This window comes from Myotis daubentonii, chromosome 14, assembly GCF_963259705.1.
Source record: "Myotis daubentonii chromosome 14, mMyoDau2.1, whole genome shotgun sequence".
Taxonomy (NCBI): Eukaryota; Metazoa; Chordata; class Mammalia; order Chiroptera; family Vespertilionidae; genus Myotis; species Myotis daubentonii.
This window is the reverse complement of record NC_081853.1, coordinates 58,056,191-58,599,892: the sequence shown is the minus strand read 5'-3', so window position 1 is coordinate 58,599,892 and position 543,702 is coordinate 58,056,191. Positions and strand designations below refer to the sequence as shown.

The 543,702-nt window shown below is 55.5% G+C and overlaps 31 protein-coding genes, 1 long non-coding RNA gene, 2 other non-coding genes and 1 pseudogene across 98 annotated transcripts; 11 read left to right on the top strand and 24 right to left on the bottom strand.

Annotated features, from left to right (window-relative positions):
- Positions 1-1,270: 1,270 nt before the first annotated feature.
- Positions 1,271-2,444, bottom strand: TMEM89 (transmembrane protein 89). The gene is made up of 2 exons (XM_059664811.1): positions 2,054-2,444; positions 1,271-1,674 (listed from the first exon to the last, which is right to left on the bottom strand). The coding sequence occupies exons 1-2, from the start codon at positions 2,345-2,347 to the stop codon at positions 1,486-1,488; spliced, it is 483 nt and encodes a 160-aa protein (XP_059520794.1). The 5' UTR covers positions 2,348-2,444; the 3' UTR covers positions 1,271-1,485.
- Positions 2,445-4,218: 1,774 nt separating this feature from the next.
- On the bottom strand, positions 4,219-40,905 carry LOC132215894 (cadherin EGF LAG seven-pass G-type receptor 3). Of its 8 annotated transcripts, XM_059664845.1 has the most exons (54): positions 36,516-40,239; positions 34,478-35,128; positions 33,645-33,870; positions 33,286-33,401; positions 32,913-33,001; positions 32,651-32,808; positions 32,068-32,231; positions 31,690-31,815; positions 31,434-31,603; positions 30,958-31,143; positions 30,147-30,263; positions 29,696-29,867; positions 29,411-29,552; positions 29,199-29,319; positions 28,714-28,897; positions 28,455-28,556; positions 27,135-27,229; positions 26,597-26,806; positions 26,165-26,360; positions 25,818-25,973; positions 25,337-25,508; positions 24,715-24,882; positions 24,371-24,497; positions 24,078-24,284; positions 23,690-23,864; positions 23,358-23,470; positions 22,896-22,975; positions 21,709-21,832; positions 21,352-21,468; positions 21,130-21,278; positions 20,793-20,908; positions 20,338-20,496; positions 19,703-19,903; positions 18,144-19,014; positions 11,080-11,238; positions 10,863-11,002; positions 10,310-10,420; positions 9,777-9,928; positions 9,437-9,601; positions 9,211-9,363; positions 8,891-8,973; positions 8,664-8,811; positions 8,346-8,459; positions 8,186-8,263; positions 7,828-7,923; positions 7,651-7,757; positions 7,436-7,505; positions 6,543-6,635; positions 6,285-6,395; positions 5,949-6,041; positions 5,133-5,312; positions 4,947-5,001; positions 4,615-4,751; positions 4,219-4,453 (listed from the first exon to the last, which is right to left on the bottom strand). In XM_059664845.1, the coding sequence occupies exons 1-54, from the start codon at positions 40,222-40,224 to the stop codon at positions 4,439-4,441; spliced, it is 12,129 nt and encodes a 4,042-aa protein (XP_059520828.1). In that variant the 5' UTR covers positions 40,225-40,239; the 3' UTR covers positions 4,219-4,438. The 8 variants fall into 8 exon arrangements, with proteins under 8 accessions (XP_059520828.1, XP_059520826.1, XP_059520825.1 ...); XM_059664837.1 differs by lacking the exons at positions 4,219-4,453; positions 4,615-4,751; positions 4,947-5,001; ... (15 more) ...; positions 10,863-11,002; positions 11,080-11,238 and adding exons at positions 16,460-16,888; positions 28,237-28,251 and having other exon boundaries at positions 36,516-40,905; XM_059664840.1 differs by lacking the exons at positions 4,219-4,453; positions 4,615-4,751; positions 4,947-5,001; ... (15 more) ...; positions 10,863-11,002; positions 11,080-11,238 and adding exons at positions 16,460-16,888; positions 28,237-28,251 and having other exon boundaries at positions 29,696-29,810; positions 36,516-40,905.
- Positions 40,906-43,115: 2,210 nt separating this feature from the next.
- NCKIPSD (NCK interacting protein with SH3 domain) lies at positions 43,116-55,169 on the bottom strand. Its single transcript, XM_059664846.1, has 13 exons — positions 54,875-55,169; positions 51,914-52,023; positions 51,540-51,741; positions 51,259-51,349; positions 50,581-51,062; positions 48,661-48,831; positions 48,443-48,529; positions 48,183-48,321; positions 48,019-48,099; positions 47,760-47,888; positions 47,584-47,676; positions 47,216-47,388; positions 43,116-44,017 (listed from the first exon to the last, which is right to left on the bottom strand). The coding sequence occupies exons 1-13, from the start codon at positions 55,043-55,045 to the stop codon at positions 43,814-43,816; spliced, it is 2,133 nt and encodes a 710-aa protein (XP_059520829.1). The 5' UTR covers positions 55,046-55,169; the 3' UTR covers positions 43,116-43,813.
- Positions 55,170-57,251: 2,082 nt separating this feature from the next.
- Positions 57,252-73,219, bottom strand: IP6K2 (inositol hexakisphosphate kinase 2). Of its 4 annotated transcripts, none has more exons than XM_059664850.1 (6): positions 73,072-73,219; positions 64,309-64,826; positions 62,351-62,573; positions 61,362-61,537; positions 58,503-58,678; positions 57,252-58,083 (listed from the first exon to the last, which is right to left on the bottom strand). In XM_059664850.1, the coding sequence occupies exons 2-6, from the start codon at positions 64,703-64,705 to the stop codon at positions 57,583-57,585; spliced, it is 1,473 nt and encodes a 490-aa protein (XP_059520833.1). In that variant the 5' UTR covers positions 64,706-64,826; positions 73,072-73,219; the 3' UTR covers positions 57,252-57,582. The 4 variants fall into 4 exon arrangements, with proteins under 4 accessions (XP_059520833.1, XP_059520832.1, XP_059520830.1 ...); XM_059664849.1 differs by having other exon boundaries at positions 72,995-73,192; XM_059664847.1 differs by lacking the exon at positions 73,072-73,219 and having other exon boundaries at positions 64,309-65,332.
- LOC132215902 (uncharacterized) lies at positions 59,088-61,354 on the bottom strand. The gene is made up of 2 exons (XR_009448632.1): positions 59,378-61,354; positions 59,088-59,329 (listed from the first exon to the last, which is right to left on the bottom strand). It is a non-coding gene; the product is annotated as an uncharacterized LOC132215902 (long non-coding RNA).
- A 9,674-nt stretch (positions 73,220-82,893) lies between the features above and the next one.
- PRKAR2A (protein kinase cAMP-dependent type II regulatory subunit alpha) lies at positions 82,894-127,432 on the bottom strand. 2 transcript variants are annotated; one of them, XM_059664851.1, is made up of 11 exons: positions 126,880-127,430; positions 111,291-111,326; positions 103,961-104,013; positions 99,040-99,123; positions 97,176-97,282; positions 93,471-93,624; positions 90,263-90,364; positions 90,029-90,103; positions 88,880-88,945; positions 86,529-86,670; positions 82,894-86,055 (listed from the first exon to the last, which is right to left on the bottom strand). In XM_059664851.1, the coding sequence occupies exons 1-11, from the start codon at positions 127,178-127,180 to the stop codon at positions 85,922-85,924; spliced, it is 1,254 nt and encodes a 417-aa protein (XP_059520834.1). In that variant the 5' UTR covers positions 127,181-127,430; the 3' UTR covers positions 82,894-85,921. The 2 variants fall into 2 exon arrangements, with proteins under 2 accessions (XP_059520834.1, XP_059520835.1); XM_059664852.1 differs by lacking the exons at positions 90,029-90,103; positions 90,263-90,364 and having other exon boundaries at positions 126,880-127,432.
- Positions 127,433-134,662: 7,230 nt separating this feature from the next.
- SLC25A20 (solute carrier family 25 member 20) lies at positions 134,663-158,794 on the bottom strand. Its single transcript, XM_059664810.1, has 9 exons — positions 158,594-158,794; positions 153,252-153,344; positions 146,744-146,871; positions 144,377-144,467; positions 138,056-138,173; positions 136,893-136,965; positions 136,439-136,548; positions 135,871-135,995; positions 134,663-135,467 (listed from the first exon to the last, which is right to left on the bottom strand). Exons 1-9 carry the CDS (start codon positions 158,696-158,698, stop codon positions 135,405-135,407), a joined length of 906 nt encoding a protein of 301 aa, XP_059520793.1. The 5' UTR covers positions 158,699-158,794; the 3' UTR covers positions 134,663-135,404.
- A 3,107-nt stretch (positions 158,795-161,901) lies between these two features.
- On the top strand, positions 161,902-217,043 carry ARIH2 (ariadne RBR E3 ubiquitin protein ligase 2). 7 transcript variants are annotated; one of them, XM_059664803.1, is made up of 16 exons: positions 161,902-161,920; positions 167,733-167,794; positions 169,363-169,706; positions 199,564-199,631; positions 202,266-202,329; positions 203,821-204,037; positions 205,679-205,800; positions 206,753-206,862; positions 208,131-208,248; positions 209,061-209,111; positions 209,199-209,220; positions 211,083-211,234; positions 211,758-211,901; positions 212,488-212,556; positions 214,705-214,788; positions 214,910-217,043. In XM_059664803.1, the coding sequence occupies exons 3-16, from the start codon at positions 169,458-169,460 to the stop codon at positions 214,979-214,981; spliced, it is 1,542 nt and encodes a 513-aa protein (XP_059520786.1). In that variant the 5' UTR covers positions 161,902-161,920; positions 167,733-167,794; positions 169,363-169,457; the 3' UTR covers positions 214,982-217,043. The 7 variants fall into 7 exon arrangements, with proteins under 7 accessions (XP_059520786.1, XP_059520792.1, XP_059520789.1 ...); XM_059664802.1 differs by lacking the exon at positions 161,902-161,920 and adding an exon at positions 162,338-162,579; XM_059664805.1 differs by lacking the exon at positions 161,902-161,920 and adding an exon at positions 162,348-162,579 and having other exon boundaries at positions 203,821-203,971.
- Positions 172,722-172,853, top strand: LOC132216004 (small nucleolar RNA SNORA42/SNORA80 family). Its single transcript, XR_009448687.1, has one exon. It is a non-coding gene; the product is annotated as a small nucleolar RNA SNORA42/SNORA80 family (small nucleolar RNA).
- Positions 195,754-196,242, bottom strand: LOC132215880 (small ribosomal subunit protein eS12-like). Its single transcript, XM_059664801.1, has 2 exons — positions 195,933-196,242; positions 195,754-195,831 (listed from the first exon to the last, which is right to left on the bottom strand). The coding sequence occupies exons 1-2, from the start codon at positions 196,131-196,133 to the stop codon at positions 195,769-195,771; spliced, it is 264 nt and encodes an 87-aa protein (XP_059520784.1). The 5' UTR covers positions 196,134-196,242; the 3' UTR covers positions 195,754-195,768.
- Positions 217,044-220,278: 3,235 nt separating the features above from the next.
- On the top strand, positions 220,279-231,991 carry P4HTM (prolyl 4-hydroxylase, transmembrane). Its single transcript, XM_059664797.1, has 9 exons — positions 220,279-220,960; positions 221,125-221,206; positions 227,091-227,281; positions 227,904-228,000; positions 229,164-229,326; positions 230,082-230,267; positions 230,727-230,817; positions 230,980-231,103; positions 231,542-231,991. The coding sequence occupies exons 1-9, from the start codon at positions 220,634-220,636 to the stop codon at positions 231,760-231,762; spliced, it is 1,482 nt and encodes a 493-aa protein (XP_059520780.1). The 5' UTR covers positions 220,279-220,633; the 3' UTR covers positions 231,763-231,991.
- Positions 231,992-232,163: 172 nt separating this feature from the next.
- Positions 232,164-239,373, top strand: WDR6 (WD repeat domain 6). The gene is made up of 6 exons (XM_059664785.1): positions 232,164-232,416; positions 235,129-237,605; positions 237,679-237,762; positions 237,849-237,965; positions 238,062-238,180; positions 238,280-239,373. The coding sequence occupies exons 1-6, from the start codon at positions 232,312-232,314 to the stop codon at positions 238,738-238,740; spliced, it is 3,363 nt and encodes a 1,120-aa protein (XP_059520768.1). The 5' UTR covers positions 232,164-232,311; the 3' UTR covers positions 238,741-239,373.
- Positions 238,926-241,759, bottom strand: DALRD3 (DALR anticodon binding domain containing 3). 5 transcript variants are annotated; one of them, XM_059664793.1, is made up of 12 exons: positions 241,583-241,759; positions 241,226-241,512; positions 240,850-241,112; positions 240,694-240,773; positions 240,489-240,617; positions 240,138-240,208; positions 239,996-240,057; positions 239,833-239,915; positions 239,577-239,756; positions 239,386-239,505; positions 239,230-239,298; positions 238,926-239,150 (listed from the first exon to the last, which is right to left on the bottom strand). In XM_059664793.1, exons 1-12 carry the CDS (start codon positions 241,745-241,747, stop codon positions 239,031-239,033), a joined length of 1,629 nt encoding a protein of 542 aa, XP_059520776.1. In that variant the 5' UTR covers positions 241,748-241,759; the 3' UTR covers positions 238,926-239,030. The 5 variants fall into 5 exon arrangements, 4 of the variants coding, with proteins under 4 accessions (XP_059520776.1, XP_059520774.1, XP_059520775.1 ...); XM_059664791.1 differs by having other exon boundaries at positions 238,926-239,298; XM_059664792.1 differs by having other exon boundaries at positions 238,926-239,298; positions 239,386-239,462; positions 239,636-239,756.
- Positions 241,760-243,865: 2,106 nt separating this feature from the next.
- Positions 243,866-245,332, top strand: NDUFAF3 (NADH:ubiquinone oxidoreductase complex assembly factor 3). Of its 2 annotated transcripts, none has more exons than XM_059664800.1 (5): positions 243,866-244,382; positions 244,476-244,668; positions 244,756-244,822; positions 244,904-245,004; positions 245,139-245,332. In XM_059664800.1, exons 1-5 carry the CDS (start codon positions 244,306-244,308, stop codon positions 245,145-245,147), a joined length of 447 nt encoding a protein of 148 aa, XP_059520783.1. In that variant the 5' UTR covers positions 243,866-244,305; the 3' UTR covers positions 245,148-245,332. The 2 variants fall into 2 exon arrangements, with proteins under 2 accessions (XP_059520783.1, XP_059520782.1); XM_059664799.1 differs by having other exon boundaries at positions 243,872-244,382; positions 245,099-245,332.
- Positions 245,333-245,858: 526 nt separating this feature from the next.
- On the bottom strand, positions 245,859-250,848 carry IMPDH2 (inosine monophosphate dehydrogenase 2). 2 transcript variants are annotated; one of them, XM_059664795.1, is made up of 15 exons: positions 250,658-250,848; positions 250,213-250,261; positions 249,908-250,009; positions 249,731-249,805; positions 249,208-249,414; positions 248,346-248,433; positions 248,078-248,277; positions 247,911-248,001; positions 247,728-247,823; positions 247,426-247,497; positions 246,655-246,798; positions 246,425-246,569; positions 246,187-246,330; positions 246,026-246,109; positions 245,859-245,934 (listed from the first exon to the last, which is right to left on the bottom strand). In XM_059664795.1, the coding sequence occupies exons 1-15, from the start codon at positions 250,753-250,755 to the stop codon at positions 245,913-245,915; spliced, it is 1,617 nt and encodes a 538-aa protein (XP_059520778.1). In that variant the 5' UTR covers positions 250,756-250,848; the 3' UTR covers positions 245,859-245,912. The 2 variants fall into 2 exon arrangements, with proteins under 2 accessions (XP_059520778.1, XP_059520779.1); XM_059664796.1 differs by lacking the exon at positions 247,426-247,497 and having other exon boundaries at positions 245,861-245,934; positions 250,658-250,847.
- Positions 250,849-251,074: 226 nt separating this feature from the next.
- On the bottom strand, positions 251,075-285,874 carry QRICH1 (glutamine rich 1). 4 transcript variants are annotated; one of them, XM_059664788.1, is made up of 12 exons: positions 285,720-285,863; positions 284,015-284,074; positions 282,094-282,200; positions 273,726-274,055; positions 269,667-270,701; positions 262,291-262,468; positions 261,577-261,731; positions 260,057-260,171; positions 254,119-254,227; positions 253,657-253,808; positions 253,265-253,355; positions 251,075-251,988 (listed from the first exon to the last, which is right to left on the bottom strand). In XM_059664788.1, the coding sequence occupies exons 4-12, from the start codon at positions 274,032-274,034 to the stop codon at positions 251,796-251,798; spliced, it is 2,337 nt and encodes a 778-aa protein (XP_059520771.1). In that variant the 5' UTR covers positions 274,035-274,055; positions 282,094-282,200; positions 284,015-284,074; positions 285,720-285,863; the 3' UTR covers positions 251,075-251,795. The 4 variants fall into 4 exon arrangements, with proteins under 4 accessions (XP_059520771.1, XP_059520770.1, XP_059520773.1 ...); XM_059664787.1 differs by lacking the exon at positions 282,094-282,200; XM_059664790.1 differs by lacking the exons at positions 282,094-282,200; positions 284,015-284,074 and having other exon boundaries at positions 285,777-285,874.
- A 975-nt stretch (positions 285,875-286,849) lies between these two features.
- Positions 286,850-293,331, bottom strand: QARS1 (glutaminyl-tRNA synthetase 1). The gene is made up of 24 exons (XM_059664784.1): positions 293,175-293,331; positions 292,915-293,062; positions 292,523-292,632; positions 292,353-292,428; positions 291,853-291,917; positions 291,283-291,336; positions 291,095-291,155; positions 290,727-290,798; positions 290,526-290,611; positions 290,269-290,355; positions 289,793-289,892; positions 289,602-289,680; positions 289,421-289,529; positions 289,202-289,332; positions 289,028-289,120; positions 288,787-288,924; positions 288,616-288,703; positions 288,396-288,539; positions 288,206-288,310; positions 287,948-288,040; positions 287,708-287,835; positions 287,551-287,617; positions 287,352-287,477; positions 286,850-286,980 (listed from the first exon to the last, which is right to left on the bottom strand). Exons 1-24 carry the CDS (start codon positions 293,289-293,291, stop codon positions 286,930-286,932), a joined length of 2,328 nt encoding a protein of 775 aa, XP_059520767.1. The 5' UTR covers positions 293,292-293,331; the 3' UTR covers positions 286,850-286,929.
- Positions 293,332-296,062: 2,731 nt separating this feature from the next.
- USP19 (ubiquitin specific peptidase 19) lies at positions 296,063-307,143 on the bottom strand. 22 transcript variants are annotated; one of them, XM_059664783.1, is made up of 27 exons: positions 306,978-307,141; positions 305,535-305,798; positions 305,246-305,284; positions 304,777-304,905; positions 304,565-304,698; positions 304,186-304,488; positions 303,854-304,070; positions 303,578-303,734; positions 303,424-303,495; positions 303,230-303,345; positions 302,918-303,132; positions 302,644-302,839; positions 302,280-302,413; positions 302,029-302,187; positions 301,820-301,930; positions 301,287-301,397; positions 301,111-301,212; positions 300,213-300,353; positions 300,005-300,114; positions 299,688-299,825; positions 299,288-299,604; positions 299,090-299,200; positions 298,803-299,019; positions 298,565-298,717; positions 298,309-298,469; positions 298,053-298,231; positions 296,063-296,533 (listed from the first exon to the last, which is right to left on the bottom strand). In XM_059664783.1, the coding sequence occupies exons 2-27, from the start codon at positions 305,659-305,661 to the stop codon at positions 296,417-296,419; spliced, it is 3,966 nt and encodes a 1,321-aa protein (XP_059520766.1). In that variant the 5' UTR covers positions 305,662-305,798; positions 306,978-307,141; the 3' UTR covers positions 296,063-296,416. The 22 variants fall into 22 exon arrangements, with proteins under 22 accessions (XP_059520766.1, XP_059520765.1, XP_059520761.1 ...); XM_059664782.1 differs by having other exon boundaries at positions 300,005-300,123; positions 304,186-304,485; XM_059664778.1 differs by having other exon boundaries at positions 300,005-300,123; positions 303,848-304,070; positions 306,978-307,140.
- A 190-nt stretch (positions 307,144-307,333) lies between these two features.
- On the bottom strand, positions 307,334-319,091 carry LAMB2 (laminin subunit beta 2). 2 transcript variants are annotated; one of them, XM_059664757.1, is made up of 33 exons: positions 318,971-319,091; positions 318,811-318,896; positions 318,525-318,697; positions 318,301-318,436; positions 318,150-318,223; positions 317,606-317,794; positions 317,453-317,516; positions 317,073-317,275; positions 316,858-316,978; positions 316,402-316,590; positions 316,029-316,208; positions 315,797-315,909; positions 315,499-315,578; positions 315,278-315,410; positions 314,986-315,144; positions 314,787-314,914; positions 312,387-312,507; positions 312,013-312,205; positions 311,796-311,939; positions 311,370-311,601; positions 311,136-311,299; positions 310,835-311,059; positions 310,532-310,749; positions 310,328-310,424; positions 309,867-310,239; positions 309,589-309,773; positions 309,279-309,520; positions 308,857-309,205; positions 308,321-308,528; positions 308,103-308,244; positions 307,839-308,015; positions 307,592-307,751; positions 307,334-307,511 (listed from the first exon to the last, which is right to left on the bottom strand). In XM_059664757.1, exons 2-33 carry the CDS (start codon positions 318,893-318,895, stop codon positions 307,375-307,377), a joined length of 5,394 nt encoding a protein of 1,797 aa, XP_059520740.1. In that variant the 5' UTR covers position 318,896; positions 318,971-319,091; the 3' UTR covers positions 307,334-307,374. The 2 variants fall into 2 exon arrangements, with proteins under 2 accessions (XP_059520740.1, XP_059520742.1); XM_059664759.1 differs by having other exon boundaries at positions 314,986-315,141.
- Positions 319,092-320,180: 1,089 nt separating this feature from the next.
- On the bottom strand, positions 320,181-322,978 carry LOC132215502 (uncharacterized). The gene is made up of 7 exons (XM_059663782.1): positions 322,861-322,978; positions 322,547-322,678; positions 321,430-321,619; positions 321,212-321,353; positions 320,834-321,033; positions 320,550-320,703; positions 320,181-320,372 (listed from the first exon to the last, which is right to left on the bottom strand). The coding sequence occupies exons 1-7, from the start codon at positions 322,976-322,978 to the stop codon at positions 320,181-320,183; spliced, it is 1,128 nt and encodes a 375-aa protein (XP_059519765.1).
- Positions 322,979-325,741: 2,763 nt separating this feature from the next.
- Positions 325,742-333,236, bottom strand: LOC132215499 (laminin subunit beta-2-like; annotated as a pseudogene).
- A 1,045-nt stretch (positions 333,237-334,281) lies between these two features.
- Positions 334,282-337,788, bottom strand: CCDC71 (coiled-coil domain containing 71). 6 transcript variants are annotated; one of them, XM_059664756.1, is made up of 4 exons: positions 336,448-336,804; positions 335,031-335,988; positions 334,932-334,970; positions 334,282-334,883 (listed from the first exon to the last, which is right to left on the bottom strand). In XM_059664756.1, the coding sequence occupies exons 2-4, from the start codon at positions 335,934-335,936 to the stop codon at positions 334,524-334,526; spliced, it is 1,305 nt and encodes a 434-aa protein (XP_059520739.1). In that variant the 5' UTR covers positions 335,937-335,988; positions 336,448-336,804; the 3' UTR covers positions 334,282-334,523. The 6 variants fall into 6 exon arrangements, with proteins under 6 accessions (XP_059520739.1, XP_059520737.1, XP_059520738.1 ...); XM_059664754.1 differs by having other exon boundaries at positions 334,932-335,988; positions 336,448-336,777; XM_059664755.1 differs by having other exon boundaries at positions 334,282-334,970; positions 336,448-336,774.
- A 3,980-nt stretch (positions 337,789-341,768) lies between these two features.
- KLHDC8B (kelch domain containing 8B) lies at positions 341,769-345,325 on the top strand. The gene is made up of 5 exons (XM_059664750.1): positions 341,769-342,293; positions 343,244-343,408; positions 343,716-343,940; positions 344,036-344,137; positions 344,499-345,325. The coding sequence occupies exons 1-5, from the start codon at positions 341,918-341,920 to the stop codon at positions 344,693-344,695; spliced, it is 1,065 nt and encodes a 354-aa protein (XP_059520733.1). The 5' UTR covers positions 341,769-341,917; the 3' UTR covers positions 344,696-345,325.
- An 854-nt stretch (positions 345,326-346,179) lies between these two features.
- On the bottom strand, positions 346,180-351,548 carry C14H3orf84 (chromosome 14 C3orf84 homolog). Of its 2 annotated transcripts, none has more exons than XM_059662939.1 (4): positions 351,385-351,548; positions 350,891-351,004; positions 347,150-347,206; positions 346,180-346,742 (listed from the first exon to the last, which is right to left on the bottom strand). In XM_059662939.1, exons 1-4 carry the CDS (start codon positions 351,409-351,411, stop codon positions 346,278-346,280), a joined length of 663 nt encoding a protein of 220 aa, XP_059518922.1. In that variant the 5' UTR covers positions 351,412-351,548; the 3' UTR covers positions 346,180-346,277. The 2 variants fall into 2 exon arrangements, with proteins under 2 accessions (XP_059518922.1, XP_059518923.1); XM_059662940.1 differs by having other exon boundaries at positions 346,180-346,721.
- Positions 351,549-357,257: 5,709 nt separating this feature from the next.
- Positions 357,258-378,797, top strand: IHO1 (interactor of HORMAD1 1). Its single transcript, XM_059664749.1, has 7 exons — positions 357,258-357,330; positions 358,312-358,486; positions 360,535-360,698; positions 371,208-371,256; positions 371,435-371,522; positions 376,889-376,992; positions 377,260-378,797. The coding sequence occupies exons 1-7, from the start codon at positions 357,275-357,277 to the stop codon at positions 378,250-378,252; spliced, it is 1,629 nt and encodes a 542-aa protein (XP_059520732.1). The 5' UTR covers positions 357,258-357,274; the 3' UTR covers positions 378,253-378,797.
- On the top strand, positions 363,545-364,630 carry RRP36 (ribosomal RNA processing 36). The gene has a single exon (XM_059664748.1). It carries the CDS (start codon positions 363,560-363,562, stop codon positions 364,013-364,015), a length of 456 nt encoding a protein of 151 aa, XP_059520731.1. The 5' UTR covers positions 363,545-363,559; the 3' UTR covers positions 364,016-364,630.
- A 7,989-nt stretch (positions 378,798-386,786) lies between the features above and the next one.
- C14H3orf62 (chromosome 14 C3orf62 homolog) lies at positions 386,787-390,162 on the bottom strand. The gene is made up of 3 exons (XM_059664747.1): positions 389,752-390,162; positions 388,214-388,305; positions 386,787-387,116 (listed from the first exon to the last, which is right to left on the bottom strand). Exons 1-3 carry the CDS (start codon positions 390,069-390,071, stop codon positions 386,851-386,853), a joined length of 678 nt encoding a protein of 225 aa, XP_059520730.1. The 5' UTR covers positions 390,072-390,162; the 3' UTR covers positions 386,787-386,850.
- An 861-nt stretch (positions 390,163-391,023) lies between these two features.
- Positions 391,024-425,907, bottom strand: USP4 (ubiquitin specific peptidase 4). Of its 4 annotated transcripts, XM_059664742.1 has the most exons (22): positions 425,751-425,905; positions 423,527-423,654; positions 414,345-414,475; positions 412,824-412,950; positions 412,080-412,225; positions 411,896-411,957; positions 408,735-408,875; positions 407,904-408,021; positions 407,473-407,646; positions 404,756-404,914; positions 402,851-403,075; positions 401,802-401,885; positions 400,837-400,931; positions 398,218-398,409; positions 397,314-397,402; positions 396,511-396,738; positions 395,096-395,166; positions 394,795-394,913; positions 394,421-394,570; positions 393,493-393,596; positions 391,571-391,659; positions 391,024-391,322 (listed from the first exon to the last, which is right to left on the bottom strand). In XM_059664742.1, exons 1-22 carry the CDS (start codon positions 425,849-425,851, stop codon positions 391,161-391,163), a joined length of 2,895 nt encoding a protein of 964 aa, XP_059520725.1. In that variant the 5' UTR covers positions 425,852-425,905; the 3' UTR covers positions 391,024-391,160. The 4 variants fall into 4 exon arrangements, 3 of the variants coding, with proteins under 3 accessions (XP_059520725.1, XP_059520727.1, XP_059520726.1); XM_059664744.1 differs by lacking the exon at positions 404,756-404,914 and having other exon boundaries at positions 425,751-425,906; XM_059664743.1 differs by lacking the exon at positions 408,735-408,875.
- Positions 422,640-422,787, top strand: LOC132215969 (U4 spliceosomal RNA). The gene has a single exon (XR_009448658.1). It is a non-coding gene; the product is annotated as a U4 spliceosomal RNA (small nuclear RNA).
- Positions 425,908-434,001: 8,094 nt separating the features above from the next.
- Positions 434,002-435,143, bottom strand: GPX1 (glutathione peroxidase 1). Its single transcript, XM_059664736.1, has 2 exons — positions 434,809-435,143; positions 434,002-434,539 (listed from the first exon to the last, which is right to left on the bottom strand). The coding sequence occupies exons 1-2, from the start codon at positions 435,055-435,057 to the stop codon at positions 434,180-434,182; spliced, it is 609 nt and encodes a 202-aa protein (XP_059520719.1). The 5' UTR covers positions 435,058-435,143; the 3' UTR covers positions 434,002-434,179.
- Positions 435,144-436,061: 918 nt separating this feature from the next.
- Positions 436,062-466,301, bottom strand: RHOA (ras homolog family member A). Of its 3 annotated transcripts, none has more exons than XM_059664738.1 (6): positions 466,151-466,301; positions 462,298-462,355; positions 443,952-444,132; positions 440,028-440,148; positions 438,189-438,319; positions 436,062-437,248 (listed from the first exon to the last, which is right to left on the bottom strand). In XM_059664738.1, the coding sequence occupies exons 3-6, from the start codon at positions 444,105-444,107 to the stop codon at positions 437,075-437,077; spliced, it is 582 nt and encodes a 193-aa protein (XP_059520721.1). In that variant the 5' UTR covers positions 444,108-444,132; positions 462,298-462,355; positions 466,151-466,301; the 3' UTR covers positions 436,062-437,074. The 3 variants fall into 3 exon arrangements, with proteins under 3 accessions (XP_059520721.1, XP_059520720.1, XP_059520722.1); XM_059664737.1 differs by having other exon boundaries at positions 443,952-444,109; positions 462,277-462,355; positions 466,151-466,300; XM_059664739.1 differs by lacking the exon at positions 462,298-462,355 and having other exon boundaries at positions 443,952-444,109; positions 466,151-466,294.
- Positions 466,302-466,494: 193 nt separating this feature from the next.
- TCTA (T cell leukemia translocation altered) lies at positions 466,495-469,827 on the top strand. Of its 2 annotated transcripts, XM_059664740.1 has the most exons (4): positions 466,495-466,977; positions 467,326-467,380; positions 467,611-467,808; positions 468,517-469,827. In XM_059664740.1, exons 1-4 carry the CDS (start codon positions 466,755-466,757, stop codon positions 468,557-468,559), a joined length of 519 nt encoding a protein of 172 aa, XP_059520723.1. In that variant the 5' UTR covers positions 466,495-466,754; the 3' UTR covers positions 468,560-469,827. The 2 variants fall into 2 exon arrangements, with proteins under 2 accessions (XP_059520723.1, XP_059520724.1); XM_059664741.1 differs by lacking the exon at positions 467,611-467,808.
- A 288-nt stretch (positions 469,828-470,115) lies between these two features.
- AMT (aminomethyltransferase) lies at positions 470,116-475,016 on the bottom strand. Of its 2 annotated transcripts, none has more exons than XM_059664734.1 (9): positions 474,626-475,016; positions 474,369-474,536; positions 473,819-473,899; positions 472,658-472,789; positions 472,239-472,317; positions 471,815-471,960; positions 471,562-471,742; positions 471,099-471,254; positions 470,116-471,004 (listed from the first exon to the last, which is right to left on the bottom strand). In XM_059664734.1, the coding sequence occupies exons 1-9, from the start codon at positions 474,713-474,715 to the stop codon at positions 470,826-470,828; spliced, it is 1,212 nt and encodes a 403-aa protein (XP_059520717.1). In that variant the 5' UTR covers positions 474,716-475,016; the 3' UTR covers positions 470,116-470,825. The 2 variants fall into 2 exon arrangements, with proteins under 2 accessions (XP_059520717.1, XP_059520716.1); XM_059664733.1 differs by having other exon boundaries at positions 471,823-471,960.
- A 151-nt stretch (positions 475,017-475,167) lies between these two features.
- On the bottom strand, positions 475,168-479,343 carry NICN1 (nicolin 1, tubulin polyglutamylase complex subunit). Its single transcript, XM_059664735.1, has 6 exons — positions 479,116-479,343; positions 477,757-477,933; positions 477,404-477,517; positions 476,950-477,021; positions 476,531-476,635; positions 475,168-476,448 (listed from the first exon to the last, which is right to left on the bottom strand). Exons 1-6 carry the CDS (start codon positions 479,245-479,247, stop codon positions 476,407-476,409), a joined length of 642 nt encoding a protein of 213 aa, XP_059520718.1. The 5' UTR covers positions 479,248-479,343; the 3' UTR covers positions 475,168-476,406.
- A 10,169-nt stretch (positions 479,344-489,512) lies between these two features.
- Positions 489,513-539,982, top strand: DAG1 (dystroglycan 1). 4 transcript variants are annotated; one of them, XM_059664732.1, is made up of 4 exons: positions 489,513-489,565; positions 500,583-500,635; positions 524,019-524,410; positions 535,206-539,982. In XM_059664732.1, exons 3-4 carry the CDS (start codon positions 524,132-524,134, stop codon positions 537,603-537,605), a joined length of 2,679 nt encoding a protein of 892 aa, XP_059520715.1. In that variant the 5' UTR covers positions 489,513-489,565; positions 500,583-500,635; positions 524,019-524,131; the 3' UTR covers positions 537,606-539,982. The 4 variants fall into 4 exon arrangements, with proteins under 4 accessions (XP_059520715.1, XP_059520713.1, XP_059520712.1 ...); XM_059664730.1 differs by lacking the exon at positions 489,513-489,565 and adding an exon at positions 495,704-495,853; XM_059664729.1 differs by lacking the exon at positions 489,513-489,565 and adding an exon at positions 495,847-495,991.
- The last annotated feature ends 3,720 nt before the right edge of the window (positions 539,983-543,702 follow it).

The following is a 543,702-nucleotide window of genomic DNA, read 5'->3' as shown; positions in this document are numbered from 1 at the left end:
ACCTCGCGGAGTGTAGACGTGGACCTAACAGCCGGCTGATGACGCGCTCTCAGCCTCCAGTGCCCTTTACGTACGCCCCGGCCTGTGAAGAACCCCCAGGAGTGTGTCCGTAGGATCAAGTCATTTTTGAAAACGCACAAAATTAAGAGAGTCCAACCGCACCCAGTCAGGCCCTCTGTCCTCTCCCACTGGGACACCCCTCCACCCTGCTTCCCCTTGTGCAGGTGACACTGGAGGGGCTGTGACATTTGGGGGTGCAGCCAAGAGGAAGGCGAATGGGGGACCGTCCCGGGTTGGGTTCTCTGGGAAGCGCACTCTAAGGGGGAGCTCAGGATGTTTTCGGGGAGTCCTTGGGCATCGGGGAGTCCCGCTGTGATGAGGCTCTGGGGGGCACGTCTACCACAGGAAGGCACTTGGTTTGGGTTTAGAGGGACATGATGTTTGCTCCACGCCTGTGTCTCAGCTCATTGTCCCTGCCTGTCCCGGGGGAGTGGCCTCTAGGCCTCCACCCTCTTGGGCCCAGGACGGAGGCCAAGGTCCTCCATTCAGAACCTGCCCCGGCGCCCAAGGCTAGAAACTGTGGGCCGAGAAGGAGTCTGTGGACAATTATTCCAGCTCTCACAGCGTCTCTTATAGAAGCGTTGCTGGAAGTTTCTCCGATGTGCCAACAGCCCAGGCCATGGGTGTGACCGCACACACAGCACGCGGGGAGAGGCCTTTCCTAACCGCCAGTAACCGAGACACAAACCTCACGCGGCGTGTCAGGACGGAGCTGCCCTCCGCCTGGGTGTGGAAGACCCCTCTGCAGAGGCCAGCAGAGCGAGCGGCGGACGGCGGACGGGGGGCGGGGGCCGGTACAGAAATGTCGGGACCCAGACGTGCTCTGGTCCTGGGCCTCGCGCTGCAGTTTCACCGACGCTGTAACGTGTGTCATTTCTTTCCTCGTCATCCCAGCGCACTTGCTTCTAGTTTTGAATTCGTAACGCCATGTTGTGTTTCTAAAACAGAGACCCTAAGAGTGCACAGGCTCGGTGGCCACATGCCGGGCTGCCTGCGGCGGGGAGGGAGAGGAAGGGGTGAGGGCCCCCTTGGGAGGCCCTGGAGCAAGGGCCACTCAGGTGCCAGAGCACAGGTTGGAGGCACCACCGAGGGGGAGGCAGCCGGGGCTCCCCTCCCCCCCTCCCCTCCCGCCCCAGCTCAGGCCCCAAGCCCCGCTAGCAGCCCCGGCTGGTCATCACCTCTGGGCCTCCCTCCCTGGACCACCCAAGTCTCCTCCCACCCCCCTGGGCGCCTCCGGGGAGCCCCAGAATAGCAGCTGTATTTCTGGGTGACACCCTTAGGGAGGCGGGTCAGTGGGGGGGGCAGTGGAGCAGTGAGTCAGCTGCTGGTTCGACACGTAGGAGGGGACCCAGGGAGACAGACACAGTCCCAGCGGGGCCCAGCGCCTCGGGCCCCCCCAGGGCCCACCAGGCGGAGGCGTGTTGGTCACCCACACGGGGTGGGAGTGCCCTTTATTGGCCGGGGCTGCTGCGCGGCCAGATGCTGCAGGTGGCCCTGGATTTGGGCCAGGAGGGCGTCCAACATGTGCAGGACCGTGACCAGCAGGGCGTGGTCGGAGATGGGGGTCCTCCGCCGCTTACCGAGTCCAGGGGTGTGAGCGGGCACCTGCAGGACCTGAGTAGGACCGAGAGGCAGCGTGAGAGCAGAGGGGTGGACAGGGGCGCGACGCGGGGCCCCCCTGGGGCTGGGGCGATGAGCTGGTCGGGGGGGGGGGAGCTGGGTGATGGAGGGTCTGTGGGCGGGAGTGGCCATGGGGCCCTGGGGGCTGGATGAGGACTAGGCATTGAAAGGAGATGGAGGGGCAGGGTCCTGGCCCTGGGGCACGGTCAGGGATCAATGGGTGCGGACATATGTACGGACCGTGGGGTGTAGGGGGGCAGCAGGGGCCCCGCGGATGTGGCAGGAGGCTGGTGGGCGGCGGGGCGGGTGGAGGGAGGACGGGTTCACTGGGTGTCGGTCCAGGGAGGAGGCTGGGGGACCAGCAGGCTCTCACCTCGCTCCTGGCGCCCTGCGGGCACCGCCGCTGCAGCACCTTGCGGCCCACCATCAGCATCATGGCGCTGGTGAGCATGACCCCGGTCACCGAGTAGATGGGGCTCATCCCCAGGCCCAGCCAGTGGCCGGGACAGCCCAGGCTGACCCCGCAGCCGTCCAGGCTGCTTGGCTGGCACCCCCAGGGCTGCAAGTCCAGCCCCACCTGGTACCACAGGGGCCGAGACCAGGCCTGGGAGGGAGCAGACATGGCCAGGAGGAGGAGCGAGAGCAGGAAGGCCGGCGCGTACTGCATGGCGACAGCGAGTGCCAGCGGAACCCGTGCCAGCAGAACCCGGAACCCGGGGCCTGGGCGCCTGGCAACGGGCCAAACAGCCCTCCCCCGCGGCAGGCCTGGGGAGGCAGCGGGTTCCAGTGGGGGCTGGGGGGGGCAGTGCCAGGCCGGGAGGGGGCGGGCGGGCGGGCCTGGGGAGGCAGCGGTTCCAGTGGGGGCTGGGGGCGGGGCAGTGCCAGGCCGGGAGGGGGCGGGCGGGCGGGCCTGGGGAGGCAGCGGTTCCAGTGGGGGCTGGGGGCGGGCTCCTTTGCCCTCCCTGCTCCACACCTCACACTCACCCCCTAAAACTCTAAGGCAGCCCCCCGCCTGCCCCGCCTGCAGCAGCGGAGTGAGTGCTCAAGAGTGGGGCCTGTGGGCGGGGGGTGGGGGGGGTGAGGGGGGGCTCAGTGTTTGAGCTTCGACCTATGAACCAAGAGGTCAGGGTTCAATTCCTGGTTGGGGCACACGCCCAGGTTTCAGACTCCATCTCCAGTGTGCGGTGTGCAGGTGGCAGCTGATTGGTGATTCCCTCTCATCATTGATGTTCCTCTCTCTCCCTCTCTGGAATCAATAAACGTATTTAAAAAGACAGACGTGGCCCCTCCCTCAGAGTACGGCCCGAGCCCCCTGGTCTGAGTGCTCCGCCCCCCTCCCACCCCGCGCCTGAGCGCACTGCCCTTCACTCCTCGGCGGCAGCTGGCTCCCGATCACATGTGACCTGTCAGACCTCCCTGGCCGTCCGGGCAGCAGGCCCTCTGCCCTCCGGTGACCCTTTACTTCCTGCCCAGCGTTTCTGCGGAGCCGCGAGCTCTCCCCGCAGGCCTGCCTTTCACTGGGCACGTAAGCTCCACTCGGCCAATATTTACCAGGCACTGCCATGCGCCAGGCAGTCCCGGAGCCAGGACGCGGCTGGCAGAGCAGACAGACGGCCCACGTCCTGGGCCTGGGGGAGCGGGAAGCAGAGCTGGTCAAGGTGACTCAGCGGCTGGGACTGGGACGGGCCCAGCTGCAAGCGCTCGGGGCATTTCCTGTCTCCGTGAGTAACCAGGAGGCACCCAGGAGCGGGTGCTGGTACGTCCCCCACCGAGGCCCAGGGCCTCCCACCCCCAGTTGAGCGTCGCTGGCAGAAAGCCTACTGCTGCCCACCGGCCATAGGCCCAGATGTCGGCGTTTTATTTTATTCTAACTGCTTTTATTGGTCTCAGAGAGGAAGGGAGAGGGAGAGAAAGAGACGTCAATGATGAGACAGAATCAGGTATTGGCTGCCTCCTGCACGCCCCCTACTGGGGATCGAGCCTGCAACCCAGGCCTGTGCCCCTGACTGGAATCGAACCCGGGACCTCTCAGTCCCCAGTCCGACACTCTACCCACTGAGCATACCATCCGGGGCAGATGTTGGCGTTTTAGGAGGAGATTGGCTGACCTTGACCTGCAGAGCCCAGGTGACCTCTAACAGCGGCGTTTTCCCAAGCAAATCAGTCACTCGCACTCTTACCTCTAAGTGGGACCAGCCGCACCTGTGAGCGCGGGCGCTTCCGCCTCCGGTTGCTCAGACACCCCCCCCCCCACCCCCCACTGGGCTGCTCAGAGGCTGGCCCTGCCCGACCCTACAGGGGGACCCCGAGGACAGGCCCTTCCTGAGGCAGCTGGTCCCAGCGACTGCACCAGGGAGGCCCAGTGCCAGGGCTGTGTGGCTGGGAAAACGCCAGCCTGCGTGCCCCGCCCCGGGCCCGGCCCGCCTTCTGCACCCTGGCTCCCGACATTTAAGGCCAGTTCCCACTTTGGGGCATAAGAAGAGTCAGGGGCCAGGGCCACGGCCCCCTGGTGCCCACCAGTCGCAGCAGAGCCGGGTGTTGGGCAAATGAGTCTTTATTCCTGAAGCTGAAAACACTCATGCCCACCCCCGACCTGGCCAGGGCCCAGCCCAGGCGACGGCAGTGTGTGTGGAGTCGGGCCCTCCATCCCTGAGTCGTGTGTGCGTGCGGAGGGGACTCCCGAGTGACTTCCGGAGCGGATGGGGGTGCTCAGCCCCCCGCAGCCCAGAGGCGGCCGTCTCCGCAGGCGGCAGCGAGGTCAGAGCTTGGTGACCTGAGCGGGCAGCGGAGGGGAGCGCCGTCAGTTACCCAGGGCACACACCGCCTCCCGGACCTGCCCCTGCCGCCAGCTCCATCTCCAGGCAGGGGGGAGGGGGAGCTGGGTCAGGGTGGGGACGAGCAGTAAGCGGGCTCAGCGGCCAGGGCCCGGCTCACCAGAACAGGGCTGACGGGGCCGGACCGCGGGTGCTGGAGGGCGAAGAGGACGGCGTCGTGGACGGAGGCGAAGAGGTGCTGCTTCGTGACGGACGCGTCGAAGAAGTGCCCGGCCTCCAGCTGGGTGACCACGGGGGCTGCGGGCGAGGGCGGGCCCTCCTGACTCCCGGAGCCGCCAGGCGCCGCCGCCACCACCGCTCCGCCCAGGCTGCAGGTCAGCCTGCCTCACCCGTGACCCTTGACCCCGCCTTCCAGGAGTCCAGCTCCAGGGAAGGCTCCTTCCTGAAGCCCCGCCCTCTTCCCAAACCACTCAAGGTGCCCACCCCACGCACCCTGGCAGCCGGCCATGTACACCTCCACCTCGATCTCCCGGAAGTCACGGAAAATCTGGAGCGGAAAAGGGGCCAGGTTCAGGGGGGAGGGGAGGGGTTTGGAGGGAAGTTCAGGGTGGGGGTCAGGGCTCAGAGGGCTCCTGCGCCCGTCAGGGGTCAGGGCCTTCAAGGGGCGCCCGGCCTTACGTTCTTCAGGCTCTTGATGCACACGGTGTCCACGAAGGAGAGGGCGCCCAGGTCCAGGACGAGGCTGTGGAAGGCGGGCGGGGCCAGGCCCAGGCTCTTCAGCGTGCACCCGTCCGGGGCCTGGGCACCCTCCTGCCCGCTGGCCGCTGGCTCCGCTAGTTCATGCTCCGTGCTCACCTGCTGGGGAGCCAGACACCCTTCAAGGCTGCCCCCGGGGCGGGGGGCGGGGATCCGCACAGACATGCAGGGACACGGGGCAGGTGTGGGACAAGCACGAAGCACCCACACATGGGGTGCAGGGGACACATGACATGGCCATGGGGAGCCTCCTGTATGCAGACAGGAGGGACACTGGGAGACACACAGGAGAGGGCACCCCGACTCAGACAACACACCCTGACGTGCGTGTCCCATTACCTCCTGGGCGCGGGCTTACTTGGGACCCATGAGAAGGGAGGTGCTGGGGGACCGTGTCCCCCCCTCAGCTGGGCGGAGGGGCAGGGGCTGAGAGACCCCGACACCCACGCACCGTGCCCTGCAGACGCCAGCACCCACCTGCGCCTCTAAGGGAGCTGGGCGTCCCCTTTGGCCCCTCATCTTCCCCACACACCCTCCCCCTCCCCCTCGACCCGAGCACAGGCTCTGGGGCCTGGATCAGAGAGGAAGCCACAAGCAGAACCCTGCGGCCTCGCCCCGGGGACCCCTCCGGAACCGGGGACCCCTCCGGAACCGCGGCAGGCCCATGGCTTCCCCCGCGGGGGGCGCCCCGCCCCCATCTCTGCAGCTCGTGGCTCCCCCCCCACCCCCCGACCTCACCTGGGCCTTGGGGCCGTCCTCATCCCGGCTCTTGATGGCACCGTCGCTGGTGTTGACATCGATGGGGACAGAAGTGCCCGTGGAGGCAGAGGCCTGGGACGGGCAGGGGGACAGGAGAGCCGTCCAGCAGCTGGCCGCAGCCTGGCGTCGCCCCTGGCTCTGGGCGGGAGGCGGGGTTCTACCAGCCCGGGGACACCCCGATGGAGGGGGCTCTGCTGCCAGGGGCTCAGAGGTGGGGAACAGCCCCCGCAGGGAGCGAGGAGCAGGGGTCAGGGGTCAGGGAAGAGGGGGTCAGGCAGGAGCCGGCCGGGGCTGGGGCTGGCCGCGGGTCCCTGCCTGTTTCTGGGCCTGTTTCTGGGTCTTCTTCCGCAGGCGCTTCAGCTTCAGCTCCTGCTTCCGGAGCAGCTTCTTCTTCCGGGAGATGAGGTGGTCGACGTCCACGCCGCACTAGGGGCGAAGGCCGCACTAGGGGCGAAGGTTGGGGTGCGGGCGCCTGGGAGGGGGGTGGCCCCGGGGAGGGGGGTGGGCCCCCGGGAGGGGGGTGGGCGCCCGGGAGGCGAGGCCCCTCTGACCTGACCCTGACCCCAGCCTCACCCTCTGCTTCAGCGCGTCGCTGTAGAGGTCAGCGTTGGCGAAGTACACAGTGGCTGAGGAGCGGAAGACCTTCACGCCCGGGACCTCCCTGGCCTGGGGGAGGGTCAGGTGGGGCGGCTGAGCCCTCTCTCCTGTAGCATCTCATTCTCCTGCCTCTCCTGCCCCGTGCACCCCAGTGCCCCCCCAACCCTCTGCTCCCAGCCAGCGGGGGCCCAGCCTGCGGCCTGTGTCACCCTGATCCTCGTCCTGCTCCTGCCCTCTGCCCTGGCCTCCTGTGGGCCCCCTGCCCAGGCCTCCCCGTGGGCCCCCTGCCCTGGCCCCCCCATGGGCCCCCTGCCCTGGCCTCCCCGTGGGCCCCCTGCCCTGGCCTCCCCGTGGGCCCCCTGCCCAGGCCTCCTGCGGTCTGTCCGCTGCGAGCTGCGTGCAGACAGTGACCTTCCCCAGCGGCCACCACGCAGGCCCAGCCCAGGTCTCGGCCCCGCTCGGCCCTGCCCCTCCCTTTCCGTCTGGCTGAGCTGCTGGCGCGTCCTCCCTCCCGGCCTGGTCCTATGTGCTCAGCCCAAGTCTCCACGTCGGGGGCAGGCTGGTTCCTTCCGGGCCCCATCTCCGTGCCCAGCACTCAGCCTGGGACGATGCCCAGGACCTGCCCTCGCACCCCTGGCCCAGCACCGCCTGCAGGACGGGCTAGTGCCACTGGCTGAGACCCCGAGGCCCAGGCCCAGCTGCCCCGGGTCCTCTGGCCCTCCCTACCCCCTCGGACACCGAGTGGGGGTCATGGATCCCAATGCCTCCCCCGAAACTCCAGGGACCAACGTGTCCTTGTCAGGCGTGGAAGGGACTCACAAAGGCCCATTGTGCCCCGGCCCCACCCCCGGCCTCCCTCCGGCCCTCACCTCTGCGTACTCTGCCACGTCTCTGTAAACATCTGTGTCTGGAATCTGCCCCAGGACAGAATAGTGGGGCCTGGGGAGAGATGGCGAGTAGGGGGTGCGTGAGGGGTGATGAGGAAGAACGAGGAGCCTGGGTCACCCCAAGATGTGGGGGAACCGGGGGAGCCGGGGGAGCCGTGTGGCTCTCACCCTCCGGTGGGAGGTGGGACGGGACTCACCGCTGCGTGCGGACCACCACGAGCAGCAGCGAGAAGGCCACGGCCACGGCCAGGCCCAGGTCCAGGTTCAGCAGGATGGTGGCCACGAAGGTCACCAGCCAGATGAGCTGGAAGCAGACACGGGGTCACGGGGCCCGCGGGACACTGGGCGGAGGCCCCCCCTGGCCCGGCGCTCACCAGGTCCACGCGGTTCGCCCTCCACAGGGAGCAGATGTCCCGGAACTGCAGCAGCATGCCCTTCAGGTTCACGATGATGATGGCCGCCAGGACCGCCTGGGGGCGGAGCCGGCTGACCCCACGCACGGGCATCACCCACGCCCACCCCGGCCTGACCACGTGGGTCTGACTCTGAAAGGTTCTCACCCTTGACCCCTAGCTCCAGTCTCACCCCAAAGATCTCACCTGGGACCTGACCGGCTCTGAGCCCAGGGCCTGTCTGGGTGCGGGTGTGGGTGTGGGTGGGGTGTGGGTGTGGGTGGGGTGTGGGTGGGTGGGGTGTGGGGTGGGGGTGGGTGTGGGTGTGGGTGGGGCTCACCTTGGGCAGGTCTTGGAAGAGTTCCCCAAGTTTGAGGATGATGATGAGGATGAAGAGGGAGGAGACGGCTCCGGCAACCTGGGGGTTGGGGTGAGCGGGCGGGGTCACCAGGTCTGTGCGCAGAGGCTGGGCCCCGCGCACGCCTGCCCCCTGCGCCCACCTGCGTGTTGCCCCCGGCGCTCTCCTGGACGAGGCTCCGGGACATGGAGCAGCTCACGGGGAAGCACTGGAAGACGCCCCCGACGAGGTTGCTGAGGCCCAGAGCCACCAGCTCCTGGGGGCAGGGAGGAGCCGTCACCGGCGTGCCCGGCCCCGCGGCGTCCCCACCGCCATCCCCCTGGAGCCCGAGGACTGGCCTGCTGTCCCGTGTCCCCTCTCCACCCTCAGCCCCGCATGGTCCCCCCGGACACTCCCCCCCAGGTCCCGGGGTCTCTGGTAACCAGTGTGCCCCTTCGTGTCCCCCGTCTCGCCCCCAGACCTGGTTGCTGTCCACCCGGTAGCCATGCTTCAGGGCGAAGATCTTCCCCAGCGAGATGGCGATGGCGAACCCCACCACGGCGATGGCGAAGGCGTGGCCCACGAGACTGGCGAACAGCTGGGGGCTGGGGGCCACGGGGGGCACCAGCCTGCGAGGGGCGTCTGTGAGGCCAGAGGAAGGCGCTGCCTGGGCCCAGCCTTCCCTCACCTCCAGGGGCCGGAGCTCACCCTGCAGGGATGCTGCCCACGACATCCACCCCGAACCTGTGCTGGAGGCCCACGCCGTAGGAGATGGCCGTGGCCCCGATGAGCTGCGGGGACAGAAGGGGGGTGCGCTGGCACTGCTGCAGGGGATGGAGCGGGAGGTCGAGAGCCAAACCTCCGGGAGGGGCTGGGGGGAGTCCGTGAGAGGGGAGGCGGCCACGGGGCCTCCTGCGTGGTCCCCCCACCCGAGGACCTCTCACCGGTGCCGCCAGTGAGGCTTAGCCCTGGGGGTGCCCACCGGGCGCAGCCTGCCCGGCCCCCCGCCCCGTGCCCTGGAGCCGAACCGTGAGCAGCTCCCCGGGGATGGGCAGGGGCAGGTGTCTCCTCAGCTTGTCGTTCAGCAGCTTCACGGCCACCAGCACCAGCCCTGCCACGGCGGCGGTGACCACGGCGCCCACCACGCTCTGGCGCAGCTTCCAGCAGACGTCCAGCAGCGTCTGAAGGGAGGCGGGGTCACGCCAGCCCTCAGCGTCACGGGCACCACCCCGGCCTCCTCCCGCCCTCACTCACATAGATGAGGGACAGCGGCCCAGAGAAGCTGTTCAGCTGGAGGCCGAACACGTACTTGAGCTGCGAGACGAAGACCTGCACGGCGGCGGCCGTGGTGTAGCCGCGCACCAGCGGCTCGGACAGGTAGGTGACCACGAAGCCAAAGTGCACCAGGCCCAGCCCCACCTGTGGGCCGGCCGCGGCGGTCAGGGGCCTGGGGTGGCTGGACCAGCGCCCAGGGCAGGAGGGATCGGAGGGGGTGCGATGAGGAGGATGGTGAGGCTCAGACACAGGGGAGCTGGCGGGGCAGAGGGGGTTGGCAGTGGCGGGGACAGCGGGGCCCCTCCTGACCGCTCCGCACCTGGAAGAGGCCCACCAGGACGCTGAGAGAGGAGGCCACCAGCACCCGGTCAGCATCCCTGGCCGTCACATTGACGGTGGCGTTCACGGCCTCGTCCGGGACCAGGGCTTCCGTCACGCTACCCACCATCACGGACATGACAGCAAAGGTGCCTGCAGGGACAGGCAGGTCTGACGGGGAGCGGACGCTGTCCTACCGGGAGCCCTGGCCTTAAGGGAGAGGCGGGCGACGTCAGTTCTAGACAGATGTTCCCAGACTCCACTGTGCAACGGAGGCCGTGCTGGGGGTCAGGTGGGAGCCCTGGCTCCGGTGGCCAGACATGGGCCCTGCGCCCTCTGCCCTCCCCCACACCCCCGCCCCGTACCCCCTGCTCACGTCAGGTACCTGTGCCTGCGGCCCTGCCTCACAGGCCTCATCCTGCCTGGGAATGACCCTCAGGCCGTCTCCCAGCTGCCCCGCTCGGCCCTCCCTCACCCTGCCCTCCGCGGAGGATGTGGGCATCGTCCTGTCAAGCTGGGCCTGGCTCCACTCACCCACCGAGATGTGCCGGGAAGTGCCAAACAGGAAGTAGATAAAGACAGGGTAGAAGGAGCTGTAGAGGCCATACACCGGCGGCAGTCCAGCCAGCAGGGCGTAGGCCAGGCCTGCAGGTGGGGCGGGAGCATGTGGGTTTGGAGGCTGAGCCTTGAGAGAATGAGGAAATCCCAGCACCAGGTCACGGGCCACCGTTCCAGGGGCAGGGGTCATGGCTTCAGGGTTATTTTTTTGTTTAATGTACTTTTATTGACTTCAGAGAGGAAGGGGAGAGGGTGATAGAAACATCAATGAGAAACATCAACGGTGGAAGAGAATCATTGATGGGCTGCCTCCCGCATGTCCCACACTGGGGATAGAGCCCACACCCAGGCATGTGCCCTTGACTGGAATCGAACCCAGGACCCTTCAGTCCTTGGACTGATGCTCTATCAACTGAGCCAAACTGGCTAGGGCTAGGGTTATTTTTTTGGGGGGGGGGGGGGGGGGTAAGGTTTGCAGGCCAGGTCACCGCCCGAAGGCTGAGGGTGCAGCTCCGAATCAGGGCCTCACCCTGTGGCAGCTGCATGATGGCCACGCTCAGGCCAGACAGCAGGTCGCCCAGGAGCCACTCGCGCACAGGATACCGGGGCAGCCAGGCCACGACGGGCAGGTGCTGCAGCAGCAGGGCTCGGGCCCGGGCCCGGGAGCACCTGGGGACACGGGGTCGGTATCAAGCACGGGGGCTGCCTAAGTCCCGCCGGCGGCCCGCCCCCATCCTCAGTCTTACTGCAAAGAGGTTCGCCACCAGCGGGTCCGGGGTGCCGGGCCCCAGCGCCCCAGCTCCTCCAGCTGCTCCTGGTCCAGCAGCTGCCGCTCCACACGGTAGTCCCGCCTCCTCCGCTCCATTGCCTCCGTGGTGGCCCGCAGTAGCTGGGTGTCCCCCGGTCTAGGGTGGCGAGACCAGAGACACAGTGAGAGCACCCCTGGCCCAACCCCCCACACCGCCCCGTCGGACCAGAGCATCGCCCATCTGACTTCTCGAGGCCCCAAGATCTCAGTGGGTCCAACCTCCAGCTGGCCCCACGCCCGTGCGGCAGGGGCAGAGCCTGAACTTTGGCTGGTGGAAGCTCCTCCTGGGCCGAAGTCCCCCATCAGGAGACAAGGGGATGAGCAAGGCCACGCCTCCAGCCCGAGGTATCTGCTCAGCCGGAGTGTCCACCCGCCGGGTCCCAGGCCGGCTGCCCCTCCAGTCTCCTCCCCTGAGCCCCTGGGCCTCCCCCAGCCAAGCCCTGCTCAGCCTGAGTCCTTTCCCAGCTGCCCCCGAGCCCCTGCCTGGCTGGGAGCCCAGACAGGAAGGACCCAGCAAAGGGGACCTGGCCCTCAGGCACACCCCTCTTCAGAGGCCCCTCCCCACAAGGGAAGGGGGGCCTCCGGGGACAGCCTCACCCGCAGGCAAGTTTCACCCGCCAGCTGCCTCTGTCCTGGGGAGAATCGACCCCGAGTTCCCACAGGAAGAGGGGGCATAACCTCACTTAGCAGCAGGAGGTCATCCCTGGGGGAGCCCTCACATGGGGGGGAGCTCCCCTGGCCCTGGAAATAGGAGCTATCAGAGGGGGGTTCGCTAGACCTGCCAGAAGCTCCCACCAGCTGGGAGCGTTCACCGGCAGGGACGGTCCGCCCACCTGGGGGAGCCCTCACCTGGGAGGGGACCTCACCTGGGGGAGCCCTCACCTGGGGGAGCCCTCACCTGGGGGAGCCCTCACCTGGGACACCTTACCTGAAGGAAAGCTCTCCCGGCTGAGAAGGCAGCTCTGCCCCGGGGCGGGTGCCACCCAGGAGCGGGCACTCGCCGGGAAAGGCTCTGCACCGGGTGCCCGGTCGCTCGGAGGAGGGCGTGCGCGGCGCACAGATCCTCGGGGACTGGCACCGCCGGCTCGGAGATCTTTGAGCCCCGCGCCCCTCCTCCTTGAGTCACTCGGGTCTCCCCGCTCGGGCAGGGCCGGCGCCGGCAGGCGGGGCCTACATCCCGGGCCCCTCCTTCGGGCAGAGCTCAGCGGCCCGAACCCCCGCGCTCGGTACCGGGCCAGGGGCCCAGCTGGGTGGGCCAGGCCTCCCCACGGGCTCGGTGCAGCGACCTCGGGCACCAACGCAGCCCGCGCGCACCTCCTGGGCGGACTCCAGGGCGCGCCGCCCCCGCCGCCCCCCGCCCCGCCCTGGAGTCCGCGGTCCCAGGCGCCCGCCCATCCCTCGCAGCAGCTGGGACGCTGCCCGCAGGGAACCGGCGGGAGCAGGGAAGCGGGGCGGTGCAGGCGGGACCCGGCCGCGCCCTGCACTCACCCCGACGCCTCCGACAGCTCCGGGGCGGGCGCGCTGCCAGCCGCCCGCCGCTCCAGCCACGCGGACCGAGGCCGCTACGGGCCGGGGGGCGGGGCTGCGGCGCGGGCCGGGGCTGCGGCGCGCCCCCGGGAGCCAATCGCCGGGCAGGACGGGAGAGGCTCGGGCCAATCAGCGTTCCGGGGCGGGGCCTCGGCGGGGCGCCCTGGGCGGGGCGGGCCCCGCGGGGGGGAGATTTAACTCCTTCTGCCCCGCGGCCGGAGCGGGCGCTCCGCCGGGCCCCGCCCTCCTGACTGAGCGAGCGGGGCTGGGGGGGGGGACGGGGGGGGGGTCTGCAGACGGGGGCCCCCGGGCCGGCTCCTTACGGGGCTCCTTGGGGAGGCCCCGGGGAATAGGAAAGGAAACCCCCGCGAGGCTGGGATGCCGAGGGGCGCGACTGGCGACCCCAGCCTCAGCCCCGTGGGGGTGGGTGTCCGGGTCGTGGGGCCGCTTGTGCCCCTGCGGGCGCCACCCTCGGGCTTTTGCTCCCAGACGGGAAGGGCCGGAAGCCTCCCTCCAACTCTGGACAAACACCCAGCCCCAAGTGAGGCTCCCCCCCAGCCCCGCCCGGGAATGCTGCCCCCCCCCCCCAAGGTTTCCGAGCGGAACGTGATGTCCCCACGGCTCCAAATCGCAGAGGCTGCCGGGGCCGGCGCTGTCCACGGGCTGCAGGGTCAGCAAGGGCAGCTCTGAGCGCTCCTGACCCGGGCCAGGCAAGTGAAGTCCGCAGCTGCCTGCAGCCCGGCCTGCCCTGCGGAGGCGGGGTTCCCCACGGCCCTTACTGGGGCCCAGTCACAAGGTGAGGCCAGAACTGAGGGCAAAGGGGATGAGAGCCCCGGGCTCGCCCATTTCATGGGCTAAAAATAGCTGAGCCTCAGGAGAAGGTCCCGCTCAGGTTTCTCCCAGAGCCTGGCCTCCTGGGTCGCCACAGCCACCTCCTACCCACCGACGAGAGACCAGAGGCCTGGCCAGGGGCCCCGCTGGCTGGAGCCTGTCCACCCCTGTCAGAGCAGCTACCAGAAGCAGCCAATGGCCCTGGCCGGTGTGGCCCAGTGGATAGAGCGTCTGCCTGTGGACTGAAGGGTCCTGAGTTCAATTCCAGTCAAGGGCACAGGCCCGGGTTTTTGGGCTCCATCCCCAGTAGGGGGCGAGCAGGAGGCAGCCGATCAATGATTCTCTTACATCATTGATGTTTCCATCTCCCTTTCCCTTCCTCTCAGAAATCAATAAAAATATCTACACTAATAAAAGAGAAAAATGGTAATTGGCGTACGACGATACCCTTTTCATTGGCTAATCAGGGCTATATGCAAATTAACTGCCAACTATGATTGGCAGTTAACTGCCAACTAAGATTGGCAGTTAACTGCCAACAAGATGGCGGTTAATTTGCATATGTAGGCACAATGCAGGGAGGCGAAAGGGAAAGCAGGAAGAAGCTCCCTGCCACTGACAGTGATCGGAAACCCAGGGGGGAGCTAAGAGCTGGGGGGCAGGGCAAAGGCGGCCCTGGGGCCGCCTTTGCCCTGCCCCCCAGCCATGATTGGAGAATCAGGCGCCTTTGCCGCCCTGGCCAGTGATAGCAGGAAGTAGGGGTGGAGCCAGCGATGGGAGCTGGGCACGGTAAAAGCTGGCAGTCCCGGGAGCTAGGGGTCCCTTGCCTGGGCCTAAAGTGGAGCCCACGATCGCGGGGCCGCTGCAGCTGCGGGTCCCCCCTGCCCGAGCCGGACGCCTCAGTCAGAGGCATTAGGCCTGGGCAGGGGCGGAGCCTGCAACCGCGGGGAGCTGGGGGTCCCCTGCCCAGGCCTGACACCTCTGGCAGAGGCCTCAGGCCTGGTCAAGGGGCCGATCCGGTGATTGGTGATCGGAGGGTGATGAGGGTCAACTCCTCTGGCCGAGGCATCAGGCCTGGGCGGGGGGCTGAGCCGGGGATTGGGGGGATATGATGGTCCCCTTGCCCAGGCCTGAAGCCTGGGTCAGAGGCGTCAGGCTTGGGCAGGGGGTGGAGCAAGCGATCAGAGGGAGATGGGGGTCCCCTGCCCAGGCATGATTCCTGGGCCAGAGGCCTCAGGCCTGGGCGGGGGCCAGAGCCAGTGATCGGGGGGAGATGGGGGTCCCCTGTCCAAGCCTGACACCTCTGGCGGAGGCGTCAGGCCTGGGCAAGGGGCCAATCAGGTGATCAGAGGGTGATGGGGGTCTACGCCTCTGGCTGAGGCATCAGGCCTGGGCAAGGGGCAGAGCCAGCAATCGGAGGGTCTGGGGGTCCCCTGCCCAGGCCTGATGCCTGGGCCAGAGGCATCAGGCCTGGGCTGGGGGCAGAACCAGTGATGGGGGGAAATGAGGGTCCCCTGCCCAGGCCTGACGCCTCTGTCAGAGGCGTCAGACCTGGGCAAGGGGCCGATCCTGCGATTGGAGGGTGATGGGGGTCAACCCCTGAGGGCTCCCAGTATGTGAGAGGGAGCAGGCTGGGCTGAGGGACACTCCCCCCCCCCAGTGCACGAATTTCGTGCACCGGGCCCCTAGTATATATATATAAAAAAGAACCAACCAATGAGTGCATAAGTGGGACAACAAACTGATGTTTCTCTCCCTTCCTCTCTCTGAAATCATACATTTTTAAGAGAGAGACAATAACCATTTTCTATAGAAGTTTATTCCCAAAACAGAGCGCGGCTTCACGGAGCAATGTACACAGACAGGAAGAGGGGCCACGGGCTGAAGGGGGCGACCCCAGAGGGGGGCATCTACAGAGCCAGGACATAGCAAGGACAGCCCCTCTCCCGGCCGCGGACCTCAGCCCTGCAAGGGCGGGGTCGCTCGGGTCAGCAGAGCCGGGTCCTGGCCGGTGGGGTTTGGCACCTGTCAGTCAAGTAGAGCGTTCAGTCTCCTGGGAAACTGCTCCCAAGAGCATCCGCGGAGGAGGGACCGTCTGCCCGCCCCGCCCCCAACCCTGCAAGACCCCGTCCCGGTGGTAAGAGGAGGCCTCCCGGTGCTGTCCTGCTGTCCAGCAGGCAGTCAGGGCTGACCTCTGGTGGGACAGCGGGGGTTACACACCCCGCAGAGGGCCAGGGTCCTGCCAGGTGGGCTCCTCCAGCCCCTCTCCCACTTTTGCTACCGCCCACTTGTAAACAAAGGGGGTGGAAACATTGTAAACTGTAAACAAAGTGTAAAAAGTTCCAGTTGTAAACAAAGGCTTAAAATGTTTTCAATCCTGACCTGTAAACAAAGTAACAAAATGCAGAAGTTCCCAGTTCCGGACATCAGACAAAGCAATCAAACGGAGTTTTGTGCACAGGGTCCTAACAGTCCGGTCTCCCAGCGGAAGGGGGTGGGCGCGGGAGGGAGCCGCTTGCTCAGCCGGTGCCGGCCGGGCGCTCCTGTAAACATGGGGGTGGCACCTACACTGGGCATCGTCAGTCCCTTGGTTCTGATCCCTGGCTGTCCCTCCCACCCAGCCCTCGGCATGAGTCCTGGCGGGAATCACGGGCACCAGACAGCTCTGCTCACAGCAGGGCAGGCGCCCTCTGCGGGCGGTGGCGCGAGGCCTGCAGCCCTCTGGGAGGAGGACCCGGCTCCCCGGCTCCCCGGCTCCCCGGCACCAGCAGCAGTCCTCGGTCATAAGGCAGTAACGGCAGGGGCTCCGCACCGTGAACACCCAAACCCACGGGGAGGGGCGGCACGAGGGGGCCCTGTGAGGCGGCCAGGGGACCCTTGTTTCCAAGCCCCACCCCCAGTCTCAGGAGTTTGCATCCAAGAAAAAGCCAAGGGCCCTGGCGGTGTTCTGATCACCTGGGGTGGGGGGGGGATCTGCCCGAGCCGCCCAGTTAAGAGGAGAGAAAAGAGCATCTGGTGGAACCCCAACGGAGTCAAACTCTGTGCCTCTCCCCTCGGCCCCCTCCCCGCCCAGCCCCGCCTCAGAACCCCAGGCAACAGAAAAGCTAAAAAATAACATACGCATATCTCTCTGGTTACAAAGATACAAAAGTATAAAAGTCCTCCCTTCCGTTCCCAGGCCCCGCACCCCTGTCAGCCCCACGCATGCGCACTCTCCGCTCTCAGGAGGAGCATGCAGCTCAGCCGGCAGCCCAGGGAGCGGGGCGCCTGGGGTCAGCCCGCCTCCGGGGGTCTCTTCCGTCAGCGGCGGCCCAAATCCGAATCCTCCGCTGCCCGCGGCTCCTCTGCTGCCGGCGGCCCCTCAGGAGTGGCCCTCACTTCTGGGGACTCTGCGAGTGGAACGGGGAGAGCCGTCAGCCAGGCACCAGGCGGGCCACCTGCATGTCTCCTCCAGGCGTCGCGAGCACCCCCTGTGACAGACCCCAGGCTCACACTGGGCAGATCTGGTCTCAGAAATCTCCCCATCTCACAGGGCCTGTTCCTACAGGCACATTTTGCAGATAAGGAAACTGAGGCTCACAGGGGTCACTCAAAGCCTGAACCCCTGCTCAGTCCCCCAGCTCCCTGCCCCCACAGCCAGACCCCACCGGGAGGCTGCAGGACCCGATGGGCTCCCCCAGCATCCTCCCAGCGCCCTGGGCACCAGGCCCCAAGTCCTTTGCCCCGCTCACCTTCCTTCCGTCTCCCCCAACTCTGCTCAGATCCTGGGGGTCCTCCCTCCCCGAAGCCGCTCACCCTGCAGACTCCACAGACCTGACTAGCTGTCCCTCCTCCTGAAAACGCAGCTCTGGCCCGGCCGGGGAGCTGCTGGTCAGAGTGCTGTCCTGACGCACCCAGGGGGCGGGCTCAACCCCGTCAAGTCAACACATACAAGCGTCAACCAGTGGGCGCATGGAGAGGCGGAGCAAGCCACTGTCTGTCTGTCTGTCTCTCTCTCTCAAAATCAATAGATTTAAAAAAACTTTTTAAACAAATAAAACTCAACCCTCCTTTTGACTGCTAAGGCCTGGCAACTCCTGTTACCCCCACGGCCTCCCTGACAGGACACCTGTGCATGCAGCTGCCTCCGGTGTGTCCGCCACCCCCACCCACAGAGGCCCACGGGCACTGGGATGCACCAGGTCCCAGCTCAGCGTCTGTGTGCCCAGCCCCCAGTGCCCTAGGCAGGAGGGAACTGACACTGACTGAGTGAAGGGATGAGTGCGTTACCATTAGAGTGAGCTGTCCAGCCTGGCGTGCAAGGACCCATATCCTGGCACCACTTCCCACCCCTGCTCTCCCCACGGCCCAGCCTCCTGCCTCCTCTGACGCCCCCCCCGCCCCCCAGCTCAAGCCCCTTAGAAGGCAAGGCCCCTGTCCTTCCCTGTAGCCCAGAAGGGGGGGGAGCACAGCCGCAAGCCCCCGTCAATCGCAGCCCCTCTCCCTGCGGGTTTCTGCCCTCGGCCCCTGGCCCCTGGCTGTGCTGAGCCCGGGTGCCCACACTGTCACTGTCGCCCCACCCACACCCCATCTGTGGCAGACACAGGGCGCCCACAGAAGATGGTCCTGAGCAGATGGGGGTGTGCAGGGGCTGGACCCGCTTACTCCGAGTCGGGCGACAGCTCGGAGATGCTGTGGGATGTCGCCGAGCGCGGCGTGGACGGCCCCAGCGCGGAGGCCGTGGCGGAAGGCGTGGCCGTGGTGTGGGGGCCGGAGGGCGAGCTGGAGGACTGCACGGAGGAGGAGAGGGCCGAGGAGTTGAAGGAGGCGAGGATAGAGGAGAGGATGTCCAGCTGCTCGGTGGAGGGGCCGCGGGCCGGGTCCTCCCGGACTCGGAGCAACTGTGGGGGGGGCCCCAGGCCTTCCCGCGAGGGGTGCCGGCTAGGCACCTGGTCCAGCCGCTCCCCTGAGTTCGAGCTCCGGGACAGAGAGTCCAGGGGCCGGGATGGCAAGAGGGGGTCCCTGGAGAGCTGCCGCTGGGGAGACAGGGGCCGAGGCGGGGGCGGTGGGTCCGGGTCCCGGGCGCTGTGGGGCGGGGGCAGCGTGCGCAGCCACTCGCAGGGCGCGCCCAGGTCCAGCGCATCCCGTGACCGGAAGCGGCCGGCGGCGCCGGGGCCGTCCCGGGGCGGCTGCCTCCGTGGCAGGGTGCTGCCCCGGTCCCTGGGCTCCGGGCGGCCGGCCGCAGCAGCCAGGCGCTCCTGGGAGCCCGGCCGACTGAGGGCGCGCAGCAGAGGGCCCGGGGCCTCCTCCAGCCGCTCGCGGCTCAGCTGCCGCCGGAGGAGCAGGTCCAGCTGTTCGCGGGAGGAGTAGCGGCTGGCCGGCTGCGAGAGGCTGCCCGAGCCCCCGGCACAGATGCGGCCGTAGGAGGCCGCCGGCACGGCGTGGTGGCCCAAGGTGGCTGCGCGGCACCAGGACAGCTCAGGGGTGCCACGGGGCTGTGGCACCAGTGGGCACGGCAGCCGGTTCTTTAGGATGCCTGGGTGGGAACAGCGGGGGACAGGATGTGTGAAAGGGAGGCGGGGACTCCCCGGGTCTAGGGACATGGCAGCCCTGGGGTCCCTGTGACACAGGGTTGGGGCAGAAACCCCTGGGAGAGGCGCAGAGGCGGCTTCTGGGAGTTCCAGAGGCAGCTGGACAGGGCCAGCGGGGAGGCGGTCATCGCCTGGGCCAGGACGGGACAGCTCCCTCGTGCAGGGGTGGAGACAGGCCGCCCCCCACCAGGTCGGGGTGGGGGCAGCCCCAGGTCCTGGTGATGCTGACAGGGTCAGAGGGCAGAACCCCTGGGCTGGGGCAGGGCACTCCCAGGGGTCTCTGTGGTACAGGTCAGGGCAGGGAGCCCTTGGGTGGGCGGGACCATCTCTCAGGAGCTCTGAGGCCTGAGGCACAGGGGCCCCTGGGGCTCGCAGGACGCAGATGGGGTTGGGGGAGGACCCCCGGGCTGGGGCAGGAGGCCCCGGGGTTTCTGTGGTCCACACCAGGGCGGGGCAGGCAATGCGCAGCCATGATGGCATCCCCAGGGACTGTGGTGCAGCACAGGGGAGTGGAAACCCCCAGATCGAAGCAGAGGGAGCACTCAGGACCCCATGGAGCAGTCTGGGTTGGGAGGGTGGAACCCCGAGTCAGGACATGGGGTTCCCAAAGTACAGGCCAGGCCAGGCTCGCACCTTTCCTCTGGCGCTGGGCCCGGCCCAGGCAGGTCTCGTCGCCGCTGGTCAGGGCCGTGTCCGGCGGGTTGTTGTTGGCCGCGTCCTTGCTGGTGTCCAGCCCCAGGCGCCTCTCGGAGCCCCAGGCCTGCAGAGCGCAGGGCGCAGCCTCACACTCGCCCAGGGTGGGCCAGTAGGACAGGAGGTCATTGCCGTCCACATCTGCAGAGCCAGGGTCGTGACAGGACCCGGTGGTTCATGACCCCTGCGGCCCTGACTCTGACCCCTGACCCCAACGGCCCCTAAAACCCTGGCTGTCCTGTGAGCACAGGTGCGAACGGGAGGCGGCTCTCAGAGGTCCATGAGCCTTCGGGGCACTAATGCGCCCTCCCTCTCAGCTGGAGGTGGACAGAGACGGGGGAACCTGATGCTGAGAGAGGAGCCCCCACCCCAGGGAAGCCAGGGGCTGGAGAGGTGGCGTGTCACCTAGAACACCCTGACCCGCTCTCCGGCCACGGAACACACCAGAGGCGGGAGGGGAGAGGAGCGCCGGCCCAGCAGGTCGGGCCCAGGAGTCCTCGGGGAGGGCGGTCCCTGGGTCACACCCAAGTGGGACGGGGTGTCCTGGTCACCCGGGGGTCGGGGGGCCCCGTCACCTTTGGGGTGGCTGAGGAGCCTCTCGCTCTGGGCGGCCCGGCAGAGCGGACGCTGGAAACGCCCCCGCGGCCGGCCGTTGTCCTCGCTCTCGGAGGACGGGATGGACAGACTCCTCTCCTCCTCCAAGGACAGGTCGCTGTCGGAGTCGGAGTCTGCACCTGGGTGGGAGGTCAGAGGTGGGAGGCCCAGCGTTGTCGTGGGGAAAGGAGGGACTTGGGGAGCCCTGGGGTGGCCCCTGCAGGAAGGAAGGGGCTGGGGACCTGGGGCCTGGGAGAGGGTGAGGGGCGGAGGAGCAGAGGGCTGGGCCTTGTTAGGAGAACAGGGCTGGGTGCTGGGTGCCCGCTAGGGTGGTGACCTGGGGAGCTGGCGGCTGCAGCCGCGGCTCCCAATTTGGGACAGAAGAGAGGGGAGGCGGGGAGAGATGTGTCTCCCTCCTCCCCGCCCGGGCCCCCACCTCCGCCGGCGTCTCGATGGAACATGGCCACGTCCAGGTCTGTGGGGCCGGCGTGAGCCTGGAGGCTGTGGTCAGTGTGGTCCGCAGCCGAGCCGTGTCGGACCAGGACGCTGTCCCTGGAAATGCACCGCCCCCCCCGCCACCGCCCTCCGTTAAAGCGGGGCGATGGGTGCGCTGGAGGCCGGGCGTCTGCGTGCCCGTGGATGGCTCCCAGGGCACCGGGGTGAGGCAGGAGGCCTCGGGACGGAGGCGCCACAGAGGCCCAGGGGGCCCAGCTGGGCCCGGCAGCGCCCACCCCGGGAACGCGGGCTGGTGGGAGCTGTGTCCCTCCGCTCACCTGAGGCAGCCCCGGCCCCGCTGGCTGTCCTGGTCCTGGGCCCGGCCGGAGCGGGCACTGCTCACGGAGGAGACGGTGGAGGCGCCCAGGGTGATGCGGATGAGGCCGCTCTCCTCGAAGAGGGCCGTGTTGTTGTAAACCCCAGGCCCCTGCGGGGAGACAGGGGGTGAGCCACCGAGAGAAGCCTCGAACCCTGGCCTCCCGGCCCCGAGGGCCTCCTACCGTCCCCGGCGCGGGCCTGGCCTCCTCGGGCACCGGCTTCCTGCGCAGACAGGCGGGCGCCCAGGCGGCCCGGGCGTCGGCATCCAGGACACAGAAGAGCAGCAGCACGGCCAGGCCCTGGGGCACGAGGGTGGCGACTTCAGTGAGCGAGGAGGCCCCGGGCCAGCCAGGGCGTCAGCCAAGGTCCACGGGACACGAGGGGCGAGTCGGGGAAGGTCAGTGTGGCCAGGAGGCAGGCGGCCAGGAGCCCCGGTGTGAGTGAAGGTCATTCCCGGCCAGTACCCACCTGCTGCCAATGCCCGCCCAGGAGCGGCCCCGAAGCTCCGTCAGGCCCGGTGACAGGGCCACCAGCCGTACCTGGAGCCCGCAGAGCCCGGCGTGGAGGTAGTGGAAGGCCAGGACGCTGTGGTTGACGGCCAGGAGCCCGAAGAGCCAGGAGGCGCTGACCAGGAGCAGGAGCAGGAAGGCGCTCCGAAGGGTCCTGCGCAGGAGCGTGGAGGGACACGGGACACACGGAGTCACGCGGGAGTCACATGGGGCTCGTGGAGGGACACGGGACACACGGAGTCACACGGGGCTCGTGGAGGGACACGGGACACACGGAGTCACACGGGAGTCACATGGGGATCGTGGAGGGACACGGGACACACGGAGTCACACAGGAGTCACACGGGGCTCATGGAAGGACACGGGACACACGGAGCCACACGGGGCTCGTGGAGGGACACGGGACACACGGAGTCACACAGGAGTCACACGGGGCTCGTGGAGGGACACGGGACACACGGAGTCACATGGGAGTCACATGGGAGTCACACAGGGCTCATGGAGGGACATGGGACACATGGAGTCACACGGGAGTCACACGGGGCTCGTGGAGGGACACGGAGTCACACGGGGCTCATGGAGGGACACGGGACACACGGAGTCACACGGGAGTCACATGGGGATTGTGGAGGGACACGGGACACACGGAGTCACACAGGGCTCGTGGAGGGACACGGGACACACGGAGTCACACGGGGATCGTGGAGGGACACGGAGTCACATGGGGATCGTGGAGGGACATAGGACACACGGGAGCCACACGGAGTCACATGGGGATCGTGGAGGGACAAAGGACACACGGAGTCACATGAGAGGCAGCAGGGGGCCAGGCAGGGGGCACCCGGGACGGGGGGAGGCGGGGATTCACACAAGAACGCGGAGGTGTCAGGAAGACGCTGGGGGATATGAGGGGCCAGGAGGGGACGTGGGGAACCACGCAGGAAGCGGCATGAGAGAAAACAGGGAAGAACATGGGCGGGAACCCATGGGCAGGAGGCCCAGTGAGCCACCGGGCCAGGCAGACTGGGGAGGCAGCAGGGCCAGAGCACGTGTGTGGTCAGAGCGTGTTGCGGGCACCAGAGAGTGACTGCAGCCCCGGGCAGGCGGCTTCCCCCCCCCCCCAGAATCTGGAGCCCAGGCTGCACCGGGACTGTCCCGGGACCCCAGGCCCCAAGCAGGAGGGCGAGACCCCCCGGACCCCCAGGCAGCCAACTCACAGCGCAGACGTCTTCTTGGCCTCCCTCTGCCCGGAGGCGCAGGGCGCGCGGGCAGCCAGGAGAAACATGGTCCCGCTCATCTGGACCCACCGCCGGACATGGGCACCCGGGCAAGGCCGAGAGAGACAGAGACGGTGAGAGACAGAGAGAGACCATGATTCACGGGGGGGGGGGGGGCAGGGGGGAGGGGGACAGACCCAGAGAAACACACACACATGGTACAGAGACCAGAGACAGACGGGGAGCCGGAGGGGACTGAAAGGTGGAGGCACAGGGAGGCAGAGGCGGGGAGCAGCCATCTCCGACCCCCGCCTCCATCTCCATGCCAGCTGCATGGGGACCAGAGGGCCGAGCCAGGAAGCCTGCAGACTGCCACCTGGCGCCCCGCCCTGGCACCCCTCACCTGCTGCTGCCCCACCCCCAAGCAGAGCACACAGGCGGCACCGAGCGCAGGGCACTCACCACAATGACAAGGACGACAGGGCCTGCAAAGCTCCAGATGAGGGGCTCGTGGACCGAGATCCAGCAGAAGTCGGGGTTCCCGTAGCCCTCAGGGTCCAGGCCAACGGCAAGGCCTGGGGCGGGGGCGGGGCAGGATGGAAGGGGCATGTTTTAGAGCCCCTGAGCCTCGGAGGGCGGGAGAGGCCAGGATGGCGAGCAGAGCGGTCCTCCCAGAGCAGGTGGCATGGGGGCCGAGGTTGGAGTCACGACTGGGATTGGGGGCAGGGGCAGGCCCGGTGATGGACAGAGGTCAGGGGTCACGGCCTGGACGGGCCGGTGGGCAGGGCGCTCACCCAGCAGCACAGCAGGCACGCCCCAGCCCAGGGCGTGGTAGAAGCGCATGGCGCCGCGGTCCACGTTGCGGGGCTCGACCTGCACGCGGTAGAGGTGCAGCCCCTGCACCAGGAGCCACGCGAAGGTGCTGAGGAAGAAGTAGTGCAGGAGGATGGCCACCGCGGTGCACGCCAGCTGGAGGCAGGGCGGGCGTCAGGATGCTCCGGCCCGCCCGCCTCACGCCCGCCCGCCCACCCGCCGCTGACCCCTACACCACAGCACCTGCCCCAGGACCCGGCCCCACACCCCGGCCCGGCTGGAGCACCTCTGACCCTGAGCTCTGGCCCTGGGCCTTCCTGGCCCGGCCGAGGTCACCGGGACTCAGGTCCCCTGACCCTGACCCTGCACCTGGTTGTGGGTCCTGTGGATCCCCAGCAGGAAGAGGAGCTCGGCCACCCCCAGGGCGGCCGCCACGTTGGCATGGATCCTCCGTGTGTTGGACTTGAGGCTGCGCAGGCTCAGCAGGAGGGCGGCGGTCAGCAGCAGCGCGGCCACCGACACGGCCACGGCCACGTGCGTGAACACAGCCAGCAGCTCCAGGTCGCCCTCTAGCCGCTGTGGGGACAGGGGTGGCCGTTGGGGTGCTGCGACCCCTGCCCTTTGACCCTCCCACATCCTCGGGGCCCTGAACACAGTTGCACCTCACGGGGGGAGGCGTCCATGAGGACCCCGAAGGTGCCCGTCCGGCTGCAGCGACACCGTGCGTGGGACCCGTTCCTGGACACCAGCTCGCAGTCCCGTGCCGTCCACACTCCGTGCTGGTCCTCCCTGCGGCCACGGGCAGTGAGACCCACCAGCGGCTCCGGGGAGGGCCCCGTCACCGGGCAGGGGTGAGAGAGGGCAGGAGGGGCCCAGGGTGTCTGGAGTTGGGGAGCAGCATTCTCGGGGGGCTGGGTGCACAGGGGCGTGAGTGGGGGCCCCGGGGTCAGGCCGGCCTCCCAGGGGCTAACAGGGGCCCCAGGGCTTCCCGCGCGGAGGTCCTCACGGGCCAGGCGGGTCCCACTGCACGCAGATGGCCTTGCTGCGGTTCGCCGTCTGCAGCAGGCGGAACTCCAGGCTGATGGGGGCCTCCAGGACGCCCCGCAGGAAGCTGCGTCCGTGGAAGACAGCCACGCTGACCACCGGGGAGTTCATGACGGGGTGCTGGGGGAGCCTGAGGAGACACCCGCTTGGGCTTGAGCGCCGCGGCCGCCCAGCCCTGGCTGCCCGCCTCAGGTCCTCGGCCACTCATCGTGGCTGAGCCCCGTCCGCGAAGCCCCTGAGGATGCTGTCCTGAGACCCCTTCAGCCTCTGCTGGGGTCACGGTCCCCGAAAGGGCAGGTTCTCTCCAGCCGGGCTCCCCGGCGGCCTGTCTGCTGGCCTCTCAGCCAGGCTGCCTGATGCCCTGGCTCCCGCCCTCTGCCTATGACCATCCCACCGACACCCACAACACGCTGCGGAACCAGGCAGAACCAGGCAGGTGGGCCCGGCCCCGCGCTGTGCCGAGAAGCAGCCGTGACCAGGAACCCGCTCGCTTGCCCACCAAAACGGGGTTGGGGGGCCAGGCTGGGCAGAAGCTGCAGGAAGCTCAGGGTGAGGGGCCTGGCATCGCTCCCCCACCCCCGTACCTGGCGCCCTGGCGCTCGGCCTGGAACTGGGCAGGGAGCAGCCCCCCCAGCGTGCGGTAGACCAGGAGGGTGACGATGGAGGTCCCCGGCTCCGGCTCGGGCTCCAGCGCAGGTGGCGGGGGGGCCACGCGTGCAGAGCTAGAGTTTTCCACGCTGCCGCCTGTGGGCAGGTCTGCCAGGGCAAGGGGAGGAGCCACTGTCAGTGACCTCCGCCCCGAGCGCCCACAAACCAGCTCTCAACCCCACCCTGCATCCCGCGTGGGCCTTCCCTCCCTGCGGGTCCAGAACTAGCCTTGAGGGGACATGGGCCGCAGGGTCAGGCCTGGGAAGGTTGGAGGTGGCAGGAGCTGGGAGGCGAGTGCTGCGGCCAGGGGTGGGGGGAGGGCTGGCGCGGGAGTCTCTCTCAGGGGACCTGGCGGGGGCACGTGGGGTCTGGCTTGGGGAAGCAGGACCCGGCCCAGGGGTCACCCCAGGCCCTCACCGTCATGTGGGGACAGCCGCGGGGACTGGGAAGGCAGCAGCACATGGGTGTGAGGGTCCCAGGCATCCTGACCACGGAACAGGTTGCTATGGTAACGAGGGTAGCGACGGGTGCCCCGGGACGGACTGGGGTGCTCCATGCGGTCGATGCTGAGCACTGCCCAGGAGGAAGAGGGTGAGGCCGTCAAGGGTCCCTCCCCAGGCTGGGGTCCCGCTCCTTCCTGCCCACACCCAGAGCCTCCCTGCTACCAGCGGAGCCCAGCCCTGCTGAGGGTGGCAGCCAGCGCCCAGCCCTCAGACCCCAGGTCCTTGCCCTTCTGCAGCCCCTGCCCACCCCCCACCACATACTGATGTTGGGCGTCACCAGCCCCACAGGATTCAGGTACGTGAGCTCCATGTTCCTGGCGAGCGTGGCCGCGTACTCCTCCAGGTGCCGCACCAGCCCGGCGCTGCCGGGGGACCCCCCGGGCGCCCGCCGCCCCAGCGCGGCCCACAGGTCCCCCGTCTCCGGGGCGAGCAGGGCGGAGCCTGCCCACAGCAGATTCTGGGAGGAGGGAGGAGAGCGGGCTCAGCCAGGACAGGCTGCGTGAGGGCAGGGCGGGCGGAGGGGTCTGGCCAGGGCTCGGGGGGCCCCAGCAGGCAGAGGGTGGGTCTGGGACTGGGGGGCCGGGGAAGAGGGAGCTCAAGGCCTTCCCTTCCCCAGGGCCAGGAGGGCCTGAGCGGGGACCGGGGCTCAGAGTCCAGGGCCAGCGATTGGGGGAGAGCACAGGGCACACCCACCTCGTTGAAGCGGGCGTCCTGAGTGGCCGTCAGCCCAAAGCCCTGCTGGTGGCTCTCAGAGGCCAGCAGGTGGGCCAGGAGGCGGGCAGCGACGCGGACATCTTGGCTGAAGTAGTGGTCAGTGTGGCCGGTCACCTCCCGCAGCCTCTGAGCCAGCTTCTTGGCCTCCACGGTGTCCAGTGCTGTCCTGTTCAGCTCCAGGCCATCCAGCTGCCGGGCAAAGATGGGGTCCGAGGTCACTGGGTCCCTCAGGCCTTTCTCCAAAGCCTCACAGGAAGGGTTTGGCCAGATTAAAGGGCACCCAGGGAAGGCTGGGGCCAGGGATGGGTATGGTGTCTGGGCCAAGGGACGGGCACCCAGGGACGGGCACCCAGGGCTGGGCACCCAGGGAAGGCCTGGGCCAGGGATGGGTATGGTGTCTGGGCCGAGGGACGGGCACCCAGGGACGGGCGTGGGGTCTGGGCTGACCACAGGCCTGGGGAGACTGAGGCCAGGGCCGGGCAGGTGTTGAGTGCAGGGCATCGGCCGGCGGCCTCACCAGCAGCGTGAGCTCGCGAAAGGCAGGGGAGGTGCAGTTGAAGAGGTCGGGCTCCAGCCAGCCCTGGTCCTCATCACAGAGCCGCACGGCAGCACCTGGGGGCAGGCGAGCCCTGGTCAGGCCTGGGGCCGGGGCACCTTCCGAGGAGGTAGCCACGCACCTTCTCCCGTCTCAGAGGAAGCTCTGAGTCAGAGACCAGAGGACTGCCCGTCAGGCCCTGGACGGAGCAGCCCAGCCCCAGCGCAGGCAGCCCAGCCCCCAGCTGCTGCCAGGCAATTCCTGAGGGTCTGGCCATTCTGAACCACCAGCGATAAAAGGTAGCACGAGGGCAGGCCTGTGCACACGTCCGCACGCACATGCACACACAGGCCAGGAAAGGCTCCCAGGCATGCGGCCCAGGGCACGCACGCATGCGCACACACACCCCAATGCTCCTATCTGCACACACACGTGTGGGGACCAGGACAAGCACACACACACACATACACACACAGGCCAGATTCTCCAGGAGCACTTTGTGACCAAACTGGTGAGGGTAGAAGTTTCCACGCAGGTTTTAACTGCCCGGGCATGGCTGCTGCCGTCTCTCCTTGTCCATGAGACTGGGGCGGGGGCCGTATAAGAATGACCTGGACCACGAGGGAGCTTGCAGCCATCAGCACAGGGTCCTCTCCCCCCAAGACAGACTCACAGACACGTGCGCAGGCACAGAAAGACACACACATGTGCATGCACACGGATGATCTCTGTCCAGCCACTGCAGGGACCTCAGGCAAGGAGGAGGGTTTGGGGGAGACCTCAGGCCGTGGGGAGGAGCCTGTAGGAGCCTCGAAGGCGGAACTCAGGCAGCAGGGACACAGGTTCCTGCAGGGACCTCAGGGCCTGAGGAGGTGGGAGGGGCAGCCAGAGTCTCCAGGCATGGGGAGGGTCTCTGAGGACCAAGGGCAGCAGAGAAGGGGCCCCGGGACCCCAGCAGTCAGGAGTAGCTTTCAGAGGCCTCAGGCAGTGGGAGGGGCCTGCAGGGGCTTCAGGCAGCAGGGGGATCTGCGAAAGCTTTGGCAGTGGGGGGGGCAGCGCACCTGAGCAAACACGTACCCCTTACCTGCACCCCGCAATCCTGCCCAGAAGCCAGGAGAAACAGACGGAGGCTCAGTGAGGTGGGGGAGGGACACGGAACCCCTAGGAGGCAGTGAGGGGCCCGCCTGAACCCTCCCCGCTCCCACCTCTACAGGAACCAGGCCGCCCGTCTCAAGAAGAGGCGGCTACCGCAGGCCAAGGACAGGCCCCCCCTCAGTAATGCGCCTGCTCTGAGATACTCACCCAGGGCCCCCCGGGGACAGGGCACTGAGGCCAGAAGGCCGAACTTGGTCTGGGGCCACCACACACCAGCTCGCAGCGACTTGGGGCAGGCATCATACAGCACTAAGGAGACAGGGGGCACTGAGCCAGGGGCCAGGAGCAGGGGCCAGTGACAGCCTCTCCCACGGCCCCTCCGCCACCCAGCCCGGCTCACAGCCCGCCCCTCCCCGGCTGGCCTAGCGGATCGGCGGCAGGTCACCAAAGCACTTGGCCTGCTCACCTCGGCAGCCGCTGGCCGTCACCTCGGCGAAAGGGCTGTCACAGCCGTTGCACTGGCGGCCGAGGGCGCCCGGGCGGCAGGGGCACTGCCCACTGTGGGGGGCGCAGGAGCGCGAGGTGGAGCCCACGGGGTAGCAGTCGCAGGGCAGGCAGGCGTCACTGCCCCGGGGGCGGTAGTGGAACTCCTGGTTGAGAAGGGGTCAGGGCCTGAGGTCAGAGGTCAACGCTTGCTTGGGGAAGAAGAGCCCAGGACGAAGGGTCGAAGGTCGAGAGAACAATGCTCACAGGCCAGAAGGAAGCCGGGCCTCAGTGAAACTTAAGGGAGGGGTCAGATGTCAAGGACAAAAGACGGCACTTAGGTCACAGGACGGGTAAAGGGTCAGGGCCTGAGTCAGGGGGCAGAGGTCAGCAAGCTGGAAAAGAATCACAAATCATGGCTAGGGAAGAGTTCCAAGGCCAGGGGTCAGGGGCCGTGCCCCGGCACACCTTGCAGTGGCACCGCCCGTCAGTCTTGTTGCAGTTGGGGTCGAAGCCCTTCTGAACGTCACAGTTGCAGGGCCCGCAGGTCGGGCTCCCCCACCAGCCTCGCGGGCATTGCTGGTCCATCCTGGGGGTGCACAGCCGGTGAGATGCCCCGATCTCTCAGCGCCCTCCTAACGCCCCCAGGTCCTCCCTGATCTCGGCCCCTGGCCCCCTACCTGTGCTCACAGTGCTGCCCGAAATAGCCATCCACACAGTCACAGGTGTAGCCGTGGGGGGCCCCTGGGAGATGCCGGCAGGACCCCTGGTTCTGACAGGGGTTCAGGAAGCAGGCGTCCACGCAGCCCGGGCCATAGTAACCTGCAGGTCGGGTCAGAGCTCAGGACACTGACCACAGGGCACGGGAGGGAGCGGCGCCGTCCTCGGCCTCCTCCTCCCCCTCCAGGCTCTCCAGGCCCCCGAGTCTTCATCAGCCCCCCAATCACGCCCCGCCCGGGCCCTACCTGGCCAGCATGTGCAGGAAAACGTCTGCCAGAGGTCGCGGCAGTCCGCGTGGGGCGGGCACGGCCCAGACGCACAGGCGCTGTCCACGACACAGCCAGGTTCCACGTTCACTCGCTGCGCGGGGGGGTGCAGGGCTGGGGACCCCAAAGGCGTGGAGCCGAGCCACACCCCCTGTGGACACAGCTGGCCTGATGACCCCTGACATGCAGCTCCCGACCCGACCCGACCCCATGTCCCTAATTCAGCCCAGGGGCCCCTAGTGTGCAGCCCCTGACACTGACCTCTAAGGGCCCGTGACCATCGGAGCTGGACTCTCGCCTCCAGCAGCACAGAAAGGCTTGACTTGTCTCTGGCTCAGCCCCCCGCCCCAGGTGAACGCAGCTGCTCAGGTCCCCAGGCCCTGCTCTCCCCGCTCACCCCGAGGCCCAGGTCACCCCGTGCTGACCCCACCTGGACACAGCCGACCAGCCCCGGAGGAGCCTCCTCTCCGCTGCTGGCAGGCAGGCCTCCCACATGGAGTCGCTTCACTTTCAGGCCCTGCAGCTCGCTCCCCACTGCCATGGTGTCCTGCGGGAGGGGCAGTCAGCACTGAGGAGGGAGAGGACCCCTACCCTACCCCCCGAGGCCGTCTTGGCCTTGCCCTAGCCCTGCACAACCCTGCTCTGCTCCTCTGTACCAGGGGATGGCCTGAGTATGAGGGACCTGCTGGAGCAGGGGGATGGGTCAGGAAGGGTTCAACTGGGCTCAGCCCTGGCTGCTGTGGCCCAGTGGATAGAGAGTCGGCCTGCGGACTGAAGGGTCCCGTTGGATTCCAGTCAAGGGCACATGCCCCGGTTGCGGGTTCGATCCCCAGGAGGGGGCGAGCAGGAGGCAGCCAATCAAAGATTCTCTCATCACTGATGTTTCTCTCTCTCTCTACCTCTCCCTTCTCTGAAATCAATAAAAATATACTTAAAAAAAAGAGCTGGGCTCAGATTGGCCCTTTCTCCTGGACCAGAACAGACCCTGAAATCCCACAATTTGAGCTGGGAGATGGGGCTGGCGATTAGAAGGGTTTCCCAGAGTCCGGCAAAGTGCTGACTACCCAAGACCGGGCCAGAACTCCGGGAGCCCCCCTGCCATGAGGAGGGCTGCGGGTGGGCTCGGAGCAGGACAGGAGGGGGTGGGCGCGGGGGGGGGGGGGCGGAGAGAAGCTGGACTAGAGGCGGGATCAACTGGTTGGCAGACTGAGAATGGACGACTGCAGGGTCAGAGGTCAGACCTGGAAGAGGCTAAAGTCCAGCGAGACCATGAGGACATGGTGGCCCCGCCGGCCACCTGGCTCCTCCTGCAGCTCCAGCCGCAGGTCGTGCCACCTGCCGTCGCTGACGGTCACCTGGTCCAGGAGGAGGTGGGCAGCACGGCCCGAGCCCCGGCTCACCGTCAGGGACAGCAACCCCCGATCCAACTGTGGGGAGAGGCACAGACCTGGGTCAGGAACCCCGTTTGGCCAGGGCTGGGCGTGTCGGGAGGTGAGGCCAGGGCGCTCAGAGGTCGAGAACACCAGAGGGTAGAACAGCAGGGCAAGACTACATCGGGCACACAGGCCCTGCGCCCAGGGCCACGATGCTGCCGGAAGTGGGTGAAGGAGCAGAGGTCAGGCCAGGGGGCGCTGAGTGGGGCAGCCACACAGATGCCCTGCGCCTGCGGAGGATGCCCCGGTGGGAAAGAGGGTCGGGGGCCGGGGGCCAGACGCACCTGGCAGAGGAGCGTGCTGTGCGTCCCGGCCTGCACTTGCATCAGGACCCCCTGCGCCGCCCGTGTCCGGAACGCCAGCCCCAGGTACCATGGCACAGACACAACCACGTCATTCCCGAAGTCCCAGCTCAGGGTGCCGTTGCCGCGGAAACGGTGGGGCTGGGCCATGGCTGCGGAGACGGAAGGGGCAAGGTCACCGGCCCCCCCCAGGAGCCGAGCCGGCCCTGCAAGCCCCCCGGCCCAGCCGCCCACTCACGGAGCCGACAGTCTCGGCCGCCGAAGCCCACAGGACAGTCGCAGCTGAAGCCCCCCCAGCGCTCTGCGCAGCGGCCATGGTTCTGGCACGGGTTCGAGTCGCAGAAGTGGAGCTTGGCCTGGCAGCCTGGGGGAGGAAGGCACGGGGAGCGTATGAGACGAGGGGCACAGCGCGGGCAGGACCTGGGGGTCCACAGGGACCGCGAGTGGCCACGATCTCAGCCCCAGGTCCCGCGGGTGGACCTGGACGGAGGCGGGCCCGTGCAGACCCTGTGCAGGCCCGTTGTGGGAGCTACCGGAGCCGTGCTGGCCACCAGAGGAGACCGTGAGCGGGGGAGTCACTCGCGGCCCCGCCCCACCCGAGGACAGGAACGCCTACCTGCCACAGTGCCGTTGTTGGCCACGAAGGCCGCCATGTCCACTTGGCGGCCATCAATGTGCAGGTCCCGCATGCAGCCGACGAAGTCCTTGTGGGACACGGGGAAGTTCTCGGGGAGGTTGGGGACACCCCCCAGGAGCAGAGGGCCTGTCAGGTCCAGGGACCTGGGGGTCAGGGGTCCAGGTCATTGCTGGGACTGGAGCCAGGGTAGGGTTGCTCCTGGGGGGAGGGGGTCATAGGAGGTGTGGGGGTAGGACTTAGAGGGCGAGGTCATTGAGGAGGCCTGGCTGGGGGAGCTGCTGGGGCCTTACTTCAGGTGGGGGCGCAAAGGAGCTCATGATGGGCAGAGTCTGGGGGGAGGGGGGAGAGCGGGCTCAGGGTCAGGATGAGAGAGCGAGGCACGTGGTGTCTGGGGTGGCGGAGGGAGAAGAGGTGAGGTGGGGTCTCAGGGTCCTTGTGGGGAGCGGAAACCTGGTGGTCTGGGGAAGGGTGGGAGCTTGGCGGGCGGGAGTGCGAAGTGGGGTGTGTGACAGGCTGGCGGGCTTTGCCCAGCAGAGGGCAAGGGGGCAGGGCTGGGCCTCACTTCTTGGAGCTGGTCTGCGTGCCAGCAGCCGCGCACGAGTAGTTTCCGATCTCAGCTCCAAACTGCAGAGCCACGGCCACGTCACAGTCATCCACGCTCAGCACGGCCACCTTGTCCTTGGAGGGGCCCTGAGCTGCCCCCAGGGCATCTGTCCGGGGCTAGAGACCCAGGCGCACCGCTCAGCAGGGCCCCCGGGGGGACCCCCGAGGGGCAGGACTTGGCATCCGGCTCCCCCCCACGCCCAGGCCGAGGGGATGCCCACCTTGTTGTAGTATCTCAGGTGCACCGTGTGCCACTGCCCGTCACTCAGGCCCCCTGGAACTGTGGGGCTGACCACCGTGCTGGACTCACCTGTTGGGATGATGCGTGTGGGGGTTGACCCCCCCAAGTCATGTAGGCACAGCCACCCCCAGGGTGACGCTGTTGCATCCGATCAGCCCACACACGGTGACCACACTGCTGCACCGGAGTGCCTGGGGCAGACAGCAGCACGCACCCTGGAGACGGACTCTCCCCGGAATCAGGTTCTCACCGCTCTGCGGCCATGGAGGCGGGTGTGCAGGTCCCTCAGGGGGTTGGGGCTGCACTGGCTCCCACACACGTGCACCGCTGCCCACACCCCCCGGGGCACCCACCTGTGGAGTAGGTGAGCCGCACTTGCCCAGCCACGATCTCCAAGGCCAGGAAGTCGTGCTTCTCGTTCAGACGCCCGTTGTAGAAGAGCAGCCCGCTGGGCTGCACTGTTGCAAACCTGGGTGGGGGTGGGCAGGGCGAGTCACAAGCCACACACTCCTCGCACCCACCTCGCACCCACCATCCCTGCGACAAGGCTGGCGGGGAGGGAGCCCAGGCTGGGGTAGGAGGAAGCGGTGAGGGAGGGGGCGCTGCAGAGTGACCGCCCGGGCAGGGCGGGGAGGGGCGGCAGGAGTCGGAGGCGGGGTCGGGCAGTAGGAGGGACGCGTGGAGGCCGCAGGGGTGCGGGGCGGGCACCTACGAGAGGGACAGCGTGAGGTGGAAGCGCTGCCGCAGGCCCCGGAACATGACAAACGAACTGGGCGGGAAGGAGCGAGCCGACACCTCGCAGCGCGGGCCCTCGAAGGCGCCGCCCGCCGGGCACTGGCAGCGGAACCCGCCGTAGGGCCCGTCCGCGCAGGTGCCCCCGTTGCGGCAGACGCCGGGCACGCAGCGTCCGGCCTCCGTATCCAGCTCGCAGTCCTCTCCTGCGGGTGGAGCCGCGGTCACCACCACTCCAGGCCCCTCCGCCCCCGCTCCCGAGGCTCAGGGCTCCCAGGCGGGTTTCAACGCCTCGGAAGGGTCTGGCGCTTAAGTGACACGCCCCCGTCTGGGCCGCCCACCCAACCACGCCCAGCCACTGGCCCCGCCCACCCAGCCTCTAACCACGCCCCCTGTCTGGCCCCGCCCACCACAACACCGCCCAGTCAGTGGCCCCGCCCCCGATTCTAACCGCACCCTCTGTCTAGTCCCGCCCATACCTAACCACCCCCAGTCAGAGTCTAGCCACGCCCTTGATCTGGGCCCGCCCCCACTCTGACCAAGCCCCGTGGTCCCCGCCCCTCCCACTACAACTGACGCTCACAGCCCCGCCCCCCGGCCTGGCCACGCCTCCTTCACAGCCTCAGCCCTGACCGAGGCCTTGGGTACCGGTGGCCCTTGACTCCCCCAGGGCCAGGCTCACCAGCTCTGGTCCCACCGCGCCCCGCCCGTGCCGGTTCCTTCATCCCCGTCCTCCCGGCACTGTGGTCCCGCCCTCGCGCTCTGCCTGAGGCTCCCGGGCCTGGCCGGCCCCAGCCCCGCGGGCGGGCTCACCCGTGAAGCGCGGGCGGCAGACGCACGTGTAGCCGCCCTCCCGCCGCGCGCAGGCGCCGCCGTTGCGGCAGGGGTTGGAGTAGCAGAGGTCCAGCTCGGTCTCGCAGAAGTCTCCGGTGAAGCCGAGCGGGCAGCGGCAGCGCAGGCCGGCGATGGGCTGGATGGGGCGGAAGAGCGTGGAGGCCGAGGCCAGGAAGGGCGCGGACGAGTCGAAGCGCAGCACCGACACGCACTTCATGTAGTTCTCGCAGGGCTCGCGCAGGCACACGTTGTCGTCGAAGGGCAGCACGTCGAGCAGCGAGCGGGCGGCGAGCGCCGCGCGGCGCACGTACAGCTGCTCCTGCAGCTCCTCGGAGCTGAACCAGGGCCCCGCAGCGCCCACCCCCGCCCCGCGCGGCGCCAGCGCCGAGAAGCTCACGTTGAGCACGGCGCCCCCCACGTCCGTGTCGTTCTGGATGTTGAAGATGAAGACGTCCTCGGCGGGCGTGGCGAGCACCGCGGCCACGCCTTCCAGGAAGTGGCCCAGCAGCGGGGACAGGAAGCGCTCCTGCCACATGTTCTCGAGGCGCACGGTCAGGCTGTTGGCCAGCAGCTCCTCCGTGATGATGGCCACGCGCAGCACGCACTGCGCCGTCACGCTGTGCAGCCCGTCTGCGGGCGGGGGAGGGGCAGGGTCAGCCTGGGGTCAGCAGCGGCCCTCCCTGGGACACAGAGGGCTCGGGCCAGTGACTGCCCAGTGCGCTGGCCCCCGAGTCAGCAGGCTGACCTGCCAAGGGACTCGTGACCACTGTGGCCCTGGTGGACCCAGCTCTCCCTGTCAAGGGGTCAGCAAGTTGCTGCTTCCTCTCGCCTCCCTCCAACACAAGGAGGGGCCTGGGCCAGGGACCAGCCAGCAACCCTCCCCACCCAGTGCCCGGAGGTCGGCAAGCCACTCCTCCAACAGAACGCGAGAGAGTCGGAAGTGCAACTCACCCTTGCCCAAGTTATCCTAGCCAGCAGGCCACCCCACTCAGGACACTGACCACCCATCCTCCCCCACCCCCAGCACTGCAGAACCAGCCAGACACCCTCCAAAACACAGAGGCTTCTAGGTCAGGGGTCACCCATCCCTATCTCTGTCAGCAACTGCTTTCCCCTGGCCCAGGCCCTGTAACCCCTCAACCCACCCCCTCAGGTCAGTCAGCTCCCTCGCACCAGGAGGGTTGTGCACCCCAACCTCTCCCACCCTCAGCAAGTTGCCCATCACCCCAGACCCGGGTCCTTCGATCTCAGTGGCCCCCCGGAAATGAGGATGAGGGGCTTATACGCCTGTCCCCAGACCATGGCACACGCTGGTCATGTGCCAGGCCCCAGCCACTACCCCCAGCACATGGTGAGGGCTGGTGGGTTGGTGCCTAAGCTGAGTGCTTCGGCAGGGCCAGGACCAGGCCCCACACTGCAGAGCGGACGCCAGGACCGCCTGTCTCCGGCCTCCGCAGCCTCCAGAGCCTCCCCACGGCAGCTCCCAGGAGGGGCTCTGACACCCGCTGTGCGGACGGGAAGGAGGCAGGTGGGCCTCTGCGTGTTTTCCCAAAGGGCAGGGCCTGGTCAGTCCCTTGGATCGTAGCCAGGCCAATGCGGCCCCCTCTGCCCGAAGCTGCCAGAGTACGCTGCTGTTTCTGACCGCTAAACCACTGGCTCCCCTCTCCCGCACGGAGGGGTGAGGGGCAGAGTGGACCCAAAGGAACCCATCTTCTGGACAGGGGTGTGGTGCGGGCTGGCTGGCCTCTGCCGGCTTTTCTGTGACCTCCAGACCATTCACCCAGGACCTCCAGCCTTTGGAGGGAGGGGCCATCCCTGGGGTAGTAGCTCACTCTTTTTTCTGTAGAGACTTCCCAAGAGCCTAAGCAGGGACTGTATGAACCTAACCTGTGAGGCCTATGGCAGATCCCGGGCGGTGCCGGGATTCTTAGAAGGCACGGAGATCCCTCTTGGGTTTGAGGTGCCCTGTGGAGCCCCGGAGGCCAGGACAAGTCACTTGCCTGCCCCCACCCCTTACCTGTGACGGTCACCAACATGGAGGCCACCAGCGGGCGGTTGTTGTCCAGCTTGCGGCTGAGCCGAAGCTCCCCGCTGGTCTGGTTGACCACCAGCAGCTGCAGCTCGTTGCCGCGCTCAAACGAGTAGAAGAGGTGGTCGGAGACGTCGGGGTCGTACGCTGGGATGCGCCCGATGACGCCGGAGGGGAAGGTGTCCGAGCGGTTGGACACGTAGTTGTTGAAGAGGATCTGGAAGTTGTTGAGCACAGGGCTGTTGTCGTTCTGGTCGACGAGGCGGACGTGCACGGTGGCCCGGCTGACCAGCGGGGCGGACGTGGCCTGCACCACGATCACGTACTCCTGGCGAGCCTCGTAGTCCAGGTCGACGAGCGCCGTCAGCTCCCCGGAGAAGATGTCCATCTGGAACAGCTCCGGGATGTTCCCCTCCACGATCTGGTACATGACGTGGGCGTTGGGGCCCTCGTCGGGGTCCGCCGCCGTGATCTGGGCCACCACCGAGCCCACGATGCTGTTCTCCTTCACCCGAACCTCGAACTCCTCAGCGGGGAAGACGGGGGCGTTGTCGTTCACGTCCCGCACGGTCACCTGGATGCTGACCGGCGTCCGAAGCGGAGGCACGCCTCGGTCCACAGCGTAGGCCGTCAGCGCGTACACTGGCCGGGCCTCCCGATCCAGCCGCCTCACCGAGCGGACGATGCCCGAGGTGGGCTCGATGGTAAAATCCCCATCCCCATCTTCCCCGTTCTGGAACGTGTACTGGACCCGGCCGTTGGCGTGAGCGTCCCGGTCAGTGGCTGAGATCTGCAGGACGCTGGTGAAAGGCGGGGCGTCCTCCGAGACCAGCCCCGTGTAGCGGGGGGCCACGAACTGCGGGGCGTTATCGTTCACATCACCGACCGTCACCTCCACGTAGGTGGTGTCCGCCTTCTGTGGGATGCCGTTGTCTCGCGCGGTGATGGCCAGCGTGTAGGTCACCTGGTCCTCGTAGTCCAGCGGGGCCTGCAGCGTGATGGCCCCCGAGTCGGCGTCGATGCGGAACTGGGGCAGGTGGTCCTCCAGCAGGTAGGTGATGCGCGCGTTCTCACCCACATCGTCGTCAGAGGCGCTGATGACCACCACGGTGCTGCCCACGGGCCGGTCCTCGTCCACGCTCACGGAGTAGTGGGCGCTCTGGAAGACAGGCCGGTGGGTGTTGGCGTCGGTGATGTTGACGTGCACGTAGCAGTGGTCATGCAGGGCCCGGTCGGAGGCGGTGAGCACCAGCCTGAAGTAGCGCTCCTGCTTGTAGTCCAGGGGCAGGGCCAGGGTCACCAGCCCCGCCCCGCCCTGGGTGCTGATGGCAAAGCGGTTGCGGGTGTTGCCGCCCGTGATCTGGTAGCTGATGGCACTGTTGGCATCACGGTCCACGGCGGTCACGCTGACCACACTGGTGCCCACGGCGGCATCCTCGTTCAGCCGCAGGTGGTACTCCTTCGTGGTGAACTCCGGCCGGTTGTCGTTCACGTCCAGCACCGTCACCGTGACGCTGGCGGAGGAGGACAGCGCAGGCGAGCCATGGTCTCGGGCCTCCACCCCGAAGAAGTAATGCTCCACAGACTCGCGGTCCAGCGGGCCGCTCACAGAGACCCAGCCAGTCGCACTGTTGATGACGAAGGGCGTGTCGGGGGCCACCCCGGTCAGCGCGTACTCCAGCCTGGCGTTCTCCCCGTGGTCTGCGTCCACCGCCTGGATGTGGATGACCGAGTGGCCCAGGGGCGCGTTTTCCAAGACGGACACCTGGAAGGGCGTGCTGACAAATATGGGCGCGTGGTCATTGATGTCCACCACCTGGATGCTGGCCAGGCCCGTGTTGTTGGACAGCGGGGGCCGGCCGGCGTCCTGCGCCCGGATGCGCAGAGCGTACTCGCGTTCGGTCTCAAAATCCAGCGGGGCCATCACCTGGATCTCCCCCGTGAGGCTGTCGATGGCGAAGTGGCCGCGGCTGTTGCCGCTGATGATGTTGTAGTGCACCAGGCCGTTGGCGTCCTTGTCGCGGTCCGTGGCCGTGACGCGCAGCACCACCGTGTGGGGGCGCACGTCCTCGCGCACCTGAGCCACGTACCGCTTCTCGCTGAACTGCGGCGCGTTGTCGTTTTCATCCAAGACGGTGATGTGCACACGCACGGTGGCCGAGCGCGGCCCGGGCTCCTGGCCCTGGTCGCTGGCCTCGACGACCAGCTCGTAGCTCTCCATGTGCTCCCGGTCCACGCGGCCGCTGGTGCTAATGAGGCCCGAGCGCGAGTCGATCTCAAAGGCAGCGGCGGCCGCGGCGGCGCGCGGAGCGAGCGGCTCCACGAAGCGGTAACGCAGGTTGGCGTTCGGGGGCGCGTCGCCGTCGGTGGCTCGCAACTGCAGGATGGGGTAGCCCTCCTCCACGTTCTCGCGCAGCGTCTCCCGGTACTGGGACTGCTCAAACACCGGCGCGTGATCGTTGCGGTCGGCCACCGTCACGGCCACCATGGTGGTGGCCGAGAGGCGCGGCGAGCCGTGGTCCTGCGCCGTCACGCGCAGGTAGTGGCGCTCCATGCTCTCGCGGTCCAGCGCGGCCTCCGTGCGGATGAGGCCGCTCTGCGGGTCGATGCTGAACAGCTCCAGGGAGCGGCTGTTCATGAGCGCAGCCAGCGAGTACACCAGGCGCCCCGCCTCGCCCGCGTCCGGGTCCTGCGCCGCCACGCGCAGCACCGCGGTGCCCGCCGCCTGGTTCTCGGGCACGAGCGCCTGGTAGTTGTACTGCGGGAACTGCGGGTGGCGGTTGGCGGCGCGACGGGGGCGGGCCCGGCTCGTCAGGGGTGTCCTCCAGGGGCCGGGCGGGGCCGGGACCCCCGGGCGCAGCGGGGGGAAGCGGCGGCGGAAGAGGCCGCGGGGGCGCATGCGCTCGGGCGCCGACCCGGGAGCTGTCCGGTCACCACGCGGTGCTGAACCCGGCGCGGGAGCTGTCCTGGCCGTGCGCGGTGCTGAAGCCGGGCCCGCGCCAGGCCCCGCGGCCCCGGGAGGACAGTCCGCCCGGGAGATCGTCCTCTCGGCTCGGGGGCCCAGGATTCTCTCGCTTTGGCCCCTGCGCCCCGGCACCCACAATTCCCCGCAGCATCGCGTGGTTCCCACTTTTTGGGGGGCGCTTCTCCCAGCATGCCTCTGGGGCCGAACCAGAAGGTCCGAAGGGAAGGGCAAGCTGTTCGCTGGGGCCGGGACCCCTGGGGACGGAGCCTCTGGCGACAAACTGTCTCTTCGTGATGGTCCTGTCCGTCCGCAGGCGGGAACCTCCGGGCGCCAGCATAACGGAGACCCCGGGCCCTGGCCGGCCCCTCGCCCGCGGCTCCCGGGTGCCTGGCCCCCGTATTCCGCCCCCAGCCCCGCATCCGGTTGCCCAGGGGACCCTCGGCCACTCTGGGCGCTTGGCTTCCCCCCTCGGAGCCCCACGAAGACAGGCTCCCCAACTCCCGGGCCAGGCTCCCCGTCCTCCCGGGCACCGGGAGACTCGGGACAAAGAGCTAAGGCCCCGCCACCGACCCGCGCCCCGGGCTCCGGGGCAGCAGCCACCTCCGCGCCCCAGCCGCGGCCCCCGGCGCCCCCCAGCTCCTCCCGGCTGAGAGGGAACAAAGAGAGGAGCAGGAGCGGGAGCAGCGCGGCCGTCGGCCCCCTGAGGCCCCACCGCGGCGGCCGCCTCTCCATCGCCCCCCGCCTCCCCACTCGGCCTCCACCGTCCCCCGCCCTGGTCCGGGCCTGGGGCCCGCCCCGCCGCTCGGGCCCCCTCCCGGGCCCCCGCCGCCGCCCCGGCCCCGCGCCGCTCGGCCTGTCGCTCCGCGCCCCCGCCGCCCCGCTCCGGCCACCATCTACTCCGCGGCCGGAGCCCCTGTGGAGTGCGGCCCCGGGCTCGGCCGCCCCCACCGCAGCATCCCGGGCGCCGCCGCCGCCTCCCGCCGCTCCAACATGGCTCCCGGCCGCCGCGATGGTTCGTTCCGCCTCCGCCCGAAACCTCGAACCCGGTGGTACAGGCCGCGGCGCATGGCAGCTCCGATCGCCGACGCCGACGCCGCCATCTTTACTGAGGGCAACGCAGAGGCGCTGCCCGCGGTGCTGAACGGGCGCGGGGAGCGGCCGCTGTGGGTGCAGCCTCCTCGCACGTGGGCTCCGCCCTCGCCCGCCTCCCTCCTGACAGGGCGAGGTCCCAGCTCCCTCTCCCACCCTTTCTTCCTCTTTTTTTCAAATGTAACTTTATCCCCTCCCTTCTTCCGCCGACAGGCCTCTGGTGCCCCTTCCCAAGCCCCAGTTCCGAAGCTCGTTCCGGATTTCGGTGAGAATGTGTGACGCAGTGAGCGTCCTCAGGACCCTGGGGCGGGGGTGTTGGGGGGCGATGGGGGGGAGCTGGGCACCAGCAGCCTGAACAATAGCTTTAACTCTTCCATCAGCGAGTTTTAAATCATGAAACGTCGCGACTGTCCACCTCCTTGTGTGGAGCAGGAACGGGAGGTGACCTGCCCTGCCCGGGGCGGGAGCAGAGGCCACCCCTTCCCGGCCTTGACAGCCCCCCGCAGTCTCCGGCGCTGGGGGATCCCCCACCGGAGGCTGCACCCCTCTCTCCGGGGCACGGACCCCAGTGCTCCGGGATGCCCCGTGGAGGCCGGCGTGGCCCCGCGGCTGTAGGCCCGGCTCCTCGGATCCCGGCTGCTCCTCCGCTGAGACCGCTTTAACCGCTGACGGGACTAACGGAAGCTCAATCCTCTCCCGCCGTACAACCCAGCTCTCCTCCGCCGGGCCCCTCCGGGCGCCAGCGGGTACCGTCCGGCCAATGGGCAGGCGCAGCGGAATGGACGTCACAGGACAGCGGGGCGGGGTGGACGCCGAGCGCGAGCGCCCCGATCAGAAAGTCTCTTGGGCACAACGTGAGGCTCTGCCCGCGACGGGACGCACTGTCCGGGCCCAGGGCGCTCCGAAGGCCCCAGCGGAGCCGGGAAGACACTCGGGAGCCGCTCCACCAAGTGGCCTGCAAGGGCAGCAGCGACCACAGCCTGCAGCGCCCGGTCAAAGGGTGTGGGCGCCCCAGGACCGCGGCGGGGGTCGCTCTAGGGCCCCGGACACCCAGGGGTGCGGCTCCTGCTTGGACCCAGCGGAGAACCCCTGCCCAAGGCCTCTTGCCCTCCCAAACGGTAACTATGACATCACCACCAGCCAATCAGACGGCGCGCTCGTTGGCCTCTCGACTCCTTCGCTTCCGGGAGGCGGGGTTCCCGGGGTTCCCGGGGTTCCACCTCCCGAGCGCTTCGCCTGGCTGGGCCCGGAGGCGGGTGAGCTCCAGCGGTGCTTGGCCCCAGTCTCTGCACCTGGGGACCCCCTGCGGCCGGAGCTTCCCCGGATGCAGGTCTGGGTCCCTAAGGGCGTGAGTGTGGAGCGTCTGCGTCCCTTTCAAACAGAGCGGAGTCCCCTTGGGCAGCTGGCGGCGGCCTCTGGTCCTCCGGCCACCGGACCAGCGTCCCTAAGCGCCAGCACTGGTCCAGGGGGCACAGCCCGGCCTTGTGTTTCGGGAAGAGAACCGGTTCTCTGCCTCCAGCTCCCAGGAGAAAGGGGCGGGCTGGAAGCCAGTGCCTCCAGGGAGAAGAGGGACCAGGCTGAGACTTTCCCTGGGCCAAACACGGCGTCAGCCCCTCCTCCGTCCAGGTGAGGCTCTGCCCAACCTGCTGGGAGCGGGCGGTGAAGGGAAGGACGCCCACCAGCCGCCCCTGCTTTGCTCCCAGGGGCTCCCCGGCCAGCGCTCTCGCCTCCCAGGGCCCCGTCCCTCGCCCGCTGCGCTGCTGCATTAGTCTTGGTGGGAGAGGCCCTCTGCCTTCCGCATCCCGATGAGAAAACAAAGCTCGTGACCGGAAGTCACAATATCAGGGATGATTCTGAATGTGTGGAACCATCTTGGGCAGCCCTGGCTGGCGTGGCTCTGTGGACAGCGCATCGGCCTGTGGACTGTCCGGTCCCAAGTTCAGTTCTGGTCAAGGACACAGGCCTGGGCTGTGGGCTTGTTCCCCCTGGGGGGTGTGCAGGAGGCAGCCAATCAATGAATCTCATCATTGATGTTTCTCTCTCCCTCTCCCTTCCTCTGGGAAATAAATTTTTTTAAAATCATCTTGGGTAAAAAAAAAAAAAAAAAAGAGGAATTGATGAAAACTACCAACTGGTTGGAGTCTGGCACTGGGTTCCTGGAACCTCGTCCACGTACAGCGGTTTTTTAAACGTGGGAGCCCACAGCAAAGTGCAAACCTAACCCCGCATTTGCTCAGATACTCGTCCCACCGTGTAAATCCCTCATCTCTGCCGAAGCTGGGGAACAGAGCCCGCAGGGCCCAGGGCTGGAGCAGGGTTTCAGCAGGGAAGACAGCGATGGCGCTCGAGGCAAAGAAAGATTTTAAGCGAAGCCTGAGGGGCAGCACCTGCAAGGACCGTGGGCTGGGTGTGGCTCAGAGCAGGGACCCCAGGGGAGAGGCTGTCGGGGCCTTCACCTCTGTGGGCTGGGAGGGCAGGGCAAGCCCCAGGGCCCGCCGCCATCCTCCTCCACCCCAGGATCACACAGGGAAGCCGTTTCCAGAGGCAATTTATTTCCAAAGGTGAGCGCAGCACACAGGAGATACACATGGCTTTTCAGTCTACGTTTTTACAGAGAAAATAGAATCAGTCACTGGCGTTCTCGGCGCCATCGCCCCGTTCTGTGAGGTTCAAGGATGGGTCACTGGCCTCCTAGTTCTGCTTTCAAAGCAGCATCTTGGCCCAGGCCCCTGGGGGGGTGAGGGAGGGCACTGACCCCTGGGGGGCAGGGCAGGGGGAGCACATGAGCGGCACTTAATGCAAAGCTAAGGCAAGAAACAGAGCTGAGCTGGCGGAAGTCTCCCCTCGCCCCAAGGACACAGACCAGGCAGGCTGGGGGTGGGGCCCTGGCCCAGCCTGAAGCAGCAGCGCGACTGTGGGAGTGGGAGTGGGAGTGTGATTGTGTGTGTGTGTGTGCGGAGGGGGGAGGGGGACATGCTGAAGAGGCAGCCGGGACGGGGAGGGCTTCGGCTCACACACATTGCCCTGGCCCCAGCATTGTTCCCAGAGCGTGGTCCCCAGTCCTGCCCTTGGCCCCTCGCATCAGCCCTACGTCAGGGGGCGGGCCCTGCTCAGGACCCTCAGACCACCGCACCCCCTAACACCGTCGTCCATCTGTGCAATACCTGCTTGGGCCAAGCCCCACGTCCCCTGATCGCCGGCCAGGGCTGCAGGGAAGGCAGAGAGGAAGGCGCTAGCTGGGGGCCTCGCCCAGCGCCGGGAACTCCTTGCACATCTCCCGGACAATCATGCGGTCCACCTGGCACTGGGGCGAGGCGTCCTCCTCGCTCAGGATGCGCCGCAGGGTGGCCTGCAGGTCAGGCAGCCGGTGGCGGTGCTGCAGGTAGGGCGTGGAGCGGACCACCGCGTGCATCAGGGAGAGGTACTCCATGCGCAGCTGCAGGAAGAGCAGGCAGAGCTCAGGGACCCCGGGCTGTGGGCACCAGTGAGGCTCAGAGTTGCAGCCCTGGCACCGTAGGTAGTTGGCACAGAACTGGCCTGTGATAGTTCTCCAATGAGTGAGTAAGTGAATGAATGAATCTCAAATGAGTAAATGAATGAATGAACCACCCGAGACATAGGCAGTCCCAGGAGGCGGCTGGCCTGAAGCAGTCCTGGCTCAGAGAGGCGGCGAGAAGCAGCGGTGAGCCCCTGCCCTCCTTTATTTTTTTTTATTTTTGTTCTTTAATATGTTTGTATTGATTTCAGAGAGGAAGGGAGAGGGAAAGGGAGAGAAACATCAATGATGAGACAGAATCATCGATCGGCTGCCTCCTGCACGCCCCCCACTGGGGATCGAGCCCACAACCGGGTCATGTGCCCTGTCCAGGAATCGAACCCAGGACCCTTCAGTCCACAGGCCGACGCTCTATCCACTGAGCCACACCGGCCAGGGCACTGCCCCCTCCTGGTAACACTGCCTGTGTTCGGAGGCCCCCTGCTTCTCGCCGTCTTCTCACCCTGGAAGATCTCATTCCCACAGCCTCAACCGTGACTCACGCTCACACCTCCGGCCTCGACCTCTCCCGTGAGCCCCAGACGAGCACCTCCAGCTGCCCACTGCCCCTCCTGCGTCTCGGAGGCCTCAAACCCGTGTCCATCAAACTCACGGCCCGAAGTGAAGGCTTTCTCGTGTTCTTTACCTGGCAAACAGCACTGCTGTCCACTCCGACGTCAGGCCAAGCCCACCGGTGTCCTGCCTCTCCCCACACCCCCAGCCCCTGCCTAAGACCTGGCGGTCACGAGTCCATCCCCCAGCCCCGCCCCACCCACCTTCCCAGCACCTCGGGCGAGACCGCTCCAACAGCGCCCCCATCGGACACCCACACTGCTCCCTGCCTCGCTGAGACCCGACCCGCTGACGGCCTGGCATGTGCTCTCGGTCTGTCCCCTTCGCCATCCGCCTTTTTCTCTTTACCTTGGATGAGGCAGCATCACCCTGCTAGCTCCCTCCCCTAGTCAGACCAGCGCCTGCCAATCAAGTCCAGGTATCTAAGCAACAGACAATGCAGAGCCAGGCACAGGCCTCACCGCATCCCTGACCACAGACCTCCCGTGGGCACCTCCTGTGGGTGTGCACTGCCTGGGGATCCCTCCACTTCTCTCAGCCCTTTCGCTTCTCCCTGAAAGCACCACTGCCCACCTTCTCTGGTTTCTGAACCTGAACTGCCCAGGCCGCTGGCCTGTGCTTCCTGGGAAACAAGCCGTCTCTCTCTTTTTAATCCTCACCCAGGACAGGATTTTATTGATTTTAGCAGGAGAGGGAAGGAGAGGGAGGGAAACATCGACGGGTTGCCTCAGTTCACGCCCTGGGGATCGAACCTGCAACTTGGGTATGTGCCCTGACTGGGAAGTGACCCCACAACCTTGTGGTGTAGGGACAACGCTCCGACCAACGGAGCCACCCGGCCGGGGCAACAAGCCATCCTTCAGAAAGCCCCGTCTTCTCCCAGCACCTGCCTCTCCCCTGTCCCCGTCCCCCCAGGAATGCACTGTCGGGCCTCCCCCATGTGGCCTGGACCCTCCCCTGTGACCACCTGCCCTCTGCAGTGCCCTCTCCTCGCAACACATCAGCCGGCGCTTCCGGGACCTTCCCTCTGGCTCAGATGGCACCAGAGTCTCCCGCCTTTAGAACCCTCACCCTCACCCTCCAGCACCCCCTTCCGCTGCCCCCTTCACAGAAACTCACAAGGGCTGTCTCCACGTGCTGCTTCCAGCCCCCACCCGCCCATCTCACTCCCTTCCAAGTCCTCTAACCTTCCCGCTCAGACCCCCTCCACTCCACAGACGTGGCCTGTCCGCCACCACGGGCTGTGCCAGTTCTCAGTCCTGGTCTCACTCGGCTCGCACCCCTCCTCCTCCGAACACGTGGCTCTGCGCTCCTGTTCCCTTGGTTTTCCTCCCGGGTTTCTCGCTCCCCCCCTGCCGTCCGCGCGAAGGCCTGGACTTCCTTCTGGCCTGTCCCTCCTGCTCCCTAAGTGACCACCAGCCGCAGGCTTCCCACCACATCCGGGCCAGGGCTCGGCGCGTTTCTCCAGCCCCCACCGCCTCCCGCCGCCCCTGTGCCTGGATGCATCGCAGGGGTCTCTCAATCCTGACCCGGAAAACAGCCTACCCTCCCGAGAGGCAGCCAGAGGCGCTACCCCCGGCCACGGCCTCGGCTTGTCCACGGCCTCGGCAAGCCGCCGTGGCAGGCACATCTCGCACACCAGTCAGTGTGGGGTGTGGCCCCAGGTATGTGGCTCTGCCCCTAGAGTGGCGCCATGGAGCGGCTCGAGATCTCCAAGGACGAAGTGGCCCCAAAATTCACCAAGGAAGGGGTGGGACATCGTGCCAAGACGAGGAGGGAGGAGGTGAGCAGGGTCCTCGCAGCCAGGAGGCAGCAGCAGCCCAGGGCTGAGCCCCTCCCCTCCGTGTAAACCTGCTCAGGACACACAGCCCTGGCACCTGCGGCTCAGGTGGCTGGAGCTCATCCTTGCGCTGAGGGGTCCCGGCCCGGGGCACACTTCCAGTTGGGGGTTCAATCCCTGGGCGGGTGCGCACAGGAGGCAACCAATCGATGTTTCTCTTTCTCATCAACGTTCCTCTCTCTCTCCTTCCCCCTCTCTCTAAAATCAATAAAAACATATACATCCTCAGGTGAGGATTAAAAAAGAAAAACCAGCACCACCCTCCATCCCTCCCCCCCCCCCCCCCCCCGTCAGGTCCTCGGCACCTCAGCAATCAGGACCTCGCCCATCGGCTGCTCCGCACAGGGGGGCAGCCAGCCCTGCAGACTCCCCACGCCCGCCCGCTCCCCCCACAGGGACAGCGGGCCTCCTCCCGGCATTCCGGGTGCTGCTAGATGCCCCTCCTGGGAGAAGCACGCAGCCTGCACACCCCACTTCCACTTCCACTCTCCCACCTCCCACGGCTCCTGGGCTCCAGCTTCCCCCAGACAGACACGACCCGCCCCCCCCCCGGCCCGCCCCCCTCCGAAGGGCTGGCCCTCGGCCACCCCACCAGGTTCCCAGCGCCTCCCACACTCCCCGGTGGCGCCAGCAGCAGCCCTGGCCCTCGCCTCCAGCCAGTGTCACTTCCCCGTGTTTCCCGGCACCTTGTCTCCGGGCGACAGGTCCGCGATGTGCCGCACGGTGATGTCGATGAGCGCCATCATGTCCGTGTGGTAGAAGATGGCAGCCGTGGCGGGGCTGGCGAACACGTCCTGCAGGAACTTGAGGACGGAGTGCGGCGGTGCCGGCTCGTGATTGAAGATGCGCACGGGGTCGTCTAGGAAGCGGGGGGCGTGTCAGGCGGTCCTAGTGTTGGGCCCAGAGTCTCCCTGGGGACTTATTGGGGACACGGGGTCCCAGGATATGGGGTCCCAGGACACGGGGTCCCAGGATATGGGGTCCCGGGACACGGGGTCCCAGGATATGGGGTTCCAGGACACGGGCGTGGCGCCGCGCACACCCTGTGCCTCACCCCCTCTGTTGAGCAGCAGCAGCAGCTTCTCGGAGAAGACCTTGACGTTGGCGTGCTGGCCCAGGGCGGCCATGATGACGTTCTGCTCCGGGGCTGGGGAGAGACGGCGGGAGGTGGGACGGGGCAGGGCTGAGCCCGGAGCCCTGGCTGGCCAGCCGCCTCCCGCGTGCCCCCACCTGGCAGGTGCAGGTTGAGCGCCAGGAGCAGGTTGGTGCAGAGATCCGGCAGCTGCTCCGCCGCGTCCGAGGGCAGCCCGTCCTCCACCACGCTCAGCAGGAACTGGGCGAAGGGCGTGCCCAGGTGCTCTGCAAGGGGCACGGGAGGCTGAGCCCTGCCCCCACCCGCTCCCGGCACCTCCGAGAGCCCCTCCCGGAGACCTCGTCCCTGCAGGTGGGGTCCTGGCCCCAGCGGGCTCGGGGCGCCCGGCCCTCTTACCATAGTGGGCGCAGGGCACGGCCTCCCCCATGGAGAAGACCATGGCCAGGATGAGGGCGGAGTAGCACAGTTTCTGGTGGTCTGGGGGGGCAAGGCGGGCCGTCAGAGACGCCACAGAGGGCGGGAACCCCCCTCCGGATGGCAGGGAGCTCCCCTCGCCTCACCCTGCGTGTCCGTCTGCATGTCCCGCGCCAGCTCCACAGGCAGCACGGACGACACGAGGGTGGAGATGATGGCCGCGTCCAGGCTGCACATGGCACCAAAGCACTTGAGGAGCAGCAGCCGCAGGGACACCCGGTGCTCCTGGCAGGGGACCTGCGTGCTCAGCGCCAAGGGCCCTCCCCAGCCCCCACTCCCTCCCTCCTGGAGGCCCTCCCCAGCCCCCACCCCCCACCCCCGCCAGGCCCCGCCCCTGCTCACGCACCATCTGGTAATAGGCCACCAGGGCCAGCACAGACTCGAACTGGCTTCTCTTGCACATCTTCTTGCAAACTTCAGGGTCCGCGTCGGTCTGCGGGGAGGAGGGAGTGTGACGGTCAGTGTGAGCCCTGCGGCCGCGCGTGAGGGAGCTGGGGGCGTGGAGGGGAGACGCCCGAGGGCCGGGATGGCGCAGGGCGGGCGGCTGGGGACCCCACCCCGCACCAGGATGTGCAGCAGCTCGTCCAGGTAGCAGCGGATGACGCCCTCGTCTTCGTATAGGGCCCAGCTGCGCTGCTGGGCGTCGTCCTTCCGCTGGGCCAGGTCCGCGAAGATCACCTCCAGCCGCTGCTGGTCATGGCAGATCTGCCCTGAGGGCAGGGCCGTGCTCAGGTCCTGGGGAGAGAGCGAGGCAGGGGTTGGCGCTGGGCAGCTCCTAGGACCTGTGAGGGGCCAGACCCAGGTTCTCCCTCTCCCGCCACCCTGGTCCCCATCAAGCTCCCACCAAGAGCTGCTCCCATGACCCATCCCTGCACACCAAGGCTCCCAAGGCCACCAGCCAGCTCTCCCTCCCTCCCCAGGGAACTCCACGCCCCCCACTCTGGGTAACCCCCGGGGACAGGCTTCTGCGTGAAACTCTTATGTGGGGCCCCAGTAGGTGTGGCTCAGTGGATAGAGCGTCAGCCTGCAGACCAGAGGGTTCCAGGTTCGATTCAGGTCAAGGGCACGTACCTGGGTGGCAGGCTCCTCCCCAGCCCAGGCCCTGGTCAGAGCTCATGCAGGAGGCAACCAATTGATGTTTCTCTCACATGGATGTTTCTCTCTGTCTTTCCCTCTCTTTTTTTAAAAAAAATATTTTTATTGATTTCAGAGAGGAAGGGAGAGGGAGAGGAACATCAATGATGAGAATCACTGATGGGCTGCCTCCCGCACGCCCCCCACTGGGGACCGAGCCCATAACGTGGGCCTGTGCCCTTGACCGGAATCGAACCCTGGACCCTTCAGTCCGCAGGCCAACGCTCCATCCACTGAGCCAAACCAGCCAGGGCTTTCCCTCTCTCTTCCTTTTTCTCTAAAACAGTGGTTCTCAACCTTCTGGCCCTTTAAATACAGTTCCTCATGTTGTGACCCAACCATAACATTATTTTTGTTGCTACTTCCTAACTGTCATGTTGCTACTGTTACGAATCGTAACGTAAATATCTGATATGCAGGATGGTCTCAGGCGACCCCTGTGAAAGGGTCGTTCGACCGCCAAAGGGGTCGCGGCCCACAGGTTGAGAACCGCTGCTCTAAAAGGTCAATGGGAAAATATCCTTGGATGAGGATTAACAACAAAAAGATTCTCTCTCCTCACTGATGTGTCCATCTCTCCCTTTCCCTTCCTCTCTGAAATCAATAAAAAGATGTTAAAAAAAAGAAACACGTGGGGTGTTCTCCAACAACTTGCCTCTCATCCCAGACCTGGATAAACCCTAGCCCCCGCCCCAATCCTACACAAAGTGGCGCCACGGTTCCCCTGGGACCCTGCCAGCCACGCCCGTGCACCTGCCCAGCAGACAGGCCCATCGACCTACTGCTCCCCCCACCCAACCCCGAGCTGCCGGAGCCCCGGGGAGGCGCCCCCCGTGTGGACTGGGCTCACGCCTGCCCATCCTGCTCCCTGGCCCGTGCCCCCACCCCAGGGTGTCCATGCTCCTCACGCACGTCTGAGTCAGCACCTGGGGCTCCTCAGAGCTCTCGAAGCACCCACTTCTCCCCACTGCCAACGCCAGCAAAGCAGCGCCTCACGCCTGCCCTACGTCCACTCCTTCCTGCAGCCAGAGCGCCCTGGGCCCCCCACACCGGGTCTCACCGTCACCCGCCCAGGCCCCCCCCACACACACCCCACCTGCACGCACACTCCCCGTGGTGCAGCCGCCGGGGCCCCGCCTCGAAGCCTGTGCACCGGGGAGCCTCTCCGGCCGCTCTTCCTCCCCATCTCCTCCGAGGCTCAGCCTAACTGTCCGCAGTGCCCAGCAGAGCACAGGCCCTGAGCTGGAGCTCAACCAACGCCTGCCAAGGACAGGCGGGCACCAGGGGAGGGGGGCCGGAGCAGCAGGGTGGCCCGACGACGGGGAGCCCTGGCCCTGTGCCCGCCCTCACCTTGCCTTCTACCAGCGAGAGGAGGACCTGCTCCATGACGGGCGAGCTGGCTGGCACGGAGGCCTGGATGTGCCCCACGACCACGCCAATGGCCACCCGGCACAGCTCGTGGCTCAGGCCCGTGTTCCTCCGCACCAGCTCCATCAGCTCGGCCCCAATGGTCTTGGGCACGGCCGTCTCGGCCCCCGCCTTCTCCTCGGTGGCCCCCAGGCTCAGCGCGCTCAGGGCCTCCAGCTCCTCGGGGGCCGGGGGGGTGTCACTGGCCACCTCCTCTGCAGGGGGCGCAGGGACGGGCCCCTGGGAGGGCGGCTGAGCCTGGGACACAGTGGTGTGGGGGCCGCGGCGGGGCACAGGCGGGGGCGTGGGAGAGCCGCTGGGGCCCTCGGACGAGCTGGAGCCGGTGCAGAGCGTGTCCAGGGAGGTGCTGACGGAGGAGCCGCTGGACACAGAACTGCCCCCCGAGGGCGTGGCGTGGCGGCTGCCTGCGGGCAGAGTGGACGCTGTGCTCCCTGCCCCGGGGGCCCTGCCCCACCCAGCCCAGAGCCCCCGCCCCCCAGTACAGGGTCCCGGCTCCACTGCCAGACCCTCCCCCCAAGCCGAGCCCCCGACAACCCGACACAGCAGAGCAGCCATTCCAGCTCACGGTGCCCCCACAATTCTCCCAACCCTGCCTCTCACCGCTCCCCAAGGCCGCCAGGGCCTCCCGGTCTCGGCGTTTCACGGGTGGAGGCGGTGTGGCGGGCGCTGCTCGGCGAGGCTGGGGCGGGATCTGGGAGGGCACAGGGAGGTGTGAGGACAGGCGGCCGCGGGGCTGCCGGCCTGGCGAAGGCCCTGTGCTCCCTGTGCTGCCGGCACGGCCAGGGCTACGCATCTAGCCACACTGCTGACCCCAGGGGGCCTTCGAGCCTCTGGACAGAGCCTTAGCCCTCCCCCCTGCCCCCTGCCCCCTCCCCACCTACCTGGTAGAGGCCTCCGTCTGCACCAAGGTACTCAGAGCTGGGCAGGCTGTGCTGCCGCTCGAATCCAGTGCGACACACCCCGTTGGGCTGCCTGGCGGCGGCGGCCAGGCAGTGGTCACTGGTGGACGGGGTCATGGCCGCAGGGCTGGAGGCGGAGGGGCCCCTGCGGGACAGCGTCTCCTTCCGGTGGTGGATCAGCTTCCTGCCGGGGGAACGGGGCCCTGGGGTCACCTCACAGCTCCCCGTCTTCACGTGCTCCCTGTGGGATGCTGCCCCCCAGCCCAGGACCTTCCCCCTCCGGCATCTCCACCCACTCGGCCCTCCCCCAGCTCGGCCCGGGTACCTCCCTGGTACCCCCGAGGGACCCCGCTCACTGGAGGACCCCGCGCTGCTCCAGGCTGTACTTGCCGCCCTCCCGCATGGCTGCGTTGTGCACAGCCTCGATGGCCCGGTCGATGGCTTGGAGGACGTCCTGCTCCAGGCCCTGCGGGGGGGAGGGGGGGATGGGGGGGGCGATCAGACCAGGGGCCAGGGAAGGGCACTGACCCAGGCCCAGGCTGGATGGAGCCGGGGCAGACGGCACCCCTGCAGCCGGAGCCCCGAGTGCTGGACGCTGGACGGGGACACGGAGAGCCCGAGGGGAGTCCCAACCGGCTCTCAAGCTGCGTCACCCAGGGAGCTGGGGCGGGTCCCACTCAGGGGTTCACCCCAGTGAGGTTCTCCGCTAAGATGTCTGAAAACCAGGCGCCCAGAGCAAAAACAGCCCAGGGACCCCAGCTGAGGCCGGGGGGACACGCAGTCCCTCCCCGGCCGGACCCGGCTCAGGCTGAGATGCCCAGCAGGGAGCCCCTGGTGTCCGGGTCCTTTAACAAGTCACCCTGGGTCCTGCTGACCCTCCACAAAACCAAGGTCACACTCCCACGCAGCCTGTGCTCACGGAGCCTCTGCAGGCCCTGGCAGGGAGCATCTCCCCTCCCTCCCCTGCCCCCAGCCCTCCCCCCTCCCCTGCTCCCAGCCTCATCTCCCCCGCTGTGCCAGGAATCTTTCAGGCCACCCGGGAAGAAGCAGTGCTGTGCTGGTGGCAGTGGATGGACATAATTATGAGAGGGGCCTGGCCCCTGCCCCAGAGTTTGAGTTGCCATCCCCAGCACGTCACAGGCCCAATAGACCCGGCCTGCCTGGCACGGGGTGGGGAGCAGGGGGGGCAGCGGCAGGACCGGCCCCTCACCCCTCCCCTGCTCCTGGCACATGTGGTCCATCAGGCTCCAGGCAGAAAGGGAACATAAAGACACACACACACAGGCAGTAAGAGACACGGAGATTGCCGGGGTCCAACCCCAGCGGGTCCAGGGGTCCCCAAAGGTGTGGACGGAGTCGGCGAAGACTAAATGACACGGATGCTGAGTTCAGTTGATCATCATAGCCGGGTTCTCTTGTCAGGGTCTGGTCAGGATCTCTAGAGAGGTTCTGCTCTGGATCTCCAGTCAGGTTCAGTGTCCAGGTTCCAGTCAGGTTCTCCTGCCAATCTCTGTAGTCAGGTTCAGTCCAGGATCCCTTGCCATGTTCTCTCGCTAGGTTCTGTCTCTAGGTTCTGAGGCCAGTTTCTGTCCAGGATCTTTTGCCATGCTCTCTCCAGCAAAGCTCCCCCGTCTCTAGGCGCTGTCTTCTGAATTCTGTCTCATGAGTTCTGTGTTCTAAGTTCTGTCTGTTTCTGTCTTGTTACAACTGTATTTATACCAGTTGATTCAATCCTGTCAATCTCTATTACAAAGGTTAGGGCGTTTCTTATCTCCATTCCAGGGAGAAAAGATTATGTAGTTTAAGCATGATTGTTCGTAGTTAAAGGGATTAATTACCCGCCTGGCACTTAGTTGAGGGGTTTTATTCCCTCCCTAACTTCAGGGGAAAATCCCTACCTGGGGATTCAACCTTTCTCGGAGAGGTGACCTTGGTTAAAACACAGCGCCAAGAAGGTGAGCAAACATATTAAGAACCGTATGCCATATATGCCAGGTCCCTTGAAACAGCAAGGATGGACCGGCTCCCGGCAGGAGATGAGAGGGGGCGGGGAGACAGGCCGAGGGAGACAAGACTGAGAGCGGGAGGCAGCAGGGAGAGCGGGAGGAGGAAAGACACACGGGGGGAAGCAGAATGAGCGGGTTAGGGAAACTGAGGCAGGGAGCTGTGTAGAAAGAAACCAAGACACAGAGAAGATGGGAGCCTCCCTGACCCCCGAACTCCCAGCCCTACGGGCCTGGCCAGGGAGGGGCTCACAGGACCATGAACGAGAGGCCAACAGCCCTCAGCCCCGGAGACTGTGCAGCCCAGCAGCCCGCCGGCCGCACTCCCGGCTGTCACTCCAGGCGCTGCGAGACGGGTCAGGCCGAGGGTCCAGGCCCCGGGCCGTCCCTCTGGTGAGGCCAGATGACATCTCCAAATTTATCCTGTTATTTCCGTCCTGAGCTGGGCGGGACAGGGTGCTTCCCAAAGGCCATGGATTAGGGCAGCGGGGGGTGTCTGGCCCTAAGGCTGCAGGCCTCCCTCTGCTGTGGTCAGACTGGACCAGCTGGAGACACTGCACCCCAAGAGCAGGGGGAGCCACGGGGAGGTCCCGCTTCCTCACAGGGCAGCGGCCCCCTCTAGGCTGGAGGAGGGAGGGAGCGCCCTCACTTTCAAAGAACGAAGTCTGAAAAGGCAGGACCTGAGGCTTGGGGGTGGGGGGATGGCAGGAAGTGTCCGCAGCGGCTGGGGCCCCTGGTTCAAATGGGTGGGTGGGTGGTCTTAGGCAGCGCTTAGGGGGGGCCGAGAATAGGACAGTGGAAGACACCGGGTCTCAGGGCTTCAGGGATCACCTAGGGGATGGGGTGCTCATGGCTCCAGGGTGCCCAGGGTCTGAGCTGGGGGTGAGGACATGGAGGAGGGCTGGGGAACAGGCGGTGTCTCGGTGGTAGAAGAGGGGGCTCCAGTTGGGGGTCTGAGAGTGGGAGGCAAGAGTGTGGGTGCCCAGGGACCCCGGAAGGGGCGGATGAGGGGTCTGGAGTCTGGGGAACCAGGGAAACAGCCAGGATCCAGGGCTGGAATCGGGGCTGAGTCTTGAGTTCTATTTGGATGGAGGTTCAGATAGCGGGTCCCCAGGGGTCTCGGCCCCAGGGTCAGGGTTGGGTGGGTCCCGGGTCCTCCGAGCCGGCTGGCCAGGGCCTGGTTTGAGGCGGAGGTGCGAGCCCCGGGGGGCCCAGTCCTCGGGTCTCGGGGTCTCGGGTCGGGCTCTCTCCGGAGGCCCGCCCCCCGGCGTCCGGGTCCGGGCCGGGCCGGGGCCGGGGCGGGGGCGCACTCACCTGCAGGCGGCGCAGGTAGGCGGGCGGCACGTAGCCGGTCTCCCCGCTGCGCGCCCGCGCCGCCAGCCACCAGTGCGCGCTGCTGCGCTCCAGCACCAGGAACGTCTCGCCCGCCGCGAACGCCAGCGCGTTGGGCTCCGCCGAGCGGAACGCGTACAGCGCGCGGTACATGGGGCCGGGCCGGGCCGCGCCGCGCCGGGCGGGGAGGCGGTGGCGGCGGCGGCGGCGGAACCGGGACCCAGGCCGCGAGCAACGCCGGGCGCCCCGTGACACACGCCGCGAGAGCGCGCACGCCGCCCGCCCCGCCCCGCGGGGGCCACGCACGCCGGCGCCGCGCCCCCTGGCGGCCCGGACGGCTGAGTCCGCGGGCCCCTCGCCGGGGCCTCTCCACCTCCCGGTCCCGGTCTCCGCGCGCCCCCGCCCCGCCTCGGAGCCCCCCTCCCCCAGCCCCCCGCTCCTCCCCGCGCCAGCCGGAGCGCTTTGGCCCCCAAGGAGCGCTCCGACGGCCGCCCGGGGAGGAGTGGGTCCCACCCAACCGGCTGGACGGCGACCTCCAGGGCGCGGTCCCTGTGTTGGTTGGCCTCTCTGCTCCGACCCTTGGCCCGCGGGCGCCAGGGCTCAGGCGTGTGTGTCTTCCGGCCCCTCCTGGGGTGGCAGCCCCGGGGCACCGCCACGCCAGGGTGGCCGTGGGGAGCGGGAGCGAGAGCGAGGCGGGTCTTAGAAACAGAAACCAGCCCGGCTGGTGGGTCAGCCGCTGGCATCCACCCAGGAACCAGGAGGTCATGGGTTCGGTTCTGGTCCGGTCAGGGCACAGGCCCGGGTGGCGGGCTCCATCCCCAGTGGGGGCGTGCAGGAGGCAGCCGATCCATGATTCTCATCATCGATGTTTCTCTCTCTCCCTTCCTTTCTCTCTAAAAACCAAAAAAAAAAGTGTATTATTAAAAAAATAAACAATAAAAACAAAAACCATGTCGGGCCATCCCGGTCCCAAACCCCCCCCCCCATCCTGCTCGCACCCCACCTCCTCTCTCAGCAGCTTCCCCTTCCGCTCTCACGTTGTGTTTTCAATCCTCAGAGGATATTCTTTCCCTTTTCAGAGAGTGGAAGGGAGAGAAGGAGAGAAACATGGATGTGAAAGAGACACCTCGACTGGTTGCCTCCCACAGGAGCCCCAACCCGAGGTAGGGAAGTAGGGAGGGAACCGCAGGTCCCTGACCTGCGACCCTTTGACCCTTGGGTGCCTGGGCCAGCCATCCAACCCCTGAGCAGCGGGGGCCAGGGCTCTGACATCGGACCCACTTCCTCCTTCACAGCGTCAGCCGCTCCCCAGCTGCCTGCAGGTGTCGCCCTGAGGGTGGAGTGGGTGCCTGGAGCCTGAAGGGCAGGTCTTTGAAGTGCGTGAGGAGGGAAGCCGGGAGAGGCCCTGAGGGTCTGCAGGAGGGGTCTCTGGGGCCCTCCCATCTCTGCCGGGCTGGTCCACCCACATTCCCCACTGAAGCCTGGGCCGGGAGCAGGGTTGGGAGCCCAACCAAACCAGGGTGTGCGCGCGGCCTGTTTTGGACGTCGTGGACAGAATACTGGGCCTTGGAGAGGAGATGCCGGGGGTCCGGGGAGGGGTGAGACTTGCTAAAATATGGCACTCAGGCCCTGTGCTCCCTGGTGTCTGGTTCTGCAGTTCAAGACTTCCTGCCACACACACCTCGTCCCAGAAGCCCTCCGCACCGAGCCCAAGCTCTCCTGGGGCTGCCCTGGCTGAAGGACCAGACGGGCACGGTTGCCGGGGCCCAGGGATGAATACTGCGGTGACGGGTGGTGAGGCCGAGAGCCAACCTGCCCAGGACACCCCTCATGGCACAGCCATCTCCTGGGACCCTTCACCACAGAGCCCATTGCTGCCAGCAGCCGAGCCTGGTGGCTGCCCCATATTGGTTCCGCGTCCTCTGACATCACAATGTCCAGCCAATGAGCTGCTGCCAGGTTTGGCTTAAGCTGCATGAGGGCAGGAAGACCCGTCCAGAGTCCAGTGTAGTTCTCTCCAGAGGCGCTGGGACACTCCGCTAGCGGACCCCACAGCAATCGGCGAAGGTGATCCGTGTCGGGGTCCTTTGGGGGTTACCTTGGGGTGCTAGGTTAAGAGACTGAGGACCAAGCCAGGAGGCTGTGGTGACTCGAAGGCCCATGGGAGGGGCCAGCATGGTGGTCACAGGTGAGGAGGCTTCTGAGGGTTGGAAGGGGAGCTGGTTGTCTGCCTTTGGCAAGAAAGACGGGGGGTGGGGGTGGGGGTTAGAAAGGTGAAGGGGGCAAATGGTGATGGAAGGAGACTCGACTTGGGCTGGTATGAACACACAATATACAGATGATGTTATTATAGACTGTATATCTGAAATCTATATAATTTTATTAACCAATGTCACCCCAACAAATTCAATAAAAAAAATGACAGCAGCACTGTGTACAATGAACAAAAGGGTCTGTATTAGGACAGTTACACTCAGGGAAGAGAGGTATCTGCTCATCAAACATGGAATGTTGAAGAAACAGTGAAATAAATAGACTCGGAGGGCGGTGGGGCCGGCTCAGGCGGGACTCGAGGCCTCTGTGGTCAGCTCCAGGCTGCAGAGGCCGCCATGCCCACACTGGCTTCCTCCTGGACGCAGCACAGCTGTGCCCGGGGCACGGAGGGTCAAGGAACAGTACAGTCGGCCAGCTCACTCCCCACTCTCCTCAGTGATCTCTGTGACAATGTCTATCAGGCTCTGGAGCCCGAAGATGTAGCCAGCATCCTGGCCCTCGTGCACGACGCTGTCCTCGCCGTACAGCCGGCAGGTGGTGTGGGCAAAGTCAATCATGCGCACGTCCACGGAGCTGGTGCTGAGGGGCTTGAAGGCGTAGGCCCCCGCCGACTCGTCGGCGGACTCCTCGGACAGGTCCTCCAAGTCCTCCGCGTCCGAGTCCAGGGCCACCTCCGGCCGCTCCTTGCCATCGTAGATGATGAGCAGGGAGCTGGAGTAGAAGCGGTAAGACTCCTGTCGCTCCAGCACGGCCTTGAGCTCCGCCAGCTTCTTGAGCACAGGGCCAAGGAGCTCGCGGCGCAGGTACCGCCCGTTGTGGAAGAACTGGAAAAGCGCCTCCTTAAAGCCCTGCACCGACAGCTTCCGGCCGTGGTACTTGTTCATGAACATGAGCTGCCCACTGCCCGCTTGGTACACCTGTGGGAGGGAGACCAGCAGGTCAGGGCTGACCACCACCTCAAAGCCGGGCCCCTGGGGCGTGGCTGGGATAACAACAGCCCTGCATCAATCAGAGTCTCTAACCTGTTGAGTCACAGGAGACGATGTGCTTGCCAATCAACACCCAGGATACAACCCTCTGACGTGGGTTCTGCCCCCAGCTCTGTGTTCAGTATATGGTTGATGGAGAGGACCTAACCCTCTTGCCTTGCCCACCCCCTCCTGTCCACAGACTTTGGACTCGGCCAGCCAGGCCAGCCCCAGAGGGGATGACCCAGGCATGCGTGCTTTCTTTTCTAATCAGAAAGTGTTAGTCAAATCTGGTCTCTTTTGAGAAAACGTAGGGCTATGCCAAGGTAGGGGGGCGGCAGCCCACGCCATGCACCAGCTTTCCTCACCTGCATGCCGCACAGGCGCACACCAATGACCGCAGAGGTGCTTTGCTGGCATTTTCGGATCTGGTTGGCTGCCTTCTCCTCTGAAGCATCGTCACCATGCTGGCGTGTCCCCATCTTGAGGTCCAGGACACAAGGTACCTCATATCGGGAAGTGAGGTTCTCCAGTAAGATAAATTCTGAGCGGTTAAGGAAAACACCTTCTAAAGAGCAGGTGCTCTGCAAGGGCCTTTGGCACTCCACTCCCAGGGCACAATGCCTGCACAGTGCCCAGAGAAGCCCAACACGACAGAGGGCCCACCAGTCCTGCCATCTCCCACACAAGGAGACCAAGGCTGACAACTGGGCTAAAAGGCACTCAGACTGTGGGCTAAATCCCCAGTGGGGTGTGCAGGAGGCAGCCGATCAATGATTCTCTCTCATCATGGATGTTTCTTTCACTCTCTCCATTCCTCTCCGAAATCAACAAAAAATATATTTAAAGAAAAATAAATGTGTCTTTCCCAGCTGCATACACTAAAAAACGTCTAGAAACAATGACCAGATGCATGATCCCCCCCAACACAACATGAAAATGAAATTAAAATCTCAGGGACCATAAACAGTTTTATTGGAATACAGCCATACTCATTCATTTACTATTATGGCTGCTGTCATGCCACGACAGTTGTGACAGAGTATGTGGCCTGCAAGACCTAACGTATTTACTATTTGGGCCTTTAACTGGAAAGGTTTGCAGCCCCTGCCTCAGAGGAATGGTTAAGTTCACATCTGGAGCCGGAAACATACATGACCGTGGACTTCTTTCCAGAAAGTAAGACATATCGCTTCTCAGCCTTTTGGCTAAGATCAAGTGCAGAAAGTAAGACAGCTATTACAGACTATTGTGACTGTGTCCAAGGGACTCAGGAGCTTATTTTAAAAGTCTCCTACTGGCAAAGGTGTGATAATTTGAGCATCAATAAAGACAACTGCAATGAACGGAAACATGTCAAATATGTTTAAATTAATGGATTAATACTTATGCTAAAAAACTCACTGGAAACGTTTGGAGGATGTCAAGAAACCAACTCATTATTCCAAATACATCTCTAATAAATGGAAGGATTTAATCTGCTTTTCCTATATAAAGTATACCTCAGGATAAGCACGTAGTTAATGAGGAAAAGTTTTTCTTTATAGTAGGATTCCAGCTTATGAATGAAGGAATGTCAAAAGCAGAAAGTCACCTAGTGAAAAAAACAGATCTAAGGACCCATACAAAAGAAAAGGCAACTGAACACCATGTTTCCCGGTGGACACCATGTCTGAGGCTCTGGTCCCCACCCCACCCCCACCCCAACTGAACCTGAATCTGATCAAGCCTGTAGATAAAATGATCAACTTAATGGAAACAGAGGAGACGGAGTAACATGTAAGATACCGAAAGGATGTAATCAGTAAGACCCAGATAGTGGGAAACTCTAGGAGACCCAATTTCTTCAACAAGAAATTTCTAAGAAAAAACAAGAAGGGTACTCAGAAAACCTTACACGTCAACCAAAAGCAACACGTGAACCTCATCTACATCCCCCTTCAAGGAGACTATCAACACAAAGCTTACTCAGGAGACAATTAGGAAACTGGACTGAAACTAGGGATTTCATAGGAAGGAATTACTGCCCACTTTTCCAGGAGTAGCAATAGTAATAATGTTTTAAATACCCTTATCTCGCCCTAACCAGTTTGGCTCAGTGGATAGAGCATCAGCCTGCGGACTCAAAGGTCCCAGGTTCGATTCTGGTCAAGGGCATGTACCTTGGTTGTGGGCACATCCCCAGTAGGAGGTGTGCAGGAGGCAGCTGATCAATGTTTCTCTCCCATCGATATTTCTAACTCTATATCCCTCTCCCTTCTTCTCTGTAAAAAAATCAATACAACATATTTTAAAAAATATATAAAAATAAATAAATAAATACGCTTCTCTCTTAGAGATGCATGCTGGGTGTACACAGGGGCAACGCTACACCTGAGACTTGCCTCCGAAACAGTTCAGTTGTCGGTGCTGGGTGTACATAGAAATGACATAGGTGGGTTTCCTGCCGAACCTGGGTAATTGGTACTTAAAGGTTCAACATGTATTATTTTTAACAGGTTTAAATTTTTCCCTAATAAAATGTTAAAAATAAAACACACTCCATTTTTTTTCCCCACACACACTCAATTCTGAGGAATTTCCCCCCATAGGATTAAAAAAAAAAAAAATCAAGCCCAGCTGGTGTGGCTCAGTGGTTGAACATCGACTCATGAACCAGGAGGTCATGGTCAGGGCACATGCCTGGGTTGCAGGCTCAGTCCCTAGGAGGGGGTGTGCAGGAGGCAGCTGATCAATGATTCTCTCATCATTTATGTTTCTATCTCTTCCCCTTCTCCCTTCCTCTAAAATCAATAAAAACATATTTTTAAATAATCAATGAGCACATAGCTTGGTGGGTAAGAAGGGAGATAAAAGCGGCCTGTGCTTGCCTCATGGGTCAGCCTGGAGAAGGGGATAGGCAGGTCAGTCTGCCCCACCTGACCCTTGGCAGGGAAGCTGTTTGGGGACTTCTGTAGGAGTCTCAAATAGGAACCTGCCCCTTGCACTCTAGGCTAAAGGCCTCCTGATGCAGACTGGTCCCTAACTAAGAAGCTGCTCATCCCCCAAAACCTCTCAAACCACATCCTCATTTGCATTCCCAGCCCGGCCCTTGGCCTGAGGGCAGTGACTTTGCGCACAGCTGGCACAACCAGGACTAGCAGCTCACACCCTTCTCTCCCAGCTCCAAGGGGCCCCTCACCACCACCCCTCCCCCAAGACAGAGACGCTCTGTAAACAAAGGATACTGTACTGGTTCCGATGCTTTGCATTCTCCTTCATTCTCTGTAACTGTTGCTGGTGACACTTCATGCTCCAAGGGTTATAGTATTTAAGCTGGGAACTTACATTCCCCTTTTTCTCTACACTGTAGTACAAGACTTCAGATTTCTTGAGCCACTCAAATTCTTCTTCTAACTTATGGCTATAGAGAGATAAAAAATCAATAAATCACATTGTCTTATCAAATTCAGGGCCAAAGGAAGCACAAAGGAACTTTGTAGAGTGATGGGAAGTTTGATGTCTTGATATGGTGGTTTCATTGTACATATCAAACACTTTAAAAAGGTACATGTCACTGTATGTCTATTATACCTCAGGAAAGGTGATCTTTTTTTTTTATTAAGAGGCCAGCTCACTGTTTTTCTACAGTAAGGAGAACCTACGATGCAAGAACAGCCTTTGCCTCCCCACTAGCCCCACAGGCAGCCTACACAGCCTTCTTCAAGGCAGTACCACCCTGGTTTCTGGTACGTGCAGGTTCCCTGACTCCGAAAGCTGGAGACTGGGGAAATCGAAACTGAAACTCCATGGCCATAAGCCAGCCTACTAACTATACTACACAGGCCTCAATTGGTATGTTTACAAACTCTCCAAGGTGTGGCACTCAGAAGGCCCCGCCTAGGTGGAATCCTGAGTTGAGGGGATGCCCAGCAGACCATTTTCTGCCACTATCAGTGACCAACCTGAACCCATGGCTGTCTTAGGACAGCTACATCCCCAGGGTGCAGCACGGGGACTGGCACTGAGGAAGGGGACTGAAATCCTTCTATAGCTGCCACCACAGCCACTTCTCCAAACGTCACAATGTAATGCAGAGAAGCTACGCATGCCACTGAGTGACAAGGCACCTACTAAGTGCATGAAGTGCATCCTTAGGTCCAGGGCACTGAGTTGCAACTAGGATCCCCCGCCACCTCCCTCCCAGAGTTCAGGGTTCCCCTCAGCTTATACCCACCTCTTCATTTTCTCCTCCTTCCAGTGCTGCCGCACCCAGTCCTTGGGGGTCTTCTCTGTTTCAAGGACATGATGTTTTTTGTTTGTCCATCTTAGGAGCTTACTTTTTGGTTCACAGTCTGAATTGTCTACACTGTCCACGGCTCCATGGTCCCCTTTTAAGGGATATGCTATTAAGCACAAGTTCCTGTCTTCATCTTCATCAAAGCACACAGATACCACACCTAGAAGGGGGGTAAGGAGCAGAGAGGACTATTAATTGCACAGAAGCAGAGAGAACTTTCAATTCCACATATGTTATAAATAGCATGATTGTAACATTTGTGGTTTTCTCTTACCCTGTTCCTTAGTCTCTCTGTTGCCAGAGGCCCCAAACTCATCTGCAAACCTAACAAATATCAAAACACTAGAAGAGATGACACCACACAGACAAGCAATTAAGGAGCAAATACAGCCGAGGCTTCCTCTCTGATGCACTCAACAAGGCAAGAGCCAAATAATTACAAGACACGCTTTTCCATCATTGAAAACGTTTATTAATTTTTATGTAATCCTTCTACTCCTAAGAGAGGTGGAAAACATTTGCTCTTTGTATCTTGTGGGGATTTTTAATGCCCTAAACAGAAACTCCAATGGCCTCAAGGCCTGCTTTATAGCAGAGCCTGAACACGGGAACACAGGTGTGCCTGAGGGGGTAAGAAGCATCCAAGGGTAAGGAGAGACTGGGCAAGCAAAACAAAATAAAGGAGCAAACAAAACAAACCACACGGCACAACAGACACCCTAGCAGAGGCTTCTTGCAGCACCCCCATACAGGTGGGCGCCCCAAGCCTCTGTCCTTCTCAAAGGTTATTTTATTGGTCTCTTGAGATCTCATATCACAAAAGAACAAAATAAACACAAGGCAAATAGGGTTGGGCTGGGGGTACAGATGGTGGTGCCTGGAGAGCAGCTCTCTCCCCCTTCAGTCTCTAGCACCTGCGTGTGTAATCAGTCAGTCTCTGAGGAGGGTCAACTGGCAGCATTTCAGCAGGTGTCGACGAGCGCCTTACAACCGACTGGCTGGACACCTTTCCTCCCAGACCTCTCTGGCCCAGGATCACTCAATGTGCTCAGTCCTTGCTGCCCGCCCGCTGCAGGGGAATGCGTGCTCAGAGAGAGACGACACTGCTGAGGTGGTCCCCGGCTCTGGGCGCACAGGAGCCGGGGCGGGGATTCAGGGGCCACACTTCCCTGTGGCCATGGGGAAAGAACCAGGGGAAAAAAAGGGGCAGGGCGGCCAGCTAACAAAGGGCCTTTGGCTTTGTCCTGGAAAAAACAACAGAGAAGGACCAAGTGAGGGCCCCCAACTCTCCCGCCCCCACCACAACACACATGCATATTCAGAACAGAGAGGTGCCCAGCACATTCTGTCTTCAAAGAGTGTGTTTCAACAGTCCCAGAAGAGCCTAAGTTGTTCAAGAGTCTTTTGTTTAATCAGACAATACACATTTTACATTAATTTCCTTAATGGATTCATCCTTAATTTACAAAGAATCCCACCTCCCCAGGAAAGAACACACCATGCTGGTGGCTGCTGATGTCCCCCCAAAATGCGTTATAAAAAGGCAGAGTCACCATATGTGAATCGGAAGGTTGCTGTTAACATGGCAATTTCAGGGACATTCCGTAACTGGGCTTCAGCTAGTCAGCACAGGCCTCCCACTCTGCATTCCATCTGACTCAACCTGCTCCCGAGCCTACCTAATCACCAGGGCTTCTGGTTTTCTGGAGGACAAAAAGCCGGCCGCAGTATTCTGGGCAAAATCCTCCCAGAGTCTTCCCCCGCTGTCCCTCCATGGAGACTATGGGTTACTGCGATCAAGAGACACTTGAACATAAAACACAACTACACTTTCACCAAAAACCAAAATAAACTCAAAGCAATCCACAAAACAAAAGACAATTGAGCAATCTTACCAGGGCTTGAAAACTGAGGGTGTGAGGTGCTGGGCTGAGGGCCAAGAGGAGGAGGAGGCGGAGGGAAAACACAGGGTGAGTGGGAGGGGTGAAGGCTCTGGGTATGGCTGCCACGGAGGTCACCACGCCTCACATCTCCTTGCCTCACATCTCCTCGCCAGGCGCTGGCGACCCCTACCAGCAGCGGGGGCTCACCTTTGTACTGGGGAGTGAATCTGCGCATCTCAGCTGGGAGAGTCTCGTAGAACTGGTGCTCCCTCGGGACCAGGGGCTTGCACAGAGTCGTCTCGTTGAAGCGGAGCACACAAGAGTGCCCCCCGACCTGGTGGATAAAGGGCTCCAGCAGGACGCCCTTGGCGCGGGGCTCCACGTCCATGGCCCTGAAGGCTGGGCTCATCCTCCAGGGGCAAGCAACAGGGAGAAGGGGGAGGCAGCAGGGCCCAGCGGCCAGAGCGTCCTCCGTCTGTCTGTATTGGCGTGTCTGGCCTTGGCTCCTTGGTTGCACACGACAGGACGCTCTGCGGGAAGCAAACAGTGGCAGGAGTTGGAAGTGACCTGGGAACGGCATCTGCCTTAGAGCCGCATCTGCCCTGAAGCCCTCCACCTCCAGCAGCAAGACAAACAGACTGAGCTCACTCAGAGTGCCGGCCCACATCACCCTCTACGCCCCGCCTCCTCCCGCAGACACAAACAAAGCCTGCTGGGCGAGGCCTACACGTAGGGACTGGACTGACTCTAGGTGCCTCTAAACAGCCCTTCTTAGACAGTGCGGGGCAAAACGTGAAGCCACAATGAGGGAAAGTCATCATTTCAAACCTAATATTCCGATTAAATCTTACTATTTTCTAATAAAATTGTTAAACTGAAGGTAACTGATGTCCAAGTCTCTGTTAATTATATATTTTTCAATAAACTACTTTTTAGATAAGTTTTACGTTCGAGACAAAATTAAGAGGTAGAGAGATTTCCCATATAACCACCTGCCCCCACATATGCATGGCTTTCCCATTATCAACACTCCCCCCCAGTGCAGCACATTTATTACAAATGAGAGGCCCGATGCACGACATTCGTGCAAGAGTAAACCTTCCTTCCCCAGCTCCTTCCGGCACCCAGACCTGGGCTGCTTCCCTTGGGCCGCCTGCAGGCACCCGGGACAAGGCTGTCTTCCCTCCAGCCCCAGCTTCATCAGGAAGGACGTCCGGAATGACGTTCAGTCTGATTATCCTATTACCCTTTTATTATTATAGATTATTATTATAGATGATGATAAACCTACATCATCCTAGTTTACATTCATGTTCACTGTTGGTCATTAATTAGGTTTTTATAAAATGCACTTAAAGGGAAAAACTGCTTCCACGCCAACTAGTAAGATTTGCTTCCCCAGGGCGTCCAAACACACCGCCCCTATCCAAGGCCAAATACATGCCCCAGCACCCTTATTAGCGGTGGAGCTTGGCCTTGCTTTAATGATTAACGTCTGTATCTAAAAACAACTGATCAAGGCTGCCCGACTCCCTTTAAAAAGATACAGTGTTCTAGGTCACCAACTATTTTTATCAGTTCTATCCTGATCTCCAAAAGCTGGGACAGGCCTTTAAACCAAAGCTGTACTCCCGGGGCAATCACAGCTCGCTCCCATGCTGAGGGCAGGGCCTGACAGCTGACTTCACATTCCCAAACACCTGGGTCGCAGCAAAGCCCTCCTCTGTGTAACTGTTAACAGTGTTAGGGCAAGTCTGTTTTCTGTCTGTAATTTACGGACTACAGTCACTCCTAGCATTACTTCCAGGGCTTGGGCTACCCTTCAGTTTCCGTACAGGGATTCTTACTGAGGACTCCTCTGGTTCCCATGACTCCCACAGAGATGGTGGTGGTGAGGATGGCCTGCGGGAGATGTGTCCACTGCCCTCTAAAGGGGGTAGAGCCCCTATTATGTGCCGGACTCACTGCAGGATCAAACCTCATTTAGTCCTCACCATACCTTCTAAGAGGTAGATGCTACTCTCCCTGTTGCAAACAATGAAGCTGACTCGGGGAGGGAAGCAAACTCATCCACAGTCAGAGACAGTAAGGCACAGCTCCCCAATGAACCTCACGCTGCTGGATGCTCCCACATGGCAGCCACCAGGGCCAGGGCCTCTGCCTTGGCATAGCACTCCTCCGTACTTGGGACATTCAGCGTGTCCTACGAGAGTGCTTTCCCTATGTATTTATAGTACCTATTTATAAAACACGCCATGCGCCACTGAACACAAGGGTACATTCTGAGAAATGCATCAGTAGGCGATGTTGTCACTGTGTGAACATCAGCGTGCACTTACACAAACCTGGATGGTACAGCCCACCGCACCCCTAGGTTGTATGGTACAGCCTATTGCTCTAGGCTACAGCCTGTACAGCGTGTTACTGTGCAAAACAACACGAGATTAAATCACACACAAGAGAAAATTACGCGCCCAGCCGGTGTGGCTCAGTGATTGAGCACTGACGCATGCACCAGGAGGCCCCCAGTTCGAGTCTGGTCAGGGCCAATGCCTGGGTTGTGGGCTTGGTCCACAGTAGGGGGTGTGCAGAAGGTGTTCTTATCAATGTTTCTATCTCTTTCTCTCTCTAAAATCAATAAAAACATTTTTTAAAAAAAAGAGAATTATGTAATCAAGAGGCACTGTAAACACAAGATGTATGACGCTGCTGCCGGCAAAACATGCATATTTTTACAGAAAACCTTTGTGCTTTTTTTTTTTAAATAAGCAGAAAGAGTACACGCTAAAATAATGATAAAAAGTACCGCATAGTAAATATATAAACCAGTGACAGTCTTTTATTATCTTGTTAAGCATCATGCACTGTACATAATTGTAAGTAACATGTTTTATACAACTGGCAGCTGGCTTGTTTACACCAGCATCACCACAAACGTGTGGGTAATGTGTTGCACTACAGTGAACATGGCTAGAGGTCACTAGGCGATAGGAACTTTTCACTTCTATTATAATCCTAAAGGACAGCCGTCATATATGTGGTCTGTTGTTACTGTCACTGTGTGGCACCTGACTATATAACCTTTCAGAGTTTACACTGGTGTTCATTTCTTCCTTTCAGAGAAAACAGGCTGTGGACCCCAATTAAACTCAAGGGGTAGGAATTAATAAGCTTCCCTACATGCAAAGTGTAGAAAACCAAAGGTCCTGATTTTTTTAAAATACGTTTTTATTCATTTTAGTAAGAGAGGGAGGGGGAGGGAGAGGGAGAGTGAAACATTGATGTGAGAGAAAACCATTGAGCATTGATCAAGTTGCCTCCTGCACAGCCCCTACTGGGTATCAAGCCTGCAACTCAGGCATGTGCCCTGACCGGGAATCGAACCATGTGACCTTCTGGTTCATGGGTCGATGCTCAACCAACTGAACCCTGCTGGCCGGGGCCAAAGGTCCTGATTTCTCACCTGGCACTACCTTCTCATCATCAGAGTAGCATTCAGGAGGGCATGTGCTCCCAAGACACAACACAGGCCATCAGCTGTAAGGGTGAGCACATTCCTGTCATTCCAGACTCTCTCCATAAGGTGGCGCTCTGATATGCTTGGCCACACAGGCCCCTTCTCAAGATCTGAGGAGGGTGGCTCCCTCTCTCCTACTGAAAAGGCCTGGTGAATAAGAGCAATTCCAAAGGAAACCTACAGACTGACTCATGGTGAGGCTGCTAGTACCCCAGCACAAGCCGGGTACCATAACTATTAAATTGTGACCATCTAAAACACTCCTCATGGGCCAGACTTCAGAAACATAATCCAAAAACCTTTCCTGAAAGTGTACAAAACTACTTTTGTTACCAGAGCAATGCTAACAATACAAATCCCTTTCCACCTGTTCAAGATTCCTTAAACGTATTCAATTCAGAAGAAAACTATCTTTCCATATGTTTCTTATCCATCCCCACCTCCAATGACAAACCTAAAACAAACAAAAACAAGTCCTTTGAGCAGCTCCCTATAGAGGATGGCTCCTGGGTGTGTCTGGAGGCTGAGAGGCCGGGTCGGGGTCCCTGCCTCCTCCCAGGTCCTCAGTGTGCTCACAGCTGCTGGGATGATGTGGCACCTTACCCCTCCCCGCAGCACCCAGCTCTGGCAGTCCCCAGGACACGACTCCCCAGAGAGTCATCATCATCCTGAGCAGAGAGGCAAGAAAAATAAGGCTCATTCTCACCTGAGCCAAGTCTGACGACAGAGGAAACTCCCAGTGGGAGGCGGAATTATACTGCAGTGAGGTGACTGGATTACTTGGAGAAAATCCCCATTAAGTTTTACAGACTTGTTTTCTGATGTCTAAAATAGGAGAGGGCTGGAGTAGATCTCTACTCTGTGGGCTGAGTAATCAAATTAGTGTTTTAATCAAAAAGGAAAAACAAATAAATGTCAATGTACTGCACAAGTAAGGTGAGTCCTGTTTTGTGATTCTTTTATTTCAACTGTGTTCAGTCTCTCTTTAGGAACGTAAGTATGTCTTCACTCTACAACATATTCCCCAGGCCCTTACAGGCCCCATCCCTGCAGGGAAATGAAGGATCGACTTCTCTCGTAGCCTCCAAAGAAAAGTACCCCAAGCACCTGCTCTGCGTCCCCTGCTACTCTCTCCTGTTCCACGTGCGGTTTGAGCAACGGGGTCGCTTAATGGTTTTCAAACATCTGAGTCTAAGGCCTAGTTTCCCAAGAACTTGGGGTAGTAACGGTTACTATGAAGTCCATGCAATGGATAAGCCCTGTATCTAGAGAGCTACGGGATACCATACAACACTGGCTTCAGGTTTACTATGTTTAACTTTCTATATTACCTCACACATTTGTCCACGAAACTATGAACAGCTAAGAAACTCAGCAGGAGTCATCCTGGGCTAGGACAGAGCTTTCTCCCACAATTCACTCCCCTCCATCTATTAAACTGGATTAAGGATCTCCTGGAAACAGTTTATTAATATTCTTAACTTTTAAAATACTACAATTAAAACAGCTATGACTCATGACAGCCCCCGGGCCCCTAGCTCACATACCTAGAATTTCGTTAATGAGGCTACAAACGGGATCTGCTGGGGCTGCGACGCTGCCTCCAGAAAAGCCCCAAGTTTGGGTAGACACAGGGGACAATGTGAGCCCACTAGCCTGATGGCGGGAAAGCAGCCCTCACCACCCGGCCCCTCCTCTCCGTGAGCTCTCGCGTGGCCCCAGAGCCGCTGCCTGGCACTGCACACATCCACCCCCCCACAGCTCTACCACCAGTGTCGGTCACTGGCACTCTCAAACACTGCTGGGAGAAATACAAAAAGTTACCACCACTTATAAAGTTAAACATATACTTATTATAGGACCCAGCAATCTTCCTCATAGGTATTTACCTAAGAGAAATAAAAACAAATGTCTACACAAAGAATTGTTACAAGAGGGGTGGGGGGTGGTCTAGAAGAGATGGGGGGGGGGGACATATGTAATACTTTCAACAATAAAAGATTAAAAAAAAAAAGAATTGTACATGAGAATGTTCATAGAGGCATTCTTCACAATAGCCAAAAGGTAGAAACAACCAATGCCCATCAAATAGGTGAATGAATAAACACATTGTGGTATGCCATATATCTGTATAATGGAATATTCATGAAAAGGAATGTATTGATAGGTGCAAAAAGAAGATTAATCACAAGAACATTATGTTAAGTAGAAAAAGTCAGTCACATAAGATATACTGCGAAATTCCATTTATCTGAAATTCTAGAAAAAGCAAAACCATAGCAGCAGATAAGCAGTTGCCAGGCAACAGAGGTAGGGGAATAGGACTGGCTGCAAAGGGGCACAAGCGAACTTTCAGATGTAGTGAACGTAGTCTATGCAGTCACTGGGACAGTGACTATATAAGTTTGTCAAAACTCATCAAGTTATAGACTTGAAGTTTATATTATTGTAGAGAAATTATACTTCAATAAAGGGAATTTTACTTATACATTTTTAATCTACAAAATTTTCATAATTACGTATTATAATAATCAGAAAATATACTTTGAAAGTATAATGGCAGTGTAACAATTTCTATACAAGTGCACCGGCAGGTATTGGCCTTCCCATCCGTCCCAACGGCGCTCCTGGGCCTCACATTGAGTATCTGGCATCACTTGCACCAAGGTCAGTCTGAGTCACCATCCTGGTCAAAGAAGGGCTTCTTCTCTCCTGTGAAGGTGCCCCTGACGCCAGGGACTTTCAGGGACAGCCATGTATTTCCTCATAAATCCAAGATTCCCAGTCAGGGCACATACCTTGGCTGCAGGCTCCTCCCCAGCCCAGGGTCCCTGGTTGGGGCAAGTGCAAGCAGCAAACGCTCTCACGTCAGTATTCCTGTCTTTCCCTCTCCCTCCCACTCTCTCTAAAAATCAGTAGAAAAATATCCTCAAGCGAGGATTAAAAAATAAATAATAAACACAAAAACATGCTTTAAAACGGCATCACGAGTGTGATCATCTGCTTACTTTTTACTGTGCAAAAATATCTTCAACTGAAGGTGATTATCTTAGGAGGTAAAGCAACTTTAATTAAAGGGGATATTCCTCCCCAGTGCATCCCCTTTAGGAGCCAAACAATGGAAAATTTTCACCTCAGCAAGCGGCCTGGGGAGGCGCAGGCTCCGCCCAGTTGCCTGGATACGTGACAGCTCTGGTGCTCACAGAAGCTCTGGCACCTCCTGCAAGGGCACCAGCAAGCTCATCAGTCAGCGCTGTCCCCTCCGCACACATCCACTGCTCAGGCAGGGGCAGGGCTGCTATCCAAGTCCACCTGTCACTTTCCAAGCCTTGAATCACAAAAGTCTATTACATCTGCTAAGCTCATTTTACAATTATATCAACTCTCGTCCTAGGTCTCATTCATTTGATTTCTAACAATAACTGTGAATTCTACTCTCAAATCACAAAGCCAGTAAACCAACTGGAGTAACAGTTAACAGTTCAAATGATTTTTCCTCCAAAGGAAAAGTTACTAAGCAATCAACTGGCCGATTATGTCAAATATGATAGAACATTAATTTTGCCCACTTTTTAAAAAATATATTTTTATTGATTTCAGAGAGGAAGGGGGAGGGAGAGATGGAAACATCAATGATGAGAGAGAATCATGGACCGGCTGCCTCCTGTTCGCCCCCAACTGGGGATCGAGCCCCGAACCCCGGCCTGTGCCCTTGACCGGAATGGAACCCAGGGCCCTTCAGTCCGCAGGCCGACCTCTATCGACTGAACCACACCAGCCAGGGCTAATTTTGCCCTCTTTTTAATGCTGACAGCGGCTAAAGTTAAAACAATAACATTACCCCAAACCTTCTCTTCCAATACTTAACACCAGGTTACAGGATGCAATTATATAAACCCCACAGCAGCAACCAGTGGAAATCAGCACCTCAGTTCACTTAAAGTGTTACCCTGCTAAAACATGCAAGCACGGCAAATATTTTAAATACTAGAATTCATCAAGATTACTGTAATCATGGTGCTTTGTGGAAACTAGCATAAAACTGGTTCCCTGCAACATTTTTGTTACCGCTTTTCAAAGGTTTCAGTACGTTTTCTTTGGACCACTTTTATTCCTGATCTGTGTACATTTTGCTACCAAAATGTTGTTGCATTTGTTTTCGAAATCCTCACTGGAGGCTATGACTTTATTGATTTCAGAGGAAGAGAGGAAGGAGGGGGACAAACACCCCGTGGGAGAAACACGCCCGGATGGCCCCCACTGCCTTCGGGCGTCAGGGAGGACCCCCCCGCCCCCCCACCTGGCCACCTGGGCCCGGCCAGGGCGCTCCTGCTGCTCCGTCCCCAGCAGCGGCCGGTTCCAGCCCCGGCACCTGCGAGCGCGGGGTCCTGCCGGCCTCCGCGCCCCTTTCACGGCCTCCGCGCCCCCTTTCACGGGGACTCCCCTCCGGGCTCTAAGCATGAGGCCGAGTCGGACCGAGAAGGGAACAGCCCCTTCGGATGCCGCCCGCGGGGGAGGCCGATCGGCCGGAAGAACGCGCCCCCGCGGCCCGTGGGGCTCGGGCTGAGCGGCCACCTCGGAACCAGGCGGTCCCGGCTGGGCTCCCGGTCGGGGCGCGGGGCCGGGCCGCGGGCGCGATCCCCGGGGGGCGATGCTCCGGGCAGCCTGCCCGCCCCTGCCCTCCCGTCCTCTCCTGAAGCCCACGAGCGAGTTCAGAGAGGACGCCCCCGGGCGCCTTCGGGCTCCTCTGGGGAAGGACGTGGCGGCGGCGTCCTCCCCGACGCCCGCTGACGAGTCCAACGGCCACTCGGCCTCAAAATGGCTGCGCCTCGGCCGCCCCGGGAAGCGCACCTGCGGCGCCGGGGCTCAGCGCCCGATGCCCCGCGGCTGGTGACCGCCCGGGTCCGGAGGGATGCGCCCCGAGGCCCGAGGCCCGAAGCTTCCTCAATGACCGGGGGGCCCGCACCCCGCAAACATCCGGGGAGAGACCGCCCCAACAAGCAAGGAAGACCCTGCCCCTCCCGGAACCTGGAGAGAGAACGTCTCCCTCAAATGACCCCGAGAGACACGGCCCCCGAAGCCCCGCGACGCCCCCACCGCCCCCGCCCCCGCCCCCGCCCCGCCGTAACAGCGCGAGCCCCCCCAAAGAGCCCGGGGACCCCTCAGGCCCGGAAGCCTCACCCCACAGCGGCTCGGAGACAGCCTCCCTCAAAGCTCTCGGGGCGACGAAGCCAGAGGCGAGGCGAGTCGGGCGTTACCTGGGGCCTCGGCCAGGCCCGCGGCGCTTCCGTCCTATTGTTTCTCCCCCGTAAAGATGGCGGCGGCCTGGCCGAGCCCCGCCCCCAGCCTCCCTCCCGGCGACCCTCGCTATTGGCTCCCACCAGGAGCCCCGCTCGTGGATTGGGTGGTCCGAAAAGCGCTGTTGCTAGGGTGCCGGGGCTCTCTGCAGCAGCTTCCGGGAGGGGCGGGGCGGTGGGCGGGGCAGGGGCGGGGCCTTGTTACGTTCCCTGGACGGGTGTCCGAGGAGGTCCGTTGGGTGGTGGGTGGACCCATGGGCTTCGTGCCGACGGGTGCGGGGCGGGCTGGCCGCGGGGCGGGCGGGTCAGCCAACCTCACCATCACCCGGTGTCTAAGGGCTCCCCAGGATGCGGGGCGTTCAGTGCCAGCGTTGAGTCATTTGTCAGCAAACTGGGAAGTTGTCCTGATGGATGGACAGAAAGACGGACGAAGAGCGGCTGTGAACGGTGGATAGAGGCGTGTCTAATGTCCAGGCGGACCGAGGTCTGGGTGGAGATGGGCGGGAAACGACGACGCACAGAGGGGTGGTCGGAAGGACGGCCTTCAGGTTTGCTGTGACTGGTGGGTGGTGGCCCCGTGTCCACCCAGGTCCCACCCCGCCGCACGTGGCGGGGCTTGTGTGAGGCTCAGTGTCCTGGACCCGGCGCTGGCCCGTCGGTCTCCCCGGAGTGAATGTGGGTGTCCCTGGGTGGGCCAAGGAGGGGCTGGTGCAGCGGAGGAGGGGGGCCCCCCCACCTGGGCGCTGCTCTTCCCGCAAAGGCGCCAGTGTGGCAGCCCCTGTTGGGAGGTTTTCAGAGGGGTGCGATCAAGCAGATCGAATTCATCCGACAAGTATTTAGCCCTGGCCGGTGTGGCTCAGTGGGTAGAGCGCCGCCTGCAGACTGAAGGATCCGGGTTCGATTCCGGTCAAGGGCACGTACCTCGGTTGCAGGGCCCGGGCCCTGGTGGGGGCTCGTGCAGGAGGCAGCTGATGGATGTGTTTCTCTCACATGGATGTCTCGCTCTGTCTTTTCCTCTCTCTTCCACCACTCCCCCTAAAAGTCAATGGGCAAATATCCTCGGGTGAGAATTAACAACAAACAAACAAAACCAAATATTTATTGAGCATGTATGCTCTGTGGTGGAAATACAGCAATAAACAAAAAAAAAAACAGTTTTTTTAAAAAAAGCTTGCCCTTGCCCGGCCGCTGTGGCTCAGGGGTTGAGTATCAACCTAAGAACCAGGGTCATTGGTTCGATTCCCGATCGGTGGGGCACATGCCCGCTTTGGGGGCTTGATCCCCAGGAGGAGGTGTGCCTGGGGTTCCTCCTCCTCTCTCTGCTCCCCTCCAGCCCCACTGCCCAGCCTCCCGGTTTCCCACGTATCACACGGTGCATTCTCCAGGCTCAGGGCCTGGGGCCAGCTGATCCCCGAACCTGGACTGCACCCCAGAGCCCCTCAGTGTGGCCCCCTCTGCACTCGGGACCATCTGATCCCCTTATCCTGCCCTACTTTCGTCCACAGCCGTTACCAGTCATTTAAGTATCATCCTCTCACCGCGTTGAGCTCTGTGAGGTGGAAATCCCATTGTTCATGAATGTAGCCCGAGCACTCAAACACCATGTAGGTCCAGAAATACATGCGGACTGACTGAATAAAAAGCATGCCAGGAGGTGGTGAGTGACGAAGGTGATGGGAAAGCAGTTAAATGGTGCAGCAGGAGGCGGGGGCAAGGTGAGAGGGACCGGATCTAGGGTAGCCCGGGTCTGGCGCAAAAGGCTCTCACACTGGGGCGGGGGGCCGCTAGGAAGAGGCCGAGCCCAGCCCCCCCTCCCCCCCCAGGCTTCAGGACCTGCAGCCGGTGCTGTGGACTCAGAATAAAAGGCCGACAGGCACCAGTCATTCAGGCCTCACCGCCAGGCACGGCCTCACTCACTCGGCCCACCAGGCTCCACTCCAGGGCTCCCCTGTGCGGCGGAGGCTGGACAGGGCAGGGTCTCCCTGGGGCTGCACCAGCATGAGTTCACTCTGCCGTTCGTTCCGTAAGTGCTTACCAAGGGCTGCCCTGGCCTGGGCACCTGGGACATAGCAAGCATGGACACAGCATGGTCCAGCTGGCATGGCTCAGTGGTTGAGCATCGACCTATGAACCAGGTCACAGTTTTCAACAGATGGAGTTACACATATGTTGATATACAGGTGATATATATGTGATTTGATATGTATGCTCTTTTGCTGTATTCGGTTGTGGGCTCGGTCCTCAGTGTGGGGCGAGCAGGAGGCAGCTAACCAATGATTCTCTCATCATTGATGTTTCTGTCTCTTGCTCCCTCTCCCTTCCTCTCTGAAGTCAATAAAAAAATTTTTTTTTAAAGAAAGAATTGGAATAATAGCACTTGGTTTGGAAGGGCCCACCATAAAGTCAGGCTGAGTGAGAAAAATAAGATCCAGAAAAACATGTCTAAAATGACCTAAGTGTAGACAACAAAGACAGACCACTGTGTAATCGTATATTCCATGATGACAGAAGCAAGGAGAAGCCCAGGGAATGACTATCTTGTAACCACTGGTTCCAGAGAGTGAGGGTGAAAGAAGAAAGAGGCAAGAGCAAGCAAAAGGGGAGAAGATAGAAGACTGCTCACCACCAGCAGTCAGCGCGTCCCCTCATGTGTCTAATTACAGGCGTGTAACTGTGAAGAAAGCGATTTTCAGAGGCACGTTGAGGCGATGAAACCCGTCAAGAAAACCAAGGAAGCAATTGTTAGAGAAAAACCGGACCAGAACCAAACAGCGCTCTGAGAGTTTGGAGTTACACTTCATTCACCGCGGCGGGCTCAGGGAAATGCATCCAAATCTAAGCAAAGCTACAAGCCGAACTTCCCTTTTTATAGAAGAGCCAGCCCTTTGCTTGCTGGCGGCGGCCTTGAAAACTATACAGTTCTATCCAATTAAAAAATGCACCTGGCATGGCATTGGGTGTATCTAGTCTCTGGCCTCCAAGGTCAGAGAGCTAAGTTTATCTCCCCCACTCTTCAAGCAGGCTAGAAAGCAAAGTTACTTTTTCAGAATAAGAGGCCGTCTAAAGAATAGCAGAGAATTCCAAACAGTAGTTTTACAGAATAGGGGCTTTCCTTCACACAATGACCACCTGACCCAAACCTCGGAGAGAGCAGAGAGGAAGCCTGCTGGACCGAAGGGGCTGTGGGGCTCTCCAGACCTTTTTTTAAAACCTATTTTTTTTAATTGATTTCAGAGAGAGGAGGGAGGGGGAGAGAGAAACATCAATGATGAGAGAGACGTGGATTGGCTGTCTCCTGCACGCCCCACACTGGGGATGGAGCCCACAACTCAGGCGTGTGCCCTGACCGGGAATCGAACCCTGACCTCCTGGTTCATGGGCCGCTGCTCAACCCCTGAGCAATGTCAGCAGGGCCATCTGAGTCCTTTTTAAAAATATGTCTTTAGTGAGAGGAAGGGGGAGGGAGAGACAGAGAGAGAAACATCAACTGGTTGCCTCCCATTTACCAACCTGGGACTGAACCCACAGCCTGGGCATGTGCCCTGATAGGGGACTGAGCCAGCAGCCTCTCAGTGCACAGGACAATGTTCAGCCAGCTGAGCCACACCAGCCAGGGCTCATCTGAGTCTTGTTTTGTGTTTGACCTCTGAGAAATCAGTAAGTATAATGTCTTTGTTTTATGCACCTTTCTGTATTTGTTATAATATTCCACATAGTTTTAAAATTTTATCAACACTAATAAAAGAGAAAAATGGTAATTGGCATACGAGCTACCCTTTTCATTGGCTAATCAGGGCTATATGCAAATTAACTGCCAACTAAGATTGGCAGTTAACTGCCAACAAGATGGCGGTTAATTTGCATATGTAGGCACAATGCAGGGAGGCGAAAGGGAAAGCAAGAAGAAGCCCCCTGCCACTGACAGTGATTGGAAACCCAGGGGGGAGCTAAGAGCTGGGGGGCAGGGCAAAGGCGGCCCTGGGGCCGCCTTTGCCCTGCCCCCCAGCCATGATCGGAGAATCAGGCGCCTTTGTCGCCCTGGCCAGTGATAGCAGGAAGTAGGGGTGGAGCCAGCGATGGGAGCTGGGCACGGTCGAAGCTGGCAGTCCCAGGAGCTAGGGGTCCCTTGCCTGGGCCTAAAGCGAAGCCCACGATCACGGGGCCGCTGCAGCTGCGGGTCCCCGCTGCCCGGGCCGGACGCCTAGGCCAGAGGCGTCAGGCCTGGGCAAGGGGCTGATCCTGTGATTGGAGGGTGATGAGGGTCAACGCCTGAGGGCTCCCAGTATGTGAGAGGGGGCAGGCTGGGCTGAGGGACACTCCCCCCCCACACACACACCCAGTGCACGAATTTCGTGCACCGGGCCCCTAGTATTATATAAAAAAAAGAAGTCCCTGACCAGTTTGGCTCAGTGCCTAGAGTGTCAGCCTGCGGACTGAAGAGTCCCAGGTTCGATTTTGGCCAAGGGCATGTACCTGGGTTGCGGGCACATCCCCAGTAGGAGGTGTGCAGGAGGCAGCTGATTGATGTTTCTCTCTCATTGATGTTTCTAACTCTCTATCCCTCTCCCTTCCTCTCTGTAAAAAATCAATAAAATATATTTTTAAAAAAAGAAAAGTTATCGTGTTTTCTTTGATGACTGAATCCGAATTATTAACCAGTATCCACATTATTAACCAGTACCATACTGGTTAATGATGTGGATTGACTATTAACGCGATGCCTAGTCAATGTTCCTGAGAGGATGGTCCTTGGGGCAGGAGGGAGGGTCCACCAAGGTGAGTTTGGCCGACTCCTGTGATCCCAGGAGCCTGCAGGATGGGCCCTGGTGGAGACAACTGCAGGCAAACATCCAGGCTTTTGCCCTGAAGGGAGCGCGATGGGGCGGGCGCTCCAGGAGGAGGTGGGGAGCAGAGGAAAGGCTCAGTTTCTGGCCTGTGGCTCCTGTTTTCTCCCTAAAAACCAGGCGAGGCCATTGCTGATGGGGGCAGGGGCACCAGAGGTTAGAGATGATGGAGGGCCGAGGGCCGGGCAGCAAGCCCTGCAGGGCCTGGAGGTGGAGGGAGGTAGTGAGAGAGCTGGCCTCAGGGATGAAGGAACCAGGCCCAGCAGGAAGGGGCCAGGGCCAGAGGTCGTCCAGAGCCGGAGAGGCAAGAACTGAACCAGGAGGTTGAGGCGGCCCTTCCGCCCGAAGTCGGCAGCTGGGCAGCCTTTGTTGCACTTTGTCTCCCTCCAGAGCAGCCGGGGCGGGTCGGGGTGGGGGTGGGGGGGGGTGGGGGTGGGGGGGGGTGGGGGTAGCATAGACAGTCAGCATCTCTCCACACCCCTTTCCTGCCTGTTCCTTAAGTGGAACGAGCCGTTCTTGCTCAACCCCACCCTCTCTGGCCTCAAGAACTCCCAGTGGCCCCCGCGCCGGCTCAAGGGTTGGGTTGGACGTGCAGATGCTTGTAGGGAACGCGATGTTCCTCCAGGGCAGGGGCGACCCTGGATGTCCCCCCCCCCCCCCCCCCCCCCCCCCCCCCCCGCACCCACAGCCTGGATGTCTGCCCGGGGGCGGGGCCGGCTGCAAATCATTCCTAAGAATTTTTTTTTTCCAGAACAAAAGGCAGGAAAATTACCAAGAAAAAGATCCCTCCTGGCCAGGGTGGAGGCGCTGGAAGCACACCCAGTCCCTGGCACCAGCAGGCAGTGAGGGCGGGAGGGGGGCACTCGGGAACCCCATTGTGCTGGAAAGCCAGCCTGGTCACAGCAACACTCTTTAATATTTTTATTGATTTCAGACGGGGGGCTGGGGGGGGAGAGAAGCATCAATGATGAGAATCACTGGTCAGCTGCCTCTTGCACGCACCACACACTAGGGATGGAGGCTGCAACCCGGGCCTGTGCCCTGACCAGCCACCCAGCTATGCCGCCGGACTACACAACACCCTGATGGACCTTTCCTGCACGCTGTCAACCAGGCCCTTGAACCAGTTCCGGGTCGCGGAGGCTAGGCCCTTGGTTATAAACTAGCTTTACCCATTTACCAGGGAGGAGGACAGCCCCCCTGGGAGCACAAGAGGGGAGACCGCTCCAGCCACGGGACCCCAGCTCCCGACTGCATGCCCAGGCAAAGCCCAGGGCAGGGGAATGGGCGGGTGGCGGTGCCCACCCGTAAGCCTGGCTCCTTGTTCCCAGAGAAGCCAGCCAAAAAGAGGCTCCAACTCATCCTTGTGGGCTCCCCTCAGGCCAGCTGCGTGAAACTGCCTTCAATTCTGACGCCGGAGTTCAGGGTCTGGGGGTCACGAGCCCTCTCCCCGCTCAGCTCCGTCCTGGTTGGGAAAATGCTCTGGCTTCCCAAGCTGCCAGGGGCAACCACCCCTTGTCTGGGCCCAGGCTTATTCCTGGGGCATCTGAGCCGGTGTAGCCGCACCTCTCACTCTGAGCTGAGGCTGGCAGCACAGTTCTGGGACAGGAGGCAGCGTCCAAGGGGACTCAAGGGCTGATCCAACTTGCCCGGGACGGATGCACATCTGTCCAAAGGCCGCTTCCCTCCTGCCCCGCAGGCAGAGCCCAGCCTTAGGTCCCCGCTCCTCGTCTGCGTCTGCCTGGACATGGGGTTGTGTACTCATGTCCGCTCAGGCCCGGCCTTCCATTTGAGAATGAAAATGTCCAGTTCACAGGAAGGAAGCTCAGATGTTATGCTGCAAATGCTGGTTTGCTTAGCTGGGGGTCTGGACTCTCTCTCTTCCTTTTCACCTGTTTACTAGAAAAAATACCAACCGCACACGCCTGCCGCCTCATCCTGGGCCTTGGGGGACCTGGCTAGGAGATGCTGGGTCCTGGCTTCCAGGAGAACACAGTGACCTTTGACCCTGGGCTCAGTGCAATTCTGCAGAGGAGGACGGGGTGGGCCTGAGCCAGGAGGTCATGGGTTCCATGCCAGGGTGTGGGATTGATCCCCTGGAGGAAGCGTGTAGGAGGCAGCCGATCTCTCATTGATGTTTCTATCTCTCCGTCCCTCTCTCTAAAAATCAATAAAGCCCGGCCAGTGTGGCTCAGCGGTTGAACCTTGATCTATGAACCAGGAGGTTGCAGTTCAATTCCCAGTCAGGGCACAGTGGTGTGTGCAGGAGGCAGCCGATCAATGATTCTCTCATCATCATTAATGTTTCTCTCTCTCTCTCTAAAAATCAATAAAAACATTAAAAAAATAATTCAGCAAGCCGGTTTTGCTCAGTGGATAGAGCGCTGGCCTGCAGACTGAAGGGTCCCGGGTTTGATTCTGGTCAAGGGCATGTACCTCGGTTGCAGGCTCCTCCCTGGCATGGGCCCTGGTCAGGGCTTGTGCAGAAGGCAACCAATCGGCGTGTTTCTCTCGCATTATTTCTGTCTTTCCCTCTCTCTCTAAAAATCAATGAAAAAACATCCTCAGGTGAGGATTACAAAAACAATAAAAAAACCACCACATAAAATAACATCATAAGGAGCCACTCACTCTCCCGAGGCCACAGCAGCCCACAGAGAGAAGAGCAGCATGGCCAAGGGCGGCAACAGGCGTGGAGCCACCCTCATCCTTGAACTAGGAGCCTGGGGCTGCTGTCCCGTCCGCCCAGAAAGACGGAGGGTACCAGCACTCGAGGAAGGGTCCAGGGCTGCTCAGTGGACCGCTGTACATCAGTCCTGATTCCAGGGGTGTCAATAGTGTCAGAATGTCCACAGCAGGTCGAGATTTGTTCACTAAACAAACGAGCTGAGCCAGACCCAACTCCTGACGCCCTCATTCAGAACCTAGTTAACATGGTCTGAATTCACAGCTGGCTGTCCAGTACATTCCTGGTTGACACACTGCACTTTGTTTGCATATCCCCTAATTAGGTAACAGTACACACTCCTGGCCACCATCTGTGATGGGGCATCCGTCTGCAGGGAGGATGAGCAAGGGAGGCAACATTCACACTTACCATGACGCCTTGTGAAACAACCATTTCCTTAACCACGATGTGACTGTTTTAATTCTGTTGTTATAAAACTGATGCACTAAGACAGCTGAGGATCCATTCAGGTAACTCTGATAGAACAAATCTCTAGCTTCCTGTCACAACATACACAGGAAGCAAAACCTCATGCGACGTCCACGCCTTAGGGCTGAGACTGTGGACAACATGATCTTGAGGCTGTCCTGGCATTTGTTTGTTTCTTCACGAATTGATTTTAGAAAGAGATGAAGGGAGATTTGTTCCACGTATGTATGCATTCATTGGTTGGTTCTTCTAGGCGCCCTGACTGGGAATCAAAACCATGGCACACTGGGACGACTCTCCAACCAACTGACCTCCCCAGGGCTGTCCCGGCATTTATTTATTATTGTAATACATGTCTATTGCTTTCAGAGAGGAAGGGAGCGGGAGAGAGACAGAAACATCAATGGTGAGAGAGAATCATGATCTGCTGCCTCCTGCATGCCCCACACTGGGGACCAAGCCCGAAACTGGGCCTGCGCCCTGACCAGGAATTGAACCGTGACCTCCTGGTTCAGAGGTTGATGCTCAACCACTGAGCCACGCCGGCCGGGCTGCCTGACATTTCTTACCTGTTCATAGCAATACCACCACAAAAACCACAAAGGTCAAACCATATTTAAGTAATTAAAGTCTTGGCGAAGGCCAGTTTGGCTTTGAGGGTTCAACTACCAGTTTCTGGGGCCCCACGTGGGTATTCTGTAGGGACGCCCACTATTTGGCCTTTGCACTGCCAGGTGTAGGTGAGACCAAACTGGAACACGGTTTTGTGGCAGAATGGGCCCCTTTGGTGACCTGTGGGAACAGTGGCCTGTCAGTCATTGCTGGCTCTGGTAGCCACGCTGCAAGAAGGAAATAAACAGCGTCACACAGGTGGCTCTGCTGGGCCCCATCGGGGAGCACATCTTCCCGGGCAAGGGACGTGTGGGTCCCCGGGCACACCATCCCCAGCAACTCAGAGCTGTGGTTCCTTTTATGTGTCAACTTGACTAGGCCCTGGGGTGTCCAGGCATTTGGTCAAACATTATCTGGGAGTTTTCTGTAAGAGTGACTCGATGAGATTAACATTTAAATCAACAGAGTCTGTCTCCCCCAGGTAAGAGGGCATTTTCCGTCTGACTGCTTTGGAATCGGGACACCGGCTCTTCCTGGACATTGACCTGGGACAGCACTGGGAGCTGGTCTGTGGCGCAGTGGGTGCTGACGTAGCAGCCTGGGCAGGGGCGGCACAGAGGTGAGGTGGGGCCCAGGGCACCGACCCAGCCTGGTCCCAGAGGCCAGGCCCCTGCCAAATGAGTGACCGGATGGCCTGGAGCCCTGGTGTGAGAGGACAAAGGACACGGCCGCACTGGAAAGTCAGACAGACCTGCCGGCCTTTATTAACCAAGAGCTAAGCCACGCCCAGAGCTAGCTTTTAAAAACCCAACCTTGTTTATGGCAAACAATGATTTAATTGTGTTCAATATCATAGAGCAAGAATCAATCACTTCCAATCACTTATTCTTCTAAGATTAAAACACAAGAGTAAAACGGTTTAAAATAAAATTCTCCCCAATGATTTAAAAATAATTCCAATTGAAAGACATTTCAAACACCATGTATAGACTCAGGACCAAAAAGAGACTTTAAGACATTTTTACCTTTGAGGTAGCACAACAATGCTAAATTAGATTTCTTTTATTACATTGAGCTTTTAAGAAAATAATGAGGAATCTACCTTTTGCTCAAGGTGGGTGAAATGGTTTTCTGCAAATCCCCCAGGAGGTTAGTGACAGTTTTCTTTAAAAAAACCCTTTTTAAGTATAAAGATAGCCCTACAGTGTGTAAAAGGAACCCCATGGAAGGCTGCTTCCCATAAAACAGACATCAGAATAGTCGAGGAACCTCAGCAGTCAAGACAGGAGGAGTCAGAGGTAACTGTAGTGAAAGAGCAAAACAACTTGTATCTTGGCAAGATTGGTTTACAAGTGCATGTCAAGAACAAAAATTCCAACTGAAAACAAAAGATAAAAGATGACATTCATGGGTCTTTTTCTCTGTGCAAAATGCTCTTGCGATGTTTTAAAGGAGACAGGGCTGTTGTTACACTGACACATGGCCATGCTGTGCCCCCTCACTGGTGCTCTGCCGTGGCGAGAACCTGGCTGGTAGGAGGACCACCACCTCCGGCTGGAGGACCATTTCTTGCCACTTCTCTGCCCAATTTGCTCATTAAACTGCTCAAACCTCCGCCCTGGATTCTGAGTCCACAGCAATGACATGTGAGGACATCGAGCAGGCGGTCGGAACACGTGGACATTCCTTCAGAGAGCGGGTGTGACACACCGGGGCCAGAAGGAAGGATAACGCTGCACCTCGAGGCTCTCGGAACATTCTCCACGTCCAAACCCACGAACAGAGGGATCATTTCCCAACACACGCTCTGCCCCCTGAGGCTCAACCACCAGCGAAGGCCTTGCCCGGCAAGTGTGGGCCCGGAGCCAGGGCTGAGCCTGTCTGCCACCTGATTCCCACGCTGCACTGACTGGGACACTCGGGCCCCTGGCACCTTGGTCATGGCTCTGTCCCATTTCACTCACGCTGGTCCCTTTAAAGTCTCCCTCCTTCAAGCCAGACCCCTAAGGGCCCTGTATGCAGTGAGGGGCTAGGCTGGTGATCCATGTGGCAGTCTGTGACAGAGCAGGGGGACTTAGCCCTGATGAGCTCTCTATAAAACACCAATCACGAGTGAGCCGGGGGCCGAGAGGCTTTTGTGAAGGGAATACTGCAAGGGGGCAGGACGGGCAGGCCCCTCCCTAGCAGCCTGAAGGAGTGACTCTGGCATGGAGGTCAGTGCCCTGGCTCATGCTGGCATGGCGGGTGGGGGGATGCAGAGGGGGCATCTGCTCAGTGTTCTAACAGCGTCCTGACATAGTCTGGGGCCAGACTTCTGTGTCACTCCTGAAGCCCGATGTACCTGTTACCTTTGCAAGACACTGGCGCGGTGTGGTTCTTGTCAGCTAAAGTGCAAGATCCGCTTTCTTAACTGATTTGCTATGAAAGCAACCCCACAGAAAAGAGCCACCGTGAAAGGCCATGAGGGAAACCACGCAGCTTCCCACGCGAGCTGTCCGTGTTGGGGTATCAGCTGCAGCCTTTCGGGATCCCAGGGCGGCAGTGCAGGCGGCCAGGGCAGCTGGGAACGCGCCTCCTGCTTCCAGCCCCGGAGCACGGCCGGGCTGTGAGCCACCACTGGGGCTCTCGTGACCGCACCGCCTGGGAACAGAGCGCATGGCTCATGTGGCCTGGAAGGCTCCGCACGGCCCCGTCAGCGTCCACAGCAGGGGCGACGAGGCCCCAGCATGTCACCTCCTAGGGACTTACTGAGTTATACAAGTTTTAAAAACATCGTATTGGAAAGGGCCTCTTGATTTAATATAAACTTGGCTACAATGCAAATTTCACACTGCTCTTAGGATCGCTTCTAACATCTGTTTTTAAGCCATTCTGAAGAAAAAATTTCATTCTGAAATATATCTAGCTAATTAGGATAATTCATCAGAATTCTACCTGATATGATTAAAAGGTTTAAAAAGTTTTAAAATACAAGCTAAATTACTTTCCTTTGGGATCAACAACTGGAACCCCAAATATCCTAATATCTTAATTAGAAAGGCCTTCGCAGTAATTCTATAAAATTGAAAATGATGCCGAGTTTTGAAAACTAACAAAGAGTTGGTCTTTAGAATAAAAGCCTGAGTCAGTTGACAAACTGATGTATATGGATGTATCCAAGGGGAATTCCTAAATAGAGAAATGTTGTTTTAATTTCAAAAAATAGCTGCTGCTTCTTTTAAAGAGTTTAAAAATGGATGGTTCAACAGCGAAGCTAGGTGGTGCTGGAGCAGAAAGCAAGGCTCTTTGCAGTACCACCTCTTGCTGGCACCCTGCCGAGCCAGGAGAGGCACCTGGCAACTGGGGTGGCAGGAATTATCCAGGAAAGTGATGGGTCAGATAAAGTGATGGCACCTCCAGGCCCCGGCTCCTTATAAACGGACAGCAATTTATTCATGCAAACTGCACAGAGATTAAACAAAACAAAATCTAAAAGAACTCCCCCTCCCCAACCCAGAAAACCTTCCCTCTCTGCTACCTGAAGAAAGTACCAAACCCAAAGGTTCTGCTCTAACATGAGCCCCAAGGACCGGTGAGTGTGCTCGGTGCTGACCCGCCGGGCCCGGGCAGGGCCGTCCCCTAAGCTTCACTGCGAGTTGGGAGGCAGCTGTCACGTGTGCAGCTCTCAGCAGACGGAACAATGCCACAGGACCACAGGCCTCCGTCTTACTGCCAGCATTTCCCACTGTAAAACCAAAGGCTACAATTGTGAACACGTGGACTCCTCAGAGGACACACGAGATGGAAGGCTGCAGCGTTCCTCCCTTGAGAAAGGCCGGGCGTGGCCGCGGACAGTTATGCTACAGGCTGCGCAGACCTTGCTACCTTCCTAGAGCAACAGCAGCAGCAGGAGAGGAAAGGGAGACGTTACACTTTGGACTTTGTATCAGGCACTTAATTGTTGGAGAGACATGCCGTTTGGAACCAAAGATGTGAAACTGGGCTGGAATACTCATCACAAGTCTAACAATAGGCTTTCAGAGCAAAGTGGAGGTGGGGGTTGGACCTCTACCCTCCTTTAGTGCTGACTTCCAAGTTTCCTAAACACCCGTGGCCACAGCCACGGCAGCAGCAGTTCTGTCGCGTCTGCTGTGTGTGTGTGTCCTGTGGCTGACGGGAGGTCTCGGTGTCACGCTGAGAAGACTGCGGGGCGGCACACCTACTGCCCAGGATCGCTGAGATCCAGGCTGGAGCCAAACATCTTCACCAGCTGCTCCTCATAGTGGGAGATGTTCCTCTTCATGATGTCCATGCAGGGCCCCAGCAGCCTCTCGAACGCTTGCACATCCATAACTACGTTGTTAGAGAGAGAGGAGGGAGATAATGAATTCCAGACCAACGACTCAAAGCCGTTTCCTTCCTGCAAACCTTCTTCCACACACACATCCACGTGACAGGGGATTAGAGGGGGGCACTGAGCACTTGGGAAAAGAAGGGGCGCTTCTACGGGAGCACAGCAGGGCGGTGTCCTCAGGGTTTGAGACCTGGCAGAGCCCGGCAGCTATTGCTCTCCGCCCCACAGCCCTGGACGCCTGCTTTCTCTTCACACTCTGTTCCATCCCCAGCCTCTCAGGGGCAGCCTGTCTTGTCCACAGGCGATGTCAGTGCCCAGAAATGTTGGTGAGAAAACAGTCACTCGTTTCTGGTTGGTCACACTGAACTGCCCCAGCCTAGATGCAAGAACCGGATATAAGCCGAGGCTTGCTGATGAGAAAAAAGCACTGCATGGGAGAAAAGAAGTATTCATGCATAAGGAGTTTTCTTACCTAAGCATTTGACGTCTCCCACAGCATAAGCAGAAGCAGCTCTGGGCTTGTTGGTCACCAGGGCAAGCTCTCCAAAGTATTGTCCCTTATGGCAGCGGGCGATCTCCACCTCCTGGTTGCCACCCTCCTTGTTTACTTTGGTCTGGAGCAGGAAGAGAGCACGACCCGCTGACTCCAGAGTCACAGTGGGCGTGTCCAGTTGCACACACTTAATCCCCCCTTACTAGAGCAACAAATTACTGAGCAGTGCACTTTGCTGGGACCCCAGCTGTACCAGGGGAACTGCATGGGCTATGTCAGTGGCTTGGCTTTCACCTGGGACCTCCTGAGTCCCATACCTCTCAGGTAATAGCTGAACAGCAAGAGGTAAGGCACAGGCCATTTCCTTTTGAATGTTTATATATATTATTACTATATACTTCACATTAATATGTTATAAGCAATTATAACATAGTTAACATGTTATGTATAACATACTATGTTACGATTATATATAATTAATTATATATAACACATCATCACTATAGTATATTATATATTTAATAATATATGCTACTATTATAATGTTAATATGCATTAACATATAATAATAGGTATATTTTATACTCATATATGAATCCTCTTGGTTTGCTAGATGCTGGCTTCCCTGGCACGGGGGGAAAGAGCGTCTGACCAGTTCTCTCTAAACGCCACGCTTTTCTCAGGGAGAGGGCCCGTCCTGGGCTGCTGCTTTTGAGCGGAGACCATGACTTTCCAGGACGCACTGTGCAGTGCCAACTTTCTTTTTGGTATTGCCTACTTCTTAAGTTAGTGGTCCCATCCCACGTTTTTTAAAGAAGAATTAAGTAACTAAATATTTTTAAAAATAATGTCTGACCTTAAAATTCGGTGGATTAACTCTGTATTAAGAAATCAAGCAGGTTGTAATCCATGCTTATCAGGTCACTGAAAAGAATGAATAATGTACTATATGTACATAATATCTAGAGTTTCCTTTTTTAAAGAAACAAATCCCTCTGCTGAACTAAGCAATAACTTGTTCAAGTAAATAATTATTTAGAATTTTTAGTAAGAATTAGTCTCAAATCTCTAAGAGAAACTTTATGTTATGGGTAGAGAGATGTTTTTTTGAGGGTTTATTTAGAAAAACAAAAGTGCCACACGAGCTTACACAGCTTGACCATCTTTCCACACTCCTGCCCTGACCTGTTTGCTCTTATGTCAACCTGCCCCATTCACGCCAACGCTCTCTTTCCTGTGTCTGTAGCAATCTCTGGGAGTACGGACATGGCGGTGCCCTGTCTCTTTCCTGGAATAGCACTTGCTGCACGGTCACACCAATAGCAGAGGCCTCAGGGTCTGTGACAGTGCAGATGCTGTTCAGTAGGTTGGGACAGAGCCCAAGACCCTGCATTCCCGACAAGTTCGCGAGCCCCCAGGGCCACAGTGCTGCTGTCCCACACTGCTGTGTGGCAGTGAACACCTGAGAAATGCACAGACATGGGTCAGCAGCCCCGCACTGTGAGTGAAGGACACAGAAGCTTCCAACCATTGCTCCATGGCAAACAGCAGGTCTGTTTTAAGTTAGCAATCAAGCCATCTGCTAAGCAATCATCGTAATTTCCTTCCTTCCTTCCTTCCTTCCTTCCTTCCTTCCTTCCTTCCTTCCTTCCTTCCTCCCTCCCTCCCTCCCTCCCTCCCTCCCTCCCTCCCTCCCTTCCTTCCTTCCTTCCTTCCTTCCTTCCTTCCTTCCTCTCTCTCCGTTCTGAGCGTTTAATGAAGATGTTCTGCAGAGGCTTCCTACTAGGCTGATAGTATTAGGCATAACTCACTACGTGAACAAATTCTATTTTCTTCAAAACAATGGGAACAGGGACATCTGGTGATGGTGTATTTATGGTGAGATCACGCTCCCTCCTACAGTCCTGGGTTTCTAGGTCTCCCTGCCCATCAAACAGCCAGTGTAACGATCGTCCTGGAGACCTCCCCGCCCAGGGCTCCACAAAGGAAGCTCTCTGCATGTCCAACACCTACATGTACTTCTTAACTGTATAATCCCACCCATCTTCCATGAGGATGTTTATTTCTATGGATTTATAGGGCAAAGTTTCTCCTATCATTGATTACACAGCAGAGACAAAGGCAACAGGGACAAGAAGAAATACGCTGAGTCCTCATCAATGGACAGGCCTGAACAGGGGTCTCTGTCGGTCACACACCTTACCTACCAATGAGGGTGTTGGCACACTGACCACACTTCACATTATGTAAAGCAAACAGCTGCTTTCTGTGCATACCCCTGGCATCTGGGTCTTCCCTGGAATAACTTGCATCGTCACACGTCAACTCACCTTGCTTTTAATCAAGATGCTCACTTCACCAGACTCTATAATGTAAAAGCTATCAGCCTTTTCACCCTGAAACGGAAAGGAGGTCAGGTACATAAGCACTGAAGAGGGGCACAGAAGTCGGTCATTTGTTATTGCCTGAGCTCTGATTTGATTTCTTTTCCAACCTACAAGTCAATCAATGGCTAAAAATCCAGAACAAAATGAGAGGATCCTGATGACGGGACGTCAGTCCGATGTCACTGACACACATTTCCTGACAGGGAATAGTCCCAGCTTCCTCCACGACGGTGCCCAGGCTCCCCTGCACAGAGCACCGGCCTCCTTACTGCTCGTGCTGGCTCACTACTGAAGCCTGTGACAAGGGATCAGCAGCCGAGGCTGCTCCAGCCAACATCAGGGCGACTCCTGGCCGCCCTGGGTCATGGAGCCCCAGGGTGACTGACCAAACGCAGCCTCTGGCCGCACGGATCTGGTGGGGGCCTCGCTGTGGTGAGGAAGCTGTTTTGATGTGGCCTTATGTCACCCTTCGAGCCTCAGGCTTTTCTTTTGCTTGTTTTGACTTTAACCCACTTCACTGAACTAGTCATTCAGGTCATTCAACAAATAATGACGGGCTCACTTCGTGCCAGGCATGTTCTAGTCCAGGAATGTGAGATACATCAGTGGACAAAGCAAATATCCCTGCCCTTGTGCAACTTAGAGTCTGGAAGCATGAACTGTAAACAATCAACACAGTAATCAGTACATTACGCTGTTGTGTTGGGAGGCGGAAAGTGCTACAGGAAAAGGGGAGCAGGGACTGTGGAGGGCGACGGAGATGGCCACAGGACAGACAGAGCCTCACTGAGAAGGTGAGGTCAGCGCACAGGCTGGAAGGAGGGGACAGGTAGGCAAGCAGCTATGGGAGAAGGTGAAGGGCACAGCTTTCCGACCTTCCCCAGGTTTTGGCAGCCACAAAGGAAGCTTAGAGTGAAAAGAAAAGGACAATCCGGAAGAGCCAATACCAGAAGCCAAGGACAGCGGTGAAGGCCGCAGCGGGCATGCCAGCGAGAGGCACCTCCACGGCCGCAGAGGAGCTGCAGCCAGTGGGCCCAGCACCGTGCAACTTGAGCTCCCAAGGCGAGCGGAAAACGCGGCCCGAGGCCTCACCTGAGCGATGATGCGCTCTCCGTCCTTATAGGCCTTCTCTCCTATCACATCCACAATCTTCATTCGCTCTGACACCTGGAACAATACTCACAGTTACAAGGAACAGACCTCAACTAAAAGTCACAGAAATCTGCACACAGAATGAGAAGAGCTTGTGTGAAACCTCAACAACAGAACAGTTTTAACAGCTGCTCGGAAGCCCCCATGAAGAGAGCCACATTCAATGAACGTTACCTCTAGTGACTTAAGGAGGGGCACAGACTCAAGAAATGATTCGAACATCTTCCGTTTTTGTGCGTTGTTTTTCACTATGATTCTTCTAAAAGTCCCCCGGTCCTACAAGAAAGAATATGAAAATTCTGGTAAATGCTTGTGTAAGAGAACACCTCTGCTTTCACTAACCGGGCCACAGCAAATATTCGGACTGTGAAAGGTACTAAGGCAGATACTTCAATCTGAGAAAAAGCTGCAGCCTGAGCCAGAAAGAGGTCTCACTTGTTGCTTGCTACAGGCGCCACCTATGGGTCAGAAAGAGAATATAAAGTGAAAGCGCCCCAACAATTGTGAGCTTCCAGCCTGTCGCGGCTCAATGTGAAAGCATGCACCTTAAGAAAAAGGAGAGAAAACAATCAGATGGCTTTGGCCCTCAAGGACTTTACAATCTCAATGAGGAGACAATACAAAATAGATAGTTATAAACATAAATTTGTCTGGGACCCGAAGGAGGGGTAGAATTTAAATAGAGACGGGAGGAAATTCAGGATGGAAGGCAGGCATGTGAAAGGTACCTTGACCCACCAAGTCATGGATTCACACTTGGGAGACTGTTAACCAGAGCTATAGCCAGGCACCTCTAGGGACAGGCAGCCAGGAGAATGTTGATTGATTCGTTTTAGGCTTCCAAATGGTCACACGGTTATGTGTACCTGAGTTCATGGTAGTTTTCTTCTACCTCAGGCTGTCAGTCGTGGAAACACACACTGGGGTTGGGGAGAACACGGTAAGGACATCCCAAAGGCCGGCAGGGTGAAAAACAGCAAGAAGCTAAAGGCATGGTAAGCTGTAGGTTTGCTATTTTACTCCTATTTCATTAAGTACCAAAGTCCCACGCACTCTCCTTTGCTATGTATGCTCTGCCTTATAGACGGCACCTACTGCATCCTACAGGCCTCCTGTGAACCATGCAGGCTCCCACCCCCCTCCCTAAACTGCTGTACAAATAGTGCCTGCTCACCAGCACTCTGCCAGGTTCCGCCCCATTTTCATTAGCGGTCTGCTTGCTATAATGGCTGCATTACATGCCACTACTTTTTTGAAGTCCAAGGTTAGTCATTTAAAATGTTACTTTTATACTTTGGAATATTACTCCATTATCTTTAGAATTCAGTTTCTACATGTTTTCTGGGCCAATCTAGACCAAGAGTGCTGTGGAAAGAGAACAATCCAGGCTGTTCTGGAAAATAGGAATTAAAAAGTTCCCTTCCTTGTGTTTGAGTAGGCATGTCCAAAACAACATCTTTAAGAATCTAACAGTAATGGACTGTTAGAGATCACTACAATGGCAACAGCAAGCTATCCCAGCTGAAGAAGAAACAGCTGATACCTTCTAAGCGACTTCATTCACGTCCCACCCCTTCCACGCCTGCTTTCACACTTCCCAGAACTCCATGCTGTGCAAAGCCCTTCCTGCCACACCTCCACCAGCTTCCAGGGCCCTCCAAAGGTGGGGGGGACACACACGCACGCCCCTGTGCAGTGGCCGCTCCCTCAGGCAACGCGCTCAGAGTCAAGCAAATAACCCTGAGGATCAAGAGAGAAAGAACCGCTGCCCTCCTGCGCCTGCGAGCGCGTGAGGGCGTCCTCAAGTCCTCCCTGAAGTGCTGAGACCCAGCCAGCACCTTCTCCTTCCACCTCCAGGATCTCCCTGCTTGTTGGGTGTGTGACATGTAGAGGTTTTTAGTTTAAGAGATAAGAATATTGAGGAATAGGGTTATTCCACATCGGCCTGAACCAGCAGTTAGCATCAATGCATTTTATTTTATTTACTAAATTATTTAAATCTTCACCTAAGGATATGTTTTTATTGATTTTAGAAAGGAAGGAAGGGGAGTGGGGGAGAGGGAGAGAGAGAGAGAGAGAGAGAGAGAGAGAGAGAGAGAGAGAGAGAGAGGGAGAGAGAGAGAGAGAGAGAGAGAGATAAGTCGGTTACCACACATACTCACCCGGATCAGGGATCAAACTGAAAACCTGGGTATGTGCCCTGACTGGGAATTGAACCTGCTACCTTTTGCTGTATAGGACGATGCTCCACCCAACCAACTGAGCCACACCAGCCAGGGCAACACCAGTGCCTTTTATAACAGAGTTTACTTCCCCGCATTACTTATTGATCCATCCTGAGTTTCCCAACCACTGAGTCCCAAAGTGTGTGATCAATTCTGAAGCCATTCTATCACTCAGCTCTCAGGAGCATTCTTATTTTCTTAAGTCACAGTAAAGTGCTCTATTAATACTTTAAAATGTGTTTTCAAAAAACATTATTTCATTTGAGGAAATATGTTGATAATTCTAGGGTATACATTTAATTCTGCTTGTACGGTAATAGAAACAAATTATAGAAGCCAATGTTTTAAAAGTGGGATACGGAATTTGTACAAGAGAATGTTTTGTTAAGAAGGAAGAGAGGCCCAGCTGGCGTGGCTCCGTGGTTGAGCATCGACCTATGAACCAGGAGGTCATGGTTCGATTCCTGGTCAGGGCACATGCCCGGGTTTTGGGCTCGATCCCCACTGGGGCATGCGGGAGGCCGCTAATGATTCTCTCTCATCAATGATCTCTCTCCCCCCCCCCTCCCCTGAATCAATAAAATATGTATTTTTTTAAAAAAGAGAGTTATATATTTTGAAGGAAGGTAGGTCATGTACAATAAAGGACAGGGATCACAGCTGTGCTGTGCCTAAGACATTTTAGGAAAGTTCTCTTTCCCAAAATATGGCCATCAGCCTTTCCAGTCATCTAAATCTATTGGATATTGTCATGGGCCAATGCACAAGTAGATGGCTGAACAGAGAGAAAAGTTAGTGCTAGAGCTAGAGATGCAAAATGCTGCAGGCAGGGCATTCAATGGCTCCCTTTGCTAGGCTGTCTCCAGGAGAGAAAGCTGTCCCCGCTCTCCTTCTACTTGTCTCAAAAAAATCAACAGAAAATGTGACAAGAGCTGACAGGACTGCGAGGGCATCAGCCCTGTCACTGCCCTGCGGCTTGGAGTAAACGGTTTGCTGACAAACCCCTTTGGAGAAATGGAGAATGCACTGGTACCAGGCCTTCCACACCGTCTCCCAGACAACTGGCCATAAGACGCAGGGAGCACCAACAGCAAGGACAGAAACCCCGGAGCAGAGGGATCCACGCTGGGCCACGCAGGGAACCTCTCTCTACTCACCAGCGCCCACAGGGCGCCCTCGGAAGTGGCCACGATGGTAGCAGCCCGCGGGGTGTTGTACATCAGAGCGAGTTCTCCAAAACTTCCACGGTTGTCATACTGGCCAACAGCACGGGTGTGATCATCTTTTGTTACTAAAATATCGTAAGTTCCCCTGAAAGTATAATAAGAAACAATTTCACTTACTAATTCTAACAATAAATTTAAGAATGGTAGGTAGTATATGAACAGAAGGTATGTAAGATAGAAAACATTGCAATAGGGGATTTCCAACAGATCTTTGCATTTGGACTTTGTAGTCTCTGACCTTGCTAAACTCAACTAGTAGCTTTTTTGGTAGCACTGCTTTCTCTTCTACACTCTAGAATCTAGAGCAGGGGTGGGCAAACTTTTTGACTCGAGGGCTACAATGGGTTCTTAAACTGGACCGGAGCCGGAACAAAAGCATGGATGGAGTGTTTGTGTGAACTAATATAAATTCAAAGTAAACATCATTACATAAAAGAGTACGGTCTTCTTTTACAATAGTTTTATTCATTTCAAACGGGCCGGATCCGGCGAGCGGGCCGTAGTTTGCCCACGGCTGGTCTAGAGGGTCGTGTCATCGCAAACAGGGTTCTGTTCCCTTTCCAATCTCCATGCCCGCCCCCTGCCCTCCCTCCCTTTTCCTTTTCCTTATTGCACTGGCTAGGTCCAGGACCTACACACAATATGAAGGAGAAGTGATGAGAGCAGACATCCTTGTTTTGTTCTCTTTTGTTTAAAGGTAAAACAATCTTTCACCTTTAAGCATGATGTTAGTTATAGGTTTTTAAAAATGCCTTTAATCAGGTTGGCGAAAAGTCCTTTCTGTTCCTAGTTGTGGAGATTTTTAAAAAATATATATATCTTGCCGAAACCAGTTTGGCTCAGTGGATAGAGCGTCAGCCTGCGGACTGAAAGGTCCCAGGTTCGATTCCGGTCAAGGGCATGTACCTGGGTTGCAGGCACATCCCCAGTGAGAGGTGTGCAGGAGGCAGCTGATGGATGTTTCTCATCGATGTTTCTAACTCTCTATCTCTCTCCCTTCCTCTCTGTAAAAAATCAATAAAATATATTTAAAAATAAAATAAAATATATATGTCTTTAAAAATATATTTTTATTGATTTCAGAGAAGAGAGAGGGAGAAAGAGATAGAAACATCAGCGATGAGAGAGAATTATTGATTGGCTGCCTTCTGCACGCCCCACATTGAGGATCGAGCCCACAACCCGGGCGTGTGCCCCAACCGGGAATCGAACTGTGACCTCCTGGTTCATAGGTTGATGCTCAACCACTGAGCTATGCCAGTTGGGCTGTGGAGAGTTTTTGATCAAGAAAAGGTGTTGAGCCCTAACCGGTCTGGCTCAGTGGATAGAGCATCGGCCTGGGGACTCAAGGGTCCCAGGTTCAATTCCAGTCAAGGGCATGTACCTTGGTTGCAGGCACATACCCAGTGGGGAGTGTGCAGGAGGCAGCTGGTCGATGTTTCTCTCTCATCGATGTTTCTAACTCTCTATCCTTCTCCCTTCCTCTCTGTAAAAAAATCAATAAAATATATTTTAAAAAATAAAAAGGTGTTGAATTTTGTCAAATGCTTTTCCTGCAGGTACTGAAATGATTGCATGGGTTGTCTTTCAGTCTGTTGAAAACTAGGATGCAGAACTGATTAAAGTAAAAAAAAAAAACAAAAAAACCCCACAAATACATTTTCTCTGTTGATTGATAATAATTGCTAAATAAAATATTCAGAAATGACAAGCATTTGGAGAAATATACCAAATATACTCTCTCAATATACCACTGAGGCGAATGTAAATGTTTCAAATTTTCTGCAAGATAATGAACAACATATAGCAAATTGCTTAAAGAGACCTATTGGCATAGCAATTCCATTTCTAGAGAGAATTCTAAAGAATATAATCAAAGACACTGAAAAATATTTAATTATAGGGATGCTCACCAGGTAATATTTTGACAGCAAAAATTACAACTTAATCTGCTAACAATCGGGGATAGCTCAAATACATGTCTATGTTCACATTATATAGTCAATATAAATGATGACAGAACACTACTGCATCCCCCGGCAAACTACTTAAAATCAGGCCACACAACAATGTGTGACTCAACAAAACAGCATGCATAGGTGAATGTGACAGTCAACTCCACTCCGATGTTGGCCTGTCTCGTTCTCAAGCCCTGCCCTACCGGCTGCCTTCCTCCTGTCCCTGGCAGCTGGGAGGGCCGAGAAGAAAGCCTTGTGCTCCCTCCTCTGGCAAATGCAAACACGGCAAGTGCCAGCCCCACCGAAGAGTGCCCTCCCCCAGCCCCCACCTTGTAACCCCATGAAATTCCAAGCCGTCACTTCTCCGAGTCATTTTTGGACTTCCTGGGGGCTTGCCTTGCTCTCCCTAAAAAGCTTCATTATGCAAGTAAGAAACCTTTTTTTAAAAAAAATATATTTTATTGATTTCTTACAGAGAGGAAGGGAGAGGGATAGAGAGTTAGAAACATCGATGACATCAATCAACTGCCTCTTGCACACTCCCTACCGGGTATGTGCCTGCAACCAAGATACATGCCCTTGACCGGAATTGAACCTGGAACCCTTCAGTCCGTAGGCAGATGCTCTATCCATTGAGCCAAACCAGTTAGGGCTTTTTCCCTTTTTTTTAAAAAACATGACCTTCACTCTTTTTTAAAGTTTGTTTTCCTTTATTGCTTTTTAGAGAGAGATGGAAGGGAGAGGGATAGAGATAGAAACATGGATGAGAGAGAAATATCGATCGGCTGCCCCTGCATGTCCCCTATTGGAGATGGGGCTCACAATTTGGGATTGAAAGATACAGATGATAACACAGAATCACAGCTATTCTTCAGGAAACCAATTCCCTTGAACACTGGCAAATAAAATGTTTAAAAAGCACATCCTTGCCCTGGCTGACTTGGCTCAGTGGATAGAGCGTCAGCCTGAAGACTGAAGGGTCCCAGGTTTGGTTCCGGCCAAGGGCACATGCCTGGGTTGCGGGCTTGATCCCCAGTAGGGGGTGTGCAGGAGGCAGCTGATCAATGATTCTCTCTCATCATTGATGTTTCTCTCTATCTCTCTCTCCCTTTCTCTTCCTCTCTGAAATCAATAAAGAAATTAAAAAAAAAAAAAAAAAAAAAAAAAAGCACATCCTGCCGCCCTCGCCAGTTTGGCTCAGTGGGTAGAGCATCGGCCTGTGGACTAAAGGGCCCCGGGTTCAATTCCAGTCAAGGGCACGTACCTTGGTTGCAGGTTCCTCCCTGGCTTGGGCCCTAGTTGGAACTCGTACAGGAGGCAACCAATCGATGTGTCTCTCTCACATCGAGGTTTCTGTCTGTCTCTCCCTCTCTTCCTCTCTCTGAAAATCAATGGAAAAGTATCCTTGGGTGAGGGTTAAAAACAATAATAAATAAATAAAATAAAGAAGCACATCTTGCCTTACTATAAAGGAGACTTTCTACTGTACACAGTGGCCACCCACGCTGGATGCACTGAGGACTCCGGGCAGCAGGAGAGGGAGGGAGGCTGTGGACAGAGGTGGGCACGCTGGGGGAGCTAGTTCTGCCTCCGTCCTCTCTGAGCGGAACAAGCACAGGGGGCAGCATTGTCCTCAGTCAGTAGGTGCAGCCGCACCACTGCAAAGCCCATCGCTTACCGTTCTATGACATAGAAGTTGTCTCCGTCATCTCCTTGGTCAATAACATGCTCATCAGCTTTCACTATCTTTTCAAACATGGCATCGAGGATTTCAGAGAGCTGCTCCTGCAGGTGCGCGCGGGAGAAAACACAGCTGTTACATTTGCTGGGGGGGGGGGGGGGGCGGGGCGGGGGGGTGACAATGCTTATTCAGCTTGTGATTACAGAGTGAAGCCCCCAAATCAGACCATTCCCCTCTTCAAGCAGAAGCTGAAGGGCGGTCTGAAACGAGTGCTCTCCTGTGACCATTCAGCTTTGTCCCTCCATGTACACAGTGCACCTGCTAAGTGTTAATTTAAGCAAAAACAGGCATCTAAATCGTGGTGCCCATTCTCCCAGCTACACCCACAGGACTGTCGCTGGCCTTGATGGCTCCACTATGTTATGTGTAAAGTCATATGACGTCACCTTCTTATAGGTGTTAATTTAACAGGATCATCAGATCTAAGGGGCTGGCATGGCGTTAGAAGAAGTTACTTTTGGAGCTGCTCTGACTGGCCAAGCACATCACTTCACCTCTCTGAGCCTCAGTTTTTTCATATGTATAAAGTGGCTTAATTGTTCCTAGCTTATTAATTTTTTATGCCTAGAGGGAAAAAAAATCTAAGGAAAGTAGTACATAACAGGAACTCAATAAATGAGATCTACTACCAGACAGCTAATACTGCTTCAATCATTTCTTTACAACACATATAACTACTTACCTACCAATATTACCTGCCATAACCAGAAGGTAACTGTACCAATAAGTATAAGCACAAAACAATGCTGTTAAATTCTAACAAAGCCTTGGTCGGAGTCGGACCTGTCAGACAGGGAGATCAGTGACTGCTGGGGGCACTAAAGAATACCAGCTTCGACTCAAAGAAAGACGTTCTCTTTGGAGGCATGTGGACTGAACCCCTGGCCAGGAAATAACTTTATTGCTGAATAGTTTCGTGTGATTTACTGTCTGTCAGTGTGACCATGCCATGCTACCTAAAATAACTGAGTACCACCAAAAGGCATCTCTTTAGTCCCACGGCTCCATGTGTGCTGATACTGTACAAGCTGACAGATGCTAACAAGGAAGGCTTGCGGTGACCACACAGCTAGCAAACAGAGTGCTTCCCCAGGGCTGAGTGACTCCTCTGACTGATAATCACAGATTCCCAGGGAGGACCGTGGGAGTGTCTTCCGAAGACTTATTAGCAGGAGCTGGGTGGTTCAGAATTCTAATCCCATCCTTCCTGTGTCTTCACACGTGGGGGTTCCCCAGTGGGCCGAGCATCTCAGCCATTCATGTGGCCCTCAAAGTAGAGAAGATACAGGAAAATGGAAGGCTCTCTGTCTTCAGGAGGCGGTCCCGCTCTCTATGGCCACAAGGCAGGGAAGAGAAGCCACACAGAGATCCCTACGCTCGGGCCCTGAAGATCCTCACACTCTGCAAGAAGTAACCCCAGGAGGGCCCCCCTAAGTCTGAGAAGCAGTCGCACACTCCTGTGGGTTCGCTGATGCTGATGAAGAGAACGCCACTCTGGTATCTTTGAAGAAATTACCCTGGAAGGCGAGTCGGGACCTTCAAACTAAGCCCAGGCCACGCGAACCTGAGCATTTCCTTCTTACACGACCAAACTGCGCGCCTCCAAGGGAACTGCCCTGGAGAGTGTCAAAGCCATCTGAAAGGCTCCCGTGGTTACGGTGGTCACCACAGTACAAACATGTGGAAGTGAGGCGCATCTCAAGCTTATGCCTCACGTGGCTGCAGCTAAGACACTGAAAACTAGTTAAATGATAAACAGGAAAAAGCTAAAAGACAAAAACATTTTTAAAATCAATGTTACCTGGTCAAGATTTCTGAAAAGGAGAATATCTTTGCAAGCTTCCTGAAGTCTGCATCTCTGTTCATCGCTTTTAGGATGAATCACCTGCCAATACAAATAAAGCCAAGGAAATGTTAAGTTCCGCTTTAAAGTCTCACTTTACTTACAAATTGGTATATTCTCTCTCCTAAAAAGCGGGAGTATGACGAGCATGTTTACTGTAACTTTAATTCCACACAAATACCAAGCAGTGCCCTGTGAAGGGTGTGATGGGTGAAGAGCACCCGCTGGAGCCACCCACAGGCTGTGTAGTGCCAGCCAGTCAGCTCCGCCCGGGATCAATAACAACATATCCTCAGGTTGCGACCGTGAGGCCCCACTGGTAAGGCAGACGGTTACAGATTTGTTCATTCGACAAATGTTACGCAACTACTAGGTGCCAGGCATTGTCTTACCTCTGGAGACACAGCAGTGAACACACAGACAAAAACATCTGCTCTCATCTACACTAATAAAAGACAAAGACGCTAAATGACCATACCTTCGCTACGCCCAAGCCACGCCCACCAGCCAATCAGAGTGACTATATGCAAAGTACCCCAACCAAGATGGCGGCCAGCAGCCACGGAGCTGGATCAAGAAGGAGGCTTGGTTGCCCCGGCGATGGAGGAAGCCAAGCTTCCCCGCTGTGGCCTCCGCAAAAGACAACAAAGTTTCAATTATAGAAGCTAAATAAATCCCAGATACCTGCTTCCAGCCAGCCTCCGCTGGGAGCTTGGGTGGCTGGGGGCTGTGTGAAAACGGCCCTCAGCCCCTCACCCAGGCTGGCCAGGCACCCCAGCGGGACCCCCACCCTGATCCAGGATACCCTTCAGGGCAAACCAGCTGGCCCCCACCCACGCACCAGGCTTCTATCCTATATAATAAAAGGGTAATATGCAAATTGACCCTAACAGCAGAGTGACTGGGAATCACTGGTCACTATGAAACACAATGACCACCAGGGGGCAGACGCTCAATGCAGGAGCTTCCCCCGGGTGGTCAGTGTGCTCCCACAGAGGAGCTCTGCTTAACCACAAGCCAGGCTGACGGCTGCCAGTACAGCAGTGGTGGTGGGAGCCTCTCCCGGCTCCTCAGCAGCGCTAAGGATGTCCGACTGCAGCCAGGCCTGCTCCCTGCTGGCAAGTGGACATCCCCCGAGGGCTCCCAGGCTGCCAGAGGGATGTCTGACTGCCAGCTTAGGCCCAATACCCCTAGGAAGCGGACCTAAGCCAGCAGGTGGTCATTCCCTGAGGGGTCCCAGACTGCGAGAGGGCACAGGCTGGGCTGAGGGACCCTCCCGAGTGCACAAATTTTTGGGCACCGGGCCTCTAGTCTATCTATATATTTAAAAGCCGAAGTGACTGTTACACCCGGTCAACCCAACAACCAGTTGATGGGTCGCTATGATGCGCACTGACCACCAGGGGGCAGATGCTCGATGCAGGAGCAACCCTCCGGTGGTCAGTGCACTCCCACAGCAGGAGCGTGGCTCAGCTGACAGGTGCCAGACGCAGGGTTCATGGCTGGCAAGCGCAGCCCAGAGACCGCAGCGGAGTGGCAGCAAGCCCACCAAGTGGCAAGCCTACCAAGTGGCAGCAGGCGCAGTGGGGCTGGGATGAGCAGAAGCGACAGGTGGTGTTGGACTGCTGGTTTTGGCCCAATCCCCACAGGCTACACTGAGGGACCCCACCAGTGCACGAATCGATGCACCGGGCCTCTAGTCCTATATAATAAAACCCTAATATGAAAATAGATTGAACGGCAGAACTACCAGTCACTATGATGTGCACTGACCACCAGGGGGCAGACGCTCAACGTAGGAGCTGCCCACTGGTGGTCAGTGTGCTCCCAAAGGAGTGCTGCTCAGCCAGAAGCCAGGCTCATGGCTGGTGAGTGCAGCAGTGGTGGCAGGAGCCTTTACTGCCTCTGCAGCAGCACTAAGGACTCCTTGGAGGATGTCCAACTGCAGAGAGGGCCCAGGCCAGGCCGAGGGGGACTCCCCCCAAGTGCACTGGGCCTCTAGTGTTCAATCAACACATGAAAGTATGTTGAAGAGCGATAGGGCAAGGAGAAAAAGAAGGCAGGAAAGGGTGATAAAAGTGTGTCCAGATGTGGCCTCAGGGAGACAGTGACATCTGTGTAAAGCTCTCAAGGAGATGAGGACGACCCGAGGGATGAGTCACGTTGCCCGTCTGGGTAGGAAGAGCACCTCAAGCAAAGGGATCAGCAGGTACACCAGGCCTTACGGTAGGTGCACAGCATGTCTGAGAGTGACCCGGAGACGGTGTGACTGATGCAGAGCCGGGGAAAGATCAGCAAGAGACCAGGTTTGGGGGCTGGGTGAGGGTGACGCCCAATCACAGAACGGGAACTTTTCTCCAGTGACATGGGGGCAATGTGAGGGCTGTGACTGAGGAAAAAGGGGGGTGTCATGTTTGCAAAGGCTCACACAGGCTGCTGAGTGAAGAGCAGCCTGAGGGAAGACGGAGTGAGAGCAGGAAGCTCGGGCCGTCCTCCCAGTGCCAGGCGGCGGCGGTCAGGACCAGGTGGAGCACGGCGGTGCTGAGCAGAGGGGAATCGTGAGGAGGCGTTAAACACCGAGCCCCCTGGATGTGCTGCAAAATAAAACGTGGGCATGAAGAACACGAGGAGCAGGGAGTGACCCTCAGGGTTTGGGCCTGAGCAACTAGAAGGGCGGTGCTGCCAGGAGCTGAGCTGAAGAGGCTGCAGGTGAGAGGACTGTTTACGAGGACACAGAGCACAGAACTCGTGCTGTGTCTGAGCCGTTCGCTGAAATCTACGCTGCAGAGACAGAAGTAAACAATGGCTATACAAGCTAGAGTTCGAACATTAATAAATAATCGTAACAACAATAATAAGTAGTAGTAGTAGTGGTATCTATAAAATTAGAGTTGCCATACAGATTAAATGAATTAATCATTCAGTGTTTAAATCAGTACCTGACATGTAGTAGCTGCTCAAAACTATTACCATTATTATATCCAATAAATACTGACTGAACTAAAAAGTAATTATTGCTAGCACTGCTGTTATAATTGAGAGATCGGTCAAGCTCCTTCCTAAGTATTGTCTCCACCCTAAAAAGAAAGGTACATCACTTAATCTAACTGGAGATAACAGACATCAAAAGTGTTAAGCATTTTGTCCTGACTGGGTTGGTGGGAGCATCGTCCTGTGCACCAAAAGGTTGCAGGTTCAATTCCCAGTCAGGGCATATACCTAGGTTACCTGTGTTTCTCTCACATCGATGTTTATCTCTCTCTCCCCCTTTCTCTCTCTCTAAAAATCAATAAAAACATATCCTTGGGTAAGGGTTAAAAAAAAAAAGTGTTGAGCATTTTGAATTTGTTATATTAAAGTTAATAAAAAGCCCGGCCAGCTTGGCTCAGTGGTTGCGTGTTGACCTATGTACCAGAAGGTCATGGTTTGATTCCTGGTCAGGGTACATACTCGGGTTGTGGTCTTGATCCCCAGTGTGGGGTGAGTAGGAGGCAGCTGATCAATGATTCTCTCTCATCATTTTTCTATCTCTGTCTCCCTCTCCCTTCCTCTCTGAATCAATATCAATATATATATTTTAAACGTTAGTGAAAAGCCAATTTACTTTTTTAAAAAATTGGTTTCAGAGGAAGTGAGAGAGAAGAGAGAAAGAAACATCAATTTGTTGTTTCATGTATTTATGCATTCATTGGCTGATTCTTGTATGTGCCTTGACCAGAGATCGAACCCGCAACCTTGGTGTATAGGACGATGCTCTAACCAACTGAGCTACCTGGGCCAGGGCAATTTCAATCTTAAAAGGAATATTACAATATCCAGAATAAAAATATTTTAAAGTATACATGTCTATTATACTCACACAGTGGTAGCATTTTATTATTAAAATACTTAAGGCTATTCATTTTAAGGCATACTTGAAAGATCAAAGTTTCTTTTATTTATAACATCTTTTAAAAGTGATGCTTCATATTTGTTTTTGGTAACTGTAGAATTTAAAAACCTGAGTTTTTATTTTATTTTATTTTTATTTTTTTAAATATATTTTTTATTGATTTTTTACAGAGACGAAGGGAGAAGAATAGAGAGCTAGAAACATCGATTGGCTGCCTCCTGCACACCCCCCACTGGGGATGTGCCCGCAACCAAGGTACATGCCCTTGACCGGAATCAAACCCGGGACCTTTCAGTCCACAGGCCGACGCTCTATCCACTGAGCCAAACCAGTCAGGGCAAAAAACCTGAGTTTTTAAAAAAGTGCCCAAAAAGTTAATCATAGTCCTCATAACCACTATTAATATTTGGAATATATCCTTCCAGATATAATCCTATATCATAAAATCCTAATATGTAAATCCACCGAAAGGTGGAATGACAGGTCACTATGACACACACTGACCACCAGGAGGCAGACACTCAACGCAGGAGCTGCCCCCTGGTAGTCAGTGCGCTCCCACAGGGGAAGCGCCGCTCAGCCAGAAGCCGGGCTCACAGCTGCAGGTGGGTGGTAAGGAGTAAGCGGTCCTGGACTGCGAGAGCCCAGGAGAGAGGGATGTCTGACTGCAGGCTTAGGCCTGATCCCTGCAGGAATTGGGCCCAGGGATCGAGCCTAAGCTGGCAGACCGACATCCCCCGAGGGGTCCCAGACTGCGAGAGGGTGCAGGCCGGGCTGAAGGACACCTCCCCCCCAAATGCACGAATCCATGCACCGGGCCTCTAGTTTTTCATAATATTTTTCAACCAGTTAGATTTAAAAAAGGCATTGTGTTAAGATTTTAATTTGTATTTAATTACCAGCATGATTAGATGTGGTGTGTAGAGAAGTAGGGGAGGGAGTGGGGAAGGACACGATCCACTTAATACCCTTTGTTGTGCATCTTACCCTTGGTTCTGTATCCTCCTCTTCGTCATCAGGGTTGTAGGCCTCAGCGCAAACTACATTTGGAGAGAGAAAAAGAGAGAAAAATGAATAAAACAGACGTGTGCTTTTACTAGAAAAATAAGAAGTGAATACAATTTTCTTTTCCTCACTGCTTGCTAAAGCTGTCATGATTTTTTAAATCCCTTCTTTCAATTAACGAAGGTACTGAGTACCTACTAATGCCAGGTATGCTGTTAGGTTCGAAAAGCCAGCTCTCTAGGGATTGATAGATTCACACAGAAGAGAGATAATAAAATACAGGGTAGGGTAAAGGAGGTTTACAGTTCTTTGTATGGAAAACAATACAATAATTAATAAATAATAATACAAGAATAAACTCTGTGTTTTGCATCCTCACAACTGTAAGCCTATGTCTGCCCCAGCCTGTATCCCATCTATTAAACCCTATGGTGGTGAGGACAAGCAAGTAAGGTATGAAACAGGGGTGGAAAACCACAAAGTACACTACACGCAATACGAACATTTGGATATGGAGTGATTACGAACAGAATCAATGAAAGTAACTCACATAAATGGCTTAAAAAATAAGAGTGGCTCGGCTGGTTGGAGCGTCGTTCAGTAGACCAAGAAAGGCAGCGGGTGCGACCCCGGGTGAGGGTACAAGCCTAGGTTGTGGGTTTGACCTTGGGTAGAGGCACGTATGGGAGGTAACCCATTGATGTTGCTCTCTCTAAATTCAATAAACGTACCCTTGGGTGAGGATTAAAAAAATAATAACAATAACTTTAGACAAAAGAAATCCTATGTGTCACACTCTGCTCTAGGTATATTAGATAAATGTAAAACCATCCTGATTTTCTGTGTAGGTAACCTGTGTTTGTGCCAGTTGCCTGTAGCACTTGTCTTTGTTGCAATTCAAAGAAAAGAAGAGGACACGACCATTCTGGTGCCTAGAACAGCATCGGGTGATGCTCTGCAGAGGGCTGTCCAGCCCCTGCTGACTCAGGCTTTGGGTAGCTGAGCCAGAGTGAACAACTGGGTGTAGATAATGACTCATTACTGTTCTCCAAGCCCTTGGTTTCCACACGAGAAGTCAGGGTGCATTTGTCTCAGATCTGCCCTACAGATTAAGGCCGACACCTTCCCGAGTTCCTAGACTCCCTGCTGCCACTCCTGGCCTGGGCACAGGTATTTAGGTGGGAGACTGAGGAAGCTGCACTGAGAGCTGCTGACCAGACACCATGTTAAACTGAAGGCCTCCTGGCTGTATCCTTAATGTGGTCATTATCAGCCCCGCTTTCTAAACTGGGAGTTCACCATGACTCCCTCTTTCTCCTCTTATCCAATGAACACATCAAAGTCTTCCGCAGCAACACTCTCCCATTTGACCTTCATTCAATCTACTCCAATCGCTACTCCTTCCTTCATGACTTTTAAAAGCCCTTCATTGTGGAGCTGGATGGGTACATAGGTATTATACTATGATTTGGACAAAAGTAGTTATTTTCATTAAAATTATTAATGTTTTGCCCTAACCGGTTTGGCTCAGTGGATAGAGCGTCAGCCTGCGGACTGAAGGGTCCCGGGTTCGATTCTTGGTTGCGGGCACATCCCCAGTTGGGGGTGTGCAGGAGGCAGCTGATCAATGTTTCTCTCTCATCGATGTTTCTAACTCTCTATCCCTCTCCCTTCCTCTCTGTAAAAAAAATCAATAAAATATATTTTAAAAAAATAAATAAAATTATTAATGTTTCCATTTGTGGAAAAACATTGACTTTATTTTTCAAAACTGGTTCTGATTTTCCCCCTTTCTTCTGAACTCCCTGCCCTTTGCCCTCTTCCTGTTTACACCCAGCCTCTCTCTTTCCTGGTCCTGATGCCAAATTAATGTTCTCATTTTCTGCACAGAAATCCACTCTAAGTGTCTATGTGATTGTTGCCCTTATGGTTCACAGAGCAGGAAGCTTTCTCAGTGCACAGGTTCCCTGGGGGAGGCTGTATGGTCCCCTACTGCAGCCTCAAGAACTACACCGAGTGCCTTGAGACGCTGAAGACCTGGTGAAGACTTCCCTCCTTCCCTCCTTCCCTCCTTCCTTCCTTCCTTCCCTCCCTCCTTCCTTCCCTCCCTCCCTCCTTCCCTCCTTCCCTCCCTCCTTCCTTCCTTCCCTCCTTCCTTCCCTCCTTCCTTCCCTCCTTCCTTCCCTCCTTCTCTCCTTCCTTCCTTCCCTCCCTCCTTCCTTCCCTCCTTCCCTCCCTCCCTCCTTCCTTCCCTCCCTCCCTCCCTCCTTCCTTCCCTCCCTCCCTCCCTCCTTCCTTCCCTCCCTCCTTCCTTCCCTCCTTCCCTCCCTCCTTCCTTCCCTCCCTCCCTCCCTCCTTCCTTCCCTCCCTCCCTCCCTCCTTCCCTCCCTCCCTCCTTCCTTCCTTCCCTCCTTCCTTCCTTCCCTCCTTCCTTCCCTCCTTCCCTCCTTCCTTCCTTCCCTCCTTCCTTCCTTCCCTCCTTCCTTCCCTCCTTCCTTCCTTCCTTCCCTCCTTCCTTCCCTCCCTCCTTCCTTCCCTCCTTCCCTCCTTCCTTCCCTCCTTCCTTCCTTCCTTCCCTCCTTCCTTCCTTCCCTCCTTCCTTCCTTCCCTCCTTCCTTCCTTCCTTCCCTCCTTCCTTCCTTCCTTCCCTCCTTCCTTCCTTCCCTCCCTCCCTCCTTCCTTCCTTCCTTCCCTCCTTCCTTCCTTCCTCCCCTCCTTCCTTCCTTCCTTCCTTTTTCTTTCTTATTTTATTTTTTTGTTAATCCTCACCTGAGCGTATTTTTCCATTGCCTTTTTTTTTAGAGACAGTGGAGGGGAGGAGTAGGGACAGAGAGAAACATCAATGTGAGAGAGACACATGGACTGGTTGCCTCCTTCATGCGCCCAACCTGGGGCCAGGGATCAAGCCTGCAACCTTGGTACATGCCGTTGATAGGAATTGAACCCGGGATCCTTCAGTCTGTGGGCTGACACTCTAACCACTGACCCAAACGGGCTAGAGCTCTTCCCGTTCTTATAAGGACTCCTGTCCTATTGGATTAGGGCCTCATCGTTAAGGCCTCATTTAACCTTGATTAACCTCTTTAAGGCCATATCTCTAAATGCAATTACACTGAGGTTGGGCCTCAACATATGATTTTGAGGGAGACATACAATCCATAACACTGGTTTCTAAGTTATTTTAAGCAATATTTAGTATTTCACCCCAAGACAGCTATGGATGGAAAAAGTACTGAACACTGTGAGAGGCTATAGAGAAGACACCCTGAATCTATGTACACTGCAATGTGTGAGCCTTAGAGGCAGGGGCGCTGGCACAGGCACCATCAGGCAGAAGCAGAAGTGAGTGAGTGACTGTGCTACAGTCATCACCAGTCAGACGCTCCCTCCGACCTGTGACATGACGCCCAACACACACATCTCCAAGTAACATGCTTCGAAGCGTCAGGACACACTTAATAAATGAACAGGGTTTTTTTGGATGAAGTTTTTAAATTAACAGAATCAGACTAACATGTCAAACTCCAAGATAGTTCACATAGAAAGCTGCCTTTAGAGATTCATAAACTGTTCACTCCATGTAGAGGCTGCTCTGCTAGGACTCGGAAGGCATAGCTTCTCAACCCCAGTGCTTGCGGGGAAGGCGGCCTCAGGAGGGGAGAGCTCACCTGTGAGGTCACACACACTGGGTCCCGAAACTGGGTCCGCCCACCCCTTGCCCACTTTTCTCCATGTCCCCGATCCTTGGACTCTTTTTTTTTTTTTTTAAGATATTTTATTGATTTTTTACAGAGAGGAAGGGAGAGAGATAGAGAGTTAGAAACATCGATGAGAGAGAAACATCGATCAGCTGCCTCCTGCACATCTCCTACTGGGGATGTGCCCGCAACCCAGGTACATGCCCCCGACGGGAATCGAACCCGGGACCCTCCAGTCCACAGGCCGATGCTCTATCCACTGAGCCAAACCAGTTTCGGCTTGGACTCTTTAATGACAAAGGGGATGGCAATACTAGAACCAAGCACAGGGTGGATAATAGCGGGGCTGGGCTAGGGGACACTCAGTAACGCTTGACCCTACGCTGCTCCATGCTCCGTTACTGTGGCAGACAGCCCGAGCTGGCGTCTCCCCTGCAGGCTGGCACAGCTCACACGTCCTCACACGCCTAGTCTTTGCTTAAGTCTTTGAATCGTATCAGGAGCCCCAACCCCCACCTGTCCTTCCACCGTTATTTTACCTCCTCCCCTCCCGCCAGAGCAGCCAGGTCCAGCTCATCCCCCTGCGAGTGTTAAGACACTGTCCCAACTAGAACGCATCCTTCAGGTACTGGCCAAACTAGGAGCCATGTTCTCCAGCTCCCAGGGCAGTCCCTGCCTCCCTCCCTTCAGGGCTGGGTGCCAAGGTGTGGTGACATTCACTGATCAAAGAATGTAAGGGGAGGAGAGAGGAAGTGAGGACGAGTGAAAAGGAGGCCGGATCAATGACTTGCCAGGGCTGGAGCAGGAGCTGAGAAGGCAGCAGGTCAGGTGACAGGATGGGCATCACTGACGAAGAGTTTGTCACAACAGAGCGTGACCACGGGAGTACAGGGTGGAAGACAAGATCCTTGGGAGAGAAGAGGTCAAGGACCAGGAGGGCGAGGCAGTGGAAGGGTTATCTACGCAGAAATAAAAAGGGCCCGGCCGCTGAGGCTCGCTGGCTGAGCATCGACCTATGAGACAGGAGGTCACTATTCTATTCCTGGTCAGGGCACATGCCTGGGTTGCGGGCTCGATCCCCAGTGTGGGGCGAGCAGGGGACAGCCGATCCATGATTCTCTCCCATCATTGATGTTTCTCTCTCTCTCCCTCTCCCAAATCAATAACAATATTTTTTTTTAAAAGAAAAGGGGCAGTATGGGGATTATTAGATGATTGCTAGTAAAGCAAGGAGGAATAGTGGCTGGTAGAATATAACAATGAGAGGTTTGAGGCCGAGAATTTTAGGAAGGAGGGAAAGCAAACGGTTTGAAAGCAGCCACGAGCAAGGAGAGAAGCACAGACCCATCTCCTGTCAGTGTTATCAGGAAGGTGGGCGAGAACAGCACCGCATTGGAGAAGCCTGCAGGGTGAGCTAAGCTTCAGCTGGAGCAGAGGAAGCTACACTCAGAGGACAGGCTGAGAACCAGGGGGTTCACCTGAAGCCTGACGAGAAAGGGTCTGAGCGACGGGGAGGAAGCACCTAGGCCCACGCCACCTTTGGGCACACCGTCACCTCGACTGTTGCGAGCGACCTAATCTCTGCTTTGCTCCTGTTTCCTGTCTGCAGACGGGGATAATCATGGCATGTACCTATAGTGCCAATGTAAGAATTATATTCAACAATACAAGGCAGGCATCGAGAAAGACCTTAAAACGTGCACCCAGCACACAGTCTGTATCTTAGCTATTGCTACAGGCTGCTTTCTCTTCTGCATAATTATTTCAGAATCTTTTATTTTCACTTAACATTTGAGTAACATTAAAAAGTCTTAGATGTTCAATAAGCTTATGGAATGTAAGGGGGAGGACGATAACATGTGCTTGTCTGAGTCTGCAGTTCAAGGACTGCGGACACCGGAAGCTCAGCAGCAATCCATGAGCTCCCACCGCGGCGACCTCTGCAGGAGATGTCGCTCTGTCCTCCATCTCCCGCATCTGTCCTGCAGACGCCAAGGGATATCACTAATCTTTCTGGAAAACAGGGATGCAGGGCAAGGATGAACAGAAATGGGAGATCATCACTCACAGGTCTTGCATCAACCTGAATCTCTTCTCCATGTCCTCTCTGTAAATAACTCTACACATAAGAACACATTCTTGTATCTCCTTCCAACAGACGTTGGTGCACAATGTTACCAAAGGCTTTCTGGACAAATGAGTAGCTTTTCTCAAAGAAAAGGATTCCAGGACAGAAAGGGTAAGTGGAAGGTGAGTGACATTCCAAGAACAAGGTGACATGAAAGAACAAGGTGACACGTGTAGCTTGAGTGACAATCTGAGAGACACTAACATCCCAATATACAACCAAACCAACTCTACTGTTACTTAACTCGCTAATAAAAGCCCTTTCTCTAAAAATAAAACAAAGGAACGCTGGAAGTATCCAGAAGCCACACATTTTAATTACATGAAAAACTTTTGGAAAACATATTTATCAGCTCTATGAAAAAGGGGGTATCCTCCCGACCTGGCAGGTGTGGCTCAATGGTTGGGTGTCAACCTATGAACCAGGAAGTCATGGTTGGGTTCCCAGTCAGTGCACATGCCCAGGTTGTGGACTCGATCCCCAGTGTGGGGCATGTAGGAGGCAGCTGACCAGTGATTCTCTCTCATCATTGATGTTTCTATCTCTCCCTTTCTCTCTGAAATCAATAAAAAGGTATTCTTTAAAAATGGGGGGTTCCTTCTCAGCTTAGGAGCAATCATGAAAAAAAAAAGAAGAGGATGTATATATTCAACCAATATTTGCTGAGTGCCTGCTATATACCAGGCAGTTCAAGGTACCAGTTACATAAGAAAAAATTTGAGTACATAAAAAAATAGCAAAACTAAAATAAATAGCACAACCAATGTGGAAAACTTTGCATTAATAATTTTAAAAGGTTAAAAATCATGACAGAAATTTACTCAAACTTACAAAAATAATCTAGACCATAATAGATAAGAGATTAAAGTATTACCAAATTAGTTCTGTATGGGAAAATAAAAATGGGTTTCCCATGTTTGGAAAACACTAATTTCGTTAATAACCAAGGGAGTGCGAGATAAACAATCTGAGCTACATCGTCCATCTAACCTAAAGGAGTGGGCTCGAGGACACCGGGAAGTGGCTGGAGAGGAGGCCTGTGCGGGGTCTCCCTGCAGGCCATTCTAAAGCCTCTCCAGACAGCAACACACAGGGAAAGCGAGGGCAGCGCTCAGTCTCTGGCCAGGGCAGGCCTGCTCACACTAAAACTGAGGAAACAATGGTGTAAGTGGCTGGGAAATGTAGGCAAGGCATTAACGGCAGCATAATTTAGAAAACCAGAAATAATAATGCTGGTGAAAGTCGTTTTTAGAAGCCACAATTATGAACATGGAAAAATAGTAATGACATAATAATTAACTAAATCTAGTAATACAAAAATATACACATATATACTCTGAACTGAAAATAAAATAGAATGAAAGAATCAGAAAATTTTTGTAATGTTCTGAATGCTGTTAACTTTTTATTAAAAAGATCAGTTTGTTTTTATTTAAGATAACCCCATCTTAAAACATAGCAGTATGTTTTGAAAGAGAAAATATACCTGATACTCGCCGATCATATCTACTAGGGGGTGGAACTGCAAAAGAAAGAAGAAACAACATTTAGTCATCAGAATATCATATGACCCCATTTATCCTCCCATTTTGCAAAGATCTTTGACAATAGAACTAGGCACCACAACACCAAGTACTGGGTCAATTCACACGCTTCCATAATCAACCACAGACAGTTCAGCATGATCATATAAAGACAATATAAAGAATACGGATGATGTATTATAGAATTGTACCTGTGAAACCTATATAATTTTATTAACCAATATCCCCCCAATAAATTCAATTAAAAAGACAATATAGAGAATAGTATGTCTCTTCAAAAAAAGGCTCTTTATAACTTCAATGTACTTAAAGGTGACAATTTTATTTCTGCTCACATCCACGTTCCATCTAATTTATATCATACCAAATGAGTAAGAAATCTACCAAATGTATTGGTAATGTTATCACATCAAATAGTTAAATGTTTCCTTTAATATTCTTTAAAAACAATCCCAAGACCTGCTAGATAATAGCATTGAAGTTTCATTTTAAAATAATTTTTTTTAAAATATATTTTATTGATTTTTTACAGAGAGGAAGGGAGAGAGATAGAGAGCTAGAAACATCGATGAGAGAGAAACATCGATCAGCTGCCTTCTGCACATCTCCCACTGGGGATATGCCCGCAACCCAGGCACATGCCCTTGACCGGAATCGAACCTGGGACCTTTCAGTCCGCAGGCCGACGCTCCATCCACTGAGCCAAACCGGTTTCGGCTATTTTAAAATAATTTAATGAGTATTACAAGAAAATGAAAAATAAATTAACCATTAAGTTACAGTCTCAATTATGGGTGGATTTTCTCCTGCCCGTGGTTAGTGTAAAGAAAAAACAACAGAAACCCACACAATTTATCTTTGCTAATTTTTCTATTTTTCACTTGTCATTCCTTGTTTGATGGTTACCTAAATTCTCACTACTAAACTATATCATCTTAAGCTTCTTTTTATCTTCAAAGCTTAATCTGATTATCTTTATTTTTTAAAAAAATCTTCTCAACTTTCAAAAATGAGAAATGTGAGTATTTGTGAAAAACAAATTGAAGGCAGCTTAGAGAGCCTTACTGAACTAATGTGAGGTCTCTGAGACAAACAGACCCAGGAAGGAGGCAAATGCTTAGCCTATATAATAAAAGCCTAATACACTGTGTCCCTTCGACTGGTCAGCCATTCAACCAATCAAAGCATAATATGCTAATGATAGGCTAAGGCGACTCAACCACTCATTATGATGTGCACTGACCACCAGGGGGCAGACAGTCAGCTGGTCAACCAGTCGCTATGATGTGCACTGACCACCAGGGGGCAGACAGTGACCTGTAGGTTAGCTTGCAGCTGGGGTCCGGTTGATCAGGACTGAGCAAGACAGGCGGGACATGCCCTGGAGCCCTCCCACAATCCCTCTCTGGCTGGCCAACCTGAGTCTCTCTCGGGCCCCGTGCACCGGTAGGGTCCCTCAGCCTGGCCTGCGCCCTCACAATCAGAGAGCCCTTGGGGGATGTTGGAGAGTTGATTTCAGTCCAATCCCTCAGGCCAAGCTGAGGGACCCCACTGGTGCATGTGAATTCATGCACCAGGCCTCTAGTTTATTATAAAGGGTTAGAATTATCTTTCTGCTCAGCATGGGGTCAAAAACAAGTTACTGGAACAAATGGGGGAGGAAGGAATCAAAAGAAAACCCCAGTCATTACTGGCAGAAAAGTCCCTCTTTACTTCTTCAATGAAACAGTAGATTAGTCAAAAAGAAAGATGATAAATTCAGTTCAAGTACAGGTACTATGTGCCATGCACTGTAGGAGACAATTTGGGAGACATCAGTGAATGAAAAAAAAGCCTCCTGATTTGATGGAGCTTGCATTCTAGTTTGATGGGCATGGGACAGGTTTCTTCGATCATTTGAAACACAAGTGCCTGTCACTCAGGTAGTAGAAGAAATAAAATGTACATCAGCTGAAGCTCTCATCCCAGGCCTTATGGTTTCTATAATTAAAGCCCACTCAACACTGGTATACAACCTAAAATTACAAAACACACACTGAAGTAATTCAGCATGGGTGCTAGCAGAGGACACCTCAAACAAAGCAGTAGACACCATCAAGAGTACAGAACTATTATAAAGAACAGTGTGTTTAAAACAATTAAAATCTCAAAAGCACAGGGAAGAATAAGATTCAACCAAAAACAACCAGGAGATTTGAAAAACAACTTGAACATCTAAGAGAAAAATAACAGCCACTGAAATTAAAAACTGTAATGCAAGGCATATTCTTAGTATATAACACCTAAAAATGCTAAAAATCCAAGTTGCAAAATTTTATCATCTTATTTATGGAAAACTTTACAGAATCCACAGACATGATAAAATTTCACTTTTATTCTGTCAAATCATATTTTATATAACTAATTCAAAGTAAACAAAATATATACACAGCCTTTATTATTTGTTTACTGATTGCTTTTAGAGAGAAAGGGAGAGGTGGAGAGAAACATCAATTTATTTTCCCACTTATTTATGCATTCATTGGTTGTTGTTGTTTTAAATATTTTTTATTGATTTTTAGAGAGGAAGGGAGAGGAAGAAAAAAACATTGATAAGAGAGTAAAACATCCATCAGTTGCCTCCTGTATGCACTCTGACTGAGGGTCAAGCCTGCAACCTTTGAACTGGCAACCTTTCAGTGCATGGACACTCAACCAACTGAACCACACGGGCCAGGGCTGTGTTTTTTTTTAAGCTAGAAGAGGAAGGGGGGGGGGGTAGAGACATCAATTTGTTGTTCCATTTATTTATGCATTCATTGGTTGCTTCTTGTATGTGCCCTGATCTGAGATCCAACCCGTGACCTTGGTGAACTGGGATGATGCTCTAACCAATTGAGCTAACTGGATGGCCTACATGTATAGTCTTTAAAATAAACAATGTGTTAATACAAATAAAATTTCATACAAAAAGATGAGAAAAAAATAATAAAGTATTGAACTTCACTTAATTTGCTTCACAATATACTGAACTAGAATTTTTAAATGCAAACTTAAAATCACTATTTTCATATATCATGCAAAATAGACAAAATGATTTTATATATATTTTTTCATATTTTTATTGATTTCAGAGAGAGGAGAGGGCAAGAGAGATAGATATATCAGTGATGAGAGAGAATCATCAATCGGCTGCCTCCTGCATGCCCCCTCCTTGGGCATGTGCCCTGACAGGGAATCAAACTGTGACCTCCTGGTTCATGGGTCATACTCAACCACTGAGCGACACTGGCTGGGCACGAAAGTATTTTTTAAATTCCTAAAGCATTCCCTGTTACGGTGAAAGAGTCCAAAAGTGTAAAAAATTAGTTGACTTGCAGTAGAAAATGTAATTAAAAACAAGGGACGTAAGGCATTTAGCTTGAATGAATGAGTGGATAAAAAGGTCAACAAAATAGGTAAAAACATGCTGCCTGATAAACCTATTTATTTATTTTTGTTATTTCACTTTTAATCAGTACATGTCCTACAAGCTTTTCTAGGGCCAGAAGAAACCGCTGCAGTTGAACAAGATACACCAAGGCACACAGAGAATCAATCCAGACTACAACAGAGACCATCCTACTCTGATTTCACCACTGCCAGCACTCAAAGCAGAGCACATCAGACTCCGTGTGAGTCAGACAAAATATTCAACTCGCATAACAAGCAGGAAAAACTCTTCCAGCAGAAAACAACGCCTAAAACGCACTGTGCTATCCAGCGGGGAACTAAGGATTCAGATATGGTGCCTGTTCACAAAGATCTTAGGAGCTGCGGGAGGAATAACCCAGAATGACCATATGATAATAGTGTGGTATACACAACACCACCGCTGAGCAGAGCACGCTCTGTGAGCACATGGGCAGTGTCCAGAGAGGGAAGGAAGGTCCCCTGGTCTACAGAAAGGAAGGTCTAAGCGTGGAGGGTGGGAGATGAGTGAGCTTGTCATTCCAGGAAATAAAAGGAGTGTGATAGGAACATGAGCAACGCTGCAAAACAGCAGAGACTGAGAGCACACAGGTGAGCAGGTGCACTGGAACCACCCAGTGGCAGAAATATTCAGGAGCAACACGCTGGTTACTTAGGTCTTTTCTTTCTCCATCTGGGGGAGGAGAGCAGAAACAAAGACTAAAGAACTTGATAAAGATTCCCTTGAATGTAACTGTAAAACCAGAAAAGGGAAGTCTGGAGAACAGCGACCAAGGCTTAATGGGAGAGGAATTATTAATCAAGAAAAGAGGAAACAGACTCCCTCCCAGTCCTGGGGAGTGGCAGGCAAGCCCTCCAGGCCAGAATACCTGCCCTCTGGTTCTTCCGGTTCTCCACCCGCAGGCCCTCTGCCTCTCCAGGCCCTGGTCAGCTGTAAGACCACTGGGAAGAGGGGAGGAGACACCCCACCGAGGGTGGAACTGAACTGAAGCCACCTGGAAATGTTCCCTGTGAGGGGTCAGCTGTGGGGCCAAGGGAGTCACGGAGCCCGGGTTTTGTAAAGACCACCCTGACCGCAGCTGGTGAGGGAGGCAGCGGCTGAGGCCAGCTGTGTGGCTGTGGACGGAGGAAAACAAATGGATTCCAGAGATGTACCCCGTTTAGTGACAGGCTCAATGTTTACTCCACAAATGTCAAAAAATAGAATTATATCCTTACAATTATTAAAGACAACATATTCAATGTGGATATCACTCAACCTATAAATAAGGGTGCTGTCAGAGATTCCAAAATCATAAAATGTCAGAAGGCACAGTGTCTATAAAGTCATCTGGCACGGCCGCTCACATGGAACGCCAGCTGATGCCGCCAGTCCACCCAACTCCTCCTTCCCTCATTACTCACATCCACTTCCTAACAACTCCATCTGCTCTCCCTCGCACTTTACTGCTTGAATCAGCCTACCTTTCTCAATCTCCACTGTCATCCTAGTCTGAAGGGCAGTGTTTCTTGCCTGGATGACGGCAACAGCCCCAAATGTATCTTCCCGCTGCCAATTCCCAACGACTCTAGAAACGTTTCTGCTGTCACACTGGCTTTCTCGCCAAGCTCCCTCCCTTCCAGGTCTTCTCCGAGGATGCTTACCCCACCACCTTGCTTAGTTAACTATTTCAAACTGGGCAGTTAAGGCGGTGTTTACCTCTCTCGGGGTCACCTCTTCAGGAAAGCCTTACCTGACCTGCTATGAGGCCAATTCCTTACAGGCTCTGAGAAAACCCAGCCCCTTTCCTTCGAAGCAGCAGTGCCGTGGGTGCAAGCTAGTGACACAGGTGGTTATTTGGTTGATGCTGGTCTCCCCTGCAGGACTGTGAGGCCCTCCGAAGGAAAATACCTCCTTAGGAGTTTTTGCTTACCAATGTACTGGCAATGCTTGGCACATGACAGAGCTTTATATGTGCTTAATGCTTCATGTGTTTATAAATGCCTCCTGTGTGCCAGATGTACAGACAAACACTCATCCTCCAGAAACCTGGGGACTTGATCATAGGCCTAAAGATTTCAGAGAATGGACAACCAGGAAGGCAAAGGTACGATGAAATGTCCACAGCAGATCTATTCAGTCACCAAACCCTGGAAACAGATGAATGGATAAAACATGGTACATCCATACAATGAAATACTACCCAGCAATAACAACTATTGACAACATATAATAACTTGGATGAATCTCAGACATTATGCTGAGTGGGGGGAAAACAGTCTCAAAGATACATATTGTCGCATGCTCTCCCCCCGCCCCCAGGAGCACACCCTCACTTTCCCTACCCCTTTGTCTCCCCCCACAGGCATGCATCTCCTAAACTCTAAGGGAACCCCCCAGGCTTGCAACCAGGAAACAATGGGCAGTGGCAGCTTGTCCTGGTCTACCTCCCTGACTGTTTCCAAGGGTCCCCTTCTCTCTGACTTCTCTTTTTTTATGACTAATGATTTCAGAGACGAAGGGAGATAGAAACATCCTATATAATAAACCCTAATATGCAAACCGACTGAACAGCGGAACAACCAGTCCCTATGATGCACACTGACCACCTGCGGGCAGACACTCAACGCAGGAGCTGCCCTGATGGTCAGTGCACTCCCACAGGGGAACCACCGCTCAGCCCGAAGCTGGGCTCAAGGCTGGTGAGCACAGCAGCGGTGGCAGGAGCCTTTCCCGCCTCCGCTGCAGGCAGGTGCTAAGGAGCAAGGGGTCCTGGACTGTGAGAGGGATATCTGACTGCTGGCTTAGGCCCCATCCCTGGCTTAGGCCCGATTCCCCAAACCCCACCCACCCCCCGCCAGGGATCGGGCCTAAGCCGAAAAGCGGACATCCCCCGAGGGGTCCCAGACTGCGAGAGGGCGCAGGCCGGGCTGAGGGACACACACACACCTCTCCCCCGCCAGTGCACGGATGTCATACACTGGGCCTCTAGTCAATGATGAGAGAGAATCATTGATCGGTTGCCTTCCTGCACACCCCACACTGGGAACCGAGCCCGCAACCCGGGCATGAACCCTTAACTGGATTCAAACCTGGAACTCTTCAGTCCGCAGGCTGACGCTCTATCCAATGAGCCAAACTAGCTAGGGCAGTGGTCGGCAAACTCATTAGTCAACAGAGCCAAATATCAACAGTACAACGACTGAAATTTCTTTTGAGAGCCAAATTTTTTTAACTTAAACTATATAGGTAGGTACATTGTTATTAACTTAATTAGGGTCCTCCTAAGGCTTAGGAAGAGCCACACTCAAGGGGCCAAAGAGCCGCATGTGGCTCGCGAGCCACAGTTTGCCGACCACGGACCTAGGGCTTCTCTGACTTCTTAGTAGCCAAAGGAGCGCAGCTAGGCTCATTTCCCCAACTAGTCCCTTTCTGTTGCTTCTTCTGTCCTAGGCCCTTTCTTGTTTCACTGTCCCCAGCTTTAATAAACGCCCTCTAGCCCTGACCAGTTTGGCTTAGTGGATAGAGCATTGGCCTGCAGACTAAAGGCTCCCAGGTTCGATTCCGATCAAGGGCATGTACCTTGGTTGCGGGCACATCCCCAGTAGGGAGTGTGCAGGAGGCAGCTGATCGATGTTTCTCTCTCATTGATGTTTCTAACTCTCTAGCCCTCTCCCTTCCTCGCTGTAAAAAATCAATAATATATAATAAACGCCCTCTAAAAACTACTTGGACTTGTGTTGTGAAATCTTTCTTTCCGGTAACAAAACAATAAAAGACTGTCTTTTATTTCCGTGTTACATTTGCATAGTATAGTGTCTGCCATAAATACGTGTTCAATAACTATTTGCTGACTATATAAATAACAAGCCCTCTCACCATCCTGAGAGGCCAAGGTTGTGGGTTCTATCTCTGGTCCGAGCAATGAGAAGTGACCAATGAATGCATAAATAAATGGAACAACAAATCGATGTTTCTCTCTCCCCCTCCCCCCCCTTCTCAAATCAATTTTTAAAAAAACACAAAGTCAGGTGTGATCCAAGGGGCTCATAAATAACAAAAACACTCCTACACTTAGGAAATTATAAGAGTTTTAGAAGCTCTGTGACAGGAGTCTGGGACAGAGGCCAGACACATTCTTTATTATACAACACAACAAACTGTTAAAACTCCCTAGCCAACTTACAAAAACAAAAAGAAACAAACAAAAAATGCCCAAGACCACTGATGCCCACTCATTTTAAGGGCACTATATTCCATATTTATTTATTAGCATTTTAGATACTATTGATCTACTAGACTAACAACATTTTAAAAATTAGGTATGCATTAAAATCAACCATAATCTGAGGATTACCTAGTGATTCCTAGAAAAAAATCCTGGCCCAGATAGCGTGGCTCAGTGGTTGAGCATCGACCTATGAATCAGGAGGTCATGGTTCCATTTCCAGTCAGGGCACATGCCTGAGTTGTGGGCTCGATCCCCAGTGTAGGGTGTGCAGAAGGCAGCCAATCAATGATTCTCTCTCTTTCCCTCTCCCTTCCTCTCTGAAATCAATTAAAAAAATTATTTTTAAAGAAAGAAAAAAATCCCTGGAGCATCACCAACCAGATATGACTTCTCTTTTGTGAGCTAAGAAATCAGCCCACTAGATGAGCATTGGGCACCTAGAAAGACAATTCACCTGCCCTTCTAATGGTGATGGAGTCACCAGAGAAAAGGCCTCAAAACTCTTCCCCCAAAGAGCCATCAAGGGGGTGACAAAATGATGTCTAATTACCGCAAGCAGCAATCCTCCTCTCACCATCATTTTACTTTTCTTTACAAATGGATGCCTCAAAAAACCAAATTATCACAGTGCAAACTGAATAATAGTTCTCCAACCACTGGTTCATCAAAAACCAAATATCCAAATTTCTACATTATTCGCCACTGCCTTCACAAATAATATTTTGTGGGAGTCATAGCTTAAAACTATTGCTGACAAGTTCCCAGGCAGATATCAGGGTTCAGACTGAGAAAAACTCAAGCCATCTATTTTTAGATTCACTTAAATGGAACCCCAAATGCAAAAGAAATAATACAAGCTAAAAGTTTTAGTTACCAGTTTCTGTCTGAACCCCCATACTTTTTCTTTTTTAATTCCAAAGAGTCATACACTAAATTTTATACTAAACTAGAAGCCCGGTGCACAAAATTCGTACGCGGGTACAGTCCCTAGGTCTGGCCTGCGATCAGGGCCATCTTCCCTGGCTGCCCGCAGCCGGCCCCTCCCCTGCCGCCATCCACTCCGGTTTCCCGTTTGCCATCAGGCAATCGGAGCCTGCCAGCCAGGGAAAGGGACCAAGAGGTGGTCAGTGCACCTCATAGTGACTGGTCGGGCGGTCATTCTGCCTTTAGGGTCAATTTACATATTACCCTTTTAGTATATCGTATAGGAAAAATTACACAAGAAAAAGTAGCTGTGCCAACACCTATTTTCATTCCTGGAGCTACATCATCTAAAATTAGGACAAACTAACTCTTTTATTTTTGTTTAATCCTCACCTGAGGATATTCCTACCATTGATTTTTAGAGAAAATGGAAGGGGGGAAGCGGAGAGAGAGAGAGAAACGTCGATGTGAAAGAGACACACGGATTGACTGTACCCAGCACAAGCCCCAACCAAGCTCAGGATCTAACCTGCAACCCACGTATGTGCCCTTGACAGGGAATCAAACCTGCAACCCTTTGGTGTGTGGGCCGATACTCTAACCACTGGGAACACCAGCCAGGGCACAAAATAACTCTTCATGAGCAAAATATTTCCCCTATTATTTTCCTTCAAGTTGCTTTTTATTTGAATAGAAAGTCTTGATCCGTTATTACCGAGTAAATACTTAATCTTGCAATAACCTCTCATCCTTCAACAGAACTGTAAACTAAGACTATTCTGTGCCAAAGACAATGAACACAAGCTCCTCACAGTCTCCAGAACGGCAAATAAGGCCAACCTGTGCTTGCACACATACTATGCAATGATGGCCCAACTGCACTGGGTCCTTCAAGTGAGAACATTTCAAAAACTGCCTGCAGAGGTTACTGGAAATGCATTAGCAAAGCTGTTTTTGTATTAAGCTAGAGTGAATGAATCTTTTATGTTCTGTGAATAAGTGTTCTCTGATTTGTGTATTTTTTTAAAGATTTTTTTATTAATTTCAGTGAGGAAGGGAGCGGGAGAGACAGATAGAAAATCATCAATGATGAGAATCACTGATTGGCTCTCCCCTGCATGCCCCACACCGGGGATCGATCAAGCTGGCAACCCTGGCCTGACCAGGAATCGAACCGTGACCTCCTGGTTCATAGTCAATGCTCAACCACTGAGCCATGCTGGCCGGGCTCTAATTTGTTTTTAATAATCATACTTCCTTAGGAAGGGCCACTATACAAAGAGAGCTCACCTTTTCTCTTTTTGGAAATCATTTTTTCCACACAACCCGTTCTCATAGCCACTTTCAAAAAGGGCAGGAAGGCAAAGGAAGGGAGGGAGGCCATTTTTTAGCTGCATAAGGAGAAAGGTGTCCCTGAAGAGCAGCAACTCCATATTCTCACACCCAAGAAGCTGCTAAGTCCCCCCAGGAGCCTCACGGAAGTCACAGAAGCGCTCCTCATGATGTGAGGAAAACAGGACACTGCTTCTCAGGGTAAAACGCAGGCACAGGAGAAGTAGTGCATGACCCAAGGGCCCACGTCTCACTTTTCTAACTGGAGGCTGTCTTGCTCTTTTCTATCATTGAAAGCAATTTGTGAGCAGATCACTGAGGACATCATTCTTTTTCACAAATTTGAAATATCTGAACAGTAAGTATCAGAAGCGGAGCTACAGAAAAAGCAAGAAATCTTCTGCATTCTCAATGAAGTAACTCCATAAACAAAATAATCCAAAGATAACGAAATCACTTAACTTTTGATTTTAAATACCGTGCTATCTCCAGAAACCACAATATAAAAGTTAGCGATTATTATAATTGCCTCCAATATTTTTTATCGTACTAATGATCTTTTCATTACTTTACTTTTTTTCAAGAAACTAAAAAGTTTACCAAGCGCAAATGAAAAACTCCAAATATAATCATCCAGAAATAGCTCATCATTTCTCATCAGATACTGAAGAGTTTTGAGAATTGAAAGGGGATCCAATAAGCTGTCTTTTTTCATTTCCAGATAAAAAATTTTGTATGTAGTAGTTGACATATTTTAAAAAGAAATCCCCCCAAAAGGTCTAAATTATAAACCTTTTAAAAATGCATTTGTGCCCTGGCCAGTGTGGCTCATTTGGTTAGAGCAGTGGTCAGCAAACTCATTAGTCAACAGAGCCAAATATCAACAGTACAAAGATTGAAATTTCTTTTGAGAGCCAAATTTTTTTTTTAAATATATTTTATTGATTTTTCACAGAGAGGAAGGGAGAGAGATAGAGAGTTAGAAACGTCGATGAGAGAGAAACATCGATCAGCCGCCTCCTGCACATCTCCCACTGGGGATGTGCCCGCAACCCAGGTACATGCCCTTGACCGGAATCGAACCTGGGACCCTTCAGTCCGCAGGCCGACGCTCTATCCACTGAGCCAAACCGGTTTTGGCGAGAGCCAAATTTTTAAAACTTAAACTATATAGGTAGGTACATTGTTATTAACTTAGTTAGGGTACTCCTAAGGCTTAGGAAGAGCCACACTCAAGGGGCCAAAGAGCCGCATGTGGCTTGAGAGCCGCAGTTTGCCGACCACAGGGTTAGAGCATCATCCTGTGCACCAGAAGGTCTCCGGTTCGATTCTCAGTCAGGGCACGTACCTAGGTTTTAGGTTCAATCCCCGGTCAGGGCGGGTGAGGAAGGTAACCAATCCATGTATTGCTCTCACATCAATGTTTCTCTCTCTCCTCGCCTTCCTCCCTCTCTAAAATCAATAAAAATTCATTCGCTTCTCTTTCATATATCCATGACATTCAAAATGGCCAACAGACAGATAAGCCAGAAAAATCAATTATCAGTTTCAAAGAGATAATTTTTCTTTAGCTTAAACATTCACATTTATTAGACTCAAGTAAGTAGAAGACAAGGCTTTGAATTAAGGTCATAAAAAAATAAAATCTTAAATTACCCTCTAAGTAAAATAACTGCTAAGTTATTTAAGGAATCACATTCCTCTTCAGTTTCTGAGTCTGAGCTGCCCCTCCTTTTCCCTGTGTTGGGTGCCCTTAACCCACCCACCCGTTCCAGGACCTTGTTCCAGCAGCTGCCGCCTCTCCATGGCTCCTGGCCTCAGCAAACGAATGTGCTAAGGGTGAGTCTATCTTAAAAAAAAGAAAACCACTGTCTCGCAGCTTCACGTCTTCAAAATGTACTCCCCATGCCTGGTCTGATCTTCTGCAGCCACCTTCACACACACACACACACACACACACACACACACACACACACACACACACACTCCCCTGACCCACTGTAATAACCCTCGCCCACCAGGACCCCCGGGGCCCCCATCTCTGAGAATCAGCACTGTGTCCCACCACTTCAACGCTGGCCTCCCCGACTTGACCTCTCCACTGCTTCCAACACCCTGACCACCAGTCCCTGCTCAGCTCCCACGTGTCCCGGCGCACTCTGTGGGAGCAGTCTCCGATTCAGTCAACAAGAGGTTTCTAAGTATCCACTATGGGCCAGGCTAACTGCTAAGCACTGGACACAAAACAATACAAAACAAACAAGAATCTTAGATCAGCCCTAACTGGTTTGGCTCAGTGGATAGAGCGTTGGCCTTCAGACTCAAGGGTCCTGGGTTCGATTCCGATCAAGGGCACGTACCTTGGTTGCAGGCACATCCCCAATAGGGAGTGTGCAGGAGGCAGCTGATGGATGTTTCTCTCTCATCGATGTTTCTGACTATCCCTCTCCCTCCTCTCTGTAAAAAATCAATAAAATATATTAAAATTAAAAAAAATAATCTTAGATCATTACCAGAGCCCTAAAGTAACCAGTCGGGGTGCTACTGAACCCCAACAACAGAGGGACCTGCTCTAGGCAGGTAGATATGGAAACGCCTCTCCAAGCCGAGGCCTAAAGTCAGAGCTGGTCAGGGCCGGGCAAGAGAGACTCTGGAAGAGCCAGCAGCAAGCAGACCACCGGGGAGGGAGAGACCCGGCAAGTGTAGACACAAGCCAAGCGGGAAGGTGAGGAGGGCGGGCGAGAAGAGGTAGAGAGAAACAGGAACCAAATCCTGCAGGACTGTGGGCCACAGAAGATAAGGGATTTCACTTCACTTGCACTGAGGGGATTAAACTGAAGAGTGATATGATTTGATCTCCATTAAAAAAAAAAAAAATCTGGCCCGGCCAGTGTGGGTCAGTGTTTAGGCATCACCCCTGAACCAAGAGGTCAATGGGTTGGCTTCTCCGTCAGGGCACATCCGGGGTTGCAGGTTTGATCCCCAATAGGAGGCGTGCAGGTGGCAGCCAATTGATTTCTCTCTTATCGATGTTTCTAACTCTCTCCATTTCCATTTCTCTCTCTCAAATCAATAGAAATATATTTTTAAAAAATCACTCCTATCCAATTTCAGAACTTTTTCACCTCCCAAACAGAAACTCTGCGACTATGAAAGGATTACTCCCCATTGCCTGCTCCCGGAGCCCGGGAAACGCCTTTCGACTTTCTCTATGAATCTGACTATTCAAGCAGAATCACACAATGTCTGCCTTTTGTGTCTGGCATATTTGCACTGGCATGATGTTTTCAAAGTGCATCCGTGTTGTAGCGTGTACGTATGAGAATTCCATTCCTTTTTGGGGGTGAATACTATTCCACTGTAAATCTATACCACATGTTGTTTATCCATTCCTCACTGATGGGACATGGGGTGTTCCTACCCCTTGGCTATAGTGAATAACACTCCAATGAACACTGGCACACAAGTATCTGTTCGACTCCCTATTTTCGAGTCCTTTGGGGATATGAAAAATAGCACAATTGCTTGATCGGATGGTAATTCTATGTTTAACTTTTTGAGGAACCGCCAAACTGTTTCCACAGCAGCCAGACCATTTTACATTCCTGCCAGCAATGAGCAAGGGTTCCAACTCCTCTACATCCTCACCAACACTTGCTATTTTCTGTTTTTTCCTAATAGCCTGGCTCATGAGTGTGAAGCAGGTATCTCATGGTGTGCGATGCTTTAGTCTATTATCTGTAAACAGAAGTTCACCTTGTGCTGATTTCTATAATTATACACAGCACAGCCACTTAAGAGATATAAACAAGAAACATTGAAATACCAGTAAAACAAAGCACAGGGTTACCAAAATTCAAGTCAACTCAACTTTGAAAAAGGTATCAAAAATAACAAAGAATGAAGACATTACAAAAACTTGTAAACACCATTCTAATCATCGGGGACTAATTTCTAAAATACTGTTTTGTGTAAATAAGAACTGTCACAATTCCTGGTCACCAGATGGGAGGGGTTTGGGGGAAATGGGTGAAAAAGGTGAAAGGGATTAAGCAGTATAAATGCCAGTTATAAAAATAGTCACATAATAGGACATAAAGCACAGAATAGGAAAAATAATCACTAATCTATAACCTACAATAAAAGCATAATATGCTAATTAGACCGGACGTCCTTCTGGACGACCTTCTGGATGAAGCCATGGTGGCAGTGGGGGCGGGGGCTGAGGCAGACACCCTGAGGGGGGAGGGGGTGCATGGGCCTCTAGTATTCTAGTGTGTTGTCAGAGGGGACTAGACTTATGGGGTGATCACTCTGTAAGGTATATAAATAAATGTCTAATCACTGTGTTGCACACCTAAAACTAATATAATATTGTACGTCAACTCTAATTTTAAAAATAAATTTTTTAAAAAAAGAGACCAGAGAAAAAATGTCGCAAAGCCGGTTCCAACTTGGTGGTCTACAGTGAAGCCGGTAAAAGCGCTGGTCCCTGGGAGAGGCCGCCACTGTCCGCGTTTCAGGGACAAATAAAGCTGAAGCCCCACACGCCTGACAGCGGGTCTGAGACCACACAGCAAGCCCGAGGCAGGGGCGTGGGAACGACGAGGGGAGAGCCCATCGTTCCCTGTGCAGGACGGGAAGGGAACACGGAAGAGCGTGAATGCACGTGGGGAGCTGCCCGGATCGCTGACCACTCCCTCCCTCCCTGCAGCTGACCCCGCGTGGACGCCCCTCGGACCCGGCTTCCTTTCCAGGGCGACCGGACCGCACCACGTCCCTAACTCATCTCTCCAACCCTCCCGTTCTGTTCAGGGGCAGGACGACCTGCTGATCACCCGACCGAGCCGGTGTGGGGGCCGCCCGGGCGGAGCGGCTGCCCGCCGACCACCTGCTTCCGTCTGATGGAGAGGTACCTGGTGCTGCGCGAGGCGGACCCGCGTTTCCGCCAAAAGCCCACCCGCCGGCGCGGCCCCAGGGTCCACAGTCAGAACTGCGACCCCGAGCCCGAGGCGGCGGTGGCACAGCCTGAGGGGCGTTTGCTGTAGCGACACGTTAGCAAAGCCCTGGCCGGTGCGGCCCAGTGGGTAGAGCGCCGCCAGCGGACTAAGGGTCCCGGTTCGGTCCCGGCGGGCGCATGCCGGGTGGCGGGATCCGCGGGGGCGGCCCGGCAGGACCCTCCGCTGATGCTGCCCCCTCCCTCCCCCGAACGCACCGACCGCGCATTCACAAGGCGCGTCGGACATTCGTGCCCTGAACGGCCGCGTGGGCGCCGGCAGCAGGTTCTGCGCCTCTTTTCGCTCCACTTTCGTCGGGGCTTAAAGTTTTCCCAGGAACTTTTCACAAAATGAATTCCTTCCGAACCCCGTCCCGCCCGGCGCTCCACCGGGGCCGGTGGGTGGGGGCGTCCTCGCCTCCCGAGGGGCCTGGAGGCCGGGGCTCCCGGCGGCTCACGCGGGCCCCCGCACCACGCGGCCCCGGCGCGCACGTTTCCTCGGAGACGGACCCCGGCCGCTCGCTCCGGGCGCGGGGAGCCCCGACAGGCCCGGCCCCGGCCCCGGCCCCGCCGCCCCCAGCCCGCCGGTCCGGCCGCTTCCGTCCCCCCGCCGCCTACCGTCCACCTCGTCTTCCTCCTCGGACTCGCTCTCCGTCTCGGGGACGCTAGGGCCGAGCTCCTCGAGCTCCTGCGAGGCGGACGGCCGAGCGGACGGCGGGCCGGGGGCCGGGGCCGGGGCCGGGGCCGGGGCCGGGGCCGAGGCCGGGGCTGCGGCCGCGGCCGGGGCGCGGGCCTCGCGCACGCGGGTGAAGTAGTCGATGGCGAACTCGACGAGGTCGGGCGGCCGCCGCCGCAGCACCTCCACCGTGTAGCCCTGCAGCAGCTCCGTGAGCCCCGGCGGGATCTGGATGTGGCTCATGCCGGCGGCGGCGAGGACAGGCGGGTCCGGCCGCCCGCGGCCACTGCTCCGCGCTCCCTCACGCCGGCCTCGCGCCCGGCGCCCGCGTGGTCTCCTCACGCGCGACCGCGGTCGGGCCTCCCTCGCGCCGGCTGTGCGTCTCCGGGCCGCACGACCGTCCGCCGCTAGCACGGCCGGCCCGGTGCCGCCGCCGCCGCCGCCCAGGGACCGACCGGCGGGCAGGCGGGACGGGCGGGGCCCGAGCCGGGTTGTGACGCACGCGGCCGCGAGCGTGCGCGCCCCCGCCGAGCGCGCCCCCGCCGAGCGCGAGCCCTGTGTGCGCGTGCGCCTCCCGGCCTGGCCCGTCCCACGGCGGCGCCAGAATGAATGAATGAATGAATGGTCCCGCGGCTACATGGTCCCGCGCCTCCCTCGCAGTCCTGAAGACCTTTCATTTCTTCTTTCTCTTCTTTCTTTTCTTTTTTTCCTTCCTTCCTAACTTCCTTCCTTCCTTCCTTCCTTCCTTCCTTCCTTCCTTCTTTCCTTCCTTCCTCCCTTCCTTCCTCTCTCTCTCTCTTTCTTTCTTCCCTTAATTTTTTTCCTTCCTTCCTTCCTCCCTCCCTCTCTCCCTATCTTCCCCCTTTTCTTTCTTTTTTAAAAGACTTCTTTTTGTTTTTAATGCTCTATTAACTTAAAAAATATTTTTATTGATTTCAGAGAGGAAGGGAGAGGGAGAGAGAGGCAGAAACATCAATGATGAGAGAGAACCATCCATTGGCTGCCTCCTGCACACCCCCCACTGGAGACCGATCCCGCAACCCGCAACCCGGATATGCGCTCAGGCCAGAACCGAACCCGGGACCCTATTCTTGTAACGCGTCAAGTGCCTCCTGTTTGCCAGCACTTACTAAGCGCCGGGGACACAGCGCAGAGGACACACAGCCACCTCAGTGTGGGTCTGGCTTGGTGGAGGGAGAGCTAGGGGCCCCACTTTAGGGGGTGACATTCAAGCTGACTCCAAGGTTTGGACAGGACCTGATTTAGGGTCTGGAGGAAAGCCACCTGAGAATGGCAGACAGTGAGGGCAAAGGCCTGGCAGAATCAGGCTCCCCTGGCCTTTGGGTGGAATCATGGGCTGACCGTAGGCCCCGCAGATGTCTGGCAGGTGAGATGTCAAACGGGGAGGGCCTTGTACATAGTTGAAGTTTTTCTTTTTATTTAGTTAGTTAGTTAATCCTTAACTGAGCATATTTTTCCATTGATTTTTAGAGAGGGAGAGACAGAGACACATTGATTGATTGCATCCTGCACGCACCCTGACCAGGCCAGGGAACCTGCAACCAAGGTACATGCCCTTGACCAGAACTGAACCCGGGACTCTTCAGTCTGTGGGCGGGTGCTCTATCCACTGAGCCAAACTGGCTAGGGCTGTAACAGAAGCTTCAATAATCTAGAAATGTGGGAGCCACAGGCAGACAAAGGAGCCTGGGAGGCCAAACACGAACCTTGAAAACGGGGAATGAGGCCTTGCAGGACCGACCTCTGCCTGCTCTTCCCCTTGAGCACTCCCACCAGGACTCCCAGGACCCGGTCTGCTGGCCCCGGGCCAGCGCTGCTGGATGGTGCTGAGCAGATCACAGGGCAGCGTCACCCTCTGCCCCAGGGTGGACACACAGGCAAACGGAAGGGTCCGTCAATGGCCCACGTAGCCCCCTTGCACCCACACCAGGTGAGAAGTGAGCAGGAAAAGGTGAAGACTTGCCTCGGATGTCCATGCCACAGCCTAGGCGCTGCCCGAAGGCCAGCGGACATAGGACAGAGTCCTCCCCCTCTCTGCCAGGCCCCACCAGAAAGCAACTGGCTGCAGGCTTGGGAACCTGAGAGGCGTTTGCTGTGGGATGGTAAGCTCTGCCTGGGAACGACTCAGCACGAATTCAAATCCTCACGAGGACGTCTCACGCCTGCCCGGCACACCCGGAAGCTCAGTGCTGCGGAGGCAGACGCCACGCGAGCTCCGGGCCCGGCAGGCCTGTGGTTCCAAACAGCAGAGTCTCCCCAGTCGAGTTCCTTGGCCCCTGGAAGGAGCCTTAGATCATCAGCTGTGTGAGGGGAGGGGTAGTGGCCAACTTGTTGCTCTTGGAGAAGGGGGACCGAAGGAAGGAAGGGTGCACGTCCACACAGCAAGCAGAGCCACTCCCACTGCTCCCCTGCCCTCACCGTCTCCGGATTAGGGTCCTTTGCTTCAAAGTTGTGCTTCTGACCTCAGGTCATGAAGGCTTCATGAGGGACAGGCAGTGAGAGGCTGCGGGGCGGGGTTCCTCAACTCTTCTCTGCTACGGGGAAGACCAGCCTTTCCAAGTCCGCCAGGAGCCAGCCCGCGCCCAGGAAACCTGGGTGTGACTCCCACTGCCCCGCCACACCTGAGGAGTTGCCCCCTCTTCAAACAATCCTACAACCAGCCCTTTGCAAAGGCAGAATCACAACTCCACTCCCTGGTTGGCCCATTTGTCAGGTTTTATACGTTTCCAAGGGGGACCGGCATCTGCACAGTTAGGACTCTGACCTCAATTACAGAACAGGCTACAGGGAGGCTGCCCCGGGGCTGAGGAGCTGGGTGGGGGCAGGTGCGGCGAGTTGGTCTAAGCAACACCTTCAGCCTCAGCCAGAAGCAGGCTGGCTTGTCTGGCTTGTTCTCGGCTGTTCCGCAGCTTGGTCATCTACCCAACGAGCAAACATGGCATTCCCAGGCATCCTTGGGCTGGAGGGAATGTAGCTGCTTACCTGTCTCCACAGACTAGCCTCAGAGTAACAGTAGCCAGCCAGCCTCCAGGCCTGACTTGGTTCCCCACCCTCAGCATCTGGTCCCCCGAGCAGGGGTCCTCTCTGTCCCTTCTGGGACACCCTTCAGTAGGACGTGGAGTCCCAAGGGTCTTCATGAATGCCCCGCTGAGTTGGCCAAAGAAGGGGGCACTGGAGTAAAAGGAAATGCCAGAGCCCCACATCTTCCACCCTTACCCTTACCCTCCCAGGACTGCCTTCATTCAAGCCTGTGCAGCTGCTGGGGGGGTTACCATGACAACCAAAAAACTCACAGGTAGCCAGGAACCCAGAACAGCTGCAAGTGATGGTGGGTGGGAACAGGCCAGGAGTGGAAACCCCACAAAGCAAGAGAAATATAGGGCGCCTGGTAGAGAAGAGGAGGCCCCCAGAGCCCGACCAGGAGCTGGACTCCAAACCTACTCACTCACGACCCAGCAGGCAGCCAACATCTTGCACAGCCTGCCACATACCAGCCACCGGCAGCCACGGACACAATGGGCCCAATTCTCAGAGATGTTTACGGCTGTGAACACGGAGTCGGGCCCATGTTTGGCCCCGGAGCAGTGAGTCTGGGGAAAATGAGCATGGGTAGGGCACCAACTGCTGTTTCCAATGAAACAGTGAGTTTCATGGACTCGTGATAGGCTTATTGTTTAAAATGTTTTTTCTTTCTTTCCGGGAAGAAGACATGCCCAAACTCCCCCGACACCGACGGAGGCCTGCTTTGGCCCAGACCCCCCAGTCCACACCCCTTCTGTCCTCCAGTGCTCTCTGCCTTTTGTGGGGGGCAGGGGACGACTCAGCCCCAGCAGGAACACCTCCTTCTTCTCTGTCCAAAGGGGCCACTTCTCTCAGCCACTCCGGTCCTGCACTCATCTCCTGGGTCCTGTTGCTCATCTGACCACCTCTGCATGCCAGCCCCCCGGCCCAGTCCTCCAAGATCATTCAGTGTCTACTACCCTCGGTTTCTGTTTTGTCTTAGAAGTGTTCACTGTGAGCCCAGGGGGCAGGAGGGATTGGGGCAGTGGGCTGTTTCCTCTGCCCTATTCAGCGTCCACAATACCGCCCCCATGAAGCCACTGCCTTATTAGGTCTAGGAAATCTGTTTTTGTTTCTCTTTAAAATATCTTTTTATTGATTTCAGAGAGGAAGGGAGAGGGAGAGAGAGAAAGATCAATGATGAGAGAGAATCATGGGTTGGCTGCCTTCTGCACGCCCCCTCCTAGGGATGGAGCCCACAACCCAGGCCTGTGCCCTGATTGGGAATTGAACCGTGACCTGCTGGTTCATAGACCGACGTTCAACCACTGAGCCACGTCGGCCGGGCAAGTCGGGTCTATTTTAACTAGTGTGCTGCTCCAGGGAGTGGTCAGTTCCTGGGTCACCTATTGCTGTACCTGTGTGCTCCCCTCTCCCCGAGGACAGTGTCCCAAGAAAGTGTCAGTCTCTGCAGTGGACAGAGTCTGCCTCTGAGACACCTCAGGGCAAGGGCAGAACCTGGGAAGCAAGGGAGAGTCTGGCTGGAGAGCCACAGGCCTGCATGCCGACCAGGCAGAGGAAGCAGAAAGGGAGCCCTCGGGGAGCACCTGGCCCTGGGGCCTTCCCCGTGCCTGTGGGACTCGGTGTCAGCCCCGCCCACTTCACTGGCCGGTGGCCTGGGCTTTGACCCTGCGTGCAGTCAGGCCGCTGGGAGCTCTGGCCAAGCAGCCCAGGGCAGCCTGTGTTGGCATCCCAGTCCTCTCCTCAGGCCTGTGGGTACCCAGACACCACCCTGTTAGCCTCACTCTGTTATCAACTTGCTCTTGGCAGACCAGTTCACCCCGTCTGAGCTCTGCCTTCCGCATCTGAAAGTGGGGGGTAAAAATCCCCACCCATTAAACACTGAGTTACACGGGGACAGAGGGATGAGAATGAACCCCTGAAGAGGTTAGGAAGGGCAGAGGGGGTTCCAGCCTCAAAAGAACTGTGGGAGCCCTAGCTGGTGTGGCTCAGTGGATACAGCCTACGGACTGAGGGGTCCCGAATTCGATTCCGGTCAAGGGCACATGCCCGGGTTGTGTGCTCCGTCTCCAGTGTGGGGCGTGCAGGAGACAGCCGATCAATGATTCTCTATCATTGATGTTTATCTCTTTTCCTCTCTGAAATCAATACAAATATATTAAAAAAAAACAAGAACCGTGGGAAAGAGCTGTGGGCAGAGATGGTGTGACCTTCCAGCAGAAACGGTGCCACTGTGGCTCTGATAGGGGCTGTCGCAACAGCCTGCGCTGTCCTTCACCTCTGACCCAGTTATACTGGGCTTGGTGCCTGGGTGAGGCCGCTGTCCCGGCTGGCTGTTTTAAGAAACACTGTCTGGCTTCTACTGAAGGCGCTCGGTGACAGCGAAATCACAGTGGAGGGCCCCAATCTGTCCCCCACTCTCATCTCCGGGGGGGGGGGGGGGGGGAGCGATATCAGGACAGGTGGCATTTCCAAGTGCATCATAGACAGGAAGTGCCCGCTGCCTTCACAAACACGCCGCCAGGGCTTCTGGGTTTGACAGACCCAGAGGAGAACAAGAATCTACCACTAACATCACGGAACCAAAACATTCCGTTTTAAAATAGCAGCTGTTCCAAAGGGCAAAGGACCCAGAAGCACGCTGCCAGGGTGATCCTGAGCCCAGGGTGATCCTGAGCCCAGGGTGATCCTGAGCCGTGGGTGATCCTGAGCCGTGGGTGATCCTGAGCCCAGGGTGATCCTGAGCCGTGGGAACGCTGGCATTTCGCTGGAATGCAAATGCACTCCCTCCCGGGGCTTCCCAGCCAAAGCCCAGGCTCAGGACTCTCTCAAGACCTGGGGGGCCCGGCTCCAGGCCCAGGACTCTCTCAAGACCTGGGGGGCCCGGCTCCAGGCCCAGGACTCTCTCAAGACCTGGGGGGCCCGGCTCCAGGCCCAGGACTCTCTCAAGACCTGGGGGGCCCGGCTCCAGGCCCAGGACTCTCTCAAGACCTGGGGGGCCCGGCTCCAGGCCCAGGACTCTCTCAAGACCTGGGGGGCCCGGCTCCAGGCCCAGGACTCTCTCAAGACCTGGGTGGCCCGGCTCCAGGCCCAGGACTCTCTCAAGACCTGGGTGGGCCGGCTCCAGGCCCAGGGCTCTCTCAAGACCTGGGTGGCCCGGCTCCAGGCTCAGGACTCTCTCAAGACCTGGGTGGCCCGGCTCCAGGCTCAGGGCTCCAGCTTCGACCCAGGAACCAAGAGGTCACCGTTTGACTCTTGGTCGGGGTGCGTGGCCGGTTTGTGGGCTTGAACCCCAGTGTGGGGTGTGCAGGAGGCAGCCTACCCATGATTCTCTCTTATCATTGATGTTTCTCTCTCTCTCTCTCCCCACCTTCCTCTCTGAAATAAATAAAAATATTTTAAAAAATAAACCTAAAAAAACCTTTAAAAAATAAAATTAAAAACCAACAACAAAAAAACCCTGGGTGGGCTGAGAGCTTGGGGGACACACACGTGGCGTCTCCAAACCGAAGCGATCGCACAGACACCCTGCAGCGTGGGCGGGGCAGGCTTGACACTGAATTAACCTTCCCAGGAAGAGGGCACACAATTTTCATCTCTAAAAAAATGCTGTTTTGACTTGACGCCACATAATTCCTATCTGGTCATCCAGAAAAGGTCTTCCCAGGAAGAACGCCTCCTTCCTTAAACCCCCAAATCCTCAGCTTGCGGCCAGGTAGGCCACGCCCACAGCCAGGTGGGTGTGATCCCCGCCCACTCACGCATTTACACAGACTGCGGCTCTGAAGCCAAAGTCCAAGGGTCCCTGGGAAGCTGCAGCGAGAAGGGAAGTGCCGGTGCCACCGGACTGACTGCCAGATGGGACGTTGCCAGAGACGCCCGCCCGGCTCCCACAGCCTCACCCCCACGGGCACGGACAGACCAGCTGTGACTCTACTCCGCCTCCCTCACCTCCAGGGCAGCACCTGGGCGTCCTCAGCCCACGCGGAAAGCCAGGCTGGTGACTTCGGATCCCACAGCAACCGGGAGCCACAGGGACACTCAGGACGGGCCCGGCCAGTTTGGCTCGGTGGATAGAGCGTTGGCCTGCGGACCGAAGGGTCTCTGGTTCGATTCCTGTCAAGGGCACATGCCATGGTTGCAGGCTCCTCCCCGGCCCAGGCCCTGGTCAGGGCTCGTGCTGGGGGCAACCAATCAATGTGTTTCTCTCACATCGATGTTTCTCTGTCTTTTCTTTTCTCTTCCACTCTCTCTAAAAATCAATGGAAAAATATCCTCGGGTGAGGATTAAGAAAAAAAAAATTAAAACTCAGGACTGCTTTTGGCCTTTGAGAACGGATTGTCCGTTCACTCAGACACCCGGGTGGCCGAGAGCGGAGAGGCTCAGGAATGACGGAGAAGCCGCAGGCTGGGCCTGTGGGGCCTGCACGCCAGGCTCGCACTGAGGGCGATGAACAGTGACCAGTCCAGGGTCCGCCCCCCCCCGCCCCCCGCCCCCGCCCCCAGCAGCTGGGGCCAGAGCAGTCAGGGAAGGCTGGGCCTGGCCAGAACTTGCCCCTCGTCCTCCTGCTGGAGCCTGAAGCAACCAGGGAGGGACGCTGGGGCCCTGACAGCCTCCGCCAAGGCACAGGCTGCTGCTGAAACGACCCAGAACCAAGAGAAAAGTCTCACGCCACGCAAAAGTGAAAAACAATCTTTTATTGTTTCGTTAAAATAGGGGGCTCTCATGGGAAAAGAGTGGGAGGAGAGCCTTCCTACACTGTGGGCTCTCTCATCCCAGCAGGCTGGGACCGTCACCCCCACACGCCTCACCCTGTAGGAGGGAAAGCGCTCTACCTGAGGAAGTAGACCCCATTCCACTTTGGTTACTAGCATGCCTGAAAAACAAACGGCCCACCGTCGGCCGGCGACCTGCCCTACACACGTGCTCATGCCACTCAACGGACAGACGTGGGTCTCAAGTCCACACCCCTGTGCATGGCAGATGGGATGACACTCTGACATCTGGTGGCTGTTCCTGGCTGGGGATCAAAGAAGACCAGCTCCTGGGCAGCTGGCTGTAAACATGCATAGTACCTCCAGTGAAAGGCTGAGATTTCCCCTTTTGAGACTAGTATTTGGGGTACAGGAGGGCCAGCCGTCAACCCACCCATGGACAGTACTCTGGCCACAGGTGGTATCTGGTCTAGAAGCTACTGACCCCGCCTCAAACCCTCCTGAGATCCCTTAAACTGACAAGAGTGAATTCAAGTTTCAAAGCGGCACACCACATTACAGCAGGCGGAGGGTGTCATTAAGGCACGCGGTCTCAGCGAGTCCATGCACAGAGCTCTGACACCCCCCCCCCCCCAGGACGGCCCAGTCCTGCCCACCGCTCCTCTTCGGGAAGTTCCCAGCACCCGGGAGCCTCGAGCAGCCTTCGGCCTCACAAGTTGGGGGTGATCCAGTTAAGGAACTTCATGGCAACTTCAAAGCCGAGGAAACAGGCCTGAGGAGGGTTCGGAAGAGAAGAGCGAGCGGGCGTGTGACTGTTTAGACGCCAGCACCACTGGCTGGCCCCGTCAGGACAGGCCTTCCCTCCCCGCCCACCCAGGTCAGGGGTTCCCGGTGCCTTTTCATTCCCAAGAGGGAAGAAAGCGCACGGCCACAGCTGCCCACTTGTCATGAAGGCGCACGGTCTCAGGGGCCAGGCAGGGAAGCAAAGCCCCTCATCTCAGAGCATCTCAGAGGCAAATCTTCCTAGCATCTTCAGGAAAGGGAGCAAACTAGAAGGCTCTGGCTGGGGGTGGGTTTTGGGAAAACCGAGCCCCCAATCCAATCCCAGGAGCAAGCACAAGTCGGCCCCCGTGCCCTGTTCTGAACCCACAGGGCAGCACGGCTGCCGCACTCACCGCGTTGGCCGGGAAGGCGCGGATCATCACTGCCGTGAACCCTTTGTACAAGGACGCGACTCCTTCGTTCCGGACCAGCTCCCTCAGCACATCTCGGAAGCCATTGGGGTATTTTCCAGGAGGAGCTGTGAGCAGAACCCAACTGTTAAGTCTTCAGGAAGCTTCCTGACCTGACATGGTGACCACATGAGGACAGTCCTGCGCTCAGGTCTTCCTGCAGGGTCACAGCGCCAGGGGGGGCACCTTGCAGGTCGTCTGAGACCAGTCCACAGACCACACATTCACCTTGGGACAGACAGACACCAACGCCTGGAGCACTGGTGCCGACACGGGCCTCCTGCTCGGGTCGAGGGAAGGAGAGCTGATTCGACTTCTTGTCTCATTTACTTTGGGTTCAAGCCGACAAGAAAAGGAGCCTGGGGCTCTAGAACACAAGTGACTGCAGGGAGCATGCTGGTCAGATGGGTGCTGGGGGTGCTGTGGAGAGTGAGGGACCCTCAGGCCTAAGCTCTGCACCCCAGGGGCAGCCAGTTCCAGGGCACCCCCCGCCCCCCCGCCCTCCACTCACCAGTCTGGAAGCGGGACTTCAGCACGTCCGGGGGGATTGCCACCACCCAGTTGAAGATCCCGGCGACGCCCCCAGCCGCCAGGATCCGAGGCACACTGAGCTCGCTGACGCTGCGGACGGATGGACGGAGCAGAGTCAGACACAGGCTGTGAGGGGCATGCTGACCCCCCTCTGCGCAGACGGCGAGGGAGGAACCGCGAGTGAGAAGGGCCGAGGCCAGGGCTCCCGGGACCTGCAGCGCACCCCTTGAGGAGGCTTCAGGCACTTGTTTCAAATACTTGGTCCGTTGGGTGAGACACAGAGTGAGAGAGGGATCAGCTGGGCCTCAGCGGCCACGGGAGGAAAAGGGGGTGAAGCCAGGAGCAAGTCCCACGTCTGCGTCCAGACCCACTCACAGCAGGGCAGCCTCCCCACCACGGAGCACAGTGGCTCCGAGCTATCCTGCTCTCCTCACCTCTTTCCCTCTGGAGTTAAGATGTTCTTCAGCCATTCATACGTCATGAAATACATCCCGCTGGCTGGAACGTCTGTGAGTGGCAAGAGAGATGTGAGGTACATGATGAAAGTCCCCTGGGTTTCCTGAACTTAGCAGAGCCGAGCGCGCCCATCCTTCGGGCTCCTGAAAGTCCCTCAGAAGCACCCCTTCCTCGAGTGATCGCATGGAGGGACCAGATGCTGCTCTGGGGCAGTGCGGGGGAGTGAGTGTAAACACACGTGACGTCCCCTCACGTTCCAAGTCCCTCTGTGTGGTCCCTCTGACATGCCCACCCAAGCAGTTAGAACGGCACCTCGCATCTGGCCTTCCTCCAAGCTACCAGCTCAGGACAAGGGCGGGGCCATCTCTGCCTCTCCTACTGCCTCTCAAAACCAGGGAGAGCCCTAGCCTGTTCGGCTCAGTGGATAGAGCATCGGCCTGCGAACTGAAGGGTCCCAGGTTCAAGGGCACATGCCCAGGAAGTGGGCTCGATCCCCAGCAGGGAGTGTGCAGGAGGCAGCCAATCAATGATTCTCTCATCATTGACCTTTCTCTTTCCTCCTTCCTCTCTGAAATCAATAAAAACATATTAAAGCCCTAGCCGATCTGGCTCAGTAGATAGAGCGTCAGCCTGCGGACTGCAGGGTCCTAGGTTCGATTCCGGTCAAGGGCACATGCCCTGGTTGCAGGCTTGATCCCCAGTAGGAGGCATCAGGAGGCAGCCAATCAATGATTCTCTCTCATCATTGATGTTTCTATCTCTCTCTCTCCCTTCCTCTCTGAAATCAATAACAATATATATATATATTTTTTAAATGTATTAAAAAACAAAACAGGGAGAGCCCAATTGTTCCAAAGTCACTCTTTCTTCCCACTCATCCCTCCAGCCACAATTTCTACCTACGTGCCACTCCCCTCCAACTGTCACTGTCATGACTCCTCCCCTCGAGGGGCAGCCCCCAGAAGGGCGGAAGGTCCCCCATCTTTCTATGTGTCCCTGTTGGCCAGAGGCGAGACGGCCTGGACCAGGACACACAGTCCCAGCCTTGTCGGAGCCGTGTGCTGTGCTGCCAAGGCTGATATGGGGTCCTCCTCAGGTGGGCCCCTCAAGGGGACCTCAGGGGGAGGGCCTCGAGGCTTACCTCGCATGAGGGTGAGCACAGTCCCCTTGTAGATGCCTCGGATCCCGGACTCCTGGTACACCTTCTTCGCACAGTCCAGGGCACCGGTGTACTTGGTTTCCCCGGAAGAAGCCTGAATCTGAGGGGAGCAAGGAGGCAGCAGGTCAGCAGGAGCCTCACGGTCAGCAGACGCAGCAGGTTAGAGAAGACTGCAGGCGAGCAAGGAAGTGGTCAGTGGCACGGGACCAGCAGAAGGTGACTGTCACACAACCGTGATGTGGAACGCACAGGTTGGTGCGAGTCCCTATGCAATAGGCCAGGTGAAGATATCAAAAACGTACACGCAGCCAAAACCGGTGTGGCTCAGTGGATAGAGCGTAGGCCTGCAGACTGAAAGGTCCCAGGTTTGATTCCGGTCAAGGGCATGTACCTGGGTTGTGGGCACATCCCCAGTGGGAGATGTGCAGGAGGCAGCTGATCGATGTTTCTCTCTCATCGATGTTTCTAACTCTCTATCTCTCTCCCTTCTTCTCTGTAAAAAACAACAACAACAACAAAAAAACGTACACGCACTGACTAGAAAAAAATCAACAGAGGAGGAGCTGGAAACTAAGTGAAGAACTCCCCCCAGTACAAAAGCATTCCCAATAAGTGAGTTGGAAGATCTAGACAGGAGGAGACAAACACACGTCATTCACTTAGTCTATTTCAACAAATATCCATGGGCACAACTCCATGCCAAGACCTAGCCGACCATGAAGCGTGGTAAGAAAAGGTGAACTGGCCCTGACTGGTGTGGCTCAGTGGATGGAGCGTCGGCCTGCGGACTGAACGATCCCGGGTTCGATTCGGGCAAGGGCATGTATCTTGGTTGCGGGCACATCCCCAGTGGGGGGTGTGCAGGAGGCAGCTGATCGATGTTTCTCTCTCATCGATGTTTCTAACTCTCTATCCCTCTCCTTTCCTCTCTGTAAAAAAATCAGTAAAATATATTTTAAAAAAAAGAAAAGAAAAGGTGAACTGGAAGCTGCATCCAGAGCTCTCCAAGTGTCTAGATCAGCAATGGCGAACCTATGACACGCGTGTCACCTCATTTTTTTGGTTGATTTTTCTTTGTTAAATGGCATTTAAATATATAAAATAAATATCAAAAATATAAGTCTTTGTTTTACTATGGTTGCAAATATCAAAACATTTCTATATGCGACACGGCACCAGAGTTAAGTTAGGGTTTTTCAAAATGCTGACACGCCGAGCTCAGAAGGTTCGCCATCACTGGGCTAGATAGAGGTCCTGTGCAGAGCCCGGGGAGGGCCAGGAGAGGGCCCCCTCCCAATCCCAGGGACCCAGGGCCTAAGAGCCAAGAGCCCGAGGGCGGGCAGGCAGGGTGTCATTCCAGAAATGCCCTGAGAGAAAGACAGCCCCAAGCAGAATCCACAGCAAGTACTGAGCCAGGAGGAATCAGAACACACGGGGCATCAAGCAAAGAGTAATGAAAGCTGAAAAGAGAGTACAGCTTTAACAGTTCCAAGGAGAAGCACTTCCACAATAAATTCATAAACCCAATCACTGTCTTACATACCAGCACTAACCAGTTAAAAAATAATGAAAAAAAAATCCCATTCAAAATAGCAATAAAATATATGTGCATCAAGCAATAGGATTTGCATTTCCAAGGGACATATAAAAGGTAAAGAGAGAGAGAAAGAGAGAGAGGGAGAGAGAGAGAGACATAATTCTGGTTAGGAAAAGCTTCCAATTAGAAAGATGTCAATTTTTCTGGAAGATTAAAGATGGCGGCAGAGTAGGAGGATGCTGCATGGACACGCTCCCAGGAATGAGCTGGGATTACAACTGAAATACGGAAAGGCTTCCTGAATAATCAAGGAAAACTCACAGGAGAGAACCCTGATACCTACGGACCGAAGGTGGAGACCGCACAGAGACTGGTAGGAGGGGCGGAGGTATGAAAGGGCTGGCCAGGCACCCACAGACGGCAACCGAAGTCCCAGGGAGATAGCTCGGCTGTGGGGTGCCACCGAGAACTCTGGGATCTAATCCCGAAGCTGGGCTTCCCAGCAGAGATAAGAAATTTATCTGAAACAGAGTTCAGAGTAATGATGTTAAAAATGCTCAACAGTATGAAGAGATATAGTAACTATGGAAAAAGAACAGTCTGAGATAAAGAATGACATAACACAAATAAAGAACACATTGGAAGGAATACACAGCAGATTAGGGGAAGCTGAGGATTAAATCAGAGAATTAGAAGATAGAGTTGAAAATATCACTCAATTAGAGAACCAAAAAGAAAAAACAATTAAAAAACAGGAGGACAGCCCTAGCCGGTTTGGCTCAGTGGATAGAGCGTTGGCCTGTGGACTGAAGGGTCCCAGGTTCGATTCCGGTCAAGGGCATGTACCTTGGTTGCGGGCACACCCCTAGTAGGGAGTGTGTAGGAGGCGGCTGATCGATGTTTCTCTCTCATCGATGTTTCTTACTCTCTATCCCTCTCTCTTCCTCTCTGTAAAACATCAATAAAATATATTAAAAAACAAAACAAAAACAGGAGGACAGCTTAAGGGAGCTGTGGGACAATGTGAAACATAACAATATTAGAATAGAAGGTGTGCCAGAGGAGGCAGAAAAAGAGAAAGGAATAGTGAAGGTGTTAGAAGATATAATGGTAGAAAACTAACCTGGTAAAGGAAAAAGTCACACAAGTTCAGGAGGCACAGAGAACCCCAAACAAGAAGAACCCAGATCCACACCCAGACACATCATAATGAAAATGCCAAAAATTAAAAACAAAGAGGGAGCCGAAACCGGTTTGGCTCAGTGGATAGAGCGTCGGCCTGTGGACTGAAGGGTCCCGGGTTCGATTCCGGTCAAGGGCATGTACCTGGGTTGCGGGCACATCCTCGGTGGGAGATGTGCAGGAGGCAGCTGATCGATGTTTCTCTCTCATCGATGTTTCTAACTCTCTATCTCTCTCCCTTCCTCTCTGTAAAAAAATCAATAAAATATATTTAAAAACAAACAAACAAAAAAACAAACAAAGAGGGAATCTTAAAGGCAGCAAGAGAAAACTGTTACCTATAAAGGAGCTCCCATAAGGCTGACACCAGATTTCTCATCAGAAACTGTACAGGCCAGAGGGAATGGCATGAAGTACTCAAGGTAATGGAAAGCAAGGATCTGAGACCAAGATTACTATATCCAGCAAGACTATCATTCAAAATAGACGGTCAAATAAAGAGCTTCCCAAACAAAAAAGGGGCTAAAGGAGTTCATCACCACCAAGCCAGCATTACAGGAAATGCTAAAGGGACTGCTGTAAGGGGTGTTGAGAAGAAGAAACAGAGAGAGAAACCTAGCCATGCGGAATTAAAATGGCTATAAATAAGTATCTCTCAATAATAGCCCTAAATGTACATGGATTAAATGCTCCAATCAAAAGGGGTAGGGTAGCTGAACGGATACAAAAACATGACCCAACTATATGCTGTCTACAAGAAACCACCTCAAAGCAAAAGACACACAGGATGAAAGTGAAGGGATGGAAAAATTTTTCCATGCAAATGGAAAGGAAAAAAAAGCTGGAGTAGCAATACTCACATCCAACAAAATTGACTTTAAAAGCATCATGCTAAGCGAAATAAGTCAGAGAAAGATAAATGTCATATGATCTCACTCATTTGTGGAATATAATGAACAACATAAACTGATGAACAAAAATACAGCCAGAGGGGGGAAAATATATATTCTAGAATATAATAGAAGTAATCCTGTTATTTGCAGATTTTTAATATTTCCTACAACTTTTGTGATATCATACTAGGTTAGTACAGTTTTGGTAATACTATTATACTTAAAATCCTTTTATTCTTGAAATATTAATGTTTATTGCATGTAATATTATTATATGTAAGATCATTTTTCTTGAATAATTGGTGTTTATTGCATTAACATTATCATATTAAAAATCGTCTTTCTTGAGATATTAATGTTTATTGCATGTAACATTATTATAGTTAAGATCATTTTTCTTGAAATATTAAGGTTTATTGCATGTACATTATTATATTTAAAATCGTTTTTCTTGAAATAAAAAACACTGGGGAAAAAAGAAAGATGTGAATTTTTCTAAAAATAACAAAGAAACTATAGACTGGGAGAAAATATTTGTAAACCACACATCTAACAAAGCACTATCATCTAGAATAAAGGACTGTCAAAACTCAATAATATAAAAATAATCCGATTAGAAAATGGGCAAAATATATGAACAGACATTTCACCAAATAGGATATACAGAGAGCAAAGAGCACATAAAAAGAGTTCAACATCTTCAGCTACTAGGGAAATACAAATTAAAAAGAGCTGTCACTACACAAGTGTGTCAGAACGGCTAAAATTAAAATAGTGAAAACACCAGATGCTGGTGAGGATGCAGAGAAACTGGATCACTCACACACTGCTGGTGGGAAAAAATGGTACAACCCCAAAACAGTTCGGTAGTTTCTTTAAAAAACTAAACATGCAACTACCATATGATTCAGTAACTGTACTACTGGGCATTTATCCCAGAGAAATGAAGATTTATTTTCTCAGAAAAATCTCTATGTAAATGTTTATAACATCTTTATTCATAATAGCCCCAAACTGGAAACAACCCAGATGTCCTTCAATGGATAAAAAGTTAAACACACTGTGGCTCATCCACACCATGAACTCCTTAACAGGAATGAATTGTTCATACATCAACAATAGGAATGAATCCCCAGAAAAGTATGCTGAGTTTAAAAAGCCAATATGGGCTCAGCCAGTTTGGCTCAGTGGTTGAGCATTGACCTATGAACCAGGAAGTCGATTTCCAGTCGGGACACATGCCTGGGTTGCAGACTCAATGCCCAGTAGGGGAAGCAGGAGGCAGCCAATCAACGGTTCTCTCTCATCATTGATGTTTCCGTCTCTCTCTCCTTCTCCCTTCTACTCTAAAGTCAATAAAATATATTAAAAAAGAAAGAAAAAGTTCACATACTATAAGATTCCATTTACATAACATTCTTGAAATTTCAGAATTATAGAAAGAGAGTACAGATTAATGGTTGCTGGAGTGATTAAGGACTGGAGGGGGGAGGAGTGGATATGGTTATAAGAGGCGTGTGGCAGGCTGGGAATGTTCTGTGTTGTGACTGTATCAATGTCAATACCCTGGTTGTGATATTGTACCATAGTTTTAAGATGTTACCATTGTGAGAAAGCTGGGTAAAGGGCACACGGGATTTCTATGTATTATTTCTTTCCTTGTTTTTTCTTTGTATTATTTCTCACAACTGCACGTGAGTCTATTATATTATCTCAAAATAAAAAGCCTAATTTAAAAAAATACACAAAATGGGATGACAGATGTAAACCAGGAAAAAGAACTTGCCAAGTAAGTGATTAATAATCTTAATCCCAAAGGAAAAAAAATAACTTTAATCTGTCCAAAGCTTTTATAAATCAATTTAGAAAAAAGAAAAAAAAAAGAGCAAGGAACACAAATAGGTTCTTCCCAAAGGAAAAATACAAGCATCTAATATTCATCAAAACAATCAGGTGCATGTGCAGAATCTTACTTACAGAGATCTTCACTGTGGCATATAATCTGCCACACCCCCAGGTAAGGGATTATTGACAGCCATATTGCAATGGCAGCCATATATGTAATGAAATCAGTTGCAGAAAATTATGCTTGAGAAAAATAATCACAGAAAAATAATATGGTATATCAAGGGGGAAAATTTGGTTATAAAACAACTGTAGATCGCTTCTCGGCCTTTTGGCTAAGATCAAGTGTAAAACAACTGTAGTAGGTGATCCCAATTTTATTTCAAAAGATAACATTTCTTAATATACATGTTTATCAAAAAGACTAGAATTCACACAGAAGCGTAACCATGGTTACCTCAGTGGGATAGTATCATGGGTGACAAATACGTGTTTTTTTCCTTTGTGCTTCTCTGCATTATCAAAATTTTCCAGCAAGAATTGTGTATTAGCCCTGGCTGGTTTGTCTCAGTGGATAGACTGTCGGCCTGCGGACTGAAGGGTCCTGGGTTCGATTCTGGTCAAGGGCACATGCCTGGGTTGCGGGCTCGATCCCCAGTGGGGCCGTGCAGGAGGCAGCCGATCCATGACTCTCTCTCATTATTGATGTTTCTATCTCTCTCTCCCTCTACCTTCCTCTCTGAAATCAATTAAAAAAATAAAAAAAGGTAAAAGGACATAAACATCCACATATTGTATCTGAATAGAAAAGCTAGCCACCTCTCCCCATCCAGATCACAGTCTTACCTGTAACAAGCACTTGATCCGTTCTCCAGGGGTCATGATTCCCGTGGTGAATACACCAGATAGCATCCCAGCTGCAAACAGCTGGGGGTAGCTGTATTGAAAACAAAACAGAGGCAAGTACCTGTGACTACCTGCCCAGGACAGAGGCAATCCCAGCAGAGGATGACTTTGTAAGAAAAAATCAGTCCTTGGACTGGGCAGAAAGCCCAGCACAGATAAATCATATTTTGCACAAAAGCCAAGTTCCAGGTGTATTCTGATGTCAAACCTCCCAGGGCAGGGGCCTCAGCGTCAAGAGCCACGCGACGCCCACCTGTACGTGCAGTGGCCTCACCGGCAGGGAGAGAAGCTCTATGGTGAGACTCGGTTTCCTCCCCGGGGCCTGCCACGCACAGTGACTGTGGACAACTCCCCAGCTCTCTGGGCCCTGCTTTCCTGTCCATAAATCTCAGGGTTGCTGGGGGTGGGGAGGAGCCACTAATCAGGGCTGGGTCTCAGTCGGTCCCAGAGCCCCTCCCATCTCACCGCCTCTGGAGCACAAGGGCCTGGAGGGCAGCTGCGGCCACCTCCACGGGCGGAGGGGCAACCTGGTCAGTCCTAAGGAGTGAGCTCTGAGAGACTGAGAGGGTCAGACAGGGGTGGGCCCTGGACAGGCATGGTGGTCCTGTGGCCTCTGTGCAGGGAACAGGCCCCAGTGGCCAGCGATATGGCTCCTCACCCTGGCCCCACAGAATGAGCCACACAGAGTGTCCGGAGGAGTCTTAGCATCTGAGCCCACAGCCGTCACGCCCCTTCTGGCATCTTTCCTTCTGGGATGAGCAACATCAGGCTGGTCTAGAGGGAACGGGACTTGCAGCCTCAATGAACATCTCAACAGAGTCCCCCCAATTTAGCAAATGTTGCTGAAGAACTTGACTTACTCGCTTACGCCTCAGGCCGCACCTAACCTCAAGCCTCTGCCGCATGAGCCTCCGGCCAGTTCCACCCAAAGGGAAGCCCGAGCCCTGAGGAACGGTCTCAACAGCCGGTCTGTCCACACACTCACCCCAGGCAGGGCCAGGCAAGCCCAGCACCAAGGCTGACTGCTGAAAGCCAAGAGATGTATTCATGGTCTCCTTCACGCCCGTTCACACTGCTGTCCCCTGGGGGGACCTCTCAGCAAATACACGTCCCCTTGTGAGCCAGCGCGCTCCATTCTCCCAGGACGCCCACACCCTAGGCCAGGCTCACCTCCACCTCCTGGAACCGGGGACTTTCCTGTGAACGGGTGTCTGTGTGCACAGGGCACCAAGTAGACACTCTGCCTGCCTCCCCGCTTCTGCCACCTGGGGGGGGGGGGCGTCTGCGAGAGCTGGCCCTTCCTGGGCGTCTACCCCAAGGCCTGGCGCTGCTCCTTTCCACTCGACCCTCAGAGGCTACTCACTGCAGGGAGGGGACACAGCGGGGGGGGGGGGTCCTGAGTGTGTCAGCCTCCGCGTACGCAGGACAGTGTCCCTCTGATGCTGACATGATCTAAGGCAGCGGTTCTCAACCTGTGGGTCGCGACCCCTTTGGCGGCCGAACGTCCCTTTCACAGGGGTCGCCTAAGACCATCCTGCATCTCAGATATTTACATGACGATTCACAACAGTAGCAACATGACAGTGATGAAGTAGCCACGAAAATAATGTTATGGCTGGGTCACAACATGAGGAACTGTATTTAAAGGGCCAGAAGGTTGAGAACCGCTGCTCTAAGGGGAACACAGCCCACAGGCCAAAGTGCTGGCAGCGACCCCACTGGGGTCGGGTGCGTGGCCCCGGTACAGCCGCGAGAAGCCTGTTTGCAGGAGCTGCCTGTGTCATGAGCTGTAACGCTGGCTCATCTGCCCCCGCGTCCCCAACCCAACTTCTGAACGTTACTGAAAACAGCAGCTTAGCTCATGTTATCAGAGAAACGAACAGCAGACGCCATTATAACCGTGTTATAAAAATGGAGTAAAAGAAAATGGGAAACTCCCTTCCCTAACCGGGTGACGGGAAGCAAGGCTGCCACTGCCATTACTGAGCTCCCACAGGGCTGGGCCCCGGCCCACGGAGCGAGCAGACCTCACAGTGCCCGCCCGCCCGCCCGCGGGGCTGGTATCAGTACTGTCCCCGGTGAGAGGGTGAGAGCAACACGACTTTACAGAAGGAACTGGACAACCTGGCGAGGAAGGGGGGGGTGCTTTTCCCTTTCGGTTCGCAGGGCAGAGGACGTGTAAGCGGCTCCCGCGTGCGGCACTTCCAGGGCCCAGGTGGGCAGCCACCCCTGCCAGCCACGGTTCTCTCCTCGAACCCGGCACCACGGCAGCGCAGCGTCCGGGGCTCCAGGCCCGTGACCACTCACCTGAGCACGTCTTCTGGGTGTTTCTGTTGCAGTTTCTTCCCCAAACCAAACCCAAAGAAGCACACGGCGAACATGGGGGTGACCCCGATGATGGGGGCGGCCATGCCTCGATACAGCCCCCTGACGCCCTGCAAGGAAGCAGAGCTGTTTGTAGACACCCCCCCTTCACACCGAGGCCTCCTTCCTCACCTCTCCGCTAAGCAAGGAGAGGTTTTAAAAGGAAGAAAAGCCCACATTTACCAGAAATAGTTGTCCTCTTAGCCGTGGCCAGTGGGACGGGTTGGTTGGGCGTCGCTCCAAGCACCAAAAGGGCTCTGAGGGGGATTCCCGGTCAGGGCACAGGCTCGCGCTGCAGGCTGGATCCCCGACAGGGAGCACGGGGAAGGCATGATTTTAAAAACAAACAAAAGTCCCTCCCGCATCAATGCTTCTCTCTCGCTCTCTCTCTCCCTCTCCTTTCCTCTCTCTCAAAATCAATAAAAAGTGTTTTTAAAAGAGAGAAATAATTGTACTTAATGTACTGTTGGAGAAAATGGAAAAGTGTCCATTCCGGAAGAAAATCTGGCAGTACCATAGCTTTTACCAGGAAATTCTGTCCAGAAATATATGCTAAGGAAATACTCAAAGATGTAAAATAATAATAATACCATCAGGCACTTATAAGGTACCAACATTTTGGAAGGAATCTAAAAGCTCCCAAATAGGAGATAAATGAGACAAAGTGTAGAAATTCCATAAACAGACGAGCACACACTCATGAAATCACATGGCAACATGAAGAGACCATCAAGTGAAAACAAAGCTATAAAACAGGAAGTACAATGTGATGTGACTTCCTTTTTGTAAGATTACAGGTGATGAAGAAATTTCGTATTTTCCAAGTGTGAAGACATGGGATTTTCGTTGTTAAAACAATAGCGGACCGCACACCCGTTTTCACCAGCAGTTTGGTATGGAAGCAATGAGGCAGCAGCTTTAGGCACACGGTAGGACGCAGACAGACATCCCGACCAAACGAGGGCAGTGAACCAGGGAAGGGACGGTCCGGACCTGGGAGAGCAGCGGTCAGCCCGAGCGCGGGGGGCCTTCCCGAGAGGAAGCCCGTCCACAGGGGGGTGCACGAAGAGGGCGCCAGAGGCTGTTCCCAAGGAAACCTGCAGAACCACACACGGGAACAGCACGCCCACTGCCCGGCACCCGGGGAGCATTTCGGGTAATTTAGGGTACAGGGTGGCGGAGACAGCCACGGACAGAAACACAAGCGACTGAAAGCGGACATAATGATCAACCCAACCTCAGGAAAAACAGAGTTGCACAATAAATGGATGCACGTTACTCAATTAACGGAAGAAAGCAGCACATGTGTATATATAGTTGCAATCACAGAAACAGTGAATTGGATTCCATCACAAAGTACGAGGGGAGAGGTAATGGAAGAGTTAGAATCGTCTACCACAGACAGGGAGACACAACAGGGGAAGGTGTGAACCGGAGCAGTGTGTGTTGTGCAGCTCCACGTCTACCACAGACAGGGAGACACAGCATGGGAAGGTGTGAACCGGAGCAATAAGTGTGTGTTGTGCAGCTCCACGTCTGCCACAGACAGGGAGACACAGCACGAGAAGGTGTGAACCAGAGCAGTGTGTGTTGTGCAGCTCCACGTCTGCCACAGACAGGGAGGCACAGCATGGGAAGGTGTGAACCGGAGCAATAAGTGTGTGTTGTGCAGCTCCACGTCTACCACAGACAGGGAGACACAGCATGGGAAGGTGTGAACCGGAGCAATAAGTGTGTGTTGTGCAGCTCCACGTCTGCCACAGACAGGGAGACACAGCACGAGAAGGTGTGAACCAGAGCAGTGTGTGTTGTGCAGCTCCACGTCTACCACAGACAGGGAGACACGGCATGGGAAGGTGTGAACTGGAGCAGTAAGTGTGTGTTGTGCAGCTCCACGTCTACCACAGACAGGGAGACACGGCATGGGAAGGTGTGAACCGGAGCAGTGAGTGTGTGTTGTGCAGCTCCACGTCTACCACAGACAGGGAGACACAGCATGGGAAGGTGTGAACCGGAGCAGTAAGTGTGTGTTGTGTAGCTCCATGTCTACCACAGACAGGGAGACACAGCACGGGAAGGTGTGAACCGGAGCAGTAAGTGTGTGTTGTGCAGCTCCACGTCTACCACAGACAGGGAGACACAACACGGGAAGGTGTGAACCGGAGCAGTAAGTGTGTGTTGTGTAGCTCCACGTCTACCACAGAAGGGAGACACAACAGGGGAAGGTGTGAACGGGAGCAGTAAGTGTGTGTTGTGCAGCTCCATGTCTACCACAGACAGGGAGACACAACACGAGAAGGTGTGAACCGGAGCAGTGAGTGTGTGGTGTGCAGCTCCACAGAAACAGCTCCACGGCGCTTTGCTGCTTTGTTACAAGCCTTTCAGTAACAACTAAGTGCTTGTATCACTTTCATACAAAATAATTTTTAAAACAAACAGAAGGAATGCCCCTTATGGAGGGGCAGCAGTAACAGAGAGGGCTGCTGCGGGAGGGTCCACAACCCCCGACTTTCCAGAGCTAAAGGGGCACAACTGCACCAGTCGGCCCACTTGGCTCCTACAAAGGTCAAAGGCTGCTGCAGGCTGGAAGCAGACGCTGGAGGCAGGAAACAGGAAAGGGTGAACGGAGGAGGAGCTACAAAGCCGTGGGGACAAAGTCCTTCCAAAGCCCCTCTCGGGGCTCTCCACCTGGCTGGGCAGGATGCTTGGGTCCTGAGGGGCCACACCCAGCCCCCTGACAGTTCCAGCCTTCCTTCCACCATGCTGGCCCACCCAGACCCAGGCCGCACAACCAAGACCTCTCTCCACCTGGCAGCTCGGGGAAGCAGAAAGCCACGTCTGGTACAACGAAAACCAGGGACACACGCCAAGATGGAGTCAGGAAGTCTAGTTAACTCTGCAGGGAATGGGGTTTACACAAGCCATTCTCACCAGGCCCCCGGCAACCAGCACGTTGCCAGCACTAAACAGCGGTTCAATACCGTTGGTGCCCAGGGGGCATGTAAACTTGCCTCTCTTCCTTCCACAGGGCAGAGGACTCGGAGCAGACCTAGGAGCAAAATCTCCTCCCATCCCGGTCCTGCAGGAGCCCGGGACGACTTCTCCCCAAGGCTGAGTCTCCACTAACCAGTGGAATCCCCTCTTCATCTGGGTGACACCTGCTTCTCAGTTTCTACATATTTAATAGGGCATTTATTCATAGGAGAGTTATATTTTAGGAAGCAAAGGAAAAATTTTCAACAAGTTCTTTTTAAACGTGTGCTAATGAAGTGAGTATAAATGTCACTAGTAATTAAAACTTTTTAAATACTCTCAACAACAAAGATTTTTAAAAAGTGAAATTTCTAAAAATATTATTTTTATTGATATCAGAGAGGAAGGGAAAGGAAGAGAGATAGAAACATCAATGATGAGAGGAGAACCAAGATGGCGGCATAGGTTAACGCCGGAGTTTGCTGCTTTGAACAACTACTTCAAAAGTGAAACCAAAAAACGGAAGGGACATCACCCAGAACCACAGGAACGCTGGCTGAGTGGAAGTCCTACAACTAGGAGGAAAGAGAAACGCATACGGACACTCAGAGGAGGCGCAGTGCTGAAGTCAAATTCTGAGGTGCGGAGTGCGTGGAGCGGGCTGGCGGCGGAGGGCGTGGTTGTTGTTTTCAATCGGGAGGGAGTCGCAGACTCTGAGCACCAGATCCGGGCGAGTCTTTAGGGACCCAGACTCAAACGGGAGAAGCGGGACTGTCTGGCTTCGGTCAGAGCAAGTGCAGCTTTCTCTCCCAGCTTTGCAGCGGGTGCTGGGACTCAGAGAGGCAGAGCCCCTGGGGACAGGACTGAGAGCCGCCATAACTGCTCTCTCCGGCCCACCCTGTTGATCCTGTGCGACCCGCCCCGCCCAAGCCCTGTACAGAGGCATTTGCCGGATAGCCTCAGGCAAAGGCTAGATTAGCACCTCCCTAGAGGACAGAAGTTCTCTCACTGCTGACACAGCTGATTCTCATAGCCACTTGGCCTGGAGGTCAAACCCTCCCTGGAATTAGCTACAACAATCAAGATTTATCTATAAGACTGCGAACAAAGACCACTAGGGGGTGCACCAAGGAAGCATAACAAAATGCGGAGACAAAGAAACAGGACAAAATTGTCAATGGAAGAAATAGAGTTCAGAACCACACTTTTAAGGTCTCTCAAGAACTGTTTAGAAGCTGCCGATAAACTTAATGAGCTCTACACGAAAACTAATAAGACCCTCGATCTTATATTGGGGAACCAACTAGAAAATAAGCACACACGGACTGAAATAACGAATATTATACAGACGCCCGACAGCAGACCAGAGGAGCGCAAGAATCAAGTCAATGATTTGAAATGCGAGGAAGCAAAAAACATCCAACCGGAAAAGCAAAATGAAAAAAGAATCCAAAAATGCGAGGATAGTGTAAGGAGCCTCTGGGACAGCTTCAAGCGTACCAACATCAGAATTATAGGGGTGCCAGAAGATGAGAGAGAGCAAGATATTGAAAACCTATTTGAAGAAATAATGACAGAAAATTTCCCCCACCTGGTGAAAGAAATGGACTTACAGGTCCAAGAAGCGCGGAGAACCCCAAACAAAAGGAATCCAAAGAGGACCACACCAAGACACATCATAATTAAAATGCCAAGAGCAAAAGATAAAGAGAGAATCTTAAAAACAGCAAGAGAAAGAAACTCAGTTACCTACAAGGGAATACCCATACGACTGTCAGCTGATTTCTCAACAGAAACTTTGCAGGCCAGAAGGGAGTGGCAAGAAATATTCAAAGTGATGAATACCAAGAACCTACAACCAAGATTACTTTATCCAGCAAAGCTATCATTCAGAATTGAAGGTCAGATAAAGAGCTTCACAGATAAGGAAAAGCTAAAGGAGTTCATCACCACCAAACCAGGATTATATGAAATGCTGAAAGGTATCCTTTAAGAAGAGGAAGAGGAAGAAAAAGGTAAAGATACAAATTATGAACAACAAATATGCATCTATCAACAAGTGAATCTAAGAATCAAGTGAATAAATAATCTGATGAACAGAATGAACTGTTGATTATAATAGAATCAGGGATATAGAAAGGGAATGGACTGACTATTCTTGGGGGGGAAAGGGGTGTGGGAGATGTGGGAAGAGACTGGACAAAAATCGTGCACCTATGGATGAGGACAGTGGGTGGGGAGTGAGGGCGGAGGGTGGGGCGGGAACTGGGAGGAGGGGAGTTATGGGGGGGGAAAAAAAGGAACAAATGTAATAATCTGAACAATAAAGATTTAATTAAAAAAAAAAAAAAAAAAAAAAAAAGAAACATCAATGATGAGAGAGAATCATTGATTGGCTGCCTCTTGCTCGCTCTCCGGTCTCCCCACTGGCAACTGAGCCCGCAACCTGGGCATGTGTCCTTGGCCTGAATCAAACCCAGGACCCTTCAGTCCACAGGCAGACGCTCTATCCACTGAGCCAAACTGGCTAGGGCAAAAGTGAAATATTTAAAAAATAAAGCTTTTTAAAAATTCCATGTTTTCACTCTAAGTAGTATCTGGAAAATTCTGTAATCCGGTAACCCCAAACCAATTAGTGTACTTGTCTGGGGGGTGAAGACGGCTAGCCTCTCTCACTATTCCTCCGACTCTAACTTTTCCTCCAGACTTTACCTAAACGTCCGCCACCGATTCCCCATCAAACTGACTGATCCAGATTTGTATTTTCTGTGGAGAGTGGCTACAGCGTTTGGATAGGTTCAAGCTTTGGACTAATGAGAGGGCACGGTCCTCTCCTGGCAAAGACACGTGCAAGTCCCAGCACAGTCATAGCCAAAGGCTACGGTTGTAAGCTTGACCTTATGGTACGAACTTGTGGTCCCAGGAAGCTGAGTGATGTGGGCTTGATAGAGTTCAGGTGCGTGTAACTGAGTAAGATTCCAAACCCTTGAGAACGTAGTAAACATCTTGACCACGCCCTTACTTTGCCTCCTGGGATCTGGCTATAACATAAAGACTCGGCTTGCAGGCTGTGGCGCTGTCTCTCTAATGAGAGGGCAGGGTCCACCCAGCCCCAGCTTTATTCTCTTGTCTGTCTTCTTTAATCCTTCACCGCCGCCCCCTGCCCCACCACCAGGTTCACCCATGGCCGTGCTGGCGCGGCACAATTTTCTCCCACTTCAATTACTCCTCATTAATTTCCTATGCTCCAAATTCTGCCTTCCAATTATGCTTTAGTCATCCATATAAAACTGGAACCGGAACTAGCAAAGACTCCAGAGCGATGCCAATAGGAGGGCAAAGGATGGCATGGTAAGAGGGGCACCGCTGTGGGCTAGACCTCCAGCAGAACTACACAAAGTAAACCTACCCCGGGTGACAAGCCCACCCTGTGAATGTGCTCCTCCGAGTAGGCCTGCCCAGCACCAACATACAATACCTCTCTCATAAGAGTCTTCCGGAAACAGTCAAAGGTCCCAGAATACATGGGAGGCTGTCCAGGCAAACTCGGGGGCTGCGTCTGCAGTCGGACCTGAAATCAGAAGTTCAAATACAGTCATTTCCCAGAATCAGAACTGCCTCATTCAACCTGTTGCATTCAGACTTGTCTTCCCTCCCGTTTACTCAAACCCTGTCCTGACAAGTCATTAGCAGCTTTTAGAGTGACAGTTCCTCTGAGTCCTCCGTTTACTTCTTGCCTAATGTATCCCACAATGACCCAGCTTTGGTGAGATCAAGTGACAGGCCAGGAACTAGCTGATGCAAAGCTAAGCTCTAGCTCCACCCACTCCAACATGGAGTGGCATGTTAGTACATAGTTGGATAAGGCGCTCAACAAGGGCATTTTGGAGGGAGGTGGATTGAACCTCATTTTTCTTGGTTCTCACCCTCCTTTTTTTAATATATACTTTATTGATTTCAGAGAGGAAGGGAGAGAGAGAGAGATAGAAACATCAATGATGTGAGAAAAATCATTGTTTGGCTGTATCCTGCACGCACCTCCCCACCACCACCACCAGGGATTGAGCCCGAACTAGGCATGTGCCCTTGACCGGAGTTGAACCTGGGACCCTTCAGTCCGCAGGCCAATGCACTATTCACTGAGCAACACCGGCTAGGGCGGTCCTCACTCTACTGGACCTCTGGGTGTACCCAATGCTCAACTGTTCTCTCTCTTTAACTCCCATCCGTCTCAGTACTTCCTCCTTTGTCTCCGTTCCACTCCAGGCATTCTCCAAGGCTTAGCACCTCCTCATCTGGCCCACAATTCCTCTCAGAAAACTCAGATTCCAAAAGAAAAGAAAAGAAAAGAAAAGAGAAGAGAAGAAAAGAAAGCTCAGATCCCAGGGCTTCAGCTTCTGCCCAGTGATGTCACTGTGGTTTCCAGACTTGCTCTCCCACCTTCAGGGCTACGTTTCCATCTGCCTGGAGAAGCTCTCCCTACTCACATCACCCCCTGAGTCCCACCCTCCTGATGAACGTCCATTTGTGCCAGAGCCGCCTAACTACCCTCTTTCTCAGGATTTAAAACCCAAGCATCACCTCAGACTACAAATTGTTCCTCTTCTTCTTTTCTTTTTTTTAAATAATTTTTATTGGTTTCAAAGAGGAAGGGAGAGGGAGAGAGAGATAGAAACATCAATGATGAGAGAGAATCATTGATCGGCTGCCTCCTGCACAGCCCCTACTGGGGATTGAGCCCACAACCCAGGCAGGTATCATTGACCGGAATTGAACCCGGGACCCTTCAGTCCGCAGGCCGGACGCTCTATCCACTGAGCCAAACCGGCCAGGGCTTCCTGTTGCTCTTCTTGCTCTTACCACGTGAGTCCCAAGTCTGTTGGAGTAGTCCTTCAAGATGCTTCCAGAATCCTATATTATTTCCCCCTCTCTGTCTGAGGCTTCTCCCAGGCCAGGTCCTCACCCATCCTTACTTTAGTGGCTTCCAATTATGTCCACTAATTCTTTAATACTCTCCCCTTCAAAAGATAAATCCTAATTCCTCCTCCCCGTGAATGTGGGCCAGATTCAGTGATTCACTCCTATCAAACAGAACGTAGTGGTACTGATACTGTGTGACCCAAGTGCACATCTGTGGATGAATGGATAAATAAGATGTGGTAAAAAAATGTAATAGAAGTACTAGCCGGTTTGGCTCAGTGGCTAGAGCATTGGCCTGCGGACTGAAAGGTCCCAGGTTTGACTCCAGTCCAGGGCACATGCCTGGGTTGTGGGCTCCATCTCTAGTGGGGGGCATGCAGGAGGCAGCCGATCAGTGATTCTCTTTCATCAATGATGTTTCTATTCTCTTCCTCTACCTTCCTCTCTGAAATAAAAAAGTTATATATGATATATATATACATACATACATACATATATATATAATAGAAGACTAATCAGTCAAAAAATATGACATTTTGCCATTTGAAAAAACATGAAAGGGCCTTGAGTATAATGTTAAATGAAACAAGTCAGTAATAGAAACAAAAGTCCCATTTGATTTCACTTATATGTGGAATCTTAAAAACCAAGAAAACAACAAAAAAATAAAAAAATAAACAAAACAGCCCTGGCTGGTTTGGCTCAGTGGATAGAGCATGGGCCTGTGGACTGAAGGGTCTCAGGTTGGATTCTGGCCAAGGGCACATGCCTGGGTTGCGGGGTCGATCCCCAGTAGGGGATGTGCAGGAGATGGCCAATCAATGATTCTCTCTCATCATGGATGTTTCTCTCTCTCTCTCCCTCTCTGAAATCAATAAACATATCCTATCTAATAAAGAGGGAATATGCTAATTGACCATCACACCTTCACAAAATGGCAGCACCCACAGCCAATAAAGAGGGAATATGCGCCAAAACCGGTTTGGCTCAGTGGATAGAGCGTCGGCCCGCGGACTGAGGGGTCCCGGGTTCGATTCCGGTCAAGGGCATGTACCTGGGTTGCGGGCACATCTCCAGTAGGAGATGTGCAGGAGGCAGCTGATCGATGTTTCTCTCTCATCGATGTTTCTAACTCTCTCTCTCTCTCCCTTCCTCTCTGTAAAAAATCAATAAAATATATTTAAAAAAAAAAAAAAAGAGGGAATATGCTAACTGACTGCCATACCCTCAAAGATGGCAGGGCTCACAGCCACAAGATGGCGGCACCCAGTCCCCTCAGCCCCGCTGGGGTGGCAGGCACGTGGCACGGCCAGGCCCGCCCCCAGGTAGGTCCGGCCACTCTGCACACCTGCCTCCAGAGTTCCCCAGTCCCCTCAGCCCCCCAGCTGCCCAGAGCTGGCCCGAGGTGCAGGCAAGCCTTGGGTGGCAGCTGCCCAGCCACCCAGGGCCGCCTGAGGCTCAGGTAACCAGGGCCGGCCGAGGCTTACGCTTCCGGCAGTGGCAGCAGCAGAGGTGTGATGGGGGCGTCACCTTCCCCTGATTGCCAGGTCGCCTCCTACCCCTGAGGGCTCCCAGACTGTGAGAGGGAGCAGACCGGGCTGAGGGACCCCCCTCCAGTGCATGAATTTTCAAGCACCGGGCCTCTAGTCTACACTAATAGAAGAGAGACATGCAAATTGGTGTCACTCCGCTATGCCCACCAGCCAATCAGAGACTATGCAAATTAACCCAACAAAGATGGCGGTTAACACACTGTATGCAAGAAACGTATTTATATGTTTTACATATTTATACGTTCTACCAGTGTAGTAGAGTGCGGCACACGTATTAATACGTTTTTTGTAGACTAGCGGTAGAATGCGGGTAACATATAAATACGTAAACTAAAGTTATCGTAATTTTACTGAACGTTGCCATTTGTGCAAAAATTAGCAAAAATGGCCAGCGCCACCTGTTAGCGTGCGATAAAAACTACCCGCAAACAATGTGTTAACTTGCATATGCAGGCGTGGAGCCAAGACTAAAGGCTCCGGCCAGCGTGAAGACTGAAGACTGCAGTTGCAGTGGAGAAGCCAAGCCTCACTGTGGCCAGAGGGGAAAAGCCTAGCCTCAAGGCTTGGCTTCTCCACTGCGGCCGGACCAGAGGCCTGGGTCCCAGCTGCCGGAGGAAAACCGATGTCAGCAGCCAGGGAAAGGAAGACCTATTGCACGAATCTTCGTGCAACGGGCTTCTAGTATAAAAAATAAAATAAAATGAAAAAATAAACACAACAAACTCATAGATACAGAGAACAGATTGGTGGTTACCAGAGGGAAGGGGGAGGCGGTGCAGTGGGCTAAAGGGAGTTACCTGCATGGTGATGGGTAGTAATCAGGCTTTGGGGTGATCACTTTGTAGTGCATACAGATGTTGGATTATGATGCTGTATACCTGAAACTTTTTTCTTTTTAAGTAGGAAGAGGAGCCAGACAATTTTTTCACCAATGAGAGAAACACCGATTGGTTGCCTCCTGAACGTGCTCCCCTTGGGATCAACCCTGCAATCTGGGCGTTGTGCCCTGACCAGGAATTGAACCCACAACCCTCTGGTGCACGGGCCCGGATGCTCCAACCAACTGAGCCTCCCTGGTCAGGGGTGAGTAAACACTAGATTTCATGTTTCACAATGCCCTCACTCGACAGGTTGCTTTAATCTGGGTCTTGCCATAGAATGACTCCAGCTCTCGTAGGTGAAAGACAGCAAAGAGCTTGCTGTCCAAATCTGCCAACGGGACATGCCCCAGAGCCATTTCCCTGTTAGATGCCGGATCTGAATTCTAATAAGCCCCCTACACTGGCCTCCTGCTCTATGAGACTCATATCTGCTCCCCACAAGGGCACCCAGGCCACCATCTGTCAATTTCCTCCACGTGTGTCCAGAAATAAGATCAGAAGCTAGGATGAAACTCGGAATGCTGAGTCCCAGGGCATGACCTCTGGCCTCCACAAAGGCCTGGCCAAGTGTGAGAGAGGGAAAGACAGCGAGAAATAGCGAGGAGGCAGGTGTGATGGGAGGAAGACCAGGGGAGAGCCCTGATGCGTGTCCTTCCCAAAGCCTGGTTTGACCAGGGCTTCCTCTGGCCTGGCCCTGGGCTGCCGTCCCGGCTTCCTTGGCGGGGGCTCGGCCACTGAGGACATGATCGCTTCCCGCAGGGGCCACTCGGCCAACCTGGGGACAGGCTGCAGTGGCCACCGCCCCCTCGCGCAGGGAAAGTTGGAAGGAGATGGCAATGGGGCACTCTGCCCAGAGCAGTGTGTCCAACGGCATCTACGGAATGACCGTGCCTCTGTCTTTTTAAAAAAATATATATATATTTTTATTGATTTCAGAGAGGAAGGGAGAGGGAGTGAGAGAAACATCAAGGAGAATCATGAATCGGCTGCCCCCTGCTGGGGATGAGCCCACCACCCGGGCCTGTGCCCTGAGCGGGATCGAACCCTGACCTCCAGGTTCATAGGTCGAGGCTCAACCCCCAGCCACCGGCGGGCGGGGCCTCGGCATTAGCTCGCTCCCCGCAGCGGCTTAGCCGGCTCGTGCGGATGAGGAGCGTTTGCTGGAATCGGACTCCGGGGAGGCGCTGGCCTTGCCCGGCCCCGGGGCAGCGGCGCAAGGTCAGGGAGGCTGCGGGACCGAGCGCTTCGAAGCCCAGCCCGGGCGGCCGGCGGAGCCCGCACACCGCGACCCGGCTGCGCACGAGGAGCTGCTTCCCCGAACCCTAGAGGGGCGACAGGGAGATTCCCGAGACGTCTCCCGAGAGCTCCCACGGCCCCTTCCCGCCCCGGGCAGCGCTCGCGGGGGACCCTGCTCTCCGCGCCCCGCACCGGCCTCCGTTCCCGCCCGCGCCCCCGCCTCCTCGCACCTTGACCGTGTCCAGCGGGTGCCCCACAAACACCAGGCACATGCCTCCGAAGCCGCCGGCCAGCAGGTTCTTCAGCGGACTGATGGGCTTCGCCTGGTCCGTCATGGTCCGTCTGTCCGCCAGGACGTTCCCTGCCGCCTCGCTGCACAGCCCCAGTCGCAGCTCCGGCTCCGCCGACCTTTCACCCACTTTCGAGTGGGCGGGGCCAGAGCCTGGGGCTGCCCGGGAGGCGGGCCTAGGCTGCCCGGCCTGGCTTCCGCCGCGGGACCGCTTCCGGGAGAGGCCCCGCCCACGCGGGCGTGGCCGTGGCGGTGTGTGGGCGGACTTTTCTCTCCCGGCTCCCAGGCTCCCTCTCCGGAGAAATCGGTTCCGCCCTGCGCTGTGCCAGGCGCCCTTCCCAGGGCGGGAAGCTCCACCGGGGGTCCCTGTGCTTGCGGAGCTCAGAGACCGTAACACAGATAAAGTGAAAGATACACAGTGTGATGGTGATAACGGCCGTGCTCTGGAGAGAAATAAACCTGGAAAGAGGCTAGAGGGGCGGGGAGGCGGAGTAGTTCACAGCTTTGATGAGGCGAGGGAGGGAGGGAGGGAGGGTTTCCCCGGGAGGTGCGGGAGTGGAGGTGAGGGCCCTCCATGCAGAGGATGACATGCAGAAGCCCTGGATGGTCGGTGCCTGTTCTGTCAGAAGCCACGGGGCGGCCTGGGAGGCCAGGGCAGCGAGGGGGGCAGGAGGCGGTGGTAGCCACGCTGACTGTCACGGAGGACATCAGCTCTCCTCTGCAGGAGAGGGAGCCATGCTGGTGTCCGGGTGAGAATAGACTGTGGGGAGCCAGCAGAGAGCCGGCAGCCTTGAGGAGGCTCATCCCTGACCTGGCTGGGATCAGGGGCCATAGCAGAGGAGGTGGCGAGGAGTATTTGGATAGTGGGTATATTCTGAAAGGAGAACTTAAAGGAATTGTTAATGAAGAGAAGAAAAGGTGTGTGAGAGAGAAGTTAAGGGTTATGCTAATGTGCCGTATTGACTCTAGACGGACAGTATTCAGGTATTCATCATAGTACTCTTGCATTTCTGTATGTGTGACACTTTTAAATTTAAAAAAAGCTGGGAATAGTAGTGGTTATACTATTCTGTAGCAGGTACCTCAATGTCAAGGGACCTGAGAAGTCCCCCTGCGGAGGCACTCCAGGCTGGGGGGAAGCTTGGAGTGGGTGAGATGACCATGCGCGCTGGGGTGGAAGGATGAGTGACAGGACCAGGACTGCGGTCAGCAAGTGACTGGCCTGGCTGGTCCACAAGTCCTGGAGGGCAGTGGACGGCAAGGGGGTTGGGGGACAAAAGCCTGCCTGCTCTGTATTATAGGCGTTTTCTAGAAAATGATGGGAAACCATGTTAGAATTTGTTGTTGCTGATCCTCACCTGAGGATATTTTCCCTCGTTGCTTTTCAGAGAAAGTAGGAGGGAGGGAGGGAGAGGAAAACCTCAATGTGAGAGAGACATCAATGGGTTGAGCAAACCCACAACCCAGATAGGTGCCCTTGACTGGGAATCAAACCTGGGACCCATTCGGGCCCGGGCCAACGCTCTAACCACTGAGCCAGAGCTTTTTAAAATATATATATATTTTATTGATTTATTACAGAGAGGAAGGGAGAGAGATAGAGAGTTAGAAACATCTATGAGAGAGAAACATCGATCAGCTGCCTCCTGCACACCTCCCACTGGGGATGTGCCCGCAACCAAGGTGCATGCCCTTGACCAGAATCGAACCTGGGACCTTTCAGTCTGAAGGCCGACGCTCTATCCACTGAGCCAAACCGGTTATGGCGAGCCAGAGCTTTTAAGCACGAGTAGTGACATGATCCAATCTGTCTTAGAAAATCTATTTTGGCGGATAAATTTGTTCTGGGAGGAACTGGAAGCAGGGAAACCAGTTAAGAGAGAACATAGTGGTCCAGGCAAGAGGCAGTGAAGGCATGAACTGAGGCAGAGGTCATGGGAGGATGGAAAAGAGGATAGAACCAGAGGCATTACCAGGAATCCTACAATAATTCTGGGTCACAGACACACTGCAATTGCAGTGCCCATCTGAGGAAATACCTGGCTAGTGTCACACATGTAGCCTGGGGGACCAGGAGAGGTAAGGACCAGAGACAGAAGCCAGGAAGGCTTCAGCGTATGATACACATATGTAACCCCCGGGAGACTCTACCCTGGGAGAGGGGCCGGCATGAAAGGAGGAGCCCCCAGAGCAGAGGTTGCTATTAGAGTTTTGGAGAAAAATGAAGATGAAATGGTGCCTTTGAGTCCAAGAGATAAAATGATCAAATGCTGGGTCAAACGAATGAATTTTCAGTGCTCACCAGGTTTAACTAGCAGTCACTGCTGACACTAGAAGCAGCCTGCCATGAGCGTCAACACCTGATGCATCTAATACTGAAAAGGCAGCAAGAAGGCAGAGGCCCTGAGAGTCAATTGTTGGTTCAAGGAGCTTGGTAGGGAAGGGAAAGGAACGAAGAATTAAAGGAGAGTTTCGATTTTAGGGTGTTTTTAAAAGATGGGACTGAGGCTGATGGAAACATCAAGAAGGGAGAGAGAAAGAACAGCTGATAAGACAAGGTGCCTGAGCCCTGGCCAGTGTGGTTCAGTTGGTTGAGCACCGTCTCATGCACCAAAGGGTCGCCAGTTCAATTCCTGGTCAGGGTACATGCCCAGTTACAGGCTCCATCCCCAGTAGAAGGCAGGCAGGAGGCAGCTGATTAATGATTCCCTCTCATCACTGATGTTTCTCTCTCTCTCTCTTCCCCTCTGAAATCAATAAAAATATTATAAAAAAGAATATATCATAAGTACCTTTTCTTGTCAATAGATGCCTTTGTACAACATCTATTATCATTAAATAAACAAATAAAGGGCTGTCTTCTCAAAACAAACGAAGTAAATACACTGGATTATAGTAGCCTTTTATGCTGCTAATATACAAGTGAGGAGTCCCCCAGAAAACCCTACAATCAACACACTCGTTACCATTAATTACTCCAATTGGAGTTTTCTAGCACGTATTTGCCCCTGACTTAGGTACCTGTTTTGAGTTCAACTGAAAGTTGGAACTCTTGTAGGAGAAACACACATGAGCACATACAAGCACCATCAACTAGATTAGAGAGCCCATGGCCCGTCGGTCTCCGGACATGCACGACTCGTGCCTGGGCCGCCCAAGGGCTTGCACAGCCCGGGCACGCCCTGCGTCTCCGGCTTCGCAGCAGCGGCGCGGGGAGCCTGCGCGGTTCTAGCCACGCCGGCCGCCGGCCGACGGCAGGTCCTGGGAGGTACAAGTCATGATGGGCGCGTCCTGTACTGTTGGCGGGGAGGCAGTTAACGCTCAGTTTCGTGGGGCGAATCGGGGCGCGCAGAAGCCCCGCGGCTCGGGCCGCCCGGCGACGGCCTCCAAGCGGAGCATCAGGCGGCCCGGCGCGCCGACCCGAAGGCCCCGCGGGGAGGAACAGCCCTTCATCCCCGGACTCCACGGACGTCGAGAGGTCACCCGCACCCAACACCCGCGTCCGAACCGCCAAGTGGGGCGCCCGCAGCGCAGCGCTGGCTGAACCCCCGGGGGCGGCGGGCGGCGGAGACCACGCTCCAGGGCCGAGCCCTCCCCCCGGCGCCCCCAGCCCCCCTCGGAGCCGGCGCGCCCGGGTCGGATTCCGGGACCAGCGGCGGGCGACCGCCACGCCTCGGCCGGAGGGTAATACGACCCGGCGCCTGCCGCGACCCCGGCGACCGCGGGCCGACCCCGGGCCGGAAGTGACGCAGCGCGCCGAGCACTTCCGGGTCGCGGCGACCGCTCCGCCGGAGGAAGCAGCGCGGGCCTAGACCGGGTCGGCCCGCCGCCTCCGCCGCCGCCGCCGCGCCTTGCTCGGAGCCCTCTGGCCTGGCTCGACCCGGTCCGGCCCGCCCGGGCTCAGCGGCCGCGGGGCCGCGGCTCCCGGTGAGTGTGGGCCGCGCGGCGCGGCCTTGTTTACCCGGCCGCCGGGAGGGTGGGCTCTCCGCGCGCCTCCTCGCCCGCCCGGGGCTCCGCCTTCGCCGCCCGCGAGGCCCAGGGCCCCCGGCAGCCGGTCCAGGGTCTCAGCTCCCGCGGCCGTCGCGGGGGGCGGCTGGAGAGGAGGCCGAGGAGGCGGGCGGGCGCCGGGCGGCCCTGTCTCTCCTCCTCGAGGCGCCTCGGCTCCGGAGAGGTCGCGGCCCGCGCCTCTGGGCCTCCCCAACGGGCGCCGGGAAACGCGCCGCCTCCGGGCCCCGCACTCGAGTCCTTGCTGGGAGCTCCGGCCGGGCCGCCCGCGCGGTTGGTAACGTCCGCCCCGCCGGGAGGGGTCCCCAGCGCGCGGGCCGTGTCCTCGCGGCTCTCCCGGCGCCTCGGGAGGGACGTGGGCCCAGGAGCCGCCCCGCCGGTCGCCGCTGTGCCCGCGGGCCGGGCGCCTTCCCTCGGGCCGGGGCCGCTCTGCCCGGGAGCTGTCGGCCGGTGGACGTGCTGTCCCCCTGCCGCTGGGGCGGCCAGCCCCCAGCCACGGTGGCCACCGGGCGTTTGACTTGTGGCCGGGGCGACCGGAAAACCAAGTTCCAAATCTGATTTAGTATTTTAAGTTAAAATGTGAAAACCCCGCGCGGCCAGCAGCTGCCGTATGTGACTGTGAGACATAGCCGGGGTTTTGAGACTAAGTGGTCGGTTCCCATTTCGGTGCCGAGCGGTTTTCCTCGGCGATGCGAGTTGGTACGTGGACCTGGGGCTAATGTGTCTGGAATAAACCCCGCCGGACTCACCAGCTAGCCTCTCCCCTGGGCTTGGAGCGTCATCCCAGGTGTGGCAGGGTCTCGGCTGAGATCCTCGGTCCGGGTTGCACGGGACACAACCGGAGCCTGCGCAACCCTCCCTAAGCCCAAATCCCCGGGAGGAATCCCAGAGGAAGCGAAAAGCGGGCTTTTTTGTTGTGACTCTGGAGGAACTCTTAAGAGTGACGGGGCCTGACCAGCGTGGCTCAGCCGCTGAGCATCGACCTATGAGCCGGGAGGACACGGTTGAATTCCCGGTGGGGGCACAGGCCCGGGTTGCGGGCGCGATCCCCAGTGTGGGGTGTGCAGGAGGCAGCCGATCCACGATTCTCTCTCAGCATTGATGTTTTTCTCTCTCTCTCCCTCTCCCTCCCTCTCTGAAATCAGTAAAAATATATTTTTAAAAAAAGAGTGATGGGAGTTATGAGTCATGATAGGCCGTGAATCTGGTGGAAGTAGGACCCTGGCGCTCTGGCTGCCAGCTGGGCAAGTAACTTAACCTTTTGAACTCTAGCTTCCTCATTGGTAAGAAGGAGACGAAGGGCACTTTGTAGGGTTGTGAAGATTTACTGAGGGGGACTCTTCCCCCCTCCCCATGTGGGAGTCTGTACTTGTTCTTCAATAAATTTCCAACCTTGCTATACCAAAAAATAAAAAATAAAAAGATTTACTGAGTATACAACTAACTTGTAATTGGCTCTCATTACATGAGAGTTATTCTTGGTAGTGATATTTTGTAGATAGGAGCAATATTCATAGGTTGTTTGCCTGGTAAGCAGAATCTTAGGTAAAAATACAAGTAAAAGAAAAAAGTGTTGCTTTTTAAAGTCAATCGTTCCCCTACTATTTTGAAAATAATCACAATTGTTTGCACTTTGGTTTTCACTTAATTTATATTTGCCTGTCTATGTTTGAAATTTGTAAGCTCTGATTTTTCAAGAAATCCTAAAGGATAAAGAAATAGACATCCTATATAATAAAAGGCTAATATGCAAATCAACCAAACAGTGGAATGACCTGTCGCTATGAGGCATGCTGACCACCAGGGGGCAGACGCTAACACAGGAGCTGCCCCTTGATGGTCTGCGCTCAGCCAGAAGCCGGGCTCATGGCTGGCGAGCCCAGCGGTGGTGGCAGGAGCCTCTCCCACCTCTGGCAACTCTAAGGATGTCTGACTGACGGCTTGCTTAGGCCCGTTCCCCACAGAGCGAGCGGGCCTAAGCCGTCAGTCAGGCATCCCCCGAGGGCTCCCAGATGGTGAGAGGCGCAGGCCAGGCTCAGGGACACCCCCCCCCCCCTTGAGTGCACGAATTTCGTGTGCTGAGCCTCTGGTAAAATTTATAATTGAGTAACCAAGTAGTACTTAGTCTTGGATAGTGGGATCTGTATCTCTGTGAAAGTTGAGTGGCCCTTGAGCATGTCAGAAGAGAGGGGGAATGGGTGTTAGTACTGCCCAGCAGCATCCTGTAGGAGACATTTTTTACTTTATTTTTTAATTTGTTGATTTTAGAAAGAGAGCAGTATCAATTTGTCGTATGCACTCCTTGGTTGCTTCTTGTATGTGCCCTGATCAGGGATTGAACCAGAAACCTTGGTGTATTGGGATAGTGTGCTAACCAAAAGGGCCTGACATTTTTTATTTGAAAATAATTAAAAAAAAAAAAAGAAAATAATTTTTTTCATGAGTAACGTGAGATCTGAAATATTGGCAGTACTCTGTGTTAGATTGCCACCATGTAGGTGACTTTATAGTAAAAGTCCAGTTTTAATTCAGTCACAGTTTACTTTGTCAGCACTTAGAATTGAACAGTAGGAGTAAGGTGGTTGTCTTTCAAGCTGAGGGAGGGAATTGGGTATACATTTCCATCACCAGTACCACAGTTCATATCACTGACATCTGTTTTACTTTGAATGCTCAGTTTTTTTAAGACTGTATAACTTGTCAATATAATGATGACTAGTGGATTTCTGTGGGGCATATAAGAAAATACAGTTGATCCTTGAACATTGTGGGATTGACCCTCTCTGCAGTCAAAAATCTATGCATAACTTTTTATTATTATTGATTTTTAGAGAGAGAGAGAAATTTATTTGTTGTTCTACTTATTTATGTATTGATTGATTGCTTTTTGTACGTGCCCTAAACAGGGGTTGAACCTGCAACCTTGGTATATCAGGACAATGCTCTAAACAACTGAGCCACCTACCCAACCAGAGCTACGTATAACTTTTTACTCCCCAAATACTTAATTGGTAGCCTACTATTGACCAATAACATAAACATCAATTAATATATTTTGTATGTTACATTTATTATCTATAATAATAAAAGCGTAATATGCTATTAGACCGTATGTCCTTCCAGACGAAGCCCGGATCCTGGGTGCCTGCCAGGGGCCAGAGGGAAGCCGGTGCCAGCAGCCGGGAGAAGGAAGGCCTACACTTGTATGAATTTTGTGCATCGGGCTTCTAGTATACTATACTAGTGGTTCGGTGCATGGACTCGTGCACATTGAAAGAAAATTCATTAGAAGAAATATTTTAATATCATTATTCGCCCTTTCTCTATAATAGAAGTGTTAACCAAATTCACTATTGACAATGACAGATCAAAACACACGCATGCGATTGGCACCAGCGATAGCTTTATATGTATCGTGCATGCATGAGTCAACTTAACGTTTTATATGTGTGTGTGTGTGTGTGTGTGTGTGTATATATATATATATATATATATATATACACACATATATAATATATATATATATATATATATCTGCTTTCTGATTTAGTTAAGCTTTTTTGAGCCCAGTGAAGCACCCCAACTTCTCTTTCAGGTAATTGTCAGCAACACAGCAGTAAATATCAACACAGGGCAGATTATTATTGTAGATCACACAGGGAGAACAAAGGGTAAATATTTAACTGCAGCCGTGTTTGAATATATTCTGTGCAGTGAGAAAACCTGAAGTCATTTTCAAGGTCCACCATTTCTTCTTTTCAGTCGGGTCAAGTTTCTAAGCTTTCTAAATCTCCATTTTCAGCTAATGAAAAGAAAATAGGATTCTACTGTGTCTCCTATCTACCTACTCCAGGACTTCTGTGAGGATCAAATTAAATGAGGCACGGGAAAACGCTTCACAGACATTTGGATAAAGTGTAAAATGTTTGCACCTGGCTATGAAGCAAGTGGTGTTCCTGGGCTGAAGAAAGTCCAAGGAGGCTAGTCGCTAGGGAGAGGAAGCCGGGCGTTGCTACGTGACATCATTACCCGGTGCCCACAGCGACCGTTCTAGTGCTGGGCTGGGGTGTGGGCTGCATTTTGTGCTATGGGGTCTCGGCAGCGTTGGCTGTGGTTTGGAGGCTGTCTCTCCGGGTGGTGGCGGGGCCTGTGACCCACTTGGGGGGAGCCGAGTGTTGCTTTGTGGGCACCAGGTCCGTGGTGCCGTTTCTTTGTTAAATGGCCAGTGTGCGTCATGGCAGCTCCTGCGTTGAACATCTGCCCCCTTGTGGTCAGTGCACATTATAGCAACCGGTCAGTTGGACACTTAGCATATTAGCTTTACATATATATATATATATATATATATATATATATACATACATACATACATACATACATACATATAGGTTACTGTAATAAAGTTAACTGCAGAAAAGAAAATTGTAAGGAAGAGAAAATATATTTACAGTATTTATTGGAAAACTCCACATATAAGTGGGCCTATGCAGTTCAGACTCATATTCAAGGGCCAGTTGTAATTTCATAGTTACTCTGGTCCCTTGCTGCTTATCCTTTTAAATGTCTTTACTTTTTTGCTGAAACCGGTTTGGCTCAGTGGATAGAGCGTCGGCCTGTGGACTGAAGGGTCCCAGGTTCGATTCCGGTCAAGGGCATGTACCTGGGTTGCGGGCATATCCCCAGTAGGAGATGTGCAGGAGGCAGCTGATCGATGTTTCTCTCTCATCGATGTTTCTAACTCTCTATCTCTCTCCCTTCCTCTCTGTAAAAAATCAATAAAATATATTAAAAAAAAAATAAATGTCTTTACTTTTTGTTTTTTATTTTTAAAATATTTTTATTGATTTCAGAGAGGAAGGGAGGGAGATAGAAACATCAGTGATGAGAGAGAATCATTGATCGGCCGCCTCCCTCATGCCCTCTACTGGAATCAAACCTGGGACCCTTCAGTTCAATGCTCTATGCACTGAGCCAAATCAGCCAGGGCTAAATATCTTTGCTTTTTAAAAATAAATTTGTAAAAGTAGGGTACCAGTTTAAAAATATATAAATAGAATTCTCTCTTTTTATTTTAGATGGAAATTATATGACAGAATATTTGGGTAACATCTTCCTGAAAGATCTTCAAGGACTACAGGTATTTTTAATTTAGAAATTAACTCTTCTTCTAAAGGAAAAATACCATAGTTAGGTTCAGTTGTTAATTGGTGGTTCTGCCATATAAACCAATTTGTTAAAAGTGAAATTGCAAGTATTATTTTTATTGTCCTCTTATTGTGATTTTTTAAAATTGGGCATTTATAGTTAATATCAAACTTAGATTCACTGGCTTTTTAAATTTATTTTATCATTAAAACATGGCTCTACAGTCCTTTAGACTGGTGACATATTTAGTATATATGTATTCTAAATCTTTGTTTTAATTATGTTTGTTTTTTTAAGAGAAATTATCTACTCCAAATAGCCTTTACATTTGTATTTAATCAAGATTTGGTTGTGTAAATTATTTACATACTATTCAATTCAAATGCTCTTGCATTTTAACGTTCTGTTAATTTCTAATTTAAGTCATTATTTGATACTGTTCTTTGCAAGTGATCACTTGAAATAGTATTTGTGCAGAGAAGTTAATGGGTATTTGCCAACATCTTTGAGTTGAAGTTAGTACTTGTGATTATTTTGCTTTCTCAACTAGTGTTCCCCGTTCATTTTTATGTAATTGAGTAGCATTCTGATCTGTGAGGTTTTTTCAGTAACTGTTTTCACTTGAACTCTTTACCCTAAATGGATTCTGGTTTTCCCTAGCCTTGATCCTGCTAAGACAGAAGAATATCTGTATTTTTCCTTCTCTGTTAGGCCAGTTTCTTTGCCTCTAAGCAGTGCTTTTAAAGGATCAGTAAAACACTTTAAGACTGAGTCAGCCCTGGCCTGTGTGGTTCATTCAGTTGGTTGGGAATTGGCCAGTGTACTGAAAGGTTGCCAGTTCGATTCTGGTCAGGGCACATGCCCGGGTGTCGGGCTTGATCCCTGGTAGGGGGCGGGAAGGAGGCAGCCGATCCATGTTTTGCTCTCACACCAATGTTTTTCTCTCCCTCTTCCTTTCTCCCTCTCTAAAAATAAATACATAAATAAATCTTAAAAAAAAAAGACTGAATCAGTTAACTTTGCTGACTAGAGGAGCGTGTTGACGAGCTATGTGGCTTTTATTTTTTCTTCTCTAATATGCACCTGCTTTCCAGATATCTGAGAGCAGTGTCTATGAAATAGTCATATACTTTCCCTAGATATTATACTTGGAACTGTGTCCCTATTTACGTCCTGTCTCTGTCACCATAAGTGGGCATGACCAGCAATGAGATGGTAAACTTTGGTAGTTCAGCCTTTAGGTTGCTTCCCCTGTGGGCAGCTGTGGGATGTGTGTCTCAAAGGCTCCTGCAGGAAGGACAGACCATGGGAATGGGACTCACTGACAGAGCAGACAGCCTTACTACTCTGCCATGCCAGGCCCCTTCTGCCCTCCAGGAAAGGGGTCCCTTTGATATGCTTGGGCAGGGAGAGGGTGTTGAGATGACCTGTATGAGACCAGAGTTGGGAATAGGTTGGAGTGGGGTAGGGTCAGGGTTATGCCACTGTGATTCTTGAATGACTTCTGTTACAACTTCTCACAGTGAAAGTAACACACATTTTTTTCTTTTTCTTCCTTAGAAGACAAAAACACTAATGCATTTGAGAAAGTGGTAAAGTTGGGGGGGAGGGGAAGAACCCTGCTTTCCTGATTTGCAACTTGCCTGGATGCTAAGATGTCGGTGGACATGAATAGCCAGGGGTCTGACAGTAATGAAGAGGACTATGACCCAAATTGTGAAGAAGAGGAAGAGGACGAGGACCCTGGGGACATCGAGGACTATTACGTGGGCGTAGCCAGCGATGTGGAGCAGCAGGGCGCCGATGCCTTTGATCCTGAGGAGTACCAGTTCACCTGCTTGACCTACAAGGAGTCCGAGGGCGCTCTCAATGAGCACATGACCAGCTTAGCCTCTGTCCTGAAGGTGAGCAGTGTTGTCAATTCCAAGTGCAATCCTGCCCCCCCCCCAATTAAATCTAAACATGAGCTATTGTTAACTAATTTTTCCTTCAGACCGATTGAATGGCCCTGTAGCTTGAAGTCAAATTTGAGTACGTGTTGCATCATTTGGACACATTTGATGCGTTTACTTTGTTTTCTGGTATATACATATCTAAGACCCTCAGATTCTCAGACTGCTAGAATTACAAAGGAGGGGTGGGATGGATTCAAGAAAGTTAGACCAGAAATATAAGACCAGAAGCAGAATTGCACAGATTAACACTTGTTTAAGAAAGTGAGTCTATGAAACTTTATTGGGTAAAATCTGATAAGCATCAGAATCACCATCTTCTACACAACCATGTGTGAGTGACTGATAAATGTGTGTCCTAAATAATCAGTGCCTCTGGGCTGATGATCTCATTTGTTTCATGTACTGGTGACTAATCTAATGTTGGAAGAAATCATATAGCCATAACCTTAAGAATAAAGTAAGCTCTCATAGTTTGTATTTCACTGATTTGAGGGGGTTGTTAATATGGAAATTTTAAGGAATTAACAAAGTTGGTTATTCCAGCAAGAATCTTATTTTTAACACCTAACTAGCATACTTTTCTTTTTCTTTAAACTTTTATTGATTTTAGAGAGGAAGGAAGGAAGGAAGGGAGACAGAGAAACATCGATCGGTTGCCTCCCATACATGCCCGTACTCGCCCCGTATGCGCCCTGACTGGATGGAGCCGGTATATGCCCTGACTGCGAATGAACACGCAACCAACTGAGCCACCCGGCCAGGATGCATACTTTTCACTGCCTTGCCCCTCAGCCACTGATTGCCCTCACTGTGTACATTTTGTCGTACAAAATGTATTTCGTTGTCTGCTTGAAATTGAAGTCAAAGGTAGATTGGCTTATTTCAACCAAATATTACACTCGTACGTGGTATGCTCACCTAGAACACTGCACTATGCGTATTTTTACGGTCCTTTAGACAATTTCCCAGCTTGTTTCTTTCCCCTATAATGTTGCCCATTATGTGAAAATGGGGACATTTTTCTTATTTTACTGTTTTCACTGACCTTCCTTCAGGAACTATTAGATGGATTTTGTTGTCTGCTTGAAATTGAAGTCAAAGGTAGATTGGCTTATTTCAACCAAATAATCTTCTGTTAGTATTGGTAAACGGAAATAACGAAGGTGTGCTGTGTATGATTTCTGTAATAGTTTTCCAGTTTAGGGATTTTTTCCCCCCAGGTGGTCAGCAAAGGCTAATAATACCTTGGATATTATTAGATACTCAAGGGTTTATTAGCAACTAGCTGGAAGCTGAATGCTAGACTTTTTGTGTGACTCATTCCTAAAAGTGATTGCAGACTTTCTCTTTGCTCAGCAGAGAACTCTGGAGAATGGAGCCCAGTGGAAGCCCGGGTTTGGGATTTCTGCACCGTAGCTCTAGCAGAGTGTTGGGTCTCTGCTTCCAGAGGGCCTTGCCCAGGGGAAAGGAGGCATCGGGTCTCTTTCTTCCTCACCCTGCACACCTCCCTGTCTGCTCAGCCAGCTTCTTTTGCTTTAATCACATGGTCAGGTTATGCAGAGTGTTGGTATTTAAAATTAGCAAAGGAGTTGTCAGGTGTGTGACTGGGTTCATCAGAATCTCTCCTCTGGGCCTAGGAGTCTGTTTGTGAGCCCTCTGTGCTGACTTCCCTATAACCTACTAGAGGCAGCAGGGGCCCAGGCACCTCTCTCCATCTGTGTGTGTGGGCGGGGGGGGGGGGGGTAAAATCTATGTAACATTAAGTTTATCACTTACACCCTCCCTCACCAGGCTGCCGTATGGCCTCTGAGAGCCTTTGCTCCCTAGAAGGCTCTCCTGACCTCCCAGGACCCTCAGGGCTCCTGCAGAGGCCAGCTGTGCTCTGAGCAAGGCTTGCTGAGAACCCCTCGAAAACAGTGGGTGTGTGCTCTTGGTCTGTGCCCAGACGGTGCAGCCCATTGCATTAGACCATATACTGCAGTCTCCTGAGTGCTTTGTGTTGTATTACCTTTTACACATATTTTTGCGTGGTCTCTTCAACTAGATTGTCACTTCCTGGAGGGCAGGGACCACTTTGCACATTATCGCCCCCATCATTCCTGTCAGTATTTCATCCATAGTAGGTATTAAATCATTTCTTGGATACTTGTGGGTTTTGTCAACTGTTGCGGACAGTATCCAATGCTATTGGTGAGTTAGATTCCCTAGACCCTGCTGTACATCCTTGTCTAATGTCATGAAAAGGCATATTCTGGCCCTCAAGGTCATGAAAAGAAGGAAAAAGAACTTAGAATAGAGATGAAAGGATAAAAAGAGATGGAAGAAAGTTAAAACACAAGGAAAGAGTTCAAGAGAAAATGGGGCAGCCCTAGCTGGTTTGGCTCAGTGGATAGACCATTCTCCTGCGGACTGAAGGGTCACAGGTTCGATTCTGGTCAAGGGCACATGCCCAGGTTGCGCCTCGGTCCCCAGTAGGGGGCGTGCAGGAGGCAGCCAGTCAGTGATTTCCCTTTCATCATTGATGTTTCTACCTCTCTCTCCTTCTCCCTTCTTCTCTGAAATCAATAAAAATATATATATATATATTTAAAAATTAAAAATAAAGATCCTCTCTTATCATTGAGGTTTCTATCTTTCCCTCTCCCTTCCTTTCTGAAATCAATTTATATATATATATACATCTGTATATATATAAACAATACACACACACACACATTTAAAAAGAGAAAATGGGGCAAAAAGGAAAATATCCATGGAAATTTAGATGATGCTGGAATATAGGTCCCCCCCCACCCTAGACTTCACTGAGGAGCATGTTCAGACGCCTTTCTCTCTGGGGCTGGGCCACAAGGGACCCGGCTCTTTTGGTGACTTGGCTGCACATAAAGGGACTCAGTGATGTTCTAAGTGGTTTGGGAATTTGACCCAAGAGGCCGCAGAAATCGCATGTTGAATGAGGAAGGCGCATGGGCTTGGATTTATGGCAGGCCCGTCCCCCTGGGTCTCTCATCGTGCCCCGTGCCAGAGCAAACTGGCCTGGAACCATTGCCCAGCCTCTGCCAGTAGGTTGCAGGCACTGAAATGGGTTACACAGTGGAAAAAAGAAAGAAGGAAGGAATCACACGTAATCTTCCTCTTTCAGGCTGGCTAAAAACTAGCATTTTTATTTTTATGATTAATATTTTTTGAGACAGAAGGGAATACTTTAAGTGTTGCGTTGACAGAAGACTGGTGTTCACAGGTGTTTTGGCTACTGGTTCCCCTGTTGCATGTCTGTCTGTGAGTGGAGATCAGTAGTCACCCCGATCACTGCTGATTTCCCCCATTGGTCATGGCACTGTTTGTACCACTGTGTGACATACTGAGGTCTTTTATATGATTCAGGTGCTGTTGGGGCGAGTAGGGAATGTCACATGTATGACGTTTATAATCATAGTGTTGGGAAGAGCTGCCTATGAACAAAAGCTATCTAAGTTTGAGGAGTGGCTTGAGTTTGTCACTGTTCAGGTCTGTCTGACTTCTTTTTGTGTGTTCTGGCAGGTGCCTGTGCATGAGCCATAGTCTTATATAAAGTTAAGCCTTTTGGGATTTGATGTCTCTTAAGTAGAAAAACCCCAACTGCCTGAGACACTGAGCTTTTGGTTTAGCGAGGACCTCTGGGCCGAGGGGAGAACGTCCTGTGTGTGTTCTGGGACTAGTCCGTGAGTCACATCATTAATGGAGAAAGGAAAGTGCCCAGAAAAGCAGATCCAGGACTGAGGCTGGACAATTGATGTTTTTAACACAAAGTACCTTCTTTTTAGCCTTTCTCTTTAAGTGGCACCAAGTTTTTTGTATATCTGACAATGACTTCAATTTTATTTATTAAATCAACTTTTTAATATCCTGATTTAGCAGAATTTTAATACTTTCATTTATATAGTGATTAACTAACTAAGTAATGGTGTTTTTTTGGTTACTACTTATGGGAAAGTATCTTTAAGCTGAGTATAGTAACACTGTTTATGTGGTGAGCAGCCATCTGATTTCTATTTTTATGACTTGATGTCAGGTTTCTTTGCATGCCTGTATCTTAGAATCTCAATGAAATTCCTGTTTCCAAATTGTTGGTCGTTAGTGGGTGTGTTTATATACTCACGATGCTGTAGCCTGGAAGTCTGGTGTGTTGTACTGATATATAAGCTTATTTTTAAAAGGGAGATGAGACACGTCCAGAGTGACATTGGGAATTGCCTAAGTACACCTGGTGCTAGAGCTGTCCCTGTCTTGCCAGCTGACAAAGGTTATTGTCATCATTGACTTTGTGTGGTCACTGTGTACTTGGCACCACATGCAACATGCCCACCGCCTTCCAGAAAGGAAGCCCTTCATCGGCGTCAAGGCCAGCTTTCCTCGTCTCTCTATTGTGCTTTTACACTACCTTAGGGACCACGTCAGCCGCATGTAATCAAGGGGTGATTCTAATCCACACTTGTGTTCTAGTCCTGGACTTATTTATATTTAAATGTTCTTTGTTGATGTTACTGCAATATTAAAGAAAGAATATCATTCATAATTCCATTAACCTAAAATAAGTTTTCTTCCTTGTTTATTATCCTTCAGGTATTGTCCATAGTTGATGTTACTGCAATATTAAAGAAAGAATATCATTCATAATTCCATTAACCTAAAATAAGTTTTCTTCCTTGTTTATTATCCTTCAGGTATTGTCCATATTCATACATAATATTACTGTGCTGCAGTTCATTCATTCAACCAATATTATTGGCTACCAACTATGTGCCAGGCACTGGAAAAATAGCTGTGAACAAAATAGATAAAAATCCCTATACTGTCCACACTGCATTCTAGTAATCATTACGTACATGTATTTTCATGTATATTTCAATATTTCCGCATTTTTACTTCATTGTCATGGATTGCTGCAAATGGCTGTATAGTACACCATCTTATTCCTGAACCATCATTTTCCCAGGTCCCCCCATTGGGCACGTAGGTGCATATGTATGTGTTGCAGCTGTGGGGGAATGGCTAATCGCTATGAGCGTGTTCATCGAATGTGGCTTTGTCTTTGGGACTTGGCCAGAGCCTTGGCTAGTCCCTTTTCTGCCACTCACTATAACATGCCCTTGGGCAAGTTCCTCAACCTTGTTAAACTTTAGTTTTCTCATCTATAGTATAATGATGGTGATACCTTCGTCACAGCGTTAGAGGAGATCATGCATGTCAAGGATCGAGCACATGCATGTTGAGGTAAATGGTTCTGGTGGAGGCAGGGCAAGAGCAGAACAGTGGGAATGTTGATTTCACATGTTCGCTCTGTTTCCTTAAGACTCTTTCTCAGGATTGGTGCTTTGAGTCGTAGAGAAGCAGCTGGTGCCTCTGAGTGTGCGTGCAGTCGTTGGGTCATACACTTTGGATTCTTTTGCTTCCATCCGGAGCCTCTGGTGCCCTTCTCCTTGGACCCACGAATAAGGGAGGTAAAAATTATGAAAAATGAATTTTGAAGAGGGACCAGGAAGGAGATACAGGGATGTATAGCCAGTCTGTTGTTCCTGCATTTCTGGTTGACGATAGTGGTGTGTGTTTACTTTGTCTTTGCCCCTATTGCTCTAGGAAAAATTTAAAAGATTGGATTTTTCTGCCCAGAAGAGGGAGGATTTGAGAAAGGCACAGAGTGAGACAGCAAGAAGCTTCTTACCTTGCTCCTCTGAGACGTGTCTGCCCTGGGTCTTCATTACTTAGCCTGACACACATTTTCAGGCTTTGTAGCTGATGTTGTGTTCCCTTGTCTTTGAACTGTCACAAACCTTTATAAACACGGAATGTGTTTACTCTGAGAATCACAACTTATCAACCATAAAGAGAAAAGTACAGGCAGGATGAGTGAGAGGTTTGTTTGAATGTTTTAACAGGAGAACAAAGCTGTTCTTATAATACTGAACAAAGAGTTGTATCTGGAAAAATTGCTCTCTTTGACTTGCATGCTGTTCCTTTTCTGGCCAATACTTGCTCTCCCCACTTTTGTTTATCCGTTATTTTAGGCTTTTACCAGTCTCTTTAATGCGCTCACAGCCATTTTCCAGAGTCTCTATTTACAAAAAATAACTCCAATGCTATTAAACTTTGCTTCTGGGATTCTCTATCCTAATTGGTGATACCACCATTCACCATGCCGGAAACTGAAGATTTACCCTTGACTGCTTCTCCCATGAAGCCCTCTCTGATCCCCAGGCAGAGTCCGCCACTCTTGTCTCTGTACCACTGTGTGCATGTTTCTTGGTATGTGCTTGCACTGACTGCAAATTAGTTGTTTGTAAACCAGGGCTTTAACTCTTTGAGATAGAGGTCTACATTTTCTTCGTGGCATAATAGCACCTAGCAGAAATGTCTGGTTATATTTTGTTCTTAATAAGTGTTGTTTATTGTTGATCTGCTTGTGAAAACCCAGTCAGTAAATGCCAAAGCTGAGAATTCACCCCAGAGCTCGATTTCTGTCTGCTCCCATTTGTAAATAGAGGACATGCTTGTCAAAGGGCTTCATGACGGGAGCTGACCCCTCAGGAGAGCTAGGGTGCACCTTGTGGATGTGTGGTGCCCCGCTCCGGGCGCATGTCAGAATTGTTTTGGCGATTCTGATACTTCATGCAGATGTAACGACAGACTCTTCAGAGGTGAGGCCAGGGGTTTACATTATATTCACGGGACGTACAGGAAATGTGTGGAGTGACTCAGTATCAAAGTGAGGAGTGAGGAGGGAGGAGGGCGTCCTTGCTTTGGCTGCGGAAAGGATGTGTCCAGCATTCAGAGGCGCTGGCTCGTCACCCAGTGGCAGTGGGTATCTGCTGCCGAGCTCCTGTCAGGTGGGAGCGGTTTCCTGTAGCATTTTTTATGTCTAAATGTACTCCCATCTTCCATTGATCAAGGTAGCAGTGGGTTCTATGTCCATGTTCATAATGAATAGCACTAAAAATGACTGATAGGATATGCAATCATAAATGCAATGTGAATGTTTTCAAAGTTGTGAATTTTATGACACTAGTAGAGCAGGTCAGATCTTTCCTGCTAGCTTATTAACATTGGCTTCTGATTCAAAATGATTGGCTACCCTCACATACCTTTGTTCTCCCTCCATTTGTTTTTATTTTCCTGGTATTCAAATGTCTGTAGCAGTTTTATTTATTTTTTTTTTTTTTTAATTAAATCTTTATTGTTCAGATTATTACATTTGTTCCTTTTTTTTCCCCCCCCTTAACTCCCCTCCTCCCAGTTCCCGCCCCACCCTCCGCCCTCACTCCCCACCCACTGTCCTCATCCATAGGTGCACGATTTTTGTCCAGTCTCTTCCCACATCTCCCACACCCCTTTCCCCCCCAGGAATAGTCAGTCCATTCCCTTTCTATGTCCCTGATTCTATTATAATCAACAGTTCATTCTGATCATCAGATTATTTATTCACTTGATTCTTAGATTCACTTGTTGATAGATGCATATTTGTTGTTCATAATTTGTATCTTTACCTTTTTCTTCCTCTTCCTCTTCTTAAAGGATACCTTTCAGCATTTCATATAATCCTGGTTTGGTGGTGATGAACTCCTTTAGCTTTTCCTTATCTGTGAAGCTCTTTATCTGACCTTCAATTCTGAATGATAGCTTTGCTGGATAAAGTAATCTTGGTTGTAGGTTCTTGGTATTCATCACTTTGAATATTTCTTGCCACTCCCTTCTGGCCTGCAAAGTTTCTGTTGAGAAATCAGCTGACAGTCGTATGGGTATTCCCTTGTAGGTAACTGAGTTTCTTTCTCTTGCTGTTTTTAAGATTCTCTCTTTATCTTTTGCTCTTGGCATTTTAATTATGATGTGTCTTGGTGTGGTCCTCTTTGGATTCCTTTTGTTTGGGGTTCTCCGCGCTTCTTGGACCTGTAAGTCCATTTCTTTCACCAGGTGGGGGAAGTTTTCTGTCATTATTTCTTCAAATAGGTTTTCAATATCTTGCTCTCTCTCATCTTCTGGCACCCCTATAATTCTGATGTTGGTACGCTTGAAGCTGTCCCAGAGGCTCCTTACACTATCCTCGCATTTTTGGATTCTTTTTTCATTTTGCTTTTCCGGTTGGATGTTTTTTGCTTCCTCGCATTTCAAATCATTGACTTGATTCTTGTGCTCCTCTGGTCTGCTGTCGGGCGTCTGTATAGTATTCGTTATTTCAGTCCGTGTGTGCTTAATTTCTAGTTGGTTCCCCAATATAAGATCGAGGGTCTTATTAGTTTTCGTGTAGATCTCATTAAGTTTATCGGCAGCTTCTAAACAGTTCTTGAGAGACCTTAAAAGTGTGGTTCTGAACTCTATTTCTTCCATTGACAATTTTGTCCTGTTTCTTTGTCTCCGCATTTTGTTATGCTTCCTTGGTGCACCCCCTAGTGGTCTTTGTTCGCAGTCTTATAGATAAATCTTGATTGTTGTAGCTAATTCCAGGGAGGGTTTGACCTCCAGGCCAAGTGGCTATGAGAGTCAGCTATGAGTGTCAGCAGTGAGAGAACTTCTGTCCTCTAGGGAGGTGCTAATCTAGCCTTTGCCTGAGGCTATCTGGCAAATGCCTCTGTGCAGGGCTTGGGCGGGGCGGGTCGCACAGGATCAACAGGGTGGGCCGGAGAGAGCAGTTATGGCGGCTCTCAGTCCTGTCCCCAGGGGCTCTGCCTCTCTGAGTCCCAGCACCCGCTGCAAAGCTCGGAGAGAAAGCTGCACTCGCTCTGACCGAAGCCAGACAGTCCCGCTTCTCCCGTTTGAGTCTGGGTCCCTAAAGACTCGCCCGGATCTGGTGCTCAGAGTCTGCGACTCCCTCCCGATTGAAAACAACAACCGCGCCCTCCGCCGCCCGCCCGCTCCGCGCACTCCGCACCTCAGAATTTGACTTCAGCACTGCGCCTCCTCTGAGTGTCCATATGCGTTTCTCTTTCCTCCTAGTTGTAGGACTTCCACTCAGCCAGCATTCCTGTGGTTCTGGGTGATGTCCCTTCCGTTTTTTGGTTTCACTTTTGAAGTAGTTGTTCAAAGCAGCAAACTCCAGCGTTAACCTATGCCGCCATCTTGGTTCTCCTGTAGCAGTTTTATTAATGTAAGAGCCAAAAACTGGAAACAACTCAAATATCCACAAACATGAATGGACAAATAGTGGTATGCCCGTAGAACGCCATACTTCTCATTGGTGTAAAAGGAATGAACTTGCATAAGCATCACTGGTAGATCTCCAAATAACTACGCTGCATGCAAGAATTCAGAAGGAGCAAAGAGTAAACACTGATTTCAATTATCTGAAATTCTAGAAAATGCCAACTAATCCATTGAAAGGAAAGTAAATCAGTGGTTACCTGGAGAGTTGGGGAAGGCAGGGAGAGAGAGAAAGATTATTAAAGAGCATGGGGTAGCCCTAGCCGGTTTGGCTCAGTGGATAGAGCGTCAGCTTGTGGACTGAAGGATCCCAGGTTTGGTTCTGGTCAAGGGCACAGGCCTGGGTTGCAGCCTTGATCCCCAGTAGGGGGTATGTAGGAAGCAGCCAATCCATGATTCTCTCTCATCATTGATGTTTCTCTCTCTCTATCCCTCTCCCTTCCTCTCTAAAGTCAATAAAAATATGTTTTTTTAAATACGAACTTGGTTAAGGATATAAAATACAAATTCTTTTTTTTTTTTAAATATATTTTATTGATTTTTTACAGAGAGCAAGGGAGAGGGATAGAGAGTCAGAAACATCAATGAGAGAGAAACATCGACCAGCTGCCTCCTGCACACCTCCCACTGGGGATGTGCCCGCAACCCATGTACATGCCCTTGACCGGAATCGAACCTGGGACCTTTCAGTCCGCAGGCCAACGCTCTATCCACTGAGCCAAACTGGTTTCGGCAAAATACAAATTCTTTAAAAAAGAGCATGAGGTAAATATGGCGTGCTCCTCCATTTTTAAGTATTAGGGGAAGGAAAGGCACGGAAAGGCACGGCGCGTGCATGTTATTAACTCAAAACGACAAAGAGCAGGTGTGGGGGCGGCATTGCACATGGGAGCCAGCTTGTCCGACAGACCTTTGGGGCGGCTGTGGGCTCTGGTATGACTGACAAAGGCCAGAAGAGAGCGTGTGCTGCAGGTGGGGGTCCATTAACGTCTGCATGTAGGACAGCCAGCTCAGCCCCCACTTTGTGGGCAAAACAAAACAATCTCCTTATTTTTGTAAAATAATATCACCAGGGAGAAATAGGGCCCTTGAGTGGGTGAGATTTGGCTGACCTCATTGGTCATTTTGAGGGTTCTTGAGTAACAGCAGTCCCCGATGGGTCACCCTAACGAAAAGCCGGTTCACAGACTGTCCGTGTACTAGTGTAGAGTTAGGCCTCGTATTCCTGACACACACAGCCTCCCCTGCCTTTTAAAATTGTAAGATTCACTTAAAATTAACCATTTTAAAGTACAGGCAGTCCTCGGGTTATGTCGCCATCTCCCATTTATTTATAAAAAAAAAGTTCCATCATTTGGACGTATGTCCACATGTGCTTTATGTTTTTTTATTATTTATTTACCACAAGTAAAGGTCGGGAATTGTTAGCTTTCTTTTAAATTTTTTGTACTGTTTCCCTTCATTACTGCTGTGTGTGTGCTCCATGTGAGTGACGGTGGTGCTTATGTAGGTAGGTTCACACTTATGGTGAAAATCGCGTTACGTCGCCGTAGGAATGGATCTCCGACGTCACCTGAGGACCTACTGTATACAATTCAGTGACATTTAGTACATTCACATCATCTTGATCTAGTTCTAATATCCCAAAAGGAAGCCTGGCACCCATTAAGCACATACTCTCCACTCCCCCCAGCCCTTGGCAACCACTCCTCTGCTTTCTGTTCCTGTGGATTTACTTACTTGATGTATGTCATATAGATCATGCAACATATGGCCTTTTATGTCTGGTTGCTTTAACGTAGCATTATGTTTTTGAGGTTTATCCAAGTTGTAGGATGTATCAGTATTTCATTCTCTTTTTGGTGACCCTTAGTTTTTTTTTTTAATGTGAATGGTTAACCAAGAATCACTAGACATTGAGGAAAATTTCAAAATGAAAGAGAAACAGAAAAATTGACCTTAACTGAAACAGACCATTAGATGATTTTGCTTGTTTTTAAAAGCATACTATTTAGTATTCTTCCAAAATATTCAAGAAGATGTGGCATCTATAAAGCAATAACATGCCATCAGGAAAAAACAATCAAAATAAAAAGAGCTTGTGAAGATGAATTATGGGCTTGCCAAGTTAAAAAAAGATTCTGTAGATAGATCAGAAGATAAATCAAGAAAATCTCTCAAAATAACAGGCAAATAATGTGTGGAAAAAAGGGACATAAAGGATCAATCTAGAGATCCAGCTTCTACTAGAATTTCTGGGAAGTGGGAACAAGGAATTGCAAGGAGGAAAATATTAAAAATTGTAAGAAGAAAATTTCCAGGCGCTAAAGGAAAGAGCAGTCTTTATATTGAAAGGGTCTTTCCATTGCCCAAAAGAATAAAGACCTGCTGCTAGAATTGTCACTGTGATGTTTCAGAAAAACAAGGATGGACAGAAAACCCTGAAAGTTTCCATAAAGATGTGCGGTCTGCTAAAAGAAATGGATCCAGATGTCTCCTCAGCAGCAGCGACAACCAAGACGGCACAGCCGCGTCTTCAGAGCACTGAGTAAACTGGTTTCGAACCTAGAATTCTGTCATTGCAAAGTAAATGCATTTTCAGACATCAAGGACTTTCGATATTTATTTCCCTTTTAACTTTGCTGATGTATTTACTTGCAGATGAAAATTTAAAAAGAGGAAAATAAAGATTCAAGAAGTGGTTGAACTAATCTAGTAGTCGACTGAAAAGTCTCACGATGCCACCTGTACCACAGGCGTGCGGAGTAGCCCACATTTGAACAGAATTTTGGTGGGATCCAAGAAAAGCTGCTTCAGGAATAGGAGTAGGGTAGGTTCCAGGCAGTAAGCAGAACGAAGCAGCTGGAAGATGGTTGGGATACGGTGAAGAAACCATAGAATTCTTTTCTAGGGATGAGGGAATTAGAATTCCCACGCAAAGCAGAAAAACTGCACAAAAAATCATGAGCCAGATGTAAAGCAAACACTATGTGACACAGTATGAATAATTCTCGGTGACTAAAGACAATGTATGAACATTCTCCTTGGAGTGGCCCACGGCTAGTAACATTGGAAGCACAAAGAAAAAATCTGCAGTTCTGGTCTTGTAAACAATGTCTTAAAGTTAGAAAAGTAATCAATAGAGGAACTGAAAATAGTGATTTAAACATTAAGAAGTTGGGCTTGGAAGGGGGAGGCAGGGAGTGGTAGAAGTAAACTACACCTGGTAGGGAACGAACGATGCGCACGCTCAGCCATGTTGGTGACAACCAGGAGGACCTAGGCCAGTGGTGGCGAACCTGTGACACGCATGTCAGAGGTGACACGCGAACTCATTTTTTTGGTTGATTTTTCTTTGTTAAATGGCATTTAAATATATAAAATAAATATCAAAAATAGAAGTCTTTGTTTTACTGTGGTTGCAAATATCAAAAAATTTCTATATGTGACACGGCACCAGAGTGAAGTTAGGGTTTTTCAAAATGCTGACACGCCGAGCTCAAAAGGTTCGCCATCACTGCTCTAGACAAAGGCTGGGAGGGATTTCTCCTGGATTGGGGGGGGGGGGGTACAGGTGCTCTTTTAATCAAAGTACTTTTTATGAGCCATGTGGGTTTCTTTGTTCATTAGTAGTTGGGATAGGTTAAGAGTTTGTTTATTCCCAATAAACAAGTGTTTCCTGAGTGTCTTCTCTTGTTTTGAATTTTAGATAGATGCTAGACAATAAACAACAGCCTGGGGGAGATAGTTTCTTCTCTGCCATAGAATAACTGAGGCATCTCTTTGCCTTTAGTCTCTGCCCCTTCTTGTTTAAAATGGTGACAGAGGAGGCACAAATAAGTGAAACCCTTGTTACTTCTTTTCACACTCTCCTTGTGTATCCGCTGAAAGCACCATGTTGATGACCTTGCTCTGTTGAAAACTTTCAAGTGGCTCCTCCAGCCCGAACTCCTTCCTAACCCAGGTTTCATTTCTGCCTCCTCAAACCTGTCAGCATTTCTGGCCCTCCTGCCGCCCCCGCGGATCTCTTGGCCGCCACCCTTTTTACGTATAAACCTTCCTCAGAAGAGCTGTGATGGCCTCTTCTACGTCCCCTGCGGCCTGCAAGACCTTGGTGTCCGCCTGGGCTGTGGAGGAGCATTTGGATGTGCCGTGACTTGAGAGGAACCCACAGGACACAGGCCGAGGGTGGGGTCAGCATATAGGCCCCGGTGCTTGCACAGGCATTGTTCCGGTGCTTGGGTGTGGCCGAGATGGAAAGTGTTCTTTTGTTTTGTTTTTGTTGATTTTTAGAAGAAGGGGGTGGGGGGTGGGTGGGGGGGACATCGATCTGAAAGTGAAACGTTGACCGGCTGCCTCTTGCATGTGCTCCGACTGGATTGAACCTGCCACCTTTTTATTTTATTTTATATTTTATTGATTTCATAGAGGCAGGGAGAGGGAGAGAGTGATAGAAACATCAATGATGAGAAGAATCATTAATTGGCTGCCTCTCACACGCCCCCCACTGGGGTCGAGCCTGCAACTCAAGCATGTGTCCCTTACCAGAACCGAACATGGGACTCTTCAGTCCGCCTGCCGATGCCTATCCACTGAGCCAAACCAGCTCGGGCAGAACTCGCCACCGCTTTTTGATGTGAGGAATGACACTCCAACAGGGTAGCCAGACTGGCCAGTGCAGGAAATTGTGAGCCGGGAGGTCACAGTGTGTGCTCGGTCCCCAGTAGGAGGTGTTCAGAAGCCAGCAGATCAGATTCTCTCTCATCATTGATGTTTCTGTCTCTCCTCCCTTTCTCTCTGAAATAAATGGAAATATATATTTTTAATACCCCACCCTCAAGGAGCTTCCATTCTGAAGGACATTTACATAAACAGAAAGGGTATAAAAAAAGCATTATCTGCTTGGAGCATAGAGAAGGACAGCAGTCACTAGGTCTGTCTTTGAAGCACGCTGCTGGAGTCTGTGGCTTTGTCAGTGAGGTGTGCCAGCCCCTGCTTTGTCCTCTGGAAGAGGGGGCCTGGACGGTACTGCCTAGATGGCACTTGGTACTCCTGCCCCTTTGCCTCTCTTCACAGTAGCAGTAGCCAGAAGAGACAGCATTGTTTGATACCATTCTTGTCAGGATGGGCTTGATGGTAGGAAACTTGGCTTTTAGTCCTATGTGCAGTTTATTGCATGTCAACCCTTGTCTGCCTTTATTTAGGCCAGTGATGGCGAACCTTTTGAGCTCGGTGTGTCAGCATTTTGAAAAACCCTAACTTAACTCTGGTGCCATGTCACATATAGAAATTTTTGATATTTGCAACCATAGTAAAACAAAGACATATTTTTGATATTTATTTTATATATTTAAATGCCATTTAATAAAGAAAAATCAACCAAAAAAATAGTTTGTGTGTCACCTCTGACACGTGTGTCCTAGGTTCACCATCACTGATTTAGGCTGTGGTTACTGGGCATGACCTGAGTTTGCAGAAATGATGGTCATCTTGCTTATATGGCACCCTCCCCATCCCCCGGAAACTTTTTAGAATTCTAGAAGGGCTGTTACCAGCATTTTGTACTAAATACTTTCCAGAGGATTTTCATTGAAATGTGCCCTAAAAGATATGCTGGCTGGGATTGACTTCACAATAATCTAGAGGGCAGGGGGTAGGTGAGGCACAGTTACATGGGCTTGGCCATGAGTCGTGTTGGAGCTAGGTAAGGAGCACATGGATTTCATTTCACTCTTCACTGTTGTAGTTGGTTGGAATTTTTCATAATTAAAAAAAAGTACCTTCATCGTCAAAGAATGATGACTTTCATATTTTTTGCTTTATTATATTTTGCATAAAAAACTTTGTTATATGAGGTCTTTAGTTTTTTTAATGATCAGAGACCATATTATGTTTATTAATAGATTTTTTTAAGAGCACATATAACATGTAGGTGCCTCAATTACATGTCAGCCCTCCCTCCATGGAGACCCTTAAAGAAAAAGTGAAAGGAAGCAAGTTTATGATCATGGGTCAAAGAGATGACCTTTTAGAGGCTGAGAGTATGTAGGCATGAAGTATGGGAGAGGCAAAGGCCTACCAGTTAAGTTAGACTTTAGGGGAAGCCTTGCCTAAGGTCAGAGGCCTGCTGGAACCCACTACCACCATTTTTGCCGATTTTGCCCCATTCTAGGGTGGTGTTCACTTACTCCTTTGTCTCTGCTTTAACCTTGTTTCTTCCTCTTATCCCTTTAGTACCGTCTTGCCTCACCCCTGATCCCCTAAGACCTGACTCCTTCCATCTTGACCTCATTAGGCTAGTTTTTCTATATCATGTCCCTTTCTACCCCAGTCCCAGAAGCTAGCCCATAGTTCACTCCTTTCCTTCATCTCTGCTGTGTAGTGAATGACTACGAGTGTTAACAAATGTCATTGGACCACAAAGTGGCTTAACACAGGCTGAGACATGGAGCCCATTCCTGTAGCCTTAAAAGATTTCAGGCAGTTGGCGAGTAAGAATTCTAAATAAAAATTGAAACTACCACCTGTATTTTTTCAGGCCGTTGATGCTCACTGCCATCAGCTGCATCCTCCCTATGGCACTGGTAAGTGTGGGAAGGGCTGTGACAGTGTTGGTGGGCTGCTGGATTCTTTTTGCTGGGGGAGACACCTATTTGCAAGCTGTGTTGTTAACTTGTTCCCGACGGCTGGACAGAGTGAACCAGGATAGGAGGCTGGAAAGAGGAGGAAGCAACTGACGTACTCCTGGGTTTCCTTGGGGAATGCCAGAAGCACAGGCTGTTCAGTAGGTGCCGTGATCCTTACAGCAGTTTAGCCTTTTCTATGCATTATTTTGAATAATAAACATATACTATCCAAGTGCTCTGGGATGTCAAGCAGCAACAGTTAAATTTCCTGAAGTTCTTAAAACATTTTTCTTCAAAGATAGATTGGCTGTGCAGTAGACAGGGACCAGAATGCCATGTGTACTTATCGTTTCCTCTAGTAGAAGCATTTATCTCCCCCTGGTACTTTAAGTTCTTTGTGGTCAGGGGATCAAGAAATGTTTGTTCCAATGATTAATATGAAATTCTGATAGAGACTTGACTTTTTTGGGGGGGGGGGTGGAGGATTGTTGGAAACTAGAGAAGAATTTGTGGCTCCTTGACTAACATACTTCAGGAGGACTTGGGGACTTGTGATTTGAAAAATTATTTTACCACAGTGCTTTCTGCTTAGAGACCTCACAGAGAGAACACACACAGTGAAGTTGAAACCTAGAGTGGGGGCAGCAGGTCACAGAATTGCTGAAGCATGAGCTGGTCACCTGATTGCTTCTGGCGTTGCCCTATACAAGCTCTTAAAACCCTTCAGTTGTTTCCTGCTAATGAGCGGCTCAGAGGCCACACAGATTCAGAAGATTTATCTTACCAGGGTGTTTTCCATTCCAAGCCAACAGTTAGACGTTTAGACTATTTCTCTAATCACTGAAGGAAGCACTTAGATCATAGAAGAAAATGCCTCCAGAATAGCTAAAGAAATGCTGTGGACTTGGGCTCTGTTAACCATGTCAGGAATTGCTTGCTGGTAACAGCAGCACACGCATTCATAAACACTTAGCATCATTGGTCCATACCCCGGATTTCCCCTAATTAGGAAAGAGAAGTGTGTGGCACATTTACTACGTTCTTTTTGTTTGTTTATTGATTTTAGAGAGAAGAAGGAGAGGGAGAGAAAGAAACATGGATTTGTTGTTGGGCTTATTTATGCATTCATTGGTTAATTCTTGTATGTGCTCAGGCCAGAGATTGAACCCGCAACCTTGGTGTATCGGGACAGCGCTCTAACCAACTGAGCTGCCTGTCCAGGGCTACTACGTTCTTTATTTTAAACAAACAAACAAACAAACAAACAGGAGAACTTGACTCCCCAGCATCGGTCTACTCCTTAGGTATCTGTGCACAGCTGGTAACTACTGAACATGCCTGAGGGACTGTGTCAGGGAAATGCCTTCTAAGTGTCTGTCCTAAACACAGAACATGGAGGATGACATCAGATGTTACCTGACCGGCAGCAAAGTCCTTTCTGACATGCGTGTAACTAAGTGCTGCTTTCGGAAAGACAGATCTGGCAATGTCTGAGAGTGTTGAGGTTATAAATGCAATGGCAAAGCAAAACCAGTTCGAAAAAACAAAACAAACAAACAAACAAAAAATAGCAACCCTCCCCAGATGAGCAAAAGAAAAAACAAACAGCTTGGATTGGTAATGCAGAGCAGGGTTAGGGTAAATGACAACAGGTGATGCCCTAGTCCAGTGGTTCTCAACCTTCTGGCCCTTTAAATACAGTTCCTCATGTTGTGACCCAACCATAAAATTATTTTCGTTGCTACTTCATAACTGTAACGCTGCTACTGTTATGAATCGTGATGTAAATATCTGACATGCAGGATGGTCTTAGGCAAGCCCTGTGAAAGGGTCGTTCGACCGCCAAAGGGGTCGCGACCCACAGGTTGAGAACCGCTGCCGTGGTCTTTCAAGCTTCCCCGGAGGCTTCTGGCCCTTGTGGGTCAGGCTCTAGGACAGTGATGGCGAACCTATGACACGCCTGTCAGAGGTGACACACGAGCTCATTTTTTTGGTTGATTTTTCTTTGTTAAATGGCATTTAAATATATAAAATAAATATCAAAAATATAAATCTTTGTTTTACCATGGTTGCAAATATCAAAAAATTTCTATATGTGACACGGCACCAGAGTGAAGTTAGGCTTTTTCAAAATGCTGACACGTGGAGCTCAAAAGGTTCGCCACCACTGCTCTAGCGCCCAGGGGAAGTGGGGAAGGGCCTGGGAGGTGCGCTGCCGTTGGCTCTTTTCTGACCCATCTCTGACACCTGCAGCCTTCTCTGGACCACCCATACCTGAGGGCACCCTCTGTCTTTGGTGAACTTCATACACAGCTCACCCTTCCTATCCCACCTTTTTCAGCTCAGACAAAGCGAGAGAGGAGTTTTATCTTTGGGGCTCATATTTACACTGACCAAAGCTTCCGGGAGTGTGATTGCTTTTAGAGGCGGGCCTGAGAGCGGTGCCCTGTTTAACAGCAACGTCTCAGGAGCTGACAGGCTGCGAGCAGAGCATCCAGCGGACTGCTGTGAAGGCTTGGTCTGGGAGGTCAAGAGAGAGAGAGCGCGCGTTGTGAAGTCATCAGCATTACAGGGCTTTGTGGCAGTTTTATCTATTTATTCTAAAAGTCATGCTGGAGAATCAGTTAACCTTTGGTCAAAACTATGTTAAAACTCTGAATGGGAATTTGTCATTTTGAGAAGTAAGCTAGTAAATGCAGTAGTATAAGGGCCAACCCTTTGTTTACTGTGATGTTTGTTTATGCAAGTGATTTCCATTAAATTCAGTTTAGCAAACTTTTTCCTTCTTACTTCTATTATGAAAAATTGAAAACACACAAAGAAGTTTAAAGAATTGTAAGGCTGGCCAGTGTGGCTCAGTGGTTGAGCATTGACCTGTGAACCAGGAGGTCACGGTTCAATTCCTGGCCCGGGGATGCAGGCTCGATCCCCAGTGAGGGGCATGCAGAAAGCAGCTGGTCAGTGATTCTCTCTCATCATTGGTGTTTCTATCTCTTCCCTCTCTGAAATCAATAAATATATATATTTTTAAAAATTGTACAGGGGGCATCCATATTCCTGTCATCTAGATTATACAATTGCTAAGCTTTTTTAAAAAATTAAAAATATATTTTTATTGATTTCAGAGAAGGGAGAGGGAGACAGATAGAAATACCAATGATGAGAAAGAATCATTGATTGGCTACCTCCTGCACTCCTCCTACTGGGGATCAAGCCTGCAACCTAGGCATGTGCCCTGATCAGGAATTGAACCTGGGACCCTTCAGTTCTCAGGCCAACTGTCTATCCACTGAGCCAAACCAGCTAGGGCACAGTTGCTAAGCTTATGCTACATTTGCTTTATTCATCAATCACTTTTATTTTTATACTAGAGGCCCGGTGCACGAATTCGTGCACTGGTGGAGTCCCTCAGCCTGGCCTGTGCCCTCTTGCAATCCGGGATCCCTCAGGGGATGTCAGAGACCCAGTTTTGGCCCAAACCCCGCAGGCCAGATCTAGGGACTATACCTGTGCACAAATTCATGCCCTGGGCCTCTAGTATGCATATAAGATCTTTGGTAGTCTCTTCCCACCCTCGTCTTCCTCCCCGCTGAGATTCATCAGTCTGTTCCATGTTTCCATGCCTGTGCGTTGAGCATCTACCCCCCGTGGTCAGTGTGCGTCATAGCTACTGGGTGAACAGTGGCTTAGGCTTTTATATATATAGATAACTTTATTGAAGTATTATTTACATTTCATTAACTTCACACATTTTAAAGTATACTTGTTAGGTGACTTTTAGTAAATTTATGCAGCTGAGTCATAGAACACTTTCATCTCCTTCAAGTTCCCTTCTGTCTACTGGTAGTCAGCCCCTGCTCCCAGCCCCAGGGGACTGCTGACCATGTTTCTGACTCTGTGTTTTTGCCTTTTCTAGAAGTTTCATATAAATGGAATTATACAATGTGTAGTCTTTGTGTCTGGCTTCCTTCACTTAGCATAATATTTCTGAGGTTCATCCGTGTTGTATCAGGTCAGCAGTGCTTTCCTTTTTACTGTTGAAGAATGCTTTTCTATTATACAGATGTACCACATTTCATTGATCCATTCATGCAGTAGTTAATGGATATTTGGGTTATTTCCAGTTCTGGGCTATTATGAAATATGCTGCTATGACCATTCATGTCCAAGGTTATAAATGAAGATACGTTTTTATTTTTCTTGGATAGATATCTAGGAATGGGATTACTAGGTCAGATGGTAAGAATATATTTAGCATTTCAAGAACCCGCCAAACTGTTTTCTGAGGTGACTCTTCTAGTAATTTTACATCCCCACCAGCATTACAGAAGGGTTCCAGTTCCTCCACATCCTTGCTGGCACTTGGCATTGTCAGTCTTTTGGATTATAATCATTCCAGTGAGTGAGAAATGGCATTTTGTGGTTTTAATTTGCATTTCCCTAAGGATTGATGATGTTGAGGATCTTTTCTTGTGCTTGTTTCCTGTTCATACTTCTCTTTGGTGAAGTGTTCAGAACTTCTACCCATTTAAAAAAAATTGAGTTTGTCTTGAGTTGCATGAGTTCTTTATATAATTTGAATTAAGTCCTTTATCAGATAATTATTTATAATTATTTGCTTCCAGTCTGTGGCTTTTCTCTTCCATTTCTTAATGTCTTTGAAGGGTAAAAGTTATTTTGGTGAAGTCCAGTTTATTGATTTTTTTTTCCTTTTAAGGATTGTGCTTTTATTATATCTGAGGAATCTTTGCCTAAACCAAGGTCACAAAAATTTTCTTTTAGACGTTTTATAGTTTTCAATTTTACATTTAAATATATGGACTATTTTGAGTTAATTTTTGTGTGGTATGGAGTAAGCATCTATATTCTGTGTTTTGTATAATGTTTGATTATTCTAAAACCATGTTTTAAAAATACTGTTTTTTCCTCCATTGGATTATCTTGACACCTTTGTTGAAAATTCACTATAAATGTGTGAGTTCACTTCTGGATTCTCTTCTGTTTCTTTGATCTGTATGTCTGTCCTTGAGCCAGTACGTACCCCATTGTCTTGATTACTGGAGCTTTATGGCAAGTCTTGAAGTCAAGGTGATAGAAGTCCTCCAGCGTTGCTCTTCTCTTTCAGGATTGCTTTGGATATTCTGTGTTCTTTTTTTATTTTCTCCCTTTTTTTAAAAAAATATATTTGCATTGATTTCAGAGAGGAAGGGAGAGGGAGATAGAAACATCCAGGATGAGAGAAGCATGGATCAGCTGCCTCCTGCATGGGATCAAGCCCACAGCCTGGACATGTGTCCTGACTGGGAATTGAACCATGACTTCCTGGTTCATAGGTTGACACTCAACCACTGAGCCACACTGGCTGGGCTATTCTGGGTTCTTTATATTACCACACATTTTAGGATCAACTATTAATTTGTACAAAAAAAAAAAACCAACCCTGCTTTGAGTTTGATTAATTTTGATTGCTGTGTTTAGCCTATTAGCTGTGTTTATCCAGTAACAAAGGCCCGGTGAACGAAATTCATGCACTCTGGGGTTCCCTCAGCCTGGCCTGCACCCTCTTGCAATCTAGGAGCCCTCGGGGGATGTCCGACTGACAGCTTAGGCCCGCTACCCCCAGGGAAGCGGGCCTAAGCCAGCAGTCAGACATCCTTAGCGCTGCTGCAGAGGTGGGAGAGGCTCCCGCCACCACCTGCACTCGCCAGCCGTGAGCCTGGCTTCTGGCTGGGTGGCGCACTGATCATCGGGGGGAAGCTCCTGTGTTGAGCATCTGCTCCCTGGTGGTCAGTGCACGTCATAGTGACCAGTCATTCCACCATTCAGTTGATTTGCATATTAGCATTTTATTATATAGGATGGTAGCTATGACCACATGTAGCCATTGGGTATTTGAAATGTGGTCTTTTTAAATTGATGTGTACTGTAATTCTAAAATAATACATTGGACTTTAAAGACTTAGGATAGAAAGGATGTAACATAATAAATTTTTGTGGATTGCATGTTGAAATAATATATATTAGATATTTGGGGCAAAGTAAAATATATTAGTAAAATACATTTCACCAGTTTAAAATTTTAGTTTTCATTTGTTTGCTCCTGTGTAGAAATACATTTGATTTTTGTATATTGACTTTATATTTTGTTGCCTTACTAAATTTTTTTAAATATATTTTATTGATTTTTTACAGAGAGGAAGGGAGAGGGATAGAGAGTTAGAAACATCGATGAGAGAAAAACATCGATTCAGCTGCCTCTTGCACGCCCCCCACTGGGGATGTGCCCGCAACCCAGGTACATGCCCTTGACCGGAATCGAACCTGGGACCCCTCAGTCCGCAGGCCGACGCTCTATCTGCTGAGCCAAACCAGTCAGGGCTGCCTTACTAAATTTATTTATTCTAGAAATCATTTTATAAATTCTTCTAGGATTTTCTGCATAAGCTGTCATTTTATCTGGGAATAGAGACAGAATTGCTCCTTCATTTCCAATCTTTTCTTATATCTGTCATTTTGTGTCTTTTTTTCTTTTTCCTTGCTTTATTGCCCTGGCTAGGACCTCTAATGTAATTTATTATAGCCCTAACCGGTTTGGCTCAATGGATAGAGTGTCGGCCTGCGGACTGAAGGGTCCCGAGTTCGATGTTAATGAGATCATGACATTTGATTTCATCATGACATTTTCCTGATCTTAGCATTCACTATTTTATCATCGAGTAAAATAGTTTTCCTAGACAACCTATATTAGATTCAGGCAGTTTTCTTTTCTTCCTAATTTGGTGAGAATTTGAATTTTGTCCATGGATTTTCTGTATCTCTGAAGTGATTATTGTTTTTTCTCCCCTTTATTTTGTTGACTTGGTGAATTACATTAAGAGTTTTCAAATATGCCGAAACCGGTTTGGCTCGTTGGATAGAGCATCGGCCTGCGGACTGAAAGGTCCCAGGTTCGATTCCGGTCAAGGGCATGTACCTGGGTTGCGGGCACATCCCCAGTGGGAGATGTGCAGGAGGCAGCTGATGTTTCTCTCTCATCGATGTTTCTAACTCTCTATCTCTCTCCCTTCCTCTCTGTAAAAAATCAATAAAATATGTTTTAAAAAAAAGAAAAGAAAAAAGTTTTCAAATATTAAACCAGCTTTCTATTCCTGGGATAAACCTCACTTGGTTATGATACATTGTCCTTTTTCTAAATTGACTGGATTTAATTTACTAAAATATTTGGGTTGATTTTTGTGGTTATATTCATAGGAGATACTGGTCTGTAATTTTCTTTTTTTCTTGCTTTTTGTTATTTTTGTCATATTTTGTATCAGGGTTATGTTAGCCTCATAAAATGACTTTGAAAGTAGTATTTCTTCCTCCTGTAGATTCCAGAAGTGTTTGTGTAAGATTATTATTGATAGATTTCACTAGTAAAAACTTCTGGGCCTGGAATTTTGTGAGAAACATTTTTTTTTATCATGAATTCAATGTCTTTCATAGATACAGAGCTGTTCAGTTTTTCTTTTTAATTACGTGTCAGTTTTGATAAGTGTTTTTCAGGGAATTTGTCAGTATCATCTAAGATACCAAATTTTTATAATTAGATTATTCAAAATATTACCTTATTTTTCTTGTAATAGCTGTAAGATGTTTAGGGGTAATCCCTCTTTCATCCCTGTTTTGGTAACTTGTATTCTTAAGTTCTAAACTAAAGTTTGTATCAACTTTGTTGAACTTTTTAAAGAATCAACTAGACCAGGGGTGGGCAAACTTTTTGACTCGAGGGCCACAATGGGTTCTTAAACTGGAGGGGAGGGCCGGAACAAAAGCATGGATGGAGTGTTTGTGTGAACTAATATAAATTCAAAGTAAACATCATTACATAAAAGGGTACAGGCTTTTTTTTCAATAGTTTTATTCATTTCAAACGGGCCGGATCCGGCCCGCGGGCCGTAGTTTGCCCACGGCTGAACTAGACTGTCAAATTTTCACTTTTTAAGTAAAATGTATTGATTTATTTAAGAGAGAGAAACATTGATTTGTTGTTCCACTTTATGCTTTCATTGGTTGCTTCTTGTATGTAGTTTAACATCATTTTGGGGGGAGCGGGGGGAATAGATTGTCTTTGTTTTAAATTTATTATAGCCCTAACCGGTTTGGCTCAATGGATAGAGCGTCGGCCTGCGGACTGAAGGGTCTGTTGTGCCCAGATTTCAAAGTTCCCAAGACCCCCAGGGAGCCAGTCAGTCCGATGCAAAAGCAAAGAGTCATCTATTTCAAACCCGGGTTTGGCTCCCCTGCCACACTCACCGATGCAACGGTAAGCTCCAGTGGCCGAGAGAGAGAGAGAGAGAGAGAGAGAGAGAGAGAGAGAGAGAGAGAGAGGGGGGCCTGATGGGACAGGGGGTTTTAAGGGGGGTGGAGTGAGGGCAGGAGAGGGGACTGTGGGCCCCGCCGATTGGCCAGGCGCGAGTCGGGTCATCTCTATGGCGCGCACGTCCCTTGATTGTATCCTGGGCGTGGCCAGCAGGGGCCTGGGCTTCCGGGAAGAAGGCACTCTCCTGAGCACATGGTGGCCGCCCCAAAAATGGAGGACCCAGGGCAAGATGGAGGGCGCAGTCCTAGCCCCCCCGCAGGGCGAGCTGAGCCCGGGCTCCAGGGGCCAGTCCGGTTGCTGGGGGTCCAGTAGGTCGACCAGTTCCAGCCCAGGCAGGAAGTCCACGTCCTCCGTCTCGTTCCCGGGGGCGTCGGCGATCGCCTCCTCCTCCTCCATCTCCTCGGGTGAGGGCACTTGCCCCGCCCCGCTGCCGCTGCCGCTGCTGCCGCGTGGGTCCGGTCCGGGGGCGGCGGGCGGGTGGCAGCCTGCGCCGGGCTCCCGCCGTGGGCTGGGGAGTCGGTGCCCGAGGCCGCCAGCAGCATGGTCAGGCCCTGAGACGACTCGCCCTTTCAGGTCCCGAGTTCGATTCTGGTCGAGGGCATGTACCTTGGTTGCGGGTACATCCCCAGTGGGGGGCGTGCAAGAGGCAGCTGAATCGATGTTTCTCTCATCGATGTTGCTAACTCTATCCCTCTCCCTTCCTCTCTGTAAAAAATCAATAAAAATATATTTTAAAAAATAAACTTATTATAAGTGTACTAAAGTTCAAAGTGGCCTTCAAAGACAGGTCTTACCAGATTAGGGTTTGCAGTGAGATTCCAGGGGGACCCAATCCCATTGAGAAAAGGGACCCCCTTTGGTCCCGGAGGTGGAGAGAATGGTGGACTCTGTCTCTTTGAGTTAAAAGGGCTCGGATTAACCTGTGAGTAAATACCTTGGGAGGACACATTTTTATATAAGAAACTTCCTAGTGCTTCGTTTCTAGTCTTTCCTTCAATTAGTGTCTCCAGGAGTAGAACAAGAACTCAAATAAGACTTGTAATCTTATTACGTGTTGATCTAATAGAACTGCACATTTAGCTTGAATGTGCCATGGTCATCTGTATTCCTTCCTAAGTCATTCGTCCTTTTGGCTTTGAGTTACTACCTGGGCCCGTTTTCTTTTTTGGAAAGGTTTGGCCTTTTCATTGTACGTCCTAGATGATACAGTTGACCCTTGTACAAGGGGTTAGGGGCACAGTCACAAATCAGTGTAACGACACTGGTTTGAACTGGACAGGTCGATTGAAAACCCCTTATGTAAGTGGACCCGCGCAGCTCAAACCCGTGTAGTTCAAGGGTCACTGTATATAACCCTGACTACTAACAGTTGTTAGTTTCTTGATCAAAACAGATCAGCCAGAGTTCATCTCGATCTGGCTGACGGACTCTTTGTTTCCACAATTAAACACACAACAGGAGGTGGAAGCCGCCGCCAGCTGTTGCCTCAGATTCACTGATTGCTGAGCTCCTGGAGCTTCACAGGAAGGCAGCGGTTCTCAACCTGTGGGTCGCGACCCCTTTGGGGGTTGCCTAAGACCATCCTGCATATCAGATATTTACGTTACGATTCATAACAGTAGCAACATTACAGTTATGAAGTAGCCACGAATATAATTTTATGGTTGGGGGTCACCACATGAGGAACTGTACTTAAAGGGCCAGAAGGTCGAGAACCACTGCTAATGGGATGAATGCTCAGGACTTACGTCTCTAGAGAGCTCAGCTGTTGCACTCTGAGAAAGACAGATTCTTATCTTTAAGGTTTTTTTGTGTGTGTTTTTTTTTTTGATAAACAAAAGCCAAGTTTATTTGTTCATTTCTTGCATTTGAAGTATTCCTCGATGACATCCTTTGCCTGAGACTCTTTGCCATAGTCCTTAACCACCACGCAACTGCAACCAGCCACTTTACCGGGTTTTCCCTCTCTGTCGATTTTACAGAGGCCTACCATTCCCCTAGTTTCTTGTTGTCGCCAACCTTAATTAGGTTGATTTGGTGTTCAGCACAAAGAGCCTCCACCAACTGGACGTACATAGGCTCATCGCAGTTGGACGCAAGTACACAAAGGTGGGCTTGGCGCTTGTCTAAGGCTTTGGCAGCTTCGCGAATTCCACGCGCGAGGCCATCGTGGATGAGGGCGGTCTTCAGCACCTCTTGCAAAGCAGTATTAACGTCCATTACACCTCCAGCAGCAATGCCTTCCTCGGCCACGGCGGTGGGTTATGGGTGGAGCCGAATCTTGAACGCACCCAAGCCTCCGCCTCCGCGCAACTCCGCGGCGGCAGGGAAAGAGCTATCTTTAAGGTTTAAATGTCAGTCACAGTGTTTGTCCTGGCCCACCTGCTGAAGATGACTTAACTACCACCACCCCCCCTTCTGCCCCATGTTACACCTGAAGTCACTGCCCCTGGAACTCGTGGCTGTGTCGTGGCTGTGTCGTCAGCTCTCTCTCTTGTGACCCAGCTCAGGGAGGGGCAGCTTCGCTGCGGAGACTGTCTTAACGTAAATATTCTAGGTGCCTCTCCTCCTGCCTGGGCTGCCTGTGCTCAGTCTTTTGGAAGCTGACTTCTCCGGTGTTTATTCCTGGGCAAGGAAGGTACAGTCACACTGCATTTTGCTTAAAGTAACAGCCTCAGATTCCTTCAGGTTTCTGTGATAGACAGTGGACATTACAGTGAGTCGTTCCCACGCACCCACTATGATGTGTGAACCGCAGGAGTGGCTGTTGGCGCTGAAAGAATAGGTTCACATCACGCCACTGTCAGTTTTATCCAGTGCTAGATGCGTCCTTTCGTCACATGACCTGGTCGCTCTGGGGTCTTCTGGCTGAGCATTCACGGGCTTCCTGCCACTCCTTTCAGCGGACCGCGTTGCTTTCCAGAGCCGGGCTGCGCGGTGTGAATTCTGAGGCTCTGCTGCTGTGAGTGCTGTTGAGGTCAAGGGCTCACCCAAGTATAGTTAAAACTCTTTCTTCAGGAAGGTCAGGAAATGACATTTTGAAAATACATAGATTAAAGACATGATGTAACTGAGTGATCAGGAAGTATTGAGTGGCCACACTGACCAGACCAGGTCTGTGTCTGCGGATCCGTGAGGCAGCCCACCCCGGCTCTCACCTTAAAGGCTGCACCTAAGCCACCCAGGTGGAAAGGGGAGGTGGCTGCAGACATGGCCAGGACTCCTCTGGGTTTCCTGCGTAGTTCATTGCCTTCTACAGGACCCAGTAGCCATGGCATGGCCAGACGTTTAGAATTCAGAACAAAAAGCAGTGGGTATAGACCAGCCGTGGGCAAACTACGGCCCGCGGGCCGAATCCTGCCCGTTTGAAATGAATAAAACTAAAAAAAAAAAGACCGTACCCTTTTATGTAATGATGTTTACTTTGAATTTATATTCGTTCACACAAACACTCCATCCATGCTTTTGTTCCGGCCCTCCGGTCCAGGTTAAGAACCCAGTGTGGCCCTCGAGTCAAAAAGTTTGCCCACCCCTGGTCTACACTGACAGGGCCCCTTGGGTAAGAAATGGAAGATCCTTAGGGGTTCCAGCAAGGAGCTCGTCCTGAACCGCATCACTATCTGGCTTTTAGAAAAGATCTGTAGCCCAGCTAGTTGGCTCAGTGGCTAGAGCATCAGCTCGCAGACTGAAGGGTCCTGGGTTCAATTCCATCTGAAGGGCATGTACCACAATTGTAGGCTCAATCCCCAGCCCTGGTTGGGGCGTGGGCAGGAGGCATCAATTGATGTGTCTCTCTCACATGGATGTCTCTCTCTCTCTCCCCCCCCTCCCTCCCTCCCTCCCCCCCCCTCTCTCTCCTCTTCCATTCTCTGTAAAAACCAATGGAAAAATATCCTCAAATGTTTTGTGTGTTTTCATTATGTGATAGTGGTCTGTTGTGGAGGAATAGTTGGTTATGGCCACAGTTCGAAGAGATGTCAACTAGTCAACTATAGTTCAGGAGTCCAAGACCTAAAGTCCCCATGGGCCTCAACAAGGAAATACTACAGCGACATGCGTGGGTCCGATGCCTCTTGTCTTGCGTGGAAGGGAAGTGGGGTCCCCTCCCCTTCATGAAGCAAGCTGCCCTGAATCCTTGGTTTTCTCCAGACGTGCCTGGGCTTTCGGACAGGCAGGCCGTCATTCGCTGCACAGCCTTTGCCACGGGTTGCGCGCTGGAACGTGCCACTGTTGGTCGGGTGCACCTGTCTTCTTCCAGGAGTGGCTTGAGCTCTGCCTTACAGATCCTTGGATCCTCTTTTCAACCATCCAGGGAGCAGAACGCCAGTGTCTCAAGACACTGGAAGTTGTGAGGAGGAGGGGTTTCAACCCCCTGATCCCCTGGGGACATTTCCTAGACCCCGCCTCAGAGGCCAGTGCCCTCCTGGCTCCTTAGCCCTCCTGGCTCCTCCTTCCTCTGGGCCCAGTAGCCCGCCATGCTGCGCAGTGTTCGCTCTAGAAAGCCTGCCCCAGGTCCAGACACATCTTCCCCTTCTGTGCCCCCGCCTCCCCCGTCCTGACGCTCAAGGTGGCCTGTTTTATAACTAGCGTATAACTTCCCCAAATAACAAGATATGGTGGCTGTAACATACATGCTCTCTTACTACTGGCTTCTTTAGCATAATGTTAAAATGTGAACGTCTTGCTCAGTTGATGTGGCTCCGTGACTGAGCATTGATCTATGAACAGGGAGATCACAATTCGGGTTGCCAGCTCTATCCCAGGCAGGGGGCGTGCAGGAGGCAGCCTATCAATGATTCTCTCTCATCATTGATATTTCTCTCTCCTTTCCTCTATGAAATCAATAAAAAGAAAAAGTGAACTTTCCATGTCCACACACTTACTTCTGCAGCTTCTTTTCAGTGACTACATGGTAGTCCATTGTGTGAATCTGTCACACGTTTCCTTCTTGTGAGGCATTTAGGTCATTTTTATCTTTTTACTCCTATAAAAACACTAGGGTTCACACAGCCCCTACCATTTCCTCAGAAAAATTCACTGAAGTAGAGGAGCTAGCTCAAAGCCCCTTCTGGGGCTCTCTGGTGGCCATAAGCACGGTGTTAAAAGGAGTGCAGGCTCCTGCCACAGACTTCTAAATGGCCTTTGCAGTTCGGGCTCGCTGGCTGCCGGGCACTTGGAGATTTCAAATGGCATTTTGCATTAGTTTTGTTCTGTTTTGTTTTGCTGGGTTTATACGAGAATTCCAAGCCTGGAGATTTTCTGCAGGTAACAGGTGTATCAAGAGGTGCACTTCCCAGGTGTGGCCTCCTACCGCAGCTTGAGGGAACATGCATCCTGTTAGGGAGCCCATCGCTGTTTTGCTTAAATTGGATGCTGCAGCGTTATTTACTGTATATAGGGTGGTTTGGCTTAAGTTGCAATTTAAACTAATTTCTTAGGGTCATTAATGAAAACAAAGATAGAAAAATTAAAGAGATCCAGGAGATCACTGGGATCATAAGAGTCTGAACTAAAAAGGCAAAGCAGAGCCCCAAGAAGAAGAATTTAAAATCCAGCCTGTGCCTGCTGTAGACAGTGTGTGCTTCTCAAAGTGTGGCGCTCTCGGAACGAAATGACAGCCATCATTTGACTTTTTCTTTCTTCTTTCTAGGTGTCTCATTCAGTTGCTAAACTTATATTAGTTAATTTCCACTGGCAAGTTGCAGAGATATTGGACAGGTAAGCTGTTTGGGGAGGAGAGGTGGCATCACCCATAGCTGCTCTCTCTGCCCGCCCACCCAGTGGTGATATTTGCATTTTGGAGTATATCCTTACAATGTGCATATTATATTTTTAAAACACTGGATCATATTGTATGTATTTTTTCTCTCAATATATGTTGAACATTTTCCCATATATCTTTCAGCATATTTTTTCTACTGGTTATTTGCTGCCACAGTATCTGATCATATAGATGTTTCATACTTTGTTCAAACCCCTGTTGTTGGACATGAAGTTCAGGCTTTTTGTGCCCTTGTTAATCAATTTGTAGTGAGTACCCTTCTAGATAACACTTGCCAACATCTCTGGTTATTTCTTTTGGATACATCAAGTTAGGAATGCACCATCGCATATCACATCTTAGCTTGAGCAAAGGTAATTGGTCAGTTTACCACCCACCTCCAGATTTGGAGTCTCAAGACACTGGAAGTTGTGAGGAGGAGGGGCTTCTCCCCCCTGGTCCCCTGGAGACATTTCCTAGGACACCCCCCCCCCCCCCCCCCCCGCCTTAGAGGCCAGTGCCTCTGTCTAGCTCAGCGTCTCTGTCCTCAGCACTGTTGACATTTGGGCTCCATAACTCTTCGTTGTGGGGAGACTGTCCTGTGAATTGTAGGAGGTGTGGCGGATGCCCCCGCTCTACCTTCAATCAGCAGCAGCAGCCAGAGTCCTAGAGATAAGGTGTCTTCAGGCCCTGCCCTTCCACACCCAGGCAGTTCTCCTGCGGTGCGACCCCCTGTAAATGCAGAGCAAGGTCATGCCTTTCCTTCCTCAGGCTGGGCAGCTGGGTGGCCACGCCAGCCGAACGCTCATTCACTCACCGCACTCTCACTCCTCACTCCAGAGCCGGCTCAGCGAGAGGCCTGATGAGCTGCCAGGTCTGCACGCTGTCACTGCCGGGACTCTGGGACCACATGGGTTCCGTGGGGCTCTCACTGTCCACACTCTTGAGCGTAATTTGGGATGGAGAGGTGGGTGGTGGGAGTGAAAACGGGAAGGTGGGTCAGGACGACACACGTCTGAGACATCACCTTCCTGCTCAGATTCCTGTGTCTTGGTCATGTGTTTTCCTGGGCTCTGTGTAGCACTTTTATTGCCACATGATGGTTGTTCTTATTTCTAAAAGTATTTATGCCAAACCTCATTCCAGAAGGGATTAAATTTTTATGCTGAAATAGTGCTTTTTCGGAAATGTGTGCATGTGAATGTGTGCACACGCACATGCGTATGTGCTGTGTGTAGGCGTTAGAGGAGAATAAAGCAAATACTCTTCTGAGTGCCCAGCGAAATGAGAAGCCCTCTGGCCTTCACTGGGAGGGTGGGCCTCGGCGGCCATGCCTGCCCGGCCACGCCCCTTCCTTCCGCCCCAGGCACTCGCATCTTCAGTTTGGTATTGATCATTTTCTTATTTTTTCGTAAATTATGTGTATTTTAGTTTAGTATGTTTTTAGAAATCTACAGACATATGCTGTAAGTGTTTTTAAGTTTTAAAATTACAAACAAGGTTGCATTTTATGACATCCTATGAATCCTTTCAGAAAACCATTGGTGAGGGTTGTTTTTGTGTTTGGTTGGGGTCTTTTGCTGTTACAAGTAATGCAGCTTTGAAAACTTGTCCGTGACTCCCGGTGTAACCTGATTTTTGTAGGGTTCAGAACAGGCGTGAGTTACTGGTCTATTGGGTGTGTGATTCTAAAACTTTGCTAATCAATGCCACTGTGTTTCCCAAAGTGATCATACCGTGTTACATGCCCACGGTGATACAGGCATGTTCCTGATACACCCACGTTTAAAGTTTTACCATCTGGTGGCTGTACATGGCATCTAATTGTTTTTAATTTCAATTTTCCTGATTATTAAGGAGGTTGAGCATCTTTTCTTATGTGTAATGGTCATTTGTGCTTCCTCTTCTGTGAAATGCCTGTTCTCTCTGTTGCCCATTTTTATTGTTATTTTGTCTTTTGTATCTTGTATCTGGAATGAGGTTTGGCATAAATACATTTAGAAATAAGAACAGTTATCATGTGGCAACAAAAGTGCTACACAAAGCCCAGGCTCATTGAGGCACATTACCAAGACACCAAAGACAGATGGACTTTCAGGAGTTTCTGGTTTTTTATTCTGAATATCAGTCCTTTGCCAGGATAGGCATTGAATGATCTTCCGGTTTGTATCTCGGCTTTTTACTTGATGGTTCCTCCCGATGAACCAAAGTTCTTAAATGTCACAGAATTTTTCAGTTTTCCTTTTGCTGTGCATTTTCTTTGTCTCAAGATCGCCTTCCCTATTCTGATGTCAATAAAGAGATTTTTACCTTTATTTCCAGAACGGAATGTAAACCAGAAAAGATCCTTCATGAGTATTTTTCTTACAGTTCACTGCCTTGGAGGCAGGGTTGTTATTCTCATACAATTGAGAGCTAAAAAAAAATTGGAAAAGTATTTGCACGAAGGCAAAAGGAAGCTTGGTTCTGTGAGGTGGTAATTAGACAAAGACATTTTAAGTGCAGCTGCAGCACGTGTAGGTTTTTATTCAGAGGTGACCGTGTTTGCCTTCAGTTTCTGATTCCCTTCACTTCTGCCTCCTGTTTTGTAGATACAAGTCTAACTCTGCTCAGCTGCTTGTCGAAGCTCGAGTTCAGCCCAGTCCATCGAAACATGTGAGTGTATCCAGCTTGAGGAAGACCTCCCCGTGCAGGGCTCTCGCTGTGGCTCACGGTGCTGCTGGGAGCCTCCTGCTTGGTTCATAGTGTAACAGGCCTCCGCTCTTCCCGCCTCGGCCCACATCCCCTGTCCGTTCTGGTGTGAAAAGTTTCCTCGTAGATGCCTCTCCAGCCATGCTCACTCTGCGCTCACACACAGTCTGCACTCCATCCCGCTGGGGCCGGGGTTCCCCGCTCACCGCACACCTCTGCCTCTGCTGTGCCCGCCCTGGCCTGGAATGCTCAGACCCTGTCCCCATCTTTGTTTGTGGGAATGAAACTCACTTTTAAAGACCCAAATCCAAGATGTCTCTCACAAAGCCTGTCTCCTGTGATCACTCCCTGCAAAATCCTCTCGTTATATCTTTAAACCTTCACGTGTATGCGGTAGTGATTCAGTCATCTTTTCCCCTGCCTCGCTATAAGTGCTCTGAGGGTAGAAACCATATCCTACGTCCTACAGTACCAGCCATTCCCTGTGTACAAGTTCAGCAAACGTGTCAAATGAATGAGGGCCGTGGTGAAAGAGCCCTTAGGAGAGAGATTTGGAGCTCAGATCACCACATAACGTCTGCAGCCTCTTACTTAGAAAACGCCCAGGCACAGACTGGATCAGCATGGGAACACAGTCCTTTTTCTCAAATTGTGTTTTGTATTTCCAGGGAACTAACAGGAACCTAAGATAAGCTCGTAGTGGGCTTGTCCATGGGTTGTAGTTTTGGCCACGGGACCCCAGATTGTCTGTGTCTGCCAGTTTGTGTCGCATGGCCTCGATCCTGGAACCCGGCTTTAGAGTTGTTTGCCCACCTCCAAGAAGTTTTCTTGCCGAGTAGGAGTCTTCGTCATCCTTGTAAATTAATTGCATGTGACATCTCTTCCATGTGTGAAGGCTGTGTTGTAACTTGGAAGAAGAAATAACGTTTTGTATTCTGGGCATGCCAAGCGAGGAAACGAGCCGACTATCTGATGAGCAGAGCTGCGGTGCGGCCATGAGAAGCTGGACGCAACCTCAGAGCTTTGTGGCTGGGCTTGTAGCACTAGCTGAGGGGCCCCGCTGGGCTCTGCTGAACGGGGCACTTCACAAAAGAAACCCCGTAGCCATTAAAAGAGGTGGATTGAAAGACCTCTGAGGGCCTTGACAGCTCTGAAACCCTGAGCTTTTCAGCCTGGCATCGTCAGACTGCTGCCAGCTGTCATTCTACCCGTCCCTGCTTCACTGAGTCCTCGTGTGCTCCAAGCCCAGCTCCTGTGCTGCCTCCCGCAGGACGCCTTCCTGAGGGGTGCTTTCTGCTCCGAGCTCTTGGACTCCCAGAGCCCACACATTGCAGCTGAGCTCTGACCCTTGCTGCGGGGTCAGGATTGCCTCCCCTGCACCTAGCGACACAGCAGCCCTGTGGCCCCGGGCACTGAAGTTTCCTCTTGGACTCACATGCCTTTGCCTCTCTCCAGGTCCCCGCAGCCCATCCCCCTCACCACTGCGCAGTGTGCATGCAGTTTGTGCGGAAGGAACACCTACTCTCTCTGGCCTGTCAGCACCAGTTTTGCCGCAGCTGCTGGGAGCAGCACTGCTCAGTGCTTGTCAGAGACGGCGTGGGTGTGGGTGAGTCTTCTCTAGAGCTTCTAAAAGACTGGCCTCAACTGTTTATCTCTGACTCGGCCCTTTCAGGTACTCAGGTCAACTGTGTATCTTTTTTTAAAACAATGTTTTTATTGATTTCAGGGAGAGGAAGGGAGAGGAAGAGATAGAAAAACATCACTGATGAGAGAGAATCATCCATCAGCTGCCTCCTGCACGCCCCCTACTGGGGATTGAGCCTGCAACCCAGGCATGTGCCTTGACTGGGAATCGAACTGTGACCTCCTGGTTTGTGGCTCAACCACTGAGCCATGCCAGTCAGGCGACTATGTATCTTCTTTTAAGCCTGACTGACGTTACTGTCAGAACCATTGCTTTCCAAACACATCAGTCTGAACAGTGGCAAAGTGTTCCCGTCCTGAGCAGCATGGGACAAGTAAGGCTGTTGTTTGGTCATGTTAAACGTTGGTGTGAGTGCAAGGCCACCTTTTGGGAGCGCTTCTGGAAGCACTATCGTGATTCCCCAAGTGGCAGCCACAGCTCAGACATCCAGAGGGTTCGCTGCTATTTAGGTAACAGCACAGAGTGCATGGATGGTTGGTGACAGGAGTATTTGTTATACTGTAACCTGATGATATTGAAGCAAAATTGGCATCCCATTAATTGTGTCTGAAAAACCTCGTGTTGGTGATAAGCACTTGTACATAATATTAAACATTACAAAACTCAGTTGTTAGGAACCATATAGGGTTTTTTAAACAAAAATTTTAATGGTGCCATTTGTGATGTATATGTAATTTGGAATAATATTTTCGTTACATCACTGTGCAAATATATCAGTTTCTTTGAGTATGTTCTGTTGCTTCAAGGGTTTCCTATGTGGAACTGAATTTGTGGTTGAACTCAGTGGGCAAATAGATTATTATTAGGGGCCCAGTGCACAGATTCATGCACCTTGAAAGGAACTGTGGGCCGAGAGGCTGCAGTGGGCACAAGGGCAGGTCTCGGCCCACCTGCCGTGGCCCCACTCCCACCGCCGCTCCCATGCACTGACAGCGCCAACCCCGCTCGCACCCACTGATGGCATGGAGCAATTGGGGACAGCACTGTCAGCAGGTGCTAGCAACAGCTGCTGCCCCCATCACCTCTCAGGAGCTGGGGGAGGTGGAGAAGCCCTCAGGGGCGATCAGGGCCAGCAGCCGCCCCTCGCACCCGCTGACAGCACTGAACGATCGCGCGACCGGCCAGCTGGGGGTATAAGCGGGACCAGCACCAACAGTGGGTGCGAGAGGCGGCTGCCAGCCCCGATCGCCCCTCAGGAGCAGGGGACAGTAGGAAACCCTGAGGGGTGGTTGGGGCTGGCAGCCACCACTCGCACCCACTGACAGCGCTGAGCTATCAGCGCCAGCGCCAGGCGCTGGCATCAGGTATGAGCACCAGGTGGGACTGCGGCACGCAGGAGCAAAGAATTTTCAGTAACCACCAGAGGCTCGCCCCAATGACAGCGACTGGTGCACCACCTTGGTCTGGCGCCCTGCTCACCTGCTCCACCACCCGCCACGGCCGACACCCACCATGTTCCACATGTGCCCCATGGTGGTCAGCGCACGTCATAGCGACTGGTTGTTTAGTTGTTCCTGTGTTCAGTCTGTTTGCATATTAGGGTTTTATATAGAGAGACAAGTGGTGATTCCTATAATAGTTGTCCATCAGCTGGTCTTTGTTCAACAGGAGTCTCTTGCATGGCTCAGGACTGCCCACTTCGAACACCAGAAGACTTTGTATTTCCATTATTGCCCAACGAAGAACTAAGAGACAAATACAGGCGCTACCTCTTCAGGGACTATGTGGAGGTATGACCTGCCCCTGGGATGCGCCCTCTGCTTTCCTGGGCCTCCTTCCCACCAGGTGCTCACTAGGGTTGCTTTATAGACAAGGCTGCCATTAGGTGCTGGCATTTGAAGAAAGAGTTCCATGGCTTTAAAAATGTTAGGAAACCACTAGAATGGCAGACCCTGGAGTCAGGCAGTTGTGTGACTTCCTCGCTGTGTAACCTTCTCCCCATCGTTGTGCCTCTCTCAGCGTGGTTTCTCTTACACAGCGGTCCCCTTATACACTTTGCTTCAACAAGTCATTGCATGCCCAGGTGTCAGCACGAGTCGGGCGTATCTCAGGAGCTGCTGTTCCTCTTGGAGCACTGGGTGATCCCGCCCAGAGAAGGGGAGTTGCTTCTTGTGCAGTCGGAAAACTTGTCCCTGACTCCAGCATGGCCAGTCTTCGAGTCCTTGCCCTCTGTTGGTCTACCAGTTCGTGCTCGCTGGTTGCATGTGACATGGTTTCATTTTTTTATGCCTAAGCTTATTGGTTGATGGACGGTCTGGTCTTCTCATGCACAAGCTGCAGGATACACAGAAGGCCTGGCTCCGTGTGCTGTTTGCTGCCTTCAGTCAATGCCTGAGGGCTGCTGAGCTTCTCAGAACCAGGCACAGTGGATCAGGCTGTGTTCCTTCCAGCCCTGGGCCCTTCGCATTTTCATCTCAAGGATACAATTGTGTGTTCCATTTTGTAATCTAGTTTTAGACTATTCTAGTGAGTTGCTACCTAGTTTAACTAAACATTCAGAGGTCTTCAGTATCTGCCTAATGTCTGGCCTTCACGACATTCACCGTGAATTCCTATACCCCTGCATGTAAGTCATCAGCTGGAAGGACAGGAGGTGTTAGAGTGCTGGGGCGGGGTGGGGGGGGCCTAATTTAGAGGCAGCGACTGGGGGTGGCCTCATGTTTCTCCTTGATGTGCACACAGAGTCATTACCAGCTCCAGCTGTGCCCCGGTGCAGACTGCCCCATGGTCATCCAGGTACAAGAGCCCAGAGCTCGCCGTGTCCAGTGCAGTCGGTGCAGCGAGGTCTTCTGGTAAGAGTGGGTGTGGGTGCTGAGCAGCCTGGGCTCCTGCTGCCTCTTCAGAGCACCACTCTGCGGCGGGGGGCGGGGGAGGGGAGCTGGGCGAGACGGGGCCTTTGAACCAGGAGAGCAGCTCCGCTCTGGGAGGGCACCTCATGTTCCACGTTATGGATAATGCTCAGTCTGCAGACAAAAAAGTGGCACAGATTCTTGGAGAACGTGCTATGGTTTATGCTACTAAGACTTGTGACCCAGAGATTTTATCTCTCTACCTGCACAGATAATTTACATATTACTATTTACATATTCAACGTTTTCATCTTTCTCTGTAATTCATAAACGTGGCTTACATCTCCTTGGGGTTTACTCCATTCAGTAAATATGATGGGAATAGCGAAATGCCCTGAAGGTGTAGGCACTGTCCTGACCCCGTGCCTTCATGCTCCCCGCAGTGTGTTGTAGCACTGCTGTCATCCTTGTTGGGGGAGGAAGTTGAGGTGCAGAGTATTGGCAAGAGTCATCACTTAGGTCCAGGTCTGTGCCCCTAATCCCACCTCCCTGGGAGCCTCCCGGAGGTCGGGGCTTCAGGGACACTACATGGGAAATGTGGCGTGTGCACGTGGGCCTGCCTTTAAGACGTCGTTGAGGGAGCCTGTGGCTCGCCAGTGATAAGAGCCCTTGAGGTGGCTGTTCTCAGCCTCCGTGTCCTGCACGGGAACTCTCCTGGGGCACGTGTGAGGCTGTCTGCCTGCGCGCCTGTCCTGCCCATCACGCTGTGGTGGCTGGGGCCCGGCCTGAGGAACGTGTGCTCTGGCTGAGCTGCCTGCGCTGTCGGGGGATCGCGCCGCTGCAGCCCGTACAGCTCGGGCATTGTGCATCTTGTGTGCACATGTGGCTGGAAAGTGAGCCAAAGCTCCCAGAAGTGGGTCTCGCCCAGCTTGGTGTCTGAGCTGAGGTGTCGTCCTCAGAGCACCTCACCGTGCCTGCTGAGAGGCGAATTCTGAACTCGACATCCCAGTAGGAAGGGTGGACGCCACACAAGATACTGAGAACAGAAACTGTCATTTGGGTTTATTGAGAGTATATCTTGGAAGGACTGAGACTGGAGAGAAGTGGACACAATATTTCAGTATAATCTCGAGCAGGTAAAGATCTGAAAGGCCTTGATAGGTGACTTTCCCTCTGAAAAGCTGTTCATCAGGATCTGTTGGCTTGGACAGAAGGAAAATTAAAAACCTGACCTAACGATTATTTGAGTGTTTTTCTTTTCTGGTTTTAAGTTTCAAGTGTCGTCAGATGTATCACGCCCCCACAGACTGCGCCACCATCCGGAAATGGCTCACGAAGTGTGCAGACGACTCTGAGACGGCCAACTACATTAGTGCTCACACGAAAGACGTAAGGAGCGTGTCTTCCCTGTCGTGCTGCCCGGCCTTGTGCAGACTTGGCAGCGGTGGCCGCGGTTTACCATAGTGTGCATTCATTGGTGGGCGTTCATTTGAGTCCAAAGCTGAGATGCCTGGGGAAGTTACGGAACTCCTTAGGGGAAAACGAGGTCTTTCAGATCCCCGGGAGAGAGGTGTGTGATAGCCACACCTCATACACAGCAGGACTCACTGCAAGCCCAGTCCTGCCCGTGCTTGTTCTGCACCTTCCCTTGGGAAAGATGGCCGCAGCCCCTGGAGCCTGGGTGACGCAGCACCCCAGGCACTAGGTTCACGCGCTCACAGACACGGCTGTGGCCAGGACTCAAGGCAGACGGCTGCGTGGTACGTCGCCCGCCGGTCTCCGCGGCGTGTCCGGGGGCTGCTGGCGCCGCTCAGTGCGAGTGAGCAGCTTCAGAGTCTGCGTCCTTCCCTCTTCAGAAGCAGGCGTCCGGGCAGTGCCAGGACTGGGCCCGCTCTAGCGCACTCCTCTCCGGCGCAGGCTTTCTGCTGCATCCGCTGCTCTGTGCGCGAGTGGCCCTGGCGGGGCGGGTGGCGGCAGGCGTAGTGTGCTCGGTTGGTGCTTGGAGTGTTTCAGAGTCAAACTTGCTGACCTCATTTCCTTGGATTGCTGTTCCAGCCTCAGCGACCGGCACATTTAAGTGAGATGCTCCTCCCAGCAGGGCTCGCACGATGAGTCACTGGGCACAGGGCCAGGAGCTGTGTAGTTGTCTTAGCCCCAACCTGGTGGTGCGTGAGCCTAACGGCGCCCTTCTGTCTCCTCAGTGTCCCAAGTGCAACATCTGCATCGAGAAGAACGGAGGCTGCAACCACATGGTGAGCGGAAGCCCTGCCCTTTGCACATGTGCCACCGAGCCTTGGTCAGCGGGCCTTTAACATGTTCTCTTCTGTTTCCCCCGACAGCAATGCTCCAAGTGCAAACACGGTGAGTCCGGGCTTGGTGTTCAGGCCCAGGGGCACAGTCTGTTTCCTGTGCCCGCGTCTCCATTGCTTGTGTAGGGCGCACTCGTGTGGTGCTGTGATGGGACACAGGGCAGCCTGCGTCACTTACATCCTAATGTTTATGCACTGCCTTTCGGACCCTCTGTCATCCCGCCGCCATCCGCCGCCACATGTAGTCAGAAGTCAAGCTGGGGGTGACTCTTAGGCCCTCGTGAACCCTCAGGCTTCCAAGAAGAAAATGTTACGTGATCTTTTTGTTTTTGCCACAGCCGGCTTATCTGTGCTGCCTGACGGACGTGTTCCTGGAGGCGGTGAAATAATCCATGTCCCGTGAGGTTTCATAACGTCCCCAGCGGGGGTTTGATTGGCCTTTCAGGCCTCCCCCATCTCTCAGGAGGAGCTCATGTAGGACCTGTTGGTTTTGCTTTCCTTCCCGCCAGATCAAGGAAAGAAGTGCAAGTCCTTCAAGGAGGACCTGTGCACGTAGGTCTCCACACGGTGCGGACATGCTGCGGTTGCTCTTCTAAGGGCCTGTCGCGTGCTCGTCCTGTGTTTTCCCAGGAGCTCCCTGTAATCAGTGGACATGGCACGAGGTTAGAAGGGAACAGTGACTCTGCAGTGTAGACAGGATTTAAAACAGCAGCAAGCACAACGTAGCTGATGGAGGAGAACAATATTGCCTCTGTCCGATGAAGGCGACCAAGAGAAGGGAGTGGATGGCCTCTGGTCTCTGGGTTTGACATCAGCTTTCCTAAGTTTTACAGGAGCACCTTTTGGGAAGTCAGCCAACTCCTGGGAGTGAATCCTGGGAAACAGGGCTCGCTGCTGTCAGGTCTCTGTCCTGGGCCCCTAGCAGTCTGCGGCGGGCGGGCCTCTTTCCTGGACCACAGTCGTCGTTTGGATGTACAAGCGTCCATAAGGGATGTTTAGTTTTCGCTCTTTGCTTCCCCTGCGGAAGCAGAGCCATACTTCTCAGCATGAACTGCTGAGTAGCTGTAGGTTTTATAGAAATGTGCTTTTTAAAAAAGAAGCAAGGTAAAAGCCCTTATTCCCAGCTTCAGGGACGGAGTCTTCCTAGGACAGATGTCAGAGTGGGAGGTGGACAGGTGTGTGTGCTGTGAATGAGCCTCAGTGGAACAAGTTCCTGACTGTTTGTCACAGTGGAGCGGACACAGCAGACCGGCAGTGTTTTATGCTTTAAGAACCTTACTTTCCAATTAGTTCTCGTTCGTCCCGAGTGTGCCGCATGGTGGTTAGACAATTACGTACTTGACCGTGATAGTGTTGCTCCTGCCTGGCCCCATACATAGGTGATATTCTTGACTATGTTCTCTGTGCTATGCTTTATCAGACCAGTGGTCTTGTACAGTCAGCACCTGCCTGCATTGGGTTAAAAAGGCACAAAGCAGTCCTAGCCAGTTTGGCTCAGTGGATAGAGCGTCAGCCTGCGGACTCAAGGGTCCCGGGTTCGATTCTGGTCAAGGGCATGTACCTTGGTTGCGGGCACATACCCAGTGGGGGATGTGCAGGAGGCAGCTGATGGATGTTTCTTTCTCATCAATGTTTCTAACTCTCTATCCCTATCCCTTCCTCTCTGTAAAAAATCAATAAAATATATTTTTTTAAAAAAAGGCACTGAGCATATACGCTCAGGAACTGTTGTTCAGATCGGCAAGGGCAGGCCATGGGGACAGTGGATTCGGGGAGACAGGCCCACAATCCTCTGGGAAGGAGGCAGCCTTGGGACGTTCTGATCAGGTGACAAAGCACAATCTGTCTGTCCCCACTGCTCTGCCGTTGGAGGCCTGGGCTTGCCTGGGGGTGATGCCTCCCTCTTCTGTGCAGACTTCTGCTGGATGTGCCTCGGGGATTGGAAGACCCACGGCAGCGAGTACTACGAGTGCAGCCGGTACAAGGAAAACCCCGACATCGTCAACCAGAGCCAGCAGGCCCAGGCCAGGGAGGCCCTCAAGAAGTACCTGTTCTACTTCGAGAGGGTAAGCGCTCCTCAGCTCTCCCGGGGGGCCTGCGGCTGGCCTGCTGGGGGGCCTCCCAGGGCCTGGGCCCAGAGCCACGTGCACACCTCTGTGTGGGCTCCTGCGTGGCCCTGGGTGATGCCTCCATCGATGTGGCTCTCGGGCTCCACAGGGCGGCGTGGCCGACAAGGAAGGACGTGGTGCTGACTTGTGTGGGTGCTGGACTGAAGGACCATAGGGCCACCAGAGCCATTGTAGTGGTCAGATTGCGAGGGCAGTTCCTCCCGGGGAGGCCCTTCAGCAGCCCACAGAGCATGGCTCGTTTGGTTGCCGAGCACAGTAGGCCAGTGAGCGCCTGTTGGTCCTCAGGGCTGGAGCCCTACTGCCCCAAAGGGGGGGAGTGGCCTGGCAGGCCGACCGTTACTCTGGACACTCCCCCTCGGTCGCCCTCAAGGTCCCAGGCCCTGTGAGCGAGACGAGGCTGTGGCTGGGCTCTGCTGTGGCTGGGCTCCTGCAGCTCCCCCCCCCCCCCCCCCCCCCGCAGTGGGAAAACCACAACAAGAGCCTGCAGCTGGAGGCACAGACATACCAGCGGATCCACGAGAAGATCCAGGAGCGGGTCATGAACAACCTGGGGACGTGGATCGACTGGCAGTACCTGCAGAACGCTGCCAAGCTCTTGGCCAAGGTCTGTGCCACCTCCCTCTTCTGATCCCCCGTTAGACCCAGACCTCCTGGTGGGAGACGCTGAGGGGGCTGGGGCGTCAGCACCCTGTGCAGCCCGCATACTCCTGCTCACGGGCGGCCGTCCCTGCTGTGCCCACTGAGGCCCAGTCTCTGCTGGACGTCCAGGGGATCCCAGAAGAGAAGCACTGCTCTGCCTGCAGGAAGGAGCTGCGGGGAGACTAGAGCCCTTTTCTTCTTTTGTCCCATCCATGCGTCACTCAGAGGAAAATAAGAGCTTGTCTTTGGACAGTTATTGAGATAGATGTGTGGACTCTGAGGTCCGACTCAAGAGGGAAGAGCCATTGAGGCAGCTGCTGGTAAATAAATCCCAGTTTGGAAAAGGAACTGTGGGTGTTCTGTGGCCACTTTTGTTTCCTTTTTTCCATGTTGTCCCCACTTCATCCTTTATTTGGCTTGGTCGCATTTCTTTCAGGCCCATCCCTGTGGAGCCAGGCTAATGTGCATGGTGGGGAGAGAATTGTAAGAGCCACTGAGGTGCATGCGGGCCAGCACCAGAGACACAGGTCCCTCTCTTCTCCCCATTGCAGTGCCGCTACACCCTGCAGTACACGTACCCGTATGCGTACTACATGGAGTCTGGACCCAGGAAGAAGCTGGTAAGGCAAAGCGGCCCCTCTCCACTCTGCCCTCCTAGCGCCAGAGGTGCCCTGGGCATTGCGAGGCCAACATTAAAACAAAGTCCATCTTCAGATGGTATTTCTCTTCTAGGCATCTGCAGAGTAAGCCCCATCTCCTCACTAGCTGGCATTCTGTGTCACGGCCCTGAGTGCCAGCAGTGCGCAGGGAGCTGCCGGAGGGTCTGTGCCACTTGAGAGGCCAGTGCCCGTGCTGTGGGAGGAGATCAGTCTTCGTCTCACCCTTTTCTCATAGCCATAAAGTTCCCGCTCCCCAGGTCATTGTAAAGGACTTCACACCTGTTGTCCAGACGCTGAAAAGCAGGGCGTTTATAGCACCTGTAGTCCCCCCAGAAAGACGTGACCACATGTCAGTGTTTTCTCCCTTTTGAAATTAATGTTACTTATAGAGCATTTTACTGTTACCGCAGTTCATTGTTGGAGCTGTCATTATTTACCAGGCTGGTTAATACCATTTAAAAAAAAATAGGTATTTTTATTGATTTCAGAGAGGAGGGGAGAGGGAGATAGAAACATCAGTGATGAGAGAGAATCATGGATCGGCTGCCTCCCACATGCCCCACACAGGGGATCAAGCCCACAACCTGGGCCTCTGCCCCGACTGAGAATCAAATAGCGCCCTCCTGGTTCATAGATCAATGCTCAACCACTGACCACACCAGCTAGTCCTGGTTAATACCAATTTTTAAAGTTGCATAAATGTCTCCATTATGTGGGTATTCCATCGTTTGGGGCGTTGTTTGTTTTCACTATTATAAATAAGGCGTTGAGGAACATCTTTGTGCAGAAAGCTTGGATGCACAATTACTAAGGCAACTGGTTCAACTTTATTTTAAGAGTTGATTTGCAGAAGGGCTGAAGGAAAACAGTATTCGGGGAATACGATGTCTGTGAATATCCGTTCATCGATATCTTTTTTTTTTAAATATATTTTTATTGATTTTTTTACAGAGAGGAAGAGAGAGAGATAGAGAGTTAGAAACATCGATCAGCTGCCTCCTGCACATCCCCCACTGGGGACGTGCCCGCAACCCAGGTACATGCCCCTGACCGGAATCAAACCTGGGACCCTTCAGTCCGCAGGCCGACGCTCTATCCACTGAGCCAAACCGGTTTTGGCATCTTTTTTTTTTTTTTTAATATATTTTATTGATTTTTTACAGAGAGGAAGGGAGAGGGATAGCGAGTTGGAAACATCGATGAGAGAAAACATCTATCAGCTGCCTCCTGCACACCTCCTACTGGGGATGTGCCCGCAACCAAGGTATATGCCCTTGACCGGAATCGAACCTGGGACCTTTCAGTCCGCAGGCCGATGCTCTATCCACTGAGCCAACCGGTTAGGGCCATTCACCGATTTCTAAAGCATTTGTTTCCCTATATGCTGGGAGCATTATCTGCAGTGGCTTAAATTCTTGCCTGTTTTTTGGGTTGGGAGGACTGTGCTCTTGCCATTTGTACTTAGGTAGCCCTTTTTTTAAAATATATATATATATATATATATATATATATATGTATATATATATATATATATATTTTAAATATATGTTTTATTGATTTTTTTATAGAGAGGAAGGGAGAGGGATAGAGAGTCAGAAACATCGATCAGCTGCCTCCTGCATACCCCCCACTGGGGATGTGCCCGCAACCAAGGTACATGCCCTTGACTGGAATTGAACCTGGGACCTTTCAGTCCGCAGGCTGACGCTCTATCCACTGAGCCAAACCGGTTATGGCTTAAAATATATTTTTATTGATTTTGGAGAGGAAGGGAGCAGGAGAGATAGAAACATCTGTGATAAGAATCATTGTTTGGCTGCCTTATGCACACCCCCCACTGGGGATCAAGCCCACAACCCAGGCCTGTGTCCTTGACCGGAATCGAATCTGGGACCCTTCAGCCTGCAGGCCAGCACTCCATCCACTGAGCCACACCGGCCAGGGCTAGGTAGCCTTTTCATTGGGTTCTGGCTCGGGGACAGGAACTAGCACTGCCCCCTTGAGGACAGCGTCAGGGTTGCCTGCTGTCCTGGGAGCCTGAGGTGCTGGTCTGCCCCCATCTGCAGGCCCTGCCCCTCTCCTTTTGACCCTCCTGCTCTGCCCATACAGTTCGAATACCAGCAGGCTCAACTGGAGGCTGAGATCGAAAACCTGTCCTGGAAAGTGGAGCGCGCGGACAGCTACGACAGGGGGGTAGGTGCTGCTGAGAGGTGGGGGCGGCTGTGCTTTTGGCGCCTGGAGCCCGTCAGGGTGGCCGTGGCTCTGGCTCTCCCGGGCTGGGCCATGCAAGCACAGATTTTGCTTCCTGGTGCAGGACTTAGAAAACCAGATGCACATAGCAGAGCAGCGGAGGCGGACCCTGCTGAAGGATTTCCACGACACCTAGGCTGCCCTCGGCGAGCACGAGGGAGGAAGAGGTGGCTGGAGCCCACCCGGCTGCTGTTCTGCATGCTGCGGGCTCTGCCTCTCACGACCCCAGGCAGCAGCCAGGCCTCCTGAGAGACCCTGGCACACACCTCAGTCCACTTCTGTTTCATCTTTCTTTGTGTTTCTCCTACGGTCGAGGCCCTGTTGAATTGGCCTCTTCAGGATTTGTAATTCCCCCTGGACGGTTGTTGGGAGGGAGGGAACGTTTTTTTGAATGACTATTAATAGTATTAGCTCATTACAACTTATGTGATTTTCAAAGGTTGGAAAAATGTACCAAAAAAAAAACAAGAAAAAGGAAACCAACCATAGAATTACACAGAACCTTTTAAAAAAATAAATTGGCATTGGAGTGTTCGCCCTCTAGCTATTGTCCTTAGAACGCAGAGTGCTGCCTGCCCACACGGCCTCTGAATGTGCCCTGGAGGCCAGTGTGGCCTCCGCTTCCCGATTCGCTTGGTGTTTGGGGTCCCAAGAGAGGAGCCTGGGTGGCAGGTGGGGACTGGAGTTCGCCTGTGCAATGGGCTGCTCCTGTAGACCTTCGGTCAGGGGCCCTGCCTGACCCTACACTGCGCAGACAGCACAGGGCAGGGCTTGCCCCGGCGTCTGACCGTCCTGGGTGGCGCTGCCTATGGGCTCATCTTGATTCTTGAAGGTGAGGCTCACCCGGGTCTGGCTCCCGAGGCCAGAGCCCACCGCAGAACATAGATGGTGGTCTTGTGGCCTCCAGACCCGGGACAGGAGTGGAGCACAGTGTTCCCTTTTGCCTCCTAAAGGTAGAGATCCACTTTCAAAGGGGATTGTTCCCCAGAATAACTGTTTAATTTGGTCCCTCCTTTTGTGGCAGTGTTCAGGTGGTAACTGACCAAGTGCTCACGCAGCGTCCCTGGCACTGTCCTGCCCGCTCCTCTGGCGAACCTCGGGTCGGAGTGCAGCGTGGCCCTTGCGAGGGCACCAGTCGTCCTGGCTCCGGGGCCTTGTTTGCACAGGTGGTTTTCCTGTTCCCTGGAGTGTCCGCAGCTCTGGGGCTTGGGCGCTCTCCCCTCGCCTGACTTCAGGTGTCGGAGGGCTCCACCTCCAGGGCCTGGGAGTCTGAGACCAGGAGAGCCCTTCGTCTGTGGTCCCGGCTCCTGTAGAAGGAGGGGCTGGCCAGGGAGAGGGCCAGGGCTTGCACAGCTGAGCCCAAAGGAGCAGGTGGTTCGTTTGCGTGGTGTCCTGAGCCTGGTCCTGTGAGCCTCCGGAAGTTAAATCTGGCCTCGGGGTTTCTGTGGCTGCGTGGTGCCTGCTCGCTGAGGCTGCCAGAGCTGTCTGTGCTCGACCTCCTTGACCTCCCGGGCGACATATAAATACTGTGGTGGAAATTCTTTGATATTCAAACATTTTCACCTCAGCAGTTTCCCAGGTACCATGGTTGTAAACTGCGTTACTCTTGGAGACAGGACAGCTTGGCTCTTGGGGTCATGGGTACACAGCTGGGTGCGGGTTCCCTTTCTCTCCGCTGGGGTTTTGTCTGCTCCTGTTCTCTTGCAAGGGGCGGACTGTGGTTGGAGAGGGAGAACAGTTAGTGTAGCCAGTGAGCCCAGGATTGGATGGGGCGCTCCCTGAACCAGGAGAGCCTGTGTGGGGCCTGGTGGGGTGTGAACGCTGCGCTGGCCCCTGGATGGTCCTGCTTACCTCCTGTCTTGCTGTGTCGCCGGCGTGGCGCCCTGCATGTTGTGGACTGCACAGCCGCCGTGTGCCCACCCCTGGGTCCAGCTGCAGCCCAGCCGTGGGCGCTGTGAGGCTCGGTGCCCGACCACAGCCTGCGGGCCTGGCCCGGGAGCTTCCCTCTGCCCCGCGGCTGTCCCTGGGGAGGCCCGGCCGAGCTTTCCTGCCCCGAGCGGTAGGAGATGAAGAAGGCACTGTGTTCTCATGAATTTGCCGTATATCTTTGTTTTCTTCAAAGAAAAAGTTGAGGTCATGTCATCTGCTCAAAGTTGAGTAGTTTATTCAAAATAAATTGAAAGTTTCTGATTATAAAAGTGTGTGTAGATTTCTTTCTTCAAAGGACCCTTCACGTCGCCTCCTGAGGGAGCATCCAGGGTATGGCCTTGGCACCGAATGCGCGGCCTTTTGGTCAGCCCCTCCTCCAGGCCTGCGAAGGCCCCATGACCTGACCGCCCTCCTCCTCTGGGGAGAGGACACTGGAGGGAGGTGGGCTAGCCGAGCTCCTTTCCATCCCATACAGGCCAACCCCCCAAAACAAACGGATCCCTGGCTTTCTCACCGCCCCTGGTGAGGCCCTGGGCCCCTCCCCTCCGATCGGACGTGGGAGCTTAGGGCTGCGGAATATGGCCGGGGTGGGGTTGGGTTCCAGTGGTTCTCAACCTGTGGTTTGCGACCCCTTTGGGGGTCGAATGACCCTTTCACAGGGGTCGCCTTAGACCATCCTGCATATCAGATATTTACATGACGATTCATAACAATAGCAACGTTACAGTTATGAAGTAGCAACGAAAATAATTTTATGGTTGGGGGTCACCACAACATGAGGAACTGTATTAAAGGGTCGCGGCATTAGGAAGGTTGAGAACCACTGGTAGACAGTCCTGGGTTATGAAGATAGGACTTGAGATCTCGAGAAACTAGAGATGCTTGGAGTCATGCCAAAGGCTGAGGACAGGAAATACAAAGTATGGGTTCCCATTGAGGGTCCATTTGTGGCGACAGGAGTGGCAGCAACATCAGCGACAGCTCGGGTGAAGGCTGCAGAGCTGTGGGCGGCATGCACGGGGCAGTCAGGCCAGAGCGGCCTGGACGCTGCGGTCGGAACTCCGCAGTTGCTCCCCCTTGAGCCTCAGGCGTGAGAGACGTGGGCTCTGCCCTGGGGGAGGGGGGGACATGGAGGGAATTGGTCACAGGTGAATGTTTCCTCTGAGGCAGCAGGGCCAGCAGCCACTCCTGCAGGTCAAGGGGCTGAGTACCATGGCCTTGGCACCATGCCCTTGGCCATCTTAAAAAAGAAAAGCCCTTGCTGGTGTAGCTCAGTGGGCAGCGTCGGCCTGCAGACAAGGGTCCTGGGTTCGATTCCAGTCAAGGGCACAGGCCCGGGTTGCAGGCTCGATCCCCAGTTGGGGGCATGTAGGAGACAGCCGATCAATGATTCTGATCATTGATGTTTCGATCTCTCCCTCTCCCTTCCTCTCTGAAATCAATAAAAATACGTTTTTAAAAAGAATATGGTTCCTTTCCCCCTTAAAAAGAAAAAAAAAAAAGGAAGATAGCAAAGTCTAGGGCAGTGATGGCGAACCTATGACACGCGTGTCAGAGGTGACACGCGAACTCATTTTTTTGGTTGATTTTTCTTTGTTAAATGGCATTTAAATATATAAAATAAATATCAAAAACATAAGTCTTTGTTTTACTATGGTGGCAAATACCAAAAAATTTCTATATGTGACACGGCACCAGAGTGAAGTTAGGGTTTTTCAAATGCCGACACGCCGAGCTCAGAAGGTTTGCCGTCCCTGGTCTGGGGGAAGGACTTTCCACGTGGCCCAGGGGTTCCTGCAGCAACCGGCATGGCCCACGGGCTGGGCTCTGCTAGGGGCACTGAGGGCCCAGCACCGATCTTGGCTATTAAACCAATCCTGTCCCCAGGAGACAGTCACACTGACGTGCACTGAGCACACGCCACAGCTCACCTGGAGGGAAGTGCACGTGTTCACGTTAGAAACCGGGAGTCCCATTTTTGTAACAGCACAGCACCCAGATGTGACTGTCAGTGAGTGACCTGGGACCGCCTGCCGCCCCTGAGGTGAGCCTGCCGAGAGATTTAGACATCAAAGGGGTGGTCGGTTTTAAAAGGCCAAGAAATTGTAGTTTATGATACGATTGCGAAATTCCCACAGCCAACAGATGGAGCAGAAATGGGGTGAAGCTGCACCCCTTCCTCCCCTCAGCTGCTTGCTTCCTGCTGTCTGGGATGAGCTAGCAGAGCAGGAGCTGCGCGTGGCAATGGACAGAACTCCACTGGAGAGGGTCATAGGAAGGGAGGGCCGTGGAGCTCGGAAAAGGAGTCCAGGGAAGTATATTTTTTATTGATTTCAGAGAGGAAGGGAGAGGGCCCTCCGAGACCCCCAGAGAGACAGAAACATCAGTGATGAGAGAGAATCATCGATCGGCTGCCTCCTGCCCGCCCCGGCACCGGGGATCGAGAGATGACCGGGGAATCAAACCTTGACCTCCTGGTTCATAGTTCCATGTTCAAACGCTGAGCCCCACTGGCCGGGCTAATTATAGATTTTAAAAGGCTAAAGAAGAGCCCTAGTCAGTTTTGCTCAGTGGTTAGAGTGTCGGCCTGCGGACTGAAGGATCCTGGGTTCGATTCCAATCAAGGGCAAATACCTTGATTGCAGGCTCTATCCCCGGGGCTCGTGTGGGAGGCAGCCAATAGATGTCTCTCTCACATTGATGTTTTCTGTCTCCGCCCCTCCTTCCACTCTCTCTAAAAATCAATGGAAAAAAATATCCTCGGTGAGGATTAACAAAACAAACAAAAGGCTAAGGAGGAAAAGGTCTCAGTATTCAGTCATGGATACCAGGAAACCATGACATCCTTGGTAAAATTGTGACGACCAGAAAATGCAGGGACAGGGAGGGGCTTAGCTGGGTGAGGAGAAACCGCCAGTGGGACCTGCCTCACGGGTGTTAGCCTGGGCACATGCATCGCTGCCCAAGGAGAACCCAGCCCTGCAGAGCTGGGAGCTTAAAAATGCCCAGGCAGGCACCTGGCCACCGGTCCGTCCTTCCGCCCCCAGATCTGGCACTATCCTCAGAGGCGGTGGTGCCTCAGTGATGGACAAGTCCTTTTCTCCTCCTCCATGTGCCGGCTCTGAGGCAGGAGGGTTCCCGTGTGCCCGCTGCAGCCTGGGGTTACCCTTGGGCCCTGACCTTCCCGGTGCAGGAGGCCCTCTGACCAACCCGGGCCGCCCCCCTCCCCTCCCCCAAGCGACCCCGCACATCGGACAACTTCTTCCTGGGGCCTGACTCCTGCAGGCCCCGGGAGGTCCAGGCCGACCACAGAGCGGACCTCCAGGCGTTCTCCTCCCCCAACACCCTCGCCTCCAGGCGACCTTGACCTCCCACCCTGGCGAGTGTCGGCGCCAAACGCTATGGGTCCCATTCCATCACGTGCGCAGTCACCTGCCCCGCGGCGCCCGCACGCTGGCGCAGCACTGAGTCATCCTTTGGCACTGCCTCCTGCTGGCGGCCGCCGCACTCGGGAGCGAGAGATGCAGACCCTGCTTATCCGGGAGGAGGGAAGTGCGTCCAAACCAGGAAACAAGCTCCCGCTGGGCTCTCTTGGGCGCTGCCGCTCTGGTTTGCATGAGCTGGAGGGCATGCCCCCCTCCCCGCGCTAACGCAGCCGAGAAGACGCGCCGATGTGGGCCGGGGTCCAGGGCGCAGAGACGCGGGCCGGCGCGGGCGGCTCCGGGCGGGCGGGCGCAGCATCCCCGGGCGCCGTCTCCTAGCGACCGCGGCGCGCGCGGGCTCGGCGGTTGTCCGGGCAACGGCGCGGCGCGGGCATCCCCGCGGCCCCTCCCCTGGGCGCGCGCGCGACCGGGGCGCCATGGCGGCGGCGGGCCTGAGGCCTGAGGCCGGGAGTCCGCAGTGGGCGCCGGCGGAGCGCGAGCCGGCGGGGGCCGCGGCCAGGCCGGGCGACGGCGAGGACGCGCCGGTGCGGCCGCTGTGCAAGCCCCGCGGCATCTGCTCGCGCGCCTACTTCCTGGTGCTGATGGTGCTCGTGCACCTGTACCTGGGCAACGTGCTGGCGCTGCTGCTCTTCGTCCACTACAGCGACGGCGACGACGGCGGCCACCCCGCGCCCCCGCGCCGCGCCCCCGGCCCGCAGCCCGCGCCCACCCCGGCTCCCCTCGCCCGGCTCGAGGGCATCAAGGTGAGGCCCTCGCCCCGCGCGGCCCGGGCCGGACCTCCGCGCTGCTCCCCGCGCGGCCCCCGCCTGTCCCCTCTTGCCGGGGCCGGGGCCGGGCCGGGACCGGGCGCGCTCCCCTCGGGTGGCGCGGCCTGGCGCCCGAGCTGCCCGCGGTGCCCTTCCCGTAGGTGGGACACGAGCAGAAGGTCCAGCTGGTGGCCGACCGGGACCACTTCATCCGAACCCTCAGCCTCAAGCCGCTGCTCTTCGGTAAGTCCGCGGGGCCCCGCCGGGAGGGCCAGGGGCTGCCAGTGGGTGGCCGCCTAGAGGCTCGTGTTGGCCACGTGACTTTGTTTTGAAAATGGCTGTTCCCAGACCCCCCCCCCCCCTTTTATTCCAGCTCGAGGTTTCCCAAAGTGAAGCGCCCGCCCCCACCTCCGTCACGGGCGTAACCTTTCCACACGCGCCTCCCTGGCCCCTGTTCTCTGCAGCTGATCCTTCCTCCCTCGCCGGACGGGGCAGTGTGAGCCTGCGGCTAAACCGCCCGCAGACACCCCTGTCTCCGTCAGCTGTCACATTCTGTAATGGGGCGGGGGAGGGGCTGATAGCGGCCCAGCTGACCTGGGCCCTGTGGTTTGATGAGGAACAGGCCGTCCTGTGGATAAACGGGTGACCCCCCCACACACACACCCAGCCCCGCCTCTGCTGCCAGCACTCAGCTTCTCCCTGGGCCCAGGCTCGTGCGCAGCCGCAGCAGCAAAGCCTTGCCGGGCGGCTCGTCTGGAACCGGCATCTGGGTCACTTTCTGAGCTCTTGTGCTGGGCTCCAGGTGATCATTCAGTTTTCACCGCCGGTCTGGGAGGTGGGTGTAGACACCCCTTCTCAGGGTGGAGGGTGAGAAATGAGGCGCAGAGCGCTGCCGCTGCTGGCCAGGCCATGCAGCTAGTTCCTGCTGAAGCGGGCGCGGGTGTGCTGGGGGAAGACTGAAGGCCCTCCGAGACCCCCAGGCAACAAGGCGGGCCCAGACCCATGCCCTGGCCACTGCAGGAGGGAGTGGGTAGGAAGATGTAAGCAGAACATCTGAGCTCATGCCCTCGACCCTGGGCAGAGGCGGGGGGGGGGGGGGGGGGGGGAGTGGGGGGGGCGGGGGGTTATGCCTGGACCCGTGAGGATGACTCGTCTGCATGCTGTCTGAGGGGAAACAGGTTACTGATATCTTGTGAAAGGGCCCCTGAAAGGTGGTGGCTGCTGCTGTTACAACTGCTCAGTGTTCAAGTCTGTGCCAAACACTGTTTTAGGTGCTGGAAACACAGCACTGAACACAATAGGAAACAAACAGAAACACCCGAAGCTGACATTCAAATGAGGAGACACACAATAAGTAAGCTAATCCTACATCATACAACCCTGATGTGCAAATCGACTGAACAGCCGAAGGACTGGCACATGCCCAGTCGCGATGACGTGCACTGACCACCAGGGGGCAGATGCTCAACGCAGTGGTCAGTGCGCTCCCACAGGGGAGCACCGCTCAGCCAGAAGGCCCGCCCAGGAGCAGCAAGCCCAGTGGTAAGGAGCAGAGAGCAGGCAGGTGGTAAGGAGCAGAGAGCAGGCAGGCGATAAGGAGTGAGGGGTCCTGGACTGCAAGAGGGCGCGGGCCGGGCCGAGGGACTCCCCCACCCCCAGTGCGCCGCTAGCAAATAAATAAATATGCATGTGTGTCGGGTGACAGGTCACAGACAGGTAAGGCAGGATTCCAAGTGGGCCTGGGACTTCACGGGCGGACAGGTGGGCCTCCCTGAAAACGGTATTTGAGCAAAGACCTGTAGGAGCTGAGGAGTCAGGCCAGGTGGCTGTCGGGTCAGGCCGAGCCAGGCCGAGGAACGCTCCCCCATTACCTCCAGGCTGCCAGGACCAGACGAAGTGTCTGGGGGGTAAAGTGTGGGCAGGGTTGTGCTTTGTGCTCCCACACCCCCCCCGCCCCCAGGCATCCTGGAGCCCCGGCTATACCCCATTCAGATGCAGGTTACGTTACCTGAAACCTGAGGACTTCATTCCTAATGCTGACCCCCAGCTTGTTGCATCAAAGTCCTACACAGAGTGAGGAACCCGGCCTGGGTCCCAGTAAATCGCAGGGAGCAGGAGAGCTGTGACCGCAGGCGAACTGCCTCCTTGGATCACGAAGGGCACGATTCGCAGAGCTTCCTGCCCGCGCTCCTTTCCCCCAGACTGGCCTTACCTTTGAGTCTGTTGGTGGAAGATGTCCCAGGCTTTACCCAGAAAGCCCTGGGGCTGGGTGACATGAGGCTGGACGAATGAAGACAAGTTAGTGACTACGGGATGGGATGTCCAGTTGTGAGGGAACCCCCCGGGCGGGGCTGTCCAAGGAGGGGCAGACCCTGAGAGCTGTGGTATTGGATGAATCCACGGAAGGAAGCCCGCCCCAAGAAGGAGCAATGTCTGTCCGCTGTGCCTGCCTGTCCATCCGTCCGGTGTCACCCTGCAGAGGCAGGGAGGCCCGAGGGGAGTGGGCCGCTGTGGGCCCTGCCCTGCTGCTCTTGGCTCCTGTGACCCACCAGCCTGAGGGCCCGAGATGCCAGGGTTCAGGACATCAGCTGGGCTACGGGGACTGGGTTCTACCCAGGGCACCTCCATCTCCACGGGAGGACCCCGTGCAACCTCCCTTTGGGCAGCATTTTCTGTTTCCCACCCTTGTCCCTAGACAAGTGGGACCTGGGCTGCAAAAGGTCCCATCCCAAGCCCTAGCCAGTTAGTTCAGTGGGTAGAGCATCGGCCTGCAGACTGAAAGGTCCCAGGTTCCATTCAAGGGCAAACGCCTGGATTTCAGGCTCAATCCCCGGTAGGGGGCGTGCAGGAGGCAGCCGATCAGTGATTCTCATCATTGATGTTTCTCTCCCTCTCCCTTCCTCTCTGAAATCAATAAAAACATTAAAAGAAAAAAAAGGTCCCATCCCCAGTTCCTGGCGCACACCTGCTTGACTGGTGTTGCCCACGGGTTTGGACCTTCCCGAGTCTGTTCGGTTCGGAAGGCAGAACCTGCAGTTCCGAGTCGTCATCTCGCTGGGAACGTGGTTTTCTTCCACGTGGCTCACTTCTCATTTTGTAATTAAATAGCAGGCTTAGGCCGCATCACGCCCTTCCCGAAACGTCTCCAAGATTCCTCGTTTCATTCTAAGCCTCAGGCGTCCCCACAGGCCCGCTCCCTCTCAGGCCGCATCTCCCGCCACCCGACTTGCTCCGCGCTGATGCTTCCGGGGGCCTCCGCCTGTGCCGTTCCCTCCGCCCGCCTGCCCCCCCTCCGAGATCCCCTGACCCCCAGACTGGTCTTGAGGGGTTCGCGGGCACCTAAGAGGTGGCGCCACCTGCCGGGCGCTGCCAGCACTAGCAGCGTCGGGCGCCGGCTCCTGCATTTATTTGTGTCATTCGTGCCTCTGCCCGCGCGGGGGTCTGATGGGCGGGGGCGGTCCTGGCACCCAGCCAGCCCGGCACTGCCCGCTCGCCCGGGCGGCCTCCACCAGCGCCCTGGGGCCCAGGGGTGGCTGAGGCCGGCCCGGAGGGCGGCGGCCCGGGCAGATGACCCTGCGGGGCGGGGTGGGGGGCGCTCAGGACCGGGTTCCCGGCACCGCCGGCGGCCGGCGGGGTGAGGCGTGGCCACTCCCTCCGCGGTTGCCGGGCAACGACGCCTGGTCACCTAGCAACACCCTGGCTTTTCTGCGGCTGGAATCCCTGCCCTTTTCCCTGCGTCCCCTCACCCCGCCCGGTACCCGGCGGCTTTCCGCTCCGGGCCCCCCGCTCCAGCTCCCGGAGCGGGGACAGGGCCCGCCCTCTCGCCCTGAAAGGCCTGCGGACGGGGAAGAGGCGGGCAGCCGGTGGCACTCCTGGCCAGCAGGGCCGCCATTGGCTGACTGCGGGATGGCCTCGGCCCCCAATGTCCTGGCACAGCGCCATGGCTTGGGGGATGGGCATGCATCGCCCCCATCCCCCTGTAACCCCACAGCACCACCAGTGCCACCAGGAGCCACGGCCCTCCAGCCTCCCCTGCTTTCCCCTTAATGGGCTGAGGTTGAGGGCTTTACAGGCCTCTGCCCCCCCCCCCCCCAACTCCCAGGTGCCCGGCCCGCCCGCCCGGGAGGCGGCAGCGCTGACCTTTGCAGTAGATTATCCGCTGGTGGCATCTCCTTGGGGACGAAGCTGGGCCTCTGCTGGCTTTTCTCTTTTTTTGGCTTTTCCTTCCAGTTTGTTTCTTTTTCAAGCTGTCAGGAGCGACTCTGTTCCTTTGCAGTTTGTCCCTGTGGACGGTGCACACCCCTCCTGGGTTCGCTGGGGTGGGGGTCTTGGTCCTGTCCCCAGCGTCACCACCACCGAGTCGCCTACCCCTGGAAGTGAACATGGACTCCAGAGTGTGACAGCCTGGCCTGAGGGCCCTTTTGACTCCATCAGGGTGATGCCTCTGTGCTTGGGGTTGCTTGTGGTTAGGGAGGGCATTTACTGGGGCCTGGGTCTTAGGATAAGTGTGAGACTAAGGCCTTGAGGGTGTGCCTGGGACAGGACGCACTCTGGTACCTGAGTAGCGGTGATCGCTATTGAAAACCACTCAAGCCCCGGCCAGCACGGCCCAGTGGGTAGGGTGTTGGCCTGCGCACCAAAGGGCCTCGGATTCGATTCCCAGTCATAGGCCTGGGTTGCAGGTTCAATTCCCGGCCCCTCATTGATGTCTCCCACATCAGTGTTTCCCTCTCTCTCTCCCTCTCCTTCCCTCCTCTCTCTAAAAATCAATGGGAAAAATATCCTCAGGGGAGGATTAACAAAACAAAAAACAAAACACACACACACACTGGATCCCGGCTGAGTGGCCATTTCCCTTCCTCTTGGCGATGACCCAGAGCAGCAGCCGCTCTGAGGGGCCCTGGGTGGTGGAGGTGGTGGTGGAGGTGGCCCTTCCTCCAATAGGTGCCTCTGACTAGGGAAGTCCTCTCTCCCAGAAACAAGGGAATGAAACAGGGCCCCGCCTCCTGTTGTGGAAGGGCCGGGGCCACCGGGATGGGCTCCCAGCCCTGAGGCCCATTTCAGCTCCACCAGCTGCTGTGGGGCGGGCCAAGCCCGGCCTGACTCGGGAGCTGTGAGGCATGGAGCAGCGTTCAGGGTACACTTGTCCCCAAAGCAAAGAACACCGGAGGTACCTGCTCAGGGCTCCTGCCAACAACTTGCGCGACTCCCGCTGGCCTCCCAGCACCGGGCGACTTGGCCCGATCCAATGACCAGCATCTGCTTATGCTGCAGCAGGTGGGCAAGGAGGGGGCTGGAGAGCAGCATGGCCTGCTGTTTGTTTGTACTGAATGAGGCTGGAAAGTAAAAATGAAAGCAACACCCAGCCACCATCCTCCACTTGTAAAATATATGCCCACGCCCGGCTGGTGCGGGTCAGCGGTGGAACGTAGATCCATGAGTCAGGAGGTCACCGTTCGGTGCCTGTGCAGGAAGCAGCCGATCAACGATTCCCTCTCATCATTTGACTTTAAAAAATATACTTTTATTGATTTCAGAGAAAGAGAGGGAGAGAGGGATAGAAACATCAATGATGAGAGAGAAAGAATTATTGATTGGCTGCCTCCTGCGCGCCGCGCCCCACACTAGGGATGGAGCCCGCAACCCGGGCCTGTGCCCTGACCGGGAATTGAGCCGTGACCTCCTGGTTCATAGGTTAATGTTCAACCACTGAGCCATGCCGGCCGGGCTCATCATTGAAGTTTCTAACTCTCCCTCTCCCTGCCTCTCTGAAATCAATTAAAAATAATAAAATAAAGTAAAATATATACCAAGTAAGAAGTGGAGGCCGCCCTCTGCCCTTCAGGTTCACCCTCTGGCCTTCGGTTCCCTCCGAGGGCGGGTCAGCCCAGGCCCAGGTCTGCTCCAGCTCGCTCCCAGGACCCCCTGGAAAACGTGCTCTCAGCACCAGAGAGGGGGGCCCACCTCCCAAATGCTGCCGACCTTGCGGGGCGCCCAGAGCAGACGTAAAGGGGGGTGAGATGTGCTGACCTGGAGCCCACCAGGGAGTGCGGGGACCCCGCAGAGAGGAAGGTGCCAGGCTCGTGCCCCGGCCGGTCCTGGCCTCACCCACCTCCTCTCCTGGCAGAAGTCCCGGGCTTCCTGCGCGATGAGGAGTGTCGGCTCATCATCCACCTGGCACAGATGAAGGGGCTACAGCGCAGCCAGATCCTGCCCACCGAGGAGTACGAGGAGGCCCTAGGCACGATGCAGGTCAGCCAGCTGGACCTCTTCCGGCTGCTGGACCAGAACCGTGACGGCCGCCTGCAGCTCCGTGAGGTTGGGCCTGGAGCAGCGCGGGGAGGGGTGGGTGGTGCGGGGAGGGGTGGGTGGTGCGGGGAGGGGTGGGGGGCTGCAGAATGGTTTCTGTGGCCAGGGTACCTGTCCTGCTCAGCCCTGGCCCAGGCCCAGGGGCCCCTCCTTCCCTGGAGAGGTAGGTCCTTGCTGCCCGGGAACCCCTGAAGGAGCAGGAGGACTCCCCAGGTGGTGATGGCACGTGTGACCACAGTCCCCAGGTGTCCTGCCCCTGTGACAGGTCTGGATTCCTGGCTGCCATGCTGGGAGCCCATGGAGCTCGTGGTGCGTGGAGTGGCAGCTTCGAGGTGGCCAGGGTCCGCCTCTCTGCACGGCCCTCACCCAGCTTCTGCGGGAGGACTTGGCGAGGTGTGGGGTCCCTGCCCAACAGGATGCCCGTGGCCCTCAGGGCTCCTGACTGCCTTCCTGGCCTCCCAAATGCCACTGGACCTCTCCACCTCTTGTCGTCAGCAAAGGGACTTGAGGCTGTTCTCTGTCCTCACCCATGTCCACCCCCCCCAGCCCTCAGCCCCACAGCGACACTGGGTGGCTGTGCTCTGGGGGCTCTCCATCGCGGGGCCACCTCATGGGGGACCATGTGCTTCAGGTCCTGGCCCAGACTCGCCTGGGGAGTGGACGCTGGATGACGCCAGAGAACATTCAGGAGATGTACTCTGCGATCAAGGCTGACCCGGACGGCGATGGTGAGCTCGGACCTCCCGCAGCTCTGTCCCTGGGAGCCCTGTCCCCACGCCACTTGCCTCTGTGCCCAGCCTCGAGCAGCCAGAGGCTCCGTCCCCGTGCTGACCGTCGAGAGGGCAGGTCTTGGAGACCCTTTCCACCTCGTCAGTGCGAGTCTGGGGCACAGGAGGTGGGGCTGCTGGCTGGCAGAGGGCAGAGGGGGTGTAGCGAGAGCGAAGGCACAGTGATGCCAGCTTGAGCTTGGCTGTGCCCCCGCTCTGTCTGCCTCTCCAGCCAGCAGGGTCTGCCCAAGGCCTCCCTCTTGCCCCCTGGAGCCATTCTAACTGCGAGGGCAGGTGTGGGCAGGGAGCTGTCATACCCGCCCCCCCCGCCCCCCCCACACACACACTATGGCAATAACCCTCAGGAAGGTTCTGAAGTGTAGTCCACTCTCACGCCAAGTGAGGAAGATGCAGCCGTCGAGTAGGACTTGGAAGAGTGGCTTGTGGCGGGTGAGCCCGGAGCGAAGAGCCCGCCGGGACCCGCGGCCAGAGCGGCCTCGCGCTGCTGCTGCTGCCGTGTGCGGAGCTGGCGCCAGGCTCCCAGCCCGAGCGGCCCCCATCCTGGGAGAAATTCCGGCCAAAGGGTGCAGTGTCTCCTTTGGGTCAAGCAGGATAATCCGGAGCAGAGACAGTAGCTACCGGCCCAGAACCCCGAGGGTGGAAGGCCTGCCTGGGAGGTGAGGGCGGTGGAGTGTCCACTGGGGAGCGCACTCTGGCCAGTGGACAGGACTGACCCGGCATATCCCACTCAGGATGGGACCTCAGGTCATGAAGAAACTTCTGGGCCAGCCCTGCTACCCCTGGAAGTGTGGGGGGCCCTGGCCAGCAGCCAGCAGCCAGCAGCCCTGCTCTCTCCTCACCCTGAGGATCGAGGCGGTCACACTCCGCAGAGCCAGGCGGGAGGGCCAAGGGCAGGCGTGCCCTGAGACCCTGCCCTGGCCAATCCCATGGGGGGAGGGGAGCTCCTTCCTTTTGGGGCCCAATCAGGGCTTCACCGGAGGAAAGGAAGGTGTCGGTCTCCCTGTGACAGAAGCTAGGCTCACCTGACCCAGGAGCCCAGGGGGGGACCAGTGCTCAGGCCTCCCGCAGGGGCTCAGTGGGCGCTGCTGGGGGTGCCCGTGCAGGAGTGCTGAGCCTGCAGGAGTTCTCCGACATGGACCTGCGGGACTTCCACAAGTACATGAGGAGGCACAAGGCGGAGTCCAGCGAGCTGGTGCGCAACAGCCACCACACGTGGCTGTACCAGGGGGAAGGCGCCCACCAGGTCATGCGGGCCATCCGCCAGAGGTGAGCGCCCAGCGGTCCTCCCGGTGCCAGGCCCGCACGGTCCTTGGCTGGGAGGAGAGGACAGAACTGAGAAGCTGACTCAGGATTGGGTTCCGCTTCTGAGCCCGGATGGGGACCCGTCGAAAGACCGGCGATTAGCAAAGGCGAACTTGCCCTGGCTGTGGGCAAACTACATCTGGGATTAGAAATAGATTGCATGGTGTTTCCTGCTGATGAGAGAAATGGCCTGTCATCTCTGTGACAGGATGCTCTGTAGGGGTTTTATTTTTTTACTTTTTATTGTTAAATATTTTTTAATTGATTTCAGAGAGAGGAAGGGAGAAGAGAGAGATAGAAACATCAGTGATGAGAATCAATGATCGGCTGCCTCCTGCACGCCCCCTACTGGGAATTGAGCCCACAACCTGGGCATGTGCCCTTGGCTGACTCGAACCTGGGACCCTTCAGTCCACAGGCCGATGCTCTATCCACTGAGCAACACCAGCCAGGGCCCCTGCGGGGGTTTTAGATAACCTTCCCCCTGGGGGGGTGTCCCCCACCTAATTTAGTAGAAATCTCCTCTTCCCTCCCCAGCGGGTGTCTCTGGCATCATGATAACCTCTTCCTGCTCCTATAGGGCCAGTCCGGGGTGGCTTACGGGGCTCCCAGGGAAGGTGTGCAGGGGCAGCGCTGTGGCAGGCCCAGGGCCCACACCAGCCAGCTGTCAGGGTGCCACCCTGCATGAGGCTGCCCAGCTGAATGCCTGCTGCCACCAGGGTGCTGCGCCTCACCCGCCTGCCAGCCGAGATCGTGGAGCTCAGCGAGCCAATGCAGGTCGTGCGGTACGGAGAGGGCGGCCACTACCATGCCCACGTGGACAGTGGGCCTGTGTACCCAGAGACCATCTGCTCCCATACCAAGCTGGTGGCCAACGAGTCGGTGCCCTTCGAGACCTCCTGCCGGCAAGTACCTCCCACCTGGGGGCTGCCAGACTCCCAGACCAGACACACCCTGTGGGCAGGCCCTGGGCTACCTGGTCAAGGATACGCCTGCCTGTCCCCCAGGTGGTTTACCCAGTGTCAGGAAAGGGGTGGCCATTTTGTTCAGTGGCCAGACGGAGGTACCCGCAGACACTGAAACTGGTCCCCAGGGCTGTGAGGCAAGTGGGGGAGGCTAGAACCCCAGCTCTTTCTGCCGCTCCCTGCGTGCTGACCCTGCCTCCCCAGCTGGCCTTGGGTGGGGCCCTGGGATCTAAGTGCACCTGGGACCTTGGCTGCCAAAAACTTTAAGACACAGAAGGACTAGGTTTGTGGGGAGAATGGGCTGGGGACACCTTGGTCCCGCCCTGCCCTCTGGCCCTTGGGAGCCTGGGCAGCGCATCCTGCCCTCGGCGGGCGCTGCTCAGTGCGCCTGCCTTACAGCTACATGACCGTGCTGTTCTACCTGAACAACGTCACCGGCGGGGGAGAGACTGTCTTCCCTGTCGCAGACAACAGAACCTACGACGAAATGGTAAGCCCACCAGGCTGCTGCCCGGGCGTTGGGCACACGTGGCACTGCCCTCTGCACCTGGGAGGAGAGCCCAGGGCACACCTGGTTTCCCTCTGGCCACCTGGCCTGCCCCCTGGCCTATCAGTGGGGGCAGCTGAGAACCTCGCGCCCTCCTGCCCATAGAGCCTGATTCAGGATGACGTGGACCTCCGGGACACTCGGAGGCACTGTGACAAGGGCAATCTCCGTGTCAGACCCCAGCAGGGCACAGCCGTCTTCTGGTACAACTACCTGCCCGACGGGCAAGGTGAGGGCCCTGGGCGGGCGAGGGCTGCCCGGAGGCAAGCTCCCTGTACCAGCCCCAGCGCCGCCCTGGTGGGCAGTTTCTGGCCCTAGTGCCTCCCCCAACCATCCGCAGTGGCTCGAGGGCCGCTTCCTGGGTTACCCCTACCCCTGGGACTCCCTGGTGCCCTAGCCTTCAGCTCGCTGGGACTGGGGACGCATCCCTTACCCACCCAGGCTGGGCAGGGCTCGGGACAGGCTCGGCTAGACAGCTGGGCTCCCAGGGCCAGTGGCGTGGACGAAGCAATAGCTGGTGAGAGGTGCTGAGCCGCCACGGTGGCGGGGCCAGATGTTTGCCGGGGGAGGAGGTGTGCACAGCGGGGCCGTGTCCCGGCCAAGCCCAGGTCAGCCCAGCCTGGTGCCCCTGGCCCCCTCCCTGGCTCACACCAGGCCCCTCTCCTAGGCTGGGTGGGCGACGTGGACGACTACTCGCTGCACGGGGGCTGCCTGGTCACTCGTGGCACTAAGTGGATCGCCAACAACTGGATCAACGTGGACCCCAGCCGAGCGCGGCAGGCGCTGTTCCAGCAGGAGATGGCGCGCCTGGCCCGCGAAGGGGGCGCCGACGCGCAGCCAGAGTGGGCCCTGGACCGGGCCTACCGCGACGCGCGCGTGGAGCTCTGAGCGAGGGGTCAGGCTCGGCCCCGCCACAGGTCGCCCGCCGCCCACGGTGGGGCCCTGCAGCTCCCCGTCCAGCTTCAAGCCAAAGGTCTGGCCGACGTCTTGCCCGCCCCCCCCCCCGCACCCCCGCCTCCATCCGCGACCAGGGCCCCGCACCTCCATCCGTGTTATTTATTGTACAGACCCTGCCGCCCGTCAAATAAAACCAACCGGCTGCGAGCCGGGCCGAGGAGCTCGGTCGGCGGGAGGATGCGCGGGCAGGGGGAGCGGGGCCAGCCGGGGGCGGGGCCATCGGGGGCGGAGCCATCCTGGGGCGGGGCCAGCCGGGGGCGGGCTGCTGGCAGTGTGACGGGGCGGGGCGAGACGGCCCGGCCAATCCTGAGCTGGCTGGCGTGGGCGAAGGGTCGCCATTGGACGGCGGCCGCTGGAGAATCTGCCCGGCGACCTGTTGCTAAGGGCGCCGGAGTTCGGCGGCGCGGCGCCCGGGAAGGCTGGTCTCGCGAGAGCTCCGCTCCTTCTCGGTCGCGGCGGCCGCAGTTGCTGGCGGGCGGCATGGAGGCTCCCGACGACTACGTCTGGCCGCGGGCCACCTCCGAGCTCATGCTGCTCCCTGTCACCGGGCTGGAGTGCGTGGGGGAGCGGCTGCTGGCCGGTGAGGTTCCGTGTGCGGCGCGAGTTAGCGGAGAAGCCGGGCGCTCCCGGGCGGTGCAGGGAACAAAGGGGTGCCCGGGAGAAGGGTGCCCGGAGGAGGGGAGCGCGGGGGAAAGGGTACCCGGGGGAAGGGGTGCCCGGGAGAAGGGGTGCCCGGAGGAGGGGAGCGCGGGGGAAAGGGTACCCGGGGGAAGGGGTGCCCGGGAGAAGGGGTGCCCGGAGGAGGGGAGCGCGGGGGAAAGGGTACCCGGGGGAAGGGGTGCCCGGGAGAAGGGGTGCCCGGAGGAGGGGAGCGCGGGGGAAAGGGTACCGGGGGGAAGGGGTGCCCGGAGGAGGGGAGCGCGGGGGGAAGGGTACCCGGGGGAAGGGGTGCCCGGAGGAGGGGAGCGCGGGGGGAAGGGGTGCCCGGAGGAGGGGAGCGCGGGGGAAGGAGGCCCGGGGAGGGGCGGGCCCCCGGTGGGCGGAGCCCGCGGGTGGCGGGACGGCCGGAGCGGCCCAGAAGACAAAAACCGACGTGATGCCGAGGCCCTGGGTCACCCGCGCTAACGTGGAGGGGGTGGGGCCGCGTGTCGGAGGCGGGGGAGGGAGGGGAGCGTGGGGCCCTGGATGAGCTGGGCGGGGCGGGGCCGGGTGGTGGGGGTGAGGCCCCTCTTTAGGGGTGCGGGTACGGGTGGGCCCGGGGGAGGGCGGCCCCGAGGCGGGGTGTGGCCTGGAGGCCGGGAGGCGCCGCCCTGGAGGTGGGGCCCTCGCAGCTGGAGGGGGTCTTGGGAAACCGGTGAGACCCCCCCCCTTCCCGAGGGTGTCGGTGCTCGAGGCGGAGGCGGGGCTCCCACCGAGATGGGTGGGGCCCGGGGAATCCATGTCCACGCTCCTCCGCGGGCCGCGCAGGAAAACAGGCCAGCAGATTCCGGAGCCCGGACGGCAGAGCCCTCCCCTCCCGGCTTTTCTCGCTGCTCAGTGGCCGCTGCCCCTTAGATTCCGCCGCCGGGATGTCTCGCCCTCGAGGGGGCCTCCCGAAGCTCACCCCGTCTCCTGTCCCAGCGTCGCGCTGGACGGGTGGGATCAGATGATTCTGTGAGCGGCTGCCTGCATCGCAGGGTGTCCCGCAGCCTCCCTGGCTCCAGGCCAGTCACGCACACAGTGTGACCATCCAGAATGCCTCCCGACATTGCCAGGGCCTGAGGGAAGTTGCCCCGTCCACCCCATGGAGAACCACTGGACTAGACTCACCATTTTACATTCTTAGAGCGGCCTGCATAGGTGTCCCTGGGACTCACCTGATAGCATGGCTCCCTGTGTGCTGCTGTTCGGTGTCTGCCCAGTTCCTAGCGCAGTGGTTCCCAGCCTTGTGTTGGCCACGCCCACCTAAGCACCTCTAAAATCCTGATTCCCCCCCATATAATTCTTACTATTCAAAAAGCGAGCTCCTACTCACATGGAGGAAGCATAAAAGGCCATTCACTTGGTCTAAAGAAGCTTCCAAAGAACATGGCATCCATAACAGAGGGAAATAAAAGAAGGAAGGACAGCCCTGGCTGGTTTGGCTCACTGGGTAGAGCGTTGGCCTGGGGACTGACGGGTCCCAGGTTCGATCCTGGTCAAGGGGTGTGCAGGAGGCAGCTGATCGGTTCTTCTCTCTCATCGATGTTTCTAACTATCCCTCTCCCTTCCTCTCTGTAAAAAATCAATAAAATAGATTTAAGAAAAAAAGAAAAAGAAGGAAGGACAGTTGAAATACTGAGGAAGAAATCACTAAGAAATTGTTAAAAAAATAATATGAAGTGATAGGAAAACATAGCAAAGTTTCAAAACATGAGAACTGAAATGCAAAAATATGTCACAATATACATTTATACACTGTATATGATGCCCCTAGAGCCATAAGAAATGCAAAAAATTCACTAACTCATTCTCAACTTGCCCCCCTTAAAAATCACATTGCCCCCTGAGGCGTGTGCCCACGTAGGGAACCACTGCCATAGAGCAAGGTCTGGGCTTGCCTTTTCACTGCTCCAGCACAGTTTGTTGTCTGGCTTGTAATTGATGCCCAGCAACTTTATTGGCTGTAAAGATTGAGAGCGCAGGCTAGGAATGGCATGAGAGACTGGTACGGTCATTTCAGATTAAGAGGTTGTTCTGCACCAAAGACACTCTGGTGGGGTTTGCAAACTGTAGCCAATGAACTCCACACACTTGGAGACAGATGTGGGCAGTTGAGAAGAGTGAGCTGTGGGCTTCCTGGTTGGGGGTAGGGGTTGGGCAGAGGGTGGTAGAGGAGTTAGCCGTGTGGGAGGTGCCTGCAGGGCAGCCAGGAGGCCCCCAAGGGCCACAGGAGCCCCCCTGCCAAAGTGTGCCGCCGCCACCCCTCTCCCGCCCCCCGTGCCCGGAAGAAACTCCTGGAAGTCAGGGATGTGCTGTGGCCCCAGGTGCAAAGGTTGTCTTAGTGGGAAGCCTCCCCGGGTTGGGCGCAGGGGAAAATTCGTGGACAGGCAGGTGAGGCTAAGGGTGAGGGGGCTAAAGCTGAGAGGTTCCTGTCTGAAGCAAGAGAAGTCGGGTGAGGTGAGGAGGAGGCTGAGTGAGGAGTCTGGGTGAGCCTGCAGGATTGTCCAGCACATTCACAGGCCCCGGGATGGAGAGTCCCCCGCCCCGTCTCTTCTTGTGGCTCCTCAGCGTTAGGCGAGGCGTCCTGACGTGGCTCTTTGCTCCTGTCCAGGTGAGGGGCCGGATATCCTGGTGTACAGCCTGGATTTTGGGGGGCACCTGCGGATGATGAAGCGAGTGCAGAACCTGCTTGGCCACTATCTTATCCATGGGTTCCGGGTGCGACCAGAACCCAAAGGAGACCTTGACGTGGAGGCCATGGTCGCCGTGTTTGGGAGCAAGGGTCTCCGAGTCGTGAAAATCAGCTGGGGACAGGGCCGCTTCCGGGAGCTCTGGCGCTCTGGCCTGTGGAACATGTCGGACTGGATCTGGGATGCACGCTGGCTTGAGGGGAACATGGCCTTGGCCCTGGGCCACAACTCGGTGGTGTTATACGACCCTGTGATAGGGTGCCTCCTGCAGGACGTTCCCTGCACAGACAGGTGCACCCTCTCCTCAGCCTGCTTGGTCGGGGACACCTGGAAGGAGCTGACCATAGTGGCAGGTGCTGTTTCCAACCAGCTCCTGATCTGGTACCCAGCGGCCGCTTTAGTGGACAGTAAGCCCGTGGCCCCTGACCGGCGGGTCAGTGGGCACATGGGCGCCGTCTTCAGCATGTCGTACCTGGAGAGCAAGGGCTTGCTGGCCACCGCTTCGGAAGACCGAAGTGTTCGCATCTGGAAGGTGGGCGACCTGCGGGTGCCTGGGGGTCGGGTGCAGAATATTGGGCACTGCTTTGGGCACAGCGCCCGCGTGTGGCAGGTCAAGCTGCTAGAGAATTACCTGGTCAGTGCAGGAGAGGACTGTGTCTGCTTGGTATGGAGCCACGAAGGTGAGATCCTCCAGGCATTCCGGGGCCACCAGGGCCGTGGGATCCGGGCCCTTGCTGCCCACGAGAGGCAAGCCTGGGTGATAACGGGGGGTGATGACTCAGGCATCCGGCTGTGGCACCTGGTAGGGCGTGGGCACCCAGGTTCCGGGGTCTCCGCTCTCTGCTTCAAGTCCCCTAGCAGGCCAGGTGCCCTCAAGGCTGTGACGCTGGCTGGCTCGTGGCGAGTATTGGCAGTGACTGATTCGGGGGTCCTGTACCTCTACGACCTTGAGGTCAAGTGCTGGGAGCAACTGCTGGAGGACAAGCACTTCCAGTCCTACTGCCTTCTGGAGGCCGCCCCCGGGCCTGAGGGCTTCGGACTGTGTGCCATGGCCAACGGGGAGGGTCACGTCAAGGTTGTCCCCATCAATACTCCAACGGCGGCCGTGGACCTGGCCCTGTTCCAAGGCAAGGTGCACAGCCTGAGCTGGGCTCTGCGAGGCTACGAGGAGCTGCTGCTGCTGGCGTCGGGCCCCGGCGGCGTGGTGGCCTGCCTGGAGATCACAGCCGCCCCCTCCGGCAAGGCCATCTTCGTCACGGAACGCTGCCGGTACCTGCTGCCTCCAAGCAAGCAGAGATGGCACACGTGCAGTGCCTTCCTGCCCCCGGGCGACTTCCTGGTGTGTGGAGACCGGCGGGGCTCCGTGTTGCTGTTCCCCTCCAGACCGGCTCTGCTCCAGGATCTGGGGCTTGGAGGCCAGGCTGAGGCCGGTGCCGGAGAACTGGGAGGGGCCGGTGACAGTGGCAAGGAGGAGACCGCCTTGACTGAGTGGGGCCCCGTCTCCATCCTCCGGTCCCTGCATGGGAAGCAGGGTGTGACCTCGGTCACCTGCCACGGTGGCTACGTGTACAGCACAGGGCGCGATGGTGCCTACTACCAGCTCCTTGTGCGAGGCGGCCAGCTGCAGCCAGTCCTGCGGCGGAAGTGCTGTCGCGGCATGAACTGGGTGGCCGGGCTGCGCGTGGTGGCCGATGGGAGCACGGTCATCCTGGGTTTCCACGCCAACGAGTTTGTGGTGTGGAGCCCCCGGTCGCATGAGAAGCTACACGTCGTCCACTGCGGCGGCGGCCATCGCTCCTGGGCCTTCTCGGACACCGAGGCAGCCATGGCCTTTGCCTACCTAAAGGATGGCGATGTCTTGCTGTACCGGGCTCTCGGGGGCTGCACCCGGCCACATGTGATTCTGCGGGAGAGCCTGCATGGCCGTGAGATCACGTGTGTCAGGCGGGTGGGCACCATCGCGCTGGGGCCTGAATTCGAGCTGCCCAGCTTCATGCAGCCCGAGGACCTGGAGCCGGGCAGCGAGGGGCCCAGTCTGATTGACGTCGTGATCACGTGCAGCGAGGACACCACCATCTGTGTCCTGGCGCTCCCCACGGCGACGGGCTCAGCCCACGCGCTTACAGCCGTTTGTAACCACATCTCCTCGGTGCGTGCCCTGGCCGTGTGGGGCGTCGGCACCCCGGCGGGCCCTCAGGACCCTCACCCGGGCCTGACTGCCCACGTGGTGTCTGCGGGGGGCCGGGCGGAGATGCACTGCTTCAACATCATGGTCACCCTGGACCCCAGCACCCCCAGCCGCCTCGCCTGCCATGTGATGCACCTTGCGTCTCACCGGCTGGATGAGGACTGGGACTGTCAGCGCAGTCGGCGCCGGATGGTCAAGGTGGACCCAGAGACCAGGTGATGTGTGCGGCCTGGCAGGGCCTGGGGCGCATCAGGCAGGGCTCTGCTTGACGGGCTGTCACCTCTGCAGGTACATGTGCCTAGCGGTGTGTGAGCTTGACCCGCCTGACCTCGGCCCCCTTGTGGCTGCAGCCTGTAGTGACGGAGCAGTGAGGTAAGAGCATGGGGCTCAGATAGGGCTGGGAGGTAGGATGAAGGGCTGTCCAGAATGGGGTCTGAGCTGCCCCCCCCCCCCCCCAGGCTCTTTCATTTGCAGGACTCTGGGCGGCGGCTGCAGCTCCTGGCCGAAACCTTCCACCACCAGCGCTGTGTCCTCAAGGTCCACTCCTTTACACACCAGGCACCCAGCCAGCGGCGGTGAGAGGGCTGCGTGGTGGCTCTGCCGGGGTCCCTGGCCGCCCTTGTTGCTTTCTGTCGCCCCAACTGACCCAGCCACCTTTCCCCACCTCCCAGGAGACTGCTCCTGTGCAGTGCGGCCACCGATGGCAGCCTGGCCTTCTGGGACCTGACCACGGTGCTGGACCCCGGCTCCGCTGCCCTGGAGCCTCCAGCAGAGCCTGGGCTGCCCTCTCGTGAGTAGCTGGCGGGTCACCGGCAGGTCCCCCCCCCCCCCCCCCCCCGTGCCTTCCCCATGTGGCAGGTAGGGCTCTGACAGCCTCTTCTTCCTCCAGGACTGGGCCCCCCCTGCCTGACTGTCCAGGCTCACAGCTGTGGTGTCAACAGCCTGCACACCTTGCCCACACGTGAGGGCCACCTTGTGGCGAGTGGCAGCGAGGATGGCTCCCTCCACGTCTTTGTGCTTGCTGTGGAGTTGCCAGAGCAGCACGAGGCTGTGGGGGGTGCCGAGCTGGCGCCCCAGCTGCACGTGCTGGAGGAACACTCTGTCCCCTGTGCACACGCTGCTCATGTGACAGGCCTCCACATTCTGAGCCCCAGCCTCATGGTCTCCGCCTCCATCGATCAGCGGCTGACCTTCTGGCGCCTAGGGCATGGCGAACCCACCTTCATCAACAGCACAGTGTACCACGTGCCAGACGTGGCCGACATGGCCTGCTGGCCCGTGAGCCCGGAGTTTGGTCACCGCTGTGCTCTCGGGGGCCAGGGACTTGAGGTTTACAACTGGTACGACTGAGGTCCCACAGTGGCTGGCACCTGGGTGTGGGGCCTGCTCACAGGCAGGGGAGTGGGAGTGCTGTCTGTGCCCAGGCCCAGCTTGCGTGGTGGGGGGTGGGGAGCCACTGGCTCCCAACTTTAGAGCAGGCGTTGGGGAGTAGAGTGCTGCCTAGGCAGACCAAGAACATGCCCCACGCCTCACACTAGAACAAAGCTTTGTAGCGATTTATTAGTCTCCACGTCTAAGCAACGGGGTTTTTTTCAGGTAACGACCTTGTGAACATTCCCAGACACTGGCCCTCTGTGGCCTTAGATGTAGCTCAGTGGCGGGAGACCCAGCGTGGCCAGGCCCGTGTGGAGCACTTCCTGCACAGCCCGCAGGAGCTGCAGCCGGGCAAACATCTGACCAAACAGGTGTGGCCGAGGCTCCTGGAAAAAGAGAGGGCCTGCTGGTCTCGTCCTTGGCTCCCTCCCCCGCACCGCCCACACCCCCTTGCTGTGTGCTTACCCCCAGGATGTGTACCCGGTTATAGTAAGCGCTGAAGTCCATGCTGAGCTGCACCAGGAACTTGCACACCTAGAGACAGGCGGAGTCACTGGCCTGCCTGTGCCCTTGTACCCCAGACCCGAATAAAGAGTGTGTGTCTGCTGGTCTCTGCCTCACCATCTCTGTGCGAGCAGTGACGCGGAGCCCCGGGGCGTGGTGGGCCCCGTCCAGGGCTGTGCTCTGGCTCAGGAGGTCTCGGAAGGGGAGGACACTGTTGAAGAGCAGCAGCCACTCACCCTGTGGGATGAAAGCCGCTGGATGGCGAGTCCAGGCCACCCCAGGGAGCCACTGCCGGGAGGGGCACTCACCTCTTCACGGAGCAGAGAGAAATCCAGGCTGCTCACAGGCGGGAAAGTGGGGTACAGACCTTGTTGCACGCCGCGCTGGTAACCCTCAAAGAGTGTGGCGAGGCGAGCACAGTTGTACATGACAAAGGTGCCACTCTTGGTGCCCTTGGTGGAAATGCTGTCGGCCAGGTCGAGGAGGAGCTGAGGAAGGCACAGCTGCAGAGCGAGGGCGACCACCAAGCCTGCCCCTGCCCGGTCCTGTGGGCACCCGGCTCACCTGGCTCTGCGGGGCCTTGCTGAGCATCTCAAACTTGATGGTCGCCGCCGAGAGAACCCTGAAGGTTTCTGTCCAGGCCGGGTCTGGGGGGTAGAGGGCGGCAGTCAGGCTGCAGGCAGGAGCCAGGGGCGGGCAGGAGGCAGCCGGAGCCTCCCAGGCGCACCTTGTGCCAGGTCCCTGCTGTGCTTCAGAGCTGAGGCCGTGTGCACCTGTGCGAGCCGGAGCCTGCATTTTGAAAAGAGTGAGAGGAGGGCCAGGGCAGAGCCCCCACTTCCATGTCCCCGGAGGCCTCCCCCCTCACTCACTCGTAGTACTCGGGCGCCGTCAGGGTGCTGGGCGCACCGGCTGCTCTCACTGGGCCACACACCAGGTGCTTCTGTCAGGAGGGCAGCAGGGGCTGAGCCAGCTGGCGATTCTCCAGCAATAAACCCGCAAGGAACTGAATTCCGGCCGGGCTCCCAGCCTTTTCCCATCAGGCCTAGTGCTCCCTCTCGGGCCCAACCCCTCGGGACACCTGCTCCCCTCGGTTCTCCAGACCCCGCCTTCTCCCAGGACTGCACCTGCTGCACGTCCCCATTCACCAAGCCTAGTGTCTCCCCCGAAGTCGCGTCCCCTCTGAGCCAGTCAGCTTGCAGGCCCCACCATGCCTCCCCTACCTGTGCGAGAGGAGCCTGCTCATCCAGCTTCCACCAAAGCAGGTCCAGCTTTTGCTGCTGGGACTCCTCCTCGGGGCTCACCACGTGCACCACCACGCAGCTGTCCGCACCAGCCCCGGGGGCGGGGGCCTGTGGGGAGGACAGTCACTACCGGGCGCAGGGCTCCGCCTTCGCCGAGGCCCACGGGCGGGGCCCAGCTACTGACCAGGCCCGGGGAGCCGTCCTCAGGCCCGAGCTGCGCGGCCGCCTGCAGTTCAGCCAGCACGGAGAGCAGGTCCTCGGTCACTGCGCGGAGACAGGCACGGGGCTAGCGGGCGCCACGGGTCCCCCTCTCCCGGCCCCGCCCGGCCGCAGGTCCTACCCAGACAGCGGTCCAGGTGGGGGTCAGAGCCGGCCGCGCGTCCCCGTCCTCCCGCCAGCTCCTTCAGGCTCACGCTGCCCAGGGCGCCGGCGGGCAGAGCTCCCGGGTCTCCCGCCGGGGTGACCTCCGCCAGCGCGCGCCTCCTCAGGGCCTCGGCTGAGGCTCCGGCTCGCTCCGGGGCAGCGGGCCATTCCACCCGCAGCTGCTGCAGGAAGGCGGCCCAGTGCGGGTCCCGCACGGCGGGCACGAGGCGCACACGGACCCTGCAAAGCAAGGGCGCCGCTTCAGCCCGAGCGCCTGGCCCGGCCCGGCCCCGCCTCCCACCCGCCGCAGCCGGTGCCCACGGGCGCTCCTCCTCCTCTCCGGCCCCGCTCACCCGCGAGCACGCAGAGCCCGCGCCAGGTGGTCGGCCACGAGCACGGCCCGCAGCTGGCTCAGGCGGAGCGCGCGGAGGGCGGCGCGCAGCGCGGGGCAGTGCAGGAGGACGCGCGGGCCTCGGGCGGCGGGGGCGGCGGGCGCGGTCCCGGCCCCGAGCACCCGTTCGAAGACGGCCGCGCGCTGCAGCCGGAGCGCCAGCCCCGCGGGGGTCGGCTCGCAGCGCAGCACCGGGGCCACGCCGGGGCCCTGCAGGTCGACCACAGCACGGAGCACGCGCTCAGGCACCTGCGGGACGACAGGCCGGTGAGCGGGTCGCGGCGCTCCCCGCCGCCCGTCCCCGCCGGCCCGCGCGCACCTGCCCGTCCCCGAAGCGCGCCTGCAGCGCCCGCCGCGGCGCCAGGAAGTCGCGGACGCGCAGGTGGCGGGCGCGCGTCTCCTTGAACCATACGGGGCCGCCCGGGCCCAGGGCCGCGTTGAGGGCCCCCAGAGTCTCCTCCAACCCGAGGCGCCCCGTCGCCATAGGGACCGGAAGGCGCGAGCGGAACCGGAAGCAAGATGATGGAGGCCGAGCTTCCGGGAGAGAGACTGAGGGGGCGGGATCCGGCCCCGAGTGGCAGGTGCACCGGAGGGGAACTCGAGCGGCTGCTCTCAGTGGACGGGACCGTCGTGGCCCGCCTGTCCTGCGACCGACATCTCGGGGTCCCCCTGGGCCTGGGCCTCTGGTGCCACCCCCATCCCAGCGCCCGGGAGGACCCTGGTGTCGGGCTCTGCGCCCTGAGCCTCGCCCCTCGCTGTGCGCACGAACACAAGTTCCAAACGAGCGTCCCCAGCCGGGCAGCTCCCAGCGCCGCCGTCACCACCCGCCCGCAGCCGCCCCGTGACAGGCATTTGTGCTGCGGCTTCAGGCTGTTTGCAGGCGTCTCCTCCTGTGGGCCACGGGACCTTTCTTCCCGACAAACGCCCGCGGGTAGGATTGCCCACTTCCCCGCGTGGGCCCGGAGGAGTCGGCCACGGGGACGGCGTGGGATCCGGGTCGGGAGGCGTTTTCCTTGAACCCGGTGGCCGTTGCCGGGGCCTCCGCTCCCGCCGTCGTCTTTCTCTTTCCGCGATGGCACCTGCCTGTCTCCGCTTCAGAGGAACTTCCCCCCTTTTCCCCGAATGAAACTGAAACCGACGCAGCACAGGGCGCCCGAGAACCGCGCGCTCTGCTCGCAGCGGCGAGTGCCGGACTCCGGAGGGCCCAGGGGCGGCAAAGCCTGGCCGAGCCCGTCCCTCGGCGGCGCGGGCCTCAGCCCCCCACCCGCCCGACGGCTGCTTGGGTCGTGTCATTCCGACGCTCTTTCCAGGCAGCGGCGCGTGCCTCCGGGCAGCTGTCGGCAGGGTCGGCGCTGGGGACCAGCTGGGGGCTTCAGCTCCTCTGGGCACGTGGAGCGGTTTGTCCCCAGGACGTGAAGGGCGGCCTTGAGCGAGCTGCGGGCTGGGGCGGCCCTGTCCGGAGGCCGTGGGTCTGCTCTCCCGCCTTCACCCAGGCTGCCCCGGCTCCGGAGGTGGCCCCCGCCCAGGCTCTCCGGCGGCTCCCGTGCCTTCCAGCCCGAGGGCGCACCTGGGAGAAGGCGCGGCCCAGGGAGGTGTGTCTGGGGTCGGGATCGCCCCCGCTTCTGGCCCAGGACGCTGCTCAGGCAGGAGAGCAGGGAACGAAATCCAAGCGCAGCTGGAATGCTCTGGAGACAACAGCTGCTTTTGGGATTCCGTTGCCCGCTGTCCAGCCATGGGGGGGTTGCCTTGGGGCCAGGATAGAACCCCCCCCCCCGATTTCCAGTCCCGGGAGGCGCACTAGGAGTAGGCGGTGAAACCCAATCTAGTGGGAATGAGCTGCTCACCTGGCCCCCAACAATAGGAGGGCGGTGGGGGACTCCCCGGGGACCGAGTCCCGAACCGGATTACACCCGCGGGGGGGGGGTGTCCGCGCAGGCGGGTTGCATGTGGCTGTGGGCACCGGTGAGGTGACCGTGTCGGGGCGGCTGCAGGATCAGCCAGGAAGGAAGCGCTCCCGCGGGCCGGGGAGGAAGTATGCCGCGCGCCGGCCGTAAAGACACCCCCGCGCCCGGGCCCTTTGTCCGGGGACGCTCCCAGCTCGAGCTCGAGGGGCTCCCACGGGTTCCCACGACGGCGACAAGACCCCCAGGAACCGACTGAGACCGTCTCGTCGGTACCGAGCCTGCCGCCCGCCGGGCCCCGCGGAGAGCAGACGCGGCAACATCCCCCCGAGGCCACGGCACTGAGCGCGGAGATGCCCGGGCCCGCGAGGGCGCCCAAGGCCCTGGGGTCCCGCTCCGGCCGAGGGCGGGGCAGCTCCCGGGACGCGGACAGAGCGAGCGAGGACGAAGCCGCGCCAGCCGCCGCCTCGTGCAGCGTCTGGTCCGGTCCGGTTCGGCCCGGCAGCTGCCGCCACAAGAGCCACAGCTGCCGGACCACGACGTCCCCTTCCGCTCGCGCCGGCCGCGGACCCGGCCACTTTAAGAAGAAACCGCCAGGCCACGCCCCCTCGCGCTCCCAAGGAGCCAATCCACGCGCGGCCACGCCCCGAGCGACGCGCGGAGGCGACGCCAACGGTCGCGCGGGTGACGGTTGGGAAGGGGCGTGACTCCGAGGGCAGAGGGGAAACCCGAGCCTCCTGCCGCCCCCGAAACCTGACGCCCCGAAGCCGGGATTAGGGGCCCGGGGGCCGGCGCCACGCCCCGGCCAGGTGCGCGGCTCGGCCAGGTGCGCCCCGCCCGGCCCGGGGGCCCCGCGGATGGCTGAGCCGGGCGCCGGGCCGCGGCTGGGACCCAGGCGGTGCCCCAAGGCCGGTCCCGCCCCCAGGGGTCCGGCGCCCCCAGGGCGGCCTGCGGGGCCCGGGGCGCGGCAGCGGCAGGTGCGGACCCGGGCGCCGCCTCCTGGGACCGGAGGCCCGGCGGCTCCCTAGCGCCCCGCGCGGGGCCGGCCGAGCTGCGCGGCGTCCTCCGACCGCAGGGGGCGCTGTGGCCGCGCGGGGCTGGGCGCCGCCGCGCCCTCGCTGACCCCGCTCGCCGGCTCCCCATGGCGGCCGCGCTCCTGCTTCGCGGCCTGTGCCGAGCACGGCCCGCGCTCCGCCCGCCGCCCGCGGAGCTGCTGTGGTGAGTCCGGGCCCGCGTTCTGCCCCGCCCCGTCCCGAGAAGCCCGCCCTGCGGCCCCTCACGCGCCGGAGACCCTAACCGTGTCCCCCGCAGGGCCCCGCGGCGCGGGCACCGGCTCACGCCAGCCGACGACGAGCTGTACCAGCGGACGCACATCACCGTGCTGCAGCGCGAGGGCCCGCACGCCGCCTACATCGACAGCTACAGCCCCCGCGGCTTCGTGGTCAACGGGAACCGCGTGTTCGGGCCCTGCGCGCTGCTCCCGCACTCGGTGCTGCAGTGGAACGTGAGCCCTCCCGCCGCGGGACGCCGAGGCCGGGCTCGGGGAACCTGCGTGGGTTTGCTGCCTGTAACCTGTCCCCTCCCTGCACAGGTCGGGTCCCACGTGGACATCACGGAAGAAAGCCTTTCTCTCTTCTGGATGCTGGAGCCCCCGATAGGTATCGGAGGAGGGCAGGGCTGGGGTGCGCCCGGCCCGCCAGCGGCCTAGTTGTAGACCTGCCCTGTCCGTCCTGCCCTAGAGATTGTGGTGGTGGGCACCGGAGACCGCGCCGAGAGGCTGCCGCCGCGGGTGCTGCGCGCCATGAGGCAGCGGGGCATCGCCGTGGAGGTGCAGGACACGGTCAGTCGGGAGGCTGCGGGGAGGGGGCGTGGGGGTGCAGCGGGGAGGGGAGCAGGGCCCGGCCAGGCCCAGCTGATGCTGGCTCTCTCTGCAGCCCAATGCTTGTGCCACTTTCAACTTCCTGTGTCATGAAGGCCGAGTGACAGGAGCTGCTCTCATCCCCCCACCTGGCGGGACTGTGCTCGAACCTCTGGCCCAGGATGCCGAGTGAAGCTCCAGGGACCCACCTGACCTTCCCAGTAGCGCCTGGCACCCGGAGCGAGGAGCCCCTCCCTGCAGCCTGTGTCGCATGTCTGCTTACCCCCAATTAATAACTTAATCCACTGGCGTCATGTTGTACTGGGTGCGTTCTGGCCAGGGGCTGCCGCTCAGTGGGCCCGTGAGGAACCAAGGGGTCCTTTCATCTAAGCTACAGGCCCACTGAGGCCGAGGCAGTGCACACCCCCCAAAGCACAGATCTGTCCGCTTGCTCAGAGCAGGTTGGAAGTGATCTCGATTTCCCCACAAGGTTTACAGGTTCAGTCCTGACAACACGCATGAGGGTCTCACCTGGACCCGTGTGGCCAAGCTTTGGGCCAGAAGGCTCTGTGGTGCTGGTCCCAAGCCCGTGGACCTGACCCCGAAGCAGCGAGTCTCTCTGAACTCGAACCCTGGACCCTCCGGAGCCGTGGCTGCTCAGGGCTGGCTTGTGAGCTGCCTCAGGAGGGACGTTTTGATCTGCCCCCTCCGCGTCCCTGGAGCCACCCCGACCCCAGGGCTGAGGCTCCCCCTGGGACCCGGGTGCTGTGTTTCGTGCTTGTGCAACGCTCGCAGCGGCGGAGCCCCACCTGCCTGCTGACCTCAAAGACCAGGCATCACTTTTTTCAATTTTTTATTGAAAAACCAAGGAACTATGCTGGAATCCCTTTTCAGAAAAGCCGCTTCTCATACCTGTAGACAGAGGACCAGCTGTGAGGTGAGGGCGGCAGGCAGAGCAGGGACCTCCACCCCTAGGGTGGGTGGGAACGGGTGGGTCACTTACGAATGGAGGCTGTGGACACCACCTTCCACCTGAGCGGAGGACGTTCTCTTCTCGAACTTGAGCTCCCCAGAGTACATCATGGCTCTGGAAGGGCAGGGGGCAGCTGTGGGCAGCCGGCCTTGGGGCAGCCTCTCTGCCCACGTACAAGCTCCCCAGCTCACCTGACTTGGGTCAAACTCTTGGCACCAATGTCCTGGCAGGAGTGTTGGATGCCGGCGATCAGGTAGGGGACAAACTTGTGGATGGACCCTTTGTCCTGCACCGCCCCAGACACCCCCTGGGCCACCTTGATTTTGTCAGCTTCACTGCAGTGAGAGGCAAGAGACAGGGTCAAGGTCAAAGCACAGATGAAGCTGCCAGTGCAGGGGTGGCAGAAGGTAACTGACCTTCCTGTCCCACCTGAAATAGCGGTTCTGGCTGCTGAGATGCTTGTCCATGGCGTCGAGAGAGCCCATACCGCGGTACTTCTTTAGCCGGATCCCATCGGAGAAGAAGTACTCACCAGGGGCCTCGGTGGTAGCGGCCAGGAGGGAGCCCATCATCACTAGGGAGAGAGGGAGTGTTGGGGGCAGCCCTGCCTGGCCCTGGGCAAGGGGTCCCATCAGGCTTTCTGAGGTGCTGGGCCTCACCTGTGGAGGCCCCGAGGGCCAAGGCTTTGGCGATGTGGCCCACATTCTGGATTCCTCCATCAGCGATGACGGGAACGCCGAAGCGCCGCGCGTACTCGGACACCTTGTACACTGCCGTGGCTTGGGGCCGCCCACAGGCCAGCACTGTGAAAAGATGGAGGAACAGATGGGCAGGTGGAGTTGGTGGGGACAGGCAAGGGGTCCTGTGGCCACAGCAGCGGCCAGCAGCTTTCGGCTACACCTGCACCAGGACTGCAGCCTGGGTGAGGACAAGTCACGTCTGGGGCGGCTGCACCTGTTTCAAACAATACAAACAGCTGTGGTGGCCACCACTCACCCGTGTGCACGTGCACTGTGCATGGCCAGGGCGGCCTCAGGTACATGCAGTCAGCAGCCGGGAAAGCCCCGCCCACCTGGCACCCGGTGGGCAGGGTCACTGTGCAGTTAGTACCGAGGCCGCCCTCCCTCCCTACAGTGGGCAGCTCAGGCAAGAGAGGGGCGGTCGCGTGGAAAGGGGGTGCTCGAGCTGGTCCCTGAGCTGTGCCCGACTGCACCTGTGGGCAGAACGGCCTGCTGGGGAGAGGGCCTGTCCTGTAAGCACCCTGGGAATGAGGGGCTGGGTTTTGAGTAGCCCCCCAAAACCATGGTCTGTCATTCAGTCTGCCCAGCCCACCCCGTCAGCATCACAAACCCCGGGAGCTACAGCTACAGTCAACCAAGCAGCCGGGCAGTGGGCAGCTGGGCCGGGCCAGTGGGCCGGGCCGGACTTACTATAGCAGCCCGTGACAGTAGAAGGGCATTTGGGGCTGTGGGACTTTATGTCTGGAGGGATCTTGGGAGCTGCTAAATGAAACAAACAGACCAGAGTTTAGAGAGGGCGCAGAGCAGGAGCAAGGAGGCCAGGCTAGGCGGGGGAATGGGAACGAAAGACGAGAGCTCGTCTGGCTGCCAGCATGTCACCCCTCCAAGGGGCCTGCTGGCCCTGGGGCTGCCCCTACCAAGGACTCACTAGTGCCCTTGAGAGCACTTGGCTCCAGGCCTGTGGAGCTGAGGGTCCGGCCAGAGCATCTTACCTTCCTGGGTGATGCAGATGGAGCCACTGCCCATGCCCACCCGCAGGGCGTCCACACCCGCATCGATGAGATTCTTGGCCTGAGCCGCGGTGACCACTGCAATGGGGAACGGGGGCTCAGGGGAGGTCTAGGTGGGAGCCTCGCTCCCCTGCTCGCCCGCGTCCTCAGCGCCATGGGCCTCACCATTGCCTCCGATGACCTGGAGGCTCGCGTATTTCTCTTTGATGTACTTGATCATGTTCATCTGGAAGATGGAGTTCCCCTGCGAGGAGTCCTGGAACGGAGGAAGGGCCCGTGAGACCGCGCAACGGCAGCCCCTCCCGCCCCATCCTGCCGGGCCGGCAGCTCACCAAAACGACCACGTCCACGCCGGCCTGGGCCAGCAAGTCCAGCCGGTACTTGTCGTCTTCATGGGTGCCAATGGCCGCCCCACACAGCAGCTGCTTCTTGGCGTCTTTGGAGGCGAGTGGGTAGTCGCGGTTCTTCTTCAGGTCGGTCCGGGCAATGATGGCCACCAGCTCGTCGTCTTCATTGACGATGGGCAGCTTCCCTGAGGGCACAGGACGCGCGTCAGGACCCTGGTGCTGCGGGACAGGGCCCTCCTGCCTCCGGACTCACCCTTCTTGCTGCGCTGCAAGATTTCATTTGCTTCCTTCAGCGTGATGCCTGCAGGGGCGACCACCAGGTCCTCCCTCTTCGTCATGATCTGAAAGGGAGGGGAGCTGTGAGGTAGGCCAGCTGAAGGCCAGACCCCCCACAGGGCCTGCCCTTGACTCAGACCACCACGTTCACTCACTACCCAAACCACCCCCTCCAGCGAACCCAGCAGGTCTGCAGCAGTCTAGTGGGGAGCATGAGAACTGAGTAGGAAGGACACTATGGCCCTAGCCAGTTTGGCTCAGTAGATAGGGCGTCGGCCTGCAGACTGAAGGGTCCCAGGTTCAATTCCACTTAAGGGCACTGCCCAGGTTGCAGGCTTGATTCCCAGTAGGGAGCGTTCAGGAGGCAGGCGACCAATGATGGGCTCTCATTGATGTTTCTATCTTTCTCTCCCTCCCTTCTCTGAAATTAATAAAATATATATATTTATTTTATATATATATATGTACATATACATATATATATATACACACACACATGGCACTATGGTATGTAGAGTAGCCTGTTACACTGTTAGGAGAAAGAAGGGCCACACCAGACCAATGACAAGAAAATTAGAAGAGGAGGCTGAGTTGGTCCCTGAGCACTGCTTCCCCCTGGGGTTGGAAGAACACAGATGCATGCTGGCAAACATCTGGGCAGACCGAGGCCTCCAGTGTGTGTGTGTAGGGGGTGGGGGTGGTGGAACTCTATGGAAGGATCAGAAACTTGGCCAGGCACTCGTCTTTCCTGGACCGTAGAGACCATCAGAGATGCCACGAAGCAAAGAGGCTCCTGTCCTAGTCTGGCTGCCGGAACGTGGCGTGGCCGGCGCGCCCACCTCTTCCAAAAACCGGTCGTGCTCCTCCTCCTTGAGGAAGTCAATGTCCCGCGAGGAGATGATGCCCACCAGGCGGCTGCCCATCCGGCCCGTGTCGGTGATGGGGATGCCGCAGAAGCCGTGGCGGGCCTTGGCTTCAAACACATCCCGCACTCGGTCCTTGGGGCTGAGCACCACGGGGTCTGTGATGAAGCCCTGCTCGTATTTCTGGAAGAGACGAGAATGGGCATTTCTGAATCACCTTCATCGGCTCTTGGTCTGAAGAAAAGTTTGTGCCAACTCTCCCTTTGGCAGTGCCACGGGACCAAACCAAAGCGACACCTCACCCCCAGGGACAGGAGACGGGGGCGGGGGTGTAGGTGCTGTTCACTTGGTCCTCTTCTGCTGCCTTAAGACCCACCCCCGGCTCCTATGCTCAGGAACTCAGCTCCACGGTGGGAAAAGGGTCCTTAGGACCCAAACAGACCCCCCCACCTCAGCGCAATTCCCAGGGGCTCTTGCCCATGATCCTTGTCCTTCTGACCTTCACTTTCCGAACTTCGTTGGCCTGGAATTCAGGTGTGCAGTTGTGGTGGATGAAGCCAATGCCACCTGTCAGCTGTAGAATTAGAAAATGACAGGAAAATTGACAATAGGAGCGGCATGACCATGCCTTTGGGGAAGAGCCCCTGCTTCCGCCCTTCCGCCCCACGGTGCTCACCGCCATTGCGATGGCCATCCCCGCTTCCGTGACCGTGTCCATGGGGGAGGACACCAGGGGGGTCTTCAGGGTGATCTTTTTGGTCAGAGCAGAGGTCAGGTCCTGAGGACACAAGGCCAGCGGATGTGAGAAAACAGTCCACACAGCTCACGACGGTGCCCCGTCTCCCACAAAACAGGACCGGCACGACCTGCATGCTAAGGCCCTCCCCAGAAGCCCCAGAGCCCGACCTGGGGAGGCAGACAAGGCACGGCGGCCCCTCACGCGGCCTGAACGCGAAGGACCCAGTTCCTGGCCGTACTCACCACCTGGTCTGCGGTGAAGTCGATGTATCCGGGGAGAATGAGAAAGTCACTAGGAGAGCGGGAGCGAATCGGGAGTGAGGCTCAGGCTCGGTGCAACCGGAGGCTCCATCCCACAGACCATCTCAAAGGCACTGGGGCGGAGGGCACCGCCCGGGCCCAGGCGCCCCGGGCGGGGCAGAGCGCAGGTGGAGCGCGACGGGGCCTTCTCTGCCGCTGGCTGTCACCGGCCCCGGCCCCGGCCCCGGCCCCGGCCACTCCACGTGCCCGGAGAACGGCGTTCCCAGTCTGAAACCCCAGCACTGCCAGTGCCGCCCCATCCACCCGCTTCACTGTCAACGGAGCCCCAGGGCCGGGTGGGGATTCCCGGAACCTGCCCCCACAGGCGGCCCCATGCAGCCAGCAGGCCCCCAGCCCTCCCCTCGCCCAGAGCCCGCGAGGCCCGCACTTGTAGGTGAGGCCGTCCCCGCAGTTGAACAGCTGCTGCGCCGTGAGCCCGTCGTCAGGCACGTAGGACGTGCCCCCGCTGATCAGGTAGTCGGCCATGGCGGGGGAACGCGCGAGTGCCCGAGAAGCACGCCGCAGAGCCTGCTGGCGTCAGGGCCGCGCCAATATACACCCGCGGCTGACGTCAGTGCGCCCTGTGCGTCGTGACGTCAGGACGCGGCGCGCGGGTGGAGCCGGCACGCCCCCTGGGCGGGACAGCGCATGCGCAGAGCACGGACTCGCGCACAGCCATTGGGCTGTGGCGTCCCTGTCCCGCCCCCTCCCCCCGCACAGCCCCGGCCGTTCAGCGAGCAGGCGCGGCTTTGCTTCCGCTGCTCCGCCCGTCTCCGCCCAAATAAAGAGGCATTGTGCACCAGCGTGTTGAAAAGACGTGCTTGTCATTCTTAATAAACAGCTAGATTAAGAATACATAAGAGAAACAGAGTGGTATCTTTATATGATACACAAGTGTATGTTACAAGAATTCCATCAGGCACAGTGGCCTCAGGTTTAAGGCCTCAATGTTGGGCCAAAAAAAAAAAAAAAAGGGCATGGTAGAGTTTATTTTAACATCTAAAATGTCACTTGTCATAAAGGAGGGTGTAATATAAACTGTCTTTAATAAATCATAATTGAAGTTCCCCCCATTCTCTTTCCATTAAGATGCTAAGTTTATGTCTGAGCATAAAAGAAAAGACCGGTCCCCTGTGGCCAGCGAAGTGGCCGGCAGAGCGGAGCCAGCTGGGGCGAGTGCCTGCAGGGTCCACCCGCCATGAATCCCGTCTTCCTGGAGGAAGGGAAGGGGCCACATTTCTCCAACAGTCCAAGCCCTTTCCCCGGCCCCAGACGAGAGAAAGCAGCCAGCAACGTTGCAGGACACCTGGCTCTCGGGGCCGGAGCCCGTGGCTGAGCATCTGCTGCAGCAGGTTTATGAAGATGCACAAGGGGCAGTTTCCTTTTACATTTTAAACAGAAGCAGTCGGAAAGGCTTCGTAGCTACACCAATAAAAAAAGAAAGAAAAAAGGGAGGCCTCTTCTTTAGTGTGAAAGTCTGTCCGTTTCTTCCTGGCTGCTCTCCCTAGCACCATGGCTAAGGGAGTTCAGTGCATGGTGCTTGCGTTGGCCACTGCAATGGCCTCCTGAATTTCCCGTATCACCAGGATCCGAGTCAGCATCTGTCCCATCTGCTCTCTGCTGATAGGCTGAACCGAGTACCAGATTGGGCTGTTGGGGGCCACCACTGGCTCCGGCGTCAGGTAAAAGGTGTCATTCCGGCCTTTCACACTCTGGGGACTGAAGAATATGTCAGTAAAAGCTGGTTAAAACCACAATCTCAACCCTCCCGCCTGAAACTCCCAGACAGACATCTGCAAAAGTTGGGAAGGCAGCTGCTCTGGAGGGATGGTGGCACAGCCACACACACAGCCTCGGGTGCCAGGGCAGCTGCTTCTGCTGTGCCGCCCTCAGATGCCAGCTGATTCCGCGGACCTGGGGCTCCCGGGCTCACCTACTCCAGTCCAATCATGTCCGACTTGGAGTGAGCTTTACCGCCCAGGGCTGTCTTCCAAGTCTTTGCTCAGGTTGCTTCCTGCACCCAGTCCTGAGAATTCCTGCTCTGAGGAACTCAACCTGGGCCCCCCACCCTCAGTGCTGTGCTGTGCCTCTCTCAAGTGCGTAGCACACACCATCCCCTCAGCTCTTCATCCACCCACTCAGGGTTACCAAGGGCTCCTGTTTGTCAGTCCTGCCTTAGGTGCTGATGGTAAGGAAATGAGTAAGACCCAACAGGGCCTCCCTTCTGGGGCTGACAGATACGGGGAGAGGCAGACAGAAGTTAAACACTCAGACACACCCAGGACACACAGTGCGACAGATGGAGCACCTGAGGGCACAGGTAGGGTGTGAAATGCTTCCCCCATCAGGTGCTTGAGAATAGGTGGGCAGGAGCTGACTGCTAACTGGGTGGGGTGGGGCGGCGTGGGGTTGCCCAACAGGGAAAAAACCTGGGCCGAGGCCTCGAGAAAGGGAAAGCACGGTGTCCACAGTGGAGAGGAGCCAGTGTGGCCAGAAAGCCAGAGCTGGCTGGATCAAAGGTCAGCAAAGGGGAGGGAATGAAGGGCCTCTTGGCCACGTTAGGATCCTGTCTTTGTAAAGCGAAGAAAACCACGGCAGGTTTAAATCACACAAGACCTTCAACGTAGAAAGATCATTCTGACATTGCTGGGAGTATGACAGCCCAACGCCAGGCGCAGCAGAGCACAAAGCCAGGGAAAGGAGTCCCCCTTAGATGGATGGCCGCAATGACCAAAGGTCAAGCCCCAGAGATGCTCACCGTGCGATGGAGGCAGCCTGTCTGTACCGCCTCCCTTTCCCTTCCTCTCCTCTCCAGGAAAGGGGTCCTCAGGGGCAGGGACCCCTTTAGGAGCCCAGTGCTCAGCACATCATGTGCTGTGGGGAAAGCAGTCAGTCTGCTTCTGTGCCCAGCTTTCCTGCAGTGTGTTTCTCTTCTAGCTGGGGACTAGAGAATGCCTCTGCACACAGGCACCTGCTTAGAAGGAAACCCCCTCACCATTTAAAGAGGTAGAAATCGTACAGCTTGATGGGACATCTCAGTGGATTCTCAGGATTTTCCGTCTGTTCTGCATACATGTCATCTGTAACTACAAAAGACACCAACCACAGACATGGCATCAGACTATGTTAGCTCAGGCCCAGCATCCCAACTAGGACATATTGGAAGGAGAAAGGGTGTGAGGAATGGGCGGTGACTATGAAAGGAAAAGACAGCTATCTTTTCTGGGTCATCTCTGCTTCTTCAAGAGTCTGACGTTTCTGGCTGAGGAGAAAGGAATGGAGAATCGCTATCCAGCAAGTCCCAGCCCCAACTCATCACTAGCCCCTTGGCACAGAGCATGGCAGGACGAGGAGCACCGTTTCTGCAGGCCTTGCCCCCTTCCCTACCTTTCTGGCCCGTCTGGTGTATCCCAAGTGCCTTCAGGTACCGAATACTCGTGCTTTTGTCCTTAGGGTTGGAGGGGTTCTTCTTTGTCTGTCGCAAGACCTTGGAGAAGGCCAGCTTCATGTGCTGGTCCACCGTCTTCAACAGGAAGTACCTACACCGCAAGTGAAAGCCAGGCAGAAGGGAGGGTGCCAGGAGGAGACCGTGACTTACCCTCTGCCATCAGTGCTTTAGAAGAGCCAGGACCCCCACTCCCAGGACATGGGCAAGCCCCACCCACACACACTGTCCGTGGAGAAGTCACATCAGGACTGGTGCTGGGGTCTGGCGAGGCTGCCTGCTTTCAGTAGCCCAAAGGCTCTCAAATGTGTGTCAAAGAACTCAAAGTCGGCCTGGAGAGTTTGCACCCTCTTCGCTGGGCAGCTGCTGGCAGTGGCTAAGTACGGAGCCTCTAGAACACTTACTTGGTGTTAAAGAACATGAGGGTGGTCAGCAGGGTGGAAGGGGAGTGAGCCCCGAGCTGTTTGCACTCCCACAGCATCTCCTCGGTCACGTGGCTGGGCAGCACATAGCCTAGGAGGAACAGAGCGCTGCTGCAACCAGGGCTGGCAGGACGGACGGTTAGCAGGAGGACCCTTCCTGGGAGGCACAGTCACCTTGGAAGCTTTTAAAACACAAACGGTTTGGGCCCAACACAGATTTCTGGGGTGGGGCCTGATAACGTGCGTTTCTAACCATTTCCTAAGACCACACGTTGAGAACCACTGCCCTCCTCTTGAGTGCTCTTACTGGATGTCAGTTTTTCCTTTCACCATGAAACAAAAAGATAGGCCTCGGGGAAAGTGAAACGCCAAACTGTGACCTACTCTGCATACGGGCGTACTTCTCCACTTCTCCAGAAAGAAGGCAGAGCTTTCACCACAATTTCAAATGTGCTCAGGGCCCAAAGCACAGGTATGCAGGCCTGCTTGCCCTTGCTACACCTTAGAAAAGAAGCCATTTGCAACCCCTCTCAGGTAAAGGGGAGACTGCCATTCAGTGCAGGCGTCCCCCACAGGGCAGGCGTTCCTGTAAGACCCTGGTCATAAGCAAGTTGAGAGCTGGGCAGGGACCGAGGCCAGGAGTTTGATCACCAAACCCCTTCATATGTTCATTCCGTAGTCAGTGTGCAAGTGTCTGTGGGCCAGTGCCACTTCGCAGAAGAGGGGAGAAATATTCTGCCCAATACATTTCTCTCCTCTGCTCTCGCCACAGCTGGCTGGCCCTGACTCCACCAGTGCACGTCCGTCTCTGCAGGGCGCTGCCTCCACTCTTGTATGCTGTGGTCTAGTGACAATGACCTCACCTTCCCTGCTCTCAGACGTGTCTGGCGCAGGGTGGGTGGCAGAAGACAGTCGTCCCCAGAGAAGGCCGGCCCTAGGCGGTCCCGGGCACACCTGCACACACTGTTTTCTCGGGGTTCACTGTGCCACCTGGTGTCACGTCCCCAGCTTTAACTGCTTCTTTAGCAACACAACGACGCCTGAGCCTTAGGGAGACTCCTGGCGTGGGAGAAGGGTGACAGGCAGAGCCATCACAGAAAAGCCTCCGAGTCCCGATTCTGAACTACAAGGATCAAAATGATCGATTTTGTCTTTAATATTTTTGGTTCTGCCCACTTCACAGACCTAGAAACAATGACCAGCCCGGGAGCAATGAGCACACCTGGCATCAGATCTTGGTTTGGTGCTGAAATACCATTTACCACTGAACACATCAGGGTCCCCGGAGAACAGACTGATGCCACACTGGGACAGGAATTCCGAGATGAGCCCGAAGCATGTTGGCACACCAGAAATCATGGAAGCAGGATTGTGTCAGAAGAACTTAAGGGCTAATTTAAAGAAACTCCAAGTGATCAAAGATGGGTCAGTTTGCACGACTGGGAGGGGGCGGAAAGGTAACTGCAATGGACTGAATCATAAAACATGCTCACAGTCACTAGTTCATGATGATACTTAGAAACAAACAAAAAACCACACAGCTACTTGGTTTCACTTGAGGGAAGCTGGTGAACCAAGTCCGTCCTGTGAAAACTGCTCAACAGGAGAACAAACAAGCCCTGATCCTCCCTTTTCTATAGTTTACATCGCCAGGACTTCAAGAGGTTGGCAAGGAAAAGTTTCTCTGTTTTTCAGCTAATAATGAAGAAGTAATAACATTATAATACCACCTTTTGCAACTAATGAATGGATACAGACATTAAGGGCATCTGATGAAAATAAATAACTCATCTATGATGTGACCTTGCCAAAAAGGAAAACACACACAGAAGAACAAAGCCTGATCAGTTAAGTCTTTACATGCAACTACCTATTAACTGTAAATACTGGGAAGAGAAGAATAAGTCAAACCACACCACGGGGGTGTAATCAGCAAAAAGTAAACGATGTGACAATTTAAAAGGCTAATTTCTTCCATAAAGTGCAAGAAAAAAAACAAGGGGGAAATTAAACATTAAAACTAACCATTAAAAGGTATACCCAGAAATTTCAATGTGTGGAATTTATACCTTGACTTAAACAAAATTATGACATTAGAAATTCAAAGAGGGTAGATTTTCATGACATTACGGAATTATCTTTTTTTCTAAAAGGTATGATAACGGCATTGTGGTAGGTCAATAATACATACTAAAATATTTATGAATAAAGTGTCTGGGACTTACTTCAAAATAATATGGGAGGGGGAATAAGTAGTGTATACATGAAATGAGACTTGCCATGAACAGACAGTAGGTACATGGGAGTGTCATTAATCTCTTGTTTACTTTTATATGTGCTGGAAATTCCACAATAAAAAGCCTTAAAAAGCGGATTCTACACAGCTACACTTGCCTTAAAAATCTGCAAATCATGAAGCGTGAGTCATGGATTCACTTACCGGTCTCTGTTCTAACGACAGAGAGGCCTCCCTCCTAACGCCCCAACACTTCCATTCCCTTGTGCTTTGTTCTTCACAAATAATTTGGTGACTTACTGTCTCGCCGTTAGACTGGAAGGTCCATTTTGTTCACTGCAATATTATTATCTACGTAACTGGAATACTGCCTGGCACAGACTCAAAAATATATAACCAGTAATTTTTTTAAGGTTAAGCATGTAACGAACTCGTAGTGGTGATCGAGGTTAACCAGACTGTTTTCAACGCAAACCCCAAGGAGCGTGCCTGCTGGATCATAAGGCAAAAAATGTTTACTTTTTTATGAAAATGCCAAACTGTCTTCCAAACCAAAGTGGGTGCTCCCTGGCGCCATCTGGTGCTGCCAGTGAGGGTTTCAGCCTTCGTCACAGTGATAGAGTGGCCTCTCGTTCTTTTATAAAATTGCAACTTCCTGGTGACATGTAATAAGCATCCTTTCGTGCACGTGTCTACCACCTGTGTGCCTTCTCTAGGGAGGCATCTGTTCAGATCTTTTGCCCATTTGTTACTCAGGGTGTTTGTTGGAAGTTATTCCATAGGTGAATGGATAGACAAACTGTGGTACATCCATACAATGGGATATTATCAGCAATAAAAGGAAATGAGCTATCAAGCCACATTATACATCGTTGAGTGTTAAGAGTTCTTTGTATATTTTGGATACCAGTCCTTCATTGGATATGTGTTTTTCAAAGATTTTCTTCCAGTTTGTGGCTCGTTTTTTTTTCATTCTCTTAACTGTTTCACAGAGCAGAAGTTTTTAATTTGAATAAAATACAACATATCAATTTTTTCTTTCATGGATTATAGAGCTTTTGGTATCTTCTCTATATATAAAAGCCTAAGTGACCAGCTGATCGACGACCAGGGGCCAGATGCTCAACGCAGGAGCGGATACCACAGGCATGGAAACATGGAATAGACTGATGAATCTCAGAGGGAAGGGGGGAGGGCAGGAAGAGATTAACCAAAGATCTTATATGCATCCTAGAGGCCTGGTTAACGAATCTGTGCACCAGTGGGGCCCCTCTGGGGATGTCAGACTGCTGGTTTCGGCTGATCCCCGCAGGCCAGGCCAAGGGACCCCACCAGTGCACAAATCCGTGCACCGGGCCTCTAGGTGTATATAAAAAGTCATCATCAAACCCAAGGTCACCTAGATTTTCTATGTTATCTCTAGGAGGACTTTAATAATTTTGCATTCTACATTTTGGTCTGTGATCCATCTGGAGTTAGTTTTGTGAACGGTGTAAGGTCTGTGTCTAGACTGATGTTTTGCATGTGGATGTCCAGTTCTAGAGCCTGTTGAAAAGACTATCTATCCTTTCTTCACTAAACTCCCTTTGTTCCCTTGACAAAGGTAAGTTGGTTATATTTTTGTGGCTCTATTTCTGGGCTCTCTGTTCTGTTTCATTGATCTGCCTGCCTGTTCTTTCATCAAAAACCTGCACAAAATGTTTATAGCAGCTTTATTCATAATTGCCAAAATTGGAAGTTATTCCATAGGTGAATGGATAAACAAACTGTGGTACATCCATGCAATAGAATATTATCAGCAATAAAAGGAAATGAGCTATCAAGCCACAAAGACACACACAGACATTAACGCATACTGCTAAGTGAAAAAAAAATCTGAAAAGGCCACAAAATAAATTATTCCAACTATATGACATTCTGAAAATGGCAAAAACTATGGAGATAGTAGAAAGACCACTGGTTGCCAGAAATTCTACGGGAGGCAGGGAGGGATAACTAGGTGGAACATGGGGATTTTAAGGCAGTGAAACTTCTGTATGATACAGTAACTGCAGACACATGCCATTATACATTTCTCAAAACCCACAGTATGCACAACACAAGGAGTGAACCCTAATGTAAACTACAGGCATTTAATTAATAATGTATCAATACTGGTTCATCAATTTTAACAAGTATACCACACTAATACAAGATAATAATTGGGGAAACACTGTATGGGGGATATATGGGAATTCTCTGTACCTCCTGCTTAATTTTTCTGTAAACCTAAAACTGCTCTAAAAAATAAATTTTATTAGCTCGAGCTGGTTTTGCTCAGTGGGTAGCGCATCAGCCCATGGACAGAAGGGTCTCGGATTTGATTCCAGTCAAGGGCACGTCCCTCGGTTGCAGGCTTGATTCCTGGCCCTGGTCGAGCCCATGCTGGGGGCAACCAATCCATGTGTCTCTCTCACATTGATGTTTCCCTCTCTATTTCCCCCTCTACCTTCCATTCTCACTAAAAAATCAATGGAAAAATACCCTCGGGTAAGGATTAACAAAAAATAAATAAAAATAAAGTTTCTTAAAACAAAACAAAACCAAACCACCTCAGACATTCTACTGCAAAACTCATGTTCTTTCCGCTATGACACACTACCCAGGAAGTTACCTGTAGGTAAATCAACAATTGTGTTCTATACAGGGCGGAGCAAAAGTAGGTTTATCGTTTTGAGGACTTGAAACAGTCTTTTCTTGTATTATTCTATTTATTAACTAGAGGTCCAGTGCATTAAAATCCGTGCACTGTAAAATAAATAAATAAATAATAATAAAATTCGTGCACTGGAGGGGGAGTCCCTTAGCCTGGCCTGCGCCCTCTCACAGTCCGGGAGCCCTCAAGGGCGGGAGATGACCCGGCGATCAGGGGAAGGCAATGCCCCCATCACACCGCTGCTGCTCCCACTGCCGGCAGCAGCCTCGGCCGGCCCTGGTTACCTGAGCCTCCGGTGGCCATGGGCGGCTGGGGGGCTCAGGGGACTGGGGGTCTCCGGAGATGAGCGCACAGCAGGGGTGGGCCCGGCCTTGCTGTGCGCCTGCCACCCCAGCAGGGCCGAGGGGACTGGGCACCGCCATCTTGTGGCTGTGGGCGCTGCCATCTCTGAGTGCATGGCAGTCAATTAGCATATTCCCTCCTTATTGGCTGTGGGCGCCACCATCTTTGAGTGCATGGCAGTCAATTAGCATATTCCCTCCTTATTGGCTGTGGGCGCTGCCATCTTTGCGACAGCGTGAGGGTCAGTTAGCATATTCCCTCTTCATTAGCTAGGATTATTGAATTATTTTCCACATAAACAAGTGTAAACCTTCTTTGGTCCCACTCTGTATACATAAAACATATGTAACATGAGCAACCTACAGATAAAACAGTTAATAATTCTTATTTTTTGCAATGATTCTAATTTTAATAGGAAAAAAAAGAGTACCCCACACTCCGCTTGGCCCTGTTCTTGCCACACTGGGACCAGCTGGTCCTGTGCCTGGTGAGCAGTGCCCCTGCCACAGCAGGGCAATCAGCAAAGGCCGATGCTGATGCCCAGGGTGGACAGCCCCCTCACCCCCGTGCTGTAGAGCCAGGCACACAAGCAGCCGATCCTTCTTAAACCAGGTGGGAAAGACACCCAAGTACTAGGAAGAGCTTACCCAGTGGAGTGACTCGGGGCTGAACGTCCTTCAGAACTTCATGTAGCCATTCCGTGAATCGAACGTAATAAAGATCTGAGAAAATGTCATCAACCCGTCCATTTTCAAAAAGATACTAAAAGAAAAACAATCAAGAAAAGTTGTTGGTAGTCTCTTGAGTAAGACTTGCAGGGGAAACACACGTTCCTTTACCAGGTACTCTCACCTCTGCCTACCCACCCCCCTTAATAAACCTCCATACCCGGTCAAAACCGGCCACAACGTGACTCAGCCACAGGACACGCTGGATCATGTGAACCAGGTCTCACGCACTTGGGCACACTCTGTGAATGCGATTTCACCCAGGCAAGGCTCTTATGGCAGCAAAAACATGGTGCAGGCTCTGGGGCCAGCCTCCTATTGGCTACGGTGTCAGTCAAATAGCTCATGTGAGTCTTCTAACTGTGGGGGCTCAGTTTCCTTGTCTGTAAACGGAGATGACTGAGCCAGTCTTCCAGGGCTGGGGAGCACTGGGCATGAGAAAGCGGGGGCAGCAATTCCCCCAGTACCCTGAGTGGCCAGGAAGAAAGAGAACCACTTAGAGGCAGACTCCTCTCAGGCCCGGCAACAGGTGAGTGCCACCAGCACGGGGTTTCCACAAGAGCATTCGGACACTACGACACCCTCCTCAGCCTCCCAACTGCCAGCCTGTGCTACATCTCTGCCACGCTTCACCTCAGATGTCCTGAAACCTAGAATCAATAAAACATTAAAAAACAAATACCTAAACTAAAAAAGCTTAGGTAATATTCCAAATATTTATGTGTAGTTTTCTTTGTTCTTTCTTTTTTTTTTTTTTTTAAATATGCCTTAAAAAAATGATCTCAGAGAGAGGAAGGGAGAGGGGGAGAGAGAGAAATAGAAACATCAATGATGAGAGAGAATCATCATTTGGCTGTCGCCCACTGCCCCACCACCAGGGTTTGCGCCTACAACCTGGGCATGGGCCCTGACCCGGAATCAAACCATGACCTCCTGGTTCATAGGTCGGCTCTCAACCACTGAGCAACACTAGCTGGGCTGTTTGTTTCTATATAATAAATATAATATGAGTACATTTATTTATTTATTTGGTAAGAGAACATTTTAGGGTAAATTATAGAGGTAGAAAAAGTAATTCCTAGAAGATGGGCTTAGCAAACAAGTTCTAGAGATGAATGAAGAGCTCGGGAGCTGGGGCTGGGGGGGGAGGGAGTGAGGGAGGGGAAGGAAAGGCACAGGCACGCCCCCTGAAGGGAGAGCCACTACACAAAATATTCCAACAGGAGCTTCTCTAGCTGGCAGGCAGGGTTATGAACGATGTTTATTTTCTAAAGTGAACATGTAGATCTTTTGCAACTGAAAAAAGAAACTACTTAAAAACTCATTAAAAGAGAAAGTCCTAATTGTAACTCCTCGCTTGTCATTTTACTAATTTGAATATCCAGTAAATAGCTGACGGGAACACAGCTCAGACGCGTCCCTGGGAAGCCGTTTCCTACCTTCTGGATGCACAGGAAGATATAGTAGAGCACATCTGGATCATAGGGTTCACCTTCTCCATTCCGAGCTTCCCGGGTCATGAGACAGAGCCCGTAATTCAGCTCGGCCACCGCAGAAGAGATGAGATCTTCCTGGAATCGAAGAAGCTGGCGCCCTACAACACAAACCCCAAAGGTGAATGGGAGTCCTGGCAACAGTCATCTCTTATTGGTCACTCACGTCCCTGAAGTCAGCTCAGAGCGAATGCCGCCCCATCAGTGCTGGCAGGGAAACGGTCACTGTGTCTGGCCTAAGGCAACAACCTCTATGTTCTACTGGACCAAGGGTTCCCTTCCCATTTCACGTCTCCTGAACATTTTTATTAGGGCCATGAGAGGAGAGAGCCCCCTCACAATGCTAGGATGTAGATAAGCATGAGGCCAAGGAAGAAGGGCTTTGAACACACTCACTGGTTTCTATCTTCTCCCAGAAACTGCCCTGCCCAGATCTAGATCAACTCCAGAAATCCATGTATACAGAAATGCCTAGTCCTGCACAAACCCCGCAACCCTTGCTCAGGCCTGCTTGCTGCTTGCCTTGAACTCAGCATCCTATTTCAGATGGAGCTTCCTGGTTCCCAGAGCCAGGGGACCACTTTCCTGCCCCCTCCCTCCTGCTGCCTCAGTGCCACTGTATTTTAGACAGAGTCCACCCCTTTCCCCTCAAACACTCACTCCCAATGGGTGCCAGTCTGTTCTGAGCGTCCTTCTCTAGCTCAGCGTTCTTGGTCTGGGCCCAGTTTTTCCATACTTCAAGCCCTTCTTCGGGCTTCAGGGAATTCGGAAGCAGAAGTTCCGGGGAAGGCTGTGGCTGTGACTGTGGTTCAACTTCAGCAACCTGGACAGTTTGAGCCTATGAGAGAGAAACCATCAAAATGCGTCAATACTCTTTCGCATCAGGCCTTTAGTTCAGCAAAACTGCCAGGAAAATGTTACTTGTAGTTCTTTCAATAAAAAAATTCTCTTCTCCATGCTGTCCTATTTTCAGGAATCTTTGAAATTCTACTCCTTACCCCAGGGATAGCAAAGCCTAGTACCGTGATTCTCCGCCCTGGCTGTACTTTTTAAAAAAACACGTTTTTATTGATTTTAGAGAGAGGGAAAGAGAAACATCAACTGGTTGCCTCCTGGGTGCACCCTAACTGGGGACCAAACCCGAAACTTGGGCATGTGCCTGACTGGGAATCCCACCTGTCATCTTTTGGTTTATGGCACGATGTTCCAACCACTGAGCCACACCAGCCAGGACTGCATTTCTAATACGCTTCCAGGTGTGGAAGCTGGTCTGCTGACTACACTTTGAGTACCAAGTGTCCAGAGCAGTGACTCATGCCCAAGCCTTAATCTCCAGAGATTTTGATTTAATTTGTCTAAATGGAGCTCCTGCTGCTATCAGTATTTTCAAATCTTCCCAGGTGATTCCAATGCCCAACCACGTGAAGAATCATCCTCTATACCAGTGGCTCTCAACCTGGGCTGCACATTAGACTCACCTGGGAAGCTTTTTAAAATCCTGGTTTCTGGGCCTCATCCTCCGGAAATTCTGTTTCTTTGTGATGGGGTGGGGCCACCACATTAGTAACAAAGAAACAGAATTTCCGGAGGATGAGGCCTAGAAACCAGGATTTTAAAAAGCTTCCCAGGTGATTCTAATGTGCAGCCACGGTTGAGAGCCACTGCTTTAGAGAAAGGAAAGTCCAACAGACAGGCCATGTCCCTATCCCTGCCACTGCAAGCCAGGAGGGTCGGCCTTCTCCAGCTACACACAGGCTCCATTTCCCAGGCCCACCTCAGCAATGCTGCTCTGGCCCGTAAGGACTGTTCCGGAGACAGGAGGCACTGCCCTAGCTTCCTGCCTCCAAGGGAAGAGTGTTCCCACCCTCAGTGAGCTGACGGCGCAGCCATGCAGACAAGCGGCAGCGACTACCCAGGAGTCTGAGCCACAGTCCGCCCCCCCCCCCCCCCCGCGGGACAGGCACCACGCACAGGCTCGGGGCTCCCGCACCTGTCCACACTGAACAAACTTCCTTGAGCAACTTTCCTGAGGAATGTCCCACCATTCAAATCAAAAGCACAGTCATTAATCCAGGACACGTAAATACGCTGTCATCAAATAAAGATAAACACCACCGCATCAGCGCTGACGAGGCGCCTTGAGGAGGCAAAGCCATCCCAGCGCCAGCCCCGGAGCTCCGCTCCGCACCCCTTAGCTCAGCTGCCAGCCTCCCGCTGAGTCTCGCCTGTTCCCAGATAGGTTTCCACGTGGGTGGAAATGACGGCTGACTTGGCAGCTCGAAGCGATGCCAATTGTAAGTAGACCTCCCGCAATCTCCCGTGGGACTGTGCACCTCCACCTGGACACCTGCTAGCGACCTCACACTGACCTCGACCGAGAACTCATCCCCGTCCACCCGACGGCACTCCTGAGATCCCCCTCCCTTTTCAATGGCAACACCACCTACCCAAGCTGGAAACCTGGGAACCTGACTGCGTAAGTAGGTGGGGAACTGCTTCTCTACTGGCTTTTTGCGAGGCCCCTCCTTTGTGTGCCTCTACCCACTTCATGTAACATTCCCAAGCATCTTGACAACCACGATTCTTCCACACGGGTCCAGATGTCTATCGGTGAACATGGGTAGTACCCAGGTTGAAAAGTACTGATGTAAGTAAGACCTTGTACACTGGTTAGAGGATTTTTTCCTATTTATAATGGAGTCCCTTGGATAGTTTTAAGCTGGGAAGTGACATAATGTTACATTAAAAAAAAAAAAAGTTATTCTTGACCTGGCCAGTATGGCTCAGTTGGTTGGAACATATTCCCATATACTAAAAGGTTGCGAGTGCAATTCCCAGTCAGGGCACATACCTAGGTTGCAGGTTTGATCCCCGGTTGGGGTAAGTATGGAAGGCAACCAATTGATAATCTTTTCTCTCTCCTTTTCCCTTCCCCCCTCTCTAAAACCAATGAGCATATCCTAGGGCAGTGATGGCGAACCTATGACACACGTGTCAGAGGTGACACGCAAACTCATTTTTTTGGTTGATTTTTCTTTGTTAAATGGCATTTAAATATATAAAATAAATATCAAAAATATAAGTCTTTGTTTTACTATGGTTGCAAATATCAAAAAATTTCTATATGTGACACGGCACCAGAGTTAAGTTAGGGTTTTTCAAAATGCTGACACGCCGAGCTCAAAAGGTCCGTCATCACTGTCCTAGAGTGAGGATTAAAAACAACAATAATAATAATAATAATTAGCCCTGGTCTGTGTGGCTAAATGGTTAGACCACACCTGCCTATGCATCGGAGGGTCACAAGTTCGGTTCCCAGTCAGGGCACATACCTGGGTTGCAGGCTTGATCCCCAGCCCTGGTCGGGGTGTGTGGGAGGCAACGAATTGATGGGTCTCCCACACACCAACGCTTCTCTCTTTTTTAAAAACAATATATTTTTATTGATTTCAGAGCGGAAGGGAGAGGGAGAGAGAGAGAAGCATCAATGATGAGAGAGAATTACTGACTGGCTGCCTCCTGCACGCCCCCCTGAGTATTGAGCTGACACCCGGGCATGTGTCCTTGACGGGAATCAAACCTGGGACCCTTTAGTCCACAGGCTGATGCTCTATCTACTGAGCCAAACCAGACCGGGCACATCGATGTCCATCTGTCTGTCTGTCTCCCTCTCTCCCCCCTCCCTCTTCCATTCTCTCTAAAAAATCAATGAAAAAAATATCCTCGGGTGAGGATTAACAAAAAACAAATATTGCTCATGGTGATCTACGGAGAATGAAATGAAGAGCAAAAGTGGAAGCAGGTGTTGGTCGCCTCAACTCAGTGGCAGTGGAATGATTTAAGAGTCTGCGAAGTTTGGTGGTAGAACCAATGTGGCTTATTGATGAACTTGCGGTGAGGAGGAAGGGAAAGCAGACTCCGGGACGACTCCTGGGTTTCCGGCTTAAGGAAACGGGTGACTGGCTAATGCTGCCACCTTCTCGGACTGGGAGGTTTTCGACAGCGGCAGAGTTGATGCTAATGAAGAGCTGAGGGATCTTCTTAAGTCCAAGTAAACAATGACTGCTGAACTTGTGGGGAGGGACCTAATGGGAAAGGCATGGAGAGTCTAAGAGGTGTGTGTCAGTGCAGCACAGGGGTTACCATGGACTGCAGTGCCTGCCTGTCCAGGGTTGAATCCCAAGTCAGCTACTTACTAAATGGTGGCCTTGCTGTTGACTCTCTCTGTGCCTCAGTTTCTTCATATGTAACATGGAGATAGTGGTACGTATCTCGTCAGGTTGGTGGGAGAGTTAAATGAGTTAAAATATGGAACCGAAGAACAATGCTGGCAGTGTCGGCGGACGTCTTTAGCAGCAGCACCGTCTGGGGCAGGGCGGGGCCTTTCCCTGCCAAGGGCCATTTACACATTTGTGTCATCACTCGTGGGCCATACAACATGAGCAACTTAAAATGATGCTGCCATGGAAGAAGCTCCCAGATTCCTTGAATTTCAAGTTCTGTCTGGGGTTGCCTTGGCAGGGCCTGATCAAAGGACAGGGCCCTGGGGCCAGGCATTCCCCACCCCTGATCTAGATTGTGTGAAAACCGTACCAAAGGACAGAAATTCCTGGGGGAGAAGAAAGGGCGAGTCCTGCTCGCGGAGGAACATCAACGCGTACGGTTCGGACAGAGGGTCAGACACCAGATCCTAAGAAGGGAAAGCATCAATGGCACGGGAAGAAGCCAGGTACAAATGAGAGCCCGGGCGAGTTTCAAGAAGGCTGGGTTGTGTGCTGCGAAGATTAGGAACAGATGTGCCTATTGGCTCTGGCCACGCTGACCCTGCGGCCCAGAGCACACTGTGGAGCTGAAAACTGGCTAGCAAGTGGGGTCGGCTTGTACACACAATCCTTTTGAGGATTCTGGGAATAATGTAGAGCGGAGAAGTCAGGCAAGCGACGGAGGGGGATGAGAGGCCAAGGGCGGGAGGTTCTGCCAGAAACATGGTGATGAGCTGTCATACAGGGTGGCAGGTGGAGGAGCACAACACGCTCCTTAGAGTCCAGCTCACTCCACAGCACAGCTGCCTGCCCACAGGCTGCGAGAGCCCCCCGGCAGAGACGGAGTCACTGCGCCTCAGCACAGCACCTGAGGGGGAGGCCAGGGATGTTTGTGGTGTGAGCGGACAAACTCATCTTTCCTGCATGAGGAGTATTCTTCCCAATTTTTCTTTTTCTGGTAATAATGCTTGATATAAGTCCCCAGAAGACTTTCCCAACGGAGACACAGCACCAAAGAACAGGGGCCCACTAAATGAACTCCAGGAAAGATCTTCTGCTGAAGGGCCCGAATATACAAACTATTATTATTTTTAAAATATATTTTTATTATTGATTTCAGAGACGAAGGGAGAGGGAGAGAGAGACAGAAACATCCATGATGAGAATCATTGATTGGCTGCCTCCTGCAGGCCCCCCGCTGGGGATCGAGCCCGCAACCCGGGACCCTTCAGTCCACAGGCTGACGCTCTAGCCACTGAGCCAAACCAGCCAGGCCCGAGTGTACAAATTATTAAGAGACGAATGAGTACCAAGAGCCCTGACCTGAAAATTGGACCATCAGGCCCAAGAGAGCTGCGAAGAGGCATGATGAGTTCCAAGCCTGCAAGCAAAGCTCAGTACAAGCCCTATCACAAGTCTCCTGGCTGGTCTCTCCTGGAGGCAACCAACTCTCCACCCCCACACTTGATTCTTCTTCCTTTAAAATATATTTTTATTGGTTTCAGAGAGGGAGAGAGAGAGAAAGAAACATCAATAAAGAAAAAAAAAAAAAAGAAACATCAATGATGAGAGAGAACCACTGACTGGCTGCCTCCTGCACACCCCCTACTGGGGATCAAGCCCACAACCTGGGCATGTGCCCTGACCGGGAATTGAACCGTGACCTTCTGGTTCCTAGGTCAATGCTCAACCACTGAGCCACACCACCAGGCTGATTCTTCTAATCACACTCGTAGGAATCTGAAAAACTGCCCACCCGAAATCATCATCCAGTTCCACTCTTCACTCTGGGAAAGTGACTCCTTTGCTCCCATACTACCGTCTCTCCCACAGCCCCTCATGCTGCCCAAGGCCATGTCCCTCCTCCCCGCCCTGACTCTGCTCGTGCTGCTCCATTCTGTCAGTGAGCTAGAAACCACAGAGCCCACACCCCTTCTCCCACAAAGATGCCTCTGCTGACTTGTTAGCCTGCAATGGTTTCTGAAGTCCCAGTTTTTCTTTGTGTGTGTGGCACACAATGTCACACTTCATTATGCTGCCTTATAAATAATTCAAAGAAACAGAAATTATATGTTCTTACTCCTACAACGGACTATAAGCTACCTGAAACAATGACTGTCTTGTGCTGCTTCTAGGCCTGGCAGCTGATTATTCAGTAGTTCTTTAATAAAGTCACCTAAGATCATACACTGTTGCCTGGTCAGCTTTTGCCTCATCAAAATCATTTACTGCCCAAGTTTCTGAGTGTGGTCCCTGGTCCGCCTGTGCTCCATGGTGTCAGCTCCCTCCCATGCAGCCCAGGAGCCTTGCCCTGCGAGGCACAGTGTCTTCAGCAGATCCACAAGGCCAGAGGCCCCGATCCACCCTAAAGCTCTGCTAGACAAGGGCTGGGAAGTGCACTATAGTCTTGAGAAGTTAACAATTAGAAATGATAAAAGAGCAAAACAATTTTAAAGTTAAAATTTCAACAGAATTATATTTTTGCAACTTTTATATAAATCTAAATGATTTCAAAATGAAAAACTTAAAAAAAATATTCAAGCCCTAATCGGTTTGGCTCAGCGGATAGAGCGTCGGCCTGCGGACTCAAGGGTCCCAGGTTCGATTCCGGTCAAGGGCATGTACCTTGGTTGCGGGCACATCCCCAGTGGGGAGTGTGCAGGAGGCAGCTGATCGGTGTTTCTCTCTCATCAATGTTTCTAACTCTCTATCCCTCTCCCTTCCTCTCTGTAAAAAATCAATAAAATATATTAAAAAAAAAAATTTAACATAGCTGTCATAAAAGAAAATTCAAGTAACCAAGGCTTATCTTAACTACTAGAGGCCCAGCGCACAAAATTCATGCACTGGTGTGGTGTGTGTGTGTGTGTGTGTGTGTGTGTGTTCCTCAGCCCAGCCTGCGCCCTCTCGCAGTTTGGGAGCCCTCAGGGGCTGTCACACTGACGGCTTAGGCCTAAGCCGGCAGTCAGAAATCCTTAGTGCAGCTGTGGAGGCAGGAAAGCTCCCGCCACTGCCTCTGCACTCACCAGCCATGAGCCTGGCTTCCGGCTGAGCGGCACTCTGCCTGTGGGAGCGCACTGACCACCAGGGGGCAGCTCCTGCATTGAGCATCTGCCTCCTGGTGGTCAGTGGGCATCACAGCGACTGTGGTCATTTTGCTGTTTGGTCAATTTGCATATTAGCCTTTTATTATATAGGAGGATTTTTAAGGACCATAAAAACACCTTTGGGAAATCCCACTGCATAAATGGCTTGTTCAAGGCTCCCAAAGGTGATAGGCCAACTAGGAGGTATTTTAGATCTTCTAATTCACCTACACTGAGTCCACAGATGACAACGAAAAAAAGAACAATTACATGTCCGCTCCACTGAGCTAGTTTAAAGTCTGTGCTAAACTACTAAGGTTCCACCAGATCCTTTCATTTATGATACAGAAAGTAGCTCCTGGGATGAGGATACCACTTAGGGGTACCACTGGTCTCTACTTAGAACTTTACTCTTCCAAAGAGATAGTAACAATGAAGCACCCCAGGTAACCCTAAAGCAGTTACTGATCATTTCATTTACCTCCAGGTACCAGGACAGAACTCCTGTTTCATAGCTTCACTTACTGCTTCTGTCCCCTCCCCTCCCCCATCTAGAATATTAAACACTTTACTACTTCGAGACTAACATCATTGCATAAACAACCAGAAGGGTCAGAGGTTGCCAGGCAAGTTCTGGGTTTGAGTGGGTCCTGAGGGCGCAGGCTACGCACAGGTGAGTCTCACTTACTGAACAAGTCACCTGGAGCTGCTGCTGCTGCTGCGGCGGCGGTGGCGGTGGCGTCTGTTCCTGGGGCGTCTGTGGCTGTGGCTGCTGCTGAGGGTCCCATATATGGACAGTCTGAGCTGTATTCTGGTATGTGCCTGCCACAGCCTGCACAGCCACTGGAATGTGGATGTTGCCATTCATGAACTGTGCTGGAAAGAGAGAGTTTGCCAGGGTCTGCACTACCTCTTCATGGGAGTTTTTCACTACTGACGTGCCCACCATCTTCTCCTTGTCGTCCTCCAGCTTTACAGCCGTCAGGGCCGTGGGTGAGCCACTGACGTGTACTGCGTTGTAGGCCTCCTGGGGAATGGCAATGTGGGTAATGCTCTGCTGCTGAGGGTCCCCCCGGGGCTGGGCAGAGTAAACAGGGATGGTCCAGGTCTCTCCGGTGGGGCTGGTAATGGTCCCCGTGGCACTGTACAGGTGGGCACTGTCCACTGTCAGTAAGTCTGGCCTCAAAGATACGTAGCTCTGCTGCTGGCCCTGCGGAATGGCCAGCACGGTGGCCACCGGCTGCCCTGAGATGGCGTAGGACACAGTGATGGGCATGTCCACTTTGCGCTTCTTCACCGGCTGGAGAACACTGGCTGTGCCAACCCGTCGCTCCCCTTCCCGCGGTGAGCCCTGCTGGGACGGTGGTGGGGAAAGGGCACCCACGGTCTGGATTTGGATCTGCTGACCCCCAGCCAGAGACTGGCCAGCCACCAGCTGAGCCTGGATCTGCTGATGTGGGATGTGCTCCTCTGGGATCTCTGCAGCTTGGATCTGCTGCGCTGCCTGCACGTGCTGCACCTGGATCTGGGCTGCCTGTAGCTGTGAGGGGCTGGGACTCTGCAACGTTGGGGTCTGGATGGAAGGGGCTGCCGGCTGTGGTGCTTGGCCTTGGATCTGCACCTGGACCTGGAAGGGCTGCTCAGGAGGTTGGTGCACGGTGAGCTGCGGGGAGAGCTGCTGTGCTGAAACCTGCTGCGGAGACGGCTGTACCTGCACTTGTACCTGCAGCAACAAGAGTCACAGTGAGTCAATGAGACAACACCGAGGCCCAGCCCCGCAGGGGAGGAAAGACGTCAGGCGGAGGCCCAGGCACGTGAGGAGGAAGGGCTGCCGGACCAAGGCTTCTGGGGAGGCCACCACTCCCAAAACCATCTGCAAAATTCTCCAGCATCACATTGCATTCAGAGCAACATAATCCACGTGAGAGCAACTAGGCTATCAACTGGGCCCTACAAAGGAAATATCTGAACTTTTGCTCACTTTTTACTCTTTTTTAAGTATGTGACCCCCCTTTGCCCCGACCAGTTTGGCTCAGTAGATAGAGCATCGGCGGACTAAAGGGTACCAGGTCCGATTCCAGTCAAGGACACATACCTCGGCTGCAGACTCTATCCCCAGCCCCAGTCGGGGAGCGTGCAGGAGGTAACCAATCAATGAATCTCTTACATCAATGTTTCTATCTCTCTCTAAAACTCAATGGAAAAATATCCTTGGGTGAGGATTAAAATGTGACTACTTTTGGTTTTGCTTATTGATATAGTAGTACAAGTATATAATTTATAAATATATATTTCCTTGCATGTTAAAAAAATAGTTTATCCATGGGGTGAATGATAAAAAGTGTGCGGATCACTATTTTAAAAGGTCAGAAAGACAAGTATGTTCTTTCCACAGGCACTCAATTCCCAACTCAGTATCAAATCTACTCCCACCAAACAACTAGTGGAAAACACAGTAGAGAGAAAACTTTTGAAATGTCTTTTGGAAATATCTCCAGCTTTGCTGCTAAAATGCAGGCACTACCCTAACCGGTTTAGCTCAGTGGACAGAGTGTCAGCCTGCGGACTAAAGGGTCCCGGGTTCGATACCGATCAAGGGCACATGCCTGGGTTGTGGGCTCAATCCCCAGTGGGGAGCATGCAGGAGGCAGTCAATCAATGATTCTCTCTCATGATTGATATTTCTATCTCGCTCTCCCTCTCTGAAATTAATAAAAAATATTTTTTAAAATAAAAAATAAATAAAATACAGGCACTATTTAACAATTCCTTGGAGTACCTTTAAAAAAAAGAGGCAAAATTGGTATATAACATTATATAATGAGTAACACTGTAATTCGATATCTGTACACACTACAAAGTGATCAATACCAAAGTCTAGTCAGCACCTTTCACTATACAATTGACCCCTTCACCCACTTTGCCCTTTCCCCGCTGGTAACCACCAATCTGCTCTCTGTATATATGAGTTTGTTGTTGTTTATTTGCTTGTTTTGTTAGAGTGCTTATTTAAGACATGCTTGTCCTTAATAGAGAAGCCATTAAAAAACCCATAAGATTTCTGAAAATTTAATTTGAGGAAGGTTACTCTATCCTGGATCACACATTTCTGATAATGCAACTCATCTTATTGTTGTTATTTCGTATACAAAGCAGCATGAAGAGATGCTATGCATAATGTGTAATTTACAAAAGGGAAAGATTTGCCCTAGCTGGTGTTGCTCAGTGGATAGAGCGTTGGCCTGTGGACTGAAGGATCCCGGGTTTGATTCAGGTCAAGGACACATGCCTGGGTTGCAGGCTTAATCCCCAGTAGGGGGCGTGCAGGAGGCAGCCGATGAATGATTCTCTCTCATTATTGTTTTTCTCTCCTTCTCCCTCTCTGAAATCAATGAAAATATGCATATATTAAAAAGGGAAAGATTTGGGAGCATTTGAGATCTTCCTTTATGGCATATGTCATCAGTTTGGCTCAAATAAACTTATAAAATTTCAAAAGAAGGGAAAGATTTTTCCCATCAGACACACATATCTAAATTACTTTAAACACAGCTAGAAATTAGAAAAGAAGAAAACAAAAAGGCAGATGAGGGAGTGCCTCTATCTAACAGCAGAAGGAGACAGCACAAAAGACAGCCAAGGATGGTGCCAGAACCACCGGCTGTCCGCATGAAAAGAACGAAGTTGGACCGCTTCCTCGTACCACACACAAACAAATGGGAGGGCACCTGAATAGACATTCATCCAAAGGAGACATGCAAATGGCTAACAAGCACATGAAGAGTTGTTCGACATTGTTAGCTATCAGGGAAATGCAAATCAAAACCATGAGATACCACCTCAAACCCACTAGGGTGGCTACAAAAAAAAATAAAAAGACAAATAGCACGTGTTGGTGGGGATGTAAAAAAATTGGAATCTTCATACGCCACTACTGGTGGGAATGTTTAATTTTAAACAGAGGAATATAGCCACTTGCAGTCCCAAGAGGCAAAGGGCTAACCTTCTATTTCACCAGAACACACCTCACCACACTCCTGCCTCTTCCACTCCCTTTTCTATTTTGTTGGTGGGAAAAAAGCATCAAGGGCAAAATGAAATGTAACCACAATTCAGTAGCAAGAAAGCAGCATTTGTAACTAGAGATTTAGTTTCACTTATATAAAGAACCCTAGAGAAGAAAACGTTTACCATCCCAGCCAATTTATTAGTTCCTCCTCTTTCGGAAAGCGCGTGATTGATTAGCACTGTTTCTTGAGGCTTATGAACTATAAACAGCAAATGCAGAGCTAGAAATCTGCAGGTACCCTGATTCATGGAACCATACAGCGAGATGAAGATCACTAGAATCCATCAGTTTTTCCATTTTCAAATGAGCTCTAAATGTCATGCTTTTAGTAAGGAGCCAAGACTAACCCTCCCGTGTTCCTGATCTGCTTAGGGAGGTAAGATGGAAGGGAACTTCAGTTACATCAGTGTGTCACATCAAACAGCCCCAGAAGACCTCTGATTTCTAGACTATTCAATTCTCCAAAGCAAAGGCAAGCATCGGTGGTCATTGACAGTGGTTGCAAATATTTTTGGTCTGCATGAACTATGAAACTTTGTATTAAAGAAAATGCTTAAAAAACAATATTCCCCTTGGTGAAAGTAACCTCTGAGACTGCAGCTGTGATACTCTGACTGAACACAACCATGATGGCAAGTACAGCCCAGGAAGGAGGAGCACCTCAGCACTGCCCTTTACCTGGACTTGCTGTGACTGCTGAACCTGGATCTGCTGCTCTTGCTGGGTTTGTGGCTGAACACTGGTGGTGACTGGACAGGCCAGTTCAAGCAAAGACCCGGCCACTTCGGTGCTGTCGGTGTAAATGCAGTTCCCGCCCTGCTGGTACACCATGGTCGTGGTAGTCGTCTGCTGGAACTCCTGAAGGGCTTCTGGCCCCTTCGAGGCCAGTGAGTCCAGAAATTCCTTCATCCTGTGCTGTGGGACTGACCGCGCCTTCACGCGGATGTACTCTTCAAAGGAGATGGTGTTCTCCAGAGAATTATTCATATTGCAGAGGCCTCAGGGTTCCTAGTAATAAAAATAAGTGGCCATAAGTCAAAATTATGCTATTATTTTTATATCTTGAAATGCACAGGGCAAACACTCTTGCATCAGAATAGAATAATCAGGGCAGCTGTATACATCTGGAATCCAAAGTAAAATTTTATTATACCACCTTATTTTTTCCAATTAATGGTACCTGAAAATTGTTTCCATAAACATTTCTTAATCAAACTATCACACTGAAGACAAAAAAACAAAAGCATGCGTCACAGTACTGGATGAAACGGGCTAAAAACACGCTCTCCACCCAGCACTAGGCCAATCCCATCTTTTCTGCAGAGCCAAGCACTGGACAATGAGTCACATGCAAAACGGCTCTGTGACCATCACAGAGAGGACTACCAGGGAAGCTAAGAACAGGGATCCTACTGACCTGTCCTATTTCCACTGCCAGCTCCGTGCTACAGTGAAGGGACAGCATACCACCCAGCTATGGCAAGACCCAAGAGATAGGGGATGTGTTCTTGACCTCCCACCTCTCATCAGGAGCACCCAAATTCCATGTTGCCACATATTGCTCATTCTTTTGTGACACAGCTGACTGAATACGAGCATGGATTTTGGAGCCAGACCATCTAGGTTCAAATCCTACCCCCATTTCTCCTTAGCTGGGCAATCCCGGACAAGTCAGTTGACCTTAGTTTCCTTGTCTATAAAATGGGGATAAAATAGTATTTACCTCACAAAATTGACATGAGGATTAAATATATGTAAGGCACCTAGGAAAGAACCTGACACAGAGAGGGCTACATAGGTATTCACTGTTAACATAAGCGGAGGAGGGAACTGAATGGTGTCTTCAATGACTAGGTCACTACCACGATTCAGAAACCAATTCTCCACGCTTCCCACCAGGGTCCTTACCCGGAGAGTTACCCTGCAGGAGTGGGGAGGGGCACCCAGCTCCTGAAGGACAGCCATGCGCCCCTGTGACGGGCGGCCGCCTGCCCTGCTGCCCTGCTGCCACCCCTCCTTTCCTGGTCAGCAGCACCTCCGGAACAGCTAGAGCAGCAGCAGGATGCGAGAGCCACGCCAGCCCAGTGACCCTTTTTGCCAAAAGGACTCTCAGTCCATCTCAAATGTCTGGAAAAATGACCTGCTTCTTGAGCCATCAGGCTGGAAACATCAGTCTCTCACTGCCTGCACGTTTTGCCTTATGTTATAGATATAAGGTGTCTATATCATCTCTTCCAACTGGCAGACAAAACTGTGTCCTGGTCCTCTCTGAATGGCTGACACACAGTAGGTGCTTCATTGCATTTGGAATTCAATCTGGAACAAGAAGCATTATGACTCTTGGTTCCATAATATCTATAACTTACAACCATAAATGTTATGCTTTTCCCTAGTAAATGGTTAGTATGTACCTTGGGGAAAAACCCACAGCCAGAGTGAGACCAAAGACAAGACACGACTCCTCCTGCGATTCACTGACGGGCACTGGCACTATTTCTGGGGAGTGCTGTAGGCACAGCACAGACTCCAGTCGGCTGTTTCACGCAGAAGAGTCCCAGCAATGACTCTTCCGTGACGACGTACGTAACACACTGTAAACGTGCGTCTCCACCAATGAGACAGCACCGGCCTCGTCCTGTCTGAACCAGGCTCCCAGGAAACCACAAGCACAGCGAGGGCAGAGCACAGCGAGCGCTGGCGCAGGCCTCGCCTTCTGAACGTTCACCGTCCGTCCTTCTCACCTCTCCCCCCCCCCCTCCCAGCTCCTCCTTCTCCAGGGCAGGGGCATAGCGATCTTCTATGCGACTTCAAAATTAAGCTATCAGTGCTGTCCAGGAGGGAGACGGTCAAGGCCACGCACCCATCCGTCCGTCCGTCAGGGCAGGCCACTCAGCGCAGGTGACCCGCCAACTCACTGGGCACAGAGCGCCACGGCCTCCTTTGGACGAGAACACCACAACCGGAATGCCCTTCTTCAGAAGACAACTCTCATCACAGACGCCACAGCACACGTCACAACATGTGATCCTACTGCCTCAGGACACACACTAGTGCTCTCGGCTCAGAAGGGGCCGGGGAGAGACGGTACAAGCAGCAGGTAACTGGTTCTCTCCCGTGCCGGTGCAGAGTTCAGGTTTTTGGTGTGTTGTGTGTTTTTTTTACCTCCATTATAAAACAGCAGAGGTCAACTGACATTCGTATTTCCTAATTTATTTCCTTCATCAGTTAGTTGCATTCCTGTAAAATATTGAGAGACTGCTTGAATTTTGAAGATTGCCTGTGCAGGAAGCACAGCTATATGTCAAAGCAATAAAAAATAAAATATAAGGAATCATGAATCACAAACTTTGTCTCAAATCTGAGAGAAGATAAATATGAGCACACAGTAAGTACAAAGAAACATTGCAAATTAAATTTATAGAACTAGGAAACCTTCATACAAATACTGCTTGGTCAAGGCAGTCCCTGGAGTCTTCCTAGTGGCCTTATTTCCTCTCACCTTTTAAAGTTTCCCTACTTCCAGGGACTCATCGCAAGTCTGATATTAAGTATAAAGGAGAAAGGCACCAACTTTCTTCCTAGAAACAAGCTCTCTTCACTTTTCAGTGTATTTTCCACTTGGATTTTCTGTGTTTTTTGTTTTTCTTTTTTTTTGGGGGGGGGGGGTAAAAGTAATACACCCATTTTCTTTTCTTTTTTAAAAAAATATATTTTATTGATTTTTTATAGAGAGGAAGGGAGAGGGATAGAGAGTTAGAAACATCGATGAGAGAGAAACATCGATCAGCTGCCTCCTGCACGCCCCCCACTGGGGATGTGCTCGCAACCAAGGTACATGCCCTTGACTGGAATCAAACCCGGGACCCTTCAGTCCACAGGCCGACGCTCTATCCACTGAGCCAAACCGGTTAGGGCAATACATCCATTTTCTAAGAAGAAATGTTCAGATACTATACGAAGATATAAAATGAAGAAATCACTAAGAACACTTTGACTTCTGGTTCTTGAACTAGCAATTTTAGTTTTTGATTTTAGAGAAAGAGAGAGAGCCCTAACCAGTTTGGCTCAGTGGATAGAGCGTCGGCCTGCGGACTGAAAGGTCCCAGGTTCGATTCCGGTCAAGGGCATTTACCTTGGTTGTGGGCACATTCCCGGTAGAAGGTGTGCAGGAGGCAGCTGATCGATGTTCCTCTCTCATCGATGTTTCTAACTCTCTATCCCTCTCCCTTCCTCTCTGTAAAAAATCAATAAAATATATTTTCAAAAAGAGAGAGAGAGAGAGAGAAAAGGGGGGGGAGAAACCTCAATTTGTTCCACTTATTTATTCATTCATTGGTCGATTCTTTTTTTAAAAAATCCTCACTCAAAGATATGTGTGTTTTTTAAAGAGAGAGGAAGGCAGGGAGGGAGCGAGGGAAGGAGATAAAGAGAAAAAGAGAAACATTGATTGGTTGTCTCCTGTCGTCGCCTGGACCAGGGATCGAACCCACAACCTAGGCAAGTGTCCTGACCGGAAATGGCACCCACAACCTTTCGGTGCACAGGATGATGCTCTAACCACCTGAGCCACTGGCCAGGGCCACTGGTTGTCTTGTATGTGTCCTGACAGGGGACTGAACCTGCAATCCTGACATCTCCGGGCAACACTCTAACCAACTGAGCTCCCCGGCCAGGGACTCCTGATCTTCCCATTTTGAATAAACGCTGATCTGTCCTTTAGGAATGGTGAGTTTTGGGCATTTAAATCATCTTCCTCTCACCAACTTCTGCCAATTACATTTTATTTTTTGTCACAATCCCCTTGATAGCTTTAAGCCTCTATTTGTGGACTCATTACTTTAGAGTATCTCTAGACTTCCCACTATGTAACAAAGAAATTGAAGTCCCATGCCCTCTATTTCTGACAAACATCTAGCTAGGTGAGTATAATTTCTGTTTAATCCATCTTTTAGTTTTAGAATACAGCATTTCTACCAAATCAAACTTGGGAGTTTTTTTCTAAATCAAGGTTTCAAAGATGATAAAAACTATTCTACTCCAAACAAATCCTGTCAGTATACCCAGAATGCAACCTTCAAAAATGTCACTACAAGAAACTCTAAATATCAATTTATTCCCTGGGCAGAATGGCAAGTAAGATGGATGGTCATGTCTCAAAAAGAATGGAAAAAAGCTTGGAAAAAGGTATCTGCTATGAAATCTCAAGGTTTATTCTTTAAGCTTTCATCAAAAAAAAGGGGAAAAATCTATAAAACTTAGAAAAGTTGATAACGGTTCATACACACGTGCTCATTATAATCTTCTCTATACTTGTGAAAATATTTGAAATATTCAATGGTAAAAACACCTTTTGGTAAGTAGCTAGCAATGTGTTTTAAGTAGTTTAGAGCCAAAAGTATAAAACCATATGCAGGTACATCTACACAATGGAATACTATGCTGCGGTAAAAAAGGAGTTCTTACCATTTGCAACAGCACGGATGGAACTGGAGAGCCTTATGCTAAGTGAAATAAGCCAGTCAGAGAAAGATAAATATCATATGATCTCACTCATTTGTGGAATATAATGAACAAAATAAACTGATGAACAAAAACAGATCCAGAGACAGAGAAGCATCGATCAGATTGTCAAACCTCAGAGGGAAGGTAGGGGAGGGTGGAGGTAAGGGATCAACCAAAGGACTTGTATCCATGCATATACACCTAACCAATGGACACAGACACCAGGGAGGTGAGGGCATTGGGGGGAGGGGGGCGGCGGCAATCTACACTAATAAAACAGAAACATGGTAATTGGCATACGACCGATACCCTTTTCATTGGCTAATCAGCAAGATATGCAAATTAACTGTCAGCCAAGATGGCTGCTGGCAGCCAGGCAGCTTGAAACTAACATGAGGCTTGCTTGCTTCAGTGACTGAGGAGGATCGTTGGAGGAAACCAGCGTTCCCCGCCTGCGGCTGCAGGCCTCTGAGCAGGCAGTTTAAGAAACATTGTAACAAATACCGCCCAACTTCAGCCAGCAGATTCGCAACATTGTAAGCAAAGGCCAGAAACCTTCTTTCAGCAGCGGAGGCCTAAGAGCTGGAGCCAAGCCTCAAGGTAAAGCTGGCCCAGAATTAAAAAAAAAAAAAAGGAAAAAAGGAGCGGTTGGGAACTTCAGTCACTCCCAGCCTGAAAACAGCCCTCAGCCCCTCACCCAGACTGGCCAGGCACCCCAGTGGGGACCCCCACCCTGATCCAGGACACCCTTCAGGGCAAACCAGCTGGCCCCACCCATGCACCAGGCCTCTACCCTATATAGTAAAAGGGTAATATGCCTCCCGGCACCGGGATCAGCGTGACAGGGGGCAGTGCCCAAACCCCCTGATCGCCCTGCGGCTCTGTGTGTGACAGGGTGCGGCGCCCCAACCCCCTCCCCCCCCCGGCCCTGCTCTGTGTGTGATGGGGTAGAGCCATAACTTCCCCATCAGCCCTGCCCTGAGTGTGAGAGTGGCAGCGCCCCAACCCCCTGATCGGCCCTGCTCTGTGGGTGATAGAGGGCGGTGCCCCAACCCCCCCGCCCCCCCCACGGGCCCTGCTCTGTGTGTGACGGGGTAGAGCCATAACCTCCCCATCAGCCCTGCCCTGAGTGTGACAGGGTGTGGTGCCCCAACCCCCTGATGCGCCCTGCTCTGTGTGTGACAGGGGGGAGCTCCTCAACCCCCTGATGGGCCCCGCTCTGTGCGTGACAGGGGGTTGCGCCACAACCTCCCCATCGACCCTACCTTGAGTGTGACAGGGGGCAGCGCCCCAACTCCCCAATCGGCCCTGCTCTGAGCCCGACCAGGGGCTGCACCTAGGGATTGGGCCTGCCGTCTGCCACCCGGGAGCAGTCCTAAGCCAGCAGGTCGTTATCTCCTGAGGGGTCCCAGACTGCTAGAGGGCACAGGCCAGGCTGAGGGACGCCCCCTCCCCCCCGAGTGCACAAATTTTTGTGCACCGGGCCTCTAGTGGGGGGATAAAGACACATATGTAATACCTTAATAAAGAAAAAAAAACAAAGAAAAATAAATAAAACAAATCAATTTTGTTTTAGAACTTGTTAATGACAAGGTTGCATTGAAGCGTGCCAGTATAAAACGAAAGCATGTAAAATTATTGTTCTGGGAAGTAAATTTATTCAAAACATGGAAAAAAACACATATGCAGTGCTCCAAGCACAGCGCCTACTGCTGGTGGGGCTGCAAGCAGAAGCCATTGCTTCCAAATGCCTTTTCTCACTAGCACCGGGGGCGGGGGGGTCTTCACTGACGTTACCCAAGTCCACAAAATCTTTTGAAAACCACGGAATCAGAGCAAGCTAAAAAATAGGAACAAATATTGTATTCAATGGAAAACAAAAAAATTAATGAAAAAGGCCAACTTCAAAGAACATTTCAAACTGTCCGTTTACACAGACTGAAACACACGGCTTTATTTCTTGTCCTTTTCACCTGCTCACTTGACAATATCCATCAGACTAACACATCCCAGTAATGAAAGCGCCCGAAGTCAGCATCTGACCTGACACGAAAGGGCTGTGTAGGGGGGAAAAAGCTTTAGAAATATATTGAAATTTTTCACACCAGTCAGTAAAAGAAAAACACAGAAAAATTAAATTCTCAACAGTGGTGATGGTTTCTTCCTTTGCTTTTATGTTCAGAAATTGTCCTCCCTACCATAAGATCAGGCCATTTTTCCATCTACAATTTTTTAAATTTACAGTGTAGTTTATGTGCTTTGATCCATTCAGTATTTTGCAAAATGTAAGGTAAATGTCTAATGTTTTTCCCAACATCAAACAACTTGTCCCTTTATCATTTATTGAAAGACTGAAATTCCTTTGCCCACTGACTTAAAATATAAAGAAGGTCTGGCTTATAAGCTGTGACTCCATAGATCTTTCTATAACACAGTAGCTTTAAAAAAAGCTATTGGTACCTAGAAGATTCTTGCTGACCCCTCACCACCCCAACACAAGGTTGACACATAAACAAGCTATGTGTGGAAAGGGAGCAAACACAATTGTATTTAGCCCTAGCTGGTTTGGCTCGGTGGAAAGAGCGTTGGCCTTTGGACTGAAGGGTCCCGGGTTCAATTCCGGTCAAAGGCATGTACCTTGGTTGCGGGCACATCCCCAGGAGGGGGTGTGCAAGAGGCAGCTGATCAATGTTTCTCTCTCGTCCATTTTTCTAACTCTCTATCCCTCTCCCTTCCTCTCTGTAAAAAATCAATATTTTTTTTAAAAAAACAACCACACACACAATTGTATTTATTTACTAGAGGCCTGGTACATGAAATACATGGGGTGGGGGGGAGTGGAGGTGTCCCTCAGCCTGGCCTGTGCCCTCTCACAGTCCAGGAGCCCTCAGGGGCCACTCCCTGCAGTCACACATCCTTAGCACTGCTGCGCACTGACCACCAGGGGCAACTCCTGTGTTAAAGCATCTGCCCCCTGGTGGTCAGTGCGCATCATAGCACCAGTTGTTCTGCCGTTCGGTCGATTTGCATATTAGCCCTTTATTATATAGGATTCCAGTATTCTTTAATTTTATACATAAGAAAAAGAGCTGGCAAAAATGCATCTAAATTTTAACAGCAGTTTTACTGGAGGGGTGGAATCACAGAGGACTTAAATTTCTTCTTGTTTAGTACTCTCCTGTATTTTCCATAATTTGTATTAAACAAACAAAAAAAACAAGAAGTGAAATTTTTTGCAGAGTAGTTACGTAGCAGTAACAATAACAGACACACAAACAACTCTGGTTGATTATAGTATGATTTTCCGCCTCAAAATCTCAAACTTAAAGATAAACCCGTCAAGCACCAGATGCTTGCATAATAACAGATTGTTAAATACTTCAAGATGTGTTCACAAGACACAAAGTTGAGTCTTGAGATAGAGGAGGAGAAATGAATAAACTCAACGAATCTACTCTCTATAACCCCAAAAGAAACAAGATTCTAAATTAGCTCCAAGTTAAGGACTTGGTGAGGGGCAGTAAATATTAATTAAAATACTTACAAAAAGTTCTGGCCGAGTGGCTCAGTTGGTTGGAGCGTGGTCCTGTACACCAAAAGGTTGTGGGTTCAATTCCCGTCAGGGCACATGGCTAGGTTTCGGGTTCAATCCTTGGTAGGGACACGCGTATGGGAGGCAATGGATCTTACAAAGGTGTTTCTCTCTCTCTCTCTCTCTCTCAAGTCAATAAACATATCCTCAGAGTGATGATAAAAATTAAAAAACAAAACAAAACAAAAAAAACTTGCCACTCTGGGGCTTAATGGAGTGGGGGGAGTCTGTAAACAAGCATTTGCTTCTGAATACTTTAAGAATAGCTGCTTTGCAAAACAATAAACAGACAACCAACCCCACAACAAAAGATCCAAGAAATTTGTTTTTGTATGCACACTTTGATCACTAGTATTTCCCCTGTACTTCCATCAGAGCTTAGCATAGTGCCTGACACAGCAGGCCCTCATATACGAACATTATCATTATTTTATTACCTTATCACTAGAACACAAGATTGTACCAAGGACAAAGGTTACTCCAAGGCAGTAATCGATTCCATTCCTATTGGTCTGTTCTCTTCTTTCTTTTTCTACTTAGATACTAAGGGAGGACCCAAGTACTCACCGGGATTATCCTTTCTTGGGTCCCTCCAATGTAAAGCCTTTTCCTGACGCCCCAGCAAGCTATTCATCGACCCCACGCCTTTGCGAGGGGAGTTCCTGACATAGTTCTATCTGCATTCGAGTTGCACATTTGGACAACACGCTTCAACCAGGAACTTAACTGATGGGCTATAAATTGGTACAACCATTTGCAATATCTAGTAAAGTTGAAAATATCCATCCCATATGATCCAGCAATTCTATTATTAGGTATATATGACGCAGTATTAACAAGATTCCCAAACTGGGAGGAGTCCAGATGTCTATCAATAGTTAAGTGGGTAAGTAATGAACCACAGCTGCAAACAACACGAAAGAATGAAACACAATGAAGACATAAAATCCAGCATGACTCCATTTATATAGAATCCAAAAGCAAGTAAAACTGTGTCAGTTGAGGAATACAAGGTGGTAAAATTAAAAGGAAAACAAAGAATATGATTATCCCAGAAGTCAGAAAAGTAGCTGTCTGCAGGAATGGAGCCGTGAGAAAGGGACACAGGAGAGGCTGAGCTCAGGAGCGCCAGCGCGCTCCACTTCCTGAGCAGGTAGCAGTGATACAACGGCTCACTTCATAACTCACTACACTGTATGCAGAGCACCTGAATTTATATAAAGGTATCTCACAGATTCCTAGAAAGAAAAAAGAGCTTTCTGACACAGTGCACCAGCTCTATCTACAGTTTTGCCCTTGCCTAAATGTGAAATCAAAGGACAATTCTTTCAGCAAAGTAAGAGGATTAACTATTGTGTCTTCATGCAACCACAGTCAGAAATCCCAGTCTGCCACTCAGGGAAAAATAAATGGAACCTTTAGGTGAAGGCTGGAGAGGACAAGACGTCTGGAACAGAATGTGGGACAGCTAAAGACAGAGTGACAGGAAGGAACAGGTGTGTCCAGGCACACCTCCACCTGCGGAGGAAGGGTGACCACTTAGAAAGTAGACACGCAGAAGCAGAGCGCATCCAGGACCACGCACACTGATCAAAGATGGCATGCCAGCTTGAAGGAAGGAATCCCAGCTTCTCAAGCTGCCACACGGAGGACAACCCCACCCAGAGCCACAGTCTGTGGAGTGACTCAAGTTCACAACTTGCGCTGACTTACATTTCACGGGGAGGAAAGCATCAGACTGTAACTGGGTTCTCCCCCAGCTCAGGCCCCTGCCTAGTGACTCTGGCAGGCAGCACCAGAACCATGGGCAGGATTGGTAACGTTTCGATTAAACTGCACACATAGTTCCAGCACATGAACGGTTTTAACTCACCAGTCACCATGCTGCATGTATTTCTGCTGCTTGTCTTGAGTCCTTAAGACTTGTAACATTCTGAAGAAGACAGAACAAAGAAGCTCCTTCCATCCTCTTTCTAAGTTTCACTTTGTTCTTAAAATAACACGGTGTTAGAAAGCACTACTGCCATCACTATCCGATCTAATTGTTCTTCCTCTTCGCTTCTTTTTCCTTAAACTTAACGAAGCAAGACCGTAGAACATACACTAGAACAGTGGTTCTCAACCTTCCGAATGCCAAGACCCTTTAATGCAGTTCCTCATGTGGTGACCCCCAACCATAAAGTTATTTTCGTTGCTACTTCATAACTGTAATTTTGCTGCTGTTATGAATCGTCATGTAAATACCTGATATGCAGGATATATTTTCATTGTTACAAATTGAACATAATTAAAGCCTAGTGATTAATCACAAAAACAATATGTAATTATAAATGTTTCCCGATGGTCTTAGGCGACCCCTGTGAAAGGGTCGTTCGACCCCAAAGGGGTCGCGACCCACAGGTTGAGAACCGCTGCACTAGAGGGTGCTTTGCCTCCCCTGCTGCCAGAACACAGTGCTGGGGCTTAAGGGGGATTGAAATCTGTATCACAGGTGACTCCTGCGCTGATCCACGGGCCGATTCCAGGGATTTCTTCCGGCGGGACTGTGTGAACTACAAAAAGGGAGAGCACCGAGCCTCGGGCTGTTCAATCTTCTTCTGGGCAGCTTGGTGCAGAGCTGCGCCATAGCGGGCCCTGGGACTCACGGAGGCTGCATGTACGGGTTTAATAAGCGGCACTGCGGAGCCCGGGCAGTTCCACTTTGTCCACCCGCTCGCCGTTCCCTTCCGGAGCGCACAGAGGTGACGTGTATGAATGGCGCTCGTGGAAGAATTCCTTTCCGAGGACGTGAAAGCAAGCACCGCGGAAGGGAGGGCCCCCAGGAGCAGCCTCCCCTCGCGCACAGGCAGCCGAGCGAAGGGAAGCGGCTCGAGGGGGCTCGCAGCCCTCAGACGCCGGGCGGCACCCACCCGCACCGGGGCCTCGGGGCGCCGCCTTCTTCCAGAGCCAGCGCTCTCGCCCGCCTCGCGGCGGAGCGGGGCCGCTCGCCAGACCGCAAAGCCGGCTGGTTTCCCCCGAACGGCCCGGGACGTCACCCGAGCAGGAAGGGCCCAACCCGCAACCTTCCGCGCACAGCCAGCCTCCCGCCCGCCACCGCTCCGCGCAGCAGGGGTGTCCTGCGCGCCCTCGCGGAGGCGCCGCCACCCAACAGCAGGGCGCGCGCCCCGAAGCCCGGGTTCGCGGGCGAGTGCGCGCCCCGGAAAGCCACTCCAGCCCGCGGGCCGCGGCTCCAGGAACCGAGCTATCCGGGCCGAGGACGCGCACGTCGGCGGCCACGCGCACCTGGAGGGCCGCACAGCGCGCGCGCCCCCGCGCGTATAAACAGGCCCGCCGCGCGCGAGCACCAGCGCGCGTTCGCGCGCCGCGCCCACCCGATCCCCGACCCACTCCTCCCCCACCCGAGGGGCGAAGGCGCGCGAACCCAGGGACATTCTCCGCTCCGGAGCCGCCCCAAGGTCTCCAGGGCCCAGCGGCAGCGGCCCACCCGCCCCCGCCCGCCCGCCCGCCGTTGTGTGGGGTGGGCCCGCTGCCTCAGGCCCACAGCCTCGCCTCGCCCCTTCCCCCACTGCAGCCCTCACCCGGCGACGTCGCCGCCGCCGCCGCCGCCGCCGCTCTACCCGCCGGCCCCGCCGCACCGCTCGGGGGTCCGGTTCTGCCGTCGCCGCTCCAAGACCGACAGGATTTTCCCCTCACAGCTCCCTGGGCGCCATCTTACATTCAACCCTCACAGCCAATGGGTGCCGAATGCCCCTCTCGCGATATTCTGAGCGTTGGATCCCGCGAGAGTTGAGGCTGCCTCCTGGCCTGACTTAAAGGGAACGCTTCTGGCGAGGAGGTAGGCCCGGCCTTTGGCGGCGGTAGCGACAAAAATAGGGGTATAGGGCGGAGCGCCCCGCCCCAAACGCCCCTTCATGAGGGGCGGAGCCCGCCCCGGAGGTCGGCCTTGCCCTGGAGCCGAGGCAGTATGGGGGCTCAAAGCTTGCTCTCCATGCCCACCTTCTGCCACCTGCCCCACGCGGGGCCGGCCTCGGTTAAGGTGGCCCCCACAGCTGCTGACCTAGGCCTGGCGTTCCAGCCGCGTCCCACTTGGGACGCCCCCTGGATACTGTCCTCTAAATACCCCTCGTTCCTGGGCCCCTCCTTCCCCCCACCATATTCTGCTTTTGTGACTCGGCCGCCCGCAGTCCAGTCCACCTTAAAGGGGGCCTCTGGTAGCCGGTGTTTGTATACAGGGAAAATGTGGAGGGTGTTAAAGCTGCAGGCGCACGCGGGAAGGGCAGTCAGCGCCACCCTTCCCTCTGAGACCTCTGGACCTTTGCACTTGTGCCTCCCACCGGCAAACTCCCTGTCCCTGGGGTTCCGCCCTGGAGTCGCTTCCTGGAAGTAGTCTGCAGCCAGGCTGGGCCAGGAACCCCCTCCCACCTCCGGGCGCAGGGAGCCTCCCCGGCACAGTGCCTGGTCATTTCTTCCTCTTCTCACTGTGCCCGGCACCTGGTAGGCACTCCATCAGGTGCTGGATCGCCGGGCAGGGAGCCTGGGCGCCGGGCAGGGAGCCTGGGCGCTCTCCATCTACCTGGGCTGGCACAGGGCTCTGCCGCACGCCCTCCGACTGGATGCAGAGGACTGTCACATCAGGCCCCCCCTCCCCCCCAGCGTGTCTCTAAGGCCCGCAGGTGCCGGGAGGGCAGACAGGTCACACAGACGCCCGGGGAGGTTCAGCCGTTCTTTATTGACATGGAGTCCAGGTGCCCCCAGCTTCCGGAGGACGAGGTAAGTCGGGCTTCCAGCTCACACCTTGCCTGGGTCCTCCTTCAGGGTGACGGTCCGGTTGAAGACGAGCTGGAGGGCAGAGGGAAAGAGTGATCACCAAACCCGCTACAGATGCCCCACACCTCCACCCAGGGGTGCTGAGGGCCAGGAGCCTCAGGTCCTCAGTAACTTGAGGGCTTTGGGTAAGGGACTCGAGGGCACCGGGCCTCCGTTCATCAGGGTTAGAACAACCCCTATGCCGGCCCCTCCCTTCAGGAGTAAGAAGGGCAGGATCCATACAGAATTTTGTGCATGGACTTAACCTCTGCACCTGTTTCCCCATCAGTAGAACATGACCCCCAATTCAGGTGGAGGATTAATAACCAAGGGATGTAGGCAGTGCTCGCAGTGAATGGAAGCCACCACTATCACGGAGGAAAGGCCGGCGTGAGTCCAGTCACCTGTCCCTCGTGGCTGTCTGGATCCACGGAGAAGTAGCCAAGGCGTTCAAACTGGAACTTGTCGAAGGGCTTCGCCAGGGCCACCGAACAATCCACTAATGCTGCCTCCACCACGTGCAGCGATGCCTGCGGGCAGGAAACTCAGGTGGCCATCCAGTCAGGGAGGCCTGCCCGACTCCCCCACGCCCCACCAGCCTACCGGGTTCAGGTCACTTAGGAAGCCACCAGGCACCTCCACAGGGTCCTCTGGGTTCTTGTGCTGAAATCTGTAGCCAGAGGGAAGGTCAGACTCTGGCTGGGCAGCCACAGCCGGCGATGCCCGTCTTCTCTTTGTCCCACCCCTGCTGTTCACTCACAGTCGCTCGTAGAGGCGAACCTCACACGTCAGAGGCTGTGACACCCAGTGAATAAAGGCCTTGGGCTTTTCTCCAGCATCTGCCTTTCTGCAGGTCACCTCCAGACTTTCCACACAGCCACCGGGGCCCTGTCATCAGGGGGAGAGGCCTGCAATGAGGCCTGGGGACCAGGTCTGCAGGCTGCACCCCAGGTCCTCACCCTGCAGGCACTGTGATGGGAAGGCTGCAGCTGGCTCTCACCTTGATGACTCGCTGCAGCTCGATGACGTAGCCTGTATGCCTCAGGCCCACAGGCTGGCCCCGCGCCAGGCGCTTATAGCCGGGCTCTGGTTCCTAGAGGGAGGAAGTAGGGTGGCCACAAGAGGCTGCAATGGTCGCAAAGGTACCAGAGGCTTCTCCCCACCCCTGTGTTGGGCAGGGGTTGGTTCACTGAAGCAGGAAGTAGATGGCCTTCAGGGCGGCTCAGCAGTGAACAGGACCCTCCACCCTCCTATTCACCTCCTTGAAGTCCGTCCTCTCGATGAAGACGGTGAACCCAAAGGGAACCTGATGGAAGCCCTTGGTCTCATCAGCTGGGAAGTTGGGCACCTGGATGTCCAAAGACTACAGCCAAGAAATGGGTGTCAGGGTCACTGAGTGCCGGAGCACCCCCACACCGACACACGCACACGCACGCACACACCCCTACCTTCGCAGCAGGAAAGTTGGTGATGATGACCTGTAATGGCTCCAGCACAGCCATGGCCCGCGGGGCTGTGTCATTCAATACATCACGCACGCAGGACTCTAGCAGATGTGGCTCCATTGTGGTCTGTGCCACTGTCACCCCCACCTAAGGAAGGGCAGCCTCAGTCCCAGCCACAAGCACAGACCGCGGTGCTCGGCCCGCCCCCGTCCACGGGTCGTACCCGCGCACAGAAGTTGTTGATCGCCTCGGGAGGGAAGCCCCGCCGACGCAGGGCTGTGAGCGTGAAGAGCCGCGGGTCGTCCCAGTCCCTGTGGCAAGGAGGCTGTGAGACCTCTGGCAGCACAGAGCACCGGTCCCGCCAGACCTCGGAGAGCCAAACAAGCACACCGACCGTACAGCGCCGTGCGCCACCAGCTGGAGGATCTTCCTCTTGGAGACGACCGCGTAGTGCAGGTTGAGGCGGCCGTACTCCCACTGCACGGGGCAGTAGACGTCCAGCGCGTTGCACAACCAGAAGTAGGAAGAGCGTCTGGGGTAGAGGGTACAGTCAGCACCTCAGACAAGGAGCGCCCACAGGGAGGGCTGCTGGAACCCCCTTGGCCCTGCCCATCCCACGGGCCCAGCTCCCTCACCGGGCCTGGAATTCCTTGGTGCAGAGTGAGTGGGTGATGTGCTCGATGGAGTCACAGAGGCAGTGCGTGTAGTCATAGGTGGGGTAGATGCACCTGCGGGGCATAGGCAGTGGGCCCCACCGTCCAGCCCCCTCGGCCCCCGTGGCCCATCAGCCGCCCCCAGCTCCTACCCACCAGGTGTCCCCCGTGCGGTGGTGTGGCGTATACTTGACGCGATAGGCCACGGGGTCCATCTTGCCATCCTCCATCACCAGCTTCATCCGCAGAGTGGCCTCACCTTCTGCAAACTTGCCCTTGCGCATCGCCTGAGGGGAGCAAGGGCTCAGGCCGCCTAGCACAGCGCGTCTCAGCCTTGATGTCCCGCCACCCAGGCCCACCTGCCCCGGACCCCACCTCGAAGAGCAGCAGCGACTCCTCTACGGGCCGGTCTCTCCAGGGCGAGGGCGGAGGGTTGTGGCCTTTGAGCTCCTCTCCTCGCTGGTGGCACACGTAGGCCTGGCCCCTATGGGAAGGGGTGTGAGTGCCCCACGGGGCTGTGTCCGCACCTGCCGGCCTCCCGTGGCCCTGGCCTCACCTGTGGATGAGCTCCACAGCCCAGGCATACAGCTGGTCGAAATAGTCCGAGGCATAGGTCACCTTGTACGGTGTGTAACCTGGGCGGAAGGCCACACAGTATGAGCAGCCAGGCAGGGACACCCAGTGGCAGGCCATGTCCACACAGAGGCCCGCTGACCACCAGCTCTGCCCGGCCCTGCTCGGCCATACCCAGCCAAGCCACCATGTCGCAGATGCCGGTGAAGAACCTGGCCTCCTCCTTCTCAGGGTTGGTGTCGTCAAAGCGCAGAAAGCAGATCCCGTTGTTGGCCTAGAAGAGGCGAGTGTCCGTGAGCGCCACGCCCGCCACAGCACAGCTCCTCACACTGGCGTGTCCTTGGCGCCCTCCCACGTCAAAACTGGAAACGTCTGAGTTTCTCTCGTCTTCCTGTCTCTAAACACCCTAAACAAGGTGCCTCCCACCAACGCGGTAGAGGGAGGTGGCACTAGGAATTCCCTCAAATCTGAACTCATAGCCCCAGCTCAGAGCTGTTCCCCGGGAGCCAGTGGATTCCTCGTGTCTGACACACGTGGTCCCTCCGTGGCCTCTGCCTGCTCCAGGCACAGCAAGGCAGGGCAGGCGGGCGCCTCTCTATCACCGTGGGAGCAGCAGACGGTGCCCTGCCCACCAGGTCCCGCACACACACCTTGGCGTAGCCAAAGTTGAAATTGATGGCCTTGGCGTGTCCTATGTGCAGGATTCCGTTGGGTTCTGGCGGGAACCGGGTGCGCACCTGCGGGGAGGGATGGGAGCAGAGGGGCTAGGCCAGAGCACTCGCAGACCCTGAAGGAACAGGCGCCCTTTCCCAGGGAGGCCCTGGGGACAGATGGAATGGGCAACATGGAGGCAGCTCAGGCCACGGGCAAATGCTGATGTCCCTGGCTTGCTGGCCACATGACACACCTGCCCCCCAGTGATGTCCAGGTGCTGCTTCAGGAGGTCCATGGTGTGTGCAGTGGTCACGTAGCCCGGGGTCTTGTAGTTTTCGCCTGCCAGGACCAGAACGAGCCTGAGGACCAGGCTGCAGACCACGGCTCCCACCCCAGGGGCCGGCTGCAAGCGTTGCTAGAGACCAGCCCCCCCAGCTCTGCCCCACCAGCTCACCAGGTTTGTGGAACTTCAGCGCCTCCCCTCGGAGCTGCTCCATCAGAGACAGGGTCTGGCCAGCAACCTCACCTGCGGAGACAGGAAAACTTACCCTCGGGACACAGCTCCCATGTCCAGCACAGGGTGGCCCGGCCAGTATGACTCACATCCTGCAACCAGAACAGACCCTACGGCCCCTCTTCCCCAAACCCAGAGCCAGAGCCAGGCTGCTTGGGCCTCCTGAGGCCCGTCTCTGGGTGAAGGGGACAAAGGAAACGCCAAGACTTCGACAAAGCAAGGTGTGCGGGGCTGCCTGAGGGGACAAAGCCCATCAGGTGGACAGCCCCAAGTCAGGGAGCTGCATGCGCCGGGCCCACGCCCCTCACCGTTCTCCACCACGTCCTTGGCTGGCCTCCCGTCTGTTTCTTCCAGCCGAGCCTTTGCCACCTGAGAAAAGCTGGGTCAGGGCTCTCTCGGGAGGTGACTTGGGGTCACTGGGGTGAGCCATCCCTTTCCCGGCCTGAAGTCTCACCCTCCACCGCCTCACCCCCAGGGACCCGGGACCGTGAGCTACCTTTGGCTTCCTCTCCAGATCAGTCTCCCTCTTGGGACCCAGAAGGTGCAGGACCTGAGCAGAGACCACAGCTGGCCTGGGACCGGAGTCTCCTTTCCAGGAGCCCCTGGCTGACCCACCCACACTCCTAAGCCCTTCCTGGCCCGCCCACCTCTGCTCCTCACATAGTTCTCTGGCCTCAAACGCTCTTTGCCTCCTGAGAGTCCATACTGTTTCAGGTAACTGAAACTGCCATTTAGGGAGAAACTACGGGCCCAGCATCAAGATAGGCGACCGATCTCAGCAGCACCTCTTGTCACTCTGCCAGCATCCTAACTGAAGATCTCGACTTCAAAATGAGGTGAGAGCTACCCCTACTTACAAGGCGAGGAAATGGAGGTTCAGGGCAGTGACTCGGACCAAATGAGGCTCAACCCAGAGGCCAAGCCTCTCACTGCCTCCTCCACACCAGGCTCCCCATTCATCAGAACAGGGACAGGGTCTCCCCGGCCCTGGCTTCTGTTTACCCCTCAGTGGACTAGACCCTGCGCATAGCAGGTCTTTGCCTGCTTCAGCTCACGGAGCGCCCACCTGCATGTCCACTTCATGCTTGATCATTTTGCCATCTGCCCACTTGAGCGCAGCCCGAGCCTCTCCTAGAAGAGTGGGCACAAGGAGCTGCAGGAAGGCAAAGGCAGGCACTTCCCACCCTCCTTCCCAGGAGAGGGTCCAGGCTGACCTCAGGAACCGGACCCTTTCCCCCCTTTAAAAAAAAAAATTTCTTTATTGATTTCAGAGTGGAAGGGAGAAGGAGAGAGAGAGAGAAACATCAATGATGAGAGAGAATCATTGATGGCTGCTTCCTGCACACTCCCTACTGGGGATCGAGCCCACAACCCCCGCACGTGCCCTTGGCCAGAATTGAACCTGGGACCCTTCAGTCCGCAGGCTGACGCTCTATTCACTGAGCCAAGCCGGCCAGAGCCAGACCCCTTTTTAAGGGGCTCCGACCCCTCTGCCGCCTCCCCTTATCACTCCAGACGAGAAGGCATGACTGGAGAGGAGAGCGGCCCCCTCGCAGGCCCGCTCACCCATCAGCAGTCCCATGTTGAAATGGTAGCGCTCCTCCAAGAGCTGCGGCCGGTGGCGATTTATGGTGACCTCCACCTGCAGGCAGCCAGGTCGTCGGGTTCAGGAGAGTGTCCTCGGGAGCCACCCCCTCCCGGGGAGCGGGCGGCGGGGTGCCTGGGGAAGGACTCACCGCCTCCTCGATCTGCTCGGGCGTCACCACGATGCCCACGCCGCATTCCCGCTCAAAGTCCGCGGTGTCGATGGGGTCCAGCGGGTGACTCCGCACGTACTCAAGGGCAGCTGGCAAAGGAGAGCAACGAGCTGTGGCATCTCAGCTCCGACAGGTAAGTGGGGCCCGAATCCCAGAAATCCCGGCGACGGCTTGGCCTCCGGGAGGTTAAGCCTGTACCCCACCCCCGCCCCCAGCAGCCCCGGGGCCACGGGCAGGGAGCCTGGGGCGGGCGGTCCCCCCAGACCTGCACGGCTCCCCTGTGCGCTCGGCCGGAACTCGGCATCGAGGTACTGGGGGGCTCGGCAGACAGGGGTCCCGGCCGGGCCCGGCGTGGCGGAGGCGGGTCTCACCGCTCAGCTGGGGCTCGGTGTGGATCTTCTTGTCGGCCACGTAGCTCACGAGGAAGGAGAGGCGCCGGGGGTCCCGCAGTCGCGAGGCCAAGCCGTAGAGCAGGGTGCCGGTCGCCTTGTCGATGGCGGAGCCCAGGGTCCGCTGTGCCTGCGGGAGGGAGGGAGCCCCTGAGACGGGCGTTCGCGCGGCCGGGGTGGCGGGGCTCGGGCCCCGGCGCCGCGGGGGGCACAGTGGGCCCCGGCCGAGGGCGCGCTCGCACCTGGGTCGCCGCCTCGCGCAGCTGCGCGCTCAGGGCCGCGTTCTTGAGCGTCTCGCGCGCCTTGTGCTCGCTCAGGCCGAGGCCGGTGAAGAGCGACAGGGAGTCCGCGGTCGCCATGGCAGGAATCGGAAACCGGAAGGAAACGCCGGGCTCAGCTGCCGGTGGACGTTAGCCCGCTGGCCAATAGGAGGTCGCAGCCGCCGGGGCGAGCCAATGACGTCCTTCCTGGGCGAGAGGGGGCGGGGCTCTCCGAGGTGCCCGGCGCCGCGTAAAAGGCCGGGTGCGCCCCCACCGGCCCTTCCGGGCGCTGCGTCTCCGCCCGGCGCCGCGGGTCGTCGGGAGGGGCTGGAGGCGGCGGGCCTTGGCCCGGAGGCAGGGGCGGCCTTCCGCCCGGGGAACCTTGGGATCGGCCCAGTCCGTTCTCGGGAGCCACTGTGCGTCGCCAACGCGCTTCTTGAACCTCAGCCTTGGAGTCACGGAAATTGCTGAGCAAAACAAAGCCCTGGAAATCCGGCCAAGACTCCAGGGCCGAGCCCGCGCTGGAGGGTGACCAAGGCGCCCCATGGAGACGGGCACTTTTAGGACGCTCACCAGGCCCCACCTGGCCAGGAGGGACCTCGCAGAAGTCCTGCGATGATTTCGTCTAGTCTCTTGGCACACTGACCGCCCCGCCCACACGTGCAAATGCCGTGACAATCACAGGCAAATCGGACCTTGAAATCCATCTGCCGCATTTGACAGGCTCTGCCTGGAGCCGGGGTACTGCGGGACAGAAGACACGGGGCCTCCATGGAGGTGGCTGTTGGGCTGGGGTGGGACGGTGAGGACATCTCCATCATTGAAACTGGAACTTTAAAAAACAAAGAACTGGAATTCAGGTGTTTGGAGGCCTTGGGGATGCTAATACTCCTGGACCTTCAAGGACTGGGCAGGATCCTGGGTACAGCCTGTACCCATATTCTGTGTTCTGCTTTGTGGCCATACCCCAGTAGTGACTGGGGTCCATTTCTGGGTCTACATCTGGGTCCCACATGATGACCAAATGCCGGCTCTGCCCAGGGCCACACACTGCATCAGGACCCAGGTCCAGTCTGTGTCTTGGGCTTCCCACCTCCCCAGGCCCCTTCACCCCAGCCTGATGCCCAGCCGAGGCTAAGTGCACGCCTTGAGCAGGGGATACCACAGCGCAGTGGTGCCACCTGGGCACCAAGAAGCAGGAACAGCCACACCAGCCCTATGCTGAGTTCACAGCTGCAGCTGCTTACCCCCGGACAAAGGTACCTGTGAGGACTTACTGCAGCACCATCATTAATCCTGCAGGCCTGGTGACGTCCCCCTCCATGGGGTTAGGGCCTGCACCCGCCCCTGGCCTCAGCTAGCTGCCCTGTGGACCCTGTGACTCCATGTCACACAGTGAGGCAGTCGCGCTACCAAGAATGCCAAAGTGGCAGTGCACGCCAGCCAGCCCTCTGGAGCCCTGTGACTTGCACGGAGCAGAACACGAAGGCGAATGGGCCCAGCCTGGGGCAGGGTGGCCGGCCTGCTTGCGTGAGCCCCTGGAACTGCTTTGAGGAAAATCCACTGAAAGGTGATCGAGGAGAAAAGCCAGGCGGCAGCCAGTGAGGCCCACGGTGGCATGGAAGAGGCAGGGTCCAGCAGCCAGGCCTATGGACAGGTCCCTGCGGGCAGGCGAACCATGAGCTTAAAGGCAGCAGAGGCCACAGCAGCCGTCTGCTGACGCCACAGAAGGGCTGCGGTGAGGGGCAGACAGCACCCCTTGATTGGTCACCCAGCACAGGTAGCCCACTGGTGGACAGACACGGGGCCGCGCCCAGTGTAGGGCCGGCACTATCCTGTTGCACGCCATCCCTCCAGCAGCATGCCAGCACCAGCCCCAGCTTGGCAATCCTACCCTCTGCACGGCCTCACCCAGCTCTCCAGGTCCCTCTCTAAGGCCGTCGACCCCCATGGCTCTTGTGTTGTCCCCACAGGAAAAAGCCACCATTGGTCACAGGCTGGCTTTCTCGGGGCGCTCCTGCTCACATCACCCTTCAACTCCAGCCGATGAGCTGCTTGTGGGCATGGGGGTGGGGACGGCTAACAGGACTGCCAGGTCCTGTGCCGCCTCTGCCTGCCTGCCTTTTCCTGGCATTTATGAGCACCAGCCTCGAGTACCTTGCTCCCCATCTCCCTCCAGCTGGAGACGCCCACCATACCCCCAAGAATTGGAGAGAGGAGGGGGCAGTCTTAACCCCGAAGTGATGCAAGGAGGCTTCTCACAAGATCGGCCCTTGCTCTATGTGTGTCCAAGGTCACCAAGGCCAGGCTGGGACAAGCCTGCAGACCTACTGTGGGTGAACAGCCTGGGGCACGTGCCAGGAGCCACGGTCTCACGGACTCAGGGAAGAAATGGCCTCCCTCTCCCTCCCACGGGAAGTCCGCAGAAATGGCCTTTGACCCTTTCCCCTGACCTTTAGGAGGAAGGTCTCCTTCCCCAGACTGTCCCTGCTGTGTTCTCCTTGAGCGATCCGGTTGGTACTCAAACGAGCAAAGCCTGAGAATGGGAGAGGAGGAGGAAGACCCCCACCTGTCCGCTTCTGGAGCCTCATGGGGGCCTCCACCCCGGGTGTAAGGCACTGACCGGTGCCAACCACAGCCGCCTCCCTGCGAGAACCAGGACCAGTGGGTCAAAGGGCAGCAGGCAGCTCCCAGAGAGCGGACGGCACGGGGCTCCAGACCCCCGGGGCCTGAGATGGGGGCCCACCCTCTCCTCGGACGAAGAGCACTTCCAGGGTCTTCAACACAAGGACACACACACACACACACACACACACACCCCAAACGGTGGGAAGGGAGGGGCCGCAGCACCTGGCACATCAGTCACTAAGTCGCTTATTTAGCATTTATTTTTAAAATATATTTAAACAGCAGCAATCACTTCCAAAATGCAAAAAAAAAAATTACAATTTTAGAATAAAATTATGATGTTTATAATGCGAATCAGAAAGAACTGAAGGTACAACTGAGAATCAAATCCCACAGCACTGAGGGTGGCTGGAGAGCCCAGGCTCACTGGTTTGGGGTTCGGGCTGACAAGAGGTCCCAACCTGTGAGGTTCCACCCTTGTCACCCCCCAACTCCCCACTGATGAAGCCAGTGTCCTCTGGGTTAGAGGAGAAGCGGCAAAGAGCTGGCCTTTTATGGAGGATTCCCAAACCGTGCCCCCACCAGCCAGGGACCTGCTAATCGACCTCCTCCATGTTGCTGTAGGTGGGGGCTGGGCGGTCCACAGGGGGGGCGAAGCGTTCAGGGGCTGTCCGCGTGGGGGCCACCTCGGGGGCCTGGCCAGGGCCTAGTCCCTGCAACAGAATATGAGGACAGGGTTGGGGGCTGCCCAGTGCTGCCTGGCGTCCCTGGGTGCTGGCTCGGAGCTCCGGCACCCACGGGAGGGCCCAGGGCAGGCGCAGACGGCAGCGCATTGACACAGAGACAAGATGAGCCTGGACAGTCTCGCTTTATTAACGCTTTCAGTACAGGAAGCTCGGGGTGGGGCCAAGCCAGGCCAAGGTCAGAGCAGCAGGATGGACGACAGCTGAATGGACACCCACCCGCGTTTGTCTGCCCCTGCAGGAACCACAGACCCCTCTCCCTCCCGACACACACTCCGAGGCCCGAGCCCAGACGGGCGCCCAGAGGCGGGCGTGCCCGGTGAGCAGGCAGGTGGGCGGCTCACAGCAGCTGCCGGGGGCCAGCTCATCTCCAGCGACTCTGGGACACCAGAGGATAGAACACGTTGAGCACGAGGGCCACCAAGGCTGCCACGGTGCCCAGAACAAAGTACCGGAGGCAGCCCTCATCTGGGGTGGGGGGGCCGCATGGCGGGGGGCCCACCCAGTCCTGGGGCCCCCAGGGACCCCGGGGCGCAGGCCCCTCGGGCACCGGCTCCTCCGCGGCCTCCAGCTCCTGCCAAATCCGGGAAGCCTACAGTGTGCGGAAAGGGAGGTGGGGGTGACCCGGTGTCCCCGAGGCCCCTGGCCACGACACTCCCACCCAAGGTGACTGGTGCTGAACCCCGACGTCCCCGGCGAGGCCGCAGGAAGGTGAGCGGGCAGGAGCCAGGGGGCCACTCGCAGGTTGTCTAGACTGAGGGTGCGAGGGCGACTCCTGACAGCATTCTGGCCTCGAGAAGATTTCCAATCAAAGTGACACTTGCGTGGCGGCCTGAGGCTGGGCTGGCCGCCCACAGAGGGCACTGGCTCTTGGAGGACAGAGCTGCAGCCCAGGGACCTCCTGGCTCCTCCCACATCCAGAGCCTGACCGCTGTCTTCGAGGGCTTCTCCGAGTGAGTGTAGAGGGCTCAGGGCAGGAGAGGGCAGCAAGGAGGCGGCTAGCACAGGAGAGAGGTGGCTGTGCCACAAGCCAGGCCCTGGGCACCCAGGGACGTAAGAGACAGAAGACCCTGAAGGCTCAGCAGAGACAGACGCTCACTTCAGAGAGGGCAACAGCCCCCCCGGCCATGGCAGCCAGGGCAGGCCGTGTCCTGAGGGCACGGCAGTCTGTGAGGGCGAGGGGCTGCATGGAGGGGTGTGCAGGGAAGGCGGGGAGGCCAGCAGTACAGTCAGTTCACGGCACCACGCCCGGGAGCTGGAGCAGACACTGGCCTGTGCCCGTGGTGCCCACTGCCAATGGCCACTTGGTCTGTGCACCTGTGTCCCCACACCATGGAGACCCTCTGGCTGAGGCTTCATGTGAGGGAACCCGTCTCCCTCTCACCAGTCCCAAGGCTGCAGGGCCCTATGGCTGGAGAGAGGAAGCCGTGCCCCGGCCCTCCCACCGTGCATCGGGCCCCACTAGCTTGCGAGCCTCCCCAGGCCTCACCTGGCTGGCAGCAGCCTCAGCTGCAGGGCCGAGGTCTGGGTGGCGCTCGGCGTGGCCTGCCCGGGGGGGTCTCTCCACAGGAGAGTTCCGCCGGCGGTAGAAGAGGACGTAGGCGTAACGCGTCACGACCTGGCTCTCGTCCACCGTTGTCACTGTGCTGTCATCAAACAAGCGCCAGCCTGCGGCAAGGTGGGGAGGGTGTGAGCAGTCCTGCCCCCCCGCACCCCCACCGGTCCTGCTGGCCGCGTGCCCTCACCCACGTCGCTGCGCTGGCTGCTGCGGTCGTTGGGCAGGCGTGCACAGGCGGTGTAGTGGCCGCCGATCATGCCGCCGTAGTGGTTGATGACAGCATACAGGTCATAGCTGGGCAGCTGCTCCTCCTTCTGGCCGATGCAGAACTTGCTCAGATCCAGGTTCCTGTGGTCCAACCAGAGAGGTGAGCGAGGCCTCCGGTGCCTGGATGCCCACCTTGGCCCAGGCCCTGCCGACCGTCACCAGGGCCCTTGGCTCACCGGACGGGGAACTCCACCAGGTCATTGATCTTGTCGCGCCAGATGAAGCTGCGGAAGGAGAAGCGCTTGAGCTGCACGATGAGCACGTTGGGCAGGCGCCACAGCAGCAGCTGCTTGGAGGCCTCGCGGTGCTGCTTGCACTGCGGGCAGTACCTGGCGGCACGGGGAACGGGGAGAGGTCAGACTGCAGGTCCCACCTCCCCTCCGCCCTGCCCAGCCCCGCCTGTGCCCGCCGCACCAAGCCTCCTCCGGGGCCAGCACTTCCGGCCGCGTGAAGAGGGTGAGGCACTGGTCCAGGGTGAAGTGGCCGGCGCGCGCCGCCTCGCCGGCGGAGCCGGGGTCCTCCGCGCATTCCAGCTCCTTGGAGGCCACCAACACGAACTCCTGCTGGCGATCGTTGTTGCGCCAGACGAGAGCCAGGCTGCAGTCCTCTTCCAGCTCCAGCGGGGTGTCTCCTGGGGCGGGGGGCAGGGTCAGCGGTGGAGCGCAGCCAGCAGCCCCGCCCCGCTCCCCCGTCTCAGGCACCTTTATCCTCTAGCCGCTGCTCTCGGCTGGATGCGTCGATTTTATAGATCAGGAACTGGGACGTGTGGGAACTCATGGCTTCGCTTGGGTGTTGGTACCCGGGCACAGCAGCTGTGAGAACACGACCATCAGAGCCCAAGCAAGCGTCCCCCACTCCCCTCCCCGCCCCGGCTGCAGAGCCTCGCACCAGACTCGTACCTTCGGGCCGGGGCACCTTCTCACCAGCAGGCAAGGAGCCCCCTTCAACGGGCCCGCTGGCCAGCATCTCAGAAGAAATGCCACTGGTGCTGGGCACAGGTCCCCGATCCGGGGCTGCCCATGCCCGGGGCACCGCGTCCCCCTCAGCCACGGGAGTCACCACCTGGAGCTCCGGCGGCGGCATGGAGTCCCTCTCGCTGTCCCCAGCCTCCGGGAGGCTAGTGGGGTGCAGCGTGGGGTAGCCAGGGGGCTCCAAGGCCATGCGGCCAGGCTGGAAGGGAGGCTGGAAGGGCGGCTGGAAGACGCTCACAGAATACCTGCAACAGGCAGCAAGGCGAGTAGGAACCCTGATCAGCCCATCCGCACCCCCGCACCCCCAATTCAGCCACTGGGCACTCACCGGGCATAGCCCTCCAGCAACTGGGCAAGACGGGCGTAAGTGAGGCGGGAGGCAGGTACGCTGACCAGGAAGGGGTAGCCGATGTTCTCAGGGCGGCAGAGGCCCTTGTGGTCAGGCCAGTGGGTTTTCTGGCAGAGCCTGGAGGGTGGGGGGCAGGGGAGGGGGAGAGGGTCTGAGCCCCAGAGGCCTCCACTGACCCTGCCCTGGGGGCTAGCCTCTGGCCCTGGGAAATGCCAGCCCGCCTCCCAGGGCCGGGCGGGGGGGGGGGGTGGCAGGAGGCAGGTGGGAGGAGGGCTGGGCAGGCCGAGGGTCCTCACTGGTTGCAGTAGCCCACGCGGTAGCACCGGGTACAGCGTTTCAGCTTCTCGTCCTCGGGCTGCTGCTTCCGCTGGCAGGCTGCGCACTTGGAGATGGGGATGCTGGGCACCTGGGGGCGCTGGGGTGGGTCATCCGGCTCAGCCAGGCCAGGCCAGGCGGGAATGCCCCCCCCCACGGCCCTGTGCCAGCAGCCCGGCCTCCGCTCACCTGCTGCACCTCCAGCACCACCACCTGCTCCTTAGCAAGCTCTGGGGACAACAGCTCGAAGCAGAGGAGCAGGTCCGAGGGGGACACGGTGTCCAGTGAGTGGGAGGGCAGGAACATGCGGTGGAAGCGGCTCTTCATCACCTGGCACAGGAACAGTCCTGGGTGAGGACGCCTCCCCTAGCCCCACCCCAGACACAGGGAGGAGGCCGGGCTCTGGTTCTGGGTGTACGGGGGAGGAGGCATGTGGCCCGAAAGTAGCATAGGCTTCTGCTGGCCCCAGCCTTAGTGCCATGGAGCAAGGGGCCTGGTGCCCTGGCCGGGGCGGCTCAGTGGATAGAGCGTTGGCCCTCGAACAGAAGGATCTCGGGTTCCTCCCCGTCCAGGGCACATGCTCGGTTGCAGGCACGAAATCAAAAGGGAGCCTGTGCTTCAGAGGGCCGGCGAGATCCGGCCCAGGGCAGGCGCCAGCACCCTGCGCTCCGCACCACGGCTCTACCCGGCTCTTCACTAGCGGGGCCCTGCGGGGCTGCAACGTGGTTATCACGGGGGGGGGGGGGGGGGGGGCCTGCATTTGAAGAGAGGACAAGAGCGCCGCCAGGCTGGAGGCCAAGGCGCTGGGGGAGCACCAGCACGGATCTGGGGTAACGTTGGCCGCCCAGCTCCTCGTCTGCCAAGGGAAAAGCTGCTGGGCCACCACCCACAGGGGGTGAACCCCGCCGATGGCTGGGCCTGGGCGCCCCGTGGCGCAGCCTGAACGCCTCTGTTCAAGCAGCCTCAACCAGCGCCACCACCCGTTCCCAGGCAGCCGCGTGACACACATTTCACGTCCACGTCCGGAGGCCACTGACTGTGAGCACACACGTGTGCACCGCTCAGAGCCTGGGAAGGACGGACACACCTCGGTCAGACGCAGGTTCTCGGGCGGCACGTGGACCCTCTGCGAGAGGGCGTCCAGCACTTCGCTCGCACTCGAGTTCTCTTTGCTGACGCTCACCAGGAACTGCGGGGCAGAGCAGAGTCTGTGGGTCGCTGGCCCGGGCCTGGGGCGGCCCGAAAGAGGAGCCTACGCCTCACCTTGATGGGCTTGCTGTGCGGCTCCCGGGCAAAAAAGAAGACGGGGAGGACCTTCTGCTTCTGGGGCAAGGGCACCGGCAGGTAGAGGAAGGGGTCAAAGGTGATGGAGACCTGGGGAGGCACAGGTGGCACTGGGTGGCCCACCGGGAGCGGAGGCAGCCCTCAGGGGCTCTCGGGGCCGCACAGCCAGCAAACCCTGAGCACTGGACAGACCAGGAGGGCCACCGGGAGACAACAGTCCCTCCTGGCACTCGAGCCCCTGCCCGGCCCGGTCACGCCATCAAGGGGCCCCTCCCTGGCTCCCTTGCAGGCCTCCCACACCCTGCCCTCCTCACGGCTGTCTCTGAGCCCAAACATCACCTTACGGCGGCCAGGAAGCCCACCCTGCCAGCCTCTGCAGCCCACCCCGGAGCCCACGGCCTCCCGTCAGCTTCCTGCCCCAACCTCGCCTGCAGCACCTACGCCGCACGGCCTCTGACCTCAGCGTGACCGGACTAGCGCGGCCGGGCGAGGGGTCCGGGAGAGCACCGCACCTTGGCGCACACGGGGCACACCAGCTTCGACTTGTACTGGCCCTGGAACAGGTCCACGATGAAGGAGTCGTTCCTCATCTTGTGCCGCTGCCACGCCTCCTCAGCCACCACCTGAGAGCAGAGTGGTGAGGCCGTGGGGCCGGGCCGGGCGGGGATGTGCCGGGGCCACACCCCCGCGGCTCCCAACCCCCTCGGCTCCCAGCCCTGACCTCATCGGGCCGCCCATCCGAGTCCACGGTCTCCGTGTAGGGCTTGTTCTGAATGCGGTTCAGGTCCTCGTGCAGCCCATCCAGCAGGAAAGCCATGAACTCCTGGGCGTCGTGCTGGGCGTAGCCTGTGAACTGGCTGGCCTTGCTGGCGACAATGGCCTGGAAGCAGGGTGAGGGCTGAGCACAGAGCCCCGGGCCCGGCCATGCGCCCAGCTGGCTGGCCTTCCCACCCTCCCTCGGCCACAGATCACCTTCAACTTGGAAGGCTGGAAGGCGTGGTGGGTGCCCTTCCACAGCGCCCGGAGCAGCACGGCGAAGCCGATGGCGAGGCGCCCACCGGTCCCCAGCGGGTTGTTGTAGTTGATTTCGGCCTCGAAGGAGCGGTCTAGGGACAGCGGCGAGTGTGAGCCGGGGGAGGGGGAGCCGGGGGAGGAGGGGCCGGGGAGGGGGGCCCGGGGGAGGGGGGCCCGGGGGAGGGGGAGCCGGGGGAGGGGGAGCCGGGGAGGGGGGCCCGGGGGAGGGGGAGCCGGGGAGGGGGGCCCGGGGGAGGGGGAGCCGGGGGAGGGGGGCAGGGGGAGGGGGAGCCAGGTCTGCGCGGGCCGGGCCTGCCCTCACCGTGGAAGAAGTCCCGCAGCTCGCGGGTGTTGGACAGAGACTGGATGACGCTGTTCATGAAGCAGGTGTTGCCCAGGTTGACCAGCCCGGTGAAGCCCGGCAGGCACACCTTCTTCTCCTCCTCCTCCTCCTCCTCCACGCTGTCCCCACTCACGGGGCTGTGCGGCATGGGAGGCACCATGCACGTGGGCTTGGGCTGAGGGGGCACAGTGGGGCGTGAGCGCAGCCCTAGAGGCTCCCGGCCTCCTCCTCGCCCTCCCACCCGGGATCTCACTGAGGCCAAGTGTGGCTCCGGCTTGGGGGCTCCATGCTCCATGGGGGTGCGGGCCGCCACGCCATCCAGCCCGGTGTCCTCAGCGCGAGCCTTGGGCTTCTCCTTCTCCACAGCCCGGGCTTCCTCCTGGCCTGTCAGGGGGTGCGGAGCACCCCCCGGGGGGGTCGAGTCCAGAGGGGTTGGGCCTGTCGGCACGGCGACCTTTGCACCACCCACTGCACCTTAAAAAGGGGGAACGAGAGGGCTGGTGGTTAGCAGCACGGGGCGGGCGGTCCCGTGGGCGCGGGCAGTGAAGGGAGCCCGTGGGCAGACCTCGTGCAGCTGGGGCCTCCAGGCCCCCCCAGCGCTGACTCTGCCGCTTGCGGAGGCAGATGTCGATGCGCGCGGCCGTGAAGCAGAAGGTGCACTGCTCGGGCTCGATCAGGTTCCTGCGGGAGAGGGTGAGCTCAGGCCGGGAGCCGGAGCCCAGGGAGGGACAGCACAGGGCAGGGCCGGGCACCACCCACCTGAGCTTCACCTGCCAGCGGAAGACGGTGTGGGGCCCGCAGCCCGGGTGCAGCCTCAGGAAGTTCGCGTCCCTGCGGAGCCCCGCGCGGGGGAAAGCGTGAGACACGGTCCCGCCCGAAGCCCCCGGCTGCCCGCGGCCGCCCGCCCGCCCACCTGGTCTGGAAGACGAGCGTGAAGTCCTGCTCGCGGAAGAGCACTCGCGAGGCCTCCCTGCGGATCTCCTTCACGTACACGTGCACCACCACCGCGTCAGGCCCCTTCTCGTACGAGTCGTTCTTGACAAACGCCAGGCTCACCATGGGTTCCGGCTCTACAGCGAGACCACGGCTCAGCGCCGCGACCGGCCCACCCGCCACTGTTCGATCCCTACCTGCCTGCCAACCTGGCAGCCCCCCAGGGCTCTGCCTGCGCCCCCAGCCCCACCTTTACCATCCACCAAGGATGCAGCGTCTGCTGCCACTGCCATCTCCTCTCTGGAACGGTCACCTTTCTCGGGGGCTCTGCTCCGGGTCAGGGCTGGAGAGACTGGGTCACTCCGGGGGGACGCTGCCTTCTCTCCTGCCAGAAGCGCTGGCTTCTCCTCCGAGCCCAGGAGGCAGGGCTGGGGCTCCAGCGGTGGGACCCGGAGCGGCTCCTCAGCCCCCGCCTGTGCATGGCGTTTGTGGGCAAGATCAGCCCTGGGCCAGGCAGGCGCCCCTCCTCCCACTGCAGTCCACACCCTTCCCCCAGCTCCCAACTCCCACAGGGCACTCCACGCTCACCTGCGTGGCTGCCTCAGCCAGGAAGGGGGGGGCCTCGCCCTGGGGCCCAGGGCCTTCTCTGCATCCTTCCCCCTCTGGCCCTCTTCGGAGATGCACAGCCCTCTTGGCACTGGGCCCTGCCTGGGCCCCGGGGCCAGCCCCCGCCCCCACCTCACCACGGCCCTGGGCCCGCTTCTGGTTCCGGGCCTCCTGCTTTGCCCGGCGGGGCTCAGGGGCTGGCTCCAGGGCAATGGGAGAGGACTCCTGCCCGTTCTCCTGGCACCGCAGCCCTGGCCCCGACTCCTGCATCCCTAGAGGTTTCTTCTGTCAAAGATACAGCAGTCAGGCCCCGTCCACACCCTGGGTGCCCCCGGCCCACCCGGCCCTGCCCTGGACTTACCAGGAGAGAAGGCCAGGTGAGCAGAGGCACCTTCTTGGGCAGCGCCAGCTGGAGGAGGCCACCTTTTCGAGCCTGCACTTTGGCGCGAGAATTTTCGATCTCGGCATAGAAAACACCGCCCCACTGCTGACCACCTGCAGAGAGCGCGGCGGTGAGGGGTGGGGGGTGGGCGCAGGGGTCACACAGAGGGCCGGGCTCAGACCCGGACGCACCTGGAAACCGCACCAAGCAGTCTGTGTCTGTGAAAGCGGCGTCCACCTCCTCCAGACGCAGGGGGCCCGCTCCTGCGCGCAGCTTGACCGTCACCTCGTCCGCGTCCTGCTGCCAGTCGAGCAGCACCTCTGCGGGGAGAGGGCAGTCAGCCTGCGGCTGGCGGCAGGCTCAGGGGTTGAGTGCCAACCCCTGGACCAGGAGGTTGTGGTTTCGTTCTGGTCACAGCACACGCCTGCACTGCGGGCTGGATCCCCAGCACGGGGCTGCAGGAGGCAGCCATCAATGATTCTCTCATCACTGATGTTTCCTCTCTCTCTCTCTCCCTCTCCTTTCCTCCCTCTTAAATGAGTAAAAACATATTTAAAACAGAGACAAGACAAAAGACTGTGAGGGTCGACAGATGAGGGCTGCACCCTCCGCCCCCCCTTGCCCCTAGCGCTCTAGCACCCAAGGCAGCCCGTGACTCACCCTCTTTGGTCTGCTCCTCCTGGGGAGTGGACATGGACCCTGAAGACAAAAGAAAGAGGAAAAGGAGGAGAAAAACATAAACAATAAAAAAATTTAAAAAAAGAAAAAATGAGGAGGAAGAGGCAGCCCCACGGCCCCGCCACCCCACCAAGCACCACTGTTAGGGTCTCGGCCCAGGACCCAGACCCCAGCTGGTCCCGAGTCGTCCTCTCAGCATCAGAGCAGGACTGAAGGGGCAGGACGCATGCTCACCAGGCAGGGAGGCGCCTGGGCACGGGCAGGGCATTACCTCCTCTCCGAGGGTCTCCATCCTTGCTCTCCTGGTTTGCTCGGTCCTTCTGCTTCTTCTTGCTGGCGGCCTCCTCCAGCCCGGGGGGCCCTCTCCTGGGGCCCATGGCACTGGCCCCACCAGACATCTTGAGGCGCTTGCTCGACAGCCAGAGCGCCCCGGGGTCAGCGACGGCGACGGGGTCAGGGCTACGGCGCTTTCTTCCTGGCCCAGCTATCTTGGCAACTATTTGCGGCCAAATTCTCCAGCAAGGAAGTGACCACCCTACGGAAGGGACCAGGTCTCGGCACCAAGGCCCAGCAGGCTGCTCCTGGTGGCAGCCAGGGCTTGGCCACCTGGCTCTCCCTAACCCCAGAGCTATCCCACCACCTGGCAGCCCGGACCCTCCCGGCGGCTCTGAAGGGGGAAGAAGGCAGGCGAGCAGGGCGCCCGCTTCTGGCCGAGCCCCAGGGGGCCTGCTACCCAGACCCTCCGGCAGCACGAGGAGCTGCCAGGCCGAGGCAGCTGTGGCCTGGGACCCGGCGCCTCCACCGACCTGGAGGGGAGCCAAGGTCCAGCCCACAGGCCTCACTTTCCCTTCCTTCTCACGGCTGCTTAGTCACCCCCGGGAAGGAGGAGGAGGAGGAGGAGGGAGGCAGGACCGAAAGACAACCCGGCAGCGGGAGCACCGGCTCCGCGGCTGAAAATGGACCCAGCCCGGGTGCCGCCGCTGCCCAGCCAGGGCCTGCGCTCCGATGCCCCACCGCGCCAGCTCCCTCCTCTGCACCCCTCCCGGCCCTGCTAGGGCCTCTCTCTCCATCCGAGGGGCCCGCACGGGGTGCGCGGTATCCAGACGTCAGCAGCAAAGGCCCGGGCGCGCAGGGCGAGATGGACACGGATCGCCTCCCCCCCCGCCCCGGTCTCCGGTCCATCCCCCGTCAGCCGAGCCAGAGATCGTCTGTCCAGTTCCCCGCGGACGCACCCGGGAGCTCTGGGCTGTGCCTCCCCCCAAAACAAAGTTCTCCAGGCGGAGGAAGGGGTGCGGGGACGGCGTCCAGGCCCCTGGCTGCCCCCACCGGGGCTGAGCAGCAGCCGTCCCCGCGCACGTGGGGGCGACCTCACCCGATGGGTCCGAGGTGAGGCTGGGCGGCCGGTCGGACCTGCAGTGACCACCGGGTGCGGGCACCCCCGCCTCTGCGCCCCGGCCGCAGCCGAAGGTCGCGGCCCTCCCCGCCGGCCGCACCGGCGCCCGCCGCCGCCTCCAGGAAGTCGCCCGCTCGCCCAGCCCTTTCGGGGGCAGGAGGCCGCCGCGGGCGCAGCGTAACTGCCCCGGCGTCGGGGGCCCGGCGCGCCCGGGCGCGAGGGCGGGGCTGGCGCGACCCGTGACCTTGACCAGGCCGCCCCGGGCCCGTCGCGCCCTCTCCGCTACGGCCGGACCGGCGGGGAGCGGCCCGAACCACTCACCGGGCGAGGCCGCTGCCGCCAGCCCTCCTCGGGCCCTGGCAACCCGCTCTCGGTTCCGGTTCCGGCGTCAGGTCGGTTCCGGTTCCGGCGCGCTCCTCCCCCGCCCCGGCTCCCCCGCCACCGCCTCGGCTGCTTGTTTTGTTTCTACTTCGAGCGGCGGCCACCTGGGGCCGAGCGCGGAGCCCGTGACGCACTTCCGGCGGCGCGGGCACGCGGGCAGCTCCCGGCGGCCCGGAGAGGGCGGGGCTCCGGTGCCCTGGCCCCGCCCCGCCCCGCCCCGCCCCGCCCCGCCGGGGGCAGCCCCGAGGTCCCGCCCAGAGGCCCCGCCCTCCCCAAATCAGTCCAGACCAGGCCGAGGGGGTTCACAGGGTTTATTGGGGGGCTGGCCGACCGGCGGTCACTGGCAGGTGTTGTAGATCTGGACCTGCAGGTTGATGTCGCGGAGCACGCTGCGCATCCTGGCCTCCAGCCCGTCCAGCTGCGCCGCCTTGCCCTCCAGCGCGCGCTCGTTCTCCTCGTAGGTGCCCTCCAGCTCTGAGAGAGGCGGGCCTCAGCCGCAGGTCCGCGCCCACGCGCCCCCACCCCGGCTCGGTGCCCGCCCGGTCGGTCCTCACCCTGCAGCCGCTGCAGCTTGTCCTGAGCCGCTTGCAACAAGCCGCGAGCCTCATCCCGCAGCTGCTCTGCGCGCATCTGCGCAGCCAGCACGCCCTGGGCCTTGCGCTCCGCCAGGGCCTTCACTGTCTGGTATTGGTCGCCCAGTGGGCCCTGCAGCAGCTGGGGGTGTGGAGGGCAGGGGCAGGGTGGTGGCCCCGTGGAGACCCAGCCTCTGCCCTCCCCCCGGCGGGCTCTGCCTCAGCCTACCTGCTCAGCCTCCCTGGCACGACCCTGGGCATTGCTTGCTGTTTCTTCGGCCCTGGAGGCCGCCAGGCTGTTCCCTGCTCGTTTCAATTTCAGAGCCTCCAGGAGGCCGTTCAGTTGCTGAGCCCGTTGCCCTGCAGAGCTCAGCGCCTGCTCTGCTCCCGCCATCCTCTCCTGCACCTGCCGTGGGGGGGCTCGGGTTAACCAGATCTCAGAGGCGTGTCTGTCACCTGGCCCCACGCCCTGCGGATGCCCCAGGGGCCACACCTGGTGCAGGGTCTGTTCCGTGTCTTGCGTATCAACCACTGCCCCCTGGATCGCCCCCTGAGCGGCCCCCTGTGCCCGCTGGGCCTCCTCCAGTGCCGCCTGCACTGTCTCTGCCTTCTGCTTCTCACCTTCAGCCCGGCTCCTGCGGAACAGAGGGCATCAGGGCCTGCAGGATCAGGACCAGGTGCCAAGGATGGGGGTCAAGGTTGGGGTCAGACCGTGCCCGCTGCGCCTCCTGCAGCAGCCGTTCTGCCCGATGCACATCTCCCACAGTGCGCTCCAGGATCGTGTCCACGTCGGCCAGGCTCCGGACCCGCTCAGCGATCTCGGCAGCCAGGTGCTGGATCTGCTCAGGTGACGCTGGGATGGAGAGCTCCAGCACCCGGGTGGCCACCATCTCGATGCTGTCAGGGTCGGCCCCCTCCTCTGTGAGACACAGGCAGGGACTCAGGGACACCTTCCCAGCATGGGTACGGGACCAGTGTTGGGGATGGACTCGGGACTGCGCGAGGGCTGCGGGTTTGCTAATGGGCAGAAGGATGGGACCACAAGGACATGGCCAACCAGCAGGCCATGGGGCTATACGTGGGCCCCAACTCGGGGCCACGGACTTGAGGGCCACAAAGGGCAAGGGCTCAGGGGCCAGACACAGGATCATGAACACAGGCCCCGACCCAAGTACGAACCCAGGGACGCACGTATAAACACAGACACGGGGAAACGACCACGTGGCCGGGCCGCGTGGGAGGCTCACGGCTCAGGAAGTCCTTCACGCTCTGGATGAGCTCGCGCAGCTCCTGGTTGGCCTGCTCCACCTGGCCCCTGGAGGCGTTGGCCTTGTCCAGGGCCGCCCGGGCCTGCTGCTGGGCCTCGCCTGCCTGCCGACGGGTCTCTGCCACCTGGCTGAGGATGCCGCCACCTTCCGCCAGGGCCCGCTGCAGCTCTGTCTGTGTGTGCCGGGCCCGGCCCAGCGCCAGATCCGCCATGGCCACCGCCCCGTTGCAGCTGAGGCCCCCACAGCGGGGCTGCCCGTCCTCGTCCCGACACCCGGCACCCCCGCAGGGGCTCGTAGCACAGGGAGCATCGCCAGGAGCCCCGCACACCTGCCGGGCACAGGACAATCAGGGCCCGTGGAAGGAGCAGCCGCCCGTGTCCCACCTCACACTCGCGCCTCACCAGTTCATTTATGCCCGTCAGGCTCAGGCCGCGGGCGCGGGCAGAGAGCTCCCCCAGTGCCTGCTGGTTGGCCATGTGCTTGCGGTTGAAGTCCTCCCTCTGGGCACCCATCAGCACCTCCGTCCGGTGCCGGGTGCCGGCGGAGTGGCTCACGGGGCTCGGCACGGCCAGGGCCGATGCGTTGGCACGGCGCCCTGCCTCTGCGGACAGGCTGTGGGCACGGCGGATGCTGTCATAGGCACCTACGTGGGCAGAGGCGGGAGTCAGCTGAAGGTCAGCCCTGGCCCCCGCACGGCTGGCCCACACTCACCCAGGAAGTTGGAGTGCTTCAGCAGGTCCAGGTGCTGGTCGAGCTGCCGCAGCGTGAGGTTAAGTGCCAGACTGTCTCGCTCCAGACTGCTTAGCGCGTGGTTGGCATTGAAGTTCTCATCCTGCACATCTGTCAGCTGTGTCTCCAGCTGGGTCAGTTGCTCGGTGGCCTCCCCGATCTGACGCCTGTGCCAGAGGGGAAGGAGGGGTTTGCGGAGGCTTCAGGCCCGGTCCCCTGGGCCGCTGCCCCTCCCACCACCTATCTGGGCCCATCCGCACCGCAGCTCCTCCGTGGCCTCCAGGAGCCGTGCAGTGGAGGCGGCCGAGGTGTTGCGGGCAAGCACGATGCCCTGCACGGTGGCCAGCTTCTCCTGTATGTGCCGGAAGCTGCCCTCAAAGGCGCCCAGCACACCCGTCTGCTGCAGCTCCTTCGCCCTCTGCTCCAGGCGCCGGGTACGGGCAACCAGGTCCTGCACCACGCGGTCCCAGTCCCCAAAGCATGCGTGGCAGGGGTGGCAGGCAGGAAAGACCCCCGAGAAGCCCCGGGCACACTGGTCACAGCGCACGCCAGACACCCCCGGCCGGCAGCTGCAGTGGCCCGTGGCACGATGACACTGAGGCGTGTCGATCCCACGAGGGTCACAATCGCAGGCTGCAGGAGAGGGCGGACCACAGGGTTATCAGGCGCCGGCGGGCATCTGGGCAGGCCCCCATCCACCCGGACCCAGTGGCCCCCTCACCGCGGCACTGCAACCCAGGGTCTCCCCAGTGAAGCTCCTGGCACTCAGAACAGGTCCGCCCGCCGAAGCCGGCTCGGCAGTGGCACTGCCCTGTGAACTAGAGTGGGGCAGGGCCGCGGTCAGAGCCTCAACCAGAGGCTGAGCCCTGGAGACCTGAGGCGGACGGCTGGTCCCACCACCCAGGAGCCACAGGAGGTCCCGTACCTCATTGCAGGTGGGGCCTGTGGCTCGACTGGGGTGGCAGGCACAGGGCTGGCAGCCACGGCCACTGGTCAGATTCCAGAAGTTGGGGGCACAGCGGTCACAGCTCGCGCCCTGGACATTGGGGAGGCATGGGCACTGCCCACTGCTTGGGTCACAGTGGCACCGGTCCGTTGACGGGCACTGCTGGGGATCTGTGCCCAGCGGGTTGCAGATGCAGCCTGTGCCAGCCAAGATGGACAGTAGTCAGGGGAGCCTGGGCAACGACCCCCCCCCCCCGGCCACCTCTGCCCATCCCACACTCACGGCGACAGCTCTGCTGGGCAGCCTGCCCATGGAAGCCAGGCTGGCAGTGGGCACAGCGTGGGCCCTCCGTGTGGTGTAGGCAGCGCAGGCACTGCCCCGTGTGGGGGTCACAGGCGTCAGGGTCCGTGGGGTCAATGTTCCCGCTGCACTCACATGGCTGGCACCTGCCACCAGGCCTGGATGGGTCCCCAAAGTGCCCAGGGGCACAAGCCTCGCACCGCAGCCCTGCCCACAGTGAGGGGATGCGTGAGTGTCCTGCCCAGCTGCCTCACTGGCCCGCGCCTGCACCGCACCCACTCACCCGCGTAGCCCGCCCTGCAGTGGCACACGATCTGCTGGGAGTGCCCGTCCCGGTGGCACGAAGTCGCGAAGTGCCGCTGGCTCCCAGGGGCTTCGGGGCAGGGGCAGGGCCGGCACTGGCCCCCGTGTGGCAGCCGAGGGTCCCCGTGGAAGCCCGCGATGCACCTGCGTGGGGGGCAGGGGGGCTGTCGTTCCTGCGCAGCCCGCCGCCCGCCCCGGGGCTGCTCCGGCTCACCTTTCGCAGTGGTCACCCCCCGTGTGGTCCCGGCAGCCCAGGCACGCGCCCGTGCGGGTGTCGCACTCGTCTGCGTGCCCGTTGCACACGCACGGCCGGCAGCTAGGGAACCCCCACTGGCCGTGCTGGCAGCGGTCGCAGCGAAGCCCGAAGGCCCCGGCTCGGCAGGGGCACTGCCCGCTGGCGCCTTCACACAGGCCGCTGAGCGACCCCTCCGGGCTGCACTGGCAGGCTGGGGGCAAGGCAGGGCTGAGCCCGAGGGGCAGGGGCGTCTGGGCGGGGGCGGGTGGGGCGGTCAGGGGATGCAGAGGACTGCGGGCAGGCGGCCCAGGGCTGAGCGCTTGGGCTCCGCTGCAGAGGGGAGGAAGGGAGAGGGAGAGCCAGGACGGGCTGAACTGTGGGTCCTGGGAAGGGGCAGGGAGGTACCTTGACAGCCGGCGGGGCCAAAGCCGTAGTAGCCAGGGGCGCAGCGGGCGCAGCGGCGGCCCACCACGCCCGGCTTGCACCGGCACTGGCCCCCGTGGGGGTTGCACTCAGAACTCAGCGAGCCCTGGGGGTCGCACTGGCAGGCTGTGGGGAGGGGGTGCAGGGCCGAGTCAGACAGGCCCCCCACCTGCACCCCCCCACCACCACCGACACTCACGCAGGGCGCCGTTGTAGAGCAGGGCAGACAGGCTGAGCAGGAGCGGGGCGCAGGCCTCCGAGGGGGGGGACTTGCTGGGCACCAGGCCCTCCTCATGGCAGCGGTAGCGCTCGAAGGTGGCCCGGCGCTCCAGCGCCGCCGCGTCTCCCCCACTGAACATCTCCAGCACCAGGACCCGGGGCAGCAGCACCAGCTGCGGAGGTGGGCAGGGCAGGGTGAGGCTGGGACCCAGGGCCATAAGGGTACCGCCTGCCAATCACTGAGGTGGCACCGCACTGGCCGCCTCTTCTGCCCGACTGCTCCCATCCAGCCACCACGCCGGGTCCCTCCCACGGGGCCTGGCCATCTTGGTCGGTGGGGAGGGGACTGCTCACCGAGTCAATGAGCAGGCTGGGGGGCTCGGGCTGGGCGCGCCCCCCTGTTCTCAGCAGCTTCAGCTGCAGCTTGTACGAGACGCCAGGCTCCAGGCAGACAGGCCTGGGCAGCACCACGGACCTGGGGGCACGGAGGTCAGGCATGGGAGTCACCCAGGGTCCTATACCCACCACCCTGGGCCCTCCCCCCCACACACAGAGCAGCCGACCACTGCCCAGGCCAGCAGACAGCTGGGCAGCCCGACCAGGATCCCGCATATCTTTCTCGCTGGGGTCACACGCCTGCGCCGAGCGGTCTCGCGAGAAGCACCCCTACGGCCCCACAGCCCCCAGTGGCCTCTTCACACTTGCTCTGACCTTGACCTCCACCACCAACCTCTGCTCTTCTTCACCAAGACGGCATCACTTCCCCTCGCCCCTCTCTCCTGGGTCACCCCCTCCAGCAGCAAACCACGCCAGGGCCCTTCTGCCCCTGCAGCCCTCCTGCACCCCTGGTGTCCCCCCAGCTGGTGCATGTCTTTGCTCTCCTGCCCAACAAATTCCTGAAATTTTGCTACAGTCCTGCCTCCACGCTCTAGCCTCCCATTCCAGTGGGGTTTCTGTCCCAACAGGCCTTCTCCCAGGCACGAGGCAGGTCACCAATGACCTCCGGGAGCCAAGCCCACAGCCCCTGCTGCATCTTATCTGCTCACATTCAGCAGCGATGAGGTCAGCGCCCCTTCCTCCCAGACAGGCTCTCCTCGCCCTGCCCAGGACCTGCCTCACTCCTGACCCCCCTCCTCCCCAGCTCCTCCGCTGCTGCCTGACACGAGGGTCCCCCAAAGCCTGGCTCCGGGCTTCCTGCCTTCCTCTGGTGGGTTCATCTAAACCAGGGGTGGGCAAACGTTTTGACTCGAGGGCCACAATGGGTTCTTAAACTGGACCGGAGGGCCGGAACAAAAGCATGGATGGAGTGTTTGTGTGAACTAATAGAAATTCAAAGTAAACATCATTACATAAAAGGGTACGGTCTTTTTTTTTTTTAGTTTTATTCATTTCAAACGGGCCGGATCCGGCCCGCGGGCCGTAGTTTGCCCACGGCTGATCTAAACCCATCTCTTCTTTTTTCTTAAATAAAATTTTTTTTATTGATTTCAGAGAGGAAGGAGAGGGAGAGAGAGAGAGAGAAAAAAACGTCAGTGATGAGAGAGAATCGTCGACTGGCTGCCTCCTGCACACCCCACACTGGGGATCGAGCTTACAACCCGGGCATGTGCCCTGACTGGGAGTCGAACCATGACCTCCTGCCTCATAGGTCATGCTTAACCACTGAGCCACGCTGGTGGGTTTAGTGACATGTCCAAATGCATACCTCCAACTTCAGCTCTCCCAGTAACTCCAGAAACCGAAACCCAACCACCCCTGGCCTAGTGCCGGTGTCTGAGATCTCAGAACTGCTCCTCCCATGTCTGCGCCTCAGTAAACAACCCATCCCCATCCCGAGGCCCAAACCCAAAGCCCAGAGCCACCTTCCACCTTCCACCTTCCACCCCTCCCCCACATGGTAAGCCTTCGGCTCTGCCGCTCGAACCCTCTGCAGCCTTGCTCTTCTGGCCACCTCGACTGCTACGCCTCTGTCCAACCCCTGCCACTCAGCCAACCCAACAGCCCCCAGCGCCTCCCAGCTTCCACCGCGCCCCTACGTCTCTTCTCCACTCAGCAGCCGGGGGGTCTTTGTGCAGCACAAGTCACGGCTGGCAAAATGTCTATAAGGGCTCAGGCAGGTTCATTATGCCATTCTCTCTGCTTCGGTGTCTATTTGAATATTTACATGACAAAATGTCTAAAAAGAAGTGATGAAAAAGTAGACATGAAACAAACACCAACCAAAATGTAACAAGACAGCCCTGGCGTCGGCCTGCGGACCGAAGGGTCCCGGGTTCGATTCCGGTCCAGGGCACACGCCTGGGTTGTGGGCTCGATCCCCAGTGCGGGGCGTGCAGGAGGCAGCCGACCCATGATTCTCTCTCATCATTGATGTTTCTCTCTCTCCCTCTCCCTTCCTCTCTGAAACCAATAAAATATATAAAACAAACAAACAAACGAAAAACCAACAAAATGTAAGGAGCCGGTAACCAGCTCAGGCGCAGCCGCGGGTGCTGTGTCCCTTCCCGGGGGCGTCCCCGCTGGGTGAACGGCTTCCCTGCATCCCTGTCTCGGCCGCAGGGACTGAGCGCCCCGCGCACAGGGAGAGCTGACTTTGTTCTGCCCACTTCCTTCCTCTGACCGGGGCCGTGCCCCACAGCGCCTGGCACAGCGCTCAGGAGGGGCACGCGAAGGGTAGTGGGGGCTGCTCAGGTGCCCCGCGGGGGGCGGGGGGCCGGCCTCCAGCCCTCGCAGGGGCTGCCCTCGGGCCCTCACCTGGCGTCCGGTTGCAGTGTCCCTGAGATGCGGTCATCCTTGGGCAACACATGCCCACAGGGGCTGTGAGCAGACACGGGCCCCGGGCGCTGCACGGCCATCTCGAGCTCCGCCCACTGCTCGGGGACCTGGGGGACAGGACAGTGAAGGAGGTGCCCCTCCCGCGAGGCGCAGCTCCGGGCAGTGCCACGGGTCTGACCTGGGGCTCCAGGCGCAGCAGCAGGTCGTAGTCCATGGCTCTGGGCACGGAGGTCACGAGGAAGTCCAGCGCCTGGCCTGCCTGCAGCCTGGCGACGCCCAGGCCTGTCCAGGACGGGGCTCCCCCGGGGACGGCCAGGCGCTCCACCACAGCCACCTGCTGGAGACGCGGCTGTGGGGCTCCCTCTTCCGCCACAGCCTGTCGCCCAGCCCCCACGTGCGCAAGCGCTGCCCACACACGGCGCCAGCGTCCCCCTGCCTCTCCGTGTCCTCCCTCCACCACTGCCCCCCACCTGGCCTCCTGCCTCCTCGGCCTCCAGCGTCATGTGGTCCAGGAAGGGCCGGAAGTAGCCAGATTGCACCTGGTCACAGCGGCGCCCCACCATGTGGGGGCGGCAGCGGCACTGGCCCGTGGCCTCGTTGCACCTACGAGCACAGCCATGAGTGACGGGTGACCCTGCCCGCCCCCCCCCCCCCGCGTTCCCCCCCTCCCAGCCCCTTAGCCGGCACTCACTGAGGATCCACGGCACCGCCCACGTCGCAGTCACAGGGACGGCAGCCAAGCATGTCGTGGCTCAGGCCCCAGTGGCCAGGCTGGGGGAGAGGAGGTTGCTGGGGCCACAAACAGACCCCCTCGCCACCCACCAGGATTCCAGTGATGGCTCAGCCCCTGCCCTTGCCTCCCCGACCTGCCTCTCAGCCAGGACGGGACCGTCAGCTCTCAGCACCCCTGTGGGGCCTGGACGCCACCCCTGCACCCTTGCTCTGCGGCCGAGTGAGTGCTGAGCCCCGCCCCCGCCCCTCAGGCGCACCAGGCAGCGGGTGCAGCCGTGTCCGGTCACCAGGCGCTTGCAGAAACAGGTTCCACTCTTGGGGTCACACGGGGTGGCCCCAGGCACCGTGCCCCGGGCATCACACTGACACCCTGCAGGGGAAGGAGACCCGTCAGCGCTCTGGGGAGCTGGGGAGCACTGTGTGTTCAGGGGGGTCAAGAGTCAGAGGTCAAGGGTTAAGGTCAGCATGAGCTGGGCGGGGAGCACGTACGCTGGCAGCCCATGGGGTCGCTGGCACTGAGCCCGAAGTAGCCGTCACGGCACTGCTGGCAGCGGGGGCCCACCACGTGGTCTTTGCAGCGACACTGGCCCGAGACCAGCCCGAGAGCAGGGTCGTCGTGGGGATCGCAGCGACCGCCGTCTCGGGAGCCCATGGGGTCACAATCACAGGCTGAGGGCACAGGAGGGCCAGGTCACCCCCGCCAAACCAGCCCAGCACCCGTCATCTTCCACCTCCCGGCCCCCACCCGACTCCCAGTCTGGCTTCACCCTAGGCGCCCCCATCCCTGCCACCTGACAGCGGCCCAGCTCCCCGGCTCCCACCCGGCTCCGGTCCCAGCCTCCCCGCTCAGGCCCAGCCTCACGGCGGCAGGCGGCCGGGTCCCGCAGGTCCTTGGCGGGGTCCCGGTGGAAGAAGGGCTGGCAGAGCTCACAGTGGCGCCCAGCGGTGTTGTGCTGACACCCGTCGCACACGCCTCCACTCACGTTGCCAGATGCCAGGTACACGGCCATGTCAAAGTGGCAGCTGCGGGTGTGCCCGTGGCACTCGCACTCTTGGGGGAGGGAGGAGAGGGCAGGCCTCTTGAGGGACCATGTCCCACGTGTGAGGGGCAGAAGAGGCCTTAGTGCCACCTCAGGTCCCGCCCAAGGCCAGGGGCGGAGGAGCACCACACTGGGCCCCTGCCCAGAGCAGACGGTCAGGGGGGCGAGGGAGTCCTCGGGGCATCGAGGCCCGGGTGCCCTCGGACACAGCCTGGGCGTTCCGGGCTTGCCCGTCAGCTCTGGGGTGTACCAGGCACAGCGGCCAGGCTTTCACTCACTCTTGCAGGCATGACTGCGGCCCTCCTCGGCTGGACGCCAGGGCAGGTCGTGGTAGAAGTCCTGGCACTGCTCACAGTTGAGGCCACGCGTATTGTGTTTGCAGGTGCAGGCGCCATGGACCTAGGAGGGAGGCCGGGCACGCGGTCAGCACTGTCCAGCCGTGCCCGCAGCTGCCCTGCCCCCCGCCCCGCCCCCAGCCAGCGGAGCCCCTCACCATGCCCTCCGTGTGGGCCTGTGCCCCTGGGGCGGGCGCACACTGCGAGGCGTGTCCGTAGCAGAAGCAGTTGCCGCGCACAACCAGCTCGTAGAGGGCGTAGTAGTACTTCTCCCGGATCTCGCGCCGCGGATCCAGCAGGTTGTCGCCCAGCGTGTGCAGCCGTGTCAGGTTCACCCGCAGGTTGGTGATCTTCAGCAGGTCTGAGTGGGGAAGGGCGGGACCAGCTGGCCAGGCAGGCTTCCCCAGGGGCGGCAGCCAAGGTCACCTTGGGAGACCTCCTGTCTGCTGTGCTAGGAGCTAAATCTGACCTGGCACCTGCCCAGGAAGCGCCCAAAATAGCTACCGAGGCCCCAAATAGCCCCCAGCCAGATACTCACTCTGGATCCGCGGGCTGTAGGGGTCTGGGATGGGGATGGCAGGGTCCAGCACTCGGTAGATGACCTGGAGGGGCGCGGAGTCAGCGGAGGCCGGACCTGCCCCGGACCCGTCCCCCTCCCGGCGCCCCTCCCGGTGCCAGCCGGACCCCGCACCTCGCCTTCAGTGGATGGCTCGATCTCCGCGTAGCGTGACTCACAGACGACGTCATCCCAGTGCCTTGGGGGGGCCAGCGGGACGCCCGGGAAGTCGGCTGCACAGTCATAGGAGAAATACCGGTACACGTGCCAGGTGCGTCCGAAGTCTGCTGAGCGCTCCACCAGCATGGCGGCCGGGCGGAACGTCTGGGGGCGGGGATGGCTGATCAGAGGGCCCCAGGACCCGGGTCCAGCCCAGGCCCATCAAGAGCTCTGCCCGACTGGGCCCTGCCCTCAAGCAGCCCACAGAAGACCAGGGAGGGTAACCACCTCGAGGGGGTCGGCTCAGGGGCCGTGGGGCCCAGGGAGGCAGCGCCAGGCCCAGCCTGGGGTCAGGGCAGCATGGCGGCGGAAGGCAATGGAAGGTGTGAGACGAAGGCGCCTCCCATGCGGCCAGAGCCCAGCATCTGAGCTCACGGGGGTGGGGCTGGGGCTGGGGCTGGGGCTGAGGGGCAAAGGCGAGCCCAGCAGGGGGGGAGCCCGCTCCCTGGCATGCCGGCACCTTGAACGTCATGATGAGGTGTGTGAAATGGAACTCAGCCTCCAAGTCCAGCTGGATGGTGACCGCAGGGACACCTGGGCAGGAGGCAGAGGTCAGGGGCCAAGGCTGCTGGTGGGCAGCCCTGCCCGCCCGTGCCCGCCCGTGGCCTCACCATTCTCTGACTGCCACCAGGCGGCCCGGCGCTGCGGGGCAAAGCTGGTCACCACGTTCTGGATGCGGTGGCTGTCCGGGTTGTCTCTGGCGGAGTAGGGCCGCCGGGAGTCGCACAGGAAGCACTTCTTCTCGTCCTGGGTCGGGTCGGGTCGGGGTCAGGGTCAGGGTCTCACCGATGCCGGCCCCACAGGGACTCGGGCCCCAGCCCAACCCCCGCGGCACCTGCAGGTGACTGACGATGCAGTAGGGCTGGGGGCCGTGCAAGCCGCAGGTGGAGGAGGCCGTCAGCCGGTCCGCGCGGCCCACCAGCAGGTCCCCCGTGGCAGGGTAGCAGCTGCCCCGAGAGCAGCCCGGCACGTCTGGGACTGGGGCCTGGGCCAGGGAGGTGGCCAGCACTGGGAACAGGGGGCAGCCTGTTGCACGGTGCTCCCCCGGCGGTGGCCCCAGGGCTGGCTCCCCCAGCCCCGCCATCCCATCCCCAAATCCCCAGCCTTCGCCGGCCTCTCACCGCCCAGCAGCAGGCCCACGCCGAGCTCCCAGGGCCCCGGCTGTCCCCGCGGGTCCCCGCCTCGGTTCCCTGCGGCCCACTCCATCCTGGGGAGCAGGGGCGTCGGTGTGAGAGGTCTGGGGCCGAGCCGCCCGCCCCCTCCCCCGAGGTCCCTGCTGACCCTGCCCGAGAGGGTCCGCGGCTGAGTGTCCACTCGGTCAGGTCCGGCGGTCCCTCCACTGGGCTGGGAGTCTGGCGACTTTGAGCAAAGTTGGGAACCACGGCAGGAAGGAAAGCATGGAGCGGATCTCGGGCAGGATCGCAACCCCGTGCAGAGGTTCCCGCCCCCGCCCGCCCCCACTCTGAAAAGGACCCTCATTCTAGAAACCAGGCCCAGGTCAGCTCAGCTGCAATTTTTATTGAGTCCTGATGCCCAGACCTCGGCAGAGCAAGGGGGAAGAGGGGGGCTGGGGGCTTTAGGCGACCATGGTCAGGGGGCGCACCGAGGGCCACGGCGCGAGCCAAGGCTCGGAGTCTGGTCTGTGAGACTTCAAACGGCCCCTGGAACCTGGCCTTTGTCCGCAGGGTCATGGCCACCTAGGTGGAGGTCAACAGCAACTAGGCCTTGGGACCCAGGGCTCCAGCATCCACCGAGAGCGGGAGGGCGTCCAGCCCCCGGTTCAGGAAGGTGGGCAGCTTAGGATGCTGGCTGGAGGGGGCGGGTGGGGGAGAGGCCGCTGGGTCCAGGGCCTCCGGCTCCCTGGCCACTAAAGCAGGTCGCACGGGAAGTGCAGTCTCCGTCGCATGGAAATGGGCGCTGGGTGGCCACAACGGACCGACCCGACCAGAGAGGCAGCGAGCGGTCCAGATCTTATGGCCGCGCGTCCGCTCCGGACCTTCCAGCTTGCCAGGAGCTGAATTCGGCTGGAATGCGCTGCGAGCTGCCCCACCCAGGCTCCAGGGACCGGGACTGGGACCTCAGCTCCCTGGGACTCTGAGGGGCCAGATGGGGAGGAGCCGGGAGCCAGGGGTCAGGGGCCCGGGAGAACACCTGGAGCTGGGGGTCCAGGAAAGAAAGCTGGGGTTCTCCGGGGGACCCCCAGGCTTTCCCAGGAGAGTCTGGGCTGGAGGCCAGTCAGTCTGGAGCAGGGGTCTCCCACCTCCCAGCATCCCCAAAGCCAACCTGGGGGCTGGGGACACTAAGGTGACCACGGATCGGTCAGGGGCAGGGGCCTCGATGGCCTCGGGGATTTTCCATGGTCTCTCAGGTTTCTCCCGGGCAGAGGGCCGCCGAGGACATCAGGGGTCACATGAGGGTCACCCAGTGGTGTCTGCAGCCCCTTGAGTCCCCCTGGCAGGCCCAGAGCCCCCCCTTGGCATCCAGGAGGCCGTCAGCAGGTGGCGTGGGCGGTGGCCGGCAGCCGCAGGTGCCCCAGCAGTGCTGCTGCCCGCCGCCCCAGGGCCCACAGCGTGGCCACCCTCTTGCCCAGGGTCTGCTCATTCTGCACCAGGCGGCGCTCCAGCCCCGGGGACGGGTCCCCTGAGCCAGGGGCGCTGGCCCTAGTCTCCCGCTCTGCCCGGCTCTGCCATGACCCTGACCCCCCGGCCCTAAAAGTTCTAACCCTGACCTACATTTGACCTCCTGTTCTGAACTTTGACCCAGCCCTCATCACTAGATGAATCTGACCCTGACTCCACCCCAGCCCACCCAGGGCGGCCCGACAGCACCCTCCAGGTGGCTCCAGCGGGCCTGCACCCACCTCAGCAGCTCCTGGGCCTCGGCGTGTCCGCTGCACCCTCTCCGCTGCGTCCCGCACTGTGGCCAGCCGGCTGCGCCTGCCCTCCTGCAACTCCACCACACCTGCCCGGGCCGCCTGCAGCTCCTGGAGCAGGGCCAGACCTGACCCCCCCGACCTGGACCCAGACGCACGGCCGCCCCCATCCCCGGGGCGCGGGGGTTTTAGAGCTGAGACCCCACCTCAGCCCAGCAAAGCCCAGTCCCAGCCCAAACCCCACTTCACACTGTGCCGGGCATCCCTGACACCCCAATGTCCACTGCTCCCGTCTCACCTTGCCCAGGCCCCCAGCCAAGCCCAGGGCATGTGCTGCCTGCTCTTCTGCCTCCTGGGCCTGCTGCTGGCACAGGGCCACACGGGTCCTGAGAGCCACAGCTGCACTGGACAGAAGCCCCGGGTCCGGGGTCACATCCGCTGCCAGTATCATCTGGGCCAGGCGCCCCGCCACCTGGGGCAAAGGTCAGGGGGTCACAGGGAGGTCACAGCAGGGCAGCAACTCAGTGGAGTGTTCACATGGTCAGGGTGTTTGGTAGCTTCATGGTATCATGTGGGTCAAGGACCTCGGGGGGACGATGGGACCAGTGGCCCCTGAACAAGAGGTGCCGAGGGGTACAGTGGGGTATCACCTTTTGTACACTGGCCTCCGGGCCTCCAAGTGTCCGTCTGGCCGCCTGCAGCCCTTGCTCTGCAGCCCTGGTGTGAGCTCCCGCCTCAGCCAGCACCCCCTGAACGCCCTGCGCTCGGCCCTGGGCCCTGGCGGTACCTTCCCTGAAAGGTGCGGGTGATCAGAGGGCAGCCCTTCCCCCCACCCTCTGGCCGCCACCTCCAGCTCCTGGCCCTTCACCTGGTCTGCTGTGCCTGGTGGAGGACACGGCCAGCCGTGGGCAGCTCCTGGCCTCCAGCGCCCGGTGCAGGGAGGGCCCTCTGGGCCTGATCCAGCAGGAGGGCGATGCCCACGGCCTCACCCTGGCGGCGGGGCACTGCCAGCCCTCGCCGTGCCGCCAGCTCCACACTCGCAGCACCTGCACCTTCATCTGTGGAGGCGGTGTGGGGGTGTTGGTTGTGAACTCTGATCCCTGACCCCACGGACCCTGACCCCAACATCTCACGGGCTCTGACATGACTGCACGGTATGCTAGAGGCTCGCAACAGGCAAGTATGACATTTGCGGGAATGTTGTGAATCAGTTGTTACATGGCAGGTATCCCCGTGGGTGGCTCAGTGGTTGACCGTCGACCTATGAACCCGGAGGTCAGGGCACAGGCCTGGGTTGGGGGCTCCATCCCCAGTGTGGGGCGTCCAGGGGGCAACCGATCAATGATTTTCTCCCATCATTGATGTCATCTCTCTCCCCCTCTCCCTTTCTCTCTGAAATCAATAAAAAATAAAAATAATAGCCCTAGCCAGTTTGGCTCAGTGGATAGAGTGTCAGCCTGCAGACTAAAGGGTCCCAGGTTCAATTCCGGTCAAGGGCATGTACCTTGGTTGCAGGCACATCCCCAGTAGGAGGTGTGCAGGAGGCAGCTGATCGATGTTTCTCTCTCATAGATGTTTCTAACTCTCTATCTCTCTCCCTTCCTCTCTGTAAAAAATCAATAAAATATATAAAATAATAATAATAATGATAATTTAAAATAATAATAAACAGATGGTAGGTAGACTGCCATCTGCGGTGGTGGGGTCAGTCACACCATGAACACTGACAAGCACTCCATCAGCTCCCCAGACCCACAGCCAGCCGTCAGCATCCCCAGCATCCCCTACCCCCTCACCCCTGCCCACCTCACCCCTGCCTACCTCACCCCTGCCTCCCTCACCCCTGCCCCCCTCACCCCTGCCCCACCCGACCCGTCAGCCTCAGCCCTCTGGGTAGTCCTCATTCTGGAAGGAGTGTCACAGCAGTGACCTGAACGCCCCTGCCTTGCCCTCGGCTGGGAACAGACGCACAAGCAGACATGTACCCAAGAGGAAACGCTGGATCCTATGCACAGTTGCCGGCACAGGGGCCAGGGTGCCCACACCCCAGGCACCCCTTGCAGGATGCCACGTCTCCCGGCCTGGATTCCCGTGGAGCTTGCTGTGGCCTGGATGTGCTGCGCAGCGGGTAGGGGCGGTTGGAGGTGAAACGTGTCCCCTGTCACTCGAGGGCCAGGCTGTGCTCCCCCGTCCCCCCACCCCACCCCAGGGCCCCTATAGCTCTGTACCAGTTGCCACTGCTGCGCCGCCGGCTCGGTGCCGGCTAGAGGAGGTGTGGCGGGAGATGGCCAGAGCCCACCCGGCAGCAGGCAGAGTCCCAGGGCACGGGGGCACGGCGCAGGGCACAGGAACACAGGCCAGCCCAGGGCCCGGGCCCCTGCATTCCTGCCGACAGACAGGAGATCCACGAGGCTCATCCCAGACTCCCCCGGCCTCTCCCAGGGCACCCCTAGGAGGGGGCCTGGGCTTGGCCAGCCCCCCGGGACCCACCCCCCCACCCCCACTCCAGCGGTGACAGGAGTCTCAGGGGCGGTGGGTGCAGCATCGGACCTGGTCGGCCAGCCCTTCAGTTTCAGCTCCCACTCAGCTGGGCCCCTAGGCTGGCCCCTGCCCCGCAGAGCCGCTCTGTCCCCCGCCGGGCCTCGCGGGCCTGTCCCAGGATGCCGTCCGGTCCTCCAAGAGTGGCCACCACCTGGGCCCCACGCACGGCCTCCTGGGAAAGCAGGGCAGCTGCGGAGGCCTGGGCCGCAGCCTCTGCAGAGGACGGGAGGGAGGGACGGAGGGTGGCTTAGCGCCACACGGGCAAGGGCACCTGCTGTCCACACACCTGCCCAGCTGGCCTCACCTTGGACTCCTGGGGCCCCCTTGGGCCGGGCCACGCCCTTGACACAGCCTAGCTCCCGGCACAGTTCTTCCAGCCGCTCATGCTGCCTCCTAAGCCAGGGCTCACTTTCGGCCACAGCCTGTCCCGGGGCCCACAGCGTCTGGGCCAGTGCAGCCACTTCTGTCCTGCCTGCGGGAGGACAAGCACCAGCATGGCTGACGAGGTCCTCCCCACGACCCTCACTCGGGAAGCCCCCGACTCCCAGACCCAGGGCCCCCACAGGCCAGCCTGTGGTCGGCAGGACCCCTGACCCTGGGCGCCTCGCTGGAGACCCTTCCCCTGCTGACCCCGACCCCTTGCCTGAGTCCAGCTGTGCACGCTGTCAGCGGCCGCAGGGCCCCCGCCGTGGATACAGGAGATTCCAGGAGCATCTGTGCCAGCTGGAGGACCCGCTCCAGGGCCGGCTGGGGTCCGCCCGGACCCCTAGCATCCCAGCCAGGCGTCCCCTGGCGTAGGGCAGCCCCCTTCTGGGCCACAGCCTCCAGCCGCAGCCGGAGCAGAGCCAGGTGCTGGTCTCAGGAGGTGAAACAGGCCGGGCAGGGCGAGCAGTGTGGGAAGGCACCTCGGGAGCCAGGGGCACACGCCTGGCAGCTCCGCCCAGAGATGCCCACTCTGCAGAGGCAGCCCCTGTGTAGGGGTCGCAGCGGGCGAGAGGCAGGCCCTGTGTAGGGGTCGCAGCGGGCGAGAGGCAGGCCCTGTGTAGGGGTCGCAGCGGGTGAGAGGGAGCCCTGAGGGTCGCAGGCACAGGCTGTGGGGGAGACACAGGGTCAGGCAGGTCGGGGCAGCACCAGCTTCGCCCGCCTCCAGGAGCAGCCCCGGGAGAGGGCGGCCCTGCGGGAGGGGGAGGGTGCTCGCGAGCCACTGCGCAGACTACCACAACCCTGCCCTCTGCCCTCTGCCCTCTGCCCTCTGCCCCCTGCCCTCTGCCCTGGCCAGAGCCGCTGCACGGCAGCCTTTGAGCAGGAAAGCAGCACCAGGAGCAGGCGCGACAGCCGGGCAGGGGTCGCCTGGGGCCAAGGACTGGCAGGCAGGGCAGGAAAGAGCCACCCAATGTGTCCTTCCTGTAGGTGGACCTGCCTAGTTTTCTAAAATATATTTTATTGATTTCAGAGAGGAAGGGAGAGAGGGAGAGAAACATCAGTGATGAGAGAGAATCATGGACCGCTGCCTCCTGCACGCCCCCCACTGGGGATCGAGCCCACAACCCGAGCCTGTGCCCTGACCGGGAATCGAACCGTGACCTCCTGGTTCATAGGTCGACGCTCAACCACGGAGCCCTGCCGGCCAGGCACCCCACGAGGTTTTGCCAACACTTTCCCTGCTGCCTTCACAGGCACTTCCTGAAGTTTCGGGGAGCGGCACTAAGCAACGCGGTCTCCCAGCAAACCCCAGTGCCCCGCTATCCACACTGAGGCCTCCGCAGGGCAGCCTCGGCCCTCACCTCTGCACTCCTGCTCGGGGTCCCCCCAGGACCCATCCTCACACCGGGAGCACGTGCGGCCCCCAAACCCTGGCCGGCAGGGGCACTGACCCGTGACCTGAGGGGAGAGGCCAGTCAGCAGGAAGCGGGGCCTCCCGGGAGGGGAGGACAGAGCGCTCTCCCGGCTCCATCTCCCCTGCCAGCCCTGCTCCTGCGCAGGCAGCACCCCCTGCATGGACCCAGGGCACCTCCCTTCCTGCTTCCTCGGGCCTGAGCCCTTGGCCAGCCCTCCCTTCCCACACAGCCAGCCTCGCCTCCCACGGCCCCTCTGAGCTCCCGGCTCCTGGCCTGCTGCCCCTGCCCCCCCGTGTCCTGCGTCAAACACCCCTGTCCACACCGTCTCCGCCTCCTTCCCGAGGACGCAGGACACACTGAGGCCTCATCACACGTGCGTGTCAGCGGCTGCCTCTCTCCTCCGGACACACACTCCCACCTCCTGCTCCGCTGCAGCCTCAGTCCTGTGCCCTCAGCCTCCTTCCCAACCTCCCCCCTCCGCCCTCCCACGCTCATTCCGCGGACCATGACCCCTCACAGTGGCTCACCCACTCGCCAAGCAGGGTGCCCATGGGTCGGGCACATGCAGCTCATGGCGGCTCTTCCAGGCCCGGCCCCCACTCACAGTTACTATCACACCCACACCGCGGCTGGCAGCACACACCTGGGGCTGGGGGTCACGTGAACACGGCCGGGGGCACACACACACCCACACTGCAGCTGGCAGCACACACACACCCACACCGCGGCTGGGGGTCACGTGAACACGGCCAGGGGCACACACACACTCACACCGGGCACTGCCACATGCTGTAGGGTTACTCATGGGTGGCACACCGGCTGTAGAGTGTGTTGGGCATGGCAGCTGCAGGGCTCGCAGCCCCGAGCCCCCCCAGGTTCCAGAAGAGGGGGGCACAGCGGCTACAGTCCCGCCCCAGAGTGTGGGGGCGGCAGGGGCACTGCCCGCTGACCTGGTCGCAGAAGCAGGCCTCGGCCCCGGACGGGCACCGCACGGGGACGGTGCCCCGGGGGTCACAGCGGCAGCCTGGGGAGAGGGCGGGCTTGGCAGGGACGGAGGGAAGAACCCGCCCACCACCTGGGGCCGCCCTCGCCCCCCACCACACACTCACACTGGCAGCCCCCCGGGCGCAGGGCACTGCCGTGGAAGCCGGGCCGGCAGTGGGCACAGCTGGGACCATGGCTGTGGTGCAGACATCGCTGGCAGCGCCCACTGTGCGGGTCGCAGGCGCAGGGTCTCGGGGATCGATGTTGTTGTTGCACTGGCAGGGCCGGCGCGGGCTCCTCCCGGGGTCCTCCGGGGGCCACGGGCGCCCAAAGTAGCCAGAGGCGCAGCGGTCACAGCGGGGCCCTGGAGAGCGGGTCCGCGTGGGTCGCCTCAGGTGTCTTCCTGCACCTTGGGGGCCTTGGGTCCCTCATTCCCAGAAAGTCCAAGGTGTAGCCAGGAGGGCGGAGGGCACACTCGCTGCATTAAGGCCCGCCTCCTGGCTGACAAGTCCGAGCCTGCAATTCCTCCCATGGACCCTCCCTCCCCCGCGGGACCCCTGCAGGAGGTGCCCAGCCCGCAGCTCACCCTGCAGGTGGCAGGGCACAGATCAGCCTCGGGCCTCACGGGATTATGAACAAGTGAGCAGGCCCTGGGCCTGCCGCCCGCCCGCGCCTTTCCTGTTCTCTCTCAGTCCGCGTCTCCTTCCTCCCCGATGGCCCAGCAGTGCGAGCAGCACCACCTCTCACTCAGAATCACGGCGCAGCCTCCCCCCAGCCATCCCTTCCCCCCCCTCCCCGCCCCTCTTTGCTGAGTCCTTCCTGGCTCCCCACTCTCCCAGGGCAGAGGTCAAGCCCCTCTCCTGGCTGCACGGTCACGCGAGGTCTGGCGCTGGCCTGTTCTTACCTTCTGTCCTCAGAATGTGGCTTTCCCGCCCGACCCCCTCCTCCACTCTCCACCTGTCTCAGTCCAGGCACAACCCCGGCCTCGCGCCCCTGTCCCTCATTGTCTGTATAACTCCTGTTTCCCCCAGATGTGGGCGGGGCCCCCAGGCTCTCACCGAATCCAGAAGGATGATGCCCCGCTCAGGCCTTCGCACCCCTTTGGCCCGCCACTGCCGCCAGGTCACGGAGGAGCGTGTGCCCGGCTCAAGGCAGAAAGGTCTAGGTAGAACCACAGCTCTGCGGGCGGGGGAGAGAGTAGGGTCGGGGAAGGAGGGCACGATCGAGCGGGTACAGCCAGCTATGACCTTGACCTTGACCACGTCCACTGTGCAGGGATTGGAGCCAACATTTCATCGCAGGACCAAGGGGAAGACCAGCTTCCCAGCTGCTGCTCTGTTTTAAGTTAAATTAAGTCCCCGTTTCTATGGCTCGACGATGCGATGATGTGGGGATGACACTGGGATTTTCCACTCTGTCTGGGAGGCTATTTCAAACGTGTGGGCAGCATAACAGGGCTTGGTGTTGGGAGTCCCCGGGCCCTGCCTACCTGTGTGCGTGGGTCAGGGCGGCCTGGAACAGCTGCTCTGGGGGCAGCGGGTGGGCACAGCGAGTGCTGCTGGGCAGAGACTGGGCGCGGACCCTGACTAATGCCTGCCAGTCTTCGGGTGCCTACGGTCAGCGGTCAGCGGTCACAGAACTGCCCCGACCCACCGCCCAGCACCACCCACCACCTCGCCACCGACCTGGATCTCAGCGCAGGACAATGTCACACTCCAGGGCACGAGGCACCGTGGGAGCCAGCAGAGAGGCCGGCCCCATCGACCACACGTGCGAAGCCAGAGCCAGGCCGGGGGGGGGGGGGGGGGGGGGCGCTCCCAGGTGCAGGGCCCTGGGCTCCCGGGGGGCCTGGGTAGGACACACAGACTCCCAGGCCCAGGCCCCCCGGACCTGGAACCCTCAGGACTTGGGTTCCCTTCCCCCAGGACCCCAGAGACCCAAACCCAGGGCTTGGGCCCTTCCCCAGGAGACCCTGGGGCCTGGGGGCTCTACCCTGCTCCGCAGACTCCTCCCTCTGGGCAGCTGGCGGCGGGAGCGGGCTCGCCCGTCAGGCTGCAGGGCGCACCGAGGGTCACGCTGTCTCCGCAGTCTGGACAGGAGTCGGCCTGGGGAGGCCCCTGAGGCTGGTGCACAGTGGGGAAGAGCAGGCCTGGGGCTGCCTGGGGGCAAGTGGGGGATCAGTGTCCCCCAGCATTCCGGCCTGTCCTCTGTCACACTGTCCTGGGAATACGGGCTCCAAAGACACCAAACCTCCGACATGCTGACACCCCCACTTCCTCACCGTCCCAGCCTTGCCAGCCTCTTCCTCCAACCACCTCTCTCTGGATATGCTCCCCCCCCCGCCCCAGCCCTAAGGTCTGAGCCTGGATCCCCTCCTGCCCCCGCCCCCCTGGACACTCACAGGCAGCCGAGGGTCAGCTGGCTGGAGGCCCTGGCCGAGCTCGGCTTCGGCGACAGCCTGGTCGAGGGCAGCGAAAAGCACCCAGACTGGGGCTCCTGGCAGCGGCGGCCGCGGAGATGGGGGCGGCACAGGCAGAGGCCCTCCCGGCGGAGCACCTGAGTGTGCGTGGGGCGGGGCGGGGACAGAATCAACACCCAGTTCTTGCCACTTGACCCCCACTCAGAGGCTCGGCCTTGTACCTGTTGCTGTAGGCACCCCCAAAGTCACAGTCACAGGGCCGGCAGCCTAGAGCGTCACTGCTCAGACCCCAGAACTCGGGCTGTAAGAGAGAGGGGTGGTGGAGGAAAGACAGGAAGAGCTGGACAGGGTCAGTGTTAGCGTTAGGGTTAGGGTTAGGGTCAGGGTCAGGGTCAGCGTTAGGGTTAGCGTTAGCATTAGTGTTAGGGTTAGGGAGGTTATGGACAGAACTGCCTGTTACTGGATAAAGGAGGCTGAGTCCGGCCTGTGGCTGCAGGGGAAGTGGAGATGCTGGTGGACTTGGCACTGCTTCATGGAGGGGAAGTAAGAAAAAAGTAGATGGCCTGGCTAGCGTGGCTCAGTGGTTGAGCCTTGATCTATGAACCAGGAGGTCTCGGTTCGATTCCCAGTCAGGGCACATGCCTGGGTTGTGGGGTTGATCCCCTGTGTGGGGCATGCGGGAGGCAGCCGATCAATGATTCTCTCATAGTTGATGGCTCTCTCTCTCTCCCTCCCTCCCTCCTCTCTGAAATCAATAAGAACATATATATATTTTAGAAAGAAAGAACGAGGAGGACGCAGCCAGGGTTAAACGTAAAGCAATTGCCATGTTCGAGGGAAGGCGGGGAGCGACTGGACTCCCTTCCTTCAATCATGTTCACTGTGAAACCTGTCAGCCCAGGCACAAGGCTGTGGTAACCACCCACCGGGCCCCCTCCTGTTTCCCGGTCCCTGCCCGGGGCTACGCGGCCTCAGCTCGCCAAGGCGGCGCTGACCCTGGTGACCAGGTCTGGAGGGCACCGCCGTGTGCAAGGCTCAGTGAGTCACCTGAGTACAGCCTCATGCTTGTCGGCTTCTAGAAGCTCAGTGCCCGAGAGCAAATCAGATTGGCCGAGACTCACCCGGCAACGGCTGCAGTCTCGTCCGGAGACAAAGCGCTTGCAGTGGCAGGCCCCGCTGGAGGGGTCGCAGGCCTGCGCGCCAGGGCCCCGCCCTGGGGGTCACACCTGCAGGCTGAGGCACAGGCAGGGGAGGGGCATGTGTGATCGGGGCGGCGATGGCACACAGCCAGGAGGACCTGGGGGGTCCGCGCTGAGGGTCACTCACGCTGGCAGCCCTCTGACGGGGGAAGGCTCAGGCCATAGTGCCCGGGCCGGCAGGAGTCATAGCGCCGGCCCCAGACGTTGGCTTTGCAGCGACACTGCCCAGAGAGAAGGCCCCGGGTCTCATCTGTGTGGGCGTCACACAAGCCGCCCTCCCGGGCACCCACGGGGTCACAGTCACAGGCTGGTGAGTCAGAGTGAGGGCAGTTAGGTCAGGGGTTCCCTGGAGGGCAGGGGTCAGGGGGCGGGTTGGGACCGGGGGCTCACGTTTGCAGGAGTGAAGGGAGCGGGGGTCCGCCTGGGGGTCCCGGTGGAAGGAGGGCCGGCAGAGCTCACAGTGGTGCCCAGCGGTGTTGTGCTGACACGCGTCACACACGCCTCCACTCACGTTGCCAGATGCCAGGTACAGGGCCATGTCAAAGTGGCAGCTGCGGGTGTGCCCACGGCACTCGCATTCTAGGGGAGCACGAGAAAGGTGGGGATGGAGTGGGCGGCCCCATGGCCAGGAAGGCCAGGCCGTCGGGTATGGCACCTACCCGGCAGGCGTGGGGGTGCCCAGGCTCGGCGGCGTGCCATGGGTGGTCCTGGTACAGGTCCTGGCAGCGCTTACAGTGGGTACCAGCTGTGTGATGGCGGCAGACACAAAGGCCATGCACCTGGCAGGAAGGAGGGCAGGCTGAGTCGGCCCCCGTGCCCCAGCTTGCCCTCCCCCCGCCACACGATGCCCCTCCCTCTCGCTCACCATGCCTTCCGCGTGGGCTGGGGCCCTGGGTGCAGGCCTGCACTCAGAGGCATGGCCGTGGCACAGGCAGCTGCCTCCGGCCACGAGCTCAGAGAGGGCATAGTAGAAGGGGTGTCCCCCGAGGCCCCCGGGGGCCTGTCACCCAGGGTGTGCAGTTTGGAGAAGTTCACACGGAGGTTAGTCACGTGCAGGAGCTCTGGAGACACAGACGGAGAGGCCTCAGGCCCGCTGGTCCCCCCTCCACGGCTGGGAGGGAGGGGGGAAGAGGGTGTCTCCCTCTCTGTCATCGCAGCCACCTGCTCCAGCACCCCTGCCTGTTCCTCGGGGTCCGCGTCAGGACGCCCTCATGGGGCAGCACCATCTCCGCACGGCTCCAGCCCCGATGCCACTCCTGAGCGGAGCCCTCTGCGTCCCTGCTCCCTGGACACCCCTTCTGCATCCCTGGAGACTTGAACCTGCCTCCCCGCCTGACCCCCAAGCCCTGTGGGCACTAGCTTGTCAGCTGTCTCTCCCACTTCAGGCCTGCTCCCCGCCATGGCCCCCGTTCCTGGCCACGACTGCTCCCATGCTGTGCCCACCGCATAGGGCCTGGCGTGGGCAGGCTTCCATCTCTGCCCCATCCCTGCCCAGAAGCCGCCGGCCACGCAGCGGGCCCTTGCTCAGTGCACAGGCGGATGGGCCGCGGCTCCTGCTCCAGCTTCGGTCAGGTGCCTGGCCAAGGCCACCTCCTATGTCTCTCCTTTGCCGGGTTCCCCTTTTCTCCTGATCAAAGGAATGGGCAGCAGCTGCCCGGGGCCTGGGGTGGGGTTCAGGGGGAGCAGCTGGTGTCAGTCCCGGTGGGTGGAGAAAAAGCTCATTTGGGTTTGTCCTCCTGCTGTTACTGCCTGGCTGGCTCTGGGCGACCCTGTTGAATTATGTGTGTCTCTTTTTTCTTCTTCTTGTTTTTAAAATATATTTTTACTGATTTCAGAGAGGAAGGGAGAGGGAGAGATAGAAACATCAATGAGAGAGACTCGTTGATCAGCTGCCTCTTGTAGCCCCACACTGGAGATTGAGCCCGCAGCCCGGCCGTGCCCTGACTGGGAATTGAACTGTGACCTCCTGGTTCATAGGTTGACGCTCAACCACTGAGCCACACCGGCCAGGCTCTCTTGCTCTGTAACAGACTTCTGCTTCACAAGGTCACCCCCAGAGATGCCCTGGGGTCAGCTAGAGGCAGCTGTGGGAAGTAGGGCACCCACTAAGGCCAGAATGAAGACTCTGAGGGGAGGGCAGGGGCTGGGGCCGTGATGGGGGCTCACAGGGGAGGTAGGAGGTAGTGACAGGAGCAGAGACATGGCGGCTGGCAGGGAGAGCAGTGACAGGGACCACACGGGACCACACGGGCCCCACGAGTCCAGTGAGGGGGCAGAGATGGAACTGCTACCCATGCCGGCCCCTATGCAGTGGGCACATGACGAGCAGTGAGGGGGCAGGAATGGGGGCCACATTAGGGACCACGATCGAGGACTGTGAAGGGGCAGCTGGAGCAGGATGCTGGGGGCTGAGCTGGCTCGCCCACCACCTGCCTCCCTCCCCTCCCCCTCCCCGCGGGACCACCCCTCCCCCAATAGCTGCCAGCCTCATGGGCAGGGAGCACAGGGTTGGCTGAGAATCGCCCTGAATCTCGGGGTTGTGTGGGTTCTGCACCAGAATGGCGGGGTCCGGAGCTTTGAAAATGACCTGAGGAAGAAGCAAGGCTGAGCCTTCGGCTTCACGACTGCCCACCCGCCCTCAGCTGGCCTGACCTTGCCCCTGGGGGAAGGCTCAATGTCCGAGTAACGCTGATCGCTGGTCACAGACGGGGTGGCTGACACCGGCCCGGGGCACGGGCGACGCCAGGGAAGAGGCCCGAGCAGTTGTGGGCAGAGTACCCGTACACAGGCCAGGAGGCTCATGGCAGCCTTCAGGCCGGGGCACCGGTCACCTTGAAAGTCCTGAAGAGGTGGGTGAAGTAGAACGCGCGCTCCAGGTCTAGCTGGATGGTGACGCTCTCAACACCTGCAACCGCAGGCTGGTCAGAGTGACGAGCCCTTGACCCCAGACCCCAGGCCCTCACACCCAGGTGCACCAGCACCCTCACCGCTCTCAGCTTGCCACCAGGTCTGGTTGCCACGAGGACCACTCCGGAGATCACATTCTCAATGCCATGGCCACCCCGGTCCCGAGAGTTGCAAAAGAAGCAATTTTCAGAGACCTGGGGGAGTGTCGAAGGAGAGGGGGGTAGGAGGCGCATGGCGGTGCCCCCACTCCAAAGCTTCACAGCTCCGGCCTCTCCCTCTAGCCCCCGGTGACCTCAACTCCTACAGGGCCGAGCCCCCCAGGAAGACCCAGAGGTACCTGGTCCAGAGGCCTCCCTCTCCCCTCTGCCTGGGGGTGACTGACAAGGCAGTAACGCTCAGGGCCATGGCGTCCACAGGTGGATGAGCTACGAAGGCTCTGGCCATGACCGACAATCAGGTCGCCAGTGGGTGGGTAGCAGCTGCCGCTCTGGCAACCAGGTGGGGTAAGTGTGTCTGGCACCTCCTGGGCAACTGTTCTGGGAGCCTGGACTGAGAGGGGGAGGGGGAGGGTCTGAATGGGGATCCTAGAGGTACCCCCTCCAACCTCACCCCACGAGGCAGCCTGAAGACTTCTCCCCTCCAGATGACTCAGAGGAGCCAACTCCTCACCCATGGGTGGCAGCAGCAGCAGCAGCAGCACAGAAAGGAGGGGGCCTAGCTCAGCCGGGGGACCAGGGCGGTGGGCGCTGGAATCAGGCCTGAGAGAGAGGATGGGAGTGGGCCCCATGCTGGCCCCCTCGAGCAGCTGTGTGGCCCCTGGGCCAGTCCCCATACTCACATGGTGGGTGAAAGCAGGGCCACCAAAGGCAAGAGGCGCGCAGGGCTGTGGGCCACCATGCGGCGGGGAGGGAGGGGTCCCCGAGGAAGTCCCGCCCAGGGGAAGGACGCAAGGTGGGGAGGAGTGCAGCCAGGGTTCAGACCAACCCAGACAGAAAAGGCCGATTCTCATTCAAATGAGGCTCCCACCCCAGCCGGAAAGGCTGCCTCCAGGAGCCCCTGGGGAATGCCTCCCCGCGCCCCCCCCCCCCCACCCCAGCCCCTGCCTTCAGGCTGGGCAGCCAGCAAGACTGGCAGATGGGCAGGGAGCTCAAAGCCCAGCCCCCACTCCAAAGCAGGAAAGCTGATAATGTGGGACACGGCCAGGCCGGCTGAGGCCTGAGCTGGACTCGGAACAGAGCGAGCACCTGGAGCCTGGTAGAACACACTGCTCACGGGGCAGCTGGGGATGCAGCATCCACCCGCCCGAGGAGAAAACTGCTTCATCAGGGAGGGCAGACTGTGGCCCTACAACCCGGAGCTCTGACCTCTGACTCAACCCCAACTCCTTAACTGGGGAAATCAAGGCTGGCCACTCTTCTGGAAGACGCAAGGGGAGGAGAGGCAGAGGTACGCAGGTCATTCGGGGCCAAAGAAACCCAGGCAAAGCCAAAAGTTTCAGGCAAAGCCAGGCTGGAAGCCAAGGCCAGGCTGTCTGCATCACCCCTGGGGAGCAGGACCACAAAGCCCCTTCCCTGACCTAGAAACTGGCAAGGTGCCTGTTTCCCCCAGGTCCCCGTTTTCCTCCCACATGGGGTCCAATCTGGGTAACAAACCACCTGAATGGCTCTGCCCTTGCCCTGAGGAGCCCCTGCACCAGAGGGCAGGGTACCCGGGGGCCTGGAGGCTGCCTTCCCGTGGTGTCCCCTCACTCCCATGGAGGCCCGCCCTTGGCCGCCAGGACCCCTCACCACAGCCACACACAGACATGGACGGCAGGCAGGGAGGCCGGGAGGTGGAAAGGTATAAAACGTGATGGAACCGTGGACATACACCCTGAAGAGCAGCAAGTCACAGTGATTGCCCCCCTCCTGCCCCCCACACCAGCCCCCCACCCTCCGGTCTGGAAGGCTGGTGGCTGCCAGGGCCCTGGAGAGGCACCCGGAGTCCTCAAGGTTGTGGAGTCCACAGGCATTGCACACTGTGCCACTGACCACACGGACAGCTGGACTTAGTCCCCCCAAATTGCTGGGTGAAGTCAGGGTACTGGGTGCGGCAGCAGCGGCTGGAGCCGGATCACAGGGGACAGGTTCACGCGGAGGGCGCGCTGAGCCTGCTGCCGCACTTCGTCGTCCGAGGACCGCTGGTCCACCTTGAAGGCCCGGAACGTCAGCAGCTTGGATGTTCCAAGGCGCAGGCGTGCCTTCGGGGACCGGGCCCCAAGCCGGGCTCTCTTCTGGGGAAGATGATCTTTTGCCTCCTCAGTCCTTTTCCTCTTCTGCCCCCCAGTCCCAGGGCTGCTCTTCTGGCCTTTCCTCGCAGTCCTGGCCTGAACAGACCCTTTCAGCCGGCCCCGGCCCCGGCCTCGGCCCCTGGGCTGGGTCCGAGCAGCCTTGGCCTGCGCTGCCTTGGCTTTGGCCTTGGCCTTGATCCATGCTGCCTTGGCCCTGGCCCGCGCTGCCCTGGCTTTGGCCTTGGCCTTGGCCTGCGCTGCCCTGGCTTTGGCCTTGGCCTTGGTCCATGCTGCCTTCGTCTCCGCCCGGGCCTTGGCAGCTTTGGCCTGAGTGTGAGCCGCCGTGGCCTGGGCACAGGCAACTCTGGCTAGTGTTTGAGCTGCCTTGGCCTGGGCTGTCTTGGTGCTCAAGGCAGAGACACCTTTCATTTGTGGGCCAAGGAGGGATCCAGTGGCTTTGCAGGTCTTGCTCTGAGGCCCCGTGCTTTCTTGGGGTCCAGCACTGGGGCCCCGGCGAATCACACACTTAGGGCCCTTGCTGGTGACTTTCCCGGGAACCGCCAGCCCCTTTCCGGGACCTTCCCGCAGCTTCAGGGGAGAGTCCGCAAGGGAGAGCTGCAGCGACTGGGTCTCGCGCTTGGCACCCAAGTGGGGCACGGGAGTCTTGAGTGGAACCAGGGCCTCTAGGACAACGGAGAGCCGCATGGCGGGGTAGACACCCGGGTAGAGGTGGGTGGGGAAGCCCTTGGCCGTGTCCCGGGCGTGGCTGGCACTGGACTCCTTCAGGGAGCTCAGCAGCAGGTTGGTGGCGGCATGCTTGGCGAGGGCTGGTGTGGATGCCTTGGCCAGCCTGCCCGGCAGCGGCACGGGCAGCAGCGTGGCCCGGCCTGCGGGCAGCCGCACAGCAGCTCGGGGAGCACTGGCTGGAGGTGACGTGGTGGCTGGGATGGGGGCACGAGCGTGCAGCTTCGTCTGGCTCGGGGGTGTGGCCGTGCACGAGCTATAGCCGTAGACATCACCGCTGCGCAGGATGGTGGGCTGGAAGCCGTCCTCTCGCAGGCCCTGCAGGAAGGCCACCAGCTGGGCCTCCGTGGCGCTGAGGTCCTGGCTCATGGGGTTAAAGACCAGCAGCGCCTCCTCCAGCGCCTTCTTCCCCGCCGTGGAGATCCGGGACCACGAGTGCACAGCTTTCTCTTCCACATGCTGCGCCACGCTCATGGCATTGGCACTGCAGGCCTGTCCGCGTTGTCTGCAAGCCAGCGCTCGGCACCTGCAAGGCAAGAGGAAACGAGTCAATGAGAACAGCATGGGGAAAGGGGTCAGGGCAGGCACGCAGGTCAGTCAGGGCCTGCACTGCCCAGAGCACCCACCGACAGAGGCCTGGCAGAGTGAGCCACTCCACGAAGCAAACGATGCTCTCCTGACGCCTCCGGGCAGCAGGGTGGGGGCTGGGGTGGGAGAGGACCCCTGTGGGTCAGAGCAGCTTCGCCAGGATATTTGCCCACAAGCTTGTCAGAGCCACCCAACCGGCCGCTGTGTCCCTGGAGAGACCTGGGCTCAGCTAGCCTGTTTGAATTCAAGTCTGTATTTTCTGGAGCCAGAAATCTAGCATTAGACTCAACCCTGGGAACACGAGTGAATATCTGTCCTCAAGGAGCCCTGCACAGAAGGCAAGACAGAGACACCATCAAGGTGGATGGGAGGGCACACGGAACCCAGCGGAGCTCACCAAGGGGTCAGGAAAGGGTTCCTGGGAAAGGCGGCCCCTGGCTGGGACTGAGTGATGAACAGGAAGGGACCAGATGGACATGGCAAAGGGCGCAGCCTACGCGATGGCTCAAACGTGAGACAGAGTGACACACACTGGGGTGACGGAGTCTTTGGTCAGGGCTGGGACTCTGAGTTCAAAAGAACAGGGGAAAGCAGGACAACACAAGCCCTGAGTGCTGGCCAAGGGCCCAGACCTCCACCCCACGTCCATGCCCATCTCCCTCCCTCAAGCTGCAGCGGGTCAGGAGCCCAGGGGCGAACCGCCCTGCCCACCAGGCCTTCTGCTCTCAGTTCCCGACAGGCCACGTGGAGGCCCCAGCCCTGGAGTCATGGAGGCCAGCCAGGGTCGGCTTCAACAGAAACTAAAAAGACTGGCGAGTAGCACATGCGAGCCACACAGCTCTAGGCAGTCAGGCGGCCGGGGGGGCGAGCAGCCAGACCCAGAGCCCAGGGTTTGAGAGCGGAGCAGAGGCTGCACACAGGCCGGGGGCCAGGGGATGCGGGCTGCCCTGACGAGGGGCTGCAGGGCCACCGGGGCACCGCCAGCCGGGCTGCCCCAGCTCCGGGAAGAAGCCGCGGGCTGTCAATCATGACTGAGGTCTCGCCCGCCCGCAGTGGGGCCGGGGCAGCTGGCTGGGCGCGGGGCGCGGGACGGGACCAGCGTGATCGGCCGCTCTTCCCACCCGCCCAGGGCAGCCCCCGGAGGGACATCGCGGACCCGCAGGTGCCGGGCGCTTCCCTCCCGAGGCCACGCTCCGAGCGCAGCCTTGCACGTGGCTCTAGTTGTGCTACTTTCCCGGGTGCAGCTCGGGTCTGAGCACAGACCCGGGCGGGCGGACACCAGGCACAGGCGGCAGGGGAGACGCGAGTGCTCGGAGCCCCGGGGGCCTTTCCAAGAAGCTCCCGACACCGGGCAGCCCGGCCCCGACCCCCTCCCCATCTGCCCGGGGCCGGCGGGGGAGCCGACGGACGACGGGAGAAGGGACAGGCCCACCGGGGACCCGGCGGGTGGCCAGGCGGGGAAGGGAGTCCCCGGGGCCCGAGGAGCGGGGTCTCCGAGGCAGGAGCCGCGCGGGGCCGCCGACAGGGAGCGCAGCCGCCGGTGGGCGCCGGGCGGGGGTCGCGCGGGGGCGGCAGAGCTGGGCGTCCCGCGGGCGGACCCTCCGCGGCGCGGCCAGGCCCACGGCCCCAACCTACCGGCGCCGCCGCGGGGACCCAGGACGCACCTCTGCGCCGCCTCCGCCGCTCCAACATGGCCGCCCGCTGAGCGCCGGAAGTGCGCTGCGCTTCCGCTTCCGGGACCTGGCCCGCCCTGCTGACCTTTGACCCCGACCCCGGTTCCCCCCCCCCCAAGTGGGGGCGGGGCGGGTGGGTGGGTCCCTGCGGGGGGCGCTCCTGGAGGAAGCAGCCGCGGGGGCCGTCTGTGCGGGAGCCCGAGGGGCCGGGGCGCTCCCGGCGGGACCGGGCCGGGTCCCTTCAGACGTGAACCGGGCGGAGAGGAGGGGCGGGGGCGGGGGCTCTGAGACGCCAGGAGGCTGGTCCCCGCCTCTGGGTGCCGGTCTGTCCCAGACGGACCTCGGGGAGCTGCCATCAGAGCCAAGTCTGGCCTGAGCTGGGCTTGGGCGGGTACCAACCCCGGAGGCGCACCTGGGGTCAGAGGGGATGGGGGGCATCCCCAGTCCACCCCTGGCTCTGCGCCGGCATCTTCCGTAGCCCCGAGCGATGGCCCCAGGCCCTGTCTCCTGAGCAGAGGCACCTGGTGGAGATCTGGATGCGAGTGAGGCCAGTGGCCCGGGAGCGACCCAGCCCGAGGCGGCCTGTGTGCAGGGGAGAAAGGCCAGGGCGGATCTTGGGGGGCCGCTTCCTGGGGATGAAGGGGAGAGAGGCAGCACAGCAGCCGGAGGAAGCCGGAGTCGCCGGGATCCCAGGACACTTGGGCTGAGACAAAGGCCCTGAAGTTTTAGCTGCAGGGGGTTCCATGGTGACTGTGCAAGAGCCGTTCTGGGGGAGCCGTGGCAGCAGACATGCGGGGCGGGTACCCCGGTGGCGGGGCCGTGAGAACAGACGGCTTTGGGAGTTTGACTGGAAGGAGGAAGGAGAGGCTGGCAGGGCTTGGGGTGCTGGGGGGTCTCTAAAGACAGGAGGCTTTCCAGTGCTTCATGGCGGGAAAGGAGAGGGGAAGGGGCCTGGAGAGGGAATCGTGGGCGCTGTGCGGGGGCTGTAGGGCAGCGTGAACCACCGAGGAGGAAGGGGACGGAGTCCCCTAAGTGGGGGGGCTCGGGGCCCAGTGGAGTGGAAGCACAGCAGCCTGGCCAGGATCTGCCGCTGACCTGGACCACCGTTTCCGGGCGGTTCTCCAGCCGCCAGCCTCTGCGAGTGGCTGCGGACGCTTTGCTCACGGACAAGGCTCTGCCCACTCTCTGGGGCGTAACGGGAGGCCCGTGTCCCACACTGGCCCGGGGGATTGGGTCCCAGCTGCTCGCAGTGCTGTCCTGCTCCATGACACGCCCTCACCAGCTGCTTCCCCTCTCCTGGCCACTCCTCTGCTGCTGCTTCCTGGCCTCACCTCCTTCAGTGACGACAGGCACCTGCACCTTTGTCTCCAGGTGTGCGTCTAGCCCAGGGGTGGGCAAACGTTTTGACTCGAGGGCCACAATGGGTTCTTAAACTGGACCGGAGGGCCGGAACAAAAGCATGGATGGAGTGTTTGTGTGAACTAATATAAATTCAAAGTAAACATCATTACATAAAAGGGTACGGTCTTTTTTTTTTTTTTTTTTTTAGTTTTAGTCATTTCAAACGGGCCGGATCCGGCCCGCGGGCCGTAGTTTGTCCACGGCTGGTCTAGGGACACCCGGGGACAGACACTGTCCAGGAAAGAGAGGCAGGAAGGCAGCGAGCACACACAGCCACAGGACTGCTTCTTCGTTCTTTAAAATTTTTATTTTTTTTATTTTTTTTTAAATATATTTTATTGATTTTTTACAGAGAGGAAGGGAGAGAGATAGAGAGTTAGAAACATCCATCAGCTGCCTCCTGCACATCTCCTACTGGGGATATGCCCGCAACCCAGGTACATGCCCTTGACCGGAATCGAACCTGGGACCTTTCAGTCCGCAGGCCGACGCTCTATCCACTGAGCCAAACCGGTTTCGGCAAAATTTTTATTTATTGATTTGAGAGAGAGAGACTTGTTGTTCCGCTCGTTTATGCAATCACCAGTTGATTCTTGTGCCCTGACTGGGATCGAACCTGCAACCTTGGCGTATCCAGGGTGACACTCTCACCAACGGAGCTAATCGGCCAGGGCAGGACCTCTCCTCATAGGTGACCCTTGACCTGTAAGATGGTCTGCCAGCTCCCAGACTTCGCCAATACTCTCGAACGCTCAGAAGATGGGCCAGGGTCTGGGTCTGAGGTGGGTAGTCCTTTGTCATGCCAACTTGCCCGCGCTCCGCCCCAGTGTTGGCTAGAGGCGAGGCCAGGACCCTGAAAACGGACAGTCACAACATGACTTGGGTCCCAGAACAGCCAGGCCCCGGCGCTGCAGAATGAGGCCGAACCCCTGCTGGAAGGTCCCTTGGCCTCTGACTGCAAGTTCATCCCCTGCTCAGAGCAACCCCCCCTCCCCAACCCCAGGGCCCCCTCCTCCCCTCCCCACCCCCCTCCCCCGCAGGCTGCAGAAAGGCTGTCAGCACTGAGGACAGCGGCCCTGCTCCCGCAGCCCTGCGGCCTCCACCTGTTGGGACCTGCCCCGGTGCCCGCTCTGTGCCTGGGGAAGGGCCGCACCCGCCAGAGAGCAGGCCACGCCCCAAGGGACCTCCAGGGGGCGCCTCCTGGGAGCCTGTGGTCGGGCTCCTCCAAGTTCAGTGGCGTGGGCGGCCCGGCCCCCCAGGCCCCGGCTCTGCAGGCCCCACGCCCTTCCCTCCACCGGCTGCTCAGAGGCCGCCCGCTCGGAGCGGCCCCCACCGTACACGTGTGCTGTCACCGCGGTCTCATCCCCCCTCCCCACCCCCCCCACCCCCCGTGTCGGACCCTCAACTCTGGGAAAGCCCAGTGTCCATTCGTCCATCTCTCTGCTCACCCGTTTGCGTGTGGCCGTGGGTCGGCGCCGAGCTGCAGCCGTGGCAGGTGCAGGGTTAATGTGGGGGTGGGGGTGGGGGTGGGGGTGGGGGAGGTGTCCCCGAGTCGGGAGGGGGAGAGGGCGGACCCCGTCCAGCCCCGCCCCGCGCCGGAGCCGAGCCAGAGCCCCGCGGAGCCTGGACGCAGCCCCAGCCGCAGCCGGAGCCGGCGGAGCCCGGACAGCGGACCCCGCGCCCCAGAGCCCCGGCCGGTGAGTCCCGCGGGAACTGGGGAAGTTTGGGGCGCAGGGTGAGCCCCAAGCGCGCTCGCCCGGACCCGCCCCCCCGCCCTCCTGCGGGCTGGAAGTTTGGGGCTGGAGGCTCCAGCGCCTGGGGTCCCAGGAGTGTGTCCCTCCAGAAGGGACAGGCTGGGGGGCTGGGTGTTTGCTGTGAGGGGCGCAGAGGTCCAGTTGCCCATTCCTGCTGGGTCCTCCTCCTCCCCCGTGTGGACACCAGGGAGCTGGCCTGGGGGGCTGAGAGCACCAGCTGCGGAGGGTGGACCCCAAGGGGGAGTGCGGGACCCGGGCCTCCAGGCCCAGACATCCTGGTGGTGGCCTTTTGCTGGGGGGAGTGGGTGAGCTCGTGGCTCCCAGAGGGGCTGTGGGTGCCCTGGAGTTGTATCCCTGGCGGCAGTGGGAGACCTGATGGCTGCCCGGGCGCAGAGGAAGCCGGGAGGGGGGCACGCAGGAGTCCGCTCCTGCAGAGTGGAGAGCCCTGTCCTCGTCCCCTTACCTCCCATCCAGACCGGGTCTGACCAGGGAGCTCTGAGGTGCCTGGGACAGGGCTTGGCCTCCTGTGCCCGCCCCTGCCTCGCTCTGAGCTGGGCTGCGGACCCGCCACTGCCTTTCCCAGCGGAGGTGGGAGGCAGCGCCCAGGCTGGCCCCGCAGGAGGGAGGACCAGCCGCTTGCCTGCCCGTCCATTCTCTCAGAGACCGAGGGGTGGCCAAGGGGAGGCGAGCAGGGGACGGGGGTGGGAGGGAATCCCACACGCCCATGGGAGGAGGGAGGGGCCCGGGGTCTGGGAGCTGCGCCCTGCCCACTCCAGGGGGGGGGCCTCCACGGTGGCTTGCTAGCCAGCCAGGGGGTCCCTTTCCTCCTTTCCCACCTGGGATTCCAGCCCGAAGCTACAGGCTGCTCATCTGGCCTCTGAGAGCAGGTCAGGGGCCTGACCCGTCTCCCTCTCCCCTCCAGGAGAAGGCACGTGCCCTGGGCTGTCAGACACCCTTTAACCTGGTGGTCAAGATGGGGCTGGCATCTGCGAGGCCTGCAGCCTGAGCAGTAGCATGGCCTGCCAATGAGGTGAACACCATGGCTGCAGGGGGTAGCCGGGCCTTTGCCTGGCAGGTGTTCCCACCCATGCCCACCTGCCGGGTGTATGGCACGGTCGCACACCAGGATGGGCACCTGCTAGTGCTGGGGGGCTGTGGCCGGGCTGGGCTGCCCCTGGACACTGCCGAGACCCTGGACATGGCCTCACACACCTGGCTGGCACTAGCACCCCTGCCCACGGCTCGGGCTGGCGCGGCCGCTGTGGTGCTGGGCAAGCAGGTGCTAGTGGTGGGAGGTGTGGACGAGGGCCAGAGCCCAGTAGCTGCCGTGGAGGCCTTCCTGGCCGACGAGGGCCGCTGGGAGCACCGGGCCACCCTCCCTCAGGCCGCCATGGGCATCGCCGCTGTGGAGAGAGGTGAGTGGCTCCCAGGGAAGGGGTCTTGGTGCCCCAGCTCCCTGCGTTTTCCCACTGGTTCCTTCCCTTAGAGCTGGGGCAGGAGCTGTTGCGTTAGCCTGGGCGCCTGGGACAGGGCTTGGCCTCCTGTGCCCTCCCCTGCCTCGCTCTGAGCTGGGCTGCAGACCCTCCACTGCCTCTCCCAGCGGGGAGGTGGGAGGCTGGCCCCGTAGGAGGGAGGACCAGCCGCTTCCGCCCCGTCCATTCCTCTTCTCTCAGAGACCAGGGGGGTGGCCAAGGAGGCTCCTGGTTATAAATAGTCTGGGGGAGCAGGTGGGACAGAGCCTTGGCTCAGAGCCAGACAGGATTGTCCCTCCACACACATCAGGGAGCCTGAGGTGGACAAAGGCCAGCCTGGCTTGGGGACAGTTGCCATGGAAGCACCCAGCTGACTGGCTGTCTCCTCCAGAGCCCCTGACATGCCCCCAACTGACCTTGGAGACATAAGAGGGCAAGAACTTACTCTAGTGAAAAGGTGGGGTGCAGAGGTGCTGGTGGGGCTCCTGGGCAGAAGGCTTGTGGCCAACACTCCTCTCCTGCAGGCCCCAGCTGGTCCCCCCACCCCTGGCTTAAACCATCCCCCAGCCTCCTTCCCCCAGGGAGGCCCCATCTTGTGGCCTCCAGGTCTGACCAGGTCTGCTTCTGCTTGGATGCCAGACTTGGTTGCCATAGCATCTCCAGGGAGACGGAGACAGATTATAATTAGATCGGCTGCCTCTCCCCTCCACTGGAGGGGCCCTGGTCAGAGCAGGAATCCTGGTTCTCCCAGCGCCCCCTCCAGGCCAGCGCATGGGTTTCCCCTGCGGGGGAGGGTACCACAAACATGGGTCCCCCGCCTCCCCAGGGCAGCTGTCGGGGTGGAGTGCCCTGGGGAGCCTGGGGTACCGTCTGCCCTGCTCTTTTCTGTGCAGATGGCCTGGTGTACGCTCTGGGCGGAATGGGCTCCGACACAGCCCCCCAAGCCCAGGTCCGGGTGTACGAGCCCCGCCAGGACTGCTGGCTCTCGCTGCCCTCTATGCCCACGCCCTGCTACGGAGCGTCCACCTTCCTGCACGGGAACAAGATCTATGTCCTGGGTAAGCACCTGGGGCTGTGGGGAAGGGGCCCAGAGTCCAGAGCCCCCACCCTGTGCATTGGCTAGAATCAGGCTGAGTTGGGGGGGCAGGACAAGGCGGCTTTGTTGGGGTGAGCCACGCTTGCTCCGAGGCTCCAACCCCTGGTGGCCCTGCTGGAACTGGAAAACCCAACCTCAGTGCCCAGCAGCGGAGGGTGGTGACCAGGCCCTGGCTGCACAGCTGGCTGCAGCACCGAGGCTCAGCAACCTGGTGGTGGAGGCACCTGCCCGCGCCCAGGCTCCCTCCCAGGTGCCTGATGCCATCGCAGGGGGCCGCCAGGGCAAGCTCCCCGTGACTGCTTTTGAGGCCTTTGACCTGGAGGCCCGGACCTGGACCCGGCACCCAAGCCTGCCCAGCCGCCGGGCCTTTGCCGGCTGCGCCATGGCCGAAGGCAGCGTCTTCAGCCTGGGGGGCCTGCAGCAGCCTGGGCCCCACAACTTCTACTCGCGCCCGCACTTCGTCAACACCGTGGAGACGTTCGACCTGGAGCGCGGTGAGCAGGGAGGTCCTGGGTGTCCTCCCGCCATGGAGGGCCCGTGGGGCCCGCCCTGACCTCCCCTCCCTGACCTCCCCTCCCCTCCCCTGCAGGCTCCTGGACCAAGCTGCCCCGCGGCCTGCGCATGAGGGATAAGAGGGCCGACTTTGTGGTCGGCGCCCTTGGGGGCTACATTGTGGCTGTGGGGGGACTTGGTGAGTCTGCGGGGCTGGGACGGGGGGGGAGCCCAGGGCAGGAAGGAGTGGCCTCCAGCGTGAGCACCACCTGCCGTCTCCGGGCTCAGGGCTCGGGGCTTGTGAGCTGCCCTTTCCGATCTGGGGAGCCAGCAAGGGTGTCCTCGGCCCCTGACTGAGTTGTGTGCCAGCGGGGCCTCGGGGCCGCCGAGTGAGTGGCAGGTAGAAACAGGAGTGCGCACACGAAGGGTGAGGAATGGGCAGGAAGCAGCAAGGCCCTGACAGTCCGTCCGGGGCGATGCCTTCTGGCCACACGCTGGGTTCAGGGAGCAAAGGAGCTGGCGCCCCTCAGCCTGTGCCTCCCAACCGCTGTCTCCTGCAGGGAACCAGCCGTGCCCGCTGGGCTCCGCGGAGGGCTTCAGCCTTGCCCGGCGGCGCTGGGCAGTGCTGCCCGCCATGCCCACCGCCCGCTGCTCCTGTTCCAGCCTGCAGGCGGGGCCCCGGCTGTTTGTCATCGGGGGCGTGGCACAGGGTCCCAGCCAGGCCGTGGAGGCTCTGTGTCTGCGTGATGGGGTCTGAATCCTGCGGGGACCTTGTCCCCTGGAGCAGCTCAGGGCCAGAGGCAGCTGCTCTGTGGGATGGAGGCGCGGGCGCTGTGACACAGCCGTGGGGACGGGAGGGAGGCGCCATCCGTAGCGTAGGGTACCCATACGCTTCCACCACCTCACCCCCCTTCACTCATGGGCCTGGCCTCCCCGACCCTTGCTCTGGGACCTACGGGCCCTCTGTCCGATTGGGAAGTCGGGGAGGGAAGAGCCGGCCTCAGCCCTGCAGGGTCAGTGCCTGCCTGGAGTCGACCAGGCCTCCCCGTGACTATTCCTGAGAAGTCCTGGCTGCCAGCCTGCCTTGGAGGCCCCTGGGGACCCAGGAGAGTTGGGGAGGGTGGGGGACACAGAGGGAATGGAAGAGCAACCGCAGGAACCTCCAAAGGGTCCAAAACGTTAGCTTTGGGCCCTTTACACTGTTGGCTGTGTGACCTCGGGCCGGTCATTTCACCTCTCTGTGCCTCAGCATCCTCACTTAAACGGGGATCTCCGAAACCTTCCTGCCCCACCTACCTCACAGGGCTGTTGTGAGGACCCAGGGAGTTCAGGTATGGAAGTAAAGACGCTGCTAAAAGCTGGTGTGTGGCCCTGGTGTGGACTCCTGTCCTCCTGTGGGGCTTCCGTTGTCCCAAGGATAAGGGTCCAGGAGAGCCTTTTCGATCGGCTGCTGCACCCAAAGTGTCTGCTGCCTCAGCCCCTCCTCAGCCTCAGATTCTCCTTGGGGACCCAGGGCGGCCGCTGTCCCGCTGTCCTGGATGGTGGGGGTCCTCGCAGGACGAGCAGAAAACGACCACACACCGTGCGGGCAGGACGCGCCCCAGGCCTGGGCCTCAGCATCTCGGCCACACCTCGCTCCCCGCCGGAGGCCTCGTGGGGTGTGGCGGACAGTCTCCCTCCGTCCCGGCTGCAGGGAAGCCGTCTGCTGGGCAGGACGGCGTAGCCGCCACCAGACCCCTAGAGGCGAAGCTCCCGAGGAGCCAAGCTGCTGGCCCTCGCCTCGTCGTCCTGGCTTCGCTGCCACTGGCTCTGGCTTTCTGCCGTCTCACTGCGTGTGAGGGGCTCACAGCTGGGTTTGCTGCAAGAATGGATTTGGGGTCCCAGAACCCATCTGCTGTGGCCATGGTAACCCTCCTGGACCCATGGCCTCCTGTTGGCTGTGCCCCTTCTCACTCAACGGCAGAGCTCCCAAGGCAACACCCCCCTGCCCAGCACATAGGCACCGGGGGCACCAGTGCCATAGGAGCCGGGCATAAGGCCTGGCAGTGTCTTACTGCGCTCCAGCTCTGCGCCCTCCTGGGCTACAAGCACAGGCCAGGAAGGCCTCGGTGTCAGCCATTCTTTTTTTGTTAATTCTCACCTGAGGATATTTTCCCATTGATTTTTAGAGAGAGTGGAAGGGAGAGAAAGAGACACAGAGAGAGAAACACGGATGTGAGAGAGACACATCAATTGGTTGCCTCCCACATGCACCCCGACTGGGGCCGGGGATCAAGCCTGTAACTGAGGTACATGCCCTTGAGGTACGTGCTGTTGACTGGAATCGAACCCACGACCCTTCAGTCTGCAGGCTGACGCTCTATCCACTGAGCCAACTGGCCAGGGCAACAGCCATCCTTGTTTAATGCTCTGGACCAGTTTAGACACTCGGAGACCCCCTCATGCAGGTAATGCTGCAGCGGCTTGGACCCGGGAATCTTTGGGAGGTTAGTCGGGGTACTGGGGCCGGAGGCCGGGGGGCCCCCGCAGTCACCGCCACAGTGGCCGCTCTGGGACGGCTGGCAGAAGTTCTGCTGGTAGGTGGTACAGGTGCGGGGGTGGTGGACCTGCACAAAGTGGACGAGGCGCTGAGGGGCGTCACTGGGTCCCGGGGATAACCGGAAGGTGGACTGGTAGGAGGATTCCAGGGGCCGCTGCTGGTAGAGCTCCAGCTCGCTGGAGGCCCAGTGCAGGAAGGTGTGCCGCTGACACAGGCGCTCCATGTTTTTCCGTCTCCCGATGCCCTGCAGTAGGCAGTAGGGACCCTCCTCAGCGGTACGGGCCCTTGGCCCACAGCCCTGGCACCAGGCTTGGCCTTGGGTGCCCCCTAAAGCCAAGCCTGCCCGGTGATGCCTGGCTTGTGCCTGGCCTGAACCCCGCCTCTGGGGCTGCCTCCATTCCGGAGTGAGGCCCCAGAACGTCAGTGGCCCCTGGGGGGCTTGCGCATAGTCAGGCCGGCTGGCAGGGGAGCCACAGCAGCTGTTTCCCTGCTCAGCACCAGCCTGCCCGCTCCTCCTCCCCTCCCCTCCCCACTGCCTCCCCCCTCCCTGCCTGGCCCGCTCCTCCTCCCCTCCCCTCCCGCACTGCCTCCCCCCCCCCCCGCCTGGCCGCCCTCCCCTCCCGCACTGCCTCCCCCCGTCCCTGCCCGGCCGCCCTCCCCTCCAGCACTCACCTTGTCGAAGGAAGTGCGGTTGTCGTGCTTGGAGAAGAAGTGCTGCCGCGCTGGCTCCTGGGAAGAGAGGAAGAAGGTCATGGGGGAAACGGTGCTTCCCTGCCCCGAGGTCTTCCCTCAGGACCCACAATGGAGGGAAGGTGCCAGGAGCCACGTCCTAAACTGCTAACCTGCTGCCACCCACAAGGGCAGACACTAACGAAAGCAACACCTCACTCCGGGCCACCTCAGGACCTCCTGCCCTCCGGCCAGTGGTCAGGCTTTAGGGGAGCCCCCACCTCCACGTCGCCCAGGAGTGGGCGTGGTTCTCTCCTCCCCTCTCTCCACACCTGCTCCCCCATCAGCAGCCCACGCTCCTGACCCTGAACACCACCTGGAAATGGACGTTTTTCTCTCTAGTTCAAGCTCCTTCCTGAATTCCAGACCCAGCAGCTAACCGGAGACATGGAAGGCAGCGGTCGCCAACCGGTGCTCCGCGCTCCACTGCGGTCCGGTCCGTGAGGTCCGAGAGGTTGGCGACCGCTGGTCTAATGGGCATCTCAAGCCCACGGCTGAGCTCGGGATCATTCCCCAGCCCACTCCGGCCACAGCCTCCCAGCTCAGGCCACGGCAGCTGATCCAGCCAAATGCGCTGATTCCTCCTCTCACCTTACCCCCAAGCGCCAGGAATCCTGCTGGTCCTTCAACATGCACCAGGCCCGGAGTGCTTCCGGCCCGCCACCTTCCTCTCTGCTGGTTACTGCAAGAGCTTCCCCCTGGGATCCCTGCTCCTGAGCTTGCTCCCCATCTGCTGTCCCCTTAGCAGGCAGAATAACTCTCTTAATGCTGAGTCCGTTCACAGCCCTTGTTTGCCAAAGGTCCCCCTTGTTTTTAAAAGCCAAGTCCGCCTCCAGCCTTTGAGATTTTTCTGGCCGTGACTCCTCCTCCCCTTCTTGGGAAGTCTTCCTCGAGCACTGAGCACCACTCCAGCATTCCCATCACCCTAACTCTGCATTTCTCACCTTCTCACATCTACATGACTCTCTATTCTGGCTGCTTATTGTCTGTTCTCTCTGCCTTGCTCACATCTGTAACTCCGTCCGGAGAACAGTGCCTGGCCCAATGAGGGGCCTGGGCTGATGAGTTCAGTCTTGGCTGGGCTGGGGAATGAGCAATGGCTGATGGCAGGTTCCTAAGTAAAAGGCAGGGGTAGCTTCAACCCTGATCTCTGAACCAGAATGTTCAGGGCGGAGCCTGTGTATGTGCCTTTGACAAGCTCCTCCATGGGGACCTCCGCCTTGGACAGCGAGAACAGGTCTCCAACCAGAATAAAGGGGCCAGGAGGGTGGGAAGCCAGCCAGCCTTACCTTTCAGTCCTCATAACAAGCTGACATCACAGGGATTAAAAACCCAGGGCCCTTTTAGAAAAGAAACAACAGGAGAAAATCCTCAGAATCTAAAGCCAGACAAAGTTCGTAGACTTGATCCATAAAAAACTGATAAATTGGGCCTCATCAAAATGAAAAACTTTTGCTTTGTGAATGTCCATATGAAGAGGCTAAAAAGACAAGCTACAAACTTGGAGAAAATATTTGCAACCCACCTACTCAATTAAGGACTAATGCCTAGAACCATAGAGCCCTCTCACAGCTCCACAGTGAGATAACCAACTATCCAGTGAGAACCCTGGCTAATGACAAAGACATCTCCCCAGAGAGGATATGCAGACGGCAAGGACACATGAAAAGCAGCTCACCACCATTAAACATCTGAGAAATGAAGATTCACCGCCACGTGATGTCACAGCACATCCATCATAATGACTAAAATAAGAAATAGAGCCGGCGAAAGGTGTTGGTGAGGATGGGGAGAAACTGGGTCCCATGCACATGGCTGGTGGGAACGGGAAAGCTACAGCTACTCTGGAAAAGTCTGGCCGTTTGTTTTTAAAACTAAACATACAACTCTTCTATGACCCAGCAACTGCACTCCTGGGCATGTATTCCAAAAAAATGAAAACCTATATTCACCCAAACCTGTACACAAATGGTCATGGCAGCTCTCGCTGTAAGAGCCAAACACTGGAATCAGCCCCGACAGAGTCTGCAACAGGTGAAGAGTTAGATGAACAGGCGTATGCATGCCGCTGACTACTGCTCAGTAAGGAAAAGGAACGACGCATCGACACACGCAGCTGGGTGACGTGTAGGAAATCACGCCGAGTAGGAAAACCAGTCCCGAGAGTTGCACGCTCTATCCTCCCAGTTAGGCGACACTTTGAAGTGACAACATTTTAGAAACGGGAGAGAGTGGTGGATGCCAGGGGTTAGAGACAGGGAAGGCGGAGATCGGGGGACGGTGGGTGTGGTCATAAGAGGGCAGCAGCAGGGACCCTGGTGATGTGTCTTGACTGTGGTTGGGATACACAAACCTACACCAGCAAGAAAAAGCTATAGATCTTCATACCCACACACAAGCACCAGTCAGGCTGGGGAACCCGGCGAGACAGGTGAGTGCATGGCCGTCAGTGTCCTGGCTGTGATATCATTACTATAGCTCTGCACAGCGTTACCATTGGGGGAAACTGAGCAAAGTGTGGAAGGGCTCTCTCTGACTTCTCACAACTGTTTATGAATCTACAATCGTCCCAATACAGACTTGAACTTAAAAACCCTGGGGGCCTGGGAAGACTCCGGTCCTTCCCTCCCCACCCAGCTCGGGGTGTCTGCCCCAGAACTTCACCTACATCTTTGTTCCACACCATCTAGGGCTCCTTTTCCACCAACTGGTGAATCCATGGTCTCTGAGCAGGGGGGGCACAGGGGCTGGGGGGTCAGGCTGAAGAGGCCTTGGGGGGGTCTCCTGAGAGGGGCAAGGGCCCCGCGGAGGCGGCCAGTCTGCAGCCACCGGTGCTGAGGGCAGACCCTCTGTGCTGCCTGAGGGTGTTGGACAGGGACCCACAGTTGTGGCACCGCCAGCGGCCCGCCCCGCCATGACCCAGGGCTAGAATGACATTTCCCAAGAGTCAGGCAGGTGAAGGCTAGAAATCAATCAGCCTGATTTGGAAGAAAATGGAATTGTTTTGTGTCTTAATGACATGGATAAGATGCCTACATGCCACGTGAGAGGAAAGGAGAGTGGCTGCTACCCGTGGGAAGGTTTTAACTACAGCTGTAGTAAGACAGCTGCAGTGAGGCAGCTGCAGTGAGACAGCTGCGGTGAGACAGCTGCGGTGAGACAGGTGCGGTGAGACAGGTGCGGTGAGACAGGTGCGGTGAGACAGCTGTGGTGAGACAGGTGCAGTGAGACAGGTGCAGTGAGACAGCTGCGGTGAGACAGCTGCGGTGAGACAGCTGCGGTGAGACAGCTGTGGTGAGACAGCTGCGGTGAGACAGGTGCAGTGAGACAGCTGCAGTGAGACAGCTGCGGTGAGACAGCTGTGGTGAGACAGGTGCGGTGAGACAGCTGTGGTGAGACAGGTGCGGTGAGACAGCTGTGGTGAGACAGGTGCAGTGAGACAGGTGCAGTGAGACAGCTGCGGTGAGACAGCTGTGGTGAGACAGGTGCGGAGAGACAGGTGCGGTGAGACAGCTGCAGTGAGACAGCTGCGGTGAGACAGCTGCCGTGAGACAGGTGCGGAGTGACAGGTGCGGAGAGACAGGTGCGGAGAGACAGGTGCAGTGAGACAGGTGCAGTGAGACAGGTGCAGTGAGACAGGTGGGGTGAGCCCGCAGACGCCCCCCCCTCGCTGCCGGCGCCCACCTTGCATCGCTGCAGGAAGATTGTCGGGGGCTGGGGCTTGGCCGCCAGGCGGTACTCGAGGGCGCTCTCATTGTTGAACTGGCCTCGGTAGTGCCCATAGAAGCCATTGTTGTGCTGCAGCGGAGGCGGCGGGTGGGTGAGGCCTACACACCCACCCCACCCACTCCACCCCACCCCCACCCCCACCCACTCCCCCACTCACTCCCCCACCTACTCCCCACCCCCACCCCCACTCACTCCCCCACCCCAGCCCACTCCCCACCCCCACCCACTCCATCCCCACCCACCCCCCACCCACTCCCACTCCCACTCCCACTCCGAGCCTCCACCCAGGGCCCCAGAGGCTCGAGGCCGCTCGTGGGAGTTTCTGACCCAACAGAAAGCACCCGAGGTGGGGGCGCCCTGGAGAGGCCGGCGGGAGATGGAGCTTGGGCCTGCGGGTCACCGGTTCGGCCGGACCCTGGGAGGGGCCTCGGGATGGCAGGGGACCCTACCCAGGAGCCCGCGAGCGCGCTCTGCATCCTTCCGGGGAGAGAGGCGGAAGGTTGCCCGCGGCCTGGCGTTGCCCGGTGACCGGACCGACGGACCGACGGGCTGTGACCGCACAATGCGGCCCGGGCCTCCCCTGCGGCCCGGTCCCCGCGCCCGGAGCTCAGCGGCCGGGCGGGCGGAGCAGGCGCCCCGGAGGCAGGAGACCGGCGGGACCAGCAGGGCCCGCGGGGCGGGGCGGGGCGAGGAGAAGACGGGACCGGAGAACGCGGGCCGCCAGGTCGCCCGTCGTCCTGAACCACCAGCACCAGCGGGAGGTCCCGTGGAGCCCCGGACAGGCACTGCCCGCTGCGGGCTCCGTGCGGGGGGGGGGGGGGGGGAAGAGAGAGAGAGAGAGAGAGAGAGAGAGAGAGAGAGAGAGAGAGAGAGAGAGAGGCGCCGGGGGAGCCGTCTAAGGGCCGCCCCCCCGCCCGCCCTCTCGGCCCCAGTGCCGCCTCACCCGGGCCTGGGCCTCGGCACAATCCGCGTCCATCCACCCGCCCCGCCTCACGGGGACCCGCCTGCCTCACGGTTTACTTTTTAAATAGATGGGACTGCTTCCAGGGAGGGAGACATCGATGCCCGCCCCTGGGGAGCCAGCCGCATCCGGCACGTGCGGGCGCCATGGACCGAGGGCTGGAGCCTCGCCGGCCTGGTCCCGGGTGCCCGCCGCCTCCGGCCCCCAGCGGCTCAGCAGAGCGTCTCCCCCGCCCACACCCGCCCAGGGGCTCCTGGCTCTGACTCCCCCTTCTCTCTGCTCCATCTCCCAGCGGGGTCCCCTCTGCCTTCTCCCCCGCCACGCCCCGCCCCTGGGCGACCTCCCACTCCGCAGTCCGCGGGCAGGCGGCTTCCGGGGGCCCCTGAGCGCGGGGGGGGGGGGGGGGGGGGAATGGCGGGCGGGGTGCATGGGCGGCAGCCGGGGGAGGGGGACACGACTCGCGGTGCACGTGGGCTGAGGGCGTGCGTGGGCGGGGGGCCGCGTGGGCAGGGGGCGGCGTGGGCTGAGGGAGCGCGTGAGTAGGGGGCGCGCATGCGTGAAGCCGGCCTGGATCCCAACCGTTAAAACCGTTAGAACCGTTGAAACTGTTAGTCACGTGCTGCAGCAGGGGCCGGGCCCAGGGGGCGGGGCGTGATCCCATTGGTCACCGCGGGCCCTGTGGGCGGGGCCGCGCATGCCTAGTCGGCTTCCACGCGGCCAGGTGCTTCGGGAGCCAGAGGAAGAGCAGGGCTCCCTCGGCGTCGGCGTGTGCGGGTCGGAAGTGGCGGTGGGAGGGGTTCGGGCCGGCTCTCGGGGCGCGGGGGGAGGGGGGGCAGGTGGGAGCCGAGTGACCTCCCAGGGGCCTCGAGGGGCGTTTCCAGGGCCCAGGCTTCCTCGCTGGTTCCCTCGCGGCTCCTGGCCCCGCGCCTCCCTGTGAGGGCGGTGGCGCTGGTCCTCCCGGGAGCCCGAGCCGGCTTTCTCGGGTGCCCCCCCCCCAGTCTGGCAGGGGAGGCGGGAAGGGAATCAGCCCGGCAGCGGGGTGGACGGGAAGCCAACGGGTAGCGGGCGCCTCTGGGTGAAGCGCGGGGGCGGGGGTGAGGCGGGCGGGCCGAGGCCGGAGGCGTCGCCGTCTGAGGGGACCTGTTGCTACCCCGGGAGGAGCGGGGACGCCGAGGCCTGGCGCGCCTCCTGAAGGCGGCAGAGGGGGCTCTGCGCCCCGAGGCCCTTCTCAGCCCCGCGTCCCCCAGGCCCTTCCTGTGGAAATGGCCGCGCTCTTGACTCACACCTTCACTGGGGCGCCTCCTTGCCTGGGACCGAGCCTGGGAGCCCCGGAAACCCACTGCACCTCCCCGCTCCCTGACAGGCCGCCTCTCCTCGCTGGGCGGGGAGCGCTGCCCGGGAGCGAGCGGGCGGGCCGGGACGCAGAGCCGGGGACACAGACCCTGGACCGAGTGCGGGGGCTCCGCGGGTGGCGGGCCCCAGGCAGCAGGGGGTCCAGGTTCCCTTCCGGTCGGCGCACCTGCCCGGTTTCGGGCCCATCCCCAGTCCCGGCCCATCAATGATGTTTCTATCTGCCCCCCCCCCTAAAAACAAAACATTTTTTTTAAAAGACAAGAAAGCTAAACACTTTAAATCAAAAGGAAGTTAGATCTGGAACTAGGGGAGCACATGCTATAGAAATGACTCCTCCCATCAGCAGAGACAAGTGGAAGACAAGCGGGTTTGTCTTGTAGATGAGTGATAATGGCCTTAAATAATGGTCTGAATCTAGACAGGAGGAGGAGGGATTTCTGCTAATGTGGGTAGAAGAAAAAACTCGGCCCTGGCTGGTGTGGTCCAGTGGACAGAGCGTCGGCCTGGGGACGGAAGGGTCCCTGGTTTGAGTCCAGTCAAGGGCACATGCCAGGGTTGTGGGCTCGATCCCCAATGGGGGGCGTGCAGAAGGCAGTCGATCAATGATTCCCTCTCATCGATGTTTCTATCTCCCTCCCTCTTGGAAACATTATTTATATATATAATATATATATATATATATATATATATATATATATATATATATATATATATATATGAAAAAACTTGGGCTGTCAAAGAAATAAGTAAACCTGAGTCAGGAATCTAACATTCAATTCACCTTAAAATATGTAGTAAGTCTGTGCTGATCTAAGGACCTGAAATATAATAATTAAAAACAATCATATATTTTTAAATCTGTGGATACTTGGAAAGTTTTGCTCCATTGTCTTAATTTAGGTCCCAAGTATTTTTCCCCTTTAATTTAATAGTAAATCTTTTCTGAGTATCTATTAGGTGCCATGTACAATTTCTAGATTCTGGGAACATAGCAGTGAACAAAACAGACAAAAATTCCTGTTCTCAAAGAGGTTAACATTATATTCCAGCAGGCCTGGGTGTGCTTGCTGATGTAAAACAAGATAAATTAAAATATATAGTGTATTAGAATGGTGATGTACTGTGGAGAAAAAGCAAGGGAGAGATATAGTGGTTGTTGAGGTATGGTTTTGAATAAATAATCGAGAGAACACCTAAAGGAGGTGGGGAGGCCTATGATGTTGATATCTGAGCAAGGAGTGAACCAAGTGGAGGGAACAGGGAGTTGAAGTTGGGGTGTGCCCAGCAAGGGGGAGCAGCAGTGAGAAGCCCCATAAAGGGTGTGGGATTGAGCACAGATGAGAGGCAAAGCTAAGGGGAGACTGCAGAGGACACGGAAGGCGATCGGGAGCACGCTGCCTTGTGTGTTGAGGAGGGTAAAGCAGTGGAGCTGTTGAGCAAAGGGGTAACCTGACTTAAGGTTCGAGGGACTGACTGCTTTGTAGAGAAGAGAATGTGAAGTGGGATAAGGGGAAACCAGGGAAACAGTTTGGAGGTCATTGCAGCTGTCCGAGCTGGTGGCAGTAGAGTAGGGGTGTCAGGTTTAGCAAATAAAAGTATAGGCCACCCGTTTGGTAAAGTACATGATAGTCTAACCACTGTGCTGTACACCTGAAACCAATACAAAATTATATTGAAAATTATAACTGAAAAATTAAAAAAATATAGGAACCTAGTTAAATTTGAATTTCAGGTAAACAATTATATATAGTATACTAGTGGCCCGGTGCACAAATTCTTGCACATTGAAAGGAAAATAATTAGAATATTTTAATATCGCTATTTGCCTTTTATAATAGAAGTGTCAGTCAAATTCATGATTGACAGTGACAGATGGAAACACGTGTGTGATTGGCGCCAGCAAGAGCTTTATATGTATCGCACATGCGCGAGTCAACTTAGCCTTTTATAGTTATAGAACAAACTTGCTTAATTAGACCTGCTTTATGATTTAGCTAAACTTTTTCCAGCCCAGTGAAGCACCCCAACTTCTCTTTTAGGTAATTGTCAGCAACACAGCAGTAAATCTCAACACAAAGCTTATTATTGTAGATCACGCAGGGAGAACAAAGGGTGAAATATTTAACTGCAGCTGTGTTTGATTATATTCTGTGCAGTGAGACCTGAAGTCATTTTCAAGGTCCGCCATTTCTTCTTTTCAGTCGGGTCAAGTTTCTAAGCTTTCTAAATCTCCGTTTTCCGGCTAATGAAAAGAAAATAGGTTTCTACCGAATCTCCTATCTACTCCAGGACTTCTGTGAGGATCAAATGAGATGAGGCACGGGAAAACAGACATTTGGATAAAGTGTAAAATGTTTGCACCTGGCTATAAAGCAAGTGGTGTTCCTGGGCTGAAGAAATTCCAAGGAGGCTAGTCACTAGGGAGAGGAAGCCGGGCGTTGCTATATGACATCATTACCCAGATGGAGGGAAGGACACACCATATTAGCCTTTTATATAGATACTTTCTAAATTAAAAATTTTTTCTTGTTAATCCTCACCTGAGGATAATTTTCCATTGCTTTTCAGAGTGTGGGAGGGAGGAAGCAGGTGGAAGAGAGAGAAACACATAGAGATATATCGATTGGTTGCCTCCTAAGCAGGTTTGTACCCTTGACTGGAATCGAACCCGAGACCCTTCAGTCCAAGGGCTGATGTGCTAACAGCCAAAGCACCTAGGGCTCTTCTGCCCATTTTTAATCATTTGGCATTTGTTTTTTTGGTATTGATTTGTACACCCCCTGGTGGGGATTGAGCTGCAACCCAGGCATGTGCCCTTGACCAGAATCGAACTCGGGACCCTTCAGTCCACAGGCCAACACTCTATCCACTGAGCCAAACTAGCTAGGGCTATATAAATTCTTTATACATTTTGGATATTAAACTTTTATTAGATATGTGATTTACAAATATTTTCTCCCATTCTGTAGATTGCCTTTTATTTTGTAATGTCTCCTCTTTCATTTATAAATTTATTTGAGGATAAAGATACCTGTCTCACAAAATCATTAACCTTGTATCTTGCAATGTACCTAGCACTGCACCTGGCATATAGCTGGACTGTGTAGATGTATCTTGCAATGTGTCTAGTGCTGTGCCTGGCACATACTTGATCCTGTGGTGTATACTTCACATTCTTGCAAAAGAAGTGGTTATAAACACCCAAATTCGTGTTTTCCTAGAAGATTAGGAAACTTCAATGTAACAGGTTTCTCTACAGAAGATTAAATTATATAAAAAGTATACTAAATGTCTATATTTGTTCAGAACTTGTTTTATTCAGATCTATGTTGGAACAGTATTTGATATTTGATCATATAAGTCTACCATATGTGTAGGACTCAATGGTAATATGTAATGATACATATAAATGTTCTGTGAGAGCAGAGAGACAAAATTTAAAAATTGGGCTTGTTTCATGAAATCCGGGCTATACGCGCATCACAAGGAACTGTGTGTCATATGCAGAGTATGGTATTGGCAGTGGCAGAGGAGGCAGCTGCTCAGGAGCGGTGTGGGAAGGCTTTTGCACAAAGCGCTTGCTCTTCGTCCAGCTTCTTTATGCCCAACCCCTCAGCTCTCCTGGCATTCCGAGATCCTATCGTCCAGGAAGAACCGCTTATACATTAAATCATTGTATCACGGCAATGAAGTGGGATGTATTGGGCTTTTCCTAAAAGCGGATTATTAGTCGGTGGCTAGAGAAAAGACCTAGAGAGCAGAGGATGGAAGTCGGATTTCCTATTTCACAGGTGACTGGGCTCTCTCTGGTGGTATCAAGAAGGAGAGAAATTTCTACACAGTTTAACAACAGAGAATGCCTGTTTCTGGCTCGTAGGTAATGGGAATTTTCATTATTTGGATGAAAATATAACTACTGAAATGTCCTCATCTACGTATCATCACCAGTAAAGCAATCTTGGGGTGATTATATTAACCTTTTAAATTAATGTTTCTCTTTTTTTAAATAGGAATAATCATAAGAAATGAATTTTAATGTCTGGAATATCAAAGATATGCTCAGTATTCCCTCAACCTCTGGGTAAGTTTTTCAGTTATATAGTCGGATACTTAAAGATCTTTTAGTTTTATTTATTTTATAGAAAAGGCTCCCCTTCCTGTTGGTTATAGAGTTAGCATATAGTTTCTTCCCCTTGCCTGTCACTGCTGCACCCTCCCATACTTGTCTTTTTCCTTTCGCCTGTTTTATGATGATAAAAGCACTGTCGATTCAGCTATGTGTGTTAGTTGAGCAATGACTGTCCAGCATGGGCCCAGGGACAGTGAGAGCTAGAGTCTGCTTGGGCTACCAAAGCACAGGACCGTAAATGGACGGCTTCACCAACAGGAATGTTCTCAGGTGTGGAGGTTGGAAGCCCTAGAACTTGATGTCAGCATAATTAGTTTCCGGGGAGAGGTCCCTTCCTGGCTTGCTGTGTCCTCACATTGGGGGGGCAGCGGGGGAGAGCGAGCACCAGCCCATCATGAGGGCCCCACCTTCATGGTGTGTATGTTGTAGGTTTAAAAGTTTATATAAATGGTATGTAATAGTGCTCATTTAGTTTTTACTTTTTTCTGCACTCAAAATTAGATTTTGAGACTTATTCATGTGGTTATATGTAAATCTAGCTTATTGCTTCAGTTATATGCATATGCCATATTTTATTTTTTATCCCTTTAGTGATGAAAAGATTCAACTTTTAAAAAGATAATGTTCTCTTAATCCCTAAAGATTTTATGAACTTTGATCTCCAAAATGGTGTTAATACCCTACAGTGCTATTGTGCAAGCAGTAATGGTGTTATTGTTTGAATTCCCATCTGATTGTTCCCAAGTTGCTGTAATCAAAATACCTGGCATTCAAATTGTTCTTGTTTCTTTATAGGTTGTAGTGACAGTGTTCAGGGGATGGGAAGTCAGAATAGGCTAGCACTCTGCCCAGAATATTCTAAAATTAATAGTGATTTGATTTGTTCAAGATGTTTTCCACTAGCTATACTTTTCTTTTCTTGCTTAATTTCAGGACCACTAAGTCATCTAGCTGGGCTAATAATCCGGGTGATTATTCCAGTCTCAGTGACTCTCAGTTCCTCTTTGGATCCCAGTTCTGTCCAGAAAGTTCAGAGACCCTATCAGCACCTTTGGATGTTGGTGTCCATTTGAGAGACCCAAAACCGTTACAAAAGGGTTCTCTGGATGTGAGTCTGACTGCCAGAATTTCTCTGAACACATTTCACCACCATTATGGAGATAAGCATAAAGATGACTTATTCTGTTGAATTATATTTACTCTTCTAACTGGATTTGTGCTTATTGGTGATTCACTTGACTTGGCAGTTTGAAATGGAGAAAATATCTATATTTGCAGTTTCTTTTATTACTAAAGCATTCTATATAATAAAATGGTAATATGCAAATCGACCGAATGGCAGAATGACCCGTCGTATAACGAGCACTGACCACCAGGGGGCTGATGCTCAATGCAGGAGCTGCCCCCTGGTGGTCAGTGCGCTCCCACAGGAGGAGCACTGCTCAGCCACAAGCTGTGTTGACAGCTGGCAAGCGCAGCAGTGGTGGCAGGAGCCTCTCTCTCTCTTCCACTGTAGCGCTAAGGATGTCCCCCGAGGGCTCCCAGACTGCTAAAGGGCGCAGGCAGGGCTGAGGGGAAAACCCCCCAAGTGCACAGATGTTCTGCACTAGGCCTCTAGTATAGAATTGTTTTAGTACCTTGACCACTTCTAGAGAGATCCAAATATTGCATGCCATTTTCTATGACTAGTCATACTATTATTTATAAACATTTCATAAGAAAAAGAACTTTAGAAAAGTTGGAATAAAGTACATAAATTTTATTTTAGATGGACATTTTCTCTAGGAAATTTCAGGTGCTTTGTGGATTATAGTGTACTGTGCTACCTTATCTCCTTGAAGAAGGACATGAGGGTTCTGAGTTAATAAATAAGGGCCAGAAGGAGAAACCAAGTCTCTTGAGTCCTTGACTTTTTAAGACCAGCATGTCTTCTTTTGTGAGTCAGAAATAATTTTATGTATTTATTTTGGTCTAGAACTAGATTTGACTTTATATACAGATTTATGTGCATCAAATAAAAACTTAACAAATAAGCTTAGCTCAGTGCTTTAAGTAGTAGGGTATGCTGTGAGATGAGCATTTCAGTACAAACACTGTGCCCAGTGGCACGAAGGAGCAAATGTACTCCTACATGCTCCAGAGTGCACTTTGCATCAGATGCAGGGATTGGCTCACCATGTGTCCGTGTGCCCACTGTCCAGTTCATGTCCATCTTACCAGCTAGTCTACTCCACTAGCAGCTAAGCAACAGCAATTTGAGTTAAACTGGTTAATACGAAAATGTTAACACATCACCTCAGAGATAGTATAAATAATTCTCTGTAGTAAATAAACTGAGGGTTGCCAGAGATGGGGAGAGGGGTAGGATGTTGGGCAGAAAAGGAGAAGGGGATTAAAAAATACAAACTTTCAGTTATAAAATAAGTCCCAGGAATGTAATGTACAGCATAGGGGATAGAGTTAATAATTTATAATAATAAAAGCATAATATGCCAATTAGATCAGACGTCCTTCCAGACAAAGCCGGGGCTGTGAGGAAAGCCCAGGTCCTGGGTGCCTGCCAGCAGCCGGAGGGAAGCCCGGGTCCCGGGTGCCAGAGGGAAGCCAGTGCCAGCAGCTGGGGGAAGGAAAGCCTACTCTTGCACAAATTTTGTGCATTGGGCCTCTAGTGTTGTAATAACTATTTAACATGACAGATGGTTACTAGACCTAGATCACACAGGTGATGATCTATCTCTTTGGAAGGTCTTATAAATGTTGAATCGCTATGTTGTACACCTGAAACTAATATAAATAATTTTGTATATCAACTATAATTAAAAATGAAATTTAAAAGATATAAATAAAATAGTTGATAGGAAAAATAATTATCTGTTGTTGCCTTTAAATTTATGCAATTGATTTGAAACCATTTTAGCTGGCATTTTATATCTCTCTGGGCCAGTAATGCAGAACTATATTAATAAAAAGAGTTGTTGTTTTTTTTTTAATATAGTTTTCTTGAATATATGAACTAAAAAAAAATACTACATGCTATGTTATTTAATATTATGAATTTCACTTACTGGTATTATGATTATGACTCTGCATTGTATAGAAAATAGTGAATGTTATAGGTATTTTTATATGTGAAATGCTATAATGATTTTTTAACAGAATGAACCTAGTATTTTCACAAAGTACCAGACAAAACCCCAGCTGTTTGAAGAAGATATAAATGATGGAGGCTTATTTCCTCTTCCTTTGCCAGTTGGAAAATCAAAAGGCCTTTTGGAACAGTTTGAGGAGAAAAAGAAAATAGCAAAAGATAAATGTGACAGGTATGCAAACCTTTCAAGTAGACAAGATATCTTCTCTTTTATGAGGGAAATAGAAAATGGAATGCCAATAGTGAGTAATTCAATTTCAGCATGATAGCACTCTTGCCTTTATAGCTCATCTAATTATTACTCTTGTTGGGCCAGTGTGGCTCAGTGGTTGAGTGTGGACCTATGAACCAGTAGGTCACAGTTTGATTCCCGGTCAGGGGCACATGCCCAGGTTTCAGGCTCAATCCCCAGTAGAGGGCATGCAGGAGGCAGCAAATGATCAATGATTCTCTCTCATCATTGATGTTTCTATCTCTCTCTCCCTCTCCCTTCCTCTCTGAAATCAATAAAAATACATTTTTTTTAAAAAACTACTCTTTATTTGCTTTCTTGTCAGTATAACTTGTAGCAGATTTGAATATGGCTGCCACAGGTTTGGCCCCTCTGAAAAGTCAGCTAAAGGACTTCTTAGAAAGAAAATATTTGAGAGACAACCAAGATGGCGGCATAGGTAAACACCTGAACTTGCTGCCGTGCACAACCACATTAAAACTACAACTAAAAGACAAAACAAATACCATCCAGAACCACAGGAAGGCTGGCTGAGTGGAAATTCTACAACTAGAAGGAAAGAGAAAAGCACATTGAGTCCAGTAGGAGGTGCAGAAGTGCAGAGGTACAGAGGCGCATTCGAAAGGGGCTGGCAGCTGGGTACGCTGTTGTCTTTTTCAATCGGGAGGGAGATACAAGCTCCCGACTGCTCTGAACTCCAGTTACAGGTGAGAAGCTGGGAACCCAGATTCATACAGAGAGAAACTGGACTGTCTGGCATCAGGCCGGAACGCGAGGGCAGCTTTCTCGCAGAGGCGCTTACAGCTGTCATTGTTCCTGCACGAGGCTGGTGACCCCTGGTGATCCCCTGAGACCCCGCTCCACCCAATTTACAACCCCACCCAAGCTGTGCACAGAGGCTTTTGCATACGAATGGCCTGGCCTTTCTCTGCCTAAAAACATGTCAAACTTCAGCTGGGTCAGAGAACCCCAGAGATTCCAAAAGAAGGCCTAAGGCTCAAATCAGCAGCCTGCATTGCTTCACAGCTGCACCTCATCTGGCCACCTCCAAACCCCAAACAAAGAGGAGGAATCTGCAGATTTCTCTGTAGCTCCTGCTGCATGGCCTCAGGCAGTGGCTGACTTTGAACCTCCTTGGAGATCCAAGAGCCAGTGCACCCAGTGGTCAGAGTGAGACCATCCAGATTACAACTCTTCACACCATAAGAGACACACTCAGGGGGCAGACTCAGCACCAAAGCCCCACTGAAGCAAGTCCTGCCCCATAAGGGTGTCTCCAGCACAGAAGTTCTCCCACTGTAGACACAGCTGGTCCTCAGCCAATTGGCCTGGAGGTCAATTCCTCCCAGTGATACCAACAGCAATCAAGGTTTAACTACAACAAGACTGTGCACAGAGCCCACAAAGGGGTGCACCAAGAGGGTACACCTCAGGTAATTTAGGGAGGCTGAGCCACTGGGCCCTTTAGGACACCTAGCACACAAAGCCACTCTATCAACACAGGGAAGCAGCCAAAATGCAGAGACAAAGAAACAGGTCACAAATGAAAGAAATGGAGGAAAGCAAACTACTGGATATAGAGTTCAAAACCACGGTTATAAGGTTACTCAAGAATCTTCTAGAAACCTCCGAGAAATATAGTGAGACCCTCAAGGATATGAAAAAGGACCAACTAGAAATTAAGCATACACTGACTGAAATAAAGAATAATATACAGAGATCCAACAGCAGACCAGAGGATCCCAAGAATCAAGTCAAAGATTTGAAATACGAAGAAGCAAAAAACACCCAACTGGAAAAGCAAAAGGAAAAAAGAATACAAAAATTTGAAGATAGTGCAAGGAGCCTCTGGGACAACTTCAAGCGTACCAACATCCGAATTATGGGGGTGCCAGAAGAAGAGAGAGAGCAAGATATTGAAAACCTATTTGAAGAAATAATGACAGAAAACTTCCCCTACCTTGTAAGAAATAGACTTACAAGTCCAGGAAGCACAGAGAACCCCAAACAAAAGGAATCCAAAGAGGACCACACCGTATTTAAAATGCCAAGGGCAAAAGATCTTCAAAGAGAGAATATTAAAAGCAGCAAGAGAAAAAGTTAGTTACCTACAAGGGAGTACCCATAAGACTGTTAGCTGATTTCTCAACAGAAACTATGCAGGCCAGAAGGGAGTGGCAAGAAATATTCAAAGTGATGAATAGCAAGAACCTACAACCAAGATTACTTTATCCAGCAAAGCTATCATTCAGAATTGAAGGTCAGATAAAGAGCTTCACAGATAAGAAAAAGCTAAAGGAGTTCATCACCACCAAACCAGTATTATATGAAATGCTGAAGGATATTCTTGAAGAAGAGGAAGAAGAAGAAAAAGGTAAAGATAAAAATTATCAACAACAAAGTGACAACAAATACATATCTATCAACAAGTGAATCTAAAAATCAAGTGAATAAAAAATCTGACGAACAGAATAAACTGGTGAATAGAATAGAATCAGGGGCATAGAAAGGGAGTGGACTGACAATTCTCGGGGGGAAAGGGGTGTGGGGGGTGTGGGAAGAGACTGAACAAAAATTGTACACCTATGGATGAGGACAGTGGGGGGGGGTGTTAAGGGCGGGGGGTGTTAAGGGCAGGGGGTGGGGTGGGAACCGAGTGGAGGGGAGCTATGGAGGGAAAAAGAGGAACAACTGTAATATGAATAATAAAGATTTATTTAAAAAATAAAAAAAATAGGAGCTGATGCCGAGAGCAAGGTCCCGCGCCGGGCCCGCCGCCGGCTCTCCCCTCGGGACCGGGGATGGCGGGGGCCTGCGGAAGGGTAGCCCGGGACCCCCGCTTTGACGATTTGTCAGGGGAATATAATCCTGAAGTGTTTGACAAAACGTATCAATTCCTGAATGACATCCGAGCCAAAGAGAAAGAGCTTGTGAAAAAGCAGTTGAAGAAGCACCGTTCAGGGGAGAAGCATGAGAAGCTGCAGCAGCTGCTTCAGCGAATGGAGCAGCAAGAAATGGCACAGCAGGAGCAGAAGCGGCAGCAGGAGCTGCGCCTGGCTCTGAAGCAGGAGCGGCGGGCGCAGGCCCAGCAGGGCCATCGTCCGTACTTCCTGAAGAAATCTGAACAGCGCCAGCTGGTCCTAGCTGAGAAGTTCAAGGAGCTGAAACGCAGCAAGAAGCTAGACAGCTTCTTGAGTCGAAAAAGGCGCCGGAACGCAGGCAAAGACAGGCGACATCTCCCTTTGAATAAGGACTAATAGGAACTGACCTCAGCTCTGCCACTGCCCCAGTGAGAACTGGGTCTGTGGGACAGACTGGGGCTTGGCCTATTCTGGGTCTCTCCCCTTCAAGGACAAGGATCACAGCTGCCCTTGAACTAGATTGGCTCAGCAATGACTAAAGGGTTCTTGGGCTGCCCTAGGGATGGACAGGAACAGCTCAGCCTTCGCCATGCCACACTCCTCTGCTTGAATCTGGTTCATCATGTACTCGTGTCCTCCCATCCTTGCCTTAAACCAGGGATAGGAACCTTTTTTCTGCCAAGGGCCATTTGTATATTTCTAACATTCATGGGCCATACAATATCATCAGTTTAAAAATTAGCGGCCGTATTTGATCAAACATTTAATGAACTCATCCCTAATGCCGTGGCAGGGCCAGACCAAGTGATGCCATGGGCCTTATATGGCCCGCAGGCTGAACATTCCCAGCCCCTGTGAAATCAGTAATTCTGACAGGAAAAAAAGGGTCAGTGACCTTAGGTTAGTGAAGGCCATGGAGTCTGTTGATGGCTTCCAGGACTGGGACTTTATGTAGGAGCCAGTTAATAAACATTCCTGTCGCTCAAAAAAAAAAAATAAAAAAAAATAAAGGACTTCTTAGAACAGCGGTTCTCAACCTGTGGGTCGCGACCCCTTTGGCAGTCGAATGACCCTTTCACAGGGTCGCCTAAGACCATCCTGCATATCAGATATTTACATTACAATTCATAACAGCAACATTACAGTTATGAAGTAGCAACGAAAATAATTTTATGGTTGGGTCACAACATGAGGAACTGTATTTAAAGATCCAAAGGTTGAGAACCACTGTCATAGAGCAATGCAGTATTCAAGTAGCATTATGTTTATTCTACCCAAAATTCTGCCTTTAATTTGTTTTCTTTTCAGATCATCGGAATTAGGAAATAAGATAACATTATGTGTTTTAGGATCAAGAACATAGCATGTGCCCTAGCTGGTTTGGTTCAGTGGATAAAGCATTGGCCTGCGGACTGAAGGGTCCCAGGTTCAATTCCAGTCAAAGGCACATGCCTGGGTTGCGGGCTCTAGCCCCAGTGGAGGATGTGCAGGAGGCAGCCAATCAGTGATTCTCTCTCATCATTGATGTTTCTCTCTCTCTCCCTCTCCTTTTCTCTCTGAAATCAATTAAAAAAATATATTAAAAAACAAAACAAGCCCTAACCGGTTTGGCTCAGTGGATGGAGCATCTGCCTACGGACTGAACGGTCCCAGGTTCAATTCTAGCCAAGGGCATGTACCTTAGTTGCGGGCACATCCCCGGTAGGAGGTGTGCAGGAGGCAGCTGATCGATGTTCCTCTCTCATCGATGTTTCTAACTCTCTATCCCTCTCCTTTCCTCTCTGTGAAAAATCAATAAAATATATTTCAAAACAAAACAAAACATAGCATGTGAATTCTTAAGTTCACAGTGCAAGCTGATTTTCTCATTTTGAAATGTTGCTATTTTTTCAGATTACCCTAAATTTTATATTCCTTTTAGTGTTGATTTTTAAAACAAATACATGAATAATTTGGAGTTGCAGTATCTTCTATATATGAAAAAGTCTAAGCGACCATTATGACGCGCACTGACCACCAGGGGAAAGACACTCAATGCAGGAGCTGCCCCCAGCCCGCAGACTCCAATAACCAATGGGGCCTGCCAGCCAACCTGCTGGTTCCTACCCCTGGCCGGCAGGCCCCGATCGCCTGATCAGGGTTGGGACCCCAGGCTAGGACAGGTTACCGGGGGTGGGTGGCGGCAGACGCAGGTGGCGAGGGAAGGAGAAGGGGGGGAGGCCCTGATCACAGCAAGGCCTAGGGACCCCACCCGTGCACAATTTCATGCACTGGACCTCTGGTTTTTAAATAAAGTGAAGTCATTGAGGAAATTAACGTGTTCATTTCTTAGTAAGTTATTACCAAGGCAACGTCTTTAGGTATCACAGGAATCATAACACCCAAGCAGAGACACCCTATCACTTCTGTGCGTGAGGATGCACTGCTTAGCACCACCAGTGCTCTGATGTTGAAAGAGCCAGAATCTTTAGGAATTCCTAGATTGGGTATCTGTTATACTGTATACTATCTTTAGTTAGAAAAGCAAAATGCTCTCCTTGCAGACTTTGATTCTGTTGATGAACATTTTCCAGACTTTGACTTCTTTCCCTGAGGAATCCAGCTCTAGCAGCTCCGGGCTCTCAGAGACCCCTCAGGGCTGCAATGGGCAGGTGCCCTCTCCTCTTACTGCTTCAGAGAGATCAGTCTTATTTTTGTTCTCTGGGCCTTTGGGTTACATTTTGTTTGATATTTCTGAACTGAAAAAAATCGTTGAAACATTTGAGTCCTACTTTCTTTCCTTCCTTCTGGCCTTCCTTCTTTCTTTCTCTCTGTTTTGTTTCCTCTATTTTTTGTAGTGAAATGAATTTCTGTTAACAATTATTTACAAGATGGCAAAAAATGTCTATAGTATTTACATAGAGAAAGTAAATGATGAGGACTCTGAAGAATTTCTATTAAAAAGAATTCAAGGCAGTGTGCCCTTGCCAGTCCCCTGGACCTGCTTCTTGCTTCAGCAGTGGACGGGACAGACCCAGGGCCACCCTTTCTTCCAGCCTCTGACCACCCTCCAACCTCTTTTCCAACACCTCAGCCACCCTCATCCTCGGAGACCAGCCAGTACTGTTTTTTTTTACCTTAACTCCCTAGCGCCCAACAACCATGAGCTCCCAAACTCGTCAGAATTATTCCACCGAGGTGGAGGCTGCGGTCAGCCTCCTGGTCAGCCTGCCTCTGCGGCCTCCTCCACCCACCTCTCTCTGGGCTTCTCTTTCCACTGTGACGGCTCTGGAGGGTGTGGGCCACTTCCGCGAGTTGGCCGAGAAGAAGCGTGAGGGTGTCCCGGATCAAAGATGCAAAGCCAGCATGGTGGCTGCATTCTTCCAGGGCGTGCTGAAGCCTCCCCAAGATGAGTGGGCAAAAGTCAGGGCGCTGTAGAAGCCGACATAGTCATGGGGAACCCCACCCAGGCCCTGTTGGAGCTGCAGGCCCTCAGCTCTGACTTCCTGGAGAAGCGCTTCCTGGGTGAGGAGGTGAAACTCATCAAGAAGATGGGCGGCACCTGGCTAATCTCTGCAGGCCCCCAGGCTGGGCGGGGCAATTCTCTCTTCAAAAGTTCCTCCTCAGTGCAGGGGTAAACGGGAAACAAAAACTTTCAACAATAAAGTTTTGTTTTTTAAAGAACAGCTGCTCCTCTAGCATGACCAGGAGCCTTAGAACCAAAGGCCATGGAGGGACCCCTCTGCATCCCCTGGTGTCTGGCTTTTGCCTGAGCCTCTCCCTGAAACCACTAGTCATCCTTTTTTTTTTTTTAAATATATCTTATTGATTTTTTACAGAGAGGAAGGGAGAGAGATAGAGAGCCAGAAACATCGATGAGAGAGAAACATCGATCAGCTGCCTCCTGCACATCTCCCATTGGGGATGTGCCCCCGACCGGAATCGAACCTGGGACCCTTCAGTCCGCAGGCCGACGCTCCATCCACTGAGCCAAACCAGTTTCGGCTCCACTAGTCATCCTTTTAATCACACGGAGCCCTCTCCCGTGAACCAAATGGAAACGTTCAAGCTTAAGATACTGATTTATATGATAGGCAGAAAAATCACAATTTTAATCAATTCTGGCAAAAACAAAATCCAATATAGCTACAGAAACATTTTTAGTTAAATCCCTTTTCAATCTTTATGTCCTTATCACTCTGTAACCACTCTAGATGGCCCTGGAAAGTCATATAAACTGATTATATTTTCCTAATGTTCAAAATTGCCTTTTCTTTTTTGCTTAGTTTTCTGTGTAGGAATCATAAGTCTATTCCCAAATGCTGCAGCCAAACTGAAAAAGCTTCTTGTTACATATTTAAACGCATTAGAAATTCTTTCAGTGTCATTTTCTTTTCAGAGGCATCCTTCCTAATTCTAATATGAACTTGGGACTCTCAGTCTGTAGTGCGGCTGTTATCTGAGTTGGATCCTCTAACTTGGATTCTATGTCCGCTTCTTTCTTGGTTTACCCCTTGGGTTTGGTGAAGCATATATTTCAGAAACTTTCTGAAAACAGTACATGGCACCTAAACAACTTTTTGAGAACTTGTGTATCTGAAGTTCTTTTTTTTTTTTTTAATTGATTTCAGAGAGGAAGGGTGAGGGAGATAGAGATAGAAACATCAATGATGAGAGAGAATCATGGACCAGCTGACTCCCGCATGCCCCCCACTGGGGATCGAGCCCGCAACCCATGTGCCCTTGATCAGAATCAAACCTGGGACCCTTCAGTCCTCAGGCCAACACTCTATCCACTGAGCCAAACCAGCCAGGGCTATCTGAAGTTCTTTTCCCCTCACAGTTCATGGGCAAATTAGGCTGGATATAAAATTCCAGATTGGAAATTCTTTTTCCTCAGCATTTCTAAAGCATTGCTGCCTTGCCCTGTTGCTTTATATGTTGCTTTTAAAAATCTGATGCCATTCTGATCCTTGATCCTGTGTATGTCACTTGCTTTTTTCTTTCTGGAAGTCCTTAGGACCTTCTCATTATCCATAGAGTTTTGAAATTTTACAGTAATTTGCTTTAATGTGGCATGTCATAATTCCTGGGCATGGGTAGTTCCTTTTGACCTATAAACTTAGGTCTTTCAGTTCTGGGAATTTTGATTATATTTCTGAAAAACCTGCTCTCTATTTTCACTCTTCTTTCTTTTTGTATTTACAATGTTGGGTATGTGTTGGATCTCTTGCATTGATCCTCTAATTTTTAAAAACTATTTTCTATCTCTTTGTCTTTTGTTCTATTTTCTATCATCTTTCCTTCACTATTTCGATCATATTTTTATCTCTACTTCTATTATGTTTCTAACTCTTGTATTTCTTTAATTTTGGTTGTATTTCTAGGTACCCTAATTCCCTGCTTTTACCCTAGATCAGGGGTGGGCAAACTTTTTGACTCGAGGGCCACAATGGGTGTTGTTTTTTTTTAAAGCATTATTATTTTATTTTTTATTTTTTTAATATATTTTATTGATTTTTTACAGAGAGGAAGGGAGAGGGATAGAGAGTTAGAAACATCGATGAGAGAGAAACATCGATTCAGCTGCCTCCTGCACACTCCCCACTGGGTATGTGCCTGCAACCAAGGTACATGCCCTTGACCAGAATCGAACCTGGGACCCTTAAGTCCACAAGCCAACGCTCTATCCACTGAGCCAAACTGGTCAGGGCCACAATGGGTTCTTAAACTGGACCGGAGGGCCGGAACAAAAGCATGGATGGAGTGTTTGTGTGAACTAATATAAATTCAAAGTAAACATCATTACATAAAAGGGCACGGTCTTTTTTTTCAATAGTTTTATTCATTCCAAAGGGCCGGATCCGGCCCGTGGGCCGTAGTTTGCCCACAGCTGCCCTAGATAATAAAAGGCTAACATGCAAATTGACCCAACGGCAGAACAACTGGTCACTATGACATGCACTGACCACCAGGGGGCAGACGCTCAATGCAGGAACTGCCCCCTGGTGGTCAGTGCGCTCCCATAGGGGGAGCGCTGCTCAGCCAGAAGCTGGGCTCACAGCTGGCAAGCGCAGCGGCAGTGGCGGGAGCCTCTCCTGCCTCCACGGCAGCACTAAGAATATCCAACTGATGGCTTAGGCCCGCTAAGCTGTCAGTCAGACATCCCCTAAGGGCTCCCGGACTGCGAGAGGGCACAGGCCAGGCTGAGGGACGGCACCCCCCCACCTCAACCAAGTGCACAAATCTTGTGCACCAGGCCTCTAGTATTTTAATAACATTCTATTCTTAACACCCTTGATTAATTTACATATATATATATTTTTTAGATATTTTTAATATTTTTATATTGGTAATATGCCAATCTCTTTCATGAAAAAAAAACAAAACATATGGTTTGTAGATTTCCAAATGGTTCTATTAAATTCTCCTTTCAAAGTCGGTCTGGTGGAACACAAAAAGATATGGTATGAAGGGTTGTCCTATTGGGGTTTGAAAATTGATGTTGATATTTGTATTATGTAGATTAAAGAAACAAAAGCTGTAAAATGTTTAAATGACAATCCATATCTGAATCTTTTCAAAAGCAAGATATTTATTTGAGGAATAATTGTGGTAATTTCTTTTCCATTAGAAATGAATATTGCCCAGCAGGCCTGGCTCAGTGATTGAGCGTCGACCTATGAATCAGGAGGTCTCAGTTCGATTCCCGGTCAGGGCACATGCCTGGGTTGCCATCTCGATCCCCAGTGTAGGGCGTGCAGGAGGCAGCTGATCAATAATTCTGTCTCATCATTGACCTTTCTATCTCTCTCTCCCTCTTTCTCTCTGAAATCAGTAAAAAATTATTTTTTTAAAAAAAGAAATGAATATTGTTCCCAGAATTGTCTCCCTACTTCCTCATTCTATTATTTTGACTATTAGAGTAAAAATAATAGTCATTAGACTACGGTGTGTCCAGGAGTTAGGAGTCAGCTAGGCCAGTGGTCGGCAAACTGCGGCTCGCAAGCCACATGTGGCTCTTTGGCCCCTTGAGTGTGGCTCTTCCACAAAATACCGACTTCTGCACATGGGCCACGAAGTATCAATCGCACTGTACATGCACGCCCGCATGTGGTATTTTCTGTACATGCACGCCCGCATGTGGTATTTTGTGGAAGAGCCATACTCAAGGGGCCAAAGAGCCGCATGTGGCTCACGAGCCACGGTTTGCCGACCACTGAGCTAGGTGATAGGAATTTTTCAGCTCCATTGTCTAATGGGACCTCAGATGTACATGTAGTTCATCACTGACTAAAACGTAGTTCTGGGGCATATAACTGTAAACGCCTGTCTGTTCTGTGGTAACTACTGAAGCTGCTAAAATGTAACCTCATTTAAGATACATATAGAATGAATTTTTAAAAGAAAAGTGGTTTGCCTTGGAAATGGTCATGAAAAGTCTCTGTTCCCCTTCCTCAGCTGGACACTGAGGTTTCTCGGGGTTGGGTCTCCAACTCTGACCAAGGGCTTGTTTGATGCTGCACCAGGTGGACGCCTGCCATTTCATGGAATCAGTCTGTTTCAGTATTTCACAAGCATGCATTTTCTTCTTTCTCTCCTATTCCAGTGAGACTCTGTACAGCTTCATTTCCCATGTCAGAGAAAGCATTCACAAGGTAAGTACAGCTACATTACGAAGAGTTAGAACATCTTACACTTTAAGAAGTTTAATCATTATGTTGTCAGGACTTTAGTTCATGTAGAATAGCAATATATTAACTTTTATCATTAAATGACGATTCTCCAAGTTAGTAACAATCTGTGAATTTTTTTTCTTAATTTTGGGTTTCTTAGTTGCAGACATCGGTGGAAAAGTCTGAGGAACGTCTCAGTTCAAGAAGCCAGTCTATTTTGGATTCTTTGGAGACTGTGGCCAAGACCTGTGAGTGCCTCCTGTTGGCGGTTATCGGCAGAGGGCGCTGGCGAGCATGCGTGGGAACTTTGGGACCCTGGCAGGGTTCTGCAGGTAGTGAGGTTCCATACTGCGTTTCAGATGCGAGGTGGGTACAGAGGTTAGTCCTGAAGAGATGTGACGCGCACTCAGCGGGGTCGGGGGACCCCGGTGTGGGAAGGCCCCTGTCCCTAGATGCCTTTTGGGCAGCCCTGATCGTCCGCCCAGTCACCGCTGGAGCCCTGCCGGGGTGCTCAGCTCCCTGCGGAGGCAGTCGCAGCACCCCAGTCTCAGCGGACCTGGAAAGGCATTGCTCCCGCAAGGCGTAGAAACAGAGGCTGTTCCCTTAGGGTTAGAATACCCGTCACCGGCTGTTCTCCCGGCTCCTGGTTCAGTGAATCCCAGAATCTCTCTTAACCTCAGGTACAGTGTGTGGTTTGTAGGGTCCCCTGCTCTGCCAATTCGTGAGTGACATTCAGCTGAAACCACGATCCTGTCCCTTAATAAACACAGAGCCAGCTCACAGCTCCCCCTCGGCGGACACCTCCCGGAAGCAACAGCTAGACAGCAAGATGGTGGCCGCATCTGCACTTGTTTGCATTTGGCTGGGTGTTTATTTTCTATTTTAAACAAATTGAAGCCAACTTACTCAAATGCCAAGGGATGGATTGCTCATGATTTACAAAAATTAATGCCTTTGTGTGGCTTAGAAATCAATCCCCATATGTCTGCAAAGAAGCACTGTACTGTGTGCTGGCTTCCAGCCTGGTGTCCCACACACAGGGCTGCTATGCGTCTGTGCGGAACCGGTTCTGGAAGCCTCGAACTGCTACCCGCACAGCAGCAGCAAGACAAAGAGCAGAAGCAAACCAGGAATGCTGCCTTTGCAGAACAGGATGGAAAATCCCACCCCACAAGCCCAGGAGAGCGCTCCGCTTTCTACACTAACACCAGTGAACTACAGGAAGGGTGGCAGTAGCGCTGTGAGCGGAAGGCCCACAGGGAATGGGAGCGCCCACGGCCCCCCCCCCCAGACCAAGGCAGAGGGGACTGGCACTGAGTCTGGCTTATAGGAGGCGTGGGGTCCTGACCCTCCGCCCCTGAGGGCTCCTTAACTGTCAGCGGGCAGGACTCAGGAGAGAGGCCGCGGCAGGATGAGCAGGAACACTGGCATCGTGTTCATCAGAAAGGCGGTCGTTCTTGAAAATGGGCACAAGTGCCTGTCCTCAGCCGGCCCCTTTCTTGGTGGGAAGTGATCAGGAGCAGGAAGTTGGTCCCTGGGAGAGGATCAGACAAAGCCCCTGTCACCCAGCCAGGCACCCACTGGCCCATGGGCGGGACTTGCCGTCGCACATGCTGCAGGCGTCAGTGTGAGCGCGGCCCTAAGGCCAGGGGCGTCTCCTGCGGGGACGTGCTCTCTGTCGCTGAGTGACTGGTGCCTTCACAGGTCAGGAGGTCTTTCCCGTCACCGTCTGTCTGTTCAGCCAGAAGGATCACTCAAAGCCTCTTCTTGTTCTTCCTCTAAGGACACCAAGGACCGGAGCAAAGAAATGAGTTTCTGCCCTGGCCGGTGTGCTCAGTGGTTAGCGCATTGGCCCGCATTCGATTCCCAGTCAAGGGCACGTACCTGGGTTGCAGGTTTGAGCCCAGGCCGCCCGATGGGGCTCCTGCAGGAGGCACCCAATTGATGTTTCTCTCTCCCCTTCTCCCGCCCTCCCTTCCACTCTCTCAAAAGCAATGGAATTCCTGAGCCAGGCACACAGACTGGTGTGAAACAAGGTCCCACTGTTCCCTGGTTCTATTGCTGTTGTTTTTAATGAGCTGCTCCTTGGATGTGTGTTTGTTTTGTGTTAGGAGAGGAGTTATGTTCTTATAAATAAAGGTAGAAAAATGAAAATATACAAAAGCAATTGTAAAAATATCCTTAAGTGAGGATTAAAAAATAAATAAAATGAATTACCAAGGCCATCCACATCCTACTTTTTCTAAAAATATATTTTATTGATTTTTCACAGAGAGGAAGGGAGAGGGAGAGTTAAAAACATCGATGAGAGAGAAACATCGATCAGCTGCCTCCTGCACACCCGCTACTGGGGAGGAGCCTGCAACCGAGGTACATGCCCCTGACCGGAATTGAACCTGGGATCCTTGAGTCTGCAGGCCAACGCTCTATCCACTGAGCCAAACCGGTTAGGGCTCAACATCCTACTTTATCTTGGGTTTAAGTGAGCTAGTTAAAAGAGAGCAGTACTGCCCTAACCGGTTTGGCTCAGTGGATAGAGCATCAGCCTGCGGACTCAAGGATCCCAGGTTCGATTCCCGTCAAGGGCATGTACCTGGGTTGCGGGCACATCCCCAGTAGGAGTGTGCAGGAGGCAGCTGATCGATGTTTCTCTCTCATCGATGTTTCTAACTCTCTCTCTCCCTTCCTCTCTGTAAAAAAATCAATAAAATAAATTTTTTAAAAAAAGAGAGAGCAATACTTTTACCTAATAGGTATCAGTTCTATTGAAAAATATGATCATTAGGCCCTGGCCGGTTTGGCTTAGTGGATAGAGCGTTGGCCTGCAGACTGAAGGGTTCCTGATTTGATTCTGGCCAAGGGCACGTACCTGGGTTGCAGGCTTCTCCCCAACCCGGGCCCTGGTCTGGGCTCGTGTAGGAGGCGACCAATGATGTTTCTCTCTCACATTGACATTTCTCTCTGTCTTTCCCTCTCTCTTCCACTCTCTCAAAAAATCAATGGAAAAATATCCTCAGGTGAGGATTAAAGAAATTAAAATTAAAAAATATATGTATATGATCATTAGGATAATAAAAAGGAGCCACTATAAAAAAATTAGAAAATATCTAATTTTGGAAAATAGATAACTCTTATATCAAAACTAATTTCATATGAATAGATGTATTAATATAATCATAAAGAGAACTATAAGAAAACACGGCAGCACTTTTATAATTTTAGAGAAATGCCTTTCTCAGCAAGGCACGCGTAATTCAGAAGAATGAGGCCCATCTATGTGAACCACGTTCGAGTGGAAAGGTTTGCTCCTTGTTAAATGAAACCAGGACCATCTCGTGAACAGTGGGAAGAGAAGCTTGGAAAAAGGGGGGACTGAGGAATCTCCTTGACACGTGGGCCCCCAGACCGTTGCTCTGCTCTCAGCACAGCAGGGAAAGCAAAACCAGAGACAGGAGTCGCTGGTCACAGCGGAAAAGCATCAGAGCCCGCCCTGTCTCAGGGGCCTTTCTCAGGCCCCTCGATAGCAGCAGATGCCTGCACACCCTCTTCCCAGGGATTTAAAGTGGAGTTTTTACAAAAAAGTTAAAAATATCTGCTGTTTGAGCCAAAGCAGAAATGAAGCGAGTCCCCTTGCAGAAGACAGGGACACACACACGATCCGTTTCTGTGGCTCTGCGTCCGGAGTAACACAACATGCTAAGCTGCTCACAACGTGAATCCAGGAGGCGGAGCCAGCGTCTGCATGGGAGCGGTGCGATCCCTTCTCTTAGTATCACACTACGAAGGTTTTGAGTCCTTTTTCAGAAACTTTTTAAAAGAAAAAAAGAAGACTTTGAAAGTAACGAGCTCAATACCAAAAAAAGCTCCTGTAAGGAAGGCGTGTTTCCAGGGACATGGAGAGAACACGTGGGACACGGCTGTGTCCTGAGCACGGACTGGACGCGAACACTGGCTTGCCGTCTGCACTCTGCTTCCGTGCTGCATCCTCGCTGTGGTCAGGACACTGCCATTTAGGAGCTCATCCAGGGCCGGATAACGAGGTCTGCCTTCTGCTACCAGTACCTGCACGGTGTCTGGGAAACTATTTGACTAATTGCGTTTAGGAACAGGAATCCAGAACCGGAAATATAAGTAAACACCCTTTTTCTAACTGGCTGACACATGGACTTGAACTAAAAACCTCTTACGTTCTTATTGTGGTAAAATACACAGAACACGATTTTTTCCCAACATCACACCGGCTTGTCTATTCCTAGTCCTAATAAGCTCTTCCTTTTGCCTCAGGTCCTGGTACTGGCTGCCTCCTGTGCCTGGAGACCTTCCCCAGTCTGTGCAGGCCCAGCTCCCCTTTTCCCTCTGGCCTCCATCTGTCCTGCTCCCCTATTTTCCAGAGCAGGGGCCCCTCCCCTGTGGCCACAGCGGGGAAGGCCTGTGCGCGCTCTGCGCTGTTTGCTTGTTTTTTTTTTTTTTTTTTTAAATATATTTTATTGATTTTTTACAGAGAGGAATGGAGAGAGACAGAGACTCAGAAACATCGATGAGAGAGAAACATCGATCAGCTGCCTCCTGCACATCTCCCACTGGGGATGTGCCCGCAACCCAGGTACATGCCCTTGACCGGAATCGAACCCGGGACCCTTCAGTCCGCAGGCCGACGCTCTATCCACTGAGCCAAACCGGTTTCGGCCTGTTTGCTTGTTTATTGCCGTTTTGAGCTCAGGCTGATCCTTCAGACCCTCCTTTTAGGGCTCGTCAGCCTGATGGCCCTTCTCTCTGTCTCCCCTGTGTATTGACTAAATGTGAGAGCAACCTCACATGACAGCCCTCTAGCAAGACAATGGCAATGGCTGATTGCAGCAACGTTTACTAAATAAATACACGTGAGTCCCGTATGCAAAAGAGGGGGCCGCTCTCACTTCTGAGCAGCCAGCGCCCTGTTCACCACGCCCAGTAGAGCCCAACGAATGGGGGGTGAGGAGTGGAGGGTGAGGAGCGATGGTAGAGCACCCGGTGCCACCAGCAGAGAGGGACGCCCACGCCAGGCAGGAAAGGACGTTTCCGAGAGGAGATGGTGAGAGAAGGAAGAGCAGGAATGGGAGGAGGACGGTGGCGGTGGAGCCAGGGGAGAGTGACAGGCGTGGAGGCAGAAGTGCTCCAGGCTGAGGGAGTGGCACAGGCCAGAGCGGGGAGAGGTCTCGTAGGAAACTGCCCAGAGATGCAGGGAGGCTGGGGGAAGGGAGGAGCCAATGTGAAGGGGGGCAGTGGGGTGCCATTGAAAGTTTCAGGGAAGGTTTCAGAGGGGGCATGACCATACCTGCCTGCTAGGAAGATCCCTCTGGTGACAGGGCCCAGCCGGTGGGCCAAGAAGGAGCTGTTGCCTGGGCCACAGGTTTGAGGGGCCCCAGCGGGCGCTGAGGGTGAGCGTGCCATGGCCCGGCTGTCCTGAGGGAGGGAGGAGGACAGCAGAGGAAGCATCCTGCTCCGGCATCCTCTCCTCACCCGGCTGATCTGCCGGCAGAGCAGGCCCGGGCCAGGCCAGCCTCCCTCCTGCCTCTCCACCACTGTGGCCAGGTCGCCGTCTCCCTAAGGCGAATTGTCATTGTTCTGTATTTAGTGCAAGAAACTGCGCGGGCCCAGAGGGACCTGGTGTTGGAAACAGCGCAGGACAGAGGCCGCGTGGAGCAGGCGGTGCTGGAGCTGCGGAGGGAGTTCCAAGCTGTGAGTACAGCCCAGCTCCTGTCCTTGGTGCGCTGCTGACTTTGTCACTGAGGCCAGAGGGAGCGTTAATGTTGCAAACTTGCAGCCAGAACAGAGGCCAACACAGCACCGGCCCCTGGGTCCCGCCAGGGTAGGGCCCGCTTCCTTTCCCAGGACCCTCCAGCAGATGCGGCCGGGGCTGCCCCACACCCCTGGCTTCGTCTGCCCCTTCCACTGTGCTCGGCGTCTCACTGTGGTAACGCTCTTCTTTCTCGCTGCCTTGCCCAGAGACAAGCGGAGATTGCAGAAGTGACGTCCGGCCTGAAGCACCTTGAAGCTGTGGCTGCGCAGCAGAGCAAGGACGTCCGCCAGCTGGGTGAGCAGCTGGCGCAGCTCGACGTGCCCGGCGCCCTCGCGGAGCTGAAGAGCTTCCTCGCGGGGCCGCGGGGGCCCACGCACGTGAGAGACAGCACTTCCCAGACCTCGCCCCCGCGGGCCCAGGCCCTCCCAGCGCGGGATCTGAGGGTGGGCGCCCCGTGGCCCCGGGAGTTTGATGTCTGGGGTGAGGGAGCCAAGAGGGCAGCCCTCCCAGAAGAGGCCGTTGGAGAAGCGAAGAGAAGCAGGGGGGTCCGGGACAAGGCCGTACAGACGAACCTCAAGAGCCAGCTTCTCCCTAAGACGAGCGCGGAGAACTATGGCGGCAGGAAGCTGGCTGCCCAAGGAGCCTTGCGGCTTCTGTCCCTGGACGTAAACAACTTTGTAACCAGCCCAAAACGTCAGACCAAAGGCGTGTTTTCACGTGACCCCTGTGAGCAGCGGCTGGTGACGGGAGAACACGGGCGGAGAGGCCGGCCGCCCAGGAGCACCCACCGGGGCAGGCCCCCCACCAGGCGGCAAGAGCAACCCCGAAGCACAGCCTGTGCTTTCAGTTCCCAGTGCCCCCAGCTTCCCGGTCCTGGCTCACAGGGGTCCCCCCCGGAGCAGCAGGAGCCCTGTGCCCAGCCCCTGTGTCGGGGGCTCCAGGGACGGAACCCCACACAGCCTGCTCAGGGAGGGGCACTCAGACCCAGGACAATGCAGGCAGCACCCCGGGCCCTCCCGCAGCTCAGTGGGCACTCTCCCCAGGACAGCAGCCAGCGTTCTGACAGCTCCCAGGGGGACCCCCAAATGAGCTGGTTCAGCGACCTCAACCCTGAAAGCCCCCAGGCCCCGCAGTCCCAGCAGCCGGGGAAGGCCGTGCTCTACCACCTGCGTTTCGATAGCAGCGACGAGAGCGCCTGATGGGCAGTGACTCCAGCTGGTGGAATGGTCCCGGCTGGAAAGAGTAATGAAGGGTCAGACGTCCTGCTAGAAAGGGGGGCAGGTCTGGCGTTCTGGCACCCGGGGCTGCCCACGCCAGGGCATGTGCACCCTTCCTTCCCGACATGAAGCCGGTGGGAGAGCGGGGCACCGCCTGGGCGTGGCTCCGGGAACCCTGAGCGCATGGGTGCTGGAGGAGCAGGGCTTCTTCAAAATATTCTCTACACGTGACCAATATCTCCCAGGGCCTCCAGACTTTTACGTTTTTACCCAGACTGCTGCGAGAGCATTGTGTTTTTGGTCAGTGGACCGGCCATGCTAGTCAGGCCTGGTGAGCAGAGCGCGCTAAAGCTGCCGGCGACAGAGGTGGCACCAAACAGGTGCCCGGAGCGCCACTGCTCAGGCCACGTGACTCCACTTTCCTCCGGACTGTTGTCCCCACGGCCTGTTCCAACCTTGGATTAACGCCCCGAGGGCAGCGGTGGCCGTGGGCTGGTGGAGAGCCGTGGGCTTTAGGAGACGCTCGCTTTCCCTTTATATCTTGCTGAAGTTTTTATTGTTTTGCATACGTATTTCTTTTGTAAAAAATAAAAATAATAAAGATAAAACTTTTCAAATTGTACTTTTTTCTCCCATTAAGTTACTGAGCTGCTCTCACCAGCTGACCTAGGAGGTCAGGTCGGTAGTGAGATGCAGGTCTTTCCTCCGCGCCCCCCCCCCCCCCCACCCGGCCGCTCTCAAGCTGGGTTCCTTCCTTCGTTGTCTGGCCCAGTCCCTCCCGGGATGGACGGGTCCTGCGAGGGCTGAGCTCCCAGGAAGCCTCGGTGGCCTCCGTGGACAAACTGTGGATCCAAGGCAAGAGCTGGAGGCAGGGCTGGCGGACACGGGCCACAGCCGGTGCGGGACCCGCCAGCCCAGGGCTGCGCAGGCGGCTGCTGTTGTTTGGCCGCCACCCAGGCTTTCACAGCACAAGGCTTGGAGAGGCCAGAAAACCGCCAAACAGAGCAAAGCAGGGCCTGCCGGGCGGGCGCGATCTCCGCCAGCTGCTGCCCTCCTGCTCTGGGCCTTGCTCCGGGCCAGGCTCCGGAGCTCAGGCGGCTGACGCAGCCCTTCCCTATATCCCCCCGGGCGGGGGGCATTGGTAGGGGCCCCTGTTCCCACTTACCATCCAGACGCTTCCAGAATCTGCCCATTTCAAGCCAATACAGCGATGACATTGGGCCTCTGAGCGCGTCCTCCTGCTTTCAGGGGGGTGTGCCGCGAGGCGGGCGAGTTTAATGCCCTGCCTCACCCGCGGCCGGGCCAGGGCCAGCCAGGCTGCGCGCTCCTCCAGGCCAGGCCTCCTCTGGCTGCGGCCGTGGCCATGGCAGCATCTGCTCAGCGGCCCTGCGGGCAAGGGCGACTCCGGCTCTGCCTCAGGCCGCCTGGCCGCGCTCCCGCACCAGCTCCCGGCCGGTTCGCCCCGTGTGCTGGTCCTCCCGGCTCTCCTGACACCGACACCGGCTCCGGTGGCCCAGGGTTAGGGGAAGGCTTGCAGGCCAGAGGGATCTGTACCCGGCATTTTTTCCCTCCAACAGGTTTTGTTGGGGGCGGAGAGGGGGGAGTGAAGTGGATTTTGAGGAGGAAAAACCTGGGGCAGGAGGTAGGGAATAGAAAAGAAATCCAAGTGTAGCTGCTTTGCTAATCGCTTTATAATCAGAACAAGCGAGTGGAGAACGGCCTGTGCAGAACAACACACTAAGGTTCAAGATGGAGGTGGCTGCAGGCAGGGCGGGACGGGGCGGGGCTGCAGTCCCTACTGCTGGTGGGTCACTGGTGTGCAGTCGGTCCGCTAACGTCCCCTTGGCCCGGATGGAAGCACATGAGTGTCAGTTTCATGTGTCACGTAACCACCGGAGTTCCTCCCCAGGGGAGCGCCAGGCGGGGCTGCACTTAATGTCCGACTCCTGGCTCTGGCCGCCACCCTTCTCCGTCCTTCCGTCCCTTCCTCCAACGCCCGAGGGGCACCTCCCTGAGCCCTGCTGCCCCTCCTGCAGCATCGCCTTTGTGATCACCCCCTTTCTCGCACGTTTCAGGGAGCAGGGCTGATCTCCTGGCGGGGGAGGGAGTGCAACTCTGGAAACCATTTATTACTCTAAGTTGAAAGTTTAATCATTTTATTTTTTAAATATATATTTTTATTGATTTCAGAGAGGAAGGGGGAGGGAGAGAGAGGTAGAAGCATCAATGATGAGAGAGAATCATGGATCGGCTGCCTCCTGCCCACCCCCCACTGGGGATCGAGCCCGCAACCAGGGCACGTGCCCTTGACCAGAATCAAACCCAGGACCTTGCAGTCCGCAGTCTGACGCTCTATCCACTGAGCCACACCGGCCAGGGCGCAAGTTCAATCATTTTAATTCAAAGCCGAGGCCTGTGGAGAGCGCCCTCAGCATTAACAGCTGTGGCCTCATCGAAGGGTCTGTCCAACTTTTAATGCCAAAGCAGGACCGCTGCGCTGTGACTGCTGAGTTACGACATCTGTTCCTCCTGTTCCATCTGTGCCCAGCAGCCAAAGGTCAGGGTGACTCAGTGCCCAGGCACTGCGTGTCTCTGTGCAATGCCCAGTGAGCTTGTGTCTTAACAAGTCCGGCTAATTAAAACCACACTGCCGGACAATCAGCAGGAAAGGGTATTCTGTTGATTTTATTCCTAAGGCTTGTTTGTTTGAACTACTGTGCCTGCCAGGTTCAGTGAGCATGACACAGCCCAGACACGTCCCAGGAGGCTGGAGCGTCTGTGGCTCTTCGGATGCCAGTAGAGATTTGGCTCTGCCCTGGACCAGCCTCCTCTGCCTTCCCAGGGGGAGGCCCGTGGCCTGGGCCCCGAGAGCCACCTAGGGGCTCCTCCCTCTGCTGTGACTCCTGCGGCCGTCTGAGGAGGAAACTGAAGCCAATGACAGCACAACTGTCTTAACATCCGAGTTTCCAACGTCACCCCTAAAGCGCACCCTGCTCACCGCCCATTGCCTTCCTGTGCTCACGGCCTCACTCAGTTCCATCTGAAAGGAGAGTGGAATATGAGCTCCAGAAAAGCCGGCCGGTGTGGCTCAGTGGTTGAGCATCGACCTATGAACCAGGAGGTCACGGTTCAATTCCCGGTCAGGGCACACGCCCGGGTTGTGGGCTCCATCCCCAGTGCGGGGCGCGCCACGATTCTCTCTCATCATTGATGTTTCTCTCTCTCCCTCCCTCTTCTCCCAAAGTGCCCAGGACACAACAGCCTTTCTGCCCTCAGAAAAGATGGTTGCTTCCTAGGAGGGTTGAGCAGTTGTGAAAAATCCCTCATGCCAGGCCTCAGGCCAAAACTCTTCCTCCAGCAGGCCTTTCCCAGCTGGCTGCCCCAGCGCCCCAGCGCCCCAGGGCCGGGATCCATATTGACAAGTAGGTTTCCCGCGTAAACCACTGTTCCCGCTGTAAATATTTATCTGGAACCAAGATCTGAGTGTTCTCCTCCACAGTCCGGGGAAAAGGAACCTGCGTGGCAGAGCCGGGCCGCGGCGGACGGATGGCCTCTCCGGGACCTACCCAGGCGCAGGGCCCCTCCTCCTTCGCACCCTCCTGCTGCTTCCGTCAGAGACTGGCTTGAACTGGGCCTCCTGGCCTTTTCATCTGCTGCTTTGATCATTAACAACCCACAACGCCCCCAGTGGCAGGTGGGTTCCTGGGTGCAGGGGAGGGCACGGCCCCAGGTGGTCTGTCACCTTCCCCCTGGTCCCCTGGCCCCTTCGGATATGTCCCTGGGATTGAGGAGGAGGGTCTGGCGCTGAGGAGCCAGAGCGGCGGCCAGGAGGTGAGGGAGCAGGAGGCAGGAGGGACCCTGGGCCCAGCAATGAGAAGCAGGCCTCTGAGCCCAATTTGCTGGCTGGAGCCACACAGAGGCAGAGCCCACTGAGCAGAGTGGCCCCGGGGCCACCTGGCGAGAGTTCAGACTCTGGTCCAGACCCACGTGGCTAGACACCGACAGCGAGGGAAGTGGAACATGGAGATCCGGCTGCGCTGGGGCCAGGGTCTCCGTGTCCAGCCCACGGCCAACCTGGAGCTGGCCTTTGAAAGAATCCTGGCTCTGCTCTCAAGCCTCAGCTGTGACCTCCACTTGGCCGTTCACTCATCTCTCTCCTTTTTAAAAAATTAATATATTTTTATTGATTTCAGAGAGGAAGGGAGCGGGAGAGAAAAACATCAATGATGAGAATCATGGATTGGCTGCCTCGACTGGGAATCGAACTCTGACCTCCTGGTTCATAGGTCGATGCTCAACCACTGAACCACCCGGCCGGGATCTCTCCTTTTTCTCTCTTTTTTTTTTTTTTTAAAAAAACATATTTTATTGATTTTTTACAGAGAGGAAGGGAGAGAGATAGAGAGTTAGAAACATCGATGAGAGAGACACATCAATCAGCCGCCTCCTGCACATCTCCCACTGGGGATATGCCCACAACCCAGGTACATGCCCTTGACCGGAATCGAACCTGGGACCCTTCAGTCCGCAGGCCGACGCTCTATTCACTGAGCCAAACCAGTTTCGGCCTCTCCTTTCTCTATCCCTTCTTCCTCAGCTGCCCCTCGCCCCCAGCCGCCCCAGGAGCTTCTAAGACCAGCTCCTGCCCTGAGTGCTGGGACAGAGCCTGCCTGCCAGCACGGCCAGTGGTCCCAGTGGCTTCAGCATTGACCGTGGGGAGGCGGGCAGGGGAGGGGAGCCGCTCCTAGGGCAGCTGGGCAGCCAAGCCCTGACTGTGCCTGGAGTTCCCGTGTGCGGAGAGCAGGCTCCAGAGCTCTTATTTGTTCTCGAAGCTGCGTGTTTCCATTTCGGTCCTGCTAATCCCAGCGCAGCCAGTGTTTCCACAGAAACAGCCCGCGATTGCCTGGCTCGCCCAGAGGAACTGGGGGGACAGGGAGACGCCACCCCGCGTTCCTCAGTCTGTTCCTCCCGAGCCGAGCCGGCTCTGGGCCCAGCCCCGCCGCCAGGGGAGGGAGTTGTATGACAACCAATGTTCCGGCTCCTGTCCCCTCCAGGGAGCCCCCGAGAGCCCCACCTGCCGGGGAGCACACCTGCCCGCTGCAGGAAGCGGTGCCCAGGCAGGAAGGCCTCCTCGGGCCCCTGGGGAGCCGGTGCTGAGGGGCAGGTGGCAGGGGAGTGACCAGCTTGCGGCCCGAGGGGCACTTCCCGGAACAGCTGTGTCTACAGTGCCAGGGTTCCAGGAGCACGGCCCCTGCAGTGAATGGGAATTTCCACAAACAGAGCATTGCCCGGCGCGAGGGGCTCAGCGTCAACCAGAGCCAGGAGGTCACGGCTCAATTCCCGGTCAGGGCAGGGCACAGGCCCCGGTGGTGGCTCCATCCCCAGTGGGAGGCGTGCAGGAGGCAGCCTGTCAATGCTTCTCTCTCATCATTGATGTTCCTCTCCCTCCTCTCCCTCTCCCTCTCCCTCTCCCTCCTCCCCCTCCCCTCCCCCCTCCCCCCTCCTCCTCTCTCCCTCTCTCCCCCTCCCTCTCCCTCCCCCTCCCTTCCTCTCTGAACTCAATAGACAAACCTTTAAAACAAAACCAAGCCCCCGCTGGCCCAATAACCAAGGCCAGGGTGCTCCTGGCTGCAGTCAGGTTGATGGAGGGCTGGTGGTGGGTAGGAACAATTTAGTTCCCAGGAAAGGCGTTCCATCGGGGCCATGAAAACTGCCAGCTTTCTAAACAAAACAAAACACAAGCCCTGGCTGGTTTGGCTCAGTGGATAGAGCGTCGGCCTGGGGACTGAAGGGTCCCAGGTTCGATTTCGGTCAAGGGCATGTACCCTGGTGGCAGGCACATCCCCAGTAGGGAGTGTGCAGGAGGCAGCTGATCGATGTTTCTAACTCTCTATCCCTCTCCCTTCCTCTCTGTAAAAAATCAATATATTAAAAAAACACACACACAAACACAACAAAAACTAAACAGAGGTATATGGGGCGCGGTTAGTGTTTGGACAGGTTCAAGCCTCGGACTGATGAGAGGGCACAGTCCTCTCGTTGCCACGTGCACGTCCCAGCTGGAGGGCAGAGCCCGCCCAGCACAATCATAGCCATCGGCCGTAGCTGTGAGCGTGAGCCTGTGGTTCGAACACGTGGCCCCGCGTGCCTGAGTGATGGAGTTCAGGTGCATGTAGTTGAGTGGGGTTGAAACCAACGAGAACGCTGGAAACAACGTGATCACGCCCCTACTTTGCCTCGTGGCATCTGCTATAAAATAAAGACTCGGCTTGTGGGCGCGGGCGCTGTCTCCTCATCAGGGAGCAGCGTCCCACCCAGACCCAGCTTTCATTCCCTTGTCTGTCTCTTCTGAGCCTTTCACCCCCCCTCCCCACTCGGGGTCACTGAGCCAGGCTGAGCTGGCGGGGCACATAAGGCGCCCTGGGGCCGTGCCATGGCCGCCACAGGGGCACATCTGTGGGCCGCCAGGGAGCCCCTCTGCCCACCCCAGCCTGCCCCACGCTCTACCCTTGTCCCCCGGCAACCGCCTCCACCCAGTCAGGAAGCCCCCGTTTTGGTCTTCCAGGGTGAGGGCCCTGCCATCCCGGCAGCCGCCCCGCCACCCCGGGACGGGGATTGAGTTGAGAAGCAGCTCTGACCCGCCCGCAGGGAAGGGACCCCCAGGAGGCCCTGCCGAGCCTGCTGCCGGCCTGGCCTCTGCCCACCGCTGGGCACGGCGAATGGCAGTTCGGGCAGGTGCCTGGTGAGGGAGTCCATGGCTGGTTGGCAGAGATGAGGGTTTTAAAAAACTTTATAATTCCTTCTTTCTACAGAAGTGATACATGCCCATGGCAATAGGTTAGAAAACACAGGGAAAGAGGAAACTGAACCCCTCCGTGTCCCCTCCGTGACAATGCCCTGCACATGTGCTCATACGTTTTCACAAACGGGATCAACTGCATTTAAAAAAAGTAACACATTGTAAATTTTAGAGCAATGAGGTTTGCAGGAAAGTTGTAAACACAGCGAGTTTATCCGTGCCCCTCACCCAGCCCCCCAACGTGAACGCCTCATCTCACTGGCAGGTTCGTCAAACTAAGAGCCTAACAGATGCATGAACAGGACCAACCAGTTTCCCCTCCTGCTCCCGCCCGGCCACTGCCTCCTCTCCTTGGCCGCTCTCCGCTGGCCCGTCTGTCATGACGGTGAGTCCCGGCCAGGGCCCCGCACAGCATCTCCCAGGGCCAGGCTGGGCCCCCGCAGAGGTGAGCTTTGGATCAGGGGGCCCAAGGCAGGGCGCCTCCTCGTCACACCGCGGGGTGAGTGGCCCCGCAGGACGCAGGCTGCTCGCCTACAGACCCGTTCCTCCTTCGCCCTCCATCCAGCTCCCTCCGGCGGGGCGGGGGCGGCGGGATGCACCGTGGTGACCTGGGCTGCTGACTACCCCGGGGCCTGGCCTCTCCATGCAGCCGCCGCCTCCTGTGCGCGGCGGCCAAGGCCAGGAGAAGAAACTGGCCACCAGCCCCACAGGCTGGGAGCTCACTGCTGGGTCGGTCCTTGGCCTACCCTCTGCCTGGGTGGGTGGCGGCTGTGCCCCAGGGTGGCCAGGGCTCTCAGGGTGCAGGCAGGCGCACCATCGAGCCAATCCGCTAAGGAGCGGGTGCCTGGTCTCCCCCTCCGATCCCTGAGCCCGGAGGAGTCACCAGACCTAACGCAGGGGTGAGGTCCGTGGCCTCTAAATGTCCTGGGGGGTGGTCCCCTGGGCCTCCTGCTTGGCTCTCTGGTCTGTTGGGCAGCCTCCCCCCCCAACCCCCGCCTGAGCCCAGGAGGCACTTACCTGCCACTGTTTCCGAGAGGCTCAGGCCTTGCCGTCATTAGGTTCCTGAAGGAACGCCATGCTCTTGAGATTTCTGATGAGGCCCTTTCTTTCCAGGGTGTATGGAGTCAGCCTTGCTAAGCTCTGGGGCTGTGCTGACCTCGGGGGCAATGTCCTGGCCTCCCTCCCTCCCTGCCCACCTTGACCAAACAGGGCCATTGCCCCACCCTGGCCTCAGGGTCCCCAGGCCTGCAGGGGCATGGATGAGGTCCAGGCATGAAGGTGGATGGGAGGCACCTGTGTGCACCTCTCCCTCCCCACCCACCAGCTAGGGCCCAGGTGTCTGAAGTGGGGGTGGCGGGGAGGCCTCATGAGAATGCCGTCAAGAGGGGACCGGGGATGCTCCCAGCCCCTTTGAGGGCAGGGCTGGGGATCGAGGGAAGGCTGGTCTAGAGATGAGGAGGGCCTCCACCAGGCCCACCAAGCTCACTGGCTGTGGCCGCAGGGGCTCATGGGAAAGAACACCAAGGGGCACAGCAGAGGCCACAGCCCACACCTGCCTTGAGCACCAGGTATATTGACCGTCAACCAAAGAAACAGGTGCAAGTGCAGACAAGGAACAGTCAGAACTATTTCAAAGCAACAGGAAAGCAAAACAAAGCAAATGAAAACAAAGCTGGGCTCCCAGCTCCGAAAGGGAACTGGAAGTTAAGGGCCACCCCTCTGAGAAACGCGACTGCGCGGCACCCGCCTCCGCCTCCCGGGAGGCACCGGGCGGGCGCCCCTCACTCCACGTGGTATTTGAAAGAGCCCATCAGGTGGTAGTCCTCCTCCAGGTCCAGGACCGTCTGGACCACGCTGTGGTCGTCGAAGGCCCGCCGGAGGCTGCTGGGGTCGGCCTCCACCGCCTTCTGCGGGCTCTCGTCCATGAGCAGCGCCCAGGCCTCCTCCGTGAAGGGGGAGTCTCCGCAGGAGTCACACACGCGGTTCAGCTCGTTTTCAAATTCCAGTTTCCCGGCCAGCTCTTCAATGGTCCGGATGCTGGTGTTGTCTTGGAAACAAGGACACAGCGTTACGCTCCAGGGAGGTCTCCGAAGGCAAAGTGAACGCATGTGGCTGCTCAGCTGGGTTTGCACAAGGCGGGCATGTCCGCGAGGGCAGGCCGGCTGCCAGAGCCCGGGCCTAACCTTAAGGGGGCTCAGTGCCCCCCTTTCTGGCTCTGCTGTTAAAGTGCCCAGCTATCCGCAGCCCCCAAGGAAGTTGTGGGCAGGAGAATACAGGGGTGCACATGTGTGTCCCGGCTCTCAGGCATGTGGAGAGAGTGGGGTACAACACCGCTGACCTGCAGGGCGAGCAGAGGTAGCCAGGCCTTCAGCTCACCTCCTGGGGCGACGAGAGGAGACTCAGCGCCCTAAGGCAGTGGGCGGGCAGGGTCTCCCCCCACTCGCTGGCATCTCCCTCCCCTCCCTGAAGAGCCAACAGCTCCAGGGCTAAGCATCCCTGAAGTACGAGCCGTGTGTCCTGTGCAATGAGTCATGGAAACAGGGGTCACATAGCTCACCCACAGAACGTACAGACGTGCAGAAAAGTGTCTGCCAGACGCACAGCACGCTGTCAATATCTCTTGGTGGTGGAATTAGAGCGGAGCTTTGGGATTTTTTAAGTTAATGTTTTGATTTTTTTAGAGGGAGAGGAAGTGAGGGAGAGAGAGAAACATCACTGATCGGCTGTCTCCTGCACACCCCCTACTGGGGACCAAGCCCGAAATCTGGGCTTGTGCCGACTGGGAATGGAACCAGTGACCTCCTGGTACAGGGGTCAACACTCAACCAACTGAGCCACACCAGCCGGGCTAAGATTTCATCATGAGTTTCCACCACAGCTGGACTCCCCCCGCTTTGTCTACGTCCTGTTTCCTGCAGATCGCAGCTCAACCACCAAGTTCTGGGGCCTTGGGCTGCACTGTGACTGTGGCATTTCTGAAATGGCTCCCCAGGCTGTCGGCTCCACGCAGGTCTCTGCACAGAGCCTGCCAGGAGCAAGGCCAATGCACCGACCAGGATGAGAAGGAGTGGTCTTGCTTGACCCCCGCCATCGCTGGCCCGCGGGGGCCTCTGCTCGAGGCGAGGCGGAGCGACCGGTACTCACCGATGATGTCCAGCAGGTCCTTCGTGACCTCTTGGCTAGAACTGCTGAGAGGCAAATTGGACTCAACCTTCAACTCTTTCTCCAGATCTTTCCTGCAGCTCCCGGGCGAAAAGAAAAGGTGGGGAATTAGAGCCTCTTTCAAGAAAAATATTATTAGTGTGTGTTTTTTAATGTCCTTTTTTAAAAAGTATTTTTATTGATTTCAGAGAGGAAAGGAGGGAGAGAGAGAAACCGTGATGAGAATCATGGATCGGCTGCCTCCTGCACACCCAGCTGGGGATCAAGCCCGCAACCCCGGCCTGTGCCCCGGCCGGGAATCGAATCGTGACCTCCTGGTTCATAGGTCAATGCTCAACCACTGAGCCACACCGGCCGGGCCCTCTTTCAATAAAATATTGACGGGGTGTTAGGGAATGTTTAAGACAAAAAAAAAAAGGACTGGCAACTGTTTGTCACGTAAGCTGTGATGGAGGCCAACGGGAAATTACTACAAAGTGGCACCGACCAGGGCATCACACACGCCGGTCAGGGTCTCCGAAACCGGGATAATCACTTGTGAGCCGAGCCAGTGAATGGCTCCTCGTTCTCTGCCCACAGGGCAGCCAAGATGGCGGCTTGGGGGGGGGACCGGCCGGGAGGGGGGGGGGACCGGCCGGGAGGGGGGGACCGGGGCCGGGAGGGGGGGGGGACCGGCCGGGCGGGGGGGGGGGACCGGGGCCGGGAGGGGGGGGGGACCGGCCGGGAGGGGGGGGACCGGGGCCGGGAGGGGGGGGGGACCGGCCGGGCGGGGGGGGGGACCGGGGCCGGGAGGGGGGGGGGACCGGCCGGGAGGGGGGGACCGGGGCCGGGAGGGGGGGGGACCGGCCGGGAGGGGGGGACCGGGGCCGGGAGAGGGGGACCGGGGCCGGGAGAGGGGGACCGGGGCCGGGGCCGGGAGGGGGGGACCGGGGCCGGGAGAGGGGGGGGCCGGGGCCGGGAGGGGGGGACCGGGGCCGGGGCCGGGAGGGGGGGACCGGCCGGGCGGGGGGGGGACCGGGGCCGGGAGGGGGGGGGGCGGGAGCGGCGGCGAGGGCGAGGCCGCCACGGGGCAAAGGGCAGCAGGATGAAGGTTTTTCTCTCGGCGCCATAAAACAATGTGGGGGGTGGGTAGGCGCTGGGGGGAGGGGGGAGGGGGGAGGGGGGACATCCGTAACACCATCGACAATAAAGTTTATTTTAAGGGGAAAAAAGGAAGAAAAAATAATGTGACTTGGAAAACCAGGATCTTGAACACTCACTTCTCCTCTGGTTGTGCCGAGTGCCTTCCATCACCCCTCACCCCAAACACACACTCACACTCAGTCACACTCATACACTCACACTCATACACTCACACTCTCACACTCACACACTCACACACTCTCACACTCTCACACACACACTCGCTCTCACACTCACACAATTTCGGGCCGGACCGGGAGGCGGGCGGAGCCGGGGGGAACAGGCCGAGCTCCCGGGGCGGGGGACGGGCCTCCGGGGCGGGGCCGTGGCGGGGTCACCTGGCGCCGTCTCTGCGCCCGCTCTCCCCGGGCGCCGGGCTCCAGGGCGGCCGGTCGGGGGCCGGGCCGGGGGCGCCCAGCACGTTCTCCTTGCTGGCCAGCGGCCTCCTCGGGGCGCACGGGGCCGGCGGCTTGGCGCTCCCGGGGGCCGGGGCCGGGCCCTCGTTCTCGGGGCCGAAGGGAGCGGCCGGCGGGTGCGGCCAGCACAGCCCGGGCGTCGGGAGCGGCAGGGCCCCCCGCTGGGCGAGCCGGACGCCCTCCCAGGCCCGGTCGATGGCCGCGGTCAGCTCCTTCCGGCAGCGCCGCAGCTTCTCGGACATTTTCCCTGGAAGCGACCGCGTGTTCGTCACGTCAACACGAAACGGAGCGGCCGGACGGCTCGGCGAGGCCCGAACCACCACGCGGGCCGCCCGCCCCCATCCGCCTCCATCCGCCCCGGGGTTCCCGCGTGCGGCCCGGGGGCAGGGGACCCCGCCCCAGGGGACCCCCCTTTCCTCCGCGGGGACCCCCCCTCCCGCGGCTGACCGCCCCCCGCCCCCCGCGGAGAGCCTCACCGCCTGCAGCCGCGCCCGCCAATGGTCAGCGCTGGGGCGTCGCACGCGCCCCAACCGCCGAGGCGCAGGTTAAAGGTCAGACCAGCCCGGCCTGTGCCCGTCCCACCCGGAGAGAAGCCGCCTGCCGCCTCGGGGCTGCGGTTGGGGGCTGGGAGCGTGTGGGAGGGGCCGGGCCGGGCCCCAGCGGAGCGCCCAGGCCGAGGGCAGGGGTCTCACTTCTTAGCAAGATGGGGGGCTCTTTCCCAGCAGACACCTCCCAGGAAGGCCGGCCTTCCGGTCCGACCCCGGCAGAGGCGGGTGCTGGGCAGGGCCCAGTCTGTGCGGACTTGAGTGGCCGCTCACCAAGGCCCTCGGTGCGGGAGTTCAGGGCGCAGGGAGGAGGGAGCAGGGAGGAGGGAGCAGGGGCGCGGCAACAGGACAACAGGACAGCACTGCGAGGTTCCCCTGAAGACTGAGGGGCAGGCGACCCCACCACCTGCACTTGGGGGAAACGCCGAGATGACCGATGGCTGGAACACAGACCCAGCCGAGGGAGGGGGTGTTTGCTGGGGGGCCTCCGGGGGTGACCAGTGGTGGGCAGCTGCCTCCGCAGCCTCCTGACAGCTGTGCCTGCGGCGCCTTGGGGTCCATCCACCCCGCACGGCGCCCACCCCCGCCGCAGCTCACAGGTCCCACGGCCGTCTCACCACCGACTTAAAAAGGAAAATAATTCAGCCTCTTGACATAACCCTTCTGAACAAAAGGGCTTTTTTTCTTCTGCTCATAAAAGAAGGGAATTTCCTCATCTGGTTTTTAGACCAAACACTAGTAGTCTTCAGGGGGGGGTCAAAGGTGTGCCGGGTTGGGGGGGGCAGGTCAGTTGGTGTCCATGCTGCAGGCCGCCTCCTCCCCCAGGCCCTGCTGGGAGCTGCTGGGTCGCGTTCCTCCATCGGAGGAGCCAGGAAAGCCGGCGAGGGAAGGCGTCGTATGAAACTCATCGTCTCGACGTTGGTAAAAGAGCACGTAAGCTGCTTTTGTCTAAAACAGGAGAGGGGAGACGTCCATTACTGGCTGGAAAATCACCCGTTCTGCCCAGTTTCCCTGTCTCACTGTTGAGCTCGCACTCAGGGATCTGCCATGCTGTTACTCATCTTTCATTGTTATAAATACATGACTATCTTTGTGCATAAAGCTTTCCCCAATGTCACTTCCTTCGGACAGATTCCCAGAGATGGGATCACTGATCAGGGAACATGAAAACCACGGGGGGAAGCAGGCTCACTCACCACTATCTGATCCTCGGAGGCCAGGGACACGTTGCTGTCGTCAAAGTAATACCATTTCCCGTTCAGTTTGTTTTTCGCGTGCGCGGTGTCTGCCAAGCCAAAAGGAAATGCTCTAGCCGCCACCAGAGAGCTGACCTGGCCAGCTGACCAGGCTTGCACTAAACAAGACTCCAAACAGTGAAAAATACAGACCCTGACACTAGAAGTAATTTACAGCTTGTGTCTTAACAGCCAAAAATAACTCATTCCATTTTAAAAAGCTCAAAAGGGCTTGAAGAGGATAAAAATGGAGCTGTCAAGAACCAACACTTTAATTTTGGGAAACAATTTTAAAGGGTGAACCCCCTGTCCATGCCCAGGATGTCTACTGCTGCCCTCTGCCTCTGAAGCCTGTGGGCAGACCCGGGGAGGGACACTGGGCATCTGGGGTGTTGGCAGAGCTCGGATGTGGACAGACTTCAACCCATCTTTCTCGACAGCTGTGAGTCAAGAGCCCGTGGCTGGGTAACAGCTCCTCACAGTGATCCAGCAGCCCTCACAGACAACACTTCCTGTCTTGATTTTGTGCTATTTCTAAGCAGATGTGTTTACAACAGCAATGCCAACAGCCATGCCCAATTCCTGCTCCACCCAGGCTCCCAGAAATGACAGTGCTGAAATGGAACTGGCGCCTCCATGGCGTCCTCTCCTGGGGTCCTCACTGGCTGTGGTGGCAGGAAAGGGGCAGGAGGAAACAGCTCCTCACCTCCCCATTACGAACACCTTTCCATAAACGGGTAGAAAATGGACCCGCTCTTTTCGCTAAAAACGCAAACCCACACACACAGAAGTTTTGGGAAACACCGCAGAGCAAGGAGGAAAAAGTAAAATCAGCATCTTGGTGTGTCTCCTCCGAGGCTTCCCCAACCCCAGTTTCCTTGCCTTTGGTTTTTTCTTTTTTTTAAAATATTTTATTGATTTTTTACAGAGAGGAAGGGAGAGGGATAGAGAGTTAGAAACATCGATGAGAGAGAAACATCGATCAGCTGCCTCCTGCACATCTCCCACTGGGGATGTGCCCGCAACCAAGGTACATGCCCTTGACCAGAATCGAACCTGGGACCCTTCAGTCCGCAGGCCGACGCTCTATCCATTGAGCCACACCAGTCAGGGCTGCCTTTGGTTTTCACGTAGTTGTGACACCACCTTCCAGAAGGATGCGATTCTGTGGTTTCACAGCCTGTCACGGCATTTCCCTTTACTGTGCTGTGAGATGGACAGCGTGCCAGCTCCTGATCACCATGCTGTTACTGGTTCTTCACTGTTATAAATACCCAGAGGCCTTCCCCTGGGCTGCCGGCACCGGCTTCCCTCTGGCACCCAGGACCCGGGCTTCCTTCGTAGCCCCGGCTTTGTCCAGAAGGACGTCAGTCTAATTAGCATATTACGCTTTTATTATTATAGATGAATATCTTTGTGCATAAAGCTTTCCCCAATATCATTTCCTTAGGACAGATTCCCAGAGATGGGATTATTGGATTAAAATATGAAAATCAGCCTGGTACGGTGGCTCAGTGGTTGAGCATTGACCTATAAACCAGGTCATGGTTCGATTCCCGGTCAGGGCACATGTCCGGGTTGTGGGCTCGATCCCCAATGTGGGGCGTGCAGGAGGCAGCCGATCAATATTCTATCTTATCATTGATGTTTCTCTCTCTCCCTCTTTCTTCCTCTCTGAAATCAATAAAAGTATTTTAAAAAAGAGTATGAAAACCAAAATAATTTTGCAAATGAAGGGGCAACTGTATGGAAAAGGCCTGAGGCCCATGGAGCTATGGAACACAAGTGCTGAAAGGCCATGCCTGGCAGCAGGAAGGGGCTCGAGAGAGCTGACGGGCAGAGGGCATTGGGCGATGTTAGAGGGGACGGATGCCGGTACTTACAGTGGCCAACCCCCATGGCTCCATAATGATTGGAGACGGCAATGAGGTCATACACGTACGGCCTTGCCGACGGGTCACAGACAAACTCGGACATGTTCAGACCTCTAAGCACAAAACACAAAAACAGCCTTAACGACATTAAACTTAGAGCAAGTCAGGGTGACCCAGCAACCCCCTTATGCAGTGGACTAGACCCGAGGGAGGCGCTCCAACCCCCGCTGCAGAGGGATGAACACGCAGGACAGGCCTGGTCTGTTCTGACCGCTGACCTGCTCAGGCTGCAAAAGAGAAGCCTCGCGGGGAGCCCCAAGCCCAGACCAAACGGCGAGGAAGCTCTCGCACAGACCAGGCTGCAGGACTATGCAGAGATGGCGGTCACTCTCGAAACTACCAGCGGAGCCTTAAACGTTGAAGCTAAACCACAACAGGCCCCATAAAGCTTTATTCCCATATTTTATTTTGGAAATGTCAAACATACAGAAAAATTAGGAGTTTTCCAAAAAATATTTAAAGCTCACCACCTAAGTTCTTCCATTGACACGCCTATATGTGGGCAAATACATGTCTCTATCCACCCCCTCCGACCCCCAAAGCATTTTAAAAACTGCCTCTTGTGGTGGAATCCTATCTTGTTGTCTTACTTTCCTGTGTCAGTCTCACTCTGGACTCTGGGACCTGAGAGGACCCGAGGAGACAGCCAGTCCCCCTCCCTGCCTGGGACAGGAGCGTGGTGGGTCTGCGACCCCACCTGCAGCCCCAATAATCCCATTCGCCCTGTGGGACGAGGGGGAGGGCAATAGCTGAAGCCTAACCTCCCGGAGCCCAGCCACACCCCCCCTGCAGCCAAGTCTTTGGTGGCAAACCCTCTGCCCATCAGCCCAGCTCTCCTCCTGTTTAATGTCCCCGTGACACCGAGTCCCGGACCCACCTGACCGGGAATTCCACGACCGTGTCGAGCTTGTCCCTCCAGTACCGGCTGTAGGAGAAACGTTTGAGGTGCACCACCAGGATCTTGGGCAAGGACCACAGGTCAAACTTCTTCGTGGCCTGTTGATGCCTCTTACAGTTGGGACAGTACCTGAAGGGAAAAGGGAAACCTCCATTGGGGGAGGCAGGGAGCGAGGCCACGGGGCGCCGCCTGGAGGCACTGCACAGCCCACACCCCTTCCAGCGGCCCTAAGTCACCTTCCCAAACGGGGAGGCTCTCTCAGTCTGGAAAACACAACCCACAGGGAAAGGTCTGTGTCGCTGGGTCGGCGCCGTCAGTGACGTGCACATGCGAAGGGCCGGGCGGGGGCCTACCAGGGGTCGTGCTCCCCGAGCGTCTCCATGGTGGTGAAGAGCTCGATGCAGTCCCGCAGGGCCATGGCGGTGCGCTTCTTCTTCTGAGGCTGCAGCATGCTCACGTGCTTCTCGAAGGCCTGTGGGGGCACAGCGAGTGCTGCGGGGGGACCAGGCCTCCCGGCAGCGGCGGCCTCACCCGCCGCCATGCAGCCTCGCTGGTGCCGCCACTCGGCCCGAAGCAGAAGCCGCCGCGGAGCCCACAGCGACCCCGGTGCCCAGCCAGAGCAGAGCCTGCGCCGCCCGGGCCCAACGGGCCTACCTCAGACTCCTGCTCATCGTAGTACAGGCTCCGCGCCTCCGCGTCCCAGTCGATGGCCAGGGTGGACCGGGCTGTGGGGGACCGAAGTGTCGCTCGTGAGTGACGGGCCGACAATGGGAGGAGCTCTCAGGTCACACTCAGGCTGCGCACCAGCGCGGGCCGCCATCACCAGCCACTGCCAGGAGCAATGCTCTGCCCTCAGCCAGCCAACTCCGAACCCCTGGCCCCACATCCTTCGGCACAGATCTCCTCACCGCACAGACAAGCACCACGGCAGCTAACCACATAGGGTTTGAAAGAACGGAGAAACAGTGGCCGGATTTGCCCTCCGGCCTTAACCGTAAGAAAACCTGACCAGGTAAGACTGACACAACTATTTCAGACGCTGGACATGGGGCAGAGAAAGCCTGCCACCCAAGGCGGGAAACAAACACGGAGCTGCCAGTGGCCCGCCTCCTGCCTGAAGGCATTTTCCAGGCCCCAGTGTGGGGGTGGAGTGGGGGGGGGGGGGGAGATTGCGCTGAGGAGTCAGACTGGAGTTCCAGAAAATCGCTAGAAATTGCAAGACAATTTCTAAAAGGAGAAAGCTGCCCAGAGAGAGAGAGCTGCAGAGAGAGAATGAGCTCAAAAAGATCTCAATAAAACTGTTATTTAAAGATTTTTAAAGAAGTATAGCAAAGGAGAAGAGCTAGCTAGCTCAAGGACCCAGTTCCTCCTCCTGCGCAGCTGCCCTCCTGCCCGTGCAGGCGTCCTGTCCCTGTGCTGTCACACACGACGCACATCCGTGTGGACCCTCTTTCTGTCCGGAGGGCAGGCCCCACAGAGCAGAAAGCCGACAAAACCCATGACCATCCCCTAGCTGGGTCACAGCCATGAGCATCCTTAAGGAGCAAAAGAGAAATGCATCATTCGCCCAAGTGAGCCATGTCCGGGGAAATGCTGCCACCCAGGAGCCTGCTGGGAAGGGTGGAGTGGAGGGAGGCGCGCTCCCCCTGAAGTGGTCGAGGACGGAAGAGCCTGACCAGCAGGCTGTATGTGTGTGAACATGTGTGCCTATGTGCACAGTGTCTCTTTTAATAACTTGTTTACTGATTTTCGAGAGAGAGGACGCAGAGAGGGAGTGAGAAACACTGACTTGTTGTTCTATTTACTTATGCCTCCATTGCTTCTCTGGATGAGCCCTGACTGGGGATCGCACCCACAACCCTCACACATGGGGACCCACGGACCTCCCTAGCCAGGACCTCAGCGTCTCTTAAACAGTCTTTGGGGAGCTTCAGAGAGAAGCAACACCCACGTCTGTTCCTGGAGATACCCGGAGGCCATGAAAACCCGAAGCAGTAAGTGCTGAGCAGGTATTTTCAAACAGATCCTGGGTCCCCAACGAGCCCGCCTGAAGGAGAGGCAGCGCTTACAGCTGAGTTTCAGTAGTTTCCCGTCGGTTGCGAGTGAATTGATGTCGGCCGTCCCGTAGGCGTTCACGAGGCTGAAGGTGAAAAGCCGTTGGGGGCAGGGCCGGCCTGGGCTCTTCCGCTGGGTGGTCTCCCCCCGGTCGCTTCCCAGCTCGTCCTCCCAGCTGCCCTCGGGTTCGGAGAGCTGCTCTTTGCCTTCCTCCAGGTGCTCCATCTCCTCCTCGTCTTCCCCTGGCACACAAACAAAAAGTCTCCTATACACAACTTGCCACTATGTCGATGTTAACATTTTATTTAGTGTCTAACTGTGGTATTTCCTTCCAGGTTTTTGAAAAAACTTTTTATTGATTTTTAGAGAGAGCGGGAGAGGGAGAGAGAGAAGCCTCAATCGGCTGCCTCCTGCACGCCCCCTACTGGGGATCCAGCCCACAACCTGGGCATGTGCCCTGACCCGGAACCCAACCAGCAACTTCTTGGTACACAGTTGACACTCAACCACACCAGCCGGGCAAGAAGCACCTACTTTGTAATCCCAACGGATCAGAATCAAACCCTCACTCTGTCTCCTGACCTTGGGCAAGTCCCGCTCGGCTGCGTCTGCTCAGCTGAAGCCAGGCCCACACGCCTAGGCAGAGTCCTCGAGGGGCCCGTGAGACGGCGGGCAGCAGCAGGGGCCTCCTGAGTCTGCTCTCCAGGCAGAGCCCCCCACCCTGCCCCCCGCCCAGAGCCTCCGTCTCTGTGCACCTCTGGAATGGGGAGGCCCGGAGGGGCTGGTCGGCCAGCTCCACAGCGTGGCCAGTGCTCACCTTCACAGCTGCCTCTGGAGCCATTGCAGGCTCCGGGCTCCAGGGGCGAGCTGCCCACCTCCTCGGGCAACGGCTGCTTTATGTAGCGGCTTGAAAATGAAAGAAAAATGGTCAGCTGTAACATTTATGTATTTTTCTCCACTACTCACCTACAGGTAGTTCATCATGTATGGAGTTACCCACAGGCAATTTCAGTAAAAGGCTGTAAAACCACGTGGTGGCTCAGCACTTGGAGAGGCTGAGAGGAGCCGAGGACAAGGGGCCTGGCTCCCAAGTCCCTGCAGACGCCAGGAAGCTGTTTTCCACGTCACGTGGCACCGTCACTTTCAAAAGCATTTCCCAGTGACGTTCATTACCCGCTTCAGAATGACAGTGGAATGCTTCAAAAATTTATTTTTTTCCCTTTATTAAGATATTACAAATGTTCCTTACCCCCCTAAATATATTTCTTTATTGATTTCAGAGAGGAAGGGAAGAGAGAGAGCTAGAAACATCAATGATGAGAGAGAATCATTGATTGGCTGCCTCCTGTACGCCCCCGACTGGGGATTAGCCCGAAACCCAGGCATGTGCCCTTGGCTGGAATCGAACCCGGGACCCTTCAGTCCGCCAGCTGACGCTCTATCCACTGAGCCAAGCCTTCAGGGCTCAAAAATTTTATTCAAATACAAAATGCAACCGAAGCACTAGACTCCCTAACGCAGGTGACTGACAGCTGTGACAAACATGCCTCCAGGGACAGGAGGAAGCGTAGGCGCCCCGAGTCATGGTGCTGAAGATGTGCCCCATGCCCACAGCACCTGCCTGGCCCTCCCAGGGGCTGGCACGCGGAAGCATCGCAGGCGCTCGGGGACTGCGCCTGCACTGATTTCAGGTAACAAGCAAAGCGTTGTCCTGAACCAACCTGATCCGCTCGCACACAGCCTGGTACAAAGACTCGAGGGTCAGCGTGTGCTTGGGGACCGACAACAGCAGCGGCTGCCCATACAGCACCGCCCCGGAGGAGGGGCTGGACGGCCGGGACTTCCTCTCCCTGAAGTAGACCGGGAGCGTGACGCATTCCGAGCCCTCGGCGCAGGTGCTGCAGACCTCGTACCTGTCAATCACATAAGAGGGACGGTCAGGAGCGGGTCCCCCGGAGCGACAGAGATCTGAGCTGCAGCTCCACGGTGGCCATGACTATGGTGACGGGACAGAGCGCACTTTAGCACAAAGGGCAGAGAATCCATGTTCAAGGCGACTCTAGAGGTTGGTCCCACGGAGGGTCACTACGCAACCGGGACTCAGGGCTCATGGCCTCCTGCCCCAGCCACAGCCTGTGGTCCCTCAGCGGGATCAGCACAGCCACCAGCTGTCACCCGGCCCAGCATTCCAACACAGACACACAGGCCCGGCCACCAAACGCATTGTTTGCCACCAAGGAATTCAACTTTTAAAAAAGCATTCTCAGTGCCCTGTCCTTTAATAAAACAAAATAATACACAAGATGTACACCTAGAGTATCAGCCAAAGACCCTCTATTTCTTTTTTTTTTTTTAATATATTTTATTGATTTTTACAGAGAGGAAGGGAGAGAGATAGAGAGTTAGAAACATCGATGGGAGAGAAACATTGATCAGCCGCCTCCTGCACACCCCCTACTGGGGATGTGCCCGCAACCCAGGTACATGCCCTTGACCGGAATTGAGCCTGGGACCCCTCAGTCCGCAGGCTGACGCTCTATCCACTGAGCCAAACCGGTTTCGGCAAAGACCCTCTATTTCAAATGGAGAAGCCAATTTATAAAATGAATTGCTTGTCATTTTTGTTCAAAAACACTGAAGTAAAAGAATCATTATCTAAATTTTCAAAAAATCAGTGATAACCAAAGAAACTGGTAAATACAAATCAATGATTTTGAAAAATGTGTCTTACTTAGTGAATACATGGGACTGAGGAGATTTAGATGTTTTATCCTGGAACAGATGTTACCAAAATTGCTGGCAACCGACTGTAGTCTTTCCCTCTTCCTATAGGGGGAGACACAAACTTACTGATTCAATTTTTGAAAACGATAAACACACAATCACACAAACACACCCCTCCCCAGATGCCTGGCCAGCGTTCTGGCTACAATAAATGTGTTTTTAAATCTCACAACAAGTCCGAGGTGCGCTCTAGGGCAGCGGTCGCCAACCTTTCGGACCTCAAGGACGCCCAGTGCTCTAGGGTAAGGCCCTGGTGGTCTAACATCAAGGTCACGAACCAGGCCTTGGAGTGAGGCTGGCCCAGACTCCAGGTCCATCCTGCCAGTTTCTGGCTGCTGTGACCAGGCCAGGCCCCTAACGTCCAAGTCTGTTTCCTCAGTGGCCACGCCATCCCCCGCCTTACGGGGCCAGGTGGCAGGCGTCCCTCAGCAGTACGGCACCACATGCTCAGAGCACCAGGTGCCATGGTGTTTTCCTGAGACAATTTTCAATGCACCTTGAAAACAACGGGCTTTCCTGTGGTTGGCCCTCAAGCCTGTGCAGTTCCCTTCGTTGACGGGGGTCTGCCAACCTCCTCACGGGCAACACCCAGTTCTCAGCTCAGCTGTGTACAAGCCTTGGTTTCCAGTAAGGACTTGGGGTCAGAAATGGACACGCCCTCAGCTGCGGCCCAGGATGAGCCTCAGGCCCTCCGTTTGCAAAGTGAGGGAAGATGCTCTGAGGAGGGAGGCTGCCCGTGCAGGTGGGAACAGAGCTAGGGTCGGGGGCGTGGTCGAGGGCCATTCGTTTAGAGCCACCGAGGCGTCGCAGGGCAAAACACAAGGGAAGGAAAGGCCTCTGCCGTGGGGTGCACTGCTCACCCGGAAACAAACCAACAAAACCCTAACACCCTCTCCACCAAAGGCGGGCGAGCGAGAGGAAGGAGACAGCAGGTAGGAGGCGGGGGCGCAGGCCCGCTGACACTCGGCGAGGGGGGCGCACAGAATTGCTACAAGGGCAACCCCGAAGCAGGAGGAGCTGGGAAGGCCAGGGAGACCAGCTGGGGTTGGAGTGTGCTGTCCCCACAGGAACGAGGAAACTGAGTCTCAGCTCAAAGCCTCTGGAGCTGAAAAAGGCTCTTTAAATCAACCCCGTCCCTCGCCATGGCACCAGCCTCAGCGGCCAGGCCTGTGGCATGGAGGGAGGAGGAGCGCTCCCTGGACATCCTGTGTCTTCCCAAGGCCCCTCCCGCGCTGGGCCTGCTCCTGAGAAAGGCATCTCTGACAGCACCACCACCTGTCGGACCACTGGATAGCAAAGGCCCTCTTCTCAGGTAGCAACTGCTGACAAAAGGCTGTGTTCATGCTGAGAACTATCTGGAATGTCTGGCTCTGAAGGCCCAGGAGGTGCTTAGCCCGGATGGCTGCCCGCAGTTCCCTGACACCCACCTCTGGCACCCAGGGGTGAGGGCAGATCCACACGGGCCCCAACTGCCAGAATCCTGCTCGGGAGACACGAGCAGGGAAACCTCCAGACTGTTTCCTGGGACCCTGCAGCCGACAGCGCTGAGTACTCACACGAAAATGTCATCGCGAGGCATGATGTGGTTTAACCCTTCATCCATTTGGAAAATTTTGTGGAAGCGATGATTGTACACATCTGTGACCACCATCTAAGAATCAACAGGAGCAGAAGGATTACAGGACGGATTAAGAGCACACCTGCTTCAAACCGAGGGACAAAGGAAAGAAATGTGCGTCCAGAGAGCGCACCCTGTAACCGACCCGAGCTCAGGGCTGAGGCCCGCGGGGGAGCGGCACGGCTGCACCAGCTAAAGGCACGCTGGCCACGTCTGACCGAGTCCCCCGTGGGCTCTGCCCGAGAGGCAGGGTGGGTGGGTGGTGAGGACGGAGACGGGAAGTCGTCCAGAAGTCTCTGACGTGTTCTTGGGCCGGAAGTCTCCAGACCCCCTCAGCACAGGGCAAGACGGACCACCCACAGCACCACCGCCTGGAACCAGCAGCGGAGCAAGGGGAGCGGGAGGAGCGAGGGCACTGCGGGCTCGGAGCGTCCGGGAAGGGGCCCTCATGCCCGGGAGCGCTTCGCTCGGCCCACCTCCAAACCAGCCCGGTCAGCAGGAAGCCCAGCTCGGGCAGTTGTTTCTAAACACAGATTTCTGTCGAGAACATCACAATGTCACACAGACACCAGAGTTCGGGGCAGGAAAGAACTTCTACCCCCTCTTATAAGGGAGGTTATAGGAAGGGGTGGCAGAGCTAAGAGCAGAGCCCTTCTCCTGGCCTCCGACCACGGCTAGTGCGACCCCAGTGGAGGAGAGCTGGTGTCCCCGGACAGGTCCGGGAGGGAAGGTCTCGGCAGCAGTGTGCAGTCAGCAGGGCCAGGGTCCTGAGCATCCAGGCGCCATCACCTCCGTGCTAGCCAATAAGAACCACCCCCCAAAAGTGGCTACAAGGTTGAAAACAAACTCCAAAGGACTCTGAAGTGCCCCCACCGGCTGAGGGCACTGCCCGCCCTGCCTTACGTTTTCTGCAGCAACGCCAGACAGCCGGGAGAGAGCCTCGCACAGGTCCGACACGGCGCCCATCAGCGGCACAGTCACGCGGTACTGCAAAGGCGAGACGGGGGGTGAGGAAGAGGCAAGGGCGCACCACAAACGGCAGGAGATGAGCCGGAAGAGCATGCATGTGGGAGGGCAGGGGTGTCCTTCCAGGAACAGTCTACAGCGAGGACAGGGCCAGACAGGTGGCCAGCAGAGCCAACAGGCAGGGCTTCTGCACCAGCACCTGCTCACTGTCCAGACAGAGCACAGGTGCCGGGCCAACTCTTTCCCTCTGAACACAGCTCTATTCTATGTATTTATTTATTGTTAATGTATTTCTTATTGATTTCAGGGGGGAGAGGGAGAGAGAGAAACATCAATGCTGAGAGAGAATCACTGACTGGCTGCCTCCTGCACGCCCCCTACTGGGGATCGAGCCTGCAACCTGGGCATGTGCTCTTGACCAGAATCGAACCCAGGACCCTTCGGTCTACAGGCCAACGCTCTATCCACTGAGCCAAACCAGCCAGGGCAACACGGTTTTATTTTATTCTTAACCATGTTCTTCAAAGAACTATTAAAATTATACAACTGCCAAGCAGCCCCACATGCACCTTTCTTTAGAGATGGAGAAACGAATACCAGGAAACTCAGTACTGTCGTGCAGTGAGCCACCTGGCCTTTTGTTCCAGCCAAGCTCTCCTGGCTGACTGAGGGGGAACCTGACCAAGAAAGTGCCCTGCTTCTGAGTCCCAAACGTTCAGATTCAAGGACCACCTAGCAGATGAGCCAGGCTCCTGCAGCTGAATGAAGCATGGGGAAAGGTGGCAGAGCAGCCTGGAGCCCTTCGCCGAGGCTCTGAATAATGGGGTTCCACGAAGGCCTGATGGAGGCCAAGGGCACACTTAGGCAAGTGCCAAGGGCTTTCCGTGGCAGCTGATGAGCTTCTGCTGAGGGAGATGGAAGCGGCCCCACTCGGGGTCTGGAAACCACTCCAAACGGAGGTGCTGGGAGGGTGCCCAGGCTCTCACCTGCACAGGTCTGCAGCGGGGGTCAGCGGGAACCAGGAAGACCTCCATGACGCGATCTTTCTTCAAGGGCAGCGGGAGAGTTAGATAACAAAATGGGTCAAAGGTCACAGAAACCTTAGCACATTCTGGGCAAACCAAAGTCGATTTGAAGAGACCGTGGAATGTATCCACAATCACAGAGTCATTCCTCAGCCGATGATTCTCCCAGGCCTCCTTGGCCACCACCTGAAAGAAAAGAGAAAGGAGACATGACACTGACAACACCCTCAGTCCTCTACCCCAGCGTCCACAATGATTCACAGCGAAACCCGAGACGGAGCCCTGGGGGTGTGGCTCAGCTGGCTGGGGTGTCCTCCCAGGCAGGAGCCCTGGGGGTGTGGCTCAGCTGGCCGGGGTGTCCCCCCAGGCAGGAGCCCTGGGGGTGTGGCTCAGCTGGCCGGGGTGTCCTCCCAGGCAGGAGCCCTGGGGGTGTGGCTCAGCTGGCCGGGGTGTCCTCCCAGGCAGGAGCCCTGGGGGTGTGGCTCAGCTGGCCGGGGTGTCCTCCCAGGCAGGAGCCCTGGGGGTGTGGCTCAGCTGGCTGGGGTGTCCTCCCAGGCAGGAGCCCTGGGGGTGTGGCTCAGCTGGCCGGGGTGTCCTCCCAGGCAGGAGCCCTGGGGGTGTGGCTCAGCTGGCCGGGGTGTCCTCCCAGGCAGGAGCCCTGGGGGTGTGGCTCAGCTGGCCGGGGTGTCCTCCCAGGCAGGAGCCCTGGGGGTGTGGCTCAGCTGGCTGGGGTGTCCTCCCAGGCAGGAGCCCTGGGGGTGTGGCTCAGCTGGCTGGGGTGTCCTCCCAGGCAGGAGCCCTGGGGGTGTGGCTCAGCTGGCCGGGGTGTCCTCCCAGGCAGGAGCCCTGGGGGTGTGGCTCAGCTGGCCGGGGTGTCCTCCCAGGCAGGAGCCCTGGGGGTGTGGCTCAGCTGGCCGGGGTGTCCTCCCAGGCAGGAGCCCTGGGGGTGTGGCTCAGCTGGCCGGGGTGTCCTCCCAGGCAGGAGCCCTGGGGGTGTGGCTCAGCTGGCTGGGGTGTCCTCCCAGGCACCAAAGGGTTGAGGATTTGCCTCCCGGTCATACCCAGGTTGCAGGTTTGATCCCTCGTCGGAGTGCATGCAAGGGGCAACCAATAGATGTTTCTCTCTCACATCAATGTCTCTCTCTCTCTTTCTCTCTCTCTCTTTCTAGAATCAATGAAAAACGTATCCTCAGGTGAAGTTTAAAAGGAAAAAAGCCCTGATGGACCATGAGGCAGCTCCACGCCCAATCACACAATTGAGGTGTTGAGAGAGAATCTAAGGAAGCAAGGCATCGGCCTGGCCTGTGAGGGAGACATCGGCACTGGGAGCACTGCGGGCACAGACCTGACCGGGCCAGCACTGCCTCCGCACAGGGCTTCCCAAGCTCCAAGCCCTTCAGTGAGCCTTTAGCTTCTAGTGGCTTTTCCTCTAAGATGTAAATGTACTTTAAAGTATCCATATTGGTCATTCCACTGTGACAGGGTAACTTATACACTGAGTTCCCTTCTCATAGATCAGAAAATCAAGGTAAGAAGTGTAAACGCCCTAGTAATATTATAGAAGCTATTCTGAGCGCACACCCTGGCACTGCCCAGTTCGGCGCCCCCGTCTCCACGTCACCAGTGAAATGATATCCAACTGACTTCGATATGAAGACGCCATGAGGGAGCAGGAGCGGCCTGAGCAACCCCCTTGCTCTCTGACCTGGAATGCATTTCTCTACCGGAAGCCACGGCCACATCACCAACGGCAACAGGCCACCAGGCCCCGGCACCAATGCTCAAAAGAACCAAAGAGCGTCCCTGCGACCCTCACTAGCAGGCAACGTCTCTGGAAGACGATGTTCAAAAGTCGCCATGACTCACCGCGTCTGGCCGCCCATTGGCGTCCTGCAGCTCCAGGTAGGGCTTCTTCTTCACGCGGTTCAGGTCTTCGTGCAGCCCGTCCAGCAGGAAGGCGAGCAGCTCCTGGGAGTCCTGCTGCTGGTAGCCAGAAAACTGAGGGGCGAAGCGGCCCACCTGGGTCTACGACAAAGCAAGGGCATCGGAGGGCAGAAGAATACAGTCAGGGAAGTCAGGCAGGAACCTGTCGTAAAACGTAGCTCTGCAGCCCTGGCCGGGTTGGCTTGGTGGTTAGAGCGTCCACCCGAGTACCGAAGGGTCTGGGTTTGGTTCCCGGTCAAAGGCATGGACCTGGGATGCAGGCCCAGTCCTGGCCTGGGCCGGGGCATGTGCAGGAGGCAACTGATTGATGTGTCTCTCTCACATGGATGTCTCTCTTTTTTCTCCCACCTTCCTTCCTTCCACACTCTCTAAAAATCAACGGGAAAAATATCCTGGGGTGAGGATTAAAAAGAGAGAGAGAGAGAGAACAGAAAGCGCTGCAGTGAGCTGGGACAGGAAGGGGCATCTGACTGAATAGCCCGATTAATGCCTCCAGGGCCCGAAGGGGATGGCAGTTCTCACCAAGAGAGGCCTTGGGTCAGAAAGCCGGGATGACAACGGCTCTGGAACCTGGCCACTGCCCAACAGAAGAGCGAAGGTGGCCCCTGAGCAGCCCACCTCCTAGAACGGACATGAGTGCTGCTCCAACGTCTCTGGTTCAGCCTCCGGAAGAGCTTGACAAAGGGTACACAGCAGCCCTGCTGGCCTAGCAAATACCGTGTGACCTACACGGCGATCCTCAGAGTGCTCCCCACCGGCAACACCAGCCTCGCCGGGCAGCGTGCCGGCAACGCACATCCCAGGCCCACCCCCTGCAGAAGCGGAGATTCTCATGAGCCTGAAGCTGGAGCCACTGCCCTACCCTGTGCCAACAGCAGAGCCACCAACCACACGTGCACTCAGATTTAAATTAATTAAATACAATAAAAAATGCAGCTCCTTGTTCACCCTAACCACATTCCAAGTGCCTCATGGCTCCCACACCCCACAGCGCAGAGGGATGTCCGTCATCGAGGAGACTCCTTGCGCCCCTCATCTCTCTAACCCGGGGGGGGGGCAAACTTTTTGGCTCGAGGGCCACAATGGGTTCTTAAACTGGACCGGAGGCCGGAACAAAAGCATGGATGGAGTGTCTGTGTGAACTAATATAAATTCAAAGTAAACATCATTACATCAAAGGGTACGGTCTTTTTTTTTTTTTAGTTTTATTCATTTCAAACGGGCCGGATCCGGCCCGCGGGCCGTAGTTTGCCCACGGCTGCTCTAAACACTGCTGTTCATCGTCTGTTGACGTGAGCACCAGCCCAATGTGCTGTTACCCAGCTGCAGTCTCTCTCTGACTTACTATGTGAAAATAACTTAATTACATTTCCCAGGAATTAATGTGACCATGGGGATGAAAAGAATTAGTTTTCAATTTCAATGAACCATCTAAGATTTAACTTTTTCAATGAACTAAGGTGCTATTCATGTTTCCTCCTGGAATCAAAACGATGCCTGTCTTTACCATGTGCTTCATGAAGGCTCCTGGAAGCCCCGGGTGCAGGCAAGAGGAGTTCCCACGTTTCAAAACATGGAGGCAAGGCACTCCCCCCAGCAGGAAACACATTTAGGGCAACGGGACGACCAAGTTACTCCAAGCACCCACTGCCGTTTGCCCATCTCCTCCTCAATTTTCTTCTTTTTTATTTTTTTAAGATATTTTTATTGATTTCAGAGGGAAGGGGGAGAGAGAGAGAAAGAAAGGGAGAGGGGGAGGAGGGGGAGGGAGGGAGAGAGGGAGGGAGAGCGGAAGGGAAAGAGAGAGAGAGAGAGAGAGAGAGAGAGAGAGAGAGAGAGAGAGAGAGAGAGAAACATCGATGCGAGAGAATCATCAATCCACTGCCTCCTGCATGCCCCACACTGGGGATCGAGCCCACAGCCTAGGTATGTGCCCTGAAGGGTAATCGAACCACTGAGCCACACCAGTCAGGCCTCCCCAATCTTCTTTCACTGCCCCTCACCTCACCTTCCAATAATGCCAACCCCATTCCTAACTCAGGAGGCCCAACTCAAACCACTGTGGGTACAGGTTCCCGGCTCAGAGACCTGGGAGCAGCTTCAGATGATACTGGAACTCAACGTGAATTTTTATGGTCCGGCTTAAGCTGCTGTCTATTTAAAGGTCGGCACCACAGAACACAGCATTCTGAGCAACCAGCTGATAAAAGACTTCTCAAGTACCCCAGCCCAGAGGTGGGGCTGAGGTCACTGAAGGTAAGTGCACTAAATGGCTGACCAACAGGAAAGAAGTGTCTGATCAGGTGGTGTTCCTAGTCTCAGATTCCATCTTTTTAAAAAGTATATATTTCTATTGATTTCAGTGAGAGAGGGAGAGGGAGAGAGAAACATCAATGATGAGAGAATCATAAATCAGCTATCTCCTGCACGCCCCACACTGGGGGTCAAGCCCGCAACCCAGGCGTGTGCTCCAACTGGGGATTGAACCATGACCTCCTGGTTCTTAGGTCAACACTTAACCCCTGGCCCACACTGGCCAGGCTCAGATTCCATCTTAATCTCAAAATGCAAGCAAAAGAATGCCTCGTGACCCCATGAAACTGTCTCCCCCACGTGGGGCGGGGCAGACACCGGCCGACCTTGAACATGCGAGGCGCCACGTGAGCATCCCTCCCGGACCACATCTGCTTGATGAGCTCTGCGTAGGCCTCTGCGATCTCGCCCTTCATCCCCAGAGGGTTGTCTCTGTTGATTTCGGCCTCATACTCGTCTCTGAGGAAGTAGTCCGTCAGGGGCGCGGTGTTGCTCAAGCACTGAAAGAGAGCAGGATCGGCGCTCACACCCTGCGGGAGGGCACTCAGAGGTCCAGGCAGACCCCGTCCTAAAGGGCCAACCAGGGTCAACGCCAGCCGCAGGGAGGACTCAGCACATTCTCCGAAAGGCTCCCACAGGAAGGCACGGCCTCCCGAAGGCCACGCTGGTGGGTCACCTTGCAGCTAACCCCCAGGTGATGGTCTCAGGCACTCCTACCCATGTCCACACTAGGTCACAGGCTGAAGCTCCCCCTTACCTGCAAAGCAGAGTTCATGAAGCAGGTGTTCCCCAGGTTTCCAAGTCCACAGAGCCCGGGTTGGACATGAGACGATGGGGGCTCCTGACAATTATACGAAGCAGAGAAGCCAGATCCACTGGAAAACACAACCCACATCACCAATAAAAGCGAGCGCTGCACACACGCCCTCAGGACGCCTTTTAGGGCTGTGCCAGGGCCTCTCGAATTGTCTGGTAATAACCCCACGAGACAAGCTCTCTCTCCTCCCCTCTGCAGGCCCCCCCCCCCCCCCCCGCCATTGATGTGACAGGAGAGCAGGTGGTGAGCACACCCGAGGAGGACAAACGCTATGTGAAGTCTCCACTTTCAGGCTGCGGCAAAGGCTAGTTCTGGATCCTCCCGAAGGCCAGCTGCCAGGTGACTTCAGGAGAAGAACACCGTGGCTACCGTGACCAAGAGCTTGCACCTGCACCACCTCCAGGCCACACTCAGTCTTGCCTGCGCCTGAGAGCGAGTCCACCCTGTCTGTGCTGTGGCAGCGGCTCCTGAAACAGGCAGGGCTCTCCCACAGCGAGCCACCCCCTCAGAGCCCCTCTGCCAGAGGCCAGCCCTTCCTCTCCCAGTGACCCCATGACCACCAGTGACTTGGGCTGTGGGACCACGCCAGCTGCTGGGAGAACAAACAACCGAAGTCAGTATAGGCGGCACCTTCACTGTGAGCATGGAGTGGAGCGAGAAGCCACACGCGGCAGGTTCCAGTGGGAACCCTGGGCCCGAGCTTAGTGCAGCAGCGCAAGAGCTCAGAAAGGACTCAGAGGGAGGGAGCCGAGTGAAAGGGCCTGCTCTTACCCCCTGCCGACACCGGAGCTGTGCATCCCAGAGGTGTTAGTGCTATCACCATTTGCAATGGGAGAGGCAGACACAGAGGAATAGGGACTCGCTGATGGTTTTGGAGAGGTAGTGAAATTTCTGCTAGGCGCAGTGCTTGATCTGGGAAAGAGAAGCAGAAACAATGCTACTGACTTTTAGCAAAAAGCAAGCCCTATTTAATGCCTTAGGTCTCTTCTCAAGAAATACATATCCTCTTGCCCGGCTGGTTGGCTGAGCGGTTGAGCATCGATCCATGAACCAGATCACAGTTCGATTCCCGGTCAGGGCCCCAGCCCGGGTTTCAGGCTGGATCTCCAGTAGGGGGCGTGCAGGAGGCAGCCCATCAATAATTCTCTCCCATCATTTGATATTTCTCTCTCTCCCTTCCTCTCTCTGAAATCAATGAAAACATATTTAAATAAATAAATGTTCTCCATATTCAATTATTTAAATTGCAAGAAGCCTATTTTCAAGAAATTAATTGGTCATTCAACCGCCTGGTCACGCACTGAGTCTTTCAGGAGGATAAACCACAAGTTTGATCCCCATGAGCTCCCCTGAGGTTGAAGTCACCAGTGAAAGACAGAGAGACAGCACAGAGATGAGTTACCCAAAGTACTTGTCCCAAACTCAACAGCTGGCCCTAAGCACACCGGACAGAAACGGCAATGTGCTTTCCCTTCGCAAGGGGAGTGCTCGTTTCACAAATTCACCAAATGTGAGGAGCCTATTTCAAACTCCTACTTCAACATTTTCACAGCATCTTAGTTTACATTTATTCCCACTTCCAGGTTAATTCAAGAATTGCCCCAAATAGTCAATAGATATCAATTTTATCAACTTTCTACTAAAATCCATATAAAAATATGCAGAAGGAGAGTGAATCATTCTGCACTGTGTCAAATGGTACAATGATGGCTTTCCTTCCAGATGTGGTGTTATTTTTAGAGTGCAGAAACCAATGAGAGCATGCAGTCACAGCACGCTGCCCAGCCTCATGGGAGCTGGTGTCAGCCAGGGTCCCTGTGAGAAGAAAGCGACATGTGGCCGGGTAAGGAGTGACCCTGTCTGTAGCCCCGGCAGCCGTGGGCAGAGGTCAGGAGACCACCGGGGGCCCAAAGGGAACTGAGTTCTGCTCCACACTCTGAAGTCCCAGCGAGGGAGAGGGAGAAGGGGCTCCCAGCCTCTCACCTCCCACCTTCTCTGACCCTGACCACCACTTGCTGTGCTCACAGAGCCTTATCCTCACGCTGCAAAGGAGTCCCAGAACTCAAGACCGCTCGTGAAGGGAGCCCCATCCGAGCCCAGGGCACTCCCTGCCACCACGCAGCTGACCCAGGCACCGTCTCAGGTTTGTCCCCTGGGTGCAGGCAGCCCGTCTCCTACGCCAGCAGAAAGTCACTGCCCAACGCGGGTCTGATGTCAGGGGTGGAACAGGTACCACAGGAGCTGATGAAATTCTGACATACAGGACCTCTAGGTGTGTGGTCTAATACTCCCCTTTGTAGTAATTATTTACTGGTTATTCTATTACCTTTAATATTTTTTTTAATTTTAGAGACGGAAGAAGGGAGAGACAGAGACAGAGAGAGAAACATCGACGTGAGAGTTACACTGATCGGTTGGCTCCCATACACACCCTGACTGGGGATCAAACCTACAACCGAGGTGCATGTCCTGCTCAGGAATCGAACCTGTGGCCTTCCAGTGCATGGGATGACGCTCCAACCCACTGAGCTACACTGGCCAGGGCTATTCCCTTGAACTTCAAATAGCAAAAATCCTTATAAGCCAATTACAAATATCCAAGACCTGTCAATTTTCAGGTTGAAATTAAAGAAAAAAAAACACAAAATTTTATTTGACAATTGATTAAAATATTCTAGAAAATACTGTCAGTAATTTTTAGAGTAAATTCAGTTGAAAAGAAACCCAGTGATGAACATACATAAGGATACTGTTGGATTTGCTCAAAAATGTACATGATACAAAGTCTTTTTAAACTACACCCTTGACAAACAAATCAAAAGCAAGACCCGTGTGCAGAACAGTGACTGGTGTCCAGGAAAGGCTTGGGCAGCCATCTGTGCTCAGGCACTTCAAAGCACATGCGGGGCACTGCAGGCGGGGACACAGGCAACTGCGGGAGACAGCTGACTCTCAGGTGCACCTATTAGGTGAGGGAGACCTCACTCTCTGTTGTGCATCTCCTGCCACCAACATGCTGGAAACACAGGCCACACCTCCTAGAAAGGGTCCCTCTGCTCCTGAAAGAACTCCGGTCTCCCGGCCCCTTTCCACCAGACAGGTCCTGCTTCAATCACGTCAGCTGGCCTCAATGGCACGTCAAGCACGCCGAGCCCAGCGGGAGGCCCTGGGACACACGCAGCCTGCGCCCCTTGCTCTGCTCCCCGTTCGCTCCTCAGATGCCCTCCAGGCTGCACGCTGCTCATAGGATGAGCCCCCCGAAGACTAATCTCAGTATCCGGAGCCCTTGTGGCCTTATCACTGCCTGCACAGCCCCCTCAGCGGTGCCCTCCCCACACCAACACTGGTCACCCGCATGGGCGCGCACTCACATCTCTGCTTCAGGAGCACCAGCCCCTTCCCCGCTGCGCAGGCAGCCTTTTGAAGGGGACTGCGAGTCGGCAGATGTGGCTCCGTGGTTGAGCATAAACCCATAAACCATGATTCTCAAAGGAGCTATGAACCCATCACTAGGCAGTCACTGTCCAAGGCCTGACTGAGGAAAGGGAGCAAAGACCAACGCTGCCCCAGGACCAGCAGAACACAGACCCTGCTTCCCCAGCCTACGCCATAAGCCAAGTCCATCCCTTCCTTCTGCCCCTTCTCGGGACATGCAGAGCGCCACACCCGCATGGGCACCTCCTGAGACAGAGGTGCCTGAGCCTCGACAGAAACAAAGCCACCTCCTGCCTCACTCACAGCCCCGGACCGCTTCCCATGGACGCTGCCCAGATGCTGCCCAGCAAAGGCTGGCGCCTGCAACCAGGACGACAGACTCTGGCTATAAAGTCAAATACATTTTTTCATCCAAGAAACGTTTCCTCCGCCTGGTAACTGCTCAGGAAGAGTCTCTCACACCTGTGCCCCGCCACGCGGCAGGAACGGTCACTTACTTGGACTGCAGGGTCTGCCTTGGCCACGTGCCATCCTCATTTTGGGGCTCAATGACTAGCACCTGAGAGGAAAGGAGAACCCCATGTGGAATGTGCGGCCCACCTCCCTCCAGACATGCTCAGAACCAGATGCCTGGCACGCTCGCCCCAGTGAGCCGCCGGCTGGGCGGCCGGGCCCGCCTACCTGGCCCTGGTACAGCCCCGCGTCCTGGACGGTGTTGTCGAGCTTGCTCAGCGGCTCGTAGGTGTTGCTCATGTACCTGTTCCACAGCCGCGTCTCCCGCTCCGCAGGGATGTTGAACAGCTTGCGCATCTCCTTCTCGATGGTGGCTGGGGACAGGCGGGCAGGTCGCTCAGGGCCGCCTCCAGACGGACGGCTGCGGACGGCCCTGGCCAGCGAATGCCCGCCCGCCTTCCTCTTCCGAGGGCCACAGGGCGCTCGGGATCCAAAGTTCTGACTGACCTCAGGCCAGCATCTCCCATGGGCGTCCTCTGGCCTCAGGCCTGGAAACGTTCCCTACGCTTGTCCTTCTCTGATGATTGGGTCCCATTTATAGCCCAGAGCAACACCGAGAAGTGCGAACACTTATCCTTGGAGTTGAGACAGATCTGGTTTCAAACACTCGGCTGTCACTTTCTCCCTGAGGTTGTTTAATAAGTTACTTTAAGCTCTCTGAATCCGCATTTCTTAATCTTTACCACCAGATGTCGGGTGGGCAGGGACCATGCCTGGTGTTCTATAGAATATGACTCTCAGGCTTAGCTCCCCGCAAGAACACCCTGGGGGGCAGCTCCCAGGTCAGGACTGGTAACCCCAACCCGAGATGACCTGGTAATAAGTCTGAAGAGGGCACCCAGCCTCCCTCCCACCAGCCACAATGCTCTGCACTCTCTCCAATGGGCCCTAGAGCCCGGCCCAGCTGCTCACCGATGGTGTCTGCCTTGCTGAAATGGCAGCTCCGCATGTTGGTGGGGTCACTGTTCTCACAGAGCTTCAGTTCCAGCAGATACACCTCCACCTTGCAGTGCTTGACAAACAGGCCGTACTCCACGACCTGGGAGAGAGGCACGGGTGAAGGAGCAGCACTGCCGCACCTGGGCAGTCCTGGAAGCAACATGGCTCAGCGGAGGCAAAAGGCAGAATCCACCCACATGATAAGCCCTTTCCTTAAGTGATCAGGAGATCAAAAGTTCAGATTTTTAAAAAATATATTTTTATTGATTTCAGAGAGGAAGGGAGAGGAAGAGAGAGATAGGAACATCCATGATGAGAGGGAATCATTGACTGGCTGCCTCCTGCATGTTAGACCGAGCCAGCAACCCAGGCACATGCCCTTGACCGGAATCAAGCCCGGGACCCTGCGGTCCGCAGGCCAACACTCCATCCACTGAGCCAAACCGGCCAGCGCAAAACGTTCAGGTTTTTCAAGCCACTGGCATCTGGCCTAGGCGTTAAAAACCCTTTTCCACTCATTAGGACCAACCAAGAGCACCAGGATGGAACCAAAGCAACACCCCCCGCAACGGGAAGGCACTGTTCATCTCTACTCGGGGACCACGGTGCCTCCCTTGCATCACGGGCGTCTGTCAGCGTTACAGGACCAGAGACTATGGCTATAGCCCTTGGCAGGACACTCGCCACATGGCAGCACTGGGCAGCAGGGCACTTCTGCGGGAAGCTGGCACGCACCTAAACTTGTGATCCTGAACCCTCTTCCAGGTTCCAGGTTTCAAGCTGGAGAAAAGAAGGTAGCTCTGGCCTACTGACTCTTAGAAGCATGGCTTCAAGACTACAGCTCTTTCCCCCTCTGCTAAGGAGGGAACAACACACCAGGCAGAGAGAGATTCACCCAATGCCGACTAGGACCGATCAGCAGGCACGCAGGCTCCTGTGACTCCCCCTCCGGTAGGACAAGCCAACTACAGGTGGGCGTCAGGGTGGGAGTCTTCTCCTGAGTCCTGTCTACCAGAGGGCTTAACAATCTGGGTGTTCACCCCAGGGCCTGCCTTCCTTCCAATGGCTACTCCTCTCTGGGTTATAAAAACCTGCTTTTTGAGATATTCAACCATGTGGCCAAAGGCACGTAGGCACAGGGGAAAAGCAGAAGAATCAGCACGGCTGTGAGATAAACAAGAAGCAGTGCATTCCAGCATGGCCATATGACCCCAGGTGAACTTGCTCTCATGCAGCAAGTGTTCCCATGGCACCGCTAAACACAGCCCACGCCACTGCCAGCTTTGATGTTTGAAGGCCACTCACTGTCACTTCCTAGGTGAGCAGCCTCCCTCATCACCACTCACAACCACAATTCCCTGCAGAACTAGAAAGAAGGCCTCACACACCTCCATTCAACCACTTAGGCACATCCAGTACCGCAGAACCCAACCCCCGTGTCCCCCAGGGAGCAGTGAGACACTGACCAGCACGTGTGATCATGTATGTACTCACTTTTCTGACGATGGGCTGCTGGCCTTCTACGCAGCCATACCAGTTTATTAGCTTATTCCAGGCCTCAGTTGGGACCAATACATAGTCCAATTCGTCTATTAAATGTTCTTTCAGGGTCTGACTCTCAGGATCTGAAAAAGGAAAACAGCTTATAATTGACTGCTCTTCTCCCCAGAAATGTTTGTTTTACAGGATTCTTATGTCTTTTTCAGAAACCAGAAAAGTATTTCTCAGAACAGTACAAATTTACAAAACTCTGTCACTGGCCAGAATAGAGCAGACCTGACTATCCTTGGTCTCTAGCCATGTTTTCTGAACATTTTATGAGGAACTGGTATTCCTTCTAGGAGGTTAAAAGAGAAAAGCTCCAACTTACATTCCCAAAGTACATCCACAATTAAAATGGCTAATTACTATGAACATTTAACATAATATCCTGATAGTGAAACTGCATTGTCAAATGTTGTCTTCCCCTCAAGACTTACTAAGAAAGCAAACAAACAAGCCACTGAATTAAGTTTATTTACCAAGAGTCATTGAGCCCATGCAGTTTTTTTTTTTTTTTAGTATTTTTTTATTGATTTCCGAGAGGAAGGGAGAGAGATAGAAACATCAATGATGTCAGAAAACCAAGATGGCGGCATAGGTAAACAACTAAAATTGCTGCCTCGCACAACCACTTCAAAAATACAACTAAAAGACAAAATGGACATCATCCAGAACCACAGGAAGGCTGGCTGAGTGGAAATTCTACAACTAGAAGGAAAGAGAAAAGCACACTGAGACTCAGAGGAGGTGTGGAAGTAAAGTGCAGAGGTACAGAGCCGCGCATGCGGAAAAGGCTGGCAACTGAGGACGCAGTTGTCTTTTTCTATCGGGAGGGAGTCTCAAGCTCCCGACTGCTCTGAACTCCAGTTCCGGGCGAGTCTCTAGGGACCCAGACTCATACGGGGAGAAACTGGACTGTCTGGCATCAATCGGAACTTGAGGGTGGCTTTCTCTCAGAGTTGCTTGCAGCGATTACCAGGATGATTACCGGGACTACCAGGATGATTACCGGGTCGCGGGGCCTCTTAGGTAGGACTGAGGAGCAGCCATAGCTGTTTGCTCCGCCCTGTTGATTCCATGAGACCCTGCCCCACCCAAGCTGTGCACAGAGGCTTTTGCATCTGAAAGGCCTGGCCCTTTGCAATCTGAAAATTACCTAATAAACTGCAGCTGGGTCAGAGAGACCCAGAACTTCCAAAAGAAGGCCCAAACCTCCACAGCAGCTTGCCATGCTTCACAGCTCAGCCTCATCTGGGCACTTCCAAACCCCCAAACAAAGAAGAGGAATCTGCAGATCTCTCAATAGCTCCTGCTGGGTAGCCTCAGGCTGAGGCTAAATTAGCACCTCCTTAGAGATCCAAGAGCCAGTGTACCCAGAGGTCAGAGTGGGACCATCCAGATTACAACTCATCAGATCCATAAGGGACACACTCAGGGGGCAGACTCAGTGAGCACCAAAGCCCCGCTGAAGCAAGTCCTGCCCCATAAGGGTGTCTCCAGCACAGTTCGCCCACTGTACACACAGCTGATTCTCACAGCCAATTGGCCTGGAGGTCAATTCCTCCCAGTGATACCTACAACAATCAAGGCTTAACTACAACAAGACTGTGCACAAAGCCCACAAAGGGCTGCACCAAGAGTGTCCACCTCAGGTAATTGGGGAGGCTGAGCCACTGGGCCCTATAGGACACCTAGCACAGAAAGCCACTCTATCAACACAGGGAAGCATAAAAAATGCAGAGACAAAGAAACAGGTCACAAGTGACAGAAATGGAGGAAAGCAAATTACTGGATATAGCGTTCAAAACCACACTTATAAGGTTTTTCAAGAATTTTCTAGAAACCGCCGATAAATTTAGTGAGACCCTCAAGAAATCTAGTGAGAGCCAAAACCGGTTTGGCTCAGTGGATAGAGCGTCGGCCTGCGGACTAAAAGGTCCCAGGTTCGATTCCGGTCAAGGGCATGTACCTGGGTTGCGGGCACATCCCCGGTGGGGGATGTGCAAGAGGCGGCTGATCGATGTTTCTCTCATCGATGTTTCTGACTCTCTATCTCTCTCCCTTCTTCTCTGTAAAAAAATCAATAAAATATATTAAAAAAAAAAAAAAAAAAAGAAATCTAGTGAGACCCTCGAGGATATGAAAAAGGACCAACTAGAAATTAAGCATACAGTGACTGAAATAAAGAATATTATACAGCCCTAACTGGTTTGGCTCACTGGATGGAGCGTTGGCCTGCGTACTGAAGGGTCCCAGGTTCGATTCCGGTCAGTGGCATGTGCCTTGGTTGCGGTCACATCCCCAGTGGGGGATGTGCAGGAGGCAGCTGATCGATGTTTCTCTCTCATTGATGTTTCTGGCTCTCTATCCCTCTCCTTTCCTCTCTGTAAAAAATCAATAAAATATATTTTAAAAAAAGAATATTATACAGAGTTCCAATAGCAGACTAGAGGATTGCAAAAATCAAGTCAAAGATTTGAAATATGAAGAAGCAAAAAACACCCAACTGGAAAAACAAAAAGAAAAAAGAATCCAAAAATATGAAGATAGTGTAAGGAGCCTCTTGGACAACTTCAAGCATACCAACATCCAAATTATGGGGGTGCCAGAAGATGAGAGAGAGCAAGATATTGAAAACCTATTTGAAGAAATGATGACAGAAAACTTCCCCTACCTGGTGAAAGAAATAGACTTACAGGTCCAGGAAGCACAGAGAATCCCAAACAAAAGGAATCCAAAGAGGACCACACCAAGACACATCATAATTAAAATGCCAAGAGCAAAAGACAAAGAGAGAATCTTAAAAGCAGCAAGAGAAACAAAGTCAGTTACCTACAAGGGAGTACCCATACGACTGTCAGCGGATTTCTCAACAGAAACTTTGCATGCCAGAAGGGAGTGGCAAGAAATATTCAAAGTGATGAATGCCAAGAACCTACAACCAAGATTACTTTATCCAGCAAAGCTATCATTCAGAATTGAAGGTCAGATAAAGAGCTTCACAGATAAGAAAAAGCTAAAGGCGTTCATCACCACCAAACAAGTATTATATGAAATGTTGAAAGGTATTCTTTAAGAAGAGGAAGAAGAAAAAGGTAAAGATATAAATTATGGACAACAAATACCCATCTATCAACAAGTGAATCTAAAAATCAAGTGAATAAATAATCTGATGAACAGAATAAACTGGTGAATATAATAGAATCAGGGGCATAGAAAGGGAGTGGACTGGCTATTCTTGGGGGGAAAAGGGGTGTGGCAGGTGTGGGAAGAGACTGGACAAAAATCGTGCACCTATGGATGAGGACAGTGCGGGGGTGAGTGCGGAGGGGGGGGGGAACCGGGTGGAGGGGAGCTATGGGGGGGAAAAAAAGAGAAACAACTGTAATAATCTGAATAAAGATTTAATTTAAAAATAAATTAAAAAGGCCCTGCCGAAACCGGTTTGGCTCAGTGGATAGAGTGTCGGCCTGCGGACTCAAGGATCCCAGGTTTGATTTCGGTCAAGGGCATGTACCTTGGTTGCAGGCATATCCCCAATAGGGGGTGTGCAGGAGGCAGGTAATCGATTTTTCTCTCTCATCGATGTTTCTAACTCTCTATCCCTCTCCCTTCCTCTCTGTGAAAAATGAACAAAATATATTTAAAAAAAGAAAAAGAAAAAAAGAAACATCAATGATGAGAGAGAGGTCAATAAAAACATATTTTAAAAACAGATTTTTAAGAAATGGTTAAGATGATAAATCTTATGTATTTCACTACAATTTAAAACAAAAAGGGGGCCCTGGTCGGGTAGCTCAGTGGGTTAGAGATTGTCCTGATATGCCAGTTGGGGATTCAATCCCCGCACATACAAGCAACCAACGAATGCATAAATAAGTGAACAACAAATCAATGTTTCTCTCTCTAAAAAAAAATCCCCAATCAATACATTTTTTTAAAAAGAGTGGCTAGTCCTCAGTGATGAGCCACTCTCCACAGCCGCTGTGGCTGATGATTAACACTGACAGACCCATCAACAGAAGGGTGGTCCAGGGGTTCCAAGAGATTCCTCCCAAAACTGATACCAGCCCGGCTGGCGTGGCTCAGCAGATAGAGCATCTGCCTGCGGACTGAAGAGTCCCGGGTTCGATTCTGGTCAAGGGCACATGCCTGGGTTGCAGGCTTGATCCTCAGCGTGGGGTGTGCAGGAGGCAGCCAATCAATGATTCTCTCTCATCACTGATGTTTTTCTCTCTCTCTCCCTTCTCCTTCCTCTCTGAAATCAATAAACATATTAAAAAAAAATTGATACTTAAACTCCAAACCTTTGTCTAATTTATAAATTAAAAACTTATGGAGGGAGAACCAAGATGGCGGCATAGGTTAACGCCGGAGTTTGCTGCTTTGAACAACTACTTCAAAAGTGAAACCAAAAAACGGAAGGGACATCACCCAGAACCACCGGGGAGCTGGCTGAGTGGAAGTCCTACAACTAGGAGGAAAGAGAAACGCATACGGACACTCAGAGGAGGCGCAGTGCTGAAGTCAAATTCTGAGGTGCGGAGTGCGCGGAGCGGGCTGGCGGCGGAGGGCGCGGTTGTTGTTTTCAATCGGGAGGGAGTCGCAGACTCTGAGCTCCAGATACAGGCGAGTCTTTAGGGACCCAGACTCAGGCGGAAGAAGCGGGACTGTCTGGCTTCGGTCAGAGCGAGTGCAGCTTTCTCTCCGAGCTTTGCAGCGGGTGCTGGGACTCAGAGAGGCAGAGCCCCTGGGGACAGGACTGAGAGCCGCCATAACTGCTCTCTCCGGCCCACCCTGTTGATCCTGTGCGACCCGCCCCGCCCAAGCCCTGCACAGAGGCATTTGCCGGATAGCCTCAGGCAAAGGCTAGATTAGCACCTCCCTAGAGGACAGAAGTTCTCTCACCGCTGACACAGCTGAATCTCATAGCCACTTGGCCTGGAGGTCAAACCCTCCCTGGAATTAGCTACAGCAATCAAGATTTATCTATAAGACTGCGAACAAAGACCACTAGGGGGTGCACCAAGGAAGCATAACAAAATGCGGAGACAAAGAAACAGGACAAAATTGTCAATGGAAGAAATAGAGTTCAGAACCACACTTTTAAGGTCTCTCAAGAACTGTTTAGAAGCTGCCGATAAACTTAATGAGCTCTACACGAAAACTAATAAGACCCTCGATCTTATATTGGGGAACCAACTAGAAATTAAGCACACACGGACTGAAATAACGAATATTATACAGACGCCCGACAGCAGACCAGAGGAGCGCAAGAATCAAGTCAATGATTTGAAATGCGAGGAAGCAAAAAACATCCAACCGGAAAAGCAAAATGAAAAAAGAATCCAAAAATGCGAGGATAGTGTAAGGAGCCTCTGGGACAGCTTCAAGCGTACCAACATCAGAATTATAGGGGTGCCAGAAGATGAGAGAGAGCAAGATATTGAAAACCTATTTGAAGAAATAATGACAGAAAACTTCCCCCACCTGGTGAAAGAAATGGACTTACAGGTCCAAGAAGCGCGGAGAACCCCAAACAAAAGGAATCCAAAGAGGACCACACCAAGACACATCATAATTAAAATGCCAAGAGCAAAAGATAAAGAGAGAATCTTAAAAACAGCAAGAGAAAGAAACTCAGTTACCTACAAGGGAATACCCATACGACTGTCAGCTGATTTCTCAACAGAAACTTTGCAGGCCAGAAGGGAGTGGCAAGAAATATTCAAAGTGATGAATACCAAGAACCTACAACCAAGATTACTTTATCCAGCAAAGCTATCATTCAGAATTGAAGGTCAGATAAAGAGCTTCACAGATAAGGAAAAGCTAAAGGAGTTCATCACCACCAAACCAGGATTATATGAAATGCTGAAAGGTATCCTTTAAGAAGAGGAAGAGGAAGAAAAAGGTAAAGATACAAATTATGAACAACAAATATGCATCTATCAACAAGTGAATCTAAGAATCAAGTGAATAAATAATCTGATGAACAGAATAAACTGTTGATTATAATAGAATCAGGGACATAGAAAGGGAATGGACTGACTATTCTTGGGGGGGAAAGGGGTGTGGGAGATGTGGGAAGAGACTGGACAAAAATCGTGCACCTATGGATGAGGACAGTGGGTGGGGAGTGAGGGCGGAGGGTAGGGCGGGAACTGGGAGGAGGGGAGTTATGGGGGGGAAAAAAAGGAACAAATGTAATAATCTGAACAATAAAGATTTAATTAAAAAAAAAAAAAAACTTATGGAAGTTAAAAGTTATTCACTTATTGTCTTATTTGGAGAGCTACACCTTCTTCATTTCTCACACTGAGCACCATGCAGATCTGGCCACCCAAACTGTGCCAACAGCAGCCAGGAGCCTTTACAGTGGGAAAGGAGTCCTGGTCCCGTAGCTCAGTTGGTTCTGGGTTTGATCCCCAGTCAAGGCACATACTGGAATCAACTAAGAGCGCATGGACGGGTGGAACAGTGAATCGATGCTTCTTTCTCTCCTTCCCCCTCTCTCCTCTTCTCTCCCTCTCTCAAATCAATCAAGGAACCAACAGCTTTCAGCATCATCAACCCCAAGTACCACAGTTCTATAGGGCTCTTTTCCCTGAGGCTGTGACAATTTTCCCAAATACGTCTTTCTAATGACGCTGTAGTGCAAATGTAGGAAACTTAACTGGAATTTTCAATGCAGTTCACTAGTTTCATTTAAAACTGGATCAGTTCAAGGGCATCATGCTAAAATCACACGGGTTTGAAATGAAGATTTAGCCTCTGCAACTGTCTTCAACAGAGAGGCAAATAAAGAAGATGAGGGCACAGGTTAGTCGGAAGCAGAGGCGTCTGACGTCTAGTGGGGGCACAGGGAGAACGAGAAGGGTGCTCGGGGGACACCACCGGCCGGGATATGCTCTACCCTCAACTTCCCACACTTTCAAGAGCCCCTTCCAAGTCACTCCCATGACCGTAGGTGGAAGGCAGCCAGACAGGGACTGGCAAGTGACTGAGAGCCCAGGAATGAAGGGGGTTCCCCTCATGTGCCTGAGGTAGGTCGCTCCTGCACTGTCAGTGTTACAGAGGTTCAACGGAATGTACTTCTCACTTCCCAAGCACACAGCAAATATTTCAAGCCAAAGCCAAATTGGGGGACCACAAAAGGAATGTTTGCCCTTAGATGAAGGTCATGTAGCATACCTTCCCAGAGCCCCTCCAGCTCTAGGATTCTCATCACTATTACTATTAAAAGCCTTGTGAGTTCTCCTTTAGCCCTGGTTCGGTAGGTCAGGTAGTTGAAGCATCGTCCTGATACGCCAAGGCAGCAGGTTTGATCCCCAATCAGGGCACATACAAGAAACAACCAATGAATGCATAAGTGGGTGGAACAACAAATCAATGCTTTTCTTTCTCTCTCTCCCCCCCTTTTTTTTTTTTTAATATATACTTTTTAAAATTATTATTATTTCAGAGAGGAAGGAAGAGAGAGAGAGACAGGAACATCAACGATGAGAGAGAACCACTCATCAATCGCCCTCTGCACGTCCCCAACTGGGGATCTCTCCCTTCTCTAAAAAAAAAAAAGAAAAAAATCAATACATTAAAAAAAAAAAAAAGCATTCTCCTTTTAAAAAAAGAGAAAAAAGGACAAGTGCAGACATTTTTGCAATGATCCCTTGAGGCAACTTCATGGTAAAAAGCCATTCTGTGACCTACTTCAGGAAACAAAGACATGGCGTTGCTTATTATGTAACTTAGACGCCCCTCAATGGGGTGTGGCCGAAGCACTGCTCATCTTTGAAAGCACCCAGGTTAGTACTAGTCCCTGATCAAGCCTCAGCACTGTCTGCCGTCCTGCTGCCCTGATTCTGGGCACAGGAGACAGATGCCCGTCCTGCCTGCACGGGAGTCTGACGCCGGGCAGCACAAAGCGAGGGAAGGCCGACTGCCATCCCTGCAGACACAGGCGCCCGCTAAGCTCAGGCGTGTCACCCATCACTTCTGCAATCCAGTCACCTGGTCCATTAGGAGCTGATGGGGATCACAACTCAGCTGACCCTCCACCTCTCCTCCTACCACCTCCATACCAACAGCCACCACAGCAATGCTGATGAACATCGACGGGTCTACAGTTTGTTCCACAGTTAAGGTAACAAAGAAAATTCTGGTTCCCAAATTTCAGATTCCAGATGTAATTTCAAAATGATACCCTATTTCTTTCTATTCCATATACTCATCTAAAATCTCTAGCAGAGCTTTGCACACTGGCAATATCGTAGCCAATGAGGTTTAACCGAGGAGTGATGATTGCTAATTGAAAAAAATAAAAATAAAATAAAATCTCTAGCAGAACTAGTTGGCAAAAAAAGAGATTTTAAACCCTAGAAACATGCTCTTGTAAGAAGCAGTTAATTTAGGATGAAACCAACTTAGCTTCTCCCTGAGGGTCTGTAAAGACCTAGTACAGACACAAATAGAAGACACTGTATGCCCTCACAGGAGGAACGTCAGGTGTGTTACATGTAAACATGACCCCAGGCCACTGCCCAAATGAACACCAGTTAGGAAAGCAACAGGAGCTCAGCTGGTGTGGCTCAGTGGATTGAGCGTCGCCCAATAGACCAAGAGGTCCTGGGTTCGATTCCCGGTCAGGGTACATGCCCAGGGTTCAGGCTCCATCCAAGGAGGGGGCGTGCAGGAAGCAGCCAATCGATGTGTCTCTCTTATTAGTGTTTCTCTCCCTCCCTCTCCCTTCCTTTCTATCTAAAATCCAATTTAAAAAGGAAGAAAAGCCATAGGAGTGATCTCCCTCCCGGGGGCACACCACGCTCTTCCCCCCTCGGGCAAGCAGCCCCTCAACTCTCCTAAGGGTCCCCACGAGGCCTGCAATGGCAGTGGCAGCTCGTCCTGGGCTGACCCCGCCCCTGCCTCCAAGGCCCCCTTTTCTCTGACTTCCCCGGGAGCCAAGCAGCCGCCTGGGCCCCTTTCTTCCGATAACATTTCCAGAGTCGAAGCAGCCTGCCGTGGCCCTCCTGCTGCTGCTTCTACTGCAAGCACTTCCTTCTGTCACTGCCCCAGCTTTCAACGTGCTGTCAAGACAGAAAGTAAAAAGAAAGAAAAGCAAAGCACAGACACCGCACCTGAAAAGAGTCCGGAGTTATCTATCGGGCCAGGAAACATGTTGTGCTCTCCCACGTTGTACACATCCCAGCTGTCAAAGCCCACATACTTCTTCCACTGCTTGAACCACCGGCTGTCAATGAGATACCTGGAGACGGAGGGAAATTCACTGCACAGGAAAGCTGAGGTTGTGCATTTCTGCAGCTGATCCCTTCATTTTTTTTTTTATGGTCTTTCCATTTAGGGAACAAGCCCCCCCCCCCCCCAAAAATACATTCTCAAACAGGAGTAGGGCCAGGCCCTCCATGGCACAGAGAGCTAGTCGATACTTGTGAGAGTATCCATTAAGTGAAATGATTGCTGAAAGAATGAATAAATGAAAGGAAGGAAATGATTGGCTTCAAAATGCTTATTTAAAGGAAATATTTCTACAGATAAAATCTTGTTTGCTAATGATCAAGCCACTAACTTCATAATGATTTTATAGAGGTTCTTGTCCAGGTAGACAATTTGGTTACACTGCTTTGCTTGACACAAATGGCACGAAACTAATTTTCTTTCTGAAAGTGGGATAATAACATCCAGCACTTCAGTAGCCCTTTGACGACCAAACAAGATACACTTTAAGAGTGTGTATGTCTGTATATGTGTAGACATACACACACACACACACACACACACACACAGGAGTGTCTCTAGGTACATGTACCTTGCCAAAAAGCAAGTTGATCTGGTTACATTTTAAAAGTATCCCTATGGCCCTAGCTGGTTTGGCTCAGTGGATAGAGCGTTGGCCTTCGGACTGAAGGGTCCCAGGTTTGATTCCGGCCAAGGGCACAGGCCTAGGTTTCGGGCTCAATCCCCAGTGAGGGATGTGCTGGAGGCAGCCGATCAATGAATCTCATCATCTCTCTCTCTCTCTCCCCCTTCCTCTCTGAAATCAATAAATATATTAAAAAATAAAAGTATCCCTATGCTGTTTTACAAATAAGACAGGAGAGGAAAATATCTGTGATTAAACAAGGCACAACATTTATATTGGTGAGCCCTTCAAGTTTTATAACGGACAGACCTCCGAGATCAGGCAGCTTCCCAGGGCCGGAGGACCCATAAATACATCCAAATCATAAAATGCTCTTTTCCCTCCCAGTGCTGTGTGATTTTCGTCTCTCTCAAACGTCCTCTGCTTCTGCTGAGTATTCTTCAGAAATCACCCCTAAGCAGGGCAACTTCTAAAAGTGGCTGCTGCCCTGGCCACTGGGCTCACTTGGCTGGAGAGCCGCCCTGTTCCCCAGAAGGTGGCGGGTTCCACTCCCAGCAGAGCAGGACCCAGGCTGCCGGGTCAGGGCCCATGCGGGGGGCAGCGGATGGATGTCTCTCTCTCACACCGGTGTTTCTCTCTCTCTCTCTCTCTCTCTCTCTCTCTCTCTCTCTCTCTCTCTCTCTCTCTCTCTCTCCCCCGCCCCTTCCTTTCTCTAAAATCAATAACAATAAAAAAGATGTACGTGCCTCTGCTTGCCCTTTCAGTTCGAGGAGCCGTAGGTGACTCCCTGCTAATCCCAAGGTCTCGCTCGTCCCTACCCAATTCCGGCCCTAGGAGGGCCTGCCCACACCGCGCGGCCGCCTCTCCACCCGCAGGGTGCTGTCCCTTCTGCGGGCCGATTTCGTAAGAAACGCCCGCCTCCGATCTGCTCTTCCAAGTGCGGGCTTCGTCGTCATCTTATCTGGGCTCCGAAACGCCGCGGCCACAACTGTTTCTGACATTTGCTACTGAAACATCTGAGCTCGCAGGCCTCGGCTCTGCAGTTTACAAGTTACAAAGTATCTCCGTCTCTTCTTCGCTCAACCCCGGGGCGGGGAGGGGGGCGCCCGCACCGGCAGGCCCGGCCGGCGCGGGTGGACGCCTTCCCCCAAGGTCACCGGCGAGTCCGCGGAGGGAGAGGGCTCTCCTCCTCCCGAAGGTCCCCGTGAGCACTCACTCCCCGGCCCCGTCCTGCAGCCCTTTCCCCGCCGGGTCCGCCCCCCGGGGCTCCGGGAGCCGGGACGACCTTCGGCTCCGCCCACACCTGCCCCCAGAAGTGACCGCAGGGCCCCTCTCCCGCGGGGCCGGGATCAGGCCACTCTCCTCCGGACCAGCAGCATCGCCCCCGCCGGGCCCCGACCCGAGCCGAGAAAGAGAGGCCCGGCCTGAGCGCCAGGGCCGGACCCCGACCCCACGCGGCGGCCAGGGAGCCCGGCGCTCACCACTGCGCCCCTCGCTGGAGCGTGGTCCTCAGCAAGGCCCCGAGTTCGGATTTCTGGGTCTCCGCATCTGGTCGCTCCCCGGAGCCCCCGCCTTCCGCCATCTCGTCCGCGGCCCCGGCCCAGCCGACCCGGACATCCGCCTCGCGCACAGCGTGCTGTGGGCCACGCCCCCTCGCGCGCGCGCGCACGCGCGCTCCTCCTCCCCCGGCGCCGCGGCCCGGAGCGCCGCCCCCCCACCCGTCTCCCCGCCCCCACGCGCCGGCCTCTCCCGCGCTTGCGCGGTGGGGCTGGGCGGGGCCGGGAGGGGCCGGAAGTGGGGGCGCGCGGCGGGGTAGGAGCGGCCACTTCCTCCCGCCCTCCTGTCCGCCCCGCAGGCTCGGCTCCTGCCTTTCTGGCTCCAGCCCCGCGGCCTCCGAGTCAGGCTGCAGGGCCCACGACCCCTCAGTTGGAGGCGGTCACTGGGAGGCCGTGATGGCCGGCGGCCCCGCGAGCTGGGCCCGGGCCATCGGAGCCGCACCCCGCCCTGTGCCGGGAGGGTGCGTCCCGCCTGCCGCCGCGCTAGGAACGGCCCCAGGACGCCGTTCAGAGAGAGCACCGAGGTGTTGAAGTCCCCCGGACGGAGCTGGTGGCCGAGGACGGAGGCCCCTGTAAACTTTACTATTCTGGCGGGCACGTAGGGGACCTGCTGCCCATCAGCCACCCAGGCCAGGTCTCTCTCCCGCTGGGGGCCGGCCTCGGGGTCCCCACGTCCTCCGCGTTAGGGGGGTTCAGAGGACACCCGGAAGCTCGAGCCCTCCACCCGAGCCAGCGACTAGCTGTGTCGCCGGGAGAAGCAGCCCGGGAGCGGGGACGGCGCGGGGTGGGGCGGGGGGCCGTGGCCCAGGTGTGTCCCCACCCGCGGTGCCCAGGCTTCCCCATCGGCTGCCACGAGTGCAGTGTCCTCAACACTTTTCCGCTGAAACCTGCACACAACGCAGCCCTCCTGCGGGAGGGGGATCGGGAGTGCCCACTGACTGGAGCTGTGCATCTGGGAGCCGCCCCGAAAGCCCTTCGAAATCGTTAAAAATGTTATGCAGTGAGAAACACCACCCTTAGTCCCGTTATTTACGGAAAGAGGAAGGTGGGCGGCTGAACCTTCGTCAGAACCCCCACTGGAGAGTGTCTGCTTCCGGCTTCCTCTTTTAGCGGCTTCTGCTCCGTTTGCACCCTTTGTCCTAAGGAATGAGGACAAGTCCTCAGCCCCACGCGGAAGGAGGACAAAACCTACTTACAAAAATGAGAACTTCGGGAAACCTCTTTAAACCTGGATCTCTTCGGTGCTGTTAAATCGCTGTGAAAATAGTGTACTGATTACGGGCACTTCCTACAATTTCTATGAAGCTACAAAGTGCCAGTAGTTAAAATTCAAGGAAGAAAATGAGACTTCATAGTCAGAAGGTCGCACTGATCATCATTTCTAAAGTTTTAAAAACTTTTTAAAAAAATAACTTGTATTGATTTCAGAGAGGAAGGGAGAGAGAGAGAAACATCAGTGATGAGAGGGAATCATTGATTGGCAGCCTCCTGCACACCCCACACTGGTAATCACGCCTGCAACCCAGGCAAGTGCCCAGACCTAGAACTGAACCATGACCCCCTGGTTTATCGGTCGATGACGCTCAGCCACACTGGCCAGGCTTGAAACTTTTTAAGTTAGTTTGATTAACATGTTAAAGAAAAAAAGGAAAAAAAGCCCAGCCGGCTTGACTCAGTGGTTGAGAGTTGACCTATGAACCAGGAGGTCACAGTTCGATTCCCAGTCGGGGCACATGCCCTGGTTGTGGGCTTGATCCCCAGTGTGGGGCATGCAGGAGGCAGCTTATCGATCATTCTCTCTCATCAGTGATGTTTCTGTTTCTCTCTCTTCCTTCCTCTCTGAAGTTAATAAAAATTTTTTTTTTTTTTTTTTTTAGTTAAAAACCTAGAACTTGTAACAATGAGCATCTGGGTGTGTTCCTGCTATTGTGGGAGTGACCCACACATTTGGGAGGAAATGAGTGATTCAGCTCGAGAGACACCGGGCCCCAGGGCTGTGCTGTCTGTGTGCCATTTGCGAGGGAGAGGTTAGGCCTACTGGGGCACTCACTCGGCGCCATAACCAAACCCCAGAACTTAACTCGTTGCCATAGGAACGTGGGCCACAAAAAACAGGAAGGAAAGCAGGAAGGGAGCTGGAGGAAAGAGGCCTGGCTGGTGATTGGTCACGTGCTCTTTGATCTTGGTCTGTGGTGATCTATTTGAGGATTGGTAAGATCTGAGTGTGTGAACTTGAAGCTTTATTTGGTTGCAAGTCAAAGTTCTCACCTTGGCTGGTGCCACGGCTTGCTCTACACTTCACTGCGTTGGCACTCCCAAGTCACCCCAGGTCCCTCCTTGGCCTGCAGCCAGAGTGTTCACAGATGATGGGCCCTTTTGATGAGAGGTGGCAGCAGGAAGACATCACTTGCTTCCTGCTTGCCTGTGCTTCCTTACCATGCCCAGGGGACTGTAAAGAAGTTAAAAGCTAGAAGTACATTTTAGAAGAATTAAAGGTCAAATCAGTGCCATTATAACCTCTGTTATATAAGGGTCCAATTACTGCCCAACTGGCATGGCTCAGTGGCTGAGCATTGACCTATGAACCTGGAGTTCACCAGTGATTCCCGGTTGGAACACATGCCCTAGTGGTGGGGTGTGCAGGAGACAGCCAATCAATGATTCTCTGTCATCATTGATGTTTCTATCTCTCCCCCTCCCTCTCTGAAATCAATAAATGTGTCTATATATATGTGTGTGTGTGTGTTTGTGTATGTGTGTGTATATATATATATTTTTTTTTTTATTTTTTTTTTATTTTTTTTTAAGAGCTAGGTTACTGCGGAAGGTGACAGAGGCAAAAACCTGAAAGGATTTCAAGGAGGAAGTGGGATCACCTTCCTACCTTGGAGACTCCCGCTGCTGTAGGACAGTCCATCTGGTTATGTCCCTGGCCATGCCCAGCCCTGACCGGACAAGGAGGGTGTGGCACCCAAGGCCAGGTGTGGCCAGCTGTTCTTTCTCCTCCAGTTCTGTTGCCATCACTGTCTGAACCATAAACAAGTGTTTAGACGTTAATTGGGTCTGTCGTTTGCCCTTGTCACAGAGCAATTCTTGGATGAACAAATAAAAGGATTATCCAGATACTAGTCATTTCTTCATTGGACTAATCTATTCTGTGCTCCCAGTCCTTACCCTGCAGGGGTTCGCAGCCTGTGTGGTTGGGGAAGATTTCACATGTAATGATAATGTCCCGTGCTGTGTGATCAAATGTGCCGCGCCAGCACGGCCAAGGGGGAACCCGAGTGGGGGTGATGAAAGGAGTAAGAAGAGACAGACAAGAGAATGGAAGCTGGGCCTGGGTGGGACGCTGCTCCCAGATGGAGAGAGAGCGCCCGCGCCCAAAAGCCGTGTCTTTTTTTTATAGACGGATTCCACGAGGCAATGTAAGGGCGTGATCAAGCTGTTCACAACCTTCTCGTGGGTTTCAGTCCCACTCAATTACATGCACCTGAACTCTCTCACGCAGGCCCGTGGGGCCACGTGTGCGGACCATCAGTTCAAGCTCACAGCTAGAGCTGCTGGCTATCGTTGTGCTGGGAAGGCTCTGCCCTCCAGCTGGGACTTGCACGTGGCCATGAGAGGACCGTGCCCTCTCCTCAGTCCGAGGCATGAACCTGTCGAAACACTGTAGCCGCGCCCAACCATAAAAGTGCTACAGGAGCCCAGCTGGTGTTGCTCAGTGGATTGAGCATCATCCCGTATAGACCAAGATGTCTGGGGTTCGATTCCCAGTCAGGGCACATGCTTGATCCCCAGTAGGGGGCGTGCAGGAGGCAGCTGATGGATGACACATGGATGTTTCTATCTCTCTGTCTCCCTCTCTTCTAAAAATCAATAAAACCTTTTTTTTTAAGTGCTACAGGAACATGGAGGGAGATGCTGCAGACACTTTTCTGGGAAGGAAACTTAAGCAACAAAGGCATGCGTAACATCCCCCCGGGCTTTGGGGGCCATTGATGCGTCTGCAAAGGGATTCTCAGAGGACCAGGGCTTCTCTAGGCTCACACTCACAGTCACGTGCTGGGGACGGAGAAAGCTGGGGTCGGGGTGCTTCCTCTGCAGGGAGACTCAGACCCCTCACTTGCCTCCCGTGGAGCAGGGGGGCCTGCAGCCCTGGGGGATAGCACCCATGTCGGGCTGCCTCTGGATACCGCTCAGAATCTAGGCATTCGGACTAAGTGAGTCCATGTTGTGGTCTCCTACCCTGGCCTTGCTGGCCCCAGCCACGCTGGACCTGGGAAGGGCTCGGGGGATGGGGTTTCTGTCTGCAGAGTCGGTGCTGGACAGGCTGCCGTGCCCCGCCCGGCACACCACTATCGGGTCATGTCAGTCTTGGTGCTTTCGCTGCAACTAACAGAACACCCACCGGCACGCGGCCTCCTAGCTGGTGGTTTTTGTTTTTCCTTTCTCACATGACAAGCCTGGAATTAAGTTCTTGGGAAGGTCAAAGCTCAGAGTTTGCTTGTCTGTTACCCCCAGGGCCAGGGCACATGAGACCTCACTCACTGAGCCAGAACTTGGCTCGTTTGTGCTCCCAGCTCCCAGCCTAGCGGCCCCCGATTCCAGGCCTGAGTCCAGTAACTTGTTGACCGGCTGGAGCAGGGCTTGCTTTAGCGCCCGCCCAGGGGTGTCGAACCTCCATGTGGAAGCCTGCTCTGCCAGCCCATCTGGTGATTGTCCAAGTACTCGGACAGGAATCCCTGCCCGTTCTTTAAAAATCCGGGCTGTGTTCTCTTGGGGGACTTTGGCCTGGTGTTTTTGTGCTGTTGGTTATTTTCCAGTCCAAAAGTTAACATTCATGCAATTTATTAGGCTGGTCCGACCCGGAATGTTTCTCTAAAAATAATCTTGCTGTAAATGTTTTTGAAACTACATTTTCACAGAATAAGGAAGTCGTCTGATAAAGGACTAATTGCGTAAGAAGTGCCTGGCCAAATTTCATCAGATTACTTAAAAATTGAGATGTAATTAACAAATAAAATTGTAAAATATGAAAATACTGTACATCGTAGTGACTTAAATACAATAATCTTATCAGGTTTAATGTTTAAAAAAGGCAAAACAAACCAATAGCATTGCTGGAAAGAAGTACTGAAGTGGAAGTTTCTGAACCGAGTTGAGTAAGAGCAGGGCCCACCCCGTTCTTAGAGTAACTGGCCTAAACGCTGCCGCCCGCTCCCAGACAGCAATGTCCTGCAGCCACTTCTACCAAAGGCAGCAGCTCGGGCAGGCGCCCTGGGCTTCCTTCCATTTTACTTTGTTTATGCTGAGTCACGGGGGTGGGGTGGGTGCAGGTCGGAGCCAGGAGCAGTTACATGGTTGAACGATAAAGAATGCGCGTGTGCAGGAAAGTGCGTGCGTGTGTGTGTGTGTGTGTGTGTGTGTGTGTGTGTGTGTTGGGGGAAGATGTCCAGCTTCCCCTCGGTTTACTGGCTTTATTGAGTCTTCCTGAAGAATAAAGAGTTGGAAAGGACTTTCAATTAAGGGAGGGAGGCAGCTGGAAGTCTGAGCAGGAATACTCCCCGATCAGGGTCAGTTCCGACGTTCCCTTCTGGGGTAGCCCAAGGCGTAAACTGAGGAGGGGTGAGTCCCCAGCCAGCCTGGGGAAAGGCTGGAGGCAGTTCCGAAAGCTTGGGGTTCCCATCCTTGAGCACCCCAGATTGTGGGGCGGGAGCCACACTGACACTTCGCAGGAAAAGGGGAGAATGGAGCAGGAAGGCTCTCATACCTTCAGCTGTAGGTCACTGGGTAGGTTTAGCAAGAATCCCGGTGATTTTTTAAAAATTGATTTCAGGGAGAAGGAGAGATAGAAACATCAGTGAAGAGAGAGAATCATTGATCGGCTGCCTCCTGCACACCCTCCACTGGGGATTGAGCCCACAACCCCGGTATGTGCCCTGACTGGGAATCGAACTGTGACCTCTTGGTTCATAGGTCAACAACACTCCACCCTGAGCCACGCCGGCCCAGGGGGTCTTGCGTGCTATATATGTAGCTCCTGGAGCCGACCCGGAACAACAGGGCACGTGGCGCTCAGCTCCAGCTCCAGCTGCCTCCCAGGAACCACACTTGCTGGGGAACACACACAGTGAGCACTTGACCCAGCTGATCATCCTTCACAGAACACGCCTTCCCTCGGTTCCGTGCTCCTCCCAGGGCGCCTCTCTGCCACCTCGCCTGGAAGGATGGTGAGTCAGGCCTGCACGCCTCATCTTCTTCTTGCCACTCTCCCCAGGTAATGCCATCCTCTCCATGCTACTTACTGTGCCGTTGGCCAGACCTTTGTCTCCAACATCCTCCTTTTCTGAGCCTCTTGTAACCACCTGCCCTGAATATGCCATCAGGATGTCTCAGGCACCACACCTGAATCCAAACACACACACCCCTCCCCAACCTGCTCCTCCTGTGTCGTCCGACTGACTGCCGATGAGGCCCCCTCCCCACCCAGGCCCCTAACGCTGCTCACCACCAGTCTACCCTCCGTCAGCGTGTTCCTCATCCACCTTCTTGCCCTCCCTTCAGCTTCACTGTGGCTTCTTCCAGGAGGCGAAGCATGTCGTCCCTCCCAAGCCAGGCCCTCAGAGCACCCCCCGGGCGACCTCATGGAGCTCAACATGCTTCTCGTAATGATGCCATCTTTCTGCCTGAGCACCTCGGCCCTGGCACCCAACAGAGTTCCTGGCACAGGATGGAATGGAGGGGTGCAGTCGGGGCACAGGGCTTTTAGTAATAATGCCATCTTTTTGCCTGAGGACTGTGACCCTGGCACCCAGCAGAGCCCCTGGCACAGGATGGAATGGAGGGGTGCCGTCGGGGGCACAGGGCTTTTAGCGAAGAAATGTGGGGTGTGGGAGTCACAGGTGGCTTGGGTAAACCCAGATACACCCAGATGTATAGGTTGCTGTTCTCCATTCCAGGAATCGGATTTGGAGGCCACAAATGATCCAAGTCTCTTCGTACTGACAAACATTTGCCGATTCACGTCATAGGCCAGGCCCTGTGGGCCTTGAGATGGCCAGTCCACCTTCCAGACTCCCGCCCTGGGGGCAAGCAGATCCTGAGTTCTGAGGGGACAGGCAGGGTGGGATCCAAAGAGAACAGGACAGTTGCAGAGGCCTTCGCCCCCAATGACCTCAGGGCAGAGAAGAGGGGAGGGCGCAGCAGGCTGCTGCTTAAGGCTGAAGGAGTTCTGAGAGTTGGTTCAGGCCCAGAAGAGACTTGAACCACAACCGTGAGCATGAAGGCCAGGGCCCCGGAGCCTCAGACCACATCCTGGCTGGGCCGGAGCCTCAGGCCACATCCTGGCTGGGCCGACACTGCCGGCATCCGGGTTCTTGGCTGCCCACGCGGGGCTCCGTCCCAGCCCTGGAGCCCCTCCCACTGCGACAGGAGGTGGTCCCAGGTCTGCAGGGAAGATCACTGACAGCAGCACCCCCAGACGGAGAGGTGGGCCTTGAGCCACACCTCAGCAGCAGCAGCTGGCCTCCGAGATAAGTTCCTACCCCAGGCCTGGCCCTGCATCTGCAACTAACTGCCAAGTGCCCTGCAGGGCGCGGCCAGAGGGCCAGCGTGTGGTATACACTTCTCACTCTGAATCCACGAGGCAGCCACCAGTGAGGACGGCATGGGAGCAGACGTGCTAGGTAGCAACATGCAAAGGTCTAGCAAAGGAAATGGGGAAAGAACTTGTCATGTTGCATGCGCTTCCAACTGTAACACGGGCTGGTGTGGGCCTAACGCTTGGAGAAGCCACAGACTCCGGGAGTGGGAGCCTGAGATGGCGCTGTGTTGTGTGAAGGTTCATTCACGCCCAGCACACACTCAGGGAGAGGCCCACCGCTGGGCTAGGAGTCGGCCCTTGCCCGTCCTCCCTTCCGGAGTAAGGACTTTCTCCTCCATGGGCCCCTGGGGATGGCCCTACTGCGTGGCAGGGAGAGGGAGACACTGCGACAGGAGCCCGGGGCGCATAGGAGAGGGGCCCCCACACACCACAGAGGGGGGAGAGGAAGCTCAGGCTTGGCCAGGTGTGGAGGGTGGGGGGCTCCAGCTCCCAGCCCGTGACAATGCGGAGAGGGGAAGGGAAAGGTGTGTGTGTGTGTGTCCCCACGCTGACACTGACACAGGACAAACAGAGTCCGCTGACACCGGGCAGTTTATTGTGAAAGCCATGTGTGGGAGGGGGAGGCGGGGGTGGGCAGGACCAGGGCGCATCTGGGGGGGTTTGGCTGGACATCAGGCATTCCTCCGCGTAGGTTTAGAGGCAACACCCTCATGGATAAACACCCCCAGAGGCCGGTGGGTGAGCGGGCGCCCTAGGCACTGCCGGGGGCCTGGGCCAGCAGGGCTTCGATGTCGGGCTCGATGTCGATGGTGGGGAAGCGGCGGCTGTACCTGCGCACGGGCACGCCGTCCGGGCCCACCAGGAACTTCTCGAAGTTCCAGGACACGTCGTTGCGGCACACGGGGGACCAGGTGACGAGCTTGGGGTCGGTCATGAGCGCCGTGGCGTCGTCGCTGGGCGCGGGCAGCGCCTCCCGCAGGAAGACGAAAAGGGGGTGCGCCTGCGCGCCGTTCACCTCGCACTTCTCGAACAGCGTGAAGTTGGGCTCGAACCCGCCGCCGGGCCGGACGTACTTGAGCGAGTTCAGGATCTCCTCGTTCTTGGCGTTCTCCTGCGGGAGGGGAGCGCTGGGAGCCGGGCCTCGAGGGGAACCAGCGGACCGCAGAGCGGGGCTTTTGGGTGACTCACCGGGCCCGGCCCATCTGGCCCCACCCCGGCCGGGCCCGGAGCCCAGCCTGGACCGCGCGGGGGAGGGGAAGCGGGCCGGCGGCTGCCTGGCCGCGTCCCGGGCAGGAGGCGGCGGTGGCGACCGCAGGGCTGCGCTCCCCACCCGCCCGCCCCGCCCGCCCCGCCGCCCCCGGCCCGCCCCGCCCGGCGCACCTGGTGCCCGAACTGGTTGCACGGGAAGCCGAGCACCACCAGGCCCCGCGGCCCCAGGCGCCGCTGCAGCTCGTTCATCTGGGTGTAGTCGCGCACCGTCGTGCCTCAGAGCGAGGCCACGTTCTCGATGAGCAACACCTTGCCCCGCAGGGCGCCCAGGCTCAGGGGCTCCCCGCCGGCCAGCGGGCGCGCGGAGAACGCGTGCACGGAGCGCGGGGCCGCGGCCCCCGCCATCTGAGCGGCGCACATGGCGTGGGGTGGGCAGCACGGGGCGCGCTGGGGACAGGAACACCCGGGCACCCGGGGCGCAGCGCCTTTTAACGCACAGGCCGGCCGCGGCGTCACGTGGGACCGGCAGCTCCACCCCCTCCGCCCGCCCCCTCCGCCTCCCGGCTGGTGACCGGCGGGGCGGAGGGTGCGACCCGGCCGGATGCAGACACCGCCCAGACCCTGCGGAGCTGCGCGCAGCCGGGCGCCGACCGCTATCCCGACGGGCGCCAGGGCCCGGCCTCCGAGGCTCTCGTAGGGGCGGGAGGCGGCTGCAGGTGGCAGCCCCTGGCGCTCTCCCGCCCACCGCCCTTCCGGCCTCTGCCCGGTGCTGTTCCCGCTCAGCAAGTTGTGGCTTGTGGTGATGGGGGGGTTGGCAGCACCGGCCAAGGCAGGTTCTTCTGCGAGGAGGCTGTGGTTCCAGGAAGGCTGAGGGTGGGCAGTGCCAGGAGCAGGCAGAGCACAGGCCCTGCAGCCAGCGCCGCTCAGTTCCCTGCATCCGGGGCTGTCCGAGGTGTTCGGGCCCTGCCCTCTGGCCTCCCTCCTCCTTGTACAGCCTGGAGGGCCCTGCCCCAGAGCCTAGAATGGAGCCGAGAGCATGCAGGGCCACGAGGGCCCTGCGATTCCAGGCCGTCCTCCATCCCTAACCAGCTCCGCCTGGAGCTCAGTCCTGGACCTTACAGGCACTGAAAACGGGAGGGAATGAGGAAAAGGTCGCACTCTGATCCGTGTAACGCCGGATTGGGGTGCCCTCCCGTCTCTGCAGTGGGCGGCACTCCCCACCCAGCCCAGTGCCGAGCCTGAATGCGACACAAGGTGGTCGTGTGCATGTTCTTAGGAGCCAGGCTAGTGGCGTGAGGAAAGGGGTGGTGGGCCAGCTGGCACTTCGCCCCTGCAGGAAGCTTCCACGGTGAGCGGGGCCAAGCCCACCCTCCCCCATCCCTCCCGGCCCCGAGAGAGGAACACAAACACCAGGATACAGGAAGTGTAGAAAACTGCCTTTATTCTATTAGTAGTTGGAAAAATTAACTGGTACAGAAACAGTTCAGTCAGCGGGAGGACAGCCGAGCACAGAACTGGTGGCTCCCCCGGAGGGAGCCTGGCACAGCGAGGAGCAGGGCGCCCGAGCCAGGCCCGCAGTCCAGGTGCGACAGCTCGTGCCGCCTTCGGGAGCGACTACATTCCTCAGGCAGGGAACCAAATTCCTGTTTATTTAGCCCAGCTCTGGGGAGGGGACTGGGACATGTGGGGTGAAAACGGGTGATATGGCCATCTTTTATCAGAGAAACCGACAAAGCGGGAATTTTAAAAATGAATCTTCCATCTGACTTTATTTTCAAATACACTTTCTTTTTTAAAAAAACCAATACACTTTCTGTGGGGATGACAAATATCAGTATTAGGAAATCCAATTATACAAAAAATACTACATCTAGTTTGGGCAGATATATTTATTTTTGGTAACATACATTAGGTGGCACTAATTACACAGTAACTATAAGGTAACTAACATGAAACCACAGAACTGTAACTGCCACAGCTGCAGGACCTGGGCCTCTCGCTGAGCACGTGAAAACTGGATGCCCATTCCAGAGGCACAAGGACACCTGCTCAGGAGTCAAGCCCTGAAGGGGTAGCTCCCAGAGTCCCTTGCAGCTGACAGATGACAGGCAAGCATGTTAGTTATGAAGTAGTTACAGCCTAACTCACAGAAGTTACCATTTCTCTTTCTAGAAAGAAGCAAGAAGTGAAGGGATTCCTCGAATTAGCGCCTGTGTATCGGGTGGGGGTGCAGAGGAGGCTGTTAGAGCGGTGGCAGAGGACCCGCGGGCCAGATCATTAATAATCATGGTTGGCTTCTAAATACTGGTAGCAAGATGACTTCTGATTTGTAATCTTAGGTAAATTATAGATAAATGAAAAAGGCCAGGAATCATACACTAAGATTAATAAACAGCACTTCAAAATGAACCGCGTGAGGGCTGTGCTTGCAGCGGGCTCACAAAACAAGGCACCCGGATTTCTTCTTCCCACGTCTGGCCTGCAGAGCAGCTCTCGTGGCCATTTCGAAAACCTCCCTCACTCCGTCTTTGGTCTTTGCTGAGCACTCCATGTACCCAAAAGCGCCAATCCTGTTTGCCATATCTCTGCCTTCTTCCGGTTTTACTGGCTCCTAGCAGAGAGAGAAGAGTGTTACATACATACAGTGAGTAGGTGTATTTAATTTCAGCTAAGACCTCTTTTAAAAGCTACCAAATCCCCAACTTTGAGTTCTGTCTATGAAATTCTTCTGTAGTGAGCCCCAACCCAATATAATGCCCCTCTCACACGAGCTCTTCTCTGGGGAGAGGCCAGAGAAGCCCTGTAGGTTAACATTAAGGAGGGACTGGAGGACACGACTCAAGCTGCTGATCCAGGCAAGCCCCTGGTCCTCCCGTAGCTTCCCAGAGGACAAACGCCCCCGGAGAAAACAGATCCTGACCTTGACATTCAGTCAGAGAAACCCCAGGGGGAGAACCTGGGGTGAAGGCCTCCGGACTCTCCTCCTGCCACGGGGAAGCCCTGCCACCGGGCCACCTGCTTCTCCATCATCACCTTTAACGGCATCGGGGCTCTTGGCCTCGACTCCCCGCCCTCAGAACTTCCTGATCCTTCAGTTGCCACCGATTTATTTTGGCCTCACATATAAGAGGGAAATCCAGAGCCTGGTCCAGTTCCTGCACTTGGAGCATTGACGCCTGCTGTGACGGGACCTTCCGAGGCTGGCAGTCCGTGGAGCGTAGCACTACCTCACGGGAGATTCCATCTCATATGACCAGACCCCAGGCAATAAGGGCCAGATGGAGAGAGAGGTTTCTGTTGGGCTCCCTGAACCTCAACTTGGGCCCTCAGGTTCAAGAATGCTACAAGACCTGGCCAGTGTGGCTCAGTTGGTTGGAGTGCCATCCCGTGCACCGAAAGGTGATGGATTTGATTCCCGTTAGGGTGTGTGCGATCAATGTCTTCTCCCCACCCCCATCCCCACCCCCACTCAATGAAAACCTATCCTCAGGTGAGGATTGAAAAAAGAAAAAAGAATGCTACAAGACGACAGAACCCTGCCCCGTCCATGCCTGCTTCATCTTGGCTAGCTCCCGCCTTGTGTGCTCATCATTTCGAAGATCCTTCTTGTTCCCAACCAGGATGATGGGCACATTGGGACAGAAATGCTTGACTTCCGGAGTCCATTTTTCTGGGATGTTTTCTGAAAATAGCGAAATGCACATAATTCAGGGATACACAAAGTTCTATCGTTAAGAATCTCCAAGATCCCTAATTAAACTGTGAATCTCTCTCCTCCGTGTGCAGCGTGGCTAGAGCGCGGTCCAGCTCCTGAGTAGGGCGGCTGGGGACTGAGAAAATGAAAGAAAGGGACAGACACAGAGATGGAAGAAGCAGCTGGGGCCGGGTGGGACCACTGTCCTCTGATGCAGACAGGGACAGAGGCAGTGACCCCGGGCCAATACAGCGTATTTATTTGATACAGCACAAACCAGGAAGTTTTACTAAAAGTCAAGACAAAGGAGATTATTTGCATTCTTGGGGCTTGGCTGGATTTAAATAAAACCCACCCCCTGGCACCTGGGCTGAAGGTCAAGCTGACAACACTCCTGCCTTTTGGCAAAACGTGTTTCTAGGACCTGGCTTTGCCAAACGCCACTGGATTCAGCTGACAATAATTAAAGAAATGCCCATGTGCCTTCCCAGGTGCTCTCTACAAAACTGCAAAGAAACAACTTCAGAATTATGCTGGCCGTTTAATGGAATTTCACTAGTTTTAAAACTAGTTTTAATTTTGCCAGGAAAAGGCAAAATTTAACCCCCTACCATTAGGCACAGAATCACCAGCTGTTGTCAGTCCCACAAGAAGCACAGCTCCTGCGGAGGTGGGGCCCAGGGAAAGACTCCGGAGCAGCAGAGGATGCATCAGTGCCCGGTGACTCCACAGTGGTGCCACCTGCCCATGCAGGGAGGCTCCCCATGCCCATCACCATCCCTGCTGGCAGGGGACTCTGACCACACCCCCATTCTGGGGCTGCAGCTGGCCCAGTGTCCACATGTTCTCGCTACACCTCGCTCCTGGGCCCTCAGCATGTCCCTACCCTGTAGGTTACTGGTATTTCCAATGGCTCATGAGCTCTGAACATGCGTGACAGCCAGCTGCAGCTTCCTGCCGGCCTGGAGTATGGCTGTATGGACATCAAGGTGGACGAGCGAGCTGGGTTCAGCCTCCATACCCTCACTTCGGACCCCTCAGTGTCAGGGATGGTTTATAAACTGGGGAAAGGAGTAATCCCTATCTCACACCGGTTATTCCGAGTCAATGCATGCAAAGCACTTAGTATGATGATGATTTCAATGGTGCCGATTGTGATTTGAAGCTATATTTTATAAGGAAGCTGCTCACTCTCTGACTTCAAGGCTAGTGCCTTGTTTTATAGAGTGTGAGGTCAGTATTAGTCATTTTCTGAAGGAGTGGCTTCTGAAACATGTGACCAACTGAGCTAATATGGCAGGTCCAAGTCTCTCATTATTAGCTAAGATGCTTTAGAAAAGGGTTAAGAGAGGACTTGAAAACACCACCGGAAATAGCAGTCCCCAGTCTAGAGACAGGGAGGCAACATGAAGCACTAGAAGAGGTACAGGCACCCTGGAAAGCCTTCCCCCAATCTTAGTCCAAAAGCTGGTTCTGTCGTTGGAACTCGCCTGCTTCATAAAGTGGACAGGGCGGCCACGGGAGACCCAGGCTGGAAAGGACCAGGCCAGGTTACACACATTCAAGGCTCTAGGACTCTGGCCACTGAGGAGTCCTCCTCTGATGCCCGCCTGCTTGATGCCCAGAAAGGACCCGAGGACCTCGGAGTCGGCCAGGCACACGGGCAGTGACAAACCTCAGGCCGAGAGCTACTCACCTAAACTATCAGGGCTGTCGATGGAGAAACACATCAGGATCACATCCGTGTCCGGGTAGGAGAGGGGCCTCAAGCGATCATAATCCTCCTGTCCGGCCGTGTCCCACAAAGCCAACTCAACCTGTGGGAGGAAAAGTAAATGCCCAAGTGCAAGGTTAATCCCACTACCCACTTTCGTGGCTTTCTGTGTGTATTTTTTAGAGGAAGGGAGGGAGAAAAAGAGGGCGAGGGGGATGGGGACGGGAGGGAGAGAGAGACATTGATTTTTTTGTTCCACTTATTTATGCATTCGCTGGTTGAGATTCTTGTATGTGCCCTGATGGGATTGAACTCGCAAACTTGGTGTATTGGGACGATGCTCAAAACAACTTAGCTAATCCGGCCAGGGCTCACTACCCACTTTCAAAAGGGGATGTTGGCCCGGCCAGTGTGGTTCAATGGTTGAGCACTGACCTATGAACCAGGAGGTCACGGTTCAATTCCTGGTCAGGGCACATGCCTAGGTTGTGGGCTTGTCCCCAGTAGGGGGCGTGCGGAGGTAGCTGATCAATGATTCTCTCTCATCACTGACGTTTCTATTTCTCCCTTCCCCTTCCCCAGAAATCAATAAAAATATATTTAAAAAAAGGGGGGGGGGGGGAGGCAGATGTTTACCATAGTGAATTCAAATAGCAGACTGTCCAAAACAGTCAAACACAGGAGTGTTCCACTTTTATTAGAATCAAGCCTGAAGGTGGAAGGTGTGTTCAAGTTGTTTTAGGCTACATTCCTCAGAACTGCAATTTTACAAAGAGATCCAGAGAATGGAATAAAGTGCATAATTCAAAATGTCAAGAGAAAAATAACTTTATAGCCTATAAGAAGAATTTAATTATAAGTAACATTCAGTGGATGAACAAGAGGAGAAATCAAACTGTAAATAATATTCTACCTGGTGTACAAGGCAAGACAAGGAAAAACCGAGCTCTAAGTGGTGGTCTCCGCAACCACCTCCATTTGTCTGGCCACCCTGCCCCAAAGGGGAACACAGAGACGAGAACGTGCCTGCGCTGGAGGGTGAGGAAAGACACCAGCTGGGTATGAGGTCTTGGCTGAGAGGAAGGCCTCTGGCCCTGCCTTTACTGCTCACAGAAATGTCAGAATGAAAGCGTCACGTAAGGTGGGAGGACACTCCGCTCACGCCTGGGCTCTGGGCATGGGTCCTCTCTCAGGCTGCCCAGCACTGCAGCCGCCCTGCGACTTCTTCTGACCAGAGTGGATTTTAACTCCCGCTGTTCAGAGGCCCTTCGGGGCCCAAGGAGCTCTCCCTTTGATGCTTGGAATACTCTTTTCTCCCAGCACCTCCACAACCCTGACTGCACTTTCTAAATGCCATTCCTTCTCTAAAGTGGGTGGCTAATTGTCTCTTCAACCCTCAACCTCCGCCCCAGGATGCGTCTCCTGCCACCGCCGTCAGGCTCCTTGCACTGCCATCATGGACACACCGTCGGCCTGGTGTGGATCGAGGAGATACTGACCCCCAATCCTCACAACTGGTGACCTCAGGATGGTACAGCTCCTTCACTCTCTTCCACATCCCACTGCCCTGGCCCCTCCAAGCCTCCTGGGTGTTCAGTCGGACACACCCACCGTCTGTCTCCTGATAAATGGTCCAGATGTTGATGCTGCTGAAGGTCTGTCGCAGGTTGAAACGGGCCTCCCCACTTGTGGTAGCCGTGTTCCTGGGACATGCGCACTGAGAATCTGATGGTTCCCAAGGCGCTGGCAGTGCTACTCTTCAGTGCCCCCTCCCACTGTGGGGCTACTGAGTCGCTGAGGTAGGAAGCGGGGCTGTGATACCTCTTCCAGATCCAGCATCCTTACTTAAGGGTGTGCTCTCCCTGCTGAGAGGGCTTGCCTACCTCGCCAGGGTCCGGTATGTTCACAGTTGGCAGTGCAAGAAAAACTCACAGACCATCACACAGGTTTTAAGTCAAGGTCCCTCCCTACATTTCTCATGGATAAGATCCTGGTTGTTTCAAGACCTCCAGGTACAGACAGTGCTTCCAAGAGAACGGAAAGGCCATTACTGGCTCCAAAGCATGCGCACTGACTTTCCCAACCGAGGCCACAGGCACAGAGCACCCGGCAGCTACTCTCTCTGCAGGGAAGGACAGGATAAAGCCAGCAATATGCACGCACCAGGCATCTGAGAACCCAACCTGACCTGCTTCCCCTCAAGCCTGGGTCTTTGTGTTGTGTGGCATCTCAGTGGACAAGAGGCTGCTACAGGACAGCAGGCGCCAAGATCTCAGCACATTTCAGCCCCGTCTGTCACAATTGGGCCGGGTGTCTACACAAAACCACTCTTCTAGGCTCCCAGAAACACTTGTATCCAAGCATCAAAGCAGAGAACTGGTTCAGGTTATACTGGCAACACTGTACTGATGGACCCCCTGCAGGACAGGCCCCAAAGTTCTGTCAGGCTGAAACTTACTGTTGCCCCTCCCCCCATCTATTCTTTTTCCTTTTTTTAAAAAATATATTTTTATTGTTTTCAGAGAGGAAGGGAGAGAGAGAGAGAGAGAGAGAGAGAGAGAGAAACATCAACGATGAGAATCACTGATTGGCTGCCTCCTGCATGCCGTCAACTGGGATCAAGCCCGGAACCGAGCATGTGTCCTGACCAGGAATCGAAGCAGTGACCTCTTGGTTCATAGGTTGATGCTCAACCCCTGAGCCACGCTGGCCGGGCCCCCATCTCTTCTTGACCAGAAAGGTGCCTTGTGCTTCCTGAAGGCAGGAGAGCAATCACTGGGACCCACAAGGCAACGGGATAAAACGGGCCACAGGCTGCAACAGGAGGTTTGAATTCAGCCCAATTTGTAAAGCGCTTTGGTGCTTCCAAACGCTTTCAGCTACTAGAACCCGGACGTCACCTGCAAAATGAAGGCGACTCAAGAGTCAGGTGGCTTACTCATGATCACAGACTATCAGCACATCCCATGAGACCTAGGATTCCGAGGAGCTAGCCTAACGTGCTTTCCACACAGGCGCCACACACCGGGGCTAAGGAACACTGGACAGAAAGGGACAGCGGGGAGCTGGGAAATGAGAAGGGAGAAAGGGATGGAATTATGGAGCCAACTGAATAGGTGCTAGCAGCACAGCCATGTGACTGAATGCCCAAGAGGCCCGAGTGTGTTGGAGAAGAGCCCCTTGTTTTAGTTTTCTTGCCAGCTGACCAGTCTGTACTGAGAATTTCATTCCTCCCTGCAGGAAAGATGTAATTGATTCAACAGTGGCAACTTGTCTTTGTTAAAGACAAAATATTTTAAAAATTAAATTTGAGGCCTGGCCAATGTAGCTCAGTGGCTGAATGTCAACCTATGAATCAGGAGGTCACTGGTTCAATTCCCAATTAGGGCACATGCCCTGGGTTGTGGGCTCAATCCCCAGTGTGGGGCGTGCAGGAGGCAGCCGATCAATGATTTTCTCTCATCATTGATGTTTCTATTTCTCTCCCTTTACCTTCCTTTCTGAAATCAATAAAAAAAAAAATACTTTAAAAAAATCTGTAGACTTCCAATAAAAATAAAAATTACATATGAGGATGTTTGTTGTCTAAATGCCACACTGCTGATGGTATAACTCTGAGAGTCATAATGAATAAGGACCTCTCAACCTAGTAATCTCATATCCAGCACCAAATATAGCCAAAACAGCACATATACTAAGGTTTTCCCAAATGAAATACATATGAATATGGACAATTTAAAAATGAACAAAGTTGGGCTATGAAAACAGGATGAGAATCAAGTTCTCATTCTAACATTTTTGTTGTTATACTGTGTACTGAAGAGACAAAAAGGCCCGATTCTCTCTAGACTACATGAATAGCCTAACATGCAAAATCAGTACCATTGTTCCGGAAAGTGGACTCACCTGCTTTCCATCCACTTCGATGTCTGCCACATAGTTCTCAAACACCGTAGGCACATACACCTCTGGGAACTGGTCCTTGCTAAAAACGATGAGCAAGCAAGTCTTGCCACAGGCTCCATCACCAACAATCACCAATTTCTTCCGGATGGCAGCCATTGCTGAAACATAGACAAAGTATTATCTAGATTGCACACGAAGCCATAATAGCTTTAGGCTATGATTCACTTTTCCCACCATGGGGCACAAACCTCTATTAGCACACCCAAATATAAAATGCCAGTATATCTTTCCAGTTGGCACCAAAATATCATACCAAAGAACTTATAACAAACACTAGAGGCCCAGTCCATGAAATTCACGCACAGGTAGGGTCCCTAGCAGCTGCGGGCTGCCAGCTGGGACCTCCCGTCCCCTGGCTGCCTGCTGCCATCACTGGCTGGGGCCTCCCTTCCGACGGTTGGCCGGCTGCCCCCACCCTCTGGTTGAACTCCTGGTCGAGAGGACAATTTGCATATTAGGCTTTTATTATACAGGATTCTACTTAATGGTAAAAAACCTGAAATCTTCCCCCCAAGATCAGGAACAAGGGAAAGATGCCCATGCTTGCCACTTCTATCCATCCAATATGATACTGGAGGCAATCAGGCAGGAAAATAAAAGACATACATATGGGAAAGGAAGAAATCAAACTATCTCAACTCACAGATGACAGATCTATACAATCCACTCAAAAACTATTAGTACTAATAAACAAATTCAGCAAGGTTGCAGGATACAAGATGAACATACAAAAATAAATTGTATTTCTATACCCTAGCAATGAACAAATTGAAAATGAAATTAGGAAAACAATTTCACTTACAATACCATAAAAAAGGAATAAATTTAACAAAATAAGAACAAAACTTACTTTGAAAAGTACAAAACATTGAGCGACATTAAAGAAGATCTAAATAAATAGAGACATTCAACACATGCAATACTTCCAACAATAAAGATTTTTTAAAAAAGAGACATTCATGTTTATGAAATGGAAGGCAATATATTAAAGAACAAAGTTGCAGTCTCACACTTCCTGACTTTAAAACTTAATCCCCCCTCACACACACAACAACCTACAGTCATCAAGACAGCATTTCACTGTCACCCAGACAGACACAGATCAATGAATAGAACTGAGTCCAGAAATAAGCCCTTATATTTAGAGTCAAATGATTTTCAACAAAGATGCCAAGACAATCCAATGGAGAAAATAAGTCTTTTAACTTAAGATGGATTATAGGTCCAAATATAAGATCCAGAATCATAAAACAGTTTATTTTATTTTTTTGTATATATGTTTTTATTGATTTCAGAGTGGAAGGGAGAGGGAGAGAGAGAGAGAAACACCCTGGCTGCCTCCTGCACACCCCCTACTGGGGATTGAGCCTGCAACCAAGATATGTGCCCTTGACTGGAATCGAACCCAGGACCCTTCAGTCCACAGGCCAACGCTCTATCCACTGAGCCAAACCAGCCAGGGCTTGTTTAGAATCATAAAACAGTTTTAGTTTATAAAAAATGTGATGAAATACACATAAAATTTACCATTTTAACAATTTTTTATTGTCAGTTTAGTGGCATTACATATATTCACATTATTATGCAACCATCACCACCATCCATCTCCAGGACTTTTTCCGCCTCCAAGACTAAACTCTATACCCATTAAACACCTAACCCACTTTCCTCTCCCTCCGCCCCTGGCAACCACCATTCTACTTCCTGTCTCTATGCATTGTACTTCTCTAGCTACCTCATCTAAGTGGAATCATAGACTATTAGCTTTTTTTTTGGACTGGCTTATTTTACTCAACATCAAATCTTGAAGGTTCAAACATGTGGTGTGGGTCAGAATTCTTTCTCTTTAAGACTGAATAGCCTTCCATTGTGTGTACAGACCACATCTTGTTCACCCATCACCTCCTGGCAGACACTTGGGTGGCTTCCACAGTCCAGCTATTACACTATTTATTACAATATACTGTAAGCAGTGTATTCACAGATGTATTATCCCAGCAGCCAAAGGAAAAACAGGTAAACTGGACTTCATAAAAATTTTAAAAACTTGTGCAAGAGACACCATCAAGAAAATGAAAAGACAAAACCACAGACTAGAAGCAAATGCTTACAAATGACCTCTGATAAGGGGCTTGTGGACTATGTAAAGAGCTCTTACAAACCAACAACGAAGCAGCTGAGGAGGTGGTCCGGCTCAGGGTCTCTCTGGAGGCTGCAGTTAAGATGTTGATTTGGATCCAGAATATATAAATAACTCAATAATAAAGACAAATAACCCAATTTAAAAATGGGTAAAGGGTATGAATAGATATGACCCAGCACTTCTACTCCTAGATATTTATCCGAGAGAAGTAAAAACATATCCACACAAAAACTTGTACATGGATGTTCATAGCAGCATCCATTATAGTAAAAAAGTAGAAACAACCCAAATATCCAATAACTGATGAATGGGTAAAGATGTGATATATCTATACAAAATATTATTTGGCAATGAAGAGGGGGAGAAAGTACTGATATTTGCTACATTTATCAGAATGGATGAACCCTGAAAACTTTACATATGTGAAAGCAGCTAGTCACATATTGTGTGCTTCTAATGAAATGTTCAAAACAGGCAAATGCAGAGCAGAAAGTAGAGTCCACTGGTGGTGGCCTAGGGAAAGCAGAAAGGAGAGAAAAGACTAGGGAATGACCTTTATGGGGAATAGTGGAATAGTGGGGTTTCATTTTTGGGATAATGGAATTTTTCCAAAACAGCTGTGAAATGTCACACAACTCTATGAATACACTAAATACCACTGAATTGAACTGTACATTTAAAAAAATGTTTTCATTGATTTTTTTGTTTTTCTCATGCTCTCAATTTCCTGTCAAGATTTTTTTTTTAAATATCCGACGCTCCATCCACTGAGCCAAACCGGTTTTGGCCCTGTCAAGATTTTTTATATGTACTTTATATATCTCCTCAGGACTAACTTGTATTGGTTTGTACCCAAAGTCAATCAATCAAGACCTTACAGGATTCAAACAAAATAATTCCTCAGGAATTCCCTTGTTGAAGAAAAGGCGGTCAACTTTGAATAGCATCTTTCCCGGAAGGCACTCAGTTCTCCAGAAATGGTCTCGCAGTCTCACATGGCTGAAGACACACACAAGGGAAATGCCAAAGAGCGACCAAAAGGCCCAGGAAAATCTCCTTGGCCCAGGAAATGTGTGAACCACCAGCCTCTATGGATGACCAGACAGTGATTCCAAGTGACTAGGGGACAAAGTGGAAATGAAAGCCTACCATGAGAAAGGATTTCTGGGATGCTGGGGTCTGGCAATACAACCAGAGTTGTTAACAAGAAATGAAAAGTACAGTCCATCTAGTGTGGTCAGGGGTTGAACATCTGACCTATGAACCAAAAGGTCCCTAGATTCCTGGTCAGGGCACATGCCTGGGGTGCAGGCTTGGTCCCCAGTAAGAAGTGTGCAGGAGGTAGCCAATCGATGTTTCTCTCTCTCTTTCTCTCTAAAATAAAAAACTTTTTTTAAAAAATATATTTTATTGATTTTTCACAGAGAGGAAGGGAGAGAGATAGAGAGCCAGAAACATCGATGAGAGAGAAACATCGATCAGCTGCCTCCTGCACATCTCCCACTGGGGATGTGCCCGCAACCCAGGTACATGCCCTTGAGCAGAATCGAACCTGGGACCTTTCAGTCCGAAGGCCGACGCTCTATCCAGTGAGCCAAACCGGTTTCGGCAAAAAACTTTTTTTTTTTTTTAAGAGAGTCTCAAAAAAAAAAAAAAAGGCGGTTACTATTAGCAGGTTCTGCCCAGGCCTAACCTAGGTCTCTTAGCAACTTTCAATTCATACAGCATGGCCACCTGCGGTGGCCCACACCCCGCATCTCTACCGGCTGCTCTCTCTCTCTGGTCTGCTTTGAAGCGCCGGGTGCTGCTTTAAACAATGTATCTTCCCACAGCCATGCTTTCCTCTCTCTGTTTCAAAGAAAAAATATATCCATTTCTCCTGCTTCAAACACTCACTTGCTTCAGTTCTTCCACTCTGCCTTCTGCCCAAACTTCTACTGAAACATACTCTCAAGTCACCAATGAGACGACTTGCTCAAAATCCAGTCCTCCTTCCCTTGCTACTTTTTGTTACAACCTTACCTCCCAGTCCTTGGCCCTCCCTGGGACATGCTCACATGCTGACTTCTAATTCTTCTGTCTCCTCAGCTACAGCCTTCACACATGATTATTCCTTCCAAGCCCCCCCCCCCCAATTCTCCTAATACCTATCTCTGAGGGCATCAATTCTTCAAATACCACCATTACCCTTCCCATTCCCATAGTCCTCATGCAGCTGAAGTCCTCGGCACTGCCTACCTGGGAGACGTCCCTTTAATCCTGACCTCGGAAATCACAGGGCAGGGCTGGGCCTGACATCCGTGCAGGCAAATCCCCCGTTCCGAGCTTCAGCCCACCATGCCTTCGTGCCTTCGCTCCAAGGCCTTCAAAAGGTCCTCAATGAAAAACTAGGTCAAGACACCTTAGCCTTGCCCTTAGGGGCCTCTACAATTCTAACAGCAACCGATTCCCCTCCCACCTTCTCTCCCGTCCTGATCCCACACCAGGTGCCATTAACTGCCTTGTAAAACTCTTCCACCTCAACTCAAAGCAGTGCCCTCTCTGAAAAGTTATTCCCTTTCCCCGGAAAACAACATTTCACCTGCCCATCCAAAACCCGTACCAAGGCTCATTTCTGATCTTACACCCCCCACTCAAAAATCAGATCTTGGCCCTTGATGGTGTTTCTCAGTGGATAGAGCGTCGGCCTGCGGACTGAAGGGTACCAGGTTCGATTCCAGTCAAGGGCACATGCCCAAGTTGCAGGCTCAATCCCCGGTGGGGGGCATGCAGGAGGCAGCCGATCAATGATTCTCTCTCATCATCGATGTTCCCCCCCCTTCTCTTTGAAACCAATAAAACTATTTTTTAAAATCAATAAACATATCCTCAGGTGAGCATTAAAAAAAGACTAATTCAATACCCTATATTTTTATTCCTTTAATCATTACTTTTCAAATAACATAACCCTATTAACCACCCCTCCAGGTGATTCTGATACATGCTAAGTTTTGAGAACCCTACATTTAGTGCACCTGTAGTTTTACTTCTGTGGTAAACGGAAGCACCCACCCTCCTTCCCACCAGATACCAGGGATAATTTCTCTGAAATCTTTTTATTTGCTTCTTAGTAATACTCGGACCTACTCTGGCTTCAATTATGAAATCCCAATTTACATTTTAGTATGTTTCACAGGTATCTTACTTCCCCAGTATAACTGAACTTCTTAGTCCAAAGTACATAATCCTTCCTCAGAAAATGAGCTTTCTAAAATGGCCAATAAACACAGGTAAAGGTCATCAGAGACATGCAATTAAAGCCACAATAAGATACTGCCACCTACCCCCAGCTTGGCTAAAATTTAGAAAGTGCTGTTGGAAAGCAACTGGAACATGCATTTCCTGCTGGTGGGAGTGTACAACTATTTTGCTAAACTTGTTTAGTAGTGTGTACTAAAACACAACATTCCCTCTGGTGTAAACCCACAGAAATATTTAATAAATAAGTACACCAAACACATGTGCAGATTTGTTACAGCAGTATTCCTAACAGGCAGAAATAATCGCCAGTCAACAGCTGAATAGCTATGCTGTCAGACAAATTAAGACTTTAAACAAAAAAAGATGACAAGAGACAAAAAAGACATATTGCATATACTAGTATTGATGAAAGGTTCAATACTGGAAGAAGATACATTATAAACATACACAGACAGAACACAGAACAATGAGCACTGGTATAGGGGGAGGGGGAAGAGGAGGGGGGAACGGGAGAAACAGAGAAACACGTGAAGGAGATACATCCACTGACTGCCTCCAGCTTGCACCCTGGCAGGGCAGCTGGGAGTGAACCTGTAACCCAGATACACGCCCTTGACAAGGAACAGAAATCGCCACCCTTCGGTGCTCATGCCAACGCTCAAACAACTGAGCCACACAGGCCACGGCATCATCGGTTGATTCTTTTGTGCCCTGACTGGGAAATGAACCCACAACCTTGGCATATTGGGGGTGGGGGGCACAATGCTCCAACCAGCTGAGCTACCTGGCCAGGGCTCAAGAACAATTTAACCCTGGCAAGGGCTGATGCCCGCCCATACACTCCATTTTATTTTTTTAAATATATTTTATTGATTTTTTACAGAGAGGAAGGGAGAGAGATAGAGAGTTAGAAACATCGATGAGAGACAGACATCGATCAGCTGCCTCCTGCACACCCGCTACTGGGGATGTGCCCGCAACGGAGGTACATGCCCCTGACCGGAACCTGGGACCCTTCAGTCCGCAGGCCGACGCTCTATCCAGTGAGCCAAACCGGTTTTGGCCATATACTCCATTTTAACACCTTTAAGGCTAAGAGTTACTCCTCCCCAGGGAAGCCTCCCTGGCTACTCTAGGACACGTTTTCCTTCGTTCCTGAATTCCTATAGCACTTAGTCCACTCAGTGCTGCTTCACAAAGAACTATGCAATCCGGCTCCCTCCTCTCTGGTTCCAGGTTCATCACCCAAGAACTGCAGCTGCCAAGTCACCACAGTTTGGCAGCTCCTGTGTTGAGCGTCTGCCCCCCTGGTTGTCAGTGCACATCATAGCTACCAGTTGGACGGTCGCTTAGGCATTCGCATACACATACACACACACACACACACACACACACACACACACACACACACACGAGACCCGATGCACGAAAATTCGTGCAAGAGTAGGCCTTCCTTACCCCGGCTGCCGGCACTAGCTTCCCTCTGGCACCTGGGACCCAGGCTGGCTTCCCTCAGGCCGCCTGCAGGCACCTGAGATCTGCACTGGCTTCCCTCCGGCCCTAGGTTCATCAGGAAGGATGTCCGGAAGATATCCGGTCTAATTAGCATATTACCCTTTTATTTTTATAGATATAAATGGACTTACATCATTTGATATTGTTTGCACTTTGATTTTTTTAATCTTTTTTTCATATATTGATTCAGAGAGAGGAAGGGAGAGGGAGAGATTGAAACATCAATGATGAGAGAGAATCATTGATAGGCTGACTCCTGCTTGCCCCCTACTGGGGATCGAGCCTGCAACCCGGGCATGTGGCCCTGACCGGAATCAAACCCAGGAGCCTTCAGTCCCCAGCCGAAGCTCTATCCATTGAGCCAAACTGGATAGGGCCTGTTTGCGCTTTTAGAGAGAAGGCTCTGGAGCCAGGTGTTGGGGTTCAAAGCAGCTGTGAACCTTTGGGCAAGTGACAACCCCTCTGTGCCCCTGTCCCAGCATACTCACCTACACCAATGGGGAAGATAAAGGGCAGAGGTAATTACTAAACGAGTTAACACAGGAAAGCTTTTAGAATACATAATTCCTAGCACATAGCAGCTAATGTTTAACTGCTGGGTATTATTATCCATAAACCCCCCAAAAAATAACTATCTTTATTTCTATATTCCCTACAATGCCTGGCAGGGTCAAAAATAGTTCCTGAACCAAAGTACGTGTTCATTGATGGAGTTAAAGATAAGAAACCTAACCTTCTTAAGTTAATGGGTAAAAATGTGTTGGTATAAGGGAGTTAATTTTCTAACCTTTTGAAAGGAAACTTTCAAAAGCTCAAGTTACTAAGATTAGACATCAGCCTTCAAATTGACTTCCTCTAAATGACTTCCCTTCTTTCTGGATTGGCCTTCTCTCAGTCTTCAAGTAGCAAATTACTTCTTTTCAAACAAGATTTACAAGTGACAAACCCTGTGTAGAAGCCTCCTTTGTCCCTACATTCACGTGTGTACAAAGGGGGGGGGCTGAAAGGCCACCTTATCACCTCAGACATGGCAAAAGCCTCAAGAAAACACTAGTCCTCCTGTAATATTTGAGAGAGCAGCAATTGTCAACCACCACAGAGATTCATTATGGGGATCAAAAGTAACTTGTGACCAACAGCTAAAGTACTGAAGACTGCAAATAATTTATTTTTCCATAAATTAGAAGATTCAAGTTTAAGTGAATACAGTGATTTCCTAAACTGCCCTCAATCTAGCTAGTAACTCTTTTTTAAGGTCTCTGGCGTTGTAGTAAGTGTTCCCCGGCAGCATCGCCATCGTCGTGACCTGACCTTGTGCAGCATCATGCTTCCTCCTGTAGCTGGAGCGAGATGCAATCACACCCTCCAATTCCTCCCCAGCCACAAATTCTGGAAGGGCCCTGTGACTGACACATGTTCTCTGAGCTCCATGTGGTTCTTATCCGCCTCCTCGCCACCCAAAACACTAGCACCACCCTAACCATACACTACTTGGCCACACCTTACATTGGCTTCAAATCTGAGTGCCATTCTGGGCAAGCCTCACGAGCATTCAGCACCGACCATGGATACTCAATAAAACCAGAAATATTCAGCCCTAACTGTTTTGGCTCAGTGGACAGAGCAGCCGTGGGCAAACTATGGCCTGCGGGCCGGATTCGGCCTGTTTGAAATGAATAAAACATAAAAAAAAAGAGACCGTACCCTTTTATGTAATGATGTTTACTTTGAATTTATATTAGTTCACACAAACACTCCATCCATGCTTTTGTTCCGGCCCTCCGGTCCAGTTTAAGAACCCATTGTGGCCCTCGAGTCAAAAAGTTTGCCCATCCCTGGGATAGAGCGTCGGCCTTCAGACTCAAGGGTCCCAGGTTCGATTCCCGTCAAGGGCATGTACCTTGGTTGCAGGCACATCCCCAGTAGGGTGTGTGCAGGAGGCAGCTGATTGATGTTTCTCACTCTCTATCCCTCTCCCTTCCTCTCTATAAAAAATCAATAAAATATATTAAAAAACAAAAACAAAAAAAAACAAACCCAGAAATATTAATTCCACAGATAGGTCCCATACAGACTACCCAGAGCAAATGTTCCACTAGAAATACTTTCAGTTACAGGTGGCCAGGGAAGAAAGAGCCATGTACAGTAGCGGTTAAGGAGCAACACCACCTGAGCGTTCATCTGGGCTCTATCACTTACTAGTTTTGTGCCCCTTTACAGCCAGTTTACTTATCTGTCAAGTGGAAGATGGAACCTTTGGGATAGGATGGTCTAAAGATTAGATAAGATATTACACAAAAAGAGCTTAGACTAAAATATTAGACAAAAGAGCTTACCTATACTGAAAATAGGTCAGTATTCAATAAATGTCTGTCTTTGTTGTTTAGGTCTTATTTGGATAAACAGCAACTCCCTCCTTCAAACTGTAACTGTCCAGAATTTGAAGACCAGTTTATAATATGGCCTGACCTCAAAAGAATGTTTTCCCTAAAATGAAACTTTTACCAGCCTAGCAACTAATTGTTTTTCCAAAGTGCATGTCCCATGCATGCCTCATCCCACCCTCTTCTTTATTAAAATATATATGTATATATACACAGTAATTTACCTTCCACTCCCCAGAACTATAGGCCCACAAATGTTTCTAAATTCAGAATTTTTCAGATTTTAGAAGGGTAATATGGTGCAAATGCCAAATATTCTGTAACATAACCAACAGGTTAATATTCTTCAGTAAAATAAATGAATATTCACACTAAGTAGGATGAAGACTGAACAACCTCATCAGTTCAGTTGAGGTTTGGACATCAAACGAGATCGTGATTTTCAGAACTTTCTGAACGGCAGTTATGAAAAGCCTTAAGCCACCGCCAATTTGCTTTAAACACACAGACTCCTCTCAATCCTTTTAAAACACTTTCCCAATGCCCCCAAGTCTGATTTTTCCATGACTCCAACCACACTGTTATCTCAGAGAAGTGGCCCGAGACCCTCCTACCATTTCTCTTGGAAAATTAAAACAAGATAGGCTTTCAAGTAGGCGAATAAGGGTTGTGTGGTGTGCTTAAAATGCAGGACTGACAGTAATTTGAATTCTATAACCTAAATTAGCTAAATAATTTTTATTTTTTTTACTTTTAGTGATTCTTTTTTTAGCTGAAAAATTTTGATAACTTGTTTAGGGACTATACATTTGCAATACTAATTTTCTCAGACTCATCATAAATCTGCCTCTATACACAATTTTTAGCTTATTTTTGGCAGGTAAGGAGCCACCAAAGATTTTGAAATGGTGCTACCAGGTTATAATGAATGCATTATGCAGACATTTATTAGCCACACATTCATTATAAGCAAGCACAAAAGAGTTCTTCAGCCAAAAACAGAAGTAGAAATAATTTGACTGAATAACTATGCTGCTTCTGCTGGATGAAGATCTTTATAATGCCCTGACCAGTTTGGCTCAGTGGATAGAGCGTCAGCCTTCAGACTGAAGGGTCCCAGGTTCGATTCCGGTCAGGGGCATGTACCTTGGTTGCGGGCACATGCCCATTGGGGTGTGTGCAGGAGGCAGCTAATCCATGTTTCTCTCTCATCGATGTTTCTAGCTCTCTATCCCTCTCCTTTCCTCTCTGTAAAAAAAAAAAAAAAATCAATAAAATATATTAAAAAAAAAAATCTTTATAATATTTTGGAAAGATAATGAGTAAAGTTCCATGCAGACAAAATAATCACAGCTTTAAAAATGACTAATTCAGCATACTTAAGATAATTATAATTTTACCTCATAATTCTTCATAGACTAATTATGCAAAAGAAACAGTGATGAGTACAGCAAGCTTTCTACCATTTCTCAACCATCCATGAAATAAAAGCATTTACTACAGCATAGCTTTGAACATGACTTAATTTTTACTTTTTTCTAGCATTTATTACTTTAAACAGGACTTAAGATTAGAAATTGAGTTCATAAGACTTATCCTGTTGACATCCGTAAGTCTCAATTCTGTAATCCAGGTGAAAAATTTTTATATTTCTCTTCCCAAATAAGTTGATATAAACCATTATTGTACAGATGACTCTTACAAAGTAAGGGTTGTCTAGTCTTTTGAAAACTAAACTTGAAAATTTAAAAAACACATAAAAATTCTGTGAATTTCATTAAGAATGATCCTAGTGTACATAAAAACTTCTACCCAACCCTAGTTTTGTCAATGTTAGTTTCTGTGGGAGGCAGTAGTGTCAATGTAAGGAATGCAAAAATATTTTGGATGAAATCTGGGTATAAATGCCATATTGCAGGTAAGGTAATAACTAAATCCCAAGACACTAACGCGAAATTATAAAACCCCACGCACACAACCACTCTTGGCCAAAACAATAAAATACCCACAACTCAGGTTATCAAGCCATGGTTTCTTCCTCCTTCCCTCTACCCAGACCTGTGTACACCCCGCTCACCTTCCCTCGCCCACTAGGTGAAACCTCCTACCTAAGGCTAAGTCGCTCTCTCAAGGCCTTCCCTGAGCTGCCAACTTAGATCAGGCCCCTTAGGTCCTCCCCCAGCACCTAACATTTCTCTCTTCCCCACTCTTATTTTTTTAAAAAGATAAATATTTTTATTGATTTCAGTGAGGGAGAGAGAGAGACATCAATGATGAGAATCATTGATAGGTTGCCTCCTGCATGTCCCACAATGGGGATGGAGCCCGCAACCTGGCACGTGCCCTTGACAGGAATTGAACCTGGGACTCTTCAGTCCGCAGGCCAATGCTCTATCCACTGAGCAAAACCAGCCAGGGCTCTTCCCCACTCTTTACACCCCTCCAAAGTTCTTCCTGCCAGACTCCACTGGTATAATAATATCTGTCTTATTCCGACAAGCACAGAATAGTTAAATGTTCAAATAACAAATAGTTAAATATTCAAATAACAAATTTGAAAAAATAAATTTCCAGGAGCCAAGAAACTTTACATAACTAACGTGCGGCATGCAGATTTTATAAAGGAGGCCCGGCCCTAGCTGGTTTGGCTCAATGGCTAGAGCATTGGCCTGCAGACTGAGGAGTCCCAGGTTCGATTCCAATCAAGGGCACATGCCTGGGTTCTGGACTTGATCCTCAGTAGGGGGTGTGCAGAAGCAGTCCATCAATGATTCTCTCCCATCATTGAGATTCCTATCTCTCTGTCTCTCTACCTTCCTCTCTGAAATCAATAAAAAATAAAGGCCCGACTGGTATGGCTCAGCAGTTGAGTGTCAGCCCATGAATCAATAAATCACTGGTTCGATTCTCAGTCAGGGCACATGCCCAGGATGCCAGTTCGATCCGGGGGATGGGGATAGGGGGGTGGGTGTAGGAGACAGCCGCTCGGTGATGTTTTTTGTTTTTTTTAATATATTTTATTGATTTTTTTGCAGAGAGGAAGGGAGAGGGTAGAGTTAGAAACATTGATGAGAGAGAAACATCAATCAGCTGCCTCCTGCACACCTCCTATTGGGGATGTGCCCGAAGCTGAGGTACATGCCCTTGACTGGAATCGATCCTGGGACCTTGCAGTCCGCAGGCCGACACTCTATCCACTGAGCCAAATCGGTTAGGGCGGTGATGTTTTTCTTTCACTGATGTTTCTATCTCTTCATCCCTCTTCCTTCCTCTTTCTCTAAAATTCAATAAAAGAAACAAAAATTGAAAAAAGAAAAGTTAGCCCTGGTCACTGTGGCATCATCCAGAGCACGGAAATGTTGTAGGTTCGATTCCCGGTACGAGGTATATAGGAGGTAGCCAATCGATGTTTCACTCTCACATCAATGTTTCTCTCTCTAAAAATCAATTTAAAAATCCAATAAATAAATAAGAAAAAGAAAAGTTACAACACGATCAGCTGTGCATGCTAGTGGTGAGTCTTCCTCCTTCGGCACTTTGGTTTGATAGTACAAGAATCAGAAATTTCAACAGTCTGTAACAAGGAGTGTTACAGCACAGAACCTCATTCTAAACTCATCTGCTCTTATTTTAGACAACTGTTTAAGTCTAACTGGCCAGTAGATCAGTTCACAGTAATTTAGAAAAATACATGCTTGGGTGAGAAGAGGTACAGTCTTTGACAAGAATGTAGGAGGCAGAAAACCCTGTAAATTGGGCTCAGAAATGTCAACGGGGAGGGAGGGAAGTGTCATTCGGGCCAATTCAAAGTCCTAGAGTGGAGCAACAGACTTCAAAGATGGACCTCAAAAATCCTTTAGGAGGAAAGACCTTAATCATTACACACGGAAGCTTAATGCCCAGATACCAATAGGACAGAAAAAGAGAAGATACCCACTACAAAACGAAACACGTTTTAAGGAAGAAGTTTTAGCTGTCAAGAAGAGCACAGTAACACCATCTCAATGGTTTCATGTCTCAAAGGTTCTGTAAGAATCACTAAACACAAACAAATCACAGAGAAGTGTGAAAGTTGCCCTACAATGCACCGTCTTGAAGTAAAGCTACCAGCACGATAAAACTGAAAATAAAGGTAAAAATGCAGCCTTTTCTCAAGAGGGTCCTAAAATTTGTGTCCAATAAACATGGTTGAAAGGAATTATACCCCTTTCAGAAACACACCCTTTCCAACACTCATTCCCCAGCTTCTTGCCCTTTATAAAGTATACATCTTTTTTTCAGGTATTTTTTCCCCATTGATTTTTAGAGAGAGTAGAAGACAGAAGGAAAAACAGGGAGAAATATCAATGTAAGAGATACACATCGATTGGTTGCCTCCTGCATGAGCCCAGACCAGGGCCAAGGCCGGGGAGGGGCCTACAACTGAGGTACATGCCCTTGATTGGAATTGAACCCGGGACCCTTTGGTCCACAGGCCAATGCTCTATTCACTTAGCCAAATTAGCTAGGGCTAAAGTATTTTTTTAAAAAATTTTTTTAATTGATTTCAGAGAGGGAGGGAGAGGGAGAGAGAGAGAGAGAGAAACAGCAACGATGAGAATCATGGATCGCTGCCTCCTGTATGCCCCACACTGGGGATCAAGCCCACAGCTGGAGCACGTGCCCTTGACTAGAATCGAATCCAGGAATCTTCAGTCAGCAGGCCGATGCGCTATCCAAACCAGCTAGGGCTAAACAATATTTTTTAATTATTTCAGAGAGGAAGAGAGAGGGAGAGAAAAACATCAATGATGAGAATCATGGATTAGCTACCTCCTACACACACCCCCTACTGGGGACTGAGCCCACAACCCAGGGATGTGCCCCAACCTGGAATCGAACCGTGACCTCCTTGTTCATAAGTCCATGCTCAACCAGTGAGCCACACTGGCCAGGCAAAGTAGACATCTTAAATGAAGAGGAAACATACTCTTCAGTAAGTCAGAGGAAGAATCCTTAGTAAGTTTCTCCAACATCTCCCATCTCAGACAATTCACTTCTCAACCTGACAACCCTTCCATGTTGATACCCGTGCGAGCAGTCACGCATCTCTCAGGGAACAAGCAAAAGAGAGAATGCGGGAATATGAGTCTGTTTACCTGTTAAAACCTCAGGATATTGTGCTGTGAACATTTTCGTATTTTATTGTTTTTGTTGCTGCTTGTAATTATTGTTAAATTTTCATTTACATTTCATGTCCTTTTTGTTTTTAAAGTGTTTATTTAAAGATTAAACAGTACAATAGACATGTAAGAAAAGTTAACACAGGGAATCATTTGGGGGTCTGGAACGGACTAATTCAATTTCCGTTATTTCTAATGGGAAAAAATAACTCAGTTTTCGAACAGCCTTCCGGAATGAATTAAGTTTGAGAAAAGAGGTTCCACTGGATTTAAACTGTTTCACTGCCGTGGGCAGAAACCTATCCTATCAACTCCAGTTCACCCACACCCAGAACTGTGCCCGCCACAGGAAACACCATTAAACAACGGGAAATTAAACTGAAAACATAAGGCCATTTATTTACAAACTACATAGGAAACCTCTGGCAAAAAGGCTCAAACCACCATCTGCCATGTGCTCATAATGAGCTTGAGCCTGGATTATTTGCCATCTTGATCGAGCAGTTGCCAAGGGTTGATGCCAGCTCAAGGGCCCTTGGAGATGGAGCAGCGCGCCTAAGGCACACAAAGGCAAGCAAAGGGGTGACCAAGCCTCCAATATAATGCCAAGTGAGACTCACCCAGACTTCAATTCCTTCGGGGGCGGGGGGGGGGGGTGAGGAACACTGAGGGAACACGCTTTCTGGGTGTCATGACAGCCACCTCAAAATGTCGATATCCCAAGGTTAACCTTACATGGATGCACAGGATCGGGATGTCTGTGCAGCCTGACTCTCCACTGCGCTGCCCCCAGCAGAGAAGCAGGAACTAGGAGGGAAGCCCACCGCGGTACCGAATGGCCTGCTGGAGTGTGTCAGCGCTGACCTCGCGCCGCTAGGCACCATGCATTCTGGCACGAACACCTCTATTCTTCAAGCCTCCACAATTAGAAGACTGAAACCTTCAGGGTGGGGACTGAACACCTATTTAAAACTTTCTTTTTTTTAACTGAGGTGAAGTTCACATAATACAAAGTTAACCTCTTTACAGTATACAATTTCAGTGCTACTGAGTGCATTAGCAATGTTGTGCGCGTTACACCAACACTACCTAGGTCCCAAACCATCACCACAAAAGAAACTCCACACCCATTACACAGGCAGCCCCACACCCCACTCCCCTCGCCCCAGCACCTGGCAAAACCACCAATTTGCTTTCTGTCTCTATGGACTTACCGACTGGACATTTCATATAAATGAAATCATACAGTATGTGGCCTTTGTCTCTGGCTTCTTTTACTTAGCATAATTCTTTCAAGGTCCATGCATGTTGTAGCATGTGTCAGTGTTCCATTTTTTTAAGTGGCTGAGTACCATTCCACCTGTTGATGGACATTTGGATTGTTTCCACCCTTTGGGTATGAATAGTGCTTTGAACATTTATGTACAAGTGTTTGTTCAAGTACTGTTTTCAATTCTTTTGGGTAAATATCTAGGAATGGAATTGCTGGGTCATATGGTAATTCTCTCTCTCTCTCTCTCTCTCTCTCTCTATATATATATGTATACATATATATTTTTTAAATTGATTTCAGAGAGGAAGAGGGAGAGAAACATCAATGATGAGAGAGAATCATCAATTGGCTGCCTCCTGCACACCCCACACTAGGAATTGAACCTGCAACCCAGGCATGTACCCTGACTGGGAATTGAACCATGGCCTCCTGGTTCATAGGCTGATGCTCAACCACTGAGCAGCGCTGGCTGGGCGGTATTTAATAACTAGGGAAATGCCAAACTACTTAAATGAGTGTATTTGTTGTACAGAAATTATACCTTTAATAAAGGCGATTAATGGAAAAAAACCAAAAAGCTTTCCGCCACGGCCAGTGTGGTGTGGTGTGGAGGTTGGAGCATCGTCCCAGGCTCCAAAAGGTCACTGGTCTGATTCCCAGTCGGGGCACATACCCAGGTTGCGGGTTTAATCCCCAGTCAGGGTGTGTGAGGAAGGCAACTGATTGATGTTTCTCTCTCTCTCTCTCCCCTTCCTCCCCTCTCTCCCTCTTCCTTCCTTCCCCCCACTCTCTCATATCAATAAAAGCATATTAAAAAACAACAAACTTTCCAAAATGTTTCCAGTTTTGGGAATTGGATGCCAACAGTTTGTGAACCACTGTTCCTACGCATGAGTGACCCAGTAGTGAGCTCTGTTACATTTCCCTAAGACTTCATTCTTAGGACACTGCTCCCACACCAAAAACAAACAAACAAACAAAATCTCTCCCAAATTATATTGAAGATGTGTAACTATTTTCTTTTTCCGCTTTGCCCTCTTCCACCTCCTCCTGCCCCCTAGATCTGTGATCCCTCATGGCACTCCATTATCACCCATTCTACAGAAGAGGAAACTGAGTCACATTGGGTCACATTACTATCCAGAGTCATAAGCTATCAAGTGTATGAACTAGTACTTAACTGTCAGCCTCTCTTCAGAGTCCATGATCTTACCTAAGATACTCTATTGTCTTTCTTTTCTGAACTTAAGACCTTCAAAAGATAAACAGAGCTTCTTTCTGAATAACTGGAAAAGTTAAACAAGAGACTTCATCCAAAAAAGAACTTTTTCGCAAAGAACTCTAAACACGGTATTTCCAACATAACTGCCAAATCAGCCCAGCTGGTGTGGCTCAATGGTTGAGCACTGACCCATGCACCAAAACGTCACAGCTTCGACTCCCAGTCAGGGCACATGCGCCTGGCATACAGTAGCTATTCTGTAGTAACTACTTGTTAAATGGGTAAATAATGAAAAAAGTACAAACTAGCTTGGCCATTCCTCACATACTAAAGAAGAGTTCAAAGCCAACCAAATCCACTGCCACCATATGCCTTCCCTGTCATGCAGCCCATCTCATCAAATGAGAGTCACCTTAGGAAACAATTGTTCCACACAGAGTGCCCTCGAATCCAAGGAAACCACGAAAAGGTGGTCAAATGGTACCAGACCAGGACATTTATTACAGTGTCCATTAAGTTAAAATACTATTTCCCTATCTGTAATCAGTTTAAGATATCTGCAACAGCTGCTAGATGGGCTGTTATACCTACTGTTAACATTGCTCTCTTCCAAGCCAGGGCACTGCTACTGCCCACTCTTCTGGTAAGGACTGTCCTGTTTCTCATTCTCTAATTGGTTCATTTTCTATTGATAATTAGATATACCCACAGCACAGGCTGTGATCAACTGTAAGATGACCAAACTATGCAATCCAGAAAATGAACATTTAAACATGAGCCCTGGCCAGTGGCACAGTGGTGAGAGCATCAGCCCGTGCACCAAAGGTTGAGGGGTGTGCCAGGGTTGCAGGTTTGATCCCTGCCCTAATGTGTCTCTCACACTGATGTTTCTCTTTCTCTCCCCCCACTCCACTCTCCCTGAAAAGCAATGGGAAAAATATCCTCCGGTGAGGATTAATCAAAAGAAACTTAGACATGAAAAACAGAAGGATGCGAGGAATGGTTCACAAGTAAGAGAAGTGTGTGTGTAATATGGTGAGTCCATCTCCCTGAAGATTAAGAAAGAGGTTAGGAAATGTATCGTCATCTAAGGAAGAAATATTTCTTAGAGAAAAAGGAAGTCAGAGGACTACCTCAGGGAGAGGTAGAAACACAAGACCAAAGAGAAAAGTTGTGGGATAAGATAACGATCTCAAGACTGTGGAGAAGAAAATCAGCAGTGATGCACCCACATTTTCCTAGAATCCACATTAACACACAACATATTGTAACAATCTCTATTCCACGGGGACAGGAGAAGGAAAGAAGAGGCTTCCATTCACATACCTTACAAACGTGCTGCAAGACCCACGCGGCCTGTGGCAGAAGTTCTACAAAGTGCCTTGAACTTCTCGGATGAAAGGCACTATAAAACATTTAAAAAATCAGGAGTTATGTCTATTCATTTCACAAGAAAAAATACATAGCACAATATGTAAATGGGCTTGCCCAAAGTTCCGCGAAGTAATTTAGATTTCAAGAGAGGAAAAAAGTGCAAAATTTAATTTTTAATTGACACACCATAAAAATGTATCACATTTAAACAAGTCTTGGCATCTTTCACTTAGCATAATGCACACAAACAACCTTATTTTCTGGATATTATAAATGAATGTTGCCCTTTTAAAAGCAAATATCAAAAACAGATAAATCCTATGTAAATTAATTTTCCAACTTTTTTATTATAAAATTTTTCAAACACACAGCGAAGTTAAAAGAATTTAACAGTGAACACCTGCATCCCTGCCACCTAGACTACCAGAAACACTTTAATGACTTGCTTTATCAACTATATTTCCTTTTTCATACAGGCATTACAGAGAAACCATAGGCCAAAGGCAACTGTCATAAAAGTCAATGGCTTAAAAAAAAAAAATAGGTCAAGGAAATAAATAATAACAGGAAATCTTTGATATTTTTGTCAGAAATTATTAGTATTAGCTTATTAAAGTCAGATCTACCTTCACCCTCAATGAACAATTCTAGCCACTTATTTGTTTAGTATTAGATCATAACATTCCCCAACTAAAAGAAAAAAAATCTAATTTCTCGTCTCAGAACAAACCTGAAGAACTTCCCATGTTCTAAAAGCCGTACGTGATCTGGTCCCTGCCATCTTTCTACTTTCATTTTATCTCTCACTTTTCTCTTTACTCCAAACCTATTTCACCGACTACTTATTTTCTCCTCTTTCCCTTCACTTGAATATTAAGATACTGTGATAAATATGCTTATTGAATATATTTAGTTTACCAACGCTCTTTAAAATAATCCAAGCTCCATTTGGTATAAACTGCAAAGTGGCTGCAATTTAACAGAGTGTATCTCTCATATTTTGATGATTATCAGCTATAAATATGTCAATGCCCACCTGATTTTCAGTCACGTGACTACCATAATTATGAGCATACAGGCTGTCACTTATTACCGCAGCCCCACAGATTAAAAATAAAACACTTGAAATAGAAACACTTGAAATAAGAATTTTATGGTAATTAATAACTTTAAACTGTTTTGGAAATTTTAATTTATTAATCCCACAAGTACTTAACAGTGAGCATGTCCCCAAAATACTCCAGGGTATAGTAAGACACACCAACACAAGTTTAAAATGTAGTTACATTAACGTGTAGGAACAGGTGCTTAAAGGAATAAACTGAGTGGCAAGGGAAGACGAAATACTTAGGGGCTTTTAAAACTACAAGAATGTGATTACGACCCAGCAATTATGTACCATTTATCATTATCACTAGTAGCCATAGTGCAATGAAGCCCCAGGTGCTGTCTATAGAAACCCAAATTGGTTCTCTCAAAAGCTGAAACATCACTCTCTTCTGACAGAGCTAACACCCACCTCACAACTTTAGGACAAATAAGACCCGAAGAGCAACCACTTCCTCCTCCTGTCACTGCTGGACTCCACCCCACAGACAGGAAACACCTGAAGATCTACCTGTTTTCACTCTAACAGCTCACACCCCCACATGACCAGGGTAAACCCTTAAAAGAAGTTAACTGACAAAAAAGGAATCAGGACTATGAAAATACTCCAACAAAGCCACTACCACACACACAAGGAATTATCTACATGATACATGTAGTTTCTGCCCATTCTACCTCAAAATCAATAATCAAAACGAGCACAAAGCTGCCCAATAACATCTTAGCCTGACCTACAAATGAAAAATTATGCTGCATTTGGAGCAGGGAAGTCTGGGACTCCCTGTGGAAGGTGGTCCCTCCACAGGCCCAAAACCTAAAGCCAGGACTCGGCAGGGACCGGACATATATATTGATTTATTATTTCGATCAGTTGCTTCAGGATCACCCATTACAGGGAGGAGAGCACCTGAGTTAAAGAACTGAAATTTGTTTGGAAAACGAAATTTTCAGATTTTTCCAACATATGTAAAATCAGCAACATACAAACGGAGAAAACACCGGAATAAGCCGACTCTAAGCAAGCCGTTGGGGAGCGCACGGAGAACTCCCTCCAGGAAAAGAGTTGTGGCCTGTACCTGGCTGGACATGACTGAAGACATTTACTTGGGTCTTTAAACTGAATTTCCTCATCTGCAAACGGGGCTGGGCTACGAATCCTGAAGATTCCTTTCCCGACCCAAATTCGGGATCTACGGAAAAGTCGCATTCCCACTCTCTTCTTCCTCCCACTGCAGGTTTTTATGCGAATAGACGCTGTAAATCTCGGATTAGAGTGTGACTCAAAGCAAGTCCCACGGTACACGCTGTATGTCCCCAGGAGCCACCAGTGCTCTGCCACCGACGGACGCTCAGTCCAAACAACGTCACTGTGTCAAACTCTCAGGACAACATCTCCACCAACTTAGCCGTGTCCAAGGGGCCTCCCTGCAACTGCAGACACCTTCACAGCCGGGCGCGCAGCACCAAGAGGCTGAAAATTTCTCACCCTGGACAAACAGAAGATTTTTTTTTTTTTTTTTTTTTTTTTAGTATTTTCTCCCCCATTCAGACCTGGCAGGGAGGAATACAACCTGATTACACACTTGCAAGTTACTTCAAAAGGCTGCCTTCAACACAAAGGAAGCAAACTCGCCACCAGCAGGGGTTCCGGGTTTAAATCGGGGCCCTGGCCGGGCACCTCACTGGTTAGCGTGCCCAGGCAGCCAAGGTCTGGGGTTCGATCCCCAGTCGGGGAACACACGCCCAACAGTTAATGAGCAGATTGGTAAGTGGAACAAATCAATGTCTCTCTCCCCAAAAGTCAACAAACACGTAAAAAAAATAACTGTAATCAGGACCACTGAAAAAACACGAGTGGAACCAGCTGCGAGGTGAAAAGGATGCGTTTCCCACCGCCACCCACTAACCAGGATTCTGACCAAATCAGTTCGCGTGCAAACAGCGCTCCTCCTGAAGGCGACCTGGAACGGGGTCCGGCCCGGAACGGGGTCCGGCCTGACACGGGGTCCAGCCTGACATGGGGTCCAGCCTGACACGGGGGACGGATGCTCAGGGGACGCCTGGTCAGGGCAGCAACTTGGACCAAGCAAAGTTGCAAATCAATGCTATTTTGATGAGACATCGTTTAAATTACTTAAACCATGAAAAATGGCTTTCCTGGGTAACTCCCCTCTTGGCAACACTGAAGAATCCTAACCCCCAGGACTTCAGCGCTATCTTTTACTTACACCACCTCTCAAAACGCTGCATTAAATAGAAAAAAATCTACCCAAAACATAACTGGACTTCACCCCGTGTAAACCGGTGATTCATGTTTCACGTTCAATGTAAGAGACAAAATGGAGTTGTAAGAGTTTCTTTCCCGTTGCAACTCCCGCAGGCACGCGCGCTGGGCAGCTCGGGGCCCCCGCCCTGCCGGCCGAGAGAGAGGAAGCGCCCGGGACCGCGGCGGGCGGGCGGGCGGCGGGGCTCCGCCAGGCCCGGCCGGGCGGGGGAAGGGGCGCGGGAGGCCGCCGGCGCGCTTCCGGGAACTGGGCGGGCGGAGCCGCCGCTTCGGGGAAAAGGGCCCGGAGTCCGGGTCAGGGGCCGGGGCGGCCAGCTTGGAGCAGCAGGTGGGGCGCGGCCGCGGCCGCGGCCGGGCGTCGGGCGGGCGGCCGGAAGAGTGCGGGGCGGGCGGGCCCGGGGCGCCGCGGCTCCAGGAGGAAGCCCTCTCACTCACCTCGGGAGACGCTCCGACTCCGGCCTCTCTGCGCCGACGACGCCGGTCCGCGTGTCCCAAGCTCGGAGACGAGGGCGGGCGGCTAAGGAGGCGGCGGACTAACGAGAGAACCGACGGAGGACGGCGGGCGGCGGGCGGGGAGCGCGAGCGAGCGAGCGAGGGCGGGCGGCGCAGGGCGGGCGGGGAGCGACGTGCGCGTCCCCGCGTGCCCGGCGGGCTCGGCCTGGCCTCGGTCGTGGCCCCGCGCACGCGCGCGCGCTCCCAGCGGAGCCACGATTGCTCGGGAGAGCGTCCCCGCCCTCCGAGCCGGGCGCTGGACCAATCATGGCAGCCGCGCGAGGCATCACGGGAACTCGGGGGCTATAAAAGACCTGGTTGCTATTTTGTGCTCCCCGAGTCACCCGTCCTTTAAGTGCTCTGGGCGGTGCTTGGTGCGCGTGCGCGGCCCTGCTACCCCTCCCAAACTGCCAACTCTGCGCGCAGGCGAGCTGGGCTCGTTCTGCCTTGGTGTACGCGTGCGCCCAGCGGGCTTGGCCCCGGAAGACCAGGCGCCTGCGCAGTGGGGGCTAAGGTGACAGCCCTCCGGGTGGGGCGCGGGTCTGTCATGGCGGAGCCCTGGTCTGGGCAGTCCTTGCAGGCGCTGCCGGCCACGGCGCTGGGCGCTCTGGGCGCCCTGGGCAGCGAGTTCCTGCGAGAGTGGGAGGCGCAGGACATGCGTGTGACCCTCTTCAAGCTGTTGTTGCTGTGGTTGGTGCTAAGCCTCCTGTGCATCCAGCTGGCGTGGGGGTTCTACGGGAGCACGGTGACCGGGCTGTACCATCGCCCAGGTGAGGCCCCCCGCCAACCTCCGTGGACTGGCAGCCCTCACACCCAGCGGGATGTACCGTTGGGCTCCCCAGAACCCCCTTAGACTACCATTGGTCCCCTAAGAACCGTATCGCAACTTAACGCTGTCCTCTGACCCATGCCAACATACCATTTCACGCAAGAAACGCCAGTATCCACTCATCTCGATATAACTCTTTTTTTGAGCCCTCACCAGACAATGCACTAGTCCCTTAGGGCCCCCACCAGACCCTCCACCAAACGCCACTAGCCTCTAACCTGCCTGGGCTGAGGCCTGCTCAGACCCCCAACTCGGCCCGCTGCAGCTCTGGATGTGTTCCTGCCCCCAGGTCTGGGCGGCCAGAACGGATCCACACCCGATGGCTCCACACATTTCCCTTCGTGGTGAGTAAATCTGTTCCCATCGCAACCCCGTCCTGGCAGGCAGAGGGACACTCCTGTGCTGGGGACTGGGGAGGGGAGTTCTCAGGGCAGGAGTCCTCCAGCTTAGTGGCCTTTGCCGGAAGCTCGGAGATCAGCAAGTAGAGCTCAGGTGTCAGGTGGCCAGGATGTCGGAACAGTCCCTCATCGGTTTGCTGTTCAGCACCCTGTGGGGTGGACCGTGTCATTCACAGTTTCAGAGATGAAATGGCAAGTGCCTTGCACTGCACTCCACTGCAAGCCCCGCCGCTGGAAGGCCGGGCCTCGGTCCTTCGGGCACTGCCTGCCTCATCAGGATCAACCTGCTCATCTGTGAAACATGGGCCCAGTCGTCAGGGCATCTTTCAGCTAATCTCTGGGCTCCCACCACCTGGCAGGGACCCGAGAGCAAGGTTAACCCAGGCCCTGCTTACAGGGGAGCCAGAGATTTGAAGGGGGGTGGGGGGAGCAGTGCAGGGGTGGAGGTGGTTGGAGGTTTCTCTTAAGAAAGACACTTAAGCTGAGGGCAAAGGCCCAGAGGCAAGAACAAGGTGACATATTGGAGGAAGAGACAAGGCTGTGATGCTGGAGCTCCAACGTGAAGGCCTGGAGGGGACCGCAGAGCCCTGGCCGGGGGTGGGGAACGTCAAGTGTTTGACCAAGCAGAGCAGGCTAATTTTTAAGTTGATAATTTTGTATGGCCTGTGAAAGGTGTTATAAATACCCACATGGCCCTGGGCAGGAGAAAGGGTCCCCAGCCCTGGCCTAGACTTCTGGGAGCTATTGAAGGACGGAGTCACATGGGGCCGTGGCTTAATCTAATTTGCCTTTTCATCTGCCTGCTTTGTGGCAAGTACACAAAGGGGTCCAATTAGGGCAAGGGGTCAATTAGGAGACCTGCACTGCCCAGGCTTTTTCCTCGGGCAAATGGGGAAGGATGGAAGTGCCCTCCTGAGGTCGGGGCACGGTGGTGGCCCAGGGGGGGCTGTGGGAGCTCAGAGAGGTTTGGGTTGTGGTGTGGCTCTACTGAGCTCCACTCAGCCCCCGGAGCAGGAGAACCCAACATCAGGGACCGTCGTGCTGCCGGCTGACTAACTCTCTCTTCTCTCCATCACCTTCAGGGAGACAGCAGCAAACGAGCCTCTCAAAACCCACAGAGAATAAGGGAGGCAGCAGAGAGTCTCCAGGGACATCTCCGGGTCTGCCGGCTCCCACACTGGGTCCTACTGCTGCCCAGGCCCCAGGGACGACTGCAGGGGTGTCAGGGTTGGGGGGTAGGGAGTACCCCAGTGCTTGTGGAGTTGGGCCCCCACTGCCCTGGGCATTTCCTCCAGCAGCCCAGGCACTGGGCCAGGAAAGAGTTCCTCTCCCCTGATCTGGTGCCTTAAGGAAAGCAGGCGTGCTGCTCTCTCGGTCAGTGTAGAAGCCTCTGGGTTAGGAAGGCCAGCAGCCCATTTCCTGTCTTGGCTTTTTCCTGTCCCTCTTCCCATCCCCCTGGGAGGTGACCCACAGGGATTTGTCCCTCACGAAGCCTGAGGTGACTCGCTCTGGGATTTGCAAGGGAAGCCTGTTTTCACTTAAACCATAGGTTTTCTGAATTTGGTTTTGCTGTGTTGGCAGGGACCCAGGAATCTTGGCCTGGACACAGCCTTATACTCTGTGGGTACTTAGTTGGCCATTCAAGTATAAGTAAGGCAGGGGCAGCTGGCACCATCCAGACATGGAGGCACCAAACACCCAGCTTCCGGTCCCATCCAGAGCTCTCCAGGTGTGAGCCAGGCTATGGAAACTCTTATCCTGAGCATCATCCTCATATTCCTCTCAATCCTCGGAGAGAAGCTGGGTGCCTGAAGAGGCTGAGCCCCAGGGTGACTTCCCACCCCAACACTTCAGTGCTCAGCGCCCCGGGTGGTGGTCTGCCCGCTGCCCCTCCTCGGGATCCTAAGCAGTTAGTGGAGGGCAGCCCTGCCCGCAGCCTCATCACTTCCCATCTTGACCTGGAACCACAGGAGCTTCGTCCTAAGAGCGCGCTCTCAGGCTCAGGTCCTCCCCACTAGCGCCATCTCAGCCCCCAAGAACTTTTAAGAGGGCAGAGCCACAGGCGAGGGAGGCCTGCCACTTCCCAAGTAGGCCAGGGGGCCTGCCAAAGCGATGGGCGGCAAGGCCAGTTCCTGAGGGCAGTGTGGCCTAGACCTGCCTCCGGGCCGTCTGCCTGCCCCCCGTCGGTGTCCCATCGCCACCTGGCAGCCTGTGCCTGGACCGCCTGCACAGGGCGCTGAGCTCCCGTCCGGTGCTTACTGCCGAGACACCGTCTGCCGCGGGGTGATGGTCTGGCAGCCCCAGGTGACCCACTGACGCCACCACACACAGAGTCAGGGTCTCATTCCACTCGAGGCTCAACTGAGGATGTGGCTATTAAACATGGAAGTGCATCAGCTGTGTGGTTATTCAGACAGGACAAGGGTGTGCGTGCATGGGAAACGAGGGAATACCCCAGGGCTGTTGCCCCTCAGCACCCAGAATTTAATGACTTGCGACGTTGGGGGGTTGATGCCAGCTCCCTAAAGTAGTACGGGGTGCCCAACACTGGCACTATCCCATTAGTCCTTATAGACCTGCCCCGCTCTAGGGGCACCCCCTGAGCCTGTCCCAGAGGCCAGGAAGCAAGCATCGGGCTGGCACCCCAGGAGCCCTGTGGGCAAAGGACAGTGAAGCTAGACTCTGGCAGGAAGAAGGAAGCTCGTTTATTTTTTAGGAGTCAGTGGCCTCCAGTAACGGGCCACAGGGGCACAGGTCAGGCCAGGGGAAGGCAAGCCCAGGAGGAGGCCCAGCCTGCCCCACAGCGGCCCTGGGCTCAGAACAGTGGTGAGCCTGGCTGGCTTGCCGCTGGGCAGCAGGCTGGGCCAACTTGTGCCCCTCAGCCACCCCCGACTTTGCACACGGGCGCAGCAGCCCTCCTGAGCCAAGCCTCCGGGTCAGGAATCAGAGCTGCGCAGGGAGAGGCAGCGGTTTGCATTCATGGGAAGTAAACCAGAGCGGGTGGCTGGCACTGCCCAAGGTCACGCCCTTGGAAGTGTGAGAACCGTGTGAGGTAGGCTGGGCAGCTCGATCCTCCCAAAGGTGAGCCTTTGAGGCACAGGCAGCACCCGGCAGAGAGGAAATGCGGGGACTGATGCTGCTCAGCCCTCAGCGGGTGAGAGCGGGCCCGCGGGAGCGTGGGCAGAAACGACATTGGTGAGCAGGTCCGTCACTAAGAAATCGGTCTTGAAATTGAAGTGGCACAGGGTGAGGGTACAGGTGGTGTGTCCCGCCCAGAACCAGACAACCAGAACCAGCCTATACCCTCGCCACCTCCCACGTGTCCTGCCTCAGCTTCCTGACCGGCCCTTGTAGAAGGCCCTCCCGTGGGGGGCCCCGCCCCCAGCCACCCTCACTTCAGGGTGTAGTAGTTTGTGGGCACGAAGGGCATCTTGCTGACCACAGCCACCTGCTGCTGCCGCCGCACCTGCACCAGGAGCGGGGTGCCCGGCCGGCTGTACTCGGAGGGCACGTAGCCCATCGCCACGTTCCTCTTCAGGCAGGGCGAGGGGCAGCCGCTGGTCACGGCGCCTGTGGGCAGAGACCGCGTGTCAGCCCCACCCGACAGGCCGGTGTCCCACCTCCCGGGGAAGGGACAGGAGCTCCAGCCGCCCGGCCCACCTACCAATCACGGTGCCCTCCGCGCTCAGGATGGGGCTGTGAGGCCGCATCGGCGCCCCCTCGCACGTCAGCCCCACGCGCCGCCGCTGCACCTTGCCCTGCAGCTGGGGAACGATGACTGCGGCCCCGGGAAAGTCCATGGCGGCCCGGCGCCGCCGCCCTGCAGCGGGACACCGGCCTCAGCACGAGGCCCTTCGCTGGGGCCCCAGGGGCTTTGTTCCCCCCCTGCCGTGTGGTCAGCCAGCCCCCGCCACTGCCCTGGTCCTAGAGGCCACGCTGGCCCGCTCAGCCTGCCAAGCGCGGGGCCCGGGCGGCTAACGGGTGCAGCCACGGTGGCCCCTTCAGGGGATGAGGCTCGGGGAGGCGGTCACTGGCTGCAGGCTGCCCGCTGGGAGTGGCCCCAGGCTGGCTGGTCTCTTCCGGCCACGGCAGCCTCAGGGCCCCAGCCCCGGAGCCGGCCCGCTCACCCAGCGTCCAGCCGAGGCTGCCTTCCACGGGCGTGGTGTGCTCGTCGATGTCGCTCCCGTAGAGGCAGAGGCCGGCCTCCAGGCGCAGGCTGTCCCGGGCCGCCAGCCCTGCCAGCTTCACCTCGGGGTTTCCCAGCAGAGCTGTGGCCAGGCGGACCGCCCCCGCCACTGGCACTGAGATCTGCGTGGACACCAGGGGGCCGTGGGTGTTGGCCCGAGTCCACCGCTGCCCTGCCCCCACTCCCTAACCCACCTCCACACCATCCTCTCCGGTGTAGCCACAGCGGGTCACGCGGCAGCTGGGCACGCCAAACACCTCCATCACGGCACTGGTCATGAAGGGCAGCTTCCTCAGGTCGTCCGCCACGCCGGCCTGGAGCACCCGGGCCGCAGTGGGGCCTGGGCCCAGGGAGCCAGTGACTAAGCGGCCAGGCCCCAGCGCCCCCAAAGCTGGACGGCAGCCCTTGCCCGGGGCCGGACGAGCCCTGAGCACGGTCTCCACTGCAGGTGGAAGATGTCCTGCCCGTAGCCCCCTAGCCCTGGGCTGGCGGGGGGGCACGCACCCAGCTTAGCGCACGCACTCGTCCCACACGGCCCACACCTCCCCCGCTACGGCCTCTGCTGGCAGCCCAGGAAGCCAGGAGGCAAAGGTCATGCCAGCCCCGCTGGCTGCTCACCTTGCAGGGCGAGCAGGGCATTGTCCACCACCTCCAGGCCCACGTCGCTGCCCCTGCTCTGCAGCTCCCTGACCTTGTCCTGCCGGGAAGACGGAGCACCACGTCGGCTTCCAGGGCCGTTTCCCGGCACCGCCAAGCTCTCACCGCACAAGGTTGTGTGAGTGGCAGGGGTGACCCACGCCCGGTCTGCGGGCTCTAACACCAGCTCCGGCCTCCATCCTCACCAGAGCGTGCCCACCTAGGGGCCGGCTCGGCTCCCCTCCCACCGCCCACTGACACCTGGCGTGCTCCAGGGAGGGCACGCTCTGGCCTCTGCCCATTCCCTCAGAGGTACTGACTGAGCCCCTGGTCCCTGCCAGGTCTGCCCTGGGCAGCTCTGTGAACAAGGGAGACGGGGCACCTAGAACCCAGGGCTGTACCTGCATGAGGGCCAGGTCCTTGTCCCGGCAGCCAGCGTTGGACACCACGTACAGGTGTCCCTCCGAGGTGTTGGTCACAATCAAGTCATCCAAGATGCCCCCGGCCTCATTGGTGAACAGCGACAGGGTCCCCTAGCACCAGAGTGGAGCCACCTTGCATCAGGTCCGGAAGGCCAGTGTCAAGTGTGAGACACACCCGGGCCCACTCATCCCCACAAATTCATGAACCCTCAGCACAGGGCAGGGTGTGTGCAAGGAGCAAGGCTGGGTCACCCGGGCCGCTGCCCAAGCCCAGGTGGTTTTGTTTGTTTGTTGTTAATCCTCATGGAGGGTATTTTCCCACTGATTTTTAGAGAGAGCGGAAGGGAGAGGGAAGAAAGAGAGAAACACCGATTGGTTGCCTCCCACACACACCCCGACAAGGGATGAGGATCGAGCCTGCAACTTAGGTACATGTCCTTGACCGGAATTGAACCCGGGACCCTTCAGTCCGTGGGCCAACACTCTACCCACTGAGCCCAACCTGCCAGGGTGAGCCCAGGGTGTTTGATCCTCATGCTCTGAGAACATTTCCACTCCTTCCTCACCTTGGGGGACCTCCCTGAACTGGTAGGCCTCTGCACCCCTACCCACTCAGTACTGAGAGCCCCATCTCACACTTAATCCGTGCTACCTGGGACTTGCTGCCCTATCCCACCCAGAAAGCCTTCAAGTCCATCCTGATGACCTCCCGGGCTCCACGGCAGCGACGCCCCGAAATGCTGAGGCTGCCGCGGCCCGCATGGGGGGGAAGGGGGAGAGTCATGCGGGACCTTGTTAAACGCAGGCTCTGCCAGAAGGCCCTCGCGGGACTGAGTGGACCCCTCGCGAGCCCCTCGGTGACGGAGGCTGTGGTTCAGGGACTGCACTTGAACGGTGAGGTGAGGGGTTAGGCGCACAGGTCACAGAACAGGACCTGAGCCTGGGTTTCTGGCCTCCCAGCCTGATGTGGGGAGGACAGGGCGGGACAGGCCCATCTCTGAGAGGGTTGGACATGACTCAGGGGCTCCATCCCCCAAGATCGCAAAGCTGTGTCTGACCCCCACTGCGCCCTGAGCCCCAGGTGAGGACGTGCTGCCTGGTGACCAAGAACGCCCACTGAGCAGGACCAGAGGGGCCCACCTGGTTTGGCCTCAGCTCTGCGATATCTCCCACCACCAGACTCTCCATCAGCTTCACCCGGTCACGACCATGTATCTTGGTCTGAGAAAAAAATCAAAAGCCTCAGGACAAAGTTGGGAAGCCCCCTGGCCAAGGAGCGTCCCCCGTGCTGCCCAGGGCCAGCCCAACCCGCCCAAGTGCCCTGTTGTGGTTCTGCAGGTGGCAAAGTCCCCCACATCTGATTCCCCCAGATAGAGGAGGGGGTGCCATGGGGAGGGCCCAGCACCTTCCTCAAATACCCCCTTTCCCTTCCCAAACCAATACTGGGGGCAGTGGCTAAAAACGGGGCCAGCCGGGAAAGCCCAGGGCTTCCAGGCCCCCCACTGGGCGGGGCGGGCTGCCGAGGCCAGAGAGGCGCCCATCCGGAGGCCCCCCGAGTTGATTTCCCGTCGGGGACACCGGAGGCCTCCAGCCCTTGTGAGGGCGGCCCTGGACCCAGTTCCCAGCACAGCCCGGTGGCGGCGGAGGAGGCGCTGCGGGCGGGGGCGTCCCGGGCCGGCGCCCAGCTCACCTGCAGCATGTGGGACACGTCAAAGAGCGAGCAGTGGCGGCGGGTGTGCAGGTGGGAGTGGACGTGGCTGTCCCGGTACTGCACCGGCAGCCGCCAGCCCGCGAAGGCCACCAGCTTCCCGCCGTGGGCGAGATGGAAGTCATAGAGCGGCGTCCGGCGGAGCGCATCCTGCGGGGCGGCCGGCTCAGTCCCGCACGCCCGCCCCAGCCCCGGGCCCCTCCAGCCCGCCCTCCCTGCGCCCCGCAACCCCATCCCACCTGCGTGCCGCTGAGCCCACGGCCGGGCACCAGGGAGAGCGCCTGCCCGCGGAAGCCCAGATGGGCCGCCGCGCTCGCTGCCCGCTGCATCGTGGCCTGGACCGCGGTCAGGGACGCTGGGAGATGTAGTCTGGCCCCTGGCCAGGCCCGTCTCTCCCCACAAAGGGGATCGGAAGGGGGGTGGGCAGCCCCGAAGGCAGGCGGGGCTTCAGCGCACCCGGTACAGTGAGTCCCAGCGGCAGAAAAACAGCCCCGGGCGCTTCCACCAGCCTCGGGCGGGTGGGAGGTGCTGGCCAGTTAAGCTGCTCGGACTGAGCCAGGGGCCAGGCCTCCCCCTGCTGACTGCCCAGCCCCCAGGGGTCAAAGTTCAGACAAAGGGCTGAGAGGCTTGAATGGCATGTTGCGGACAGCAGAGACTAAGGTCAAGGGAGAGGAGGGGGAGAAGTGGAGAGGACACAGGAGGGGAGCCAGGGCACCACGGGAACCTGGCCACATGGGGGTCTCCAGCTCCCCGCTGGGCACACACGGGCGGGCAGCAGGCATGCATTCCACAGTGTTTATTGATCTTGCTGCACACTGGGCCCGGTGCTGCGGGACCTGCCTCATTCGCAAAAGCTGAGTAGAGCTAAGTCAATGGAGCTGAGGGGCCACCGGTAAAAACCCTGCCAGTGAGAGAAGGTGCCACCAGGCAGCTGACCTTCCCCGGAAGCTGTTGAGCCACACAAACACCTCCTTTTCCAGGTCCAACACTTGCCCTGTTGCCTCCTACAGCCACCAGGGCAAAGCCAGAACACACACACACTGTACACACACACACCAGGGCAAAGCCAACAAACACACACACACACACACACACACACACACACACACAGCAGCTGCCTTACTCAGCACTGGCCGGGGGGTTGCCGAGAGCCTCAGCCCCGGCCTTTTAGGGTCCCAGTGAGAACCCTGGCCGGGTCCACCTCCCACCATGAGCCCGTCACACGGGTATGACTTGGAAGGAGGCAGCTGGGAGACGGGACAAGGACGTACTTGGGCTGGGTCAGATGGCAAGCAGGTCCTAGGGCTCATCCTCAGGCCCCGGCCTTGCCACGGGCTCCTGCTCAGGCCAGGTGGGCAGACCCACTTGAACACACATCCAAGAGCCGGCTCAGAGACCAGGGTTCCTGCGGCCCCGGGCGCCAGCTCCGCTCCCAGGCAGGCAGCAGGTGTTCGGACAGGAACTGCCTCTTTGTGGGCGCGACACGAAGGGAAGGAAGGCCACTAGGGCTCCTGCTTCTCCCTGGGGCTTCCGGCCTGAGTGCCATGCAGAGCATTTGAGGTCCTGCTTCCTGGCATGTGGTCAGTTTGGCTTAAATAAACTAAAAAATTCTTGTAAAAAATAGAGTGCCGTGGCGACAGCAGCCGCCCAAGGGTGGACTGGGCCGGTGTGAGGAGGGCGCCCGGCCCACCGCGCTCAGGGCGGGGAGCAGCAGAGGCAGCAGTGTGCGTGTCGGCAGGAGGGGCCCCGGCCCGCAGGGGTTCTTAGTAAGTGGAAGTGGAGTGTCGTGAGGGCGGGGAAAGGAGTTTCGGGTCGCAGTCAGGTGAGGACAGAGTGTCCCCCACACCAAGCGCTCATGCTGAAGCGGCGCCGTGAGCCCCAAGAATCTCGACTCTGGACGTGGCCCAGGCAGCAGGGCATGCAGGCAGCACTCGGAATGCAGGGAGAGCACTTCGGCCTCTGGCGGCCCAGAGCGGGCCCGGGCGGGCACAGGGCCAACGTCTCGGGGAAGAGCCACGGCTCAAGTGTAGGAGAGCAAGTTCAGGTCGTAGCAGCCATCCACCTGCAACACAGACGGCCATCAGATCGGACCCTGGCCGGCTCCGGGCCCCGGGGGCCGGGCAGAGGGCAGCGCGGTCACTCACATCGAAGCGGCCGATCCTCCTGGAGGTGCGACTGGCCCGGACCATCTCTGTCAGCGCCCACATCTGCTGCACCTCCGAGGACACCCTGCTGGGGTCCGGCAGGCCCTGCTCCAGAAAAGGGGTCAGTGGCCAGGGGTCTCCCCCAGCAGTGCCTTAGAGCTCCGGAGAGGCCAGGCTGGGCAACAGGGCCCTCCAGAGGAGACAGTCACCTTCCCAGCCGGCTTGTGGAATATGAGGTTGGGGCCTGACGTGCAACCCCACACGGAGAGACGTCAAATCCCATGGAGCCCCAGGAGGAAGGTCGGGAAGGTAGCACAGGGTGACCGGGGCCCCAGGTCCAGCCCCAGGTTCCTGCAGGGCGGGCCCACCTGGACATGAGAGCTATTCGCGCGTGGCTCTTACCCGGGGTGAGGGCTTACCTCCAGGAGGGGAGCGGGCTGCTCACAGGGCGCTGGGTGGGAAAGCCACTTGGGAAAGGTCATGGAGGGGCTCTGCAAAGCAAAGAGGGAGGAAGAGGGGGAGAGTCCTGGGACCAGTTCCCAAGGTCCTGGGAGCCTTGAACACTGAGCAAACCCTGCTCGGGGTCCACAAAGGCCCAAAGGGCAGTCAGACTCCCTGAGAGCCTCTGAAGGAGGCCCCAGCAACACAAGGAACAGAAGTGTCTCCGGCTCTGAAAGAGATGGCTGGCCCCAAAGACCAGGGGATATGGGGGCACAGCGTCCCTCTCATGCGCTTCCAACGTTCCCACCTGGCTAACTTCCATGAAGGCCTCCCTCCGGGTCTCATCATCTTGACCCCCTACTCCCACCCCACCCCCGGCTCTGCCAGCCACACTTGGGAAAGGGCCGGCCACCAGCTGAGCGAATCCCTTACCTTTGCTCCCTGCTGGTAGACCTGCAGCTCCTCCACTGTGAACGACAGCCACAGGGGCGACGGCTGCCGCAGAATCAGGCGCAGCTCCAGCACTCTAGCCACGTCGCACAGCATCTGACACACACACAAGCCCCCACCAGCCCCAGCTCACTACCCAGGAGCCTCCCAAGGGGCAGGGAGCCAAGCTGCTGCCCCCCAGGCCTTCGGGAAAGAAAGAACAGTGGTCCCTCCAAGGCACTTCCCAAAGAGCCACAGCCCAGGACAGCCCTGCCCCCCAGTATCCTAGCCCAGTATCTCAGGCCCCCAGCGAGCCCTCATCTGGGCTGCCCTGGCCATGCCCTGCCCCAGCTGACCTGGTGCGTGGACAGCGACACATACTCCTGAGCTCCCTCCTCGCTGTGTGGGTCAGGCATCAGGCAGTAGTCCCGCAGGCAGGTCGCCCACTTGGCCTGTGTGTGTATCGAGCTGTACTGGCGGACACGGATGCTCAGAAAGGCTGTGTAGTAATTCTTAAACGTAATCTCCTGCAACTGCAACACACGCACCACCCACCGTGACAAATCAGGCACAGGCCCAGGGCCTGAGAGAGGCTCAAAGGCACCACCGCCTGCCTCCTCCCCTTGGGAATATACTCCGCTTCCAATCTGATAAGCATCCGTTGAGGCTCAGTTTCAACAGCCTAAATGCGGAGGTCACATAAACCACAACCGCAGATCTTGCCACACCCAGGATGCTGCCAGGGGTCGGAGCCCTCACTCTGGAGGAGGCACAACATGTACACGTGAGGCCTGAAGGGGAGCAGTTCACCCAGTGCTCCCAGAAAGGTAGAGGATGTAAACAAGTAGGATGTCTGGCTGCAGCAGCTCTCATCACTAGACACTCATCGGAATCACCCCAGGAGGTTTAAAAACATGTGCATCTAGGGTACAGGCTCCAGCCAGACCTACCGCATCAGCACTTCGCAGCTCATACCTCAGGAACAGCTTGGGGGAGAGCCACACTCCACTGGACAGAGTGCACGGGGCTGAGAGGTAGGCAGGCACAGACACCAAGCGGCCCTGAGGGCCAGGCCATCAGAAAGCGGATTTTAGCCCGGCCGGCGTGACACATGCCCGGGTTGTGGGCTCCTATCCGAATGTGGGGTGTGCAGGAGGCAGCCGATCAACGGTTCTCTCCCACCATTGATGTTTCCATCTCTCGCTCCCTCTCCCTTCCTCTCTGAAATCAATAAAAATATATGTTAGAAAAAGAAAAAGAAAACGGACTTTGTCCTCCAAGTTGAAGGCCTGGGGTGTCCGGTCCCTGTGCCAGCTGATGTGGAAGTGCAGCGGGAGCCACTGGGGAGGTCCCGATGAGCAGACTGTAGGCATGCGCAGGCGGCAGGTTTGGGGGAACTCATTGTCTACTGACTCCCAGGACAAAATGCCCTCACCTGTACTGGGCTCACAACTGTACTTCCAACACCTCGCCTACTACCTCGGCCCTTCCCCGCCAGCGCTGTCCTGGACGTGGGGAGAGATGACGCAGAGAACTGCACAGGAAGCTGCCTTCTAGTAAGTGTGTTAACTGAAGGAATGAATAAATGGTTAACTGATGCGCCAGGGCGAGGCCAGCGCCAAGCTTCGTGTAACCGATCCAACGCCGGGGACACGCCCGAGTTCCCAGGTCAGTCCCGCCCAGGAACCACGGTCTCGCCCAAGGGGCCGGCTCACCTCGAAGGGTGCGGCGTTGGGGAAGGTGACATCGATGACCAGCACGCCGGGCCGGCCCTGGGAGGTGCGCACATCGCCCACTTGCAGCGCCACGGTGCCTTTCACGTGGCAGGGCACCAACACGCGGGACATGGTGCCAGCTGTGCGGAGCCAGCACAACCGCCGATCCCAGCCTGGGACCTCTGGTCCTTCCCGGCATCCCCAGCCCAGTCTCAAGGACTACAACTCCCGGCAGGCCTCGCGCTCGGCCAGCCCAGCCAATCAGCAATGCTCAGGGCAGGCGGGGCGTCGGAAGTGCGCGAGAACGCTGCGCGAGAGCCACCCGGGACCCTGCCTAGAAACAGGGCCGGCGGCTTTGTCACCAAACCGTCTGCACCCGTCGGCGTCCTGACCCCTTCCTGTTCCTGCTTCTGTGCCCGGGAGGCGGGGGTGGGGGGGTGGGGGGTGGGGGGGTGGGGGAGTCGTCAGTTAAAGCCTGTAAGCGTGTAAGCCATGAGCACGAATGATCAAAAGAGCATGGCCGACATTAATTGCAAAAATAGATATAAATCCCACCTTTACTTGTTATATTTTTTTCCTATTAATTTTGTAGAGAAGGTGGAAGGGAGGGAGGAAGGAGGAGAGAGAAACATGGATGTGAGAGAGGCACATCCATTAGTTGCCTCCAGCACGCATGGAACCTGCAACCCAGGCATGTGCCCTTGAACCGGAATCGAACCCGGGACCCTTCAGTCCACAGGCCGACACCCTGTCCACTGAGCCAAACTAGCCAGGGCTCTTTTTTGTCCTTGGTTTAGGGAAGATAGGATTTACTAGGTGGCTGCAAACTGCTCGTTTCCCGATTACACTTTCCCTGGAATTTTCCTAGCTTCTTACTGTTCTACAACGTAAAGACCTATTACACAACCCTCGTGATGAAGACAGAGGGCTATTGGGTGTGATGCAGAGATACAACAGGATACAGAACCCAGAAGCAGAATCGTGAACAGACCGGCATTTGGTCAATAACAAAGGCAGCACTTCAGAGAAACATGAAGTGGGATGCCTGTGTGGGAGGAACACTTCCTCCCACCCGTCTAGGTTCTTCAGCTGGTCTAACAGTCAAATGAACATAAAACACTTTCACAGGAGAAAACGAATTTTCGAACAAATATTTTCTGTTCATCTAAATTTAGAAAAAGACAGGAACTCACAATGCTCACTTCCACCAGACCGCACAGGCAGCGAGGCCCAGGAGACGGGTAAGAATTCCTTCTTGGCGTAACCGGTTTGGCTCAGTGGATAGAGCGTCGGCCTGTGGACTGAAAGGTTCCCGGGTTCGATTCCAGTCAATGGCATGTACCTTGGTTGCAGGCACATCCCCAGTAGGAGGTGTGCAGGAGGGAGCTGATGGATGTTTCTCTCTCATTGATGTTTCTGACTCTCTATCCCTCTCCCTTCCTCTCTGTAAAAAAATCAATAAAATATATTTTAAAAAAAAGAATTCCTTCTGCAGTGCTTGTTCCCGGTCCCAGGGTCTCTCAGCAGCCCCAGAGCAGCGGTGCCCAGACAGGGGTCTCCCAGCTGGCTCACCACAGCCCTAGGGGAGACACACTTTAGGAAAAATACACTATGAACACATCAGATTAACAGCCCAGACGGAAAGGACACTCCCCTGCACGACACCAACAATGTAATACAGCTCATCAAAAACAAACAAACAGACGAAAAGGCCTGGGGAGAACAAGTTTTCCCTTCTTCCCTTCTGGGTTGCTCTCTGGCTGCCTAATCTTTTCATTTGTTGCAGCTGGCAGGAAGGGAACCAGGTGTCACTTAGCTATTTGTTTTCTATTTTATGGGATTTTTTTGGTTCTTCAATTCCTCCATTTATTTATTTATTTATTTATTTATTTTTTTAAAAAATATATTTTATTGATTTTTTACAGAGAGGAAGGGAGAGAGACAGAGAGTAAGAAACATCGATCAGCCGCCTCCTGCACATCCCCCACTGGGGATGTGCCCGCAACCCAGGTACATGCCCTTGACCGGAATCGAACCTGGGACCCTTGAGTCCGCAGGCCGACGCTCTATCCACTGAGCCAAACCGGTCCCGGCTATTTATTTATTTTTGACTAAATTCATTGGGGTGACATTGGGCAAGTCCCCCTATCGGCCTTTTTGTATTTAGCTGCTTTTTTCCCTGTGCCACTTTGATTTCCTCTGAGGTCTAGTTGGCAGCCATCCGCACAGTCAGGACAGTAGCGCCACCTGCTGGGAAGTGGAGAGTCGCCCGCTCATAAGAACAGGTTCCCAGATTCAAGGCTGGGGGGACTGGCCCGGGAGGGAGGTGGGCTCTGGGTACCTGCAATGACGTTCCTTACCTGATCCTTGGACCCTCAACTTCCCCAAGGTTTTTCCCAGACCGCATCTCCTAGTATTACCAAGGCAACGATTGTATCAAGAGTCCCATCAATGATCAAAAACAAGTCCTGGCCGGCGTGGACTTGGTTGGAGTCCTGTGCACTGGGAGGCTGTGGGTTCCGTTCCTGGTCAGGGCACTAACCTAGGCTGTGGGTTTGATCTCCAGTTGGGGTGTGTACAGGAGACAACTCATCAATGTCTCTGTCACATTTATATTTCTCTCTCTCTCTCTTTTTAAAAATATATTTTTATTGCCCTAACCGGTTTGGCTCAGTGGATAGAGCTTCGGCCTGCGGACTGAAGGGTCCCAGGTTCGATTCCGGTCAAGGGCATGGACCTTGGCTGCAGGCACATCCCCAGTAGGGGGTGTGCAGGAGGCAGCTGATCGATGTTTCTCTCTCATTGATGTTTCTAACTCTCTATCCCTCTCCCTTCCTCTCTGTAAAAAATCAATATAATATATTAAATATATATATATTTTTAATTGATTTCACAGAGGAAGGAAGAGGGAGAGAGAGATAGAAGCATCAATGATGAGAGAGAATCATTGATCAGCTGCGTCCTGCACACCCCTCACTGGGGATCAAGTCCACAACCAGGGCATGTGCCCTTGACTGGAATCAAGCCTGGGACCCTTCAGTCCACAGGCCAAGGCTCTATCCAGTGAGCCAAACCACCTAGGGCTATATTTCTCTCTCTTCCTCCCTCTTTAAAATCAATTTTAAAAAGTAAAATTAAAAAAAAACACAAAACAACGAGACCATGCCAGGCTCCCTTTTGCATGGTCCACACACACCTGGATTTTGGAAACAACTGCGTGAAAGTCTCCTTCAAGCCAGTCCTCTGCCCAGTCCTATATAAATAAATAAATAAATACGTTCTAAAGTTCTTTGTTGTTGAAAGTTTGTCTCCCCTCCCCCCATTGACCTCTCCCCTCCCGCTCCCGCCCCCCAGCATATGCCCCCATCCCCTCTTGTTTTCATGGCTCAAGCTCATATGCAAGTCCTTTTGTTGATCTCTTATTAAATTGCACATTAAAAGGGAATTAATTAGAGGGAATATTTTAATATTGCTATTTGCCCTTTCTCTATAATAGAAGTGTCAGAGATGAAAGAAAATTAATAAAATGTATATGAAAATCTCCCTTCCGTCAGAGTCTGGGGCGCACCGTGGGACCCAGAGTCAAGTCCCTGTCCACCCACATGCACCTCGAAATCATGCGAGACCCAGATCTGGCCGGCCCTATGTGGAGAGCGGCTACAGTGTTTGGACAGGTTCAAGCCTCGGACTAATGAGAGGGCCCAGTCCTCTCAGGGCCACGTGCAAGTCCCAGCTTGGAGGGCAGAGCCCTCCCAGCACAATTACAGTTGTAAGCTTGAACCTATGGTCTGAACATATGGCCCCACGTGTCTGAGTGATGTGGGCCTGATAGAGTTCAGGTGCATGTAGTTCAGTAGGATTGAGGTCCACGAGAACGTTGTAAACATCTTGACCACACCCTTACTTTGCCTCGTGGAATCTGCTATAAAATAAGGACTCGGCTTCTAGTCCGTGGCGCTGTCTCTCCATCCGGGAGCAATGTCCCACCCAGACCCAGGTTTCTTCTCTTGTCTGTCTTTTCTCCATCCTTCACCGCCCCCCTCAGGGTCACTGAACCAGGCTGAGCGGGTGCAGCACATAAGGTGCCCTGGGGCTGAGTATGCCATGGCCATGCCGGCTCGCCACAGCCCCACCCCATCAAGCCCCGCCAGGCGGGGGGTGCGACCTCAGGTCCCCCAGCCCCAGCGTGATGATCATTTGCATATTAGCTCTTTATTATATAGGATTTAGCCAGTTCACTTTGTGAAAGGCTTCCTCGAGCAAACACAAGTTCTTTTCTCCTCTCCTACTGTGAGTTCAAAATTGCTTGTTGGCAACAGGAGGAAGCATGAGGTGACTAACAAGGCCAGGCTCTGCCTAGAGGTGGCCACACGGGCAGCTTACCAAATGCGTGGAAGAGGGATTCAGTTTCCAGATGAACCAGATGGGCTCTGGCTGGTTTGGCTCAGTGGATAGAGGGTTGGCCTGCGGACTGAAAGGTCCCGGGTATGAGATTCAGGCAGGGCCCAGAAGTATGGGCATGATCTCACCTTGTGCTGTACTCAGCCCAGAGCCTGTACATAGCAGGTGCTCACTAGATGGGGTGAGTGACTGATACAGCCCATTAAAAAACACCGCCAACCCAGCCGAAGCCGGTTTGGCTCAGTGGATAGAGCGTCGGCCTGCGGACTGAGGGGTCCCGGGTTCGGTTCTGGTCGGGGGCACGTGCCTGGGTTGCGGGCACATCCCCGGTGGGGGATGTGCGGGAGGCGGCTGATCGGTGGTTCTCTTTCATCGATGTTTCTGACTCTCTATCTCTCTCCCTTCCTCTCTGTAAAAAATCAATAAAATATATCAAACAAACAAACAAACAAACAAAAAAACCCCGCCAGCCCGGCTCAGTGGCTGAGTGTCAGCCTATGAACCAGGAAATCAGGGTTTGATTCCCGGTCAGGGCACATGCCCCGTTGTGGGCTCGATCCCCTGTAGAGGGCGTGCAGGAGGCAGCCAGTCAATTATTCTTTCTCATCCTGGATGTTTCTATCTCTCCCTTCCTCTCTGAAATCAATAAAAAAATATATATTAAAAATAAATTAAAAATAATAATTTATAAAAAGACACGAGGAGGTATGTTTATGGATATGTATGTAAGTCCAAACCCAGAGGTTCCAAAGCTCCCTGAGGCCCCCGTTGGCAGCCAGACTCCTGGGGAGACGCAGAAGGCAGGGGGCAGCAGATCCGTGGGGCACTGGGGAGGCCCAGTGTGGCCGGGACAGCCCAGCCCCGGTGGGTGCAGGCGCAGATTCTCAGCTGGGTTTGAAGCTGCCCTTCCTTCTATACCAGTGGCTCTCAACCTCGGCTGCACAGTAGAATCACCTGGGAAGCTTTTTAAAATCCTGGTTTCTGGGCCTCATCCTCTGGAAATTCTGTTTCTCTGTGACTAATGTGGTGGCCCCACCCCATCACAAAGAAGCAGAATTTCCGGAGGATGAGGCCCAGAAACCAGGATTTTAAAAAGATTCCCAGGTGATTCTACTGTGCAGCCAAGGGTGAGAACCATTGTTCTATACGGTCCCCGATTGGATGATTTGAAGTAAACCAAGGAGCGGGAAGAGCAGGTGGGCCCCTGAGTCTCCTCTCGCCCAGCCTCTCAGGCCCTAGAGGGCAGTGCCAGCCAAGGTGGCCAGGCGCTGGCCGGAGCCTCAGCCATTGGGGGCAGAACCAGACTCGATTTCACCACCCTGCAGGGGCTTCTGGAGTCCCCGGCGTGCCGCGGGACGTTCAGGGACCCTTGTCAGTCACGGCAAGGTTCTCTGTCTGGGACGGTTGGTCTGGGAAAGCGTCAACCACTTCTTTTGGATTATGGAGGTAGGAGGCCGGGGACCGGCCACAGGCAATGACGTCCACGGCACCCCCTTCTCAGGCTTGGTTTCCGGACAGGCCCCCGCTGCCTTCCTGGATGTTGGCTCGCAGCCCGCCTACCCTCTGCCTGGGGCGGCCCTGGAATACTCAGCTGCCCAGGCAGGACTCTGAGTCTGTCACCAGGGGTGGCAGGAAGCGAGCCCTTCTCCGTGGGGGCTGCGGCGCAAGGCTGGGAGCTTGGAACCGTTTCCTGCAGCTGCTGGGGACGGGGAGCCAAGGAATGCTGCTTCCCGGCTTCCCTGGGACCCGCTGTCCTCCCCCCCCCCCCCCCCCCCAGCCCCTGGGCTCCACCAGGCCCCACTCGGCCTCGCGGCGGTACATTTTATCCCATTAGGAAAGGAATCTGCGACGAGATGACTCTAGCGCTGGGCAATGCGGGCTAGCAGCTGGCTCGCTCGTCATCCCCGACCTCCTCTTCTCAGCTCCCCCTGCGTGGCCCCCACTCCGGACCATTCTGCTCAGAGCGAGGCAAGTTCCAGCACAATCTAGATGCCTGACAGGGATCTGCTCAGGCAGTCGCCCCTGCCTCACTCTCGTCCCCGCGGCCAGGCCTGGCCAGGCTCTGCTGACCTGGAATTCCCCCGCGGCAGGAAGCAGCCGCGCCCTCCCCAGCGACCTGGCTGCAGCGTCCCCTCCTCCCGCTGACCCCCACACCTGCTGGTGTCCTGCGCGCAGCTTCCCCCTGAAGCGCGGACACATGCTTCTCCGTGGCCCTGGCTGCGACGCCGGCCCCTGCTTCTCCACTTCGCGGGTCTGGGAATAACTAGGTGCTCAGTAAAAGGGCTTTGCGATTCCGCTCGGCTGCTTACCCAGTTCCTGACCCTTTACCCGGAAGGGCTGATGCGGGCTTAGATTACAGGCCAGAACCTGTAATCAGCGGCCGGAGAATTCCTGTCCAGCCGCTGGCCCGGCCTCTGTGCTGCTCTGTTTTTGTTGTTTGTTTTTTTAATTCTCACCAGAGGATGTTTTTCCATTGATTTTTAGGGAGAGTGGAAGAGAGAGGGAGAGACAGAGAGAAACATCCATGTGAGAGAAACACATGGGTTGTGTTGCCTCTTGCACACACCCTGACCAGGGTCCAGGAGCCTGCAACCAAGTACATGCCCTTGACCAGAATCGAGCCTGGGAACTTTTGGACTTCAGGCCGACGCTCTACCCACTGAGCCGAACCAGGGTGAGCTGGCCTGGCGGCCTCTGCCTTTTCTTCCTCCCTGGTCCCTGACTATTTCCACAATGTCCAGACCCAGCAAGGGAAGCCAGGTGCGTGAGGAGAGGGGAGAGAGAGACAGACCTGGCCCTGTTTCTTCCAGGTCCGGAAGCCCCTCTCATGGGCCCCAAGCCTCTGTATCCCCGGCTCCAGGGGTGGAGGGTCCTGGCAGTTGACATTTGACGCAGTGCATCCACTTTTCACCCACTCGGCAAGCATCAGTGGAGTTCTTTGTGGAGAGCGGCTACGGTGTTTGGACAGGTTCAAGCCTCGGACTAAAGAGAGGGCACAGTCCTCTCATGGCCACGTGCAAGTCCCAGCTTGGAGGGCAGAGCCCGCCCAGCACAGTTATAGCCACCAGCTGTGGTTGTGAGCTTGAACCTGTGGTCCGGACACGTGGCCCCGTGTGCCTGAGTGATGTGGGCTTGATAGAGTTCAGGTGCCTGTAGTTGAGTAGGATCGAACCCAGGAGAACGTTGTAAACATCTTGACCACACCCTTACTTTGCCTCGTGGAATCTGCTATAAAATAAGGACTCGGCTTGTAGTCCACGGCGCTGTCTCTCCGTCAGAGAGGACAGCGTCCCACCCAGACCCAGCTTTCTTCTCTTGTCGGTCTTTTCTCCATCCTTCACCGCCCCCTCTCAGGCTCCCGAACCTGGCTGAGCTGGCGCGGCACATAAGGCGCCCGGTGTGGGGCAGAGTGTGCCATGGCCGTGCCGGCTCGTCACAGGTCTTTGCTCAGGGCCAGGGGCAGTGCGGCTCTGAAGATGAACTCACATCCACAGCGTGGCCACTCACTGGCTGTGTGACCTCTGACAGGGACTGAACCCTGGGGCCTCAGGTGTGTGTCCAGGGTGCCGGGGCGGGACCGAGCTCAGTGATGGCAGCTGTTGTCCCGAGGGCGATCCCTGCATCCAGGAGTGAGGTCTCCTGGGGACCAGGAGCAGTCAGGTGCCGGGAGGCCTGGGGAGGCTGTTCTTGAGTCGGACAGGCAGGACGGGAGTGGGTGGCGGGAGAGGGGACCACACAGGTGGCCCTGGGAGGACGTTGAGGGGAAGTGCCAAGACTGGTGGGTCCTGGCCTGTGTGGGGCAGGTTCCTGTTGCCCAGGTGGCATGGAGGGGCTTAGATTTATCCTGCAGGTGGCTGGCAGCCATGAAGGTTTGTTGGTTTATGGGACTCCGGCTCCAAAATGCCAACTGAACTCTCCCAAAGGCTGCTGGTCTCCAGCACAGACTTAAGGCCCCCGAAGGCCCCTTCTTCTTTTCTTTTTTAAAAACTGATTTTAGAGAGAGAGAAACATCGACCTGTTGTTCCACTCACTTAAGCATCCATTGGTTGGTTCCTGCATGTGCACTGGTCGGGGGTGGAACCGAAACCTCAGCACGCTGGGACCAGCTGAGCTACCCAACGATGGCGAAGGCCTCGTTTTCAATAAAATATCCATTCACTCATTCCGATGCTCCTGCATACCTTCTCGACCCCAGGCCCTCCCTCAGGTACTGGAGGTTCCCAGGGTGGAGGGCGGGAGCAGACAGACACAGATCTTCCCATCCGCCCTGGAGATCCGCTTTAAACCTAGCATAACACCGTGGTGGTCGGAGCAGGGATCCAGAGCAGGGACGCATGCCCAGGCTGGAAACAGACAGGAATGAGGGTGGCCAAGTGGAACAAGAATGCTGTGGGCAGCAGTGTCGAAAGTGGGAAGAGGAGCAGAGCTGGCGGATGCCTGGCATATTTGTAAGAACTTACAGAGGCTCCAGCCCGGCTGGCATGGTTCAGTGGTTGAGCAGTTGAACATCTACCTATAAACCAGGAGCCCGTGGTTCGGTTCTGTTGCTGGTCAGGGCGCATGCCCGGGTTGTGAGCTCGATCCCCAGTGTGGGGAGCGCAGGAGGCAGCCAATGACTCTCTCTCCTCATTGATGTTTCTCTCTCTCTCCCCCTCCCTTTCCCTCTGAAAGAATTGTTTAAAAAAGAGTCTCTATGTGGCAGGGATCGTTAAAAAATGGGGGAAAGAGGTGTGGGTAGGTATTGAGAGAAGAGGAAGTGGAGATCGTGTGGGTGGGGATGGAGGGCAGAAAGGTGGGGGTGGCGTGAAGTGGAGGGAGGGAGCCACGCCTGGCAGGTGAGCAGGAAGTGAGGAGTCTGTCCTCCTGCAGCCGGAAGTCCGCATCAGGGGGAGCGCTGAGCAGGGATGGTCACAGGTCGCTTTGGGTCTGGACGTCGGACCCGGCTGCTGTCCCAGGAGGCCTGGGTGAGCAGAGGACAGGGCCCACGGCCTCTGCCTCCCCAAGGCCACACCCGAAGGTGCTCAGACGTCCAAGACCCAAGAAGAAAGGGCGCTGTGTAGGGCGCGGGCTGGCCCCTCCCTCTGGCGGACAGGAGGCGAGGGCACCGGGCTCTGCAGGGGCCTGGGAGCGGTGGCAGCTGTGGCCCCTGTGAGGGCACCGGCAGCCCGCAGCTGTGTGGGTCTCTGGGACTTGAGGACCTCGGCCATTTGAAAGTCAGGGCTGTGGGTGGGCCAGAGGGCCATGAGGGCAGCGGGGTGCCGAGGGGGGAGGTCATGGCAGTCCAGCCCCTCCATCCAGCTGTCGGGAACAGCTGCCGCTCAGAAGGAGGGAGCCGGGCAGCAGGGCAGCAACAGGTGAGGGAGGGCCGTGGGAATGGAAGTCCGAAGCCGCGGGGAGGAGGCCCTGGGGGAGGGGAAGGATCTGTGGGCTGACTGGCCAGCCTGACTTTCAGATGCAACAGACATTCCTCAGGGAAGCGAGGAGGCTGGGGTGGGGGCTGGGCGGCCAGAGAAGGAGCCAGCGCTCCCCCTGGTTCCCCAAAGGCCTTCCTTCTGGGCTACTCTGCCTCCCTGGGGCCGCCCCCCCCCCCCCCATGCTCCCCAGCCCTGTCGCTGGGATGGATTTTCCCTCCCCACCCCCTTCGGCTCCTTATCTGCACCTGTGCCTGGCCTTCTGCTGGGCAGGAAAGTAAACAGGCTTTGGGAAAGCTGTGGCCCACGGTTCAGAGAGGGAGGGGTTTGCCCAAGGCCCCAGTCCCCCAGAGGCAGGGCCCAGGGCCTCAGTTTTTGGGACCTCAACCCTGGGCTGCCCCGGAGAGCAGGTAGGCCTGGGGCACATGCAGGCCCTGCCCCTGCCAGCAGGAAGTCAGGCAGAGCGCCCAGCAGGGCAGGGTCACAGGTAGCTTCGGGTCTGGGCCTGGGCGTGTGAGCTCCGGCCGCTGTCCCTCGAGGCCTGGGACTTCCAGGGTGAGTCCTGCGAGGAGCCCGTGAGCTCCCACCTCTCTGCCCACCTCAACGCCAGCGCCTCCCAGAGGGTCCCAGGCCGCGGGGTGAGTACGAGGAAGTCTCAGCAGAGGGCGGGGAGGGGTCAGCGGAGGCCAGCCTTCCTTCCTGCCCCTCCCCCAAATGGGATGAGCAGCTGCGGCCCTGGCTCTGAGGCCCAGGAGGTCCGCTCAGAAGCAGCCTTCCTTCCAGCCCGTCCCCACCCTGTGTCGGGCCAGCGGCCACATCCCTCGGACATGGGATGAGAGAGGCAGGCAGGTGCGAAATGCTTTTCACCTTTTCTGGGAAAAGTCTCCACGCCCCGTGAATGGCTCTTTGTAAGGCCCTGGCACGTGTCAGAGCCCCCTCCACCACGCCCGCCCGCAGCCAGGCCAGCAGCCGGTCCCACGAGCCTGGCTCAAGGGGCCTCGCCCACCTGAGGACCCCTCCTGCCCTTGGCCCGGCCTTCCCACTCAGGCCGTCCGGGTCCTGACGGTCCCTTGTCAGGTCCAGCCACCGAGCCCCACGGACACATCCTCTCCTGCCCACTCGCAGGCGGCCCCGCGCGACCTCTGTCCCCTTTGGGTAAATGGCAGCTGCAGGGAGCAGCCTTTGAAGGTCACTGGCCCTGAGCAGTCAGCAGGGGGGGACAGCTGGCTGTGGCCTCAAGTGCCTTCCAGGTGACAGCTCACCTGTCCCCAGGGCCTCCTGCAGTCCTGTGCCTGCAGCAGCCCCGGGGAGTGGGTGGGTCATTTCCCTGGAAGCTGTCTTGGGGCAGGACCTTGTCCCCTTCTCCTCGCCTCCCACTTCCGCTCCTCTCTCCTCCTCCCTGCTCCCAGCCATGGACCTCTTTGCCCAGGGAGTTGGTGCGAGGCCCGGGGATGGGGGGTGGGGAGGGAGGGCTCTGCAGGGTCTGCCCTAGAGCCCCTACCTGCAGCACATACCAGGAGCTGCCGGCACCCAGGAACCATTCCCCCACCACAGGGTGTCCCCTCCCCCTCTTCCGTCCTGTCCCTCCTCCTCTGGCTCTCTCTCTCTCCCCCTCTCTCCCTCTCTCTCTCTCTGCATTCCAAGGTATTCTAAATGCTTGTTCTGACTTGACTCCCTGGGGCCTGGTACTCCTTCCTTCAGAAGACCCCCCACCTCTCCGCTCAGTTTCTCTCTCCCCACCTACCAGGGGGAGGAGGGTCTGGGCTGGCCAAACTGCTGCCCCCATCAGTCACCCCACCACATTCCTGCCTGGAGGCCTGAGGCCACCGGCTCCACTCCCGCCTCCTCGCCTCCTCACCTCCTGGCTCCCACCCTTCAGCTAACCTGCCTGGTCCTGGTCCTGGGATCTACCCTGGCAAAGCCCGGCCTGGTGCAGTCCAGCTCCAGCGCCTGCCCTCCCACCAGGTGCTCTTTCTGCCTCATTCCCTGTTCCATCCACTGCTCAGGCCATGGCCACCTGCAGGGCTCCTCAGACCCGCGGGCGCACTTCCTCCGCCACCCCAGCCTGTTCCACGCCTTCCCTAAATCCCGCTTCCTCCTTCACCTCCTGCGGGACTTCCCTGCTGCACTGCACCCCTCCAAGCCTTCCCAGCGCCCGATGATCCCATTTTCACGGACTTATTATCGTTGTTATTTATTTGCTGTCTGTCGGGTTAACGAGGATTGGGGCTCCGCAAGAGCAGCCTTGTTCCTTTTGTCCCTTGCTGGGCTCCAGCGTGCAACAGAGTCGGAAAATGTCTGTGGGTTGAAAACACATGATGGATGTTTCACCCTGGTCCCGACTCAGTCACACAGAGTGGTCATCTGTCTCGCTCAGCCAGCAGGCAGGTCTGAAGGCCGCATGTGAGGTCACTCGATGATGCGGACGAGCAGAAAAGGCAAGCAGCTCATCTACGGTCACGGAGTGACCTTAGCTCTGGGTTTATTCCTCATCCAGACACAATGGGAGGCCGATGAGCTGACAGTCACTCTTTATCCCATAATTAGTTTCCCTCAAGATGACCCCCGGGACCCCTCTCGTTCCTCCCAGGAGTGTTCGGGATCCCCAGGCCCCAGGGGGGGCTGCCAGAGGCCCTGCCTCTCTGTCCCCTCTGCCCAAGGGCATACCCGTCAGCCATGATGACGGTCAGAGTCAGTGGTTGCTGGGTAACTGGTCCCTGTCTCTTGACTAAAGGGCCGCCGCGGGGGTGCAGCTTGGTGAGAGACATGCTCAGGTCTCAGGCGAACTCTGAGAAACAGGGGTTTGCCCTGGAGGATCCTGGGGTCCGGCCCTGAGCCAGGCGTGGACATACGGCTGAGAGCAGAGAAGGGCCGCTCCCGGCTGAACCAGCTGAGTGGAGGCCGCCCTCCCCAGACGGAGCTGAGGAGCCAGCGGGTCAGGGACTAAAGAGAACCAACAAACAGGCCGGGCTTTGCTGGCGTTCCCTGCCGGTCAGCCCAGACCCAACCTGGTGTCGAGTCCAGTGCTCAAGGCCAATAGACCCAGTGTTTTGGGAACAGTGACCTGAAGTCGGCCTGGGGGGACTGTCTGATCCCAGGGAGTGCCGCGTGCTCAGGGGGGCAGAGGCCATGTGTGCCCACCCGGGGGGCGAGGGGGAGAAGTGACTTTTTTCACTCAACCTCTACTCCCCCTGGCTGTGGGGTCCTGTCCCCCTGGACTGGACTGTCCCCGAGGCCAGGTGTGGGAGCTGCCGCCTGGCTGACCGGAGGGCGGCCCGTGCCAGGCCTGTGCGAAGGGGGCTGCTGGGAGTGCTGGAGCGAGGCCCTGCAAGGGAAGGGGCTGGCTTCTGGGAAGGCTGGTGGTGACCCGCAAACACGCCTACTGGCAGTTTCTCCCGGATGAACTTATCAGCCCTTTCATTCGGCCAGAGCTGCCAGACAATCTGCCTTCTGTTAAGTTCAGACAAAAGGGACCCCTCCCTTGCCCTGACTTGGCTGCCCTGCTTGCCAGCCCACTGCTCCACGCAGACCTGAAGGCCTGGCGTTTGGGTCAGAAGCCTCACCCTCAGCCAGCACTGCCCCCTGCCCCTCTCCACCGGGCCTGGGGGCGGATCAGCAGCTGGAGCCTTCCCGCTCTGGAAGAATCTGAGGCTGGGCACGGCCCTTGGCCTGCGTTCCTTGGGAACATGCCAGAATGGAGAGCCCTGGAACCCTCAGCCCAGAGAGGAGTTTGATCCCGTAGGTGTCTGCTGGCTTTTACCTGAGCGAGAACCGAGGCCTTGGCGAAGGCATCTCAGCCCCAAGGAGACCCCGGCACGTTTGCCTCAGCCTTGCTCAGGACTTGGACCCTGGGGATGGCGGCCCACCAGGTGGCGAGGCTGGTCGCCCCCCTGATTTCTTCCTTCCCAAACAGACACTGAGCCTCTACCATGGGCAGACTGTGAGGTGATGGTTGCAATGTGGGACCAAGCAAACGGGTCTGTGGCCTCAAGGGCTCATGCTCCAGTGGGGGACGAACCTTGGGCTGGCAGCCTTCCTGGAGCCTCTGGCTGGGGGTGAGTGGAGAAAGCACTGGGAGCCGAAGGGCCAGGAGAGGGGAGGCGTAGCTCTTGGTCCTGAAGAGCCCGGTTCTCGGCCTCTCGATCGTCCTCCCCAGGCCCCGACCGCGTTGAGCAGCTGCTCCTGGGCATGTTCTGGGCCTCATTCTTGGTTTTGTTCTCCGACTGGCTGTGGGCACAAGCCTGACCTAGGACGGCTGGGGTCCTGCTGGGGCTCCAGAACAGCCCCCAAGGTCACTGGAAATTTTGTGCTGGGCCCTGGGGACGGACATGCAGGTCCCCAGGAGGGGAAAGGCGTCGGCTCTCCTGACTACCGGTCAACAAGGCCTTGACTTTACAGCTTGAGCCTGACCTATGGGCCCAGCTGACCCCCTCCCTCTTCACTCTGCAGTGGGCTCTATGGGGGCTGGCTAGGCACCAAGAGGCTGGTCCGACTCTGGCCAGCAGCCTTTCTGACTTCTAGGGCAGGGGTCCTCAAACTTTTTAAGCAGGGGGCCAGTTCACTGTCCGTCAGGCCGTTGGAGGGCCGGACTATAGTTTAAAAAAAAAACTATGAACAAATTCCTAGGCACACTGCACATATCTTATTTTGAAGTGAAAAACCAAAATGGGAACAAATACAATATTTGTATTTGCATGAGGACCCCTGTTCTAGGGCTTGAAGGGACAGGAGGTTGGGCGAACCCCAACTCCAGACAAAAAAATAAAGCAAGCCAGCAATCGAGGCCCAGAGCTCGGAGCTGTTCTGCCAAGGTTGGGGGGCGAGGGGAGGGGGAGAGCATCAGGGCCAGCCTGGGGCCACGGCACCTCCAGCTGAGGCCCAAACCTGGAGAGGCGGGGACTGGAAAGGAATTAGCTCTAGTCCTTACTCCCTCCTCCGGGATGAGGAAGGGCGAGCTCACCTTTGGGCACCAGCTAGTTGAGGTAGAGATTCGCCCTTGGCCAGAGCTCTGGGGGTGCTTGGGCCTGGGGTGCAGGGGCCCTGGCTGCCAGAATGTGGTCTGGTGCTTTATCTGGCAAGACCAGTGCCAAAAGGGAAGAAGGGGAGTTGCTCTGGCATCCATGGGTGATCAGCTTCTGTGCAGATGGTAGAAGGGGGGTGTCTCATGAGGCCTGTACCCAATGCAGCCTTTTGTTTTGGAAAAACATTTACATACATATTCAGACACTAAAATCCCGTGCAGAACCCAGGGCTGCCAAGCAGTGCCTGGTGTGTTTTTCGGGGCAGGTGGGTGTGCGTATGTGGGGGGAGACTCCGTAAGCTGAAGGAGTGAATGTGAGAGGATATGTTCTGCTTAAAAACCCAAATGACTTTTCTGCATTTTAGCCTTTTCAAAGCAGCGGCATTTTAGAGCTGAATTTGAAAGGCCATTAGTTTGTAGTTTAACATCGAAGAGATGACGTGGGGCCTTTTCCTGGTTGTTCGTTCCTTTTCAAGTCGGTATGAATGGGGTTTGGAGCCTATACAGTTAAATATAAAAAATCACCATGTGTGTTTGGGAGATGGGGCACGCCTTCCTGCTCTCTTTGAAATGTGCTTCTCCCAGGTGCTCCTAAGGTTGGGGGGACCCAGAGCTTATCTGGATTCAGGGAGAACCCTCCCCCCCCTTCCGGGCAGGCAGCAGCCAGTTCTGGGCTCAAAATGCTCCCTGACAAGAGCTCAGGCCTGGACAGGAATGGACAACATCCTGCGCAGGGTTTGGGGAGGAAGGGGAGCAGGGTCTCCTCCCCAGAACCATCCCTGCCTGCACAGGTCCAGTTCCTACGGTCATGTGCGGGCCTTTGCGGTAGGGCTGTGGGTAAGGAGAGCGAGAGTGCCTTTAGACCCTCCCGGTGAAGGGAGACGGACTTCAGCAGCCACCCCGTCCCTGGCTCCCCCGCCCCCGGAAAGAATGCAGGCCTCCAGGAGTGACCGGTGCGCCCTGATCGGAGCTATTTCTGGCTCCCACGTAGGCATCAGATTCCCGCGTTCAGAGCAGGGGGAGGCTATGCGGGTCGAGCCCGAGGCGCTCCCGGGCCTCCCAGCCGGTTGGGAGTCAGGCTTCCCGCCCGGCCGGACCTCGCCTCAGTTTCCCCACCCGCGCTAAGTGCAGGGCAACAGGCCCATCACCCTTGGCAGTTTGGAGGGCGCTTCCTGATGGTTTCCACGGCTTAGAGATGCCTCCTGATTTGCTTCGGGGGAAGCAGGAGGGCGAACGCGGTCGAGGGGTGGCCAGTTGTGGCCAGGCCAGTTCTCGAGCCGAACCACCCGGTTTAGCGGGATTCGATTCCGAGGCCCAAACGCCTGGGGTGGGGAGGGGTGGGGACACCGGGGCGCCGGGGAGGGAGGATGGGGCACTGGGTGCGGCGCCCCTCCCCCACGCCCAGTCCAGCGCGCTCGGGGCGACCGGCCGGGTCTGGGCGTGTCCCAGGGACGGACGCGGCTGGCCTGGGGGCGGGGCTTCCAGGACGGGGCGTGTCCTCGGACGGGGGCGTGGCGGGCCAATGAGCGGCGCGGCGCGGGCGGGGGCGGGGCCTGCGCGCGGGTGCGGCGCGCTGCGGAGCGGCGGACGCAGGCAGAAGCGGGCGTCGCGCGGACCGTCGGTCGGCGCCTCCCGGAGCGGCCGCGGGATTGGCTGCGGGACTCGCGTGTCAGGCGGTTGCTAGGCTCCGGCCGCGCGCCCCGCCCTCGCGCTCGGCGCCCTCTCACCGCCCGGGACGTGCTCGCGCGGAGGCTGCGGTGCGGCGCTCGCGCTCCTCGGGCTCGGCGGAGGCGGCGGCGGCGGCGGCGGCGGCGGCGGCTTCGCGCCGAGTCCCCCGGGAGCGGCGGCGGAGCGGCGTGCGGCCCGGAGGAGCGAGCACCTGCCGCGGCCCGCCCGCCGGCGCTCGGTGAGTGCGCCGCCCGGCCCCGCCGCTGAGCCTGGCAGCCCGGGCCCCGGGCCCGTCGCCGGCCGAGCCTCCCGAGGAACACCTGCTGCTGCTTGCTGTCCGGCCCGGGGCGGGGACGCCGTCGCGGACGTCCTTGCGGTGAGGCGGCGGCGCGGCCTGGGCAGGAACGCCCCCTGCGCTCGGTCACCCGGGCGAGGGCTCGGGGCGCTCGGGGCTGGGCGGGCCGCGCGCCGCGGCGATGGGCAAGGCCTCGGCCCGGCCCGCGCGCTCGGGAACGCGGGGCCTGCGCGGCGGTCGCGGGCGGCGGCGGTCCGGGGGCCGCCTCTCCGGCTCCCACCGAGGGTCGCGCGGCCCAGTGGGGCGGAAGCCGGAGGCCGGGCCGTGGAGCGCCTCCCCGGGAGGCGGGGAAGGGCGCCGCGCCGCCGGGCCCCGGGTTGCCCGGAGCCCAGGGGTCACCCCCGCCCCCACCCGAGCGCACACGCGAACTCCTCGGGAGGCGGCTGCCTTTTCACCTTTCACTCGGTGGGAACCCAGCTCCCCCGCGGGCGCATTTGGGCAATGTCTCCGGAGGACATGCTCCCCGGGCTCGAAGCCCTAGTGCTATCAGTTCCAAGTTGACTTCATACTTCAACTGCGGGTGTAGAACGCGCCTTGTAGCCTCTGGGGCCACATGTTAGGTTTGTAAACTGACCTCGGAATCGGCTTTAACCGAGGCCGGAAGCGTTGCCTTGGTGGGAGCAGCGCGGGGCACCCACATTGAGAGCTGGGAGTTCCCACTTGGGAGCCCCGCCTGGGGTCCTGTCCACGAGCGGGAGCGGGTGGGAGTGGCTCCTGCCTGGAGCCGAGGCCGGCAGTGAGGCTGGAGTTTATAGAACGGAAGTCCAGGTAGAGAGCTGGACGTGTGACCAGGTGTTCTGGACTCGGGTGTAGATGGGACTTTGTAACTTTATCGGGTCGTCCTATGCCTAAGTGTTCAGTGACATGACGCTTTTGGAATGTCTGTTTAAAAAAATAAAAATGCCACCGCCCGGGCTGGTGTGGCTCAGTGCTTCCTCCCACGCACAGAAGGGTCGCTGGTCCCACTCCCAGTTGGGGCACATGCCTAGGTTGAGGGTTTGATCCCGGGTCCGGGTGTGTACGGGAGGCGGCTGATCGATGTTTCCCACATCAATGTTTCTCTCCCTCCCTTTCTGTACAATCTAAAAATGTTAAAAAATAATTCAACCTGGGAGGCTTAAACGCTATAGGTGAAACGTGGAGAAGTTGAATAGGACTTTGTTCTGTTTGCCTTGGAGTAAGAGCCCATGGCCTGATGCCGAAAGAAGGCGGAGGAGCCATTTCTCCAGAGATGAGGTTTGAGGAGGGGTTGGATGCCTGGTGTGACTCTCACGCCTGTGGGTCCGGTGTGACTCCTTACAGGGCGTCTTCCATGGGCAGCGGGCACGGAAGCTGTGTGGCTATGGGCTTCTGTTGAAGGAGGCGGAGGGCAAGTCTTCACTGTTCTGAACATTTAACTTGGCGTAGACATCCATTCACTTAACAAGCACTTGGCTTTACTACCTGCCAACTTTTGTGGTGGGTCCAGGGCACCCACGGAACAGAGGCTGGCTCTGCCCTGAGGGAGCTCGGTTTGAGGGCTGTGGGGGTGAGGGAAGCTGTGATTGGAGGTGTCTGCCCACTCAGGGTGCTGCCATGGCGCTGTGGGAGCCTGAGGATGGGGGGAATTCCTGAGCGGAGGCCTGCAGGGCCAGCAGGCATTAGCTGGGGGACAGCAAGGTCGGGCACAGGGAACTGCACGCTCACCAGCGCCTAAAATAGCACCTGTGAGTCCTCCAGCTGGACAGTTGGGAGCCTGGGCCTTTCCTGTGCTGAGGTCAGACTTCACGTTCAGGGTGCAGGAGCTGGGAGGCTGTCGCCAGTGAGGAGCCATGGCCACACTTGGGTTTAGAAAGATCTTGCTGGTGGCCAGGAGGTAGGGTGCAGGGAGGGGAGAGGGTCGGGACCTGGTGTCGGGTCAGCCAATGGAGGGGAGGGGAGGGGGAGGAGCCCTCTGAGAAGAGGCTGAAGAGGTTGAGCGGAGGGGATGCCAAGCTGTTGCAGGGGAGGGGCCTGTATTCAGGAATGTGTGGGTCAGAAGCCTAAGCATGACCAGGAATTTTAACCACTTCCTTTGCAGGTGAGACATGGAAAGTGGTGGGGTTGGGAGGGACCCTGGGGCCACTTGGACTCGGGTTGCTGTTTAGGACAGGACTCGGTTGGTTGTTAAAAACTTTCTCGGCCCTAACCGGTTTGGCTCAGTGGATAGAGCGTCGGCCTGCGGACTGAAGGGTCCCAGGTTCGATTCCGGTCAAGGGCATGTACCTTGGTTGCGGGCACGTCCCCAGTGGGGAGTGTGCAGGAGGCAGCTGATTGATGTTTCTCTGTCATTGATGTTTCTAACTCTCTATCCGTCTCCCTTCCTCTCTGTAAAAAATCAATAAAATATATATTAAAAAAAACTTCCTTGGTCACTTGAACTTGGGGGGTTCCATTTCCTGTTGGCCTGGGCTGGTGTATTGACCTGTGAGAGTAGGTGAGTAGGTGTGGCAGAGGAGAGCATGCTCAATTCTCCCCCCCCCATTGTTCCAGCCTTCCCTGCTGTCTAGGTCAGTAATGCCATGGCCCTGCATCAGCCCCCGTTGGCGGCCGCTGGTGTTTCTGCTCCAGGTGCACCGTTGCTGATGCTTATAGCATCGTTGATGTTAGCTGAGGAAACAGCCACAGATGAAGGAATGTCCCCAAGGTTGTGACTGTCACCCGTGGCCGAGGTGGGATTTGAGCTCACTTGAGCATTTGGCTCTGCCCATCTGCGTTTGTGTTGCAACAAACTGATGATAATGGCCTGGATGGGTGCTTCTTGGGCGAAGACCAAGCCCAGGTTTCTGGGGGTGGGCAGAATGCCAGGACTCCAGGCACATGCCATGAGGGACCATTCTCAGAAAGGAGGGCTCGTCAGAGCCTTTCTGGGGCCTGTGCCACTTGCTCTGGGCACCAGGCTGGAGTGAGCCATGGCGTGTGGGCCCGCGGCTGGGGGCAGACTTTAGGGGAGCAGTGCTTCTGAGCCGGGGCGTCAAGAAGGGTCATGGCTTGATTGGTGACGGGGTGGTGGCAGGAAGGTCACCACTGTGGAGGGAAAGAGGTGAGCGGAGGCCAGGGTGGGAGGGGAGGATGGGGCGCCTTTCTGTGTGCTCTGGCGCTGGGTTGGAGCCAGGATGCCACAGGGAGGAGTTTGTAGTTATGTAGGAACAGAGAACCTTTTTTTTTTTTTTTTTTAAATTTATTGATTTTGGAGAGAAAGAGGAGGACGGGAGAGAGAAAGAGAAAAACACCCATTTGTTGTTGCATTTATTTCTGCATTGATTCTTGTCTGTGCCCCGACGGGTTCAGACCCACACAGCCGTGGTGGATGGGGACGAGGACGCTCCAACCAGCAGAGCTGCCAGGCCAGGGCTGGAGCGAGGTGTTCTCCCTCCTCCACGTTCAGGAGTGTTGTCTGTGCCTTTGCCCGTGTCATGCTGCTTCTGAAGTCACACCTTTCTCACCTGACTCCAGGCCTGGAGTAGGTGATGGTGGTTTTGAATATACAGGATTAGTCTGGTCACTTCCCAGTATGCCTTGGGTATTCATTTTTTTTTAGAGCTCATTTATTAAAGCCGAGGACAGTGAAACAAGGAGGGGCTTAGGATAGAAGAAGCAACAGGAGAGCCTGGGGGGGGGGGGGCAGCATTGGTTTCTAGAAAGTTATGGAAAGCAGTGAGCTAGGGCCGGGCTGCTGCAGCTCACTGGAAAGTCAGAAAGGGGCCTTGGGGGCCATTGCTCCTCTGGCTGCAAGTCTCATGGGGCCCTTGAGAGTTTAGGAGACGCTGGCCTGTGGGGGAAGAAGAGGGGAAGGGGAAGGGGAGAGCTCCTTTGGGTGTGAATTGAACGCAGTTTTGCTGTAACCTGCCTTGCCTTTGACCGCCCCCTGCTCTCTGATCATTGGTAATACTGCTCAGACAGCCATTTCTATAAATAGGGTTTTAGAGTAGTTTACAAAATTACACCCCAGAGGGCTTAATTTAACCTCAATGAATAGGGTTTCTTATTTTCCTCTTTCTTAGGTTTGAGAGCTAAGCAATTTCATAGCCTTGCTCCGGGTCCGGGTGGACGGGTGGACAGGTGGGTGGGATGCAGCGGTACAGTACCGTGAACCGAGGGTGGCTGAGTCGGTGAAGTTTGTTGTGGGCTCTCTGTTGGCGTGAAGTAAATCTGCAGGAACCTTAGCAGTATGTTGACTTAATTTATACTTACATTTCAAAAGCAGGATTTAATGACCCACCAGCCAAGTATTAAAAAGTCACCTTTATGACTGAAATGTTTCTATCCTACACATCAGGGCACATTTAATAGTGTTGAGGCTGTCCTTTCTCATTTATGCCTTCTCGAGCTCATTGTTTCTGCAAATGCCACTGCCTAACTTTTAGACATTGTAATTCATGCGACGTTTTGAAATTGTTTATAATTTTTGGCCCTGGATTGACTATATAGAAAACATTCATTTCCTTTGTCACCCTTTGACACAGAAGGTGACTAATTGGTGGTGTGGGCAGGGGACTGAGTGGCATTGCCACTTCCTTTGGAGTCGGTCATTGTGGCGCGATTCCACTTGGGTTGTGGGCAGTCACCGATACCGCTTCCTTCTTTCCTTCAGGGCCTCCGCCCAGGGAGACACGGCTTGTGGAGCAGCCTCGCCCAGGAGGGGAGGTAAGGCACCTGAAAAGGGGTTTCTCAGGAGAACGACGATGCCATAAACACAGACTTGGCGGCATGATTTTCCATGGAACGTTAGCGCTATAGTGGGAAGAAGGTGTATCAAATAATACAGATATTTAAAAGAGAAATGCAGGATAGTAGAAAGAAAAGGGAAAATCCCTTGTTCCCCCAATTTTATTCTTTAAATAGGAAACGCCAACACATGGTACGAACTCAGAGTTCCAAAGGCTTATACAAGGGGAAGAAGTCTTGATTCTACCCAACCCCTCGGTCCTCGCTTCCCCGCTAGGCGCACCCTCATTCCCTGGTTCCTGGGTGTCCGCCAGAGATGGCCCTTGGGCAGCACTTTCACCAAGTTTAGGTTAGAGTATCGATTTAACTTATATTCTCTTTTTCCCTCCTAGCCTTATAGCATGAACGTTGCCCTATAAGTACCCCATTTTTTTGTGGTTAACCTGTCCCCGGTTCTTAGATGGATAGTGTCTCTAACTGTGGTTATAATAGGTAATGCTGCAGTTCACATCCTTGTGCATGAAGTTTCTGGAATCTTTTTCTTTTTTTCTTTTCTGTTTTTGGAATCTTTTTCTTGTCACCATAATGTTAAATACAAAGCTTTTGAAAAAGTGAGGCGTGACTTACCCTTTGCAGGAGCGCACCCTCTCATGTCAAGCAGGTTCGTACTGACGGTTACTCTTAAGCACAGAACATTTTTCTAGTCCCTTTTCTGTGACTTGCATGGGTGTGCAATTTTTATAGCCACATAGAGGCCCAGGCTCGGTGTGCCCAGCCATTGGGGGGAGGGGGTGGCCACAGAGTCATTCTACCTGAGGCGGTCACAGCCCTTGGTACCCCGAGTACAGGCGCAGGTGCCAGTTGAGGGGAAGGGAGCTCAAGGAGGAGTGAAGCACTTGGAAGGATGTGTCATATTCAGAGAAGAGTGTCCAGGGCCCAGCTTGGCCTCAGTTTTGACATTTGCTCTTCATTTCTGTGGGTGTTGAGTGTCTGTGGACGGAGTAGGGGGATCTACAAACAAGGAGCACCTCTGACAGTCCTTTCTGAGTTAGTGGAATTGGAAGATGCTTGTTTTTGCAAGGTCGGGCATGTCGGCTCTAACCCCCTGTGCTGGGAGCATCTCCCTGAGGCATTCTGGGTGGGGGTCTGGGATTACTGAGGCTTCCCCGCGCCGTCCATGGCAGAAGGGAGCCAGCTCTGTCCTAGTTGACATGAATGCCTCTTAGTTAGCTCCCTTGTTCTTTAGGGCTGGGTTGATTCTCTAGCCTTTTTTTTTTTTTTTTTTTTTAAGAAAAATGATAGAGTCAGTAATGGAATTCCAAATAGTGTTTCCTCTTTGCTTGGCTTTTAAGCAGAACCTGGGACACCATCCGTTTTCCGCGTCCTTGTTTACTATGGAATGAGGCGGCCCCTCATCCCTGTACGTGCCTGTGCGTACTCCTGCTCAGCTGGTCGGCTGTCCTGGCATTGGATCTGCTCTGACCTCAGGGAGCCTCGCTTACTGCACCTTCAAATACTGGAGACCTGCCTCAGGACAGCCCTTGAGCAGGGCTACTGGGCCAATGGGATTCTGGCTCCTGGGCAAATGAGGTGTAGAGAACTTGGCTCTCCCTGTTTGTTAAGCATGTCTCAGTAATGTCTTACATTTTTCTTTTCTTATATTTTTATTGATTTTAGAGAGAAAGGAGGGGAGAGAGAATCAGCTGCCTCCTGCACGCACTTTGATGGGGGCTTAAACTCGAAACCCGGGAATGTGCCCTGACCGGGAATCTAACCGGTGACCTTTTGGTGCCCGGGACGACAACCAACTGAGCCACATCGGCCAGGGCAGTAAGTGTCTCACATATTTAGACTTTTGAGCTGTGTTGCCAAGATTGAATTGCCTGAGTAGAGACATTTGGTAGGAGGAGACTAGAAAAGAAGCTCTTTATTAAAGGTCTAAAAATAGAATTCATTAAAGTCACAACTAGATAACAGTAGGATCCTGGACTTGCCCTCCTCTGGGTTTCTGCTGCCAGCTGTTGCTTCTGCTTCCCTGGAAGAGGGTCAGCAGTGTAGACTGACACTGCGTTTGCCGGCCTGAGGATGTGCTTTCCCGGCTGTAAAGCAGCCTAAACGGCGCCGGGAGGAACCGTAGCAGGAAAAGGCCTCCTCTGCTCGCAGTTCCAGCCTGAGCTGGCGGGGCCTGTGGTGTCCACGCCCCTCCGAGCCCGGAGGTTTTTCCCTCCGGCCGGGCAGTGCTGACCGGCGAGGGGGCTCCTGCACAGGCCGCGGGACCCGCCCGATTGAATGGATGGCACTCGGGGCTCCAGGCTGGTGTTTGAGGAGGGGAGGGGCTCCTTTTGATTCCCGCAGCTGGGGAGGGTGATGGCTGCTCATGCTGCTGCTGACGCAGCCTCCTGTGCCCTTTCCCTCTGTGGGAGGGGGTGAAGGAATGTCCTGGCCTCCCTCCCTCCGGCATGAGCTTCCAGGGAGAATGGGGCCCATTGTGGCACAGCCCTGCTCCAGGCCTGCGGGGGCCTCTGTCCGCTGTGGTTCCTGGTGTGGGGGGTCCAGCGGGGCACCCAGTCACTCCTCACGCTGCCCTGCTGCTCCGTGTGCCCGATTTGGTCATGTCTCGGGGAGCATTCTGTGGACCCCGTGGCGGGCCTGAGCTCGCTCTCAGCAGGCCTGTGGCCGTATTTGGGGAGGTAGGCCTGCCGCCCCGAGGGGGCCCGGGAGGCTGGGCGCTCCCTCCCAGCTTGTCTGTGCTCTGAACCCACCGGGGAGCAGAGGACTGTGCTTGTGTGTGTGAATGTGAAGTTGGACTTTAAGGTCTTGTTTTTAAATGTATTCTGGCCTTCAACTATATCTCAGTAAAGATGAGAAAAATCATTTGGGCCTCAGTCAACAATAGTATTCTTTTTTTTTAATGTATATTTTTATTGATCTCAGAGAGGGAGTAATAGAAACATCAATGATGAGAGAGAGAATCATTGATTGGCTGCCTCCCGCATGCCCCCCACTGGGGATCGAGCCCGCAACCCAGGCATGTGCCCTTGACCAGAATCGAACCCAGACCCTTCAGTCCACAGGCCGACGCTCTATCCACTGAGCCAAACCGGCTAGGGCAACAATAGTATTCTTTGAAACATGTGAAATGCCAGAATATTCTCCAGGTAGGGGAAGCCACTGAATACCCTCAGCAGTAGAACTGGCCCCAGGAAGGAGCCTGTCTGAGGTACTGAGTCCCCGGGACCCCTCTCGTCCTGACGTGAAGCCCTGATCTCCCTGCCTCAGGGACATGGGGACAGAATGTCCTCCCAGGAGCCGCTCCGCCATTGTACCTGTTGTCACAGCTGTCCTCCTCCTTCCGGGGGAACTAAGCGTGTGACAGTTCATAGAGGCTGGACAGATTTCTCAGGTTGAGTGATGGGTTCAGGGGTGTTTTTTGTTGTGCTTTATAATTACATGCGTGACAAATTACTTTATGTGTACCAAGTATTTTATTAAAAACAAACAGACCTGGACATGAGCTCACTGGTCCCTCCCGAATGCAGCTCTGTCAGCTCTGTCTTGACTGCTGGCCCGCCTGGGGCATTTTGGTGCCATGGGGGCTCCTGGGGGGGTGCGCCTGGGAGGCTGGCTGCTGTCGGGTGGAAAGGGCTGTTGTCGCTGGAGGATGAGGCCTGAGCTCACTGGACGTCCCTGTCCAGGGCTTTGAGGGGCTCTGGTGCCGGTTGGTTTTCTTCAGCCGCACAGTGAAGTAGGAGCAGGGACCGGCCGCCAGCGTGGCCATGGGAGTTGACTGACAGGACGTGCCTTTTTTTAATGTTTATTTCTGTTTCGTTATTAACAGCAGTGCCTGCCTCCTGTGACCGCACGGCTTCCTGGCTAGTCACTTAGAATAACTGTGACCTGCCGCCAGCAGATGCGTTACCCTGAGCCCGGAGCGCGGGCGCTGGTGAAGGGGCGGTGGCAGTGCTGTTGCTGGGCCTGTGACGGAGCTGGGCCGCAGGGTTGGAACTCTTTAGAGCAGGAATCTTAAGTGGTTTTTCTGTTGTTCATAGAGTGAACTTAATATGGGACGTCTGACCCTTGCTCTGAAGTCAGCACCCTCCCCGGAAGCCTGACCTGTTTGGGGCTCCCTTGTCTCCTCCAGGGCTCTGGGTGAGGACCACATTCTGAGCAGGAATAACTGTCGTAAAGACAAATTGGGAACCATTTAAAGCAGCGGTTCTCAACCTGCTGGCCCTTTAAATACAGTTCCTCATGCTGTGATCCAACCGTAAAATTATTTTCGTGGCTACTTCATAACTGTGATGTTGCTACTGTGATGAATCGTGATGTAAATATCTGATGTGCAGGATGGTCTTAGGCGACCCCTGTGAAAGGGTCGTTCGACCGCCAAAGGGGTCGCGACCCACAGGTTGAGAACCGCTGATTTAAAGTTTCTCACATCGATGTTTCCCCTTCCCCTCCCCTCCCCTCCCCCCCATTCCCCCTCCCAATCAATAAAACATGTCCTCAGGTGAGGATTGAAAAAAAAAGACAATTTGGGTTCCAGCCTCTGATGATGAAGACACTGCAGTTTTCATTCTCTGTTGAGGGGGAGCTGCCCTGTGGGGTCCCGGTGGAGGGGCTGCCCTGTGGGGTCCCGGTGGAGGGGCTGCCCTGTGGGGTCCCGGTGGAGGGGCTGCCCTGTGGGGTCCCGGTGGAGGGGCTGCCCTGTGGGGTCCCGGTGGAGGGGCTGCCCTGTGGGGTCCCGGTGGAGGGGCTGCCCTGTGGGGTCCCGGTGGAGGGGCTGCCCTGTGGGGTCCCGGTGGAGGGGCTGCCCTGTGGGGTCCCGGTGGAGGGGCTGCCCTGTGGGGTCCCGGTGGAGGGGCTGCCCTGTGGGGTCCCGGTGGAGGGGCTGCCCTTGGGTTTCGTCAGTTTCGGTGGCGGAGGCTTCGGGTGATTTCCAGGTAGTAAAAGGCATTTGGTCTCTGACTCTGGTAGAGGCAAGTGAGGGTAGAGCTGTTTGTTACCAGGTAAGAAATGACAGGTGGCCACGAGGGAAGCTTGAGACAAAGCTCTCAGTGCGCCTCCAGATCCTCCGATCGGGTGGGGGAAGCAGGGCCCCGCTGGGAGTCCGGAGGAGGCCCCTGGGCAGGCGCTGGTGCTCAGTCCCGCAGGGGAAGCCCCACCGGAACAAGTCCGTCTCTGTTCCCGCGCTCCCGCTCCTTGTCGCTGTGGGAGGTGATTGACCTTGGCCGGCCTATTGCAGCTCGGGGTCGGGGGTTGGGGGTCGGGGTCGGGGTCCGGGGGAGAAAGCAGGACACATACAGGTGTACATAGTGATGTCCATGGTCCTAGCCCAGGGGTGGGCAAACTTTCTGACTCGAGGGCCACAATGGGTTCTTAAACTGGACGGGAGGCCGGAACAAAAGCATGGATGGAGTGTTTGTGTGAACTAATATAAATTCAAAGTAAACATCATTACATAAAAGGGGACGGTCTTTTTTTTCAATAGTTTTATTCATTTCAAACGGGCCGGATCCGGCCCGCGGCTGTCCTAGCTAGTCTGCTCATGTAGGTTGTCTGAAGCACAGAAATGTGACACATACTAGTAAGAGTCAGAGGTGACTGAATTAAGACTGTTTGTATTTTGTGTATATATATCTTATTTATTTATTTATGAATATATTTTTATTGGTCTCAGGAAGGGAGAGGGAGAGAGAAAGAAACATCAGTGATGAGAGAGAATCGACCGGCTGCCTCCTGCACGCCCTGTACTGGGGATCAAGCCCACAAGCCGAGCATGTGCCTTTGCCTGGCATTGAACCCAGGACCCTTCAGTCCACAGGCCGACGCTTTCTCCACTGAGCCAAACTGGCCGGGCTTGTCTATATATATTTTAAATGTTTGTGTCAGGTCCTTTTCTAAGTGCTTTACATGCATTAGCTTACGTTATGAATCTATGTTTAGAATCGGAAAAGTTAAAGAAAAAAGGAATTTGATCTAGGAAGTGTTTAAAATTAAATAATGACTGTTAAGCAGCTTTCTGAGCTAGGGTAACCTATGGATCTGGAGGGGACTGTCAGCTGACACCCAGTCCCTGGCAAGTGACCGCAGGCCGAGCGGGGGCGGGGCTAAGCCTACCTGGAGGGTGCTGTGAGGAGTGAGGGTGAGGACCTGGGAGAGCTGACATTTGGGTGCACAAAGGGTGCGCCTTGGAAAGGGGAGGGCGGGAGAACTCACACTGAGGGGAGGCACTTTGCTGGGTTTGCTCAGCTGGGGGGGATAGGAGGCAAGGGGGCCCTGTGGGCCGGCAGTGAGGGTGGGGGCTAGAGGCTCCTGGGGGCCACATGGACTGGCTGTTCTGTCAGGAGGAAGGTGGCTGGACGCTGAGGGACCCTCGTCCTGCTTGGTCCTCATCCGGGAGGGGTTGGTCCGGACTGAACGGTGGCCTCATGTGTCCTAAGAAGATTGTGTTTTACACATTTTCTCTTGTTTGAGAGCTGTTTTAGAGGAGTTTCCTGCTTCTCCATTGAGGGCACAGCCCTGCAGTGAGGACATGGGGGAGGGGGGGGGCGGAGGCTAGCCTCCCCTGTGCGCCATCAGGCCGCGGGGGCTGGGCGAGGGGAGGAAGGCTCTGCAGGCGGTGGTCCTGGCCGCCCCGCTCCGGGTGCAGGGAGGTGTGTCCGCTGCCGGGGCTGAGGGCGTGGGTACGTGGAGGTCAGGGTGAGGGCAGGCTCAGCTCCAGGCCCAGGAACTGGTCAGCATGCCGCAGCTCTCTGTGTGGAGCCCACCCTGTTGACCGCAGAATCTGAGGGGCAGCCTAAGCCTGTGCCTGGTAGAGAGACAGAGCCGCTCCTGACGCCCTGTTGCTGTGAGGATGTGGGGTACAGGGCTGTGCTCATGGCTGGCCTGGCCCTTTGTCGTATGCTGAGCATGGCCTGCGGATGGGAACTGCCCTGAGAAGAGGTGTCCTGGAGGAACCGGGGTTTCCCTGGCGCTGGGCACGGAACATGTGCCGGGGCTGTTTTAGTTGGGCTGTTGTTTCACACATTTAAAATGTCATTTCTGTTCTTCCTACGCGCTTTCAAAGCCAAGTAAATGCAGGTGTTTGCTCTTCTGTGTCCGAAGTTGCTTGGGCTGAGGAAGGAGGCAGGGTGCTGCCCTCTGATGTGTGGGCGGCCCCGCTGAGGCTTCCCGTGCGTCTTCCGAATGGTGACCGTGAGCCTGACGCTGGGAGCCCGCCTCGCCCGCCCGCATCTGCGCGCAGCTGGGCCCTCGACGCGGTGATGGCCTTTCCTCCGAGCGGCAAGGTTCCTGGGAAGGGAGATGAAACTATTTTTAATCTTAAGCAAACAGAGCCCAGTGTCGTAATTTCAGGCCCCAGCGTCTGACGTTTTCTTCCTTTGTGACCCAAGGCACTTTTAAAAACAAAGTCCTTTTTTGTATATTTTGTGTGTGTGGTGTTTCTGGAGGACAGTGCTTTTAAATACCCTCATTTCCCCTCAGAAAGCTGAGGGCTTGGGGGCCTGGTGGGCTGTGTGTTTGAGTCATGCAGTCTGGGGGTGGTGCTGGGCGAGAGGTCAGTGGGAGCTTCATGGCTGCCAGGGTTCACAGTGCTCCCCTCCTCCCACTGCTCACAGCTCTGCTCCTCCTCCCCCTGCTCAAAGCTCTGCTCCTCCTCCCCCTGCTCACAGCTCTGCTCCTCCTCCTCCCACTGCTCACAGCTCTGCTCCTCCTCCTCCCACTGCTCACAGCTCTGCTCCTCCTCCCCCTGCTCACAGCTCTGCTCCTCCTCCCCCTGCTCACAGCTCTGCTCCTCCTCCCCCTGCTCACAGCTCTGCTCCTCCTCCCCCTGCTCACAGCTCTGCTCCTCCTCCTCCCACTGCTCACAGCTCTGCTCCTCCTCCTCCTCCCCCTGCTCACAACTCTGCTCCTCCTCCTCCCACTGCCTCACAGCTCTGCTCCTCCTCCTCCTCCCCCTGCTCAAAGCTCTGCTCCTCCTCCCCCTGCTCAAAGCTCTGCTCCTCCTCCCCCTGCTCACAGCTCTGCTCCTCCTCCTCCCACCGCCTCACAGCTCTGCTCCTCCTCCTCCTCCCCTGCCTCACAGCTCTGCTCCTCCTCCTCCCACCGCCTCACAGCTCTGCTCCTCCTCCTCCTCCCCTGCCTCACAGCTCTGCTCCTCCTCCTCCCACCGCCTCACATCTCTGCTCCCCCTCCCAATGCCTCACATCTGCTCCTCCTCCCCACTGCCTTTTCCTTACCACTGTTTTCTTTCCATTTTACATGGCATATGTTTTTGTAACTTTTAAATTTTGATATAACTTCAAACTTACAGAATAATTGCAAGTATAATAAAAGAACTCCTCAATACCTTTTGCCTTGAGTCAGCATTTGCTGCCTTTCGCCTTGTTTGCCTCGCCATTCTCTTTTCTCTCTGCACCCCCTGAACCATTTATGAGCAATTGGCAAACATTATGCCCCTTCATTGCTAAATACTTAATTGTGTGTTTCCTAAGAACAAGCGCCTTCTCGTACGTAACCACAGTTCATCTCCCAATAGGAGGCTTTCCCCGTGGAGTCAGACCTGCGCTGTAGCCCAGTCAGATTCCCTCATCGTCTATAGCATCTTCATAGCCCCGTCCGAGCAGGCACGGGAGACGGGCTTGTCCTCTGAGCGGCTCTGGCTACGGAGGTCCTGGCAGTTTTCGCTGCGGGATAGTAGCTGTTTCCCTTTATTTGAAAAACATTTATGGGGCGACCCTTTGAGGCCTGGTCCTCGTCAAACTTTGACCCTTACTTTCAGCTCCCATGATGCCGCCAAGACCATCAGTCCCGTATTAGTTACCTGACTCTAAGAAGAGTTCCCTCCTTCGCCCATTTATTTATTCATTGGCTTATTTAGATGAGTTCAGATTGATAACTGGTCATTCCTCATTTTGAAGCAAGCCTTGGGTGGCCAGCGCATCAGAAAGTGGTGTCTCCTGCTTCCCTCTTCCTGGGAATTCTCATGCCTGACCTTGGGCAGGGCCAGCAGGGTTTGAAGCGTAAAGCCAAGGGGAGGAATGAACTTGGATATAGTGCACAGCTGAGGAAAAATACCGATTTGTGTTAATTCACCAACCAGATAGTTGTCGAGCGGCTGTTCCAGTGAAGGCTGGGCGGGCCGTTGGAGTGAGTGGACAGGGTCGAGCTGTGGAGCTCCTGGGCTCTGTGTTCAGGAGCACGCGCCGCGGGTGAGTGGCCGAGGCTGGGCCCGCCGGGAGAGGAGAGGCTGCCCGTTGGTGGGAAGGGCGCCTCCGGAGAGGAGGCTGCGGGCGGGTCCTGAAGACGAGAGAGCCCCGCGGCGTCTGCCCACGGCTCTGCAGGGCCTGCCGTCTAGCCCGACCCAGCCTGAGTCGAGGACCCTGTGAACTCACGCCTGTTCCAGCCCTCGGAACGCCCAGTCGCCTGGGGAAAGTTTTTATTGAACATCAAGGGAAGCTCACGTTTCTAATTCTCTACATAACAGCAAGCTTTTTCATCTTTTTCAATTGAGAAGAGGATGAAACACAAATGGAATGGAGTCGGAGCGACAGCCAGTGTGCTTCTCTGTGAGCTCGGCGCTTACGGAAAGGGAAGCCGACGCTGCAGAAGCAGGCAGGTGTTCCGGTGATACTTACCCAGTGTCTTTCCCCAAAGAACGAAACAAACAGCGAGGATCATCTATTTTGCCATTTGCCCGAGTTATCTGTGTTCATTGCTGCTGATCATTGTTGCGGCTGGTATTATTTTATTCCATATTTACCTAGAAACAAGGTTTCTGAAAACAAACTTAGATTTATGAAGTATTCTTTTCTAGTTTTAAAAAATGGATACTTTTTAAAAATATGTTTTTATTGATTTTAGAGAGAGAGGAAGGGAGAGAGAGAAACATCAATCGGCTGCCTCTCACACTCGCCCCTATTGGGGATTGCGCGCGCAACCTGGGCAAGAGCCCTGACTCGGAATCAAACTGGCAACCTTCCGGTGCATGGAACAGCGTTCAGCCAACTGAGCCAAACTAACCAGGGTGAAAATAAACAAACAGATAATCCTGTTGGCCTAAAAGCCCTGCATCGCTCTGTTGCACCTGCTGTCCTCTGCTCTCTGGAGTGCTGGGACCTCTGATGGTGGCCGACCTCTTGCCTGTCCTATACGCAGAAGGCAGCCACACTTCAGGTTCTGCTGCGCAGGACCCTGCTCTCCGGTGGAGGGGTAGATGGAGCTAGAGCACGCCCCGTCTCCTTGGGGATGTTGTGGACATGTTTCTCTAAAGCCTGCTGTGTCAGGCCCATCGCAAGCGCCGTGCGTGACCGTTGCGAGGCCTGGGGCCCCGGCGCTGCAGCTGGTGCTGCGGAGTCAGTCACCCAGCAGGACATGCGCCTCGGGGAGCACCCAGGGCCAGACAGGTGCGTGGGCCCTGTGGCAGGCCGTGCCCCTCCTTGGGCCCGTCATCAGTGTCAGATTTAATCCTCAGTAGAGTCTGTAAAAGCAGAAGATAGCTGAGACCTCCCGATGCATTGCAAGTATTTTGAAAAACAGATTTGCACACTTTCAGTTCGCCTTCTTAGAAGGAGCTTAGAATGGTTTCCAGAGCCTACAGTCCAGAAGCTGCTGCTGAAGTTCGCAGCTGCACTAACCCTGTGGTGTGAGGAGTGGAAACTCTGGTGTCAAGATTGTGCATGTGACTTCCTGCTGCTTAGCCCCGTGCAACGAGAGTCTGAGCGACTGAGTATCTGTAGATTGTGAATTTATGAAGAAAGCTTGATTAAAAAACCAAGACAGCCCGGCCGGCGTGGCTCAGCGGTTGAGCAGCGGCCTATGAACCAGGAGGTCACGGTTCGATTCCTGGTCAGGGCACATGCCCAGGTGGTAGGCTTGATCCCCAGGGCGGGGCGTGCAGGAGGCAGCTGATCCATGATTCTCCATCATTGATGTTTCTCTCTCTCCCTCCCCCTTCCTCTATGAAGTCAATTAAAAAAATATATGTGTATATAAAATCAAAAAACAAACAAAAAACTTCTAGCTCTCTAGGTAAGTGCTGTGTTTTTAATTATTTTGCCCCACAGAAGCCTGCGTTTCCCTCTGGTCACTGCTGACAGTCTCTGCAATGGCCCCCAGCCAGGGAGCCCTGGCTCCCTCCAGTTCTGAGGCCGGTTGGTGGGTGGGATCCGACAGTGGGACCCGCAGAGAGTGAGTCAGGACGACTGCTTTTGCGACCATTTTTTTCAACCAGGTCGGAAATGCTTCAAGCCCAGCCCGTCCTGTTGCCTGAGGATGAACAACTTGGTAAGGGTCCCAGTCCCCGTTGGTTGCTGCGCTGATTGTCTTGTCTCTGCATCTCCCACTTCCCCACACAGAGATCGTATCGAGGGATAACTCGTGGAGGGACAAGTGTAGGACAGGCCAAGTCCTGTGTTGTCAGCCGCGCTCGGCCGGCAGCTTAGTCTGAGACGGTAGAATCGCAGCTCCGTCTGCGCTGTTCACTCCGTCTCTCTGCCTGGACTTGTCCGCCTTCGTGTTCTTGCCTCTGACTGACCGGGAAGCCTGGGAGGCCGGCAGTGGCCATCCCCCAGGTTCCTCACAGGGTCCTCTGTCTCCGTGTGAGAGAGATGCAAACTGGACGTTCCTGACTCTTGATTAGGTCTAAAGCCCACAGACTTTTAAGATTCATTGGCCAACTTTCTACCATGAGAAAACATAAGATAAATTTTTCATGTACAAATGAGGTCCTGTAAGTAGTTACCTCCCAGCACAGACGGTTTACATAAAGGCTGTGAAAGGCAATGCGATGTGTCAGCAGCCAGTGGGAGATTGGTGGGAAATGAAGATAAAGCATCTGAAGGCTCAGCTGTGGGCTGGTGGGACCTGCCCACCGGGCGGTGGGAGCCCGTCTGTGCCGCCAGGGGCCCGGCTTGGCAATCAGACGCCAGCTCTGTTTGGTGAAGGAAACGGGGCCTCCCCGGCACCAGGAGGTGCTGCCGCCACCGGAAAGCACTTGGTAGTTGCTTTCTCCCCAATGTTGGGAAGATGTAAATCACAGCCGTACCTTTTATTCAGAGGAAAGATCTTTTGCGTTTGTCCTTTCCTTATCCCGTTCGGCTTTTCCTATTTAAGCCTTGGATTCTAAAACGCAGGGCTGAATTTCCAAGTCACTACTCCCGAATGGAAACCCTCTTTCCCCTTTGTGCTAAGGGAGCGATCCAAGCCCGCAGACAGGGGAGGCAGAGGCAGTGGGAGGTGAGGCCAGGGGCCTCCAAGGTCGTCTGCAGTGGCGTCAACCCTGCAGTAGAGTCCCTGGTGGACAGCGGACGGTGGGGACCCCTGGGAGCGTGAGCAGGAGGAAAGCACTTGGGAGTAAAGGGCTTTCTCTGTCTTCCTTGGCGTAGAGGTGCCGGGACTGGACACGATTCTCTGAATCTGTGCTGTGATGAGCAGCCGGCGTCCTGCTGGGAGGGCCAGGATGCGGGGTTGACAGGACCTGGCCCGGAGCTTTGCCTTCGCCAGTTCCCTGGGAACAAGCCTGAGGCGGGCACGTGGGCCTGTCTGCCGGCTCCCCATTGGCCTTGCCCACTGCTTTATCGCCTGGTCGGGTGGCCCTGGCTCCAAAGTCAGCAAGGCCATCTCCTGGCTGTTTCACTCTAGACTTTGGATTTTTTAAAAAAAATTTGGAGAGAGAAAGAGAGAGAAACATCAATTTCTTGTTCCATTTATTTATGCATTCGTTGGTTGGTTCTTGTATGTGCCCTGACCGGGGAGCGAACCTGCAACCTTGGCGTGTCAGGATGATGCTCTAACCAGCTGAGCTCCCGGCCAGGGCTGCCCCAGCCTGGGAAGCTCACCTCTAAAACCGCCCGGGAGGTTTGTGCTGGTTTGGGTTTTGTAGCGGTGGCACAGCTGAGGTGAGTAGAAGGCCAGTTAGACAGAGTCCTCTGTGGGAGGGAAGGAATTCTGCTCACAGGACAGTCTGAGCAAAGGGAGTGATGCTAGTTGTGTCTTGTATTTGAGAACCAGGCTTGCTGCTCTGCGTCCCTGGCTGGTTGAAATGCTCCTGGTGGCTGAATCTGGAGGGTGTGGCTCCAGGCAGGAATGTGGCCACGATCTGGTCACGACTTCAGACACCGACGGCTGAAGTTTTGCCTAAAAACACTCAGCGCTTCACCGTGAAGGCGCAGGAACTCGCAGTCCCCGGCGGACCCCGGTTTGGCCCCGAGGCTGCGTGGGGGCTGCTGGCTGGGCCCGGCTGCAGTACCTGGACCTGCGGAGGGAGCTGGGGGCCGGTCACCCTGCCATTTCCTCTCCCCAGTTCTGGAGTCTGATGAGCCAGTTAGGTCAGGAAGGCCAGCAGTCAGCACGCTTTTTCTAAACTTAAGTCATTGAAGTTAGGTGAGCATACTAGTTTTGGCTGCAGCACTTGTTTCGAATGTTGTGTGGCATAATGAAAGATATCAGAAAAAAAAAAAAGTAAGAAAGCTGAGCTTTCACTTCCAGTGTGATGTCAGGTGATTGCTTTTGTGCTTGGTGAACAGTTCTGGGACTGAGTGGGGATCTTTCTTTCCCTGCACTTTGCTCCGCGCTAGGCACCTACGGGGGAGAGAGCAGCAGAGCAGGTGCTGCCTGAGATGTTGGGCCCAGACCCCTCCCTCCCTTCTCCCCTCTCCTTCCCTCAGGACAGACACTGACCACTCTGCCCTCACAGTGCAGGCCATTCTACCTGGTACTGAGAGGGGGAGGTGGCTGGGTAGCCAGGAAGTTTGGGGAGTCAGAAGGCAACTTGTAGTTTCCTGTGAGCACCTACTTGGAGAATGAATGCCTGTTTATAACACAGAATGACTGAGTTTATGACTCGTGTGTTGTATGACTTAGTCGTGCATGGAAATCGCGTATGAAATTGCGTGTGCATCGCAGGCCAGGCGTCACACCTAGCGCCGGTAGAGGAGGTAGATGTGCTCTGAAGTGTTAGGCACTGGGGCCGCCTTGAGGTAGTTGTGATTTGCTTTAATTGGGTTCTTGGGTGCCACGTGGGTGCGCAGATGTGCCAATTCATTGCCACTTGGATCTGCTGAGTCTGCCGCCCACCTCTTGCACGTACGCCTTCCTCCACCCTCACGCCCCCTCTCGGCCCAGCTCCGGCAGCCAGGTAGACAGTGAGGCCTGGGCCTTGGCCTTGGGCTCAGTCTGCCCTTTTCTGTCCTCAGTGCCCTGCCTGGGCATCGATGAGAAGACTGGACCTAAGCCTCGTAGGTGTTATTTCTAATTGGTGTGACTCTGAGTAATGTCTTCCTCCCTCCCTCCCTCCCTCCCTTCTTCCCTCCCTCCCTCCCTGTCTTCCTCCCTCCCTTCCTTCCTTCATCTCTGAGTAATGTTTTGTTTTGTTTCTTAAATATATTTTATTAACTTTTCACAGAGAGGAAGGGAGAGGGGCAGAGAGCCAGAAACATTGATGAGAGAGAAACACCGATCAGCTGCCTCCTGCACATCTCCCACTGGGGATGTGCCCGCAACCAAGGTACATGCCCTTGACCGGAATCGAACCTGGGACCTTTCAGTCTGCAGGCCGACGCTCTATCCACTGAGCCAAACCGGCCAGGGCTGAGTAATGTTTTTTAAAAAACATTTATTTATAATTGTGATAAAATATATGTCATATAAAATTTACTATCTTAACTGTAAAAATGAGAAGTTGTGGTAAAAAGCACGTAACATAAACTTTACCATCTTGACTGTTGTGATGGTGCGTTCGGCAGTGAGTCGTGTTTAACAGCAGCGCGTGGAGCCAGTGGGGTTGCGGGAGGAGCTGTCTCCGTGAGCGTCACACAGGATGTGGCAGACCCCCGGGCCCAGCCCGTCAGTGGGGAAGGCCGCTCAGCCCTCTCCCCTCCCTCCAGCGCCTTGCCCTGAGTTTGTGCCCAGGTATTAAACCTGTGCTTCCTTCCTGCCTTTGTTGAAAAAACCAAACCACCATCAGCAGAAACCACTGCCCTTCCGGGACCTCTGCGCTGGGTGCCTGTGACGAGTGAGAACTGGCCGAGTCGCCAGGCAAGGAAAGTGTTTGGAGCAGCGCTTCTGCCCGAGGGGCCGGCTTTCCTCCGCACTGTGACCCTGTCTGTGACCCGGACTCCTCGGTGGTGGCGGGGCTCCCTGGTGGTGTCTTGGGGGGCTCTGCTGACGTGCCCAGACCGGAGGAATTGCCTCGTGTCAGGGAAGCTCCTGAACTGCAGGTGACGGGTGACACCTTGAGCCTCCGCCTCCGAGGCCAAGGAGGGCGGCATCCGCCTGTCCTCGTAGTTGTGGAGCCCAGTGCACAGTGACTTCACAGCACTGCTCCCGTCGCGTCCAGTGCCTCCTGCTGGCCAGCAGATGGAGCGGTTTTCAGCCGCTTAACCCCCCGGATTTCTGTATTCATGTTGGACTGACATTTAACCTTTAACTCCCGGGTAGCTGCACAGAAGCCTTTGCAAGATGCAACCTAAAGTGGTTGTTTCAGTTAAATTTTTGCTTTTGACTTTCCCCAGACCATTTAAAACAGGGACGTGAAATTTTATTATTTTAGTTTGGCTTTAAAAAGGAAGTCCCATTTACCTTAAATGTTTGAGTTACCATGACAAATGGTAGCAGCGTGACAGTTGAAGTGCTACTTTAGGTAACAGCCATTGAAGAGGGTGGTCCTGGGAGTGGGGGCGAGCCAACCAGGGGTTGAATCTCACGTCTTCTTTCTTGGAAAGTGAAACCAGCAGGGCGCGGTTAAGGGCTTCTCCGTGGGTTTCTGCGTCTGAGGACAGTGTTTACTCTGAACTGAGTTGGTGCCGGATGCATTTGCTCCTTGAACGCGTTGAGTGGAAAAGCACCAACTGGTGGCCTGCTTCCTGGACGCGCCGTTCGCTCTGGGAGGCAGCCTGGCCGCATGGCAGAGCTGCTGCTCTCCGGGGCTGGGATTCCCAGACCCCTTGTAGTTCCCTGGGGCCCAAGGCCGGCTGCACAGAGCCGGCTGCAAGGCCTGTGCCCCCTCATGGGGGGCCCGTGCTGCACTCACCCAGCGCGGGGTTCGGGTTGGTGACAAGGATGCTGTCCTGCTGCACGCTGCCTGCTCGGATGCCTGGGGCGCCGTCACTCTGAAGGCTTTGTTTTTTTTTTTTTTTAATTAAATCTTTATTGTTCAGATTATTACATTTGTTCCTTTTTTTTTCCCCCCCATAACTCCCCTCCTCCCAGTTCCCGCCCCACCCTCCGCCCTCACTCCCCACCCACTGTCCTCATCCATAGGTGCACGATTTTTGTCCAGTCTCTTCCCACATCTCCCACACCCCTTTCCCCCCCAAGAATAGTCAGTCCATTCCCTTTCTATGTCCCTGATTCTATTATAATCAACAGTTCATTCTGTTCATCAGATTATTTATTCACTTGATTCTTAGATTCACTTGTTGATAGATGCATATTTGTTGTTCATAATTTGTATCTTTACCTTTTTCTTCCTCTTCCTCTTCTTAAAGGATACCTTTCAGCATTTCATATAATCCTGGTTTGGTGGTGATGAACTCCTTTAGCTTTTCCTTATCTGTGAAGCTCTTTATCTGACCTTCAATTCTGAATGATAGCTTTGCTGGATAAAGTAATCTTGGTTGTAGGTTCTTGGTATTCATCACTTTGAATATTTCTTGCCACTCCCTTCTGGCCTGCAAAGTTTCTGTTGAGAAATCAGCTGACAGTCGTATGGGTATTCCCTTGTAGGTAACTGAGTTTCTTTCTCTTGCTGTTTTTAAGATTCTCTCTTTATCTTTTGCTCTTGGCATTTTAATTATGATGTGTCTTGGTGTGGTCCTCTTTGGATTCCTTTTGTTTGGGGTTCTCCGCGCTTCTTGGACCTGTAAGTCCATTTCTTTCACCAGGTGGGGGAAGTTTTCTGTCATTATTTCTTCAAATAGGTTTTCAATATCTTGCTCTCTCTCATCTTCTGGCACCCCTATAATTCTGATGTTGGTACGCTTGAAGCTGTCCCAGAGGCTCCTTACACTATCCTCGCATTTTTGGATTCTTTTTTCATTTTGCTTTTCCGGTTGGATGTTTTTTGCTTCCTCGCATTTCAAATCATTGACTTGATTCTTGCACTCCTCTGGTCTGCTGTCGGGCGTCTGTATAATATTCGTTATTTCAGTCCGTGTATGCTTAATTTCTAGTTGGTTCCCCAATATAAGATCGAGGGTCTTATTAGTTTTCGTGTAGATCTCATTAAGTTTATCGGCAGCTTCTAGACAGTTCTTGAGAGACCTTAAAAGTGTGGTTCTGAACTCTATTTCTTCCATTGACAATTTTGTCCTGTTTCTTTGTCTCCGCATTTTGTTATGCTTCCTTGGTGCACCCCCTAGTGGTCTTTGTTCGCAGTCTTATAGATAAATCTTGATTGTTGTAGCTAATTCCAGGGAGGGTTTGACCTCCAGGCCAAGTGGCTATGAGAATCAGCTGTGTCAGCAGTGAGAGAACTTCTGTCCTCTAGGGAGGTGCTAATCTAGCCTTTGCCTGAGGCTATCCGGCAAATGCCTCTGTGCAGGGCTTGGGCGGGGCGGGTCGCACAGGATCAACAGGGTGGGCCGGAGAGAGCAGTTATGGCGGCTCTCAGTCCTGTCCCCAGGGGCTCTGCCTCTCTGAGTCCCAGCACCCGCTGCAAAGCTGGGAGAGAAAGCTGCACTCGCTCTGACCGAAGCCAGACAGTCCCGCTTCTCCCGTTTGAGTCTGGGTCCCTAAAGACTCGCCCGGATCTGATGCTCAGAGTCTGCGACTCCCTCCCGATTGAAAACAACAACCGCGCCCTCCGCCGCCAGCCCGCTCCGCGCACTCCGCACCTCAGAATTTGACTTCAGCACTGCGCCTCCTTTGAGTGTCCGTATGCGTTTCTCTTTCCTCCTAGTTGTAGGACTTCCACTCAGCCAGCGTTCCTGTGGTTCTGGGTGATGTCCCTTCCGTTTTTTGGTTTCACTTTTGAAGTAGTTGTTCAAAGCAGCAAACTCCGGCCTTAACCTATGCCGCCATCTTGGTTCTCTCCACTCTGAAGGCTTTGGTTCTGCAGCTGTGCCCTGGCTGACGGCCTAGTGAACTTCAGCTCCCCACCTCCGGGACCCAGTCTCTGTGTTTTGGGGACAAAGGACATCGCCTCTTAGCTACTGCGGAAAACGGGGTTTTTCACTTCTGCCCGTCCCCCGAGAGTCCCCAGCGGTGGAGAGAGGAGGCATGGCCACGGCAGGTGCAGGGGATTGCCCCCGCCCCCCAACTAGCTCTGGCTCCTCTCTGGTGAGGGCACTCCCTGCAGTGAGCCTCAGGCCTGGGCTCCCGGGCGTCTCCCCGAGCACAGTGCTCTTCATCGCTGGGAAGCCCCCCAGGAGCACCTTCCTCTCCCCAGGCCAGTGCTCTGTGGAGGTGCTGCCTGGGGGGTGCTGCTCGCGCTGGATGCACGCCTGGCTGGGGGTGGGGGGGGTGGGGGGGGCGGACATGTAGGGCACTTGGGGCAGGTGTGCAGGTTTTTGCCGAGAGAAGAGGGAGGGGGCAGCCAAGTGTCCTCTAGGACAGCAGTGACCCGCAGGGCCGGGATGTGTCCGGGCTTGGGGGCTCTGACACTTTAAAGTTCCCCCTGACCCTGGGGTGGGCTGTCAGGGACAAGGGACGGCCTTGCTTCCTGGCAGCAGAGCCATTTCCACTCCGTGTGCCATGCTCAGCATGTGCTCAGAGCGCCGGCGCCTCCCCCAGGACGGGAGGGTCCCCGTCACAGCGTTGGATTTCACTGGAGTCGGGCACTGCCCTGGGTACGGGCACAGAGAAGTGATCGCTCATCCCACCACCCACTTCTCGGTACACAGCCTGGCAGCTCCTCTCAGCGGGCGCGGTGAGTGCCGCCGAGACCGCCGGGCTGCCCGGGCACTTCCTCGTGCTGCAGAGGCGCCCTGGAGGGTGTGCCCAGCGCTCCAGCCAGGGGTGCCAGTGAGGGGTGTGTCGGGGAGACAGGCTGACTGTGCCAGTCTTCCTCTGGTCCCCCAGCATCTTCTCTGCCAGGTCCTGCCCGCGGGTTCCGTGGTCGAGTGTTACCCTCTGGCCTCGTCCTCTGAGTGACCAAGTCTGAGCACGTCCAACCCTCCAGAGGGACGTCCTCACAGGGGCTGTGGGTGCAGCCTGCCAAGCCCCTGGCCCGGGAGGCGTGAGCCCTGCTCGTAGAGCGCCCATCAGAGACACAGGCTGCTTTTTGCCAAGTTGCATAAAGATCTTTTCTCCCCAAGCATGGAAAACCCGCAGAGCAGTTGGAGCTGTGCCTGGGACATCGCCCGCCTGCTAAATGCAGGGCACTGAGTCATGAACAGACACCCTGTGTCGTCATGTGTCCGCAGATAGCAGGCTGAGCTGATGTTTTGGTGACAGGGTGTGTCTCACACTGTTACTGCTTTCAAATGAGCTGAGAATTTTAAAATGGAAAATAAATGAAAAAGTAAAAGACCAATGGGATCTGATCAGTAGAAAAGTAAGTAAGTAAACTAAAGAGTAAAGACAGGAAGAAGCTTTAAAAAAAAGACCTGTCTCCTCCCCATTCATTCCTGAGGGTGTGCCTGCCTGTGATGCATCGGCGAGCCACAGTGCACCACCCTGCCAACCAGTCTTGCCGGTGCTGGTGGAGCTGAGCCACTTACAAATGAGAGTTTAAAGTCTGAGAAAGGAAAAGGCCGTTAAAGGAAAACTATGCAACAAGAAAGAAAACTCTAAACTTACAACTTCAGACAGCTTAAAACAAGACCTAGAGCATTTAAAAAATTATACAATAAAATAAGCTATAAAAGGGATAAAACGCACAGGCAGTTAAACTGGGAGATATAAAAAGAAATGCAGGAAAAAGAAGAAAAACCTTGGCCATTCTGTGCATCGACACAGCTCTCCCAGGCTGCGATTGGTCCTTTTTACTGTCTCTGTGGTGTCCTTTATTGGACAGAGATGGAAGGTTTTAATTCAGTATCTTTTTTTAAGATTTAGAAAAAAATGTTTGAGATCATTGTGGATTCACGTGCAGGTGTTAAACATACTGCAGGGAGATCCTGAGGACCCTTCCCCAGTTTGGCCCCGGTAGCAGCTTACGCAGCTGTGGCATTGACACACACACATTCGCGTCAGCACGGGCTGCCTCACAGTGCCCTGTTACAGCCCACCGACTTCCCTTTTGACGGGTTCCCTCTCTAACCCCCGGCAACTACTAATTTAGTCTCTAGTTCTGTAATTTTGTCACTCCAAGAATATTAGAAAATTAAATCAGCCCTGGTTGGTATGGCACAATGGTAAAGCGTTGGCCCATGAACTGAAGGGTTGTGGGTTCAAGTCCTGGCCAAGGGCACAGACCCTGATTGCAGGTTTGATCCCTGCCCTGACCAGGGTGTGTGTAGGAGGCAACCAAACGATGTGTCTCTCTAACATCAGTGTTTCTCTCTATCCCTCCCTTTCTCTCTAAAATCAATACAAACATTTAAAAAAATTGATCTTAGAGAGAGGGAGGGGGAGGGAGATTGAAGGAGGAAGGGGGGGAGAGAGAGAGAGAGAGAGAGAGAGAGAGAGAGAGAGAAGCATACACCTATCTGTTGCCTCCCACGTGCGCCCTAACCAGGTATTAGCCGCAGCCTAGGCATGTGCCCTGACCGGACCCCACCCACTCGTAGGACCAGGCTCCAGCCGGCGGGGCACACCTGCCAGGGCGTTTACTTTTCTCTCGGATGCCGGAGGTGGGAGCTGAGATGGCTGGTTTGAGACTTTCCTTTTTTCCCTGCTGGACTCAGTGCTATCAGTTCACCTCTAAGCACTGCTTTAGTTGTTCTGAGACAAACCTGGTTTTGTCTTTATTCAGTGTAGTGCAGTTTTCCATTTCCCTTGAACTTCCTCTCTGACCCAGGATTACTTACAAGTATGTTGTATGGTTTTCAAGTGTTTTGGAGAGTTTCCTGTTTTCCTTTAGCCGGTGATTTCTGATTTGATTCCTTGTGGTTGGAGAACACATTCAGTATTATCTCACGTCTTTAAATTGGTCGAGGTTTGTTCGTGGCTCTAGCTATGGTCTGTCTGGGTCCGTGTTCCACGAACACTGCTGTCAGGTGGAGAGCGAGGGATGCTGATCGGTGGTACTCTTGAGTTCTCTTGTTTCCTTGCTGATTTTCTTTCCGGTTCTGTCAGTTGTTGAGAGGATGGTATTGAAGTTCCCAATTAGGATTGTGGATTTTCAGTCTTTTCCTTTCAGTTCTATCGGTTTTTACTTTGCATAGCTCATCGCTCTGTGTTTGGTGCGTACACATGTAGGGTTAGTCTTCTTGGTGGGTTGGCCCTTTTGTCATCATATGATGCCCTCTCTATCTCGGTGATTTTCTTTGCTCTGAAACCTACTTTTCCTGCGGGGCTCGGGCAGCAGGAGGGCGAGGACAGCGCGCTGTTGCTGGCCAGTGGGGATGGCGGTCCCAGCGTGGCCGCCTCCGAGATGGCCTCAAGGGGGTCTTCGGGCGCCTTGTCGCAGCCTCCTGAGGGTGGAAGTCTAGTTCCCCACGGGGCCTTTGCTGGTGGGTGGGAGCGAAGCCTAGTGGCCTCCCGTGGTGTCTGGCTACGAGAGCTGCTATTGTCTACACGTTGTCTGTCTTGCTCGGCTGCCCCTCCTGCTTTTAGCCAGAGAGCAGACTTTGGTTGGGACCTTTCTTGTCTCATCCGTTGGCATTTCTGGGTTGCCAGCTTCTTCAGCTCTGGTTCTGGGACAGATGAGCCAACAGGGAAGCCCAGGGACCCACCATCGCTGCTTGAGTCCTGGGCCCCTCCTGCCCTGCCTTCTTGACTTATTTTTTTTATTTATTTTTAAAATATATTTTATTGATATTTTTACAGAGAGGAAGGGAGAGGGATAGAGAGTTAGAAACATCGATGAGAGAGAAACACCAACAGTACTTCTCTCCAACCCACATGCAGAGTTCCCCAGTTACCCCTTGCGAGCTAGACTTGTGTGTTTTTTTGTTTTTGAAGTAAATCCAGGATCTAGTCAAGATGGGTGCCCTGCACCTAGCTGCGGTCTCTAAATCGAGAACAGTCCCCTGGTGTGTAGGGGTCGGCATTTGGACAAGCCAAGCCAGTTGTCCTGTAGAAGGTCCCACATCCTGGGTTTGTCTGATTGTGTCTTCGTGACTCCTGTGTTTCCTGTCCCGTGGAAGTTAGGTCCAGAGCAGCACTGCCCAACAGAAATGGAACCTGGGCCACAAAACACGAATAAACATAAGAAGTGGATTTAACTTTAATTATATATATCTATATCTATATCTATCTATCTATCTATATATATATTTTTTAAAAAAATATATTTTATTGATTTTTTACAGAGAGGAAGGAAGAGGGATAGAGAGTTAGAAACATCGATCAGCCGCCTCCTGCACACTCCCCACTGGGGATGCTCCTACAACCAAGGTACACGCCCTTGACCTGAATTGAACCTGGGACCCTTCAGTCCGTAGGCCGACGCTCTATCCACTGAGCCAAACCGGTCAGGGCTTTAATAATATATTTAATGTAATATGTTTTTTTAATTATTTACTACCTATATATATATATAAAAGCCTAAGCGAACGAACAACTAGTCAACCGGTCACTATGATGCACACTGACCCCCAGGAGACAGACCCTCAATGCACAGGATCGGGCTCCCTTCTGCCTGGATTGGTCCTGTGGGGATCGGGCTGAAACCAGCTCTCCGACATCCCCCGAGGGTCCTGGATTGCGAGAGGGTGCAGGCCAGGCCGAGGGACCCCACTGGTGCACGAATTCATGCACTGGGCCTCTAGTTTATAAATATTGATATATTTATCTCCAAAATATTGTTTCAATATGTAATGAATATTTTAAAAGTATTAATGAGATATTTTACATTTTTTGAAATTTGTTTATTATTATTTTTATTGATTTCAGAGAGGAAGGGAGAGGGAGAGAAAGATAGAAACATCCATGATGAGAGGGAATCCCTGCACGCCCCACACTGGTGATCAAGCTCGCAACCTGGGCATGTGCTCTTGACTGGAATCGAACCCGGGACCCTTCAGTCTGCAGGCCGACGCTCTATCCACTGAGCAAAACCAGCCAGGGCTCTACATTTCTTTTTTATGTGAACTTTTAAAAATTCAGTGTGTACTTAACATTTACAGGGCAAGCCACATTTCCAGTGCTCGGTCGCCACCTGCGACTGGCGGCCCGTCCTGGACAGCGCAGGATGAGACTTGATCCAGCTCAGGATCGATGTTTCTGGCACAACAGTTACGGGGTAGTAACTGCCTGTGTACAACCTTGAAACCATGCGATCGCTGAAGGCTGAGACGCTCTTCTTCTTTTCCAGGCTGAGCGCTCTGGGATGGCACAGGCGTGCAGGGGGTGAGGACCCAGCTCGGGGCCACGTCACTGACTTCCTCTCATCGTGAGACCGGCTCGAGCAGACTCACCTGGAGGAGGATGTCTGTGGGCCTTTTGCTGCTGCTCCCCGTCGGGGGGCGGACCTTTCTCCTCCTGCTCTGCGTGGCCATGACTCAGTCCCACTGGCCAAGTGAACCCTCGGAGGCCGCCAGGGCCTGGGAGAACCAGCTGGAGGCGTCCATGCACTCGGTGCTTTCGGACCTCCCGGAGGCTGTCCCCACGGTGGCTGGCATTCCTGATGGCACGGCTGTCGTCGGGCGCTCGTTTCGAGTGACCATTCCAACAGACGTAATTGCTTCTGAGGGAGAAGTCGTCAAGGTGAGACGGGATCTGAAGAGTAAATGAGGAGGAATTAATCGTCTTCCATTGTAGTTCGAGGTTTCAGTGTTTCAGTTCTTTGCTCCAGCAATGCTGAGCTCAGTTTTTCCAGAACCTACTTATTGTCCCTCAAGAGGGGAACAGTCACTGAGATTCATAAGAGGGTCCCCATATATCTCAGAATAGCATCCTAAACCTTTATTCTTACTCCTGTTTTTAAAAAATACATTTTTATTGATTTCAGAGAGGAAGAGGGAGGGAGAGAGAAACATCCATGATGAGAGAATCATGGACCGCTGCCTCCTGCACGCCCCACACTGGGGATCGAATCCACAACCCGGGCATGTGCCCTGACGGGGAATGGAACCATGACCTCCTGGTTCATAGGTTGACGCTCAACCACTGAGCCCCGCCAGCCGGGCCTTCCTCCGTTTTGAGGGTGTCACCACTAAGAAGCCTTTGCGTGTGTACTCTTGAAGATCTCTAGGTCATCAACATAGGGATTTGATGGAAAAAGGCCTGTGTATAGGAAAAGGTCTTTCATTAACCATGGTGTTAAACCCAAGAACTACAGAACTTTTAAATGCTTTGAACCTATTTTTAAAAATGAAGTATGAATAATAGAGGAGTTTCGCTCTAATTTAGTGTTCTATGTTTACTAATGTATTTGGTCACCTAGGAACCAAAATTAGTACCCAGACTTCAGCTGGCCCCATCTCCTTGGGGAAGCAGTTGGGAAAACGGGGGATCCGAGACCGTGTCAGGGCAGGAAGAGCACCTTGGCTGATCCGGGGTGGGGATCGGGCAGCACAGGACTCTTCTGTGTGCGGAAGCACCACGCTGTGTCCGGGGGTGGGGGGGAACCTGGTCATTTCCTCCGAATCGTGAGTTAGTGGGCGTGGTGGCCCTGTGGGTGCGTGGGTGTCCCTCTCAAACTGTGAGCATCTAGAGCAGAGGTCAGCACCTTTTCTTCAAGGGCCAGATGGTATGTTAGGCGTCATGGGCCCTCTGATTTCTCTGTTTTTCAGCTCTGCCAGTGTGGGGCAGGGACCCACAGACGTCTGTAAGTGAGTGGGCGTGGCTGTGCTCCAATAGCACTCACTATGGACACAGAAGGTGACATTTGAATTTCATATGATTTTCACATGTCAAGGAATGCTATTGTTTTGCTTATTGATTTTTTAAAATTACTTGAAAATGCAAGAAAACAAACCTGTTTTTAGTCCTGGGCTGTACAAAAACAGGTAGCGGAGGCCAGATTTAGCTCACAGCTATCCCTGATCTACAGCATTCATTCCTTAGAGGTGTGGCTTGAAAATAAACTGAAAATATTTTAAGATCTATACTTTGGCCTGGCTGGTATGGCTTAGTGGTTGAGCATCAACCCATGAACCAGGAGGTCACGGTTCAATTCCCAGTCAGGGCACATGCCCAGGATGTGGGCTCCATCCCCAGTAGGGAGCGTGCAGGAGGCAGCCGATCTATGATTCTCTCTCATCATTGATGTTTCTCTCTCTCTCTCTCTCTCTCCCTTTCCCTTCCTCTCTGAAATCAATAAAAATATTTTAAAAACGCTAGCCAATTTAAAAAAATATCTATACTTGGTTAAGGTAGTTTTATATCTGTATTGCATTTAGACTTGTACATACACATAGTGTTCTGACTCCCTATTGGTGTGTTCAAACCACCAAAGGTTAGTAGTTTAAAACAACCCATTTGTTTTGCTCCCATGTTTGCAGCCAGGAATTGAGGGGTTCAGAGCTCATCTGGGAATCTTCCCTCTGCTCCCATGGCACCAGCTGGAGTGGCTCCTCGGGGCTGGAGGCCGTGCTTCCAGGATGGCTCATGCATGATTTGCTCTAATTCAGTCAATAAAAATGCAAGCTCCCTGGCAGCAGGGAGCGTCGCTGGGACGCTGGTCAGGGTTCTAGGTGCCTTCCCATGCAGGCCTGTCCACGGCCGCTTGGATTTCCTCATGGCGCAGTAGGTGGGCTCCTTGATCAGGTGGTTCAAGAAACAGGACGTGGGAGGTGCCAGTCTCCTCAGGCCTGGACTTGGAAACTGCACAGCAACACTGCCTTGTACGCCACTGGGCAGAGCACGAACAGTCTCGTCGGTCCTTACCCATAGCTTGCCCCTCTCTGCCCCCAGCCCAGGCATCTAGATTAGAAACGGCCACAAATTCCGTGCCCCTCTCCATGCCCCAAGCTTCGTGGGTGTCCCTCTCAAACTGTGAGCATCTCTAGAGCAGAGGTCAGCACCCTTTTTCTTCAAGGGCCAGATCTCTCACGATTCAGAGGAAATTACAAGGCCCCACACCCCCAGACACAAGAGGGGCAATGATGCCACTTCCCTGAACCGCGGCAGCCCACCCGCACCCACCTCCCGTGCACTTCCTTTTCCCTGTTGGCCCCTTCTCTGCAGGTCGTGGCTTGTTGTCAGGGTGGCCTTGATCGCAGAGGTGGTCACGCTTCTGAAGATGCTGCTCACTTCACAAGCTCTTTCTAGTTTGTGGGGTCCCACACACTCTTCATAACCCCCCAGCAAGCCTAATGCGAGTCTGACCGTTCGGTGAAGAATGACGGTTTGGGGGTACATTTCTTTCGCAACTGCAGATTCCATGTGGGTATCCAAACCCCGCCCTGGTTGCCCTCCTTCCAGTGGCTGTGGAATGTCTTACGCGGGTTCCTTGGACCACAGGTGCCTGGCAGTGCTGCAGTGCGCCAGGCATTTGCTGCATCTGGCAGACGCTTAACAGGCTTACTCTCAGGAGGAGGAAAGAGGTTTTACTGGAAAACAGGATTTTATCTGAGCATATTTATCTGTAAAGCAGACCACTCAGTAGCTGATAGCCTGTAGAGAAACGTGAAGATGTGTGGCTCTTCATCCCGACAGCCTCGCCGCCGGGAGAGCGGGTGGGGAGTCGGAGCAGATGCCGTCCTCCCTGGCTCTTGGGTTTCCCTAACACAGGATTGAAGTCTTTCTGTTAAAGGAGTTGTTTCCCTCATTATAATAATGGGGCATAAATATGCGTTGTAGAAAAGGGAAAAAGGAAATCTTTTGTGGTTCCTCCCACTCAGCAAACTCCTCCATCATTTTCTGTCTTCATCGAGAGACGGCCTGTCACATGCCCACCAGACGCGTTAGGCCTGGGAGCACACTGGATATGTTTTAACCTCTTTTCATTCACTGTAGCTTGAGTTGTTCTCCCTGGGTTAAGCATTTTCTGAGAATATAATATAACTTTCTCTTTTCTTAAAATATATTTTTATTGATTTCAGAGAGGAAGGGAGAGGGAGCGGGGGAGAGAGAGAGAAACATCAATGATAAGAGAGAATCATTGATTGGCTGCCTCCTGCATGCCTCACACTGGGGATGGAGCCCGCAACCTGGGCATGTGCCCTGACCGGGAATCGAACCAGGACTCGAAATGGGACTTCTTGGTTCATAGGTTGATGCTCAACCACTGAGCCAGCCGGCTGGGCGGGAATATAACTTCCAACGGCTGCCATTGTTCTGTGTATGTGAGGAACATTGCAGATCTTGGGCCCAAGGAGCCTTGTTGGGGTGCCCTGCAAATCATACTCATTACTCTTACCATCATCCAAGCCACCACTTACCTCCTTTCCCCAGGCCCCCGCCTCTGTTCTTTTTTTTAAAAATATATTTGTATTGATTTCAGAGAGGAAGGGAGAGGGAGAGAGGGAGCCATCAATGAGAGAGAATCATCGATCAGCTGCCTCCTGCATGCCCCCACTGGGGATTGAGCTCGTAACCCGGGCACGTGCCCCTGACTGGAATTGAACCCAGGACCCTGCAGTCCGCAGGCTGACGCTCTATCCACTGAGCCAAACCGGCTAGGGGCCCCGCCTCTGTTCTTGACCCCTAGTGTTCTCCATACTGAAGCAAGAGACAGTTTGATCTTTGTAAAGCTTAATCGGCTTCACAACCCCTTCTCCCCATTAGGAGCTGCACTCGGGAGCGAGCCCCTTTCCCTTTGTAAACCATGCCCCAGCCACCGTCGCCCTCCTGCTGCACCTGCCACGCTCGGGCTCCCCCAGGCCTCTGGCTTTCTTCTGTCGGCATCACCTGCACCAACCTGAACATCCCCGGGGCCTTGGAGTCCTTTCCCTCCACCCGGTGAAAGGCGCTGTCCCACAGAACCCTATGGTACCTTCTTAGCAAATTTCTGTACTTGGGATTCTTTCTGTCACACGGTAGGCCCTCAAATGCGTATGGGCTGGCAGAAGGAGTGAGGCCTCTCCAGGGCCTGCAAACCTGCTTTGGGTTGTCAGCCTGCCTGGCCGTGTGCAGGGAGAATGCCAGCCCATGTGGGGGCGATGAGACTCAGCCTCCTGTGGGTTCCTAGGAGAGCAGGTCTTCTGGCCACTTTGGACATGGCTGGCTGCCTCGTGAGGACTTGTGGGAGAGCGTCCGCCCGAGATCTGCTGAGCTCACCGGTGGGATGCTCACCCTCGCTGAGGGGTCAGGGCTGTGCCTGGGGTTGCAATGGGAGAAGGCAGTGTTTGCAGCAGGCGCTGCAAGGATAGAAGGTTAGGTCTCATGCTAGTGAGCTGCAGGGCCGCCTGCCGAGCCGTTGTGAGCTGTGTGGGCCGTGGGTTATGCTGTTTCAGGAGGTTGGAGCAACTCGGGGCATCACAGTGGCAGAGGGTGTGTGCTTGGCGTCAGCCAGGTGTGCCCATTGCGGTGCCCACACTGGATGCACCAGGCTGCAGGGAAGCCGCAGGCCGGGAAGCAGAGGGAGCCGCCTGCCTGGAAGGTGGGCCTGAGGCCTGAGCCTGTGCTCTGCCCCACACCCGACACCTTCCCATCCGGAGCCGCGTCCCGCCTCAGCCTGGCCAGCACGCTGCGCCCCTGTTTCACCTCTGTTCCGCTTACCTCCCAGTGGACTCCATGGACTCGATGATGCGAGAAGGGGCGCAGCCACTGCCGGCCCTGGTGGCCGCCTGACCTTCCTGGGAGACCTGTGCCGCGAGCCTCCCCTGCGGCCTCAGGACCCCGCAGCAGGTGGTCCTGGCGGGCTCCTGTGGGCCAGAGGGATGCCGTGTACAGAGCTCAGCCCGGTCGTGCTGTTCTTGGCTCTCACAGCTGCCTTGGACCCTAGGGCACCCTCCCTCCTCCCAGGGTCTCTGGTCTCTGGGGGCCAGGCCCCCGACTCCAGCTTGCCCTGCTGGGCGGACCCACAGTGCCCCTTACCCGCCTGCCGCTGGCTCCCTCGCGAGGGCGCCTTCCTCTGACTGAGGGAGTGTGGCTCCCTGGCTGCGGAGGGTGAGGAGACGCCCCAGCCCTTCCTCTGGCGGGGGTGGGGGGGCCTCTCGTGAAGGGACCGGGCTGCCCCCTCAAGGCCCCTCAGATGCCTCCTGTTAGTGGTGCCGCCCGGATGGCTTTCACCCCTGGTGCCCCTCAGCCCCCTGGCCCGGAGACAATGTGACTTTCCTTCAGCCCAAGATGCCGGCAGCCTGGGAGCAGCCCTTCCTGGGGCCCTGCTCTCAGCGCTGGCACGGCCCCCAATTGTTCCTCGGAGAACAATGGCCACTCTCTTTGGCCGGGAAGGGGAGCTCATGAAAGGAGCGTTTCTTCGGATGCTTGAGGGCTTTGTGGCACCCGCCTGCGTGAGATGAACTGGGTCTCTTCCTGCCGCGAGTGGGTGTTGCCCGGCTCTGAATGGGCCCCTTGTGAGCGCCACACCGGAGAGGCGGGTGGAGGGCCGGCAGCCCTGGGTGGGTTGTCAGAATAGCATTTGCCTGGACGCATCAACTCAGATACTTAGGAGAATATAGCTTCTGTGTTTTGAAATAAATACTGACAAGGACTGAAAGGACATGACAGAGTGAAAATAGATGATGGCAGGGCTTGGGACAGAGGGACCGACTCTGAGAGGTTATCAGTGGCTGTCACTATGCTCAGCTGTCCCTCACTCTTGGGGAATAAGGTTAATTTTTGTTTTTAGGTGAGAGCAGGTACCATTAGGTAAACACTTCATAATCAGACCAGAAAGGCACGACTGGGTTGGACAGGTGTGTTCACAGTGTGGTCCTGTGGCCGTGGCCTTTGTGGCAAGAGCCACGTGCTGGTGTGAGGCCTGCATGGCTAGCAGGGATCGATGGTCTTTCGTGGGCGTGGCTCTGCGTTACTTGCACCCCTCCCACCATGGCTCTTCACCTTCTGTGGGGAGAATGTCTTCACCTTTGACCTCAAGCCAGAGGCTCTTCCTGTTGACCTCCCCGCAGCCCGGCCCAGCCATGAGGTTGCCCATGTGTGTCGTTTGCAGAGGTTGATGTTGGCCGCAGAACAGATTAGTCTCATTGTCATGGTCCATGACACAGACCGGGATCCCCCTGGATGTGAGCACAGGGGGCCTCTGGTGCTTGCCTCCCGCCTCCCTGAGCGGAGGAGACCACACAGTCGGCCCTGACCCACTGTGTCGGAGAGCCTCCAGGACAGTGCCTGTGGGGCCGGGCAGACAGCTGCAGCTGGCCCAGCTCTGCCACGTGACGAGGGGCCAGGAGCAGGGGCCGGGCTCAGGGAGGTCGGGTCTTGCCAGGGCAGGCTGCTAGAGGCCCTGGCAGGGGGTTACAGGACGCAGGTGGGGCCACTTTGAAGTGGGCCACTGAGAAGACCCTCCAGTACACCTTTGGGGGGTTCAGGGAAAGGCTCAGCTGACCCCTGACTGTCCCGTCTTGAGGGTTAGTTGGAAGGGTCACGACTAAGGCCCGAAGGAACCCTCCAAAAGGTTTGCAGCGTGAGAAAATGCTCACCAAGCGCAGTTGATGAAACTTCATTGCCTCTTTGCTGGCATCATCAGCTCACCGGTGACATGGTGTGGCGGTGTCCACCCATCTCTCTGGAGTCTTCTCTGGCCACGTCCAAGTCCTACAACTCCTGCCTGGGTCAGACACCCAGGTGTGGGGTCTAGGTCAGCCGTGGGCATTCGTTTGAAATGAATAAAACTATTGAAAAAAGAGACCGTACCCTTTTATGTAATGATGTTTACTTTGAATTTATATTAGTTCACACAAACACTCCATCCATGCTTTTGTTCGGGCCTCCGGGCCAGTTTAAGAACCCATTGTGGCCCTCGAGTCAAAAAGTTTGCCCACCCCTGGTCTAGGTGGTAAAACGGGTTTTCTTGGTTCCAGAAGCCAAAGGTCATAGAATTAATTCGGCCCCAGGGCGAGTCCGGTTTCAGCGGGTCTTCCCGTTGCAGCTGGCACCCTGTGCATGGAGCCCTTTGCTGAGCGAGGACTAAGGAAGGGGAGCTCTTCTCCGGGCGGGGAGGGGCCCTGAGGGGGGCGCTCGTGCTGCCTGGTGTTAGCACGGGAGCCGCCGCTTCCTCAGCCGGGTTTGAGGGTGGACTGTGGGAGAGACCGTCCCGGGACCAGCAGGGGTCTGTTACTAGTCTGCTGGTCCACACTGAGGGGAGCCCCACATCTTCCCCGGGGCAGTCCCCCAGGCCTTGCTCGGGTTCATTGCGGGCAGCCTTTGCTCCTGGGCCTGCCCGGCCTCCGTGGTTTTGGCTCTCAGGGTTTTGGATGTACTTCATGGACCAAGATTGCTGACGCGGCACGTGCGGTCCGAGGTCTTACTTTCCTCTGCGCCGGGCTTGCCTTCCGCCTCAGAAGCATGTCCGCGCTGAGGGCTGGCTGCTGAAGCGGCAGAGGTTTCTGGCTCTTTCTGGCCTGGGGTATTCTCAGGTGGATTCTGCCTCCTGCGGGTGCGGTGTTCCCCTGCCGCCCGAAGGCTCCTTCCCAGGCGCTGCGTTGTAAGGTCAGCAGGCCTGTCTCCGCCACTGCAGGCGGGGGTGTCCCCCGCCTCACGTGCTGGTGCCGGAGCATCCCGGCCTCTCGCCGCCGCTCCCAGCCCAGCAGCCTCAGGAGGGAGTTGCGGGTGGGAGCAGTGTGGCTCCAGAGACAGTGAGAGCCTGGGTGCAGGTAGGCCGCCCGGCGCACCTGCCGGAGACGGGGAGGAAGTGAGTGCCGGAGTTGGGGCCCCACAGCACGTCCTCCCCTGCTCGGGCCCCCGGGGCTCCCATCCGGGGCTGCGGACAGGGAAGCGGGTCCGAGGGCCCAGCCGGCCTGTCCCCGAGAAGACCCGGCTTCCCCTCCCGCAGTCTTGTTCCCCGGGTGCCTTGAGCTTCTGCTTTGGGGATGACTCGGGAGACCAGGCCTCAGGTTCCGGGTCCAAGGCCAGTTAGGAAGGGGGCTGGGGAGTGGGGCCTGGGCATGCCCTGACCCGTTCGCGCTGCAGCTTCACTGTGTCCGGGTGGGTGGGGGTGGGTGGGGAAGCAGCGCCAAGCATTCAGCACGTGCCTGGTGCTGTGACGGAATGGCATCGCCTCCCTCTTTACAGATGAGAAAACGGGCTGAGGGTGGGTCGGGCCTCAACCTGCCTGGACCTGGGCCTCAGCCCAGGCTCCTGCCGATGGGGCTTCCCCTCGGGGAGGCTGTCGTTACAGGATGAGTCCTGGCTTGTCACGGAGGCTGTCTCTCAGCAGGAACTCTCGCATCCTGCTCCCCCCTTGGGCCCCGAGAGGGAAGTGGCCCACGTTCTGAAAGCTGGGAGGCTGTCCGACTCCATGGACTGAGGCTCCTGCTCTCTCAAGTGAGCAGGGGTTGCCTCCACAGAGCGCTGGGGGACGGGCCGCTGGGGGAACCCTCGGTGCTGTGGATGCTGCCAGCCCCCGGGCAGGTCAGACCTCCGTTCAGGGGCTTTCCCCACGCGGCCTTGGGAATGCGGGTGCAGCTCGTCCTGGACTTGGCTGGTTCCTGTGGAATCGGGTGTGTTGCTCCTGCGGTCTCCTTATTCCCTTGGATGCTTTGAGCTCTGCTGGGAGGTATGAATGCAGGACCAAGCCCTTCTATTAAGCAAGTCAGTGTCCTGCAGAGTGCTGCCGGCCGCCCTGCCAGAACCACGATGCTCTGCGGTGCAGGGCTTAGAGCTCACTTAGGGCCTTTCCTTCCTGTCTCGGTGACCCCAAGGCGCTGGGAGCCGTCTGCCTCAGGCTGCAGACCCAGGTCGAGGGCCTGTCCTGTGGCCAGGCCTGGCCGGGGCTCTAGGCCCCCGAGGAGCCAGAATCTGCAGAGGCGAAGGCAGGCAGGGGCGCAGGTTGGAGTCTTGGCTCCGTTCTTCTGACAGGGCTTGTCCTCTGCCTGTGGCGCTGGAGGCAGACCCGAGTGAAAGAACTGGTCTCAGTAATCAACACAAAGCTGCCGGTTCTGCTCTCGGTCTTCCAGTTAGACTCTGAGCATTTTCACTTGCTTCGGTGAAACCTGGGCTTTTCTTTCACGTGTGCTCCTGTGTGACACGCCATCGACATGGAAGAGTGTGACTTGGCTGTGTGGGAGCCCAGGCCAGAGAGTGGCCTGAGTTTATTCCTAGGAAAGCCCACAGCACTCGGTGGCTGCTGGGTCAGCAGATGGGATGCTGGAGGGGTGGCCCTTCTCTGTTCTAAGGGGCCCTGTGCAGCGGGGCAGCCATGGGAAAGCACTGGGCGGCTTGCTCATCTGCTGCTGGAGGAAGTCAGGGCCGGGCACAGGCCTAGCTGCCTGGACACTCAGGAATGTCCCCTGGGCCTGGCCAGCCAGTTGGCACCCACCTTTGGAGCCTCTCCTGGTCTCTGTACAGGTGGCTTTTCCTTCCTGACTTCACCCAGAGCGCCATCCAGGCCCCCCTTCCCCCCGACCCCCCCTCTGCCAGGGGTGCTCTCCGCTCAGTGGTGGCTGTGGGGCGGAGGCTTAGGAAACATTCTTGGGGGGCAGAGGCCGAGGTCCACACCCCGCTCACCTGCTGCCACCTCTCAGGACCCCAGGTCCTGCCCGCCCTGTGAAACAGCTCACGGTTCCCCAGCTGCTCCATTGGGCCTCACATCTTTGCTTCATGTTTTTTTGCAAAATGAGCATTCAAACTTTGCTTTATATGTTTATAGGTGATTGAGGCTGTTTACATATTTAACATAATAGAAGTAAAAAAGGAAAGCACAAGTTTTTTAGCCAAAGCATTTGAAATAAATATTTTTTATAGCTAAAAAAGCTTGTAAAGGAAAATATATTTAATGTTTTTCATGGATCTGAAAATAGCAATTTCTACAGATATTTACCAGTTCTGATGCTGGCTGTGTTTGCAGCGAATGGTTAGTGAGTTGGCAGAGGACGGGGACTAGCGGAATATCAGATGGCGGTGCCCCTCCCAGGGTGGAAGGTGGTGTCTGCAGAGGGCAAGGAGGTGGCCGACCTGTCGCTGCTATACGCCCCACAGTGTTCTGTTTTACTTAATATATTTTTATTGATTTCAGAGAGGAAGGGAGAGGGAGAGAGAGAGAAACATCCATGATGAGAGAGACTTATTGATTGGCTGCCTCCTGCACACCTACACTGTGGATTAAGCCCGCAACCCGGGCATGTGCCCTTGACCAGAATCAAACCATGACTTCCTGGTTCCTAGGTCGATGCTCAAGCACCGAGCACCTTGTGGGCCCACAGCATTCTTGAGCCCCAGTGCCTCCGTTCTCTGGGATGAGACCTGTTCGAGTGCCAGCCCCGCTGTCTCGCCACCATGTGGCCCGGACCTTTCAAGCTAGCCCCCCCCTCCCCCCTTCCCGGCAGCCCCGTCTCTCCCGACAGCTCAGTGAGCCTGACAGAGGAGCGGTTCCCTCAGCAGGAGCTCTGAGCGACACCTCACCCCTGTCGCACAGTTCAGGGAGGCCAGTTGGTAATGGTGACGGTTTCCAGGTGAGGCAGCGACAGCAGCACTCACCTCATGCCGGTGTCTCTTCCAGGTATCGGCTGCCGGGAAGGAGGCCTTGCCGCCCTGGCTGCACTGGGACCCGCAGAGCCGCAGCCTGGAGGGCCTCCCCCTCGACACCGATAAGGGGGTGCATTACATCTCGGTGAGTGCTGCACGGCCGGGGGCCAACGGGAGCCACGTCCCCCAGGCCTCCAGCGTGTTCTCCATCGAGGTTTACCCGGAGGACCACAGCGAGCTGCAGGCCGTGCGGGCGGCGCCCGAGCCCGGGGAGCTGGCGCCCTCTGCCTGTGCTGCGGACGAGCCCGTGACCGTGCTGACGGTCATTCTGGACGCCGACCTCACCAAGATGAGCCCGCAGCAAAGGGTCGCCCTGCTGCGCAGCATGCGGAGCTTCTCGGGGGTGGAGCCGCACAGCATGAAGCTGGTGCCCGTGGTGAACAACCGGCTGTTCGACATGTCTGCCTTCATGGCCGGCCCAGGCAACGCCAAGAAGGTGGTGGAGAACGGGGCCCTGCTGTCCTGGAGGCTGGGCTGCTCCCTGAACCAGAACAGTGTGCCTGACATTCGCGGCGTGGAGGCGCCTGCCCGGGAAGGGGCCATGTCCGCCCAGCTCGGCTACCCCGTCGTGGGTTGGCACATCGCCAACAAGAAGCCCCCTCTCCCCAAACGCATCCGGCGGCAGATCCATGCCACACCCACGCCTGTCACTGCCATCGGCCCCCCCACCACCGCCGTCCAGGAGCCGCCATCCAGGATCGTGCCCACCCCCACGTCTCCAGCCATTGCTCCTCCCACAGAGACCATGGCTCCTCCGGTCAGGGACCCTGTTCCTGGGAAGCCCACAGTCACCATTCGCACCCGCGGGGCCATTATTCAGACCCCAACCCTGGGCCCCATCCAGCCCACTCGGGTGTCAGAAGCTGGCACCACGGTTCCTGGTCAGATCCGCCCCACGATGACCATTCCTGGCTACGTGGAGCCCACGGCGGTTGCTACCCCTCCCACGGCTACCACCAAGAAGCCACGAGTATCCACGCCAAAACCAGCCACGCCTTCTACTGACTCCTCAACCACCACGACTCGAAGGCCGACCAAGAAGCCACGCACCCCCCGACCGGTGCCCCGGGTCACCACCAAAGCGCCCATCACCAGACTGGAAACGGCCTCCCCGCCTACACGCATCCGCACCACCACCAGCGGGGTGCCCCGCGGAGGGGAGCCCAACCAGCGCCCGGAGCTCAAGAACCACATCGACAAGGTGGACGCCTGGGTCGGCACCTACTTTGAGATGAAGATCCCGCCAGACACCTTCTACGACAAGGAGGACACCACCACAGACAAGCTCAAGCTGACCCTCAAGCTCCGGGAGCAGCAGCTGGTGGGCGAGAAGTCGTGGGTGCAGTTCAACAGCAACAGCCAGCTCATGTACGGCCTGCCCGACAGCAGCCACGTGGGCAAGCACGAGTACTTCCTGCACGCCACCGACAAGGGCGGCCTGTCGGCCGCCGACGCCTTCGAGATCCACGTCCACAGGCGCCCGCAGGGGGACAAGGCGCCCGCGCGCTTCAAGGCCACGTTGGCGGGCGACCCGGCGCCAGTGGTGAACGACATCCACAAGAAGATCGCGCTGGTGAGGAAGCTGGCCTTCGCCTTCGGGGACCGCAACTGCAGCACCGTCACCCTGCAGAACATCACCCGGGGCTCCATCGTGGTGGAGTGGACCAACAACACGCTGCCCCTGGAGCCCTGCCCCAAGGAGCAGGTCATGGGGCTGAGCCGGAGGATCGCCGAGGATGACGGGAAACCCCGGGCCGCCTTCTCCAACGCCCTGGAGCCCGACTTCAAGGCCTTGAGCGTGGCTGTGACGGGCGCCGGGAGCTGCCGACACCTGCAGTTCATCCCTGTGGCGCCGCCCAGGCGGGTGCCCTCTGAGGCGCCGACCACCGCGGTGCCCGACAGGGACCCCGAGAAGAGCAGCGAGGATGACGTGTACCTGCACACGGTCATCCCGGCCGTGGTGGTCGCTGCCATCCTGCTCATCGCCGGCATCATCGCCATGATCTGCTATCGCAAGAAGCGGAAGGGCAAGCTCACGCTGGAGGACCAGGCCACCTTCATCAAGAAGGGCGTGCCCATCATCTTCGCCGACGAGCTGGACGACTCCAAGCCGCCCCCCTCCTCCAGCATGCCGCTCATCCTGCAGGAGGAGAAAGCCCCCCTCCCGCCGCCCGAGTACCCCAACCAGAGCGTGCCCGAGACCACTCCTCTCAACCAGGACACCGTGGGAGAGTACACGCCCCTGCGCGAGGAGGACCCCAACGCGCCTCCCTACCAGCCGCCCCCGCCCTTCACCGCTCCCATGGAGGGCAAGGGCTCCCGCCCCAAGAACATGACCCCATACCGGTCACCCCCTCCCTACGTGCCCCCTTAACCCACAAGCGCCTAGGTGGAGGCAGGGTAGGGCAGGGCCCTGGAGACAACACGGTGTTGTCGTGGAGACCGGTGGCCTGCTGACCACCGCCCACTGGGCGCCGACACCTGACCTAGCACACACTGACGCGGGGCTGGACACGCCCGCCTCTCTGTCCTCCTAACCCCAAAGCGGCTGGAGAGGCTTTGGGGACATTTTTACTTTTCTTTTTGCCTAACAGCTTTTGTTTGTTCATAGAGAGTTCTTCGCTGCGTGTGGCTGGCTGGCTCTGAAGCACCGTGGGATGGAGGTGGCTGGAGAGTGAGGAGCCGATGAGCTCGCAGGCAGTGCTGGGCGGCCTCGGCCTCTGCGTTTTGCCTTTAACACTAACTGTACTGTTTTTTCTATTCACGTGTGTCTAGCTGCAGGATGTAACATGGAAAACAGTAGCTAAAGATTACATTCAAAGGACTTTCTTAAGGTTAAGTTTTTACATTTAATCTGCTGTTTACCTAAACTTGTATGTGTAATTTTTGGGTGGGTGTGGGAAATTGCTTTGCTAAAAATAAGCTCCCAGGGTGTTTCAAACTTAGAAGACCAAGGGACAGTCTTTTTTATCAAAGGAATCCTATTTTTTCACACTACGTCAACCTGGTTGCTCCGATCCCCCAGAGCCTGACTGGGGGCCTCCCGGCCCTGGCTTAGGGGCCAGGGCCCTGGTGCTGGGCTTGCCCTCCCGCTGTAGCCAAGGGCTGGAAGCTGGAGGGGCCTCTGGGCCGTGGACATCACCCCACCCCATGCACGCTCGCAGCTCACCACCCAGGGGTCTTCATTTCCATAGAAACGGGACTCCAAGAGGCAGCGGGCCACGGCCCCAACCTAGGTGCTGCAGGGCGGGCCAGCCGCTCATGGGGCGTCGGGGGTCGAGGGGCTCGACCATAGCAGCCTGGTTTCTTTTCCCTTCTGTGTTTTCCCCTAAAAGGAGTATCACGGTTTTAGAAACACTCAGTGGGGGACATTTTGGTGAAGATGCAATATTTTTGTCATGTGATGCTCTTTCCTCACTTGACCTTGGCCACATTGTCCCAACAGTCCACAGCCCCCCCCCCGACCCCCCTCCCCCTTTCTGGCGCTCCAGTCCCAGGCCTGGGGCCTGACGGCTGGGAAAGGCTGGCGGCTGGGGAGGAGTGCCAGCAATAGTTCACAGTGAAAACCTGTGGGCTCTCAAAGCTAATTTTTTACTAAAGTTTTTATACAGCCTCAAATTGTTTTATTAAAAAAAGATTTAAAATGGTGATGCTTACAGCAGTTTGTACAAGCTCTTAGTGTCGACTCCATGGAACTGACGGCTTTGCTCATTTTGATTTGGTTTTATTTTTTACCCCTTCCTTCTTTCTTCTTCTTCTTCTTTTTTTTTTTTTGCCCCTTCCTTTCTTATCGGCTTAAATTCTGGAATTACACTGGGGCTCCTTTTGCCTTTTTTAGCAGTGTCCGTCCGTCCATCTGCATCTCTGTCCCATGACTCAGGGGCGCCCCCTCTGCTTGGATTCTCCTCCTTTGGGAGGAACCATTTGAGCTGACTTGAGGCCTGAGAGGTACTGGCGGTACCTTTAAGGGAGGAATGCCTTTTGCAATAATGTGATGGAGGGCGGTGGGTGGAGCCAGGCTCCCTTTGCACACCGAGCAGCCACTTCTAAGCCATATAGACCTTTTTGCAGAGGATCATGTGTGCTGCCTCCGGAGGGAGGGCCGTCGGGGGGTCTCCACCGTGCCCTCCAGAGGGTCTTTCCCCTGGGCCTTCTCCGCAGGGCCCAGCCCCTCTCTCCCCTGCCCGGCCCCAGTGGGAGCTTGAGTGGGCAGTGCCCTGTGGGGGCGCCTGCAGATGGAGGCTCAGTGGACCTCTGGTGCCCGGGCCTTGTGCCTCCAAGCCCTGATCCAAGCCGGAGTTTCCCCTATGCCCCAGAGGCAGGAGCACAAGTGGGGTCTGACCTGAGAGACAATTTTTGATGACCTCATCAGAAAGTAAACAATTCTGGTGTTCCAGGTGAGGGCTCTGAAAGGCTTTCCAAACAGCTCAGTTGCCCCTAGCAACCCCACCGTGGGGCACGGCCATACAGAGATGTGGCTGGCCCAGAATGGCCTGTTGCCATAGCAACTGGAGGCGCTGGGGCAGTGAACAGAATAACAAGAGCAACAATGCCTTTGCAGGCAGTTCCCCCTCCCCCTGTGCGGGCTGCTGATGGCCGCTGCGTCGGACTCTGTGAGACAGCCAATCTCACATTCAAGTGTTCACCAACCACTGGCGTGTTTTATTTCCTTCTGTATGGGTTTAAGATGTGTTTTCTGCATTCTGTATAGAGACATATCAAACTAAATAAAAGCAGTGTCTTTATTACAATGCCATTGCCTCCAAGCGTCTCTTTTCCCGTACTTCGACACGTTCTGGGACATGAGGGGGTAGGGTGGGGAGATGGGGGCCAGGCAGGCCCAGTCCAAGGTGGCTTTTGAGCTGCTCACCTTTGGGCCTCCCCGGCCTTACCAGCTCTGCACCCCTCAGAGTGGGTGGGTGTGCTCCCCAGAAGTTCTGCCCACAGGTGAGCCCTCCTTAGCACTTGTGTCAGCCTGCTGAGACCAGTCTGTTTCCTCGTGGGGGGCGGTGGGGAGGGGAGAGGCAGACAACTCAGTGAAACCGGGGGGGGGGGGGTAGGGGGGGTAGGGGGAGGTGGGAAGGCCCTGCCATAGGCTCTGCCCAAGCAGGTCAGCCCCTGCAGGTCCAGGGCAGGAGCCCCTCAGCCTGGGCCCCTGCAAGGATGGGCACTTAGGGATTCCTCTGGCTGCAGCCCCGCCCCAGCTCCTGCCTCCTGCCTTGTGGCCTGGGGCTGGCCACTCTCCCAGACAGTCTGGAGGCAGTTGTGGCCTTGGCCTGGGAGTCGGGAGAAAGGAAGATCTGTTTCTGGCAGCTGGAGGCTCTGGGCCTGCCCCCGAGTGCCCTGCCTGGGATGGACAGGCCAGCTGGGAGGCTTAATGTGACTACCTGCCGGGAAGGGGCTGGGTAGCCCTGGGACACTGCCCGGGGGTGGGAGGCAGGGGGTGCGACAGCTGTGTCTTCCCAGGCCATTGGTCACAGGACAGCTGGTATCTCATCTGGGCTTCCCCCCCCACCCCCCTCGCCGTCTCCACCCACAGCCCAGGCCGCTGCTCTGCTCATAACCTTCAAGACCCAGATATGGCCCCAGAGTGCAGCCAGAGCCGAGTGCCAGAGGGGGGGTTGTTGAGGGTCAAGAAACGACCTGGAAGAAGTGCCAGGAGAGGCTGTGGCAGTAGGGGTTCAGGGACACAGACCCCTGGGCCGGGCAGCAGGGGCCAGGAAATGAGGCTGCCCTTGCTCAGCTGGCTCAGGAAGTTCTTACTAATGTCTAACCGGAAGCCACTGGATTGAGTGGAATCATGACCCTGAGCTCCAGGAGAGGGATCCCCTGGTTTCAGCAGAGAACAGGAAGGTCAGCAAGGCAGGGAGAGAAGCCACAGGGAATATCTGATGTTTGGCTTGGCAGCCCCCGCCCCCAACACTCCTGCCAGGTCTGTGGCCTCTCCTTGGTGGGCGTGGGGACTGTCTGCTCAGGTCTTTTTTAAAATTTTTATTGATTTCAGAGAGGAAGGGAGAGGGAGAGGGAGATAGAAACATCAGTGATGAGAGAAAATCATTGATTGGCTGCCTCCTGCACGCCCCCCCCCCCAACCTGGGATCGAGCCCACAACCCGAGCATGTGCCCTTGAATGGAATCGAACCCCGGGATCCTCCAGTCCGCAGGCCGACGCTCTATCCACTGAGCCACACCAGCCGGGGCTGCTCGGGTCTTTGGAGCTGGAGAGAGGGTGATGGAGGGAAGGGGCAGGAAGGGACATAATGGGGGAGAAATAGGGGTTGTCACCCGCAGGAATCTGCTTCCTACGTGCCTCTGACCCCGGGCAAGTTCCCGGGATCCCTCCGGCCTGGCTTCCCCCGTCTGTGAGGAGGAAACGGTGCCCGGGACCTGGAGGGGTGGTGGGATTGGGACAAGTTGCTCCTAACGCGCCGCTTGTAAAAAGGGCAGAGAGTCCAAGTGAGGATAAAGGAGTTGGCATTCTCCCCTGAGCCAGAGCTGTTGGCTGGGGGACACTGGGGTGCCTACAGCTCCTGCCAGGCTAGCTCTCCCCCTGGAATCCCATCAACGTGGTGGGGACCCGAGGCTCTATTGCAGCCACCGGCCGGCCTCCGCCTGCTCCCCACAGGCTGGGAAAGCCCCAGGAGAGGCCCCCCCCAGCTTCCCTGGCACGTGGGAGGTTTCGCGAGCCCGCCTTCCCAGGGCGAGCTCCCTCCGCTGCCCATCCCTTAAACACCCCGCCGCCATGACGTATGATCTTCCTGCTTTGCTGACCTGATGGATGGATGTGTTTTGCTTATCTTCTTTTTTCTTTTCTTTTAAAAGTATATTTTTTTATTGATTTCAGAGAGGAAGGGAGGGAGAGATGGACACATCAATGATGAGAGAGAGTCATTGATGGGCTGCCTCCTGCACGCCCCCTACTGGGGACCAAGCCTGCAACCCGGGCCTGTGCCCTGACCTGGCTCATAGATCCACGCTCAACCACTGAGCCATGCCGGCCGGGCTGCTTACCTTCTTGATCACCATCTTGGGACAATATGACTGAGGCCCAGAGAAGGCAATGGTCCAGGCCCCAGATTAAATTCTAAACACTTCAGATTTTTTATTTTTTATTTTATTAAAATATATTTTATTTATTTTTCACAGAGAGGAAGGGAGAGGGATAGAGAGTTGGAAACATCGATGAGAGAGAAACATCGATCAGCTGCCTCCTGCACGCCTCCCACTGGGGATGTGCCCGCAACCCAGGTACATGCCCTTGACCAGAATCGAACCTGGGACCTTTCAGTCTGCAGGCCAACGCTTCATCCACTGAGCCAAACTGGTTACAGGGGTGGGCAAACTTTTTGACTCGAGGGCCACAATGGGTTCTTAAACTGGACCAGAGGGCCGGAACAAAAGCATGGATGGAGTGTTTGTGTGAACTAATATAAATTCAAAGTAAACATCATTACATAAAAGGGTACGGTCTTTTTTTTTTAGTTTTATTCATTTCAAACGGGCCGGATCCGGCCCGCGGGCCGTAGTTTGCCCACGGTTAGGACTATTTTTTCTCTCTTTTATTGATGTGAGAGAGGGAGAGGTAGACGGATTTGTTGTCGCACCTACCCATGCATTCATTGGTTGATTCCTGAATATGCCCTGACCAGGGATTGAACTAAACATTTCAGATTTTTTTTTTCTGATTGTAACATTTTGTTCATATTGTGGAGGTCGAAGAAGTATTGGAGCCCCCACTGAGGGGTGCTGGGTACCATTTCTTTATGGGGACCCTAGAAGACCCCGAGAACATAGGCCAAGATATTCACAGTGGGGGTTCTCCTCTTCTGGGGACGGGGGCGTTGCTCCTGCAGGAGGGGCCTGCCTGAGGGCGGCTGGGGCAAGAGCAGCAGGAGACCTGGCTGCCAGGGTTCTCGGTAGCCCCACTCCCCCAGCCTCGGTGAGGGCGCCCCTGGAGGCTGAGCTGGGGTGAAGCCAGGTTGGCCTGTCTGTGTCCCTGTGGCAGCCTCCGTGTGGCCTGGGCGGTGTGCCCCCGGGTTGGTTCATGGCGCTGATCCCGGCAGCTCTCGGCCCAGGGAGCCCCGGGAGATCCCATAGCCAGCAGCTCTGGGCCCAAGCGGAGGAAAGTGCCGTCGGCTCCCAGCAGGTGGCGCCAGAGGCCGGAGCAAACCTGCCGGCGGTGGGCGGGGCTGACCAGCCGGCGGTGGGCGGGGCCTCAGGGCCCGCGGGTGGGGAACTGGGTCTGGTTTTCTCAGGCTCAGCATCGCTGCCCAGACCCTGAGGGCAGCGGGGCGAGTGCAGCCGGGGCTCCGAGCCTGCCCTTCGCCTGGACGTTGTCCATCGGAAGGGAAGCCGCAGGGAATAGGAGGGGCGAGTCTGGAGGGCTCCGCTCCTGGGGTCGCTCCAGCGAACCTCGAAATTAGATGTTATGTGGGCGGGAGCTATAAGGACTGGAACTTTGCACACTCCGT

Bases quoted from the DNA above. Each gene is read 5' to 3' on its own strand.
- LOC132215894 (XM_059664845.1), bottom strand. From the start codon at position 40,224: ATGGAGAGGCGGCCGCCGCGGTGGGGCCTCAGGGGGCCGACGGCCGCG. The intron at 35,129-36,515 runs GTAAGGGGTGGG...CCCCGCCCGCAG, and splicing joins CATGTTGGTGACCGTCACAG to ACGGGCTGCACAGCGTGACG. The intron at 22,976-23,357 runs GTGAGTGCCCTG...CGGTGGGTCCAG, and splicing joins CTGTCGTCCTTGTCATTGTG to ATGAGCGGGACCATGTTTCT.
- CCDC71 (XM_059664752.1), bottom strand. From the start codon at position 335,936: ATGAGCGTGGCGCAGCATGTGGAAGAGAAAGCTGTGCACTCGTGGTCC.
- NICN1 (XM_059664735.1), bottom strand. From the start codon at position 479,247: ATGTCCCGCGTGTTGGTGCCCTGCCACGTGAAAGGCACCGTGGCGCTG. The intron at 477,934-479,115 runs GTGAGCCGGCCC...CGTGTGTTGCAG, and splicing joins CCAACGCCGCACCCTTCGAG to TTGCAGGAGATTACGTTTAA. The intron at 477,022-477,403 runs GTAAGGGATTCG...TTTGCTTTGCAG, and splicing joins TCTACCAGCAGGGAGCAAAG to AGCCCCTCCATGACCTTTCC.
- USP4 (XM_059664742.1), bottom strand. From the start codon at position 425,851: ATGGCGGAAGGCGGGGGCTCCGGGGAGCGACCAGATGCGGAGACCCAG. The intron at 414,476-423,526 runs GTGCGGTGTCTG...TTCCTTTTTCAG, and splicing joins TAACTCCGGACTCTTTTCAG to ATCCTGAGAGTCAGACCCTG. The intron at 393,597-394,420 runs GTGGGTCCGGGA...TTTTGTGCTTAG, and splicing joins GTCGTGGAATTCCCGGTCAG to AGGTCTGAACATGTCCGAGT.
- SLC25A20 (XM_059664810.1), bottom strand. From the start codon at position 158,698: ATGACGGACCAGGCGAAGCCCATCAGTCCGCTGAAGAACCTGCTGGCC. The intron at 138,174-144,376 runs GTAAGACTGTGA...TGCTCCCCTCAG, and splicing joins GGATCAAGTGCTTGTTACAG to ATTCAGGCTTCTTCCGGGGA. The intron at 136,966-138,055 runs GTAAGCCTCGAG...TGCCACTCACAG, and splicing joins TGTGCTCACCCTCATGCGAG to ACGTTCCAGCCAGCGGGATG.
- C14H3orf62 (XM_059664747.1), bottom strand. From the start codon at position 390,071: ATGTCCGAGAAGCTGCGGCGCTGCCGGAAGGAGCTGACCGCGGCCATC. The intron at 388,306-389,751 runs GTGACCCCGCCA...CGGGAGCTGCAG, and splicing joins GGGCGCAGAGACGGCGCCAG to GAAAGATCTGGAGAAAGAGT. The intron at 387,117-388,213 runs GTGAGTACCGGT...CTTGTTTCCAAG, and splicing joins GGACCTGCTGGACATCATCG to ACAACACCAGCATCCGGACC.
- P4HTM (XM_059664797.1), top strand. From the start codon at position 220,634: ATGGCGGCGGCGGGCCTGAGGCCTGAGGCCGGGAGTCCGCAGTGGGCG. The intron at 227,282-227,903 runs GTTGGGCCTGGA...CATGTGCTTCAG, and splicing joins GCCGCCTGCAGCTCCGTGAG to GTCCTGGCCCAGACTCGCCT. The intron at 230,268-230,726 runs GCAAGTACCTCC...CCTGCCTTACAG, and splicing joins CCCTTCGAGACCTCCTGCCG to CTACATGACCGTGCTGTTCT.
- IHO1 (XM_059664749.1), top strand. From the start codon at position 357,275: ATGAATTTTAATGTCTGGAATATCAAAGATATGCTCAGTATTCCCTCA. The intron at 371,257-371,434 runs GTAAGTACAGCT...TGGGTTTCTTAG, and splicing joins TCAGAGAAAGCATTCACAAG to TTGCAGACATCGGTGGAAAA. The intron at 371,523-376,888 runs GTGAGTGCCTCC...TTCTGTATTTAG, and splicing joins GGAGACTGTGGCCAAGACCT to TGCAAGAAACTGCGCGGGCC.
- WDR6 (XM_059664785.1), top strand. From the start codon at position 232,312: ATGGAGGCTCCCGACGACTACGTCTGGCCGCGGGCCACCTCCGAGCTC. The intron at 237,763-237,848 runs GTAAGAGCATGG...CCCCCCCCCCAG, and splicing joins TGTAGTGACGGAGCAGTGAG to GCTCTTTCATTTGCAGGACT. The intron at 238,181-238,279 runs GTGAGTAGCTGG...TTCTTCCTCCAG, and splicing joins AGAGCCTGGGCTGCCCTCTC to GACTGGGCCCCCCCTGCCTG.
- NCKIPSD (XM_059664846.1), bottom strand. From the start codon at position 55,045: ATGTACCGCGCGCTGTACGCGTTCCGCTCGGCGGAGCCCAACGCGCTG. The intron at 48,530-48,660 runs GTGCGGGGTGGG...TCCTCCCCGCAG, and splicing joins ACGAGCTGCTGCACATCCTG to ACCGACGCGGACCCTGAAGT. The intron at 48,100-48,182 runs GTGAGGCGAGGG...TTGCCCCCCCAG, and splicing joins CATGCAGACGGACACGCAGG to ACCACCAGAAACTGTGCTAC.
- QARS1 (XM_059664784.1), bottom strand. From the start codon at position 293,291: ATGGCGACCGCGGACTCCCTGTCGCTCTTCACCGGCCTCGGCCTGAGC. The intron at 290,612-290,726 runs GTGAGCTGGTGG...TGGTCCTGGCAG, and splicing joins GCTGAAGTTCCACAAACCTG to GCGAAAACTACAAGACCCCG. The intron at 288,311-288,395 runs GTAGGGGTGTGT...TCTTGGCTGTAG, and splicing joins CCAACTTTCCTGCTGCGAAG to TCTTTGGACATCCAGGTGCC.
- AMT (XM_059664733.1), bottom strand. From the start codon at position 474,715: ATGCAGCGGGCAGCGAGCGCGGCGGCCCATCTGGGCTTCCGCGGGCAG. The intron at 474,537-474,625 runs GTGGGATGGGGT...GCCGCCCCGCAG, and splicing joins GTGGGCTCAGCGGCACGCAG to GATGCGCTCCGCCGGACGCC. The intron at 471,961-472,238 runs GTGAGCAGCCAG...CCCTGGGCCCAG, and splicing joins TGCCCTGCTCGCCCTGCAAG to GCCCCACTGCGGCCCGGGTG.
- C14H3orf84 (XM_059662939.1), bottom strand. From the start codon at position 351,411: ATGCAGAGCGCGCTCGCGGGCTCCTGG. The intron at 347,207-350,890 runs GTGGGCGCCGGC...CTCTCTTCCCAG, and splicing joins TCTTCCTGCAGCGATGCAAG to GAGCCAGCGCGGCAGCACTT. The intron at 346,743-347,149 runs GTGAGTGCTGGA...ACCGCTGAGGAG, and splicing joins ACCGCACTTCCTTCGACAAG to GGTCCCTACTGCCTACTGCA.
- USP19 (XM_059664760.1), bottom strand. From the start codon at position 305,661: ATGTCTGGTGGGGCCAGTGCCATGGGCCCCAGGAGAGGGCCCCCCGGG. The intron at 299,605-299,687 runs GTGAGTGCCCAG...TGCCTGTTGCAG, and splicing joins TTGCTGGAGGGCTATGCCCG to GTATTCTGTGAGCGTCTTCC. The intron at 299,020-299,089 runs GTGCCTGAGACG...CCCCCGCCCCAG, and splicing joins GCAGCGGCTAGAGGATAAAG to GAGACACCCCGCTGGAGCTG.
- LOC132215502 (XM_059663782.1), bottom strand. From the start codon at position 322,978: ATGAGCCTCGTGGATCTCCTGTCTGTCGGCAGGAATGCAGGGGCCCGG. The intron at 320,704-320,833 runs GTGTCAGGGATG...GTCTGGGTCCAG, and splicing joins CGGGAGCAGTGGACATTGGG to GTCGGGGGGGTCAGGTCTGG. The intron at 320,373-320,549 runs GTGGGTGCAGGC...GGGTCATGGCAG, and splicing joins GAGGCCCAGGAGCTGCTGAG to AGCCGGGCAGAGCGGGAGAC.
- ARIH2 (XM_059664803.1), top strand. From the start codon at position 169,458: ATGTCGGTGGACATGAATAGCCAGGGGTCTGACAGTAATGAAGAGGAC. The intron at 202,330-203,820 runs GTGAGTGTATCC...GCCTCTCTCCAG, and splicing joins AGCCCAGTCCATCGAAACAT to GTCCCCGCAGCCCATCCCCC. The intron at 206,863-208,130 runs GTAAGAGTGGGT...TCTGGTTTTAAG, and splicing joins CGGTGCAGCGAGGTCTTCTG to TTTCAAGTGTCGTCAGATGT.
- QRICH1 (XM_059664790.1), bottom strand. From the start codon at position 274,034: ATGAATAATTCTCTGGAGAACACCATCTCCTTTGAAGAGTACATCCGC. The intron at 253,809-254,118 runs GTAAGTGTTCTA...CTTGCGGTGTAG, and splicing joins CTCATGTTCTTTAACACCAA to GTACTTCCTGTTGAAGACGG. The intron at 253,356-253,656 runs GTAGGGAAGGGG...TGTCTTTTGTAG, and splicing joins ACACCAGACGGGCCAGAAAG to TTACAGATGACATGTATGCA.
- KLHDC8B (XM_059664750.1), top strand. From the start codon at position 341,918: ATGGCTGCAGGGGGTAGCCGGGCCTTTGCCTGGCAGGTGTTCCCACCC. The intron at 342,294-343,243 runs GTGAGTGGCTCC...TTTTCTGTGCAG, and splicing joins CATCGCCGCTGTGGAGAGAG to ATGGCCTGGTGTACGCTCTG. The intron at 343,941-344,035 runs GTGAGCAGGGAG...CCTCCCCTGCAG, and splicing joins GACGTTCGACCTGGAGCGCG to GCTCCTGGACCAAGCTGCCC.
- LAMB2 (XM_059664757.1), bottom strand. From the start codon at position 318,895: ATGGAGTGGGCCGCAGGGAACCGAGGCGGGGACCCGCGGGGACAGCCG. The intron at 310,240-310,327 runs GTGAGGGGGCCA...CCTCTCCTGCAG, and splicing joins CCCTGGGTTGCAGTGCCGCG to CCTGCGATTGTGACCCTCGT. The intron at 308,529-308,856 runs GTGAGCCTCCCA...TGTGTCTCACAG, and splicing joins CGTGAAGGACTTCCTGAGCC to AGGAGGGGGCCGACCCTGAC.
- TCTA (XM_059664740.1), top strand. From the start codon at position 466,755: ATGGCGGAGCCCTGGTCTGGGCAGTCCTTGCAGGCGCTGCCGGCCACG. The intron at 466,978-467,325 runs GTGAGGCCCCCC...TCCTGCCCCCAG, and splicing joins CGGGCTGTACCATCGCCCAG to GTCTGGGCGGCCAGAACGGA. The intron at 467,809-468,516 runs GTTAACCCAGGC...CATCACCTTCAG, and splicing joins GGCAGGGACCCGAGAGCAAG to GGAGACAGCAGCAAACGAGC.
- IP6K2 (XM_059664847.1), bottom strand. From the start codon at position 64,963: ATGTGGGCCGGCACTCTGAGTGAGCTCAGTCTGTTTGTCTTGCTGCTG. The intron at 62,574-64,308 runs GTAAGATTGCTC...CCCCCCTTCTAG, and splicing joins CCCTCAGTTTTCAAGCCCTG to GTGTGGTATCTGTGTGCTTT. The intron at 58,084-58,502 runs GTGAGGAAAGCT...TCCCTCCCACAG, and splicing joins TGCGCCTGTGCGGCATGCAG to GTGTACCAAGCGGGCAGTGG.
- RHOA (XM_059664738.1), bottom strand. From the start codon at position 444,107: ATGGCTGCCATCCGGAAGAAATTGGTGATTGTTGGTGATGGAGCCTGT. The intron at 440,149-443,951 runs GTGAGTCCACTT...TTCCTCCCACAG, and splicing joins TCGAAGTGGATGGAAAGCAG to GTTGAGTTGGCTTTGTGGGA. The intron at 438,320-440,027 runs GTGAGTAGCTCT...CGCTATTTTCAG, and splicing joins CGACAGCCCTGATAGTTTAG to AAAACATCCCAGAAAAATGG.
- IMPDH2 (XM_059664795.1), bottom strand. From the start codon at position 250,755: ATGGCCGACTACCTGATCAGCGGGGGCACGTCCTACGTGCCTGACGAC. The intron at 249,415-249,730 runs GTCAGAAGGACA...CGTCTCTTCCAG, and splicing joins ACGAAGTTCGGAAAGTGAAG to AAATACGAGCAGGGCTTCAT. The intron at 247,824-247,910 runs GTGAGGCCCATG...TCCCCATTGCAG, and splicing joins CCAGGTCATCGGAGGCAATG to TGGTCACCGCGGCTCAGGCC.
- NDUFAF3 (XM_059664799.1), top strand. From the start codon at position 244,306: ATGGCGGCCGCGCTCCTGCTTCGCGGCCTGTGCCGAGCACGGCCCGCG. The intron at 244,383-244,475 runs GTGAGTCCGGGC...TGTCCCCCGCAG, and splicing joins CCGCCCGCGGAGCTGCTGTG to GGCCCCGCGGCGCGGGCACC. The intron at 244,669-244,755 runs GTGAGCCCTCCC...CTCCCTGCACAG, and splicing joins ACTCGGTGCTGCAGTGGAAC to GTCGGGTCCCACGTGGACAT.
- DAG1 (XM_059664732.1), top strand. From the start codon at position 524,132: ATGTCTGTGGGCCTTTTGCTGCTGCTCCCCGTCGGGGGGCGGACCTTT. The intron at 524,411-535,205 runs GTGAGACGGGAT...TGTCTCTTCCAG, and splicing joins CTGAGGGAGAAGTCGTCAAG to GTATCGGCTGCCGGGAAGGA.
- LOC132215880 (XM_059664801.1), bottom strand. From the start codon at position 196,133: ATGGACGTTAATACTGCTTTGCAAGAGGTGCTGAAGACCGCCCTCATC. The intron at 195,832-195,932 runs GTTGGCGACAAC...GTGGTGGTTAAG, and splicing joins ACCAAATCAACCTAATTAAG to GACTATGGCAAAGAGTCTCA.
- PRKAR2A (XM_059664851.1), bottom strand. From the start codon at position 127,180: ATGAGCCACATCCAGATCCCGCCGGGGCTCACGGAGCTGCTGCAGGGC. The intron at 104,014-111,290 runs GTATATTTTCTC...CTCCAAATGTAG, and splicing joins ATATGATCGGCGAGTATCAG to TTTGCGCTGAGGCCTACAAC. The intron at 93,625-97,175 runs GTAAGCGATGGG...TTATACTTTCAG, and splicing joins AACTTCTATGTCATAGAACG to GGGAACTTACGATATTTTAG.
- RRP36 (XM_059664748.1), top strand. From the start codon at position 363,560: ATGGCGGGGGCCTGCGGAAGGGTAGCCCGGGACCCCCGCTTTGACGAT.
- TMEM89 (XM_059664811.1), bottom strand. From the start codon at position 2,347: ATGCAGTACGCGCCGGCCTTCCTGCTCTCGCTCCTCCTCCTGGCCATG. The intron at 1,675-2,053 runs GTGAGAGCCTGC...GGTCCTACTCAG, and splicing joins CGCAGGGCGCCAGGAGCGAG to GTCCTGCAGGTGCCCGCTCA.
- DALRD3 (XM_059664791.1), bottom strand. From the start codon at position 241,747: ATGGCGACGGGGCGCCTCGGGTTGGAGGAGACTCTGGGGGCCCTCAAC. The intron at 240,209-240,488 runs GTAGGGGAGGCA...CCCTCCTGACAG, and splicing joins AGCAGGCTCCTCTCGCACAG to AAGCACCTGGTGTGTGGCCC. The intron at 239,916-239,995 runs GTGCGCCTGGGA...TCTACCCCCCAG, and splicing joins CAGCAGGGACCTGGCACAAG to ACCCGGCCTGGACAGAAACC.